General features: G+C 46.6%; 1 protein-coding gene across 6 annotated transcripts; it reads right to left on the bottom strand.

The window, feature by feature from the left end:
• Positions 1–68,871: 68,871 nt before the first annotated feature.
• Positions 68,872–433,160, bottom strand: FAM135B (family with sequence similarity 135 member B). Of its 6 annotated transcripts, XM_070075532.1 has the most exons (21): positions 357,897–358,382; positions 326,484–326,613; positions 303,204–303,299; positions 238,973–239,052; positions 194,492–194,631; positions 185,822–185,892; positions 180,709–180,882; positions 166,309–166,435; positions 125,312–125,465; positions 119,010–119,059; positions 106,433–106,588; positions 104,645–104,718; positions 95,329–95,483; positions 87,480–89,490; positions 85,289–85,455; positions 82,519–82,610; positions 80,763–80,860; positions 79,406–79,557; positions 76,160–76,270; positions 73,698–73,811; positions 68,872–69,294 (listed from the first exon to the last, which is right to left on the bottom strand). In XM_070075532.1, the coding sequence occupies exons 3-21, from the start codon at positions 303,278–303,280 to the stop codon at positions 69,089–69,091; spliced, it is 4,209 nt and encodes a 1,402-aa protein (XP_069931633.1). In that variant the 5' UTR covers positions 303,281–303,299; positions 326,484–326,613; positions 357,897–358,382; the 3' UTR covers positions 68,872–69,088. The 6 variants fall into 6 exon arrangements, with proteins under 6 accessions (XP_069931633.1, XP_069931634.1, XP_069931635.1 ...); XM_070075533.1 differs by lacking the exons at positions 326,484–326,613; positions 357,897–358,382 and adding an exon at positions 433,027–433,160; XM_070075534.1 differs by lacking the exons at positions 326,484–326,613; positions 357,897–358,382 and adding an exon at positions 432,617–432,817.
• Positions 433,161–523,712: the final 90,552 nt, after the last annotated feature.

Genomic DNA, 523,712 nt, shown 5'->3' on the forward strand with positions numbered 1-523,712 from the left:
CTATAACCCCGAGCCCATGCAAGCAGCACGTGCCCTGACTCACCTACCGGGCAGGTATCTAACAGTGAATTGGAGCTGACTTCCATACTCCATCCTATGGAAGCCGATAGTTAGTCTGAGTTCCTTGTCAGGATCCTATTGGTGTGGTCCAATGTAAAGCTTAGCCTGAAACTCCATCCAGGAACAGCAAGGTGAATGAGGGGTTGTGAGACAGGACCAGTCACATATCTACTACCCACTTGCACAACGTCATTGGGACTTCATGGGGATCTGGGACTGTACCCCGTCCATCATCTATGAGATGAGAATAAGAACTGGGAAGAGAGACAACTCAGCACTCCACTCCATGCTTCCCCTGCCTTGGTGTGATCTGGACCCAGAGGGAGCTGGCCACCTGCCCACTTTCAGCATCAGGGTGCTATGAATCAGCTTCTCTGTCCCTCACCCTGCAATTAGAAGGCCCAGTGGACATCTAAGCTTCCATTCTCACTAAGGGACAAGAGGAGTTGAAGTAGTGTGCAGAGGAAGGGGTGAGTGGAGGAGAGGGAGAAGCTGTTTCTGTCCCACCGACCTGATGCAAGCAGGAGTGAGTCAACACCCCACTTTTGCTAGGTCATGACAGTGGGTCCTGTTCAAAGAAAAGCCAAGACCAGTCAAGTTCAACAAAATGCACTCGAAAAAGGCAAAGGCTCTAGAACCAGTCATCATTCCAGACCAAAAATGATTCAGAACTACCCTCCACATGTGCAGCTTGCATTTATAGCCAGAGAAAAAGAAGTGACATAGAAGAACATTTGATGGGCTGCAGTCAGCATTTGCCTTATAGGGACATGGTGTGATGAGCTGGCAGCCTGTGATTGGCTGAAGCTCAACTGCTATGATTGGCTGAGACACTTCTGCTGGTTACAAGGGTATACTCTTAGCTTAGGTTGCCACTTGTTTACACAGAAGCTAGGTCAGGGTTCACTGTGGCAGAGACAGCTTTGGGCCAAACTACTCACGTACAGAGGGCAGTTTAAGGCAAGCTTCCTGCTGTTGAACGATTCCAATAAGAAATCTAGTCTAGCCCTCATGCTGCGCATCTCGAAGAATGCTTACTAAAAAAGGTTAAAGGAGATCTAGGGTGTCATGATATGGTATTGAAAACGTCAAGGATGCAATTTTGAAAGTCAGTTATACCAAGAATCAGGACAGTCACAATTTGAATGAGAAAAGATCACCAACAGAGGCAAACACTGAAAAGAATCTGAAGCTGAAATTATCTGACAAACATTTCCAAGCAGGTATCAGAAAAATGTTACAACATGCAATTACCAAAGCTCTTGAAGTAAACGAAAAACAGAAAATCTCAATAAAGATAGAGAATTTTTTAAAGATTTATTTATGTATTTGCAAGTCAGAGTTACATAGAGAAAAGGAGAAGCAGAGAGAGAGAGAGGTCTTCCATCCACTGGTTCACTCCCCAGATGGCTGCAACAGTCAGAGCTGAGTCAATCTGAAGCCAGAAGCCAGGAGCTTCTTCCAGTCTCCCACGTGCGTGCAGGGGCTCAGGGACCCGGGACATCTTCTACTGCCTTCCCTGGTCATATCAGAGAGCTGGATCGGAAGTGGAGCAACTGGGACTCTAACTGGCACCCACGTGGGATGCCAGCACTGTAGGCTGCAACTTTACCCACTACACTACAGTGCCAGCCCCAAGATACAGATGTTCTGTAAAAGAATAATAAAGAACTTAGAAGATGAAAAAATTCTTTTAAAAAAGGAATCTAAAAATTTGCTGAATGAGCTTAACAGTGGGGTAGAAATGACAAGAATGCAATCAGTGAACTTGAAACTAGATCAAGAGAATTTACACAATCTAAACTATAAGAAATAAACTGGAAAAATGACTGCACAGGCTCAGAGACTTATGGGACAGTCACAAAAAGGCTAACATTTGTATCATTGGAATATCATAAGAAGGAGAGATGGAAAGATTAGAAATTAAAAGATATAGGAACAAACAAAGGCTGCACACGTCCCAGATTTGGCAAGAGGTATAAATCTACAGACCCAGAAAGCTGGAAGAAACTTAACAGGATAAACAAAAAGAAACCCATGCAATGTACATCACAAAGAACTCATGAAAACAAAAGCAGAGTAAAGTTATCTTTAATTGCAGCCAGAGAGAAATGATGCACTACTTACTTATAAGGGAAAACAAATTCAAATGATGGAAGACTTCTTAGATGAAACCATGGGCCAGAAGGAAGTGGCACAGAATTTTCAAAGCACTAAAACAAAAGAACTGTCAACTGTGACCATTCAGGAATATAAAGAAAATAAGGCATGCAGATGAAAACAAACTGAGAGACTGATTTGCTTACAAACATGCAAGTAAAGAATGAAGGAATTTCTCTAAACACAAGCCAAAAATAAGAAAAAAACAAAGATTAGGACTTCAGAAAGGAGCAGATAGCAGGGTTTGTAAAAATGGCTGTAAATGCAATTGACCATCCTCTCCCCCTGAGTTTCATAAATCATATTTAATTGAAATAAATAATATTTAATTGAATTAAAAATTATAATAGCATGGATGTGGCTCTCAATTTATGTAGAGGAAGTGTTCACACAATTGTATTTTAAAAACTGAGGGGGGTTACAGAGTTGTAAATGAGATGTATGACATTCTGGCATAGTGGGTAAAGCTGCCAGCTGCAGGGTTGGCATCCCATGTTGGCACTGGTTCAAGTCCCTGTTGCCCCAAGCTCCCTGCGAATGCACCTGGGAAAGCAGTGGAAGATGGCCCTGGTCCTTGGCCCTCTGCACTCTAGACCCAGAAGAAGCTCCTAGCTCCTGGCTTCAGCCTTGTCCAGCCCGAGCCATTGAGGCCATCTGGGGAACGAACAAGCAGATGGAAGATCTATCTCCCTCTCTTTTGCTCTCTCTGTACTACTGCCTTTCAAATAAATAAAAAATAGATCTTTAAAAAAAGAGTTATAAATGAGAAAATTTTCTACATTCAAAGTGGTAAAATATCAACATATCTATCTGTAGACTGTGAGAAGTATATATATAGTGATAATTACAAAATCCACTAAGAAAACTGTGCAAAATGATAACCCAACAATACTGTAAGTAAATCAACACAAAATCCTAAAAAAGAGTGGTCCACACAAAGACAAAAAATGCAAAACAGAAAAGCAAGAAATAGAGACAACAAATCAAAACAAGTAACTGAATAATAAATCAATATATAATTACCTGAAATTGAACAGATCTAGTATGTTAATTAAGAGAGAAATATTTCAGAGTTAAATTAAAAAAAAAAAAAAGTGAACCAGAGACGAGGGAAAGCATTTAGCAGTTGATAACCTGTAAGCTGTCCTGAACTGGTGAAGTGGAGGCAGCAGGAGACCACTGGAGACAAAGGAGCCCAAACTGAAGGCAAAAGTCAGGGACCTTTAGGTGAGTCTACATATTCTGAATATTATTCTGAAGATGATACAAAGTAAGTTAAAAAATCTCTGTGTGTGTGTGTGTGTGTGTGTGTAAGAGAGAGATTTTATTATATTTATAATTTTAAGGTAACTAGCTGGAGGATATACTGGAGGGTGCAAGAATAAGAAAGATCAGCTAGCTCTTTTTCCCTGGCCTTTTTGCTAGGAAGGGGCTTGCTGTAGCCCCGTGCCTCCAGGGCGCATGGCCTTTGGGCCAGTGCTCCAGGCTTCCTGGCCCAGATGCTCATCCACATGGCTGGTTCCTGGTGCTTGGTGGATGATCGTAGACTTCCTTTGAATAAGTGCATCCCACTTATGAAGCCAAGCAGTTAACTACATAATCTAAGGGACCTCAATGGCTGATATCATCTTTTTTCAAAGTGTATATGCCTTACTTCCATCTCCCCAACACTACTTAGCTCTTTCTTTTTCAAAAGTGAAACTGTCTTTTGGGTCTCCCACTGTGTTGCCATTTCCTAGCTGAGGAGCAGATTTTGGGGAGCACTTCATAATTACTTGAGCAGTTCTGGGTCATTAGTTGGTTAACTCAGATTAATAGTGAAACAGGCGGGGCCGGGCTGTGGCTCAGCAGGTTAACGCCCTGGCCTGAAGCACCGGCATCCCATATGGGCACCGGTTCTAGTCCCAGCTGCTCCTCTTCCGATCCAGCTCTCTGCTGTGGCCTGGGAAAGCTGTGGAAGATGGCCCAAGTGCTTGGGCCCCTGCACCTGCGTGGGAGACCCAGAAGAAGCTCCTGGCTCCTGGCTTTGGATCGGCGCAGCTCGGGCCGCTGCAGCCATCTGGGGAGTGAACCATTGGATGGAAGACCTCTCTCTCTCTCTCTCTCTCTCTCTCTCTCTCTCTGCCTCTCCTCTCTCTTTGTAACTCTGATTTTTGAATAAATAAATAAATCTTTAAAAAAAAGAAAGATCAGCTAAGTACTATTGTTTTACTTCATTTAAAAAACTGTGAGGATGGGGCCTGTGCTCTTCCACAGAGTTTTGTCAAAGCCCTGGCCTGAGGCGCTGGCCTTCTACAGGGCTGCCGGTTCCAGTGTCTGATGCTCCAATTCTGATCCAGCTCCCTGCTGGTGTGCCTGAGAGAGTGGTGGAAGATGGTTCAGGTCTTTGGGCCCCTGCACCCATGTGGAAGACCCAGAAGAAGCTTCTGGCTCCTGACTTTGGATCAGCTCTGCTCTGGCCTTTGCACTCAGTTGGGGAGTGAGCCAGCAGACAGAGACCTCTCTCTCTCTCTCTCTCTCTCTCTCTCTCTGTCTCTCTCTCTCTCTCTCTCTTTCTCTAACTCTATCTATAACTCTCTTTCTGGTAAATAGAAAAAATCTTTTAAAAATATTATGAGGGGCCATGGTTGTGGCACAGCAAGTTAAGATGCCACTTACGACTCCAGTTCACCAGTTCAAGTCGCAGCTGGTCCACTTCCGACCCAGCTCTCTGCTAATGTGCATGGGAAGGCGGCAGAAAATGGCCCAAGTGCTTGAACCCCTGCCATCCATGCAGAAGACCCAGATAGAGTCCCCAGCTCCTGGCTTCAACCTGGTCCAGTTCCTGCCACTGCAGCCATTTGAGGAGTGAACCAGCAGATGGAAGATTCTCTCTCTCTCTCTCTTCTACCTTTCAAATAAATAAAATATTTTTGAAAGTGTGAAGCTCAGCCTAGGACGACAGGTAAGAGAACTTTTCAAGAGACATTCACCATGGACACTGGACAGAAACTTACACATGATTAAAGTGCTGTCCTGAGGCAAACATTATTGACTGACTCTCGAATCTGATCATTTTTAACCATGGACTTGTCTAACCTTAGTCTTCAGTCTTAGTTCTTTAATCCTACTCCATCTTTTCAATCATGAATGATGTCATCCGTCTATCTTCTTATATTTCATATTGACTGAGACCCTCTGTAATAATGTATATCAATGAGGGGAGAGAGAGGAGGAAAAAGGGTTGGAGTGTGGATGGGAAGGAGAGTAGAGTGGGAAGTATCACTATGTTCCTAAACCTACACATATGAAACACATGAAACTCGTATAACTTAAATAAAATTTAAAAAAATAAATAAAATCTTAGAATTCATTAGCAAAAAAAAATGTGCATCATGATCCACTGCAAAATGAATGAGTTTGCACACACATGTGCACACACAAACTTGACATAAAAATATAAGAAATAATATTTACCCTTCCTCTAGCATGGGCTCTGATGTTTTTAATTCTCATTTACTTAATTCCCTTAGATATTGGGGCATTTTTCCATTGCATTAAAAACAGTGTTTTCAAACCCACTGAATACATAATAAACATTGATGTCTTTATATTCATAATTTGCAAAACCCTGCTGAATAAAATGCCCATATGCTTTATGAACCTACAACACAAGGGTGAGAGATTGAAAACAACCTGACAAGTGTTTTCGTGCTACTCCACTCTAGCTTTCAGAATAAATTGCTTCAGCCCTTGAGAGTTTTGACATATTTATAAGATGGCAGGAGGAGAAGTGAATGTTACCAGCCTCTGTTGTATTCAGATATATTTTCCCCTTACTGATGACTTTTCACTAATTTTAACACGACGAACTCGGCCAGGAAAAGCATTGCGTAGTACTGATTCTGTGAGACTGCCTCCATGCATACACAAGGTCAATTGCTTTTCTTCTTGTTTTAAAAATGCAGCAGTGTCCAAAGACGTGTAATTATTAGTTCTCCATTCTGCGATGTATCTGCCAGCTTTTCTCAAAATGCATTTGGTGGAATACTCATTCCCCAATACACACCCACACATCATAAAAAATAAAGGTTTCATTGCTTCTCAGCCTTTGGCTAACATCAAGTGTAAAAAATAAAGGTTTTGATGTCAAAATGATTTGGGAAATTCTGATTTAAATAGGAGTAAAGCAGTTAGTTTTGCCACACCACTTCTTAGGGATTGAAATTAACTACATGTAAATTTATATGTATGACATTGTCTGTGAATTTTTCAATCTGTATTATCTTGATATACTATTGAATATTTAACAAACATCTAAAGTTTAACTGAACAAAATGTAACTTAAGATTCTGTTTCCTCTGATGCTTCTTCTCCTCCTCAATTTCTTCCTGTTGACATTTTAGAGAGCATAGTGCCCAATCTTTCTTAGATCCTGACCTTTCTCTTTCTGAGATATACACTCAAGCAATCATCAAGCCCTGCCACATCAGACATTCACACTGAATCTCCAGTTCCCACCTCCACATTGTACAGACGCTGCATGCATATTTACAACTTCTAAATAGGCCCCCTGCTCTGATTCTTGACCCAGCTTTCTGTGTTCTCCACGTGAGTCTCAAAACGAAGCTTTTAAAAATGTAGGCAAACCATGCTCTTTCTCCCTTGATCAGAATCTTCCATCAATCTGCATATCTGTACCAAGATTCAAGGACATCAAGGACCAGTATCTTATGGCCCTAATTACCTCTCCCACTCAACTTCTTATCACTTCTCTCCCAGCCCTTCCACCTTTCATTTCCCAAACACTCCTCAAGTATGTTCTTATCCCACGGATTTTGGTGTCTCTTTTATTCCCTATCTGTAATTCTATTTTCCTTGATGTCATAGTATTTCATTCCCTACATCATTCCAATATTTGCTCATACACCACCAACTTTCCTATACACTTTATGCCCAACAAAGTGCTGAAAAAACAAATGATGTAATATGCTCATTTAAATTTTTCAACACAGCATTTTCGAGAAATCTGTAATTTTTTACAAAAAATAAATTTTTTAAAGATTTTATTTATTTATTTGAGAAGTAGAGTTACAGAAAGAGACAGGGAGAAATGTCTTCTATCTGGTGGTTTACTCCCTAAATGGCCACAACAACCAGAGCTGAGCTGATCCAAAGCCAGGAGCCAGGAGCCACTTCCATTTCTGCCACGTGGGTATAGGGGCCCAAGCACATGGACCATAGTCCACTGCTTTCCCTGGACAAAAGCAGAGAGCTGGATCAGCTGGGACACAACCAACACCCATTGGGGATGCCAGTGCTTCAGGCAGAGGCTCAGCCTACTACATCACAGCGCTGGCCCCCAAAAAGTAAATTTTTAAAACAATTTTGTTTAAATATATATATATATATAAACATAAATATTTTTCACAGAGTTCTCTGCTACTACATCTTCTCCCACAAATTCTTCAGGCATTTACTTCAAATGAAAGTGCAAATGTTTTGAAAGGGAGCCAATTTATTACTTTATCTGCCATGACTATGAATCTCAATTTAGTTCTACTTACCCTCCTTTGTTTTACACCAAGTGTGCTAGGGTTACACCACCACCTAACTAACCACAGAATGTTATTAAGGGCAGTTTCAGTCAGCTGCATTCTGATTACTTTATTTGAGAACTTGATGAAAAGAAATCTGGAAGCAGGTTGTTGGATGTGTCTTTTTTCTTGGGAAATATTTAGACTAATCTTTCCATGAAGGAAAGAACCTGGAAACAAGTGCATGCTGATGGTTCTGTTCTGCCTCACATTATGGGAGTGACCAGGAAGCACTTCATGTTGTCAAGGTTGAGGAGCTGAGGGAGAGCAGAAGCCGGAGGAGAAGGGAGGGAAGGAGAGAAAACGGAGGAGATGCCACTCGCCTGTGGGACCCAGATTGCGTGCCCACCTCCTAGCTTGACTTGGCCCAGTCGGAGCCACTATAGGCACTGTGAGCAAGCGTATGGAGAAGTCTCTCTCTCTCTCTCTCTCTCTCTCTCTCTCTCTCCCTCTCTTTCTCCCTGTCTCTGCCTCTCAAATCAAGAAAAATTATTTTAAACTTTTAAAAAGATAAAAGGTGAGCTTATGTCAGTGCAAAATTTCTGATATCTGTAGATAAATAAATCCCAATAACATTATTCAGAGTTAAAGATGCCACAGTGTCCTTAATCCATTCAACCACTATTGGACACTTGTGTTGTTTCCATATCTTGGCTGTCATGAATGCTGCCATACTGAACATAGGAGTACAGCCATCTGTTGGGGATACTGTCTCATTTCCTTTGGTTACATGCCCAGGAGAGTGATTTATTGTCAGATCATTTGCTAGTCTCATTTTTAGAATTTTTTCTGAGATCTCCATAATGTTTTCCATAATGGTTGTACCAATTTACATTCCTCCAACTATGTACAAGAGTTCACTTTTGTTCACATTTTTACTAATACATGTTATTTTGAAAATTTTTTTGGTGATATTCATCTGAATAGATGTGGGGTGAAGTCTCAGGTATAGTGTGATAGTTACCAGGGATGAGTGGACAGAGGAAAAGAAGAGATGTTGGTCGAAAGGTACAAAGCTGCAGTTGTGTGTGATGCATAAGTCTACAGATTTATTGTACAGCATGATGGTTATAGTTAATAATGTGGGGTAATAGACTAGAGACTTACTAAGAGAGATGACTGGGAGCTCTACACACACACACACACACACACACTCATGGTAAGTATGTGAGCGGTTGCCTATGCTAATTAGCTTGCCTGTAGTAATCACTTCACTCTGTGCCTGTATATCAAAATATCAAATTATGCACCTTAAATACACCCAATTTTATTGTCAGTAAACAATTGTATATTTTACAAAAGTTTTAAAGAAGAAAGAAAAAAGGCAGGAGGTGAGAGGAAGAAGTAGAGTGGGGAAAAGCAGAAAGAAGAGGGTAAGAGAAGAAGGGAGGCAGAAGTTGGAACAGGGAGGAGTATTGAAAAAATGAGGAGGGTGATGGTGAAGGAAAAGTCCAAGTGAAGTAGGCAGACATACAAGCTACAATAGATTAAATGTGTGAACTGGAAGACCACGCCTTCGCCACGCCCCTGTGTGGCCTCCTTCCCCTACCTGGCCACACCTGGGTGCCCACCAGTCAATCAGGTTAACTAACCATGCCCCTTTGGAAGTGGGTTAGAAGCCAGGACACAGTGTGTGGCCCGGGCTGTTCTCTTCTTCCCTGGCCTCTTGCCAGGAGGGGGCTTGCTGTAGCCCTGTGCCTCCAGGATGTGTGGCCTTTGGGCCACGTGCTCCAGGCTTCCTGGCCTAGATGCTTATCCATGTGGCTGGTTCCTGGTGCTTGGTATGAACCCCTATTCACCTCTCTCTCTTAAATAAAGCTCTCACTCTCCTATGCATCTTTCTCACTAAATAAAAGCTTAAAATGTACCATGCTGCCTTGTTTATCTGTGCCAGTATTTAGAATTCTTCTCTAAATATTAGGCAAGAATCCTCTTGGGCTTATTAATTTTAGGGATTTAGTAATAAGCATATAGTGAACTCATAAGGCATCCCAAATTCTGGTAGCACATGTGGCACCCCAGATAGCACTTCTGGGGAACTTTAAGGGGCCACATTTTAGTGTAAATTTTAGGGGATCTTCTCCAATTACACAAGGAGATGAGAAAGGGAAACAGAAAGGAGTCAATTATACAGGACATGGATAGGAGAAGACAGAAGGTAGACAAATCTCTCCTCTCATCCTACAGGTCTCAGCTTCCTGCACACCCACCTATGGGAATAATAGATGAGCGATTCCAGGCAAGTGAGCAGGATATTAGTTATCCCCAGTTCATGGAGGAGAGAATTGGGCTCAGTGCCGTGTTGCTCACGTGCAGTCTCACAGCAGGATCAGGATTCACCGTCAGGTCTCCCTGGGCACCCAGCTCCTGCTTTCAGCCCCACTTCTTTTTTTTTTTTTTTTTTTTTTTTTTTTTGACAGGCAGAGTGGACAGTGAGAGAGAGAGACAGAGAGAAAGTCTTCCTTTGCCGTTGGTTCACCCTCCAATGGCCGCCGCGGCCGGCGCGCTGCAACCAGCGCACCACGCTGATCCGATGGCAGGAGCCAGGTACTTCTCCTGGTCTTCCATGGGGTGCAGGGCCCAAGCACTTGGGCCATCCTCCACTGCACTCCCTGGCCACAGCAGAGAGCTGGCCTGGAAGAGGGGCAACCGGGACAGAATCTGGCGCCCCGACCGGGACTAGAACCCAGTGTGCTGCCGCCGCAAGGCGGAGGATTAGCCTAGTGAGCCGCGGCACCGGCCACAGCCCCACTTTCTACACCAGCTTTCTAGCCAAGCCATTCACAATAAACATTCATCCAAATTTCTAGAAGCTGAATCTACTAAGTAATTAATGGGAAAAACAAACACAAGCTTTCAGTGTAGTACTAGAAAGCAGTCAATGCTGATACTGTAGAAGAGGAAGTCAACAAGTGCAGAACCACAGCGGGCAGCCTGCATAAAAGGAGGGAGGGTCTCACCCAAATAGCCAGGGGCTCCTGGCGACCTAGCAAGCAGATGGACTCATTCTGAACCCTTGTACTTTATGCAACCGATGCTAATACTTGTGATATTTTCACTCCAAATGAGGACAGTGTGTTGCATATTAAGTAGCCTCCCCATGTAGATGTTTAGAAAAAGCCATTTCTTAGGTACCAGCAGAGCTGACAATACTCCCCTTGGATGAGCTTGTGGCCATCCTCGGTCCTCACTGTAACGCTAGCCTTCTCTCACCAGCCTGCTTCCTTCTCGGGAGGCTTTGAAAATTCTGATGTGAATACTATAGGGGGCATTAGAAGATGGATTTACTGTGAGATAACAGGAGACTATGGACAATTATGTGAGAAACAAAAAGAGGACTTGGAGTTAAGTGCACCCGTCTAAGTCTTGTGCCTCCATTTAACATCTGGGCAGAACCAGAGATTTTCTTTGAGATATTTGCCTATGCAGTTTTATCATAGTAAAAATAACAATAATTTTCTTCTAGCCTGAGCCAAATGCCACTCTATTTTTCCTGTCCCCTTCTACTAATTATAAATAAGAGCCTTGGAAGTGCTAGGAGGAACACAAGTTGCAAGTAAAGGAGAATTATGAAAGCTAGTAACAGGTAGACACGCAAACTTGACACTCCAGTAATAGCTAATTCTTAAATACATAAATGTAATTAATAAAATTTTATCAAGACTGACAAAAATGAGAAGAGAAACAAATCATTAATACTAGTAATGAATCATGCTGTTTCACTTCAAAGACTCAGCCATTAAATCTGTAGTAAAGAACTACTACTGCAGTAGGCGGAACAGTGTCACCAAAACCTCTAATGTATTAAGTCCTAAATTCAGCTCTTGTGAATATGACCTTATATGAAAATATGATTTTGGTAGATGTAATCAAGTCATGACATCCAAGTGATATTACTCTGGGTTGGAGGTGGCCCTAAATGTTTAGTAAACAAAGGGGAAAGTCTTTAAAGAATATTACTTAGCTTGAAAAGTTCTCCCCTTAGGATTTTGATCATCTATTAGATAGAATAGCCTGTCTCAAATTCATATATATTTTATCAGAAAATTAAGATAGTGTCCCCTGCTATGGAAAAAATTAAAAGTAAGGAGCACGGATAGGCTAGCAGATCATCTGGTCAACCTTGTGCTCATGAGCTCCAGTGTGGAGGGACTGGTGATAGGAGACAATCTCTTGACCATATTTTCATGTGAACAGACTGATGCAACAGTGACACAGCCATCTTCCTGCTCAAACTCTTTCTCTCCAACAAGACTAGAAAAGCAGCAGTTTGGTGTCACCTACTCAACTGTGTCCCTTCTGTAAACCCATGTGTTCCCCTCTCTGGGGACCCTCTATTTGGAAACGCTGGTGTGTGAAGAGGCGGGCAGAAATGAAGTGCCTGGGCTGTGGGGGTAGAAAGTGATAAAAAAAAAAAGCCCCTTAGGTTACTGGTTTAGAACCATGTGCTGGCCGGCGCAGCCGCTCACTAGGTTAATCTTCCGCCTTGCGGCGCCGGCACACCGGGTTCTAGTCCCAGTCGGGGCTCTGGATTCTGTCCCGGTTGCCCCTCTTCCAGGCCAGCTCTCTGCTGTGGCCCGGGAGTGCAGTGGAGGATGGCCCAAGTGCTTGGGCCCTGCACCCCATGGGAGACCAGGAGAAGCACCTGGCTCCTGCCATCGGATCAGCGTGGTGCGCTGGCCGCAGCACACCAGCCGCGGCGGCCATTGGAGGGTGAACCAACGGCAAAGGAAGACCTCTCTCTCTGTCTCTCTGCCTCTCTGCCTCTCTCTCACTGTCCACTCTGCCTGTCAAAAAAAAAAAAAAAAAAAAAAGGAACCATGTGCTCCAAGTAGCTTATTACAAATATTCTAGTTCCTTGGGTTTGCTTCTTTGTCTTTCCTGTTTATCTCTCAATTCAATCTATGCCTGGAAGGGGCAGAGGGTACTATGAGTCACCCCCTCAAGCTGTGTCCCATGTGCTGAGATGACTGAGTAGTCATCCTGAGGGTGTCCATTTCTCTCCCAAATAGGAGTGGAGGCGATCAGTGGAGAATGGAGAGGTAATGCTGATGATCTGGTAGAGAAGCGGATGTCAAGAGTGGATTAGGAGAGTGCAGAAATCAGTTTACCAGGCCAGCAGGTCAGGGCTGTCTTGGATTGAGGGGCAGTTTGCAATCTGTCCTGACAACTTTTACCTACCAGTGGCTAAAACTCATGCGTGTGGCTCACCTGAGCTGATCAAAGGAAGAGTCTCTGCTGTTCCTTTAGATTCTTTTTCACTTAAGAAATTCTTATTTCCAATTCCCCAGGAACGTCCCTCTGTCTTCTGGAGAATAAGAAATATTGCATGGATGTTAGGAGTCCCCACCCTAAGACAATGGATTCATGCCAGCCTTCCCTCTTGCAGTCTCTACTCTGACATCAGCATGTCACCATTCCTCGTCACAGAGGCCCAATCCATGTCATAGACACTCCTGTGTTTAGAAAGTGTCCATGTTCTGGAGCTGTGGTACAGAGGATAAAGCCTCCACCTGTGACACTGGTATACCTTATGGGTGCTGGTTCAAGTCTTGGCTGCTCCACTTCCAATACAGTTTCCTGCTAATGGCCTGGGAAAAGCAGCAAAATATGTCTTGAGTGTTTGGGCCCCTGCCACCCACATGGGAGACCCAGAAGAAGCTCAAGATCCTGGCTTCAGCCCGGCCCATCCCAGCCATCTGCGGAGTGAACCAGTGGATGGAAGATTCTCTCTCTCCCTCTCTCTCTCTCCCTCCCTCCCTCAAACTTTCTCTGTGATTCTGACTTTCAAATAAATAAATAAATAAATCTTTTGGAAAAAAAAAAAGACAGTGTCCATGTAACTTCTCTCGTGGATGCTAACTCTGTCCACGAGTACCTGTAAATAAGCCTGTTCTCTTTCCCTTTTCCATATTGCTCTTACTATCCTTGCAGTCACTGAGAACGGAAAATATGCTTCCTACTTTAGAGGTTAGTTTTGGCCTATTCTCAAGAATTACATATGTGTGTATGTGTATATATATATACACATACACACACGATATATGTACACAAATATGATTGTGTGTGTGTGTGTGTGTGTGTAATACACATGTGCATAAACACAAATTCCCTGACTTAGGGTGCTGGGTTGGACTCATAATTTCTTAACTTCAAGATCATGCAAGAGTGTACCTTTACAGCCATTATGGTTCTCTCTTTCAGTACTGTATTCAATAAACTACTTGATATATTCAATATTTTGTCATAAACTAGGCTTTGTGTGAGATAATTTTGCCAATGGGCTAATGTTGCAAATATCCTGAATATATTTAATGTAGACCAAGCTAAACTAGATTTTCAATAGGTTAGTTGTATTAAATGCATTTTCTAGTTATGTATTTTTCATCCTAGGTCAAGAAATATAAGAGTCAGGGTAGGGGGGCAGTGCTGTGGCATAGTGGGTAAAACTACCGCCTTCAGTGCCGGCATCCCATATGGGCACTGGTTTGAGTCCCGGCTGCTCCACTTCCGATCCAGCTCTCTGCTAATGGCCTGTGAAAGCAGTAGAAGATGGCCCAAGTCCTTGGACCCCTGCACCTGCGTGGGAGACCTGGAAGAAGCTCCTGGCTCCTGGCTTTGGATCAGTACAGCTCCAGCCACTGTAGCCATTTGGGGAGTGAACTAGCATATGGAAGACCTCTCCCCCCCGCCCTTTGCCTCTCCTTCTCTCTCTGTGTAACTCTGACTTTCGAATAAATAGATAAATTTAAAAAAAAAAGAAATATAAGAATCTATTGTATACACCCAGGTACCATTTCTGTTTCCTAAGAAAAAGGAAATGTTGAAGAGAAGCATTTTGGAAAGTAGGAAGTGTGGGCTATTTCCCATCTGCCAGAAGGTAAACTCTACATTTCTAGATACCAAGGAGTTTGCAGAATGAGAAAAGAAGAAAGGTATCTGAAATGTGAAGTACACAGTTCCCCAGCCAAATTGAAGCATTCATATTGATGAGCCAGTAGGTCCAGCCCTGGTCACCAAGTACCACATATTCTGACCCTTTTATAATGAGATCATATTTATCACTTTGGAGAGTAACCTAAAGGGGCTTGTAATTAATTAAATTTATAGAGTCTAGCATGTAAGTGACATAACATTGATACTTAAACATCAGAATTGCTATTTTTACTATTTTAGCAATTATTTTACATAGTTTTCTGTTGTTTATTTGTTTTAATGCTGCTACGGGTGGATTTTAGAGAAGACAAAACCAGAGGTAATGTAGGAGTCAATTTCCCATCCTAAGAAGGAGAGAAGTCCAATGGTTGAAATCTAACTTGATTAGAAGACATTGGTGCTCAAATGCTGAAGCCAGTCCATGAGGCAAGAGTTGGATCAAGGGAAGGCAAAACTTGACAGTGGGGCAGAAGATATTAACAGGAAAGATGAGTGACCACAGGAGTCACAGTTCTAGACAGAGCTGTCATTAGAGTCAGGCATGGAGGTGAGAAGGAATACAGCACACTGCTGGCACATGGCCACATGGACACGGGGACAACATGCCAGTCTTGTCAGAGAGATCAAAGAACAGGGAAAGAGAAATGACATGTGCTGGCTGTCCACTGAGTTGCAGAAACTGTACATGGAGCTTTTCAATGGGCCCATGAAAACAATAGGGTTCAAGTATCATCATTCCTGGTTTTTTTTTTTTTAAATCAAAAGATCATGATTTAGAGAAAGTAAGTAAGTTGTTCCAGTTCACCGAGGTTACAAGCAGCAGAATTGGGATCCAAGCACATTGACACTTGGGTCCAAAACTCATTTATCATATCATTTCTATGTTTGCATCTGTCTCTTAGGTAGTCAGATCACAAATGCAAATTTTGCCAATTTAAAAATATTCTCAAGTTGAATTTTATATCAAAAAATGTTTGAGAACTGTCTTCTGGCATTTCTCCTTGCTCCACTTTTCCATATGGCTCCTAGGACATAGATCACAGATTATGACTGAACAGAGTCCAGCTGTAATCTGAATGAAAATGGCATCATTATGGATCAAATGCCATCATTAATTATTAATTAAATGGAATTATGAATTAAAATGACCCATATATATTGCATTATATCTATTAGAATATCTATCTGGAGTTTCAAATAACACACTCACTGCTGGAAGACAGCTCCGTCAACAGTGAGTGCTGTGTGTTTCTGTGTGCAGTAGAAATAGCTCACCTCATGGGGCACAGAGTCAGGAGCCTGGGCTGTGGAGACTTATCCAATAGCCCCTGGGCGGCGTTAGAGGGAGGACAGTCCTGGCGTGGGGCTGGGGCTGTGGTGATGCCAACACTGTCTCATGGATGAAGACACACACACATGTGCTCCTCTTGACCTAGCATGTCCACCAGCTCAAGGAAGACCTTCTCTTCCACAGATCGGCTGGAGCTTCACATCTTCCATGTTTTCTGCTCCTCCTAAAAATGCACCAAAGTACATGGTCCTTTAGGAATGTTTCTGTATTTGGGCACCAGCAACTGGGAATTCTGACAGCAAAAGGGAATCAACTTTACCGGATATTTGTCAAGCCCACTAATACAGATCTACATGAAACCTTTACCCACAAACTGACAGTTGCTACCGTATCGTCCATGTTAGGAAGACGCTGTTATTGTGTCTGCAAATAAGCACTCTGCAGGGAGGTGGCGCTGTCCAAAGCCACACAACCCTGGCAGGATAAACAAACCCCACAACTGAACTGCATTGTACTGACTCAAATCCCCCTCAACATGCACTCAAGATCAATAAGCATTTGTTGAGGCTGGCGTTGTGGCACAGTGGGTTAAGCCACTGCCTGCAATGCCAGCATCCCATATGAGCACTAGTTCATGTCCTGGTTGCTCCATTTCAGGTCCAGCTCCTTGACAATGCACCTGGAAAAGCAGCAGATGATAGTACAGGAACCTGGGTCACTGCCACCCTTGTGGGAGACCCAGGTGGAGTGAAGCTCCTGGCTTCTTCCTGGCCTACCCCCAGCCGTTGAGGCCACTTGGGGTTTGAACCATCAGATGCAAGGGCCCTTTCCCTCTGTAACTCTGCCTTCCAAATAAATAAAATAAATCTTTAAAATTAAACATTTGTGTTTTTTTTTTTTTCAGATCTTCTGGGCACTTCAGTCCTAGAAGTAAAAATGGCACACATTTGCTATGGAGTTTGATTGCTTTCCATGGACCAGACATTCTCCTAAATGCCTTGTGCACATGTTTTCATTCTGGCTTCATTATTGTAGCCATTTATTAATGGAGCAACCATGTAAAGTAGAATTTAAGCTCTTGGACAAACTAGCATCCAGAACTGGCTAAGGTTGAATTGGAATCTGTTTTTATCTAGTTTTAAAACCCACACTTTTTCACAAATGGGACATAAAAAGCTCCTGCCTAAAGAAGCTGGTCAGTGGGAGAGACAGTGAATTAAAAACATAGTTATAGAAAAATGTGCTGTGTGCCCCATCACCTTTCCATTACTACAACAAAATGCCAGAGACAGGCTACTTATTTTTTTTTTATTTTTTAATTTTTTTTGACAGGAAGAGTGGACAGTGAGAGAGAGAGAGACAGAGAGAAAGGTCTTCCTTTTGCCGTTGGTTCACCCTCCAATGGCTGCCACGGCCAGCGCACCGCGCTGATCCGATGGCAGGAGCCAGGTGCTTCTCCTGGTCTCCCATGGGGTGCAGGGCCCAAGCACTTGGGCCATCCTCCACTGCCTTCCCGGGCCACAGCAGAGAGCTGGCCTGGAAGAGGGGCAACCGGGACAGAATCCGGCGCCCGACCAGGACTAGAACCCGGTGTGCCGGCGCCGCAAGGCGGAGGATTAGCCTAGTGAGCCGCGGTGCCAGCCAAGGCTACTTTTTTTTTTTTTTAACTTTTTTTTTTTTTTTTGACAGGCAGAGTGGACAGTGAGAGAGAGAGACAGAGAGAGAAAGGTCTTCCTTTGCCGTTGGTTCACCCTCCAATGGCCGCCGCTGCAGCCGGCGCACCGCGCTGATCCGATGGCAGGAGCCAGGAGCCAGGTGCTTTTCCTGGTCTCCCATGGGGTGCAGGGCCCAAGCACCTGGGCCATCCTCCACTGCACTCCCTGGCCATAGCAGAGAGCTGGCCTGGAAGAGGGGCAACCGGGACAGAATCCAGCGCCCCGACCGGGACTAGAACCCGGTGTGCCGGCGCCGCAAGGTGGAGGATTAGCCTATTGAGCCATGGCGCTGGCTTAAGGCTACTTATTTTAAAAACTGAGGTGTAATGAGCTCACATTTTGGGAGGTGCAAGGTTGAAGACTGGGTGTCTCCAGAGGTTTGGCCTCTGGTCAGGACAGCAGGTGGTATCACATCATGGTGGGAGTGTGTGTAGGAGCAAGTGATGACATCTAGAGCCAGGAAGTAGAGAGAGTTGGATGGAGCTGAGCTTGCACTTTTTATTGAAATGCCTCAAGAACTACCTTTGTACCCTCTGAGGGCAACCAGTACAGGAACGTTTGGGGCACACTCACATTAAACCACAGCAGTTCTGCAGTGATGTGCAGTGTGCTTTGGTGGGACTCCCCATACCTGGGATGTTGATCTGCATATATTTTTAAAAACAGAACCCATAATCCAAGACCTGAATCCAGACACTTTTACTCCAAAGCTCATGAGTCATAAAGAAATGAGCCACGTGTTCTTTGTTCTGCAGATTCCCCTCGGAATACCCATCAATTTCCAACATGGCACTTGTTTTTCAAGGCTGTTCTATTTCTAAGACACTGGGCACAAGGGATTGCTAGTGACTTGGCTGCATATTCAGTAGGGAAGTGTCAGTCTGTGACCTGGAAACTGTGGTGTCTGACTATCGCACCCCACAGTTACATGGGGAGACTCCTGCCACCCACACGGCTCATAATTCCCCCTTTCCTCCCTTGTAAAGACAAAACAGGCGCTGTAATTCTTTGATTTAGTGAGCAATGGCAGAGCTTTCTTCCCACTTTCTTCTTGGCTTAATTTAAAACAGAAGCAGCTACATTTGCTTCTATAGACTAGCAGCAGTTCAACAATCTCTTGGAGGGAGGGTCATAGGAGCATAAAAAAGGCCTTACAAGGATTTAGGCACTTTATTCATACTCATTCCAATAAGAACAGTATGCTATGGCTTCACACACTCCAAGGGAGGGAAGGATTTCCACATTTGCAAAAGCGTAAGGTCAAAACATGGGAAGCAGTCCACAGAGCAGACTCTTAGAATGACTTTCACAGTAAATAACACTCTGACCTCAGAATCAACCCATAAGGCTTTCTGGTGGGGCTGAAACAAAAAAATATCCTACACAGAGGATCTCTCAGAGACCTCAGAGGAAAGAAAGGGTCATCAAAGAAGGAGACACTCTTCTCTGAAGGGAGGAGAGAAGATCCACTTTGCTTATGGCCGTGTCCAAATATTGACGGAGTCTATGGTCACAAAAGGCCCCTATAGCCCTGGCAGCCCATGACAAGAGCCTTGGATGATCACTGACGTCAAAAAAAAGGAGTGTTAATTGTTAAAGGAACAACAGTTCTACCCCTATTGAATTGTAATATGAGAATCTACTACACATTCTCTCCCCACACTATACTGTATACATTGTGTGTGGGCATGGGGGCAAATTGTTGAAGTCTATGATTAGCATAGAGTTGGCCCTCTGTATATAAAGTCATACTAAAAATGATCCATAATGAAGAATGAGATGGGAGAGGGAATGGGAGGTGGGATGGGAGTGGGGTGGGTATGGGGGAAAGAATCATTATATTCTTAAAGTTGTATCTATGTAAAAATATATTTATTAAATAAAATTAAAAATGAAAAAGAAATAAATATAGGATGCCCCCCCTTAAAAAAAAACATAAGGTCAAAGCCAAAGCAGTGATATTGATAATGTCAGTCTTCTCTAACTTAGAATATTGTGTTCTTGTTTGAGTCCATTTTTTCCCTTCTTAAGTATATATATATTGTGTAATACCTCAACCAGTGTTTATTTTTCAGAATAGAATCTCCCTGGTACTTAAATAGGACTTACTACAAAGCATGAAGCAGATACTTGAATTATTGCAAGAGCTGAAGATACAGAGCCTACCAACTGGGCTTCCAGGAATGAGTCCCTAACCTCACCCCAGAACCAGTTCATCAAGCATAACTGCCCCTCAACCACCAGGAGTCTTTAGAATCAGAGTATTGAGAACCAGGAATCTCTAGAACCAAAATGTTGACTGCCCATCAGGGGCCACCTGCAAGCACCAGTTTGTAAAGCACCATGATCAACATCAAGTAAATAATGCCCTCTGCTTTATCCCAGCTCCAAGTCCCAGTGAAGCTGAGTGCCCTCAATTACATCTAGAAACCTCTGAGCAAACTCAGCTGGGAGAAGCTGATCTATCTGAAACAAGAACATATCCAAGAAGAACCGAGTGCATACTGAAGATTCAAGCTGCAAGTATTTTCTATAAAGATCTTTTGCTTTTTCCTCAAAGAGCTCTCAAGTAAAAAAAAATTATTGAGAACACATTATTTACTTTTCCTTCTTTGTCCCCTTTGAAATTTTGTTATGCAATATTTAAAACATGTAATACATGCACATGTTTGGAAGTGTATAAGGTAAAAAGAATGAAGAAGGACAAATTTATACATCTACCGAAGGGCTGTTCGTGTTCCTGTTGGAGAGAGTCTCTGGCATTTTGTGCTGCCCATCCACACACCCCAGGTGTAGCAGTCACAGACACAGTGAGATATTAAAGACGTTCTACAAGAGAAAGTGTGGAGGATGCTCCTTTCTCTTCTCTCCCCATATGGATGGATGTGACTATTACATCCCTGACTCTTCCCAGATGCCTGCAGAGAAGGAAGGGGAAGCTGATGTGTTTGAAACAGATGTTCTCCAACATTCACTGCTCCCACATTGGGCTCAGCGGGCTCCAGCGTGGTCATTATGCATGGTTTTTAATTAGAGTTTGAAAGTACAAACTCTGAGAACTTCTCCTATATCTCACACAGTGGTTATTTTTTCTAGAAATGTGCCAGGAGGGTCTGGTGATTCAACCAGCTTTTTCCTGTGTGTAATGAGATGGTGCACTTCTCCCCCACATCATCATGTTCCTCCAGCCTGATGTGCAGAGCGACCTCACACAAAAGCTGGGGCTGTTCTGGCCCCTCCAAACCTCCTCATTCAGAGAGAACAAGAGAAATATGGGGTACTGAGGAGTGGAAGAAAAAGTAACTGTTCCAGGCATGATCTACAAAAGGTCACTACAAAAGGTCTGAGAGAATCCTGTACTTGGTATTGAAGCACCAGTTAACTAACAGATAGGAGGTTATTGAGAGAAAACCTGCTTGTGCATAGCTTGATTTCATCTCCTCCTCCTCCTTAGTGAAGAAATCTTTGTATCCCTTCCTCATGACTCCATGTGAAGGGTCTCATTGAGTATCCGTCCCTCACCCACTCCCCTCTCCTAGAAGTTGCGTGTGATGGGGACATGAGTGATAAATGCACTTCATCCACACTTCACAGTTTAAAAAAAGACTGTGCATGATGGTTAGGCAGGTTTTCAGGGTTCATTCAATGTACAACCGATTCTGAGTTTAGAGCAATGAAACTGTGTCAGGAAAACACGGTTGGTGTTACAAAAGTTTCTAGTGCATCCTGAGACCTGAGCTGGAAGGGCTGGGGTGCAGAACCAAGGTAATAGAACACAACAGTGTGCAAGGCTGGGGAAGGCTGAGAGAAGAAAGAAATGTGGACCCAATCAAGAGTCAGAGTACCACATACCGGACAGCCTCACATCCCGTCACCTGTCTTCTGACGCAGGCTGTGTCCCCAGGATGTCCATGTCCAAGGAGGAAGAAGAACCAGTTGCTGGTTCAGAACATGGACTTTCACACTGTGGGTGCTGATAGCTCACTGCACTTTTCTAAGCATCATCTTCTGCAGAAAGGATCAGAGCAGGCAGGCAGTACGCATGGACTCAGCACTGAGTAGGGCAAAGTCCTGCAGAGAGTGGAATCTTTTATGCTGCAAATAGAAAAGTTAGAAAGCAAGAAGAAGAGCCAGTTTGGTGTGACAAGAAAGAAAGCGTGTTGGCTCCTGTGACAGGAACGTGCTCGTGGTGAATATAGCAGACTGCATTTCAGGGAAAGGAATCAGTGCAGGAAAATTATTGCTTACAAACACTGATTTTTATTTGTCAAGTATTTTGACAAACACTCTACATTCATAATTGCATTCAATAGTCACAAAAGCCCTGAAACTAGAAATATCAGTATTTTAAAGATGAGGAAACTGGGGTAGACTGGCACTATGGCATAGTGGGCTGAGCCTCTGCCTGCCGTGCCAGCATCCCATATGTGTGCCAGTACACCACCCAGATGCTCCTGTTCCCATCCAGCTCTCTGCTATGGCCTGGAAAAGCAGTAAAAAATGGCCAGATTGCTTGGGTCACAGCACCCACATGGGGACCCAGAAGAAGCCCTTGGCTCATGGCTTCGGATCGGCGCAGTTCCGGCCGTTGTGGCAATTTGGAGAGGGGAAACCAGCTGATGGAAGACCTTTATCTCTGGATCTCCCTCTCTCTGTCTGTAATTCTACTTCTCAAATAAATAAATAAAATCTTAAGAAAAAAAAGATGAGGAAACTAGGGTTGAAAAGCACAATGGAATTTCTAGAAGCCTCAGAGTTCTAAATGGCAAAAGATAATTCAATATCCAGGTCTATGTACAGGCAACTTGTTCCTCCCTTCCTCAGGGCACTACGTGTTTGCTGCATGACCACACAATGTCTTTGAAATAGGCAATTAAAGATATAGAAAAATAAAAAAGCAAAACATGGAACTAAGAATCCAAACCAAATTGTGTTGTAAGCATTCCATCTTCTAATAGTCTTATTTACATTTTGAGATGGAAAAGAAATAAAACCAGATAGGAATAATATGGCTTTTTAAAAATTCAATTGTCAAGCTTTGAGCCTCTGATAAGCAATATTTTCAGTGTTTATTGAGAATTATGTTTTTCCATCTATTCAATCATTCATCACCTCAATGCTACAATACTTGATGGCCCCAAGCAGGATTTTTATCCTTGAATTTTATACTGCACTCAAAATTCAGGATTGCTTCTTATGTATCAAGACAATAGAGAGCATCTGAACAAAAGTGCTTTAGGAACCAAGAAATAAAATACATCTTTTTGAACTTTGAAACTCATTGTTCATCTCCTCTCACCCCAAACACACAAACAGAATTCTGGATACTTTTAATAAATAGAATTCTCAATTCTTTTGGAGAGCAATGATATTTGTCTTATGATTACCCCCATCCTGTTATGACATTCAACAAAACCAAATGGTCTTGTTGTACAAAACGTTAGCTTCCAATCTCTATGATTATGATTCCTGAATGTAACTGATACAATGAAATTATCTGTAGAAGCTCCTGGTACATGGAAATTGTTGGATAAATGTTAGGTTACTTCCTTTGGATTGACATCCATGTCAGCATGCAAGTTTCTCTTTTGGTGGAAAGTAACACCAAGTTTGGTCACACATCCACAGATGTGTATATTAATGCAGGATATTGCAGGCATTTATTGCTACACTATCATTCAACATCTCATTCTAACAAAATTATCACTGGTAGGAAGGCAGTGTAGGATTAAGATATAACTCCACACAAAATGGCAGAAGTTAAGAGGGGCCAAGATATGTCTCAAAAACAAATTTCTTTATTGGAATAGAAAGGTGTGGTGGATAGCGTCACTTGAAGCGCATTCCAGTGCTCGCCTGGTTTGCAATACCCAAACACATGAACTCATTGCATCAAAAAGATAGCTGTTCCACCATTTTTAGAGCACAACAGTTCATAATAGCCTAAATATGGAATCAACCAAGTTATCCATCATCAGATGAATGGATAAATAAAATGTGTGTGTGTGTGTGTGTGTGTGTGTGTGTGTGGAGAGAGAGAGAGAGAGAGAGAGAGAGAGAGAGAATAGAAATATATATATAAATATATACAATGGAATATCATTCAAGTATAAAAAATGAAATTCTATCATTTGCAGGAAATTGGTTAGAACTGGAGTACATCGTCTTGAGCGAATTAAGTCAGACACAGAAAGACAAATACCACAGGTTCTCCCTGGAAAACTCTTAAAGTGGGGGACAGCGCAGTGACCCAGGGTTTGGGTTGCTGCCTGTGATGCCAACATCCTGTATGGGCCATCTAGGAATCTGACCTTTGCCCCAGTCAGGAAACTGGTGAGTCTAGAAGTCTCACCTTGTCTTTGAGGTCCAGAATTGTGCTTTCTTGATCATTGTCCTTGTAGCAAGTGAAATGGAAGTCTTCATGGACTAACTCTCCAAGAGTCAACTCCAAATCATGCCTCTCACAGATGTTAGCGTCTCTGATTGATAGATTCTAAATCATCATCAGAACATAATTATTATAAAAATAATTGAAAATAATTGAAAATGAATCTTGATGTGAATGGAAGGGGACAGGTGGCAGGAGAGGGGAGGGTTACGGGTAGGAGGGAAGTTATGGGTGGGGGGGAAGCCATTGTAATCCATAAGCTGTATTTTGGAAATTTATATTCATTAAATAAAAGTTAAAAAAATAACCAAGTTACCCATACATTTGATCATGTAATAGTAAGTATTAAGTAGTAAGTATTTCTTTTCAACTTTATTCCATGCATGTAAATTTTTAAAAAGATATACTTATCTATTTGAGAGACAGATGTACAGACAGAGAAGAGGATAGACAGAGAGTGGGGTCTTCCATCTGTTAGTTCACTCCCCAAAGGGCCACAGTGCCGGGACCTGGGCCAGTCAGGAGCCAGGATCTTCTGGTTATCTACATGGGTGCAGGAGCCCAGGCACATGGGCCATCTTCTACTCTTTCCCAGGCATTAGCCGGGAACTGTATCAGAAGTTGAGCAGCCAGAACTCAAACCAGCTCCCATATTGGATGTTGGCACTGCAGACTCAAACTTCTATGCCACAATGCTGGCCCCTCAACCATGCATATAAGTTTGAATCAGTCTCTCCCTTGATAGACTTACTCAGGTATCCAACTATTGATTAACCCAGCATTGAACATAAAATCAAATCCAATTACTTAGAGTTTCCTTAAAGCACATTGGCATATTAAGCCTTTGGGTTTTGCAGATAATTTTCATCTTCTACAGAGGTTCTTTAAAGAAAAATGTCGGATAACATTATAATTTATCTTTTAGGATTCAACCCTAGAATCTTTCCTTATGAGCTTTGATTTTACCATATCCTCCAATAGAGCTATTCATTGCCCAGTTTGCCATAGTTCTACCTTGAACACATGCTTTCTTTGGTGTTATCATACTGCTTATTTCTCTTGATGGATGCACCTTATTAAACAATGAATACATTTATATTTATCATATTTTGAGTACTATATCAAGTGCCTATATAACTGAACCATGCCTATCTTCTATCTATACTACAGTAAGTTACAGCAAAAATCATGTCCCCATCAAGAACAAGTATAAAAAAATCATAACAATAATATATACTTTTGATGCTTTAGTGAGCTGCTAATAGCTAGGACTGGAAGGGCCAAATTTCTAAGAGAAAAATACGGAAGCTCACCGAGATGAGCCCAATATCCTCATGCTGTTTTTCTCTTGAGAAGTTTTCTGATTCTTATCTTCAGGCAGAAAACTAAGAAGCTAGGCAGAAGATGAACTGTGAAAGGCAAAGAGAATCCACTAGAATTTAGGTAATGTCACTGAGCTGGAGGGAAAATACCGAAGTTTGTAACTCCAAGATCAGATGCCTGCAGAGAAGAGGGGAAGCAAATCAACCCCCAAACCATTCACAGTTTTGTCTGGAAGCATTTGCCAAACAAATCATACAGCCTAAGAATCTGAGAAGCCCAGAACAAAGCAACTGAGAAGCAGAATAGAGTTTTTGTAAATGTCAGAATATTGAGAAAACAAAAAGTCATAACTGGAGACCCCAATAATAATAATAATAAGTAGGAACCCTAAGAGGCACCCCCAGTGTGAATTAGCATTTCTGACAGAATAAAATATAGGAGTGGTAAACAGAAGAGGGTCAAACCTTACAGAGCTACTAGGCAGTTTCAAACCAGCTCAGTCCCCAGGTGGCTTGGGGTGATATGATCCACTGCTGTACAGCAAAGGACAGGGAATATAATGCTTTCAAGAGAAATATACCAGTGTCCATAAAGGTAAGCAGACATTTCAGCCACACCCAAAAGAACCCATGCCAGAAACCAAAAGATGGCTTAGCTGCTGGGAATATCAATCATGGACTTAAAAATCAGTTGATTCGGGCCGGCGCCGTGGCTCACTAGGCTAATCCTCCGCCTAGCGGCGCCGGCACACCGGGTTCTAGTCCCGGTCGGGGCGCCGGATTCTGTCCCGGTTGTCCCTCTTCCAAGCCAGCCCTCTGCTGTGGCCAGGGAGTGCAGTGGAGGATGGCCCAGGTGCTTGGGCCCTGCACCCCATGGGAGACCAGGAAAAGCACCTGGCTCCTGGCTCCTGCCATCGGATCAGCGCGGTGCGCCGGCCGCAGCGCGCCAGCCGCGGCGGCCATTGGAGGGTGAACCAACGGCAAAGGAAGACCTTTCTCTCTGTCTCTCTCTCTCACTGTCCACTCTGCCTGTCCAAAATAAAAAAAAAAAATCAGTTGATTCATCTATCAATGAAAATAGATCACAAGATGGAAAATTCTTTAGAAACTCAGAATCTGTACAAAAAGAGTAAAATTGAAATCTTTAAAAAAATGTTTGCTTATTTTTCATCTACTTGAAAGTCAGAGAGAGAGATACTGGGAGAGAGAGAGAGAGAATCTTCTATCTGCTGGTTCACTCCCCAAATGCCCACAATAGCTGAGCCTAAGCCAGGTTGAAGCCAGGAGCCTAGAATTCCATCCGGATCTCCCATGTGTGTGTCAGGGAACAAAGCACTTGAGTCATCATTTGTTGCCACTCAGAGACGTTAGCAGGAATCTGGATTGGAAGCAGTGGTACAAGGACCTAAGCTGGCACTCTGATTAGAGTTATGGTAGTCCCAGGCAGTGGCTTAACTGACTGCATGACAACCCTCACTCCTCACATTGAAATCGTAAAAGAGAAAACCCCATAACCAAATGCATTGCTTCATTGATGAATCAAGCAACACATCAAATATGACCGTAAAGAAAGTCCATGAGCTGGAAGATGGTCAGAAGTATCTCAGTTAATGATGGAGAGCAAAAAGGATGAGAAAACACAGAAAAGAGAACAAGTGATGCATAAAACAGCATGAAATAAACACCCTGGAAGGGAAGAATGAAATGAAATAAGGCAGAAGCAATATTTGAAAGGATATGGGCCAAGTATTGTCCAAAATTAATAAATGATCCAGGTCAGAAATTGTGGAATTGCTGTGAGTCCCAAGACAAAGTTACCACACTCAGGGCCATCTTTGTCACACTGCTGGAAACGAGAATCACAGAAGTGAGCTTCTAAGCAGCTGCATTTAAAAAATAAATTAAAAACCGATCAAAATCCCTTAAATTATCTATAACAATGGTGATAAAGAACTTACCAACAAATTATTTAAACCAAATGGAAAGAGAACACACGTTAAAATACAAGAAGAAAAAATGCTATATCAGAAGAAAATATCATCGAGAAGATCAAATAAAGAAACTTCAAGGCAAATGAAAAACTGATTTAATACCCATAAAACATGTGCTAAATTATTTCCCAAAGTCATGCTTAATAAGAAGTAAAATGACCCAGAGAAAAACACAAAAATGCAGAAAAGAACAAAGAATAAGGAAAATGATTCAACGTTTGAATAAATATATAGACAATTAATGTTCAGAATAAATCTTTCAATTCAGAATTCTAAATCCCGTAAAAATTTCTTCAAAATGAAAGAAAAAATTGGGCAAATCAATTAAGTCTCAAAAGACATATAACTAGAAGATCTATGTTACTAGGAATCTTTCTTATTTTATAAAGTTACTCAAACAGAAGCATATGATGTAAGACTAAAATTGGAATTTATGGAAAGCAATTTAACAACTGCAAGAAGATAAATACGAATTTTTTCCTTTAAAACATTCAAAAAGATAATTTTGTAAAGCAAAAATAGTAGCAATCTACAGTGGCTTCAGAAATTTATGTAATATAAAGTACATTACCAAAATAGAACAAAATATGAGCTTGATTGAAATTATATTGTCAGAAGGCTATAAAATTTTTATATATATTTTATTTAAGTTATACAAGTTTCATGTGTTTCCTTCATACCATTACAGGAGTAGAATGGCACTTCCCTCCCCCACCCCTTCTCCTACCCATGCTCAAACCCTCCTCCCCCTTCACCTCATATTCCCACTCTCAATTTCCACAATGATTTTTTCTAGTACACTCAATGCTTGTGTAGTTAATGTTACCCTAAGTAAAAGAGTTCAACAAGGGCCGGCGCCGTGGCAGAGAAGGTTGATCCTCCACCTACGGTGCTGGCATTCCATGTGGGTGCCGGTTGTGATCCTGGCTGCTTCACTTCTGGTCCAGCTCTCCGCTGTGGCCTGGTAAGGCAGTAGAGGATGGCCCAGGTCCTTGGGCCCCTGCACCCACTTAGGAGACCTGGAGAGGGCTCCTGACTCCTGGCTTCATATCTGTGTAGCTCTGACCGTTGCAGCCATTGCAGGGGTGAACCAATGTAGGGAAGACCTTTCTCTGTCTCTCCCTCTCACTGTCTGTAACTCTCCCTCTCAATAAATAATTAAATAAAATCTTTAAAAAAAGAGTTCAACAAATAGTATGTAGAGAAAACAAAATGTTAACACTTTAAGGAAAGTGCTATATTATTATTTAAAGCTAGATTGTGATGAATTAATGATACATATTGAAAACTTAGGAAAACATTACAAAATTTTTAAATGCATATCCAAATGCCAAAAATAGAGGGAAAATAACATTGTAAGTATTTCAATCAATCCAAAAAATAACAAAAAAAGAGCAGATGATTTAAATAGAACGGATTTTGCATGCTTTCACCATAAAGAAATAGTAGATGTTTGAGGAGATAGATATACTGACTTGACATTATGCAGTATATACATGTATCAAAACACCACGTGGTAACCTAAAATGTATACAACTTTTATGTGTCAGTTAAAAACAAACAAATGAACAGAAAAGAAACAGGATGAAAACAAATAAGATGAGATATTTAAACTAAATTACATCAATAGTTACCTTAAATGAAATGATGTAAATACAACATTAACTAAAAGAAAAATAGCCGGCGCCACGGCTCACTAGGCTAATCCTCCGCCTTGCGGCGCCGGCACACCGGGTTCTAGTCCCAGTCGGGGCACCGGATTCTGTCTCAGTTGCCCCTCTTCCAGGCCAGCTCTCTGCTGTGGCCCGGGAAGGCAGTGGAGGATGGCCCAAGTGCTTGGGCCCTGCACCCCATGGGAGACCAGGATAAGCACCTGGTTCCTGCCATCGGATCAGCGCGGCCGTGGCGGCCATTGGAGGGTGAACCAACGGCCAAAAGGAAGACCTTTCTCTCTGTCTCTCTCTCTCACTGTCCACTCTGCCTGTCAAAAAAAAAAATAGCAAAAGTTTGGACATCACAAAAAAAGGCCAAACCATACACTGCCTCAAAACAAGAGCAAAAAACTTTGAGTATGAAAACATGCTGGTGGGCTTTTGGTATAGCAGTTAGGACACAGCTTGGGAAGCCCACATCCTGTATCAGAGTGCATGGGTTTGGGTTCTGGCTCTGCTCTTGATTCCAGCTTCCTGGTATTGCGCATCTTGCGATGCAATCAGTAATGGCTCAAGCACTTGTGTCCATAACACCCATGTGGGAGACTCAGAAGGCATTCTGGATCCTAGCTTCTGCCCTGCACATGGAGAGGGAAGGATCAGATGGAAGATCTCTGTCGATCTCTCTCTCTCTCTCTCTCTCTCTCTCTGTGTGTGTGTGTATGTGTGTGTGTTTCTATCTGCCTTTCAACTAAATAAAAATAAATAAAACTTAAAAATACAAAAGAAAGGAAGAAACAAAAAAGAAAGGGAGGGAATAGAGTAATTAATATTCCTAGAATTGTATCTATGAAATATATTGGATCTATCAAAAACTGTAAAATTAAAAATAAAAAATTCAAAAGTAGCACCCCCAAAATTGTTTGAAACCAATACCGTCAAATAAATACCTGATACTTTGAACATTAAAACATAAAAATAAAAGCAAAGAAGCATTGAAGAAGGTAGAGAAGGAGGAAGAAGAGGTAGTGGAGGATGGAGAATAATAAATCTATTGCAAATGAGTGACTTCTCCTTGCGTTTGAATGACAGTTCCACATTTCCAAAAGCTGTACAAACATTAGGATTCACAACATAATATACCAACAATTGTTTTGTTTTCTGTTAGTGTTAAGCTAGATCACTTTCATACTCTATTCGTCATGTGCATTGTTTCATTTTCCTCTATCCCGTTTTCTCTTTTTAATTCCCTTTTATTTGCCTATTTCTTACTGATTTCTAAGAGTTCATTTATGATTTACTATGTTAGCATTTTGTGAGGCATTGTGAGTTACCATGATCCTCACTCTCCCTATCCCCATACAGAGCTGTGCAGCAGTGAGCACACGGCACACCTGAGGACCAGGGTGCGGCAGTGTCAGTAGTGCACACGGCACACCTGAGCACCAGGGTGCGGCAGTGTAGGTAGTGCACACAGCACACCTGAGCACCAGGTGAAGCAGTGTGGTAGTGCACACAGCACACCTGAGGACCAGGGTGCAGCAGTGTTAGTAGTGCACACGGCACACCTGAGGACCAGGGTGCAGCAGTGTCAGTAGTGCACACGGCACACCTGAGCACCAGGTGAGGCAGTGTGGTAGTGCACACAGCACACCTGAGGACCAGGGTGCGGCAGTGTCAGTAGTGCACACGGCACACCTGAGCACCAGGTGAGGCAGTGTGGTAGTGCACACAGCACACCTGAGGACCAGGGTGAGGCAGTGTCAGTAGTGCACACGGCACACCTGAGGACCAGGGTGCGGCAGTGTCAGTAGTGCACATGGCACACCTGAGCACCAGGGTGTGGCAGTGTAGGTAGTGCACATGGCACACCTGAGCACCAGGGTGTGGCAGTGTAGGTAGTGCACACGGCACACCTGAGCACCAGGTGAGGCAGTGTGGTAGTGCACACAGCACACCTGAGGACCAGGGTGAGGCAGTGTCAGTAGTGCACACGGCACACCTGAGGACCAGGGTGAGGCAGTGTCAGTAGTGCACACGGCACACCTGAGGACCAGGGTGCGGCAGTGTCAGTAGTGCACACGGCACACCTGAGCACCAGGGTGCGGCAGTGTCAGTAGTGCACACGGCACACCTGAGCACCAGGGTGCAGCAGCGTGGGTAGTGCACACAGCACACCTGAGGACCAGGGTGCGGCAGTGTCATTCATGCACACAGCACACCTAAGGACCAGGGTGCACGCAGCATGGGTAGTGCACATGGCACACTTGAGGACCAGGGTGCGGCAGTGTTGGTAATGCACACGGCATACCCGAGAGCAAGGAATTTTCCCCAGGGTAGAACAGGGCACTGTAAAATGATATAGGGGTTATTTTCCAAATAGATGTGACAATAAATTTACATACATCCATTAACACAACTTCATAATACATGAAGCAAATAGCTCCAAAATAAGAAAAGCAGACAAATCCACAATATCAGTCTTCTCAATAAATAGAACAAAACAAAGAACCTAGAAATACAGAGAACTTAACAGCTTGTACTGTCTGAGATTCACAGAATATTCAGCAACAACAGAACTTCCCCTTTGCACTGGGATCATCCACCATATTCTGGGGTGAGGGTGGGGGAACAGGAGTACCTCAAAAAGTTCACAATTGAAAGACAAATTTTTTTGGAAATCCATGCATACAAATGGTCTTCCAAATTTGTATGAAAGTACATATTATGAAAAAAGTGCATTTCAAAGTATTTTGCAGTAAAATAAACTTAATTTTAATTCCTTTTTTGCATGAATTTTTTTAAGAACTCTGTATTCATTGGCAACAAGAACTAATAACAGATACTCTTCGAAAAAACCTTCAATATTTTTTCAATGGAACAATTCACTTATTCAACTCCAGGGATAAAACACAACTTGAAAAAGACAATTAGAAAATCTTTTAAATGGAAATTAAAAATTAAAATGTGACATAATAAAACATATGGGATGCAAAGTAAAGTGACTTTGAGAAATTTGTAGTAGTAAGGTTTATATAAGAAAGTGAGAGTTCTCAAGTCAGTTATCTTCCACATGAAAAATAAAGTGAAACAAAGCCAAGGAACAAAAATTAAAGAGGAGTAATAATAGTAAGATATCAATGAGACAAATACAATCAACAGGAGAAAAGCTGTTTCTTTGAGAAGATGGGTGAACAATGATGTTCTGAATATGAATTAAGGAGAGAACACACATTGCAATATCAGAAACTAAAGAGAAGACCTCTCTATGGACCTATCACATATGAATAGGTAATAAAAAACTTAATGAATGAAGCTGTACTTATACATTCATTAACTGGGGTGCAACAGACACATTCCTTAGAAGAAACAAACCACGGAATCTTAAGATGAAATAGACTATCCTGTATCTTTTCAAATAATTGAATTCACAGAGTAGACATTTGGCACAGTAGTTCAGGCATGCTTGGGATGCCTGCAGCCTGTATCAGACTGCTGGGTTCAAGCCTAGGTTCTACTTTCGACTCCAGCTTCCTCTTCCTATGCACTCTGGGTGGCAGCAAGTGATGGTACTTGGGTGCCTGCCTCCTGTACAGGAGACCTGGATGGCATTCCTGGCTCCAGCCTCAGTCCCAGGCCTTTATGGTCATTTGGGGACTGAACCAGTGGACAAAAGAAACCTCTCTCTCTCTCCTCTCTCTCTCTCTTTCTCTGAATAAATCTTTAAAAACACCTTCCTACAAACTGAATCACAATGAAATAGAATCTGCAAAATCATATATATTAAGCACTTAAAATATGCACATGGTAAACAAAGCTTCAACGACAGAAGCCTTGACCAATAAACTCTTCTAAGCATTTGGAAAAAAAAATACTAACACTAATGTCACGATTTCTTTTTTCTCCAGATAATGGGAAGTAGAATAAATCTCCAACTTGCTCAGTAAGATCAAGGTAAACATCGATATAGAAACATGAAAAGGGAGTAATAAGAATTAAAAATAGCTAACGAATTTCATGAACACCAATGCAAATGTCTTAAAAATATTAACCAAAATGGATATGTAATTAAATATAATAAAATGAGGACACAACGATTTTCAATAAAATTAGGATTATTTCAGAAATGTAAAATTAGCTCAGTAATTCCAAATGTATCCATGTTATTACAGTTTTAAAAGATTAAAGGACAGGCATTGTGTAACTATCACAGTTGATGGAGAAAAACTAATTATTTTAATAAATGCCAATATCACTTCACAATAAAAAAACAAAAACCTTTAATAAACAGAGAATAGAAATGAACTTTCTTAATAAATAATACCCACAAAATATCTGTTGCCAAGTGCAAAGAAACAATATTTAAAGAGCAGATATGAAGGGACTTCAAAAATTCATGAGAAATGTGTTATGAAAGCACAGTGCATGAGTTTCAAGATAGGTTTGCACCAAAATACACTTGCAAATGTTCTAATTAATTTATTGATTTGAGAGACAGGATGATAGAGAGACAGCATTCCCATCTGGCTGATACACCAAATGTCCGCAACAGTGGCCAGTGCTACGTCCAGGCCAAAAGAGAGCCAGAAACAACCCAGGCCTCCCACGTGGGTGAAGGATCCCAAGTACTTGAGCCACCCCTGTGGCCTCCCAGAGTCTGCAGTGGCCAAAAGAGGACTGGAGTCAGGAGCTGGAGCCTGGACTCACCCGGGAACTCCAGCATGGTGAGTAGGAGCCTCACTATTAGGTTAAAGACCTGCACCTGGCCGGCGCCGCAGCTCACTAGGCTAATACACCCCCTTGCGGCGCCAGCACACCGGGTTCAAGTCCCGGTCGGGGCACCGGATTCTGTCCCAGTTGCCCCTCTTCCAGGCCAGCTCTCTGCTGTGGCCCGGGAAGACAGTGGAGGATGGCCCAAGTGCTTGGGCCCTGCACCCCATGGGAGACCAGGAGAAGTACCTGGCTCCTGCCATCGGATCAGCATGGTGCACCAGCCGCGGCGGCCATTGTTGGGTGAACCAATGGCAAAGGAAGACCTTTCTCTCTGTCTCTCTCTCTCATTGTCCACTCTGCCTGTCAACAAAAAAAAAAAGAAGACCTGCACCCAAAACTGTACTTTAACTCCATTTTCACAAGATTTTTGAATTATCTTCATATATAGATTGAAAAGAATTATCTTCATATATAGATTGAAAGGTATGAGCTATATTGAATCTGTTAAAAATTAATAAAAAATATTTGAAATGATAGAAAAAGGTGTCATTATTTGTAGATGAGAGAATTGCAAAAGTAGAAAACACAATCAGTAGCCCTTTAGAATTAATAAAAGAAATAAATTTAGTACATTGGTGACTAATACATAAAAATCAATTCTATTTCTGTATTTCATTAAAATTACATCATTATACATTTTTAAATAGCATTATAATATCAAATATTTCTTAATAACTCTAATAATAAAGAAACACAGCATTTATAATCACAACACTACAAAACACAGGGGAGAATAAAATGAAGTGAATAAGAAGAATCACTACTACAAATAAGCCAATTTCACCTGAACTGAGCTGCAGAGTATGGTGATTCTATTCAAATTTCCAGCTTTATTTTACATAAATTGACAAGCTGATCTGAAAATGCATATGGAAATGCAAAGGAACAGTAAACACCATGTTGTACCTGCACAAGAACCACGTTGCAGACTTACAATCAGACAAAGCTGCAGTACGCATGACATTGTGTTATTAGGACGAATATAGATACAGAGCAGAATAGATTTCAGAACAAACGTACATGGTGTAAAAAATGATGGCACTACAGAACAGTTGGAAAAGGGTAGATTTCTTAATATATTACCCTCTCAGTGGATACCTGAATAGAAAAAAAACCATCCACTGGTTCACTCCCAAGTTCCCACAAATGCTTGAGTTGGGCCAGGCCAAAGCAAGGAACTGCAAACCCAATTTGCCTGTACCATGTGGGTGGCAGAAAACCCAAGCACTGGAGCCATCCCCTGCTGTCTCTGAGGATCTGCTTGAGCAAAGACCTGCAGAAAGGAGACGGGCAGATACGGAACCCAGGTACGCCTATAGGGGAGCAGGTGTGTTAATTGGCTTCTTAACGAGGGGACCAAACACCCACCTCAGCAGCACAGAATTTAAAATCAAAAGGACCAAACTTCGGATTTTTAATTTTTGCCTTCGTGGTTGTGGTAAATGTCAAGTCATTTAACATTCCCAAGCCTATATTGCATGTGCACATAGGTTTTCAAAGTAATATTCACACCATACAATTATTGCAAAGTCTAAATTAAGCAATACATTAAGGCGCATGGCATCTAAAAACAGTGGCTTACAATTAATACATCCTCAAATGTTAACTATAATTGTTACTGCATATTATATCAGCATCAAAATATATGCCATGCAGTTAGTAATTAATATCATTAGTCATTATTACACTAACATTGCTGACAAAACTAAGAAATCATTTTAACCCAAGGACTGGCACACACTGATCACCACCTAGAAAAGTGTATGGACAAATAATCAAGAGTAACACTCAAATTCTGAAGAAAATCTGCTCGGTCCTTGGTCCAGTACTTCATATTTGCTCCAAATTCCCTGGATTTCTCAAGTACCTGGAGACTGCAAAGAAAAAGTAAAGACAACTCCCCAAAAGTTATCCCTCAAGTGTGGGACCATGTTGATAATAACTAAGAATTGCAATTAGAGAAATTGCCCTGCAGCACCTCTGAGCCCCATCACTCTGGTTTCACAACAAGAACGTTGAGCCGTTTTCAATCTGTGCCTCATTAGAGAGTTAGAGCATGTGCATCCTGTGGAGGCACTTAGCAAATAAGCATCGCAGAGAGGAGTCCTCCCTTTCTCTCTCAACATTAGTGGAAAAAATTTTCCACTAAGTGTGTGTTCTGCAGATGCTGCGGGATACCAAAGAGTGCTCTGAGGCTCTGGGCAATCCGACAGAGGTCTCTTCCCAAATTTGTGTGTGAGGAGACACGGGGGAGTTTTGCTGTTATCACATCCTAGGTTATTCCACTCTTTTCAGGCCCTGGCATTCCTGTGACCTGGGCACTGAGAAGATCCAGGGCCTCGTGGGATCAGTCAATGCCATCCTTTTATTCCTGAGTAACATGAAGCCCTCCGCTGCCTACTTTGCCTTAATCTGTACGTGCCTCAGTTGACCTCTGTGGAAAATAGAAATCATTATGTGGCCAGCTGTGAGGACTGAATTAAATGCAGAACTGTTGACTCTGTGTTTCTCTCTTTACGATTGTACCTGAAAGATTTCTCAACCAAAGCATCACCCTGTCTAGCCATACCAGGCTCTCGGTCCTTCCCAGAATCCATACTCCAGAGCTTTGCTCAACAAGTGACCCCTCCCTTCCAGAAGTGCCCTTCTCTTCCAAATGTACTGTAAGAAGGAAACATGACTTTGTATGTCAAGTAAAGCATCTCTCTCCTCATTTGAGTTAGAATAAACCTCATCCAAGGCAGACATCTGGTATAGTAGTTAAGACCCCAATTGGGACACCCTCATCCCATACGGGAGTGCCTGCAATCAAGTACAAGTTGCACCCCAATTCTAACTTTCTGCTAATGTACACCCTAGGAGGCAGCAGGTGTTGGCTCAGGTAGTTGGGTCATTGCTACCCATGCAAGAGACCTGGGCTGAGTTTCTTGATCCCAGCTTTGGCTCCCAGCTCAGGGTCATTGTGGACATTTGGGGAGTGACCCAGCAGATAGGCGCTCCATCCCATCCCATCCCATCCCCACTACCTCTCTAAGTATTTAATTAAAAGTAATTAAATTACTTTAAAATTAATTAAATTTATTTAAATTTATTTAAAATTAATTAAATTTAAAATTAATTAAAATTGATTAAGTAATTAGTGAAAATTGCAATTAATAGATAAATTTAACAACAATGTAAGCAGAATTAAACTCATCTGAGCACTAGGGGTCTCATTCCCAGATGATTCCTCATTCCCCCTTGTTCCCACTCACCTGCACCTCCATGGGACTCCCGGTCACAACTGGAAACATTTTTGATTGTCACAACTGGGGAAAGTCATCTTGTGGCTGGAGACCAATGACACTGATAAACAACTTGCAATGCACAAGGCATCCCTCATAGCAAAGAATTCTTTAGGCCAAACTATCAGTAATGTTGAAATGGAAAAATCCTGCCCTAACCTGTCATCCGTGATATAACTAAACACCTCAATGGGCCCCCTCTCCCAGAGTGCCTATCCTGTGCACCTTTCTCATCCAGGATTAGTGAGTTCCTAGAGGAAGGAACGCAGCCTCTTTTCCTTTATCCACAGTGATGCCAACGCCAGGGCCTGTTAGAGTACTCGTTATAGAAGAGCTGCTCAAGACTGCTGCTTTAGGGGAATTGAATCCAGTTTGATTTGATATTTTCCAAGTGCCAGCTTCCTTCCCTTCTAGCAAGTCAGTTTTGGCATATAGATAGTTCTGGCTGTAGGAAGGGCACGATTAAATGCAAACTTGAGCCATGAATTCCTAGAAGGGGCATCTGGTCTTCTCCAGTGCTGCTCTGATAAACCCAGGGATGCTCTGGCAAAACCTTTCTACACTACCCACTAAATGTCCTATCTAAAAGTGTGGGTGGGGCTATGCAGGGTCAAGCTGTCGCTCCCCCTCTTCATGGAGGAATGACACTAAACCCTGCCTGGGCTTCATATCCGAGTCACGGCACCATTATGTCACTCCCCCTCTTCGTGGAGGAATGACACAGGACCCTGCGCTGTTCTTTCGTCTGCTCGGCCCTCCCCGGGTTTGCTGCTGGTTCTTCCCGGGTTGGCTACTGTCCCTTCCACCTCCGTGGAAGGGCGGTTCCCCCTGCCACATTCCCCACTTCCGCAGGGAAGCGGCACACCGCCGGCCGGCTCTCTCGGGGGCTGCACAGGTGTTCCCCTTAGATGTTCCTCTTAGATGTTCCTGGTACATGCCGTCTCTCTCCTCCTTTATAGTCCTCCTCTGCCAATCCCAACTCGGCTGCCCACACGCCGAGTACGCTGCTCTCCTCCAATCAGGAGCAAGTCCTACAGTTTATTGGCTGAACTGGAGGCAGCTGTGTAGAAGCTGTTTTCTTCTCTCCCAGCGCCATATTGTGGGAGAGCAGATGCATAGAATAAGTCCTAATTCCAGTAACAGTATAGTCCGAGTTGCTCCCCACAGATCCCCCTTTCTTTTTATTTTTTGGCGTTGATACGCGCCTGTCTTCGGTGTCCCGCGGCACACACTCTGCTCTACTTGCTAGAGTTGCCACAGGTTCTTACAAGTCCTATCAATCAGGCAAACCGAATCCGGGTCCTCTCTTCGCCATGTTGTGAGGAGGTTTTTAGGCGCTGATGCGTGCCTGTCTTCGGTGACCTGCGGCTCATACTCTGGTCGAGCCGCCTGCTGGTGCTTACCGCCTTACTAATCAGGCAGACCGAATCCAAGCCTTCTCATTGCGGTATTGTGGGGAGACTATTGATGTTAATAACGTGCCCGTCTTCGGTGACCTGCGGTGCATAAGCTGCTAGCCGCCCACAGGTGTTCATCGCCTCACTAATCAGGCAGACCGAATCCAAGCTCTCTCATTGCCATGTTGTGGGGTGACTTATTGGTGTTGATAACGTGCCTGTCTTCGGTGACCTGCGGTGCATACTCTGGTCGAGCCGCCTGCTGGTGCTTACCACCTTACTAATCAGGCAGACCGAATCCAAGCTCTCTCATTGCTGTGTTGTGGGGAGGCCTTATTGATGTTAATTCGTGCCTGTCTTCGGTGACCTGCGGCGCATAAGCTGCTAGCCGCCCGCAGGTGCTCACCGCCTTCCTAATCAGGCAGACCGAATCCAAGCCTTCTCATTGCAGTATTGTGGGGAGGCCTTTCTATTTCTCTATTTCTCTATCTCCGGGCATTCCTATTTCTCCCATTTTACTTCTGTCTGCCAGCATTCCTATTTCTCTCATTTTACTTCTAAACTTCTGTTTCTCTTATCCCTGTGGCTTCCCGGCGCCCGCCCCGAGGCTGCTTCTCGGCACCTCGCCCCGCGGCAGCTTCACGGCTCTGAGCCACTTCAGCCCGTGCCTCTCTCATCTGCGCGGCTCGGCTTCGCGCACACACTCCGCGGTCTCTCACTAGCCCAGCGTTCCCTATCTACTTGAGCCCTGCACGCTCTCTCTGCGCGCGGCAGCCTCCGCGAGTCACACAGCGTAGCTTACGTCTCCGCCACTAGCATTCAATCCAAGTTCCCTGGGCTAACCTGGCGAATTCAACCCAGCTCACGTCTCCGCCCCACGATTTGGCTTCCTGTCCTTTGCTCCCCGGGCTAATCAGACGGATCCCAACCGGGCTTACGTTTCCGCTTCTGGTTTTAACTTTTCGCCCCCTATTCCCAGGCTAACTTGAGAATCCCAAAGTGGCTTTCGTTTCCGCCTCGGCCTGCCCCCCGCGGCTTCAATTTCCCTAACATTTTTCTCTACCCGGTATATTTCCCCAAGCTTTCCTCCAACAATACTCCTCCCTCATTTCTCCTGGCCTCTCCCCACAGTCCGCATCCGAGTCTGTTTGTTCTAGCTTTCACTTTCGCTTTCGACCTTAGAGATTTCTCCCAGCTTCCCCCCGTAGTCCGTATCTGAGTCTATGCCTAGGCTTTCAATAGCTTCTTCCGGCACCTTTTTCGTCCGGCTTTTCCCTAGGCTGTTTGCTAGTCTCTCTCTCCGATATTTTCCCATTTCTTCCCATTTCTTCCCTCCTAGGTTTCCTATCTGTCCTAAGTTTCCTATCCGTCCTAGGTTTCCTATCCGAGTCATGGCACCATTATATCGCTCCCCCTCTTCATGGAGGAACGACACTAAACCCTGCCTGGGCTTCATATCCGAGTCACGGCACCATTATGTCGCTCCCCCTCTTCGTGGAGGAACGACACAGGACCCTGCGCTGTTCTTTCGTCTGCTCGGCCCTCCCCGGGTTTGCTGCTGGTTCTTCCCGGGTTGGCTACTGTCCCTTCCACCTCCGTGGAAGGGCGGTTCCCCCTGCCACATTCCCCACTTCCGCAGGGAAGCGGCACACCGCCGGCCGGCTCTCTCGGGGGCTGCACAGGTGTTCCCCTTAGATGTTCCTCTTAGATGTTCCTGGTACATGCCGTCTCTCTCCTCCTTTATAGTCCTCCTCTGCCAATCCCAACTCGGCTGCCCACACGCCGAGTACGCTGCTCTCCTCCAATCAGGAGCAAGTCCTACAGTTTATTGGCTGAACTGGAGGCAGCTGTGTAGAAGCTGTTTTCTTCTCTCCCAGCGCCATATTGTGGGAGAGCAGATGCATAGAATAAGTCCTAATTCCAGTAACAGTATAGTCCGAGTTGCTCCCCACACAAGCCTTCTTTATTCATACTGTTTCTTGCATCTCCCACATGGCTGGCAGAGCATAAGCACTTGAGCCATCACTGGCTACCTCCCGGGGTGCACTAGCAGGAAGCTTGATGGAAAGTGGAAAAGATGGCACTAGAACCAGTGCTCTGGTGGGCTGCTTATCCCTCTGTGCCAGGAAGCTAACTCCAAGTCCTGGTCTTGTATTCATTTGGTAATTTCGTATTTGTTCAGGCTTAATTATTCCAAATACTAGTCTAAGAACTGAGAACACAGTTCATAGCCAAAAGGTGTGGGAAAATAAAGAAACTGATCCAAGATGTATTTAGGAGTACATAACAGATTACTCTGTGGTGCAATGGATATGGAAGGTAACAGAAGGGGTTGTCAGAGGTGATCTGAGTCTCTCAGGTCTAGGAATTCATGGATGATGAAAACTTCTACTGAGACTTGTGAAGCTAAAGGAAGTAAACCAGAAGGAAGCAGGACCATGAAAATGTCTTAAGACAAGGTGTGATGAAGACACTTTGAATACCTCCAAAGTGTGACCCCAGAAGCGTGTAACTTTCTTTATGGACAGGAATTCTGAGCTGGAATTTGTTACTGGTGGTAGTGGAAAGCTGGGAGGATTTTCCCAACTGGATTCATCTGTGCAGCTTTTGAAGGATAAGAACACTATGCCAGCTCCCTGTGCAATGGTGTGTGGGGCCAGCAGACTGATGGGCATTCACAGAGAGAAAGAAAACATGTAAGCAACCAAACAAACCAGCCCGGGGAAGGAAGTCTCATCCATTGCTAATGACAGTGTTAAGGGAACTTGGAAACCATCAGGTAAATTTGCACCACTTACAGTTTTACCTGTTAGCTCTTTAGCTGTGATATTTGGCACTTTTGTGAAGACAAAGCCACAGTGATGAGTGACTACTGTAGCTTTTACAGCATGTTGAAAGGATATTGATGCAAGTCAGGCTCTGAACATCCCATGAAAGTGTCTGCAAAGTGTTTCTACTTTTCATTTTCCCTTTATTTTCTTCTTTACCCATGAAATTTCATCCACAAATCAGTAAGGAAAGATGATTGTTGACAGGCAACTCAGAACTTGCACCTTCCACCCTTACTTAGAGAATGTTGGTGTTGGCCAAGGCTCCCACATTCCCTGCCCCAGAAACCCTAAAATGTTAATGAATGCTGTTACTTCAGGGAGGAGGAAATATTGAGCCAAAAGATACCATCTACAGAAGCCTGGTATCTTTGCTGCAGGAAATGCGGCAGTAACTACATGAATGTAATCCTTTCTCAGAAGTATACATGGATGTTCTGTAATTGACTGTGTCACACTTATTTAGAAACAAATTCACTTATCTAGAAACAAATGATGCATGCATGGAGTGTTTTCATGTGCATAAACATATAGTCGTTCCATCGCTCATTAAAATCCCTCACTGATTCACTGTAAAGCAGTGGTTCTCTGTGGGAGTGGTTTTTGTTGAGATCTGGAGATAGTTCTGTTTATCCCTACTGGGAGAGAGGATGCTAGTGGCATCTGTGGGTAGAGGCAGCAATGGGGCTACACACACGGAAGAGCACACAAAACAGCTCCCGCAGTAAAGAATCATCCAGCCAGAGCTGTCCACACTGCTGAAGTTGAAAACCTGTGTTACACAGAATGGCGCCAAGCCACCAAAGCTGTCAGTCAAACCCTTCTGTGATCTGGCGCTTGATGTACGTGCTCCATTTCCTACTAGAGCTTCTTATGTGCTGTTCTTCAATCCATGTGATCTGTTCGTATTGTCTGAAATATTATCAGCATATAAATTCCATGAGGGCTGGGCATGTTCTTCTGTTTCATTCACTGACGTAATCCCAGGTGCTTGAAATAGTTGTGGAATGAATAAATGAGCATCAGCCGGCTTACCCAGACTGCCTCTTCTTCCTGGGTGGTGGTCGTCTCTCCTTGTTGATCTAACAAAATCCTGGTTGTCAGTCAACACTCCAGCACCAACTCATTGCGATATTTGTCTACATCCCAGACAGAGGCACACACCTCCTGTTATGCAATTTTTTTTATCCTTGATATCCCTCACTTTGTAACACTGAAATGTCATTTCTCTTCCCTTCTATGTGACTTTACACTTTTTCCAGCAGGGCTTGGGCTTTATTTATTTATTTTAAAAATGATTTGAGAGAGGGAGAGAGAGGGAGGTACCTCCAGTTTTCTGGCTCATTCCCTCAAACACCTGCAATGGCCATGACTGGGCCAGATTGAAACCAGGAGCCAATAGTACAACTCAGGTCTCCAGTATGGTTGGCAGGAACGCAGATAGTTGAGCCATCATCTGTTCCCTCCCAGGATTTCTATTAGCAGGAAGATGGAGATGGGACTGGAATCCAGGTACTCTAATGCGGAACTCAGGCATCTTAACAGCTGGGCTAAATACCTGACCCTAGCTTTATTCACTTTAGTATCTCCAGCCTCTTCTTCATCCCGCTGAAGAAGTTCTCAGTAAGGATAGGCTGAATGACCTGATTCAATTAATTTGGAGTGGAGAGGAGCCACATCTGAATTGCTTAACAGTTCTTGAAATTTTTAGTGTAAAATTGGGTTTGAGAATTACTTTACCTTGGACCTAGTTGCTGGATGAAGGAGGTCAGGAATAAACATATACAGATATTTACAGAGACCAAAAAAGTGCATTTTCCAAGAGTCCACCTGGGGATTCTTCTCTCCTGCAAGTGTGGGAAGCAGCTGGCTGAGCATCCTCTGCTGCAGGAATTAGTCCTGGGTTGTAACAACAGCTTGGTTCCTCAAGGGGTGTCATGGGATGTCAGCACCTCGGCCTCGTGGCCCCACCTTGGAATGAAAAGGAGGGAGTCTCTTGTGGAGCAAAGGAGCTGCCCCACAGGTATCAATACTTTATTGGTCTCCACACAAAGATGTAAATAATTGCTTAACAATATTTAACAGGGACAGGGGTGACTGATTTGGTATTAATGAAAAATGTGGGCACATACAATGTACTTAATGGGTTTGAATATTTTATTGCTGTGACAGCATTTTTAAGAAGAAAGATGAGGGGCTGGCGCTGTGGCATAGCGGGTAAAACTATCGCCTACAGGGCCAGCATCCCATATTGGCACTGGTTTGAGTCCCAGCTGCTCCAATTCTGATCCAGCTCTCTGCTATGGCCTGGGAAAGCAGTAGAAGAAGGCCCAAGTCCTTGGGCCCTTGAATCTACATGGGAGACCTGGAAGAAGCTCCTGGCTCATGCTTCGGATCAGCTCAGCTCCGGCTGTTGCAGCCATTTGGGGAGTGAACCAGCAGATGGAAGACCTCTTTTGTCTGCCTCTGCCTCTCTGTAACTCTGCCTTTCAAATAAGTAAACAAATCTTTAAAAAAAAAAAGAGAGAGAGAGAGAGAAAGAAAGAAAAGAAAAAGGAGGAGGAAGAGAAGACGATTGACTAGAGAACATGAGTTTTTTGTTTTGTTGTGTGCTTTTTATTTTTGGCTTCCAAGTTCTGCAAGCACAAGACCAAATTACATAACGCATTTTAATCTCCGGATGTTTAGAGCCAATTATGGACTACAGTTTACAGCCCAAATAGCCGCCCTGGCTCTGTTGGAGAACGCTTAAAGAAGAAATGCAAAAAGCAGTAGACTCTGCCCTCAAGTGGCGAAAACTCTAATTGCAGAGACTCACCTCAAATAAAAATTTCAGAGTTCAGCTCTGTTGAAGATCATTATGTACAATCTCATCTTGGTGCACCCAGGAGGCATTGTAGAGTATATCCGTTCTATGCTGTGCTTTTCTAAATGCTCCACATAGAGATGTACAAAATGGACAAGATCCTGGCTTTCATGAAATTTATATTTAGTTGCAAGAGAGGGACAGTATTTAAAAATTAAACACGAGGCTGTGTGTTGGGTGCAGGAGTTTAAATTGGTACTTGAGATGTCCACCTTCCCAGTCAGAGTGCCTGGTTTGGGTCCTAGTTACTCTGCGTCTGATCCAGCTTCTTACTAATGTGCATCCTGAGAGGCAACAGGTGATGTTTCAAGTATGTGAGTCTCTGTTACCGACATGCAAGACCTGGATGGAATTCTGGGCAGCTTCACCCAGTCCTGGCTGGTGAGCATTTGGAGGATGAAAAGTGCAAGCACTTGACAATGGAACTCTCTCTCTCTCTCTCCTTCCTCAAATTAAAATAAACAGTTAATTATCATGTTTTAAAATCACAGGCTCTATATGATTTTCAGTGCCAAGCAGAACATAAACACAGAGGGGCAGAGAATGACTGTGGGTGGGGCAGGGGCTTCTCTGAGCAAATGAGAGGCACGCAGGGTGTGATCACCGTGAGGAGCAGCCCTACCACAGCTCCTGTGTTGCAGACGGAGGTGCTGAGGTGTGAAAGGCTCAGGGGTGCTCCAGGCAGGTGACACATGGAGAAGAAGAGCAGGGAAGGGGCCGGAACCGGCCACAGCACGGCACAAGGGCGAGGCCACAGGCAACTCACAAAGGCAGGAACAGAAGTTCTATTCTGGCTAAAAGGTGAAGCCACTTGAAGATGTTCCAGAGGGGGTCACCTGAGGTGACACTGCTTTGGGGAACTGGGTCAATGAAGCTAGGCAAAGCAGGTGGAGGCCACCGTCAGGAGAGTCTTCGCTTTAATCCAAGCCAACACTAGCACAGACCCAGGAAAATGATGAGGTTCAAATGTGGGGTACATTTTGTTGACCAGAGGACAATGACAGAAAGTGAAGAATGGTGGCTAATACCTGGACTTTTGGCCCAAGTTTCCAAGTCTGTGACCTCTACTGGGATAATGCAGTCTGGAGTAGAAGCGATTGTGAGGAGGGAAGTATTAAAAATTGTGATTTAATATACAGATGAAGAAATTCTGGATAGAAGAACATAAAGAAAAAGCCAAATTAGCGTGGGTCAGGAATATGCTTTCTACTAATATTGTATTAGATTAATAAATATTTGCAGTTCAGTCAAACAGATGCTTCTTCAGGGACACCTCCTGGAAACCTCTCCCCAGGGTGCAGTAGCCAGCACCAGCCTCGTTCTCTAAGCAAGCCCCATCAGGCGAAGCTCCTGCCTCACTCAGTGGGAGATGGAGTCGGGATGCTCCCTCGTCTCTCCCCTTTGTAGCTCTCTCAGCTCAGTCTTTGCAAATGTGTGATTCAATTAGATGCAAGACCTCTCATGTCTTTTAAAATTCATTTTACGAAATGTGCTGCCAAGAACAGCAGAGCTCCTCATAGCTCCTCCAACTGCATGCAGAGCGAATCAGTAGCTCATAAAATCTAAATTAAGTGCATGTGTTAGAGTGAGGCTTTTAATTCCTTTCTTCTCAGTGTTTTTTTTCAGTGGTAACAAGGGAGATACTTATAAAATGTATGAAAGAGATAAATGAGAAGTTAACATTTGAATTTTCCAGATGTATACAGTTATTGTCCTAACAAATACTGTGCCTGATTTCTGTTGCTAAAACAAGATACCTGAAGGTGGTACTTTGTAAAGAAAAGGAGCCGTGTAGCTTGCTTCCATGTACCTCATCATGGTGGGTGACATCGTGGTGGGAGCACCCATGAAGGGAAGCCAAGGAGAGACTTGTGTTGTGGCATCTTTCTCTTTTTAAATATCCCTTTTGTGAAAAGTAACCACAGTGCCAGGTCCCACTCATTCCTCCCAAGGGCTGCCCCTTCAGTGGCCTGAATACTTCCCACTGGACCCCACCTCTTGAAGGTTCCATGCCACATTCCAACATGGCCACCTGCAGGCCCAACCCCCGTCCATGAACCTTGGAGACTCACTCAAACCACACTCAAACCTGAGCAGTTGTTTGAGCAAGCATCATCCCTCGTGGTCATGCCTATTGCTACAAGAAGTCAACATTTTCTATCTCACCAAGATGGCATTGTCACTGCTCAACCCAAACCCACATCCCTAATTCCAACCAAAAAAAAACAGTAATGATGAAACAGGAAGAGGTGTCAGATGGAACTAGAGATCTCACCTTGCCTTAAGCCTCTTTGAGTCTCACACCCACCCACTACCAACCATTTATCTGGGAACAAGAACTCTATTTTCCCACCATGTGAAGCATGTGTGAGTACCTGCAGAAAGCACCCATCCGTGGGGCACTGTAGAAAATCAGAGAAGGGAGGGAGCACTGCACCTCTCAATTCGGCCCTTCTCATTAGCTGTGTGACTTTGGGTAAATTCATTCTGTGAGAGGCAGACTCTCAATCTGTAAAATGGTGTTCAGAATCTAGTTCTTAGCCATTTCTCTGTGTGTGTGTGTGTGTGTGTGTGTGCAAATATTGAAACCTTTACTTAGTATAGAGTTGATCTTCTGTGTACAGAGTTAATTGAAAATGAATCTTAATGGTATATGAGACTGGGAAGGGGAGAGGATGGAGAAGAGGTGGGCATGTGGGTGGGAGGGTGGGTATGGTGGGAAGAATAACTATATCCCTAAACTTGTACTTAGGAAATTTGTATTCCTTAAAAAATAAATCAAAAATTTTTTTAAAAATGGTATTCAGAAGACTCCCTGCAATTCGTATCCTTGGCATTTGCAGCATCACACTGTCCCCACATCTGTGGGATTTAAACAGCTTTATTGAAATATAACTCACATATCACACAATCCTCCGCTTGAAATGATAAAGTCGATGTCTTTCATATATTCACTAGATGATGTCATCTTTTCCCCCTCTTAATTTTAAAAGCTTCCATCTCCCCAAAGGAAATCCTGTGCTCATTGGCTGTAAATCCTCATTGCCTCCTATTTCCCAGTCCTAAGTGAGCACTGATTTAATTTCACCATCGATTTTCCTATTTGGGGAATTCCATGGAACACCACACCATGCCGTCCTTGTGCCCGGCATCTTTCAGCAAGATGCATTCATGCCCCATCCATGTTGTATGTACATCTCTACCTTATTCTTTTTCAAGACCATAAAACAGTCCACTGAATGGATATAACACATTCTGTTAATCCACTCACTTTTGGTGGCCATTGTGTTGTCTCTACCTTTTGGCTCTTATTAGTAGTATTGCCATTTTTACTCATGAACAGGTTTTCGTGCTGACATATGCTTTTGTATGAGGGAGGGCTATGCCTAACGGCATAATTGTGGGTCAGATTGTAACTCCATGTTTAACTATTAGAGGAACTGCCAGTATGTTTTCTAAAGAGCCTGAACAACTTTGCCTTGCACCTCTCATTATAAATGTTCCAATTCCTCAGTTTCCTTGACAACACTTATTTTTTCATGTCTTTTTGGTTAACAGCATTCTAGGGGATATGAAATGGTTTGATTTTTTCTGTACATTTAATTATTCAACATTTTTGATGAACAGGCTACTATTGCATGTTATGGGGTACAGTGTGATACTACAAAGCATATCATGGCATAAATCTGCCATGCCAAGCAACAAGCTCTATCTTTTATTTGTATTTGGAGCCCTCAATCCTCTTTTCCCTTGTTTATAGAGTAGATAATGCATTCTTGTGAACTGTGGTCACCCACTGTGCTGTGAAACACTAGAGCTAGCTACTTCCATCTGGCTGTGCTGCTCATTACACAACCTGCCTTTGACTCCTTTTCTCACCTTTCCAAACCTCTCCTAATCATCATTATAAGTTCAAATCAGCTGTTTGTTTACACCCACATAAGAGGGAGAACATTTGGTATTTGTTTTTCTGTGTCTAATTTCACTTAAGATAATGATCTACAGTTCTATCCATGCAGCTACAAATGTCAGGATTTCATTCATTTTATGGCTAAAATTCCTTTGTGCATTTTTACCACATTTTTTTATTCATTCATCTGGTGAGATACCAATATTGATTCTGTATCTTGGCTATTGTGAATAGTACTGCAATGAACATGGGAGTGTAGATATCTCTTTCATTTGCTGATTTCATTTCCTTTGAATATATGTCATTTCCTTTGAAATTATATGTATGCATTCTGATACGTGTCCCTAATCTATGATTTGCAAAAGTTCTTCCTATTCTGCACATTGTCATTTCACTTTCTCAATGGTATCCTTTGAAGTACAAAGTATAAATTCTGGTGAAACCCAGTTTACATAGTTTTTCTTAGGGGACCACTTGTAGCACAGTGGGCTAAGCCACTACCTGTGACTCTGGCATCGGATATGAACGCTGCTTCGAGTCCCTGCTGTTCAGCTCCTGATCTAATTCCTTGCTAATGCACCTGGGGAAGCAATGAGAGATGGCCCAAGTGCTTGGGGCCCTGATATCTAAATAGGAGACCCAGATGAAGTTCCAGGCTCCTGGCTTTTGCCTGGCCAAGATCCTGCCATTGCTGCTGTCTGGGGGAGTGAACCAGAGAATAGAAGATTCTCTCTCTCTCTCTCTCTCTCTCTCTCTCTCTCTCTTATTCTTACTCTCACCCTTGCTCTCATTCTCACTCTCGCTTTCACTTTCATCCCTGTAACTCTGCCTTTCAAATAAAAAATACATTATATTTATACATATATAGCATTTTGTTGCTTGTGCCTTTTGCATTATCTATAAGAATTTTTGCCAAATCACAAATCACAAAGCTTTACTCTTAAAAGTAGAGTTTCTTCTAAGAATTTCAGTTCCATCTCTTACCTTTGCATCTGTATCAATTCTGAGTTGATTTTTGTGCAAGGTGTGTGGAAGCAGTCCTAGTTCATCCTGTTATGTGTTACTGTCTATTAAGCCCATACAGTTTTTTGAAAACATTATCCTATTGAATTGGTTTGGTGCCATCACTGAAAAGCAATTTTACATTGCACCTATCAATTATAAAAATGTGGGCTTATTTTTGGACTCTCAGTTTCATTCCACACTTCCACACACCCAGAGCCTCATGTCAGTTTCATTGGGTTGACTAATGCAGGTGTATAGTAAGGTTTGAACTTGGCATGCGTGAGGTCTTAGATTTAATTCTTTCTTCAGGGTGGTTTTGGCTGTTCTGTGTTTTAACAATGATTTGTTGAAATCTATAGGTCACTTTGAGCAGAGTAACATTGTGTAGTCTTACAACTCATGAACATGTGAGGACTGCTCATTTGTTTAAATCTGCTTTAATATGAATCAATAATGTTTTTTAATTGTCAATATATTTTCTTTTTCTCTCTGTTCATTGTATTCTATAATTGTTATCGATTTATCTGTAATTTTGATAACTTTTCTTCTGCCTTTTCAAATCTACTGTTGAGTGAACTTTTCAATTTTTTTATATTTTGAACTCCACAATTTTATTTGATTCTTTTTTCTAATGCATTCTTCTATTGATGTTATCTGTCTGGTAGGACTCCTCTAAGCGGAGTTTTTAAATGTAACAACCACTCTTTGCAGTGTTTGCCTGCTAAGGCACAAATAAGAGTCCCTTCAAAGCCCAGTTTCTATTATTTGCTTTTTGCTTTCCCTTCCTTTCTGCATGGTTCATGCATTCTTCTTTCTTTCTATGCCTCATAAATTTTTATTAAAAATTATGTTATAATATATGTAGCCATTCTGGGTGCTAATATTTTTTCCTAAGGTGATGGTGCTGGTTTGCTAGGTCATTTGTTTATTTGTTTAATGACTTCACTGAACGCATTCTTTAGCCTATTTCTCTTACAGTTTTCTGACGTCTCATATCTCAGCTCTGGTTTCTTCATCTTTTGACCTGGCTACCTCAGAGTCACCCTCATGATGGTCAATGTCACAAGACACTCAATGTCAAAGTTTGCACTTAACGCCCACCCAGTTAACTTTTACTATAAGTTAGTTAGCTTTTACTCATGACCACTGGATGTTAGTAAGCCAGTTAATTTTACCCTTTACCATTGGATGCTAGGTTAGCTAGTTAGTTTTACCATTTACCATTGGATGTTACCAGTTAGGCAGCTAGTTAGTTTTACCCTTTACCACTGGATGTTAGTTAACTACTTAGCTTCACTGTTTACCATTGGATATTAGCTAGTTAGGCCGTTGGTTTTACCCTTTACCACATGATGCTTTGTGACTTACATGCTGTTGTACATCACAGTTGAGGAAGTTTCTTGGGGTTCAGTCCACGTTTAGTCTGGAGATCATAATTGGAAGCCCCCTCTCTGATTCCTCCTGAGAGGCTGCAACCCTGGCATGTTCTTCCAGAATGTGGGGCCTCTCTGATATATGCCAAGCCCTTTTCCCAAGGCTCACCTCCCTGTCCTCTCTGTTGTAGAAGCTTGTTGTGTGCTCAGTCCTGCTCCAGTGTGGGCCCCACCAATGCAGATGGATCTGTGGGTGGCATGGGGCATTGTCCATGTCTGCCCACCCTCGGCTCAGGTTGCAGCTGAGCAGGGCAGCCAAGCACTCCCCCAAACATTCCCAGCCCAGAGCTGTGTCATTCCTGGAGGATTCTTGGCTGGCTCTTTCTCTGGTCTCTCTCTTACATTGCTGGCGGCTCTGCCATTTCTGTCATAGACCTGCCAGCCTCCTAATTGTTTGCCAAGATCTCCGCTGTTTTCAGCAACACCCTTAGATATGGAGTTCCCCACTGTGTTCCCTGTAAGGCCAGTCGGCCAGGGAGAGCCATGGAGTTCTCGTTCCTCGTGACCTCTACCTTTTCCCTAGGAAGAGCCCTTGCACCACTGACCAGAGAGGAGATAAGGGTTCCTTTCTCCAGAATGGTGCTCTTGCTGTCTGGGTGGGCTCTGACTGGGGAGGTGGGGAGGAGGTGATGTGAGTGGCATCCATCGTGTTCCATAACATCTGGGTATGGAAACTCCAACCATGAGTGAGCTGGGGTAGGGACGGTCAGGGTCCAGTGTTCCCAGGCCCCAGTGTCTGTGGTAGCCTGTCGCTCCCCCTCTTCATGGAAGAGCAACACAGGACCCTGCCTAGGCTTCATATCCGAGTCACGGCACCATTATGTCGCTCCCCCTCTTCGTGGAGGAACGACACAGGACCCTGCGCTGTTCTTTTGTCTGCTCGGCCCTTCCCAGGTTTGCTGCTGGTTCTTCCCGGGTTGGCTACCGTCCCTTCCACCTCCGTGGAAGGGCGGTTCCCCCTAGCCACTTTCTCCACTTCCGCGGGGGAGCGGCACACCGCCGGCCGGCTCTCTCGGGGGCTGCTCAGATGTTCCTCAGGTGTTCCTGGTGCATGTTGTCTCTCTCCTCCTTTATAGTCCTCTTCCACCAATCCCAACTCTGCTACCCACACGCCGAGTACGCTGCTCTCCTCCAATCAGGAGCAGGATCAGCTCCTGCAGGTTATCACTCAAGTTGGCGAGAGGCAGCTGCGTAGAAGTTGTTACTCCCTTCTCAGCGCCATATTGTGGGAGAGCAGATGCATAGAATAAGTCTTAATTCCAGTAACTTAGTCTAGTCCGAGTTGCTCTCCACAATTCCCCCTTTCTTTTTATTTTTGGCGTTGATACGCGCCTGTCTTCGGTGCCCCGCGGCACACACTCTGCTCTGCTTGCTAGAGTTGCCCACAGGTGCTTACAAGCCCTACCAATCAGGCAAACCGAGTCCGGGTCCTCTCTTCGCCATGTTGTGAGGAGGTTTTTAGGCGCTGATGCGTGCCTGTGTTTGGTGCCCTGCAGCGCATGCTCTGCTCTGCTAGAACTGCCTGCAGGTGCTTACAAGCCCTATCAGGCAAACCAAATCCAAGCCTTCTCATTGCCATCTTGTGGGGAGACTTATTGGTGTTGATAACGTGCCTGTCTTCGGTGACCTGCAGCTGCCCACAGGTGCTTATCGTCTTACTAATCAGGCAGACAGAATCCAAGCTCTCTCATTGCCGTGTTGTGGGGAGGCCTTATTTTTCTCTATTTCTCTACCTCCGGGCATTCCTATCTCTCCTATTTTACTTCTATCTGCCAGCATTCCTATTTCTCTCATTTTACTTCTAAACTTCTGTTTCTCTTATCCCCGCGGCTTCCCGGCGCACGCCCCAAGGCTGCTTCTCAGCGCTTCGCCCCGCGGCGGCTTCCCGGCTTCGAGCGCTCCGCGGTCTCCGCGCCCCTTCGCGCCCACACCACGGCCTTCGCGCTAGCCCCACTTTCCCTATCTGTTAGCGCCCCGTGCGCTCTCCCCACTTGTGCCCCGCATGCTCTCTCTGCGTGCAGCGGCTTCCGCGAATCACACAGCCTAGCTCACGTTTCCGCCTCTTGGTTTTCAGTCTAAGTTCCCCGGGCTAACCTGGCGAAATCCAACCAGCCTACATCTCCGCCTTTCGGTTTGGCTTCCCGTCTTTTGCTCCCTGGGCTAATCTGACGGATTCCAACCTAGCTTATGCGTCTCTGCCTCTGGTTTTAGATTTTCGCCTTTTGCTCCCCGGGCTGACTTGACGAATCCCAACATAGCTTTCGTCTCCGCCTCAGCCTGCCCCCGCAGCTTCATTTTCCCTAACATTTTTCTCTACCCGGTATGTTTCCTAACTTTTCTTCCAACAATATTCCCCTCTCATTTCTCCTGGCTTCTCCCCACAGTCCGTATCCGAGTCTAAGTTTCTTCTAGCTTTCACTTTCGCTTTTAATCTCCTAGCTTCCCCGCCATAGTCCGTATCCGAGTCTAAATTTCTTTTTGCTTTCACGTTCAATCCTAACTTCTTTCCCACAGTCCGTATCTGAGTCTATGTCTAGGCTTTCGATAGCTTCTTCCAGCACCTTTTCCATCCGGCTTTTCCCTAGGCTCTTTGCTAGTCTCTCTCTCTGGTATTTTCCCACTTCTTCCCGTTTCTTCCCGCTTCTTCTCTCCTAGGTTTCCTATCCGAGTCACGGCACCATTATGTCGCTCCCCCTCTTCATGGAGGAGCGACACAGGACCCTGCCTAGGCTTCATATCCGAGTCACGGCACCATTATGTCGCTCCCCCTCTTCGTGGAGGAACGACACAGGACCCTGCGCTGTTCTTTTGTCTGCTCGGCCCTTCCCGGGTTTGCTGCTGGTTCTTCCTGGGTTGGCTACCATCCCTTCCCGGGTTGGCTACCGTCCCTTCCACCTCCGTGGAAGGGCGGTTCCCCCTGCCACTTTCCCCACTTCCACGGGGGAGCGGCACACCGCCGGCCGGCTCTCTCGGGGGCTGCTCAGATGTTCCTCAGGTGTTCCTGGTGCATGGTGTCTCTCTCCTCCTTTATAGTCCTCTTCCACCAATCCCAACTCTGCTACCCACACACCGAGTACGCTGCTCTCCTCCAATCAGGAGCAGGATCAGCTCCTGCAGGTCATCACTCAAGTTGGTGAGAGGCAGCTGCGTAGAAGTTGTTACTCCCTTCTCAGCGCCATATTGTGGGAGAGCAGATGCATAGAATAAGTCTTAATTCCAGTAACAGTCTAGTCCGAGTTGCTCCCCACAGTAGCCCCTTCTATACCAAAAGTTGTGGCTAAAGGAGGAAAAAGAACCTTTCAGCTGTGCTAGCCTGGAACAGTCTCTGTGTAACTGGGCTGTGGGAGGTACAGGCAAGATAAAGCAAACAACCTGTCCCCCAGGATGAAGCTTCAGCCCCAGACAGGAAGCTGGGAGGAGAGGGAGGAGAGGGAGGAGAGGGACCCCTTACCCTGCTGAAGATGCCCAATACAGAGCTTCTGAAACAGGGAGCAGGGATGTGGACAAGGCACCGGCTTGTGGCTGGAAAGTCCTGGATTTCCACGGCTCCCCTTGGGACTTGGTGCATTTTCCTCAATGACTGCTTCCATTTTTATGTGCCTTCAGGACAGTTTTCAGAGCAGAGACTTCCCTTAGCTTCAGTAAGCCCAAGATGCCTTCCTCCTGACACCAGGATCCTGACCTCCAGTTTCTCGGAGCATTTACTTGAGAAAACATGTGATTGTGAGTTATTTCTTATACAAAGTCCTTTGCCAGTTTCACAACCCAACACTGTCACTGTCTTTCTAGGGCCTGGAATCATCCCTCGGCACTGCCATCACCAAGGAGGCAATGCCTCTGCCTCTCCTGCTCCCAGTCTCTACAGAAGGGAGGAGATCCCTGTGCTGGGCACATGAAAATGCTCCCTTGTCCTAATTTGAGCAGAGCTGATCAACAAACACAGATAACTCAAGATCTCCCTGTCACCCAGCCTTTTAAGACTGAGTTCTGGCTTCTGGCCTCTGTTGCAATAGCCTCGAATAAATGTCCCCTTACCTGCTTGATCTGGCACCACACTGTTGTCACTTGGCTTTCTTTCTAATTTTCATGATGTTGTTGTTGTGCAGGGGAGATTCCAACGAGCTTATTCCTCACCATCCCCGGGTCTCACTGTTGGGCCAGGGACTTCATGTGTGACTGAGGCAACCTCTCCAAACTCAGAGGTAATAGTAGATAGTGGATATGTGCTGGCCTCCAGAGATTCAATGATGAGCAAGAGAGACAGCTTGCAGCAGGGCAAGGCAGGTCAAGGTCTGGAGGAAATTTAGCTTTTGCCCTAAGAATAGTGGGATTCAGGAAAAGATTTTTTTTACCTAAGAGGTAATATATTGCATTTGTATCTTTAAAAGATACATCTATAAAATGCACTTTTTATAAATGCAAAGCTTGACTTTTTCCTTGGGTGTCCTGGGTCCAAGATCCATTTTCCATTACTCTGATCATCTCTTGATTATCATCCCCAACAAAAGAGAAAAAGAGGCCAGAGTCTCAGCTGTGTGAGGTGCAGTGAGGGTGACATGGGAAGCATGTGAAAAAGAAAACGTGTACAAAAGCCCCTTCCACATCATTTATTGGAAAATATATTATGAGAGGATTGAAGCTTATGTGAAGCCAAAAAGCAAACATTAATAGTCACCCTACAAGCCCAGGACTTAATGAGAAAGAATTCAACAACCAGTCTTGCATTGAAAGGGCAGACGGAGCCTTGATTAAAATATGAGATAAAGCCACCATGTTCTCCAGCCAGACGCAGCTTTTTGTTTGTTTGCTTTGGGTTTTGTTGTTGTTGTTGTTCTGCTTTTTAACAGACAGGATAGAGGAAAAGAGAATTGAGGCAAAGCTCTACAGAAAGGGGTGGGCATTTGATGTAGGGTGAAGACTGCTCAGGACACCTGCACCCCATACTGGAGTATCTGGGTTCAAGTCCCAACTCCACTCCTGACTACAGACTCTTGCTAACATACGTCCTGGGAGGCAGCAGTTGATGGCTCAGGTGGTTGGGTCCTGCCACACATGTGGAAGACACAACTTGAATTTTTAGCTCCTGGCTTCAACCTGGCCCAGGCCTGCCTCTTCTCTTCAGGGCATTTGGAGAGTGAACCAGCATATGGGCGATCTCTATATTTCTCTGTCTTCCTCTCAAATAAATTTATAAATAAAACTTTAAAAGAAAAAGCTGGCCGGTGCTATGGCTCACTAGGCTAATCCTCCGCCTAGCGGCGCCGGCACACCGGGTTCTAGTCCCGGTCGGGGCACCAGATTCTGTCCCAGTTGCCCCTCTTCCAGGCCAGCTCTCTGCTGTGGCCCGGGAGTGCAGTGGAGGATGGCCCAGGTTCTTGGGCCCTGCACCCGCATGGGAGACCAGGAGAAGCACCTGGCTCCTGGCATCGGATCAGCGCAGTGTGCCAGCTGCAGCCACAGCGGCCATTGGAGGGTGAACCAACAGTAAAGGAAGACCTTTCTCTCTTTCTCTCTCTCTCTCTCACTGTCCACTCTTCCTGTCAAAAAGAAAGGAAGGAAGGAAGGAAGGAAGGAAGGAAGGAAGGAAGGAAGGAAGGAAGGAAGGAAGGAAGGAAGGAAGGAAGAGCTTTGCATAAGTAACCCAAGCCTGGCCTAGGATGACCACACACTTGGAAGCCACCAGTGACCATCGGACACCTGTATCCAGGGATGCAGGTGGCAGGGGGCACAGTGCAAGCCTGGAGCTCAGATCTCCTGGCCTCTGCATGCCTGGCCTATATGTCCTGGAGCACAGGAGCCATTTCTGAGCCTCACATTGTTCACTGGTAAAATGACTGCTCTGAAGATTTTAAGAGGAATTCCCAACTCTGAAAGCACTGGCATCCCCGTGTGGTCAGGAAAGACGGATCTGGCAGAGGCTGGGGAGACCTTGGCCAGTTCTCTTTGTCTTCTGTGGGTGGGGAGCAGGTAACCTGCTTCAGGGCTTGGCTGTGTCTCTCCCCCACCCCCTGTGACAGAGGCAGTCAATGTCCTCTTTGCAACAAGTGAACTCATTAAATGCCAAGCAAATAAAGAGAAACAGCAAAATGTTCAATGGGGAAAGGCATCAGCGATACAGTGTTGTGTGTCTGTTTCTAGGAACAGAGGACTAAACCAAGACCCAATGTCTATGTTCCACTTTGATTTAGCAACAACCTCTTACCATGTGGTTGTCCAGCCATGTCTGAGCTGATGTGCTGGAAGGCAGTGGGCCAGCAGAGGCACACACCTGGCATCCCACCTGGAGTTTTTGATGTCCACCTGCCTTTGCCAGGTAAGACCCAGGTTTGCAGAGTTTAATCAGCTTTTCACTGTCATCAGGAGACTATGTGACATGCGAGGTGCTAGGCAGTTTTCAGTATATAAAGAAAACTGTTAGTATAATTAATATAGCCTATGAATACACAGACAAGAAAATATTAGACACTAGATCACAGTTGTTCTTGAAGTTACCAAGTGTCCTGGCTATCCGGCTGCTACAAGGAGTGGTACTGAGTCTGCCCATGTGTGGCTGTCAGCACTGACCCAGCAACTAAATAGCATATTTGCTATGCTTTTTAAAAGTTTGATTGCATGTGATGCATTTTTGTTGCACAAACATGTTCCTTATGGATCTGTTGTCCCCAGTCTCCACAGAACCCCCTGGTCCAGCTCAGAATATTACCTTGATGATGCTCTTCCGCTTCCCCTGCTGCAAACTCTCCCTCTTCCGAGGCACGAGGGTTGTGGGAGCCTCCTCAACCCCTCCGCCCGTTCCTGCACACCTGTGGTTTTGCACAGGCTATTTCCCCTGACTGCACAGCCTTCCCCCATGCTCTATCTGGAAGACTCCAGGCTTTTGTTCACAATCCAGCCAAACCATAGCCTCCTTACCCACACCCCACACATGTGGCCCTTGGAATCCTTGACTTTTTTGGTGCTTTGTATTCCTAGAGCATTTTGCACACCCTGCCTCCTTGCCTCACCTCTGCATTCAAGATTGTTCCTCTGCATGAATATTGAGAAAGTAAGAATGGAGCATTGATGTCGATAGACTTCTGCAAGAGTTGGGAATGTTAACAAGGCTTTACACATGGGAAGGTTTCTTGGCAGCTTGCACGGTAAGGGGACATGGTTCAAGGGAGTCTGGAGATTGTTCCCACTGGCTCCACAGTTTTCTTAGTCTGCATGTGAAGCCTCCAGGACCCCGGGGGAGGGACATGGTCAAGGGGTCATGGTGTACCTTTGTCTGGCAATGTCACATGGCATGAAGCTGCTACTCATCCTGCTTTGGTGGAGAAAGAACACCAGGAGGTGTTGATCTTGCTCAGTTGATCCATAGCTTAAATGAAGCACTGTTTTGTTTTGTATTTGATGGGGGACAATATTGAGGGCCTAAACTGAGAAACCTATGTGGATTTTTTTTTCCCTGCCTTTTTATTCTCTATCCCTGTTGATGTCCTGGAAGCAACAGCATCAGGCAGTCTTAGCACCCTGGTGGGGATCTCCTTGGGGACAGTTCAGCAGAGGCCCCAGAGGGAGGACTGACATCTGGCAAAGTGGGGGGGGGGCTGCATTTGGTTGCAGCCTGTGTGCATGGAGTCACTGCTACTGCTTTACAGATGAGGAGACTGGAGACTCGAAAGGTCAATTCAGCTTTTATTCTCATCTACAGATCCAAACAGCCCCCTCTTGAGAAGATGCCAGTCTGATGGGAACAAAGTCAAACTCAATAAAATAAGCAGGTGTCAGTAATATTCTTAGGACCAGCATGATCCAGACTGAGAGGGAGACAAAAACTGCTACACAGTGTGAACATACATCGGGCGACACACAGATCAGCTCTCCAAAAAGGAGTTCACTGGTGAATCGCAAGAGCGTACAATGTGGGCTTTGCATGCCCTGGAAGACTGGCACATCCAGGGGGCTCAGAGCAAGGAGAAGTCTTTAAGGGCAGGAAGGAGACGTTCGTGTGCCAGGGGTAGGGAGCCTTTGTGCTGCCAAGGGCCATCTGGGCCTTCATGATGTCATTCACGATGTACAAATTGTCAAGTTAAAAATCAGCCTGGATTTCCAGTCCTGCCTGCAGTTACCTTGGTGGGGCTGGACCAAATGGTTTCACAGTGGATCTGACATTTTCTACCCCGAAACTACTTGGAAATAAAGGCCATTGGTTATAAGGCTGTTAGCAGCGCCCACTCATTGATGGCATCGACTGGTGCTAACACTGTGTCTTCATAGACACGGTTTAACTGGAGATCTGGCTTTAGGGAGGCCTTCATGGCACTTCCTGTCACAGGTACAAGTACTCGGGTCCCCCCAGTCATGGCCTCCTGGCTCAATCTTTTCAGTTTGGTACTGAAAACCTTCACAAACAGATGGAAAAATGATTCCAACTCTGGGCAGCTGGGTGGACTTCCTGGAGGAAGAGGGAGTAATAAAACACCACCTTTCCTCACTTACGAAGCTGGTTACCATTGAGTAAGCTGCTCACCAGGACACCAGCTCCACTAGAGTGGGGATGTTTCTTCTTTGGGCAAAAGATGAGCTCAAGTGCTTTAAACAAAACGAGGAGCATACTAGGTTTTCAGTTAATATTTGCAACGTGAAAGAATGAGTGGCTCCTGCCATTCTCCTAAGGATTGCACCTTTGTCCCCATGGACAGCAACAGAGTGCCTCCCGAGTGCAACTGGAGAGCACCACCGAGCAGAGGGAGTCTGGGGAGCACCGTGGTTCAGAAGGGAGTCTGGGGAGCACCACCAAGCAGAGGGAGACTGGGGAGCACCACCATGCAGAGGTAGTCTGGGGAGCACTAATGTGCAGAGGGAGTGGGGATGCCCCTTTCTGAAAAATCAGCTTTCCAGCTGATAACTGAGTGATGGGCTGGAATCGGCAAAGGAAGCATCCTGTCCTTACATGGAATCCTATTCACTGCCACACCAGCTGGCACCCAGTAGACCACAGCCACAGTTTGCAGGTCAAATTCAACCAAGCTCATTCCTCACACTAATTCTAGCTAAAAATCCTAAAACGTCAGGTTCCTGCTGATGTTAACGTCAACTTCCTCACGCCCATGCTTCTGCTTGTTTCCAAAACCAGATTCCACATTCACATTTTCTTGCTCAGATTCCAAGCAGGAGTTCTGAGTCTCCAGGGTCCAGCAAGCACGCTGCCATTTTCCTGGCTTTGGGCGCCCTCTGCAGGTCCCTCGAATCCTGTCCCTGCCACCCGAGGGCCCTCGAGAGGCTTCTCCCCAGGGTCACCTGTGCGCTGCATGCTTCCTCTGGCTGGGGCACGTGGTTGACAAGAGACCCTGAGCTTCCCCTTGCCTGGACAGAACTAGTCACAGGTGCCTCAGGCAGGTGGCGCACTGGAGCAGGAAGAACGCAGGCTTAGGGCTTGGTTAGTCCTCGCTCTCTAGGTACTTGCTATTGACTCCGATATCTGGTCCTTCATTCATTTGCTCATCAGTCTTCACTAAGGGCCCACTGTGTGCCAGAACGCAGACGTGGGAAGAGGGCCAATGCCACTGACTTCATGAAGCTGGGATTCCACTGAGGAAGACAGCCCATCAACAAGATAAATCATGAGAACAGGTGATTCGATGGCTGAAAATGTAGAGGGGCTCAGCACCAGCAGGATGGGGGCTGTGGCGTTTCTGGGGCAGGTGTGGGGAGCAGTGAGTCTCTGTGTCAGCTGCCCAGAGAAAGCCTCACTGAGAGGCGAGTTTGGAACAAAGACTCCAAGAATCGGAAGAAGAGAGCTTTGCAGCTCCCAGGCAGGAGCAGTGGGAAGAGGAAGAGCCCCACAAAGGCCTTGGGGCAGTAGCATGCCCTTGTTATTACGAACCAGCAAAGAAGCCTGCATGTCCAGGCAGGTGAGAACAGAAAAGGAAGCAGTGGATGCGTGGGGAGAGCAGTAGATTTGGTGGGAGAATTTGCAAGGGCTTGGATGCAGCAGGTTCTTGTAGGTCATGCTCAGGGCAGAGGGAGAGCTTCAGAGGCCCATCTGAATCCCAGTGTGGATTCCATTTGCTGAACCACAGTCCCCTCAGCCCATGGGCATGGCTTCCAAGATTCAGCAAGTGTGAGGCCCACTGTCGGACCCTGCATGGGTGCCCCAGCGAATGCTCTTGTCCCAGTGCAACCGCATCTCACACACAGTGGGGCTCGAGGATCCCTGCCACAGAAGACCCAATGCAACTCGTGAAATTGGTTCAACCTGTTCTCCACACCGGCACTCCCGGGTGTCCATGGAGGCTGCCTGTCCCTCCTTGGAGTGCTGTCCGCAGACATCAGCCACCATCCCAGTAACTTCAGCTGCAGCATCATCAACATTCTAATGGCAAGTGCAGCCAGACCTGGAGGGGGAGACTGGAGGTAGAATGCTGGTGTCTCTTTGCATTGGAGGCAGAATCTTGCCCAAACACCTGAACTCCCTGTCATATCTGCACCTCTCGTGGTGCTAGATAAGGACCCAATAGGAGAATGGAAAAGAGCACCTTTGGTGATCCGGGCTCATGCTCCTAAAACTGCATGTTTGCATACAATGAGAGCTAGATTTAGGCTTTGCCAACAGTGACTGTCTTGGGAATAGGGGTTTAATTTTCAAGGCCACAAAATCTTAGTTTCTTTTCATCTCAATTGGGTAAAATAATATCTGCCTTCCCGATTTCACAGACAAGACTGCAATGAGGCACCTAAAATACCTTTAAACCATATGCTAGGAATGCATGTCTAATCTGCTAGTTTAAGCTGACGTCTTTCACTCTAACTTGCAGAACTCAGCTTGTTTGAGGACCCAGCACATCACTCAGGTACAGAACCCTGGGTGCCACACGGAAGACTCAGGATCATGATTTCTTGTGATCCCACTTGAGGGCAGCTGCAGATGCTGGGTTCCTGTTCGCCCACTCTGTAGCCACGGCTTCCTCTCACTGGGGTCCCCCTTGGTGTGGCTCAGCCATGAGCTAGGGCTGATGGTCCTTTCGCTCTTCCTGCTACACAGGCCTGGTGCTCCCTGCATTCTCCAGTTTAGATTCTAGAATCATACCTGATTATTTGCCAAATTTCTCCATCCCTGTTCTCTGCCTGCCTGCATGCCCACCGGTCTATCCTCAGTGTCATGGCATTTATAATAATTCGAGTGTCTTTTAAATGCCCATGTGTTAGAGGCTTGGTTCAATGCCAAGCAGACGTGCGGCTGGAGCTGCTGCAGATGGTGCCCCTCCCCTACCAGAGCAATGCCTAGTGGAACTGAAGAGATGCAGCTCCTGCCTGTGGGAACTAAAGCATGACCTGCAAATCTATAGGGGCAGGGCTGCCAAGGCTGTTGGGAGCCCAGCCCCTAACGCAGTTTGCCCAGCTAGGCAGACGTGGAGCTTTAGGACTTCTTGTTTTTCCAACTGGTTTTCAATCTTGTGTTGTTCTGATTAACCTTGTTTCCATGTCTCTTTCAGAAAGGAAACATGTATGTTTGACCTGTCGTGGAAGTACGCAACTTCTTTTGGGTTGTACAGGGATCACAGCTAAGGGAGTTTGCCCTAAGTCTCAGATGAGAGTTTGGGGTTTTGAGCAATGCTGGAACATATAAGACTTTGGGATTTAGGGGAATAGGATGAAAGTGTTTTTGCATTATGAGAGGCACATAAACCTTTGGTGGCCAGGGTTTGGGTAACACTTTGGGTGTGCCCAAAAGGCCCATGCATTACTGGCTTGGTCCCCAAAGACTTACGTTAGTAGTTCAGGGATTAGTGTTAATAGTTGATAGATTATGGGTAGAGACGTGATCTAGTTATGGCTTCTGGGAAGCAGACCTCATGGGACATCTGTCGGTCATTCGGGACTTGCCCTCAGAAGGTGGCTCCTGGGAGAGGGTTGGTGACATAGCAGAGCCTGCTTCCTCTCTACCCCGCCCCCTCTCTCTCCTTCCCAGCTCACCATGAGACCATCCCTGTGCCACCCTCCATCTTCGGGAGATCTCCAAACCAATGAGGCTGCCTGATGCTGGACTGGGGACCTCCAGATTGTAAGCTGAAATAAACCTTCATCCCTAAGTGCTTCTTTTCGGCCATGCAGTTAAAATAAAGAACCGGTCCCTGGTGTAAGTCTGGAAACTGCCTTTGGCTTAATTATCCAGCATTAGTCCAATAAGCTGTGGTCAGTGGTAGGAGTTGGGTCCAGTGATGCAGACACCACGTGGTGGGGACTTCAGAACTGCACGGGGCCCCCTTTTCCAGCCAGGGCTGTTGTCAAAGGCCGTGTGCACGGACTCTGGCAGTGGGTGTGGCATTCATCACAACGGCTTTTCAGTCGAGAAGGAAGCAATGGGTGGACACACACTTCTACTGTATGCCCCTTTGATCTTTTAGACACACTCAACACAACTGGAATCCGGAGCCCAGGGGGCATCCTGCCAGTGGGTGAGCAGCTAAGATCATGAAAACTGGATAACTGGCAAGCACAGAGCCCAGTGATGCAGACCAGGTTCCTCTTCTCACTGAATTCACTAATACTCCCCGTGTGCGGCTGGGACTTCTCCGCTGTTGCCAGTCATGTCAGGATTCCCAAAACCCTTGTTACAGTGTTTGTCCCATGAACAGAAGCCCCACTCCACGTGTCCTCCAACCAAATGTAGAAGCAACTCCTTAGGCCCTGACTGCATTAATAAAGAGTAGTTTCTATGCATTCCATATACAAAACGCCTGGAAGAAGAAAGTCAAAGGATGTTTTTTATTGTTGTTGTTAATATTTATACACATCACAATTTACACAAAATGCCAACCAAGAAGCAAATGTATAAAAATAGCAAAATTATATTGGCACTAATGACTTTTTATTACTATGTTAGGTGTTTTACAGACGCTTCTTGGCTAGGGTGTGCAGGGGATTGTAATTATTGTACACAGATAAGATCACCAGAGTAAATATGCATTAGGGTTCACAGTGGCATCAAGCTATACATTCAAGTTCTTTTTCTGAGAAAGGTGCCTATGATAAAAGACCCTGCCTCTCTTTGCCTTCTACAATCTAGGAGGTCTCATTTGAAAATAAAAATAAAATTACACACAACACATTAATAAATGCTAGGGGGCTGCCCTGTGTTATCAGTAAAAATAAGCACAGGCTGGTCTCCTTGGCCATGTCACCGTCCTGTGTATGGTTACTGCTGGCATGTGTCGTATTTATTTGGGTATCTGCTTTAGTAATTTGAGAAGATGTATACTGCCTAGCCCCAGAGCAGTCAGACTCTGCATTACAGACAGGCAATACGGCTGTCAGCAGGAGGTACAGCTGGAGCGACTGGGTAGTAACATGGACCACTTGTCTTCCTCTAAAAATTCCCTAGGATGGCATTGATGTGGAGACGGTAGCCCCACCAAAGCACTGAGATCCAGAATGGCATGGATGATGTTACTGGGCACCTCATCTGGATGACAGCCTGCTCCCAGACCAGGTGGGATGCCAACACCCCAATACCAGGGATGTGATTTCTTTCCCAAGGCACAGGGATGGTATTATTCTCAATGTCCCCCCGCTCCCTTGCCCTATTCATTCTCCCCTGGACTATTTATAGGGACATCCCCTCCCCCAACTAGATCATATTCCTGAAGGGTGGGGTCCCATGTGGTTAATTTCTGTAGCTCATTTCTTAGCCACAGTTACTATATATAACATTTCCTAGCATAGGGCCAAACAGAGACTCATTTTCATTTTTAATGAACACCGTTTAAAAAAGAAATGTATGAATTCAAGTATCAATTAAGGGAAAATTGTGGATGAACGTATCATCACACCCTTTCATACTAACATACACACAGAGAAAAGAGGATATGGGATCAAGTGAGGGGCCCTCTTTAAAAATAAAAATTATATGCATAACAGAGACATAGGTACATGTTATCAGGTCTATCTTGATTACTACTTAATTTCCTCTGGGCAACAAGAATGAAGCAAGCTGTTTTTGTCATAAGCAGTAAGGTTAGCCCTGGGCTACGATAGTTCAAGGTGTCTCTGTAGTTTGATGCACACAAAGGACTCTTAGTGACAGGTGTGGACGTCAAGCTTCTAAACTCATTCTCTGAGATGTAGTAGTGCTCCCTGCTGTGTGTCTAGTTGCAGCCTTTCTTCAGCTCTCAACAATGGCTTACAATATAACCTGAGCAGGAAAATAGTTTTATTACATAGGTCATCCAATCATGTACTGAATGGACCTGAAAATGTGCATTGTGTCAGCTCCTTGAGTCATAATAGAATGTTCTGGCTGCTGGCAACTTCAGGCAACGTACTCTCCCTCTGGCCTTTATGGCTTTGTCACTGTTAAACCTTTTAAAAATGTCTGAATTTATCACAAAGAAAATGCCCCCTTCAGCTACCCTTTTTGCTGTAAAATACAACTGAGATCCCCTATCCCATCCTGCAAGATTTCTGGATAGGTCAGGCACTGTTGGAGATCTCTGCTTTTCTTATCTAATTCATACCCACAATTACATTACAAGCAGGTGTCTCCAAACCTCTTTTACAGATGGGGAAACTGAGGCCTAGAGCTACAGTGGATCTTCCCACTACACGAGACTCCACACTGTTACGGTATCTCACCAAACTCCTCTCCTCTGGCAAACGCAGTGGGTTAGAGTAAACATGGGGCCGGCACCGAGGCTCACTAGGCTAATCCTCCGCCTTGCGGCGCCGGCACACCGGGTTCTAGTCCTGGTCGGGCGCCGGATTCTGTCCCGGTTGCCCCTCTTCCAGGCCAGCTCTCTGCTGTGGCCCGGGAGTACAGTGGAGGATGGCCCAAGTGCTTGGGCCCTGCACCCCATGGGAGACCAGGAGAAGCACCTGGCTCCTGCCATTGGATCAGCATGGTGCGCCTGCCGCAGTGCACCGGCCACAGTGCGCCAGCCGCGGTGGCCATTGAAGGGTGAACCAACGGCAAAGGAAGACCTTTCTCTCTGTCTCTCTCTCTCACTGTCCACTCTGCCTGTCAAAAAAAAAAAAAAAAAGAGAGAGAGTAAACATGGACCAGTGTCAAAGTTTCTGCCCTAGAACTACTGCAGATGACATGAGAATTCCAAGAACTGGCCCTCCTCACAGACGCCTACTGCACCCTCATTCTGTGCCAGGGCAGAGCACCAGGGCCACCAGCTGAATCAGACTTGGTTTCTGCCCTCAAGAAACTGATAACCATCACTGGGCTAATGATAAGGACACAGATAAAAAACACTGTGACAGGAGCAAGAAGGGCCAAACCCTCAGCACCAGGAGAAAGCCGAGCTCGACCCTGAGCTCAGACTGACCGGAAGCAGGAATCTTTAATGCAGACATCTTTTAGTGCAGACTCAACCCCCAGCGTAAAAGCAACTGATCTCTGGATGCAAATCTCACATGGCCGGTCATCCCATGGTGGGAGTAGCACAGAAGAACAGAAGCTGTGGCTGCAAGAGTATGGGCTGAGACAGCTATGAAAGGAAAAGTATTATATACGGTATAGGAAATGAGGCCCTGGCCTAGGAGGAGGAAAGAGAACAGTGAGACAGAGTGAGCAACATGGGTGGCCAGTCAGGAATGGCACAGTTCAGCCAAACACGCAGTCCATGTTACTGACAATGCATTCTAGCAAAACCACCTTTGTCACTAAATAACGTTTCCCTTGCGAGCTAACTGACTGGGTACACTGGGGTCACATGTAGGAATACCGCAGGATAGAAAGCTCTAGGTTGTCTTCCTGGCCTTTATGAACAACAAAGCCTGGACTTCCAGGAGCACCCTGCACCCACCCATGCCTCTGTCAGAGCCAACATCATCTCCCCTCAGGATAATAAGCCTGGGGCTTCCCAAGATCCTTTGGGCAGGAGCTGTGTGTTCCCTTAGTGATCCCACCTGGCACAGACTGAGGCTGGTCAGTAGTGGCCTGAGAGATGTAGAAACTACAAGTGGTTTTCTCACTCCCTATCTTCTTCCAGACCCCTGGCATCCATCTGCTTTCAACCTGCCGTGCAGGCATTCTACTCTGCCCTCAAGGTGATGTGAGATCCACAGATGCTTTTCTGGATTTCTCTGGCTTGTGAACAACATACTGTGATTCATCTCAACATCAGCAGTTTGAATTTCTAACTAGTTTGGGAGAAATGAACAAACAACGAAAACAAACAAACAAAAAAACCCTCAGGAAATTATGCTGAGAATGAAGACAAACTAGACCATAATCTTGGTGGGCATTTTGTTTATAATTTTTATAATCAAGAATAGAATGTCCCTGCTTTACATTATATATATATATATTAGATATTAGATATTTATACTTCAATAGAAAGAGACATAAAAACGCCTTTCAAATGAGGCATGACACACAACACTTGACACTCTTATTTACAATAGAGATGGGCTTTCTACACAGGTGTAATAGATGTGAGTATACAAAGACAGCAGAACACCCCTACGGAAAAGAGGTGCACCATGCAGCTGGACGTTTATTGCCATAGCTCTCGCGATGTCCAGACAGCATATCGGAGTTAAAAATGGCATCTGGTGATTGGGAAAGATGATCATCATCGGATCGAGCCTGGCCCCATAACTGCTGGCTACACAGTCTTTCAGGTGACCGGGGAATGGCAAACGTCGGTGATGGGAAGTGAAAACACAACGTGGAACACGCTCCTCAGAGAGGCCGGAAAGGAGAAGCTGCTACACACCTGCCGTCCTGCGTGGAGCACAGGCCCTGGGCTGCACGACTAGGAAGCAAATGCCGCCCCAGGCTACAGGGCCGTAGACTCTCAGCCTAGGAGTAGGCGAGTCTATGCCCACAACTGAGGCAGGAATTCAGGAAAAATGCCCTGTGGGAAAGTGCCCAGAGGACTTAGTGAACCCATGTGGGTTAAGACCCAGGCTGCAATGAGAACTCAGAGCAGACTCACAGAGAAACCCTAAACCCACAGGGGTGGAGTCTGCCTTTGCAACAATTGTACCCCAGCTCCACCCCAACTCTCCACACTTCGCCTTAAAGAAATCTGCAAGTCTAGTCCCTGCACAATCGCCCATCTGGACTTGCTTCCCACGGTCTGCATTTGTTGTTCAAAGCCACACTGCTAACACTCAAGGTTCTAAAATTCTCAGAGGGGCCCGGCCTCCAGGTGGCTTTTTTATCACAGCATGGAGGTGCTGAAACTCCCAGAGGCAGGCGCTTTCATCTCCAGCAGATGGCTCTCTCGTGTGTGTCAGCCCTACTTCCTGGGTCCTGCACTCCCGTACAACTAAATGACGCATCTGCCCGCCTTCAGTCCACAGTGCACTCAGTCTCCCCGACCACATTCAACATCCTGGTGGTCTTCAAAATTTCCCCTTCAGTCTCTTACCACATCGTGGCTCTCAAACCTGATCTTCCTTTTATCCCTGCTGTCTGTTGGTGTTTCCCAAAGGTGGCCTTTCCTAGCCCTTGATTTTCCTAAGGCAAGAAGACATCTCTATTGAAAGATAACCAGCACCCTTCTCAGAGCTCCCCTGAGGTTTGACTCCAGCAACTCCTCCAGTACGATGTCATTCGCCTCCCACGAGTGGAGAAGCAGCTGGCCGTGTGAATGGTTTTAATTTTTTGCAATTGCGTCGAATGCGAACAGCATTTCTTTGGAAGTAGATTAGCAGGAGCTTCACACACCTGTGCGTTAATCTCAGCGCCCCCTTCTGGCGGGGTTGGTCTCACTCATGTTTCCCTACTGCAGACAGAATCGAAGCAATCACAGACATATTTTATGGGCCAGGGCTATGCATAGAGAAAGTCTAGGGGTGCAGGTACAGCGATTTGTTCAGTAGGTTCCCGTGGTTATTTTTGTTTTCACACACGAGGGTTTACCGGAAGTATCACCTTCACCCCTCCTTACTTTAAGTCACATTTTATGAATAAAATTGGGATTTATAATGCATTCCTCTGTCCCTTGATTAGAAAACATGAAGAGCAAATGAGAGAATGGCCATCACATTTTGTTGACCCAGTGGCACATTAGAATCTCTTAGGGGTTCTATTTACACAAATATGTTCCACTTCTGCACAGAGGTTAACCTGAGTTCTGAAATGCTGTGTGCACTTACTTTAATCAAATGATAAAGCTATGAGCTAGTAACATACTGGACAAATCTAGTTAAATTGGAGAAATCCCTCCGTGAGCCAACAGTGGTTTAAAACAGGTGGACTCTCCCATCCCACCCACTGTGTTTCTCTATTTTCTCACGTTTCTAAAAAGCAACTCAAATGAGACTCCAGGTGGCTAGACAAATTCAAGCAAGGTTTGTTGTCTATTACATTATTTGTTCAGCTTTTGCAAATCTCCAGAACAAAAGCACCTCACATGTCCAGTTCCACCCCAGCCTCCACCCATCCGTTTGGAGCTCCACCCAGGAATGCAGAGTCCACAAAAGCAAGTCTCAGCTAAAGCTCTCAGTGGGTCTTACAGGTTTCTGGCGAGTTACCCAAGGCCTGCCCCAGCAAAGTCACTACTTGAAGTAGTTGAGTCCCGCCACCAGGAAGAACTTCTCCAGGAAGAGTTCAGAATCCAGCACAGCGATGTGAGCGGCTCGGCCGATCAGGGTGTTGGCAGTATTGGGCAGGGCGTGGAACACATTGTGTCTGATGAGAGTGCAGTCCTTGGCTTCCACCAGGGGGCCCAGAAGGTTGTTGATCATTTCTGCATAAACCGGCCCTGGAAGGAGGGAAGAAGGATGTGAAGCCAGGGCAGAAGTTGGCAGTGGAGCTTAGAAAACAACCCTAGATGTGTGTCAGGATGCTATTCCTGGGCACGCCTTCATAGACCAGTTCCCAGCCTCTTCTCAATGCTTGCAAAGACACATGAAATAAAACCTCAGTCCTTCTTGTCCAGTCCAATTATGACAGCCAGTGTCCAGAAGAGGAACTCCACACAGTGGCCTGTGAGCCTGCACCCCAGAACTAGGACAGAATTGGGGTGGGTATGGACCCACAGTGGGTGGCACCAGGGAGGGAGGGTCCCCAGAGACCTGTGTGCTGCTTCAGGAGGTATGTGGGGCTGAGACACAGCTCAGGAAAGAAGTGGAAGCAAACACCATCTGACGCCATGCATCGCGCAAGCCACAGGGCATGGCACCAGCTCCCCTGAGTCCAAGATCCAGGGAAAAGGTAGGGAACACATTTTCTGTGAGTGTAGTGGTTCATTTTTCTTTTATGAATGAAAGTCAGAATTTGCACAACTGTAACCCTGGGGCTTGGAGCTGTGTAGCGACGAGTACTTAAGCAACAGATAGATGTGCAGTACACGCCAGATGTGCAGTACACCCCTTAGATGTGGTTCCTCCTTTCCACAGAGCTGTTCACGATAACACCTGCACCAACAGAAAACCTTCTGGAATAGCTTGTGTTTGACTCCCTGTGGTGACGATAGCAGAACTAAGCCTCTGGGTGTTTACCCCAGTGCTCAGGTCTGTTTCATAAAGCCAGTTTGGCACCCTGGCCCATATGGTGAGATGGGCAGCACTTGTGCCGAGAGTGGAACGGGGCCCCAGCTCACTCCATCACTGCTCCCTGCCACACCAGCAAAGCCACACAGCCCCCTACTCCTCTAAGAACTCAGCAAGAGAAACCACTTGGAGCTTTGCTCTCCTAAGCTGGGAAGGGCAAACCGGCTGTCTGCAAAGCCAGGAGAATTCTTTTAGCCTTCTTCTCCCCTTCTGAGAGTCACGGCAGGAGCTCTGAGATGGAGAACCTCGAAATGTCAAATTGAAATCATTGGGAAGTTGGCTGTGAAAATCTGTCTTAGCCACGTCAATTTAACTGAACAGAAAATGGGGTGAAAATGAAGGGTGTGGTCCTTCCCAGGAGCTGTGAACGTTCTAGAACATTCTAGAACGGTGGTGGTAGACTGTGGCAAGATATGCTGAGAGGATGTCATGGTGCATAGAGTGTTCTTTTCAGAGGAAAAACAGAAATCAACCCAAATTCAGTATTAAAGGAATGGTTCGACGATTCTATGTCCCCTTAAAATCATAGATATGAACACCACATGGTTATAAGAATAATGCATGCAGGGCCGGCGCTGTGGCGTAGCAGGTAAAGCCCTGCCTGCAGTGCCAGCATCCCATATGGGCTGCTCCACTTCCAATCCAGCTCTCTGCTGTGGCCTGGGAAAGCAGTAGAAGATGGCCCAAGTCATTGGACCCTTGCACCCACGTGGAAGACCTGGAAGAAGCTCCTTTGCAGCCATCTAGGGAGTGAACCAGCAGATGAAAGACCTCTCCCCCCCCCACCCCTTCTCTCTCTGTGTAACTCTGACTTCCAACTAAATACTTGAAAAAAAACAAGAATGAATAATGCATGCACACATGAGTGTTGCTAACAAATGGAAGCAGAAGTATATGAAAGTTACACCAAAACCATAATTTGTTTAAGTGGTATATGCAATAAAAGTCAGAAGTCATTTATTAAAAAAAAAAGTCACTCACACTGCAGTGACTGCTCAGCCACATCACTGTCAGCAGAAGAGGCTGTGGATTCCTTAAGCCCCTGAGGCAATTCTCAGTGTTTTTCTAAAACACAGTCTACCCTTTGTGGGGAGCAGCCCGGACTGGACTGAGTTACTGGAATTAAGACTTATTCTATGCATCTGCTCTCCTGTGGGGAGCAACCCGGACTAGACTGAGTTACTGGAATTAAGACTTATTCTATGCATCTGCTCTCCCACAATATGGCGCTGGGAGAGAAGTAAACAGCTTCCGCACAGCTGCCTCCAGTTCAACCAATAAACTGTAGGACTTGCTCCTGATTGGAGAGCAGCGTACTCGGCGTGTGGGCAGCCGAGTTAGGATTGGCGGAGGAGGACTATAAAGGAGGAGAGAGACGGCATGCACCGGGAACATCTATGGGGAACATCTAGCTGAAGGAACACCTGTGCAGCCCCCGAGACGAGCCGGCCGGCGGTGTGCCGCTCCCCTGCGGAAGTGGGGAATGCGGCCAGGGGGAACTGCCCTTCCACGGAGGTGGAAGGGATAGTAGCCAACCCGGGAAGAACCAGCAGCAAACCCGGGGAGGGCCGAGCAGATGAAAGAACAGCGCAGGGTCCTGTGTCGTTCCTCCACGAAGACGGGGAGCGACAACCCTTAACCCTTACTACATTTTTTTCTCAAATAAAGCACTGTTTGCATCTTGATTCACTTTTGGGATAGGAGCCAATTATCTACACAACAAGGTCATGGATACAGTGGCAGGTGACCCAGGGAAAGAAGGGTCGGGGAGATATTCTGTTTCAGAATTTTTAAAACATAGAAACATTTTTCTTCAAGAAAAATAAAAAGCAGTTAAAACTATCACCAAAAAGATGAGCTCAGGACAAGAGATTGCTGTTTTTTTCCAGATGACTGACAGGATTAATAATCAATTTAAATCACAAATTAACATCCTTTGGAGAATAAAAAGGTTCATAAATTGCAAATTCTTGAACTCTTTCAAAATAGAGCAAAGAGCCATAAAAGGCCTCAATCTCATTAGCAATCACTTGGGCTACTGTTCACAACAAAGCCCTAGAAGCATAGCAGTGTGCCCATGAGGAGTTCTGGGTCACCCCGAGGGTGGAGTCGGGGTGGAGGGAGGGTCCCGGCCACCCGCTTAGCCTCAGTCTTTCCAGCTGTAAAATTGGAGTCACAACACCTACTTTGATGACAACAATTGGGAAATCACTGATTAAATTATGATGGATCCACTTACTTGATTATCGAAATGTGTTTGCGTTCATGTTTTATCACCATGGGCAAATGAATATGGCATTATGCTAAATCGAATCGTGATGCAAAATTCTAACATCTAACTTGACAACTAAATGCGAGGAGACTAGAAGAAAAATAGAGGGGTACGTAGTGGTAGAGATAGAATCGGATAGGAACATAATTCATTTTAATAAGTTAGACTCTTCCAAGTGTTCTAATTCAGGACTTTTCAGTCAGCAAAAGCATCATTTTTTAATATGCCACATGTTACTTTTCAGTGTACATAACAGGCACTGAAAAGCACAATGCTATTTTAGATATTAAAAGCATTTTTAGATTTATTTTTTCATCAAAATCTCTGTTGTAGTTGCTAGGTTCCAGTAGAAATTTTAAATGTATCCATTTATACATTACTAGCAAATCTTTGGATCTTTAGCAGATTACTTTTCAAACCCGTTAAAACACAGTGGAAATAACATTTATTTTTTATAAGATTGAAATGCCTAACCTAGAGACAGGAAGGCCAGCCCATCTACCTCTCCTTGTTACTTGAACAACTCCTATCCATTCTGTAAAACCCAACCCAGATGCCTTCTTCACTGGTCTTTGCCTGATCTGTGCCCTACCTCTGTGCTACCTCAACGCATACGCATTCACTCACCTGCAGAGTCACCCCATTGCATTCTCACTGCTGTTATTTTCTCACATACCAACTAGACACAGGCAGGCCTGGCTCCCTGAGTTCTCTACCAGTTCAATGGCTGGCACACACCTCAGCAGGAGGTGAACAAACATTCCACAGTGGGATACACACATGACTGCTTAACACACAAAAGAAACATCCAGTGCATGCACACCCGGTCATGCGTGCAACACACACACACACACACACACACCATAAAGTAGGCCTATCAGTTCAAGAACACACACAGCACCAGGATAACTGGTAGCTTTGGGATCTGCAAGGAGAGAAGGGCTATACTTCCAGGAATGGAGAGTCCCTGCCTGTACTTCCGGGGAAGAAAAGTCCTTGTCAAGGTCCCCACAGGTGCCTAAAGGTCAACCAATGAGGATCAGACCTGCCTCAATCTTTAATCCCCATGCCCTGAATCTATAAAAGGAGCCCTCCCCACCTCGGACACGCGACTTCACCGGCCCCTGCTCTTGTGACCGGTGAACCTGGCCCGGGAGCAGAATCCCAGTAAAAGCTTGTGAATTAATTGATTCACCTGCCTGGGAAGATTTGTTATGCGCCAGACACCTTCCCATAACCACTGCCCAGGCATCCCCGATAGGCATAGTCAAGTCAATTTCACATATTTACTTTTACTCTGCCAATCATAAAGTCTGTAAATAAGAATCAGATGCAGCTTACCTGTGTGTCTGTCTTTGAGAGCAGTTTTACACATTTCGATCCTGGCTGAGTGGAATGGCACATAGCGGTCTTGGGGAGACGCGACCAGCACGACGTTTTTAAAGTACTGCAGCCCTGGAACAGGAAGCCAGGTGCATCGTTTTTGTTTGCTTAGTTTTTGTTCTTTAACCCCAGCCATTTCAATTGAAACCCCTTTCAGTTTGCACAGACTTTCCAGCCTCGCCTCAGGAGGCAAACAGAGCACAGGGTGGCATCATTGCAAAGGAACCTGTGCTCTGAGGGTTAGCACTGCACACGCCAGACAGAGCTGCAGGTGCCCACAGCAGGCTGACAAGAGGGTTTTCTGCACTCTCTTTAGAGGGGAAATGATGACTTTGCTAAGGAGACACAAGCAAGCTACTCTGAACAGTGAGGAATCAACAGAGATGAAGCCTTCCCGAGCTAGCAATACCGAGGAGTCCCAAGGAAAGGGCATCTGCATATTCTCTTCCCCTCAGTCACAATGGATCCCAGAATTCCAGCCCCCATCAGGGCATCCCCTTTAGGAAAACAGCTTCAAGTTCACCTCCCCTCCTCCTGTCCTGCATCCCTGCAATCCGTGCATATGGGGTGGACCGACTTCATAGTGCATGTGCCTCTCGTCCTCAAGGCCAGCATGGAGCTCCAGGCACGGCAGTGCCCCCTCAGCTCCTGCCGCTGGTCTCTGCACTCTTCTCATCACCCTATGCTGCTGAGCTCTCAATGGTGTAACCCTCCACTGAAGTGGGTCCTCTTACCCAAGATCCTATGCTGGGCAGCCTGCATCCACTGCTGGCCAATACAAGGGTGGAGAGGGCAAGAGTGTAACAGCCAGCCTCTGGCGCTATTTAGGACAGCTCTGTGTGGCCACCTCAGCTCCTGAGCTCCCCCTGGGTGGGACACGAAGACCCTGATCTTGCTTCCCTCTCCCCACTGCAGGGCATAACTCTGAGAGTTCAACTTAACACACAAGGATACATAGTAGGTAAGGTTCTCCTGCAAGAGAGTTTATACATCAGCCTGTGGCTAAGCCAGATTTACATCAACTGATACACAAAGTATCAATAGAGTTGGTGCTTAGAGAGTCATGGAGGACTGTAGACAAGCAGCCAGGCCAGCTTGCTTGGCCACACTGTGCAAGCTCACCAGTGGGCTGCTCTACCCACCCACTGGACATGCGGACCTCTCAGCCATCATCATGTGCACTGCCGTCCTCTTCAGTCCTACCCATAACACGGGCAGGGTCTTCAATGCCCCTGCACACTCTCTCATTACAGCGAGTGGGTGGAGGTGTGATGAACAGTGATTCATGACAATGATTCACACCCCCCACACAGTGAGCATAAAAGGACAAGCTGGCATCAGTCCACTCTGTAGGTGAATCTGTACCTGGGGAAAGCTGAACCAGATCTGGGCTTACGTGATTACATGAAATGATTGGTAGGGGGGCAGGTGCTGTGGTCCCATTCCATTTCCAGTGCCTGGGATTGAATTTTTTTCTTTTTTGGAGGTTTATTTATTTATTTGAAAGGCAGAGTTACAGAGAGAGACAGAGAGACAGATGCAGAGAGATAGATCTTCCATCTGCTGGTTCACTCCCTAAATGGCTGCAATGGCTGGAGCTGGGTCAACCCAAAGCCAGGAGCCAGGATCTTCTTCCAGGTCTCCTACGTGAATTCAGGGGGCCAAGTACTTGAGCTGTCTTCCACTGCTTTCCCAGGCCACTAGCAGGGAGCTGGATCAGAATTGGAGAGCCAGATCTCAAACCAGTAACCATAAGGGATGCTGGCACCACAGGTGGCAGTTTTACCCATTAAGCCATAGCGCCGGCCCCATGGGATTGAATCTCACCTCCCTTCCAATCTAGCTTCCTGCTCATGTGCAATTTAAGAGAAAAACGTGATGTCTCAAGTACTTGGGTTCCTACCACCCATGTAAGAGACCTGGATGGAGTTTGTGGCTCCTAGCCTTGGCCTGGCCCAGCCCTGGCTCTTTCAGGCATTTGGGGAATGAATAAGCATATGGAAGCTCGCTCGCTCTCTCTCTCTCTCTCCCTCCCTCCCTCCCTCTCTCCTTCTCTCCCCCTCCCTCCCTCCCTCCCTTTCTCTCTTTCTCTTCTCTCTCACCATTCCTTTCAAATAAGCAAAATAACACTTGAAAAATAAAACATATTATTGAGGAGTAGAGCTGTAGCTTGTGTGTGTTGAGATGATCCCATGCATACCTTGGCCTGCATCTCCCACACACCCCGCAGGAGAAGGCCTGACAGAAGCTGAGTCCTTAGGTAGCAGTTGGCCTCCCGCTGCGTGGAAGAGACTTCACAGGCTGAACCTCCTGATCATACCCCTCTGTGAGTCCATCAAACTAGCATCAAAGCTAACGTGTGTCTCAGGGTCAGACCTCAACTCCAACTCGGGATCACAGCTGTCCCGGGAACTGCCCACCTGTTTTTTGGCTTAGTTGGTAGAGGAAACATTTGCGCAAGTCAGCATTATCCCTGAAGGTCAGCTGCAGAAGGGACCCAGATTTCTTCAATTTCTGCATGAGCCACAAGCCTAGAAAGGCAAAACAAAACAAAACACAAAGCAAAATCAAAAAGCAAAATGGAATTGGTAAACTGTGATCCTTAAGTTCAAAAACAAGGCAGTAGTAGACATGTTAGCAAATGCTTGAGTGATTAGTAATTACTCAATTAATAGTAATTAGAGGTAAATCTGCATTCTCATGTATAAAATCATCCATCCAATGATACAACCACAGGCGTCTGGAGTCACAGAACCACCTGCCCCTCTGATTCACTCCATCCCCTTCCCTCAGAGGGAGAAGTGCACAGACCCTGCCAGGACCCTGGAGAGCAGGGGAAGCCTCACATTCCAGGGCCCTCCCACCCAGCTTCTACACACACTGATGAGTGGATTATGTCACCGCAAACAAAGGCACTGGATGAAATCCAAGGACACGAACAAGAGACCTCATTTGCATGCAGTGCAGTGACTGATGGGTAAATGTGTATGTGTGCAGACAGGCAGGAGAGGCTATACACAATTACTCAAGATATGAGAGCCTGGAAGAACTACTGGTACTCGATCTTAACGTGTTTGGATGTTGCAAGAGCTCTTTATAATTGGGGGAGAAAATCTGATTGAACTCATTTATTTCTGCACAAAGATTTTGATTTGTGAGGAAAGCCAACGACAGAGGAAGGGATTTTTGTTTGTTGTGAAGCTGCCCAATACATCACGTTCAGAAGGAATGTCCTTGAAATAACTCAAAGCCACTGAACAAACCTGTCCCCACAGTGAAGAAACCATCTGTGTTCAGGGAAGCAGAGGGCAGGAGGAACTTATGGGACCCTAATGGCATACAACAGGTTTGGACAACTGGGCCAGCATTGTGGCATAGGGGCTAAAGCTACCACCTGTGCCATAGGCATCCCCTGTGCCATAGGAGGAGGGGGAGGGGGAGGGGGAGGGGGAGAGGGAGAGGGAGAGGGAGAGGGAGAGGGAGAGGGAGAGGGAGAGGGAGAGGGAGAGGGAGAGGGAGAGGGAGAGGGAGAGGGAGAGGGAGAGGGTTGCCAGTTCATGTCCCAGATGCTCCACTTCCAATCCAGCTTCCTGCTAATGCACCCGTGAAAAGCAGCAGAAGATGGTCCAAGTGTTTGGGCCCTGCCACCCATGTGGGAGACCTGGACCAAGCTCCTAGCTTCTGGCTTCGGCCTTGTCCAGTGCTGGCAGTTGCAGTCATGTGAGGAATGACTCAGCGGATGGAAGATTCCTGCCTCCCCTCCCCACTGCCCTTTAATTCTGTAATTCTGAATTCCAAATAAGTAAATAAATCTCTAAGAAATAGATTTGGACAATCAAGAACTACTAAGGCATTTGCTGGCAACAGGACTTAACTATTTGTTCTGACATGAGACCCCATGATCTGTTTGAGCTTCTGAAAACCAAGTCACATCACTTCCTCAGTTCAGGTCTCATGAGCGTCACCTGTGTGGCCCAGAGGGCACGTCCTTCACCACCTGGGTCTCGTGAGAGCTCTTCCTCACCTCCTGTGTCTCCAGGACAGGCTATGTGCTTCTGCCACTCAGAACTGTCCCAGTGTGCTGCAAACACCCTGAGTCTGTGTACCATTTATTCTGCACAGAAAACTTCTTCCAGACCACATGTGCCTTGCGTCTTTACCACCTGTGAGGGCCTCAGTGTCAGGGGCAAGCAAGCAGGAAAAATTCCCCTACCTCTGACCTTCCATTAATGTCAGTGAGCTTCCCTTTCCTTCTCCTGTTTAGTCTGTAATACTTCTGTGACACACACATGCACAAAGCCACTCACACATACATGAGTCATGTATGCCTCCTGCATCTGTTGGTGTGTTTCTGCAGATTTAGCTATTGTCTCTTAATATTATTTTTACCTAAAGATGTCTCTTTTTGGTAACAACAAACGTGTTTTGTTAAAAAAGCCTGGTTTTTCTCAATAAACTTTTAAAGGTTTTTAAATTGTTTCATATCTGGTCAAGTTGAGATTTTTAAGAACTTCATTTTTAGTTTGTAATAAAAGTTTACAACTTGATTTTTCAAAAAAGTCAACAAACTGCAAGTACCTGCTAAAAAAGGTCTTAAATAGTAAAAAAAAAAAAGTATTTGGAAAAAAACTGCATCTGTACTGAACATGCAGACCTTTTTCCTTGTCATAATTCCTTAAGTATATCAGCTATTTGCATGCATTTGCATTGCATTTGATAGTATAAGTGATCCAGAGACAATTTACAGAACACAGGAGGATTGTGAAGTTTTATGTGAGCCACTCCATCAAGGCACCCAAGCATCTGGGCATTCTGGAATCTGTCCGGAGTCCCAGAACTAACTTCTCATGGGTACTTAGAGACAACTGTGTACACACACGTGTTATATGCATGCCCATACACATATAAATACCCACAAATATCAGATTGGATATACACATAAACATACATGAACACAATAAGGAAACTAAGAAGCACCGAGATTAAATGTCTTGGCAAGAGTTGTCCCTAATTGTCTGGCTCAGGACTTAAAAACAGGCCTTAGTGTGCTGTACATTGAGATTTAATGCTACAACTAGTACTCAAACAGTATTTTTCACTTTATGTTTCTGTGTGGGAGCAAACTGTTGAAATCTTTACTTAATGTATGCTAAACTGATCTTCTGTATATAAAGAGAATCGAAAATGAATCTTGATGTGAATGGAAGGGGAGAGGGAGTGGGAAAGGGGAGGTTGCGGGTGGGAGGGAAGTCATGGGGGGGGAAGCCATTGTAATCCATAAGCTGTACTTTGTAAATTTATATTCATTAAATAGAAGTTAAAAAAAAAAAACAGGCCTGTCCTCTCATGGCAGATATGATCCATAGCCCATTTCTCTCTATGCCAACATCACACCTGTCAATCTTTCCAACCAGGACCCCAGGGACATCACCATTGTATATGCAGAAATTCGAAGGAGAAAAGATCTTAAGAAGAGTCTAGCCAGCCTTCACTGAGCTAGCAAGCAGAGGGGCCATATCCCTAAGCCAGGTCTCTTCCTACTGCCCCTCACTCTGACGAGCTCCAAAGCCCCAGGATCCCAACAACGTGAACTTCCGCAAGGTTTCCCGTTCCCAGTATCCTGCATTAGTCAATTTTGAGGACTGACAGGCTTGGGCGAGTCTCACCTGTGCTGACCAGGGCACTGTTGTTGTACAGGGTCCCCAGGTGAGGGCCAGACAGTGACAGGAACGTGTGCAGCTTGTTGAGGTAATACCGGAACCTGGGCCGAGTGAGGACGGAGCGGATGATGATGTTGCCAAGAGAATGGCCGATGAAGCTGCACAGACAGAAATCACACAAGTGCGGGTGAGCTCAGAGGCCGGCCACTGGACCAGTGCTTGCTGGAGGCACCCAGGTGTCAGCAGTCCTCCACACACACACACACACACACACACACACACACACTGGATTTAGGAGACCTGGCAGACAGAACTGGAGCCATTAATTCACCCTCCCAGGCATGAAAACTCTGACTGCATGAGGCCTGGGCCAGCATCTTTGGGAATGGCAGCATGTGGCCCAGTGTGGTCAGAGGACATGTGTGGGCATGCCGCCCAGGTATGTCTTGGTAGAGCAACACCTCTCCCCTGGCCTCCAGGTCTGCTCTCCGTCCACCTGCAGAAGACCAGAGGGCCCTTTGTGAAGGACTCATGTGAGCACTGAACACTCCTGACCACTCATTCATCGACTGTATTCAGCTACCTGCTCTCAGCTCACCCTGTTGGACTTGCCTGCCACAGCCACATGGCTACTCACAGATTCAGTGTGAGAGAGGGGTACCTCCTACCTCCTCTCACAGTAATTCATAAAGCCAGCAAGGACAGGACATGGACACTGCTGAGCTTGTGCCCTTTTATTTTTCCCCACCACTGCAGACACCAGGGTCCTCGCCTGGGAAACACAGAAGTGAAGGATGGTTCATCGCTGAAGCCTACAGGGGATAATGCACACTGAGGGATTAGCACAGGGCTACCCATTCGAATGCTCAACCAACACAAGCTATTTTCACCTCAGTTGTTTAAATACCGAGGCCTGGTTACTTGTTACAGTGTGCGGATAAAGTTAGCACTGACTGGAAACCCTCTCATGGGGAAAACAATTCATTAACTTTTTAATGCATCCTTTCAGTATTAGTCTCACTTAGCAGATGAGAAAATTGAGGTTTGGAGATTTGGAAAGTTTGCAAAAGGTGACACATCTGATACATGAGAGTTAGAATTCAAACGTGAATGCTAGAATCTAGGAATTTTTGTCTGAAGTTTAATATTCTTTCTACTAAGCAAAAACAAATGTGTATTCTCCCCCACATATACTATGAGCTATCTGAGTGTGTCAGCCAGCCCTGGTACCCACTGTTGCTCTGACTGAAATCCATTAAAAGTCACAAGTTAACTTATGCCAATGGTACAGAGACGGAAGGGCATCAGACCAAACCTGCATACAGCAAGCACTCAGAAGTGTCACCCTGTGATCTGCTTTTACCTGATCCTGGATATGGAGAGGTTGTACAACTGAATGTGTTGAATGATTTCATCCAGTAGCCGATCTGTCATGGTATCAAAATCTGCAAATGTGTCCATCTGAAAGACAGAGGGAAAGGGTGTGAGCTGGGTCATGGCCAAGGCCATCAGCTTGGGCAAGGATTCTAAAGGCACCCAGGCCTTAGGAAGGATACTCAAGGGACCCAAGAGAATAGGAAGAAGAGGAGAAATGTCACACAGGTCATCGACTCGTTGAAAGACAGGCATGGGGAACACGATTAGATGTGCTGGTATAACTTTAAGGAATCACTTTTGGAAACAAGGATGGGAGACATGGGGAAGAAATGCAAGGTCAAGGTCAGGATCCTCCACACTTTAAAAAAAGGCTCCACATAAACAGAGCTGACTTACAATGGGCTTCAACCAGGGCCCAGCCCTCGTCATTGTGGATAACTGGGGGTGAACCAGAGAATAATAATACTTGTTCCCTCTCAAATAAAAATAAAAATAGAATCGGCAAATGTCCGAGCAACATATTTGCAAAGTAAAGTACTGCAAATGTCCCTGTTTATGAGATTTATAACTTTCACTGAGTCATGACAAAGCACTGTGGGACACAGTCAGGGCCCAGAGGCCAGCCCCTCCAGCCAAGTGCAAAAACCTGGCTCTGTGGTTGCTGGGGGACCTGGGCATGGGGCTGCATGACAAGTGGCTGGAGGGGCACCCTCTGAAGGCTGACTTCCTAATCACTCTGCTAACAATACTCATCTTCCCTGAAAAGCAAACCTCACCGGCACACACTGCAAACACAAAGCCCTCAACTGACGACTGATCATTCAAGTCCTTGCTCCTTCCTCTGAGTTCCTGCCTCTCTTAGGACTGGATCATACCTGGCCACAACTGGAAGGTAGTGTACACACCATTAGCTTCCTCTGCAGGTCAATCAGACGAGGAACCCTGCCCATCTGCCAGGGTCTAAGAAGATCGTGGTATCAAAACGTGACATGTTGTGGAGATGACAGGAGGACTCAGGACACAGGCTCTGCTCAGAACCACCCTCTGTCCTCTTCCACGCATTACATCTCAGCACTGCATGTGCCTGGCCTTGAATACAGCAGGTGGCAATGGAACTGAGCACCAGGGGAATGGGGTGTTATCTTCCAGAATCTGCTGGTTCCCATCGCCAGGGGTCATTAACGACCATTTGGTTACAAGCAGTTCTATGCCTCCAGAAAGCACTTAGAGTTCACCCACTATCACGTTCCTCGGGGAGTAGGAATCAGCACTGTTCCACCCAGCCCCATCTGTTGACTGTGGGATTCTTTAAAGTTTCATCAACTCTGACTCATTAAAGCCTCAGACGCCGCCTACCTGGAAATGGTAAAGACTGCAGAGGTCACCTCGGAGCTCTGTTCAGCAGGCACAGCTCAGCTCCACTGGTTACACAGGTGCCAGCGGAAGCCTCGAGGCCCCCAGTGTGGATCCACAGAGCCCAAAATAACCAATGCCCTAAGCTGCCCCTACTCTGAGGTCCTGTGACATCCAAAGGCACCAATCAATGGACTCGTGTATTCTCCATCCCCGGCCCTTCCTCATCCTCCCAAAAGAAAACAGTAAGTCTTTTCTCTCCCAACTGTCAGGTGGCTGCCAGGTCCCCTCCAATCCCCGTGTGACCACAGATCCTCACAGTGCCAACAGCAGGCTCCCGTGAGACCCGCCCCTGCAGTTCTTGCTGTCTGAGGGTCTCGTGGTCCTACCTGATTCTTCTCAGACATTAGGAAGTCCAGCTTTCCTCCAGGGAGGCCCAGTTCGATGAACGTCTTTACCAGCCGGAGGTCTGCACTGTTCCCTGAAGGTGACAGAGAGCCGCCACCCAGCACCAGAGTTAATCACAGGAAAGCTGATGAAGCACGTGGGAATTTCTCCTCCTACTTCCCTCATTCCCAGTGTAGCTTCTGACTTTTGTTAAGCAGATAACAAAGTCAACTAATCAACTAAAGCGAACACCTGTTCCCTTGTCTCCTCCACACACACCCCCACCACACACACACACACACACACACACACACACACACACACATGCACGCACGGTCTGGCCCTTCCTAGGTGTTCTATTGCAAATACGGATTCCCTGATGTATTAACAAGTACCCTGGGGAGTCTGTTGGCAGGGACAGCTGGCAGCATCATCTCCCCTTCTTCCATAGCAAATTCTATTTGTCCAGGTTTTGCAAGTAGGGCCCCCTAATGTCTTCTGTGGCATAATGTAATTCCCAAAAGTCCCCTCTTAAATTCCTTGTTCAATACAAAGGCTATCTAGATATCTGGTGCTGCCATTTACAGAAAAAGAAGCAAGCCCCTGCAATGGGCCAATCATGGCATAGTTATTTAAAAAGAATAACATCCCCTGGGAACAGGAGTCAGAGACAGCAAGTTTCCTCAGTGCCCAACAAGGAGTACTGGGGCAGAGGACTAAAGAAGTCCACAGTACAAGACGTTTGCTAATAGTAGAGTCACCAAAAACACAGAGATTGCTTTCTTGAAGTAAAATTCATGTGGAAAAATGCACTTGTGATAATAGAGTGAGGTTTATATACAAGTGTTTTCCATGCAGGTCATAGGGTTTTAGATGCAGTGTTAATGAACTTAGGGCCTATTCCTCAAGTGCACTGCTACTGGGATGAAAGCTAGAAGCCATTAGTTTGGATATATGGGGTTGCCTACTTTACCATGAACATATCTTCCATGTGTTTCCATAGTTGCAAAGTAGTTTGTAAATCATAAGTGAAGATAAATGATATCATTTTATACCATTCTTAATGACACTACCTAGTGATTCTGAGCAGGGTGAAAGTGTGACATAGAATTCAGGGGAACTCTGGGTGTTTGGGAGGACCCCTAATATCTAAGGATGACTCCACAGGCCCAAGGTCACCACTGCCGGTGGCCCATCAGAACACATGCCCAGACCTGCATGGACATGGTCATAAGTGGTCATGTTCTTTTGGGAAATATGTGTATGGTAGGCTATGAAGTTAAATGCTATCCCTCCCTTCTGTTACTTCTGTTGATAAAATTATGCTCTCTGATCCCAATATTGTAGCCATTGTTTAAACTTGCCTAAGAACATTCCAGGGCCTGCACTGAAAACAAAAAGGCTTAAGTGTTTACACTTGTATTCATCATAAAGCATACAAGTAAGGAGTTAAATGGCCCCTATCCTCCAGCTACTGAGAGACAGAAAACTTTTCGCAACTTAAAACGTTCTCAGATCAAATGTCTTCATAGGCTGTTAAACTAAGAACATTAACAAGAAGATAATCTTGGGCTTTTTGTACAGCATAAAAAATTGTGTAAATATTCCTAACTGTGCTCTGTTGATGGAAACCGAATTTGATCTAGTAGGTCCTCTGAAATTGAGTTTACATATACAAGATACTTCTAGATATGCTTCAAAAACTTTGAGGTGGGCAACGTAATTAAATGATGTTTACTTGTTCCAGAACAATTTGGAAATCCATGCCTCATTTTCTTGTAATATGCATTTTCCTTGAACTTTTTCAATACCTCTCATATATAGGGATTTCAAACATCCTTTGTACAGAAGAAACTTATCCTTTAAATCCGTTTTCCAGGAACCTCCTAAGTCCCTTGTTTGCCTTGAGTTAGAAAAGAAACCTTCAAAAGGAACTTGCGGATGGCCGTGGCCAGGCGATACACTTGGCCATGGACAGCTCTGGTTGCTGACACAGTGAGTCCTGAGGAAGCTACTCATCTGTGTGCTTGTTCCCTCCTCCCACATGCAAGATGGAAAAAAATACAACACAGATTGACCAGATTTCCTGTTACAACCAAGAAATTGGGAGTCTTGCCCTGTGAACTAATATTCCCTAAGTGAGTGGTGCAGACTGGTCACCCAGGACATCGAGCTGGTAAATGTGAGAAAGCTATCTTTAGTTCCTGGAAACCTCAAAATTGAAATAGAGTCATGGTATACAAAAAGTGCCTGTGAGTGAAAAGTGAATAAAAATAGGCACAGAGTGGCCCCTAACCTGAACTCCTCAGAATGAATGTTTCTTCATTCGACTCCATTTCTTCTATTATTCATACTGTCCCACTCGTGAATTCCATTAACTCATGAATTTTACTTACTTGTGCGTTTCACTGACGTGTTCATTTCAATAATATATCACTTTTGCTCATTCATTTACTATATTCCTCTCTTATTTTGTGCCTCCATTCCATTAATTATTCTATTTCTTCATTAATTCCAATTATCCATGTATTTATTCCACTCATTCTTCCTCACTACCTTAATTCATTCATTTTGTATTTTGTTTACTCTTTGTGCCAGAGAGAAATTTTCTTGGGAGCACGGCCATGCAATGTCCCTAGATTCCCACAGAAATCGTCATCCCACTGTTACTAATTAAATATTTTGTTGAATGAATAACTGATTTAAATTAATTCCCACATTTTATAGGTTGTATACAGACAGACTTCTGAGAAGAAAAATGTTTGTACCCACCATCCAGGCCATGGACACAGACAACCAAGTGGATCCCATCTTCCAAATTTTCTTCCTCTTCCTCTGGTGGGAAATACGGTCTATCAGAAGCTAGTACTGATAAGTCACTGTACAGGAATTCTTCAATCTTCAGTTCTTTCTTAAACTTTTCTTTGGCCTGATAAAAACTGGAGAACATGCAAATTAATCACAAGCCAAGCTGTATATCACATGCAGGGTAGAAAGTGGGCTGGGTTAGTAGGTAAAACCGATGAGTATCCAAAAGCAAAGGGTCGGCTCAGTGGCAAATGCTCAATATGAGAGCTGGGTGAGATCCCAGACAGCTTTCTTCTGAGCAAGGACGCAGACAAGCACCCCAAGAAAACCAAAGAGTCTCTAGGTTTGGGTTCTGCGTATTTCCACATGGTGTCTGCACTGAACAGGAGACTGGGGGATAGAACATCTAAGATTCTACGTAGCTACAAGAATCCACACCACCCTTGAAAAGATCACCCCAGAAAGCTCCTTAACCTGACACCCAAGCCACCCATGGCTCGGCATCCACCTGCTCCTCCAGTGCCATCTCCTGCGATTTTCAGCCTCCAGAAGTGACACAATTTTTCTAATTCCTGGCTTGGAATGTTATGGCTTGGCTTGACTTCCATGCCTTGACACACGTGGGCTGTATGCCCGAGATGCTTTTCCACCTGGCTACAATGCCCTTGGCCTGATTATGGGTCAAGACAGTGGGTAAGGGCATGGACTCAGGCGTCAGATTTTGAGGGTCAGAATCCTGACTGTGAAATGGCTGTCTAGTAAAGGCTGGCTGTTCTTTACCTGAAACACCCAGGACCACTGACGTTTCAGATTTTGTATTTTGTTACATTTATGTGTGCATCATGACATACCGTGGTGATGAGAATCCCAGAGAAACCAAATTCCTTATCTCATATACTCCTTGTGCACATAGCCTGAAGGTGATCTTACTCAACATTTTTAATTTGAAGGAGATAAAGCTTCCGAGTAGATTTTGGGGCATCTGGGATTTTGGAGTTTCAGATTATGGATCTTCATCGTGTAGTATAAACTACTGTTCTCCTCCTCATCATCATCATAAATATCATCATCATCTTTTGTATTTCTCTCTCAATACAAATGCATCTTCTCTGAGAAGCTTCTTCTAGCTACCACCCTATTCACAGCCACTCTCCCAGCCAAACTAGGCAGGGCCTTGTCCTCCTGGCCCCATGGTGCCCACACAGTCACAGTTCTCAGCTACTTCTCTCATTTGCCTGTTTCCATGGTAGACTGTAAATACAATAAGTCAGGCCAACCCTGGCCAGGCACTGGACAGTGTTTACCAGGCACTGGAAAACAAATAAAAACTGATGACAAGTCCCTTCCTTCAGGTATTTAAAATTCTTCACAAAACAAAAGGTGCAATGTTGACCTGCCTGTGCAGTTTCTTTGGGGGGCATTAGTAATAGGTAATGCATCAGCACTTTTCAATGGGATTAACTTGATAAAACGATGTGTTATATATGTCATCACATATATTGTTTACAGGTAAGGGAGTAACACGAACACAAACCCAACACAAGGAGGAAGGGGTACATTACAAAAAGGGCCATAAGTTTCAGAACTCTTGAACTAAAAAGGAAGCTTAGAAAGCAAATCTGATGATAAAATCCTATTCCCCGGAGGTTTTTAAGAAACCTCTCAAAATGTGCAAAGACAGAGGCACTGTGACATTCAAGAGAGATATTTATAATAATATATATTGAATAAAATGTAAATCACCACCTGCAAATGACCTGGTTAATAAATCATGGTGCATCCACACAATATAATATTGTGTGAACATTAAAAGAATGATGCAAGGAATAGAGATAGAAAGATCAGTTATTACTTGGAAAAATTACAATCGTGTTTATACAGAATGACCTGCTTGTGCATAAAAGCTGCACATAGACACGGGTACACAAAGAACAAATAGAGAAGACGAGTCACAGTATAATACTTTGGAGGTCAGCTTACTGGTGAATTTCATTTCTTGATACTATTCAGCTTTTCTAATCGGCATGATATGAATACATTACTTTATTTAAATCAGAAAACAACAGACATCTCAATGTTGAAACAAGACTCATGAGAAATACGTGGCCCAGTCTAGAACACTGTGCTGAGATCCGCAAGCCATCAGCAAGCTTACCTAAACATCCTTTCACTGACTTCTTCCTCCAGCTTGCTGGAATGGGTAGAAACTACTCCAAAGGAACCCAAAGGTTGATGGGTGATGGGGAACGGAGTCTGTTTGGAAGAGAAACCAACCCTGGCAGGGGTCTCCTTGGGCACAGAGGAGAAAGGGAGACAGGTGGCAGTGCAAGACACAGACAGATTGACGACCTCCACAGCCTTCAGGCTCTCCAAGGTAAAGGACTCTGCATAGGCCAGCTGGGCTACGGAACTGCCCGCTTTTGGCTCTTGGCTTCTCAAAACCTGGGTGGGTACGGGGTGAGTCACAGTGGGGCACACAGTGCCTGCTTCACGTTCAGCCTCCAGGAAGGCAGTGGCTCCTCTCTTCACTGCTTTGTCATCAACCACGCAAGGTGAACTGCCGCACTCGCCTGCTGAATTCAGGTCGATGGCATCAGCAGCTGATAGACAGCTGAGTTCAGGCACCTTAGGGTGAGAGATGCCCCCAGCCTCTGAGATGCAGCTGTTGGAAAGAGTTCCTTTGCCCACAGTCAAGTCACTGGGCATGCCCTTTGGGGTTTCCATTAGTGTTTTATGGAAAGATCTGGTCCTAGAATTTTCAAGTGCTGTAATGCGTGGGATTTTTGAAGTAAAACCTTTGGTTTCAACACCCGCTGTGTTCTCAGTCCTGCCATCAAGATGACAATGTCCTTGAGGATCAAAATGACTCCCTTTTCCTTTGGGGATGTCCATGTAGCCAGGGCCCTGCTGGTTGTCAGTGTCTAAGATAATTTCCACAAGGGAACACTCTCCCCCAGAACCCTGGATTCTGGAGCCACCACAAGGTTGAGAGCCGTGTTCAAGGGACTCCTTGTTCTTACTGTGCATAGCCAAAGCTTCCGCAAAAGCCGCACCTTGCTGCTTGCTGTCTCCGTCTTCAGCAGTCTCTTCTGGGCTGCTGATCTGGGGTGCAGAGACAGACTTGGTTAACTTGGTGAGTGCCAACTCCCGCTCTTCCTCCTCAAAAGGCAAGGAGCTAATGGAGGTGAGAGAAGCCTGGATACCACTCGGCAAACTCGTATTGCTTTCTGTGTGCCCCCCCTCCAAGGAGTTCCGGTGGAGGGCGTGTCTTCGAACCAGCTGGTGCAAGACCTCCCGGTCACTGGGTGACTCCAGGGCCCTGCTTCGGGCCTCAGACCAGGCCACAGAGCTCGGCTCGCTCTCAATGCCTGAATCAGAAATGATGGACGAAGACCTCTTGATGACTCCAGACAGCACTGACAGGGCCTCCTGCTCTTCTGTGTGCGGGTCCTTTGAGGAAGACCTAACATCGAAGGGCTCCCTCAGTGCAGAGCCGAGGGACTCCCAGGGCTCCGAGGGGAGGAGTTTCAGACCAAGGAGCACCATCCTACCCTCCTGGTCTGCTCCCTTTCCAACACTCATTTCATGGAGAGTCACTTTGTCCGAAGAGATGGCATTCTGGTGACTTCCACTGGCTACTACTTTGCTTGGCACAGCTCTGTCTAATCTAATGTTGTCTCCAGCACTTTGATTCTCACACTCAGCACTAATGACCACTATGGGCTCAGCTCTGTGGGGGTTCTTATTGCTGGATTTCACGTCAATGTAGGTCAGTGCTGGGGCTTGTCCATCCTCTGGGCCTGAGCTCCTCCTGGGCGTATCCGCATCTGCCAGTGCATAGGCACAAACATCAGCCCTTTGCCCAGTCAAAAATTCATCTTCAGACACATTTGATTTGTTTTGGAATTCACCAATGGTCAGATACATCTGAGACTCACAGCACGTGTCCATTTTGTTTTGTGTGGTCACACTGTCTCCTGGCTCTGGACACCGAGTACCCTCTTCATTGGAGTTCATTTGGATTGGTTTCATGGTAGCCAGGACAAGGTCATCCCTAAAAGATGAGTTGCTATTTACAATACGGCTCTCTTCTTTCTCTTTTAGACTTGTTATTGCAGGACTAGTCACTGGAACATCAAAATTAGGATAGACACTCACATTAGGTCCTGCAATAAAGAGAAAGGAAATATTATAGGTTAGGTATCTATGCTCACAAGCTATCGAATGCCTTACTGCACAAGAAACAATTTAGCTGTCCCTGCGGAAGATCCTATGGATCCCTGGAAGTCCCCATGTGGTCCCCGGGGATATCTTTGCTATTCATGGGGATCCTGGCAAGTGTCTCAGGAAGAATCCCTAAATAGTTCATGCTAATGAGATGAGTTAGGACAGGACCTGGTGATGCCAGAAAGACCATGCATTTGACTAGAGGGTTAGAATACTGGGCCAAGAAATATTGGCCAGACCTCTAGGGGAGGAAAGGTGGCCCGGAGCCTCAGTTCAGTCATGTGGCCAGGGACCTAATCGACCAAGCCCACCCAGTGAAACCCCAACAAAAACTCCAGGTACTGGAGCTCGGGTGAGCTTCTCTGGTTGATGATGAAGCCTGATGTGCTAGAAGGGTGACAAGGCCCAAGCACATACAAGCTACACTCTGAGATCTCTCAGACATTAGCCTAATTCTTGTTAGCCGGTCCCCACATGTACTGTTTACAGGGGTGGGAACCTTTTAAACTGCCAAGGGCTCTTTGGATATTTATAACATAATTCATGAACTGAACAACATGATTAACCTAAAAAGTTTAGCCTGACATAGATCTGTTGCATTTCAAGCCTGCCCCACCTGTGGCTGCCTGGCAGGGCCACAGCAAATGATTCTGTGGCCTTCTAGGGCCCGTGGGCCAAACGTTCCCATCTCTGCAAAATGATCATAAGTGAAGTGCTCTCCTGAGCCCTGTAAGTCCTTCCAGCACAGCATTGAACCTGAGAAGCTTACGGGAACACAGACATCGTGGCCAGTTCATCACAAGCTCACGTGGGCAGGGAGCCCCAGAGCTTGTGTGTGGAACTGGAAATGAAGTCGACCTGATTAGTGACTGCACCTTTAAACCCTGAAGGTTGACCAAACTGAACAATTTACACCAGATTTGTATTGCACTAATGAAAACCCACCAAATCTTATCATTTTTGTTTACTTACTACCTATCAAAGGAGATTTGATAATCCCCACTTGTAATTATGAAAATGTCCATCTATTTCATGCACAGTATTTACAAGCAAAGAAAGTGGTCTAGGAGCCTGATTTTTCCATCCCAACGCTGCCTCTTACAAACTGTGAGACCTTGGACAACCACGAAACTTAAATGAGTTCTTTTCCTAACAGAGTTCACTTTCCCCGACTCTAGGATGGGCATATTCATGGCCTTACAGTCATAACTGCTGTCATGCCTGCTGTGTGCAGAAAAGCACTGCAAGTTGGAGCTGCATAACCAAGGTGATCACTCCCAGCAACACCCAGAGCACGAGGCCTACATGGTCTTCAGAGCCAAATGGCAGAGAGCCGAAGTGTGATCTTGACTTTGTTCTTTAGGATAAACACATTTGTTGATCACATCTCTCTCTCAATGCCAGGCCTCTTCCTCCCCTTCTCTATTCCCACCTTCTCTTCTCCTCTTCTTCCCCCCACCCTCCCCTAATAATTTATAGTTGGACAAAGTTAAATGCCTCCAATGTCAATTGTACAATAGCTCTGATGAGAACATCTTTGGTATGTTATTTAATTTTCATATATACCAAGAGAAAAAGAGGGCTAGGTTTTTATGTTCTTTAAAAGGTTTAAATGGAAGGCTGGCCCTGTGGCATAACAGGTCAAGCACTGCCTGTGACGCTGAAACCCACATGGGCCCCAGTTCAAGTCCTGGCTGCTCCAGGACTTCCAGCTCCCTGCTAATGTGCCTGGAAAAAGAAGGAGAAGATGGCCCAAGTCCTTGGACACCTGCACCCATGTGAGAGACCCAGAGGAAGCTCCTGGTTCCTGGCTTCGGATTGGCCAAGCTCCGGCTGTTGTAGCCATTTGGGGAGTGAACCAGGATATGGAAAATTCATTCATTCATTCTCTCTCTCTCTCTCTCTCTCCCTCCCTCCCTCCCCCCTCTCTTCTTCTCTCCCTCTCTCTCTGTATATATGTAACTCTGACCATCAAATAAATCTTTTTAAAAATTTTAAATCTTCCATATGGTTTTAATAGAAGCTAAATGAATACAACCACTGTTGAATATTATGAAGTCAATCATTGAGATTGTACTTCCAAGCCACATGGGACACTGAGACATTTTATTCCAATGTCTTTGCATGGAATTTATGGTTGGGCCAAGGAAAAAAATGGATCTCTTTAGCTGGGTACATTCTTAGCATGTTCTCAGAGGGGTATTACGTGAAAAATCCCCGTGCTAATCAGGGGTCAAGAAGACAAGTGGTGTCAGCTGGAACAGTGACTCAGTTTCTCTCTTCAAGGGATTTTCAAAATAAGGGAAACATACAGGTGGACATCTAGATCTCCTACCAAAGAATATGGGCTATGGCAAAAGCACACAGAATGCAAGAGGCTCACTGCTGCTTGGGGTCTGGTGGAGCATGGAGCTTTCTCAGGGCAGTGAAACTGCTCCGTGTGATTCTGTAACAGTGGATCCCCATGGCCATACATTTGTCTAAACCCAAAGAACATACAGCACCAAGAAAGAGCCCAACTAAAAGCGTGGACATATAGATACCCCTGTGATGGTACATGGTGGAATTGGAAGGCTCTGTGTGTAGGAGGCAGAGGGTGTCTGAAGCATTTCTGAACCTCCTCCTCATTCCTCCTCTGCTGGGAATCTAAAATTGGTCTTTAAAAAAGTCTTTTATAAAAAGAAAAAGAAAACAAACAAAGAATGTGGGCTGGAGAACTCCCTTAGAAAAGGAGAGGATGAGTCATACCAGGCATGGGACAAGCCATGGGGCAGAGGCCCAGAAATCTGGTCAGCCATCAGTTGGCCCCAGGCAGATGGAGCAAGGTGGACAGAGGAAGTGTTGCAGGCAACGGAGAGGGTGTGAGGTTAGCAAGGAAGAGGACCCACTCAGCCTGGAGGAATCTGCAGGCCATGGACAGATGAGAAGTCATATATTTATGTTACAGGTAACAGGCTGTAGATCCACGGAACAAACATAAAGACTTAATCCATTCATCATAGACAGGGAGTGTGGTGAGGAAGCAGGCTTGGCAAAAGAGCAAAAATCAGGTTTCACTCTTACAACTATGGAAAAACGAGAGTAGCAAAGGATCTCATTTAGAGAATGGACTAAGAGTCAGGTCTTAATGAACGGTGTACATTAGCACACACTCATCATCGCTTTGTGTCTGTCACTCTGCTAAGTGTGGAATGGTAAGTATCTGCCCCTATATTGGTCCCAGTAGCCCTACTGAGTTGGAATGTTGACTCCTTTTGCTCAGTGTCACACAGTTCCTAATTTCTGGGGAAACAACTCAAATCCAGAGAGTTCACCAAGCTCTGAAGGCTGTAGGTGAACCACTTGATCGCTGTGGGACGGGGCGTAGCAGGAGGTGGGAGGGGGCCACATAGATAATAAAGACAGAGTTTGCAGGGTTCATGGTGCACCATAGGTATTCAAACCATGGACCTTTAGCAAACAACAAAAGAACATTATCTTAAAACAGAAATGGAACTCTTTTATTTCCCAATTTTCCCTAAAGTAGAAGGATAGAAGATAAATCTCACAATCTCGTAGTAATACATAGACAGTAATGTCACCATGCTATTGAGAAAAGGGGAAACAGTTCTTTTTTGCTAATGTTTTTGATCTGGGATGAAGGACTCACCAAGTGCTTTGTGGAAGGACAAGGAGAAGAGCTCTAATTTTGAGAATGATGCAGAAGACTGTGTAAAAGCAGTCTGGCCATGGGAGTGGATCGGGTCTTAGGTCTGCGGCAAGACTGCCACGTCTCTGAGTGCCTGTCTGTGGCCTTCTATGAAGATGCAGTCCCAAACACTGGAGCCCCAGCTCCAAGCACACCACAGCAGCTGCAAGCTGGTCATGAAACACGATCGAAACAGCGATAAGGAGTAGCTTAGGGGAGCCTTCATGGTGGATGCTCCTAGAAGACCTCCCCACTCAAGTATCACTGCTGCTTCAGACTCGAGGGCAGAGGCTGGCGGGGGTTGGCAAGGTGCAGCAGGTTAAGCCGCTGCCTGCGACACTTGGCATCCACACTGGAGTGCTGACTTCACTTCTGATCTAGCTTCCTGTTTAACGTGCCTAGGAAGGCAACAGGTGTTTGCCTAAATACTTGTGTCCTTGTCACCCAGGTGGGAGACCCTCATGGAGTTCCAGGATCCTGGCTTCAGCCATGGGGAGTGACCTTCTCAGCAATTCTACCTTTCAATAAATAAATGTTTTTAGAAGAAAGACATGAGGGCATAGTCTTAAGAGACTGGGAAGAAAGGGGTAGGGAAGCCTTGGGGAGACTGATGCTGTAGAACAGAGTCTCAGAGATGAAGTGAAGTTGATTCTGAGAAAATAAAGGTACGTAGCATAACTGTGTATAACACATGAGGGAGGGGCTGAGACCTAAATTCACTACAATGTCTATTAGTAGGGAAAAAAGACTGGATGACAATATGCAACCAAACCTAATAATGAGAGCATCAGACATTCTGATGATGGGTGCTTAAACTTCTTTTCTAACCATTCAAATTTACTGTTAAATTAACTGTAAGGGGATGAGAACAAGTGCATATGCATCTGCATATGCTCACATACATGTGCATGCACTCTCATGCATATATACGCAAACACACACACACACACCCTGGATATTTTATGCTAGTTTTAACTAGCTGGGCTGGGGTCATTTCTGCACTGGTACACACAGTAGTTGTAATATACCATATTGACACTAGAGGGCAGGGTGCAGCTGGGAAACAATTTCCTGTGTTTGCAAAGTTGAGTTGTCCTTGGAACTCACCTGGATGTGTAAAAATCCTATAAGATTCAGGTTGCAGAAACCCCAAAATATAGTCCTTGGAGCTACCATCTAAGTATAATGGTTTTAAAACCTTCCCAAAGAGATGGCAAGGCTTTGCAAGCAGAGTGAGTTGACTCTGGGTGCTGGTTTTAGGTTGGATAAATCTTGGATGCCTTGTGCCTCTTTTTCTCTCTGTGAAAATGGAACTCATGAATTTTTTTCCAGGATTAAAGAGACAAAGCATCTTCCATACCCAATTTAAGGACTCACGTTCTCTGGTCCTTGGAGGAATCTGTTTGGATTGATGGGGATGGATTTGCATGGGCAAGGCTATGGGGCAGGACAGAGAGCACACACGTACTGCCTGCCAGGCTCTCTACAGGAGACATAGACGTCCATCAACAAACTCTGTAACATCAACCAAACAATTGTAACCTGGGGACACAGGCATGAACAGCACACACAAATGAGATCTTCTGTCCCTGAAAGGAGTCATCCCCCATTAACCCATGTATTTATGTAGCCCACACTCCTGAGGTCCCTTGCTTGGCTGGTGGCACAAAACAAGCCCTTCCAGGAATTGGAACCCAATGCCATAGAAACACATTTCTGTTTTAACTTCACACTTGGCACACGAAAGCATCTTCATCTGACTTGTATGACATTCTGGTGAGAGGGAGAGCATTGGTTCTTCCCATTTTGTAGGTGAGAACACTGAGGCTCTAGATGCAATTCCACCCCAGAGGAACTGGGAAGAGAGTCTTTACTGTAACTGCTCATCTGTAGGATCTATTTGTCAATTCCAGTGAAATAAAGTCATTTCAACCAGTTAGCTTACCCTTAGTTCTTGCTTCCACTGTAGGCACTAATAAACATCTGTCATTAGTTTAATCCCACTATTGTTGGGATGCACACAGGGCAACTTTCTAAAACCCACCAGAAAGCCTTGCTCTTCAGTCTTTCTAAAGTGAAAAAGGCAAACCTGTGGCAGGGCAGTCCACGTATCTGTCCTCAAAGATCACGGGCAGGGTGTTCCAGTCTCCATCGATGTCCAGGCACTCTGCAGGCAGCGGGGGCATGCTGGAGAGGTACTCAGAGTTTCGGACATCCAGGGACAGCTGGCTATGGGTCTGTATCCTGGGGAGCATACGGACACAGTGGGTGAGCATCTGTGGGAGACTTGAGTGTTTTAAAGCTGTGGCAGGGTTCCCCTAATCCCACAAGAGCACTCAGAAACCCCCAGTAGACCCTGCCTGTCCATCACCCTTCCCTTCTGTCCAGCAGCCTGCTCAGCTCCCATCCAAATTCTGCTTTGTTTTGGAACTGGTGATGGTGCCGAGGCTTGAGGACACCCATGGCAGCCTTTGGTGAAACCCAGTGCATGAACCACTTGCCATTTTAGGCAGTGTCGTCACTTCCATGCACATGTAATGCCAGCTGAGTTTATCAAGAGCTGGAAAAAACTTAAGTCAATATATCCTTTACTCTCCATTCTTTAACTTTGTATAACATATTGCAGCATATCCGAGGTAAAAACCACCTAAAACAGCTTTGTTACTGATTATTGTGTGGACACCACGTCTCTGGATTAGGATACAAATTCCCCTGGTTCCACAACCATACTGTCCTGCTGAGTAGGATTAAAAATAATTTTCTTTCCCCCTACTGAAACGTCCTTCTACCAATAGGAACGCCATCTGAGAGTCGGGCAAGTGCTCTTCCTCATTCAATGGCAGGGGTGGTGGAAAATACTTATCCCATTCTCCCCCAGTCCCTGCAAAAGGGAGAGAGCTCATCTTGCCCCACAACCCTTAACATTGTGTGGTTCTTCTGCATGCTGACTCCTAGGCTTCCCCAAGGGACGGGAGAGTCTCATGGGGCTGCAAGGTTTGGAGGAAGCATTAGGCAGGCACAGCTTGTTTCTGTCTGTCTATCCCACCGTCCCTCTAGCTTTGCAGCCCGACCTATGGGAAGCCTCCTGTCACTGCAGCAGGTGGAGTGTGTGTCCTGTAGGACAGCAACATGGACGTGGAACCTCGCACTGGCCCCCAGCGCTTCCCTCTTCAGCACTTGCAGCAACACAGAGGAGGAAGGTGAGTTTACCAATGAGTGCACTTCAAAAAGTTCATGGAAAAATGAGATTAGGAAAATGAGAATTTTCCATTAACCTGTTGAAGTATCCTCATACATAGTTACTTTAAGTTTGTATGTTTCATCAGCTTATACATCAAGATGGTTTATTAAACATTATCACATATGCATATCCACTTAGTGCACATATGAAGTATGTGCATTTTGTTGGTTTCTTATTTTTCAATTGCCTCTTAACACATACATACAAGTAAAGAGGACGGGACTTTTCTCTCTTCCTCAGATCCTGAGGTTTACTAAGACTTCATCACTCTTGGAATATTTAACTCCTTAAACATTATTCTCTGTATATCAGAGCACAATTTAGTTGCAGTCAATTGTGTTCCTGTTCTACCATCTGAATTCACACGTTCTGCTCCAGCTGTTAGTTTATTGACAAATAGGTCGACTGATCACCAATGCAGTTAGGAAGATGAGGACTAGCTGAGATGGAAACTTGATTCTAGGTATAAGGCTTACAGAATTACACACATACGTGTACACACACACAAAGAGATGGATCAAATAATGAGAATTTGGCAGAGTATGTGTTGGAGAGCTGGGTTTTTTCTAAAGTTATTGAGTAAATAACAGGGTGGGGGAGTTGAGTTCATGTGATGTTTTGCAGCATGATTTCCCACTGCAATGTAGATTCTTAAGAATAGGCGTTTTGTGACTATGGCCAAGTACCCTTACAATGCCTAGCATGTGTTGAGAAAACGGCTAAAGATTCTATGGGCCACAGAGGAATTGGTGTTGGACTCTGTCTGGTCACAGGGCTTTGAGGAGTCTGGCTCCAGGGAGAAATCCTGTGTGCAACTTTGAGGCCTGACCACAATGCACTACCAGGCCCTGCTAGGCGGGCCTTGTGGGGCAGCTGTCTAACCTTTCTCACACGTGGTGCACAGCAGGGCACAGCAGGTTTCTGGGCAGAGCTCCATCATGTCAGCAGACCTGGGCCCTTGTTACTGTCTTTATTTAGAGATCAAGTATGCTTTAAGGGGCTGGGTAGGGGTGCCATGTTGACGGGGTTGGGGAGGCTTGTAATGACTGATTTGGGGGTGTGGACTGAATTAGGGACACACGGATAGCTTGTAAAGCATTACCTACTGTCAATCAATGCATTAATTGTTCCTGCTGAAAGGAAAACCCCAATGTCCAGGCCTGTGATGAGAACGGCCAGGCTGCCCAGGTGAGGCTGTGAGGGTATTTACGGAGGAGCCACGTGAGCTGGGGAGCGATGGGGAGAATCTGTTGTCCTCAGCATGTGGGGTATCCCCAGTCAGCTTGGGGCCTGGGAGACACAGAGAGGTGGAAGGAGGGCACGTTCTTTTTCTGTTTTTAATTCTGGAGCCAGGATGCCTTTTGCTTGCTTGCCCTTGGATGTTAGCACTCCAGATTCTCCAACTTTTGGACCCTGGGACTCCTACCAGTGGTTCCCCAAGTCTCCTGGGCCTTTGGTTTCCACCTCAGCCTCCCTGCTCTTGACACCTGCAGACCTGGACAGAGCCATCCTACTGATTCACCAGTGCTCCAGCTTTCAAAAGGGATTTCACCCTGAGCCAGCTCCCCTGGAAAATCCCTTCTTTCCTCTAACTCTCTGTCTATATATCTATATATCAATCAGTCATCTATCATCTATCTCACCTTCCAACTTACCTAAAATCTGTTTATCTTCTATTTACCTATCATCTACTACCTATCTGTTCTCTCTCTCTCTCTCTCTTTCTCTTTCTCTGTCTCTTTCCCTATCCCTATCCCTATCCCTATCCCTATCCCTATCCCTATCCCTATCCCTATCCCTATCTCATTTTGTAAAGATCTTATTTATTTATTTAAGCAGTAGAGTTGCAGACAGAGGGAGAGACTGAGAGAAAAGTCTTCCATCTACTGGTTAACTCCCAAAATAGCTGCAACGGCAGTAGCTGGGCTGATCTGAAGCCAGGAGCCAGGAGCCAGGAGCCAGGAACTTCTTCAGGGTCTCCCATCCAGGTGCAGGGGCACAAGCACGTGGGCCATCTCCCCCTGCTTTCCCAGGCCATGGCAGAAACTTCCTTAGAAGAGGAGCAGCCAGGACACAAACAGGCACCCACATGGGATGCCAGTGCTGGAGGCAGAGGCTTAGCCTACTGCACCACAGCACCTGCCCCTTCTATCTCTATTTCTATCTCCTACAATTTCTGTTTCTCTGGGGAACCCTGATTGCAGCAGGGCCTTAGAAGTCATCAGGTGCTAACTGACTGAAGCAGGTCTTCCAGGCAGGGATAATGCTTCTCCCATGGAACAGGCGAAAATAAGGAAGCACCATAGCCGTTCCTGTCCCCAACCAAAGCCCTTCTGATGCCCCTTGCCTGGGTCTTTTTTTCTGCACCAGCTCTCATCTCTCACATAGGACATTATTACTGGTTTGCAGTTCTTATTGCTTAGGGCCCATCCTCCCCCAGGTGCTGTCTGCTCTGCTCACTGATGCATCCTCGGTGCCTTGAGCAATGCTTCCCATACAGTGAACAATCAAAAAAAATCGTGAAATGAACGACTTAGCATGGTGTATGCAAGAACACCGTGTTGCACATGCCCCCTGCTCCATGGGCGGCCCTGTGAGAGAGAGCGAGCGAGGAAGCAGCAGAGGGAGGCAGGGCTACAGCATGAAGGTCTTTAGCACCTTGCTGTGTGTGGACCCCTGTAGATGACAGCAAAGCAGTGCAGGCTGCTCAGCTGAGACGGCATGACCAAGTCTATGTTCCAAGTCCACACTTCTGTCTAAGGAAGGTGTCTGTGAGTGATTGTTTCCATGTATGATACATGCTTGGGGTATGGACACACGCATGTCTGTTTTCATAGGTGTAATATCTACTCATGTGTTTGTGCACATGTGTGTTTATGTGGGTAGTGTGGGCATGTTGTGTACATGACTGTGGCTGAATGTATGCCTGGTGACACACGAGTATGTAGGAGTGTGTTACTACATAAAGATATGTGTTTGTGCATGTGTTTGTGTGTTTTCTAGGGTTCTGTGAGGGAAGAAAGGGGCGTAGGGTGAAAGAAAACGAAGAGGCACCAACATTTGAACAAAGGTATCCATCTGAATTAAGGAAGCTTCGGGGACAATGTGGAGCAGTTGGAACCAAGTTCATTACCAGCGAAATGGAAATAAATCCTAATTTCTAAACTGATTCTCCAAGGCCCTCAGTGGTGCTCTGAGACTGAACCCCCACGTTCCCCTCACATCACTCTCTGGACTCATCAGCTTCTTCCATGATCTTTGACACAGTGCGATGGCTCCGTCTGGCCTCAGGCCTTTGCTCTGGTGGGTACGTCCACTGAAATGCATTTTCCTTCATGGCGTCTTCCTCCTCCAGATCTCAGTGTAGATGTCACATTCTTAGTAATGTTCTTCTTCAACACCCAGCCTTGGGGAGCTACTGGTCCCACTCACCCACAGAGGCTTTAGTTCTTTATCCCTACCTGAAATTTTGTTGTTTATTTAAAAATGTATTTGTCTTCCCTGTTCATTGAGGGCAGAGATACTGTCTACCTTTTTTTTTTTTTCAAAAAAATCACTCTATATAAGGTTCTTGGATTAGTGCCTAGAACTTAATGAGTGACTAGTAGTCACAGAGAGGGAGGGAATGAGGGAGGAAACAAGTAGAGTAAATAAATATGCTAGCAATTAACAGTAGCATCAACTGAATGAGAATATCTCACCTCTTATTATCAAAAGGATTCAAACAGGCATCTGAATTCTGCTTTTTCAAACTGTTACCTCCCACTCCCCTCCCTCCACACTCCCCACCCACCCTGCCCCTGACTGCAGAAGCCACCTCAGCACCAGGAGGCTCTCTGGGAGAGAATCCTACCCAGGTCAGCCTTGTGCACCTGTATCTGAGCGTGCACACTCCATGTGCAGCTTGTGCTCAGTGCACCGCCACTTCCTCAATCCAAGTGACACTCAGGGGAGCTGCGTGTGCATGCAAATCAGATTGCACAGCAGGCAAGGCGTTCACATGTTGGGTATTCCGATAGACATCTTCGGGTTTCAGTTGGGCCATTTTGAGTTGCGATCAGGAGAAGATGCACAGGGGGCCTGTTCATCACCTATGATGTCAATATCAGGCTTGCTGTGACTCAAGCAGTACACCAGACAACACAAGGGTACTCTACTTCAGAGGCTGGAAAGTCCACATTGGCTTTATTTCTTCTACTGCATTCTTTGGGGGGAAATAGCTCAATACTGTGCAGAGGAGCCACAGCAGGGAGGCTGGAAGTGTGGTCTCTGGACTCCAACAGATCTCTTGCACTGGCTTGCTTTGTGTTCTCAGAGAAGCTACCTAGCATCTCTGACACAAGGTTTCCCCAGGTTCTTCTCTAAGGTAGGGAGGATAACAGTACCTACCTCACAGGGTTAGTGTGAACTTTCAAAAGCAATGCACATAAAATACTTACAAAGTTCTTACCAGTGTAACAAACTGTGAGTCCCACAGGTTCAGCACCCAGAGTGCTCGGCCCCTCTGCACCTAGCATCTGACAGAATGAATGATGTGGACAAATCCACAGAGTACTGCACACAGCAAAAGACAAAATGATATCTCATGTGGAAATCAAGACTTCAAGATAGGACACCATACCATCAACAATTTCACTTTGATTCACCAACAAACTCACTGAACGCTTCCTTACTATCTGGAAAGCACCAGGTAGACACTGGCAAAACAGAGGACAATGTAACACAGCCTTGCTACAAGTTCAGTACTAAATCACTTTTGACACTTTGTAAAAACTACAACCCATGGCAAGGGATAACTTTCATTGCCATGGCAACCAAGTAACATCACACATTCCCAGAAACACACCTGAAATAAAAGTTGCAGCAAGCATGTCTTACTCTTACAGCCTATCCAACTTTGTCCTAAAAGGTGCTGTTCCAAACCCACTATGTTGAGTTCACATCCTACTAAATGTGGTGGCCCACTGTCAGTTTAGTTTGAGCTTGAACAAGATGAGTCTTGACAGAACAGCTTCATTTGTGACATTTTGCCTTTCCTCTTGTCCATCCTTAGTCCAGAGCACGATTCTGCTCCTATAGGAACAGGACAACCTCCCCAAGGCAGTAGCTCTCCCTCTCCTGGTCTGACCTCCCTGGGCACACACCCATCCTCACACAACTGTTGCTAGCAGTTGTCCTGTTCACTATCTCAATCCAATCCCTCTTCTTTCTACCTTTTCTCTATTATTCTTTCAGTCTGAAATAAAAATCCATCTTTTCTCCGTAGATCATATTCTTGATGAGCTACTTCAATGTTTAACTTTTCTTGGGTAGCATCCCTTCTATTCTAGTCTATACTTGATGCCCCAAGTTAATATCCACTATTCATTCAAAACTTAAAACATCCCCTAATCTCTAGCTACTCAAAAGTAACATGCAACCTACATTCATATTACAGCTCAAATGTCACTTCTCAGGGAGACCTCTTTGAGAACTTGATGAAATAGTACCTTCTGCCTCTCTCACACTGAAACATATTTCTCTATAACACTTATTACCAATTCATGTATCTTCTTTATTTGTTTATATGCCTTCCACCACTAAAATGGAAGCTCCATGAGATAGGAAATTTCTCATTTCATTCTCTGCTGAATATCTAGTGCTCAGTGGCACACAGTCAACATTAAGAGCTGTTTCCCGAGTAAAAGAATCTCCCTTCTAAGAATCTAGCTACGAAGGGTTCAGGAATTGACTTGATGTCAGGAGGGTAAGTTACAGGACGAAGATTTTAAACCATGTGTATGAGATCTGGAAGGCTGAAATCCACAATCATTCACTAATAAAACGTGGGTGGAGAGAACACATGAAGTGAAATTATCACAGAATGAAGTACAGGGTCTTTGCCTGGTCCATACCTACACACCAGGTCCATACCTGGTCCTTACCTGGTCCAGCCCTACACAGCTGGTCCCTACTGCCCCCTCTGGCCCCCCTGCCTTCCCCTTGACCTGTTTGCTCACTCCATTCCAGCCACACTTGCCTTCCTGTGCTCCCAGACTCACTGTGTTCTGGTATCACAGCCTGCACACCAGCTATTCCCTTACCTCCACAGCCTTCGCCCACGGCATGCTGTGGCTTGCTCTACCCCTGCCTTGGTCCAGAGGTCACATCCTCAGAAAGACTTTTTCACGTTAGCTACAACAGACCTTATCTCATCCCCAGATTCGTGTTGGAGCCAGTTCATTCTGGCACCCCAGCTCCACGTTCACCCATCAGTGACTTGAAACAGACCCCTGCGGGATCACTGACCCAGTGGAAGTAAGCAACACTACAAAACTGTTTTGACTTTTGCTTTCCTGAGAGCTGGGTTGTTAATCATTGATGAAGACACTGGCCATAATCCCTTTCTCAAAATCTTCTGTCCCTATGTACTGAGATGATGTTAATTCATGCCTTGCCTTTGAGTGGCCTATGAGGATGTTTTTTTTTTTTTCCCTTTGTTCCCTGCTATTGTCCCACTGCCAATGTATAGGAAGCACCTTACCCATCTAAGATGTTCTGAGCAGAGTCTGAGGCTTGAACTGTGCATTCCCTGTGTGTAGATATTCTCCTTTGAGTCTTACAATGATTATCTCTCCTACTCTCTGGCTAAGGAACTAAGGCTAGATAGATGGGATAACAGATGAAAATGATAATGGGAAAAAAACCAGCTTTCTCATGAACATTTAGGAATTAAATGGAGGAAGAGGATCTTATACCCAAGTTGTCTGAAGAGCTCTGTACAAGTGGTTGGGGTTCCAACAAAGCTTTTCACGGAGAGCCAGAGCCTTGTGTCCAGCATCTCCACTGTGCTATCCTTTCTTGAAGACATAGTCATGGCTTCCCCTGCTGTTACAATGACTCTGGAAGTAGATTCCCTGCGGTGGTCCTGATTTGCAATATTTTTCTCAGTGTCCTCAGAGTTCATTCGTATTTGTCACATCGTGATGTTAGCCTTAGAATGTACATTCAGCAAGTTCCTGCTGGAGACCAGAATGAATGGATGAGTAAGCGTGTGAGTGAGGGACTCTAGAGATTTCTGGACAAGACATTTCAACATGAAGATGTGTTTTCCTTGGTGTTCTCCTGGCTTTCAGTAACTAGGAGGCAAATGGTAAACGCCATTGTCATTTTTAAACAGAATGAAGTGGGAGGAGAAAATTAAGGTTATAAAGATGAGCATTAAAAGGTCTCCAGGTCTGTTTTTCGTAATGGATGAATCTCAAGTGTTTCTCCTGTCAGATTTCCATGGCTTCTCCAACATTATTCCATCCACCCACATTTCTGGTCTGAGGCAAACACACCATTCAGAAACAAAAACAGATCCTTGCCCATCCAGCTCCCTGCTATGGCCTGGGAAAGCAGTGGAAGATGGCACCTGCACTCACATGGGAGACCTAGAAGAAGCTCCAGGCTCCTGGTTTCAAACTGGCCCAGCTCCAGTTATGCCCATTTGGGGAGTGAACAAGAGGATGAAAGATTCTCTCTCTCTCTCTGAGTCTCTTTCTCTCTTTGCCTCTGTAACTCCATCTTTCAAATAAATAAATCCTTAAAAAAAAGAGAGAGATCCTAGGACTTGTGTAGCCAAGGCCAACACATGTTGGAGGGACATCTGTTCCTGCTTACCAGGTCATCTATGGGAGAAGATGACCTCATCTTCTGTCATCCCCCTGATTTTCTTGAGTATTTTTCAATTATTTTTTTCTGGAAGAAAATAAACTTAGAAATTCCTGGGTACTCTTAATTAGGTAGTTCAGGTTTAATTTTTATGCTAAATGCATTTTGTAGCTACTGCAGAGTCTCAAGTGAATTTTGTGGGTTTTTTTCTGACATAGCTTGTGGTCACACCACCTGCTTCTAATCTATTTTTCAGAGAGGACTCTGCACAAATGTCTTCGGGGACCTAGGGAGTCTTGAGTCTGTCTACGGAACCACAATGACACTCAACAAAAGAAAACTCTGGCTGTTGACTTTCTCTGCCACTTGCCAGCTCCCACCTCTGCAATTCACTGGATTTGTTTGTCTGTTTGCTTTGCCTGCAGGGGACACGCAGACTGAATATGCAGAAGTCTGAGCACAGAAGGTAAGCTGCTGTATTGGGTGACTACTTTCACAGGGTGACGCACACATGCACATTATTACTTACAGATTTTCCTGAAAGGTCAACACTGCGAGTTTTTGGTGCTCCATGTAAAAGAAGGCCTCAGAAAACCTTCGGACCTGGGGAATAAAAAAAAAAATACGTGAAATGTTTGTATGGGTTCTGCCTTCAGTTTCTAAAATCGAGGCTCCAGGAGGTAGGTGGTATGTGTTCATGGGAGAGAGGCTGTGCCCACTTGGAAGGAGCTAAAATGACAGTCTTTCTCCCCTACCAGAGCCTCCCTTTCCCATGCATGGCTCTTAGCCCAAACTTGTGGGTGTGATGTGGACAGATTAGGCTTCCTAAACTCATGCAGATGTTTTTACATAAAACCTCAAGGTTTAAGTTAATGGTTGATGTCAATGGTTGAATTAAGAGGACAGACTTGATCAGGGAGTTAGACCTGGTGGGAGGTCATTAGGTCACTAAATGGATGCCTTTAGAAGGTGTTATCCCCCATGGCATGCTTCTTGATGTTGCCCATGTGAGTGCTCCTCTGCCATCTTCCCACCTCACCAGGTGGCTAACACTAACCCTAACCCTAACCAAATCTTAACCCTAACCCTAACCCTAACCCTAACCCAAACCCTAATCCTAATCCTCTGCCATTTTCCCAGCTCACAAGGTAGCTAACACTAACCCTAACAAAAACCATAGCCCTAACCCTAACCCTAGCCCTAACCCTAACCCTAGCCCTAACCCTAACCCTAATCTTAACCCTAACCCTAACCCTAGCCCTAACCCCAACCCTAACCCTAACCCTAGCCCTAACCCTAACCCTAATCTTAACCCTAACCCTAACCCTAGCCCTAACCCTAACCCTAATCTTAACCCTAATCTTAACCCTAGCCCTAACCCTAACCCTAGCCCCAACCCAAAACCTAACCCTAACCCTAGCCCTAGCCCTAACCCGAACCCCAACCCGAACCCCAACCCTAACCCTAGCCCTAACCCTAATCTTAACCCTAACCCTAACCCTAACCCCAACCCCAATCCTAACCCTAACCCTAATCTTAACCCTAACCCTAGCCCTAACCCTAGCCCTAACCCTAACCCTATCCCTAGCCCTAACCCTAACCCTAGCCCTAGCCCTAACCCCAACCCTAACCCTAGCCCTAGCCCTAACCCCACCCTAACCCTAACCCTAGCCCTAGCCCTAACCCTAACCTTAACCCTAACCCTAACCCTAATCTTAACCCTAACCCTAACCCCAACCCCAATCCTAACCCTAACCCCAACCCCAATCCTAACCCTAACCCTAGCCCTAGCCCTAACCCTAACCCTAACCCTAATCTTAACCCCAACCCTAACCCTAACCCTAACCCTAACCCCAACCCCAAACCCAACCCTAGCCCTAACCCTAACCTTAACCCTAAACCAATGGAGTCACCTGCTCTTGGACTGTGAATCTCCTGAAAAGTCGTCTGAAATAAACCTTCTTCTTTCCTAAGTGCCCCTTTCGAGGTTTTAGTTAGAGGATGAAAGGCCCTGGTTTATGGACACAGTTTAATGGATGTTTATGAATACATTGGGCTGCTTTCAATTGTTTTTATATGTAAGTCTTATTTCTTCCACTAGAATTTAAGAGCTTTGCAAACAGGGACCATAAACAAATGCAGATAAAACGATTTCTAAAGCCAGCCATTTAAGTGTATTCCCTGAGCACATTGTGCATCTAATCTTCAGATACTTGGTTTTCGTACTTTATGAGATTGACTCATGATTAAATGAGGAGCTCTTCCTCAAGAGACTAAATGCTCACAATCACCGCATTTGTGCCGTCTGACAACTCACCCTCAAGGTATGGTGCTCCTGGGTGAGGTAAGTGGTCACTTGGGAGTGCAGAGTCACCGTGTCCAGGAACTGGGTCCACAGAGCCATCAGGTGGGAGGCAAGCCAGGCAAGGTCCTTGCTTATCTGCTCTGCTATCTTCTCCGGATTGTTCAGCATCTGAGAGGCAAGCAAGACCTCGTCAGGGCCTCCCACTCACGTGAGCTCCTGCAGTCTTCTTCCCCAAGTTCTCCCTGGCTTCTCTGCTCGCAGGGAATCTCTTCACTTCTCTATACATCTGTGGTGTTGTAGTGCAGCCTGCAGGCCCCCAGGGTCACGTTACCATACCACAGCTGATTCAGGAGTTAAAGCCACAATCACAGCAGTGAATGTTTTATGTAGGTAGCTCTTGTCTGCAAAATAACCTCTGAAGCCCGAGGTCTTACGGGCAAGATCACCCATTGTCTAGCACCAGCCTTTCTCTTCCTACACGGTTTCCCACTAGGAACATTTTACATAGGGTTCCACAAATGTCTTGCACATTTAGTGTTTTCTGGTTTACAGTGGCTACCCTTTTTCAACTCCTCCCTCCAATACCTCTAATCCCATCACCCACAAAATCCATCACCCACAAAACCCAATCAGCTCTACTCTCAATGCCAAGATCCAGTGATTATTCCTTCAAGGTATCTTCATTGTTGAGTCCAGCTAGGAACTAACCAACCATTCACACTGGACCAAAACTCTTCTAAGTACCACACATTCTCATTTAAGACTATAATGTATATCCCATTAAATTGTGAACTCTAAGCTTTCCAGTGAGTAGCTTACACTTATTACTATTTACTAGTAGGCAGGCAGAGTACTGGGCATCTTATATTTTCTCCCCATTTGCTCCCTACCCATACCCTGTAGTAAAGTTACTGTAACCATCCTTTTACAGAAAAACACAATGACACTGATGCAATAGGATTCTACTGAAGGATGGTATGACCACAAAGCTGCAATACCATCCACTGGCACACTGGTGTCCCCCAACATCTCGTGGGAGAAGACAAAGACTCTGTAACCCCACAGAGTCACTCTGGCTAGGAGATCATACAAGGAAGGTGTTCAGCAGAGGTCTGAACACGTCTGGTGACCCAACACCGTCTTCCTCCTACTGTCCACTTAAGAAGAATTCCGGGTCGCTGCAAATAAACACTCAAGAAACAAGACAAGTGCAGGTCTGGACCTTTTTGGCAGAAAACTGTTTAAAGAGAAACACGTTGTACCCATGCAGCATAGAATGAGGACAGTCGCCTTCTTGGGCAGAAACTTGAATTTTAGAGAGACGGAAAGAAAGGTCAGATCTCTGAGGAGAGGCTGGAGGCAGTCACCAAGGCTGGACCCTGATCTCCAGGCCCCATCGTCTACTCCACAAGCATTTAGTGAGTATTGTTCATTCCCCTGATACTTGTGTTTAGAATAAATGGGGGGTGGGGAGGGCAGTAAGAGGGAGAAAGGGAGGTGATTTGTCATAGTGGAATAAGTCGCCTGCCTAAAACACCGGCATCACATATGGGTACCAATTCAAGTCCTGGCTGCTCCACTTCTGATCCAGCTCCCTGCTAATGCATCTTGGAAAGCAGCAGAAGATGGCCCAAGGACTTGGACCCCTGTACCCACATGGGACACCTGGATGAAGCTCCTGGCTCCTGGCTTCAGCCTGGCCCTCTGAGGTCATTGCAGTCATTTGGGGAGTGAACCAGTAGATTGAAGATATTTTCTCTCTCTCTCTCTCTCTCTCTCTCTCTCTCTCTCTCTCTCTCTCTCTCTCTCTCTTCATCCCAGCTCTGTAACTCTGTTTTTAAAATAAATAAATAGGGACACAAGATGAATCAGAGAGGGTCTCTGTCTGCAGGAAGCCCCTTTTAGTGATGGAGATAGGACATGAGTTAGCAACTGCACACGGCACGGAGCTCTCCATCATGTGTGAGGGCCCAGGGCCCAGAGATGTGCCCATTTCAACCCCTATTTTTTTCCCTTCTGGCCTGTGCTTTGGTTTCCTCATCTGTAAAGTGAGTACACAAAGCATGTGAGTGCTAAGGGAGGTAAGAACCTACAGAAAAATAGTCTACGTCTACCTCCTAGATTCAAACACTGGCATTTTCTTTGACTGTTTTTTTTTTTTATTTGACAGGTAGAGCCATAGACAGTGAAAGAGATAAAGAGAAAGGTCTTCCTTCCGTTGGTTCACTCCCCAAATGGCCACTACGGCCGGCTCTCTGCCAATCTGAAGCCAGGAGCCAGGAGTTCCTTCCTGGTCTCCCATGCAGGTGCAGGGGTCCAAACACTTGGGCCATCCTCCACTGCCTTCCAGGACCACAGCAGAGAGCTGGACTGGAAGAGGAGCAACCAGGACTAGAACCCGGCACCCATATGGGATGCCGGTGCCACAGGCAGAGGATTAACCAAGTGAGCCACAGAGCCAGCTCCTTGACTGTTCTTAAACTGAAGGCCGGTGCTAGATGAAGGCAGATCAGGGGGAGTGAGGCATCTCAGAGTATAAAAAAGCGACATAAATGCTGAGGACTATTGCTTTATACTGAGTGACTGGCTCCAGACAGAGTCATCACTGAACTTTTTGGTCTCTGATGACACAGCCACAAAACTCCAAGATGAAAGACCTGTTGCTTCCTCTGATGAATGCATGACCTCCAGCCGGACACATGGGAGGTGGGAGTCCAACAGGGAGTGGATGCTCTTGGCTCAGTGCCATACACCATCATCAAGAGTGTTTAAGAGGCAGACAAGTAAGGGTTGGGTGGGAGAGCCAAGTGTCAGTTACTAGAAAACCTCCAAGTTGGAAAGGGGGGCTGTGGGTGGGGCTAGCTGCATCGCACATGGAGATTCTCCAACCAGCGTCCGCCACAAATGGAATCCAACTCCTGCACCAAAGCGTCTCCGTTTGCTCCGATGAAGATTCCCCACCTCAGCTCTGGCCTCTGGCTGCCTCCCTCTGTGGCCCAAGGTAACCCGCTGCTCGTCCTCCCGGCCCCCACCACTTGCTTACACTGATTTCCACACACCTGGCTACTTCCAGCCACCAGGCCCTTGGTTGGGCTTTGCCCTCTCCCTAGAATGCCTTCTTCACTACCTTCCAGTTTCCCTTCTCTCCTTGTCACCACTGTAGGCTTGTCTGTCCTCTGCAGGTAACCCTGTAGGAGCCAATCCCAGGCCTTGGTTCTGGAAGACGCTTCTGGAACTCCGCTGTGCTCCGAGTGTGACACTCCCCTCTCTCTGCATGGCCTGCTCTGACTGCTCTCATTGCAACCCAGCCACACACTGCAGAGCCACACTCTGCTCTCCTTTCTCCTGGGCCGCATTGGAGCTTTTGCTGCCTCAGCATCCCAGCACCAGCACAATGGCTGGCAGACAGGGGCCGTCCAGTAACTTGCTATGGAATAAATAAGGGCTCTGGCATCATGGGCAATGCTCCACACCTCAACAACTCAGACCATCAGCCCCAGCACTCCCCTCGGCTGCAGTGGCCCTGGCCAACACAGTGCGAATTCTGAGCTCAGCCACCAGAGCGCAGAAAGGAAAAAGGAAAAACTACTCCTTAAAGGTATCTTTGGGAAAAACAGTTTTTTTCTCCAGCTGATAATAGAACGGCTTCAGATGAGGGTAGAGAAGCTTCTAATTAAGCCACAAGAGGACGCTCCTGCTCTCACAGCTGCCACGGCCTGTGCAATGATGGATGGTGGGCGCGGAGGGGTCTCTGTGGCAGACCACGGGGAGGCCTTCTTGCAAATGATGAGGCTGTCTCAGCCCCAACCATGCTCTTTGCTATCAGCATCAAACCATCACTCTGTTCAGGGCCTGTTCTGTGTGAGGGGCTGTGCTGAGCTCTAGGAAGCTAAATATGAGCATAAACCATCCTGGAAGAGGCATGAGGCCCTGTGCTAGCTATGCATTACTATAACATGTTTGTCTACTGCTGTGAAAGAGACAGAGAATGAGAGCTGTAAGAGGTGCACAGAAGGCTGCCTGGAGAAGGTGACGCCTACCCTGCATCCTTCATTGCATCAGGCTTTAAGGGACAAGAAGCTGCCCACGTTCCCTGAACTGGCCATGCTCTCACACAGTGGTCCTCAGGACAGGGTGGCTGAAAGTCTACAGATGTTGGGGCCCACCTCAGAGCCTCTGAGGTTGCCACCCAGACACTGAAATTTTAAAAATGCTTCTCAAGTGACCCCGATGTACAGCCAAGGCTGCAAATCCCCGACTGATCACAACCCTGACCTCAGCGCATGTCCTCAACTGTGTCCAGAATCCCTCCCACTTACCACGTGTGCACACGTGGACACAAACACACATGCACACACACCCACGGCAGCGTCCACGCCTGTGTTGACCTCAGGTAATGTCAACCATCTAGGCGACTCTTCCTACACAAAAGGATTCAGAATACCCATGACAGCAAAGACGACTGAGAGTCACAAGGCCCTGAGGGCCAGAGACATTACAGAAAGTAATTACTTAATCCTTATGGCAGATCTTATCAGTAGGTACCATCATTATCACACTTTGTGGTGGAGGAGTAACCAAGGCTCTGGCAATGTCAGAAACATGCCGGAGATTGCACCCATAGGAGGTGATGGAGCCAATGTCTGGGCCTGGCAGTGGAACTCTGCTCAGTGGCCACGCCAGGCTGCCTCTCATCAGCCCGTTACCTCCAGGGTAGACCTTCATGGTGGCTCCCATCCTACGCATTACCAGGGTATGCACACGTGCCTGCTCAGCCCACTAACTGACGCACGAGGCTCTTCCCTTGGCAGTCTCTGCATGCTTACTGGATATCCCTGGAGGCTTCTGGCCTGGAATCCATTCACTACCCCCTTCATTTGCTTGTTTTTCCTTCCAGAAGCTCACAGGGCTGTTGCCACAGCCATGCACTACAGCTCTACTCAGAGGACCAAGGAGGATGTGGATGGCAGGAGATTTAAGGCATCTAGAGAGCCCTTCACCAATCGATGAAATTAAGGTTTTGATTTGAGTTCAGCTGGACAGTTACACTGGAGTACTATTCTCTATCTTGTGCTATTTGGAGACTCATTTGTCTATTTGATTCAGCAAATATTTGCCAAGCACCTAATATATTTTGGTAATAGCTGCAAATATAAATAGAACTCGGCTGCTTCCACGGAGGAGGTCATAGATTAGTGAAGGAGAGAAAAATGGCCCAAACCAGAGACTTCACCGAGCTACGGTGGGCACAGAGCCCTGCACCATGAGACCTGGAGTTATGGGAGCCCTCAGACCCCAGGACCCCACAGGGTGCCCTGAGAGTGACCATTAGGCTTGGGCCTCCTAGGCTGATGGCACTGCCTATGAGGATGAAACCCAGGGGAAGTGGGACAGTCCAGGAAGACAGAGTAGGAAGCAGAGCACAGAGCAGCACTGGGCTAAGTCCCAGCCTTGTTCCCGGGTGGAGGGGGGCAGAAACACAGGGTGTGCCACCTCAGCAACTGGCCAGAAGAGCAACACATCCCAGGACCTTGGTCTGCATCTCAATCAGGCCTTTGCCCTGTAGGAGCCAAACATCTACCAGGAGGCTTAAACAGGGCATTGAGAGCTGTGTTCGTGTGGGATTCTAGGCTCACTGCAAGCCTCTCTACGGGAAGCTGGGCAAAGCAAAAGGCAACGCCCACAAGGACCTTGCCACATGGGGGTCCTCAGAGCCTCAGAGGGGCCCCCCAGGAAACAGCACTCCTGTGGTGTGATCCCCCACATTCTAAGGGCAAGCTGGCTTTGCCCCTCAGGACAGAAGCTCCGGGGCACAGCAGGGAAGGGCCCTGCAGGCCAAGAGGTCCACACTGCAGCAGGGCAGCTCACCTGAGCAAAGGTAGTGTCAGGTCCTGCGCCCAGCCTCCCTGCTTGGCACAGTGAGGGTTCAGGGTTCGGGGAGGCGTGGCAGCAGCATAGTCACATGCCAGAGACTGGCAGGAAGTAGAGGACCTCCTGCCTCTCTCCAAACCAAGTAAATCAGAATCTGCATCTAACAGACCCCAGGCAATTCATGAGTACACTCAAGGTCAAAAGCCCCCAAACTGGTTTTCTGGCTGAGCTTTGTGCTAGCTCAAAACACTCCAAGCTCTGTGCTGCCCCCTAGGGTTAGTGCTGGAAAGTCTCAGTGCTGGGTGGGCTGGGCAGGGCAGGAAGCAGTAGCAGTGACCACAGTGGACAGCCACTCTCTGCAGCTCTGGCATCCCTGCAGGAAGCAGGCTGATGACACCTGCACCACAGCCAAATAAACCTGGTTCATGCTTCTAAAACGCCTACAACACACTTGTCATGGGATCAGCACAGCACAGATGCTCACTTCACTCAGCTGCCTTCTTTGGATGGAACAGGGGAGGGGACAGCTGTGGGAGCCCCTCCTGTTCTGTGCTTGTTGAATGAAAGATTAGCAACCCCACAGTGGGGCCTTGAGGCATGACTTAGCTTCCTAGAACCGGAGTGTCCTGAGCCCCTAACTCCAAAAGGACGCTCCAGGGCTTCTCAATGAAGCAGTGCACCGATTACCAGACCCTCTGGTAGGTGCACTGGCCCAAAAACAAATTCACAAAGCAGAACAGAAAGCCCAAACCTCTCCAAACCACAGTCAGCATCTGACCTTTGGTTCCCAAGGATGGAGCCTGTCTTCTGTTTGCTGCAAGGAGAGTGCAGCTCTGGGAAAGACTGAACTCCAAGGTGGGATCTGCCAGAAGTGCACAGGGAGGCAAGCAGAGTCTTTCGTGTAACAGAAAACCTGTGTTGTTGTGTTGAAAAGAAGAGGGCAGCGATTTCTGGCAGATCCTCAGCCTGTGTCCGAACCTGTGGGAGGTGCCAGGATTGCACAGCCCCTCCTCCTAATCCGGCTGAACAGCAGGAGTTCTGATCATCCATTCCCCTCACCTGTCCAGACTGGCTGCGGAGCAGCTGCAGCCACACTGGCCCCAAGCTGCTCACACCGTGCTTCGGTCAGGATAAGCCTGGGCTCTCTACAGCTGTTCTCTGCTTTGATGAGCTGTCCTCACTAGTGTCTGACACACTTCCACTCTGTGTCCTCACCTCCCCAGCAGGGTCAAGTTCACCCGGCCCTGCCTGCTAACCTCTCCCCTTGCCTTACACCGCCTGGGCCCAGTGCTGGCCATACTTCTAGTCTCTGTCTTATCCGGGACCACATCTGTCCCTCATAAGGCTACAAGCCATGCTAGGTCTCCTCCATCCTCGTAGTCCCCAGCAAATGGCTGGGGAGGCCAGCACACAGCAGATGCACAGTCCACGTTCACGCAAGTCCCCATGGAATCGACCTCTGCACTTTGTGCCTGAACCACTGCACTGATGCAGCGCTCAATGCTGTTTCCAGATTGTCTGCAGACACTGGAAACATTTCCCAATTGTCCTGGCAGCTGCCCTGGTCCAGGCCCAGGACTCATACACTGGCTGCAGTGGTGCTGGCCACCAGGTGGGGATGTTCCGCCTCTGAACCCTGCAAGCTCTGAGCTTGCTCTTCAGGGGTTTCAGAGGAGGGGACACTGCTTCTTCCACTTCAACCGCCAGGCCAGCCTGTTAGCAAACCTCAGACGAGGCTGATGCTCACCCCTTCACTCTTTCCACTCTTGTCACCCATCCAACTCCTGCCACAGCCAGCTAATTTGGTTGCTTTGTGCAAAATAAAGCCTGCAGCAACAGTGACTCAAAATCAAGGGGCAGCATCCGTGCAGCTTCGTGCACTGCCCCAGGGGAGGAAGGAAGCAGTTGCCTTTTTTATAGAATGTATTTGATAACTTCTTTGCTGCACTGTGTCTCTCACCTGAACCACTGCAGTGACCACTGTGCCCTAACCCATCTCTCAACCACTTCAGCGAGCAGATGTAATAAGACTGCAGTGAGCACAGGTGGCCTGGAGTTCAGGGCCCCTACGGCCACCCCTTTGTGAGTACCTGAGTGTAAGGAAGCCACACTCCTCTGTGCTCCCCTACTGTGCAATGAATGGAGGTCCATGAATACCTCCCGCCCTGTGCCCCAGGGCTGCTGTGAGGATGGTGCCCAGTGAATCACCTGCAGAGGGAGCAGGGCTCCATGGGGGACACTGCTGTCACCATGGCTGCAGCTGGGATCAACTATACCCCCCCGTCCTGCCTCAAAGCTCATTCCCTTCCCCTCTGTGATACTGTGATACATACACAGGTCTGTATATATGCATGCATGCATGCACAAGTGTTCACATGTACACTTAGGAGCTTCATAAAGTTCATGGAAAATCCATCTTTTCTCTTAATTCCATTGATCCCAGATATGCATGTGTGTGTGTGTGAAAGGGAGAGAGGATGTTCACGTTTGTGGTGTATATAAAATCTCCCTCATTACTGGCACAGAGCTTTTAAAACTCCCAGAATTCCCAGAATAATAGGATTTTCTTTTGTCATTTGTAATGTCTTTTCAACTCTACTTGAGTTTATGTCAATGAGGTGACACTGGGCTGGCCCCCCTGCATGAACCAGGTGGGTTACCAGAAAGACCAGTCTATGAATAGAAAGTGGGAATGGGAGATGGGCTGGGGCTGTCTGTCACGTGGCCATGATGTGTTCCATCACACCTAATGAAGTGGAACAGCAATAACCTTTTCAGCCAGGTTGGAGAGCTTTCTGGTTGGCAAATGTGGCATCCACCTGCCAGGTGGGTGGGTAAGAGGCACAGGGGGCCGGGCCAAACCTTGCCCTGTGTACCACTTCCCCTGATGTTCATCTGTCTTCTTCATAAATAAATCAGCCCTCGTAAGAACAGTGCTTCCTGAGTTCTAGGAGTCACTTGATCATATTACTGAGCTCACGGGATCACGGAAAGCTCCAACTGGTCAGGTGTGCAACAGATGCAAAACTTGAGATTGGCATCTCACGTGGGGGCAGCCTCGCGAGCTCTGAGGCTAACCCCAGCCAGTGTGAGGAGTGAACGGAATCAGATGCTGAGACGCCTGGCTTCCAGGTGTCAAAAGACTGACTATCGGCATGGGTGAACCCTCGTGCATCTGGTGTCCGAGTGTTCTCAGGGGAGGAAATAATCTCAGCGATTTTTTTCTCCACACAGCCCAAGAGAGCTGGTCACTCCCCTTCTCCATGGCTCCCTGTCCCCCTCTGCATAGCCTGGACTCCCTCCTGCTCATGCCACCCTTCCCTGGAGCCCACACAATGCTCCACACACACAGCCCCGCACCTGGGGCTCCCTTGTCTCCAGAATCCCTTGCACAAACGGGAGGCTCTGTTGCTCCCTCAAGGCTTGGCTCCAAAGAAGCTTTTCTTCTGGAGTCCACCTCCTGCCAGACAAAGCTGGCGACGTCTCTGCCTGGTGTCACACAAGGCAGCACAGTGTCAGCCTGCACGGCTGCACCCTCGCCAGCTCACGAAACAGGATGAGCAATGGCCGTGCAGCAGTAGCAGTGGTGCTGTGTACCAGGCTCTGTGCTACACTCTGTGTGCAGGTGACCTAATTCCATCCTCCCTGTAATTCCCTTCACACATGGGAAACCAGCCACTGAGAGGGGAAATGTCCCCCTACCCAAAGGCAGAGAGCCAATCAGCCGATCCCTGCAGTCCAGGCAGAAGTCGACTCTAACCACTACTCTCCATGCAATCCATGGCACAGGACAACACACACACACACACGCACACACAGCTCTGTGCAATCAATGAACAGACACATGGAGTCCAAGCTCATTGTGCAGAGGAGCCAGCAACCTCAGGGAGGGACACTGAGTGTTCCAGCGCCAAGTCACTTCCTTGTCTTCGTAATTCATTTGTTCATCCACTCCTTCCAGCATTTACTCAGAGCTAACCAGGTGCCAGGAGCCCTTCCAAGCAGTGGAGGTTCAAGAGTGAACCAAACACTTCCCTAGCCTTCTTGCTCCGGAAGCAAAGGGGTTGCCACTGACATGGCAGGAATGTTGGCTGAAATGAATCAGAACTCTATGGAGCAGTTCCCAGGGAAACAGCAATCCTTTGTGGCCATGAAGATTAAAGGGACATGGGCATGTGGCACAGTCCCTGGGCACACGTGGCAGCAGCATCTACTTTATGATGAAGGAGATGACTAGTCAGACCCAGGAAGATTGCACCAAATACAATGGTGAGCTTGTTTTGCGTGCTGCGCCCCGTGCCAGGCCCCATGCACATACTTCATAGCCTGCCGTCTCCAGTTCCACTTCCTGAGGTTGTGGCCTCATGCTGCGGAGCAGCCTATGAGTGGCCTAATCCTGTTCTGCCAGAGCTGTGACTCATCCTTGGTGAGCCCAGCCTGCCTTCTTCATCCACTGACCACAATCCAATCACTGGTTTTATAGAATGTTTCTATCAATTAAATGAGGCAATGCACACAGAACAGCATACAGGCAACTAGCAAGTGCACCATGCTCACTGGTTGAGAAAAAAGGAACACTGTTAACAACCAAGTTATTTTTACAGATAGGAACGTTAAGGTTCATAAAGGTTAAGCTTGTCTAGAGGCACACAGTAGGCATGGAATTCAAAGCTGGGTCTTTGTTGGCGGCAGTGTTGATTGTCTTTGCAACATGTCAGGATTCCCACCAGTCCCACTATCAAGCAGCAAACACGAGCAGGCCTCCCCACCCAATGGACTGTGGTGTGGGAGGAAACCCAGGCTGTGGACATGGAGCTCTGGAAGGCAGAGGTCTTGCTGGGTGTGAGTAGCCATTCTCCACTGGTGCCAGGTGACCATGACCAGGTGCACTGGCAACACAACCTCGGGGGTGCAGGCAGGTTAAAGGGGACGTGAGTGACAAGCATCCCAACAGCACGTGGCTGAGACTCTGCTGAGGAAGGAGGTGGTGCCAGCACTGCTGCTGAGACTGTCTGTGTTCTGGAAGCCTGAGCACGGTAGTGGGTTACCAACAAGCAGAACCACAGGCCACGCCTCCTCTGCCTCCTTGCGTCTCCCAACTGGCTCACAGGAAAGGGAGTAAGAGCATTGACAGATAGTTGCTAATCAGCTCTGCAGCTGGACTTGTGAGTTGCAAAGTTGACTTGGAGAGCTGTTCATGATTTTTCAAAGGCTAAAACTGAGTTTCTGATAATTCACAGACGCAAGCCATTTTCCCTTGGGATGCTGAGCTGCACCCCCACAGGCCCATGGCTCTGGCCAAGCTCTGGGGAGATGGGGCCTGAGACATCCTGGAGAAGGAGAGGCCAAATCCATAGAGCTTACTCCACGGGCTGAGCCATTCAAGACCTTTTTATGAGCCCCTCTGAACCCTGCACAGTAACACCAAAGAATCTGAGGCCCTAACGGCAGAGTTGGTTATCCATGGACAAGAGACTGAGAAGAATGATGCAGCACCAGGATATGAACCAGGCCTGCATGGCTGCAAAGTATCTGAGCCTTTCCCAAAACAGTGGAGAATAGCAATGGTCAGGAGCCTGGTGGCCGCCTGTCTGCTTAGCCATCCATCTGTCCAATGGCCTTGCTAGGTCAGGCCTGGAGAGCATCCAGGGGCTGGCATCAAGGTCCTTCCAGGCCCTACTGACCCATGCATGCTCTAGTGTTGCTCCCTCGCTGCCTGTCCATCCCTGCACTTAACCTGTGTGTGATATCCCCACCAGCAAGTCCTGCCCATTCTTCCAGACTTGTGGCAAATGGCTCAGCCCCACAGACCCGTCCCTAATGCCTGCTGTTCTGAGTGCCCAGCACCCCACGTCTCTGCATCCTGCTTTGTCACGGGGAACTGCTGTATCCAATGGGGCAGTTAGCTTTTCTAACTTGATAATGAAGTTGAAGGAGGGGTCCTCTACCCTGGCTGCAGGTAATACTGGTCTGGGAGCTCCAGATGAAAGCACCAGTCCCTGAGCTCCAACCCCAGATATTCTGGTCAGCCAGTGTGGGTGTCCAGGCCCCAGGCAAATGTGTCTAAGTCTCCAGGATAATTCCCTTGGGCAGTGAGGGCTGAGAAACACTGGTTTAAAAGGCAGAGGTGTCTGCTGGCTATGAGATTCTGAGTCCTGCTTCTATCATTGATTGGCTGTGTCACTGATCCCAAGACACCAGACTTCTTTCCAACCTCAGTTTGCCTCTTGATGTAAGGATGAGAGTGTGCACCCAGACTGTCCAACACAGTGGGATGTGCCAGGACTCCAGAGGATGTAGGTTTCAGCAGTATGCACTGGTCAAACATTTGAACCTATGAACCTATGATTGAATCTACCCTCCCTGCTACACCCGAGGCCACCTGGGCACAGGTGCAGGGTGCTGCCACCCACAGTGAGGAGCTCATAGTCAGTGGTTTATAAATGTTTCTTCAGTGCATGGATAATGGACAAATAAATAAAGGAAGTATATGTTCCAAGGTAACAGAAGTTTGATAATGCATTTAGGTTTTCAAACATACCCAGCAGAGAACAATGTACACTAATAGACACCTACTGAGATGTAACAACACTTCTTCAGTGTGAGATCTTGGGTGAGGTTCCAGTCTTGTCTTTTTACCCCTGATTTGTACGGCAGCAAGCAGTCTGCTTGGCATCACTACCACTATGCATTCAGAACTCGGCCCATGCTTTCTTACCTGCAGCTCTGAGCACAACTGGGAGAGTGTTTCTTCCACAGCAAGGGCCTCTAGGGAGAAATAAAACACAATACCATGCCAAATGAGTGCACAGTGAAATGAAGGAGTGGCTAATTAATAACACCTAGGTTTCAAGTTAGCATTAAAGTCACATGTCGCTCCTCCTCGGGCTCGCGGGAGAACGACACCGGACTGGACGCTGTTGTTTAAGCAAATGACTCTGCATTGTGCGCTCAAGCCCGCTCCTGTGCTAACTGCATTCTAACCGCATTCCACTTGGTGTGTGTCTGCATTCTTGTTATTCTTTCGGCACGTGGTATGAGGTGTCTGTGGCACCTCGCGGCGCATAAGCGATTCCCCCCCACCGCTCAGCTTCTATCTCGCCTTTATCGTCCTCTCCAACCAATCCGTGCTCTGCTGCCCGCGTGCTGAGCACGCCACTTTCTTCCAATCAGAGGTTGGGTCAGCTCCTGTAGCTCGTTAGTCAAATTGATGAAGCAGCCAAAGCCGCTGTATAGAACTTGTTTACTCCCTCTCAGCGCCATGTTGTGGGGGCCGGGCCCTGCTTCTCACAGTAACAGAGACAAATACATTTGCTGAGGACTCTCCTTATCTCTATTCTGACTGCCTAAAGGGACCATGCTTAGAGAATACATGTAATTTGAAGCCATACCTTGGGTACTAGATAAAGGCTAACACTGTCTCATGAATGCGTTTTTGAGAAACAGTAGATCCCTACATCAACCCTGCACTTTTTGTGCCCAAAGTGCGTCCATGTTTATTTGTGCTTTCATTGGTACACCCAGATATACACACACACAGATACACCCGGGCCACAGTTACAGGCTATGGATTTGTGTCTCCATCGTAGAGATGAAAACCAGAAACCCTGGGAAGTACAGTGGCAGGGCTGAGCCTCCTACAAGGTCCATTGATTCCAACACTAATGAACATCATAACTTTCCATGCCACCAACAGTGCAACCTGTGACTGCACTATCTTCACAGCAGGAACCAGTACCCTGTGATTTAATAGTCATCGTCCTGCCCACATTTAAACTTTCCCTAGTTCCGTGATGCTTAGGTTGGTTGACTGCACAAGGCTGTGGTATAAGGGTTTTTTTTTTTCTAGATTTATTTATTTATTTGAAAGTCAGTGTTACAGAAAGAGAGGGAGAGGCAGAGAGAGAGACACAGAGAGAGAGAGAGAGAGACAGAGCTCTTCCATCTACTGGTTCACTTCTCAGATAACTGTAAGAACCAGGGTTTAGTCAGGCTGACACCAAGAGCCAGGAGCCAGAAGCTGCATCTGGGTCTCCCACATGTCTGGCAGGGGCCCACACAGTTGGGTCATTTCCCATTGCTTTTCACAGGCCACTAGCAGGGAGTTGGACCAGAAGGAGAGCAGTTGGAACATGAACAGTCACCCATACAGGATGCCAGAATCACAGGCAGACGCTTCACCTGCTGAACCATAACACTGGCCCCTGTGGTAGGAGATTTAATGAGAGCATTGTTTTCCAAGTGCAGATGCGCAATCTTGTACACCATAGGGTCCTAGCTGATGACCTTATTAGCATGTACCTCCTCTCTGGACTGCTGACCTCAGGTACGGAAACCTCACGAGACCCAACAGACTTTTGTTATAGTCAGCGTGGCTGTGTCCTCAGCATCTAGTACAATGTCTGACTCCATAGTAAATGCTCAATAAAATATGATTCCAAAATATGATGAGTGAGTGAAAACAAATTAATTCAGTTCCTTTGGGTATTTTATATATGGAGAGAGAGAGAGAGAGAGAGAGAGATCCTAAACAACCTTCATTACACCTTGAGTAATTTAAAGGGGTTCTGATTAAGTGCCTGTCTTGGGGTTTTCTTCTCTTGGAAGCCACCCTCCATGCCACTCTGGCTGGAGGTCCTTGATTCTTTTTTTATTTTTTAAGATTTATTTTATTTATTTGAAAGAGTTACAGAAAGAGGTAGAGATAGAGAGAAAGGTCTTCCATCCGCTGGTTCACTCCCCAGATGGCCGGAGCTGCACTGATCCAAAGCCTGAAGCCAGGAGCTTCTTCAGGGTCTCCCACATGGGTGCAGGGGCCCAAGCACTTGGGCCATCTTCCACTGCTATCCCATGCAATAGCAGAGAGCTGGATTGGAAGAGGAGTAGCTGAGACTAGAACCGGTGCCCATATGGGATGCCAGCACTTCAGGCCAGGGCTTTAACCCGCTGCACTGCAGTGCCAGCCCCTGGAGGTCCTTGATTCTAATAAATACTTTTAAATCTCTTTGCTGTCCACTCGGAAATTCTTCTTCCATGTGAGACAAAGAACTGAGGTAACAATAATTTCTCTGCTGCCGCTTTCCCATAACATTTTTTGGTGCCATGACTTGGACTGCAACTCCAACGTGATGTGGATCCAACGTCATCATCCCGTCAGACTGGTGACAATTGCCCCCAATTTGCCGGAGGGTTTCTAGGCAAGAATCTAGGCCCAGTAATTTCAGATGCTATTGAATGCATATGAATTAATCCACATGATGACTTCTTAAGATACCTCCGGACCTGACTCCTCATCCTTGAGACTGGTTTGAGTGACAGCCTCTCTGTTAGACATGTCCAGTATTGGCTCTTGGTTTTACAGTATAAGGTTGTTGTCTCTTTGCAGGGTCTCCAGTTTTTCTCTACCCTGCCCCTCCGTGGGCTCCTACAGGAGCCTCCTTGTAGTCACTGCCCTATCACCTATCAGATTCTCCTTAGAAATCTGGATGTTTTTTCTTCTTAAAACCTAACAATAGTGAGCAATCTCCAGTGGGCTTCCTGTCCCTGGCGCATGGGTCCCTAGCCTACAGTAACCCTTGAGACCCATCTCACAGCTGCTAACCTTTTGTTTCAGAGGCAATCCCAAGTAGCTGATGCTGACTAGGCATCAGTGGCCTAAGGGATTTTTTCTTTGAGTAAAAGGAAAACTAGAATCTAAAATGACATCTTTGGTAAATAGCATTTGATATAAATGTAACTTTGGCCTTAATTCAGATAGAGGTATGATATAATGTCAGGATCTTCAGTCATCTAGGTGTAATCGCTAAATGTAAATCGGGTAAAGCAAATGAGATAAATGTGTTTAAATGTAAACTTTGGTTAACACCTTATATACTATGGAGAAACTATTTGATTTTGTTTAATAAGTATGTTTTCATAAACTGTATGAAAAATAGTTCAACACTGCTTTTAACTCAGACTGAAATTTGATGTGTTACCTTATTTTAAAAATGTTGTCTTAATTCAGAGATTTTTAACAGGTTATTTCAAAATGTAAATCAAGGAAATTGGCAGATGGAAAACATCACAAGTACAGAAAAAGTGTTCTTGGTAAGGAACGTTAAGAAGGAAAGAGGGTTTTTTTAAACAAAAACAAACAGTTTTTGTTTTTGTGGTTTTTTTTTTTTAATAAAGAATGGACATGGTTTGTAAGAATTACTTATCCTGATGGCTAGTTTACTCTAGACTGGAATGGAAATGATAGGATGTTTCAAGTAAGTTGAGGAAGGTGTGTGGAAGCGCAGAAGGTTATGAAAGAAATAAATTTTTGGATACAAAAGCTGTTAATCTATTTTTCTCTGACATCAAATTAGAATCTGATCTGTTAAAGCAATAAGGTTTTTGCAATTCGTATATGTTAGTAAATATTCTAAAATAATGTTAAAAATCAGTTTTAAAAAAAAAAAACTGTAGCATCTCCTTTTAATAGTTTTGTATAATTGGTGACTCTGTCCGTTTTCTAACTAGCTCCAGTAAGCTATTTTCTCTTCCCTAGTTCTGACTCTGTTAAAATTGTTGCAAGTTATGGGATAATTCCGTGTGCTGACTAATTTAAATTTTATTCACTTAATTCTTAGGATAACCAAAGACAGATCTTGAGTTCTGCTGAAGTTATCAGTTGTGTTCTCTTAATGTCTCTGTTAAATTCTAGTTGCTTAAAAACAAAACAGCTGAATCTTTTATGAAGAGCTATGGGTTGTTTAAATATGTGCTTATTTTAAAGCATTTGAGTAATCATTTTGTATCAATGACCAAATTTGGTCCATATTATGTCATTATGATAATGTAAAATGCTACTGATACAAATGTCAAACTCTAATGATCATGTGTTGTTATCAGACATGATGATTATCTTAATGAAAAAGGCCCAATGTTTGATAAAATCTTACGGGTGCTTTCAAAAATACTGTGTGGAATAGCGAGTACCTATTCTTGTTGGTTACTGAGTTTATAATTTTAAACATGGCTATTTACAGCCTTTGTCATCCACAGTTCTGTATTCTCCAAACCTTAAAAATCAGATTCACTGCTCATGAAGTTCAAACGTCGTTGGTTCTGTGTTTAAATGTGTCCTTTCAGATTCCAAAGGACCTGTTTTTCCCTGACCGCTATTGTGCTCAATGCTCTGGCACAGTTCTGCTAGCAGATAGAGGCAATAATGTTTTACAGGTTCCAACTTAGATGTGGTTAATTCAGATTACTAAGGGCAGAAGGAAATTCTAATTGGTTGATGGTAATAAAAAAGAACAGCTAAAGATTTTAGAAAACTGTTACTGAAGCTGCTCTTTTGCTCTATCTTGTATGTTAAGCTACACATGTGCACATATTGTATGTCTACATGAGAAAATTTAAGAGTTCTGTTTTCATTGGCTTATAGATAAAATATCATTCTTAAATTCAAACTGGCTGGAGGCCCTATATTCTAATAAATACTTTTAAATCTCCAAATAAAAAGTGCCTGTCTTTATTGCACTGCATGACTGGAGCCTTAAAAAGCTGCAGTGTTGCATGGCTGAAGGAGAGCTGAGGAGCAGAGGACGTGGTCGGGACTCCAGAGCTGCTGAGGGTGGCGGGGAAGATGGCTCCAGAGCTCAGTGCACCACTGCTAACACTGCCCTGCCTCCTTCACTACCCGCCAGCGAGTGTGTATGTGACCTCTGCGGGGACTCTGCTCTCAAAGACCCTAAGTCTAGTGGGGAGGTGAAACATGCAAATGCGTCATTATTATGTGATGTGTTCAGTGCAGGAATAGACACTGTACAGGGCCAGAGACATCAGCAAAACCTGAGTGTCCCAGCTGCTGAGATCTAGGGGTATAGGAAGGGAAGTCCAGGTACCCAGCAGGTGTCCAGTGTTGAAACAGGTGCTAAACTTGAAGACTAGGCTGAGAACCTGGCCTCTGTTGTTACAGGCAAAGGAGGTTCCTTAGTGGACTGAGAACCATAACATATCACCTGTTACAACACAAGAGTAATGTGGCAGAAAGATCCCAGTCCCAAGGGACAAGTGCAGGGTGCCTGAGCTCCCGTCTCAGCTCTGCAACACCTTGCTGTGTGCCCTGAGAATTCCTGTGACCTTTCTAAGCCCCACTTTGCTTTTCTGTGAGGATTTATTTATTTGAAAATCAGAGTTACAGAGATAGAGGGCAACACAGGAAGAGGAGAGAGAGAGAGAGAACTTCCCTCCACTGGTTCACTCTCCCAGATGGCCGCAACAGCCAGGGCTGAGCCAGGCTGAAGCCAGGAGCCAGAAGCTTCATGCTGGTCCCCCATGAAAGTGGTAGCAGCCCAAGCACTTGGGAAATCTGCTGCTGCTTTTCCCAGGCCATTAGGAAGGAGCTGGATCAGAAGTGGAGCAGCCAGGACTTGAACCTGTGGTAGCAGCTTTACCCACTATGCCACAGTGCCAAACCCCAAGCCTCACTTTCATCACTGTCAGTCAAGAGAGATTCAAGCCCAGTGGTCTCCCTGACATGTAATCTATGGAAAATCCATGTGCAATAATCAATCTGTCCCTGGACAACCAAACAGGAGAGATACTTAGAGGTTTCTTCACTCACTCAGAGTAAGCAAATCTATCTATCTATCTATCTATCTATCCATCTATCTATGCATCCATCTCTTTATTAGAGCATTTACAAGCCCTCTTACAAGTAACATTCCGTAATTACACCCCAATTAAGAAAAGTTTATAACAAAAGTGCTCACCCCTCCCAAGTGACTTAATATTTCGTGCCATGTGTTCCAGGTGTAAAATCCGTTCAGCAAATGCTTGATGAATAACTGCAGGATTGAACGACGTGCCTTGAGGCGCCCGTCTCTTCTGACTGCATCTGCACTTCCACAACTCTCTCCTGCTAGGGTGTCAGAGCACAGCAAACCCTGCCTGAACTCAGGGTTGTCACCGTGACACTCACAGAAGCAAGCCAGTCTTTCTGAAGCCAGAGTTCCCAGCAAGAATGACCCGTCCCCATGCCCTTACCCAGCTCCATGTGAGGCAGCTCTGGGATGTCCCTCATGATGGCCAGAAAGTAGAGGCGGAGTCCCCGGTAGGCGTGTAGGAGCAGGAGGCACAGGTCCCGGTGCCACTTGTGTGCATGCTGCATGCAGTTCTCGGAGGGCACGTAGAAGCTCCCCTGTGGGCGTGAGACAGAAAGCACAGCTGAGGAATACCGTGCCTGGCCCAGGCAGCACAGGGCTCCCAGCCTCTGCCGCCCGCCGGTGTCGGCATTCAGGGAAGCAGGCCCGATCTTTAGAAAACCGCAAGTAAAGATTCCAGGAGGAGACATCTGAGACTGAGCCTCCTCTTTATCCCTCCTCCATGTGGGAGAAACATCGATGTCACGCTTCCATCTTACCACGTTCAACTTAAAAAAACAAAAAGCAACACAAGTTACCTATCCCACCTTTCTGGGTGGCTTTTTTGTTTTATCATGAGCAAGCCAGACAGGATAAAGGACTGCAAATCAGGTCTTTTGATGGGTTTTATCCCCACCTTGTAACTGAAGGTCAATCTCCTTGTCAAGCTTTTTTTTTTTTCCCCAAAAATTGTGCTTAAAAACCCTACTATAGGCTGGCGCTGCAGCTCACTAGGTTACTCCTCTGCCTGTGGCGCTGGCACCCCAGGTTCTAGTCCCAGTTGGGGCACCGGTTCTGTCTCGGTTGCCCCTCTTCCGGTCCAGCTCTCTGCTGTGGCCGGGAGTGCAATGGAGGATGGCCCAAGTGCTTGGGCCCTGCACCTGCATGGGAGACCAGGAGGAAGCACCTGGCTCCTGGCTTTGGCTCGGTGTAGCACGCCAGCAATAGCAGCCATTGGGGGGGTGAACCAACAGAAGGAAGACCTTTCTCTCTGTCTCCCTCTCTCACTAACTCTGCCTGTCAAAAAAAAAAAAAAAAAACACTACTACTGGCTACTCTGGGGTTTTGCCTCCCTTGGAATCCCCCTCCATGCTGCTCTGGCTGGAGGTCTTTGACTCTAATAAATCTGGCTTTTAAATCTCAAAAAAAAAAAAAAAAACCACCCAGCAATAATGATAATAAACGACAATGAGGAGAATGAAGATGATGGTGGTGTTGACCTCCCAGGTTTGTGACAACTGAGAGGCCTCCCCCACCAGTCCAGGCTGCACAATAAGAGGAGGCCCTCAAGATGGACAGAGCTGGGTATCTTTTCATAAGGAGATAAGGACCCTAGAGAGGTCCTTGGAGCCTGCGATTGAGGGGTAGGCACTGCCGAAAAGAAGGAAATATGTCGTAAAATCAGAAGAAATCGTGAAGTTAAATCAAAGGCTCTGGATGTGAGCTTGCAGTGTGGGCGCATGCTGCACATTGCTTTGTCTGTAGATGGAAGTGCTTTGAACTGCTGGAATTACCAACTGATCCGGCCAACAAAGACTGGGCCTGGATGAAAAGGAAGGAACAGAAACTCCAGAGTTCCTTACTGAGTGGAGAAGGGCATCCTGGGACGAATTCCAGGAAGAATTTGCTCTGAGAGCAGGAGGATCCAGTGTGCTGGACGCCTCAGTGAAGTCAGGGCCTGCAGGTCCAGATGCTGCCCACACAGCCATGATGGGAGGAAGCAGTGGCCCTCATGCTCCCATGCTGCCTTGCCTGTCCTGCTGGAAGAACCCAGGCAAGGACTGTGATTTTGTGCATTGGTGGGTGTGCTGGAATCTGGGGCAGCCCCCTCCTCACTTCGTCTCCTTTCTCCTTGCTGCCATCTAAAAGGGTTGAATTCAGCCAGTGGAGACAGCAAAGGTCTGATGGTGGTCAACACCCATCTGAACTTCAGCTGTGCTCCCGATGGTGTGTGCACACAGGCAGTGATGGGAGTAACTACACCCAGTCTAATTCAAGGTGCCACACAGAAGGAAACCTGGATGGAAACCTGAGGTGTGCTGTCTCCCAGATCTGAGACTGTCTTAGGTTAATTCTCTAGGAAAGGGATTCTAAGGTTACTGGTGATGCTCTCAGGGGCAATAGCATGGGGTCTCAATGGGAGGCTTTGTCCATGCTGTAGGTGTGTAGGGCCTGCAGAGATGCCTGACCTCAGGGCAAGGGCCAGGTCTTGTACCCCTGCATTGCCCTTGGGTGAGAGGCGCTAGACTGGACAATATCCAGACCTGGATATGAGTTACTGTTGGCCCCCACCATCTCGGCAGTGTGAGGAAGGAGTGGATGGCACAAGGTGGGGTCTGAGCAGCATGCCTGAGGCCTCGGAGAGACCCTCTGCAGCAACATCCACTCCCGAGGCTCTCACCCTCGCCTGAAGCACAGAATGTCAGCTCCTTCTGATGTGGACGTAAGAAAGACATTCAGCCGTTTGGAGCCAGAAGACTTACCTGTTTCATAACCAGAAAACTCAGCCAACCAGAACTTCTGTATTTACCCAGCATTCAGCGTAATGTATCTATTCCAATTTCTTATATTTCCTGTTACAGTGAGGGCAAATTCAGAGAAGCCAATTCAGCTGTGCAATGGCGACAGAGCTTACGCACAGCAGGGTGCATGCCAGACGCCCCAGGTGCATGGAGAGAGAAGGGACCACTGCTGGTGAAGCATCTGGACGGTCCTACTACTCTTGACCTCACTCCATCTTCAGAAAGAGCCATAAAGGGCAGCTCCTCTAATGCCGCTTTTCAAAACAGCATATAAATGCAGTAAAAAGGAAAAATTCTCGATTATCACCAGAGGAAGTACAAATCACCCTATTCTCCAGAGTCCAATAATTTCTTGAAGAATTTTTAGTATATTTCCTTATGCATGTGTGTCTGTGTGTATGTGCACTTATCACATGTGTGTATGTCCTGAATTCACTGAGCATTTCTCTGTTCCTTATTCTTATCAGTCTATATGTCTTAGAGTTCTTTCAGATCTGACTAAACTCCCGTTCCATTCCACAGACCACAGAATGTGACTCAGAGAACTGAGTGACTTGTTCAGGGCCACTCTGCAAGCCAGCAGCAGAGATGGTTCCCACAATTCTGGCACGAAACCGAGGCAGCCCTCCTCTGCATTGCACACGTGCCCCTGAAATCCACGTCTGGCAGGCAACAGATGCTCGACAAAGGACCGCTTACTTTGGCAGAGGCATTAATTTAAGTCTTGCAGCGTCTCTATCAGCTGTGACTAAGCAGGAATGACTGCAGAAAGGGGCAACTAACAAAGGCATAAAATCCAGAAAGTACAAGGGCATGGTGGGTTCACTGCAAGCGGCCCCCAGAATCCTGTTTCCTGGTCCTGCTACCTGCTCCCAACTCCATTTCTTCTTCAGGAACTACTCAAGAAAGTAAGGAATCTATGATGTCAGTTATTTGTAAGACTCCCAACATCAAATGAAGTTTTCAGGAAAAATATAAAGGAAATTTTGCAGAATCTTCATAGGACTAATCCAATAAGATTATTGAGATAAGAAGACAAAACCCTAACACAAAGAGAAACCCTGAAAAATACACGCGTGGCTAGCGATTATTCTAAACAAAATGAACCAAGACACAGCCCCTCTTCTGCATACATTATTCAACAGAACACCTCTGAATGTGAGAAACTCCATGTCGCAGTGAGAAAGCCCACGCATCTCCACCAGAACTGATGGACGGAACTGAAGAGCCCACCACCATCTCCCCAGCACAGAGCAAGACACTTCCGCAGCCCTTTAATAATGAAACAGGAATCAAGTAGGGCAGGCAGACCACTAGGCTGTACCTGAACTTACATATGGAGGGCTCCAGGCCAGAGCCCAGCCCACAGCAGGTGCACAAAAAAAGACAGGTGTCTCTCAATTTCTGTGACTGGATTAAGTCCTGTGTAAGTGGGAAGATATTTGAATCATTGAAAGGGAGTGCACTACAGTGTCTGGAGCCTGGCTATAGAACAACTTGTCTTCATTTTGAGCTTGAAACTCAAGTCTGAGTTCTTGCTTTGTCATCTATTCCCAATGACATTTCAGACAGGCTCTTCCTCTCCTGCAAGCAGGTACAGCATCTATAAAGAAGGGATAGTCGTGATGGGCATCATAGGGTTGCTGTTATGGATTCAATGAGCTTGTGTGAAAGTCCCACAGTCCTAAAGTAGGGGGAGGTGAGGAGGCGTTGGGCCTTAAAGGCAGGCCTGTGTTCATCAAGTCTGTATCGTCACAGAGGTCACTCCGATGTGTTCACCTGTACTTCCATCCTCTTTGAACTCTGCTATGCCAGCTGTTTCAGGTCCAGAAACAGGTAACACACCACTTCCACCCTGAGGGTGTTCCAGGAGTGTTGGAGGGAGAGGCAGATAGGGAAATACCTGGTCTTACACTGACTTATACAAGGCTCAGGCATATGGGCAGTGCACCCTAAAAAGAACTTTTGCTTACTTAGGACACATTGATGGATGTCTATAGATTGTGAGACTGAAGAATTAATAGTGATCCACTTAGAACCCAAAAAATAAATTGTGATGTCGTTCAAGTCTGTCGGGAGCTCTGCAGTCAAATTAGCCTGCACACAGGCCGGCCTGCACTGACAGGGTACAGAGTTCCCTTCGTATAAGAAGCACCAGCTTCCCGACATGGAAAGGAGGGATAACAGCCAAGCAAAAGTGCTCAGGAGAATGCCTGGTGTCTACCAGCACTAAAGAACTTGCAGGTGCTAGTTAAGAAGTTTCACTTCTTCCTTCATTTATTACCCAACAGAGAATACAGAAATCAGACATAGCTAAGCTTATCGTCAACTCTTGCCTTTATATAAATGCCAGTCAAATCCACATCTCTAAGTATAAACCCTGCCTAGATCTATTTCCCAAACTTGTGGCTGGACATCCTGCCTCAAGTCACAAAGCGTTTTAACTGGAGCCTTGTACCATTCCCCTCCCTAGATCCTTCTCTTCTCTCTGGGCTCCATGAAGGGACCCAGCTTTGCCCAATGTCCAAGAAAGGAAGGGAGCTCTCCTGGCCTCCAAATCTCCTCAAGAATGAGTTTTAGCTTCTTAGGGTTGCAACCTCCACAATTCTCTTCTCTCTGCCCTACTTGGAGTCATCTACACTGCTTACTTGGATTATTAAAAACAGCCTTCTAACAAGTCTCCTTGTCTTTGCCCTGCCTTCCATCTGCGGTACCGCCTGTGCAGGTTGGTTTATATGGTCTACATCGCTACAAGGCATTTGCATCTTAAGCTCTGCCACCATTTCCAGATTCACCTGCTGCCTTCGCTTCCCTCTAAAGCCTTTGTTGAATTCTCCTCTTGAGCCCTGACCCCTCTCTACCTGAAATGACCTCTCCCAGCCTTTCTGAACTAACCTCTACCACCAGCAAGACTCAGGTCAAACGCCATCTCCTCCCTGAGCTTCTGCACCACTCCTCCTCTGTGACCTCTTGTAAACACATCATTAGACCAGGTATTTCCCTATCTGCCTCTCCCTCCAACACTCCTGGAACACCCTCAGGGTGGAAGTGGTGTGTTACCTGTTTCTGGACCTGAAACAGCTGGCATAGCAGAGTTCAAAGAGGATGGAAGTACAGGTGAACACATCGGAGTGACCTCTGCGACGATACAGACTTGAAGAACACAGGCCTGGCTTTAAGGCCCAACACCTCCTCACCTCCCCCTACTTTAGGACTGTGGGACTTTCACACAATTCGAGGATTTGGAGTAGGACATCCTATCACAATATTCATGTCATAGATATTTATGTTCTATGTAATTCTACTTGTTTATTCTTCAGAGGGAGCATTAATACAATCTGAGTTGTCCTTGGTATATGGTGACCATCTAAATCTTTCCAAAATCATCCAAACACACCCATAAAGGTTTGTTTATTTATTTATTTATTTGAAAGGCAGAGCAACATGGGGAGGGTGGATCTTCCACCAACTGGCTTACTCCCCAAATAGTCCTAATGGCTGCGCCTGGGTCAGGCTATAGCCAGGAGTCAGAAATTCCATTCTGGTTTTCCACATGGGTGGCAGAGCCCCAAGTACTTGGGACACCTCGTGCTGCTTTGCTAGGCAGATCAGCAGGGAGCGGGATAGAAAGCAGAGCAGCCAGGATTCGAACTGATGCTGTGATATGGACTACTGACAACACAAGAAGCAGCTTAACACACTGCACATGATGCTGGCCCTGGAATTATATATTTTGTCAAGCCATTTCAATGCTTTCTTGTGTATATTACAATGGTAGGAGAATGCATGCATGGAAGTGGTTTTTAATATTTTTGATGTTTATTTGAAAAAGAAATGTAAGCTATATCAGACCACAAGATCTAGAATGCTATTAATAGTAGCTACTGTTCACTGGGTGTACTGAGTGCCTGGTACTATTTTTAGTCTCGAGTGTCTCCTCTGGATGATGCAGTGAGTTTTATGTTATTAGTTCATTTTTTTTACCAATAAGAAAATCATAAACATCATCATAAACAGATTAATAAGCTGCAATCTTTTATTATCTGATCCTACTTAATGCCAGGCATTGTTTCAGCACTGAACACGTATTAGTCATTTAATTATCATGGCGACAGTGCCCTGATGAAATGAACCTGATTCAATTTGGAAAACTGAAGCTCAGAGCAGTAAATGATTTGCTTGCAGGCTGCATGGCAAACAAGTGGCAGATCAAGAATTCAAACACGAGCTGGTGCTGAAAGCCACACACTTTCAGCCTTTTTTTTGCTGCACTTCCTCCTGGAAATGATCCAGGCAGTTTAATCGTCAGCCTCTGTCCGCACATCCAGGAGTGGAGCAGTCCGGAGCCTCAGCAGTGGGTAAAGGGCGGGCGTGGATCAGTGTCCTTCAATCAGCGTTTTGAAAACTCATGGGGGTGTCATAGGACACAAGAACGGGAAGGGTGAGTGGGGTTCTCACTTCAACAGAGCTTTTCTGTTCACAGCAGTTTTATAAACTGGAGTCTGCCTAGGAATTTGTTTGAAAAAGAACTCCTTGGCTTAAAAAAATCATTTGAAAATCACTGGATTAAACCAATGCTCCTTGAGGGCCCAGCTATTCTACTGTGGTCCAGAGAAAGGTACAAATTGCATAGCTGGAAATAAGATCTCGATAATCCTCCCTGTGTTTGTTCTCATTTCTCATTCTTAACTACTGTATTCTTTCCTATGTGTTTATAAGCCTGCTTTCAATGGCAAATTTTAAGATGTTTTTGATGCAGTTTATTTCAAAACCACTGCCAGTGTTTTTTTTTTCTTTTATCTCACACTTTGTAGAGCAAAGCAATGGGGTTCCATAAAAAGTATTAGCAGACTTGGAATCAGAGGAGAAATCTGGGGTCAAGTTCAGGCTTGGTGACTCAGCTGGGAGAGGCACCTGGACAGGGCTTCAGAGCTCTCAGATGGCAAGAGGACAACTGGAGGGGAATGGACGTCCATGAAGCACAAAAAGCAGGCAAGTGGTCAGTCTTATCACACCTGTGATGGCCGTGGTTTCCATGTGGGTCCTCCCACTGACGGACTTCAGTGATGAGACTTTCTTCAGCCAAGTTGGCCAATCTTACATCACTAACAGACTCTGACCTATTCATAACTTTAAAAAAACAATGACTAGGGGCGGGTCTTTGGTCTAGTGGTGAAGATGCTGGCTAAGACACCTACATTCTGTATCATAATCCTTGTGTGCAATCCCTGGCTCCCACTCCTGCTTCCAGCTTCCTGTTATGCGGAGCCTGGGAGGCAGCAGGGGGTGGCTCAAGTAGCTGGGTTCTTGCCACGGATGGGAGTCCTGAATGGAGGGTCTGGCTCCTGGCTCAGGCCTGGCCCAATCCCAGCCATTGCAGGTATTTGGGGAGTGGACCAGCAGATGATAGATATCTCTCTGTCTCTCAAATAAATAAATTTCTAAAAATTAAAAGTAAAAACTCATTAGTACATAGATAGGGTTATACATTGACTATGAGTCATCCATAACCATCTTACAAGTTAATCCTCATGGTGCACTTTGCATAAATACATGAATTGTTGCTATTAATCTCTTTTACTTCAGAGAACTGTGTTTTCATGTTAGAAGACTTGTAATTGTGTTTCTTTATATCATTCAGCAAGTAAGTGGGTTCGTTCAATTCCATTCATCATCATGACCCTAACTGCTCTTGATTTTGTGGTTCCTGTCTGCCTGCACTGTGCTGAGTACTTGAGTTCCTCAAGTTAAATGTCCCCATCTAGAGGGGGATATCCTCAAGTCTGTGAAAACCAGGGGCATAGGCTCAGAATTGCAGGGCAGCAGCGTGTCATTCTAGAGCAATCTTAGGGTGCTGTGGCTGTGTTACGGGGCACCATCTCTTGTAAGCAGGCGTGTAGATAAGAAGGCTGCCTGATGCAGGTGAATCCTGAGGGGTCAGGTAGGTAAATAAACAGGGAAGTGCAGGAACCACGAAAGAGCAAAAGGAACATGCGCTGTGCTTCTAGGGTAAACGAACGCAGGAGAGGGAGGCAGGGGACACAGCCAGGCAGGTCACAAACCAGACTCCTCACCCACGGCATGAGCCTCCCCAGGAGAGGTGGCATGGGGCAGGTGGCCTATACCCAAGCGCTTCTCTGCCACTCTGGGTTCTCATTGATCATGGCTGCTGGTCACTGAAACCCTTAGGATAGCTGAACATGTGACACAAATTCACAAGCATGGAATGGGCCCAGGGAGGTGAAGTGAAGCCCCAGTCCCACAATTACGAAGAGACAAGTCCAAGTCCAGAATTCCCAAACAGCTCAGCCGGGCTCAAAAGCCAAGCTTTTCATCTCATATGGTTCTTTTTTTTTTTTTTTTTTTTGACAGGCAGAGTGGACAGTGAGAGAGAGAGACAGAGAGAAAGGTCTTCCTTTTGCCGTTGGTTCACCCTCCAATGGCCGCCGCGGCCAGCGCACCGCGCTGATCCGAAGCCAGGAGCCAGGTGCTTCTCCTGGTCTCCCATGGGGTGCAGGGCCCAAGCACTTGGGCCATCCTCCACTGCACTCCCGGGCCACAGCAGAGAGCTGGCCTGGAAGAGGGGCAACCGGGACAGAATCCAGCGCCCCGACCGGGACTAGAACCCGGTGTGCCGGCGCTGCAAGGTGGAGGATTAACCTAGTGAGCCGCGGCGCTGGCCCCTCATATGGTTCTTTTCTAAATTCTCCAGACACAAAATCCCTCAACCAAGGGCAAGGCAGTGAGAGCGGGGATAATGGAAACAGCAGGAGGAAGAGGAAAGGCCATCAGATAAACAGGATTATTTAGGCAGTGTGTGAGGGGTCAAGCAATTATCACTCCAATCCCCAAGAGGCCAATTTCAAGCTCAGAAACTCCAGCGTAACTGCAGAATAAGCTAGTGTTCAGTCCCAGTGATCACGGGATCTGTTTCTAGGCTGAAAGTTACAGAGGTTCACTGTGGTGTCTTAAAGACTCAGTATTGTACACTACCGTGTTTTTAATTATAACAAGTATTAAGCCATTCAACTGACATTGAGGTGGGCATAGAGTCAGCAGCTTTAATTATCCTCTAATTCTGAGTTCTGTGGTCTCTTGCGTGGATCTGGTCTTGGTCTCTACCCATGGTACTCTTGATGGGCTTTGCACATTTGGTTCATTCTGTAGGAAACCTGGAGAGAGGGCCACAGTAGACCAGCAGTGAACACATATCTAATGTTCTGACTCTAAACACAAACACCCACGTGGATCCTCATGCATTCCTTATTTGAGCACCCAGAGTTATATCCAGGTGTCGGGTGAGGGAGCAGGGGTGAGCTATCTCAGAATTAAACAATCAGTATGGGGTCTCAGGGCTGCTTGAATGAGGTGTATCTTATCCGAGAGCCCACATTCCTAGCCACCACCAGTGCCTGTCTCACTATAGCAGATGATTAGTGACAATGCAGACTCTGTGTTGACTCCCAGAGAAAACAAGCTAGCATGTTTGTAGACATGGGAAAACAGTTCATAGACTTTGTCATACTGTGGTGTTTAGTTCTATAGAAAACAGGCTCAAATAATTATAGCAAGTATGAGAACCAAAATTATATATGATTATTAGATTCATTTTATTGGTTCAGAGAGTAGTAGATTTCCCAGGATTATAATTCAAGATTTTCCTATAGAAACTGTTTAAATAGATCAAACATAATCTGAATAAATCTTAAGTAAAATTTGGATCATGTTGATAGTCATGCTGCTTTCATTTGCATAGAGTTTAAGATTCAGCTGTTAAACATACAACCATTGAAGCAATATAATTTATACTGCATTGCAACATCTCTTCATTGAAACTGAGCATTTGGCTACTTGTTAATAGTGGTCTGAATTCATCGAGTGCTTATTATTTACTACTAGTCTGTTGATTACAGTGGGCACCTTCTACAGGGCATATGGCCATGACTGTAAATACAGTTTATCTGAAATCATTTATTCCCCCACTACAAAATTGCAGTGATAGTAATAATAATAGCAATTGCCTATGAATAATGTGGTGCAGATCAATTAGGACAGATCATGTCAGCAAGGTGCTTGGAAAAAGTTTGGCAAAAGATGGGAATCCTACAATGGATAGGGATCTGCAGAGTGAGATGCAGAAGAAGAGCCTGCAATTCAGTTTGCAGGCGCAGAGACAGAGAAAGTAGAGACAGGCAGAGTTCTAAAGACTGGAGAAGAGACCATTCAGGGGACCCAGCTGTAGAGCGAGGCTGGCCAGTGACACTACACAAATGCTGAGCCTTCCCCTAAATGGAAGACATGAGGCAAGGAAGAGGAAGTGGGGCACCAGAGCCCCACACCCCTGCAGGCGTGCAAACACAGTTAGCCCTCTATTTTGATTTTCAGCATTGTAGACTGGATCCTCAGATGATATGCACAGGCCATCCGTCTAGACCTCAAATTATATGCAGAGGTCATTTTCACAACTGGACTGTGGAGACAGGAGATTTCTGAATCACGGTGAACCAAGTCATTACATCATCCCAGTATAGAAAATTCTTAATGCGTATTTGGAAATGCTGAACCTATTAAAACATTTATAGCTTTGGCACTTTAATTTTCTAGTGTTTTATTTCCATTTGTTCTTCATTAAAATCAATTCCCCAAACTGTGTGTAACATTCAGCAATTTTGTTAGCAGTTGGCAAATTGGATTCTTAATATTTAACCTAATTGAGAACATTACACAACTCAAACTGAACAAGCAATTTTGTTGTCAGATCATCATAAAACTGTAAACACCTTTCTGAGGAATGTCTTTATTTTTGTGGATTGGCTTGAAGAAGGTTCTGACTTAAGGAAAAAGTATTCTCTAATTCAGCCAGATATGCATGTTTCTTAAAAATTATGAGTTATCACTGTAATGTAAATCTAAAATGTTTTCTCAAAAAATAAAAAAAAAGAAGGAAGGAGGGAGGAGGGGAGGGAGAAAAGGACTATAATTAAGTTCTTAGACTTGTATCTATAAATCATATTGAACTGTTAAAAACTAATTAAAATTAAAGTAAAATGAAAAAAAATCACCCCCGAAATTACCAGTTTTTACATGTGATTTAAAAAAAAAAGCAAGACATTACATTGAGTGGCATGAGCACTCTCAGGGTCAACATTGATTCAAACACAGGCTTTGAAAATGATAATCTCTGAGGTCATAGACAAGAGACGTGCATTCTCAGAGCTCTGCTCCTCATGTGAAAACGTTGAATTTATGAGAGACAGCTACAGAATGAGACCCTACCCATTTTATACGACTCTTAGCAAGATTAAACTATTTAACAAATACAAGGCTTGCTATGATGTGGACCAGATGGTTGCTCTGTAAACAAGAGCCATGTGACTTAAATCATCATCTCATCATGATAATTATTATTTTTATTAACACATTATAGTGTTAATAGTGTGTGTCTTGGTTCCTCTCATAATTAGGTCACACTTAGGAGTGACAGGAGACAGGCAGATGGAGGAATGGAAGAGGATCCTGAGGCTCCTCGAGTTGTTTTCAATTTGATGTAATTTCTCTTTGTTTTTCTTGATGCCTTTGATGCCTTACGGCTTGGCTTTCTGATCTGAGAGAAACATCTTTTGGGGATAGGATTTCAGCTTGTTAAGGATCCAAAGAGTTGGGAGTCTATTTCCCTTGCCAATTGCTATCTGTGGACTTCAGAGAGAGGAGGGTGCAAGAGGTGAAAATAAACCAGCATGCACTGGATGACGAACTTGGAAACAGAGAGGAAGCAACCAGCCCCAGCAGGCTGGACCTATAGCACAGTGTCGGGCACACAGCAGAACCACAACCCTGGAGGACTGCAGTTGGAGGCCTGTTCTCAACCCGCCACTATGCAACTTTTTATGTGGGCTCTGCCTCGGCTTCTGGAGGCTGTCACAGAGGACTTCCCATCCCGGGACCACAGCCTGCTCCTCCTCTCTGCGGTTTCTTCTGAGACCATAGCTGACCCAAACCAGCCCAGTCTGTCTCTGAACCAGTGCCCCATCCCCACCTGACAGAAGCTGCAGCGCGTGCCTCACCTTACCAAATCCAATTCACAGGAGGACTCTTGGAACCCTCCCTCCCCGTTTAACAGAGAGCCTGGTAGATGAGCATTCAAAAGCTTTGATCAATACTTTTTCACCAGAGAGAGAGACATGTCTTTAAAGAATAGCCATATTGCAGAATTAAGTAGAATGTACACACAGCATGCTTGGTCTGGCCACGCGGGCATTTATTCAAGAATGACTTAGTGGGCATTGTTTCTGGGTGCGGCCCTGAGCCAAGTGCTGGGACGGAAGTTACAGAATCCTCGGTGTGTGATTTCTACATTCATGACTTCGGTAGCCCAGTGTGAGACAGCAGATGAAGGATTTCAGTACAGTTTGGGAAGTGCTATGATGAATTTATACAAGACTTAAGCCACAGTGCAAAGATGGACCTCTCTATCATTCTGAGGCCAGGCAAGAAAAATGTCATGTACAAAATGACTCTAATGTTTAGTAGAAATAGTTATAAAAAGGAGAAAAAAATTACAAGTATGTAAGTGGAGGTAAAGAAAAATCATATGCAAACATGGAAAATAAAATTGATATAATTCTAGGGGAAAGTGTCTAAGGGGACAAGGTTGAAGAGGGTTTAGACTTACATGCATAAGGCCTCTCTTGGTTGTCCTGACAGTCTAACAACCATCACCTCCAGCCTGGGGCAGAGGGAGGAGGATGCCATGCCCATAAGCCACTAGGGCATGATCTCAGGAAACAGGAGAGGGAAGCAGCAAGGCATAAAAACAAGGACACTCATGGCCAGGCTTCATGGTGCAGGAGGTTAAGCCTCAGCTTGGGATGCTTACATCTCACATCAAGGCACTGGTTCAAGTCTCAGCTCCTTCACTTACAATCTGGCTCCCTGCACAGTAGAAGATGGCCCAAGTATTTGGGTCCTTGCCACCAAGATGGGAGATGCAGATGGAATCTTTGGCTCTTCTTTCCTGCCTGGCCCAGCTTTGGCAACTGTGGGTATTTAAGGAGAGAACCAGCAGATGGAAGATCAATCTTTCCTTTTTATTATTTTTCCTTCTCTTTCTCTCTCTTTCTCTTTCTTTGTCTTTCTCTCCTTGTCACTATGTGTGCATGTATGTATGTCTCCCTTTCTGTCACTCAGTCTTTCAAATAAATAAATCTGAATCTTAAAATTATTATAAGTCTTTTTGTGTTTTTTTTTCATTTTTTATTTATAAGGGGGGCAAATTGCATGTATTTCATATATACAGATTTAGGAGTATGGTGTTACTTCCCACCCTCCGTCCTCCTTCCGTTCTGATTCTAAAACAAATATGCTGCAGTTGGTAGGGATCAATAACCAATGTGGGTGTGAGAAGGAAGATGGGGCTCAGAATGATTCTAAGGTTCCTCGTGACTCATTTCAACAAACAACATAGAGTAAGTTTTAGGTGCCAAGACAAGCCCATCTGAATAGATGTGATGGTTAAGATGAAATCTCTCACTGCCAGGCCTTAAATTCCAGTACCATTGGTCACAGTCTATCTTACCTTATGTCTCATTATTTATAAAATGAAGAAAATTCTAATAGCTTCCTTTATGGTGGTACTGAGAAGTAAATCAGGAAATGTGTATAGGCTTAATGCAAGAGTCAAAAACAGGAAGGACTCAATACAATATGTGAGTTAATATGAGCATTATTCATAAATTTAAAGCATAGAATCGTCTACGAAGGTAGGGAACCACACTCCTTCTATTTCCATGAGTTCACTGCCACGTTCCCTGGAGACAACGGTTAGGCAGCAAACAGAGCCCTAGAATTGAGGTTTAATATCACATCTGACTTTCACCAGATGGACAGTCCCAAGCAAGTCACTTCCAACTCTTTGGACTGCAGGCTCCCATTCTGTGAAATGGATCGCAGGGTTGCTGTTATGAATATTAAATGAAACAAGATTAGGAAAGTGCTCTGGGACCCAGGGAACACAGGAGACCCCAAATCATGCTGCCATTACTCGATGCATCCGGATGATCCTCATAAAGTGTGATGAAGGTACGTTGAGACGTCCGCATGCGCTCTTCAATGCCCCTACCTATTCCCCATGCGGGAGCAGCTCAGATTGTTCAAGATGCATGGACCGAAGGTCAGCTCGGCCCATGAGGACCCCTGCAGACATCCTGGTAGCCATGAATAATCACCCATTCCCTTGAAAGTGCTCTTGGGAAAGAAAGTGAGATGAGTGTGGAGTCTCTGCTACTCTGAGAAGGGAGCTGATGAGGGGGCAGATGGAATGGACAAAGAAAGTGAGGAGTGAGACTCGTCTCCAATACTAGAGACTAGGAAGACTGTAATAAAAGGGGATGGCACAGCCAGCACTCTCCTATGCCTGCAGATGGCCGCATCTGGAACAATCTGAAGATGCGGTTCCAAGAGGATGTCATGTCCACTCCAGGAAGAGGAGGTCTGGGGACAGTGAGCTGCTGCTTGTGAAATAAATTCTAAATGATTACAAGAAAAACTTCTAAGAAGTCACTACAACAAGATCTACCTTCTGGGACCTGGTGCTGTGGCGCAGCGGGTAAAGCTGCCGCCTGCAGTGCTGGCATCCCATATGGGTGCCAATTAGAGTCCCAGCTGCTCCACTTCTGATCCAGCTCTCTGCCATGGCCTGGGAAGGCAGTGGAAGATGGTCCAAGACCCATGTGGGAGACCCAGAAGAATCTCCTGGCTCTTGGCTTCGGATCAGCTCAGCTCTGGCTGTTGCAGCCATCTGGGGAATGAACCATCAGATGGAAGACGTCTCCCCCACCCCACGCCTTTCAAATATATAAATAAATCAATCTGGGGTCAGCACCGTGGCTCACTTGGTTAATCCTCTGCCTGCGGTGCTGGCATCCCTTATGGGTGCTGGGTTCTAGTCCCGGTTGCTCCTCTTCCAGTCCAGCTCTCTGCTGTGGCCCGGGAGGGCACTGGAGGATGGCCCAAGTGCTTGGGCCCCTGCACCCGCATGGGAGACCAGGAAGAAGCACCTGGCTCCTGGCTGCGGATGGGCATAGCGCTGGCTGTAGCGGCCATTTGGGGAGTGAACCAACAGAAGAAAGACCTTTCTCTCTGTCTCTCTCTCTCGTCTATAACTCTACCTGTCAAATAAAAATAAATAAATAAATATTTTTTTTAAAAAAAGACCTACCATCTGAGGGAGAGGTGGGTAAATAAAGGAGGACATATCTGATCAATTTGGGGATAAGAACTTTTCAGAATAAGTTTTAACAACAATTACACACACACAAAATATATTATAGCCCGTCCTTGGGTGGCTAAGATATGAATGAGGACTCACAGCTGGACCTTAGGCAAACACAGGACCTTAGGCAAACAACTCTTGTCTCAGTTTCCTGATGATAAGATAATGAGAGTAACCTCATCATTGTCAGGGTTGAAAGAGGAAACCCATGTCATTGTTGATCTTCATCCTCATCCTATCATCCCCATAAAGCTCCAGGCAAACAGGACCAACCCAGGTGAAGTATGGACATTACATAAATGGAAACTCAGAGGAAGAGTGTGCTCTGCGGCTGGAATCATCATGGTGAGCGCTGGACAGTCATCCCTAGACAACAAAGTGATCTGATTCAAAGAGTTTACAACATAAGGCTTGGGAGAACTGACGTGAAATTCCAATGCTGCTCTCTGTAAAGTGGGAAAAATAACTTGTGCCTCTAGGCTTCCCCCTGAGGTCACTCATTCGCTCTGTCACGGGTCCCTTTCTATGACAGTATTCCGTGCACTTTCTCCCATGTCTGAGGCACCGGGGATATGTCTGTGCTCAGGAAATACAAGACCTCTTTCTTCACAGAACTTGTGTAGTGATGGAGATAAAATAGGAAAAGAGAAGAAGTTGAATGTGACATAAAACAGCCACAGGGAAAAGAGAAGAAACTTGAGGGTTTCCTTTAGGCAGGCTTTTAAATTTAAGTAATTTCTATATATAAAAAACTACCTCTCTCTTCCAAACAGTGGAACTATTTACCCTGGCCCTCTTCTATTAAATATAACTAATAGACTTTAATAGATGAAAATTTAGTATTTTTAGAAACAGTGTTACTTAGATTACTTCCAAATTTGTGAGAAATTGGGCTTTGAGGAGAAATAAAATCTGAATACATATAAATGCAGTTGTTAACTTAAACTTAATTGTGCACATGAGTAAAAATAGCAATAATTCTACTTCTATTGCTTCCATTTGCACGCTACTAAAACTAACAGGAAAAGATAAACAGAGTAAGGAAAGCAGAAGACGAGAGCCTCAATGTATGCAATATTTACCATATCTCAGTCACTCTGGATACATTAACCATGAGGAAAATCCTAAGAAACCAGGAGATGGCAATATGTTCTGTTCACGAACACAAATTAACATAGGGCAACATACAAAACAGAGAGAAGACTTCAGAATTATACCTTGGCACTTCAAAAAGTTTATAATTTAACAGAGATTTTATTTTGCTGTAAAAATTTGAAATTCATAAATAGATTTTCACAATACACATTTTACATGAGCTTCTTGAAAACTCTTCATATATATAGATTTCAAAGATTTTCTGCATTGGGGTCGGTGCTGTGGCATAGTAGTTAAGCCTCCACCTGCAGTGCCAGCAACCTACATGGGTGCTGGTTTAGGGCTCAGCTGCTCCTTTTTCGATTCAGATCTCTGAATGGGCCTAGGAAAGCAGTAGAAGATGGCCCAAGCACTTGGGCCCCTGCACCCACATGGGAGACCTGAAAGAAGCTCCTGGCTCCTGGCTTCAGGTCGTCCCAGCTCTGGTTGTTGCAACCATTTGGGGAGCGAACCAGTGGATGGAAGATCTCTATCTCTCTCTTCCTCTCCCTCTAACTTTGTCTCTCAAATAAATAAATAAAATCTTTAAATATTTTTTCTGCATGAAAACAGATATAATTTAATTCCATTTTCTGTGAATATCTTGGGGAGGTGAATCTGTACTGAAATAGCTTCTATTAGAATAATGCACGGCCTCTCATATCTCTACCCTGGTCCCCTGAAGAATAAGCCTCATACGCAGAAATGTGCAGGGGATGTTAGAAAACTCAGAAGAGAACAGCTGTGCAAAAGCCCAACACCGCAGACAGCACACTCCACTTGTTCAGTAAGTGTCCTTTCTCCCTTCTTCTTCCTGGAAAATGGATTTCTTGCCTACTAAGGCGTGCCATTCAATTTATAGGCTGGGGACACTCTTCATTATCTGTTCTCTCCCAACACATACACAAACACATGTATAAGCATACACATGTACACACTTATATACACATATGCACACACATACACACATACACACATGCATAAACACACACAAACACATACACAAACACATAAACATGCATACACATAGGCACACCCATATACATATATACACATTATACATATACACACAAATAAGTACACACAATACATGCATGAACACATACACATGTATGTATACACACATGTATACACACAGATATATATATCCACCTGCACATAAACACACATATATATACGAACACATACACACATATAAATATATACATACAAACACATATATGCATACACATATACACACAAGTACACAAATGCATATTCACACATAGACATATACACACATGCACAAACGCATCCACACATATACACTTACATTTATATACACATACACATATATGCACATACACAAACATGAATAGTACAGATAGGCAACACAAGAAGCTGCTTACCTAGCACTGACAATTTCCCTTCAAGAAACTCTCTGCTTTTCAAATAAATAAATCTTTTCTAAAAGGAAAGTTAAATTGAAGTGGAGGGAAAATAAAAGCCTTTCTAAATTCCCAACAGCAAGTGTAAGTTGAACTAAGGCAAACACACTTCCAGGCGATGCCAGCTCCAAGTGCTTCCTTACCACACACCCCACATGCATCCTACTGAAGACTGCCACTGATGCTCACACTTGGTTTCCATGGGAACAGAGGCACTATCACACCACTGCTCCTAGATGGATCTTTTATTATTTCAATATTTGAGAAGTGATTTTTCAAGATGATAGAAACTATCAAATATATTCAATTATGCATAACACTGGAGATAGAAAGTGTGGGGTTTGGAACATTTCCTTGGCCCTGCTTCTATTACAGAGAGAAACAAGGAAGAGGATGGAGCAAACAGGCTGAAATTCAGGGTTAAGGATCACTATTTCCAGTTCTCCTGTAATTTGCAGAATTGTTATGTCTGGAACCTGCCCCTGGCCACTTCCATCACGGGGACATGACTTCCTGCTGCCAATCACTTTACAAAAATGCACTGGGTATGTATGCTAGTAATAGCAGTGGCCCTCAGCAATCCTACATTAAGGACCATAAAATCTGGCAAATTCTGGAGGTAGATATTAAGAAGCTCAGGGTAAGATAAAAGGAAAGGCCATGCAATTACCCAGTCAGTCAAGACGGAACCCAAGGCCATCCTCGCCTCACCCAGACCTGCCGATGTGTCCTCTTTGCCTCCCTCCTTTGCTGCCTGCTGTCATTTGCAGAGCCAGGTTCTCTCCTAGGTGACTGCAAGTTTTCCCCATTCTTGCCTCTGGGAGCTGACACTGGTGGACACAGAGACAGCTATAGACATGCAGTTCATAAAAACTACTCATGTAAAACAGCTTATATATATATATATATATATATGACATCAAGCTTATTGCTCTCTTGTGTGTTTTCACATATTAACTATTTATTTCTCATCTCCCAAACCTACAGATTGTTTGTATTAATATTATATCTATTTTACAAATGTCTAACTCAGGCACAGAAAGCATAAATGACTTACCTAAAATCAATCAATCTCTCTCTCTCTCTCTCTCTCTCCCTCACACACACACACACACACACACACACACACACACATTTATGCATAAAAACAGTTGAGAATAGAACATAAGTGGTCCAAATCCACAGTCCATGTGGACTTTGCAGGTAGTAAGGCAGGTATGGAATTTGCAATATACTTGGCTTGCCTGAAGGTGGCACTATTCTCTCAAGCAGGAGCCCTCTGGCACATGGCTGAATCACTCTTCTAGCCTACAATCTGGGGCAGACTTGCGGTTTCTTTCAGAGCCTTAGGTAAGTGCAATTCAAGTGCCACTCCAATCAGCAGGAGAAGTGCCACTCGCTCATCGGGGCACCCAGGACGTCCTGCTGTGCTCAGCAGAGTGGCTGAGCTGGGGTTAGAGGCTGGGCTGCTGCTAAGAGATCAGCTGGACCCTGGAGATGTCCGTGCCTCGGTTTCCTCATCCTCAAAGCGAGACAGTTAATAATCCGCCTCATTACTAGCGTCACGGTCATTAAATGGGAAAATAATTGTAAAGACTCAGAAGTGTCTACAGCACGCTGTAACTAGGTAGCAAGTGATGATGACACTGGAAACAGCTATTTTATCACCTGTATCCCACAAAGGACTTCCAAGAAAACTCATTTTCAAGCCCTCCGTTCAAATTGCCAGATCAGACTTCAGCTTGTCATTGACGAGGACACAGGAAACAGAACACCGATGCATGACTGCCTACGTGTAACTGTTCACACCTTCCGCTACACGGGGACTCGGGGGGCACTGGCTTCAGTCAACAAGAAGTAGTGGAGGCCAGGCTTACTCCCACGCTGAAAAAACTAAAATCCAGATAAAATACATGAAACAATAGCACAATAGCTTTCTTTCTTTTTCTTTTCTTTTTTCTTTTCTTTTTTCTTTTCTTTTTTCTTTTCTTTTTTCTTTTCTTTTTTCTTTTCTTTTCTTTTTTCTCTTTCTTTCTTTCTTTTTTTTTTTTTTTGACAGGCAGCAGAGTGGACAGTGAGAGAGAGAGACAGAGAGAAAGGTCTTCCTTTTCCATTGGTTCACCCTCCAAGGCCGCTGCGGCCAGCACACTGTGCTGATCCGAAGCCAGGAGCCAGGTGCTTCTCCTGGTCTCCCATGCGGGTGCAGGGCCCAAGGACTTGGGCCATCCTCCACTGCCTTCCCGGGGCCACAGCAGAGAGCTGGCCTGGAAGAGGGGCAACTGGGACAGAATCCGGTGCCCCGACCGGGACTAGAACCTGCTAGGTGCCGCTAGGCGGAGGATTAGTTTATTGAGCCGTGCCGCCGGCCACAATAGTTTTCTGATGCTGGATGTCAGCTTCCACAGAATAAAAACGAAGTGAGCCCACTACTGTTCTAATGCACTGGCCTGAAAGAGGAATACGGAGCTCAGACATCGTGATAGGAGAAGACACAGTACAGCCCAGATAGGCCGGGGGGCTGGAGTTCACGGGAACATCCCTGGAGAGGAGAACTGAAGAAATGATGCCTGGGGAACACATGCATCTGATCCCTGAATCACTCTCTGGCTCCCTATGTGAAGCTGCGACCTTGGCTCTCACCCGTGCTCCCACCATGATGTCATCCACCAAGAGGTCCTCCCCAGGGCCACGCCAGTGCCAGGCTGCGGCTTTGAATGCACAGAACCGGATTAAATCAACATTCAACACAGAGTTCTTCAAAACAAGTGAACACACTTTACTGTGAGAATTATTTAATCTCTACAGCCCCTCTCTCCAAAAAACTCCCCTGCTCCTCTGGCCTGCCCCTAAATACAGCCTCTGTCTTGTTCACTATAGTTTCACTGAAGGCTCCCCCAGCCCAGTGAATATGCTGGAGAAGCCAACCGTTATGGAATGTGTTAAAGGGAAAAGGAACAAGTACCACTCTTATTTTGCTGACCAAGGATACTGGGCGTCAACAAGTTCACTGGCAACATGCTCAAGGACAAAAGGTAGCAGCAGAGTTCAATTTAAATATGGATTTCTCTACTCTAAGTCGGGCATTCCTAAAAGCCAGAAAAAAAGAATTTTTTTTTTTAATTTTGTCAGGGTTTAGTGTTGTGGCACAAGTTAAACCTCCGCTTGCTATGCCAGCATCTCACATCAGGATGTCAGCTGAAGTTCTGGCTATTCTACTTCCAATCCAGCTCCCTGCTAATCATCATGGGAGGGCACAGATGATGGCCCAGGTACTTGGGTCCATGCCACCCACATGGGAGACCTGGATGGAGCTCCTGGTTCCTGGCTTGGTCTGGTGCAGCCTTGGCTGCTGCATGCTTTTGATGAGTAAACCAGATATGTTTCTGTCTCTCTCTCCCTCTCTTTCTCTCTACCCCTCTCAGTCTCTGCCACTCTGCCTTTCAAACAAATGAGTAAATATTTTTAAAAGATGAGATTCTTTTCAGCAGCTCATGGCACACCTCACTCCAGAGCAAGCTCTAGGACGAAGGGCCCTGTCTTCAGCAGTGAAGGTGTGCTCTTTTCCACACAGCCCCATTTTCTTTTTCTTTTTTTTTTTTTTTTTTGACAGGCAGAGTGGATAGTGAGAGAGAGAGACAGAGAGAAAGGTCTTCCTTTTGCCGTTGGTTCACCCTCCAATGGCCGCCATGGCTGGCGCGCTGCGGCTGGTGCACCGCGCTGATCCAAAGCCAGGAGCCAGGTGCTTCTCCTGGTCTCCCATGGGGTGCAAGGCCCAAGCACTTGGGCCATCCTCCACTGCACTCCCTGGCCACAGCAGAGAACTGGCCTGGAAGAGGGGCAACCGGGACAGAATCCGGCGCCCTGACCAGGACTAGAACCCCGTGTGCCGGTGCCGCTAGGCGGAGGATTAGCCTATTGAGCCGCGGCGCCGGCCACAGCCCCATTTTCTAAGACTAGACCACGGCAGATGCGAAACTCAACGACTTCACAGTGACCTTTGACCCTACTGTTGCTAAAGTCTCTGTTCAAATAGAGAAGCTCATCTGTGCCATAGCCAAGTCAGTTCTCTTCTTCCGGGATTTGTTCTAGAAAGAGGGAGAAAGACAGCTATTTGGCAGTGGGAGAGGAAATCAAATTCAGGGTGAATGAGAAAACAAGCATAGCCTAGGTAACTGACAGGGGCACCTTGGCATGGACACCCAAAGATGCACCCTGTTGGGAGCTGCTTGGACCCAGAATTCCTCAGCTCCTTCTCTAAAATAATGAGGATATTATTGCTCCCACTTCCGGTATCTAATGAGAAGGACACTTATTTTTTTTAAGTTTTATTGGGGTTTAATTTATATACAAAAACCACACTTTTAATTCATGATAGTGAGACGGAGTATATGCACGCTCTGAAACCATGACCCCAGTCAAAGCGAGAGTAACAGCCATCAGCTCCTAGAGCTTCCTTTTGCCTCTTTGTTGTGTTTTATTTTTGTTTATCTGTTTGCTATTGTGTGTGTGTGTGTGTGTGTGTGTGACTAGATACTTGACACAAGTTCAGAACTCCTGACAAATGCTTCAATGCATGGTGCAATGTTATTACCTACAGGTACTATGCTTTCAGATTTCTAAACCCTATGCATCTTGCATAACTGAAATTTTATACCCATTGAAAAAGAGTTCCCACTGCCAGATACCTCTGTTTTAAGTCCTTAATCTTGCGATCAACAACCCCTAACAGGATACTCAGACAGACACACATCATACGGGGACAGCACAGATGTTTTTGACCTCTGACCCTGTGTCCCGCACTTTATGTGAACATGATCTCAGAGAGGTTAACCAACAAGAACAAGGGCTAGATTGACAGACCCAACACTGGAACTAAAGTGTATCCAACTCCAACTTCCATGCCTTTTACATTCAGGAGCCCACAACTGGAGGTTTGCAGCAGAATCATTTGGAGATGGTTAAAAAGCACTGCTGTGGAAAACTTGCTCCAGAAAATCTCTGGAGGAAGGGCTCAGCTATGCATAATATTTTTTAAAAAGTCTCCCTGAGAGACCCTGACATGCACTCCTAGTCAGTACCTACTGCAATACCCAGAACTGCAGGGACAGCCCTGGGGAAGGGTGCTCCCTGCCTGGGGCTTGGGACCCAAGGTTCTTTGACGTTAATGAGCTCCTAAGAAGTGCAGATTTGTTGGACTTCTGATGAGGTCTATGTCCATGTTAAAGAACAGCCAAGAGCAGAGAGGCTGTGAAGCTTAACAGATGTGTATTGGCAGGGGTTAGACCTGCCTTTAGCAAGGTTGGCTGCACAGCTGAGCTGCGAAACAGACTCCTCTGGAGGTGTGTGGCAGCTTCCCCAGCTCATCCAGATTTCTCTCTCCCTTGTAATCTCAAGCGGTGCCATAAAGGCCAGTGTGAGACTCAGGAAAAGGCAGAGGGGGCAGAGGACAGTCAGCATGGCAGGTGCTGCCTGCCTGGCGGCGGAGGCTCCCAGCTTTGCTCTCCAGGTACCCAGAAGCAGCATCTGCTCCTGCTGGGTCGCTTACAGTCTCAGACTGAGGACCCCTGGGAAGTCAGGGTGCTGTTGCGGGGACTGCTTTATCCCCCCTGCAAGCATAATGGCCTTCGACCTATCTGACCACTCACACGCACGCCACACACGCAAGCATGGGCAACACTGTCACCAAAAAGCCATGTGATCACCTGCTGGGTGCTTTCATGATTAGGGGAAGGGATGTAGTGGTTCTCCCCACTGCACACACCTCCCTGCACTGCCCCTGCTGTGACCTCCTCTTTGATGCTCTCTGTATTGTCTCCAAGTGGGTCTGGACCTTCTATGATCTGGGCCATCTTCCACCAAACTCCACCAGACATTTTAAATCCCACAACCATACCACGGACTGCAAGCAGGTTTCATACATGAGACTTCCAACCTCTGACAAACATGTTCTTGTCATCTGGGGTGCCTTTCTCCAGTGACCCACAGGTACGGTCAGCTTACGTCATTGCCACAGTAACCAAGAGCCCCAAATGCTTGGTATGCAAGGCTAGGAAAGCTGAGATGTCACCACGGCAAAGGCCACTGTGGACTGGCAGCTTTCATGGGCAGTGTTGTCAAAAGTAGGGCCTCGGGGTCCTGGGCTCCTCCCGCCTTGTGATGTTGTCAGCTTTAATATGCACCCTCCCAAGCAAGCCTAGGAAGGGCTGGAAAGCCCTGGAGGGGACCATATAGTATGTTATATATTCCACTGACTGTAACCCAGACACGTAACCTCAAACTAAGGCAAAGAGGGCTTGGAAATGTCTCCAAGCATGCACGTCAGCTGAAATGGACGCAGCCAACCTCTGCCACCATCATCATTCTGATCACGCAGCACCCACTGCACTGTGGTCCCCACACCAACAGCACCCACCTGTGAGGACAACAACCCTAAGCTCATGCTGCCACTGCCTCCCCTTCAAACTACGGGAGTTTTGAGTGATGGGTGGTGGTGCTGCCATTTGATCTGGATGTGTGTCTTTCATATCCAACAGCCTCACACATTAAGATGTAAGTGAACGGCCCTGCACAACACCCAGTGGTAGAAAAGGAGAGGTTGACTTACAAAAACACTCCCACTGGGAATGGAGAGAAACGGGAGACAAACAGCAGCAGGCAGAGGTCTGCAGGGACTCTGACATCCCGCTGTGTAGACAAAGAGAAGGCTGTCTGCCTGCATTCTGGAAAAGGTGTCTGGGTTAGACACAAATTCTCTCACTGCTTGCAACGGCTTGGCCCATGCCCCTGGACTCAGGGGCACCATCTCAAAGCCTGTTCACCTCCATTATTGTTCTTATTCCTCTTGGGCTGTTTTCATGTGGGTTGTGGGGACAAGATCCCTTTGAGGAAAACACAAGGGCACTTTCAAAGGTCTGAGGAAATGGAATTAAAAGATAAGTCTACTTTGGTGAAAACGTTTTTGAAATGCATGCATTTACAATTTACACATTTCCCATGAACTTCTGAAAACCTCTTTCTGGAGCTCCGGAGGCCCAAGAGTTGACATCTTCCTGAAGAATCGAACCTTGTTGTAGTCCAAGGTGGTGCTTTCTTTGCAAATTTCATTATCTATGAAACTGAGTCAATTTATTTGTCTCTGACCTCTCCTATGCTTTAGTGAACACATCCAAAGTTCTTAAATCTGTTAAGTTTCTTTGCTTTTCTGCCTCCTGCTCTCTCCTATGTAAACTAAACACAGCTGAGCCGAAGCTTTCTGGATCAACAGATGGGAGGTTGTGGCATCAATCAACTTTTGTACCAAGTCACTGTCTCTTTATTCAACTGCAAAGTTTTCCTGGGCTCTGTCACTCAGTTATTGATTGTTGTTGTTGTTTGTCTATTTTTTTTTTAAGTAATCTTAATGCTTGTGTTCTAAACTAAATAGGTCGGGGCCAGTGCTGTAGCATAGCAGGTAAACCCGCCTCCTGCAGTGCCGGCATCCCATATCGAGACCCAGCTGCTCCACTTCTGATCCAGCTCTCTGCTATGGCCTGGGAAAGCAGTGGAAGATGGTCCAAGTCCTTGGGCCCCCGCATCTGCCTGGGAGACCTGGAAGAAGCTCCTGGCTCCTGGCTTTGGATGGGTGCAGCCCTGGCCTTTGCAGACAATTGGAAGTGAACCAGTGGATGGAAGACCTCTCTCTCTCTCTCTGCCTCTCCTTTGCTCTTTGTGTAACTCTGCTTTTCAAATAAATTATCTTTAAAAATTAAATAAATAGGTCTTTCCAAATCTGCCAGCCCCCAAATCTCTGTGCTACTCCCTCTTTCCTTTTCATGGCTGTTTCAAAGACAGGCAATCCTTCCCTGAGCTCACCTGTGTCTTAGAACGCCTCACTAAAAATGGCTATGGTAGCATATACACACTGCTAATGTTCTGTTTTCCAGCCTCTTCCCCTAAGCAGAAGTTTTCAACCACAGGCGAGTTTGCTCCCCAGAGGACATTTGTCAATGTCTAGAGGCATTTTCACTTGTCACAACTGAATAATCGGTGCTACTGGGTAGAGGCCAGGGATGGTGGGACCATCTTGCAATGCACAGGACAGCTCCCATGACAGAAGACCCTCCACCCAGTGTCAACAGTGCTGAGGTGGGAGCCAGCATTGTGGCATGGGGGCTAAGCCATTGCCTGCAGCTCTGGCATCTCATAATGGAATATGGGTTTCAGTTCTGGCTGTTTCACTTCCAATTCACCCTACTGTTAATGCACTAGGAAGGCAGAAGAAGATGGCCCAAGTACTTGGCCCCCTCCATCCATGTGGGAGACCAGGACTGAGAGTTCCAGGCTCCTGGCTGCAGCCTAGCCTGGCTCTGGCTCTTGTTGCCATTTGGGATGTGAACCAGAATACGGTAGATCCTTCTCTCTCTCTCTCTCTCTCTCTCTCTCTCTCTGGCACACAGAGAGGGACACAGGCATTCTGCCTTTCAAATAAATAAATAAATAAATCTAAAAATAATAGTGCAGCAGCCGAGAACCCTGGCCTGCAGCCATCGCTTAACAGACCTGTGTCTGCCTCTCAAGTTCTTGGAGGAAACGGTTTTACCAAATGCTCTGCCACTGCACACCAAAATTCTCATGTGTGTATCATCTGATAACAAATTCCCCATCACCAGATTCATGACTGAGAAAGTCAATGCAATGAATCTTAAAGATTTATTATAGCTAGCCCATCTGGAGATACAAATTCGCACTTTAATGAATATGAACTGTCATAACAAACAACGCCTAAGTTTCAGCTATTTAGATATTAAAATGATTTTGCTTTTTCTGTATTTGCAAAACCGACACAGTGGTGCAGTCTCCTACATGGTCTCTACCAAGCAGCATGTACAGGTCCAAGTTCTTTTGCCTTATGCTGCTGCCACCTTAAACATGTGGCTTCTGAGGCCACCATCCGAGGGGAGGCACGGCCCGAGGATCAAGCAGGACTGCAAGAGGGTTCTGTCACTTCTGCCCTCGTTTTATTGGCCAGACTTAGTCACATCACTCAACCCTAACTGCAAGCATGCCTGGGAGTAGTCCTCAGCTGTGCCGATGATGGAATAGAATGTGGGCCATCTCATCTGTCTCGTCCACACTCTTTTTTTTTTTTTAAGATTTATTTATTTATTTGAAAGAGTTACACAGAGAGAGAAGAGGCAGAGAGAGAGAGAGAGATCTTCCATCCACTGGTTCATTCCCAGTTGGCCGCAACAGGCGGAGCTGCACCAATCTGAAGCCAGGAGCCAGGAGCTTCCTCCGGGTCTCCCATGCAGGTGAAGGGGCCTAAGGACTTGGGCCATCTTCCACTGCTTTCCCAGGCCATAGCAGAGAGATGGACTGGAAGTGGAGCAGCCAGGTCTTGAACAGGTGCCCATATGGGAGGCTGGCACTTCAGGCCAGGACATTAACCCACTGCACCACAGCGTCAGCACCTCTTCCACACTCTTTCCACCCAGACCCCAAGGTTCTGAGTTCCTGGTTTGCCTGCCTGAAGGCAGTTTTCCTTGCTTCAAACACATAGCAAAGACACTAGGGGCTCAGTTCTAGAATCGCAAAATCCTAACTTCCATATCAGCATACCTTCCTTCCCCTGAGACTGTATTAAATAGAAGGAACCTTCTCCTTTGACATGGAGACACCCACTGGAGAGCACTACCATAGCTGGGAGGAAAGAAAGAACCAGACTTTGGGCAAAGTAGGATTAGACCTTTGCTAATCCTCAAGACCAGCTGAGAGGATTTGTCTCCATGTCCATTAATAGGGAAATGTTTCATGTTCATGCATAAATTCACAAAACACAGATCACATCATCACAGAGTCAGAACCAACTCCCACACTAACGGCCTTTTTTTACTCTAAGGACCCTCTTTCTCCCACTTGGTAATCAACATTTGCATTGGTGAATATATTAGGAAATCCCTCCCCAATTCCTTTCTGGCCCCTCGTGGATGTTCAGAACAGCTGGGTGCCCCACTCACGTTGCAGGTTGGAGCCACAGTAAACCCAATGTCAGTCTTAACTCACCCCAAACACCCTTATTCTGGGGGAAGAACCAGCGTGTTCTTAGGCAGCCTCTTTCCACCTTCCCCCACGCCTGCCTGTAGCAAGCAGTTGACTTTCCCTCTAAATAACAAATCACCGCACCAGAATGGTCGCACAGGAGATGCTACTCAGGGATCAACAAAGTCGTGTGGAGCTGTGGCTACTGGAGACTAGGCTGTAACTGCAACACCTGCCTTGGCTTTCAGAACCCACACTCCCTGCCAGGTGCCACGCTGGGTGCTTCAGATCCACATCAGGCCCGGCCAGCGCAGTCACCCCAGGAGGCAACCCTCATCCTTTTCCCCGGCAAAGAGTCTGCAGGGTCCTCTAGGAGGCAGCTCCTGCTCCCTAGAATGGCCTCAACTCACATCCCTCACCCCCTTGGTCACCAGGCTCAGCCCCACTGTCTGTAGCATCCTTCATCACATCACCTCTCGGCCATACTGCAAGGGTGTTTTAGCTTCACACATTCTTCCTCCTTCAGAACCACTGTGAACCATAGACTGCCTTTGTGCCAACCAGAAAGCAGTCCGCTTATGTGGATGGAGTGGAAATGGGTCCATCCTCTACCTGCAGAGCCAGTCTACTAATGCACAATTTGGTATGGAGATGATAGGCCAGGTTTCTGCCTCAACTCATCTGCCCAGCCTGGCATCTCTGTGTAGTGTACAACTTATACAACTGTACATGGCAGGCTCTCCCTGCTCCCTACTTCTCGTGGCTATATCTTACTCATCCACACAATTACAGTTTGTATTTCCCTTCCTCAAGGAAGCTCCCCAGGACCTCACAGACCAGATTGGATTCCTCATAAGAGCAGCTTTGTATTCATGACAACGATCCTAAATGAGAACATGTGTGCTTCTGTCTCCTCTCCTCCCCGACAACAGGACACTTGTGCCTTCTTGCTCCCAGCCAATTTCGCAGAGTAGAGACTGCGCGGCAGGTGAGGTGCTCCATCTAGGTCTGTGACACGAACAACACAGCAAATACAGACAAAGCAGTTATGCGTGGCTCCTCTTGGAAACATCACTGCCACCACTGTTTCCTGAGCTAGTGACAGGAGTGATTCCCCTAACGACGCTGGCTGGCTGGTTGTGTCAGATGACAGAGGACGAGGGCCAGATTGGCCTGAGAGGCCAACTCTCCCTCGTGCTCAGGCCATACACGAGGACTCCATTTCCTTCATCACCTGACTCCTCAGGGTAAAAGATCTCTAATCAGAGCCAACACAGATGCCTTGTTAATTGCAGAATAAGGGGAGTGGTAGGAGTGGACTTTGTGTTGTGACATCTACAGAATACAGTGTCAAAGGTAGGTACCTGGCAAAGACCTCTGGACACTGTCAGCTCACTCCTGGGGTCCCTGAGACTTTATCTGCTTAAGACTCTGGTGATTGGCCAAGGCTGTCAGCAGCTTGTTTGCTTCCTCAAGTAGATTAACCTTGGAAATGAGAGTAAACTGTCCTTGGATTTATTCAATTGTGAATATTGAGATGAATGACTATGCCCTCATGGGATGGTTTCAAGTAGAGCAAGGAGACTCATTGAACAATTACTACATTTAGGTGAGGATGCAGAAACATGTCCAAAGTGCAGACAACAAACATACAAAATAGTGGCTTTGGGAATCTGGGGTGATCAATAAGGGCTTCATGGAAAAGGTGATGACAAAATTGGGTTTTGAAAGATCGGAGTTTTCCAGATAGAAAGAACTGATGGGATAGGGCCAGAGGGAATAGTATACATCTTTTTTTCCAGCAAAATGGTCAACTTTGAAATATAAACACTGAATTAGGGTCAACCAAAAGGGATGGGTTCTGCTGCTCATGCTTCCGTGTGAATCAAGTCTGCCAATTCTTTCCTGTAGGAAGCTAGCCCACAGTCGACAGAACACCACCAGATCCTACTGCTGACAAAGTTCCCTGTCACAGCTCTGATGCGCAGTCATCTCTGCTTGGTTACTGATTTCTGTTTGGCTGGGGCTAGCATTCCACTCTCTTTGGACCACAGCAACCGACTGCAATCTTGACTCTGTGCACCCAGTTCAATTCACCGCCAATCAGTTCTCGTTGACCAGTCCTCTACTATCACATCCTTCCAATGCTCACCATTCTCCGCGGTTAAGCTGGTTTGCAGGGCCTCCAACGAACAGGCTACCGGTGGCCTTTCCAGCATCACATCTGTCCACACCTCGTTGGCATTCACCAATGCATTCTTTTCTCCCAGATCCTGCCACATCTCCAGCCCTCACTCCTACCGCTCCCCTTATTCTGCAATTAACAAGGCATCTGTGTTGGCTCTGCTTAGAGATCTTCTACCCTGAGGAGCATTCCTAACCACCCCCATGGCTGAGGGAACCAGCCCTCTTCTTCACTTCTCCAGCAGGCCATATGTAGACATGGGTCTCTGCAGAGTCATTTTCTGTCCAAGGCCCACAGTTCTCCTGCTAGGCTCTGCTGGCTTATTTAACCACAAGGACAATCAAACTAGGTGATCTGGGGGCCGGCACCATGGCACAGTAGATTAATCTTCCGCCTGCGGCGCTGGCATCCCATATGGGCACCGGTTCTAGTCTTGGTTGCTCATCTTCCAGTCCAGCTCTCTGCTGTGACCCGGGAGGGCAGTGGAGGATGGCCCAAGTGTTTGGGCCCCTGCACCCGCATGGGAGACCAGGAAGAAGCACCTGGCTCCTGGCTTTGGGTCGGCGCAGCTCCGGCCGTTGTGGCCATTAGTGGAGTGAACCAATGGAAGGAAGACCTTTCTCTCTGTCTCTCTCTCTCCCTCTCTCTCTCTCTCTCTCTGTAACTCTACCTGTCAAATAAATAAATAAAATCTCTGAAAAAGAACTAGGTGATCTGTAAAAATATATTCAATAAATGAATGAAGAAAAGCACCCAGCAAAGAGTATTTTCTCTAAAGAGGAGAATGGACCAAAAAACACTAGGCGGGTGGCCCCTATGTCGGCAGCCCCTACTCAGGCCTGGAAGATGGAAGACTTGAGATGTTACTAGTTTGCACAGGAGACCAGGATATAAACTCAGTCCTGTCCTCTTCTGCCACCAGCTGAATAATCTGCTTAAAATCCGTATCTCCGCTGAGCTGTCCTGACAACACCCAATATGGTCAAGCCCCCTTTTACATCTCCCAGCACTATAAATGACTATGAATGTGAATTGCTTTTTCAAGACCTCTTTTTGCTCTGGCTTCATTGCAAACTGCGTGAGAGGGCAGACAGAATTGTTGACCACTGTCTCACGGAGGACTTAACCATAACCACTGCCCATATGAATGCACCAGGAACACCTTAGACTGAGGCTCACGCACTGCTAAGAGGAGGAGAACACTAAGCTAACTCTGAAGAAGGCATCTACTGATGCCTGTGCTGCACGGCGTGTGGACCGAGACAGACACGACCCTCAGGCTTGCTAGGATGAAAAGACATGTGCGGGTGAGAAGTGCCCCCAGACTGACGGAGGGCAAGTGTTGGATGCAGTCATCGTTTCTATCCTAGCCCTGCCAGGGACAAGCTTTCTGCCACTGGAAAATCTGCTTAAGTTATTACAGCTTTCATTTCATCAACTATATAATGTGCAGACACTCAGGGATCAGCGAAGGCAAATATTACGAATATCCAGCAAGGAGCCCAGTGTGAAATGTGATCACTACTATGGGACCGGCATTGTGACGCAGAGGGTTAAGCTACCACTTACAAGGCTGGAATCCCATGTAAGTGCTGTGAATCCTGGCTGCTCCACTTCCAACCCAGTTCCCTGTTGGTGCATCTCGAGGTGGGGGTCGTCAGCAAAGAATAGTCCAAGTGTTTGGGCCTCTGCTACACATGTAGGAGACCTCAATGGAGTTCCAGGCTCCTGGCTTCTGCCTGGCCGAGCTCCAGCCATGGCAGCCACTTGGGGAATGAGCCAGCAGATGGAAGATTTCTTTCTCTCCCTCTCTGTAGTTCTGCCTTTCAAATAGATAAATAAATTTTTGGAAAAACAAAAAAGGAAAGAAAATTACTCACTACATTTGGCCAAAGCCCTTGTGTGGAAGGGTAGGGCATTTGTGGTGTCACCATGACTCCACTCCTGGGGAAGCAACAGGGGAGGAAGGAGGATGGGAACAAGGAGAGAGGGACTCTCAAAGGGGGAACATATATTACGCAGCCCAAGTCCCAAGCAAACTTTATGGAGTGAGATTTCATCCTCCCCTTGGGGAAAAGAAGAAACAGAGACTCAGAGTCTTGGAAGACCTTGTTCAAGCTCTCACAGTTAATCCATGAAAATACTCAACCTTACCTTTTGGCTTTCCCTCCTCCAAATCCCATCGTCTTGCTGGTATCCCTACTGCTGCCTTACTTTGTCTTCACTCAGTGTCTGACACCCCTGTGTCAAGGACACAGCAGGATGATGCTGAAAGTCTGGGAGGTGACATGACTGCCTCACTGTCACCAGGTGACATCTCCCATCCCTCCCAAAAACACTGGACAGGAGCCAGGCTTCCAGGGGAAGGCATGTGGAATCAAGGCAATTTTCAGAAATGAAAGGGGTGATACATAAACACGTAACACTGTGGACTTATTTTTACTGATTTATATTGCTCTTCTGGAAATGACCTGTGGAATTATGACAGATTCCTCTGCAGATGGAAGCAATGCACCATAGCACATCCTGTGCACCATTTAGCAAGAGCCATCTATTTTGCAGGATAATAGAAAATCAGATCATCATTGAAATGAGAAATTTTAAAACCATTTAATTTTAATGAGAGGAAATACAACAGTGCTTACAACCTTAATTCTTAAAATATATGTTATTAACAATAGGTTTTTAAACCATAAAACAGGTTTTTCTTTAAATAGCCATCATGTAATTTTCCCTGTTAATTCCTTCTTCTTTATTTGTTTTGCTAATAAGAAACCTTAATTTGAGATCTCCTTCTTAAAGGAGGCTAGGTGCGCGATGCGGTACTGGTCAGTATAAGCACAGTGTTGCGTAGCAGATGTCAGCAGAACCTACACATCTTATAAAACTTACAGTCAACGTACAGCGACTTCCAGCTTCCCCTTCACTCCAGCCCCGGAAATCACTGTTAGATTCTCATAAAAGTAAACTCTTTTAGCGTATGTCCCTCTCTGATGGCTTGGACAATTTAGTATAACCCTAAAATTGACATGAAAACACAGACAACCCCAAATAGTCCAAGCAATTCTGGGAAAGAATGATAAAGCTGGAGGCTTCATATAAACATCAGATATGTGCCTCTTAATATATCAATCTTGCCTCAATAAAGTGCTTTGACAAGTGACAGTAAGCCCAGAAATAAACCTCCTTACCATGTGGCCAGTTGATCGTTGACAAAGTGCAAAGAATGCACAGTGCTAAAAGGAGGGTCTTTTCCAGAAATGGTGTTAGGAAACTGGATGTTCATGCACTGGAGAGTGAGACTGATTCCTTATCCTATACCATGCACAAAAACCAACTCAGAATGGATGGAAGACTGAGACATTAGACCTGAAGCTATAAAATTCCTAGAGGGAACATAAGGGTAAAGCTACATGACATTAATCTTGGCAATGATTTCTTAAACACAACTCCAAATGCACAAGTAACAAGAGCACCCATCTTTGGGTTGGGCTACAGGAAACGAAAAACACCTGCACTGCAAAGGAAGCAAAGAGACGGAAATGGCAGCCTGTTGAGTGGGTGAGAAAATATTTGCAAACCAAATATCTAAAGGAAGGTTGCTACCCAAAACACTGAAGAAATTCCTACTACTCAAGAGCAAAATAAACAAGTAAATAACCCGCTTTACACTGGAATAGACATTTCTCCAAAGAAGACAGATAAATGGCTAACAGGTACAGAAAATGAGGCTCAGCATCACTAACTTCAGGGAAAGGCTTATCAGAACCACAACGGGACATCACCTCCCACCTGCTAGGAACGGCTATTAGTTTTAAAAAGCAGTAAGTGTTCATCAGGATGTGGAGTAATCAGAACTCTTGTACACTGTCAGTGGAAATGTTGCAACCACTATGGAAAGCAGTACAAGGTTCCTAAAAAGAAAAACTAAAATTAGGGAGCTGGCATTGTGGCACAGTGGATTAAGTTGCTGCCTGAGATGTCTGTAGCACCTATCAGAGCATCCATTGAAGTCCCAGTTGCTCCACTTCCAATCCAGCCCCCTGCTAACGCACGTAGGAAAGCAGCAGCAGATGACCCAACTACCAGGGCTCTACCACCCATGTGGGAGAACTGGATGGAGTTCCAGGCTCTGTCTTCCACCTGACCAACCTCCAGGTATAGCTGCCATTTGCAAGAGTGAGCCAAGTGAGCCAGTGGCTGGAAGATATGTCTGTCTGTTTCTCCCTCTCTCTGTCACTCTGCTTTTCAAATAAATATAATAAATCTTTAAAAGCAAACTAGAATTGCTATGTGATCCAATAATCCTTCTTTTGGATAAATGTACAAAATAACTGAAATCAGGATCTCACGTTCACTGCAGTATAATTCACAGTTGTCAAGATATGGAAACAATCTAAATGTTCATGCATGGAAAGAGGATGGAGGGATACACACATACACACACACACACACACACAAAGAGCGACAGCGAGAGCAAGCATTATGCAGCCTGAGAAATGAAGAAGATGCTGTCACATGTGACAACTTGGAGGAAAAAGGAGGACATTTTCCTGGTGACTTCTGATCTTTCTCTAAGTGGTTAACTTTAAAGCTTATTATTCACAAACGTCAGAGGGACTCTAGCACGCAGCTGCCTCAGGTGTGCACAAGTGTTTGCACAGCACACGCCACAGGCAGGCACCTTGCTGCTGCAATGAGTTTTAGCAAAACACGGAGCCAAACACAGGAGTGAACTCTGGGTGCTCATCTTCTTGCCTTGGGGAAGTCACGTGGGCTCTCCGCGCTCTGCTTTCTGCTGTCTGTGTTTAGGAGACAGTGACGACGATGAAGAATCACTTCCAGAGCTGAGTTGTGATTTTTGTGGGCCCCAGGCACTTTGTCCTTCATGGGCTCCTTCATCCACAAAATAAATATTTTCCATTTTATTTTTATAACAGCACTAGTATGAAGATAAATATTATAGAGACAGAAATACATTCTGATTTTAAAAGAACCTGAGACATTTCAGATGTCCCTAAAACTGCTGCAAATGCTAGGTGCTGTGCCTACTGCGTGCATCCACTGACCACTTGTGATGTGTTACAACTCTGGGCACTGAGGGCTTAGAAATTCAGGTTTTCCAAGGCTGGGGTTAAGGCTGCTGTTCCACTGCTGGGTCACTGACTCTTTGCACTGTGCCAGAGACACAGTTGCTGCTTGACCAGTATTTCATTAGTGAACAACCCAAGGGCGCTGTCTCTGCTTACAGTCCAGAGACTACATGTTTCACTGTAAAATTGCCGGGCTGTGTCCTACACATATATAGTTCTAGATCCTAATGGAAAGGGAAGGAGAATGCTTACAATGACAAACAAGGGCATTTTGAAGCAAAGATAAAATTCAAGGAACCTGGTAAGAAGGGAGCAAGGAGGTAAAGGAAGAGCCCACCTGGGAGAGGAGAAATCTCTTCCCACCCCCACCCTGCCTGTGAGATGCACACCTCTCTTCACTGGAGAAGGGGCTGTGGGGACACAAGGCTCATGGAGGGGGCTTAGAGCTGGGCACACTGTGTAGGTGCACAGTGGAAGAATTCTTCCCTTCTGCAATTCTCTGCGATCCAGCTAAGAGGAAAACGGCGTCAGAACGGCAACCTTGAGCAATCTCTCAATGACATGTGTTCTCTGTCCGAGAAGGCATCTTCCCAGGCAAGCACAGGACGCAGGACAGGGGTTTCCTCTGTGTCTGTGCTAGCAGAACACACTGCCCATAGCGGGGCAGGTGCCAGTGATCTCCATGGGGGAGCAAAGGAACACAGAGCCTCAAAGCGCTGGACGGGAAGAGATCTGCTAGGAAAGTCAAATGCCCACGTCTTCATCTGCAAGTGCTTTTCTTCTCATGCTTTCAGATGTTCTTGGATTCACAGCACCATTCATTCAACAAACACTTCTAGAGCAGACATTACATGCCAACTGTATGCAGTGAACACATCAGAAATGTGCTCTGCCCCAGCCATTCACATAAAAAATAACAGAAAATGCAATTAGAAGATGTTGATTTTGTTGTACAAAATAGGCATTGTTCATGAGCTTTCTGAAGTATTCTCGTGTTAAGTTGATTTCTGTACATATTAACTACGGAAATCCTCTCTGAAAGCTGTTATCCCATTTCCTAGTTGAGAAACTGAGTCTTCACAAGATGTCCAGGTTTTCCATTTTTTCTGGAGTCACACTGCATCTATCAACTCAGGTACTGAAAACCAGAAGTCTCCTCTCTACCACACCACAAAAGAGTGGCAGAAGGGACAATGTCCCTCTGTTTATGCACTGACCTGGTGGTTAATGATTGGGGGGAGGAAAGGCACAGCACTCTCTGGTTAAAACTCCAGCTTTAACTGGAGGGAAGGAGGGAAGGAGGGAGAGAAAAAAACAGAGAAGGGAGGCAGGGAGGCTGGACACAGATCCACATGCATTCCATTGGTTCCACTGCACTGCAGCAGCTGGACTATGCATGAAGCAAACGCCAAGTACTTCACTGGGAAGTGTCAGGCAATCACAAAGCAGCAGAGAAACGTCTCCAGACATCCAGAGGACGTCTCCAGGGGGGTCTTATCCAGCTCTCTTTCTACTCCTTGGAAAACTGAGACCCAGAGAGGGCACGTGGCTGGCTTGTGGGCATGTGACAGTCAGTCAGAGCCACATTCCCAAGTCTTCATTCAATGCCCCATCCACAGAACCGCACTGTGGCTGCAGGAGTGACATTCATTTTAATTATGTAATTATGTGGATAAATGAGAACGAAAACTAATAAGGGTTTTTCGGCATGTTTGTGTCAGGCTGTATGTGCAAGGCCCCTGTAAGCTCATGTCACTTAACCTTCTCCTGTGAGACAGGCATCGTTGTCCCCCTGGGCAGACAGGCCATGAGTCAGGGGATAAATCATTCCCCCAGTAAAAAGCTGCTGGTTTGAGATGGGGAAGGAACAGAAGGTCTCACTCTGCCGGCTCTCAGCCAGCAAGTATAGATGTCAGAGACGCCTCTGGAAAGAACAGGGGGCCAGGGCAGAGGGGCCTGTGCTAAGGAGAGAGGCACAGGGCAGCCCTGCCTACACCTCCCTGCTCTCTGTCAAGCTAACCAGCTCACTTCTCTCTGGAGCCCTTGTTTTGCAAATGTCTCTGCAAGGAAAGGCTTATTTTGAAGGGGACACCTGTTCTCTAATCCTTCCAGCGGACTCTGCAATCTGTGCGGATGCCCACGTTGTTTGCTAATGCACTGGGCTTCTCGGGGATTTGGAGGCACAGCTCCCAGGGGAGGAGGGAGAGTGGATTTTGTTCCTTGCTTGGCAGCTCTTGCCTGGTGGGAAGGCACAGGGTGGGCACACAGCCCTGCATCCGCATAACTGGATGAGACCCAAGTGGAAAATGCACAGGAAAAGAATCGAGTCCTGAAAATAACCCATTGAGCTAAGCTCCATGAGCAGGTTCAGTGCTAAGCATCCAGAAATAAGGCATTCTATCTGATTCTTGTAAAAGACAGGGATGTCTGCTCTGACACACATCCCCCAAAATAGCCAAGAAAAGAAATGAAAAAGAAAGCCATGATACTGTTTGGTTAGGTCTATTTCTGCAAAGTTTTACACATACTCCTGGAACCCTCTGCTAGAGAGATGGATGCTACCCCATTTCACAGCTGAGAAAACTGAGTTTCCACAAGAGTGAATAGGTATCCCCGAGCTGAGTTACAGGCATCTGTCACAGCAGGCACTGGAAAGCGGTCTCCTGTCTACTGCACTGCAAAGTCCCAGAGGCACAGGCGAGGCCGAGTCACGGCTGGATGTCACCTGTAGCAGAGACTGCCGGTTGAGATGACCCACCATGGCCTCCCACAAGGCCTAGGGTTTCTGAACAGAGTCCCAAGGCAGCCCAAACAGCACCAGCTCATCAATGTAGAGGCCCCTCACTCCACAGCTCATCCCAATCTGGATTCTATCTGCTGCCACATAGAACAATGGCTGGATGGGGCCGGCACTGTGGCACGGAGGGTTAATGCCCTGGCCTGGGGCGATGGCATCCCATATGGGTGCCGGTTCAAGACCTGGCTGCTCCACTTCCCATCCTGCACTCTGGTGGGAGACCCGGAGGAGGCTCCTGGCTCCTGGCTTCTGATCAGCGCAGCCAATTGGGGAGTAAACTGGCAGATGGAGGACCTCTCTCTCTCTCTCTCTCTCTCTCTCTCTCTCTCTGCCTCTCCTCTATCTGTGTAACTCTGACTTTCAAATAAATAAATAAATCTTAAAAAAAGAAGGCTGGCTTGTAGAGCTCTCTCATCTTGCAGGTCTCGAAAGGATTATGCTTCACACAAGCTTGCATTCGTCATTCATCCAACACATGTTTCTTGGGCACTGTTTTTGTGTGCCAGGTATGTGAGCCCTTGGGATGTGAGACAGAATGAGAATGTCTCCATTTGCAGCTGCTTACCCAGCTGAGGGGAGGGCAGAAGCATCGAGCATTTGGGAGAAAGCGTCTCCTAGAAAATCAGAGAATGTGTCCATGGCGGGGGTGTCATCTGAGCAGGTGCTGGGGGACACATGGAGAGCTGCCCGTGGGCACTCCTTGGGGTGCGGCTCTCATGAGGAGCACTTTGCTATGCTTCTGGGGCACCAGCAGAAGCCCTCAGCTCAGGGGATTATGCGATGAAAATGTCCTAAATTCATTTGTGGCCATTGGCATTCTCTAAGGTCTCCTGCCACAAACCCTGGAAAACAGTCAGAGTGAAGATGTTTAGGTAACAGGCTCGTGGGACCAGCACATGGTGGTGGAGAGGGTCGGGAGACACAGGACTGTGATGTGGCCACTCCCGCTGACCCCTGGGGATCTAAACATCGTGATGGTACTGCAGATTCAGCCTCAATTCTCCCAGAAGGTTAGGAATCATGGGACCCCCCTGGGGGCATACTACCATGCCTATTGCAAGATGAGAGGTCTGTTCTAGTCCTTGGAGATGGACAGGGGACAGGCAGCCCCAGCCATCTGTCCTTGCCCATTCCCATGACAGCCCTGACACCATTCATGCAATGAGGGGCTACAGACATGGGCATTCCACACCGGCAGGTTCACTGCTTTCTGCTCACTTTCTCCACTCATTCAGTTGCTATTCTGCCAGGTGCTAAGCACACCAGATTCTTAGAAGCTTAGTGACTGTTTATAGTCCTCCATCTGTAAGTCACTAGAAGCCACTCTCAAACTAGTCCTATTTGGCTTTAAACTTTGCTCCTTGGAGTGCAACCCTGACCTGGCTCCAGGTCCCCCATCCCTAGGGAGGCTCTTGGCGGCACTCTTCTTTGCTCCTCAGAACTATGAGGACATGTGACACAGCAGTTTGACCAGAGAGACACGACTCAGGCTGTCTTTGCAGGCAGAACTCCTGGATGGCTCTCGGAGCTGGGAAAGGTGATGTCATGGGAGACCAAGCTGAGCATACGACCTGATATTCTGGAAGTCTGGGAACAGGGCCTGGCTACACAGGACACTAGAGCTCCTCTTTCAGGGACTAGCAGAGCATGGATAGCCACAGCAATTCATGCCATGGGCTGAGAGAGTGGACTTGACTGAGCCATGGGCTACCCAGATGTTTGGTTAAACCATTGGCTATCTCTGATCTCAGATATCAGTTTCCTCCTGCCTTTGGACTTGAACTTGGATTGCACTCACAGCATCCACTCTCCTGGGTATCCAGCTGCTGATGGCAGTTATTAGGACCTCTCACCTTCCTTATGATTATGTAAGCCAAGTCCAGTTTTTTATGATAAATCTCTTCCTACACACACACACACACATACACACACACAAACACACAGGAGGGTGCTTCCAAAAGTTTCTGGGAAAATGGAATTAAAAGATGAGATTATTTTGGTGCAAAAAATGTTTAGTATTCATAAACAGTCATTTCACAAAACACATTTTCCAAGAACGTTTTGAAGTCCCTACAGATATATGTCTCTTCCTGGTCCCATCAGTCTGGTGAACACTGAATATGACAGATTGGTTATTTCTGAGCAGACCACTAATAAAAGAACCATGTAATGCATCGGGATAAATAAGGCAAGGGAAATCATACTGTATGTGGCCACAAAGTAACAGCAGATCTTTCTCAGGAAGACACAAGGGTAAGGGCAGGACACCCATGCTGGGTGAAGAAGTTCATACCCATTACAGCAATGGATGCACAGAACACTACATGAGGGCATTAATTGTTAGGGCCCCACTCTACTGATGGGAATACTGATGCTCACAAGTCAGGTTCAATGCCAACATCCCTCCATGTATGCAGAGTCCAGAGAAACCCCTCATTCCAGGGAGTCACAGCCTCCAAGGGGACCACAGACAACAGGCACCACGTGAAGACCATGATCCTTGTGTCTACCCCAGGCCTGGCATTGGGAATATGCCTGCTGCATGGTGCAGGGGTAAGGTAGGGACGGCTGGGTGGTAGGAGAAGGAACACACAGATCAGGAGTCTCTGCAGGGGAAGTTCCAGCAGCAGGGATCTCAGAGAGCAGCGCCCTGCCCAGCGCACGTGCACACGTTACCTCGGAGGAGGCCGGCTTGCAGTATCCAGCCCCGAACACCAGGTTTTCCAGAGAAATGATAGACGGCTCTGGTCCAGTGTCTGGTCCACCTTTGCCAAGCCAGGAGCCCCTTCCTGGGCGAGTAAAGCTAAAGGAAGAAAATAGGAGAGGAAGAAAAAGGATACAATGAGAGGAGTGGTGCCGGGAGCGCAGGACCCTTGAGGGGTGTCCCTGGGGAGCCACTGAGAAGGAATAGTTCACCCCATGGGGGAACTTTGGGAAGAAACTGGATGTTGTGATGACCATGGGGTGTATCTGGGGCATAGGTTGGGGAAATGGAGACACACAGTGCACAATGCCTGCAGTAAAATGCCAACAGCCTGTAGAGAGGTACTGAGGCAGAGTTCCAAGCTTCATCAACCACGGGGCAAGTGGAATGGGCTCCTGGCTGGGACATGGCCACGACCTTCTTGCTGCTGCTCATGGGGGTGCACCCTGGAGTGAGCTCCTTCACCCCCTCCCTGGGTCTATGTGTGTTCTCCTGTGGAAGAGCACAGAACACCATCTACCTCCACGTTTCATGTAAGAATCTAACCAAATGTCAAAGGCTGCCATGATCGATAAAGCACTCACCACTCCAGTGCTGCCTGGGAATACTACAACCTATTCAAGTTCAACAGACAAGTACACAGATCCTTTCCAGCTCTGTGATTCACCATAAAGGCCAACCAACAAGGTCAGGTGGCCACTGCAAACCTTAGAGCGAAGGGAATTAGCAGAGCTGTGGATTATTTACATTTATATTATTTCGATTTATGATCATCTACTCTACCTTTCATTTTTTGGTTTTCATCAACTGGCATATCAGGAAAGTCTACTTATACTTATTTTTCTTTACTCTCAGACCTTTTCCATTAACCATCCTCATGGATAATTTTTTTTAAGATTTATTCATTTATTTGGAGACAGAGGTCTTCCATCTGCTGGTTCATTCCCCAAATGGCCACAATGACCAAAGCTAGGCCAATCTGAAAACCAGGAGACAGGAGCTTCTTCTGGGTCTCCATGTGGGTGCATGGACCCAAGCGACTTGGAGCACCTTATCCTGCTTTTCCAGGTCACTAGCAAGGATCTGGATCAGAAGTGGAACAGCCAGGACTCAAACCGGCACCCATATTGGATGCGGGCACTGCAGGCAGCAGCTTTACCTATTATGCCAAAGCATTGGCCACAAGGCTAATTTTCTTCATCAGAATAGAAATACTACTTTATGGGCATGTTTTAAAGAGGGTCTTGACAATAAATAGCTTCCAGGTACCATAATTTGCTGTGGCTGCACAACAAAACACTGTGGAAAGTTTTAGACCCAAGAGACTCAAAACCCTGCTTAAAACATAGAGAAAGCTCACATTCTATGTTTTCCCAAAGTAATCTTTTATTTAATGAGTACAAATTTCATAAGTACAACTTCAAGAATATAGTGATTCTTCCCACTATAACCGCCTTCCCACACCCACTCCTACCCCACCTCCATCAGCCTCTCCTATTCCCAGTCCCATTCTCCACTAAGATTCATTTTCAATTAACTTTATACACAGTGAACCAGTTAAATACTAAGAAAAGATTTTAATAATTTGCACACATACACACAAAAACTGTTTGAGAAAAAGTTTACAATTAATTCTCATAATACAACTCATTGAGAACAGAGGTCCTGCATGGGAAGTAAGTACACAGTGACTCCTGTTGTTAATTAAACAATTAATACTCTTATGTATGATGTCAGTGATCACCTGAGGCTCTTGACATGAGCTGCCAAGGCTATGGAAGCCTTTTGAGTCCACAGTCTCTAACAGTATTTAGACAGGGCCATGAGCAAAGTGGAAGTTCTATCCTCCCTTCAGAGAAAAGTACATCCTTCTTTGATATACTTCTTTCCACTGGGTTCTCACTCACAGAGATCCTTCATGTAGGACACCTTTTTTGCTACAGTGCCTTGGATTTCCATTCCTTAAGAGCTCTCATGGGTTCTTCAGCCAGACCAGAATGCCTTAAGGGCTGATTCTGAGGTCAGAGTCCTATTTAGAGCAATTGTCATTCTATGAGTCTACTGTGTGGACTGCTTGCCATGTTGGAACATTCTCTCCTTTTTAATTCTATCTGTTATTATTAACAGACAGTTGATCTTATTTATATGACTCCTTTAACACTTGATCCTATCTATATGGTCACTTTAAAACTTAAGAGGGCATTTTTCCACCCAGCTTAATGGGATTTGGGATCCCATGGCATGTTTTTTAGAACTGTTTGCATAGAAGTAAGTCTGTAGGAATGTATGAAGAACTATACAGCAGGAGTTAAGTGTATGTGTGATCTCAGGTGTTAGGAAAAGAGTTGCAGATTGGTGCCTCCTCACACGGGACACCAAAATATTAGGAAAAGAGTCACGGATTAGAAGGAGGCAGTACACGAATTTACAGCCAGACCGAATTTATTCAGAGAAAATAAATCCGCAGAGGTGGGTGACCAACTGCCTGTGTGTACAAGATGGAGCATGTGGCAGAAGGCCCTTAACCCCAGGGACTGGGCCTTTTTAAGGAGGGCTAGGGCAGGGATGGGGGGTAGGGGGCAGCAGGGAGGGGAATTCCAGGAATTGGGGGGGGGGCTTGGGAACCTGGAAAATGATGCAGGGTGGGGCATGAAGGCAATAGGTTGTGAGACCCAATTAAGTTTCAACAGCAAGGAATACATTTCAAAGTTTATCTCCTTTGGGCAATGAGGGAGAATGGCTAAGGCTTGTGACCTTGTTCCATCAGTTACAAACTTCCTCCTCCCTGTCTTATTCCCACTCTTACTTTTTACTGAGATCTATTTTCAATTGACTTTATACAAATATGATTAACTCTAAGTAAAGAGTTCAACAAATAGTATTAAGAAGAAAAAAACACTGTTCCTCGACAGACAAGACAAGGGCTGTTCAAGTCATTGCTTTTCAAAGTGTCAATTTCACTTCTATGGATTTCCTTTTAGGTGCTCTATTAGTTCTCACAGATCAGGGAGAACATATGGTATTGGTGCCTTTGGGACTGGCACCATATTCATCCATTTCTTGCAAATAACTGGATTTCACTTTATTTTACCACCCTGTAGTATTCTGTAGAGTACATATCTCATAATTTCTTTATCCAGTCTTCAGTTGACAGGCATTTAGGTTGACTGCATATATTAGCTATTGTGAACTGAGCTGCAGTAAACAGGGAGTTGCAGATAACTCTTTTATTTGCTGATTTTATTTTCCTTTGGTTAATTCCGAGGAGTGGGATGGCTGGGTCATATGGTAGATATGTTAGGAAACTGGCGCAGTTGGCCACATGGCCCAGCTACCTGAGCCAGGCTCCACCCCCATCCTAATGGGATTGGCTGCTCCTGCTTCCCTGCCCGCCCTCAGGCAAAGTTTTAAAAGGGTCTGTTCCTAAACACGTGCTCTCTTGGCCCTTCTCTCCTGCTCTCTCTCTTGGCCCTTCTCTCCTGCTCTCTTTCGGTTCCTCTCTCTAGCCTCCTCCTCTGGTCTCTTGGCTCTTGGTTCCTCTCTCTTGGTCCTTCTGTCCTACTCTCTCTCGGTTCCTCTCTCTAGCCTCCTCCTCTGGTCTCTTGGCTCTGCTCTCCTCTCTCCTCTTCTCTGCTTTATCTTCTCTCCTTGCTAGCTCTTCTCCTCTCTGTCTCTTTCTCTTACAGTCTCCCTCCCTTTTTTTTTTTCCTTCACTGCCCCTTCACTCCGGTCTGTAGGTTGTTCCCCAATAAACCCTTTCCCTTACTCTGGTGTCCGGTGTGCTTTGCAACGGCTAACAAGATATATATTCAGATTTCTGAGGTATCTCCAAACTATCTTCCATAGTGGTCTTACCAGTTTACATTCCCACCAACAGTGGATAGGGTAACTTTTTCCCCACATCCTCGAAGGCATTTGTTGTGTGTTGATTTCTGTATGAAAGGCATTCTAACTGGGGTGAGGTGAAACTTCGTTGTGGTTTTGATTTACATTTTGATGGCTAAATACCCTGAACATTTTTACATATGTCTGTTGGCCATTTGGATGTCCTCTTTTGAAAAATATGTTTAAATCCTTTGCCCATTTCTTAACTGATTTATTTGTTTTGTTGATGTGGAGTTTCTTGATCTCTTTATATATTAATCATTTTATAAGTTGCATAGTTTGCAAATAATTTCTACCACTCTGGTGGTTCTCTCTTGACTTTCCTGAATGTTTCTTTTGCAGTACAGAAACTTCTCAATTTGAAGTAATCCCATTTGTTAATTTTGGCTTTGAATGTCTGTGCCACTTGGGTCTTTTAAAGAACTCTTTGCCTGTGACTATATCTTGCATGGTTTCCCCAATGTTCTCTAATAATTAGAAGGTGTAGGATCATAGATTTAGATCTTTATCCATGTTGAGTAGATTTTTGTATATGGTGTAAGGTAGGGGTCTTGCTTCATACTTCTGCATATGGAAATCCAGTTTTTCCAGCACCATTTGTTGAAGAGACTATCTTTGATCCAGAGATTGGTTTTAGCTCCTTGGTCAAATATAAGTTGGTTCTAGATGCTACGATTCATTTCAGGTATTTCTATTGTGTTCCATTGGTATATCCATCTGTTTTTGTACCAGTACCATGCTGATTTCATTATAACTGCCTTGTAGTATGTCTTTAAATCTGGTATTGTGATGCTTATAGCTTTGTTTTTGTTGTATAAGACTGCTTTAGATATTTGAGGTTTCCCGTGTTTCCATATGAATTTCAGCATCATTTTTTTCTATATCTGAGAAGAATGTCTTTGGTACTTTGATTGGTATTGCATTGAATTGTAAATTGCTTTCAGAAGAATGGACATTTTGATGATACTGATTCTTCAAATTCATGAACATGGACATTTTTATATTTTTTGTATATTCTTCTATTTCTTTGTCTTTTTTAAAAGATTTATTTATTTATTTGAAAGTCAGAGTTATACAGAGAGATAAGGAGAGGCAGAGAGAGAGAGGGAGAGAGGTCTTCCATCCACTGGTTCACTCCCCAAGTGGCCTCAATACCTGGAGTTGCGCCAATCTGAAGCTAGGAGCCAGAAAACTCCTCCAGGTCTCCTACATGGGTGCAGGGGCCCAAGGACTTGGGCCATCTTCTACTGCTTTCCCAGGCCTTAGCATAGAGCTGGATCAGAAATGGAGCAGCTGGGACTCAAACCTACGCCACTACGCCACAACGCCAGCCCCTTTATTACTTTCTTTAAAGTTTTGGTAATTCCCATCATAGAGATCTTTGACATCCTTGGATAAATTTATTCCAAGGCATTTGAATTTTTGTAGCTACTGTGAATGGGTTGATCTCAGAAGTTCTTTCTCAGCCATGGCATTGTACGTGCTTACAAAGGCTGCTGTCTTTTGGGTATTGACTTTATATCCTGCAATGTTACCAAACTCTTCCATGAGTTCCAATAGTCTCTTGGTGGAGTCTTTTGGTTTCCCTATATATAGAATCATGTCATCTGCCAATAGGAATAGTTTGACTTCCTCTTTCCCAATTTCAATCCCTTTGATTTCTTTTTCTTTCCTAATGGCTCTAGTTAAAACTTCCAGGACTATATTGAACAGCAATGGCAAGAGTGGGCATCCTTGTCTGGTTCCAGATCGCAGTGGGAATGCTTCCAACTTTTCCCCATTGAATCAACACTGGCTGTGGGTTTGTCATAAATTGCCTTGATTGTGTTGAGGAATGTTCCTTCTATAACCAATTTTCTTAGAGTTTTAATCATGAAAGGGTGTTGTATTTTATCAAATGCTTTCCCTGCATCTATTGAGATAATAATATGGTTTTTGTCCTTCAGTTTTTAAATTGATGTATTTCATTTATTTTCTGTCTGGTTGATCTGTCCATTGCTGAAAGTAGGGTATTGAAGTCCCCCATTAGTACTGTATTGGAGTCTATATCTCCCTTTAGATCCATTAACATTTCTTTTAGATAGCCAGGTGCCCTATAATTAGGTGCATATATAATAGTCATTTATTTCTGTTGATCTGATCCTTTAATCATCATATAGTGTCCTTCTTTGTCTCTGAATAGTTTTTGTGTTAAAGTCTATTTTGTCTGGTATTAGGATGGCTACACTAGCTATTTTTGGTTTCTGTTAGCATGGATGATCTTTCTACCTCCTTTCACTTTTAGTCTGCTTGCACCCTTATTGGTAAGATGTGTTTGTTGTAGGCAGCAAATAGATGGGTTTTCTTTTTTAATCTATTCAGCCAGTCTATGTCTTTTAATTAGAGAGTTGAAACCACTTATATTTAGGGTAACTATTGTTAAGTACTTACTTTGCCCTGCCATATTTTCGTTAATAATCCTAATTTTGTACTTTGGACTTCCTTTGTACTTTAACTGGGTCATCTTCCATTTCATCTTCTTTTGTAGTTTGTTCCTATTTCTGTATTTCTGTGTGTAGCACATCCTTGAGCATGTTTTGTAGGGCTGGGTGGATATTTAAAAATTCTTTCAATTTCTGTTTGTTGTGGAAGATCTTTATTTCTCTTTCATTCATAAATGAAATTTTTGCAGGGTACAGTATTCTGAGTAGACATTTTTTTCTCTTATGACTTGAAATATATTTTGCCATTCTCTCCTTGCCTGTAGGGTTTCTGATGAGATTCTGCAGTGAATATAATTGGGGTTCCTCTGAATGTAATTTGGTATTTCTCTCATACACATTTTAAGATCTTTTCTTTACATTTTACTGTGGAGAATTTTACTACAATGTGTCATGGTAAAGCTCTTTTCTGGTCATATCTATTGGGAGTTCTGTGTACTTCCTGTACTTGAATGTCTTTCTTTCTTTCTCCAGATTGGGCAAGTTCTCTGCTATTATTTCATTAAGAAGGCCTTCTAATCCTTTCTCTCTCTCTCCACACTTTCCAGAACTCCTAGGATCTGTATGTTGGGTCATTTGATATTATCTTGTAGATCTGCAACAGTGTTTTTTAGTTTTCTACTATCTTCTTCTTTCTTTTGGTCTCACTGTAATATTTTCAGAAATTTGTCTTTTAGTTCAGATATTCTTTCTTCTATTTCACCTATTCTGTTTTTAAGGCTTTCTGCTGCATTTTTTATTTGATCTATTGAATTCTTCATTTCTTTCTTATTGATTGATTGACAGGCAGAATTAGACAGAGAGAGAGAGAGACAGAGAGAGACAGAGAGAGAGAAAGGTCTTCCTTCTGTTGGTTCACCCCCAAATGGCTGCTACAGCCGGAGCTGTGCCAATCTGAAGCCAGGAGCCAGGTGCTTCCTCCTGGTCTCCCATGCGGGTGCAGGGGCCCAGTCACTTGGGCCATTCTCCACAGCAGAGAGCTGGACTGGAAGATGAGCAACTGGGACAGAATCCGGCACGCCAACCGGGACTAGAACCTGAGGTGCCGGCACCGCAGGTGGAGGATTAGCCTAGTGAGCCATGGCGCCAGCCTGAATCCTTCATTTCTAGTATTTCATTCTGACTTCTATTTAATATCTCAGTTTCTTGGGAGAACTTCTCATTTAGATCATGAATTTGCTTCTGATTGCTTCTACATAATCTGATGGTTAATTTTCTGAATTCAATTTCTGACATATCTTTGATCTCTTCATCTTCACCTTCTATTATTGAAGTGTTGTAGTGTTCCTTTGGGGGCTCATAGTGTCTTCCTTATCCCTATTTAGGGTATTTCCATTGTTTTTGGCATTTGTGGATTTTCTCTTTCTTTGTTTGCTTTTTTCTTTAATTTGTGTGTTTGCTATTTAGTGGGATGTGTATAATTTCAGTGAGTTTCAAGAGGTGCATGCTGGGTGTAGCCTGGGTGCTCTGTTCAGTATTTTAGGGTGGAGGGAGTATTCAATGCAAGGCCCCTGTGGGGCTTTGTAGTTTTCCTCTGTTTTTTTTTTTTTTCTACTTTTCTTTTTCTTCTTTTTTTTTTTTTTTTCTTTTTTTGGTTAGAGAAGGCTGTTCACTTCTGTTGGTGTGATCCGCCCTTTTCCTCACAGTTGAGGGATGCCCTAGTGTTAGTCTCTGGTGTGTTCAGGATTATATCACCCTGCTTAATGAACTGCACTTCTAATATGTGATGATTTTCTTATGGTGAGGTTTCCCTCTGTTATGAGTTGCCACGGGTGTGTGTATTGCAAGTGGAAGCACAGAGCCCCATTTACTGGAGCCTAGCTCACCTCTCAATGGTGGATGGAATGTGCTTGAGTTTTTGATATCCAGGACTTCTTGTTGGACAGCTTGTGTGGTGGGGAAGAAATTCTTCTGAAATGTTATGATTCTCGTTTCCGGGTGGGGGGTGTGGTGATGTGGCCCCTGCTATTGAAGGTTGTGTTCAGGAGAGTCAAAAGTGGCAGTTCCCTGCTTACATTCAAAAATATAAACAAACAAAATGGCTTCTCCCAGCTGGCTGCAGGTCTGGGTGAGGCAAGGAGGGGTGGGGGGTGGGCAGGGGCTGCCCAACCTTTCTATTCATTCCTCTATATCTTCTGTTTTTCCCTGTGTGGAACTTCAAAAGCAATTTACCAAGCTCTCCCTCCAGCTGCTCTTTGCAGCTCCATGGACCTGCGATTTCCCATCTCATCTGGTCTGCTGGGGGCTGGTGCTGACCTCCCTAGTCCAACCCTCTGCTGCTTCCCTTTCTTATTGCTCCTCTGGCATGGACCTGCCCAGTCTCTGTTGCTGTTGCTCTCCTGGTCTTCCTGTCACAAATTTCCCACAGCTCTATCTCCGAAGTGCATCTTCTCCCCTATTTAACTGTCTATTTTGCCCCGCGTGACTCAGATCATCTTGTCGCTATACCACCATCTTGGGACCCCCCCACTAACATTATATTTATGCTTAGTGCATTTATTCAAATATTTATTCGTTTCATGACATTGCCAGGTGGGTTTTAGGTGCTAGGCAGGTAAGAGGAGAAGGATGCAGCCCTCTCTCTAATTACATGCTGATCTAGAGAGGTGAGGCACTGTGAGTATCAACACCATCAACACTAGCTAATATCACATGACTCACCAGATGTCACTTATTTCAAGCTGATAATTTTTCATGGCCCACGAATGATGACTAACAAACCAATAGATGTAAAATGATGGAGCCAGGCCAGGGAGTAGAGAACAGCACTTTACTAAATAAATTTGGTGGAAAGGATACATAGTGAGAGATTGTTCCCTACTGTCCCGATAGTGCAAAGGCAGGCAACAAAACCAGTCTGACAGGTTCAAACCCCAGAAGCACAGCCTATGTCCTGCCTATAACCCCTTTGGCATGGGGGAAGCTTTTATCTTATTTACTTATTTTTATTTTAATTAATTAATTTTAGAAGTGAAGAGAGAGACAGAGTTGAGACAGAGAGAGACAGTTCCCTTCCACTGGTTCACTCCCCAGATGCAGAGGCATGGGCTGGGCTGGAACTGAAGCTGGGAGCCAAGACCTCAATCCAGGTTCCTCACATAGGTGGCAGGAACCCAATTACCTGAGCCACTGCCTCCCAGGATCTGCATTATCAGGAAACTGGAATCAGGAGCCAGAGCTGGGTATCGAACCCAGGTACTCCAATGTTGGACGTGGGCATATTAATGCAGTTAATCCAATGAGCTAAATGCCCAACACAGGAGGGGAGGGCAAGTTTACTGACTCTTCTGCATGTTTCTCCAAATGTCAGAAGTGTTAGCAAGATCATTGTAACTAGAGGATCATTGCAAGGATTCCTGAGATTGATGAAGGACAGCTTTATGTACACTTAGAAATGGTTATGACTCAATAATAACTGGCAACTACTGTTGGCAATTTCACAAACACAATGAAATATAATGTCATGATGATATTTATGTTGGGTCTTCAGTAAGTTCATGGGAAATGTGTATTAAAAAAACTAGATGTGGTTTGCAAATTTTTGGTCCCCAAATAAACATGTTTTAATTCCATTTTTCCACAAACTTTTTGAAGTCTCTTCATAAAACCCCACGGATACAGCAAAAAAAAATGTAATTATCTTGCTTTCTTGTGAGTTGACTTGAAGCGAGTCTACAATCTAGTGAGAAGATGGTGAGAAAGGGACATTCCAGGAAAAAAGTAGAATTTGTACAAGTGCGTAGATGCTGTTCATGGCACATTCAGAGGCCAGCCTGCAGGTGAGCAGCTGAAATACCTTGTCATTTACTTAAGTGTGGGCCTTGATTAGCTCCTCCAAAGGATGGGGAGTCCTCAGTGAAATCCAACTGTACTCATGTGAGGGTTAAAAGTGTGTTTCAGTGAAGATGAAGAGTCTTTTGAGGCTTAATTTTAATTTCACACCTGCTTCATAATGGTGGGACTTAATGGATGCTGGAAAAAAAAATACTGCTTTTCTGGAAAAATGAGTGCTCAGCCAGCTCTGGGACAAGTTTCTCCCACAACCTCCAAGGGTGCACCTTGTTCCCAGCTTCCGAGACCCTAGTCAGAAAGCCTCCAGCAGAATCCTGCAACACAGGACTGTTCTATTTTTACCCCTCCCTGCAGAAGTCCACCTGGTTCATCAGAGCCTTTGTGTTTTCCTTTAGCACAGTTACTGCACACAACCTGGACGTACACAGCTCTTTCAGGAGGCCCAACTTTCTGCTAAGACTTCCCAGATCCCCAAATCCTCATAAGAAGAGGATTTGCTGCTCCCGGCAGCAAAACGAGTGACACCTACACTCCACTGTCCTTCCAATGGTGTGGACACTTCTCTTCAGCCAGTCCTCCTGCTTCAGGTCCACCCACCCAGCAACTGCTGACAGGGTCTTTAAAAGCATGGCTCTTATTGCTTCTGAAACCCTCAATCCCTCCTTCCTGCATGATAAACAGATCTTCAATTCCTTTGTGTGCCATTAAGGAGTTTGAAAAACGGCTCTCATGTACCCTCCCAAATTCATTTTTCACTGTCTCTAATGTTATGGAGCAAAAGACCACTTCTGCTATAAAGCTGTCCCTTCAGTCCCTTAAACAGAACTACCTCTTCCCCACGCTACAGTGTTTGGATGAGGGCGTGGTATATGGCGGGTGCTAAATAAATATTAATCCTTACAATGCAGGGTCCAGGCTTTGGCATGCATGATCCCACTTAACCCTCCTAACAGCCTTCAGGTTGTTCTGAAACTGAAGCTCCAAAGCTCAAGCCAACAGAGTGAGCAACAGAATTCAGACCTATAAACCCCATGCCTGCAGCCCCTGCTCTACCCTGGACTCCCAGGACATTAGCTATTACTCCAAGCTGAGTTTGGTGCATGTATCTATTTCTGTAAGACTCTGAGCCTTGTAAGGGCCCAGGCCTAATCCATTCATCTCAGAGCTCCAGGTGTCACCTTTCCTGGAGAAGGGGCTCAAGCTTAATGAGAGCCACCTCAAACGAAACGCATTTCCACCATGTGACACTATGAACTCAACCTCCGTCGTATCTTACATACATGCGCATCACTTCCCATTCGCAAAGACTTCCAAGCACTCATTTATATGTTGGACATAGGTTTGGTGACGTTAGGTGATGTATACAAGCATCCACAGGAGACAGTGGTGAGGCCAGGCAATAAGATGGTTGTGACTTCCAGCCAACAAGGAACCACTCACCCTCAGCACCGCAGAACCACCCAAAGGAGCTCCGGACTGTCACTTTGCCTTCAGTAGAGACATCCTGCTAACCCCAGGACACAGACTCTGGTCACTAGCCTCCCCTGTGGACAGCAGACATACCATACCCTCACTTCTGCCCTGGGGCTGTTAGCTGGCCAGCCTCAGCGTGAAGCCTCAGCGTGAGCAGACACCAGGATACACACTTTGCAGGATGCAACCATCTGTAACTATTGGGGGGAAATGCCAAGGTCCTCGACACTTCACCCACTTACTGTGCTCACCCAAACCCTCTCCTGGAGCACAGCAGGCCCTCAACAAATGCCTCCGCAGTGGAAGCATGATGACAGGTCTCATAGCCTCCCAAATAGAAGTGTCTCCTTGATCTTCAGTGGCTGCTTCCCAGCAAGGAGCTCAATCAAGGTTTGGAGCAGTGAATGTCCAAGCTTCCCAGCAAAGCATTGTGTGCCAGGTCCCTCAGCCCTCAGCAAAAGGTCTGGGTGCAGACGCAGAGTGGCTCCCTGTACCCTTCACACCCTTGCCTCCTGCCATGTGCTCCAATGCTAATGGCCTGTAGGAGTCCCCTCCATCAAAACCCAGCACCGCCCAAGACCCACCCCTGTGCAATGCCACCTTTTCTCTCTTAGAAAACCTGTCCCCTTGTCCACTGCCCCCCCAACACTATTTATTTCTGGGTAGTTCTTTTCTGTTTCTGGATTGCATTCTAATTATTTGCAACATATCTGTCTTCTCTATCCATGGAGGTCAGTGTCTGAAACAGCCCCAGCACCAAGTGGACTGAGTGGAAGGCAGGCAATGGTCTTTGATTACAGCAGCTCCTGGCCAGACCACATAGCTCAGATTAGGGCCTCTCACTTCCTTCTCACTGGCCTAAGCAGTGAGTGGCACAATTAGTGAGGATTTGAGTCTCCCTGTGTGCATTTCAGATCTCAGCACTGAGTAGCCACACAGTAAAAGGAAAATGAGGAAGTCCCAAGCCTGAAATTCCATGTTGCAAGAATCTATCCCTAACACAGCAGGCTCATACTAGAATGGCAAAAGCCCTAAACAGCACTCTGGCCTCAGAATCAGCCCTTAAGGCATTTGGATCTGGCTAAAAAGCCCATGAGAGTTTTGTAGGCATTGAAAGCCAAGACATTGTGGCAAAAAAAAAAATGACCTAAATGAAAGATCTCTGTGAGTGAGATCCCAGCGGAAAGAATGGGCCATCAAAGAAGGCAGTACCTTTCTCTGAAGGGAGGAGAGAACTTCCACTTTGACTATGACCTTGTCTAAATAAGATCAGAGTTTGTGAACTCAAGAGGCTTCTATAGCCTTGGCAGCTCATGACAAGAGCCTCAGGTGATTACTGATGTCATAAAAAAGAGTGTCAATTGTTAAATCAATGAGAGTCACTGTGCACCTGCTCCCCATGTAGGACCTCTGCCCTTAATGTGAATTAATGAGAATGCCCTTTTGAGAATTAATGGTAAAACTAGTACTCAAACAGTACTTTATACTTTGTGTGTCTCTGTGGGTGTAGTCTGTTGAAATTTTTACTTAGTGTATACTAAGTTGATCTTCTGTATATAAAGATAATTGAAAATGAATCATGGTGAAGAATGGGATGTGAGAGGGAGTGGAGATGGGATGGTTGTGGGTGGGAGGGAGGTTATGGGGGGAAAAGCCACTATAATCCAAAAAGTTGTACTTTGGAAATTTATATTTATTAAATAAAAGTTGAAAAGAAAAAAAAATCTATCCCTAAACATCTCACTGTGGACAACTTTTTGCCCACTGCACATGTGACATCTTGACATGATCTGATGTACATATGGGGCCACACAAGGAACATGTATGAAGAAGGCTCAGCACAGCACACAGCACCAGCTGTTGTTAGCCCTGTCTGTCTTTCAATGTATGGAATTCATAACATCTCAGCGATGCATGGGGCCCTGGAGATGTTCTGGGACATTTCACGTGGGGCAGAGGCAAAAGACTATGGAGGCCGACCTTTGGACTTTGACCTGACAGCATCTTGGACACAACAGCAGTGTCCTCAACTGGGATCACTGAAACCCTCTGCAGGCAGGCACACCAGCACTCCTCCTTGAGAGACGAAGATTCTCGTGCTCAGGAACATTAGGGGACTTCTAAATCAGGGACAATTTGCCAAAAGTGAAGCCACACGTGCAATCGGAGCCCTCCCAGTATGAACCAGAGTTTGCAGGTGTTCAGCCACCAATGCCCCCCCCCTTTTTTTTTGACAGGCAGAGTTAGACAGTGAGAGAGAGAGAGAGAGACAGAGAGAAAGGTCTTCCTTTCGTTGGTTCACTCCCCAAATGGCCGCAACAGCTGCTGCGCTGATCTGAAGCCAGGAGCCAGGTGCTTCCTCCTGGTCTCCCATGCGGGTGCAGAGCCCAAGCACTTGGGCCATCCTCCACTGCATTCCCAGGCCACAGCAGAGAGCTGGACTGGAAGAGGAGCAACCGGGACAGAATCCAGCGCCCCAACTGGGACTAGAACCCGGTGTGCTGGCACCACAGGCGGAGGATTAGCCTAGTGAGCTGTGGCACCAGCCAACCAATGCCCTCTTGATTCCTGATGCCCTCCCCAGTCCTCCCGTTCCATTCCATGAGGTGCAGAGACTAAAGCTGCAGCCCCGGACAAGCTCTTCCAGCCTCTCCCTCACACCTGGGATGAGAGGCAGCCCCCACCTGTGTCAGAGATGGAAGGTCATCCCTCTCTCTGTCAGAGACGCTTCTAACTTCTTACCTGATCAGGGGCTGCTGCAGAGCCACCAGGGCAGCGTGGATGGTCACCGAGATCACCGACAGGTGGAAGTAGTCGAACATGACTGGGACCTGGTGGTGCAGGCCTCTCCGGGGGTGGAAGTGCAGGCCAAGTGTGCGGCTGCTGATCATCGGGGCCCCAGCCACGTCCCTCAGCCTGGAAGGCAAGTGGATGAGCTCATGTGAGTGACAGTCAGCTGTCCCTGCTGTCATCCAACAAGTGTGTATACTATAGCTTTTCCACAGGCAAGCACTAGGCATGCACTGTCCTACTTAATCCTGCAAACAGTCTGCCAGGTAGAAATCGTTTTGCCCATGATTGGCAGATAAAGGAACCAAGGCTCAGAGAGGGGGAGAACTCACTAGATGTCACACAGCTGTTAAGTGGCAGATCTGAGAGTCATGTACCCATGTCACAAACACCAAACTAACATGGCGGGGATGAGCCAGTTGCCTGGGCTCCTTCCAAGGCTCCTCTCAATACAGCAGCCCTCCTGGTCGTCTTTTCACCCATCTCTTTTTATTTCCTCCACAGGTGCCCAACACTGTACTTACAGTGATGCCCACCCTAGAAAGCCTTGTTTTCCACCAGAGCCCTACCTCCCACGGACAGGGACTGCAGCTAGCTAGCTCTTTCTATTCCCAACACCTAGCCTGGTATCTGGCATTCCACAGGAGGTGGTCAAATGTGCACACCTTAAAATGAGCCACTGACCACATGAGCAGCTCCAAAGTGCAGCTGTTCAGTCGTCTGTGGCCACTTTTCTCAATGATTCCCCAGCCCAGCGTCAGCACTCCTCAACGGTACCTGTCTGATCCTTAAAAGATAAAGCAGCTGGCGGCCCATGCGCAGCTCTGGTTATACAAATGGGATGACTCAGGGGAGCCCCAGCACTCATCTCAAGCTCTGAAAACCAATCACTCAGGCTCTGCAGGTTTGTCTGAACCAGAGCACGTGAAACCTGGCTAGAGCATCTTCCAAGGGTAGTTCAGAGAGGTGTTCCACCTGCCTGGACGGAGAGAGGAAGGTGAAGAGAGCAGCCTGCGAAGACCCAACTCGGTAGGTTCTGCTTCCTTGAAATTCTTGTTACCGGTGGGCAACTGAATGCCAAGTAAAGGAGTCAAAGAGGCTACTGGGGTCCAGCATGACTCCAACGCAGACTGCAGGCACCAGCCTCCTCTCCAACGGGAAGAAACCCTCCCCATTGATGGGCTGGGGGAGATGACTCTCCCCCATGACTCTGGAGAAGTTGTTAACACTTGCATGCATGTGAACCTCCGACAACAACTGTCTGAAGCCTCACTATGAATTCAGCATGGTGCTGCTCCTCTTAATCTGCATTTCCCAGTACTGTTCCGTTTATAGAAGTAGTAAAGGCAGCATGATTAATTAACCAGTTCAGAGTCCCAAGGCAAAACTGGACTGCAGACCAGCTTGTTCTGTTTCCAGGTGGTTCTGAGTTACTGCTCACAATCACCTGGCATCCAATCAGACACAAGCTCCTATCACCTGCAGAGATGCCCTTAGGGCTTGAACAATAACAGATTCAACACATTTCAGGGTAGCAAAGGTGTCTAACTGCTATCCAGAATTTAAGCCACACCAACAGGAGTAAAGACATAAGAAAGAGGGAGGTGATGGCTCTTTTCAGCTCTGAAATGGACAGAATCAACTCCTGGAGATAAAACTCAGTTCCTGGGGATGTGTCTCAATTTAGAAAAGACAGAGATAAGCTTGGTAGCATGAAGAGGAGAATGCCCAGGTTCTTATAAAGGAAATAAAACAAACAGAAAACAGAGACAAGGAGAGGGAGAGGGAGAGGGAGGAGAGGGAGAGAACACCCTGGGATTGAATCTGCAGATAAAGCCATCACATAAAGGACTTTCCTTATCGGAACTGTCACTCAGTCTGAGACTTTTCTGGGTGGCAGCAAAGCATACAATTGAGGTCAACTGAGGGAGTACACGAGGATGCATTGCTCCCCAAAGTAAAGAAGCATGTTCTGGTGGCTGGAGCTCTTCAGGAACAACCTGGGACATGATGATGAGAGTAGCTCCCTGTTCCCGTGCGAGCAGGCGCTCAGACGCCTTTACGGAGCACCTCGTTCCAAGGGGGGGCTGCCCAAGAGCAGGGCTGCTCAAGCCCAGTCACACTGACTGTGGGCACTGGAAGAGACATGGTCTGCTGGGAGCAAGGGCGTCCTGTGCACTGTAAGATGTTCACAGCCTGTCTGGATATCAGTAATGCTCCCCCCAAATACCTCTGGGCACCACCAAATGTCCTAAGTGCAGAGTCATTCACCTGCATTGAGAGCCACTGGAGGGAAGGCATTGCAAGAGTCTTCCACGCCTGATCCCTGCTGCCTGCCTCTCTGTGTTGTGCCCACCCTGGCCTGCATGGTGTTACACAAGCCCGCCAACTCAGTCTCGCTTCGGAGCATAATGTCTACCCCCAGGATTTGCGGCAGATGCCTTATCATCCTTAAACCTAATTTATGAAAATGAAAAAATATGACTTTTCCAATCTTCCCCAGCCTCTGGCTTCCTGTTCGTCTTAGCTAATCTTATACTTTATGAAACCACTATGCTCTGATTATTATTAAGTGCTTTGTATTACAGGGAGGAAGCAGCACATTAAAGCCTGGCCCCGCTTGCACCTAGAAAGCTGTAAAGAGGGAGAAGAGACTTGTGATGCAGGTCACGTGCTGGGCCTATTCCATTGTCTCTCACAGCGATTGTAACAGAGTTAACAGGTATGCATTCTGTATGGATGCCAGTTTTATAAATGAGGCTCTGAAGTGCAGAACAGGGCAGTGTCTTGATGGATATGTCAGAGTGGATGAGAACAGAGCCAGAGATGCTGAATCGCATGCACTTTGCCTGCACCCATCTCCTGTATAAAGGCTGTCCATTTACTACTCTTGCTGGAGAGAAGGTCTCATTTACTGCGTCACCTATGGCTTATCATTGAAGGCCTTTGGTGGGCTAGTTGGAGAATTACTTGTAGGCCAGGTTTGGAATCAACCACAGGGCTCTCTGGTCATCTAGAAAGGAACTATGGATGAAGATCTCTGAAGGCAGATGGACGGGAGATGGGGAGGGGAGGGTTACTGGGGGACTGAATGATAGAAATCCCAGACAGCTGCAGGGGACATCTGAGAGCATCGGAGTCAGGGATGTCACTGCTGAGTTCAGAGGCTAGGAGGAAGATCTGCCTCTTTCACAGCCTTGGAGTTCACTGTGGTACTACAACAAGTCCTGGGCATATTGCGAGAGAACAGGATTTCTCAAGCACCAAGGGGAAGCAGATATGCTGAGAGGAGCAGATGGGCTCAAAGACAAGGTGAGGAACCTGGGAGGCTGAGTCAGACACAGTGCCTGGACCTCACACAGGTCTGCCAGCCCAGGAGCTGGCAGAGTCAGCTTGGCATCCGCAGGTGTCCATTCCTAATACCAGACACAGGTGGGTCCCTGACACCTCTGAAGAAGCCCATCCTTGCTTCCAGTTCCCTCCGGTACAACTCCCCACATTATGAAAATTCCCATAACCAATAGACGGATTCAGGAACGGGGCAAAGAAGAACATCCCGCGAGGGATTTTGAACCATGATGGGATGGGAGGACCTGCTTCCCAGCATTAGCTCATCGGCCTCCTGGGCCCCTTCTCCAAAGGAAAGGAGCGAGTACTTGTTGAAGAGGCTGTCGAGACGAGACATGAGGACCACTTTAATTTGCAGAGTGGTCAGAGTGTGCTGAGAGACTGCTCACAGGACAGAAGGGAAAGGAGTTTTCTCTCCGGAAAACACAATTTACAAGGCAAATTTATCGTGGTGCAGAATGTTTTGAAATCCATGATTAGTTTTTTCCATAACGTTCATTTTCTATGATCTTTTTCAAGACCCCTTGTGGCAAACACAGGCCCACCTCACAAGGAACCAGTCAAATACAACTTGTTCCTGCCTCCATTGCTCCCTCCTCATAACCACAATGAGGACAAGGGTGGGGGCAGAAATATCAGGGCCCTCTACCACACACCATTTCAGAACTGGGGGTTTCCTACCCTGAGAAAGTTTGGATCTGGGAGCAGAGCAGTACAGGGAGACAATGGAAAAAAGTTAGAAACTGGATGAGAGTTTATAGGGTTTTGATATTATGCTCAACTGGGCTTCTTCATTCCTTAAGAAAAAGGAGATTCCTTTATTACCTGAAAGGCTGTAGGCAGTAGGATGAAGAGGACCACAGGGCAAACCCAAAGCAAGTTAGCATATGAAAGAAGAGAGCAACCTCCCGCGTATTTAATCAGCGGGCCTTGCATAAATGGACTTTCCATTTTCAGAGCTTCGAAAGAGAACGTCAGATATTTAGTACAAAGTGCAAAATTCTGGCAGAATCCTTTGATTCAAAAGAGGACCTTGAAGCTTGTAACCTCGAAGGGTCGCACATGCAAAACCCTCCACGAGTGCTGCATTGGAAATCTATGCCGGTGTCAGGCGGGAGGAAGCCAAGAACTCCGGAGTTTTCTAAGAATAATCGAGCTGTATTATAGTTGGAATGTGCCCATTGATGTTCCTGTATTAGAAACTTAATCCCCAAAGCAAGCGTTGACAGGTGGAGGTCATAGGTCGTGAGGGTTCTGCCTCCGTGAACAGATCTACGTTGTTATCTCAGAGTGGGGATTGTACAGAATGAGTCTGGCCCGTGCCCCCTATCCTTCTACTTTCCTGCATGAGGAAATGTGGCAAGACAGCCCTCGCCACATGTGCGCCCCTCAATCCAGGACTTCCCAGTCTGAGGACACAGCATGTAAGACATAAGTCCCTGCTACTTCTAAACTGCTCAGTCTTGGGCATTTCACTACAGCCACACCAAGGGACTCAGAAGCTACCTGACTAAAGCGCACACAATTGGGAAGGATCGCATCTACATTCTTATTGCATTTCCCTGCTCAGCTGTGACTACAGCAGGGCACTGTAGCTTACGGGGAACTGGATTCCTGAGAGGTGTTCTGAGGCCCTGGCCAGGAGGACGCCCCAGGAGTGGGAAGTGGGGGAGGGGACCTCCTGCTCCCACAGTCCAAGGGTTTCCATGACACTCACTGTTGCTCACTGTCTGTGAAGTGCAAGTCCACCTTGAGCTGGAAATCGACTTCACTCAGCGCATCCTCTACCTGCAAGAGAGATAAAACCCAAGGCATTTAATGAGTCAAATCTTGTCCAAATGAAATGTTTAGCTGGTCTATTTCACAAAGAAGAGAAACAGAATTTCACTACAAGAGTAATGCCTTTGGCACTTAGTCCTATCATTATGTTCAATTGTGAACAGAAATTGATCACCAGGACTAGTGAGATGGCATTGGTACATGCCACCTTGATGGGATTGAATTGGAATCCCCTGGTATGTTTCTAACTCTACTGTTTGAGGTAAGTCAGCTTTGTCTGCAAATACTAGCTGATAGAATAAAAAAGGGAGAGAACGATCCAACATGGGAAGTGAGATACACAGCAGACCCATAGAATGGCAGATGTCCTAAACAGCACTCTGGCCTCAGAATCAGCCCTTAAGGCATGCGGATCCAGCTGAAAAGCCCATGAGAGTATTTCAGGCATGGAAAGCCAAGACACTCTGGAGAAAAAAAAAAAAAAACCTAAATGAAAGATCTCTGCGAGTGAGATCCCAGTGGAAAGAACGGGTCATCAAAGAAGGAGGTACCTTTCTCTGAAGGGAGGAGAGAACTTCCACTTTGACCATGGCCTTGTCTAAATATGATCAGAGTCGGTGAACTCAGGGGGCTTCCATAGCCTTGGCAGCTCATGACAAGAGCCTAGGGTGATTACTGATGCCATAAACAAGGGTGTCAATTTGTTAAGTGAACAACAGGAGTCACTGTGCACTTACTCCTCATGTAGGATCTTTGTCCTTAGTGTGCTGTACATTGAGATTTAATGCTATAACTAGTACTCAAACAGTATTTTTCACTTCATGTTTCTGTGTGGGAGCAAACTGTTGAAATCTTTACTTAATGTATGCTAAACTGATCTTCTGTATATAAAGAGAATCGAAAATGAATCTTGATGTGAATGGAAGGGGAGAGGGAGTGGGAAAGGGGAGGGTTGCGGGTGGGAGGGACGTTATGGGGGGGAAGCCATTGTAATCCATAAGCTGTACTTTGGAAATTTATATTCATTAAATAAAAGTTAAAAAAAAACAGTAATGCCACTTATATTTAAGCAGAATTTCCTCGTGTGCTCCCTGGAACTCTGGAGGTACAGGTTATATCTGAGAACATGACATGGAAAACGGAAGGAAGGAATTTACAGAGCCAGTTTGGGAAGAGCGATTTTGCAGGAAATGTTTAAGCTTCCTTTTGGAGGGACTTTGAGGACTTCATTTCCTAAACAGATTAGATCTGGAGTCAAAGTTGGGGCAAGAACAAATTGTTCCAATGCCGTGGCAGAACCCTGCTCTGCTGGTGAAGGGTAGAGGCAGAGAGAGTTAACGCGGACCCTCAGGCAGGTGCACAAGATGGGGCAGACACTCAGGAAAGCCAAGAAATTCCCCCTGCAGGCTCAGGCCCCAGGCCAGCAGCCTTCAGTTGTGTCCTGAGATCCACTTATGCCTGAAGAACTGTTAGCATGCCATGTTCTATCTGCGGCTACGTTCAACCTCAGATCTAACAAAACCCCAAAACTCTGTTTCTCACATACACCTAAAGATGGTACCCCGGTTCTTCTTTTCCTCTATCACCCCAGTCTCCAGGGGGAGTGGCTTGCTAAATACCAGATTGCACCAGCACCTCCCACAGCTGGACCGTGCAGTATCAGTCCTGTAGCCTTGTGACAGGACTTGGCTGTGTGACAGGATCCCACTCCCAGGATGGACACAGACCTCCTCTTCCATCTCAGCATTTCACACTTCCTATTCCGATTGTTTGTTTATAACCTGGAAGCTCTGAGCTGAGTATTTTCTGTAGATGCATTTCGTCTAGTCCCTACAGGATCTTTAAAAATGCATTGAACAATAGCAACATTTAGAATTCAGGCAATTTCACATTTGTATTTCAGGTGTCCTGCTTCTGGGAAAATAAACCCTGGATCTAAGAATGCGGGGCTGGCAGCTGTCAGCTCTGTCTGGATAGGGCAATTATTCCTTCATGTACCAGGAGTTCACCACATTCACCAGCACTGCCCATCTGGCCTAGTGATACCCCTGCTCTTTTCTAGCCTGCTGTCCCCATAATCTGCGCATCCTTAAGGGAGAAACTGCTTTTCCTTCCTCTGCACAGATCCAGGAAGAGACTGACACCTGCTACGTGGCAAGAATCAATGCATCTCCGAGGAACAATCAAGCTCTTCCTCTGTCCCCATCTTTCCTGGTTTTTACTTCTCTGCAAGGATAAGCCACTCCTGCAGTGATGGAAATCTCGTCTACATAGGCTCCCTGGAAACATCTCTCTGGTTAGGCATAATTTAGGCAGAGACATATGGATGGAATTTATCTTTAGGTCCCTGGGGTTTAAAACTTGTTGTAAAAATGTGTTTAAAAGTTAACATTTGGCTGAGCCCACCTGCTATAAATAACTTCCTCTTCTAGCTTTGTTTTGCATAATCACAAACCTCACTTCATACACACAAGGAAAGCAATGCAGTCTCTTGCCTCCAGTTCCTGGGAAGTGAGACTGGCAAAGGAAGTCCTCCCAGGGAGCACAGAGTATCTGGGTAATGAGGATTCACCTGCAGCCCCAGCGTGCACTTGTTGCAGCTCCCTCGGAGCTGGGAGAGCAATCACTAGCCTGGATAAGGTGTGGCTAGATGGGGGCTGGCTGGGACTTCACCAGTGTCCGCATACATCTTCCTTACAGGAGACTCCTGAATGCAGGCACGGCCTTTTCGAACCATTTGTTCCATGGCTGGCTGCTGACCACACACATGCACACACAAGTACAGGTACACACTAAATGTACACACCCATGTGGCTTTCCCTTACCCTGCCTTACCATGCTACAACAGCCTCTCTGTTCAGGGGTCATTTTCCCACCAGCAGGAAGAGGTCTTGTAGAATGGCAGAAACAATAACACAAGCTACAATAATTGCGCAACAGTAACTATGGGACAAGAAACAAGCTAGCGCTGAACAAATACTATCTTATTTAATGCAGATAAAACCATGAAGTAAGAAATATCTCCCATTTTCGAAAGAGGAAACCAAGGCATGGTGTTGTCAAGTCCAAGCTCAGCTGGCCAGTGAGACTCATGCCCCAGATCCTGTCAAAGGCTCTGTCCCGAAGGCTCCACCTGCTACATCTTTAGGCCATATATGCATTCATTGGTTGGTTACAGCTCCACCCAGAATGCTGGCTCTCTCATGTTTTCCTCCTTCCTTTTGCTCACTCAGTCTCTACTGCAGACAGCTGGCTAAGAAGGCATCGTTTGGAGTCAGTGATCACGGGAACACATTCTGGTTCTACCACTGAGCATCTGTGTGGCCTTGGGCTAGCCAACCTCTCTATTGTTTTCTCATCTATAAAACTGGAGTGAAATAAGTAACTCACTCACGAAATTGCTATTGTGTGAACTAAATAAGAAAATACACACCAAGGGCTGATGATTCTCAACAAATTTGAGCTATTACTATTTAATATTATTGCTGTTATCTCCAATTGACTACTGCGTCTGACCACAGAGAAGACCAGGGATTCATCAGCTCTACCCGGGGTCCTGCACCCTGGTCACACACCCATGAATGCCAGCCCTACATCTCTCTCTTCCTGGCATAGTGACTTTGCAAAATACCTTCTCTAAATCTCTGTGTTCTTCCTGCAGAAAGGGAATCATAAAACATTCCCTAATGCCATTGCAGTGACTCAATGATGAATGACAAGGCACTCAGCGCAATGCCTGACACATGGCACACCATGCTATTAGTGTGAGGAACATTGCACATGTTGTGGTAACAGCCTGAATTCTACCAACTCCTTAACAAGAACCAGCTTCCCCAGTGACCCCTGGACTATCGACTGCATCTGCAAGCCTATTTCCTCTCCATATTTTAAATTTAGAGGAGCAGAGACAGAGCAGCCAGGACTCCAAACAAGGCCCTGAAGGATATAGGATGCTGGTATCACAGGCAGTGGTTTAGCCTGCTTTAGCACAACTCTGGCCTTCCTCCAAGCCTATTTCATGGCCAAATTTTAGAGTCAATGCCCTTAACTTTTCCCTCTGCACAGAGTCCTCCCTCTCCTATGCTTACCCTGCAGCCAGGTCTTCGGGCTGCCCCAGGACTCCTGCAGCATACACTTCCAGCCCCTGCTGGGCTCCCTGTTTCCCTATGTCCCCACTTCCCTATTGCTGCTAGGCTGGGCCCCTCTCCTGCATCCCAAAGGAGCTGCCTGCCTTGAGAACCCAGGAAACAAATGGCCTTTGTCAGGACCTCAAGGAACCCACGGTGCTCCTCACCCTTCCTCCCTGGCTTTGCCCAGCACCACTTGCTCTGCTGCTGGTGATGGTGCCTTCCTCCCCAGATCTGTCCTCTATTTTACTGCCTTCTCCCCAGTCCTTTCTATCCTCTCTTTGGTGCCTTCTGCGGAAAGTCAGCCCAGACCTTACCAAACTTCTGAATCTACTCACTCCCCTCCAAATGGAAAGCAACCCTATCCTTCAGTCATGAGGTCTGGGTGGACCCAAGAATCCTCATTTTGAACCAGTACTGCCAGGAGAGTATGACGGGAGGGCACTGAAGAATCTTGCTTTAGGAAATGCATATCCTGGTTAGGCCTATACAAGTGCAAACTTGCTCAGGAAGCCCTTTTGGATGGAACCCTCGCTTTGTCTGGTTCCAAGTGCAGACACCTGGAGGAGGGTAACCGTTCTCTTTGATGGCTGAATGTGTGGGCTGATATCAGCTGTGGCCCAGAGGCTGGCTGTGCACCTCGTCCAGCTGCAGCTGCTACCCCGTGCTTCCTTCTTTTTTTTTTTTTTTTTTTTTTTTTATTTTTGACAGGCAGAGTGGACAGTGAGAGAGAGAGACAGAGAGAGAAAGGTCTTCCTTTTGCCGTTGGTTCACCCTCCAATGGCCGCCGCTGCAGCCGGCGCACCGCGCTGATCCGATGGCAGGAGCCAGGATCCAGGTGCTTTTCCTGGTCTCCCATGGGGTGCAGGGCCCAAGCACCTGGGCCATCCTCCACTGCACTCCCTGGCCATAGCAGAGAGCTGGCCTGGAAGAGGGGCAACCGGGACAGAATCCGGCGCCCCAACCGGGACTAGAACCCGGTGTGCCGGCGCCGCAAGGTGGAGGATTAGCCTATTGAGCCACGGCGCCGGCCTCCGTGCTTCCTTCTGTCTGTGTCCTCTACTGTGGCTCATCCCATGGCTACTATTTTCCCCTTTTACTGTTCTGTATATTTTGTAAGACTTCCCAAATCATCTGTGGGATTATGCAGAGTACACAAATACCTTGTACTACCTCCAGGCGCACTCTGTGCACCTGTTATGAAAACATCCCAGCACGTGATTCGTTCTGAGCATGGTCCTCTTCCACTTGTCTGAGACCCCACGGCAGGGGCTCCACTCTCCTCTCTGAGTGCCCTACAGCAAGTGGAACAGTGTTCCTGGTGGGTGAGTGGCCATCCTGTCAATGTCACTCGCCCACAACAAAGTCTGTGTGCCTTTATGAACACACTGTCTGGCCTCCTGTGATCAGCAGTGTTTTTGTTGTCATAAGCAGATCAATATTCACTGGGAAAGACTTAAGTTATCCATTCCAAAATACAGTTTTTACAGGCATCTGATTATCTTTGAGATTTATTTTATTGATTTGAAAGCCAGAATGATAGAGAGAGAGGCTGAGACAGAGAAAGAGATCCTCCATCCACTTCTTCACGTTCCAAATGGTCACAATAGCCTGGGCTGGGCCAGGCTGCAGCCAGAGACCAGGAACTTGGAGCCATCTTATGGTGCTTTCTCAGGCACATTAGCAGGGAATTGGATCAGAAGCAGATCAGTGGGGATTCAACGTGGCGCTCCAAAATGGGATGCTGGTGTTGAACCCAATGCTCCACAATGCCAACGCTTGTTATCTTTAATTGTCACTGACTTGGCTACAATGACTAGCAGTGGCATTGTTTGCTGCTGTATGGATTGCCCCAATACAGGAACACATCACTCACTTATAGAAACAACCTGACTTATAGAAGAAAACAGTGTGCCCTGTGAAACAAACTCCTTGCTCAACCTAAAGTTTATTACAATTTCCCACGAGCTAAAGTTGAGTGTTGGGAAAGACTTTAAACTGTTAGAGGCAGGTGCAAGACCAGTTGGATACTAGCCAAGATACCTGAACTATGTGCTAACCCAGGCTCCAATCACAACTACTCTACCCAGGTCACTTGAGATCAACACTCCTAAGCCCATGAGGCAAGAATGCTGTTCCCTTACTGGACTTTGGACAAGTTGACCCTGAGTGTAACAGCCTTAACGGATTTCCTTTCCACTCAAGGCAATCCAAGGGTACCTTTTCCTAAACTAAGTCTATTGACTTAGGATCCCAGGAAGGAAATGGAGGGTATGCTCAAAATAAGGACTCAAGCACAGGTACATCAAAGGGATGATCAACAAAGCAAGACGTGAGGGTTCAGAGTCTTGAGTTTAATGAAGAGAGTACTTCCTTACCACCCTCGCCTGACAGTCTAGCAGAGGGAGTGGCTACCAGAATGGGAGACACAGTCACATGGAGTATTTTTCCTCACCAGAACTGAGACTGTTGGTAGATGGCGTGGCCAGCGGTGTGCTGCTACATGCCAACAACCAGTTCTCTGAAGCAAAAATAAAAGACTGCTTTGTGGTCTTACCAATGTCTGTGATGTAAGGTTTCCATCATGACTGATTTCAAGCTATCAATGTGAAGTCACTAAATATGGAGCCAGAAAGAGACTCCTAAGAGCACTCACTATCTGCTAATTTCCACTGCAGGTACTAGGGATGAAACACAGACAGGAGACTCCAATCCTGAGAAGCACGCACACTGGGAGGGAATGACAACATTCTAAAGTGAAAATTGTGCCACCCCAACTTTATGGCAAAAATCAGTGGCTTTCCATTATCCAAGAATCAGCTGTACCTTCCCATGCCCACAGTGTTCTGTGAACCTGGCCCAGTGCACCTCTCCAGTGTCACTCCTCACTTCACTGCCCTCACACACAGTGCAAGTCACCTTGGTCTCAATGCTGTTCCTCAGACACACTGACCTCATTCCCACCCAGGGGTTTTGCCTTTGCTGTATCATCATCCAAGGACACCAAGCCTGGACCTACCTCAGCATCAAGGTCTCAGCTCAAGGCTGGCTTCTCACGGAGGCCTGTCCAGCCTGCCACTTCTCCTCCAGGGAGGAATCTCCATCGTGTGTGAAGGTTGTGGGAAAGACTGCACTGAGCCCTTGACAATCTCATTACCTGAGTGTCTGTCTTGCAGCAACAGCAAGTCCCACAAATGGGTCTGTCCTGAAGTCTCTTTCCTTTGGGTATAGCTGTAGCTTTCCTATCAGGATTCGAATATGGATGCAAGCACCTGCTCTTACATCACATCACTCACAAGTATATCTCATAAACCAGTGAGCTGAGCATGCGGCAGTAAGAAGACTCAGTAATAGACTATATTTCTGTATATACAATTCACTTATTTGGTTACACTGGGATTTATCAATCTAACATGAAAATACAAGCTTCAAAACACCAGGATATTTTCTTGTTCATTATTTTACTTTCAGCACACCATAGGTCCTTAGTGGGAGTTCAATAAATCTTTGATGTTCAGACAAAATAATTTAATATAGAGTGAGAAAGAACACTTTACTTACTTTTGCCTACACAAGGGCACCTGGTCACTGCCTGGAACATAAAAGATGTGGAAAAAAGTTCAAGGGGAGAAAAGCAGATGCCCAATGGGTGTCATTATGCACATCTCATGGGGAATGTGCGTGTCGGACTTTAGCTGGGTTTTTCTGAAACAGGAGCATGGTTCAACATCATTCAAGGCATTCTAGAAGGAAATAGTCAGCTAGAACATGGCAACAGGACTTAAGGTGGGATGGGGGAGCACAACCAATGATTTGGACTTCCCACAGTCCTTTGGAATAAGTTGATTTAAAGAATGAGAAAATTTCAAGTTTCTAGCAAATTGAACGATGTCCCCAAGTTCTCTCAGCCTTTACTTATCCTGTGTCCCCTTCCCAGAATGCCCTTCCTCTGTCCTGTCTGATGGACTCAGAGCACGTGTATCTGAAAACTGACGCTTTGTGAGACCTCTGAAGAGCTCTGGGCTGGTGGTCCCCAGAGTTCTACACATAGCCAGTCAAGTACCAATCACCTATCAGGATGCCTGGTTACGCATCTGCTTTCTGGCTAAACTATCAACCTCTTTAGGGTGAAAGTCCTGCTTCGTTCTTCAGTTCTGTCCTTTATCCAAAGGCTCAACACAGCGTCCTGCAAAAAGTATTACTCAGTAAGCATCTACTGATAGGCTCACTGACACATGAGCAAATGGACAGCTGAAGAGTAAGACACAAAGGTAGTCAGTGGAGACTGCTAGCATTTCAAGCTGCATGGAACAAGCAAATACATGAACGAAAGAAGAAGCAAAAATATAAAAACACAAATAAGTGCATGAAAGTTCTGAAATCATGAATACTTACCTGACAAATTTCAGAGTAAATCTTCCCATTTACCAAGCAAGGGAAGGGAACGGCCACTTGTGGCTGGTGCTGGATGTGTGACTTACCCTTTCACCGTCTAAGAGAAGGTGAGCTCGGAAGATCATGGCATCATTTATGGGCACTTCTTCATTCCTGTACAAGATCTGAAAGACCCGGCTGTGCACCGTGTTCTCGTGGACACAGGCTGAATGCAGGCTGCTGCTCTCTGCACAACAAAAACAGACAGGAGCCGGTGAACTTCAGTACAGTCCTGCACCTGCAGCCCCATCCAGCCGTCTGCCGTGCTCAGAAAACTAATGACCCTAAACTGCATTACCATTTCCCAAGCCTAAAACCACAGATGAATGAGACCACATCATAGGAGGATTTCTGTTCATTGAGTCAGGCTGGACTCTCAGGAGAACCTTGTTTAGTCTCTTGCAAACTTTCTGATCTTGACGAGGTCATGTGTCAAGCTGTGGGCAGTGCTCCTTAGATGGAATCTGGAGACTGCTACACTCCTCACCGTCCCTCCTCCATGAACCCTTATGTAATCTCCCTCTTCTGGAAACAACGAGGAGAAGAGTTTACTACAGATGAAGTGACCAAGGCTCAGAAAAGAAGCAGATCTGGTATTTCCTTGCTGTGGACTGAATTAATTGTCTCCCCAAAAAGGAACATGCTAAAATCGAATCCCCTCTGTGATGGTGAATGGACATGAGGCCTTTGGAAGGAAACCAGGACAGGAGGGTGGATTCCTCATGAATGGGATTGGAGCCATTAACGAGAAAATGGGAAGCTAAGTAAAACCCTTCCTTAATTTTATTTATTTAATTATTTGCATACATTTCTTAAATACATTATGAACATAGTAATTCTTCCCACTGTATCTGCCCTCCTATTCTTCCCTCTCCTGTTCCCTGTCCTATTTTTCACTAAGATCTATTTTCATTTAATTTTATATACAGAGGATTAACTCTATTCTAGATAAAGAGTTCAATGCATTGTATGAGAAAGAAAAAGAAAAAGAAATAAAAAACAACAATTATAAAAAAAATTTTCCTCAACAGTCCAAAGGCTGTTCAAAGATATTGCATCTCAAAGGTGACTTTGTCTCTTCCCTTCCTTCCTCCCCCTTCTTTCCTTTTAGAAACTTAACTATCTTTAAAAAAGAACCCAAGAATGATACATCTTTTGGTAGCTCTTAGACATAATTATAACTTAAGAGACACAAAAATATCCTCCATTTAATACACTAAAAGTAAGTGACTCTTGAGAAGAAGTTTTACTATTAAGTCTCATGATATAACTCTATAAGGACGATGGTCCTGCATGGGAAGTTAGTGCAAAGTGACTCCTATTATTTACTTTTAAAAATTAACACCCTTATGTATGATGTCAGTGATCATCCAATGCTCTTGATATGAGCTGCCTAGGCTATGGAAGCTTTTTGGATCCACTAACTCAATAAGGCCAAAAAGCAAAGTAGAAGTTCTCTCCTTCCTTCAGAGGAAAGTACATCCTTCTTTGGTGGCCTCTTCTTTCTAGTGGGGTCTCACCCAAAGAGGTCCTTTATGTAGAAAATTTTTTGTCACAGTGTCTTGGCTTTCCATGCCTGAAATGCTCCCCTGGGTTTTTCAGCCAGACCAGAATGCCTTAAGGGCTGATTTTGAGGTCAGAATGCTACTTAAAGTGATTGCCATTCTATGAGTCTGCTGTATGGACTTCCTAGTAACCACAGGATCCTTCTTACTTGAAAAGTGGAGATAGCACATTGCTTCTGATCGGAAGAACACTGTCTTGAGTTTGAGCAAATTTGCATTCTTACTGTACTGCGCACCAAGTTTCCTAAGGAATTTGTGTAGTTTTGTATCCTAAGTAGACCATAATTCCTAAACACTGTGTTAAGGCAAACCTGTATGTCAAAAACAAACATCTATCCAATGAGCTGGAGAGACCTTTTGGCATCCATTGACCAAAGCTATCGTGAGAAGTAAGTGAATTCCTCAAGTCACTGAACTGCACAATTATGTATTTATGCATTCTCTAATGATACTAATAGTTACAGAAGGCAATGATAACTTATTCGTTTAAAGGGCCAATTGCATGACACATTATAGCTGTCAAAGGGCTCTTCAAATGTGTTACCTTCCTACATCCTCACAGCTAATTCCTAGGGAAAGTTTTACTACAGATTAAGTGACCAAGGCTCAGAAAAGAAGCAGATCTGGTATTTCCTTGCTGTGGACTGAATTAATTGTCTCCCCAAAAAGGAACATGCTAAAATCGAATCCCCTCTGTGATGGTGAATGGACATGAGGCCTTTGGAAGGAAACCAGGACAGGAGGGTGGATTCCTCATGAATGGGATTGGAGCCATTAAATAAGAGGACAGAGACTGAGCCCTTCACTCTTCATGCCCTGTGATGGTGCAGTGAGGAGTTGCCAGTCTCTAAACCCAGAGAAGGCTCTCACCAAGACCTGGTCCGAGCTGGAGTCTTGATCCCAAACTTCCAGACTCTTCTGCTGTCAATAAGCAGCCAGTGTATGGTATTTTGTTACAGCAAGTTGAACACAGGCATGGCCATATGACAAAGCACTGTGTGGATTCATCCTCATAGCTCCCTCTTTAATAACTGGCAAAGGGGAGTATCAGGTAGCCAAGGGTAGGTGCTCTATAAAGCACCACTGAAAGCATCAAATAGCAATTTATAAAGGAAGCCATGAAAATAACAAGAAAAATCAATCTAATCAGCAAAGAAAAAAATCTTTGAGTATCTTGTGCACCATCCCCAGATGGCTCCAGTAGTCCCCCCAAAACAAAGGATTACTGCCACCTCCCCAGGCATCATGAGTCTAAATCATCAGCTACCTCACAGCTTCAGAGTAGAGAGCCCAATGCATGTAAAATCCCAGATGGTTTCCAAGGTCACCAAGACATGCCTGCTCAGATTTAAACTTTTGCATGAAGGAAATAAAATCTCCGGCCTAATGCAGCCTGATTTAGACCTGTTGGATCCAAATTGATGTGTCCTTTAAATAGAAACTCCTGTGTACAGAGGACATTCTGTTTTATTTGCTAGTCTAGCCCTTTCTCCATCACTGTCAAGGCCCAGCTGATCTATAAGCCAGACTGACAACATGGCAGAGAATGGATGGGGCAAATTCTCTGAAGGTCAGAGAAGCACTGAACCATCAGCTACCAGGAGGGTCAGCAGCAAAACACTTCCATCACTCAACTTCGTGGGCAGCTGATGTCACCTTTTATGATGCCAGCTCTCTGTGGAAGACAGGTAAATCCACACTGACCTCGTGGGATGGTTATGGATAGAAAGAGAATAAAATAGGTCAAGATCCTAAGGCCAGGCACATCTCAAGCTACACATTATGCACAATATGTTGCCTTTTTAATGGTCTTTATTGAGAATGCTGGGGCCGGTGCTGTGGCGCAGCGGGTTAAAGCCTCGGCCTGAAGTGCCAGCATCCCATATGTGTGCCTGTTCTAGTCTCGGCTGCTCCTCTTCCAATCCAGCTCTCTGCAATGGCCTAGGAAAACAGCAGAAGATGGTCCAAGTCCTTGGGCTCCTGTACCCATATGGGAGACCTGGATGAAGCTCCTGGTTCCTGGATTCGGATCGGCACAGCTCTTGCCGTTGCAGCCATCTGGTGAGTGAACCAGTGGAAGGAAGACCTCTCTCTCCGTCTCTACCTCTCTCCGTAACTCTGTCTTCCAAATAAATAAAATAAATCTTTAAAAAAGAGAGAGAATGCTATGAATATTTTCTGTTAAATACATTTGCATTGGCCTCATTTTTATGGGAGATTCAACTCTGATTTTTTAGCAGAATGGCAAACCAGAACATGGCTCAAACGGTGGTTAATGAAGATCACAAACCCCACACGACCTATGAGGCTCATGATGAAACATTTCTCTGAGACTTCCTGTGCCATTTCCTCCTCACTACTAAATACAGCATAAAGCAGGTCCTTGTAACAAGGGAAACATTACCAATGGCGAGACTCTCCCTCTGCACCTGGGCAATCACTGGGATAGCACCTGCTCAGGATGCTTCCATTGGGGTTTTCCCAATGGAATGATCTTCCCATGTGGAAGGAAGTGTTTCTCCCCTCTCCTGGGCAAAGCACTCCCTGAAATTGGTAGTACTGGTTCTCCTGCTCATTTTACACAAGCTTCCTGGTCAGACAGGCAGGGTTCACAGCATGCGCACCACATCTTCCTCTCAGGAATCAGGCATTGGGCACCCAGAGTGGAGGAACGTACACACTCTCCATCCTGAAAGACCCAACCTGTTTCCTGACTAGGGGTAAAAGGCCCCCTCTCTCTGTAGGACAACTGTTCTTACTATTTGACAACCAGATCTCTACTCAAGCAGTCCAATGAGAAGTTGCAGACTAAAGTCTTCCCAAGTATCTGACCTGTTTTGTCTGTTTCTGATTTGGTACCATGCACAAGGACAGCTGGAACTTTAACAGGAAAAGCAAGATGGATGCAAAGAAAGTGGTGGGGGATGAAGGACGGAGAGAGAAAAGGGAGGGAGGAGCAGAACAAAAAACAGAACAGGGAAGGGAGAGGAAAAGAACCATTCAAATGGTGCTGCTGTACAGAGAATGGAAGTCAACAGCTTACTCTGGAATTCCAGGCCAGAGGGCACTAGTAAAAAGAGTCAGGGGTTCCTCCATTTCTCCTCTTTCCCCAAAAACGAGTGATCCTAATACCTGTCATATATATGTACCCCTAAACGTTTAAAACTCAAATGATGGCCTTCCCTCTGCTGAGAGCTCATGCCAGCCCCAGAGGGCTCTGAGCACGGATTACACAGTGTAGGTGCTGTTCATCACGCATGGACCCTGGGCCCCAGGGTCCAAGCCAGCAGTCCCCTTGTGGGCATTTATGTGAGGACGGAATCCCAGCCTCGTTCCAAGAGCGTGGCTGTGGCTGTCATGAATTGCCATTTTTTACAGAGTCAAAACTCCAGAAGCAACTCCTCCACCTCCCTGGGTCTGAGGCCCTCTGGGTGATGTCTGGACTGCTTGAGAAATAAAGTTCTGGACCTCACTACTGAATGTCTTCAAACCCAGAGCACACCCACCTGTATGAGTCCCCAACATGTTACAGCCAAGTGAAGTAGGAGAGCCCCAATAGGCTCCGAGCTTCTTGGCCTAAAAATCTTGGGCTTACTCTAGTTGAGAAGAAATCTCTTGTATATTCTAAGGAACATACAAGGTCTAGACTTATCCCCATCACATTTTACCTGTGTGGCCTGGGACAGACCATTAAATCTGAGCTCCAACGAGGCAAAAAAAATGTTCTGCCTAATTTCTATGACTTAGATGAAATGAGTTAAGAAGTATGTTTTTAACTGTAAAATTCTCAAAAGACAAACACATTTTCTTGTAAGAGCAAGATGATAATGATGATAATTTGGTTGCTATTTCTAGGAACAGGAAGGACAGAAAGTCACATAGAAACCAAATCTCACTTATTCCTTTTAAGGAACAGGCAGAAGAAAAAGCCACCCTGACAGAGACGAGGGCTCTTTTTCTGGGAGATGACCAGAATATTTCCTTCGGTCAGGTAAGTGTTGCTCACTGCCAGGGACAGTTAGCACTCACAGCCAGAGTGAAGAGAGATAGTACTGACCACCTGCCACTCTATACGGGTCCCTATTTTCTTGAGGCCCAGTCATGCAACAGCAAGTGGAATAACCCAGATAGGAAGTGGGGAACTGATATGAGAGAAGGTATGAGGCTCTTCGTGACTTTTTATGGGGTCTGCACATTCAGGAGACTGTAAGATGGGAACGGACTTTTCCCAGCCAAGAAGGTATTAAGAGGCTGTGTCAGCCGGCGCCACGGCTCACTAGGCTAATCCTCCGCCTGTGGCACTGGCACACTGGGTTCTAGTACTGGTCGGGGCACCGGATTCTGTCCCCGTTGCCTCTCTTCCAGTCCAGCTCTCTGCTGTGGCCAGGGAGTACAGTGGAGGATGGCCCAAGTGCTTGGGCCCTGCACCCCATGGGAGACCAGGAAAAGCACCTGGCGCCTGCCTTTGGATCAGCGTGGTGTGCCAGCTGCAGCACGCCAGCTGCAGCGGCCACTGGAGGGTGAACCAATGGTAAAGGAAGAACTTTCTCTCTGTTTCTCTCTCTCACTGTCCACTCTGCCTGTCCAAAAAAAAAAAAAAAAAAAAAAAAAAGAGGCTGTGTGAATCAGACAAGGATAGCCTGTTTCCATAAATAAATGTATCTTTATCCAAGAAAGAAGCAGCCTTCCAGAACAATGACTCTGGGTGTTCACAAATGCCCAAGGATTTCTGGGTAGAAGGTCGGTTTGGCTACGTTGTGAGGGAGAAAGTTTCGTGGGTCCATCTCACCTGAGTGGAAAGTGGGGCTTTGAAGAGCAGTGGTTGAGAATGTCAATGTTGCTCCTTAATCTGTTTTTTGCTGCTATAATGGAACATCACAGACTGGGTAATTCATAAGGAACAGAAATGTATTGGCTATAGTTTTGGGAGCTGAGAACTTCCATATTATCTATGCTGCATCATCCCATGGCAGAAGGCAGAAGGGCCAAGGGATGAAAGGGGGCTGACCGCATGTTTTCATAATGGCAGCAATCTTATCACGCCTTAAATGTCTGAAATCATGACGCTGGGACTATAGCAACTAAATTTCAACAGGAGCATTGGAAGGGGCAAAAATTCAATCACACAAAGACAAAAACTACATGTTCTCCCTTACATGTGGGAGCTAATTTAAGAAAAAAAAAAGGAAACAAACAAGAAAACCAAAGAAATGCTCATGTGTATCAAGTTTCACTGAAGTGTTTTTGGTCAAACTTTGCTTTAAGTCTTTGTCAAGAAAACTGATAGAAACTACATACTACTATGGTTTTCATGATTTTCTGACTATTTTAAAATTTATATGAGTGAAGCTGAACATCTTTCCGTTTGATTATTGTGTACAGCCCTTGCCTATTTACCTGTTGGACTACGGTTGTTTTAATTTTTGTTTGTTGAACACTTTACTTAGTAGAGCCAGTAAGCGTTTGACTGTAATGTAAATTTAAAATGCTATCTCAGAAATAATAAAGAAAATAGTAAGTTGGAAAAGTTGAAGAGTCATAACTGGTAGCTTAAGTTGGGGCTCCACCGTGGCCTGTGAAGAAGCACCTGGACATGCACGTTCAACACTGAAGCTTCAAGCCTACTCCAAGCTTTAAAGATCCACACTCAGCAGAGACCTGCATGCCAATGAGATGCCCGTCAGACCCACTTCTCTCCACACCTGGCATTTGGAGGCGGTGCCCATCTAATTGCATAAGCCTATGGTTTCTTGAACACCGGGAGGTGAGGGAAGCAGGTTCCCATTTCTTCTAACAAGGACCCAAATACACAAGCACATACTTGGAATGTCTGAGGAGATGTGATTCTGCTTCTCCCTTCAATATTTGAAGCACAACACATTGGTGACACAGCAATAAAGGGTTGTCACTTTTATTGCCATTTCAAAGAATATCAATTATTTTAACTCAAAGTGATCTCCTGCACATGCAGTATTGAATACTCTGCTTTAATGCACATGGATGCAAGCTTATGCTTACCCATAATAGTATATTAACATGTTTCTATGAATTTTACTATAAATTATACTCATTTATTAATTCATTAAATATTCATTTATCACACCAGCTGCTATGTCCCATGTCTTGGTCAAAGCACTAGGACTCATCAATGAACAATTTTAGGGCTCCTTGTGGGAGATATCTGTTTCACACTTCTGTCCATGGAATAAGAAGTAAGTAGTCCCATTTTTGTGCAACTTCAAAGACATCTCTTTATCTAAATGAAAGTTTCATCTATCTAGATTCATTGCAACATCTTATATGGGCCAATTTAAAATTTTAATGGAGATGATAAATCATATACAACAAATTGAGTTTAAGTACAGATGTTATTTAGCATGATTTGGATGTGCCGTCTTTTTGTAATATATTATAAACACAAAGTGATTTTATAGCTGGTCTGAGTTCCACACGATTTATTTTCCTATCTCATGGCTTGGGTATATGAGTTTTTATTTTACGCTTGATTTTAGAATGATGACTCCAAATCTTGTTTTATAATTCTTCCATTTCTAATTGTTTATTTAATCATTCATTATCTAACTAAACAACCACGCAGGCAATATGTTAGACATGATGCTCTCACAGTGAAGACACACAATGAGTAGAAATATTCTTCAATATTAGTATAGTATTTCCCAACTTTTTTCCTATGCTCACATCATTTTCATACTCCATCACTTCTATTTTATAAGAAAACAATTTTAGTCCTAGAATTTTGGGACAACAAGCTTTGTATATCATAGTCACTCAGATACACACTGAATCCACTGATTATTCAGGAATGGAGAGATGGAGGGAGTGGACTTGCAGAAGGCATCCAACAATAGCTGCAGTTAGATGGGGCTGGTACTCAAGGTTTCTGACTCCCAGCTCATGCTGCAAGACAACTCAAATCACAAAGCACGGTGTCCCTGGGGCCTGGCTGCAATGCACACCACAGAAGGAGGACAATTAAGCCACAGAGCTCAGTTAAAAAGCACCATTTAACCTGCTGAAAATGGTCAAGGGCTGTTTTTGCAATTTAGTAGCATTCTCCAATCAACACTGAGTGGGCTTAATTACTTAATGATAAGCCCAGTAAGTCCAGCACTTGACAACACTTTGTTAGTCAATGAGGTGTGCTACTCCATAGTCTCCAAGGAAAAGGCCGGCCTGTCACCTCTGGCATGCCCAACAGTTCACCAGCTGGGTTCCTTCAGGCTGGTCCTAACGGAGCAGTAGTCTCAGGTGTGCCAATTTGCATTTCAACAGCAGAGCAGAGTGCATGGCCTTGTACCTCATGATTTGATGAGGACAAGAAAGGGACGTAAGTTAAAATACGTGGATTTATTCTCACTCTGCCATTTACACACTGTGCATCTGTGAACAAAGAACTTAACACGTGTGAGCCTTGGTTTCCTCAACTCCTAACTGAGGATTGGAGGGTGTGGGGAGCAACTGAGACTAGACTAAGTTACTGGAATTAAGACTTATTCTATGCATCTGCTCTCCCACAATATGGCGCTGGGGAGGAGTAAACTTCTACGCAGCTGCCTCTCACCAATTTGACTGATAAACTGCAGGAGCTGATCCTGCTCCTGATTGGAGGAGAGCAGCGTGCTCGGCGTGTGCGTAGCAGAGTTGGGATTGGTGGAAGAGGACTATAAAGGAGGAGAGAGACAACATGCACCAGGAACACCTGAGGAACATCTGAGCAGCCCCCGAGAGAGCCGGCCGGCGGTGTGCCGCTTCTCCGCGGAAGTGGGGAAAGTGGCAGGGGGAGCCGCCCTTCCACGGAGGTGGAGGGGTCGGCAGCCAACCCGGGAAGGACCAGCAGCAAACCCGGGAAGGGCCAAGCAGACGAAAGAACAGCGCAGGGTCCAGTGTCGTTCCTCCACGAAGAGGGGGAGCGACAGGAGGGGACATTTGTTTTGGGTTTGTGGGGATCAAATGGTATGACCAATGAAATTCCCTGGGGTGAGGATGCACCGCACAACAGGTGCTCAGAGAAAATGACAGTGAGTGAACGGGCCACTGGATCCACAGCCCTGTATAGCTGACATGGCTATGAAGGCTATTAGAAACCGTCCACCGCAGGATTTTATAGCTGCTGGTAGAGCTCTCTGTGGAAGGGTGAGGGAAAGCAGAGCTTGCATTGCCCTTGCAAGCTGGGAAGAAAACAGGTTTGCTCCAGGGCAGGGGGTACTGCCTGGGATGCAGCATGGAGAATCTTCTTGCTTGTGTGTGGGGGGTGGGGGTGGGGGTTGACTCTGGACTTCCCCAGCCTCAATATTTCAAATGCAAATGAGCAAAAAAAGGATACCCTCTCAGTATAGCAGGTGAATCCTTCACACCCACCTTGCCTGCTCAGGGCTTCTCTCTCCTCTCCTGGGCACCTCACCATCACCACCACTCACACATCTCTGTGCTCTGGATTCCAGGTCTTGGTCTCAAATCCTTTCTCCTGTAAAAGCCATGTTCCCTCCCAAGAGGACCTAATCTATTTCCAAAGATCATGGGCTGAATGTGATTTGTTCCCCTGAACACACACATGAGCATAAATCCAAAAGCTGTAAGTTAATAGTATTAAGAAGGTGGAAAGTTGATCCAGCAACAGTGTTTGGGGAGGAGGGGAGCGGTTTGGAGTCAAAGACTTGGTTAGATTAGATCTTGAATCAGTGTGCACAAGAGAGATCTTCCATCCACTAGTTCATGCCCCAAATGTCATAATAGCCAGGGCTGGGCAAGGCTGAAACCAAGAGCTACCAATCCCATTTGGGTCTCCCATGTGAGTGGCAGGAGCCCAAGCACTTGGGCCATAATCTCCTACCTTCCCAGGCACATTAGCCAGGAAGCCAGGTCAGAAATGGAGCAGTGGGGATTCAAACTGGTGCTCCGATGTTGGATATCAGCATTGCAGGTGGCAGCTTACCTAGCTGCACCACAATGCCGGCCCCAATCCTGGTGTTTTTATAAGGAGTCGTGAGAGACCCACCATGGTGTGACACAGCCAAAGGGGCCCTCTCCAAAGCCTGTATCATGCTGTTTAGACTGTGAATCTCCAGAACCACAAGCCAGACTAAATCATTTGTCTTTATCAAGCAGCCTGCCTCAGCTATTTCATACTTATAATGAAAGCCAGATTAACGCCAAAGCTTTCTACACCACTTCGAGCTGAGAACTGTAGTCCTGTCTCTGTCCTGAGAGGCCTGCTCCTTTACCCACTTGGTGTTATTCCTGTGAAGTCAAAGAAGATCGCAAATCTGACAGACCCTAGGTAGAAGCTTCGAGTTTCCCAAATGCGTGTCTCCCTCGGTTTTACCTGGGGCAGTAATAAAATACCCTCTGGTCATCTTGGATCCCTCCCTGCCCTCTCCAATCATCAGCAAATCTCGTGATTTCACTCTCCAAGTGCGGTGCCTCTTTGATTTTCTGCCACACTGGACACCGAAAACCGTACTTCCTGCTTCTGCTCGCAGCCCCCATTAGTCTATCAATATTAAAAGATAAAGCAGAGGTCCCTTTGCCCCATTGCACTTAGGACAAAATCTAAGTTCTCCAGGGTTTCCCTGGTGCTGAGTGCAGAGGCTACAGTGACAGAGAGGAATCCGCCCAGAGCTGCCGCTTTGTGCAGCACCCAGGCCTGGCAAATGTTTACAGCATGCATGGCTGGCCAGCGCTCAAATGACTTCATCCCTGTGAGAATGTGTCAGTGGTGCTGAACGACATTTGTGGGATGCACTGAGTCACAGCTGAGCAGTGAGCCCACAGTGGCAGCCCCTGCTTCCTACCAAGTCCTCTCGATTACCTAGTGTCCACTCTGATCCCCGTTCCCTTGCAAACCTGGAGCACACACGTGGGGTTTTCTGAGAACAGAGTAACTGGCATGCTCACCCTGGAGCCTACTCTGTTAATAAGTCATCGGGAGGCTCAGCAAATGGAAGGCAAAGAGCCCTCTCTATGTGATCCAGGCTTTCCCAGGCCATCTGCCTCAGCTATATGCTTCCCAAGGAGAACTAGGTAGAGCACAGACTCAGCTAATCAAATATTTGTAAAGGCTGCAGTGTCCCCACCCAGTCATGGTCCTCAGGATGGTCCAAGGAGCACAGAGCTGTTCTCCAGCCTGCATGACCTTGGCCTTATTGGAGGCCACAGAATGCAAAGAGTAGCTCTGAGCTGTCACAGAAATATCAAGGACCTCCAGAGCCCCTTGGACAGGTGAGACCAGGTGGTCACTCTGTCTTTATCTCCCATAGAGACAGAGCATCCCTCTGGTACTGAACCAAACCTGACAGGTTCAGGAAGAGATCAGTAATCTCAGCCCCCGACTCTCTCCAAGGGCTGAACCCTCCCTTCCCCCAACCAAAGCCCCAAATGTGTTCAGGCAGCACATTCTCACCTGGCCTCTCTCCTCCTGGGTCTTACCATAAGTCTCTTGGCACCCCCAGTTCTATCCATCACAGCATGTGCCTGGGCATTAGGCAAGCACGTGTGGTCTAGAAAGGGGGCAGGATACTCAATACCGGGTGCTCAGACACCAGTCCATGAGAATGCATGCCACACAAGTGGGTTTAGCTGATACTGTGGCCTACATGCTTTGATGACAGATTGTAGGGAGGGGGAGGGGCCAGGGAGGGCCCAGTGTACCTGGCCGCTATGGCGGGGACAAGAGTACTTGGAACCTGTTATGACACCTGCTCATACCACATGCATTGGCCAAATGTTGTCTCTGATTAAAATGAACAAAACACCCCCACGCTGTGTGCAGGTCAGTCATTGAGGCCCATTCTGCCAGCTGTCTCGTCTTCACACTTCATGTGCTCAAATCTCTCCCTCTCCCTCTAAGCTCCCGAGCGCCCTGAGCTCCTGCCCCCAGGACACTAAAGGGCCCTGCAGTGACAAATCCCCCTCCCTTGATCAGCTCCTTTCCCCCGCGTGTACCTCTGTGCCAAATGCCCCACACACATGCGCACAAGCACACACACACACACACACACACACACAGGTCATTTGTGTGGGGCCTTGGGGATGACTCCAGTGCCCACTTTCCTATCCCCAACTCAAGCCTCTTCAATCTCTCAGGACCCTCAGACCCCTCCAGATAGCCTGCACTCCTTGAAATCCCAGCCGGGTGGGTGACCTGGCTCTGATGGGCTATCCTGACTCAGGCCTGGCCTCTGCTGAGCCATGTGAAAAACTTTCAATTCCATGGGGTGGGCACTGTGGCCCAGGATAAGCTGCCACTTGGGATGACCACAGCCCATAGCAGAGTGCCAGTTCAAGTCCTGGCTACTCGGCTTCTGATCCAGCTCCCCATAATGCACACTGGAAATAGGGGGTCTCCTATTTGGCTGAGGTTCTTGAGCCACCCCCACCCATGCAGGAGACCTGATGGAGCTCCAGGCTCCTGGCTTTGGCCTGGCCCAGTCATGGCTGTTGTAGACATTTGGATGGAAGATCTCTTTCTCTGTGTGTGTCTCCTTGTCTCCCTCTCTCTCTTTTGCTCCACCTTTCAAATAGATGAAAATAAATACTTTTAAAAAGATGTCAACTCCACATACAACAAATTCAGGGCAGCAGAGTCTGGCATGCATCCTGACTGCCTTCTACACCTACTACCTTGGCTCCAGCAGACGAGTGCACCAGTCCCAGGCTCAGCTGCAGTATGAGGAAATCACTCAAGACTGGCACCGGCGTTCAGGAAGAGAGCCTAGTGGGCCACATGCTGGCTCCAGCTCCCTCCCATCTTTCTGGCCCATTTCAAACACTCCCTCCAGCCGAGTGTGAATGTTCTCACCTCCAGGTCAGACAGCTCAGTACCTGTCAAAGCTGCTTGCCCTCCATCCAACACACACACCCCACACACATGCATCCCAGTCATCAAAACTATTAACTGAGACTCCCAGGGCTGGACAGCATCTGTTCAGACACACGTACTCCCCGGTCTTGAAGGAAGCTTTCCTCAAATAACTGCTATGATTTCCCCAGTCGTAGCATTTGTTGACTCTCCCTGTGAGCTCACAGAAACTGGACAGTGTGTGCTTGGTGAGTTACGCAGATACGGCAACCAGACCTGAGAAGCGTTTAAAAGATGCTTTAGGCCATGGGACATGGGACATGGGACATGGGACATGGTGGGGGACTGAGAGGCTCAGGTCAGCAGATTTTCTTCCTAACACAAGGATTTTTAAATCATGTTGCTTTTCACTAAAATGCAGCAGTAATCTCTAACACGGGGTCATCATGAGTCTCACATCAGACAATGAAAATGAATGTTTATGTTTCAAAACACATCAACAGGTTCACTCAGTGTTCTGATTCTGTTCTTCATTTGTGGGGGGAATGGAAAGGTGGGAATAGACTTAGTGACTTGTGCATGCCAAGTAGGAGCCTCTGCCTGATTAGATTTGGCCTTTTCTGGACAATTTTTAGAAGTCCGAGCACAGCACTTCCCCCAGGTGGGTGACCTGGAAATACTCTGTGATGTTCCATTATCTCTGATTCTTCCCACGAGCTTCCTTCTCCTCACCTACACAGACACAGCTTATTTCCCCTTCTCCAGAGGTTCTTCCCACCAACAACACAGGCAGGGCACCTGCTGTCCCCTGTGTCCCCACAGCAGTTGGCACCAGCTTCGCTGGAGCACCTGTCACAGCCATGAGAGTCCTGTGTGTCCTTCTGTAACTGGACCTGGGCTCCTGCGAGATGGGACATGGGCTGCTCCCAGTGTGTGCTTGGCTTCAAGTAAGGTGCTTGCCACAGGAGACAAACCATTAGTGCTTTGTTTGGTTTTAATGAACTGATAGCCTCTTTCTCACCTCAAAACCCTGCCTGTTTCCCACACTCCTCTCAACAGCCACCTCTTCTATGATGATTTTCCAAGGGAAGGAACCAAAGGCTCTGAAATCAGTTCTTTATGCAAGTTCAGGCTCTGCATGCACTTGCAAATCACTTATCCTCCCTGAATCTAACACTTTCCATGTATAATCTACAATACTCTCTTGTTGGGCATTGTTCCGAAGGTGAGAGAAGATCATGCATGCAACTATTACTGACACCTGTCTTCCCCACCTCCTTCACCTATATCCTGTTCTACACAGTCTGCCTTCTATCCTATGCCTCCAGAAGCATCTTGTCCCTACCCGCCAACACTCTTCTCTTCCTCCATGGTTCTGCAAACTCCTGCAGGCAGAAGCTGTACCCTAGGGCAGTACTCGGAATAGAATAGACTGTCAAAAAGAGCTGCCAGATGAGGGCTGGAGTGTTAGTCTGGGGCAAGCTAAGTATTCACTGGGGAAAGAAACTTTTTTTTTTTTTCATCTCTCAGCCAGTATCCTATATCTGAGAACTCATTCATCCAATATGGGGGCATGCAGTTCTAGAAAACCATTTCACAGACAGGGGCTGGAGGCTTGGAGAGATGGAGACTGCAGCCTGAGAGTCAGAATAGAATCACAAATCCACCCTCCAGGTCCAGGGCCCTCGGGCTGTCTCACAGTGCCAGGGATGCTCACCAGGGCACTAAAGGACTATGTCCAATGTGCTTTCAACCATTGTGCCTGAGCAAATTCTACAAAAACCACCTGAGTGTCCCCATGTCCCTGCCTGGGTATTTGCCAGAGCTTCCACAGTTGGCTCTAGGATCAGTCACTGCAGCTTTAGGTTCAATGATCGGATGGCCTGTTCTCTCAGGTCCATTTTTCTTCACACCGTCAACCTGACAAAGAGGTCACCATGATGCCTGCTGTTTGGGCACCATCTGCTAACCCATGTTGTTGAGGGCTGAGGGTTGGGGCAGCTCATCTCCTTGGTTAACCATTCTTTAACTTCTCCAGAAAAGGTGAGCCCAACTTCCTCCAAACTTGACACTTCTCACTGATGTTTCATGTTCTTAATATTCTCTCGGTAGGAATAAAATATCCACAGACGCCAAATCTCGCAGCCCCTTCTAGGGCCACAGCTGAGTAGCAACAGGTTACCTGAGGATCTGCCTATCAGCTTCAGTGTCCGTTCCTCGGCTTCAGCTTGAACAACTCCAAATCTGGTTTGCGTCCCCTTAGCAACACCAAAAATGCTAGAAAGGTGGTTTTTTCCCTGCTTGTTGCTAAATGTCCAGGGTAACTTTCACTACACATCATCCTTGATCCTCAGCCAAATTCCACCAAGTCCCATCTCATTGAAACAGCCACTTGCCTTGGCCACCTGAAGTCCATTCTCACTCAGTTTTCTCTGGATTCTGGTGGCTTTCTCTGCCTCCCTATGTACAGAGCCTCCTGCAATGAGCACACCTGCCCTCACCCCAGTCTCACTTCCTTTCTCCTCTACAGCAGTTGACTTTACTCCATAGCACACTTTCTCACTTAAGGCATATTGATTATCTGTCTTCTAAGTAGAATGTAAGCTTCATGAAAGGAGCAAATCTATGTGTTTCATGCATTCTCCAAGTCCTGCACACAACATGGCATCTAGCAATAGCCACTTCATGAAACTTATGTCCCCAGCCCAGACTTCTTATTTTACTGAGTTTCTGTGATTGAGCATATTGTGCAAAGCGGAGGTTGGAGTCACCTTGATACAACTTTTCCCTCATCTTCTGCTAGGTGCTCGCACTGCTCTCCATCTCGGTTACTGCCAGACCTGTCCACACTCCCCTGGCTCCTCACCCGAACTGCTCAGGGACCTCTGTTCTGCTCCACTGCCTCCCAGGTGGACTGAGTCTCTCTCCACAAGGTTGCCCAAGAAGAATCTTTCAAATATGCAAAACAGATCAGGCTGCTGCCAGCCCCAAATTCTTGAGTATCTTTCCATATTTCTAAGGTTAACGAGAAAAAAAAATGCCTTATATAACCTTCAAAACCAATTTGCCTCACCCCACTCCTCCATATTTGTGTCTCTCCGGACCACACTAGCCTGCCACCATCCGTGTCACTCTCACCCATGCTGTCCCCTCTGCCTAGGGTGCAGCTTCCTTTCCTGTCACTTCTCGGGAAGCTTCTCTACTCCCCCCAACATGGTCCAGCTCTAAGCCCTGTGACGTCATGTGATTGATTGCACGACAACAGCCTCCCACTTTAGATGAAGAGTCCTCTGTGGAAGCTCTGGCACTGGATAGCACATTGTCACTTAAGATCATTCTTGGATGGGGGATGTTAAAAATAAGCATCATTAGGTTTGAAAAAGAAGACAAAAGCATTAACCCATGGACCTTTGCATTTCTAAAAGCATTTTCTCCTGTTTGACCATCACAAAAAATCATGAAAGCATAGAGAAGTCAAGTTATTCCCTTATTGTAATGAAATGAGCCACCATCCTGCAGCAACAGTGCAGAAGCACCACCCCCTGGCTCTACTTGTCTTCATTTCTTGGAGATTTAGATTTCTCCTTTGAACAATGGAAATGGAGACTTTTCTCAGATTGTTACCAGGATATATAAAATAATGTCTAGGGGCCAGCGCTGTGGCGTAGTGAGTAAGCTGCTGCCTGCAATGCGGGCATCCCATGTGGGCGCCGGTTTGAGTCCCGGCTACTCCTCTTCTGATCCTCTTCCATAGCTCTCAGCTGTGGCCTGCAAAAGCAATAGAACATGGCCCAAGTCCTTGCATCCCTGCAGCCATGTAGGAGACCCAGAAGAAGCTCCCGGCTCCTGGCTCCTGGCTTTGGATTGGTGCAGCTCCAGCCAATGCGGCCATTTGGGGAGTGAACCAGTGGATGGAAGGACTCTCTTTCTCTCTTTCTGCCTCTCCTTCTCTCTCTGCGTAACTCTGCCTTTCAAATAAATAAATCTTTAAAAAAAATAATGTCAGGGGATTCCAATTCAATCCCATCAAGGTGGCATGTACCAATGCCATCTCACTAGTCCCAGTGATCAATTTCAGTTCACAATTGATCATAATGATAGGACTAAGAACCAAAGGGATCACATAAACAAGAATAATGTCCGCAAATACTAGCTGATAGAATAAAAAAGGGAGAGAACGATCCAACATGGGAAGTGAGATACACAGCAGACCCATAGAATGGCAGATGTCCTAAACAGCACTCTGGCCTCAGAATCAGCCCTTAAGGCATGCGAATCCGGCTGAAAAGCCCATGAGAGTATTTCAGGCATGGAAAGCCAAGACACTCTGGGGAAAAAAAAAAAAAAAAAAAAAAAACTAAATGAAAGATCTCCACGAGTGAGATCCCAGTGGAAAGAACGGGTAATCAAAGAAGGAGGTACCTTTCTCTGAAGGGAGGAGAGAACTTCCACTTTGACCATGGCCTTGTCTAAATATGATCAGAGTCGGTGAACTCAGGGGGCTTCCATAGCCTTGGCAGCTCATGACAAGAGCCTAGGGTGATTACTGATGCCATAAATAAGAGTGTCAATTTGTTAAGTGAACAACAGGAGTCACTGTGCACTTACTCCTCATGTAGGATCTTTGTCCTTAGTGTGCTGTACATTGAGATTTAATGCTATAACTAGTACTCAAACAGTATTTTTCACTTCATGTTTCTGTGTGGGAGCAAACTGTTGAAATCTTTACTTAATGTATGCTAAACTGATCTTCAGTATATAAAGAGAATCGAAAATGAATCTTGATGTGAATGGAAGGGGAGAGGGAGTGGGAAAGGGGAGGGTTGCGGGTGGGAGGGACGTTATGGGGGGGAAGCCATTGTAATCTATAAGCTGTACTTTGGAAATTTATATTCATTAAATAAAAGTTAAAAAAAAAAGGCTAACATATTAATTCCTGGAAAAAAAAGAAATAATGTCTACAAAATATCTAGTACAGAAACTGGTATTTTTGATTGTGTAGTCAATAGCAATTTGCTATTGCTGTTAGTACTCAACCAGAAAACACGGCTCAGCCACCGCACGCATTCCCGAAAGCTGAGGAAAAGCACATTTACTTCAGGGAAGGAAAACAAGTGCACCCATTTCTAACAGTCATGAATTTTATTGTGCCTTAAACTTTAATGATATCAGCCTGAAGTGCTCTAACCCAAAGCCATCAATGCTGGTGAGTGTGGGCTCAGATGATGCTGTCACACGGGAATTAGGGGAAGGAGACACAGTCTTTATCTGGTGCCGGCGCTGATGTAAGATTCTTGGCATCCCCGTGTCATCTGCTATCCACCTATCAATCCACTGACTCAGATCCAAAGTCCTGAGTGACCACGATGAATCAGGCATGTGAGTCAGAACCATGGACAGGACACTGCTGCCTTCCTCACCATTACACGAGAGAATAAACAACAAACAAGGCAAAACACTCAAGTAATCATTCAATTATGATGCTATAAATGTTACAAGAAAAAATGCAAAGAAATCGAGCACACTTAATTTGTGAATGGGGGAACATAGGAATGGAGGATGAAAACAGGCATTACTATGGTTTGTTCAAATGTAAGCTTGACAGAGGCCAGAAGAGATTCTGAAAACCAGCATGAGCGAACAAATTCAGAAGCAGAGTTCACCCAAGGAGTGGGTGGAAACTTTGGCTCTTGGGTCTGTTGGTCAGCTTAGGAGAATAACGTGGCATCTGATGGAAAGGGATCTGGGAGAGAAAATGCATCATACGGTCTGTAAAGAGCTGGTGCGTGCAGTTTCTGTCTACTCCCTCCAGTGAAGGAGGGAAAAGAGGTGTGACTGTCCTCAGCATGAGTGTGGAGGGACAGCGCTGAGGGCTTGCTGCACAGTGCCATGGTTTGGGGCTGGAGGACTGGTGCCTATTTCACGCTCTTTAGTGACTTACAGAAGTCCCAGGTGGAAAGGTGGAGGCTGATGCATTGGGCTAAGCATCATACGGTCAGAATTTGTTGAGGCAAAGGAAGTGCTGTTCACGGTCAGAGGTGAGAAACTAGGGAGTGGTTTGGCCAGGTGCCATTTTAAGTCCTGCCCAAGGAGGTCCTCTCCTGGACCGAGACTCCGCAGGGAAAGTCAGTGTGGATGACTTATGTCCAGTATGAGATGGGGACCCGAGCAGGCTGATTCAGCAGGGAGCTGCTGGGGGCCAGTCACAAGGGAATCCTGAGGGTTGTTAAGTGGCAGTACAGGACAGCCTCTCAAATCCACCATGACACTGGAGACAAGCAGTCTCTGCCAAGTCCTGACCCCACTGCTTTACCTCCCCAAACCTCAGTTTCTCCAGCTGTACAAGGGAATAATGTCAGTTACAGCATCGTGTTGTAGGGAAGAATATCTGTGTGAGCAGAAAAACACTATCTCAAATAAGGTAATCAGCAAAACTTTTGCTAGGTAAAACTGCAAACTCTGAAATGTCTGTATGACAAAGAAAATCACTTGAAGTTAAGAACAAAGTACAGACTAGATGCTGTCTACAGGAAATATCAAAGAATTGTTACCAAACTTGTGTTTGGCAGTAGGTAGGGAATAAGGTCACATAATTAAGAAGCAAATTATCCAAAAAGAAAGAATCTAAGGTTATAAATGTGGAGTACATAAATGGTTAGATAGTCAACAAGCACAGAAAAACATCATCAACCCCCTTAGCAATTAGGGAAATACCAATTAAAGCAAGGTACACTTCACCTTTCTAGATTGGGTTGGGGAAATAGATATTTTCATAAACTCCTGGCAGAAATTTAAATTGACACTTTAAAATAAGAGTTTAGCAGGTTTTTTTTTAAATTATATGTTCAGCCCTATGACTGCCTCAGCAATTTGGCTTCTTTTTTTAATTAATTTATTTTTACTTGAAAGTCAGAGTTACAAGAGAGAGAAGGACAGACAGAGAGAAAGAAGTCTTCCATCCGCTGGCTCACTCCCCAGTTGGCTGCAACGGCCAGAGCTGAGCTGGTCCGAAGCCAGGAGCCAGGAGTTTCTTCCAGGTCTCCCACGTGGGTGCAGGGGCCCAAGGACTTGGGGGCATCTTCTACTGCTTTCCCAGGCCATAGCATAGAGCTGGATAGGAAGTGGAGCAGCGGGGACTCGAACCGGCGCCCATATGGGATGCCAGCACTGCAAGTGGCAGCTTTACCCACTAGGCCACAGTGCCAGCCCCACAATTTGGCGTCCTGTTATCTTCCCTCCAGAAGCTCTTCACAGGTTCATGCAAGGAGGCAGGGGCCAAAAAATGTACCGAGTCATCACGATCTGTAAAAAGCCTCACAACAGGCGCAAGTCAGCTGCCTTTCCTGAACAGAGCTGATCTGGAGTGTCTTCTGACTTCCCACATAAACAATCCCACCCAAGGCCAATCTCAAGCTTCTAGGTGATGTCACTAAACAGGAAGAGCTGTCTGCAATCAGCCCTCGTGGACTGGCACAGCTGGCTGCAACACTCCACTGTCCTGAGTGGTGGATGAGGACAGATTTTGTTGAGACAAGAGAAACCAGAATCTACACATTACCTATTGATGGGTAGAGCATGAACAGAAGAGAAGAGAATCTACTCCAACAAGTTAGCAATGGCTTTTTAGGGGAGCGGATATGAGTGGTAGTCCAAGATATCCTTAGCCTTATCCATAATATTCTCATGGAGCATTTAGTCATAGGTAACTTAAGTAATACTATTAATGAAGTCATGAAATACTTGAAAGAACACAGCTGTGTTACTCATGTAGCGAAATTAATAAAAAAGCAAAATTGACAGAAAATTTGATCACTGGTTCCTTTATTCCTCTGCCTTCCATCATCAGCCCTCATGCAATGCTGAGGTTCTTTCAGGAAGCAAGTTATTACTGAGTGCTGACTGTGCTGACCGCTGCAAGGCAGATGGAGGTGAGGAGGACCAAGGTCAAGTGCCCCAACTGTTGCTGCAGAAAGCCCTGGTGAGCAATTTCCATTCTACAGAGGTACGAATCTAACCAGGAAGAGGGAAAGGAGGCCTGCACTAAGTGTGACACTGGGCCTCTGCAATGCTGTGGGCTATGTCCACCAGGGAGGGCTCCAGGGCCAGGAAAGCCCTTCTAAGTGAGTGAGACATCCTGAAGTATCTGGAGTCCAGGCAGGCAGGGGGAGCAGAGGGAACGAGGCATGCAGGTGGGAGGGAGGGGGTTTGTGAGGAAATGGATGAAGTCCAAGTCCACCGGGCTGGGCCTTGCCAAGGTGAGCTGATGCCCAAGAGGCAGGAGGGCCTGGACTGGGGAAGCCTCAGTGACCAGGTCCCCATTGATGATCAATGAATAAAGAAAGCAAGGAAATGCAATCTGTTTCCCCTAAGCAAGCATTTTTCTTTTAAGAAGCAAAAAGAGAAAAACAAAATCCCTCAAAAACAACCCACCAATCAGCAACATCTCCTAAGGACATTTTCCTATAATGAGTATCAAGGATATGTACCGTATGGAGCTTTGAAGAGATGTGTAGGATGTTGGCTGTCACACAGTAGGTCTGCGGTTAGCAGGGGGCTCCTGTTACAACGCTTGCCTATACAGACTGGTCCTCAATCCTGTCTGAAAACAACGCCATCACTGCCTTTGCTCATTTGGCTTCTCCACACCTTCCTGCCAGCTCTCTCGTGAACCACTGCCAGGGTGGTTTTTCCTGTGGACACTTAATGCTCATTTGCTTGGCTACACAACCATTTGCTCTGTGGAAGAAAACCTCTCTTTCTTTTTAATTTTTGAAAATACTATCAGCTCAGCCAAGAGCATTAGGGCTTTTTCGACTGTGCAACACACTCTGGGTATCAGTTCTCCAAAAAGGCAGACCCTTGCAGATAGGATGCAGAGGTGAGCAGCTGCCATGAAGTGCCCCCTGCCAGTTATCAGAGTCTATGAGTAGTGGACAATTCTAGTTTTCTGTCTTAACTTTTCTCCTTGTATCCATTGAATGCAGTATCTTCACTGACCAATGAATTGCCCATTCACTTGTTCCCACAGATAACCCTAAGCTATGCTCAGGTTTGCACACTAGCACTCCAATTCCATCTGCTCTGGCTAAAGCAGTTTCAGCCCTTGACCCTCCCCAGAATTGGCTCCAGCTCCATGGTGCCTTCCCAGGAGACCCTCATAGGGCAGGAGAATGACCTCATTTCTCACCCCTCTGGGCTGTGCATGTGCAGAGCCATTCAGCCCAACTCTGTTTTCTACGTACACTTGGTGCCTGTGCTTGTGTGTCATGTTTATCCCAGTTACAGCCCTTCTGGGAGGAGGAGCCCAGGGAACACCAGCACACCATGTCACCTCCCTTGTTCATGTCTATCTCAGTCTCTGGGGATTATCCAGACACCTTCTCTAAGTGCCAGAAAACGTCTTTTTCTCTTCATAGTGATCACAAAACAAAACAATGCACACTCGGTACACCCCGGGGTGTCAGAGTTGCCTGGGGCTTGACAGGTCATCATCAGCTGTAGCAATGAGAAAAATCTCACTCAGGAAGTGGGGCGGGGGGAACACCGTGCCAGGTCATTCGTGCAGCCTGAACACTGTGCAGGAAAATGGACAATGTTTAGAGTCTTGAGAGGAGGGTCTAACTGCTGTGCTGCCTCTCAGAGAGAGACCGCAGAAGACCACAGGAATCTTCACGTGGTCTATGTCATGAGGCATCTCGGAGCCTCTCCCATGAGCCCACCAGGGGACCTAGGGCTGCATGAGAGTTAGAATCCTCTTGCCTAGGGCAGGAACGAAGGTGCTTAGGAGTACACATGTGGTTTAAGGTAGCTTTTAGGGTGGAAACAACCAAGTGGTTCTGAACAGGGAGATACCTGACAGCCTGCAGGGTGGGCTGGGTTTACACCAGCGGAGACACAATCTCCCTTGAAACCCTAGTCCCTGAGAGCAGGGCCTCCCCAGAACAGGAACCCAGCAATCCCATCCGTCTCTAACTCCTGACTTTTTCTGTCCTTCAAAACTTGGTTATTGTCTGTGGACTTCAAAGGGAAAGGCCCCATGGAAGAAATTCAGATTTATTTTTGGAAACTCCAAGTTGTTTCTGCTATAAATTATTTCTGCTGATTTTTACTCTTGATGACTTATTCTCTGATTGTAGCAGTGTCTGGGCAGGAAAACAGAAACTGCTGTTTCAAGAACACAGGAACCCAGCACAGGGATCTTGCTGCAAAGTTATGAGGATGCTCGGGGAAAGCAGGAGGGAAAATGGCATATGGCTGGCGACATGAGGAGGAAGCTGGGATGCGCGTAAGAAGAGGATGGGGCTGACAGAGGCAGAGTGGCTTGTCTAAGATTCCGCAGTCTTTCTTCCTATGGAGCCCAAATCCAGGCAGAGGGACACCGTGTCTCTCCTGCCTGCACACATTTCTCACTGGGCTGGGATGCCTCTCAGCGTTGGGTGGCACACGTTCAGAGGCCTGCAAGTTGGGCTTTCTGCATCTCCAGACCCTAGTGTCTGCTCTCCCGATCTGCAAAATTCATCCAATATCATCTCTTTACTATTGGCAACGTCTTAAAAATGCCATATGCACAACCTCCTGACTGTGGTCTGAGTCTGAACAAACAACTTGACTGAGAACCGACTCATCATGGTGGCTAAAATTAGACTGGGGAAATGGCACATCTTGGTGGAAGACAGGGCCTCAAAAGGTCACGTATGTGCATCCTCATTTGACTAATGGAAGGCATTTCTAGAGCAAAAGACAAATAGGCCACAAGCATAAAATTTCTATCTCACGAATGTTTAAGGAAGAAGGAACTCTTCCATAAATATGGAGCATTCCAAACTCTTTTTATGAGGCCAGCATTACTCATACAGTGAAGCCAGATTAGAAAAGACAATTAAAGGCAAATGACCTTGATGAACATAGGTGCAAAAATGTCACATAAAACACTAGCAGACCTGGTTCAACAGCACATTAGAATGGCCATCACTATGACAGAGTAGGATTTATGTGAGACACGAGGATAATTCAAAGACACAAGTCTACAAATGTGAGGCACCACATGACGAGTGAAGGTCACAAACCATATGAGTATCTCAACAGACGCAGAAGATACACTTGGGAAAATTAAACATCCTTTCATGACAACAATGCTCAAAACACTAGGCGTGAAAGCAATTTTTCTCAATGTAATGATGGTCATGGATCGTAAAGTCCACAGCTAACATCACACTCCACAGTGAAAAGTCAAAAGCATTTCTTGGGGCCAGTGCTGTGGCGCAGTTGGCTAAGCCTCTGACTGCGGCGCCAGCATCCCATATGGGCAACGGTAAGAGCCCCAGATGCTCCACCTCCCATCCAGCTCTCTGCTATGACCTGGGAAAGCAGTAGAAGAAAGTCCTTGAGCCCCTGCACCCATGTGGGAGACCCATAAGAAGCTGCTGGCTCCTGGCTTTGGATCGACCCAGCTCCAGCCGTTGTGGCCATTTGGGGAATGAATCAGTAGATGGAAGACTTTCTCTCTGCCTCTGACTAAGCCTCTTTGTAACTCTGCCTTTCAAATAAATAAATAAATCTTAAAGAAAAGCATTTCTTCTGCGATCAGGCGTAAGTCAAAGATGGCCACTCTTGCCACTTCAGTTGACATAGAATGGAAGTCTAAGTCAGAACAACCAAGAAATAAGAGTCATCCAAATTGGAAAAAGGTAAAATTCATATTTGCAATTGACATGATCTCATAATATAGAAAACCCTAAAAATTCACTAATGATTCAGGATACAAAATCAATATACATAATCAATTGTGTTTTCTACGCACTAACAACAAATTATCTGAAAAAGAAATCAATAAAGCAACATCATTGACAGTAGCTACAAAATCAACAAAAATTTAAGCATATCTAACCAAGAAAGTAAAATATCTGTCTACTAAAAACTATAAGACATTGGTGACAGAAATTGAAAAAGACACAAAACATTGGAAAAACATCCTGTGTTCATGGATTAGAAGAATCAATACTGTTACAGTGTCCATACTACCCAAAGCTGTCTGTGGATTTAACGCACCCCTAAAAAAAATTCCAGTATCTTTTTTTCCATAGAAATAAAAAAATCTAAAATTTCATATAGAAACACAAAGGATCACAAACAACCAATGCACCTTTGAGTAAAAATGAAAAAAAAAAAATGGAAGTACCACACTCATACTACAAAGCTTTGGTAATCAAAATAGGATGGTTCTGTCATAAAAGGAGATATAGCACCCTTGGGACAGAATGCAGAGTTCAGAAATAAATACATGTATTTGATGTCAATTGATTTTTAACAGCAATGTCAAAAGTCCACAATAGGGAAAGGACTTGTTAAATAAATGGGGCTGGGAAAATGGGATTTTCACATACAGAAGAATGAAATTAAATGCTTACCTCGCAGTATGTTCAAAATCAACTCAAATGTTTAAAGATTTAAACATAATAACTGAACTGTAAAGTGTATTGAAGAAAACATTTGTAAAATTTCTATGACATTAGTCTGGGCAATGATACTTCTGGATATTATTCTAAAAGCACAATCAAAGCAAAAATAAACTAGTGAAACTACATCGAACTAAAAAGCTACCATAAAGAAAAAGAAAGAATCAAAAAAAAAAAGTGAAGAGACTACCAAGGAAATTGGAGAACATATTTGCAAACCATATTGCTAACAGGAGGTTAATATACAAAACATATAAGGTGCTCATAAACTAAACAGCAACAACCAAGGAAAAAAAAAGGCAAGTCAGTCAACTACCCAACTTTAAAATGGAAAAAAGATTTAAATGGACTTTTTTTTTCCAAACACACCATAAAAATGCTCCAGAGGTATAAGAAAAAGTCATCAACATCACTGTTTATCAAGGAAATGCAAATAAAACCCAATGAGATATCACCTCATACCTGTTAAAGTGGCTAGTACCAAAAAGTCAAACCGTAATTGTTGGTGAAGATGGGGGGGAAACACAGTTTTGATGGAGATCCAAATTGAAAATCATTAAGGAAAACATTATGGAAGTTCCTCAAAAAATTAAGTGACTATATGACCCAACAATCCCACTTCCGGGTATACATCCAAACTAAACAAAAATCACTATCTTGAAGAACTACTTGCAACTTCACGTTCCTGTGGCATGATTCACAGTAGCTAGAAACAGAGACAACCTAAGTTCCTGTACATGGATAAACAGGGATGAACAGACAATGTGGTATATATACAATGGAAGAATATTCAGCCATATAAAAGAAATAAATTATGCCATTTACAACAGCATGGATAACCTTGAAGACATCATGCTAAAAGAAATAAAGACAAATATGACATGATCTCACTTATTTACGGAATATGAAAAAGTAGAATTTATAGAAACACACATTGGTGGTTACCAGGGGTTGGGAGAAGGAAAATGTGGGAAAATGTTGGTCAAAGGGTAGAAACTTTCAGATATAAGATGGGTCATTTCTGGGGATCTAACATACAGCATGGTGAACATAGTAAACAATACAATATTTTATACTTTAAATTTGCCAAGAGAGTAAATTTTAAATATTTTCTCTCTCTCTCTCTCTCTCTCTCTCTCTCTCTCTCTCACACACACACACACACACACACACACAACTATGTGATATGTGAGGTGGTCAAAATGTCAACTAACTTCATGATGGCAGTCATTTCACCATGCATATAACAAATCATCATATGTAGACTTTAAATATTTACAACTTTATTTGTCAATTGTACCTCAATTAAACTAGGAAAAAAAAGTTGTCTGTTGCATCATTATTCCCAAGAAATGGTATTGAAATTTAATTATTTAACATAATGAGATTAGGTCCATAAAGCACAATATATGCATTAAGTGAAAGATTGCAGGGGATTCCAATTCAATCCCATCAAGGTGGCATGTGCCAATGCCATCTCACTATTCCAAGTGATCAATTTCAGTTCACAATTGATCATAATGAAAGGACTAAGAGTCAAAGGGAGCACATAAACAAGTCTAGTATCTGCTAACACCAACCGATAGAATAAATAAAGGGGAGAGTGATCCAACATGGGAAGCGAGATACTCAGCAGACTCATAGAATGGCGGATGTCCTAAATAGCACTCTGGCTTCAGAATCAGCCCTAAAGGCACTCGGATCTGGCTGAAAAGCCCATGAGAGTATTTCAGGCATGGAAAGCCAAGACACTCTGGCAAAAAGATCTCTGTGAGTGAGATCCCAGTGGAAAGAACAGGTCTTCAAAGAGGGAGGTGCCTTTCTCTGAAGGGAGGAGAGAACCTCCACTTTGACTATGACCGTGTCTAAACAAGATAAGAGTCGGAGAACTCAAGGGGCTTCCATAGCCTTGGAAACTCATAACTGGTGCATAGGGAGATTACTGATGCCATAAACAGGAGTGTCAATTTGTAAAGTCAACAACAGGAGTCACTGTGCACTTACTCCTCATGTAGGATCTCTGTCCTTAACGTGCTGTACACTGAGGCTTAATGCTATAACGAGTACTCAAACAGTATATTTCACTTTGTGTTTCTATGGGGGTGCAAACGATTGAAATCTTTACTTAATGTACACTAAACTGATCTTCTGTAAAAAAAAAAAAAAAAAAAAAAGAAATTATCAATTCCCAACTTGACTCTCACTGGGATTAAACTTGACAATAGGTCTGATCTGATTTCATCATCATTTAAAAAAAATCATCTATTATTTTTCACTTTATGTTTCTGTGTGGGAGCAAACTGTTGAAATACTTACTTAAGGTATACTAAGCTGATCTTCTGTATATTAAGATAATCGAAAATGAATCTTGATGTGAATGGAAGGGGAGAGGGAGTGGGAAAGGGGAGGGTTGTGGGTGGGAGGGACAGTATGGGGGGGGAAGCCATTGTAACACGAGTAGTACTTTGGAAATTTATATTCATTAAATAAAAGATAAAAAAAAAGAAAGATTGCGAGGTAATTGAAAAGGTTTAGCTCCTAGCATAATTAATAACATATTTACGGGGCCAGCGCTGTGATGCAAGGGGTTAATACCCTGCCCTGCAGTGTCAGCATCCCACATGGATGCTAGTTTGAGTCTCAGCTGCTCCACTTGCGATACAGCTGCCTGCTACTGTCCCTGGGAAAGCAGCAGAGGATGGTCCAAGTCCTTAGGCCCCTGCACCCATGCTGGAAACCTGGAGAAAGCTCCTGGCTCCTGGCTTCAGACTGGCTCAGCTGTGTCCATCTGGGGAGTGAACTGACGAATGAAAGACTTCTCTCTGTCTCTACCTCTCCCTGTAACTCATGTCTTTCAAATAAATAAAAAAAATCTTTTTTAAAAAAACATAATAAATAAAATTTAAATGAACTCAACTGCTGAATTATCCTAGTAATCTTATTGAAATGCCTTACCACTCCAAAGGCAAAGAAATAGAGGACCTTTCTCGTGAGGAAACAACAAAATATTGTGTAAGGTGAAAATGTCCCTGAGATTTCATCTTCTCGAGTTAGAGGCCAGCCTCCATTGACTGGTAACCTTAGTAAATTAATGCAGTGACTCTGGGTTTGTAAGGTTCCGCTTAATCTTTAAATCTCTGTTGGCCCTAAATCTCAGCTGCATTTCCCATTCAGTATGTCCCAGACATCCAGTGAGGCCGTCCCACGGTGCTGGGGGTCTGTGGGCTCCTTCAGACAGGTGGAATGTGCTTCACAAGCAAGCTGTCGGCTCTGGCTGGAAAGCTGTCTCCAGGCCAAGTGGCATCTCCCCCACTAACGGCTTCTTGTGCTGCATGTGTGACCGTGCAGCGTTAAATTACACCTCCAGGGTGGTTGCCATCTTTCACTCAGAGCTGGCAGAGGAAGAGGCTGGGTCTCTGGGGAGAGTCAAACTGGTTCCAGGAGATCCAGGCTATCTTGTGTGACCTTATGGCTTTAAATCTCATCTCCAGGGTGGCTGCACTCTTCCACCCAGAGCAAGTAGAGGAGGGGAGGCTGAGGCTCTAAGAGACAGACAGTGTCCAAGAGACCCTCACTATCTCCTTGGGCCCCAAGCCAATCAGCATACATATGTGAAACCCTCTGTCCAGTTGACACCACCAATAGGATGACCCAATGACCAGACAGTAATGCTTTACAAGCCCAGGACATTTCCCCAATGCCAGGGTCCTGCTTGGGCACTCCACCCGGTTTCCTCTAGGACCAGATGCTTTCTCTGTCGCTTGCCAATCAAATAAGTTTCTTTTATGTCTAATAGAAGTTTCTGCCTCTTTGCGAATTGTTTCATGGCTTTTTTTTTTTTTGACAGGAAGAGTGGACAGTGAGAGAGAGAGAGAGAGAGAGAGAGAAAGGTCTTCCTTTTTTCCGTTGGTTCACCCCTCAATGGTCGCTGCAGCTGGCATGCTGCAGCAGGCGCACCGTGCCGATCCGAAGCCAGGAGCCAGGTGCTTCTCTTGGTCTCTCATGCGGGTGCAGGGCCAAAGGACTTGGGCCATCCTCCCCTGCACTCCCGGGCCACAGCAGAGAGCTGAACAGGAAGAGGAGCGACTGGGACAGAATCCGGCGCCCTGACCAGGACTAGAACCCAGTGTGCTGGCGCCACAGGCAGAGCATTAGCCTATTGAGCCGCGGCGCCAGCCGGCTTTTTATTTCTATACTAAGCTGAGGAAAAGAACCCACAAGACTTGCTCTGACAACCGTCCTCCACTCTGTTGACATCCAGGCAACAACCTGAGTCTATTTCTTTGTTTTTAAATTGTATTTAAGGTATAACAAATGTCATGCATTTCATATATACAAATTTAGGAACACAGTGATTCTTCCCAAACTACCCAGAAATGAAGGTAGCACCATGGCAGTGCCTCACACACTCTTGACTCTCAAATCCCACCCTCACGGGTTCATTTCTTTGATTAGGAACCCCCGGCCCAGGTTCCCCAGAGCCCAAGAAGAGCTGGCACCCAACTCAGGCAAGACACCAGGGGACAGATTCTACCAGACGGATCCTGGGGAAGAAGCAGTCGGGCCAGTGGCCAAGAAGGGAAGTGGCTTTGATACCCACTCCCTTGGGCTACACATTTACACAGACACAAAGCCTCCTTACCTACAGAACCCGGGTGTTGTCCCGGAAGGGTGTCAGGCATGGGATAGTGGGTCACTTACTAAGACTCAAGAAGAGTAAACACATGATCCCCATCTTCACTGACCTTGAGTCTGATGGAGTCCAGGGAAGAATCATATTTCTACATAAATGCATGCACACGTAGAGCGGTGACTGTCAAAAAAAAGCACCTGCCCTCAGCCAGGCCAGGGGAGGTTTCCAGAGCAAGTGGCCTGTGGGCAGAGCTCTGAAGGAACAGGAGAGGTAAAAAGGCAGAGGAGAGGGAAGACAGAGGGGACACGGGCAAAGGTTCTGACTTCTTGGTGCCTGCACAGTGGCTAAGTGGTAAGCCAGGTGCTGCGATAATGCGTGGTCATAAGCAATAATGTTCAGCTGAAATATTATATAAGATTATAATTATATAAGATTATAATATTATATAAGATTAAAAAAAAAACCCACAACATTGTTCTTACCCAGAGGACAAAACACTGTGTCTAGTTGGGAGGTAGAACTGAGCTGGGGGATTTGCTAATCTGGTAAGAAGTGATCAAGGAGAAACAGAACCTAAGGCACATTGGCAGGTGCTAGAACAAGCAAAGGCAACTGCTTCCTGGGTGTACAGGCACGTGTCAGGGATAACTCGGAAAGTCTTATTTCAAAGACCTTGAAGACAAGTACTGCTAATGGGTGCCTCTACCCTGCATCAAAGGTCCTCTGTAACCTTTGGTGCTGGTGACTGACCCATTCTTGAAATTCCCCTGCCCTGTCTTTTTCTCTTAATTCTCATCCTTTCTCATCAGCTTCCTTTCATCTGCCCACCTGCAAACTTACGCTATCCTCTGTCCACCTCTGCCCACCTGCAAACTTATGCTATCCTCTGTCCACCTGTGGATGTGCCATGGCCTCCGAAGGCCCTGTCTGCCTTCTCATCAAAAGCCAGACTTCCCATGTGCAAACTTAGGCTCACCTCTGCCCTTTATTAACTCTGAGTGTTTGCGGGTAACTATATGGAAATCAGCCTCTACTCAGATCTCCCCAGGAATCAGTCCCTGCTCTAAGCCCTTCTTGCATGTTGTCTACTGAATTGTCTTTAGGCAACAGTGCTGCATGGCCCCCCATCTCAACCTCACATGGAAGTCTCAGCTATAAAACATAAAAGCATGATTTTACAAATACAATGCATTCTATATAGTTCAAATGTACAGTGTTTGCTAACGAAATCAATGAAGCTATTCTGATTTACACACACATTTAAAATCAGGAGCTACGGAGCCTGGGGCTGGTGTGGTGGTGGACCAATTTAACCCACCACCTGTGACACCAGCTTTCCATTCACAGTGCTTGGTCGAGCCTGGATGCTCCACTTCCCATCCAGTTCCCGGATACCGTGCTTGGGAAGGCAGCAGAAGATGGGCTACGTACTTGGGTCTCTGCCACTCACATGGGAGACCCAGATGAAGTTCCTGGTTACTGGCTTCAGCCTGGCCCATCCCCAGCTGTTGTGGCCATCTGTGGAGTAAACCAGAGGATGGAAGATTCTCTCTCTCTCTGTCTTTCCCTCTCTCTCTGTAACTCAACCTTTCAAATAAATAAATAAGTCTTTTTAAAGAAAAGAGTATAAATTCTAAGTACCAGTCTGGGTTCAAGTCTGGGCTCTACCTCCTGGAAATAGTGAGACTTTGGACACGCCCCTGGTGTCTCAGTTTCTACATATGAAAATGATAGCAAGCGTGTGCCTGACAGTCACGTTGAAGACTCAGGGAGCAAATGCAAGTCCCGCCACCATCGAAGCATTCAAATGTCAGCCCTTGTCCTCCTGGTCAGCATTGTCAACTCATTCTATTCCTTGGTCCCTTGGCTGCTTTTTTTTTTTTAAAATTTTTTTTATTTATTTGACAGAGTTAGACAGTAAGAGAGAGAGAGAGACAGAGAGAAAGGTCTTCCTTCCATTGGTTCACCCCACAAATGGCCGCTATGGCTGGAGCTGCACCGATCCGAAGCCAGGAGCCAGGTGCTTCTTCCTGGTCTCCCATACGGGTGCAGGGGCCCGAGCACTGCCCTTGGCTGCTTCTTACAGACTTTTCTTGATGTTCAGGTATCACTTGTGTATCACGATGAGAGGGCTTGGCAGACACACGTGTCTGATCACATGGCCCATAGCAGAAGGTGCTGCCTCCACGCCACCCACAAGGGAGGGGCCTGGCCACGTCGCAAATCCTCAGTAGAGCCGTCCAGCACAGCAAGTAGAGGTGGCCCAGATGATGGCAATACTTGGGTTTTGTGAGATTCCAGCACTAACTTGGAGCTCCTTGTGCTGCTTATTTGACTTTGCTATTCGTGAGGATGACTGAACATTTGTTAACTATCAACAGGGATCTTTGAAATAAAAATTGATTCCAAACTTCTTTTGTACTCAGTTTTATAGTTCTTGAGTAATGTCAAGGGAAATAGGTACGTAGGACTGGAGAGACAAATGAAAACCAAAGCCAAAAATATTTGGGAGAGGAAAATGGGAGGAATCACATATTCAGGACACAAAATACTTGCATACTTACAATGATTATTATAAATATTAAATATACCGTATCTGGGCCAGGCTGAAGCCAGGAGCCAGGAGCTCGGAGCTTCTTCTGGATCTTCCACATGGGTTTTGGAGCCCAAGCACATGGCCATCTTCTCCTGCTTTTCCCAAGCACATTAGCAGGGAGCTGGATCGGAAATGGAACGGCCAGAACTTGAACCAGCACCCATATGGGATGCTGGTTTCAGAGGTAGAGGTTTAACATGTTATGCCACAAGGCCAGCCCCAAGTTATGCTCTTAAATTAGGTCTTCAACACATAAATATTTATTTAAAATAATAGCATAGACTTTTTTCACTATAATTTTTTTAGGTTTAAAATATTTAAACAGTAAACCTGGGATGATCTTCCGGGGGTACACTGTGCCCTAGAAGCAAGTTCATGGAACACTGGGAATTCTGAAGGCCTAATTTTATTCCTCCTCCAGAGTCTCTGTGAATGTCTGGTGAGGGCTGGGGGCATGAAAAGAAGGCTGGTGAGGAGGCTGAGCCCAAGAAGAACATGAGCAGGACCCAGGTGAGTTCCAGTACCCAGGGGAAAGAAGCAAAAGACCCACAGAGGAAGGAGCAGGTGCCGTCAAAATGACCTAAAATTTGATACGATGTAGGACTGAGGGTAAGGGGTTCAGGACAGAGCTCAGGTCCTCTGGCAGGACCAGTTGAGGGGGCAGGACCATGAATCAACAAAGCTGGTCCATTCCCTCATCAACACTTGCTGTAGGTCCTGTCCCCAGCACCCCAAGCACATGAGGGAAAAAGATGACCCATCAGTCCCTGGAGCCAACCAGCTGGGCTTGAACCCTTCCCCATAGCTTAGTATCTGGGGACCTTCTGGACTTGAGCCCTGTCTCCAGGTATCTGGAGACCTTAAATGAGTCAATGAGCTGCCATACATCCCGATTCCTCTTCCATAAAAACATGACCTTTTTATATAAATTATCACTTGTGGGAGGTATGATGGCTTAAGTACATTCACACATTTGAAATATTAAAAATTGCTCTGGGCACACAAAAAATGGTAATGACTTGCTGAAAGTAGCATTAAATTCAAGAGAACATATGGACAATAAATAAGCAATTATATTATAAAATTAACTGAAGTGGTCTGAAAAATTAAACAGTAAGGAATGCATGACAGATAGATAAAGCAGAGAATTTTTAAAAAAATCTCAGCAAGAATGCATCTCTAACCAGAAGTTCAAGTCCTTGGCTGATCTGCTTCCAATCCAGCTTCCTGCTAATACACCTGGGAAAGCAGCAGAAGATGGCCCAAGCCCTTGGGTCCCTGCCACCCATGGATATCCAGGCTCCTAGCTTCAGCTTGGCCCAGCCCCAGCCATTGCAGCCATCTGGAGGAGTGAACCAGCAGATGGAAGACCTTTCTCTCTGTCTTTCCCTCTATGTCTGAAACTGCCTTTCAAATAAATAAAATGAAACATTTTAATAACAGAAAGAGTGCATCTCTGAGGAGGTAACATTTGGGAAAGAACTAAAGGAACTGAAGGAACAAACCAGAAAGGCTGGGAGAGAATCGCCAAGCTCCAGGCAGGGCTGAGGCTGAGTCCGAGGGGATCCCCTGGATCAGAGCTCTGAGTTGGGAATGAACGTGGCGAATTCAAGGAAGAAGAGTGCTGAGGAAGGAGGTGGAAGGCAAGTTTGAGGGGAAGTCAGAGATCGGGACTTGTCTTTCACATGAAGGTCCTGAGACGCGGGACTTTCTTCCTATAACTGCCAGTCACCGAGGACAGAAGACCAGCTCGTCCAGTGTCCATCACTACTACCAGCTGTGAGCTGCATGCAGACTTGCAAGGTCCTGGGAGAGCAGAGACGCAGCCCCGTGTGCTCTTCCTCTGCAGTGTTTGTCTACGCGTCATCTCTTGGCGCCTTCAGAGTGTGACTCAGGACGTCTGCAAGTCAGGATCACGGGCCAGCAGGATTCTGGGACCGTACTGGGAGAAACTCAGCTACAGGACGTGGACCCCACACACAGACCACCCTGACCCTGGACACTCCCCACACGCTTACAGCAAGCTCCACACATCTCACCTTCTCCTGAGGTTCCCAGAGAGCTTCTCACCAAAACAGAAAGACATTGCCTAGCCCTTTGGGGATATTTCAGGATTTTTCCCTAAATAATCAGTGGGTTTTTTTAATGACTACTGAGAAGTCAGAATGGCATATTTTCCTTTTGAGATGCTTTCTCCCAATACAATCTCACCTTAGAGGCTTGCTTCCTTTGATGTTAATTGCATGGAATTCAGCCTACATCTCCCTTTCATTCTTTGGCCCAAGCTCTGTCTCGATGTGGTCTTTCATTCACCAATTTAATAAACACACACACAGAAAATCGCCACCAGGCACCAGGCATCCCACTAGGAGCCCGGGCCCTGGAACCAGCCAGAGCTTTGGGGAGGGAACTTCAGCACCTACATCATGTAGAAGGTTAACACATTCACAAGTATCAAAAAAAAAAAAAAAAAAGCTTTTCATTTTCAAAAGACCAAATGACTGAATAAGCATACCATATCTCACACCAGTCTTCTAACTGCCCAGTGTCAGCCCCCACTGAGACCCTTGCTGGAAGCCTTGGTGGGGCTGGGTGGGGTTGGTTGGGGAGGGTTCCCTGCTGTGCACACTGGGGCTCAGAGAGCTCTGAAACCACAGCCCGGCACCAGGATGCCCTCCACAAACACTGAAGAAGCAAACTCCATCAGGACTAATATTTCAGTCCACAAAACTTCCTCCCTGTCTGCAGGCTCTGGCTTCTGGAATAGATTTGAGAAGAGCCAGCACTGGGGGCCGATGCTGTGGCATAGAGTTGAACCACCTCCTGCAGTGCCAGCATCCTACATGGGCACCTGTTCTAGTCCAGGCTACTCCACTTCCGATCCAGCTCGCTGTGGCCTAGGAAAGCAGTAGAAGATGGCTCAAGTCCTTGGGCCCCTGTGCCCACATGGGAGACCCGGGAGAAGCTCCTGACTCCTGGCTTCAGATAGGCCCAGCTCTGATCATTGCAGCCATTTGGGAAATGAACCAGTGGATGGAAGACTTTCTCTCTCTCTTCCTCTGCCTCTGCCTCTCTCTAACTCTACCTTCCAAATAAATAAATAAATCTTTAAGAAAAAAAAAAAGCCAGCATTGATTGAGGGCTCCTTATGTTCAGCTTCTTTCTACTTGTTTACACATATTCAGTTCTAATTCTCCAACTTCCTGTCAAAAAGTAGTGTTTTCATTCCCATTTACAGGAAAGGAAAATGCAGCCCAGGGAGGTGACCCAGGGCCAACAGGTGTCCAGGTGTCTGGTTCCTGCTGTGTGCTAGTCAGACTCCGAGGTCCCTACCATGCACACAGACACTCTGCAGCCTCTGCTCCATCTCTGGACTTACACTTCAGGGGCCCTTCATCTCTCTCTCTCTCTCTCTCTCTCTCTCTCATTCACCTAAACCTCACTGCACCAGGCACAAGCTCCCTCACATAGGTGCAGGTTGTTCATGCTGCCGCCTGTGCAAGGCAACAGGCAGTGATCCAGAGGGCCCCAGGAACTTCCTCAGTGGTAGACAAATGCCAGGCAAGAGGCAAACTCCACTCAAGTCTTGGAATCCTCACTTTCTGCACAAAGGGAGATTTGCCGGGATGACCTGGACCAGAAGTCAGGACACCTAGAAAGTCAGGTACACTTGCAAAGGACAGACTTGGGGAGAGAGCAGCTTTCCTAGGTGGTTCCCCTCCTCAACAGCCTCCCCACCACACCCCCACTCACATTTCCACTGTCACTCAACCTCTGTTCCACACCCCAGTCTCTGCAAGGGTCAGCAGGCCCTCAAGGGCAAGGTCAGCCATCGAGCTCTGTGTGTCAGCAGGGCTCACCCACAGCTGACTCTCAGTTGACATCAGATGTGGGGCAGAGTAAGCAATTCTTGCTGTGTGTGGCAGGTGGGTGTGCAAGGATGTGCTGTCCTGGTGTGTGTGTGAGTGCATAAGAATGCTTGCAGGTGTAGGCTCTCAGTGTAACAGGAAATCTATAAATACCCCCAGGCACTTCCTTAATCAATCCTCAGAATGGCTCTGTGGGATCTCTCTACTCATTATTATCCCAATTTACAGAGCACTGAAGCACCAAAGCTACTGTCCAGGACCACAGGAGCCCGGGTCTGTCCACCACCATACTCTTCATGGGGGCACTGCTTCTAGCAGTTTCTGGGTAGAGAGGATCAATGTGCAGGTAATCTATGGCTGTGCCCTCTGCCATGCCACATGCTGGGGCAGGGAGGCGACCAGGGTAAGGCAGGAGAGGAAGACAGCCTTGGAGGCACCTCAGAGGCCCCAAGAAGGGACCCTGGAGCAGGAATCACCTCCTGAGACAATGGCTTCCATGTCTCTGTACTAATAACTGGGGGTGAAAGTGGAGAGATCGGAATCAAACTCCCAGGGAAATAGCATCCTTGGACAAAGTCCTTCTTGCAACCTGGGAGTGGTCCCCCAAAGCAAAGCTTCAGGTTCAGCGAATGAGCCACACTAAAATGGGGCAGAAGCAGCAGGGAAATGCAGGAGGGGAGGGCTGGGGGTATGTGTGCCTGTACAGAGGTTATATGAAGGACGCTCGGATGAGGAATGACTGGTTCTGATGGGGCAGGAGATTGCTTTACACAGCCTGGTCTTGCAGACTGCACGCATTGTTCCCACCAGTCTATGGGACCAGAGATGAGGAAGGAAGGGCAGGCATTCGCCACGCCAGAACAGCAGGAGCAGGGGCAGACATCGAGGCGGCACAGGACACTACAGGACAGTGAAGGGATCTTCCAGAGGGAGAGCCTGGAGGTCAAGAAGTCTCCAGAGCAAAGGTTACAGTGACCAAAGGAGCCCGGTCCATGAACAGCGGCCAGAGAGGACGTGTGACCTGCTCAGGGAGCCACAACCGGGGCTTCGCTGCTTCTGAGACGACTGCTGGGACTTGCCTGATGCTGAGTCAGTGCCAGCACCTCTTCCAAGGGCTTTACTTGTGCAGGGAGTCATCCCTCAGCCCTGAGCCCTGAGGCTTCTCCACTGACCCCAGGCAGCCACTCAGCCTGGGAGCGGAATGCTATCCCTGCTTAGCATTCGTATTTGATATTTAGGTGCACTTAATGGACCCTGGAAAGAAATTAGATTGATTCATTTGAAGAAGAAATGTCTTTCCCCCGCCCCCTACATGGTGAAACTCTTAAATGCTTCCACTTAATGGAAATGGAAATCTCCTCTCAAAACATTACTAAAAGTAATCATGACAATTTTTATGCGTTTCCACAATTTGTGGTGCTGTCTGTTCTCCTGCCGATGCTGCCTGGCTAGTGCCTCATCTTAAGGAAACTGCAAGGGTCCCCTCCGAGTCTGCCTCTGCCTTAACTGATCAGCTCCATCGGGGGAAAGACGTTCTCTATCATGCCCAGGTAGGAAGAGACTGCAGAATGGATTAAAATGCACCAAGGTTCCATCGACGTAACACTATTCACAGATACGAACACATTGATTACTTTTAACCCTGAATTCAAGCAACAGAAAACACACCTGAGACCCAGCCTTTGAGGCAACCATGATCACTTTTAAAAATTTCTTACTCCAGTTCTCCTTCCCGGAAATCTTAACTCTCACATTTCAATTAATCATCATTCATCTCTGCATCTCCTAGAGTACTGTACTTTTTCTGACTTGTAGGCAGCATCCAAGATGAATGGATAATGTGGAACCAAGATAAATACTGATTTGGATCAAAATGCCATACCCTTGTGTTGTGACATAGCAAGTAAAGCCACCACCTGCAACACTGGCATCCTATATTGGCACTGGTTCATGTCCCAGCTGCTCCACTTCCAATCCAGCTCCCTGCTAATGCATCTGTGAAAAGCAGAAGACAATGGCCCAAATGTCTGGGCCCATTCTACCCACATGGGAGACCCAGAAGAAGGGCTGGCTTCAGCCTAGCCCAGTTCTGGCCATTGTTGCCATTTGGGAAGTGAACCAGTGGATGGAACATCTCTGTCTCCCCTTCTCTCTAACTCTTTCAAATAAACTTTAAAAATTAAAAAAAAAAAATGCCATACTTTTGACTGACAAGTATGTGTTCAGCATATATTTCAGAAATGAGATAGATTGTCTAAATCAACTATGCATACATATATATCTATTTTTGTGAAGACATTTCTATGTATAGGAAGACCATTTGGGATCAATGACACTACTGGACTTCAAGGAAATCAGTGAAAATGGAATTAAAAGAGTATTACGTTGCAAAAAAATTTTGAAATCCATGCAGTATCTTCATAAAGTTCATTTTCATAAACTTGTTTATATATGTGTGTGTGTACGTGATGATTACTACTTAGAACAGCAGTGGCATTTAAGTATTGGCACATAAAATGAAATTTCTGAGAGGCTCCATAACACTTAATTAAGGAAATACGTGGCCCCTGCATCTGTTCTGTTCCATCTCTGCTGCGTGACAGCTGGGGCCGACACACCCTGTCACTGGGCCTCGTGATAGCCACTGTCTGAAGGGAGTGCATAGCAGAGCTCTGACAAGAGTGCACCTGGATACAAGAGTCCTGGGAAAAGCCGCTCACTGTCTGCATCGCTCTTTTTTATATATGTATTTATTTATTTGAAAGGAAGACAGACAGAAAGGGAGAGACAGAGGAAGAAAGCTTCCATTGCTGGTTTACTGTCCAAATGGCCACAACAGCCAGGGCTGGGCCAGGCTGAACTCAGGAACCAGGAGCTTCTTCCAGGTCTCCCACATGGGTGCAGGGTCCCAAGCTCTTGGGCAATTTTTTGCTGCTTTCCAAGGCCATTAACAGGGAGCTGGATTAGAAGTGGAGCAGCTGGGACATAAATAGGTGCCCATATGGGATGCTGGCATCCAGGCAGCAGCTTTACCTGCTAAGACACAACACTGACCCCATCTGCATCAGTCTTTTTTTTTTTTTTTTTTTTTTTGACAGGCAGAGTGGACAGTGAGAGAGAGAGAGACAGAAAGTGAAAGGTCTTCCTTTGCCGTTGGTTCACCCTCCAATGGCCGCTGCTGCAGCCGGCGCACCGCGCTGATCCGATGGCAGGAGCCAGGAGCCAGGTGCTTTTCCTGGTCTCCCATGGGGTGCAGGGCCCAAGCACCTGGGCCATCCTCCACTGCACTCCCTGGCCATAGCAGAGAGCTGGCCTGGAAGAGGGGCAACCGGGACAGAATCCGGCGCCCCGACCGGGACTAGAACCCGGTGTGCCGGCGCCGCAAGGTGGAGGATTAGCCTATTGAGCCACGGCGCCGGCCTTGCATCAGTCTTTAAGCAGGACAATACACCCATCAGCACCTCTGCAGGCTACGGGCTCGGTCCTGCGACCTAGCTGAAGCAGCACACCCACATCCTCTCATCTCAACTTCAGGCTGAATCCAGCAACAACGTCCTGTCCACTCAGCTCCATTGGCCTGCAGAGTCCTTTTGTCTCTAAGACATCACATCATCCTGGTGTAACCTCTCTCCAGGTCACCACCGTCCAGGGGATGTCTCTTTGGGCTCCAGCTACCATCTTTCTCTACACCACGCACTGTGTGAGGGGCTTCACCAGCACACCCCATGTCCCCTAGGCAAAGGTGGATATTAGCCCCATTACAACAAAAGACGCCCAAGGTGCAGAGGCTGAAGGGCTTACTCTGTCACAGGCAGTGCTGGTGGACAAGTGGTAGGTCCTCTTCCCTGCAGGACCTGCCTCCCTAATAACCAAATTCCTCACGCTGTGATTGTCACTGATTCATCCCACAGTTAAAGGGGGACTGGAAGATGTCGCGGTGGCTTTTTTTCTTCTGTGTTTTGGAATAATCAATGGATGTCCTGGGCTCAGTGAGCCATTTGACAGCCATTGGTAATTTCCACTTTCCTACTCCAGTAAGGACAGAGACCTGTGGCCTTTGAGTCACACTGACCCCCTCCCAAGCTGAGCCAGCACCTCCTCAGTGTTTCACACCTACACAGAAGTGGCTCCCTGTGTCCTGCGTATCAGGGCTCATGAGTACATCTGACACTGTTAGAGCTGTCACCAATTCACAAGCCTGTCCTGTCCCTGGAGCGTGGATCTTTCCAGAATGTCTAAGGGCAGAACTGTTCCAAACCAGTGTGAGGCCAAAGCCTGCCCCAGTCTACTCAATGGAACGCACTCCTACAGCTAAGTCGGACCAGAACAAACCTGCAGTGTTCCAGAGAAATCGTTCCCAAAGCACTTTTTAAAGAAATGTTGCAAAAAAAAAAAAAAATCAGCACAATGGTATTGGCGTCATGCAAGGAGGGAATTATTATTGCATTTTATTCACGGGATCTAGTCACAAATATCCAGCTTGTAAAATAAGATAACAGGGAATCTATCTCAATGACCTATAAAACTGAAATATGTTTCCACATAATGTCACTATTAGAGAACTGAATATTTTAAAAGAAAGCAGAAACAGAATTCTGTTCCTTGAAACAACACCATGTGTTTGAACAGCGCTGAGTTGATGCCATCAAAGTGTTCCACTGCATCTGGCTGTGCCCTTGAGACAAAATCAGTGCCCCCAGGATGGCACAGGGCAGCCTGCACACGTGGCCTCAGCTGCGCTTCTCATGTCAGCCCCACCCTCACCGGCAGCGACATCAGATCCGGCACTGTCCCATAAACGCCCTTGCTCTACGCAGGTCCTGGTGACATGGCACACTGTTACCTCTGCCAGGATTGTTCTGCCCTACTGTTGCCTGTGGGACCAGATCTGCTTGTGCTCCGTGCCCTCGCTGGAGAGACCCTCTGCAGCGGAGCCCCCAGATTCTCGACCCACCTGATGTCATCAACACTCTGCCTCTGCAGTGCCCATCTGGCTCTCCTCTGTCTGCTGGAGAGGACTTCAAGCCCTGCCAGGGAGAAGGCAGCTTCTCGTGCCCAGACACGGGGCCCAGGACCAGCAGAGGACTGGGCACTGTTAAGTAGGCAACCACTCCCTGTGTTAACAGCAGCTGCTAACCTATCTGGCAGCTACCAGGAGCCTACTAGTAGTGTCAGGCAGCTTTCCAACCCTGCAAAAATCCATCTGATGCCTACCACAAACCTGGGAGGTGAGTGCCACCTACCATACCCATTTTATAGATGAGGAACCTGAAAAACGACTGGGGAAAAACACGTGTCTAAATTCAGGCAGCTTAGAAGTGATTGAAATAGGATTTAAACCTGGATCCCTGCAGCTTCTCTAAACAGAGAGCTTTTCTGTGTCCATTTGAGAGACAAGGAGAAGAAAACAGTCAAATAATGTGTCCCAATATGATCATTCAACTAAGGGATGCCAAAGACACAGTTAGATTCCGTTAGAGTCCTCCCAGCTCCGCCTTTTCAATGTATCATAATTGGCTGCCAAAATGTATTTTTTCCCTATGTTTTCCTTCAGAGATGCAGGGCTCAGACGTCTGAAAAGATGACTGCCAAAGCACTGCCCATCCCTGCACAGACAGTGCTACCTATGCAGGAGCAAGGTCTGTGTCTGCCTTGGACGCTGGGCTGGCCCCATCGCTTGCTTTGACCAGTGGAATCTGGGGTGGAGGGACCCTGTACCAGTACCTGTGCAACACTCAACTGGCCTGGAATCTTCCACACACTATTGGTGAACTGAAAGAAGTCGACCACCCAAGTGGTCAGCAGTTCAGCACTCCCTTACCTAGCCCAGCCAGCCCAACTGGGGGTCAGACACATGAGTGAGGCATCCTGGATGCCCTGCACACACACACACACACACTCTCTCTCTCTCTCTCTTTCTCTCTCTCTCTCTCTCTCAGCTGATCCCTCTGCTGAAAGCAGCACACACATGACCCTAGCCAAGGCCATGTAACTAGAAACACCAGAACAGACAAAACAATCATTGTTTTAAACTACTAAGCTTTGGAGTACTCCATAATACAGTAGGATCTAGCTGACAGTAATGCGGCTGAGAAATTCATCGTGTGGAAGAAATCACGGTGCCGTGCACCCTCACCCTGGCACAGTCCTGCACATGCTACTGGTCATGGGTCGGTATCCTCATTTCAGGTGAGAGAACAAAGCTGAAGGTGCTGATAACACACCAGGGGTCCCCTCACTAGTTCATCCCACAGTGTCAGCATCCAAACCCCGTACTCTCTGTGGATGCCATCAATCTTCTGCTGGAAGTTGGTGCAGGGGATAGGATGGGGTGGACAACACAGCATGGGAGACAAGGAGAGGAATGCAGGCCTCTCTAATCCCACTGAATGGACAAAGGACAGAGAGCAGTGGCAGCCACCTGTTCCCAGTCCCTGGTACTTGATTTCTTCCTAGGAAAGGGCATGGAGTGGGAGAAGGAGCTCCTTGGAAATATGGTGACTTGACCATTCCTTACACTGCTCTGCCCACAGTCAGGCTAGAAGCAGGTGGTTAGCAGTGTTTTTTCTCCTTAGTAGATCACAGTTTCTATTGGCCAATAGCTCAGAAACTATAGGTCTCGCCTGACAGCCATGCAGTTCACATTCCTGTTCCTCCGTGGTGGAGCTAAGTAGACCACTGCAACTGCACTGTGAACAGTGGGCACTCAACTGTATGTGACTTCATTCACCATAATATCACTGCTGCTTCCAAATTAATCTTACAAAATGTGGCTATGACCAGAACTCTTAGCTCTGCTGGATATGATGTCCATAATGTTTTTTGGCTAGACTTGCTTTTATAATTAAACAAATTTTCTACAGCTCTACTTTTTATTGCCTTCTTTTCTCTCCCCTACGCTAAGCCTTTCTCCTTACATAGCTCGTCTAATATAGCTCATCTATACAGATGTCTATAGACGTCTAGCTCGTCTACGTAGTTCTCTCAGATTCACTAAGGAGGCACTACTTATATTTCTACTTACTGATCTAATGCCTAACCAATTTCTTATGCAATATGTTCTGTATTTCTGACCCCACAATGTATTATAGAGTACTTGCTGGGATCACTCAGGTCCTGACTTAAAACTCCTGCTCCCTTGAGATTAGGAACTGGAATGTCCCTGGTAATCCTTCTCCCCAGGATGGCAGCATTGCTTTAGGACCCTCATTCTGGATGGGAAGTATTCACTGCTGCTTCCTGTGAAGCCACCTATATAGCCTTTAACAACAGCCATCTCCCTGCCCGCCTACTCGGTGGCATTTCTCACCATTTCCTCTCTGACTTGACTCTGCCCTACACAGCCAGTTTTTCCCCAGCTGTTCCTAGGAGAGCGTGTTTCCCTTTCACCAGATTCCCCTTCTAACAATACACAGGCATGGCCACTTGCAACAGCAGATTCCATTTCCAAGTACGTATCCAACTCTTGAAAATGATTTACTGCATGCCTGTGGGTGCTGTGCACGCTGCTGCACCCTTGCATGGGGTGATGGGGTGACGACTGAAGGTTTAGCTCTGGGGGGGCAAGCACCCCACAGCATCCTTCTGCTCACCTGTCTGCCCAACGATGGAGGCGCTCAGTCTGTGGGGGATCCTTGAGGATACCTTCAAGGTCACTCGGATCTGGTAATACCTAAGAAGAGAGCAGAGGACAGGCTGCTGAACATCGGCTCCTTGGTTATATATCTGCACTTAATCCTGAAAGACTCAGGGGACCATGGGAGTTTCTAGGCAGCATGCAACACCACGTGAACCAAAGAGATGTACATTTTGTCAGCAACAAGAACACTTACCCCACCTTCCTGAACCACTGGCTAAAGGGAACAGGCTTTCTTGTTGCAGCTTTGCCTGTGGCCGTTAGCATTTCTGGCTTACTGGTTTCCCCAGTATCAGCCTGGGACAGAGGCTAAAAGAAAATGTAGAGAGCTCACTGCTATGTGGTTTGCTGGGGTCTGAGGCCCTTAGCCTGCCTACTTTGTTCTCTATGGTTAAGGGTCTTCTTTTGTTTTGATTTATATATGCTGTCTGGGAGTTTTAATTGGAAGGGTACTCAAGGAAATGTTTACTGTTTTTATTTTTTACAGTTTTATTTAATTTTTTGAGAGATAGAAAAACATACAGAGAGACTGAGACAGATAGAGAAACCCATCCTATCTACTGTTTCACTCTCCAAATGCCTGCAACAACCTAGGCTGGGCTGAGGGTGAAACTAGGTGCCAAGAGTGCAATCCAGGATTCCCACATGGGTGGCAGGAACCCAAATGCATGAGTCAGCACTGCTGCTTCCCAGGACCTGTGTTAGCAGAAACCTGGAGTAAGGAACCAGAGCTGGTAATTGAACCTGGGCACCCAGGAGTAGAACCCAGATATCTTAACCACTAGGCAAACATGTGCTCCTGCTCTATTTTTATAGAACCCAAAGTCACAAGAGGCAATTTGCTGTGTTTATTCCACATTTTATAGATGCATAAACAAGTTCAGAGAAGCTACATGATGTATTCAAAGTCACACAGCTTGGAAATGAGGTCACCCAGGCTACAGCTATAAACCAGTGGTGGTGGATACACAGTCTTTGTTGTACACCTCCTCTGTTCATCACAACAGACACCACACTGCCAGCAGAAACAGTCTGCAAGTGAAGTCAAAGTGGTCCTGGGACAATAGCATGGCACTCCCCCAGCCATGAGGTCGCCGAGCCGTGGGAGACCAATGAGCTCACGGTCCACCCTATTGCACTTTGCATATTGACATTCCGCTTCCCAACAGACTTAAAAATCAATGGATGAGGAGAGCAGCGGTGACGCCACAAATGTCCCCAAGTGCTCACCAGCGAAAGGTTGCTGATTGCAAAGCTCAGAACTTCCACAGATGCTTCTATGCTTACAGCAAAAGTAGGGGACTTAAGAGAGATTACTGATAGCACGGGGATTTGGAATGATGGAATTTGCAAATGGAGTGATATGCTGAAGGTAAGGGAACAGAAGCACACTGGGGAACGTGTCTGGCAATGCCTCAACAAACACTGGGCAGCCATGTCTCTAAAGGAAGAGGTTATTTGTATGTGTTAAAACACAACAGAGACTCAGTTTGTAGGTCTATTCTCTACCATGTTTTAAACCATCTGTTTCTCTGTAACACAGACTTCCTGGACTACAGAGAAGCCAAATTCCTTAAAGCATCTCTCACATGATCCACCTGCGCTCTCTCTCTCTTCCCATCATCTTCAACATTGCTCAGTCTTGAATAACATCAAGTGAACTCCGTGCCTTGAGCTTCGCACTGTCCCTTCTCTCTCCAACTCTGCTGACAGAGCTATGAATAATGAGAGCCCCATCTACCCCAGTTTAAAAGGACACCACGTAGGGAGCCTGGGCTCCCACCCTCCACCCAGCATTAACAAGGGCATAAATATGCCCTATGACATTTGACCAAGGTGCTAACAGAAATTTGTTGTAGAAAGGATAGGCTGTTTTACAATAAATTCTCCTGAAGCAATTGGATAACCACAGACAAAACAGCAACAAATAAACAAGTGTCATGTTTAATCTCACACATACACAAAAACTACATCAAAATGGATCACTAACATAATGAAACTATAAAGCTATAAAACTTAAATGAAATACAAAATGTTACTGAACATATCCTAGATATAGAGCTACACAAATAATTCTTCTACTTGACACTGAAAGCATGATCCATAAAAGAAAAAAAAAGATCAATTTCACTAAAATTAAACACTGCTGTTCCATGAAAGAACAAAAGAATCCTGTTAAGAGGATTAAAATGAAAGCTACAGCATGGGAGAAAATATTTGCAAATTATACGCAACTGACCATCACTCTTTGTGTACTCTGTATTTGCGAATTTGCCTACTCATTAAAATGTGTTTATAATCCGAAATACAAGACACACAGTATGGGCATTCACAAACACAAGTACAGGGGCGCAAATGTGACCCACTTGATACCCAAATTCCCAATGGAAGTCGAACAAATCTGCAGTCTGGGTGTCACCTTATTCTTGTGCTCTTTGCTGGTGACTGTGCTATTTGAAATGACTGCTAAAGGCAGTGCTGAAGTAGCAATCCTATGTGCAGGAAGACCTGGGGGCGCCTTACAGGAAATAAATGTATTCAAGAAATTGCATTCAGGCATCGGGTAGGGTGCTGCTGACTGAGTCAACAATATATGAATATATTATGTAAAGGATCTTTAAAGAGAAACACATATAAACCAGGGCAAACACATGAAGAGACATCACCAAAGAGGACTCGCCAGGAGCAAATAAGCAAGAAAAGATGTTCAAATGCCCTCACCATCCAAAGCAATACAGAGGTTCAGCACAAGCCTTGCCAAAATTCTAGTGACGTTTTTCATAGAAATAGAGAAAATAAGACTGTGTGTGGAACCACAGAAGATCTGAAATAGCTAAAACTCTCCTGAGAAAGAAGAAAAAAGGTGCGGACATCAGATTTCCTGGTTTTAAATTGTATTAGAAAGCTATAGTAATCAAAACAGTATGATACTCAGCCGGCGCCGCGGCTCACTAGGCTAATCCTCTGCCTGCGGCGCCGGCACTCTGAGTTCTAGTCTCGGTCGGGGCGCTGGATTCTGTCCTGGTTGCTCCTCATCCAGGCCAGCTCTCTGCTGTGGCCAGGGAGTGCAGTGGAGGATGGCCCAAGTGCTTGGGCCCTGCACCCCATGGGAGACCAGGAGAAGCACCTGGCTCCTGCCTTCAGATCAGCGCGGTGCACCGGCCGCAGTGGCCATTGGGGGGTGAACCAACGGTAAAGGAAAACCTTTCTCTCTGTCTCTCTCTCTCACTGTCCACTCTGCCTGTCAAAAAAAAAAAAAGAAAAAAATAGTATGATACTGACATAGAAACATATTAATGGAACAGAGAGGAAAATTCAGGAATAAATCTAAGAAGATACAACCAACAAGTATTTCAAAGGGACACAAGAACATCCCATGGAGAAAGAAGAATATCTTCAAAATAGTGCTGGGAAAACTGGATATCTTGATGCAAAGGAATGAAGTTGGATACCTACTTTACATCACTTAGAAAAACTCACTCACTGGTCTAGCATTGTTGCTAGTAGTGATTAAGCCACTGCCTGTAGCACCAGCATCCCATAAGGGTGCCGGTTCAAGTCCTGGCTGCTCCAGTTCAGATACAGATCCCAGTAATGCACCTGGGAAATCAGTGGAGGATGGCCCAAGTGTTTGGGTCCCTGCATCCAGGTGGGAGACCCAGATGAAGCTCCTAGCTCCTGGCTTGTAGTTTCTTGTTCATTTGGGGCTTAACAGCAGAAGGAAGATCTCTCTCTCTCTCTCTCTCTCTCTCTCTCTCTCTTTCCCCCTGTGTGTGTGTGTATGTGTGTGTGTCTCCCTCTCTCTCTTTGTAACTATGCCTTTCAAATAAATAAAATGTTGAAACAAACTAACTCACAATGCTTTAAAGTCTTATATGTAAGATCTGAAAACATTAAAAGCTAGAAGAAAAAATAGGGGAAAGCTCTTTAAAACTGTTCTTTGCAATCACTAATTTTGACACCACCAAAATCATAGGCAACAAAAACAAAAATAAGCAACTTGGAGTGCATCCAACTAAGACACTTCTACCCAGCAAAGGAAACAATCAACAAAACGAAATGGCAACTACTTGGAAGAAGATGTGTGCAAGTCATATATCCAATAAGAGATTATCTAAAATAAAGAGCTCATACAAGTCCATAACAAATAATAACACAATTTTTTTAATGGTCAAGGGACCTGAGTAGAGAATCTTTCAAAGCAGACAAAGAAACGACAAAAAGATATGTGAAAAGCTGCTCAATGTCACTAGTTATTAGGGAAATGCAAATCAAAACTACAATGAGCTCTCAACTCATACCCATTAGGGAGATTATATATAGAAAAGACAAAAGATAACAATTGCTAGTGAAGATGTTGAGAAAAAAAGAACACTTGTATACTGTTGATGGGGATATAAACTACTACAACTGCAAAGGAAAACAGCATGAACAGTACTAAAATAAAAAATAGAACCCACGATCCCTCTACTTGCATAAACTGAAAGGAAATGAAGTCAGAACCTCATAGAGAAGTCAGGACTCCTGTGTTCCCTGTAGCATTATTCACAATAGCCAGGATATGAACCATCCTGGATACCCATGGATTGATGGATGGGATATTTATATATATATATATATTACATACATATAAATTTTATGTATAATATATAAAATATTCATTTCTTTTTAATTTTTTTTATTTTTGACAGGCAGAGTGGACAGTGAGAGAGAGAGAGAGAGACAGAGAGAAAGGTTTTCCTTTACCGTTGGTTCACCTTCCAATGGCCATGGCGGCCAGTGTGCTGCAGCCGGCACACCGCGCTGATCTGAAGCCAGGAGCCAGGTGCTTCTCCTGGTCTCCCATGTGGGTGCAGGGCCCAAGGACTTGGGCCATCCTCCACTGCACTCCCAGGCCACAGCAGAGAGCTGGACTGGAAGAGGAGCAACCAGGACTAGTATCCAGTGCCCCAAATGGGACTAGAACCCGGAGTGCCGGTGCTGCAGGCAGAGGATTAGCCTATTGAGCCACAGCGCCAGCCTTATTATTCATTTCTTAAAAAGGAGACATTGCTATTTGCAACGACATGTATGAGCCTGGAGGACATTATGCCAAGGGAATTATACCAGACATGCACACAAAAAGGATTACAATACCTTGCTTATATGTGGACCGTTTGGGTAGTGAATCAACGGATGGGAGATGCTATCTCTTCCTTCCTCTCTGTGTCTTTGTCTCTCTCTCTCTCTCTGACTCTCAAAGGAACAAATTCTTTTTAAAAACATTACCAAATCTCAGGTATTCTGTTATAGCAACAGAAAACAAAGACAACTGCCATCATGAAATCCCAATGGAGGCAAAAGCGAGAGTAACCTGAAGTGCCTGCATCTGAGAGAGGTCAACGTCTCGGAGCAGAAGGCACCTGCCCCGTCCCCAGTGGGTCTCCACTGTGCAGAAACACTGACTGTGTATTGCTGGATCTTTCCATTCTCTGAGAGAAGCTAGCAATTTGACTTTTTAAATAAAACATCTTTAAAATGCTAAGTACTGCTCCATAAATCAATGACAATAACAACAGCAGTAGCAAAAACAATTAGCATCAGTAACCGTGGCCAGGATACTAGTGATAAAGCTCTGTGTCAACAAGATGAAGCACATTTGCAGCTAAATCCCATGGGTCACTAATTGACAAACTCTTATTGATACAAATACCAGATGTTACTTTTTGCCTGTGCACCGCAGTCATTCCATCACCAAGCTCAACCACCAGTCGTCATAGTTCAACAGCTTCTTCCCTGAACTTAACACAGGTCAGTTATCACCAAGGTCTAGGCATTGCTTTCTTACAGTCTGTACTTGCAACTGTTACAGTAAGCTTGTTGGGCATCTCTGTGCCAGAACCTGTACTAGGAACTCCCACCTCCAGCCTCATCTGTAGTGTCAACTGAGAACGAAATTGAGCCACCAGAAAGATGGAACTCCAGCCCCAAAGCCAGAGAGCTGGCAGAGGGAGGTTGGAACGCCAACTCCGGAGACAGGAGTATGTTTTTCTCCTGCCATACCCCATAGGAGTCACGTTTTGTTGTACAGATTAGACCTCATTTTATTATTGATTCCAAAGAGCTCCCCGAATTTTTGTTCCCTAAAAGCACTTGATCCTCCTGAATCCTGCTTCAAAGAATCAGTGTTCATGTTGAACTTCAGATGCATTACAGGCACAATTTGACAGAAACATGCTTCATTTGGGTTGATCGACTTGGGCTATGCCCTGAATAAACAAAATGCTTAAACTACTTCAGTAATTCTCTTTCAAGTTTCCTTTGAAGTTTCTGCCAAGTCAGAAATCCATAAGCTACACATTAAAACACAACACGCATGGCATTGTTTGACACCTGAAGGCTATCTTCGATGCACCTACCTTGATTTCTATATTAAAGATGAGAAAATTAACATCTAGAGATAAAGGGTTTTGTCTGCGTTCACATACTCAGGAAGTGATGTAGGTAAATCTTCAAAAACACATTTGTTATTTCACATGCGGGAATCCTCTGACCATCTAAGAGCCTCTTTCTTCTAGCTGGCATCATTCAAAAAAGGTGGTGAAGGAGTGAGCTTTCAGCTAGTTTTTAGAGAATGAGTAAGTGGTAGGAGAAGATGCAAAAATGAGTTCCATTCAGAATGAACAAGAAGCTAAGAGCAGAAGGTGGAAACCTCAGACAACAGGCTGATATGTTTGAGCTGTCAAGATTTTCAAAGGGCTCCATCATTAAGACTCGCACTAAACAGGTCCTTTCCATAACACAGTAGGCATAACTACATCCCCTAAGACATCTATGCCCTCATCCCCAGTACATGTAAATATGTCACACAAATGTGAATCAAGTTGCAGATGGAACTAAGGCTGCTAACCAGCTAGTTGAAATTGCAGCATCAGCAGAAAAAGATGCAGCATTGACAGAGAATTACAGACCAATATCCCTGATGAACATAGATGCAAAAATCCTCAACAAAATTCTCGCCAATAGAATACAACAACACATCAGAAAGATCATCCACCCAGACCAAGTGGGATTTATCCCTGGTATGCAGGGATGGTTCAATGTGTGCAAAACAATCAATGTGATACACCACATTAACAGACTGCAGAAGAAAAACCATATGATTATCTCAATAGACGCCGAGAAAGCATTTGATAAAATACAACACCATTTCATGATGAAAGCTCTAAGCAAACTGGGTATGGAAGGAACATTCCTCAATACAATCAAAGCAATCTATGAAAAACCCACAGCCAGCATCCTATTGAATGGGGAAAAGCTGGAAGCATTTCCACTGAGATCTGGTACCAGACAGGGATGCCCACGCTGACCACTGCTATTTAACATAGTTCTGGAAGATTTAGCCAGAGCTATTAGGCAAGAAAAAGAAATTAAAGGGATACAAATTGGGAAGGAAGAACTCAAACTATCCCTCTTTGCAGATGACATGATTCTTTATTTAGGGGATCCAAAGAACTCTACTAAGAGACTATTGGAACTCATAAAAGACTTTGGCAAAGTAGCAGGGTATAAAATCAATGCACAAAAATCAATAGCCTTTGTATACACAGGCAATGCCATGGCTGAGGAAGAACTTCTAAGATCAATCCCATTCACAATAGCTACAAAAACAATCAAATACCTTGAAATAAACTTAACCAAGAATGTTAAGGATCTCTACAATGAAAATTACAAAACCTTAAAGAAAGAAATAGAAGAGGATACCAAGAAATGGAAAAATCTTCCATGCTCATGGATTGGAAGAATCAACATCATCAAAATGTCCATTCTCCCAAAAACAATTTATAGATTCAATGCAATACCAAGCAAAATACCAAAGAAATTCTTCTCAGATCTGGAAAAAATGATGCTGAAATTCATATGGATACACAGGAGACCTCAAATAGCTAAAGCAATCTTGTACAACAAAAACAAAGCCGGAGGCATCACAATACCAGATTTCAGGACATACTACAGGGCAGTTGTTATCAAAACAGCATGGTACTGGTACAGAAACAGATGGATAGACCAATGGAACAGAATTGAAACACCAGAAATCAATCCAAACATCTACAACCAACTCATATTTGATCAAGGATACAAAACCAATCCCTGGAGTAAGGACAATCTATTCAATAAATGGTGCTGGGAAAATTGAATTTCCACGTGCAGAATCATGAAGCAAGACCCCTACCTTTCACCTTACACAAAAATCCACTCAACATGGATTAAAGACTTAAATCTACAACCTGACACCATCAAATTATTAGAGAGCATTGGAAAAACCCTACAAGATATAGGTACCGGTAATGAATTCTTGGAAAATACCCCAGAAGCACAGGCAGTCAAAGCCAAAATTAACATTTGGGATTGCATCAAATTGAGAAGTTTCTATACTGCAAAAGAAACAGTCAGGAAAGTGAAGAGGCAACCAAAAGAATGGGAAAATATATATGCAAACTATGCAACTGATAAAGGGTTGATAACCAGAATCTACAAAGAGATCAAGAAACTCCACAACATCAAATCAAACAACCCACTTAAGAGATGGGCCAAGGACCTCAATAGACATTTTTCAAAAGAGGAAATCCAAATGGCCAACAGACACATGAAAAAATGTTAAAGATCACCAGCAATCAGGGAAATGCAAATCAAAACCACAATGAGCTTTCACCTCACCCCAGGTAGAATGGCTCACATTCAGAAATCTACCAACAATAGATGCTGGAGAGGATGCGAGGAAAAAGGGACACTAACCCACTGATGGTGGGAATGAAAACTGGTTAAGCCACTATGAAGTCAGTCTGGAGATTCCTCAGAAACCTGAAGATAACCCTACCATACAACCCAGCCATCCCACTCCTTGGGATGTACCCAAAGGAAATTAAATTGGCAAACAAAAAAGCTGTCTGCACATTAATGTTTATTGCAGCTCAATTCACAATAGCTAAGACCTGGAACCAACCCAAATGCCCACCAACAGTAGACTGGATAAAGAAATTATGGGACATGTACTCTATAGAATACTATACAGCAGTCAAAAACAACAAAACCCGGTCATTTGCAACAAGACGGAGGAATTTGGAAAACATCATGCTTAGTGAATTAAGCCAGTCCCAAAGGGACAAATATCATATGTTCTCCCTGATCAGTGAAACTAACTGAGCACCAAAGGGGAAACTTGTTCAAGTGAAATGGACACTATGAGAAACAGTGACTTGATCAGCTCTTGTCCTGACAGTTGATGTACAATGTAATACTTTATCCATTTTAGTATTTTTTTTGTTCTAGTACCATTGGTTGAACTCTGTAACTAACACACAATTATTCTTAGGTGTTTAAATTTTAACTGAAAAGTGATCCCTGTTAGGAATTTGGAAAACATTATGCTGAGTGAAATAAGCCAATCCCAAAGGGACAAATACCATATGTTCTCCCTGATAGGTGACAACTAACTGAGCACCAAAAAAGAAACCTGTTAAAGTGAAATGAACACTATGAGAAATGGTGACTTGATCAGCCCTTGCCCTGACTGTTGATGAATAACTTAATATGTTATCCCTCTTAGTATTTTTTTTTGTTTGTGCTACTTAATACTTTTGGTTGAATACTGTAATCAATACACAATTATTCTTAAGTGCTGAAATTTAACTGAAAAGTGATCACTGTTAAATATAAGAGTGGGAATAAGAGAGGGAAGAGATGTGCAATTCGGGATATGCTCAAGCTGACTTACCTCAAACGGTAGAGTTAGAAATATACCAGGGGATTCCAATTCAATCCCATCAAGGTGGCATGTACCAATGCCATCTCACTAGTCCCAGTGATCAATTTCTGTTCACAATTGATCATAATGATAGGACTAAGAACCAAAGGGATCACATAAACAAGAATAGTGTCTGCAAATACTAGCTGATAGAATAAAAAAGGGAGAGAATGATCCAACATGGGAAGTGAGATACACAGCAAACCCATAGAATGGCAGATGTCCTAAACAGCACTCTGGCCTCAGAATCAGCCCTTAAGGCATGCAGATCCGGCTGAAAAGCCCAGGAGAGTATTTCAGGCATGGAAAGCCAAGACACTCTGGGGGAAAAAAAAAAAAAAACCTAAATGAAAGATCTCTGCGAGTGAGATCCCAGTGGAAAGAACGGGTCATCAAAGAAGGAGGTACCTTTCTCTGAAGGGAGGAGAGAACTTCCACTTTGACCATGGCCTTGTCTAAATATGATCAGAGTCAGTGAACTCAGGGGGCTTCCATAGCCTTGGCAGCTCATGACAAGAGCCTAGGGTGATTACTGATGCCATAAACAAGGGTGTCAATTTGTTAAGTGAACAACAGGAGTCACTGTGCACTTACTCCTCATGTAGGATCTTTGTCCTTAGTGTGCTGTACATTGAGATTTAATGCTATAACTAGTACTCAAACAGTATTTTTCACTTTATGTTTCTGTGTGGGAGCAAACTGTTGAAATCTTTACTAAATGTATGCTAAACTGATCTTCTGTATATAAAGAGAATCGAAAATGAATATTGATGTGATTGGAACGGGAGAGGGAGTGGGAAACGGGAGGGTTGCGGGTGGGAGGGACATTATGGGGGGGAAGCCATTGTAATCCATAAGCTGCACTTTGGAAATTTATATTCATTAAATAAAAGTTAAAAATAAAAAAAAAATTTAAAAAAAAAAAAAAAAGAAATTGGAGCACCAGGATATACCCAAGGCAATCACAAGGGTCTCTGTATGGGAAACACGGAGACAAAAACAGAGAATCACAGAGTGATGCAGCATATGAAAACAGGAAGCTACTGCTAGCTTAAGGTCTGAAGGAGCCACCAGCCAAGGAATGCAGGCAGCCTGGAAAAACTGAAAAAGATACAGGAACCGACTCTACCGGAGAGCTCCCACAAAGACATGCAATTCCCCTGACATCCGGGTCTCAGTCCCCGGAGATACATTTCCATCTCTCATTCCCCAGAGTTCTGTGGTAAATTTGTTCTCTAAGACACTAAGGGTGTAGAAATCTGTCGCAGCAGGGACGGCGCCATGGCTCACTAGGCTAATCCTCTGCCTGCAGCGCCGGCACCCCAGGTTCTAGTCCTGGTTGGGGTGCCGGATTCTGTCCTGGTTGTTCCTCTTCCAGTCCAGCTCTCTGCTGTGGCCCGGGATGGCAGTGGAGGATGGCCCAGGTCCTGGGGCCCTGCACCCGCATGGGAGACCAAGAGCACCTGGCTCTTGGCTTCGGATCAGTGCAGCATGCTGGCCACAGTGGCCATTGGAGGGTGAACCAACGGCAAAGGAAGACCTCTCTCTCTGTCTCTCTCTCTCACTGTCTACTCTGCCTGTCAAAAAAAAAATCTGTTGCATCAGCAATAGTAAACTAATGCATGTATGCTTTCAAACACCCTCATGACAAAACTAACAGGAATGATTATTCCCATGTTAACCATATACAAACCATGACTCAGATCAGGTCACATATGAGAGCACTTCAAAAATTCCATAGAAAATGTGCATTTGAAAAAATGCATGAATATAAAAAATGGTTTGCTAGTTAGTGGGAATTTTAGGGATTAAAATGCAGGGAATTTTTATTTAAATTTGCATGTATTTTAGGGAAGACAAAGCAAGGATCTTTAAATGTCGTGAGCTTATCTCAGTTTCCCTATAACTGCTTAATCACCAAAAGCCCAGCCATCCATGGCTTAATTCACTGTTTCTCTCCCCTTGAGAAGTGCTACCTTTTGCTTCTTTTGCATTCTCGAGTTCTTTCAGCTGTACTAGAAAGAAAATGGTATCTAATAAACGTCTGTTTTCAGTTGATTTTAGAAATGCCCATTACCACCAGCTGTTGGAAAGGACAAATCTTGTCCTGTTCACCTCTGTATCTCCAGCACATGACAGCATTCAGCTAATGCCAGAAGAATGAACAGATGCTGGAAGTTATAGTAACTCTCCTCAATGTTATGGAGGCATAACATCCAGTCCCAATCTCTTCAACTCGGTGAGCGACTCAGGATGCAATATTTCGAAAATGAATAAAGCTAGAAGCAATAGTCTAGAATGGGAATAGATCTATGATATTTTGTCATAATCATTTTCATATCCTTGCCTCTGACCCAGGAACATCTGACATAACCTAAAATACAAATCAACATCGTGACAAGGTCAAAAGCAGATGCTCTCTAGTTGGAATTCCTAGGTTCCATACCAAACAGGTCAACTTCATCTGGCTGTGTTCCCTCTGCAACTCTCTTTCCTCACAGATGAGGGACCAGGCCTGGATTAGCCTTTTACAGAACTGCTGTGAGGCACTGATAGGACAGTGCATGGATGCACTCACCCTTCCTATTTCGTGAAAGGTGCAACGTTGTTACTATCACCTGAGATGTGTGAAACAGATGCCCTTCCTTACCCACAACCCGATCTATCCTCAAACCTCACAGCTGGGATGCAGCTGTGGCCAGGTGATGCTCTGGTGGGACAAGGCTCAAGGATGCCTTGGTAACCCAAGTTGGAAGATGCAGGAGAGATGCACTCTGCTATGGCGTGGTGGCTGGGGAGAAGTGAGAGCCTTCTGTGAGAATGCAGAACTCAGACTCTGCCTGTCTCTGGCTGTGTGCCCTGGAGGAAATCAGCTAATGTCCCTGTGCTCCATTTTCTCATATACAAACGGGGGCACTAAGAACAGAAATGTGCCTCACAGTGTTGTACGAAGATTAAATGATTTAAAATATGCAAAGCGCTTATCATATCTGGCAAACATGGAGAGTAAATGAGTGTTTTTATGACATAATAAAAAGGATGGAGATGCCTCCATGAAGGCACCATCAGCACCTGGCACTCCTCAACACACGGTGATGGAATTGCAGCCCCCACACACTTCTACCTGCTCATCCAGATGCTAAGGTCCCTTGTGAACAGGTGCAGTGTCTCTGTCATACCTCGGGGAATCCAAGAGAGCCAAGTACATGGTGAGTGTCAGCACAGGCTGCTAAAAAGCATGGGTGTGACTATCTCACAGCTGGGCCCAGTCTGCATGTGCCTAAGAGGGGAAAGAACTTCAGAATGAGACAGACATGGGCTCAAATTCCCAGGGACTTGCAACTGAGGGAGACTCATTGTCCTTATATCAAAGTAAACACTGACGAATGAGCATGCAGGCAAGCTTTACTTCTGAAGAGCAGAGATAAAACACTGCACTTAGCCAGCTCCCCAAAAAGCATGCTTACACCTGTACACATTTCCTCACTCAAGCCTCCACATAGCTTCTATGCCTCCACAGGACAACAGTGGAACTTACTTCTGGCCTTAAGTTAAGCTGCCTCTGGGTCGGGAGGAGATTCTGCTGTGCCACTGTTCCCCAAAAGGCTGACACACCAGAACACCTGACTTGGAAAAGATTCTCACAGGAGCTCTGACAAGGCTTTGCAAAGCACAGCTGGCTTTGCCCCACCAGTGGGACACCATGGGCAGAAGCAAGAACAAGGCAGCCCATGGCTTGCTTTTTTTTTTTTTTTTAAGAAAAAGAATATGTATGGCTCAAGATCTAATGATAGTCAGTTACAGGAAAACTATGGAAGAATTTATAAATAACTAGGATGGTGGAAGAATTTGGAATGACAAATATAAACTCATCTACTTAACTGTTGTCTGCTCACATCTCAGCTAACAAACTCTTAACATTGTCCCTACCAGTGCTTTCCCCAGCAGCAGACCTGGCACTGGCTGGAGTGTTATCATGTAGCTGGCCCCAACCCAACAGTGGGAGACAAATCGCTGCTTGATGAGTCTCTCTGTCCTAGCAAGCCGGCCTGGGAAGGCCCCCTGGTACGAGAAGCCTTGGTGTTCCAAAGAATCAGCATTATTACTACACAGTATGCATTCACAGACTGACTCATCTGTTCCAACATCCACCCACAACTGCAGGATTGTTGGGTTTTACTGACCTTGGTAGCAAATAATGAAATACTTTTTAAAAAGAAAGGCGACTTCAACATTGCAGCAGAATTATAAGGGTACTTTTATATGATCAACTTTTATATTAATTATGACAATTCACCCAGATTCCCCAGATGTTTAGTTCCATGATCCTGCTCATTCCTCCACCCGCCTCTTCTCATTGATCTGGAAGGTTCTGTGTGGCTCGTGTTGTGAACTGGCTGCTTAATATCCACAATCCAATCCCTCCTTAAAAGGCAACAGCAGGCCTTCTTGGGGAAAGAAAACACTTGTGGACTCCCTTGCAGCTAGGAGAGATTGAACGTTTCCCTCTTGGCTAATGGGGCAAGAACATGCCTTGTCATATCAACAAGCAGGAAAGCTCTGAAGGAAGAAACCCATTTCAAGACTCTTTGGCTCTCTGTCCCACTTTTGATGATGACGAGACCATAATAAAGTGCCCACCTGCCAGCCAGGAACGTGAGGGGCCTGTGTGAGGAACAGCAGGGCAGGAAGGGGGAAGTCAGGGCCCTTGTTGGCATGGCTGTCGTGCCCACCCTGGGTGTCTTAGGGGGTCTTGTGATATTTAAGCCAGGGTTAGTTGTGTATCTGATCATTTGAAGACAAATGTTCTCCCTCCTGATGAAATCTGACCTCAAGACCCTCTTGGCCACGTTTTTTAGGTGAAAACTTAGAAGAAGTAACACAGTCTGGATCTGCTCAACGCCTCTCATGTGGCCACAGGGAACTCAGCTTTTCCTCGCCTGAGAGCCATCACAGTCTAAGAATGCAGGTCTGACACTGCTGTAGAAAGGAAGCAGGTATTGTTGTGCCCCACAATTTACACTTACTTTAATGGAAGAGAAAGGTTCTCTTGGTGGGGCTGAACCTAACTCATTGGCCTTCTCCAACAGCATTTGGGGCGGAAGCTGGGGGGACAGCAAGTGCTTCCTGCTGAAGTCCCTGGGCGGTCATCAGCCAGCAGCCTTCAGAGAAGTCCTTAGAAAACGGCAGAGACTGTAGACCCCTGTGTCCCCACCGCCACTGCATCCTCTGCCACTATTTTGGTCCTTTGCCTCTGGCTCTGTGAAATACGCTTTGAATTGTACACTATCATGCCCATTTGTGGGTAAGAAAATGAGGTGTTCCAGAATCCTAAGATCACATGATTCCTAAATTAAGTATGAGCTCTCACTCCAACATGCAGCTTTACCTTCAGTTCCTTAAAGGAAAGACACAATTTCCAGTCATCAATTTCAGGGAGTCTTAAAAGTCTATTTTTTAGATATTCCATGCCAACAGAAATGAAAAAAAGAGCAGGTGTAGCCATCTTAATATCAGACAAAATAAACTTTAACACAAAAACTGTGAAAAGAGACAAAGAGGGGCACTATATAAAGATTAAGGGATCAATTCAACAGGGAGATATAACAATTATCAATGTATATGCACCTAATTACAGGGCACCGGTTTATTTAAGGGACTTAAAGGGAGACTTAGATTCTAATACAATTGTACTGGGGGACGTCAATACTCCACTGTCAGAAATAGACAGATCAACAGGACAGAAGATTAACAAGGAAACAGCAGATTTAAATGACACTATAGCCCCAATAGATCTAACAGATATCTACAGTACTTTCAACCCTACACTTAAAGAATTTACATTCTTCTCAGCAGTGCATGGAACCTTCTCTAGGATTGACCACATACTAGGCCATAAAGCAAGTCTCAGCAAATTCAAAAGAATTAGAATCATACTGTGGGGAGCAATCCGGACTAGACTAAGTTACTCGAATTAGGACTTATTCTATGCATCTGCTCTCCCACAATATGGCGCTGGGAGAGAAGTAAACAGCTTCCGCACAGCTGCCTCCAGTTCAACCAATTAACTGTAGGACTTGCTCCTGATTGGAGAGCAGCGTACTCAGCCGAGTTGGGATTGGCGGAGGAGGACTATAAAGGAGGAGAGAGACGGCATGCACCAGGAACATCTATGGGGAACATCTATCTGAAGGAACACCTGTGCAGCCCCCGAGAGAGCCGGCCGGCGGTGTGCCGCTCCCCTGCGGAAGTGGGGAATGTGGCCAGGGGGAACTGCCCTTCCACGGAGGTGGAAGGGATAGTAGCCAACCCGGGAAGAACCAGCAGCAAACCCGGGGAGGGCCGAGCAGACGAAAGAACAGCGCAGGGTCCTGTGTCGTTCCTCCATGAAGAGGGGGAGCGACATAATGGTGCCGTGACTCGGATAGGAAACCTAGCTCGGATAGGAAACCTAGGACGGATAGAAAACTTAGGAGGGAAGAAACGTGACTCGGATAGGAAACCTAGGACGGATAAAAAACTTAGGAGGGAAGAAACGGGAAGAACTGGGAAAATACCGGAGAGAGAGACTAGCAAACAGCCTAGGGAAAAGCCGGACGAAAAAGGAGCCGGAAGAAGCTATTGAAAGCCTAGGCATAGATTCGGATACGGACTACGGGGGGAAGCTGGGAGAAATCTCTAAGGTCGAAAGCGAAAGTGAAAGCTAGAACAAACAGACTCGGACGCGGACTGTGGGGAGAGGCCAGGAGAAATGAGGGAGGAATATCGTTGGAGGAAAGCTTGGGGAAACATACCGGGTAGAGAAAAATGTTAGGGAAATTGAAGCCGCGGGGGGCAGGCCAAGGCGGAAACGAAAGCCACTTTGGGATTCTCAAGTTAGCCCGGGAATAGGGGGCGAAAAGTTAAAACCAGAAGCTGAGACGTAAGCCAGATTGGGATCCGTCTGATTAGCCCGGGGAGCAAAGGACGGGAAGCCAGATCGTGGGGCGGAGACGTACGCTGGGTTGAATTCGCCAGGCTAGCCCGGGGAACTTAGATTGAATCCTAGTGGCGGAGACGCAAGCTACGCTGTGTTACTCGCGGAAGCCGCCGCGTGCAGAGAGAGCACGGGGCGTGAATAGATAGGGAACGCTGGCGTAGGCCGTGGTTCAGACGCGAAAGGGTTAAGCGTGGAGACCGCGGACCGCGCAAAGCCGGGAAGCCGCGCAGAGAGGCGCGCGGGCTGAAGCGGCGCAGAGCCGGGAACCCGCCGGCGGGGCGAGGTGCCGGAAAGCCGCAGGGATAAGAGAAACAGAAGTTTGGAAGTGAAGTAAAAGAGAAATGGGAATGCTGGAAGATAGAAGTGAAATGGGAGAGGTAGGAATGCCCGGAGATAGAGAAATAGAGAAAAATAAGGCCTCCCCTCAACATGCCAATTAGAAGGCTTGGATTCGGTCTGCCTGATTTAAGGCGGTAAGCGCCAGCAAAGCTCGACCAGAGTATGAGCTGCAGGTCACCGAAGATAGGCACGAACCAACACTAATAAGTCTCCCCCACAATACGGCAATGAGAAGGCTTGGATTCGGTTTGCCTGATAGGTTTTGTAAACACCTGCAGGCAGTTCTAGCAGAGTAGAGCATGCGCTGCAGGGCACCGAACACAGGCATGCATCAGCGCCTAAAAACCTCCTCACAATGGCGAAGAGAGGACCCGGATTCGGTTTTCCTGATTGATAGGACTTGTAAGAGCCTGTGGCAACTCTAGCAAGTAGAGCAGAGTGTGTTCCGCGGGACACCGAAGACAGGCGCGTATCAACGCTAAAAAATAAAAAGAAAGGGGGATCTGTGGGGAGCAATCCGGACTAGACTAAGTTACTCGAATTAGGACTTATTCTATGCATCTGCTCTCCCACAATATGGCGCTGGGAGAGAAGTAAACAGCTTCCGCACAGCTGCCTCCAGTTCAACCAATTAACTGTAGGACTTGCTCCTGATTGGAGAGCAGCGTACTCAGCCGAGTTGGGATTGGCGGAGGAGGACTATAAAGGAGGAGAGAGACGGCATGCACCAGGAACATCTATGGGGAACATCTATCTGAAGGAACACCTGTGCAGCCCCCGAGAGAGCCGGCCGGCGGTGTGCCGCTCCCCTGCGGAAGTGGGGAATGTGGCCAGGGGGAACTGCCCTTCCACGGAGGTGGAAGGGATAGTAGCCAACCCGGGAAGAACCAGCAGCAAACCCGGGGAGGGCCGAGCAGACGAAAGAACAGCGCAGGGTCCTGTGTCGTTCCTCCATGAAGAGGGGGAGCGACACATACCATGCAGCTTCTCAGACCACAGTGGAATGAAGTTGGAAATTAGCAACTCAGGAATCCCTAGAGCATATGCAAACACATGGAGACTGAACAACATGCTCCTGAATGAACAATGGGTCATAGAAGAAATCAAAAGAGAAATCAAAAACTTACTGGAAGTAAATGAGGATAACAGCACAACATATCAAAACTTATGAGATACAGCAAAAGCAGTGTTAACAGGAAAGTTTATAGCAATAGGAGCCTACATCAAGAAATTGGAAAGGCACCAAATAAATGAGCTTCCAATGCATCTCAAGGATCTAGAAAAACTGCAGCAAACCAAACCCAAAAATAGTAGGAGAATAAAAATAATTAAAATCAGAGAAGAAATTAACAGGATTGAATCAAAAAAAAATTACAAAAGATCAGCTAAACGAAGAGCTGTTTTTTTGAAAACATAAACAAAATTGACACAGCATTGGCCCAACTAACTAAAAAAAGAAGAGAAAAGACCCAAATCAATAAAATCAGAGATGAAAAAGGAAACGTAACAACAGACACCACAGAAATAAAAAGAATCATCAGAAATTACTGCAAGGACTTGTATGCCAGCAAACAGGGAAATCTATCAGAAATGGATAGATTCCTGGACACATGCAACCTACCTAAATTGAATCATGAAGACACAGAAAACCTAAACAGACCCATAACTGAGACAGAAATTGAAACAGTAATAAAGGCCCTCCCAACAAAGAAAAGCCCAGGACCGGATGGATTCACTGCTGAATTCTACCAGACATTTAAAGAAGAACTAACTCCAATTCTTCTCAAACTATTCAGAACAATCGAAAAAGAGGGAATCCTCCCAAATTTTTTATGAAGCCAGCATCACCTTAATTCCTAAGCCGGAAAAAGATGCAGCACTGAAAGAGAATTACAGACCAATATCCCTGATGAACATAGATGCAAAAATCCTCAATAAAATCTGACCAATAGAATGCAACAACACATCAGAAAGATCATCCACCCAGACCAAGTGGGATTTATCCCTGGTATGCAGGGATGGTTCAGTGTTCACAAATCAATCAATGTGATACACCACATTAACAAACTCCAGAAAAAAAAACAATATGATTATCTCAATAGATGCAGAGAAAGCATTCAATAAGATACAATACCCTTTCATGATGAAAACTCTAAGGAAACTGGATATAGAAGGAACATTCCTCAATACAAGCAAAGCAATTTATGAAAAACCCACGGCCAGCATCCTATTGAATGGGGAAAAGCTGGAAGCATTTCCACTGAGATCTGGTACCATACAGGGATGCCCACGCTCACCACTGCTATTCAATATAGTTCTCAAAGTCTTAGATCTATTAGACAAGAAAAAGAAATTAAAGGGATACAAATTGGGAATGAAGAAGTCAAACTATCCCTCTTTGCAGATGATATGATTCTTTATTTAGGGGATCCAAAGAACTCTACTAAGAGATTACTGGGACTCATAGAAGAGTTTGGCAAAGTAGCAAAAGGATATAAAATCAATGCACAAAAATCAATAGCCTTTGTATACACAGGCAATGCCATGGCTGAGGAAGAACTTCTAAGATCAATCAATTCACAATAGCTACAAAAACAATCAAATACCTTGAAATAAACTTAACCAAGGACGTTAAAGATCTCTACGATGAGAATTACAAAATCTTAAAGAAAGAAATAGAAGAGGATACCAAAAAATGGAAAAACCTTTCATGCTCATGGATTGGAGAATCAACATCATCAAAATGTCCATTCTCCCAAAAGCAATTTATAGATTCAATGCAATACCAAGCAAAATACCAAAGAAATTCTTCTCAGATCTGGAAAAAAATGATGCTGAAATTCCTATGGAGAAATAGGAGACCTCGAATAGCTAAAGCAATCTTGTACAGCAAAAACAAAGCTGGAGGCATCACAATACCAGATTTCAGGACATACTACAGGGAAGTTGTAATCAAAACAGCATGGTAATGGTACAGAAACAGATGGATAGACCAATGGAAGAGAATTGAAACACCACAAATCAATCCAAACATCTACAGCCAACTCATATTTGATCAAGCATCCAAAACCAATCCCTGGAGTAAGGACACTCTATTCAATAAATGGTGCTGGAAAAACTGGATTTCCACATGCAGAATCATGAAGCAAGACCCCTACCTTACACCTTACACAAAAATCCACTCAACATGGATTAAATATCTAAATCTATGACTCAACACCATCAAATTATTAGAGAACACTGGGGAAAACCTGCAAGATATAGTACCGGTAATGAATTCTTGGAAAATACCCCAGAAGCACAGGCAGTCAAAGCCAAAATTAACATTTGGGATTGCATCAAATTAAGAAGTTTCTGTACTGCAAAAGAAACAGTCAGGAAAGTGAAGAGGCAACCAACAGAATGGGAAAAAATATTTTCAAACCATGAAACACATAAAGGATTAATAACCAGAAACTACAAAGAGATCAAGAAACTCCACAACAACAAAAGAAACAACCCACTTAAGAGATGGGCCAAGGACCTCAATAGACATTTTTCAAAAGTGGAAATCCAAATGGCCAACAGACACATGAAAAAATCTTCAAGATCACTAGCCACCAGGGAAATGCAAATCAAAACCACAATGAGCCGGCGCCGCGGCTCACTAGGCTAATCCTCCGCCTAGCGGCGCCGGCACACCGGGTTCTAGTCCCGGTCGGGGCGCCGGATTCTGTCCCAGTTGCCCCTCTTCCAGGCCAGCCCTCTGCTGTGGCCAGGGAGTGCAGTGGAGGATGGCCCAGGTGCTTGGGCCCTGCACCCCATGGGAGACCAGGAAAAGCACCTGGCTCCTGGCTCCTGCCATCGGGTCAGCGCGGTGCGCCGGCCGCAGCGCGCCAGCCGCGGCGGCCATTGGAGGGTGAACCAACGGCAAAGGAAGACCTTTCTCTCTGTCTCTCTCTCTCACTGTCCACTCTGCCTGTCAAAAAAAAAAAAAAAAAAAAAAAAACCACAATGAGCTTTCACCTCACCCCAGTTAGAATGGCTCACATTCAGAAATTACCAACAATAGATGCTGGACAGGATGCGGGGGAAAAGGGACACTAACCCACTATTGGTGGGAATGCAAACTGGTCAAGCCACTATGGAAGTCAATCTGGAGATCCCTCAGAAACCTGAATATAACCCTACCATTCAACCCAGCCATCCCACTCCTTGGAATTTACCCAAAGGAAATGAAATTAGCAAACAAACAAGCTGTCTGCACATTAATGTTTATTGCAGCTCAGTTCACAATAGCTAAGACCTGGAACCAACCCAAATGCCCATCAACAGTAGACTGGATAAAGAAATTATGGGACATGTACTCTATAGAATACTATACAGCAGTAAAAAAAAAAAAAAAAAAAAAAAAAAAAAAAAAAAAAAACAATTAAATCCAGTCAGTTTCAACAAAATGGAGGACTCTGGAACACATCATGCTGAGTGAAATAAGCCAGTCCCAAAGGGACAAATATCATATGTTCTCCCTGATCAGTGACAACTAACCGAGCACCAAAAAGGAAATCTGTTGAAGTGAAAGGGACACTATGAAAAACAGTGACTTGATCAGCCCTTGTCCTGAATGTTGATGAACACCTTAGTACTTTATTCCTTTTAGTATTTTTTTTTCTACTTAATGCTATTGGTTGAACTCTGTAATTAACACACAATTATTCTTAGGTGTTTAAATTTAACTGAAAAGTGATCCCTGTTAAATATAAGTGTGGGGGCTGGCGCCGTGGCTCAACAGGCTAATCCTCCACTTTGCTGAGCCAGCACACCGGGTTCTAATCCTGGTCGGGGTGCCGGATTCTGTCCCGGTTGCCCCTCTTCCAGGCCAGCTCTCTGCAGTGGCCCAGGAGTGCAGTGGAGGATGGCCCAAGTGCTTGGGCCCTGCACCTCAAGGGAGACCAGGATAAGCACCTGGCTCCTGCCTTCGGATCAGCGCAGTGTGCCGGTCACGGCAGCCATTGGAGGGTGAACCAATGGTAAAAGGAAGACCTTTCTCCCTCTCTCTCTCTCTCTCTCTCTGTCCACTCTGCCTGTCAAAAATAAAAAAAAAATATATAAGTGTGGGAATAAGTGAGGGAGGAGATGTACAATTTGGGACAAGCTCAATCTGACTTGCCCCAAATGGTAAAATTAGAAACGTGCCAGGGGATTCCAATTCAATCCCATCAAGGTGGCATGTACCAATGTCATCTCACTAGTCAAAGTGATCAATTTCAGTTCACAATTGATCATACTGATAGGATTAAGAGTCAAAGGGAACACATAAACAAGACTAGTGTCTGCTAATACTAACTGATAGAATAAAAAAGGGAGAGAACGATCCAACATGGGAAGTGGGATACACAGCAGACTCATAGAATGGCAGATATCCTAAACAGCACTCTGGCCTCAGAATCAGCCATTAAGGCATTCGCATCTGGCTAAAGAGCCCATGAGAGAATTTTAGGTATGGAAAGAACAGGCCATCAAAGAAGGAGGTACCTTTCTCTGAAGGGAGGAGAGAACTTCCACTTTGACTATGACCTTGTCTAAATAAGATCAGAGTTGGCGAACTCAGGAGGCTTCTGTAACCTTGGCAACTCATGACAAGAGCCTAGGGAGATTACTGATGCCATAAACAAGAGTGTCATTTGTTAAGTCAACAACAGGAGTCACTGTGCATTTAGTCCTCATGTAGAATCTCTGTCCTTAATGTGTTGTCCAATGTGAGTTAATGCTATAACTAGTACTCAAACAGTATTTTACACTTTGTGTTTCTGTGTGTTTGCAAACAGTTGAAATATTTACTTAATATATACTAAATTGATCTTCTGTATATAAATAGAATTGAAAATGAATCTTGATGTGAATGGAATGGGAGAGGGAGCATGAGATGGGAGGGTTGTGGGTGGGAGGGAAGTTATGGGGGGAAAAGCCACTGTAATACAAAAGCTGTACTTTGCAAATTTATTAAGTAAAAGTTAAAAAAGTCTTTTTTAAAATTTCCTTCTTCTTGCAACAGAAAATGTCTAAGACCACCAATTAGTGATTTTTTGTGAATTCCCCAAACCATACATACCCACAATGGACGAAATAGTCAAAAGCACCACTCCTGGATGGGGAACCTTTTTGGCCAAGGGCCATTTGGATATTTATAATATCATCTGCAGGCCATACAAAGTTGTTAACTTAAAAATTAGCCTGCAATAGACTTTGACTTTCAAGTTGACTTTCAAGTCCTGTCTGGCGTTCCCATAGCAGGTCCAGACCAAATGATTTGGTGGAGGCATAGTCCACGGGCCATACATCCCCCAACCCTGCCACACTATGCCCCAGGCACTATGCTAAACCCATTCAAAGAACATTTCATCTAAGCTTCAAGGCACTCCTAGGTGGTGGAAGCGACTATAAAATTCATCTTTAAAATAAGATCAAGAAAGGGCAAACTAGTTTCCCACACTCATGCAACTTTTAAATAGCAGAATTGAGATCCAAACCAGTAAGTCTGGCATTTGGGTGAGTGCTCTTAAGCCTTATATACAACCAGCAGAATCCAAATTAAAAGTCCTTGTTTTAATTACCAGAATGCTGAAAAGAAAACTAGTTGGGACATGTGTCAAAGTGACACAGCTGGTTAGAAGAAAGCACAGGACTGAAACTCAGGTTTTCAGCTGTCTAGATGTTTCCCATAGCACAGGACTAATTAGAGTCTTTGACTTATTATGGAAAGAGCTTTCATTTTTCTCTAGGCATCCCCTTGGGTCTTTAATTCTCCTTCCTGTACTAGGATGATAACTGTATCTCACTCTCTCTTCCGAACCAGCTTCCTCCTTTGAGATTGATTGTTCATAGGCATAACTGTCCTCATATAAATAGTCCTTGCTTTTAAATTCCCTGGCAGAATCTGCTTCTGGTCACTATTAAGTCAAACAAGCTATAGTTGCCTCCTCCAATGAAACAGCTTTAAAAACTGGACCAATAGATGTAAGGCACAGAACACCAGGCAGAGCAGGCCTGCCATTCTGGAGAGAAGAACCCGTGGGGAGTATGGAAGTGGGGACAGGAGCAGGAATCATCAGGAAAAATCCAAGATCTCACTCAAGGCTAGGCAGAGTTTATATTCCCAGTAGAGTGGAAAGATCTCCTTATCCACATGAGGACATTTTAAAAAGTTTGTGGAAAAATAAAAAGTTTCCTTTGGTGAAAAAAATTAAAATCCATGCATAGTTTTTCCAAAGTACGTATTTTCCCAAACTTTCTGAAGTCCACTTCTGGATGGCTTTCAAAATATTTGCACCGAATTAAAGTTTCTTTTTTTAAATTTCATTTTTCATGACTTTTTGAAGCCCCATCGTAAGGCAGTGAATTTAGCGTTCACACAGTGATCACCCCAGGAGTGCGGCCAAGTCAGTTCTACATTAAAGGCTATTTGGAGTCATCCTAACAAAAATTTTTAAAAATGCCTCAAGGATCAAATTAATTCCAAATAAACTTCTTTGTACACTGGTAAAAAGCCCAGTATTACTTGGAATATTCTTTAAATGTAGCAAATAACATAAAATTCTTCAGACTAGTATTCAATTAAAATTCAGAGGACATGCAAAGGATCATGAAAATATGACTCCGAAATTAAACAAAATTAACAGAAGAAACAGAGAAAACTGATGTGGATGATAATATTAGCAGTCAAAAGCCTTAGGACAGCATTCCTAAGTCTATAGTCTATATTCCAAAAAAAAAAAAAAGATGACTTTAAACATTATAAGTACATAAATAAAAGATATTAAAAAGATACAAACTGAACTCCAGAGAAGGAAAACACAATAACTAAAATTTTAAAACAAACAACATAGCATAAGCAGCACATTAGACAGTGCAAAAATAATATTTTCACAAATATAGAAACAAAATCATTAAAGTAAAACACAGAGATGGCAGAAAAACTTCAAACAAATAAAATTATTGGGCTATGGGACAATGCTAAGTTCCCTAACCTAGGTATAACTGGAGCCCCAGGAACAATAGGAGTGAGTGAGAATAACAAAGATATTTGAATAAACAAGATTTTGTCCAAAAACTCGGGACAGATATTGCAAATTCAATGAAATTTGTAAACCCATAGCTTCAGGAAAGTCAACAAACCTAAAGCAGAATAAATATCAAACAGAAGACACAGCAAACTCAAACAGCCAAAAACCTGCAATGAGTAGAAACACACAAATAAAGACACCATGTAAAATCAAAAACCAAAAGCAGCTGGGAGCGAGGAGATATGTTAAATGTAGAAAAACTAAAATAAGGGTGACAGTAGACTTCTTACCAGAAACTATGATATACAGAAAACAATGGAGAGATCTCATACAGCACTGAAAATATTGGTGCTGGGGGCTGTTTACCAAGATTTCCAGATTCAACAAAAATATCTTTCAGAAAGGAAAGGCAAAACAGAAGCTCAGAGAACTCATTTCCAGCAGACCAGCTCTGCGAGAAATATTAAGGGAAGTTCTTCAGATACGAAAATGGTGCGGGAAGGAAACTGGCATCTGCACAAAGGGAAAAAAATAAATAAAAACAGCAGTGGTAGATGGCATTTCTAATTTTTAAAAATCTCCTATAAAATCATTGACAATTTCCATATAAAAATAATAATAATACATCATGGGGTTTATAGCAAAGGTAGGAGTACAATGTAGGACAATCATAGCACAAAGAAAGGAGGGTGAAAATGAAGGAATGTGCCCGGTTCCCAGTTTCTCACATTGTACGTGAAGTGGAATGACATCCTTAGATGCAGCGCAAGTGTGCATACTGCAAATCCTAGAACAGCCAGCAAAAACACACCCAAGCCAAATGAATAATATTAAGCCAAGAGTGAAGATGTAATAACTTAATAAAAATACTCCATTATTCAGAGAAGTCACCAAAAATGAGAAAAAAGTACAAGATGGTAAACCTAAACTCAATCACATTAATTGTAAATACTTCCACTAAAAGTCTGATAGTTTTAGATTGTATAAAAACTAAGACACAACTATATGCGATGGAAACCAAATCCACTCCAAATGCAAAGGCACCGATAAAAATAAAGCAATAGGGAGGACCAGCATTGTGGCACAGCTAGCTAAGCCACAGCTTGAGAGGTTGGCACCATAGATTTATCAGAGCACTAGACTGAGTCTCAGCTGCTCCAATTCCAATCCAGCACCCTGCTAATGTGTCTGGGAGGGCTGCAGAAGATGGCTCAAGTACTTGGGTCCCTGCCACACACATGGAAAACTAGGATAGAGTTCCTAGGTCCCGACATCATCCTAGCCCAGCCCCAGCAATTACAGACATTTAGGGAGTGAACCAGCAGATGGGAGATCTCTTTGTCTCTCCCTCTTCTTCTGTCGCTTTGTCTTTCAAATAAATAAAATGAATCTTTTAAATATTAAAACCATGAAACAATGGAAAACCCTCATGCATCCCCCGTGTCTCTCCGACAATGCATAAACTCAATTTAACATTCCAATCTTCTAACATGTTCTAAATCTAAGTGCAGAACCTCTCTCTCCTGGTCCCATCAGGATGAAATGCTATATCCAAACCAGAAATCTCCCTTGTTCCAGTTTTTCCATCTTTTACTCTCAAAGCTTTTTGCATTGTCTTACCCTTCTCCAGGCACCCCATTGGTTGCTGAATTTTTATTAATATTTTTATGGACCCTAAGTATGTGCTAGGTTTGATTCTCCATAAACTACATGTTTACAACTACTCTACTGAATTAAGTCTTATAATCAAATCATTTTACATGTTAGAAAATTGAGGAGCAAAATAGTTTGATAATTAACCAGGATAAGGAATAGTGAAGATTCAAACATAGACACAGTCTGACTTCAAAGTGTACATTTCCACTCTTTTTTAATTTTATTTCTTTTCATTTTTTTAATTATTTATTTACTTGAAAGAGTTACAGAGAGGCAGAGGCATGGGGTGGAGGGAGAGGAAAAGAGGGAGAGAAGAAAGAGAGGTTTCCCATCCCGTGGCTCACTCCCCAGATAGCCGCAACAGCCGGAGCTGGGCCAATCCAGAGCCAGGAGCCAGAAGCTTCTCCCAGGTTTCCCACGTGGTACAGGGGCCCAAGGACTTGGGCAACTTTCTGCTGCTTTCCCTGGCCATAACATAGAGCTGGATTGGAAGTATAGCAGCAGGGACTTGAACTGGTGCCCATATAGGATGCCAGAACTGAAGGCAGAGGCTTAACCTTCTATGCCACAGCGTCAGCCCCAGTAACTGCTTTTTAAGTGTCTCTTGCCTACTGTGCAGTGGTGGGCTGACTGTGTACAACCTCATATCCTTTGACTTCAAGTTGATTTCTTGAAATTGACCATGGAGGGAGAATTCACAGCAAGAAAACTGACAAGCGTGATGAATCTTTTCTTAGAAGCCAGTTTTCAAACATTCATCAGCATTTCACCACTTCCACCTCCTTCCTTTGCCACCACCACCCCATCATTTTTACCAAAGGGAACCTGAAACCCAAACAGAGAACAGAAATGGGCAATCTGGAATAATTCTAAGAAAATTACTTTTGGGTGGGTCCCAAACTGTTGAGCATTCAGGATAAACATGTTTCATTTCTCCGAGAAACCTCATTGGACAAAGCTGTGTGAATTAGGCCCCTGGACAAACGCTCCTGCAGGCTGGAGGGGACAATGATCTGCCTTTTGTGCACAGACTTGGAAGTCTGCCCGACACACCTGCAACGTCCCCCCCTCCCCCTGCTTCCTTTCCTCATTCTCATGAAAGGCAAACAAACACAGCAGCATAACAGCAACCATAATGCTTCTCCTGGCAACGTAAGATGATCTCAACTCTAGACATTCCAGTTTCATCATCTGCAAACAGGGATATCAGTTCCCTTCTGGAGCTGGTACAGAAATCAAAATCAATGCAGAGAGCAAAATGGCCTCAGTAAATGCTGGGTATCCTTATTGCCTTCTCATCCTTGCACATCAATCTCAATAAACAAACATCTGCATTCATCAAAGGAGGTCTCTTAAGGAACCCCAATCGGCAGCAGCTTCGCTGGAGTTACTCTACCTAAAAAGCAGGAGATGCCGACTGAACAGTGCTCCTTCCCTCTTCTCCCTCTGCTGTTGTCATTGGTCCTGGCGGGCAGACCTGTTGGTGCTGTCTCGTGAGTCAAGCCAGATGGAGGTTCTCATTTGCACGAATGGCCATGTGTCAATGTGGCTCTGAGAAAAGTTGCTGGTGCCAGGCTCTGTGTCACCCAGAAGAGTGTCGTTTGCAGGTGAAATCAAAGCGCCTTCAGTACAAGATGCCTGGCACATGGTGGACGCTCACCGGGCACCAGTTCTCTTCCCTGTGCTTGTGAGGCAGCGTCTGATTTTCCCCACATTTGTGTTGCTTGATTAAATGAGCTTGGGCAAAAGCAGGCCTTCAAGCGACTTGCACAGCTTGAAATGACATGGGTAATTTAAAACCTCAGACCAGAAAATCTGCCATGCAGTATCACACTGCGACAAGAGTCTCTGCAGACAAAGTCCTTCTAATTGGTGAGACCAGAACCTACAACCAGTTCCAAGCAGGAAGGGGGCAGCAGGCAGCTCTTTCATGCACAGGATCCAAGGCAGCAAACAGAAACACAGGCGGAACCCAAGTGCTCGCTTTCCCCTCAGGCAGACTGGGTTTCATTTTCTATTTTTTAAGATCTGTCAATCTGTCTGTCTATCTATCTATCTATCTATCTATCTATCTATCTATCTATCTATCTATTTGAAAGGCAGAGTTATCAGGGTGGGGGGAGACAGAGAGAGAGAGATATCTTCCATTTTCTGGTTCACTCCCCAGATGGCTGCACCATCCTAGAACTCCATCCAGTTCTCCAGCATGAGTGCAGGGGCCCAGGCACTTGGGCCATCTTCTGCTGCTTTCCCAGGAGCATTAGCAGGGAGCTGGATCAGAAGTGGAGCAGCCACGACTTGAACTTGTGCCTGTATGAGATGCCAATTTGTGCCAGAGCACCAGCCCGAGACTAGGTGTTTTTTTTAAAAGACTTATTTATTTATTTATTTACTTAATTACTTATCTATTTATTTGAAAGGCAGAGGTGTTACAGAGAGGCAGAGGCAGAGAGAGAGAGAGAGAGAAAGGTCTTCTAGCCATTGATTCACTCCCCAAATGGCTGCAATAGCTGGAGCTGAACCAGTCCAAAGCAAGGAGCCAGGAGCTTCTTCCAGTTTGCCCACATGGGTACGGGGCCCAAGGAGTTGGGCCATCTTCCACTGCTTTCCCAGGCCATAGAAGAGAGCAGCCAGGACTCAAACTGGTGCCCATATGGGATGCTGGAACTGCAGGCAGTGGTTTTACCCACTATGCTGCAGCTCTGGCCTCTAGACTAGGTTTTAATGCTGGGTTTGCCTGTTACTTAGGAATTGTGACCTTGAGCAATTTATTTGAGCTCTAAGAGTGTTGGTTTTTCCACCTTAAAAATCAGGTGCTGTGAGGAGACAATGAGAAAATACACCTAGCACAGTGTGTGGCCCTATTAAGCAGCCACTCCTCCTAGAACTCGAACAGTAATCACTATTGTCATCCTGGTGTGTTCCTATGTTGCTAAAGGGAGGTAGACACAGAGAGGGGAAAGATGTCCCCTCAAAGGTTTTCTTACTGGAACCCAGGACTGTGAATTTTGGCTCACCATGCAATCCATTACAATATATCTGTGTCTGATTTAACCCAAGGATATATCTTGATAGTAAGTGGAAAGAAAGGACCTGCTACAAGCAGCTGGCTGAGCTATTTTGTTGTTGCTTTCAGACACATCACATGTACCAGCAAGAACAACCATGTATCAGAAGTTACTCATTCTGGCAAGTCAGCCTTGTGTCAGGTGCAGTGACATGGATACATTCCACCTGGCTACCTTCATAAAAGATGGTGATTGCCTTGCAAATCTTCATACAGGAAACATGAAGTTCAAAATACATATACAGCTTATATGAGAGAAGACCTAGGGTACAGGCTCATGGCTATGAAACTCTAAAGATACCACTGGGGGTCAGCTCATAAAAAGCTGGCCACCAGCTCCAGTGTCACTGTGGGATCGTCAGGACTCAGCGGCAAGATGTGACAAAGTCCTAGCAGCTTTAGTCATGGAAAAACCATGGCAAGCTTTGTGGACACATCACGCCTCTTCCTGCTGCTCAGTTTCAGTCAGCTATAAATGGACCCCTTGCTGGAACAAGGCACCCAGACAATAGCTGTAGGCAGGGTTTAAAGATAAAACATTGCTTGCCCTCCAGAAGGGGGTGAAAGAGCCTCAGAGATAATGCTAAGAAGTCTCTCTGGGTCTCCCCGAGAGTCATAGAAAGGGCAAGCTTTGCCCAGCAGGAGGCAGTGTCTGGCACAAGGAAGATGTGGAGTTAAAGTCAAAAGTCCCTAAAAGGCAGTAGAGCAGATGGGAGATGTTTTACATTTCAGGAAATAAAGATTCAAGGCCAGTGAAGACAGCAGAGCGGCTGAAGCAAATGTGTTATCTTTGGTGTCACAAATTTTCCTAAGGGCCTTATTATAATGCTGGTCTCAAAGGCACAAAACTGGAACCGTGTTCAGAGCTTCTGCACTCCCCAGAGAACCACAGTGTTAGAACGCAGGCTTTCACCCAGAGATGGCTGAGAGCCTAGTACAGCGATGCTCTATGATTCAGTGTTTCGCATGCTGCACATGTGTGTGTGTGAGTTCTCCTGAGTTATCCGGGGCTTGGCCCATTTTACAAGGTGAATGAATGCTGATGAACTTTGTGTGCCAGGTGGGCTCAAGGGTGAAGAATGCTCTGTGGCGTAGTAGGCTGAACCTTGGGCCATGGCGCCAGCATCCCATATGGGCTCTGATTCATGTCCCAGCTGCTCCACTTCTGATTCAGTTCTCTGCTGTGGCCTGGGAAAGCAGTGGAAGATGGACCAAATGCTTGGGCACCTGCACCAGCGTGGAGACCCAGATAAAGCTCCTGGCTCCTGGCTTCAGATCGGCCCCACTCCAGGCATTGTGGCCATTTGGAGAGTGAACCAGCAGATGGAAGACTTTTCTCTGTCTCTGTCTGTCTGTCTGTCTCTCTCTCTGTAACTCTACCTCTCAAATAAAACAAATTTTAAAAATCTTATAAAAAAAGAATGGGTAGGGCTTGGCCAGGCTGGGAAGAGGAAAGGGAGGGTGAAGAGTTTGGGAAAATGCGGATGGGTATGTTCTAGAGAGCATTCTTTGTTACTACATAAACAAGTGGCCAGAGCCACCTCCAGCAGAGCATATACATGCAGTGGTTAAGGGCACCAACCATGGCATCTCACATGGCTTGGGGTGAGTCTCAGATTCATCCCCTCTCAACTGTGCAACCTTAGGAAAATTACTGAACCTCCCTGAGCTACCATTTGCTCTGTTGTAAAATGCAGAAAGGCAATTGGACCCAATTCATGGGGGTGAGGGTATCACACAACAAATTTAGCACGGCCCAGAGTAAGTCTCCAGTAACCACCAGCTGGATTAATGTTGCTATCACCATTATCACGAATAAAGGACGTCTTCACGGAAGAATTGTGCTGTTCTGGGGAGGAACGGCCTTCAGAGGCAAACCAGGGTTTGAATCCTGGCTCTGCCACCTGTCAGGTGAATGACGTCAGAGCATGCATAGCACCTCTCTGAGCCTGTTTCCTCATTTGTCAGGGGCGAGGAGGGAGAGTAATAACCAGCCATCTGGTAGAACTGCTGTAAGGAACAAACGTGATCATATATGATATGAAAGGTGTTTGCACACTGCACGTATTCAGAAAATATAAAATGTCCCCAGCTGCCTTTCACATGATGTCATCTTGCCACCTTCTACTCTCCGCACCCCACCCCACCCCCCAAAAAAAACCTCACAAGTAATCTAGTATGAGTCACAGTTCATGCATGGGCAACAATGGCAGGAATTAAGCCACTAAATCTGTGTAGATAAACAGCTAGAAAGAAGGTTAAGTAATATTGATGCCATAGACATGGCTGGCTGGATGGATGGATGGATGGGTGGGTGGGTGGGTGGGTGGATGGATGGATGGGTGGGTGGATGGGTGGATGTATGGGTGGGTGGGTGGATGGGTAGATGAAAGGATAGGTGGATGGATGGGTGGGTGGGTAGATGGATGGATGGATGGTTGGGTGGACAGGTAGACAGAGGTAGGTTGGAAGATAGGTGAGGAAGGAACGAACATAGTTGCCAACGGTTATCTCAGAGGAAGAATCCTTGACCAGTTTCCAGCTCCTTCCCACAGAAACTGTCACAACCTTGGTTCATTCGCCCTCTGGGTCCTTTATGTCCCTTAACTGCTTTTTGATAGGAAAACTGTCAGGTCCCTAAAGTCAGCTGAGCAATTTCAAGGGATTTCCTTGTTTGTGTCAACATTTCCATGGCCTCATCAGTCAAACCTGTATTTCTGCTAAGCTGTTCACACAGAACAAGAAAAAGCTCCCTCAGCCGAGTGATGGGCCCGATGACTACACTGGAAGAGGGTGAGTTGGCCGAAAGATCATCCTGGCCAGTGAGGAGCAGGGTGTGGCAAGATTCTGGGGTCTGACAGAGCTGGGGAAGCTGTAGTACTTGCCCCTCCAACCATACACACACACACAGCTTTGCTGCAGGATTGACTGCAGCAGTAGATGGAACAGCTCAGCACCATGCCGACAAAGCTACTGCTCACTGGTCACAGTTGTTAATATTAATACAATCATCACTATCATTCCTGAAAATCCCCCGGGCTCCGTGTCAGACCTGGGTCTGGAAGTTTAACAGACGGGGGCCACTATATAACTCCTGAGTGAACTAACAGAAGCAAGAAAGGGGAAAGCACTTCCCAAATGTTTAAGAGAAGAATGAAGGAATGTTTGTAAAATCTGGGTGGAACCGGACACAGGAGGGTGAGCCTTCGCCTGGGTGTGCCCCTCAGCTGGGCTCTGAGGTGGGCTTATTGTTACACAGCCTCTCTCTCTCTCTCTCCCCATCTGACGCGCACACACACACACACACACACACACGTGTGCCCCATCACTATAATGTCCAGGCATCTGCTCTTACTTTCACAGGTGAGTGCCAGCAGCTCATTTTCATTATCAGTTGCTGTAACCAGGAAGTCATCAGTTCAAAGTTCTGGATGCCAATTTCTGAATTTCTGTGGTTCTGGGCAGGGGTAGTCTGTGGCAGATAGACAGCCATCACTTCTTGCACTACCTTGTCTATGATTACGAGGGACGGCAAACACCAGGCGCTAGGGCAGCAGAATCTGAGAAAGTCTAGGCACCTCTGAACCTGTGGCAAGTGTCAGCCCACAGAGAGCTCTCGCCACAGGCTTACCTGGAGGCACTGCCCTTGACAAGTATACTCAGAACAATCACCAGTCTCCAAGCTCTGAGCCTCTGCCATGGGCCTCTGCTCAGTCCAGGGCGACACCTTATCACCAGACTCCAAGAACCACACCGAGCAAGGCCAGCCTCACCTTGTTAATGAAGGAAACAGGCTCAGCGAGGTCACTCGGCTCCCCAGGGCTGTGCTGCTGCCAATGGGCCCAGTGGAGCTGCTCTGTCCCTCCCCAGTGCCTGTGCTCACTGATGACCACCCCACCCCACTTCTTCTGGGCAGGATTTATATTCTGGAAGCCCCTCCGCTTCAGGCCATCGCCATGTCAGCCCCTCTCGTGTCATGCTGTGCATAGCAGGTGACAGGAAATGTTTTCTGACTTAGCAGAGTTCTCAAAACATGAAATGTTGAGTAATGAAAGAATTCAATCATAAACACACTGAAGAAGAACACACTTTGCATGCATTTTGTCCTCTGAGCATACAAGGTGCTAACACAGGATACGTAGAGAAGTTTTAACCAATTATGTGTAGATTGCCAATAGTTATGCAATGATACAAGTCTTCAGGAGATTAAAGGGTTCTTCTGTCTTCAGGGTGACAGAAAACATCTTAATTTCTTTTTAAAAGTCAGTCTGAGTGTAGGCACTATCCCAGAGAGAGGTTCAGAGAGGTTGACTGGCTTCTCCAAGGTCACACAGTAGAGAAGCTGTGGAGCTGGGCTTGGAAACCAAGGTTTGTGAGAGTCTTTGAGCCATGTAAGTCCTCATCACAGAACGATTACCCCCAGATGAGTACAGTACAGTCGGCCCTCTACAACCTCACACTGACGACAGGTGAGTGAGGCTCTGAATAGTCTTCCCTCCCCCCATCCCTGGGATGCCCTACGGTGCTTCTTGGGCTGCTTTGCTGTAGATTCCATATTTATAGTGGGGCAGTTGAAATCATGGTGCAAAGCTCTAACAGAATTTAGAAACAGATTCTGCGAGAACCTTGTGATGAATGTCAGCCTGGGCAGAGTCCCCTGATGCATTGTGAGAGGCCATTGCTCAGGAAAAGGAAAGCCCACATGATGAGGTCAAAACGTCCCAGGAACATACCACCATCAACTCCTGCTTGACCTTAGGCAAGTCAGTCGCTGTCTCCAGGCCTCTCTGAATGGATTTCCAAAAGGAGCAATTTGCCCTATGTACATTCTGCAACCCAGAACTCAAGTCCTTCCCCAAGCTCTCCAAAGATCCATTTGCAGGGCTCTGAATAAGTCTTCAATTTCCAAGTGAGCTTGCAAGCCATGGTTTGATGATTATTTGCAAGCAAAATGGAAGGGCAATGGTGCAACTATGAGGCTGTCCTTGGATTAGAGAAATTCTTTTTTTTTTTTAATTTATTTGACAGAGTTAGATAGTGAGGGAGAGAGACAGAGAGAAAGGTCTTCCTTCTGTTGGTTCACTCCCCAAATGGCCACTATGGTAGGAGCTACTCCAATCCGAAGCTAGGAGCCAGGAGCTTCTTCCTGGTCTCCCATGCAGGTACAGGGGCCCAAGCACTTGGGCCATCCTCCACTGCCCTCCCAGGCTACAGCAGAAAGCTGAACTGGAAGAGGAGCAGCCAGAACTAGAACCCGGTGCCTATATGGGATGCCAGCACCACAGGCAGAGGATTAACCGAATGAGCCACTGCCCAGCCCCTGATTAGAGAAATTCTTAACAGGAGCAATATCAAAACATGAGTTTGTACTTGGAATATCTTGCTCTGGGAGTAAGGCTTTGGACACCCCCTACCCTGGAGCCCAGATGATACTCATCTTTAGTCCAACAGTAGCCTCTTTGGTGTGCAAGGACAAGGGATGTGTGTGCTAGAGTTGGGTAGACCTCTGCTGCCCATGAACCAATTCTATGGTCCATGATTCCCTCTGCTTCCAGCATTAGAAAGACACTGCCACCCTCAGGAGCGAAGTGAGGGCTTTATCTCTGAGAGAAATCAGCATTTTTACATTTGCTGTAATGCTGAAATGATCTTGATGGATACAGCCACATCAGTGACATCATTCAGAACTCCTAGTCGCACCATTAAGTGTATGAAAACCAGTGCATGGAAGAAAACCTGAAAATCAAGGTGAAACAAGGTCAACCTGTTGACACAGTAGACCTGGCATTTGGATCCAGTTCAGACTGCAAAGAGCACGCTCTTCCTCTGTGGCACCCTGGCTGCCCAAGTTCAGGCCACCGCATGGACAATGAAAGCACTGACCATAGCAGAGGAGGGGACCCCGCTGAACACCAGCAAATGTGGTGCACAAGGTCTTCAAAAAGTTCATGGGAAATGCGTAGCATGAAAAAGCTCAGCATGGATTTCAAAACTTTCACTGTCAAAATGAATGTATATTTTAATTCCATTTACACTATCCTTTTAAGCTCCATGGTATTTGGGAGTAAGGAGGAGACAAGAGTGAGTAGGAAGCATGGAAAACCCAACAAGGATTCAGGAGCTTACCAGAGTCTTGACACGCCAGAGAAGAAAAGAGAAGCTTGACAAGCTGCCGGGCTGCCCCAACACCAAAGGACTGGCAATGCCTTCCAGACACCCGTGTGAGGTTTCTTCAAGAATATGAAGGAGTAGTGCTGGTACTGTGGCCCCATGAGCTAAGCTGCTACCTTCAGTGCCAGCATCACATACAGGAGCACTGGTTCAAGTCCCAGCTGCCCCATTTCCTATCCAGCCCCCTGCTAACGTGCCTAGGAAAGCAGCAGAAGACGGCCCAAGTGCTTGGATCCCTGCATCCATGTGGGAGATCTGGATGGAGTACATAGCTGCTGGCTTCAGCCTGGACCAGCCTCAACCTTTGTGGGTGAACCCTCAACATTTGGGGGTGAACCAGCAGATGAAAGATCTCTCTCTCTGTCTCTGTTTTCTTCTCTCTCTCCATCCTTCTCTCTCTCCCTTCCTGTCACTCTGCTTTTCAAATAAAAATAAATAAATCTTTTTTAAAAGGGAGATTTCAGAGGGAAATGACCTTGAATAAAACATGGTTGGGTGCTCTATGCCAAGTACATGCTGTCCAGGTGCAGCCCTGACCTCAGAATCCCCTTAAAATAATTGGAGGGAAAACAAAACAAAACAAAACAAAACAACAAAAAGCACCATTCAAATGTTATTGAGTCAGGGAAAATGTGGGCTCAGTGACTTATAAAGAGAAAAACAAAGTCCAGCCAGGGACTGCCCGGGCTGGCAAGGATTCACTTTAAAACCTATTCATGGACCAAAGGTAATCTGCACAGAACCCTCCCACACTTGTCCTGGGACAACCAAGCCTCGGACTCTGCTCTCCTTGGGACATCTACCGTATACCAGGCTCTGTCTCTGAGGAAGGTCCCCCTCCTCTCTCCAGACAGCCTCTGGATGACCTGCTTCTTACTTCTCATGTCCTCTCTGCTCCTCGGACTCTGCTCTCCTTGGGACATCTACCGTTTACCAGGCTCTGTCTCTGAGGAAGGTCCCCCTCCTCTCTCCAGACAGCCTCTGGATGACCTGCTTCTTACTCGGATGCCTGCTCTTCCACACTTCCACACCTGTGAAGGCTCACATCCTTCATAGGCTCCCTGACCTCCAAGGAAGCGATCCCTGGCCTCGGGCTCTGCAGGGCACCCTCTGTTGTCTAGGTGTGTGGGGCCCTCCACCTTTAGGTACTGGCAATGCCCCATCACCACTGTTCCCTCCCCAGACAGCCTTTACGCAGCTAGACGTGAACAAGAGTCAGACCATGCTTTGATATGTCCCGTTTCTGCCTCAAACCCTGCACACTTCCTAGCACCCAGTAACCCCTTAAGGCATGAATTAGAAAAGGATGAATCAGATATTAATTTAGCATCAATATCTGCTAACCAAAGATCATGACTCAGACCATGAACTCCTTGCTGGAAGAATTTGTGCCTTATTGATATCTGCAGATGATCTCAGAGTACTCATTCGGGGGACAAGTTGAATGACTCAGTCCTGAGTCTACTCTAGAAGCCAGAATCTGACCACTGACTTCTGGATTCCAACCTTCATCTCTCTCATGGACCTCTCCTAGCAGGGTGGGTCAAGAAGCACTTCTCTGACAGTACTTCTGCAGGTGCACAGCACTCAGGCCTACACTCATTGGCCTACAGCAAATGACTACAAATCTTCATGGAAAAAAATCTGTTCATTCAATTGCCATGACATTCAGCAGAAACTTTACTTTTAGTACAGTGAGGTAGATAATTAAGTCTCATCTGGGAAAAGGGACACCAGGAATCAACAGAATCAGGGGCCTCCTCAAAGCCCAGAGCTACTAGAGGGGGTTCAGGTGTGTCAGATTGTCCATTCGTTTAATTATGCATGTGCATATGCCCAAATATAGGCACAGGTACCACGACTGCTCACAAACATACTTCTGTGCCACCACAAATACCCACAAACACAGACACAATGCAAACAAGCATGCTTGTGTACAGCCACCAGTGCTTTTCAACACAGGTGCATACCCTGCCTGTTCACAAACACACATGTGTGCAACCACCAATGCCCATAAGCATGGGTGAATATGAACATGCATATATTCATTTGGTCATACGGTAGACACAGGGGATGCAAAACTTAACAAAGTGAAATCCATATGGTCATACACAGTAATAATTTCTTCATTAAATTCTAAATGCACTGATTCCTAAAATCAAGGCTCTTAAACTTAGAACTTGAAAGACTTGGATGAAGTTCACAGGGGCAATCCATGAGAGGACTGGAAAAGTAGAAGGTAGAGCCGCACCCAATGCAGGTTGCTGACAGCCAGAGCTGCCCAAAGACAGAACAGGTTCTTGTGAAGCCTGGAGTCTCCCGGCTCCAGAGACATGCAGGCATGGATTTGCTTGTTCTCTTCTCCAAGTTGTTCAGAACTCATTACAGCAGGCACGAGCAGCCACACAAGGAGCAGAGACACCCCTGAGCTCAACTTCTTATGTTCAGGCAGCAGCTCTACTTCTAGGCCACAGGTGGACCCATGCAGGGCCTCAAGATCCACAAGGCTCCAGAGCCAATTCTATCTCACCTCTGGCTTGTTTGCAGCCACAGAGGCTGAACTGAAGCTCCTGGAAGTAGCCCCACTTTGATGCAGCGTGGGTGGCAATGTGGGTGTGCTGGGGCCAATTTCTGCAAAGAAGCTAATCTGTCATAACTCCCAATTCCAGTAGCCAATGCCAAAGGTGACTCCCACCCAGCCCAGTCATCTTCTACCACCCAAGCAACCCACAGTGCTCAGTTCTTGCCCTTGACTGAGCCCCAACTAGTCTACCTCCCAGAGCCACATTGTGTCCCTTGGACTTTCATTTAATAAATGCCAAGCTCTGAGGCCGGCACCGTGGCTCACTAGGTTAATCCTCCGCCTGTAGTGCCAGCATCCCATATGAGCGCTGGGTTCTAGTCCCAGTTGCTCCTCTTCCAGTCCAGCTCTCTGCTGTGGCCTGGGAGTGCAGTGGAGGATGGCCCAGGTCCTTGGGCCCTGCACCTGCATGGGAGACCAGGAGAAGCACCTGGCTCCTGGCTTCAGATCAGTACAGCGCTGGCTGTAGCAGCCATTAGGGGAGTGAACCAAAGGTAGGAAGACCTTTCTCTCTGTCTCTCTCTCATTATCTATATCTCTACCTGTCAAATAAAAAAATTAATTAATACAAAAATTAAAAAAAAATAAACGCTAAGCTCTGCATATGCCCTGCCTAAAATGAAGTTCTGCTACCCTGGAGGACGCCGGATCTCTGAAGCCCCCTGCAGCAGGACTGTTTATTTCCTCCTCTCTGGAACACCACTTGATTCAGAAGACAACGTGGGAGCTTCCAGACTACTTATCTTGCCCTGTTGGCCAAGACCAATCCTTGAGGCTTTGCCATTTGGTCACCCACCCATTCTCTGTTACCTACTGGCTCCTCTATGTGAACTTGCAGCCCAGAATCACCACCACACACCTCTCCAGTTAGAGCTAGGGTTGGGGCCAAGGCCAGGGCTATGGCTAGGGCTACAGTGGGTTAGGGTTAAGGTTAAGGTTAGGGCTAGTATATCAGATCCTCAAAGATCCCTATATTCCTCATCTCTGTGTACTCCTTCTCCATTTATCTCCACAGATCTCTCTGTCAAAAGCTTGGCTTTTTAGTAACAGAGACTGATCAGCATCCAAAAATAATTCATTCTACAGAAATCATTATGGAACACCAAGTAGAGATTTAGGAGATGAAACCTTCAATCAGTGAGATTAAAAAATATGACTGAGAGCTTTAGCAGAACAGGAGAAATAAAGGGAAGAATTTCTGACCTCGAGGATAAGCCACTTCAAATAATCTAATCAGCCAAAAATAAAGAGAAGAGAATGAAGAAAGGCTACATGAAATATGGGATGCCATTTAAAGACCAAATATTTATATTATAGGAACTTCTGAAGACGATCAGAAGGAAAAAGGCATTGAGAACCTGCTAAATTAAAATAACAACTGAAACTTTCCCAGGTCTTAAAAGAGACATGGACATCCAAATATAAAAACTCAAAGAACACCAAGGAAAATTGATCAAAAAACATCATTCCCCAGGCATAAAGTAGTCAAACTGTCAAAGGTTAAGGAAGGACAAGAAGAAAATCCTAAAGACAGGAAGAGAAAAATGTCAAGCTACATATAACTGAAAACCAGTTAGACAAACAGTAGGCTTCTCAGAAGAAACCCTCTAGGCCAGAAAAGAGTAGAATTTTTTGTTCAAGTTCTTAAAAGAAAAATCTTCCAATCCAGAATATTATGTCCAGCAAATCTATTCTTTATTAGTGAAGGAGAAATAAGGTATTTTCCAGATATGCAAAAACTGAAGAGAATACAGCACCCCAGACCAGCCTTACAAGAAATTCTGAAGAGTCCTACAATAGAACAAATGACATCATCAAATTCACTAACAGACCAGGTATAATCAGTGTCCAATCAACCAAATTACAAGTGTTAGTTCTTTTCCATCAACACTAACATAGAGTGTAATCAGATTAAATTCCCCAGCCAGAAGACTCGGGTTGGCTGAATGAATATAAAACTAGGATCACACTATTAGCTGCCTACCAAACAAAGATATACACAGATTGAAGGTAAAGGCTGGAAAAAGATAGCCTAAGCACATGGAAACAAAACACACGCAGGAGTAATTATCCTGCTATCAGATAAAACAGACTTTAAATTAAAAACCATAAAAAGAGACAAATAATGACATTATATTTTAATAAAAGATTCAATTCAACAAGTTATAAGTATCATAAGCATATATGCAGCCATAACATGACTGCCCAGATATATACAGCAAATAGTATTACACCTAAAGAGAGACAGACTCCAATACAATAACAGTCTAGGACTTCAACATCCCACTCTCTTCAATGGCCAGGTCATCCAGACAGAAAGTCCAATATAGATACTTAGCAATTGAAACATACCATTGAGCAAATGGATCTAACAGATATCTACAGGATATTCCATCCAAAAAATTCTTCTCATCAGCAAATGGAGCATTTTATAAGATATACCATTTTTAAGCCAGAAATCAAGTTTCAGTAAATTTAAAAAGACTGAAATGATAGCAAGTATTTTCTCAGACCAAAAGGAATAAAACTGGAAATCAACAACGGAACACTCATAAATATGCGGAAATTAGACAACATGCTCCTTAATGTATCAATTGGTCATTGAAGAAATTGAAAATAAAGTCAAAAACTTCCTTGAAGTAAATGAAAATGGAAACACAAAATATCAAAATCTGTGGAGTTAAACAAGAACAGTATTAAAGGGAAGTTTATAGCATTAAGTGCTTACATTTTAAAAGAGAAATATCTCAAATAAAAGATCTAACGATGCATCTTAGAGACTTAGGAAACAAGAAAAAAAACAAACCCCAAATCAGCAGAAGGACAGAAATAATATGGATCAGAGCAGAAATAAATGAAATTGAAACTAACAAACAAATACAAAAACAACAAGACAAAAAGGTGGTTTTATGAGAAGGTAAACTTTTTAGACAGACTAACAAAAAAGAGAAAAAAATAAATAAAATTAGAGGCAAGAAAGGAGACATTACAACTGACATCACTGATATACAAAGGAACTACTATGAAAAAACCATATGCTAAGAAACTGGAAAACCGTAAGGAAATAGATAAATTCCTGGATACATATAACCTACCAAGGTTAAATCAAGATTATATACACAATCTAAACAGAGCTATTACAAGCAATGAGATTGAAGCAGTAATGAAAAGTCTTCCATCAAGGAAAAGTTCAGGACCTGATGGCTTTACTACTGCATGCTACAAAACATTTGAAGAGAAACTAATTCTAATACTTTTCAAACTATTCCAAAATATCTAACAGGATGAGATTCTGCCATTCTTTTTAATGAGGCAAACATCATTTTGATACCAAAACCAAAGACACAACATTAAAAGAAAACCATAGACCTAAATCCTTTAAAAAAAAAAAAGATTTATTTGAAATTCAGTTACACAGAGAGAGAAGGAGAGGCAGAGGGAGGTCTTCCATCTGCTGCACTTCCCAATTGGCCACAACAGCTGGAACAGCTCCGATCCGAAGCCAAGAACCAGGAGCCTCTTCCAGGTCTCCCACACGGGCGCAGGGCCCCAAGTACTTGGGGCATCTTCTACTGCTTTCCCAGGCCATAGCAGAGAGCTGGATTGGAAGTGGAGCAGGGGCCAGCGCTGTGGCACAGCGGGTAAAGCCACTGCCTACAGTGCCGACATACTGCCAGTTCGAGTCCCGGCTGCTCCACTGGGAAAGCAGTAGAAGATGACCCAAGTCCTTGTACATCTGTACTCACATGGGAGACCCAGAAGAAGCTCCTGGCTCCTGGCTTCAGATCGGCACAGCTCCGGCCATTGTGGCCATTTGGGGAGTGAACCAGCAGATGGAAGACCTCTCTCTCTCTGCCTCTCTTTCTCTGTGTGTGTGTAACTCTGAATTTCAAATAAATAAAAAAAAAAGTGGAGCAGTTGGGACTTGAACCGGTGTCCTTATGGGATGCCAACACTGCAGGTGGCAGCTTTACCCACTACGCCACAGTGCTGACCCCTAGACCTATATCCTTAATGAACATAAATACAAAGATTTCAGTAAAATACTAGCAAACTGAACCTAAAACTACATAAAAAAAAACATACATCATGATCAATTAAGTAGGATTATCTCCAAGACACAAGGTGGCTCAACATTCACAAATCAATCAGTGTCATAAATCACATTCATAGAATGAAGAATAAAAACCATATATTCATTTCAATAGACACAGAGAAAGTATTTGATAAGATTCAACGATCCCTCATGATAAAACCCTCCACAAATTAAATATAGAAGGAACATACCTTAAAATTATAAAGCCTACATATGACAAAACAACAGCAAATATCCTACTGAACACAAAAAAGCTGAAAGCATTTCCCCTCAGATCTGGAACAAGATAAGGATGTCCAGTTTCACCACTCTTATTCAGTATATTACTGATGGTTGCAGCAAGAGCAATTAGCAAGGAGAAATAAAAGGCATCAAAATTGGAAAAGACAAAGTCAAAATATCCATATTTGCAGATAGCACGATGTTGTACATGTAAAAAGCTGAACACCACCAAAAAAGCTGTTAGAACTGATAAACCAATTCAGTTAATTTGCAGGTTACAAAATAAATATACAAAAAAGTGGCCTTTTTTATGCTAATGATGAACTCACTGAAAGAGAAATCAAGAGAAAAATCCCATTCACAATATCACAAAAAAACAAACATTTAGCAATAAATTTAACCAAATAATTGAAAGATCTCTACAAAGAGAATTATAAAACACTAATGAAAGCAATCAGCAAGGACACACAAAAATATGGAAAGATATTCCTTGCCCATCAATTTGAAGAATCAATATCCTGAAAAAGGCTATACTTCCTAAAGCAGACTACAGATTCAATGCAATCTCTACCAATATACAAGTGACATGTTTACAGAATTAGGAAAAACAATCCTAAAATTCATATAGAGTCACAAAAAAATAGCCAAGGTGATCCTGAGCAAAAAAATAAATAAACAAACAAGATGGAAGTATCACAACACCTGACTTCAAAGCATATTAGAAAACTATAGTGATTAATACAGCACAGTTCTGACCTACACATAGATCCATAGAACAGAACAGACAGCTCAGAACTTAACCCATGTACATGCAGCCAACTGATAGTTGAGAAAAGTGTCCAGACCATACATTGGAGTAAGGATAATCTTTTCAACAAATTATGCTGGCAAAACTGAATTTATATATGTAGAAGAATGAAATTAGATTCGTATCTCTCACCATATACTAAAATCAACTCAAGATGGATCAAAGACCTAAATTTAAGACCTGAGACTATGAAGTTGCCTGAAGAAAATGTAGGGGAAACACTCCAAGACATTGGTACTATAGGGGATAACTTTTTGGACAAGACCCCCAAATCATAGGCAACAAAAGCAAAACTAAACACATGAGACTACTTCAAACTCAAAACTTCTGCACAGCAAAGGTAACAATCAGTAGAGTGAACAGACATCCAACAAAATGGGAAAAATATGTGTGAGATACCTATCCAACAAAGGATTAATATCCAGAATATATCAGGAACTTAAAAAACTCAACAAAAAAACAACCAGTCCACTTAAGAAATGACAACAGACAGTTCCCAAAAGAAGATATACAAATGGGCAATCAGTCTGTGTCTTTTAACTGGAGAGTTGAGGCCATTAACGTTCAATGTGACTATTGATAAGCAGTAACTTTGCCGTGCCATTTTCCCAAAGATATTTTCCAGTATATGCTTTGAGCTTCCTGTGATCTACTGGGAGGTTTTCTTCCTTTACCTTCTTTCATATTGATGGCTGTGGTGCAGAGAAAGGTGGGTTCGTTTGCTGCTTCTTGGAAAGTGCCAGGGAAGATGGTGAGACAGGCTGGATGGGGCTATCCTGTGAATGTGAGACAGAAGCACAGCACAAGGAACAGACAGCACTAAGAGTGAAGGAACAGTGTCAAGGGTGATTCGGAGGCTCGGTCCTGTGTGGGCGACTGCACGTTTCAATGGAGGCTGCCGACCAGGATGCAACGAAAGCCCCTTAGCAGAGCATCAAGGCCTCGCGCTATCGGCACTTTCATCTTCCCAGCAGCGACCGAGACCTCTTCTCATTTCCTGAAAGGAGCTGACCCTCGGGCCTCCTGCTTACTCCTCCTTCAGCTCCTTTGCAAAATTAACCTTCCAGTCTCTTCTTAAATGTCACTTCCTCAAAGAAGCCATTCCTGCACGCGAGTCCCTTGTCATACTCTCCATGACCACCTGCGCTCTGCATCATGGCACACATCTCAAACAGAATGACCCACTTAGAAAAGGGAGCCTGGGTTAAATGATTGTTCTTCCCCGGGACCAGTGCTCCCTGACAGCCGGGTTCACTCTATGTGGGTCTAAACCATGAAAGGGCATCCAGCACTCTCATCAATTAGCCAGTATACACTCAATAAATAATGTTTACTGTTGGGTAACTGGTATTTCAACCCAAACCACACATTTGTCCAACAAGCTCTGCACCAGTTCTGTGTGGCCAGCCTGGGAGACAGAGGGATTAATGGAATATGGCCTGTGAGATCACGGGGAGGTTAGATTAGCATAAGTGGAGGGACAAAGGCCATCAAGGAGGCCTCTAACCCCAAATAAGCCATCATAGTCTCCTGATACAGGTGACACAAGAGAAGGGATAAAAAGCAGGAGCAGGAGTTATCAGGGAGAACATTGAAGGAAGGTAGGGGTCTCCCAACAGTACCAGGAGCATGTGCAAGATTGGGGGTAATACAACATAGTCCTGCAAAATCCTTAATGGACAACATGGGTAGGAGGCTGGCTGTAAGTCAGCTACACACAGGAAACACTGAGTTTGACATTGGGTTAACCCCTAATGCAGTCAAGTGAATCCCTTTGGCACGGTAAGTGGAGACTCTAATATTATCTCAACCAGCTCTGTCTGGAGTCCCTCACAGCCCAAGGCACCAATTACCCAGGTACCGGATCTGGCATCCCTATTCAGGGATGGGACCCCAACCTGTGGACCTTAGCCTCTCTTGATCCTCCAAGGGCACGCTAGACTCTGCTTCAGAAGAGCTGCCCTGTCATCTGCATGACTCTGGCTTCTGTTCTCCCACCCCTAGACAGATGCACCTGTTCTCTGAGAGGCTTCGGTGAGCCTGCCAGGTACTGGAGCTCATCAGCACCCAACACCCATTACAATCACACTGCACAACAACACATGTATGCTTCTACCATGAGGCTTCAGCAGCTCAGGGCAAGGGTCTCCCGGTCATCAATTCTGCCTTTCTGGTATCTATCACTCTGACTGGCACGTAGGTATTGATTTCAGTTTGACGAGTAAATCAATGAGCCAAAGAAAGAATGAATAGAGTGGATGAAGGCAGGCCTGTGGTAGGATGACTTCTTGCCAAGAGGCCCTGGCTGCATCACTCAGGGAACAGGACGTTACAGAGCAGGGTCTCAGCAGCTTCGTGTCCAAACCCACTGAGATCATGGGGCTGGAAGCTTTGAGGGCAGTGGGGTATCTGGAGCACTTCAGACACAAACCAGTATCCCACAGCGTCCACCACCCACAAAAGCTCATGAGTGGCTCAGCCTCAAAGCGAGAGGACAAAAGATGGTAAAGCTGGTAGAAACACGAGATCCTTTGCCCCATCATCAGCACCTGTCACACTGAGGCTGGAAACCCTGCAGGGTGTCTCTGCAGCGGCCTCACACACAGCAGCCCTGGCTTAGAGGGGATAGCCCAAAGGAACAGAGCCCTGTTAGGAAAGAAACGACCTGCTAACCTTCAAGCTACAGCCCTCTTGAGAGCTCCCACGTTTTCCTGTTTGTTTGTCTCAAGTGATCTAAGCAGCAGTCGGCAGCCACTCACAGTCCACTCTGCTTACAAATGCAGGCCAATGCTCCTGCGCCTGTTGTGATGGTGGCTATTCCAGGAGACTTCAAGCGTGTGCAGTGATGTCCTTGTGTTTAGAGGTACAGCCTGAGAGGCTGCCCCAGCGAAATGTCAACAGGACCTGCTCCACTTTTTCTTCTTTCTCTGTAAGACTCAACCAGGAGAAAGGAGGACAGAGCTCTGAAAATAATGATGCTTGGCAACCTCTGCCCTAATCCTTCTCCACTCATTCCCGCAGCATCTTAACCCTGACTTCCTCGGGAGGACACTTGTGACGGCTCAGAAGCAGCCATGCTCCTCTGAACACAATTCCAGTGGATATCACTTGCTGACACTGAGCACTCAAAGCTGACTTTCCTTTCTTTCCCAGGGTCTCAGTTCTGGCATCCAGAGAAACCAAGAGCAAGTCTAACTGACTTCCTGGGAGACCCGCTGATGAACACAATCACTGCTTACGTAGTTCCGAGTCCTTTCTACTCCTCCAGGTAAGACCCAACTGGGGCTTGATTTTCCAGGCTCAGAGTGCACACCACCTGAGGCTGTGGCTTTGCAAGGGAAGTAGAAGGCCTCTGAGAAAGGGTGTGGATGTGGAAGTGGGACAGACTTGGACTGAAATCCTGCACCCTTAACAGAAGAGCCTGTATGGCTTCAAATGGTTACCCTGCTTCACTGCTTCACTCTTTGTGGAAGGCTGTTTGCTCAAGTGTAAAATGGAAAAGATAATGAAATGAATTGATGTCGATAATATGCCTCGCGTAATACCGAGGAAATAGCAGGATACAGCAGGGGATACTCACAGCCTAGTTCCCTTCCTTCTTCCCTTCCTATCCCTCCAACCCTACCTTGAACAACTAACATAGGGTTGGCTAAATTTTATATACATATTTTCATACTATTTTTGATATATGCATGTTAAAGATGAATGAACAAATACTAGGCAGATACATGGATGGAAAACCTCAATAGTGATATTCAGTGGCTCACAGATCCATCCCTCTGCAGGTTAAGATGAGCAAACCAGAGTCAAAAATGCAAAACAAGTAGAGGAATATGTAAGCTTTGCAATGAGCCAGATGCAGGGTCAGATCCTGGATTTACCACAAGCAAACAGTAGCACTCCCTCAGAGAACTGCAGAATAACCACAATGCTAACAATGACACATAACAGCCAAACAGCTAAAGTCTATCAAAACAGAACACACACACTCTGACACACATGCACACATGCCCAACACACTTAAATGTCTGGTTCACATGAAGCCACACAAGGCAGACGGCATCATCACCCGCTTCTCAGAAGCAGAGAGGTGGGTCAGAATGCATCTGGGCAAGTTACTTAGAGACTGTGGGGTCAGAACACGTGCTCAGGACTCTGACACCACAGCCAAATCCCAGTCACTGGGCAGACTTCCTTCAGGCGCCTATGTTCTCCTCTCAGAAGCTTCCTCACTGCCATGATTCCTCAAACATGCCAACTAGAGCATGCCACATCAAGTCCTTAATGTAAACTGCAGTCAACGCGTTGCCCATCCTTCCCCCAAGTCAGCGCCCATGCTCCCCTATTGCTGGAAATGAGGCTGCTGCACAGTGAATGCACAAAGCTGTCACCCTTCCAGCCTTCTAATCAAGCCCAGCAGAGCACAGCTTTGCAAACCAATCCTGTTGACGTCTGACAGGAAGCCAGCGGAAAACAGCTATTCTCCGGGAGATGGTCCTCGGAACAATGGCATCAGGAGTTGTTAGTGCATCTCCCACATGTGCACGCCTGCACAATTAGGTAGGGAACTCTGCTGCAGGGACAATCCCAAGAGAGGCAGCATTGGCAGGACTCACGCTCCGCTGAATACAATTTGGGCTATGTAGGTAGAGACAAAGGCCTTGATCAGGAATCAGGAGACCCAGGGGATCCTGCGATGACTTTTCCGCAACCCAGCTATCTGTCTACTGGAAGCAATGTCCCCTTTTATGGTGCCCACTTTCCAGGTCCATGCATTTAAGATGCTCAGTGGCTTGTTATATAAGCTTTTCACCAGAACTGCATGGTTTTATGCTTATACACTTGTCTTCCTCATAGCCTTCCAAACCCTGGGTGCCCACACCCCACTGTGTAGTGTCCCTACCTGGTCTTCACACTCACAGTCTTGAAATATAAGCTGCTTAACTCCTCAAGGCCATCACTCACTATGTGCCCTGTTCACACCATGGTCCCACAGAATGACGAACACATTGCAATTTCCCGCTCTTGGCGCTGAAAGACCTACATCCGAGGAACCCCCAAGAGCCCTGTGCAAATCCACGCAGCCACTACACAAAGCTTCTCTGACAGTCTACACACAGACCACCTTTTTCTTGCCTTTCATTCTATTCTCTATTGGAGAAACTATCTGTATGGCTTGAATGGTGACCTCCAAAAGAACTAAGTTAAAGTCCTAATACTCAGAATATGGCAAAAAGTCAAGCGTGGGGAATCTTTCTTCTGCCAAGGGCTATTTGAGTATTTATAACATCATTTGCAGGCCATACAAAATTATCAACTTAAAAAAATAGCTATAGGGGCCAGCGCCATGCCTCACTTGGTTAATCCCCCACCTGCAGTGCCAGCATCTCATATGGACACCAGGTTCTAGTCCTGGTTGCTCCTCTTCCAGGCCAGCTCTCTGCTGTGGCCCAGGAAGGCAGTGGAGGATGGCCCAAGTGCTTGGGCCCTGCACCCGCATGGGAGACCAGGAGGGAGCACCTGGCTCCTGGCTTCGGATCGGCGCAGCGCACCCTCCGTGGTGGCCATTTGGGGAGTGAACCATGGAGGGAAGACCTTTTTCTCTGTCTCTCTCTCTCTCTCACTGTCTAACTCTGATTGTCTAATAAAAAATAGCTATGGATTTGTTGAATTTCAAGTCCTACCTCTGGTTGCCTTGGTAGGGCCAGACCAAATGATTTTGTGAGTCTTATATGGTCTGAGGGTCACATATTCCCTATGCCTGGTATAGAAGTAAGGGTCATTACAGATTAGTCAAGTTTTTGTTTTGTGTTTTTGTTATTGTTGTTTAAGATTTATTTATTTGAAAGGTATAGTTACATAGAGAGGTGGAGAGAGGGAGAGGGAAACGGAGGGAGGTAGGGAGGTAGAAAGATGAAGAAGTAAAAGAGAGAGAGAGAGAGAGAGAGAGAGAGAGAATGAATCTTCCACATGCTGGTTCACTCTAAAAATGGCCACAATGGCTGGGGTTGGGGCTGGGGCTGGGGCTGGAACTGGGCTGGGCTGAAGCCAGGATCCTGGAACTCCATACAGGTCTCCCACATTGGTGGCAGGGATCCAAGCACTTGAGTCATCTTCTGCTGCTTTTCCAAGCATATTGGTAGTGAGCTGGATCAGAAGTGGAGCTACAGAACTTAAACTGGAGCCTATATAGGATGCCTATTTGCAGCTTAACCTGCTACAGCACAACACTGGCCCAGAAGCTTGTCAAGTTAAAATGAGACGAGTAGGGCAGGCACTAATCCCATTTGATGAAATGTGGACCCAGGAACAGCCCTGCACAGAGGGAAGATGCTGTGAAGAGACAGGGGAAATGCAATGGGAAGGTGAGGCAGAGATTGTAGAGACACACTTAAAGCAAAAAAAAAAAAAACAAAAAAACAAAAAAACAAAAAAAAAAAACAGTGGGTTAAGCCATTGCTTGCAACACAGGCATCCCAGTGAGTTCCAGCTATCCAACTTCCAATCCAGCTCCCTGCTAATGTACCTGGGAAAGCATCAGAAGGTGGCCCAAGTACTTTGGCCCCTGTCACCCATGTGGGAGATCCAGATATAGCTCCTTGCTCCTGGCTTCAGCCTGGGCCAGCCTTGGCTGTTGCAACCATTTGTGTAGTGAACCAGTGAATGGAGGATGGAGCTCTCTCTCCCGCCACCGCCCCCCTCCTGTACCCCTCACCATAACTCTCCCTTTCAAATAAATAAATCTTAAAAAAAGAAAGCCAAAGAAAACTCCATGGGGTAGGAGGCAGGCACGGAACAGTCTCCCTTGCAGCAGAAGGAACCAACCCTGCCAGCACCTTGATTTCAGACCTGTTGACACCAGAATTGTGAGACAACACAGCTACCACCTCTGGTTCTGGAACTCTGTGAGAGCAACCCTAGAAACCCAATACACTTACAACTCCTGCATGCTCATCAGACATTTCTGTTAACAAAGTACTCTTTCCTACTGATCTGGGCTGGAGCCCTGCACTCCCTGGTACCCACCACACAGGAGAAGGGACTATACAAAGGCAGAGCTGAGTACATAAACTGGGAAGTCAATAGCACATCAGTGGTGTTTAAACCCATGGAACTGGTGTGCCAGTCTTTGAGTACAAAGATGCTTTGTCCTTTGATTGGTTAAAAGCTAAGATACTGTCTGAGATTCATTTTAATAATAAGACTGTTTCTTTAAATATCAAGAAACATACATAGTCTAATGATTGACAGTTTCTCTGCTTGTATCCAGAAAGTACCAGTTGGTTGATGGACCCTGGGCTCCTCTAGGGAGCCAGATACCCATGTATCTTCCCTTTTCCCTCTCTCTCTCCCCTTCTGCTTCTAAACACTTGAGCCTACAGATTTATCTCAGGCCAGCGAGAGACAGGAAGAAATCCCATTTTGGCATTCTCGCCTAGGGCTAATCTTCATTGCTCAATCTGTTTTCTTCGATGCCTCATGCAAGGAGTGTTAGGAACATTTCCAGCTATAAATTAAGTATGTCACTTCCATTTCTTCCCTGTTTCTTATGGTTCTTATGGATCACTAAATCATGGGGAGACAGAAACCAGTAGTGGGACTTGAGCCTTCTACAAACTTAAACCAACTTCTCAGAAACTATGCATCAACAGGATTTAGAGTGCAATAAGACATCTCTTTGTCACACTGCTCAATAAATTTCTGACATCACCACCCAACTACATAAGCAACCTCATGCAATGAATATGAATTCAAATATGTAAGTGCCAGCTATTTCCAAGAAAGCACTGCCTACGACTACTACAGTCCACCCTCCACACTTTAGTTCTAACCCATATGAGATCACTTTAACCTCTACTAAAACATTCCATACTCATTTCTCCTGCACCACTGCTAGAAGAAAGAATCCAAGCTCCCTGCTACATTTTCCTCCTCCAGGAAGCCGTCCCTGAGCAGGCATCGAGGGTGAATGACTAAGCCCATACTTTGGCTCCCACCATACTGAAGTGCAACACTCGTTTACAGGGCAGCTCCTCCTGGCACATGGCAAGATTCTCCCCTGCAGGTCCAGTTCACATCCGTATTAGCATGTCAGGCTCTTGGGCTCCTTGTTCTCATCATACAGACAAACTGTTCTGGCAAAGGCCAGGCTTGATGCTCTGAGACCAGATGCAGGATTCTCTTGGTCCTCAAATACTCTGATCCCTCTGCAACAGCTGGCTCTGGGGATGCTCTTCCTGTGTGCCCACACCTCCAGGGTTCTATGACTTCTCTTCTGACCCTGCTTGCACCTCCCCAACAGGCCCTACTCAGCTCTCCTGAAAGTTTCCCCACCTTCAAAAGTACTTAATCTGAGAGTTTTCTCTTTGGAGTCTGGACTCCCAAACAAAATAAAAAGCAGCGTTGACAATACTCAAACTGGGTTTGGAAATGAACACGTATGAATTAAAGCCCTGACTTTACAGGGCAGCCAGGTGACCTTGGTCTTCAGAATACTCATCTATAAACTGAAAATAATAATACCTGGCCCACAGGGCTGTCAGAAGCATGAAATGAGTTCATACAGCAAAGGTCCCAGCACACTGGGTTCAAAGCCTCAGCTAGTGTTACAGTCACTCAGCAACCTCACCCAGGCTCAATTACGCCTGTCAGCTGCTGACTTCCAGCCCAGACACTGACCTGGCCTCTGGACCTCTGGACTCATCCCCTCTGCTTACTGCCTGGCCCTCCTCCCCTTCAACTTTACTGACAACTTCACATAAGGTCACAGCTACACAGCTGCAACTTTTCCCTTTCCTGCAACACAAGGCAAAAGCATCAGTTCTCACTCCATTGCCTCAACATTTCTCAACTCTTCTCGCTGAGCCATCCCCATCACTTTCATCATTTTCCCACCCAACTGTGCTCCTCTTAGTTTCCAAAGCATCATGTCTGTGAAGCCCATCATTAAGCAACTCCTTTACTTTCCTTGTTTCTTTTTTTTACAAGATGCAACCCCTAGATGTAGGACAAAGCACGTGTCCTTGACAATCTCCATGCAGCCTGCCTAGCCTACCCCCCACTCCATCCAAGACACAACTTCTATGCTGCACTCTCTCCTGAGCACCACAGCACTGCCCAGCAGCTGTCTCTGTCCTAGGATCTCTGGGCAGAGCAATGAGAAAGGTCCAGCCGTGAACTCAAGTTGCTCAAAATGTAGTGTGGGAAAGGGTTGTAAATCAAGAAAGTGACGTCAGAAACAGAAGCAAGGGACAGGCATTATGACACAGGAGGTTATGCTCCCAGTTGATTCATTCCTTTCTAGGCCTTGTGCATGCTCTTCCCAAAGGCTGCAATCCCCTTCCAGCCTCTATCTGCCTAGTCAGTTCCTGGTCCTCCTGGTAGCCCGTCCCAGTACCTCTTGGAAAAAGAATACCCCTGCTCTTAGCACTGTCGCTCCCCCTCTTCGCGGAGGAACGACACAGGACCCTGCGATGTTCTTTTGTCTGCTCGGCCCTTCCCGGGTTTGCTGTTGGTTCTTCCCGGGTTGGCTGCCATCCCTTCCACCTCCGTGGAAGGGCGGCTCCCCCTGCCACTTTCCCCACTTCCGCGGGGGAGTGGCACACCGCCGGCCGGCTCTCTCGAGGGCTGCTCAGATGTTATTCGGATGTTCCTCTTAGATGTTCCTGGTGCATGTTGTCTCTCTCCTCCTTTATAGTCCTCTTCCACCAATCCCAACTCTGCTACCCACGCCGAGTACGCTGCTCTCCTCCAATCAGGAGCAGGATCAGCTCCTGCAGGTCATCACTCAAGTTGGCGAGAGGCAGCTGCGTAGAAGCTGTTTCCTCCTCTCCCAGCGCCATATTGTGGGAGAGCAGATGCATAGAATAAGTCTTAATTCCAGTAACTTAGTCTAGTCCAAGTTGCTCCCCACATAGCACCTTGTCCATGCTTTCACTCCCTTTATTTTTTAGGATTTACTTATTTATCAGAGTTGGAGAATCTTGTTTCTGCCAAGGGTTATTCGGACATTTATAATATCATTCACATGCCATATGAAATTACCAACCTAAAAATTAGGCTTCTATAGGTTTATTGAATTTCAAGTCTACCTGTAGTTGCTGTAGCAGGACCAGACCAATTGCATGACCCTTACATTGTCTGCAGGATGGATGTTTCCTATGCCTGATTTATTGGAGAGGAGAGGAGAGGAGAGGAGAGGAGAGGAGAGGAGAGGAGAGGAGAGGAGAGGAGAGGAGAGGAGAGGTGAGGAGAGATCTCCCATTTGCTGGTTCATGACCCAAATGGCCACAACAGCCAGGTCTGGGCCATGCCAAAACCAGGAGTCAGGAGCTCCATCCTGTTTCTCCACGTGTATGGCAGCGACCAAGTAGTTGCCAGCCACATTAAGAGGAAGCTGGACCAGAAGCAGATCAGCTAGTACTTCAACTGGCACTCCAATATGGATGCCAGCACCCCAAGCTGCAGCTTAACCTCCTATGTCATAATGCCCTTCCCTTTCTTCTGTTTCTGACAATATGTTCATGACTTACATATCTTTCCTACACTATACTGTGAGCAACTTGAGTTCATGGCTGTGTCTGTCTCATTGTTCTGCCCAGAATTCCTAGGACACAGCCAGCAAAGAGAACAACAAAAGTGATTCCCTCTTCCCACTGACGCTGATGAGAATCAACATGGAGTCCCTGCGTTCTCCATGGACAAGCAGGCCCCTCCCTGAGGATTTGTAGAACTGAGTACAAAGCACCTGACTAATACAAACTCGGAGTGTGGACAAGTTGGCAGCCCCACACTGGTATAATCAATGGGACAGGCTACATCGTGGACCTCGGCCATCTTGGCTCGCAATGTCATCTTGGCTCTTCAGATGTCTGATTGACTAGGGGCTTCCCAAATATGACATCATTGACATCTGACAAAGATGATGCAAAATAAATGAGGAAAATGATATCAGAGATGCTTAGCAACTTGCCTAAGGCTACCCCACTAGTAAGAGAAAAAAATGGAGTTAGAGCCAAGATCTGCTTCTCTAAAACGACTATGCTTTCCTGCTGCACGACCTTCAAGGCCACATGCCCTTTCACTCTCCTGAGTGAGCACCCGTGAGCACCTTAACTAGAAAGCCACTCGGCGGCTCTGTGCTACGCCTTTGATTCCTATGGCAGGTGATGGGGCCCTGTGGGCCGCTCTGAGCTCACCAGAGGCGATCTCTGTCTCCACAAGGCAACAGTCACCCTCCAGGGAGGTCTTTTCTCCATTTACCCACCAAAGCATGTCCTCAGCCAGGGGTTAAGAGGATAAAAGGCTCAAAGCAGCAAGCTCACCAAGTCATAGATTAAAACATAGGTGAACTGAAAGTGGGACAGGGCAATCATTAATATGAATGTGGATTTACCAGAAAAATAATCCAGGATTTCCAACTACATCAGCACTTGTATAAGGGAAGTTTGTTCAATCTACATGGGTTTAATTATAAGAACGCTGTTTTATGGAGAGGGGAGCACATTTTTATTAAAATAATATTTATGAATGTCAAAGGAGAGTGTTAGGGAACACTGAGCCCATACTCTGTGCTATAGAGAACCTGACTTTGGCCAGCACCGTGCCTCACTAGGCTAATCCTCCGCCTGTGGCGCCGGCACAGCAGGTTCTAGTCCCAATCGGGGCGCCGGATTCTGTCCCGGTTGCCCCTCTTCCACTCCAGCTCTCTGCTGTGGCCCGGGAGGGCAGTGGAGGATGGCCCAAGTCCTTGGGCCCTGCACCCCATGGGAGACCAGGAGGGAGCACCTGGCTCCTGGCTTCAGATCAGCGCAGTGCCCCGGCCACAGTGGCCACTGGGGGGTGAACCAATGGAAAAGGAAGACCTTTCTCTCTGTCTCTCTCACTGTCCACTCTGCCTGTCAAAAAAAAAAAAAAAAAAAAAAAAAAAAAAAAAAAACCTGACTGCAAGTGGTAAACACCCTAAACCAAAGTGGCTTAAATGCACTAATGGGATCACATTGGTTTGCACAACTGGAAAGTCATGGGACCAGAATGCTGTCACTTGTGCAGCATGTCCAAGCCCTACCTCTGGTCAATTCTGCCTATGCAAATGCGTGGCTGGCAAAGCCCCGACAGTGCTCACCCCCCAGGCTCACCTCCGGCTCCACCACCCTGCTCATCACTCTGTCCTACACAATGAGCTCCCCCACATTCATGATCTCCACCCCCTTCCACATATGTGGGAAGGAATGGAAAGGAGCTCAACATGTGTAAGTAAAAGAAGGAAAAAAGAAAAAACAAAAGGATGATTTCTGGCAGAACCAGACAAATCAATCAATTGATCTCTGTGGTAAGCAACAATAATTGTATTTCTGAGTCTATTAAGGCACCTCAGGGCGAGTTAGCTAATTTCACAGGGGAGCTGGCTGTCACTGGGCATTAGGCAGAGATGGGAAGCATCGGGCAGAAACACAAGTTGGCATTTTTTGCAGGCATCGTGTGACCTATGACACGATTGTTCTCACTTCAGTAGAGAGAAGACAGGTGGGCTCATTCCAAGGGAATCGCCATCGTTGCATGAGCACGAGCATTTGAACTTCAGCCTCAGATTGGAGCAGGCCCTTTTTGGAAGACTAAGCCATGAACGGGGACAGAACTTTCCAGTGAACTCATCTAGAATTTCCGACCAGAACTCTTTAGCCGAGACAGTAGAAAGTAGTTGGAGGAAAGACAGGAGAGGAATCTGATCAGAGCTGCAAATGATGAAATACTTCAAGGAAAATCATTTGAGTTTAAAGTTCTGTCTGAATTAAGATTGAAAACCCAATTTGTATTCATTTTCTAGGATGTATGTCAGCTCCTTCTCAGATAACAATATTATAGATGACGCTGCATGCTCTCTTACTCAGATACAAGTTGGCTATGGATGCACTCATGATTCACAAAGGTGCACTAACAGGCTTTATAATTAATTGTTTATTTATAAAGCATGATCCTATGAGAAAATGCTGTGTATAAAATAAGAACTGTTTTCTTACCCTGAGAACAAACAGGAAACTAACACACAATATCTACAGCAGAGGGACGTGAAAAATGGGATGAGCCCTAACGGGGGAAGAACAGACAGGGTCTCATTTCCAAAGAAAACAAAGAAAGGCTGAAATTACTTGGCATGAGAAATGTTTTTAAGATTTAGTTTCATTTACCTGAAAGTCAGAGTTACAGAGTGAGAAAGTCAGAGAGACAGACAGAGATCTTCTATCTCCTGGTTCACTTCTCAAATAGCTGCAATGGCTGGGCCTGGGCCAGGCCCAAACCAGGAGCCTGGGACTCCATCCAGGTCTCCCATGCGGGAAGCAGGGGCCCAGGCACTTGGACTATCTTCTGCTGCTTTCCCATGATCATCAGCAAGGAGTGGGATCAAAACTGGAGCAGCTGGGACTCAGCTCAGCGCTCACATGAGGAGTCAGCAATGCAGGTGGCAGCTTAAGACTCCAGGCCACAACACCAGCCCCACAAAATCTTCACTTCATCGTAATCCAGCCATCTGCAACCTGGACTTACCTTAGAGCTTTAATAAGTGGTGACATCAAGGACCAAATGTGGGAATTTTTTGTCTAATGTATCTGCGGGGCAGAATTCAGTTCCCTGGGCAACTGCATTACACAACCAGGAATCAGATTGTCACAGCAGCTCTTTCAGCAGCCCTTCCTGTGCTTCTCAGCCAGGATCAAGTGGGAGAACATGTTAAACCCAGACTCCCTGACCCAGCACAAACACTGTCTCAGTAGGTCTGAGCCCAAGGTGGAACACGGGCCTCTAACAAGCCCTCAGGTGATGGTGTTGCTGGTCACCCATGGGACAAACTCTGAGGAGCACTGATTTCAATAGGACTTGAGGACTTGGGAATCCTCTCTCCATTAATATCATTCAGCAGAGATCCATACAGCCCCTCCACAACTGACATTTTGAAAGAAGAAAGAGTGAGATCGAGCCAAGCAAACATAAGCTGTGTTGGTCTCCTCCACGTGCCAGGCTCATGCGTTGCATGGCAATACTAAGTCTCATAGACGAGATTCTCACTCTCAGGAGCTTGCATTCACTGAAGAGAAGACAAAGCCACAAGCAACAATGCCAACATTCTTTCATTCTTTTAAGCAGTTCCTTATTCTGCAGTCTTTTTTTTTCTTTCTTTTATTTTTATTTTTATTATTTTTTTGACAGGCAGAGTGGACAGTGAGAGAGAGAGACAGAGAGAAAGGTCTTCCTTTTTCCTTTGGTTCACCCTCCAATGGCCGCCGCGGCTGGAGCGCTGCAGCCGGCGCACCGCGCTGATCCAAAGGCAGGAGCCAGGTGCTTCTCCTGGTCTCCCATGGGGTGCAGGGCCCAAGCACTTGGGCCATCCTCCACTGCACTCCCTGGCCACAGCAGAGAGCTGGCCTGGAAGAGGAGCAACTGGGACAGAATCCGGCACCCCGACCGGGACTAGAACCCGGTGTGCCGGTGCCGCAAGGCGGAAGATTAGCCTAGTGAGCCGCGGCGCCGGCCTCTTCCGCAGTCTAAGAAAGTATGTGGCAGTGGACAATAGTGTCTCCATAACCTCAAGTCTAACAAAACACTATGCACCCACCAGTAACATAAACAAACACAGAAATCATCATAGCCTCTAATCCCTCCCCTTCAGCTGTCAGTGGCTGTCTTTGGTCTCTCAGGTGGGCTCTGTTTCCTGATACCACCCCTAACTCACTCTGCCCCTGCTGTTTAGACCCTGTCCAGGTCTTCTGCACAGCTGACTCCCACCCATCCTAAGGTGACAGCTGTGTTGTGATTTTACTCCAGGATGCCCGCCCCGACTCTGCCGACAGACCGGATTCCCCTTTCTGAGTCTCTTGCTAGCAGCCCATGCCTGTCTCCGTGACTGAAAGCATCATGCATACACACATCATGGTCGTGTTTTGCGTTTCTGACTGCCTCTTTAGCTGGTAAACACCTTCAAGGCAGGGGCTCTATCTTTTCATCTCAGTGTCTCCAGAGCCCAATGCAATGTGTATGCTTACTATGGTCTACAGTAATGAATGTGTGAGTAGACAGCTCAGAGACAGGGATCCATAAAACATGAGCTGCATACAGCCGATGGAACTACTGACATGGTTTGGAGAGGAGGTTGCATTTCAATTAGAACTTGCATAGCATAGAATTTTGGAGGCTGATACCATGGGCATGAAGGCCAAGAATGGCCTGAACACAAACATTAAGATGAAGAAGTTTAAAACACACAGGTTTTGAGCATTAGGCTGAGGACTGAGAGCAAAAGGAACCTGGGAAGTATTTCATCAGGAAAATGAGGTGGTCACACCAACCCTTTTGGTTAACAGCGCCATGGGGAGTGTTAAGGACAGATTGGAGGTGACATTGTCCTAGTTGTGGTGACAAAGAGGATGGCAGCTACTAAATACAAGGAACCATACACACACTAAATAATGCCGTAATGCTTCAGGTCACCCCAATGTAGGCTTTGTTGTCACCATTTTACAGTCATACAATGCTGGCTTTTCCAAGTCCTCTGAGGTCCTGATGGGCTTCTCATTCAGGTCTGACCCTAAAGTTCAGGTCCTCAGAACTTCTGTGTCCCGGCCTTGTTGTCAGCATGTCTCACTGCTGAAGATAGAGGTGATGCCTCCTGATGCTAGTTGACTGGCTGGAGGAAATGCTTTCCCTTTGATAAGTTGCCTCAGCCAACACAGACTTTGGGTAAATGCAACTTGATTCTGTGCACACAGAAAGCATCACCCAAAGGCAATGTGCATTCTGGGAATATAAAAGACATCCACAGATACAAGCATGCTGAAAACAAGACATTCACTGGTCACGGCAAATTCTCAGGTAATATTCTGAGTCTTGTATCCATGTGTTTCCAACAAAGCATCTCACAAAACCTCAAAGGAACAATGAGCTGGGGCCCCAAGGTGGAGGGACAAAGGGCATTTCTCATCACCTGAGAACCCAGGTGGAATAGGGTGACTGCTGTCAGACACTGTCTGAGGAAGAGGACGCCTCCTCTCTTGCAATCGCTGACCCTAATTCTGGTGCTCCAGGGACCCTACAGAGAAGCACACGTTTGACATAAGCCTTGCAACCAAACAATGGCCCAGATTCCCCACACCCTACACTTCTTCTCTGTTCTAACATCAGGAGATCACTCTTTCTCCCTCACAAGCTACCCCAAGAGCCCCATATTGCTCCCAGGCTCTGATGGAAGACATCCTTCTCTGTGGAGCACTTGCTGGGTAAAGTAATTACATTTCACTCTCAGCATGTGTCCTGTGGGATTCAGAGCGGAAAAATCTTTAGCACTTGCGCATCAGGGGTCATGCTCTCAGCGACTCCCCCGGTGAATGCAGATGCAGAATCCTGGCTGGCATCATGCCCAGCCTGCCCACAGTTTCCAGAAGGCAGAATCCAGGGGGCTGGTGGATATCAACTTCAATGTCTTATTTCTCATCAGACATCGGAGACCTTAGAACTCGCTGCATTCCCCGGAGAGGTCTGATTCCTTACCCAAGCCTTGCTGAAGCCTGTCCACAGAAGTAGCTGCATGAAGTCCATTCTCGAGCACGTTCAATCACAAGACGAAATCCTCATCCACATCTGAAGCGTGTGCCTGAACGCGCACACTCCTCAAAACTAGCATGAACAGCTAGATGCTCAGACCAATGTGGTCTCTAACCGTTAATGATCTGTGAGCTTATCAGTACCGAAATTTTTAAACACGCAATTCTAATATATGTATATTTATTTATAACTATGTCCACGTATGATTCTATTATCATAGGATATGCATTTAAATATAGAAAAGGGTCATTTATAGGCTGGCACCACAGCTCTATAGGCTAATCCTCCACCTGCAGCACTGGCAGACCAGGTTCTAGTCCCAGTCGGGGTGCCGGATTCTGTCCCAGTTGCCCCTCTTCCTGTCCAGCTCTCTGCTGTGGCCAGGAAGTGCAGTGGAGGATGGCCCAAGTGCTTGGGCCCCTGCACCCGCATGGGAGACCAGGAGAAGCACCTGGCTCCTGGCTTTGGATCAGCACAGCATGCTGGCCGCAGCGGCCATTGGAGGGTGAACCAACGGAAAAGGAAGACCTTTCTCTCTGTCTCTCTCACTGTCCACTCTGTTTGTAAAAAAAAAAAAAGAAAGAAAGAAAAAGAAAAGGGTCTTTTATGCAAAAAGAATAATACACCAATCCATGTTTTAGAAATAAACATTTTATATATGAATGGAATGCATAGCCTTTTTGTTCTTACTATATATATATTATATATATGTTCTATATATATATATATAGTGTTTAGTCTACTTCAATATAAGACTGTATCACTGGGCATACCTAAATAAGATGCCTCGTAAAAACTCGCACCTAGAAAGAAGAGTGTCACAGGCTTTCAGAAAAGGTCATGCTATCCACACTTCACAGCTTCCTTGATAACTCCACATGGCTCTATTCATGTTCTGGATGTATCAATTTGAAATGTTTTGCTAATGATGATTTCATGCAAGACCCAGTCAACACCTCAAGGCCCAATATAGAGTTCAGATGATGCATGTTATGAATAATTCTGTTTAAAAATCTATACCTCAAATACTTTCCAAGTACATCCACATCTCTTGCCCTACTTATTGTTGGATCTGATCAGTGTGATGACCCTGTTCCTGGCATTTCTTAGAGTCCGCTCTTCTTCCATGATCAACATTGCCTTCAAGATTCCCTTAGGGCTCTGCAAGGGTTGTGTAGTTGAAACTAGAGACAACTTGTAAATGTGCACACCTGGCCAGTCGCAAACTGCAGTGTCTTGCAACACAAGGGTGACATCAGTCTGCTTATGCTGTGGGCATCTCCCCGTTCCTGAGAGCTCAGTTACTGAGTGGGACTCATGACTGTTCAGCACACAGACACGGCAAGGTTGTCAAGGTCAACCCTGATTCTAGTTACCAGTCATGTTTGAATTTGTTCTTTTTTGGCGTACTCAATTGTAAACTGAAGTTCCAATATTTTCTGTCCCACATCCTGCTGTCTATTTTGTACACAATGGGAAGAACACGGCCCATTTTGGAGACCAGATTTAAGTAACAGAAAATAATACAACATTTTGGGTAAGAAAGTTTTAGCCTCAGCACCCACACCCCACTTTGCAATGCTGTGGTCTGCTCTATTTCCTGGATCCCAAGTAACCAGGTAGTACTGCTTGCTTCTCAGATTGGTTATAAAAAGGGGATAACGAGCAGACCCCATATTATCAAAACTGCTTCCTTTTCTTGCAAGTGTGGAGCCTGAGGAGCAACAGAGAATGAATGCCATAGGCTCCCAGAAGCAGGAGCACAGCCTGGACTCAGGAATCCTGATGCCAAGTCCAGGGCTCTCTCATCACTATAGCAACCACTCCTGATCAAATGAGGACAGATGGACCAACAGCACTTGGGCTCCCAGAAGGTTGCACAGAGCTTCGCCTCATTAAAGCCCAGTCCCTGAATCCTGACCTATACACCTCAAGTGTCTTCTCCCTGGAACAGGGAGCTGGTCCCAGAATCACTTCCTATTCCTCTCACTGCCTGGCTCAGGTCACCTACCTGAACCACTCAGCCCACTGAATTGTACACTTATTTAAAATGGAGCACGTACAAGAGGCCCTGCAGCATTCATTTCAGAACTACCCTTTGGAAACTGGAGTCTAACCTTAGTGCTAAACCATAAAAATGGGTTTGGATTCTTCCTCTTCCATCAGAAGATGGATTCTGTTTCTATACCTTTCTTTGGCCAATGGACTGAATTTTTAAAAACCCCATGCAAGTTCCAAAGCTTCAGGAGGTAGACACCTAGCTGCCACGCATCAAGCCCAGGCTGACCTGCTGGAGGATAAAACTACAAGGAAGGAACCACGGCCTCCCCAGCCCAGGGCCCCAGAGCTCTGAGCAAGCACAGCTGAGATCAGCCACACCTGGCGCAACCACCAGCACCATCTAGCTGGGCCCATTCCGAATCGCATAACCTCAGAATCATGGGCGTTGCCGTTTTATGCCACTAAGTCTAAGGATAATTGGTTACACAGCAAAAGCAAACTACTAGATGCTTCTTGCTTTGGATACATATTTGCTCTGTTAACTTAGGCACATAACATATTCACGTGGAGAGAGCAACAGCAGCCACCAAGTACACGTATTTCTAGGCTGTGTTCAGATACTCTATGGAACCACTTCACACCTCTGTTACCTAAGAGTGACCCTCAGCAGAAAGTCTATCCTGAGAACTTACTGCAATCACACATACAAAATGACAAATTAAATGTACATCCTAGGAAAAGGGAGCAAATCTATTTTAACTGCACATTTGTTTCATTTATTTGACAGAGTTAGACAGTGAGAGAGAGAGAGACAGAGAGAAAGGTCTTCCTTCCGTTGGTTCACTCCCCAAATGGCTGCTACAGCCGGAGCTATGCCGATACAAAGCCAGGAGCCAGGTGCTTCCTCCTAGTCTCCCATGCGGGTGCAGGGTCCCAGGACCTGGGCCATCCTCCACTGCCCTCCCGGGAAACAGCAGAGAGCTGGACTGGGAGAGGAGCAACCGGGACGAGCACCTGGCGCCCACAAGGGATGCTGGTGCCGCAAGCAGAGGATTAACCAAGTGAGCCACGGCGCCAGCCCCTTAACTGCACACTTTAAGGGGCAACTTGTTTGTAAGACCAACAACCTCAGTATTTGACGGATGCAGGCACAAGCGTCACACATGCAGTGAGGGACAGATGGCCCAGCGAGTTCTGAGCACACAGACACCTTTGCATGAGAGCTGCATTTCCCACAAGTCCACTTTCATCTAGAATTGTGTGTAGCGAAAGAAGAGAAGAGGGAAGGCAACGCTAGCATCTTCTAGCCTCCGACAATGCAGTCCCTGTTCAGATGCACCCAATGTTTACACTTTCCAGGAAAAACAATGAAAATCCTTTCTTTATTAATCCCAAATTTCCTATAACCTGCACTTACCAATCTACCTGCTTCTGGGGAAGGGGGTTAGATAGATAGACAGATAGGACCAAAAAACTTGAACCAGCACCTGTCACCTGAGAGGGTGCGCATTTTCAAGAAGCTGGAAGCAGGAGCAGAATCAAAACTCAAACCTAAGCCTCTCACACATCTTAACCATTACGACAAATGTCCATCCCTACAAGTTGTATATGTATGCGTGCGTATCTATGCACATAGGAAGTTCAGAGTCAAGGTAAATTGAATTAAAGATGTTTTATTTTGTTGCCCAAAATTTTTAAGTCCCCCTTTTTCATAATATGCATTTTCCTTGAACCTTCTGAAGACCCCTTCTCTCTCCCTGTCTCTCTCGCTCTCGCTCTCTCTCTCTCTGCCACTCTGCCTCTCAAGTAAATAAATGTTAAAAATTAAAAATTGTGAAGCATACTCACCCTCTCTGAAAGAGATCCACATTATAAAATTTATGCAGCTCTACAGAAAACTCAACCGTTCCTTGTACTTCAGACATGATCCTTTTGGTTCATTACCTGGAAAACAAGAGAGAAGTTCACTGCTGGAGATGACAGTGTCAAAGTACTGAAAGCCTGGTTGCTATGACAGAAGCCACACAGTGCTCGAATGGACAAGAATGTGTGACCTAGGGGACCAGCAGGAGCACCGTGTGTCCACTGGGGGGCACCACTTGGGGTGCCTTCCATAGAAAGACACTGAGAGAGGAGGTCAATGGCGTGATGTCTTGCAGCTCACCCCTGGGATGGCTGGGACTCAGACCAGGAGTGCTCACTCCGAAGCTCCACTGCCCTCTCCTATCTGCCATAGGTGGAGGCAGCACCACTCTCCAGCTAGGAGCACATCTTAGCTGGCCAAGGGCACAAGAATCCTGCTTGTGATCTGAACCAGTCACTGAGCTCCTCTCATCCTCTGCGCCCTCATCCGTAACATGAGGACTGGTAACAGGCAGAAACGTGAAATCACATAGAGACCAGGTTTGAAGAAAGGGCAAACAACCTGTCCTCAGTGTCTACTATATTCCGGACATTACATAAAGTGTACTGTACGCACTGCCTAATTTTTCTCCAACGAGAATGCTGACATAAAGATTCTTGCCCCATTTTTAAGATAAGGAAAAAACAGAGAGGCTCTTTCCTGGAGCCACCTTCCCACTGTAGAACATTCTAGCGGGAAGTTCTCTGCTGAGTCTCCTCCCTTGCCCCAAGCCTCGGCTTACCACAATGTGTAATGGGCACAACCCAGCTAGCAGTAGGATTCCCAACAGGATGGGTGGTAAGGTCTCTCACAGTTGCTATGAACTCCTGGAGGGGAGGGAAGAGGTTGAGAGAAGAGGAGGAGGAGGAGGACAGTAAGGGAGCATTTGGGCTCTCCCGGCTGGCAGTAGTGACTGGCGCTGAGATCTCCTTTTAAAGCCACTCCTCTTTCTGCCTTCAGACCAGGGGCCAGGGTATTGCTATGGTTCAGGGCCCAACCTCACTGCAGGTAATGTGGACATGCTGGGCACGTGAGCACAACCAGGAATTAGCTAGCTCTTAATGCTACATCCCAACGCTGGCAAGGGCTCCTTCCGGGAAAACGTCTCAGAAGGCCACATTCCAAATTAAACTGCAGCAGATCCGAGGAACCAGCCCTCTATAAATACTGCAAGATGGAATTTCAGTCTGAGAAACCTGGGAAGGCTCACGCAGAGCACTGAAAACTCATGTCTCTAAAGGAGTGCTATCGAGGTGCACACAGGAACCAGGCGAGGCCAGAACCCACCAACCCCATTGCCTCACCACCCAACTCAGCCTCGGTCCTCAAAGAAACTGCAGAGGGCAGAGCCGTGACTCTTGCCCGTGGTGGCCATCTCAGTGATCCCTGGTCCCCATCTGGAGCTTGGATCCGAGGAAGGAGCCCCCATGGGAAGAGGGACACAGGGAAGCCAAGAACACAAACTCTACTGTCGCTGGCCCAGACGGGCCGAACCCTGCTCAAGGGAGTTCCATATATGATTTCACCAATCATCAAAAACCCTCAGAGGTAGGCAGGTGTGACCCCCATCCACATGGTGGGACATGGATGCCATTCACAGGAAGATTGCTGACAGAGAGGCCCAAAGAATTTTGTCTTCCAACACCAGCACTTACTGTCAGGATGACCAAGGCAGGTTTTTCCTGGGGAATTAATACTTCACGGAAAAACATGTTTGCTGCATGAAGAATATAATACAGAATACTGTTTTCTCCTTGGAAGATGCACCTTGGCATCCTGCTGTTCAGGACTAACAGGAACCGGTAACACACACAGCTTCTTGGTGGGAAGCTGCTTCTTCCTCTTCACTAGCATGTGATTCATTGTAACAGACCCCCGGTGATTCAGTGAGGAAGATGAGCTCACACAGAAAACATCAGATTGAAAGCTCCACGTTGTTTTGCTGGTAACTGTCCTTGATCCAATTTTTGTCCAGCAATCCAACAGTATTTGCCGTGCTCCCAGCCCTTTTCTGTGTTCCTCCCACCTAGGGACTGGAGAGAGGACACGTAGCAGGCTGGCTCTCAGGTGCAGTCCTCAGACCAGCAGTGTCGGCATCGCTCTGCCAGCAAAGCAAAACCTTGAGTCCCACTCCAGACTCTTAAACCAGGGAGTCCAGAGACAACAGTCAAGAATCTGTGTTTTCACAAATCCTCCATGGAGCTCTGACACAAATACTCAGTCAAGAATAAGTGGCTTAGGGGGCCAGCATTGTGGCGTAGCAGGTAAAACCACCACCTGCGACGCTGGTATCCCATATGGACTCTGGTTTGTGTCCCGGCTGCTCCATTTCCCATCCAGCTCCCTGCCAATGGCCTGGGAAAAGCAGCAGGAGGTGACTCAAGTGCTTGGGCTTCTGCCACTCACATGAGAGACCCAGATGAAGCTCCTGGATCCTGGCTCTGGACTGGCCCAGCACTGGTCACTGTGGCCATTTGGGGAGTGAGGCAGTGGATGGAAGATCTCTGTCCTTCTTTCTCTATAACTATGACATTCTAAATAAATAAATAAATCTTTTTAAAAAGGAATAACTGGCTTAAAGATTAGGATTTTGAAATTTGCCAGACCTGGGTTAGCTCGGTCCCTTTAAGCAGGGACTCATTGTTTAACATTTCTGTTCCTCGGTTTCCCCATGGCCACAGGGAGAATATTAAGAGCTCTGACCCCATCAGGTTGTCATCATAGCCAGTAGAGAAAGTGTGTGAAGTCTGACACATTGATTTATTAGAATGTACACATGACAGATACACACAACAGACACCTGATGCACACCAAACACACTGTGCCACACTCATACAGCCAACACTCACATGAACACAGACATGGATAACACAGATGCACCAACACATACAACATACACCATTCACACACACAAGATGACCATGACATGTACCCAACAGACACACCCAACATGCACATGTACAACACCCACAACCAACACACTGACCCACAATATACACACAGATGCCACAGGCACCCACATCCCACACATTCCACAGGCATCACACTAACACCCTACTCCAGCCAGCGCCAACCAGAGCTCTAGTGATGGCCATCACTCGTCTACACTCGCTGTGGAGTTGCTCTGTGCAAACATGCATTTCCTAAGGGCTGGGTGTCCAGGTGCTGCGCATATGGAGCTGAAGAACAGAACTCAGTCTTGAAAGGTCCCAACACTGAGAAATAGTGAACAATGGCGACTACAGTGAGAAGCTGAAGGCTCAGGGGAGGACAGTCTGGGTGCTCGGGTCCCACCCATGCCTTCCCCCTAAGGTGAGGAGGCCTCTGCCATGCCTCAGTCCAGGAATATCAGTGCAAATTCCTGTCCAGAGAGCATCCCTGTCCTCTGTTCCCAAAATGGGAAGTTCCTCCACCCCAAGAAACAGGGCCAGGAGGTGACCTCTTTCTTGCAATGGAGACACCTGGAGGGTCCCTAGGGCTGTAGAAGATTCTCTACATCTACCCACTCCGTTGCATGGGCCACACTTCAGTCCTCCCTCTCCCTCCTCTCAAAGATCACTAGTCGTCACTTCTCCCCCGGTTTAGTTCCTCTAGTCCAACCTCTTCTCTCCATCTCGAAAGCCACCCCTGTGGGAGCGTGGGTCCCCATCCTCTTACCTGGGTTACTCCCACTGCTCTGTGCTGGCCTCTGCACCTTCTGAGCAGCCTCCAGCCTTTTGCTACACTGGCCGCCCCAGGGCAGCAAGCAGTTCCTGCCTAAGGCTTCCTCGACCTCTTGAGTAGCTCCTCTTTGACCTCAAAAGAGTCAAGAGGCATTTTACACTCCGTGGAATTCTTAACTCCCAAGTCACAGTGCTTCACCCACCCCACGGTTGTACCCACGCTACAGTCGGCCTCCTCCAGGTGTCCAACACGGGATCTGTCCACCACTCATCTCAACAGGCACCAGGGAAAACACAGTGCATTAGGACTCCCTGCAGGCGACCGCGAAGCTCCAGTTGGCAACTGCGTATCAGCTCAGCATTAACAATTACTATTTCTCCTTTGGCCTCCAATGGAGTTGGCAGAGATTCAAAAGAGCCAAACAACAGGCCCCCTTCTTAGCTCCAGAGGTTCTGGGGTCCCTAGGAATCTGGGCTCCACATCAGTTGACCTTGAATAAATAATTTGTTTTCTTCATTACAATATGGCTAAAATGTTTAATTAGTCATTGACACTTTCTAACATGTTTTTACAGCATCCTTAGTTGCCTCTGTGGAAACCTGACAAAAATATTAAAACTATTTTGGGATGCCAGTGCTGAGGCACAGCAGATTAAGCAGCCGCCTGTGACGCTGGCATCCCATATGGGCACCATTTCGTGTCCCGGCTGCTCCACTTCTGATCCAGCTCCCTGCTAATGGCCTGGGAAAAGCAGCGGAAGACAGCCCAAGTGTTTGGGCCCCTGCCACCCATACAGGAGAACCAGATGAAGCTCCTGCCTCCCGGCTCAGCATTGGTCATTGTGGTCATCCGGAAAGTGAACCAGTAGATAGAAGATCTCTCTCTCTCTCTCTCGGTCTTTCCCTCTCTTTGTAACTATGACTTTCAATTAAATAAAATAATTTTTTAAAAAACTATTTTGGATGAGGTCAGCTTTGCAGTATAAATAAATAAATAAAGCTGACCTGTGAAGCCGGCATCCTGTTTGGGTGCCAGTTCATGTCCCAGCTGCTCCACTTCTGATCCAGCTCCCTGCTAATGGCCTAGGAAAAGCAGTGGAAGATGGCCCAAGTGTTTAGGCCCCTATCACCCACATGGGAGACCTGGAAGAAGCTCCTGGCTCCTGGTTGCAGCTTGGCCCAGCCCTAGCCATTCAAGCCATCTGGGAGGGGCAGGGGTGTGTGTGTGTTGAACCAGCAAATGGAAGAACTCTCTCCCTCTCTCCATGTAACTATGAATTTCAGAATAAATATATTTTTAGAACAGAACTATTTTAGAAAATACCATGATTCCAAGATCTCATTAGACATTGTGGGGAAAATCCTTTTGCAAACATATTTTCTCTTAAAATGTAATTTTTCTTTAAAACTTCAAGATTCAAAGTGTGTGATCTTTGAAAAATTAAAGAATAAAATGTGAGTTGACCTTAACATACATCAGCATACAGTTTATGAAAAGGGCACAGAACATCAAGGTGCTCTAAAGAGGGTAGATCACAGAATCAAAGCCTGTGGACAGGACGGTGGGGGCGGGGTGGGGGCTCGGGGAGAGGGCCCCCCACCTAAGGGGAGCACAGTGAGAACAGAAAGGGCATCCTCACTCGTCACCCAGCCTTTCACTGGAGCAGCACACTGGAACCCAGGACACCCCATCCGCGTGCTGCCTCCCGTGCTGTGTCAGGGAGAGGCGGCTGCAGTCGCTCTCATCCCTGCCCTCGGTACCACCCTTCCCGCAAACACGCCCCAGTTCTGCGGAGGGCAGGGATTCCAGTTTGCTGCCTGGTGGGTCGCCGCAGAGAGCTCTGCTCCGTGTTCCAGGCAAACTATGCCATTCGTAAAGAACACTAGAGCTTCTTCATCGAGGATAGCAGGTCCCCCAGGAGGAGGTCTTCCTCCCTGGCTAACCCAGGTCCCAATGATTCCCAACCCTGGGTGGATTTCAGTCATGTAACATTCTGAGCCTCAGTGTCCACATCCTCCCAGGACCACAGCTGAGGACCAACCCAAAGGGGTGCCCTTGCCAGCCATGGGCAGAGTGGGTGCACCTCGCCAGCCATGGGCAGAGTGGGTACACCTCACCAGCCATGGGCAGAGTGGGTGCACCTTGCTAGCCATGGGCAGAGTGGGTGCCCTTGCCAGCCATGGGCAGAGTGGGTGCACCTTGCCAGTCATGGGTGGAGTGGGTGTACCTCACCAGCCATGGGCAGAGCGGGTGCACCTCGCCGGCCATGGGCAGAGTGGGTGCACTTCACCAGCCATGGGCAGAGAAAGTGTACCTCACCAGCCATGGGCAAAGAAGGTGCACCTCACCAGCCATGGGCAGAGTGGGTACACCTCGCCAGCCATGGGCAGAGTGGGTGCACCTTGCCAGTCATGGGCGGAGTGGGTGCACCTTGCCGGCTATGGGCAGAGTGGGTGCACCTCGCCGGCCATGGGCAGAGTGGGTGCACTCCGCCGGCCATAGGCAGAGTGGGTGTACCTCACCAGCCATGGGCAGAGTGGGTGCACCTTGCCAGTCATGGGCGGAGTGGGTGCACCTCGCCGGCCATGGGCAGAGTGGGTGCACCTCGCCGGCCATGGGCAGAGTGGGTGCACCCCGCCGGCCATGGGCAGAGTGGGTGTACCTCACCAGCCATGGGCAGAGTGGGTGCACCTCGCCGGCCATGGGCAGAGAAGGTGCACCTTGCCAGCCATGGGCCGAGTGGGTGCACCTCACCAGCCATGGGCAGAGTGGGTGCACCTCGCCGGCCATGGGTGGAGTTGGGTGCACCTCACCAGCCATGGGCAGAGAGGGTGCACCTCGCCAGCCATGGGCAGAGTGGGTGTACCTCACCAGCCATGGGCCGAGTGGGTGTACCTCACCAGCCATGGGCAGAGAGGGTGCACCTCGCCGGCCATGGGCAGAGTGGATGTACCTCACCAGCCATGGGCAGAGAGGGTGCACCTCACCAGCCATGGGCAGAGTGGGTGCACCTTGCCGGTCATGGGCAGAGTGGGTGCACCTTGCCAGCCATGGGCAGAGTGGGTACACCTCGCCAGCCATGGGCAGCGTGGGTGTACTTTGCCAGCCATGGGTGGGGGGGTTTCATCTCATGAAAGGAGCTCCCATGTTCAGCCTGCTGGGATCAAACACCTAGGACTGTCGGAGAGCCAGGGACATGGGGCTGCTGAGCCAAAGTCCTTAGGCCATCAGACACACAGCCAGGGAAGAGCCCATGGGATCCGTTCCGTGACATCAGGATGCACAGGGTGGGTTACAACGCCTACAGGAGGTGACTGTGGGGCCTGGCCAACCCAGGTTGTTCAGAGGCCAACCCCTCGGGAGCTCTATGATCTCAGCAGAAGAACTTCATCTCCCCGTGACTCAGTTTCCCCAACTGAGATAGCATATAATGACAGCTTAGTAAGTGCAAACTGCTATGACAATCAGGTGAACCAGAAGACAATTTCATGGCGACGGCAAGAGATATGACGGCCCCTCCCCTGGATGAGTTACCTACACACAGACAGGCTGTGAGTTGCCCCAGGGCCTCCGGGAGGAGGACAAGGGAAGGCCAGGACTCACATCTCTGATGCTCACTCATCACAGCAAAGGCAGCGCCCAGTTTGCAGACCCCTGGGGTTCCAAAGCACTCTTTCCTCCAGTGTGGAAATCAAAATGAGCAGTGCATGTTTGCTCGTTTGTTCACGTGTCAAGACAGCACAAACAGGAGCACCCCCCACACAGCTTCCCGTGTTCCCAGGGCTGCTGTACCCCTCCTTGTCTCAGGTAGCATTTTAAAATGTAGGCACTTAGGACGGCGCAGCCTCATGAAGGAGAACTGAGTCATAAACTCAGGCAGAGGCCTTCAAGCACCAGCAGTAAGGAAGCTACGCAGAGAAAGTGCCAGCCAGTGCCAGCTTCCTTTGCAGCTCTTGGGCACAGGCCTCTCTGTGCCAGTGCCAATGCTGGGAACTCCAGTGCCACTTGCTGAGATGCCCAGCACCACGGTGGGCGGGTGGCAATTCATCTTCCCTCCCACCGGCAGAGACACATGCACAGAACAGGCACCTCAGTGCACAGTGCTTGTGCACATGCGAAAGCACAAAGCACCTTGGCGAGTTTGCCTCTTGGAGAGGCAGTGTGGAATCATGGACAGGGCGGCGCTTCAAGACTGTGTCCTGACCACTTTCCCAAGTCCCAGATTCCAGGTCTGTGGCCAGTAATGGTAACATCAACTCAACAGAGCTTTACTCTTTGGAAGACTGACACAAATGTCTGCACTTTGTTCTGCTCAATAAATAGGGAACGCTGGTGCTAGCACTGTGGTGTAGCGGGTAAAGCCACCACCTGAGGCGCCTGCATCCCATATGGACACCAGTTTGAGTCCTGGCTGCCCCACTTCCAACTTAGCTCCCTGCTAATGCACTTGAAAGAGCAGTGGAGGATGGCTCAAGTGCTTGGGTCCTTGCACCCACATGGAAGACCTAGAAGAAGCTCCTGGCTTCAGATCAGCCCAGCTCCAGCCACTGGGGTCATCTGAGGGAGTGAACCAGGGATGGAAGATTTCTCTCTATATCTGCTTCTGTCTGTCTGTCTCTCTCTGTAACGCTGCTTTTTAAATAAACAAATAAATCTTAAAAATAAATGAATAGCGAATGCAATGGTTTCAACGTGAGCCTTCTCCCAAACGCATACAGTACTTCAAATCTCAAAGTCGTACATTAACAATACCAAGAGGGTAAAAACCTGATGCAGTTATGTTGTTCAGGAGGTGGGCCTAGTGGGAGGTGCTTGGGTGAGAGGCCCGAGCCCTCAAAAGCTAGTTCTCCCCAGAGGGCTGGTTACCAAAGCCAAGATGGGCTCCGTCACTCTCTCTGCCTCCTGGCTTACCACAACCGCCCTCCCTGCACATTCCCCACTGCCCCCCAGCCTCACCAGGTGGCTGAACCCATGGGGTCCACCTTGAACTTGGACCTCCAAAACTATGAGCTAAAAAAACCCCTTTTCTCCTTGTAGTTGCCTTCTCACATACTCCGAGGTGTTCCATCATGGTAATGAAAAGCTGACTAACACAGTGGATGATGCTAACATTAGAATAATAATAATGATAATGTACATCTTATGCAATAAAACTTTTGCATAACAAAGATGAGCTTTAACACCCAAAGGAGACCTACCTGGAAGGTGAGGTGAGCCAGCAAGAGGGTGAGGGGGGCCCAGACCACTGCAGTGTGAAGATCCCAGGGCCCAGCACCTCATGCTTGGCAGAGGCACCCTGGGTGTCCAGCCACAGCCAAGGAGGCTGGGTTCAGATTAAGGCTCAGAAGCTGCATCACCCCTTCTACAGGAATGGAGCACAGGGAGGTGATAACAGCACCTCGCACACACATTAAGGCTGGGGAGGTTTGCCAGAAATAACTCAGCAGAGACATAATAGACGCACCGCCTTCCGAGGCACTGGTTCTCTGGCCCTGGAAGGGTGTGAGCAGATGTCAAGTCTGCCCCTGAAGCTAAAGAGGGGATTCCTGCTTTGGGCTGAAGCCTTGAGTAGACGTGCTCTCTGCTTCCTGACAGTCTTGAGAGTCTATGAATATCACACTATCTAATTTTAAGGTTCTGCATTCATTAATGGCTATAAATGTTTCAGGAGCATTCCCTCTGCGGAACGGCAGCTCACCCAATTTGAGTTGAATCACATGGAGACGTCAGTGGGCTTAACATCAGCAGTGTCTGCTTAACCCTTGAGCTCTCAGCACTGTACAAAAGCACTAATGCCTCATATGTCAAAGCGCAGGGACTCACGGACCCTATGCTCATTTTGTTCATCCCTCATCACACAGATTAAAACATGTGAGGCCCAGGCAGGCAGGAGACGGTATGCCCTCAGTCACAGGGCAAGTGCCTTGGGACCTTGTGCCACAAATTCTAGTCTAGTGATGCTTGCATTCCCAGTGGCCAAAGTTTTCACATCTTGATTTGATCTGATTATAAACCCCAACAGATCAACAAGATAAATAATGACATTCCCTAATACTATGGGGACATGAAAGGAAGTGGCCACAAACAAAGTGTCATCAAGATCCCAGAACTTTAGACCTTAAAAGGAACTCGGGAATCACACAGCACTGCCCCTCTTTGGAGCCTGGAAATACAGAACATTCTGGGTGGCTTTGGAAGTGTCACAAAGCCATCTGAGAGAAGAATCTCCACTGGACCACAGCTATCCGGTTACACTCTGTGTGACGTCACCCAAACAGACCCATCTCTGCAGCAGGTGCAGCCCGGCACCAGCCCAAGTGCACCTGGACCCTTGGCATGAAGCCAGGTGCTTCCAACCCTGGAGCCTGCCTTGTCTCACTGTGCTACCACCATCCTCAACAAAACCTCTCCAAATGCCCTCAGAAAAACACTCCACCTCCTCTGAACCTTCCTGGGCTTTGCTCCAACTGTTATCTGCACTGGTGTCAGTCCCAACTTTCACCTCTATTCCTGATGAGCCCCATTCTTTAATGCCCTATCCAGCAGTCCAGGGTGTCTTTGTTGAATGGCGATGTCCATTCAATGCAAGCTCCTTCCTCGCCATGTACAGGCCAAAATAATCTAGACCGTGTCATGCTACACCACGAGCTCCATTACTAAAAGAGACAGTTACCAGGTTTAGCAAGAAACCTGGTAGGGAACCGGTATGGAATAACAGATGACAAACAGGAGAAGGAACAAGAGACAAAATCAAGAGAATGAAAGGGTGAGCTGAGTGTTCATCCCTCAGTGTCCTTGGGCACCAGCACCAGCCACTGCTTAGGACTGCAGATGGAAATAATTTTACCCCTGTTAGTTGTAACTCAGTCCTGAGCTCCGTTCTTCCTGGGTGTGTGGAGCAAGGGGAAGGGAGATGCATAGCATCCTCCTTGTCTAAGGATGCCTCAGAGGGAGCCAGCATCCCAGCACTAGGGGAGGCAGTGGTCACTTCTGGAGGATTCTGTGTATCATTCCTAAGGCCACAACATAAACAGGGGAGGAGATGAATGCCAGACACAAGGACCCCACCTGCAAGGCAGGGCTGCACTCTGGCTACGGCTGCACTCTGTGCCCCGGCTACGGCAGGGCAAGGCCCGATTTTGTGAAGCGTCTGTCCATAGCTTCACCAGGGCAGATGACTCAGCCTGCATCACTGTGTCCCCATCCTGAGCACCCACAGGTCCACCAGTCTCCAGGCCCAACCACCTTCCAGCCAAAAAGTAAAGTGGGGGCAAGACACAGGGGGCCTGAATGACAATGTTCAACAAGGTCATTGCCATCTCTCGAGAGCCAGGAGAAATGGAGAATCAGGCTTCCCTGGGCCCTGCCTAACATCAAATGTAGGGCAGGGCTGCCCCACCTCCAAGGCCACGAGGACTCCCAGGGGTACAAACCTCACAGGGGCAGGACTCTTAAGTGTTTTTAAAAATATCTGACTGACACATAAAAATTGTACCTATTTATGATACTCTGATACATGCATGCCTTGTGTAACGTCTAAGCAGCATATAGTGTCTATCTCCTCCAGCATTTAACATTTCCTTATGTTGAGAATATTCCAAATCATTGCTTCTGGTTCTCCTTTCTTCAGAGAAATATATAAGTGCATCATCTCTAGTGTCCCTAGAACAGAACACCATGACTTCTTCTTCCTAACTGTAACTTAGCACCCATTAACCAGCCTGGCCTCCTTCCCACCCACTACCTTCCCCAGCCTCCAACCACCATCATTCTGCTCTCAACTTCTGTGAGGTCAGCTCTGCAGAGTCCATGCGTGTAGTGATACACATACTTGCCTTGCAGAGCTTAGCTTATTCCACTGAACATCATCTCTAGTTCCCTCCACATTGTTGCAAATAATAGTATTTCATCATTTTTATGGCTGAATAATATTCCATGGTGTGTATGTTACATTTTCATCACCCATGCATCAGTGGATGGACACCTGGGTTGCTTCCATTTGCTGGCTACTGTGACTGCTGCCATAAACACAGGAGTGCAGATGTCCCTCTAACAGACTGGTTTCCCGTCCCTTGGACATATGCCCAGCAATGGCATTGCAGGACCACCTGCTACTTCCACTTTTGTTTATTGAGAAACCTCCCTACTGGTTTCCACAAAGGCTGTACTAATTTTCATCCCCAAGAAGAGCATGCAAGGTTCCTTTTAGTTGAGATTTCAGTTCTCGGCTCACAGACTCACAAAGGGGCTTTGGAATTGAGTAATCCTAACTCTCTCTTATCACAGAAGGGAAACTGAGACCACAGGAGGTTATGGAGATGCCTTTTGGTACAGGAAAAGTCACAAAGTTTGGCACCAAACTGTCACAGCTACAAATTCTGTCCTTCATTGGTTTCTGATTTTATGCCAATGCCTCTAAATTTTCTCATCTGTGAACATGGGCCAATAATAACCCTGCATGCAGGATCATTGTGAGAAATCCAACAACTTCTATGTAATGCAGAGAGTATGATATCTGGGGCACGGAGAACACTCATAGTGATTGCTCTGTCATTAATATTCTATTTATGATAACAGTAGGCCCTCAATGAACAGCAATTTAGGAAAAACAATAACATTTCCACTCACTGTTAGAAACAGGATCGGTCCCACCTTAATTGGATGGAGCGGTTTCAATTTGGAAGTCCCCAACACCAACACACATGCAAGCATTATCTTGATAGAAAGGTATTATCCCAGGGTGATGGGATCCAAATGAGGAGAAGGAGGCAGAGGGTGTGGACCTGGGTGGCTGTTTCTTGGACACATCCACCAACCAAGGGACTAGAACATTAAGTTCCATTACTCTCATTGGCCAACATGGTCCAACATGACCCACTTCCACACTCTACCATGGATAATCCCTTTTCCTGAAGGCTAGGTCAAGTTCATCCTACACCCAAGCACTGAAATGCCTCCTCCTGCACAGCCCTCTATTTATCCAGATGTCACGAAGGCTGATGATCCTTCAGTTCCATTCCAAGTGAGCTCTTAGGTTCATTCCCAAGAGCTCTGAACCCCAAAGGAACCAGTATCTTGTTTCCTGGACTTTGAACTCAGAGCCCTTCAAGCCAGACATGCATTGGTCCCAGTGCCAAAACCAAGGCTTGCCACTCAAGTGCAAACTTAAGGCTAGTAGTTTCATACTGTTGGGCCTCAGTTCTCCCCATCTGCAAAAACACAGGTATCTAGCAGAGAACAGGTGCAGACTAAGGAGATGGAAATGGAGTCTGGCACATAGGAAGAAATTTTGTGAGCTGACACGCACATGGGTGGGTGGGATCCTGAGAATTCTGTTCATCTTTCTACTGTCCTAGTTATTTATATAAATATGAGGATGAGAGAATTACAGTGAAAACCAAAAGAAGGGAACTGAGGAAAAATGCTTGAAACCTCATGACGCTGGATACTTCAACATTTTGCTCATTAAAATCCTCAAAGCCCAACACAGGAGGTCATCAGAAGAATAACTGGGAGGTGGGCTGGGGTGGAGGATGCAGTTGACTGTGTTCAGGAAGGCAATCTCAGGGCCCATCTCTCTGCGTGACTCTTTTAGGAATTCTGATGTTTCATTCCTTAGAAGATAAGAGTTAAGTCTGTTGGCCCAGTTCTTCCCTCAGTAAAATATGCTCCATAATGGTGTGAACACTGCTCTAACCCGGCCGGGCCCTCACACCTGACAAGGGGCCTGTGGTCACCTTTCTTGCACTGGTGCCCCTCCTCCTCCTCTCCTGCCAGCCGCCAGAGATCTATCTCCTCTGTGAAGCTTCCCAGGCTCTGCAGCTCACTCTGTCCTCCCCTGTTTGTCACCGTTGATACCTGTGGTCTATTCATCCCATGTGTTCTCTCTACAGTCTGCACGAGGCACTCTATCAAGTTCTGGGGACACAGAAATGAGCCAAGAGCACATGTTCTAAGCCCTCCCAGAGCTCCCAGCACAACAGGAGCACAGACACCCCCCCACTTAGCACATGTAGACCTAGCCTGAAGTCTGAGTCTCACACTGGGAGGGCCTGCCCAAGGGGACTGTGCCTCCACTGACAGTGATCTGGCACCTAATACCTCCTCCTCCTCCTCTTCCACCTGGGAAGTTTGATTGCATAGAGGTGATACAGCCCCACGTTCATTTATTTGTTTATTGAGCCTACTATGCCTCAGGTTTCTGGAACAGTGCCTAGGGAAGTATGCACACAGGGGGAGCTACAATCACTCATCTCCAGGGGCTCAGAATTTCATGAGGAACCCAGACAGGCAAAGGCTCCACGGCAACAGGGTTGAGGCTGCAAAAGGAGCCAGGCCACCTGCCCCCAGGCATTGGTTTACCGCAAGTAGGGTGTGTGTGTGTGTGTGTGTGTGTGTGTGTGTGGTTGAGCCTGGGTGGGAAGGGAAAGATGGAGGCAGAGAGGGAACCACAGGGAAGACTTCAGGACAGACACCCTGCCATTCTGTCACCAGAGTCTTATTCAGAGACTAGCCATAGGTCGCCCTCCACCACTGCCACTCTCAGCTCCCAGCCTCAACAGTCCACTAGCTCCATGCTGCTTCTCCACTTCTCTCCCAGCTCCACCCTCCAGGGCCCCTTCTCCACACAGCAGTAGAGGGGCTGGGGGCTTCTCTAAGAGACAAGTCCAGCCTTGTTCCTCTCCAATGCCTCCCAGTGCCTTGAACATTAAGCCCAACTACTCACACTGGCCAACACAGTCCAACATGACCTGCCTCCTTGCTGTCCCATAGATAATCCCTTTCCCTTAAGATGTGCCCCCCCACACACACACAGCCTCCTTACTGTTCCGCAGACCCACCCAGCTCAGATGTGCCTGAGCCACTTTGGAAGACAGTTTTCTGGTTTCTGATACAACCAAGCGTCCTCTTACCATAAGAGCCAACAACAGCGTTCCTTGGTGGCTACCCCAAAGGAGCTGAAAATGTACATCTGCACAAAAACACTGCACACAGCAGTATTGACAGCAGCATATTCACAATCACCAAAATCGGGAGCAACCAATGTATCATCAGTCAGCAGGAGAATGCATAAACGAAAATACATCCAGACATTAGGAAACATGCGGGGCTAAAAACAAATGAGCTATTAGGAATCTTAAGTTCATTTTCCTATGTGAAATAAGCCAAACTGAAAAGGCTACACCCTCTGTGACTCTCTGTGGAATTCTGGAAATGAAATCCTATGAAGACAGTAACAAGATCAGTGGTTGCCAAGGGTTTGAGAGAAGGCAGTGATGAAGAGGCAGCACACAGAAGAGTTTGAGGGCAGAAAATGTACACTATAAGATACTAGCATCAGGGGGCCTGCACTGTGGCACAGGAGGTTAAGCAACCTGAGACACTGGCATCCCACATGCGTGCCCCTAGCCACTGCAGCTATTTGGGGAGTAAACCAGTGAATAGAAGATTTCTCTCTCTCTCTCTCTTTCTCTCTCTCTCTCTTCCTTTCTCTCTCTCTCTCTCTCTCTCTCTTCCTTTCTCTCTCTTTCTCTCTCTCTTCCTTTCTCTCTCTCTCTCTATGCATATATATGTGTATATGTATATATATATATTATATATATCTGCCTTTCAAATAAATAAATACATCTCACAAAAAAACTACAATCATGAGTATGTGCCGTGATGCATCTATCCAAACTCACAAACTCACAGAATAAATAGCACCAAGGTGAACCCTCACATAAACTATGAATTAGATTACTAGTTGTATGTCAATGTAGGACCAACCCCTGTGATAAATGGTGGGGATAATGATAATGGGGGAGGTTATGCATGTGTGAATTACATGCCCCTTCTATTCCTTGTGATGTAAATGTAAAACTGCCCCCAAACTTATTCTACACACACACACACACACGCACACACATGCACACTGACATATCACTATATATACACTAGATCAGCTACAATTTCAAGCAATGAAAATAACACCACTGGAATGGATGTAGAGAATTTGGGGCCCTCAATACATTGCTGATGTGGGCATAAAAGTAGGCAGTCAATTGGGAAAATAATTCCAAGTTTCTTCAATGAGTTAAACAAAGAATTACCATTAGAGCCAGCATTGCAATTCTGCGTGTACACCCAAGAGAAATGAAAACAGTTCTTCAAACAAATTTCACACATGCAGGTTTACAGCAGCAATATTTACAAAAGAAAAAATTAGAAATGAATTGCATGTGTATAAACAGATATAGGAGTAAAACAGCACTTGGAATATGTATGCAGTGGAATATTATTCAGCCATGAAAAGGACTGAAAGTCCCACACATGCTACACCTGGTGAACCTTGCAAATTATGTAAATGAAAAAAGTCAGTTGCAAAAGAACAAGCCTCATAGTAGTCTATTTTTTTAACTTTTATTTCATAAATATAATTTTCCAAAGTACAGCTTTTGGATTACAGTGGCTTTTTCCCTCCATAACCTTCCTCCCACCTGCAACCATCCCATCTTCCACTCCCTCTCCCATTCCATTCACATCAAGATTCATTTTCAATTATCTTTATATACAGAAGATCAATTTAGTATATATTAAGTAAAGATTTCAACAGTTTTCACCCACACAGGAACACAAAGTGTAAAGTACTCTTTGAATACTAGTTATACTGTTAATTCACACAGTACAACACATTAAGGACAGAGATCCTACATGGGGAGTAAGTGCACAGTGACTCCTGTTGTTGACTTAACAATTGACACTCTTGTTTATGGCGTCAATAATCACCCTAGGCTCTTGTCATGAGTTGCCAAGGCTACGGAAGCCTCTTGAGTTTGCCAACTCTGATCTTATTTAGACAAGGTCATAGTCAAAGTGGAAGCTCTCTCCTCCCTTCAGAGAAAGGTACCTCCTTCTTTGATGGCCCATTCTTTCCACTGGGATCTCACTCACAGAGATCTTTAATTTAGGTTTTTTTTTTTTTTTTTTTTTTTTTTTTTTTTTTTTTGCCAGAATGTCTTGGCTTTCCATGCTTAAAATACTCTCATGGGCTCTTCAGCAAGATCCAAATGCCTTAAGGGCTGATTCTGAGGCCAGAGTGCTGTTTAGGACATCTGCCATTCTATGAGTCTGCTGTGTATCCCACTTCCCATGTTGGATTGTTCTCTCCTTTTTAATTCTATCACTTAGTATTAGCAGACACTAGTCTTGTTTATGTGATCTCTTTGACTCTTAATGCCATCATTCTGATCAATTATGAACCAAAATTGATCACTTGGACTAGTGAGATGGCATTGGTACATGCCACCTTGATGGGATTGAATTGGAATCCCCTGGCATGTTTCTAACTCTACCGTTTGAGGCAAGCCTGATTGAGCATGTCCCAAATTGTACATCTCCTGCCTCTCTTATTCCCACTCTTACATTTAACAGAGATCACTTTTCAGTTAAATTTCAACACCTAAGAATAATTGTGTGTTAATTAAAGAGTTCAACCAATAGTATTAAGTAGAACAAAAAAAATACTAAAAGCGATAAAGTATTAAGCTGTTCCTTGACAGTCAGGACAAGGGCTCATCAAGTCATTGCTTCTCATAGTGTCCATTTCACTTCAACAGGTTTCCTTATTGGTGCTCAGTTAGTTGTCACTGATCAGGGAGAACGTATGATATTTGTCCCTTTGGGACTGGCTTAATTCACTCAGCATGATGTTTTCCAGATTCCTGCATTCTGTTGCAAATGACTGGATTTCATTTTTTTTACTGCTGTATAGTATTCTATAGTGTACATATCCCATAATTTCTTTATCCAGTCTACTACTGATGGGCATTTGGGTTGATTCCAGGTCTTAGCTATTGTGAATTGAGCTACAATAAACATTGAGGTGCAGACAGCTCTTTCATTTGCCAATTTAATTTCCTCAGAAACCTGAATATAACCCTACCATACAACCCAGCAATCCTACTCCTTGGAATTTACCCAAATTAGCCTATTCATAAGAAATATCTAGATCAGGGCTGGCACTGTGGCGTAGCCCTGGCCTGAAGCGCTGGCATCCCATATGGGTGCTGGTTCTAGTCCCAGCTGCTCCTCTTCCTATCCAGCTCTCTGCTATGGCCTGGGAAAGCAGTAGAAGACGGCCCAAGTGCTTGGGCCCCTGCACTCATGTGGGAAACCCAGAAGAAGCTCCTGGGTCCTGGCTTCAGATCGGCGCAACTCCTGCTGTTGCGGCCATCTGGGGAGTGAACCAGCGGATAGAAGACCTCTCTCTCTCTGTCTCTACCTCTCTCTGTAGCTTTGTCTTTCAAATAAAGTAAATCTTAAAAAAAAGAAATATCTAGATCAAGACAAATCCACTGAGACAGAAAACAAATTAGTGGTTGATAGGGGGCTGGGGGCTGGCTGTCCATGGATACGTGGGGTTTCCTTCAGAGGTGAGGAAAACGTTCTGACACTACACAGTGGAAATAACGCAGAAGTACATAAAGCTTCTACACTCCTGTATTTAAATAATGAAATCACGGATTTTGTGATACGTGCATTTCATCACCATCTCAACGACAGCAAAAGAAGAAAAAATAATCTAGCCCTTCTTCCATGTCCTGTAGAATGTTCCTTCCTGAACAGGTCCGCCACAAAGCCAAAGTTCCTAGCAAGCGGCTGCCAGGAGAAAGAGGCCCCACTTGATGTTCATGTTGCTCTTATCTCTGCATTTTTAGGTTCTTATTTACCGTCTCTTTAAGGCATGCATGTACTCAGTGGAATAAAGTTTGCTTATCTTGTTCACCATTTAGGATTGCCAGATTTAGCCAATAATAATATCACAAATAATGCAACAGTGAGGACATACTTGTACTAAAATTATTAAATATTTTTGTTTGCCTGAAATTCAAATTTAATTGAGCATCCTATATTTTATCAGGCAACCATATCACCATTGTATCCCAACAGCACAGAGTAGGTGCAGAAAAAATATTTATGTAAAAGTGAATAAATAAATGATTCCTAGTCCAATACTATTGTGATCACTAACAAGGAATTCAATTGTTCATTTTACACACACACACACACACACACACACTGATGCTATAATACTCTAGCATGAAAATAAAATAATAAATAATAAAAAGCAGAGGCAGGTGAGGAGGCAGTGAGATTTCCACGGGCTTTTTCCATTCTGTCTCCTCCTACAGTACACCACGGTAAGGTTACGAGCAGAGCTGAGGGCAGGAATTTGGTGCAGTGGTTAAGACATCACTTGGAACACCCACAAGGTATACTGGAGAGCCTGGGTTAGCTCCAGGCTCCCTTCTGATTCTGATTCCAGCTTCCTGCAAACCTGCACCCCAGGAGGCAGCAGCAGATGGCTCAAGCAGTTTGGGTCCCTGCCACCCACATGGGAGACCTGGATTGAGTTCCTGGTTCCTTGCGTGAGCCTGGCCTAGTCCTGGCCAATTCTGTCATGTAGGAAATGAAGCAGTGGATGCAGGATCTCTGTTGATCTGTCCATCTGTCTGTCTTTCTGCTTTTCCAATAAAATGAATTTTTTGCGAGGAAGCCTCCTCCCCCCAGCCCCATTCCCTCCCTGCAAGCATGCCCCACTCCTCTGCTCCCTGAGCTTATTGTTCGTGGTCTTGGGGCCACAGGAGCTGGTGAAGTGCAGGTGACGAGATTGCTTCCCGGCTTAGTCACTGCCACTGAGTGTCTTCCTGCCTGTGGATATCATCATGGCCATCTACAGGCCAAAACCCAGAGCTCTGAAGCCCACCAGGACTGGCCTCTCTTTCTGCTGACCCCCACAACCACGTGGCCTCAATCTCAGGTCCTCCACCCAGCATCAACTTCAACCTCCCTGCTGGCTTCACAGAGACCCTCTTGTTCCCAGAACCCTAGAGCTCGTCACAGCCATACCTCTGCAGCTCTGCACAGCCTGTGCCTTGGCTTCCACCTAGCCAATTCCTTGAATCCAATGACCTCCCATGCTAGAAGAATTCTCATGCCAGCTGCCCTTTGAAACCAAGCAGCCTGGCGGGCAGGCACAGGTCCCTGTGAAATCTCACCATCCTGCCTGTACTGCGGGGAAAGCATTAGCTAATATTCACCAAGCTTTCCCTCTATGTCAGGCCCCGCTCTGAAGGAACCATCAGCACCCCATTTCAAAGATGAGGCAGAGACAAGTTAAGCAGCATGGCTGTCACACAACAAAATCAGGAGTGAAGCTGGCCTGGAACCAAGGCGCTCTGGCCGCTGTGATCCCCAGCTCCGCATAACAAAGCCACCTGCCCCCAGGTAAGTACTGCCCAGGTGACTTAGAATCACACCCAGCACCTAGCTCAGGAGGAGGCAGCCCAGGGTAGGGAAGTCACCAGGACTTGATACTAACTCATTAATTGAATGGAATTGAATTATTCATGGAAAACACCTCACACATTGAATGTCACACATTTAAGTAAGGCTTGGATTTAACCATCTCATTTGAATAAACATTTGCCTTTCCCATCTTTGCAACTGCTTTTGGAAACTGCTATTGCCAACTTCTGGCCTCACGCTCAAATCTAGCTTCTGCTCCCGATTTGTGTTTTTCTCCAGGCCTGCTTTAGGGAACACCCCAAGCCAGAAGACTAAATTGCACTTTGCTACCTGTGAAGATATTAGCTAATTGGAGTAATTCACACTAAAGTGTGAATGAAAACCAGCAGTTGGAGAGGAGCAGGGAGGGAAATGCATCTTAAAGCAGGAGCTGAATAAATCTGTATTTGCTGCCCGCACCCAACACCTGCTGGAGTTTTCTGGAACTTGGGGTCACTGGAAACACTCCAAATGAGCTGTCCACCTCCCTCACCTTCCCACACCTTCTCCTCTAAGGCACAGAGCCCAGCTACTCAGTTGGGATTTTGCAGAAGCAAATTTTAAAACAGCAATGCTTTGGATTTAGACCTGGGCATGAACCCTCTCTACTTTCTAGTTTGCTGACCTTTGACAAGGAACTTGATGACTTCTGAGCTACTCAGTCCTCATCTGCAGAGGGGGTCAGGGGTGCAAGGTGGGATGAGCCCAGCAGAGTCCTGGTAGGGGACACCGTACTGCCCATTGGCTGCTCCTCCCCTGCCAGCCTTTCTGTCTCCCTCCCTTTCCCTCTCTCCAGCCAGGCAGAAGGAGCTGGAAATGCCAGCTAGACTGTTCTGAGAACATCCACCTCTGGAAGCATGTGTTGTGGGCCATAAATGGGGCCAGGTGCTCCCAGTGCACGGCAGTCTCACCCCCTGAAGCAGCCTGCAGGGGGGGCCGGGGGCAGAGGCAGAAGGGCACCTATCTCCTGAAACAACTATGCAGGTTTCAATACTCATTCTTAAGGATTGTGTAACTTCAGTGGACCCAGGCTGGAATCTTCCAAAATTTACTTTATAGTGCACACGGAGCATAGGCTTAGTGTTTCTCGCCGCCCCCACCCCTTGCATTATCTGTCAATCCACTGTGTTGTCTCTCTGTGCCACTCCCATGTTCTGATGCCCCGGGGAGCAGGGTAGTGCAAGCCACATCTAAGCATTCACATACTGCCTGCAGAAAGAATGGGTGGGTCAACAGATGGACGGTGTGACAGGAGAAAGAAAGTTCCAATCCAGGACTTAGCACACCCGTATCTGGGACCCATATGAGCAATCCAATGTAGACGAGCTTCTGGCTTTTAATTCAAAAAAGTGGGGAACTGGGCAGATCAAAGCCCAGCAGGTGTGGCTCATGAGTAAACAGAATATTCTGGGTCACACCATGTCGAAGGGGACACAGCCCTGAGCCCCAGGGACTGTCACCCTTTAGCAAAGTCAGAGCTGCCTGACATTTCTCTGAAAACAAGACAATAATCTCATTTGCCAGGGGACATCTCCTAATATCAAGGTTGGAAATGAATTTGGCAGCCCTCAGAAATCCCTGCAGACCAATCCTGTCTGTACGTCACACTGGCCCCCAGCTCATGGGCTACAGACTGGACACTCACGAGCCAGCATTTGCCCAAGTTTCCAGGCTCCAGGAATTAGGCTATTGGATTGACCACATCATCTCATTCAACCTCATTTAGTTTTAGGAGTAGGCACTATCACTGGCCCCATTTGAGAGATCAGGAGCTAGAGGCTCAGGGAGGAGGCAAGGCAGTAGCAGAAATCATAAAGTAAGAGTTGGAATAGAGGGCCGGCACCGTGGCTCACTAGGCTAATCCTCCGCCTTGCGGCACCGGCATACCAGGTTCTAGTCCCAGTCGGGGCACTGGATTCTGTCCCGGTTGCCCCTCTTCCAGACCAGCTCTCTGCTGTGGCCCAGGAGTGCAGTGGAGGATGGTGCAAGTGCTTGGGCGCTGCACCCTCATGGGAGACCAGGAGAAGCACCTGGCTCCTGCCATTGGATCAGCGCAGTGTGCCAGCCGCAGCGTGCCGGCCGCGGCGGCCATTGGAGGGTGAACCAACGGCAAAGGAAGACCTTTCTCTCTGTCTCTCTCTCTCTCACTGTCCACTCTGCCTGTCAAAAAAAAAAAAAAAAAAGAGTTGGGATGGGACTATGGCTCTGGAGACTGGTCTGACGCTTAATTCACAGCCAACGACACTGGTTCCTACGCTGCCTTCCCCTGTACAAATACGAAGAGATCTTCAGGTTCCAAAACTCATCATTCTGCCTGTGGTGTCTCACCTTGCATGGGGCAGGTGACCTCAGACAGCTTATCTCCATGCATGTCGAGCGCTCCCAAGCACCGCCCATGTTCTGACTCTTCTGCATGGGCTCTCACTCAACACCAGAAACCCCCGTAAGCATTCCTGTTCCTGTCACTGACGAGGACACAGGGTGAGACCCGTCTCGGTGTCCTAGAGCCCGCAGCTACCAACCATGGTAACAGCAGTGTTTGCAAGAGGCTGAACACTACACACAGGCAGGAAGCCAGGTGGACCAACGATGGCCCAAAACGTTCAGGAGGAAGAAGGAAGCAACTCACTTCCCGGATATGATTAGTCATTTGAGTCCCTCCTTTCGTCTTCACTTACCTTCAGTTTCCTGCCCTTCTCGACACTGTCCTTTTAAACCATCAACTGGTGTCAGTGTAGTAAGTTAATGCCCTTCCCTTGTTCTGTGCTGCCTGAGTCTGCAAGGGAAACATGGTCCAAATCCGTGCTATTTATCTGCTAAGACTACAGTTACATCAACTACATTTAAATGTCTCCACTTACACAATAAATGTGCCTGTGCAGCCCTCTCACTATCTCTGTGCTCCAGCCCCCTTCACGGATGTGGGCCTTCTGAAGGAGTTCCAGAAGAATCTCGAGCCCCAGAACAGAAGGGTCCTGGCTCAGAGATGGTCCCTGCTGGCTTAGGGAGAAGGTCTCCCCCTGTTTGCACTGCAGATGTTTTCTCTGAGCCAAGCAAAGAGCACTGGGGAAGCAAAAACACTCCAGGGCAGGGGGAAACCGAGGGTCAGACACACCAGGGTTGCACGTGCTCTCTGACCACCTGGCACGGCCTTGGCTATCACCTAAACTGTCCAGCTTCCACCCTGTTAGGTCACAATGCTTGGGTCTGGGCACTTATGGGATGTATCTGACCTTTCTCGGGCTCATGCAGGTCTCCTTGGGCACAGATCTCATTGATGCAGCAGATGTTTATCTGAGATGTGCCAAATAGCATCCTTGGCACTGGGCATTCAAGGGTGATGAAGGACTGTCAATCTCTGTGCTTTGGAGACAGAAAGAAGAAAAACCCTGGATTCCTAAAGACTTTGATTTCCTGCTGCTTAACAAAGACAAAACGTTAGACAGATTTTTCAGCTTTGTGCTCCCTTCATTTTCATTATCTACAAGATGAGAATAATACCTTCTTCATGTGTCTGTGATGGCTGAAATCACATCCAAAATCCCTAGCACAGTCCCTGTGTTCAAACACTGATGTAATTATTCAGCTGATATCCTGCAAAGGGGACTAAGGGCATTCAGGGTTGCAATCCTGACCACCAGGCTTTCCAGAAGTGAGTTTATGTCCTGCATGTTCCTGTTTATGGACCTCTGTTTATCCATCTGTGCCATGAAAAGACAGCTTGGCTTCCTGCAGACAGCATGGGCTTTGTTGTCAGACAGGGACCAGACAGTGAGCACTGCCCCTAACTGGCTCTGTGGCCTCAGGGAGAGAACCAGTGAGGCATCCTTTAACTGTTGTCTCTTCCACGGGCCATAAGCACATGGCACACGCTTGACCAGGCATCCACAGAGTGAAGCACAGTGGCTAGCATGAGGCAGACTCTATGAAAATGAAGAGTAAATACAAGGAGGCAAAAGAGGCACAGAGAAGACTGACAACCAGGCCTTAGCTTTGTTGGAAAGTCCTTATCAAGCAGTGGGATGTGTTCTTGGCTGTGCCCAGCTGCATCTGATCTGCCAAGTCCGATGAAGCAGGGATGATAGGTATGAAGATGGGACAGAGCACAGCAAGGCTGTGTGTCCTTTCTCCCCAGCATCCAACACAGCCACCCTACGCTGTTACTGCATACCCAGCAAGCACCATTCTACAGATGCATCCATATACGTAGTTACCACGTGCCACAATTCAAAGTGGGGAAATGGAGGCCCATGGAGCAAAGGAATCTAGTCAATCATAATCGAGTCAACAAAGTGGTGCAGAGGCGACAGGAACACAGCCTGTCCCTGTAACCTTCTCATCTGTCTACTTTCCCACATGGGGACAATACTCACCCAGAACTGCAGGACCCTGGTCTCCAGGGACCCCATTTGCTACAGCCAGAGAGCAGCCCACAGTTTGACCGATCAAGAGGACTGTCTGGTTACCGGCTCTACCTCCAGGCAACACCCGTGTGTGTTTCAAAGAACACCTGCCCCTACACCTGTAACCGTAGGATGGATGGAGCTCACTCAGTCATACAACGAGAGCACCCGAGGAAGCCAAGTGCAAATGTGTCAGACAGGTTTCCTTGACTCTGCCCAAGGACGCAGCTGGCACAAGCCCAAGCTGGGCATGTACTGCTTCAGGTTGTGGGGCCACTATCCACCTGGCCAGGCAGTCATGCCTGCCCCTGAGCTGACTGTGAACCGAATGGGGTACCCTGGCAGATTCAGGGTGCACAGTATCTGTGATCCTACACATGCCAGATTCTGGGATAGGTGACATTTTTCACAACACAACAGAGCCAGACAGGCAGGTGCAAAAGCACTCCACAGCGTAGACCTCCAGAGCCTCACGCTAAGTGAAAGAAGCAGATTTCAGACCCAAAGGTACGCATTGTGTGATTCAATCCTTATGAAATGTACAGAAAGGGAGCCCCATAAACACAATGGGTTTTTGGGTTTCTTGGGACTGTGGAGTGGGTGGAGTAGGGACTGACTACCTAACAGTATGAAGCAAAATCTCTACCCTATATCTTACACAAAAATCCACTCAAAATGGATTAAAGGCCTAAATCTATGACCCAATACCATCAAATTATGAGAACATTGGCACAGGCAAAGAGTTCTTGGAAAAGACCCCAGAGGCACAAGCAATCAAAGCCAAAATTAACAAATGAGATTACATCAAATTGAGAAGCTTCTGAAATGCAAAAGAAACACTCAGGAAAGTGAAGAGGCAAGGACAGAATGGGAGAATTTATTGAAAACTATACAACTGATAAAGGATTAATAATCAGAATACATAAAGAGGTCAAGAAACTCAACAACAAAACAAACAACCCAGTGAAGAAATGGGCGAAGGACTTCACAGACATTTTTCAAAAGAGGAAATCCAGATGGTAGATAGACACATGAAAAAAAGCTCAGGACCACTAGCCTTCAGGGAAATGACAATCTAAACCACAATGAGGTTTCACGTCACTATTCAGTTAGTATGGTTCTCATATAGAAATCAACAAACAAGAAATGCTGGTGAGGATGTGGGGGAAAGGTACCCTAATCCACTGGTGGTGGGAATGTAAACCGGTACAGCCACTGTGGAAGACAGTATGGAGACACCTCAGAAATCTGAATATAGTCCTACCACAGATCCAGCCATCCCACTCCTGGGAATTTACCCAAGGGAAATGAAATCAGCATATGAAAGACTTATCTGCACCCTCATGTTTATTGCAGCTCAGTTCACAATAGCTAAGACATGGAATCAACCCAAATGCCCATCAAGTGAAGACTGGATAAAGAAATTATGGGATGTGTACACCATGGAATACTACCCAGTGGTTAAAAAAAATGAAATCCAGTCATTTGCAAAAAAGTGGATGAATCTGGAAAACATCATACTTAGTGAAATAAGCCAGTCCCAAAAGGACAAATACCATATGTTCTCCTTGACCTGTGATACCCAAGAGAGCACCTAAAGGGCTATCTGTAGAAATGAAATTGACACTTTGAGAAGCAATGACTTGAACAGCCCTTGTCTTGACTGTCAAGGAACAGGGATTTTTTTTTCATACTATTTGTTGAACTCTTAACATAGAGTTAATCATTCGTGTATAAAGTTAATTGAAAATAGATCTTAGTAAAAAATAAGAGTGGGAATAAGAGGGAGAGAAGGAAGAGGGGTGAGAGTATGGTTGGGAGGGCAGGCACAGTGAGAAGAATCACCATGTTCCTCAAGTTGAAATTATGAAGTGCATGAAGTTTGTAACTGTGATGCTGTGTAGTTCTGCATACCTTCCTATGGACTTAAGAAAAAAAAAAAACACAGTACCAGTTTCCTTATGGAGTGATGAAAATGTCTGGTAATTAAGTAGAGAGGATGGTTGTACAACAGGTGCTAAATGTAAATAAACTGAACACAACAAAATGGCCGATTTTATGTTTTTTTTTTCTATTTTTATTTTTATTTTATTTATTTATTTTTTTTTTAAATTTTTTTTTAATCTTTTTTTTAACTTTTATTTAATGAATATACATTTCCAAAGTACGAATAATGGATTACTATGGCTTCCCCCCCATACCGTCCCTCCCACCCACAACCCTCCCCTTTCCCACTCCCTCTCCCCTTCCATTCACATCAAGATTCATTTTCGATTATCTTAATATACAGAAGATCAGCTTAGTATACATTAAGTAAGGATTTCAACAGTTTGCTCCCACACAGAAACATAAAGTGAAAAATAATAGATGATTTTTTTTTAATGATGATGAAATCAGATCAGACCTATTGTCATGTTTAATCCCAGTGAGAGTCAAGTTGGGAGTTGATAGTTGATAGTTTCTTTTCTTTTCTTTTCTTTTCTTTTTTTTTTTTTTTTTTTACAGAGGATCAGTTTAGTATGCATTAAGTAAAGATTTCAACAGTTTGCACCCCCATAGAAACACAAAGTGAAATATATTATTTGAGTACTCGTTATAGCATTAAATCTCAATGCACAGCACATTAAGGACAGAGATCCTACATGAGGAGTAAGTGCACAGTGACTCCTATTGTTGACTTTACCAATTGACACTCCTGTCTATGGCATCAGTAATCTCCCTATGCTCCAGTCATGAGTTTCCAAGGCTATGGAAGCCCTCTGAGTTCTCCGACTCTTATCTTGTTTAGACAAGGTCATAGTCAAAGTGGAGGTTCTCTCCTCCCTTCAGAGAAAGGTACCTCCTTCTTTGAAGACCTGTTCTTTCCACTGAGATCTCACTCACAGAGATCTTTTGCCAGAGTGTCTTGGCTTTCCATGCCTGAAATACTCTCATGGGCTTTTCAGCCAGATCTGAATGCCTTTAGGGCTGATTCTGAGGCCAGAGTGCTATTTAGGGCATCTGCCATTCTATGAGTCTGCTGAGTATCTCACTTCCCATGTTGGATCACTCTCCCCTTTATTTATTCTATCGGTTAGTGTTAGCAGGTACTAGACTTGCTTATGTGCTCCCTTTGACTCTTAGTCCTTTCATTATGATCAATTGTGAACTGAAATTGATCACTTGGACTAGTGAGATGGCATTGGTACATGCCACCTTGATGGGATTAAATTGGAGTCCCCTGGTATGTTTCTAACTCTACCATTTGGGGCAAGTCAGCTTGAGCATGTCCCAAATTATATATCTCTTCCCTCTCTTATTCCTACTCTTATGTTTAACAGGGATCACATTTCAGTTAAATTTCAACACTTAAGAATAACTGTGTATTAATTACAGAATTAAACCAGTCATATTAAGTAGAACAGACAAAAAAACTACTAAGAGGGATAATGTATTAAGTTGTTCATTAACAGTCAGGGCTATGCTGATCAAGTCACCGTTTCCCATAGTGTCCATTCCACTTCAACAGGTTTCCTTTTTGGTGTTCAGTCAGTTGTCACCGATCAGGGAGAACATATGGTATTTGTCCCTTTGGGACTGGCTTATTTCACTCAGCATGATGTGTTCCAGATTCCTCCATTTTGTTGCAAATGACTGGATTTCGTTGTTTCTTACTGCGGTATAGTATTCTAAAGAGTACATATCCCATAATTTCTTTATCCAGTCTACCGTTGATGGGCATTTAGGTTGGTTCCAGGTCTTAGCTATTGTGAATTGAGCTGCAATAAACATTAGGCTGCAGACCGCTTTTTTGTTTGCCAATTTAAATTCCTTTGGGTAAATTCCAAGGAGTGGGATGGCTGGGTCGAACGGTAGGGTTATCTTCAGGTTTCTGAGGAATCTCCAGACTGACTTCCATAGTGGCTTGACCAGTTTGCATTCCCACCAACAGTGGGTTAGTGTCCCTTTTTCCCCACATCCTCGCCAGCATCTGTTGTTGGTAGATTTCTGAATGTGAGCCATTCTAACCGGGGTGAGGTGGAACCTCATTGTGGTTTTGATTTGCATTTCTCTGATTGCTAATGACCTTGAACATTTTTTCATGTGCCTGTTGGCCATTTGGATTTCCTCTTTTGAAAAATGTCTATTGAGGTCCTTGGCCCATCTCTTAATTGGGTTGTTGGTTTTGTTTTTGTGGAGTTTCTTGATCTCTTTGTAGATTCTGGTTATTAACCCTTTATCTGTTGCATAGTTTGCAAATATTTTTTCCCATTCTGATGGTTGTCTCTTCACTCTCCTGACTGTTTCTTTTGCAGTACAGAAACTTCTCAATTTGATGCAATCCCAATAGTTAATTTTGGCTTTGACTGCCTGTGCCTCCCGGGTCTTTTCCAGAAACTCTTTGCCTGTGCCAATATCTTGAAGGGTTTCTCCAATGTTCTCTAATAACTTGATGGTGTCAGGTCGTAGATTTAGGTCTTTAATCCATGTTGAGTGGATTTTTGTGTAAGGTGTAAGGTAGGGGTCTTGCTTCATGATTCTGCACATGGAAATCCAATTTTCCCAGCACCATTTATTGAATAGACTGTCCTTGCTCAAGGAATTAGTTTTAGATCCTTGATCAAATATAAGTTGGCTGTAGATGTTTGGGTTGATTTCTGGTATTTCAATTCTGTTCCATTGGTCTATCCATCTGTTTCTGTACCAGTACCATGCTGTTTTGATTACAACTGCCCTGTAGTATGTCCTGAAATCTGGTATTGTGATTCCTCCGGCTTTGTTTTTGTTGTACAAGATTGCTTTAGCTATTCGAGGTCTCTTGTGCCTCCATATAAATTTCAGCACCAATTTTTCCAGATCTGAGAAGAAGGTCTTCGGTATCTTGATTGGTATTGCATTGAATCTATAAATTGCTTTTGGGAGAATGGACATTTTGATGATATTGATTCTTCCAATCCATGAGCATGGAAGATTTTTCCATTTCTTGGTATCCTCTTCTATTTCTTTCTTTAAGGTTTTGTAATTTTCATCGTAGAGATCTTTAACGTCCTTGGTTAAGTTTATTCCAAGGTATTTGATTGTTTTTGTAGCTATTGTGAATGGGATTGATCTTAGAAGTTCTTCCTCAGCCATGGCATTGTCTGTGTATACAAAGGCTGTTGATTTTTGTGCATTGATTTTATACCCTGCTACTTTGCCAAACTCTTCTATGAGTTCCAATAGTCTCTTAGTAGAGTTCTTTGGGTCCCCTAAATAAAGAATCATGTCATCTGCAAAGAGGGATAGTTGGAGTTCTTCCTTCCCAATTTGTATCCCTTTAATTTCTTTTTCTTGTCTAATAGCTCTGGCTAGAACCTCCAGAACTATATTGAATAGCAGTGGTGAGAGTGGACATCCCTGTCTGGTCCCAGATCTCAGTGGAAATGCTTCCAACTTTTCCCCATTCAATAGGATGTTGGCTGTGGGTTTTTCATAGATTGCTTTGATTGTATTGAGGAATGTTCCTTCCAAACCCAGTTTGCTTAGAGTTTTCATCATGAACGGGTGTTGTATTTTATCAAATGCTTTCTCGGCATCTATTGAGAGAATCATATGGTTTTTCTTCTGCAGTCTGTTAATGTGGTGTATCACATTGATTGTCTTGCGCACATTAAACCATCCCTGCATACCAGGGATAAATCCCACTTGGTCTGGGTGGATGATCTTTCTGATGTGTTGTTGCATTCTATTGGTCAGATTTTATTGAGGATTTTTGCATCTATGTTCATCAGGGATATTGGTCTGTAATTCTCTTTCAGTGCTGCATCTTTTCCCGGCTTAGGAATTAAGGTGATGCTGGCTTCATAGAAAGAATTTGGGAGGATTCCCTCTTCTTCAATTGTTCTGAATAGTTTGAGAAGAATTGGAGTTAGTTCTTCTTTAAATGTCTGGTAGAATTCAGCAGTGAATCCATCTGGTCCTGGGCTTTTCTTTGTTGGGAGGGCCTTTATTACTGTTTCAATTTCTGTCTCAGTTATGGGTCTGTTTAGGTTTTCGATGTCTTCCTGGTTCAATTTAGGTAGGTTGCATGTGTCCAGGAATCTATCCATTTCTGATAGGTTTCCCTGTTTGCTGGCATACAAGTCCTTGTAGTAATTTCTGATGATTCTTTTTATTTCTGTGGTGTCTGTTGTTACATTTCCTTTTTCATCTCTGATTTTATTGATTTGGGTCTTTTCTCTTCTTTTTTTAGTTAGTTGGGCCAATGGGGTGTCAATTTTGTTTATTTTTTCAAAAAACCAGCTCCTCGTTTGGCTGATTTTTTGTAATGTTTTTCTTGATTCAATCCTGTTGATTTCTTCTCTGATTTTAATTATTTCTCTTCTCCTACTAGATTTGGGTCTGGTTTGCTGTAGGTTTTCTAGATCCTTGAGGTGAATAGAAAGCTCATCTATTTGGTGCCTTTCCAATTTCTTGATGTAGGCACCTATTGATATAAACTTTCCTCTTAACACTGCTTTTGCTGCGTCCCATAAGTTTTGGTATATTGTGCTGTTATCCTCATTTACTTCCAGAAAGTTTTTGATTTCTCTTTTGATTTCTTCTATGACCCATTGTTCATTCAGGAGCATGTTGTTCAATCTCCATGTGTTTGCGTATGCTCTAGGGATTCCTGAGTTGCTAATTTCCAACTTCATTCCTTTATGGTCTGAGGAGCTGCATGGTATGATTCTAATTCTTTTGAATTTGCTGAGACTTGCTTTATGGCCTAGTATGTGGTCAATCCTAGAGAAGGTTCCATGTACTGCTGAGAAGAATGTATAATCTTTAGCTGTAGGATTGAAAGTTCTGTATATATCTGTTAGATCCATTTGGGCTATAGTGTCGTTTAAATCTACTGTATCCTTGTTGATCTTCTGTCCTATTGATCTGTCTATTTCTGAGAGTGGAGTATTGAAGTCCCCCAGTACTATTGTATTGGGGTCTAAGTCTCCCTTTAAGTCCGTTAACAAGTCTTTTAGATAAACCGGTGCCCTGTAGTTAGGTGCATATACATTGATAATTGTTATATCTTCCTGTTGAATTGATCCCTTAATCATTATGTAGTGTCCCTCTTTGTCTCTCTTAACGGTTTTTGTGGTAAAGTTTATGGTGTCTGATATTAAGATGGCTACGCCTGCTCTTTTTTCATTTCTGTTGGCATGGTATATCTTTTTCCAGCCTTTCACTTTCAGCCTGTATGGATCTTTGTTGGAAAGATGTGTTTCTTGTAAGCAGAAAATAGATGGGTTTTGTTTTTTAACCCAATCAGCCAAACGGTGTCTTTTAACTGGACAGTTCAGGCCATTCACGTTCAATGTGACTAATGATAAGTGGTAACTTTGCCCTGCCATTTGCCAAAGATAAGTTCTAATATATGCTTTGAATTCCCTGTGATCTTTTGCTGTGAGCTTTCCTTCCTTGGTTTCCTTCCTTTACCTTCTTTCATATTGATGACCGTGTTTCTTTGTTTCTGTGTGTAACACATCTTTAAGCATCTTTTGCAGGGCTGGACGAGTGGCAACAAATTCTTTCAATTTCTGTTTGTTATGAAAAGTCTTTATTTCACCTTCATTCACAAATGATAGCTTTGCAGGATATAATATTCTGGGCTGGCAGTTGTTCTCTCTTAGTACCTGGGCTATATCTCGCCATTCCCTCCTAGCTTGTAGAGTTTCTGATGAGAAGTCAGCTGTGAGTCTGATTGGAGATCCTCTGAGAGTAATCTGACGTTTCTCTCTTGCACATTTTAGGATCTTTTCTTTATGTTTCACTGTGGAGAGTTTAATTACAACGTGTCGTGGTGAGGGTCTCTTTTGGTCGTGTTTATTAGGGGTTCTGTGAGCTTCCTGTACTAGGATTTCTCTGTCCTTCTCCAAACCTGGGAAATTTTCTGCTAATATCTCACTAAAAAGGCCTTCTAATCCTTTCTCCCTCTCCATGCCTTCAGGAACTCCTAGAACCCGAATGTTGGGTTTTTTAATAGTATCCTGAAGATTCCCGACAATATGTTTTAGATTTCTAATTTCCTCGTCTTTTCTTTGGTCTGACTGTATCCTTTCCTGTTCTCTGTCTTCTAAGTCTGATATTCTCTCTTCTGCTTCTCCCATTCTGTTTGTAAGGCTCTCTATTGTGTTTTTCATTTGATCTATTGAATTCTTCACTTCAGTCACTATCCCAGTTTCCTGTTGTACTAGTTGTTTCGTTTCATTTTGATTCCTCCTTAATATTTCATTTTCACGAGAGAGATTTTCTATCTTGTCCATTAAGGATTTCTGTAGTTCAAGAATTTGTTTTTGAGAACTTCTTAATGTTCTTATCAATTTTTTGAGATCTGCTTCTTGCATTTCTTCTATGTCATCATCCTCATAATCTTGAATTGGGGTGTCTTTTTCATTTGAGGGCTTCATGGTGACTTCCTTGTTTTTATTACCTTGGTTTTTGCGTTTGTTATTTGTCATATTGGAGATATTTGGTTTCTTCACTGTGGTGCTTTTTCTTGTTATACTATGACTCTAGATTAAGTGGACTATCTGTTTTTGATGGAGCCTTAGGGCTTGAGATGGGTGTGGCCTGAGAGCTCTGTTTGGTGTGCCAAAGGTGACACTCCCAGGTTAGGCGTGGTAAACCTCTCTCTCTCTCTCTCTCTCTCTTTTTTTTGATTCAAAAGGGAAGTTATTCTGCACAGCTGAACGAAGTTGGAGGTAGTTAGCAGGCAAATGATATACCCACAGGAGCCAGAGATCAGAAGCTCTTTCCCAAGGACCATACAGGGAATCTGTTCGGCCCTTAGAGTGGGCTCAAATTCTCCTTCAGTCTCCCACTGGGTTGCCAAAGTTACGGAATTGTAGCGTCTCTGGAGAGTGCTCACGTGAATTCCGTGAGTTCTCTCCCCCACTGTCTCTTTTTTCACAGTCTCAGTTCAGTAGCACCATAAATTTACTAGGTCCTAATCTCCTGTTAATTCGCCCCACCCAGAGTCAGGTTTTACTGCTAGGCTCAGGGCCGGTGCAGACCTGAGGTCGCTCTGCTTATGACGTATGTCCAAGATGGCACCTGCTCTTTGTCTTGCTCGCCCTTGAGAGGTGAGCGGAGAGAGAGAAACCCGTGTCCGTACCAGTCACCTTTTTTTTTTTTCCCTCTCTCTCTCTTCCAGTTAGCTTGGTGAAGTCCCCGCCGCCCCGGGGGTCGTTCCCTCTAGTCTCCTCTCTCCGCTTGCCTGCCGGTGTCTCGGGTTATTGAGGTTCGGCTCACCTCGCGTTCCAGCGCTGGTGTGTTGAGTCTGCCGCTGGTGTCCCGAACTGTGGGCTCCCACGCTCTCCACGCAGGTCTGCTCCCCTTCCAACGCCGATGTGTGGACTCGGAGCCCTGGACGTCCCAAGTCTCCCCGCTGTTGCACTCCCCTTCGAGCACTTGCGCGCAGACCCTGCAGCTTGCGCAGCTCAGTCCCGCGGCTCGGCTTCCGCGGCTCAGTCCCGCGGCTCGGTCCTGCGGCTCGGCTTTCGCGCGCAGTGGGCGACCTTGTTCTCCCAGTAGGTCCTCCGATTCACGCCCACTGGATCCAGAAGAGTTTTGTCTGCAATATTTTCCTGGTTCTTTTTTCTGAGGCTACCGTAACTCCCCTTTTATTAAACTAAATTTTCCCGGACTATCGGTGCGCGCCCTCACTATTCCGCCATCTTGGCTCCGCCCCCTCCGATTTTATGTTATGTGCATTTCACCTCCAATACAAAGAATGCAATCTCCTACCACATACATGCTTGTGTTATGTTCTGCGTGTATCCCATAGCTCAGTAGAAATCATTAGACTGTTATTGATTCCCAAAAATATCAGCTACTACACTTTTGCCTCAGATCTCAGTGCAAGGCCCAGAGCCCCTCCCGGGTCCACTCTTTGCTCAGACTCTACAGAAGGACCCTCCTTCTCCCACAGAGAGGATCACAGAGGTCTGAAGGCAGGACCTTTGCCTATGGAGACCACACGTGAGTCGGATCTTTCAGCCTCAGAGAACCAGGCTCTGCCATCCCCTGCCTAGGGCAGCCCAGTGCGGCTGGAAGGGAGGATGGCCAGCACTCTGGGACAGCCTGGCCAGGCAGGGCAGCACCTCATTCTCCAAACACTGCTCCCATCCACACAGCTGAGGAAGCACAGGCCCAGGAAGAGGGGCTCAGCTTCCTGAAAACGCACACACACAAGGACAAATGGTGGCGGGTGGCCGGGAGCGGGGAGATGCCATATCCTTGCTCCTCTACTCAAGGACTGGGTGACTTCATATCTGTAAAACACAGACGCTGCTCCTGCTTCACTCTAGTCAAAGCCCAGCAGAGTCAGGGTCCCATGGCTCCCTTAATCCCAACCAAGAGGAGGCACTAGCCAGATTTTCAGGGATATAATAAGGGATCTGTAGCCAACAGGATGCTGCTGGAAATAGCAGGCCATCAATGGGTGATTTCACAGTAATTCTGCTCAATTTGCATGTCAAAACCTTATTACCTTCCTTCCCCACCCTGCAGGCAAATAACCTGCACGCAGGTAACCAGGCACATTTGCAGGCAGTGCAGGAAGAGGGAGCCATGGCTTTTAATAGAAATCAGCCATATTCAGAGACCCAGAGGGAGGGGTCCAGCTCACCAAACCACAGACCCTCCCCATGACATGGAGTGAGCTATACTTGGGGATGGTGTAGAAAGGGAGGGAGGTGGAGGTGTAGGGAGCAGACAATAATGAAGTTCATTTCCCCGAACTGAGATTCATTCATTCCTGAATGGTTTTGTCTATGATGAAAAGCTGTTTGAAGCAGTGATGCGGATGTCAGTGGTCACAGCAGAAGAGCAGGGTATTCATCTATATTAGTCTCCAACCCAACCCACCCCTGCTTCTGTTTCCCTAGCACAGGGTCTGGCACACCCCTCACAGGTCCAACACAAAGACTGACTAGGTAGTGAGTAGGCATCTTGTCACCAGGACTCAAATAGGCTTCCAAGTCTAGAAAACAGCTCATTCTACCTCAACATCTTTCCACACATATTAGCCCTAGTCTTCTTGTTATTAAAACAAGACAAATAATTTGTAAAAACCCTCTCTTTAGGGTTCCCACTGCACAGCATCACTTTAATTAATCCACACACCCTTATTCTCCCAGGATAGTCTAAGCCAACAAACATGCCACAACAGGTTATGAAATAGGGTCCCCATTCACTCTCAGAAGCGTCTGCAGGCAAATGACACTTTATAGGGTTATCCTACCCACAGCAACTCTGTTAGACACACCTTACTGCCAGCCAATCCCCTTTCACAAACAAGAAAATTAGGCTCCAAGAGATGATGTGGACTCAGAGGCAGAGTGGTACCCACACTGAATCCATGTAGAATGGTACTCTCAACTCTACCCAACTACTTCCTGCAAAACGAGGGTTTTCAGAAAGTGACCCTCAACCCCAGGGCAGAGGTGAGGGATCATTTAAGATTTGCTGAAGGAAGTCTCAGCACATTTAAAAAAATCAAAATCACACCATGCATCTTCTCTAATCACAATGGATTGAAGCTGGAAATCAACAACTCAAGAATCTCTAGAACATATGGAAACACATGGAGACTGAACAACATGCTCCTGAATGAACAGTGGGTCACAGAAGAAAACAAAAGAGAAAAAAAAATTCTGGAAACAAATGAAGAAGACAATGCAACATACCAAACTTATGGGATATAGCAAAAGCAATGTTAAGAGGATAGTTTATAGTAGTTGGTGCCTACATCAAGAAATTAGAAAATCACCAAATAAATGAGCTATCAATGCATCTCAAGAACCTAGAAAAACAACAAAACAAACCCAAATTAAATAGGAGAAAAGAAATAATTAAAATTAGAGAAGAAATGAATAAAATTGAAACAAAAATACTAAAGATCAGTGAAATGGAGAGCTTTTTTTTTGAAAAAATAAACAAAATTGACACACATTTGGCACAAATAACCAAAAAAAAAAAAAAAGACGAAGGCCCGAATAAATAAAATCAGAGATGAAAAAGGAAATGAAACAACAAACACCACAGAATTAGACGAATTATCAGAAATTACTACAAAGAGCTGTATGCCCACAAATAAGGAAATCTGAAAGAAATGGATAGATTCCTGGACACATACAATCTATAAAAATTGAGTATTGAAGACATAGAACACTTAAACAGACCAATAACCAAGGCAGAGATTAAATCAGTAACAAATCCCCTCCCAACAAAGAAAAGACCATATACCCCCAAACTCTTTCTATGTAGCCAGCATTACCTTACTTCCTAAACCAGGCAAAGAAGCAACAGAGTAAGAGAACTATAGACCAACTTCCCTGATGAACACAGATGTAAAAATCCTCAACTAAATACTAGCCAATCAAATCCAACAATACATCAGAAAGATCATGCACTCTGACCAAGTGGGATTTATCCCTAGTATGCAGGGATGGTTCAACATGTGCAAGTCAATCAATGTGATATATCACATCAACAAACTAAAGAATAAAAGCATATGGTTATCTCAACTGATATGGAGAAAGCATTTGATAAAATACAACATCCTTTCATGATGAAAATTTTAAGCAAATTGATTATACAAGGAACATTCCTCAACATCATCAAGATGATCTATGACAAACTACAGCTAACATCTTATTGAATGGAGTTACTTCCACTAAGATCTAGAACCAGACAGGGATGCCCTCTCTCACCACTGCTATTCTATATAGTCCTGGAAGTGTTAGCCAGAGCCATTAGGCAAGAAAAAGAAATCAAAGGGATACAGATTAGGAAGGAGGAAGTTAAAATATCCTTGCTTGTACATCATACGATTCTATATATAGTGGATCCAAAAGACTCCACTAATAGTCAATTAGAACTTATAAAATAATTTGGTAAAGTAGTAGGATATAAAATCAACACACAAAAAATCAATAGCCTTTGAATACTCAGACAATGCCAGAGCTGAGAAAGAACTTCTAAGATCAATCAAATTCACACACACAAAAAAATACCCTGGAATAAATTTAACCAAAGATGTGAAAGATTTCTATGATAACATTACAAAGTATTAAAGAAATAGAGTAAGACGCAAAAAAGTTAAAAAATCTTCCATGTTTATGGATTAGAAGAATCAATATCAACAAAATGTCCATACTACCAAAAGCAATCTACAAATTCAATGCAATCCCAATCAAAATACCAAAAATATTCTTTTCATACCTAGAAAAAATGATGCTAAAAAACAAAAACAAATCTGGAGGCATCACAATACCAGATTTCAAGACATACTACAGAGCAGTTATAATAAATCAGCCTGGTACTGGCACAAAAACAGACATGTAGACCAATGGATCAGAATAGAAACAATAGAAATTAATCTACACATCTACAACCAATTTATCTTTGACAAAGAAGCAAAAATCAATCCCTGGAGCAAATATAGTTTCTTCAACAAATGGGGCTAGGAAAACTGGATCTCAACATGCAGAAGTACGAAATAAGACCTCTGCCTTTCTTGAATGACCCAGTGTTCATTCAGGAGCATGTTGTTCAGTCTCCATGTGTTTGCATACTTTCTGGGGTTTCCTGAGTTGCTAATTTCCAGCTTCATCCCGCTGTGGTCTGAGAAGCTGCATGGTATGATTCTAATTCTTTTAAATTTGCTGAGACTTGCTTTATGGCCTAGTATGTGGTCAATCCTAGAGAAGGTTCCATGCGCTGCTGAGAAGAATGTGAAGTCTGTAGATGTAGGGTTGAAAGTTCTGTAGATATCTGTTAGATCCATTTGGGCAATAGTGTCAATTAAATCTGCTGTTTCCTTGTTGATCTTCTGTCCAGATGATCTGTCTATTTCTGAGAGTGGAGTATTGAAGTCCCCCAGTACTATTGTATTGGAATCTAAATCTCCCTTTAAGTCCCTTAACATATCTTTTAAATAGACCGGTGCCCTGTAATTAGGTGCATATACATTTATAATAGTTACATCTTCCTGTTGAATTGAACCCTTAATCATTATATAGTGTCCCTCTTTGTCTCTCTTAACAGTTTTTGTATTAAAGTTTATTTTGTCTGATATTAATATGGCTACACCTGCTTTTTTTTGGTTTCTGTTGGCATGGAATATCTTTTTCCAACCTTTCACTTTCAGTCTGCATGCCTCTTTGTTAGAGAGATGTGTTTCTTGTAGGCAACAAATAGTTGGGTTGTGTTCTGTGAGCCAGTCAGCTAAACGGTGTCTTTTAACTGAAGAATTCAGACCATTAATGTTCAATGTGACTATTGATACATAGTGACTTTGCCCTGCCGTTTTCCCGGAGATATTTTCTAGTATATGCTTTGAGCTTCCCATGCTCTTTTACTGGTAGGTGTTCTTCCTTTCCCTTCTTTCATATTGATGGCCGTGTTTCTGTGTTTCTGAGTGTAGCACATCTTTAAGTATCTTTTGCAGGGCCGGACGAGTGGCCACAAAGTCTTTCAATTTCTGTTTGCTATGAAAGGTCTTTATTTCACCTTCATTCACAAATGAGAGCTTGGCAGGATATAATATTCTGGGCTGGCAATTTTTCTCTCTTAGCACCTGTGCTATGTCTCGCCATTCCCTCCTAGCTTGTAGGGTTTCTGATGAGAAGTCAGCTGTGAGTCTGATTGGAGATCCTCTGAGAGTAATCTGACGTTTCTCTCTTGCACATTTTAGGATCTTTTCTTTATGTTTCACTGTGGTAAGTTTAATTACCACGTGTCGTGGTGAGGATCTCTTTTGGTCATGTTTATTGGGGGTTCTATGAGCTTCCTGTACTAGGATATCTCTGTCCTTCTCCAAACCTGGAAAGTTCTCTGCTAGTATCTCACTAAAAAGGCCTTCCAATCCTTTCTCTCTCTCCATGCCTTCAGGAACTCCTAGAACTCGAATGTTGGTTTTTTTAATAGTATCCTGTAGATTCCCAACAATATTTTTTAGGTTTCTAATTTCCTCTTCTTTTCTTTGGTTTGACTGTATGTTTTCCTGTGCTCTATCTTCTAAGTCTGATATTCTCTCTTCTGCTTCACCCATTCTGTTTTTAAGGCTTTCTAATGTGTTTGTCATTTGATCTATTGAGCTCTTCATTTCATTTTGATTTCTCTTCACTATAACACTTTCCTGTTCTACTAGTTTCTGAGTTTCATTTTGACTCTTCCTTAAAATTTCGTTTTCACGAGAGAGATTTTCAATCTACACCTTATACAAAAATCCACACCAAATAGATCAAAGACCTAAACCTATGACCCAATACCATCAAATTACGAGAGAACATTGTGGAAACCCTGCAAGACATTGGGATAGGCAAATTCTTCTTGGAAAAGACTCCAGAAACATAGGCAATCAAAGCCAAAATTGACAAATGGGATTACATCAAACTGAGAAGCTTCTGTACTGCAAAAGAAACACTCAGCAACGTGAAGAGGCAACCAACAGGAGAAAATATTTGCAAACTATGCAACTAATAAAGAATTAATTTCTAGAATCTATAAGAGCTCAAGAAATTCAACAGCAAAACAAAATCCAGTCAAGAAATGGGCAAAGGACCCGAACAGACATTTTTCAAGAGAGAAAATTCAGATAGCCAACAAACACATGAAAAAATGCTCAGGATCCCTAGCCATCAGGGAAATGCAAATCAAAACCACAATGAGGTTTCACCTCACCCTTAAGAATGGCTCAACAAACAACAAATTCTGGCGAGGATGTGGGGTAAAGGGTACCCTAATCCACTGGTGGGAGTGTGGAAGACAGTATGGAGCTATCTCAGAAAGCTGAAGGTAAACCTCCATAGGACCAAACATCCACTCCTGGGAATTTACCCAAACTAAAAAAATCAGTAAATGAAAGAGTGATCTGTGTGTGTATGTTCATTGCAGCTCAGTTTACAATAGCTAAAATATGGAATCAACCCAGATGTCCATCAACTGAAGAATGGATAAAGAAATTATGGTATATAGACACTATGGAATACAAAACAGGGGTAAAAAATGAAATATTGTCATTTGTAACAAAATGGATGCAACTGAAAACCATTACACTTAGTGAAACAAGCCAGTCCCAAAAGACAAATACCGTATGTTATTTCAGATCTGTGGTAACTAAGAGAGTACCTAAAAGGTAATCAACAGGAGTGAAAATGACATTTTATGATGCTATGATTTTAAACAGCCTTGTCTTGACTATTGAGGAACAATGCTTATTGTTTGTTTTTGCTTTCTTTAAAATTTTTCTTCACACTATTTGTTGATCCCTCTACTTAGTGTAGGGCTAATATTGTGGGTATAAAGTTAACTGAAAATAGATCTTTAGAAGAAATAGGAATGGGAATGGGAGAGAGAAGAGGAGGAAGGGTGGGAGTATGGGTGGGAGGGAGGAAGGGTGAGAATAATCACTATGTTCCTAAATTTGCATATATGAAATGCATAAAGTTTGTATTCCTTAAATAATTTTTTAATTTAAAACTATTCTGAAATAAAAAGTTACAAATATTAAAATGAATATAAAAAAAGGTTTGCTGAAGGAACAAAGGGGAACCCAGGCTGGTGGTGCCAGAATAACAGAGTAAAGCCCTTCCACATATCCTACAGCTGGGTGGTACAGGTTTCTGCACATGTTCCCTTGGGAAGAAAGCCTAACGTTGGAAAACACTGAGAAAAATGACTGCATTTCTGCATCACCAGCACCTAGAACAACATTGGGCACACAGGGTCTCAAGTTAGTCCTTACCAATGAGAGAACAAACAGCTGCCATTACCTAAAATCTCTCCAGGCTGATGGATCCTTGGAAATGATTGACATAGGCTTCCTGGTGAACAATTACACTCATATCAAAATTCACAACCAAAATATTCACGTCATATCCATCCAACCCCTGACTTCAGAGAACATAATATGGAAATACAAGAGAGTCGTCATGAAAGAAGGAAGCTATGAGCTTGCTTGGGCTTGAGCTAAAAGCATACTGTGGACAAGGTTATTAAGAGTAACCATGAATAAACACCATCATCCTTTGAAATTTCCTAGCAAACTATTTTTAAAACCTTTCCTTTAAAGTTAGCCTTTGATTAGCTAACACCCTCTGCTCCCCGCATGGTTGTGTGCACTCCTCAGAGCTTACCTGATGCATACACAACTCCTTATTCACTACATTTTATTTGTATCTATTCCCCAGAACCCAGGAGGAGTGTTTGGCTCTGTGCAAAAATTCAGTAAATAACAGCATGAACAGATGCTGGGGAGAGGAGTCCCCATACTGGATCTCCCTGGAACCTGAGCTTGGGGTGCACTGGCAGCATAGCGATGCTTGGCTGGATTCTGCTAGAGATCGAAGGAAACCTGGCCAAACTGGGACCAGATCTCCTTCTCAAACACCCCAGTTTCAGATGGTCCCCCAAAAGTTCATGTCAGAAACTTAATCCAAAAACACACGTGTTGATATGTGGAGGTGGAGCCCCTGGGGAGGTCATCAGGATTGGATTAGAGGCTGAGGGTAAGAGGCTTAGGATGGCTTTGGTGCCAGTGTAAGAAGAGAGGCTGGAGCTTGCAGCTTGCTCCGTCTTGCCCCCATGACAGCCTCCACCATATTAGGACCTGCAGGACGTCCCTCGCCAGCATGCTGCCTTGATGCTGGACTCCCTAGCCTTCAGTACTGTAAACCAAACACATTTCTAGTGTTTATGTTTTAGCCAGCCTGTAGTATTCTGCTACAGCAGATACTGAGACAGATGGGTGGGGACATGAGTGTCGGAGACCAGTAGATCTGAGCGAAGGATTCTGCCACTTACCAAGGTCTCGTCTAGGAAGGCACACTACTGAACACCTGTTCTTGAGTGGCAGGGCTGGGAGGCAGCACCCAGGATCAGACTTGGCACTGCACTTGAAGCCTGGTCTTTTTATGCCCAGTGTCTTCTCCAGTTTATCCCAGTCTCACCCTCCACCCACCACCACTGGAAGGGAGTAGGAGGAAGGAAAGAATGAGAGGAGGAAGATTGGGAGAGATGAGTCAAAGAAAAGTGGGTCACACTCCTACTCTCTGGCAGAATCCCAAGTGCAGAAGGAGGGCCTGATGCAAGCCGAGGAATCCCCTCCAGTCCTCAGCACAATGTTCCAAGATAGAGAACTCATTGCCTTCCGAAGCTGCCATGACTGCTTCTTCCCGGGCTAGCTATCCTCAGTCTACACTAACGGGAAACAATACATTCTCTTAATTTTAAACAAATCCAAGTCGCATTCCCTGTGCCTTGTACAAATGCCTGTATGCCCCCAAAAGAGGAAGAATGAGAAATATTGTCTTGAATGAGGGCTTTAGATACTGGCAGATTCCTGAAGTTTGGAGACATTGCAGAAGCTACACCATCAACCACTTCAAGATCTCTGATAAGACTGCCCGGGACAATGTATTTAAGGAGCAACTTGGAAATCCAACAACTTTACAAAATGGTTAGAGTTCAAAGGGAAATCTGGGCTCCTGCAGCTGACCATTTGTTTACAAAACTGTGAACTTAGGCAGATGTTTTATGTAAAATATTGGTTAGCTTTATAGAAAAAGAGGCTTCATGCTCAACCAGGTTCGGGACCCAGCAGGTTAACCGGAGGTCATGTGGGCCTCTGATAGGAAATCCTCTACTGCACTCCATGCAGATCCAGTACAGATCAGACCATCTCCCTGCCTTCCCTGACCATGCAAACCTATCCCTGTCCATGATCACCTGGGCTGATAATAGACCAGCTCTGAGGCCTTGAGCAACTCACAGAAATGCACTGAGCCTTGTTGCCTTGTCCGCAGCCCACAGCCCGCACCCTACAGCTGCAGACTCAGTGCAAACCAGGAGCAAGCACACAGGAGGCACATGGCACTCACGCTGCCTTTTTTCCTGAGTGACAGCAACAGGCTTGAAAGGAGCCCATCTGTTTACCAACCCAGGCTCTGAGCCAAATGCTGGTCCCAGGGATATTTTCACATCTATTTTCCTGGCCTTCAGCAAAAAGAATGAAAAGCAGCCTTTTAACCTCAGCTGACACAGCAGTGGGACCTGGGAAAGCAAAGGATGAGAGTCTGTTTTAGAAAATACAAAGATAATGATCCAATGCATTTCCTCTCTCAAAAGCCTGGTGATGAATATGACTAGTGGGCAAGAGATTCCTTTCCAGGGAAGACACTTGGTGCAAAGTCAGGATAGCAAACCCACCCCATGGTATCAGAGAACCACCTCAGAAATTTACATCATGCCTAGACCAGTGTACACAGCAGGACCCATGGTGACCCACTGCCCACCAAGTGCCTGGCCCGTGTGTGTATGTGTGTGTGTGTGTGAGAGAGAAAGAGAGAGAGAGAGAGACAGAGACAGAGAGACAGAGACAGTGAGAGAGAGAGAGAGACAGAGAAAGTTGGTGCAGAAGCTCTCCAGATTACAGCATTCTTGTCCAGAGAGAACAAGGACAAAGAGCAGCTGAGGGCCAACTCTCAGTTTCCTGGGGTCTTAGACACCTGCAGACTCAGAGGCACCTGGGCACTGCCTCCGGTCAGACATAAGCTTCCTTCCCACAAACCTAGAGGGTATTTCTGGTTTTGGACCAGGTCTAACATCAGGCACTTAACTGATCAGAGATTTCTCTCTGGTCCCGGAAAGGAAAATGCACATTCCAGAAAGAAACCAGGAAGAACGCATTTGTCCTAGATTCAGCTCTTGGCATTTGGGGCTCAGATATGACAAAAGAACTGACAGGGTCTAGTATTGTGGTATAGCACTTAAGCTGCTGCCTGTGATGCTGGCATCCCATATGGGCACCGGTTCAAATCCTGGCAGCTCCACTTCCAATCCAACTCCCAGATAATGGCCTGGGAAAGCATCAGAGGATGGCCCAAGGGCTTGAGCCCCTGTACCAACATGGGAGACCATGAAGAGGTTCCTGGCTCCTGGCTTCAGCCTGGCCCAATCCCAGCTGTTGCAGCCATCTGGGGAGTGAACCAGTGGATAGAAGACCTCTCTCTGACATTCTCTCTCTCTCTCTGTAACTCTGCCTTTCAAATAAATAAAAATAAATCTTTTCAAAAAAGAAAAAAAAAAAACAGCTTCTCTTTATCACTCCCACCTCAGCAGGAACCAACTCCGGGGCAGTTCCACCCTCACCCAGCACTGAGGAACTGAACATAAGGCACTCATGGGGCCAGAGCTGGTGCCCAGGGATTCCGCGACAGGAGACGGGTGCTCCTCAGTGAAGGTGAGACCAGGCACAGGGAGTGTGAGCCACTTGCCCAAGGTCAACAGAAGGAAAGATCAGGGCTGAAACTCGTCATTTTTGTCTGAACCAGAATTGCCATTCTCAGCCACCAAGACTGCAGAGTGCACGAGGTTAAACTGGGATCGGGGAAGAAATGAGTGCTGTGGACGGAATGCTTGTGTCCCTCCCCACCAAGTTCATCTGGTAAAGCCGCTGGCCCCGTGCAGTGTATGCAGCAGGAAGGCAGGGCCCTCGAGGACAGGAATTCTGCCCTTACAAGAAGAGGTATGATGGGCCCCATGCTGTGGCGTAGCGAGTAAGGCTGCCGCCTGCAGTGCCAGCATCCCATATGGGCACCGGTTCAAGTCCCACTGCTCCACTTCCAATCCAGCTCTCTTCTATGGCCTGGAAAAACAGCAGAAGATGGCCCAGGTCCTTGGGTCCCTGCACCTGCATGGGAGACCCAGAAGAAGCTTCTGGCTCCTGGCTTCGGGTCGGCACAGCTCTGGCCATTGCAGCCAATTGGGGAGTGAACCAGCGGATGGAAGACCTCTCTCTCTCTCTCTCTGCCTCTCCTTCTCTCTGTGTGTAACTCTGACTTTCATATAAATAAATAAATCTTTAAAAAAAGAAGAAGAAGAAGAGGAGGCATGAGAGAGACAAGCTCGGTCGCTTGGCCAGGTGAGGACGCAGCAAGAAGAGGGCTGTCTACACAGGGGAAACAGCCTGCACAGGACATCAAAGTTGCTAGTCCCTGGGTCCTGGATAGCCCTGTGTCCAGAACTATGAGAAATGACTGTTAGTGGTTTAAGCCACCCCACATATGACACTTGTTACAGCTGCCCAAACTAAGTTGAGAAACCATTTGTCCGACTCAATGCATGGTCTGACTTGATTCATTCAGTTCCTCCTCAAAATACAAGCCCCTCTATTCCTTTCCCCACTGGAGCTTTTCATGTGCAGACACACTCCTCCCACCTGCCACTCATGGCTACACTCAGCAGAACTCACTGTGCAGGCAGCCAGACCCACCCACCTTGGAGAGCCACCTGCAGATCCTAGGCCAAGTTTCCTGGGAGGGTGCCTTCAAGTGGTTCATCAGACTGCTGACTCAAGAACACAGATTTCCTAATTCGATAGTCTGCTCCAATGAAAGATAAAGTTCTCTGATACTGTTACACGGGGTTTATTTACTTCATTTGATCCTTATAACAATTCAGAAAATAAAAATATTTTAATTTTTTTGAAAATTCTAAGAGGCAGAGAAACAGAGACAGACAGACCTACAGAGAGCTCCCATCCATTGGTTCACTCCACAAATGTCTCTAAATGGCTGGGGCTGGACTGAGGCCCAGGAACTCAAGCCTAGGTCTGAATGGAAGGGACCTAACTCTTGAGCCATTACCTGCTGCCTCCCAGGGTCTACACTGGCCGGAAGCTGAAATCATGGAAGTGGAGTCAGGTATTAAACCCAAGTACTCTGATATGGAACACAGGCATCTAACTGCTAGGCCAAATGACCCTCCAGAAAACAAGAATATCTATTTTTGTCCTATGGATGAGAAAATTTAGCAAGAGAGAGTTGAGGGGGCTAGCGCCATGGCTCACTTGGTTAATCCTCTGCCTGCAGCGCCAGCATCCCATATGAGCACCGGGTTCTAGTCCCAGTTGCTCCTCTTCCAGTCCAGCTCTCTGCTGTGGCCCAGGAGGGCATTGGAGGATGGCCCAAGTGCTTGGGCCCCTGCACCCGCATAGGAGACTAGGAAGAGGCACCTGGCTCCTGGCTTCGGATCGGTGCAGTGCCGGCTGAAGCGGTCATTTGGGGAGTGAACCAACAGAAGGAAAACCTTTCTCTCTGTCTGTCTGTCTGTCTCTCTCTCTCTCTCTCTCTCACTGTCTATAACTCTACCTGTCAAATAAATAAAAGAGAGAGAGAGAGTTGAAGTGGCTTCCCTATGTGCCCTGCACTGTGGGCAGAATGACCCTGAAACCTTGGTTCCTTCATTACATTCTACATCAGAGGTGAGGAATTTTATTCTGCCAAGGGCCATTTGGACATTTATCACATCACTCACTGGCCACATGAAATTATCAACTTAGAAATTGGCCTGCTTTGGATTTCTTGATTTTTGAGTCCCTCCTGTAGTTGCCTGGGCCAGGCCAGATCAACCGATTTCACAGGGCTTCCATGGTCCACGGCTGCATGTTCCCCACCCCTGTTTTACACACTCCTGTGGATTTTTCTGTGTTCATCACACACACACACACACACACACACACACAAACACTCACAACCCTTGATATTCATCCAACATGTCATTCAGCAACATTTCCCAAGCTTTTGACTGATAGAGGACAGACGTTTTCAACTAAGGCGTGAGTTTGCTGGCTATGTCTGGAGACATTTTTGGCTTCACAGCTTGAGAGTGACACTGGTATTTAGTGGATAGAGGCTGGATATGTTACTAAACATCCTACCAGGCAAAGGACAGTTCCTCCCACAAGAGCCTCAAGGTTGAGAAACACAGGAAGCAGGATAACACAGGAAATCACAAGTAATCCTGCACTGTTCTGAGTGCTTTGCAAGTTTTCAACAAGTAAACAACATTCAACATAGCACTACGCGACTGGTAATACTGCTATTCCACTGAAGAGGAGGAAGCCAGCCTAATAATTGTTGTCCATTGCTTACAGTCATGGAACAAACCCCAGGCTCAGGGCCCATACTCTATCCTGCTGTGCAAACCTGTCCTTCACGATGAATAAGGCATTGTCAACATTTACACTGGCAATGGGAGTGAGAAGATACCACAGCACCACAGCTAGAGAACCAAGTACACTCGATGGCACAGACAGACCTAGAGAGAGCAAATACTCCTCCAAGTGGGGCTTAGACATTGTCAGGATGGGCTCCAGGAGGAGCAGGAGACAACAAGGCTCTGAGTTGATTTCCTCAGTGTCATAAGAGACTCACGTCCCTGGGACTTCTATGATTATGCAACACAATACGGTTTGTGTGGTAGGCTGGGCTGCTTCAAAGATGGACCCAATGACCCCAATTCCCAGTGGCTGTGCCCTTGTGTAATCCTCTCTCAAGATCACACGGATTCCACCTTCTGCCTTGCTAGCTGTCTTTCTTGCTCACTCTGATAAAAGCCAGTTGCTATGATCTGCTCTGCAGACAGAGCCGGGTGGACAAGGAGCTGAAGGGAGCTTCCAGCCAGCAGCCGGAGTGAACATCCAACGACCATTTGAAGGCACTGGAAGCAGACCCTCTCCTCAAGAGGACTGCACCTCCAGGTAACATCTTCATCGTGGACCCATGAGAGACTTGGGCTGCATCACTCCCACCCAGCTTCCTGAGCACAGGCTTTGTTGTTTTCTGCTGCTAACCTTGGGGGCCCTCTGTTACACAACAGAGGTGAGGACCACACTGCCTCTCTCAGCTGCTCCTCCTGCAGGACGTCAGATCCTCTTGGCCTCTCCTGGCTCTGATCCAAAGCATCTCTGAGGTGACCATTTCTGGCTAGGCTGCAGTCACCTTCACGTAGGTGGAGTCTGCTGCTACCTAACCGCCTGTGTCTCATAGCACTTCTTCCTTCCCATCCACCTTGCACCCATGCCTATCCATTTTGCAGGGAAGTCACTTGCTGCATAGCAAATCTTTGACCAAGGGCAACCAGGACAATGCATGAAGAATTTCCCCTTAGCTGTCACCTGGCACTGACATCCTGTGATGCATCTCGACCCACCTCTCAGGCGCTGCTCTACAGTGACTGGTAAAGACAGCCGCTGGGTGACGCCTGCAGTGGTGGTTCCTGTGCCTTGCTCCCCACTCCTCTCTCCTGCTCCCTGGCATCGACACCACCACCGCTTTCTCCCACCCCCTACAATACTGTGTGTACATCAGCCTTTGTCTTGAGTTCTGCATTCTGGAACATTGGGGCCAGAATGAATGATGCCTAACTCATGAGAGGTACTCAGTTAACAGGAACTACCATGCCCCCCTCTAAGGCTGGGCGGTCTCTAGAGTGTCCTGTTAGGTTTCCCTGTGCTCTTATTTTGCTCTTATACTGTCTCATCTTCACCACAGTAATTGTAAACTGGAAGACACAAAGCAGTTGCTCAATGAACAGGTTTTCATTTTAAAGATTTAGTTATTTGAAAGGCAGAGCTACCAAGAGAAATGGGAAAGAGAGATCGTCCATCCACTGGGTCGCTCCCCAGATAGCTACAATAACCAGAGCTGGGCCATGCTGAAGCCAGGAGCTACAACTAGGTCACCTGCACGTGTGGCAGGGTCTCAAATGCTTGGGCATCCTCCACTGCTTTTCCCAAGCCATTAGCAGGGAGCTGGATCAGAAGCGGAGCAGCCAGGACACAAACCAGCACCATATAGGATGCTGGTATCACAGGCTGAAGCGTTACCCCCTGTGCCACAACACCAGCCTCAAATAACAGGTTTTAAATCACACTGATAAAGTTGCCTTAGTTCTCTCTCTCTCTCTCTCTCTGTGACTGTAACTCCTCCCACCCTTCACGCCTTATTGATACTTTCAAGTTGGGAGGTCCTCTTTCTCTCCATCTGTTTTGCAATCCCAAGTATTTGCTCAATTGTTCTCTCTGCTTCCGTTAGCCTCCCACCTTCTGGCTAATTCTCATGTATTCTAATGACACACCATAAGGGTCATCCTGCCCAGTAGCTCAGAAAACTTTCCCTAAAGAACCCCTTTGGCCTAACTGTCCCTCTCTGAGATCTGGGAAGCACTTTTCAAGCATATGACTGCCTTAAATTATTCATTGTTCTTAAAAACACTGAACTCAGCTGGAACAGAACCCATAATGTATTCACCTTGCATGTTCAGTGCTTAATCAGTCTCCATTGAAGGAACAGGTGAGCCCAATAAGGCAAGAGGGAGGGCACAAACCCATACTCTCTTAAACACAAGGCTGGCAATTTCAACATACATCCACAAGCCACTTGTTTCCATGTGGAAGAGGACATCGGTGGAATAGAAAGAAAAGAAAAAAAAAAAGCATGCCTTTCAACACATTCCACAGTCAGCTCCCACTCTGGCTGCTAATGAGACAACAAGCAAAATACCTGGAGAGAAGGGAACAAGACTTTTTCCCTGCCCTTTTACCTTGGTTGGCCAAGTCCTCACCACCCAACACCATGGCTACAATGCTGACTTTATTTTCAAGAAACAGAACAAGAAGTTTCCAAAGTTCTATAACTAGAACTAGTTCTGTCACTTAGAAAGTTCTGGGTGCTGGCGTTGTGGTATGTTAAGATTCCACCTGTAGTTCCAGCATCCCATATGGGTGCCAGTTCATGTCCCAGCTGCTCCACTTCCAATCCAGCTTCCTGCTGATGACCTGGGAAAGCAGCAGAAGTTGGCCCAAATTCTTGGGCCCCTGCACACGCATTGGAGACCTGGAAGAAGCTCCTGGCTCCTGGTTTTGGATTAGCCCAGCTCCAGCCATTGCAGCCATCTGGGGAGTGAACCAGTTGATGGAAGACCTCTCTCTGTCTCTCCATCTCTCTCTCTATAACTCTACCTCCCAAATAAATAAATCTTTTAAAAAGAAAAAAAAGTTATATAACTTAGAAATGTCTGCAGATAAATGACTTCAAAAGACTTTATAATCCTATCCACTTAAACCCACCCCCCCCACACACAAACATACACATACACACACAGGCACACACGGTTACACACGCATACACACATGCACCCCAAATATGGGAAACTCTTTAGCACTCACCCAGTTCATTCATTTTCCAGCTAAGCAGTGAATTCAGAGAATCTCTGACTTTCCCAGGATAAGTGACTCATGCGACAAGTCCCCTGGCTCCTCCTCTATAAAGTCAAACCACAGTGAGCCTCCATGGCCTCACATGAATGACAGACAGTAGTGATGACTGCAAACATAAATAACAGGAATGGAGGAAAATGTTGAGATCAGAACAGTGTTGCTTCAGGTATGCCCTGCTGACCCTGTACTGGCTTTGGGACAAGGGGGCATCCTGCATCCAGCACACCTCTGGAGAGGTGGCACATTAGAGCTGTAGACATAAGAAGAGAAAAGTTGGTCCTTGATTTTCAGCTTCAAAGCAGACTTCTGAATTTTATGAGAAATATTGTAATTTAGTAGCAAAGAATTTGGAGTTTCAAAAATCAAGGATTTCAGGCATGAACGCTAGTTTAGTAAGTGATCAGTCCTCCCTGCCACCTCCCTTCCCAGAGACGAGATAAAGTTTGGCTGGACCAGGGCAATTTGAGAGAGAGTTAGCAAGAAAGTGAAGAAGGTCCCAGCACTGACCAGTGCCCTGATCAGAAGCTACGTAGCTTTCCCACCCTCAGACCTGGCAGGGCATCCCTGTTAGAAAAATCTCTGTTCAAACAGTATCAGTATCCTTATCCTTGGGAAGGGGACACACCAGGTCTGCTGAATGCCCCAAGCATCAGCTGGATTCCTATCAAATGACCTTAAAGGGCCGAGAGATCCAGAAGTAGAATCCCTTAGGTGAGAAGTTGATGACTGAGAATCCTACAAAGGATGCCTAGGAGGGCAAATGGTGATCAGGGCTAAATTAACCCACCGTCCCATACTGACCCCCTCTCCAATCATGTGGCTCTCTGTAAGGGCAAGAACTCTGCTTCAGCCCCACATAAAAATAAGTTCTGGATTTTGTGGTCACTCTGTGTGGCCTGGGGGTTAGAACAGGAATGAGGTTCATCTGAAGGAAAACAGCTACATCTGTGTAAATCAGAGTTGCTGGCTGTGTCACCTTGAGCAAAGGGTCTTGCATAGGATCTAGCCCAGAGCACATGCCCAGTAAGGAGCAGTTCCTTTTATAAGATGTTGAAGTGACCCTGACCTTCCCACAACTCGCAGCTCCCAGTTTAGCTATTGCTGGTGACAATGACAAAAGATTTAATCATAGAATCTTTGCCCAGGAGGGAACTTTCCAGGTCAGCTCTCTCAATTTAGAGTTTGGGAACTGAGACCCAGGAGGGGAGAGAGCACTCCAGACTCAGCGAGGTAGCCGCAGATAGGGCGGGAATCCAGCTCCTGTAAATTCATGCCATGTCTTCTATTTTCCAGGAAGGTTCCCAGGGAGCAAAGCTGAAGATGACCTTGCAAATCAGCCATGATTTAAGTTGTTGAAGACAAAGGGATAAGAGGCAGTTAATTAGTGTGAAGAGCTAATCAAGAGGCTATGGCCCCAAGGGGAATCCTATTACTCTGGATGTGCTGAGAATGAATGACAGTGACATAGTAACTTTACTTGCTCTAATTCCCCAGGTCCCCAAAGGCCCAACTCCTGAAATACGGCTTCATGTAGGGACTCCTTCATCAAGTATTTCCATTGGATTCCCGGTGTCTAGAAACTGAAGTACAACGGCTTTGGTAGAGCATTCAAGACCCTCTCCAATTTGGTCTCAATATACTTTCCTGGCCTCAACGTTCACCCTAACCTTCCAGGAAACCGCCTCTTCCTTCCCTTGGCACGATAATGTTTAACCTCCAACCTCTTCAACCTGAATCCCTAATTCTCTGTGCTTCCATCCTCTTGCATGCATCAGAATTTAACATATGGTGGGGACCGGCACTGTGGTGCAGTGGGGTAAAGCCCTGGCCTGAAGCGCCAGCATCCCATATGGGTGCCTGTTCTAGTCCCGGCTGCTCCTCTTCCTCTGCTGTGGCCTGGGATAGCAGTGGAAGATGGCCCAAGTCCTTCGGCCCTGCACCCACCTGGGAGAACCAGAAGTTCCTGGCTCCTGGCTTTGGATCGGCTGTTGCAGCCATCTGGGCAGTGAACCAGCAGACGGAAGACCTCTCTCTCTCTCTGTCTCTACCTCTGTGTGTGTGTAACTCTGTCTTTCAAATAAATAAAATAAATCTTTTAAAAAAATCATTCAACATATGGTAAGACACAGCGGAGATGGCACTTTTCCTTGATGGCCCAGGACAAAATAAATCCCTGTGCATCTACAGCACACAACTAAAGGAATAGTTTAGCAGAGCAAGAGAAAGGTTATATCACAGGAGTGTAAGCCACCTGCTAGTTATGCGATCCTGGACAAATGTCCTACCACTCGATGAACTTTCAGTTTCCAAGATGAGACCTTACTGTAGTCACCTCTAAGAACGAGTGACTTGTGGGGCCGGCGCTGTGGCGCAGCGGGTTAACACCCGGGCCTGAAGTGCTTGCATCCCATATGGGCGCCAGTTCGAGACCTGGCTGTTCCACTTCCCATCTAGCTCTCTGCTATGGTCTAGGAAAGCAGTAGAAGATGGCCCAAGTGCTTGGAACCCTGCACCCACGTGGGAGACCCAGAAGAAGCTCCTGGCTCCTGGCTTCGGATGGATGCAGCTCCAGCCATTGTGGCTAATTGGGGAGTGAACCATCGGATGGAAGATTCTCTCTCTCTCTCTCTCTCTCTCTCTCTCTCTCTCTGCCGCTCCTCTCTCTGTGTAACTCTTTCAAATAAATAAATAAATCTTTAAAAAAAAGAATGAGTAACTTGCATGATGCATAATACCTATAACACGTTTAGGACAACAACTGGCACTTGTTGTATTCTATCCACTCCAATACAGCTAGATTCTCATCTCATGTCATAATTTTAGCCCATTTCCCCCTTTTCTGTATTATGTAGCTTCCATAAGGATCATATATATGTATTATTCATTCACACATTCAGAAATCAGTTATTCAGCATCAAGGCACGGTAGACATTCTTTTAAGCACTGGAGATAATGAGCTGAACAAAAACCATGGCTCCCATTCTCAAAGATTGTACATTCTATTTGGAGAGCAAAATATGTAGATAGGTTTCTCTTCAATATCTTTTAAGACTTTAGCACCAGGCTCTTTACAAAATGAGTACTGACATTTTTAAAGTCTATCCTTAAGTATCTTCTCTGTCAGTATTAACCATCAGACTAAGCATTTCTGTGCATTATTTCAGTGAATATTTACAACTCCTCAGTGCTCTCCTTTATATTAGCAAATGAGAGCTCTGTTGGATTAACAGATTGTTCCAGGATCTATAGTTAGAAGGCATTCAAGCTTAGGAATGCCTAGTCCCAATTCCTTTCCTTTCCACTAGACTTAGGGTCTCTAATCAGAGGATATTTAGTCATTTTCTCAAGAGTATAAAGGATTAAATCATGTTAAAAACAGGTAGGAGAGCAATGGTTTGTTTTACTGATAAAGATGCTGGTTAGGATGCCCACATCCCACATCAGACCGCCTGGGCCTGACCTCTGGCTCCAGGTCCTGATCCCAGCTTCCTGCTAACACAGCTCCTGGGAAGCAGCAGTGACGTCTGAAATAGCTGGGTTGTGCTCACCAATGTGGGAGCCCGGACTGAGTTCTTGGCTCCCAGCTTCAGCCCAGCCCAGTCTCAGCCACTGCAGACACTTGTATATTGAACAAGTTGATAGGAGTTGCCTTTCCCTCTGTCTCTCTACCTCTTAAAATAATTCTAAAAAGTGGTATCCATGGGGAGGGCTTTCAGGATTCCATTTGGGGCTACAAACTGAGAGACCATGGCAGTTTTGAACCATACATAACATTGAATTTTATAAATATTATTTCTCAGGTGGTTTTTCAAAGCACACTCGCAACACATTGTGGTGTTCAATTAAGCATAACCCATTCCATTGTTTGGTCTCTCACTTCATTGGTCACGAGTACATCCCAAAGCCATTGCTGGGCCAAACATTAAGTCATCATTATCCTCTACTTAATTTCAAAATTATAGATGCCAAGTATCACTATTAATAATAGGAGTTGGCCTTGAGTGAGTTTCCAGCAACCGTCCCGAACATTTCACACACACAGACACACCTGATTTTACAATCACTTTGAGCTGGGTGAGATTACCCCTATGTTACAGTTGAAAAAGTCTTAGTACAGGACTAGTTCCCAAAGCACACGCTTTTTTAGGTATCACAGTTCAGACATAAACACTTACTTGGAAACAGCAAGTGCAGTCTGGTGAAAAGATAAATAGCATTGTGTGCAAGGCTCCTCACCATAAGATGTGGCTGTGGAGTCAATGGGGCAGAGCCTTCTCATACTCTGAAGGCCACTCAGGCCACTTCTAGGCCTCAGAGGCGCCCCCTACAGGGACGGTGTCAGAATGCCCATTGTTCAGAACGGCTGCACTCATTGGTTTACCTGCACATTCCATCTGGAAAGGTTCTGGCATAACGGAGAAGGAAGAGTGAACAAGCCTCACTCACACACTGCAGAGCAGACCTGACACAGCCCCAGCACAGGCAGGCTTGGCTTTCCATTCTGGCTTCAACTTGTTCTTAATGGGGCTTTGAGCTTTCTCTTCTGCGCTTCGGTGAACCTACTGGTTAGACACTATCCTAAGAGTGGGAAGCCACACAAAGGAATGAGGCTCCACTTATACCAACAAGTTCACAAGAACTGGAGAATATCAGCATAATATGCTAAAAGCACAGCAAGGAGGAAGCCTACACTTCAAATTATACATCAAGACACTTTATCAAAAGACCAATAATCAGGAAAAGATGCCCTACCTAATTTATAACTGGGTAAATGCAAATTATAATCACAAAATGATGCCACTCACACTAGCCAGAGTCGCTAAAATGAAGCAGAAAGACAATATCACAATCTGTGGATGCAAAATAACAAACTTTTGTATACTAATGAAGCAAATGAAAGCTGATACAACCACGTTGGAAAATTAGTGGTATCTACTAAAATTAAACATACAAATATTCAATTATTTTTTGTTAATACACCCAAAAGAAATATATATGTTTATACATTAAAATATATGTATAAAAATGTTATCAGGAGCTGGCACTGTGGCACAGCAGGTTAAAGACCCGGCTTGCAGCACAGCCATCCCATATGGGCATTGGTTTGAGACCTGGCTGCTCCATTTCCAATCTAGCTCCCTGCTAATGCACCTGGGAAAGCAACAAAGGATGGGCCAAGTCCTTGGGCCCTGCACCCACATGGGAGAGCTGGAAGAAACTGCCGGCTCCCAACTTCAAATCAGTGCAGCTCCAGCCATTGTGGCTATTTGGGGAGTGAACCAGCAGATGGAACACCTCTCTCTCTGTCTATCTCTACCTCTCTCTGTAACTCTGTCTTTCAAATAAATAAAATATTTTTTAAAATATTATAAATTGCAATATGCTGGTAATTGCACAAATCCCATTATAGTGGGTAAATGAATTGTGGTATATTTATATTTGGGAACACTGAAAGGCAAAGAAAATGAGATACTACTTCATATAGCAATATGCATGAATTGCATAATAAGGGAATGAATTGCATAAGTGTGAGGAAAAGAAGCCAGACACAAAAGAATACATACTGTCTGATGCCTTTTGCATAAATCTGCTCAACGTAAGCTAAAACTAACCCATGGTGGCACAAGTCCAGACAGTACCCAGCTTTGGAGGAGGGAAGAAGGACGGCAGGACTAGAAAGGGATTCTCTGGGGGGACTGGATATTCTGTTTCTTAATCAAGATTTATCAAGATTATAGAAGCATTTATGTATTTTACAATGTAGATGTATATTGCCATAGAAAATATCAAAAGTGTCTTCCAAGGCACAAATATTTTGAGAAATACCTTTTAACTTGATTTCTCCAAAATCCCTGTTTTATACAGAAACAAAACCTAGATTGCAAGGGTACAAGTTTAATTTCCTGAGCCTTGACATATGGATCATGAATTATGATTTATCTACCTTCACAAAGTAGATGTCAGAATCAAATTGGGAAACGTATTCTGTACCAACTTACCAGCACAATAAATGCTTGTGGTGAGGCAGTGAGGGACTGATAGAATGAGTGAGGCCTATCAAAGCCATTCCATAGTTTGGAAAACTATGCAAATATCTATTAAAATTAGATTAATATATTCCTATAACTATGCTAGCCTAATCTTACAATGCACCAAGTTGAAAAACATGCTATAACATTTCTTGACCAATTCCTGTATTTTGGTGTAGATCATCTTCCATTCTCCTGATGCACCCCTTTCATTCTCCCCATCACAACCACCCTAAGCAGTCCCTACACATCCTCTGTGTTTCCACTCCTGCTCTCAGCCCAGATAGTACCACCTGCTTGGACCCACCAGCCTGTCCAAATAGATACATCTTCTCAGAGCGCAAGCCACTTTCATCCTCCTCAAAGTCTTCTTGCTCCTTTTAATCCCCATGTTACTTTTTGTTACTTTTCCAACTATAATAACAGAACCACAACAACAGACTTTCATTTGTTGGATGCCAACACTAGTCAACCTTGGGGATAAATGCTTCACGTTAACTTGTATTCCACCGTGCCTGAAGCAATACTGATACACCATGGATTTTAATAGGAAAATTAATAGACAGATTAGCAACAACTGTAAAAATCAGGCAGTATCATCCCATTTTTAAAATAAGAAGACAAAGGCTCCATTTGACTAACCAGACACAATGAAGAAACAAATGTGTTGGGATTCAAAACCAGGGCTGACTGACCACAGTGCTGAATTTGTGTCCCAAACTTCCTTAGCTTGCCATTGGTCACTGCCACTAGGAACTTCTGCTGTGGTTGATCAGGCTTCAGTCTGATTCTGCCTGTAACAACAGTGTGACTTGTCCGTTCCTAGATGTGGGAGTAGATACAGAGTTCTAGTACTCTATTCCAGTACACAGGCCATCACGTCACATCTTGTATACCAGAGGAATCACTGAAGTGCAGCCACAGGTCTGCACACTATCATCTGTAGCTGCCCAAGGCCCTAACTGAGTTGTCTCATCTGAGCCTGAGAGGACAGAAAGTATTCTTGCCAATTAGTAGGTGTGTAAACTGTGGTTCAGAGGTCAAAAAGGTACTCACAGCTAACAGTGGCAGGAATTGGTCTTTAAGTCTGCTACTTCTTAATACTTTTTTTTTTTTTTAGCCAGGTTCATCTATCACAAAACCCACCTCCTTAAAAATCCAGATGTCCCTGTGTCTCAGTATGGACACCTGCTAATTTCCTTACAAAAGGTTAATGAGCTCACATTTTCCTTTTCAACTGCTGTTACTTTTAGACTTACTTTTGTTCATACTCTTTTGGACGCAGATTTCCAATTGTCCCTCACAACAGAATCCAAATACCTCACCCTCGGGGATGTCTCGCAGACCTGTGGTTCCTGTTGCATTCGGTAAACTGCTCCCAGCCCGCTGTGTAGGAGGCAGGGCCCAGGCCTTGCAGTTTCAATGGGAAAGAAAAAAAAAAAAAAAAAAACAAAAAAAAACACACTCGCTGTTCTTCCAGGGCTTACATTCAGCCAGGGGGTCTCATACACATGGTTTCCAAATGCAATTTTCCAACTGTGGTAAGTGACAGGAACAAAAAGTACCAAGAGCTTTGAAAGCCTGTACCAGGGCACTGGATCTGGCTTTGGAGGTCAGGGATGGCATCCTAGTCCTCAGGCGGAGCTAATTAACTGGCACAATCTGCACCCCTGTGTTATTCTGTAACTTAGTTTCTTGTACTCTACAAGTAACACAAGGACAGGATCACGTCTAACTCACACTGTGATCCCATGCACCAGAAAAGTTGCAGAACATGTTACAGGCGGTGAATAGACCCCTCTTGAATTGACTTCTATTACCATCTCCAGTGTTCCTTCTTTCCTATGTCTGCCACTGTTGACAGAGGGAACCATGGAAGGCGTCAGTGTGAATGCAAGCCCTGTGCGATGCATGATTTTAACTGCACTTGTTTGCACCGACAAGAACACAACAATTTGTTGGTGACAAAAGAAATGAGAAAGCTGCCTAACTCCAACTCCTTCTCTGAAATGCTAATTCACTCTCAAGTCTCTCTCCAGTTCCTTTATAGCAATGTTACAAGCTTGCAGTAGGCAGCTTTCTGTTAATGACTGTTTGCAAATCGAATTTGCTGATTGTGTTTTGTATTAGGCCTGGCTAAGAAACTGGTGTACAAGTTAGGCTGCAGAGGCAGAGACGCCACTGGCCATTTCAGATTGGAGATCAGAAAAGCTCCCTTGGCAGGGTCAAGATTTGCTCTTAGGAACCTTAAAAATTAGAGCTTGTTTGTTAGTTTTTAAGGCCCCTTTCAGAAATCTTACTTAATCACCACAATAGGCAGAGAAACTAACCAAGATGTAAGAAGATAAGTTACAGATCTTACAACAAGCCAGGCACGAGCTCTGTGGCCCCAGATGTCTGGGTTTTTTATGCAAGACTCCTACTACCCCCCAATTCCTTTAATAATGCATCAGAGGTATAAAATTCCAGCCAAAGTGACACTTTCTAGAAAAGAGCTCCATGGATTACAAATTTAGCAGAAAACTTTCACCCATCGTGGCATTCAATCCCTTTGCTGTCCTCCCAGCCCTCCTTTAGGCAGCCTCTCTGCCCTGAGCAGCCGCTCCTCCACTCTTTCAGAAGCACCTGCCCTTACTCCTGCTGTTTCCCACCGTAAACTACAGTGACCATTGCCTATCAACCACTTGCTGTGGGCCACACCCAGGAAGACCTGGACACAGCTTTCTTCCAAAGCTCTGGGGAGCACCTAGAGACATTTTATCCATGAATATCTGTCCATGCGTACCATCAGCCTGAAACTCAGTGGTCTGAACCAAGAACTATTTAGCTTGCTCCAAAATCTGTGAATCAGACATTTGAGCAGAACTCAGCCAGACGATTCCACATCCAGCCTGGGAGCTGCAGAGGGAATGTGCCTTCTTCAACACAGCCTCTCTCTCCAGCAAGGCAGTCAAGAGTTCAAGACGGCACTGGCCTCCCAGAGGGAACACCCACAATGTGAGGAAGGAGGCTGCAGCTCTCCCAAGGCCCAGCCTTGGAAGGTGAACTGCATCACTTCTGACACGCTCCATTTTTGAAGCCAGGTGGCAGAGCTGCTCAGATCTGAGGGGAAGGGGAAAAGATTTCACTTCATCCTGGGGGAATGATAAGGTCAACGTGCAAAAGTGCAGGTAGGACACGAGAGGCAGGATCACTCCGGACACCTTTGGAAATCTGCCACAATAGAATGGCTAGAGCCAGGTCCTTTGGAGTCAGACTGCTCAGCTCGGGCACCAGCTCTTTGTCCCTGGACAGGTGATGTTACCCGCCTGGACCTTGGATTCCTCATCTGTAAAACGAGGAAAACAGAAGCTGCCTCATAAGTTTTCTTAAGGGAGTAAATAATGCACAAAGGGAGCCAAACACCATGCTCTGCCAAGAGTGAGGCTTCTATTATTAAAGTGGCCGTGTAATTTATTATCCAAATTAGGACACATCTAAGAGTGAAAGGGGGAGGCAGATGCTTTGTGTAGTTTATGTAGGGAGCACCCAGGTACTTTAGGGTGTATATTCACTTCCAGCTGACATTATCACTAATCATTGTGCATGGGTAAAACTAAACTCAAGCTGAAAGGCAAACAGAGTGAGCAGCTTGCCTGAGTTCACTCACTCACACGCACACACTGAGGAGAGGCCTCTTCTGTCGGAGGCAGGAGGAAACACACCCCTGCCACCATGGGTCTGGCATACTAAGGACAGAAAGAAAAAGTTGCTCAGCAAGAAGTGATTCATTTAATCTAGGTCGGAAGAAAATGGATCTTGGTGATGAGAATCCATTAGTAGGCATGGTTTTGCCTGAAAGAAACAGATAACCCTGATTCAAATGGCCTAAACCAAGGTCCACAAACTGTGGTCTATTGGCCTGGCTTGGTACTTGTTTTTGTAAATAAAGTTTTATTGGAAAACAGCCACATCCATTTGTTTACACATTCCTTTTGGCTGCCTTCATGATAATATTTCAGCTGTCATACTTCTAATAGACCATCTGGCCTGCATAGCTTAAAATAGTTCCTACCTAGTGCTTTACAGGACAGATTTTCCCAACCATGGCTTAAACAAGAGAGAAACACCTTAGCCCCCATAACAGATGACTTAGCAGATGACATCACGCCACAGACCACTGTGGACTTCGAGCTAAGCTCTACAGAGAACTGGGTCCCTTCAGGTGAGAGATGGCCGCAGGTGTTCCAGACTCACATCGACACAAAGTCCACAAAGAATACTCTGCAGGGTGCCTCTCTTGGGAGGGAAAACAAATCCTTCTACTACTGACAATACCCTAATGTACTTCACTGGCCAGTACTGGGCACACGTCTTCCCCTAAACCAGCAATAGGGAAGGGAAAGACAACTGCACAATTGGCTAATGCCAGCTAGAATAATCCCTAGGTCCCAGGTAGGTTCTCTCTCCCCCAAATTGTGTTGGGGAAGGGTACACATTCACAAAATCAGGGCAAAAGAGAAGAAATCACTAGACACCAATAATATGAATATGACATGAAGAATGATTGTAGTTGGAACAAATGTGAAAGATTCCCTTAGAAATCGTGTCCGGAGGAGGAAGCTCACGGGATAATAGCCCAGGATGACAAGGAGTAGGCCCCAGCGAGATCTTGTGAAGCAGTTTTCCAGTGTGAAGGACTTTCTGGTAAGGAACAGAACTCATATTGAAATTCCCACAGAGGCCGGCGCCGAGGCTCACTAGGCTAATCTTCCACCTTGTAGCGCTGGCACACCGGGTTCTAGTCATGGTTGAGGCGCCGGACTCTGTCCTGGTTGCCCCTCTTCCAGGCCAGCTCTCTGCTGTGGCCAGGGAGTGCAGTGGAGGATGGCCCAAGTCCTTGGGCCCTGCACCCCATGGGAGACCAGGATAAGTACCTGGCTCCTGCCATCGGATCAGCGCGGTGTGCCGGCCACAGTGCGCCGGCCGTGGCAGCCATTGGAGGGCGAACCAACGGCAAAGGAAGACCTTTCTCTCTGTCTCTCTCTCTCACTGTCCACTCTGCCTGTCAAAAAATAAAAAAATAAAAATAAAAATAAAAAAAACAAATTCCCACAGAAATTCTCACCCTGCAGACCCAAAGACCACGGGGTCCCCACTGCTCCAAGCTGCCTGCTGCACTGCACTTGGTCCTTATCAACATTGCCAATATTATGACCTTCCTTGTAGTCTTGGAGCACATCCTTCCAACTAGAGGGGTCTCTCATTTACTTAACCCCCTTTCCCTGAGCTATCTTGGGATATACTGATGCGTGGGTCAGTTTTTCCCTCTCATCTCCTTTTAGGATATGAACGCCTCAAGGTCAACAACCACAAGTGATGCGGCCCCATATCAACCACGACACTAACATGGTGTCAGCACCTCAGCAGATGTCTACTGGAATAATATCAGTAGCATAAGTTCGTGGTTCTTCTTGCTTCCATTTGTTGGGTGGTGGTAGAACACCCAGAAAACCTTGGTGTCTTTGTGAGAGTCCAGGTGCCCAACCAAAAGGCACACAGGAAGGAATGACAGTGGAATAGTCTCTGTCCAAGAATCAGTCCTGGAAGGACTCAGATGGGTAAAGCACTAAAAGAAGTGAGACAGGAGGCAGGATAGGGGTCCACTGTACTCTGTAGATAGAAAGAGGTGGAGGGAGGCCGGCGCCGCAAGGCGGAGGATTAGCCTAGTGAGCCGCGGCGCCGGCACACCAGGTTCTAGTCATGGTTGGGACACCGGATTCTGTCCCGGTTGCCCCTCTTCCAGGCCAGCTCTCTGCTGTGGCCAGGGAGTGCAGTGGAGGATGGCCCAAGTCCTTGGGCCCTGCACCCCATGGGAGACCAGGAGAAGCACCTGGCTCCTGCCATCGGATCAGCGCAGTGCGCCGGCCGCAGCGCGCCAGCTGCGGCAGCCATTGGAGGGTGAACCAACGGCAAAGGAAGACCTTTCTCTCTGTCTCTCTTCTCTCTCACTGTCCACTCTGCCTGTCAAAAAAAAAAAAAAAAAAAAAAAAAAAAAAAAAAAGAGGTGGAGGGCACAGGTGGGGTGCCATCAGGGCCATGATAAAAACTAGGTCTGGTTCTGCCCAGTGATGAAGAGCCACTGAAAGGCAAACAAGATTTACTAATTATCTGCTTTATTTCATGAGCTGTGAATTTAATCTTCATGAAGACTATTAAACAGATACAATCTCTATTGCATACATGATGAAATTCATACTCAGCAAGGTCAAGTGGCTAAGGATCACACAGTAAAGGACAGATTCAGGATTCCACACAAATCTCCCGGATGCCCAAGAAAATGACTTTTCTAACCAGCGACACAGCTGACCTCTCAACACTGATTTAAAGCTTCCACCTTGGTAGGAAGAGAGAGAATGTGTTTGCTGGACAGGGAATGACATTAGAGGTTGGGCCACGGGTTAGAAGATGTTGTAACAGTCCAGAATAATTAGGATGAAGATTGGCTCTGAGCATGGTAACCAGAAATCAATCATATCAGCAAACCATGAGAGTGAAGCGATGGGAGGAGGCAGATGGTATAAATGCATCCTGGGAGACAGACCAGAGAACAACAATCCTTTCTGCTTAGGCCACTGTCACTAAATCAAGGCAGCATCCCAACTGCCTCTGGGATTCTTGTTCTAACTCTGGGCCCAGGTTCTAAGCTTAGACAGGCTTTAGTCACAAGGACAAAATATTATTAGTTTAGCTGTGTTTTAGCTCCAGCTTTTCTCTGAACCATGGATGCATGAATCATAATCACCACTCTTCATATTTTAGAAGCAGATGTATAATTTTTCTTACCCAAGAAAAAAATCAATTGCTGTCTAAATATGAATCTAATGCTGTTTCTGAGTCTTTCAACTTATTCAATTCTGAACATTCATTTTCTTTGAGAGAATAATCAAGAAACTGGAAAAGAAAATGTGACATATATTGAGTATTTGTTCTGCCTGACTCTGCTCCACACTTTTCAAAGTCAAGATAGGTAGAAGTGCTCCATTTTATTCATGCAGAACTTGAGGTTCATATAAGCATTGTACTGACCAGGGTCACACAGCTAGTAATTATACAGCAAAAGTAAGCAGCAAAAGCTGAAGTCCCAATTATGCATTAGACACAAAATCCAGCACAGCCAGTCGTCCTGTCACACTGCAACTGACTGCAGCCTCGGAAACAATACTGGACAAATGGCTCCATGTCACAATCCTCTTTAAAGATGGCATTTGGGGCTGGCATGGTGGTGTAGTGGGTAAAGCTGCTGCCTGTGATGCATTCCAAATGGGCACTGGTTCAAATCCCAGCTGCTCCACTTAAATCCAGCTTCTTGCTAATGGCTTGGGAAAAGCAGCAGAGGATAACCCAAGTGGTTGGGCCCCTGCAACCCAAGTGGAAAACCCAGATGAAACTCCTGGTTTCTGGCTTAGGCCTGGCCAAATCCTGGCCATTACAGCCATTGTGGATTGAGCTAGTGGATGTGAGATTCTCTCTCTCTCTCTTTCTATAATTCTGACTTTAAAATAACTAAATATATATTTTAAAAAGATGGCATTCAAAACTCTCCCAACATGGCTATGTTCTTTCATGTCTACCATAATCTTAGGATACTGCATTAACAGTTGGCAGCCAGTTATCTCTGAATCTGTTAACCTCATATGAAATAAGCACACCAAAAAAGCCTGGTTCCCAGAGTTGCTATGAAACACATAGTTGAAGCAAGTGGGGATTTATGTCATATTTGCATAACTACTGAACACGGACACGGTCAGACCGGACCCCTCTCAGCTCCAGGATGTGCCTTAAGCAGTCCCACCCATCTGTCATCAGGAGTGAGGTTCCTCTGGCACAATACCTGTATCACTTCAATGTGAAGCTTTCATTCTCCCAACGATGGCTGAAACAAGCACCAGGCTCCATGCTCTCACTGCTGTCTCCTAACCACATAGGAAAGCCTGGAGTGTCCTCCTTACTTTACTGATGCGGAAACCGACGCTCCGAAAGTTGCTGTGTCCACAGATATGCTGCTTGGTGAAGCGACTTCACAAATGTATTCAATGCAATAGTAACACTAATACCGGAGGGAAGGCCGTGGAAGCCATGAGGTTCTTGTCTTCATGCAAGAAAGAATTCAGGCGTGAAACAGAGAGCGGAGTGATAAGGCTTTATTGGGCACAGGGATCCGTCAGAACAGAGGGACAGAGAAAGAGCAACCAGTCGCTCCGACTGGGGGAGAGCGAGGTTACATGGTTGAGCACCTACTGTGGAAACTCCAGAAGCGCAGCATCTTGCACTTCAAAGTCCTGCCCAGACCCTACCCACCCAGAGGCCAGCAAATCTGGGGAGGAATTTGCTATTTTCCACCCAAAAATCCTTCCACCAGGACTCTCCATCCTTTGTCCTGGAGGAGAGGGGGAGGGGGGGTAAACAGACTCCCTTAAAAATCTAGGGAGTCCAAATAGACTGCACACCCAGCCCTTTGCCTCTCTGCTGAGCCACCTGCCTGGCCTGCCCAGGTGTGTTCTCTCCACTCAACCATGTAACTTCGCTCTCCCCAGTCCGAGTGACTGGGCACTCTCTCTCTATCCCTTCCATCCTGACGGATGCCCTGTCCCCAGTAAAGCCTTATTGTTATATATTTCTGTTAGCCGTCACAAAGCATACCGGAGTAAGGGAAAAGGTTTACAGGGGGAAACTCAGCAGACTGGAGGGGAGGGACGAAGGAGGACAAGAGAGAGAAAGGGAGTATAAGAGAGAGAGAGAGACAGATGAGAGGAGCTAGTGAGAAGAGAAGATAGAGCAGAGAGAAGAGTGACAAGAGGAGAGCAGAGAGCAGGAGAGGAGAGCCAAAAGAGAGGAGCCAAGAGAGCACGTGTTCAGGAACAGGCCCTTTTAAAACTTTGCCCGAGGGCAGGCAGGGAAGTGGGCATCCCATTAGGATGGGGGTGGAGTTTGACAACAGAGGTTGGGCCTTGCTCAAGGTACAGATTGCGCCATAGATAAGTGTTAGGAAACTGGTGCAGTCTTATCACTCCACTCTCTGTCTCACGCCTGAATTCTTCCTTGTGTGAAGACAAGAACCCCACTGCTTCTACGGCCTTCCCTCCAGTAACAGTAGCAGAAGGTCTCCCGTGGTCTCAGTCTGTCATGGTGCTGTTAAAGTGGGGAACTGAGATAACTTCAACCAGATGCAACATGACATACAGGGAACATATCACTGAATGTGTGTTTCACATGTGCTAACTAGGGTGGGCAAACACGGAAGCAAGGAATGTTCTTGGCGACACAATGTTAAGAGAATCTGGAACCATGAGAAGAAACAGTCATTAGGAGTAAGTTGGCAGGGTCAATGTACACGACTTAGTGAATAAGTCACATTTATATGACCACTTCTTTCATTCCTTTGGTAATATCCCTGCACATATACAGGATTTATGTTATCACTGATGACAGCACAATGTGAAGAAGTAGCTTACTCTGCAGGAATATTCACAGAAATGTACCCGTTCAGGTTGCACAGCAGGGATCAAAGTGCCCACGAGTTAGGCCAGGGAACACTGTACACGCAGCAGCAGCCTGGTCTGCGTTCCCCTAGGCCTGTGGAATCAAAGACTCTGAAGCCCGAGAGGGAATCTCAGCTTCACAAACCATTTCATGAACAAAATGGAAATGAGGACAGCAAAGGAACCCTAGAGAGCTAAGAACAAACACACGCACATCCAACACAAGCAGGGCTATGGTGGAAAGGGCACTCTTGTGTTTGGTCTGGGAAGATTGGAAAATCACACAACAGTCTCTACCGGAAACTTGGCAACCAGGTGTCTGGAACCTGGGACAGAACGTCCTCCACAGCAGGTCAGCGCAAGTGGGCTTTTTCAGACTGGCACAGCCATCACATCTGATGAGAACGTGATCTGTTGAACTGGGAGAAAGGCAGGAGCAGGTCTTGGAACTGAGCGAGAGCTAAGCAACCTCGAACAAATCCTTTCATCTCCCTGAGTCCTACTCCCTTGGACTGTACAGTGGATGTGGGAACCTGCTTCACAGGGCTGTCAAAGGGTAAAATGGATAAGGCATTTACTGCAGTGTCTGCCTACCTCACATCCTAGGAGAATGGACGCCCCCTTCCCTCTGCCCTGGACCCCGAGCACTGCAGATTACTATTGGTAAATGGACTGTCATGTATGAGGACTCTTAAGTCCAAATGCCCTGTCTTGCTTTGTAGGGACTCCCCAGCATTCTGACGGCCCCCACCACAAGTCAGCTGATGAGTGAGGAGTTATCTGTTCCCCACAGGAATACATTACATGCCTCAGGAGTTTCAACCATTAAAAAAGAATGAAATCTCACCATTTGCAGCAACATAGCAGACCTGGAGGACTTTACGTTAAGTGAAATAGGCCAGACCACCGAAAGACAAGTCCATCATTTCCTGACTCACACGAGGAAGCTAAAACAGTTGATTTTGTGGAAGTACAAAGTAGAAGAGAGGCCACTAGTGGCTGGGAAGAGAGTGGGGAGTGGGGGCTAGAGGACGAGTGAATGACAGGTACCAAAGTGAGGGTGACTCTAGTTTACTATATATTATATAATTTAGAGAGAACCCAAAGAGGAATTTTCCAACACAAAGAAACAATAAATCCTTAAGGAGATGGAAATGCTAATTTCCCTGATTTGGTTATAAAGTATTGAATGATCACTCTGTACCCCATAAATATGAACAAATATTACATGACAATTAAAAACATTTAAAAATCAATAAAATGTGGTCATTATGTTGGTATAGAAGAATACAGACAGAATAAACAAACCCAGATTGAAATCCCAGCTCTGCCACTCACTGACTGGGACAAGTCGTTTAAGGGCTTTGAACCTGCAGAGTAAAGATAAAGCCTCCTTTAGGGTTGCACACAGGGCAGATAAGACCCTCCTTTCAGAGGCATTGTGAGGAAACAATGCACCGCCAGGAACCAAGGGCCAGTGCAGAGACTGAGCAGAAGGAGCTCAAAGACTCAGTACCCACGAATCACTCAATGAGATCTAGCACTCTGAGCAGCCCGGGCATTTGGGAAGGGGGCTGGCCTGCCGACTCTGAATGCACCTGTTCCCAGACCACCTCTGGGTGACAGTCAAAGAAGTTATTTGTGCCTCAATTTGCTCACTTGTAAAAACATCAGAAAGTACAAAAACAGTCACCTTCTTTGTCTGGGAAACCTGCTCATTTTAATTAACCTAAAAGGTTTCTAGCAATTCATGTTTGTGAAGCACTTTGACATCCTAAGAATAAGAGGCAATTTAAATGCAAAGTTTTATTATAACACCTTTTTCGTGATTATTACTCAAGGGGCTCTCAAGCAAGGAGGAGCTCCTAGAACTGCCATTCAGAGAAAGGCGCCGTGGTACCCCTTGGGGCCCAGGCTCTCGTGAACTCCCCAAGAGCTCTGGAAACACTGATTCCACGGCAAAACAGTGGGAACAATCATCAAATAGAATAAAAGACACATAAAACGAAGCAGAATTTGAGGACCTCCAAATACCAGCTGGATGCTGATCCTCCCAGTCTACATGTCAAGCTCAAATTGCATGCCGAAGCACTGGCCTAAAAAAACCACAGCTGGGGAGTGGCCAAAGTGGGAAAGAGACGTTTCTGCAATGGGAGAAAAGAGATCTCTGCATGAACTCGGCTCAGTTCTGAATACAACAAGAGCAAGTAGAGACTGACAGCCAAAGAACAAGATGGCTACAAATGACCAAGAGGAAACACTGGAAATCAAGGAAACTCAGGCTAAACTTGTTAGGTAGGAAGATAGCAATTAGCCTGTCTGCGTGAAGGGGCCTGAGGAAAAGAAAGCACTTCCAGAAAGGGATATAACAGCTCTCCCATGCGGTGGGAGCAGCCAATATTTTACAGGGCAAAGTCCTGCCCATACCCCAGTAACTTTTTAGGTGGTCCCAGTCTTTCCCCCCAAGAAAAACAGCCGTTAAGAATCCTGTGGGAGAATCCTCTCTGCCCAGTGCCAAGCTGGCCATCTGGTCTGATAAGCTCAGATAATAAAAGCTGCAGAGGATTTCACCTTTGTCACATCCAGGAAACCCTTTGACTAGAGGTGTGGGGGAGGAGAAGCAACAGGAAGTGATGTAGGCAGGCAGATAGGACAAAACTGGTCAGGTGTGTGAGCTGGAGGACCTCACCTTCACCACACCCGCTGTGTGATCTCATGCCCCTATTTGACCCCACCTATATGCCCACCTGCCAATCAGGCTACATAACCACTCCCCCTTTGGGAGTAAATAAAAGGCCTAGAACACGGTGGGCCCTTCTTGCCCTTTTTTTGCGATTATGGATCTTGGTGCCCCTGTTGTCCCACACCTTTGGAGCACGTGTTTGGGCCGCCTCACTTTCTGCTGTCCCTTCTGCCGGATAAGCTGCTTGTAACTGCTCTTAACCAAACGCTTTCTGCACGTGGCTTTTGGCCTACTCTCAGCTCAATATGGATCCAGACTTCTTCTTCTCTCCTGGATAGAGCCCTCACTCTCCCATGCATTTCTCTCACTGAATAGAAGGCTTAATAACTTACCATGCCGTCTAGTCTATTTGAGCCAGTATTCAGAATTCTCTGAATTCAAGGCAAGAACTCACACAGCTTATTAATTTCAGAAATACTAATAAGCAAATCGTTTCAGAACTGCACCCCACTCCCTTATAACCCCAGTCGAAGTCAACCGGACTCTCAGTTCTTTGCGGAGATGCCTGCCTGGCCTGCCAGATGTATCCTCTTCAGTAAATTTTGCTACTCCGCTTACAGCAGCTTGTATAGATTGAACATTCTCTCAGATCCGCCTGGAGAGATGCACATCCACTCTGATGCTTGCACTGCCTCATTAAACCTCGTTACCTTGCTTCCCACTACATCTGAAATTCTCTTCCTACAGGAAGACAAGAACCTCAATTCCAGCCACCTCCACTTACAACTGACCTAACAGACTTGCTGGAGACAGAGCAGGATGATCAGTGATGGAGGGGGATGAGAAACCCACCAGATATTAAGGCATCAGATATTGAGGGTGGCAGCTGATTTAGCAGGGTCCTTTGCTAAAACTGGATTCACAAGGAACTGTATAGATGGGCCTTGGAGAAGGTTCAAGAATCTGAGGACAGTTTGGTCAAGCAAAGAAGGCTTGCCATCTCCAGACACACTCATGTTTCATAGTTCAAATTGACCAAAGTCAATTACCTCCCCACACTCCTACGATCTCTGCTGTCATCATCACCTTCACTGACCAGCCCCCCTCCTTCTTCCTGTGGAGGGAAATCTCCTACCCTTCCCTTTTTAACACTGCACCAACCTTGTGCCCATACCATCAGACCCCCCCTCTGGTTTCTATATTAAAAATAACACAAGCACTGGGGACTGACCACCAGGTTGCACACTAACATTGCTATTCACTGATCTTTCTGAGTTTCAGTCTCCTTATCTATACAAAGAGATACCAATCAATAGCTTATGAGATGTATACATGTATTTTCTTTGGCAGTTAAAGGCTCTTGGTTAATGAAAGCTATTAATATTCACATTCTTCACTATTACTGCCATAGTTAATTGGTAATTCTTATTAAGCCATGATGCCATAAAAAGTGTCCTTTTTCATGATCATATATCCCTGAGTCTGGACTGTTTCCCCCACAGGTGGTGACAGGATGATCCTTCCTAAGTGCTTCGTGGTCTTGGTCATCACAGAAAATAAACTTCTGATATGACCAAGAGAGGTCCCATAGGCTAACCTGCTCACAGGCAATATTTAGAAACATCAGACAATACCAAAAAATCAAGGCAGGGTGAGTACAAGCAGACAGGTCCTTAAGGAACACTGAGATTTGGAAAAGGGAAAAGGAATGTGTTAAGTTTCTGTTCACACAGAATTGTAGCATAGGGCATGGCACCACTTCTGTAGTAGAGCCAAAGGATGTGAGCAAGTTCAACCTCTTTACAGCAAGGGAGGAATCTAGAAAGGAAAGAACTAGAGAGGTGGGCCCCACATTCTGTATTGAAATTCTGCCCAATCCACTCATTGACCTTCAAATCATAAAGATGTGGGGCGGACTGCAAATAGCCGGACTGAGGATGAAAGAACTGGACTGAGATTTGAATTGCTGCCCAAAAGAGGGTTTGAAATTTGAGCTTAACTAAGTTAATTATGCACTACAACAAATAAGTCAACAAAAAGCAACAAAAACAACAACACTCATTGGAGGAATGTTACAGAATCTAGAGGATCCATGACTCAACATTCACAATATCCAATACACACCTAGAAGTTATGCAACATAAGAAATATGAAAATATGAAATATTCTTTAAAAATGCAACCAATAGAGACTGGTTCCAAACTATGCTCCATGACATATTGGAAAATAGGTTCATAATCAGTGAAAATTAGCTACAAATCTTGCACATCCCTTGGACTCAAAATGAGAAATAAGTGAAGAATCCTTTGAGACTGTAAAGTCTCAAAGAATCACATCAGTTTTGTAAAAGTTAAAGTTAGCCAGGGACAAACTATTTATATAGAACAATCACATCAACAGGTGAGAAGTGAAATGGACACTATGAGACACAGTGACTTGATCAGCTCTAGTCTTGACTGTTGATGTACAATTTAATACTTTATCCCTTTTAGTATTTTTCTTTTGATCTAGTTAATACTATTGGTTGAGCTCTATGGTTAACACACAATTATTCTTGAGTGTTTGGATTTAGCTGAAGAGCGATCCCTGTTGGACACAGAGTGGAAATAAGAGAGAGAGATGTACAATTTGGGACATGCTCAATTGGACTTGCCCCAAGTGGTGGAGTTAGAAATGTGCCAGGGGATTCCAATACAATCCCATCAAGGTTGCATGTACCAATGCCATCTCACTAGTCCAACTGATCAATTTCAGTTCACAATTGATCACACTGATAGGTCTAAGAGTCAAAGGGATAACACAAACAAGACTAGTGCCTGCTAATACTAACTGATAGAATAAAAAAGGGAGAGAATGATCCAACATGGGAAGCAGGATACAGCAGACTCATAGAATGCCAGATGTCTTAAATAGCACTCTGGCCTCAGAATCAGCCCTTAAGGCATGCACATCCGGCTGAAAAGCCCATGAGAGTATTTCAGGCATGGAAAGCCAAGACACTCTGGGGAAAAAAAAAAGCAACAAACCTAAATGAAAGATCTCTGCGAGTGAGATCCCAGTAGAAAGAACAGGGCCATCAAAGAAGGAGGTACCTTTCTCTGAAGGGAGGAGAGAACTTCCACTTTGACTATGACCTTGTCTGAATAAGATCGAAGTTGGTGAACTCAAAAGGCTTCCATAGCCTTGGCAACTCATGACTAGAGCCTAGGGAGATTACTGACACCATAAACAAGAGTGTCAAATTGTTAAGTCAACAACAGGAGTCACTGTGTACTTACTCCTCATGTGGGATCTCTGTCCTTAATGTGTTGTCCAATGTTAATTAATGGTATAACTAGTACTGAAATAGTATTTTACACTTTATGTTCTGTGTGGGTGCAAACTTTGAAATCTTTACTTAATAAATACTAAATCGATCTTAAAGATAATTGAAAATGAATCTTGATGTGAATGGAATGGGAGAGGGAGCGGGAGATGGGAGGGGTGCGAGTGGGAAGGAAGTTATGGGGGGGGAGCCATTGTAATCCATACACTGTACTTTGGAAATTTGTATTTACTAAATAAAAGTTAAAAAAATAAATAAAAAAGAACAATCACATGGAACCAAAAGACTAAAAACTTCATATAATCATTAACTAATATAATCATTGATTAATTCAACATATAATTATTGAACACATGCTGTGTTTCAGACATGGTACTAGGTGCCAAGAACACAGAATCAAGCCAAACAAGTTCTGGGCATTCTGTTCCACATTCTCCATGGATTATCATCGCTTTACATGAGATAATTAACTTACATCCATACTTGACAACTGAGGCTACTTCATCTGGATCTTTTCAAGCTTTCTTTCATGGTCCCTGACCTCATCTTCTCCCCTGAAACCCTCACTTATTGACCCAGGTGTCAAGAGGTTGCCTCTCCATGGAAAATCCATAGCTATCACCATAATTCTATCAATCATTTCCCAACAGACTGTGAGATGAGAACAGGAGCAGAGGCCAAACCATGCAGGACCCTGTGGATGACTGAAAAGGCTCTGCATAGCAATATGACTCACATGGGGGCACTGAAAGGATTTGGGCAGAGGCATCATATGACATCATTGGCACTTCAACTACTGTTTGGAGCAAAGATGGGCTTAAGGACATGGATCAGGTAAGATGATGGTAGCTTCTCCCAGGGTGGTGTTGCAGGAGGAAGTGAGAAGCAGTAAGACTATGGGGGCACTGTGAACTCCAGACCACTGAACTAGCTGTTGGTTTGGATGACAGAAAAGGAACAAAGATAACTCCAAAGTGTTTGGCCTAAGCAACTGTGACATTGAAGCTGTCATTCACTGGCATGCAAAGGAAGATGCAGTGAAACTGGGCAAGGAAGAGGTGTGGGGGAATCCAAGGTATGGTTTGGGATCTGTCAGGTGCAAATGTCAAGCAGGCAGCTGCCGGCACAGGTCTGGAGGTCAGGGTCCCAGCTGCAGAGAACCTGGGAGTTGGTCTGTAGAGAGAAGACATGTGGAGGCTTGATACTGCATGCGGTGGCCAAGAGAACAGGGTCAAGAAGATCAAAGGCTGGGCCTTGGGGTCGAGGATAGAAAGGGCCAAACGCATTTAGAGAAAAAGGTATAGCTCAGGGAGTATGGAACTCAAAAAAAAAAAAAAAAAAAGATTGAACTTTGCCAGGCTCATTATCCATGGTGCATGGTGCTGTGAGCTCTATGGGGGAGAGGTCAGAGGAGGAGAGAGGGATGGGAAGAGTCAGAAAGGTTACAGCAGCAGCAGCCAGCTAAGTGTCTGTCATTTTGTCATGGGGTGCCCAAGTGCCTGACATGCAGCATTGATGCTCTAAGAACCTGACTACCTTCATGACTACAGATGAGAAAGCTGAGGCTCAGGGACGTCAAGAAGCTTGCCAAAGGGCATCTGGTAGGGAGTGTTAGAGCACAGCCTCCCCTACAGCCCCAAAGCTCAGGTCCAAACCCACTCACTACCCTGTGCCTCCAGGAACGGACCCCAGGGTCAGTCCCTGTACATCACTGGAGCACCTGGTATACACCAGGTCCCATCTGGGCTAGGATCCAATGCAGAAAGGGACAAGGACTTTCACAAAAGAATGAGATCAATAATAAGCAGAACAACACACAAAGAAGCGAACATTTGTATGTGCATATGAGTATGTGAGTACATTATACGGCAATGTGCATATGCATACACAAGTTAGTACAATATATAGGAGAAAGGTAATCATTAGAAATTTACACTTTATCCTAGACACCTAGGAACCATCAAAGTAGCATTAGTTGCCCTAAACAATGGCCATCCTCACCTCATGCACAGTTGACATTGAACTATGGCTGCTCTTGACCCTGTGCTTACATCTTCCCACCCCAACAAAGACGCAATCTTTCCGAGTCTGAAGCTCACTGTTGCTTTTCCTTGAGCGCAGCTGGAATCTGGCACAGAGTGGCCCTGACAAATCATGGTGTGGTTGTTTAATAATGTGGCAGTGATGGAACCAGTCTTCCTGGGGGCTACATCCTCCTCCCTGAGCACTTCTGTCTTTCAGTGGGAGGATTTTTTGGCCCCATGAGTGTCACCAATGTGGGGAGCAACTCGGACTAGACTGTTACTGGAATTAAGACTTATTCTATGCATCTGCTCTCCCACAATATGGCGCTGGGAGAGGAGGAAACAGCTTCTACGCAGCTGCCTCTCGCCAACTTGAGTGATGATTTGCAGGAGCTGATCCTGCTCCTGATTGGAGGAGAGCTGCGTACTCGGCGTGTGGGTAGCAGAGTTGGGATTGGTGGAAGAGGACTATAAAGGAGGAGAGAGACAACATGCACCAGGAACATCTGAAGGAACACCTGTGCAGCCCCCGAGAGAGCCGGCCGGCGGTGTGCCGCTCCCCCGCAGAAGTGGGGAAAGTGGCAGGGGGAGCCGCCCTTCCACGGAGGTGGAAGGACGGTAGCCAACCCAGGAAGAACCAGCAGCAAACCCGGGGAGGGCCGAGCAGACCAAAGAACAGCACAGGGTCCTGTGTCGTTCCTCCACGAAGACGGGGAGCGACAACCAAGACCCTGTGATGGGCCTGGAGAGGTCCCTGTGTGAACAAAATAGCAGTGACAGACGTGACTTCCGTTCCATAACTGGTACCTGAAAAAGCAAGTGGGTCATGATGTGAGCTTGTCTCAGGACATCTCTCACCAAGCCATTAGCCTTTGGAAAACACAGATCTCAATTAACACTCACGGAAACTGGATTATCTCCTGCCCATTTGAAGGCCTTCATGTATCCACAGGGAACTGCATAAGGCAAAGTTTCCAGTGCGCGTATCCTTGAAAGTCTTTGTGGAGGCTCCAACAGCGATGATATTCTCTTAGGTAATTGTGGGGAGCAACTCGGACTATACTGTTACTGGAATTAAGACTTATTCTATGCATCTGCTCTCCCACAATATGGCGCTGGGAGAGAAGAAAACAGCTTCTACACAGCTGCCTCCAGTTCAGCCAATAAACTGTAGGACTTGCTCCTGATTGGAGGAGAGCAGCGTACTCGGCGTGTGGGTAGCAGAGTTGGGATTGGTGGAAGAGGACTATAAAGGAGGAGAGAGACGGCATGCACCAGGAACATCTAAGGGGAACATCTAAGGGGAACACCTGTGCAGCCCCCGAGAGAGCCGGCCGGCGGTGTGCCGCTCCCCTGCGGAAGTGGGGAATGTGGCAGGGGGAACTGCCCTTCCACGGAGGTGGAAGGGACAGTAGCCAACCCGGGAAGAACCAGCAGCAAACCCGGGGAGGGCCGAGCAGACGAAAGAACAGCGCAGGGTCCTGTGTCGTTCCTCCACGAAGAGGGGGAGCGACAGTAATGAAGCACCTTCACAGAAATGATCAATCAGCATTGCACAGTCGCCCTGCATGGTGGGTCGGAGGGGAACTGCAGCACCCAGAGGTGCTAATCACAGCCAGTACCACAGCACACAAGCCCAGCCCTGCCTGATCCCAAACCCCATGCCATTCCTAGACACCAGGTGATCTCCAGAGCCCTTGCTGGATCACAAGCACCAGTCTTCTCCTCAGTGTCCAGTGAAATGCAGCACACACTGCCCACAGAACAGGAGGGGCTGTGCCACCCGGGGAGAGGAGGCATGCGGGGCTCCCCTGGACTGCAGCCATCCAGGGGCCCTTACAGACTATGCATCGGATGCTGCTGATCCACATAGGTGTGGACTCTGCACTGGGGTCTGGGCTCTCATGGCATGTCAGACACTCTCCCAGGTGCTTCACATCTACTCGCTCAATCCCAACTCTTCTGCCAGATGCACACGCTTGTCCTCGTGGCACTGACAAGGAGCTGGTACCCAGTTTGACTGCCCAGCACCACAATATAAGGAACAAAGGCTGATCTGGGATTCGAGCCCAGTTCTTCCTGGCTCCTGTAGATGGAGAAGTGCTTCCTCTCACGCCAGGAGCTTCTCAAGTCATGAAGCAGACACCTGGAGCACACTGGTTCTTGGGACACTGACCTGGCATTGGCTGACGAATGCAAACGGGAGTCACAGGGAACTGGAGCAGGTGCAAGGATCACTAGGAAGACAGGACGTAAAACCAGCCTTGATCTTGAACTGTTAGGTTGCTCCCAACAAGCCTGCCAGGTTCTCACTGTTTTCTCCTGTGCCCACTCATCTCACTCAAGGCTTACAGCCCCAGGAGAAAGGCACCTTCCTGGCCATCTTTAGGTCACCAGGCCAACCTGGAAGACCAGGAAGTTGGTTTATCCAGGCAATCTTAAGCCAACACAGCACAAGGCATTGCCTGGGCCTACTTTCAACCAAGAATACAGCAAATTAATCCAGATGAAAATCCTGGTGCTATTGTGAGGGGAAGATTGTGACAGAGACCCCAGAGTATTTTCTGAAGAAAACCACACTCTCTGTTTTTTACACATGAACACACACAGTCCCCAAAAATGAAGCTGAAGCTTAAATGTCTATCATAATATGCAGGGAAGCACTGAGAAGGCACTGCACACATTACGTATCTTAAATCACCCTCACTTGGCCGGTGCCGCAGCTCACTAGGCTAATCCTGCGCCTGCGGCGCCGGCACACCGGGTTCTAGTCCTGGTCGGGGCGCCGGATTCTGTCCCGGTTGCCCCTCTTCCAGGCCAGCTCTCTGCTGTGGCCCGGGAGTGCAGTGGAGGATGGCCCAAGTGCTTGGGCCCTGCACCCACATGGGAGACCAGGAGAAGCACCTGGCTCCTGGTTTCAGGTCAGCGCGGTGCGCCAGCCACTGGAGGGTGAACCAACGGAAAAGGATGATCTTTCTCTCTCTCTCTCTCTCACTGTCCACTCTGCCTGTCAAAAATAAAATAAAATAATTTTAAAAAAATCACCCTCACTTGTTGCACTGCAGGAGAACACGTGTCTACTCCAGAGCCAGAATGGAGCTGAGGTCAGCCTCCGTCATGGACACCGTGTCCAGTGCTCTAGTGGACGTGGCCGAAAGTGGAGGTGCTCCCTGACAGAGACACAGCTGGAAAATGTCGTCACAGTGGCAAGCTCAGCTGACAGTTGTGCAAACCTCCAAGGCTGTGACATACTGTGATAGCTCGAAACTGCCTATGGGAAACAGCCAACTTCCACCCCTCTTCACCTGAGCTGGCTGTCCCTGCTGTGAGCCACCAATTTTTGGCAAAAGAGACACAGTGTGAGTTCCAGAGCCTTCTACTAGAACGTCCCGCCACAATGTAAGGAAATCCAGGCTGGAGTATGGAACACAGACCTTCAGGAAAGAGGAACAGTGAGGGATTGGCACTGTGGCACAGCAGGTTAATGCCCTGGCATGAAGCGCCAGCATCCCATATGGGTGCCGGTTCAATACTCAGCTGCTCCACTTCTGATCCAGCTCTCTGCTATGGCCTGGGAAAGCAGTAGAGGATGGCCCAAGTCCTTGGGCCTCTGCACCCACGTGGAAGACCCAGAAGAAGCTCCTGGCTCCTGGCTTCGGATTGGCACAGCTCCGGCACACACCAGGAGACACTATTTGCTTATTATTATTATCCATGAGATATTATATATCATTAAATATTATTATCCCTGACAGCAAGGATTGTTCTTCATTTTCCTGCCTTAAACAAAGGGGAGATGACAGAAGTTGGGGAAAGTATAAAGAGAATAAAAGGAGAATGCTGGTTGGGAAATTTCACACATCGACAGAGACCTACATGCACATATACACACAGAAATGGAGGTGTGGCTCTGGGTCAACCAGTTAAACATGTCACAGATTACAGTCTTTACACACCAGGCAACGAGCGTTAAGGATCATTGAGTTATCTCTCCCTCCCATTTCTCATATGAGGAAGTTGTGGTCTTCAAACACGATGTGACTTGTCCACTGTACATGCACGTAAGACTAGACTAGGGAGCATCTTCTGTTTAGGAATAATCTAATTTGGGACAAGCATCATGGCATAGCAGGTAAAGCTACAGTCTGAGGTGCCAGCATCCCAAACGGGCACTGGTTAGACAGCTACCTGCTCTACCTCTGATCCAGCTTCCTGCTAATGGACCTGGGAAAGCAGGAAGAGTTGACCCAAATGCTTGGGTACCTGCACCTGCATAGAAGACCCAGAAGAAGTTCCTGATTCCTGGCTTTGGACCAGCTCAGCTCCGGTCTTGGCAGCAATCTAGGGAGTGAACCAGCAGACGGAATATTTTCCTCTCTCTCCTTGTCTCTCTCTCTCTTTCTGTAACTCTGTTTTTCAAATAAATAAATCTTTAAAAATTTTAAAAATAACAAAGTTTTATTAAAAAAGAAATAATCAAATTCTATGTGAAAAAGAATATGGGAATTACAAGAAAGTTTCAATTGAACATGTCTTTGTAGGTACAATGTCTGCCTGTGTGTGCACAGTGTCTAATATTTCATTTGCTCAATGCCTATTTACTGAGACTTCTTACATTCCAGGCACATTCAAAGCTGTTTATTATCCTTTAAAAAAACTAAGTGACCAGGTATAGCCTGAAGCCCTTAAGTTCTACCTTTCACATCTGGAGTTGATATTTCTTTCCACTATATTATTGCAACCTGACCTCCACTACCAAACACAAAACAAAACAAATGAGAGAGAGTGAAAATAAAATAAAAAAAAAAAATTCTGGAGAGTGGCCAAGCCATTATGTCAGGCATTCCACAGAGGGCAGAATGTAAAAAGTGATAGATCTTCCATCACAAGTCTCCAAGGAATGAATTCCAAGCAAAGCTTATCATAGCCCAGAGCGGAGCGGTGCTCGGGAGTTCCTTCTCCCAGGAGCGTGAGCTGCTGTGCTGCAGCTGGAGCTATAATTGGATCAGACAAGAACAGCAATGGAGTCTGGGACATGGATCGATTTTAATGCAATGCCACGGACAAGTCAGGAGGGACTGCCTGTCAGGGAGAACGTGCCCGAGTCAGCTCATCCCTGTGTGTGAGGATGGTTTACCCTTAATCAAGTTAGTTGAGTACAGCCCCGCTGCAGCTTTGCCTGCTGACGTGTCAGGTCTCACCTGCGGGCTCGCACTACATGGACAGCAATGGTCTCGCAGGTCCAGGTCCAGGCAGAACTGTGGGCTTGTGGAGCTCACGACCTAGGCCAGGTGGTGAGAGCCTCTCTTCTCACCACATCTGGACAAAGTAGTTCTTGTCAACTTCCCGAAATAGAACAAGGAAGAAGGAACCAATGTTCCAGAAATAGTAACTAGACAGAAATTGAAATCTAGTCTATCCGATTCAAATATCCCACTTCTCTTTCTTCTGAGTCCAAAAATGGAAGCAGAAAAAAAAAATGAGCCCATTTCATTCAATTTAGTATTACATGAGATGCACTTATATATCTTGGTATTTTACTGCAAAGGACAAATCAGAAAATAAAAGGCGAACAATAAAAGCTATTACATGATGTTCCAAAGTCCTACATCAAACCTGAAGGTAGCACTCACACAAATAAAACTGCTCATCCATCATCCCAAGATGTCTTTATTTTTGAGAATGTCACTCATTTAATTAAGAGATTTGGCAAACATCTCCTAAATGTGCAGTGTGGTAGAAGGCACTGAAAATCTAACAGGTTCACACATGACACATAAACTCTCCTGCTGGGAAAGCAGACAATAAGAACAACAAAGAAATATGCTGGCCGGCACCGCGGCTCACTAGGCTAATCCTCCACCATGCGGTGCCGGCACACCGGGTTCTAGTCCCGAACAGGGCACCAGATTCTGTCCCGGGTGCCCCTCTTCCAGGCCAGCTCTCTGTTGTGGCCCGGGAGTACAGTGGAGGATGGCCCAAGTACTTGGGCTCTGCACCCCATGGGAGACCAGGAGAAGCACCTGGCTCCTGCCTTCGGATCAGCGCAGTGCGCCAGCCATGGTGGCCATTTAGGGAGTGAACCAACAGAAGGAAGACCTTTCTCTCTGTCTCTCTCTCTCTCTCTCACTGTCTAACTCTGCGTGTTAAAAAAAAAAAAAAAGTAGTAGGGGTGGGTGTCAGGATGGCTTCGGGAAGGCGTGAGTTCCTCTCTGAGTCAACCTGACTGGGTCTCCGGGTGCCCAGATATTTGCCTGAACACTGTTCTCAGTGTTGCTGTGGGCTGTTTTTGGATGAGGTCAGCACGTGGACTAGCTGAGTGCAGCAGACTGCCCACTGTAATGTGGCTGGGTCTCAACCGCTCGGTGAAGCCCTGAATAGAACAGAAAGACTGACTCTCCCCACAGTAAAGGAGAACGCCTCCTTTCTGACACCATGCAGCCAGGACACCTGTGATTCCACCCCTTGGTCTCAAGCTTATGCATCAGCTCTCCTGTGTCCCAGTCTGTCAAGCACAGATCTTGGGACTTGTCAGACTCTAATCACATAAGCCAACCCCTTATTTCATATGATAACATAATAAAATTAATTTACTATATTATGAAAGATAATTTCATAATCCCATGTGCCAATCCCTTATTTCATATAACATAATAAAATTAATTCACTATATTATGAAAGATAATTTCATGATTCCATGTGCCAACCCCTTATTTCATATGATAACATAATAAAATTGATTTACTATATTATGAAAGATAATTTCATGATCACATGAGCCAACCCCTTATTTCATATGATAACATAATAAAATTAATTTACTATATTATGAAAGATAACTTCATGATCACATGAGCCAATCCCTTATTTCTATTTCTCTGGAGAACCCTAGGTATTACAGAAAGGAACCAAGAACCAGAAAGTGCTTGGGAGAGAATTGCTGTCCACCTGGACGAATGAGTTAGACAGAGAGAGGACCAGTGTGGAGAAGGGAGGGGAGAGGGGGAGAGAGAGAGGAAACCAGGATGTTAAAGATGGTTCCCTATACTTTACGAGACAACCCCTCTCCACACACCCATCTTTGTAGGAAACTGATCTCCAAGGAATAGACACAGAGAGCATAAGGCAGAGTGGAAACCTGGGAAGTGTCAGAAGCCCATCATTCACGGCTAAGGCCACTAGTGGGTTTTTTTTTTTTTGTTTGTTTTTTTTTTTTTTTTTGACAGGCAGAGTGGACAGTGAGAGAGAGAGACAGAGAGAAAGGTCTTCCTTTGCCATTGGTTCACCCTCCAATGGCCGCCACGGCCGGCACACCGCACTGATCTGATGGCAAGAGCCAGGTGCTTCTCCTGGTCTCCCGTGGGGTGCAGGGCCCAAGCACTTGGGCCATCCTCCACTGCACTCCCGGGCCACAGCAGAGAGCTGGCCTGGAAGAGGGGCAACCGGGACAGAATCCGGCACCCTGAATGGGACTAAAACCTGGTGTGCCGGCACCGCAAGGTGGAGGATTAGCCTAGTGAGCCGTGGCGCCGGCCCACCACTATTAGGTTTTAAACCGTGCTGAGTACATAAGGCCATTTTTAGGTTTTAAACCATGCTGAGTACAATGGAAGCCAATATAATAATGGCAGACAGGGACCTATGCTATAGCGTAGCAGGTAATTTCGCTTCCTGCAGTGCCAGCATCCCATATGGGCACCAGTTCAAATCCCAGCTGCTCCACTTCCTATCCAGCTCTCTGCTATGGCCTGGGAGGGCAGTGGAAGATGGTCCAAGTCTTTGGGCCCCTGTACCGGCATGGGAGACCAGGAAGAACCTCCCAGCTTCTGGTTTCAGATTGGCACAGCTCCGGCTGTTGCAGCCAATTGGGGAGTGAACCAGCGGATGGAAGACCTCTCTCTCTCTCTCTCTCTGCCTCTCCTTCTCTGGGTAACTCTGACTTTCAAGTAAAATAAATAATCTTTTAAAAAAATAATGACATTGACCGGCACCGCGGCTCAGTAGGCTAATCCTCCGCCTGCGGCGCCGGCACTCTGGGTTCTTGTTCCGGTTGGGGTGCCGGTTCTGTCCCGGTTTCTCCTCTTCCAGTCCAGCTCTCTGCTGTGGCCCAGGAAAGCAGTGGAGGATGGCCCAACTCCTTGGGCCCTGCACCCATATGGAAGACCAGGAGGAAGCACCTGGCTCCTGGCTTCCGATCGCTGTCTCTCTCTCTCACTGTCTAACTCTGCTTGTCAAAAAAAAAAAAAAAAAAAAAAAAGACAGACATTTGCTGACCCATATGCTGGACCCTATGCTAATGATGAAGTAAGTACTATTATGGCCTCCGCTGCATAAATATTGAAGCTGAGGCTCATAAAGTTTAATTAACTGGACAAATACCACAAAACTAGTATTCTGAGTGCTTGGCTCCAACCCAGGCAGTCTGACTTCAGAAGCCCCTCTCTGTACCACCGCAGTCCACTACTCTATTAAAGGGGCTCACAGCAGCACGTGAACCTGGCTCATCCCATGGTGTGACCTTGATCATCGAGAATGCATGCCCCACGTGGTTCACTCATGTGCATGTTAAGCTGGTGCCAGCACTGGCAGGGGCCTTCATATCTCCCCACACACCTCCACAGGACTGCTTGAGTATCCTCACGGCATGGCATTGGGGTTTGCCCAGAGCTCAACATAGTGCAGATAATCATAGTATGGACTACATCGGGTGAAGTGCAAATTAAATTAGGCGATGCACACAAGTGAGGATCTTAGCTACACTCTTGCCAGTTTACACTCTCTTCACTTAGCTGAAGAAGAATCCAGTTTCCAGAGTGGGTACGTGACTTTACAAAAGCACAGCACATTGTCAAGCTATGGCTTAGCTGACTCCAGGACTGGGGCAGATTCTGAGTGAGCCCGGATAGGGAGCAGAAAAGCAACGGAAGGCAGGTGAAAAAGAAGGCAGTTGCACAAAAGCTCCATTTAGGAGAGGGAGGGGGAAGAAGGGTTAGAGTACAGGTGGGAGAGAGGGTAGGGTGGGAAGAAACACTATGTCCCTAAATTTGTATATATGAAATGCATGAAGTTTGGATACCTTACGCATGGATTTCAAAAAATGTTTGCAATAAAATAAACTTAGCTTTTAATTTCAGTTTTCCACAAACTTTTTGAAGTACTATCACATATCTCCAAATTATCACTTTAGAACTTTATGTAAACGAAAGATAAAATCTGAGATTTATTTGAAAAACAAGAAGGTGGGAGTGCAGGAGGGAGGGTAAGGTGGGAAGAATCACTGTGTTCCTAAATTTGTATATATGAAATGCATGAAGTTTGTATATCTTAAATAAAAGGTTTCTAAGTAAAAAAATCATATAGATTACATGATAATAATTGGCAATTAAAAGCAGACTTCCCAATACTCAATTGCAAAAAAAAAAAGAGAAAGAAATGGAAAACATTAACTTTGAAAGTATCTTTTCAACAAGCAGCATACATGTTTAAGTCAATGAGTTAAAACAAGGTTCTCTTCTAAGACCAACTTTCAAAGCCAAGAGATGGGCTCAGGTTCAAGTAAAGTGCATTATTAGAACACAGCCACAGTGGTCATTCACCCTCATCCAGAAAGTAGACACGTGACTGCCCAAGTGCTTCCGGGGGACAGCAGCTCTGGGGGGATTTCTGGTCTTCACGCTGCTGGCAGGGATTGTAAATCGGCAGTCAGTCCCAACTTCCAGAAGGCACCTTCCCAGAAGGCGTGTGGGAGTTTGGGTATCTGAGACACCTACTAAACAGGAAAACACTGAAGACAAATGTGAGAGTGTCTTGACATTACAGAGCAAAGAAGTGCAGAACCAGGACACTGGCCAAGGTCTGATTTTGAGCATAAAACTTAATTTAAAAAAAATGGGGTGTGTATGGAATTCTGTAGCATAGAATTAGTTTGAGTTCACCTGAGGAAGTCTCATTTTGATGTTATAGTGGCTCCACGGACAGCGGGCACCCCTACACTTACAGAAGGGGCAGGAACAACTAATTACTGTGCATCTACACCAGGTACTGTGCTACTTGTCCAACTATTGGCCCCAAAAGACTGTAGACTCCATGAGACCAAGAAATCCACTGTTTCTGATTTTTATTCATTAGTCCTGAATCCAGAGCTTAGAATGTAGCAGGCATTCAATAAATATACTGAGTACATTAATGGTATCGCTGAAATCCTAACAGATGAGTACTGAATTGTAAAAGAGAGAACCGAAGCTCAGATTCATTGAAAGATTTGTTGGAGTCATTCAGAGTATAAATGTGGGAACTGGAAGTCATTCTGTGACCTTCACAAAGAAGAAGTCCTTGGGGATCTATTTTAATGCAGAAAGAAAATAGCTTCAAACTCAACAAACATAGTGTTGTTGGTACACGGGTCCTTTCAAAGTGCTTTGGAGGTTAAATATGCCCTCAAGTAGTTACGTTGCTCTGCCTATTTGCTCAGCAAATTCTTAGTTACCAAAGGCAGGAATATTAACTGCAGGGCCGTCTCCATCTCTGCTTCATCATCACAGATCCCAAAGTCACTGAAATCCAGTTTCATATTCCATACATTTCAAGTACTTCGCCTGACAACATCTGTTAAGGTTCTGGACACTCTATAAAATGAAACATAATATAGTTTGAATGATAATAAATAACAATGATATCACAATAAACTGACAGCCTCTGTTCTGACAGCTTTACAGAGGCCACCTCATTTAATTCTTACCAACAAACCTGAGATACAGGTTTTATTATTACCATAATAATCCAAATTTTCCAGTTGAGATAAATGAGGAAAAGAGAAATATCTAAGTCTAATAGCCCAACTACTTCTAAATTCTGATTCTCTTTTCTCCCTGGCGTGATCTTCTTTGGTAATGACAGGGTAGATGTTGGGTAGATGGATGAATAGAGACGGATGAGTGAACGAATGAAGGGAAAAGAGACAGGAAGCCACGAAGGATTTGCCCCCTGTGTGTTGGCATATATGCCTTAATCCACAGCTTACAGTGCAGGTCGCTATAGTGGGAGCTGAATCACGCTGGGTTTGTTGGCAAGGGCAGGAAGGGTGGTCACATGAGCAGGTCCTGAAATCGGATGCATGCTTCCATATGCCAGCAACACACCCACAAGCCCTTGGCCACTACGTTTGACTCCTCCAAGCCCCGACTTCTATTTCTATAAGATTAGGGACCAAATGATCTACTTAGAAGAGTCTCTGAGGATTCCACACTACACTGGCGCACGGGAAGTGCTCATTTAATGTGTGTTCAAAGAATGAGTCAATGAGTCGGCCACACGTCACTGGCATCCCCCTCTTACAGGGACCTGCGTGAAAGCCAGGATTCAGTGCAAACTGTGCAAATCCACAGATTTATATTTTAAATCCACTCACATCACTGGACATGTAGCAGAAATATCCTTACTTCACTAACATTCAAGTCGTCCAAAGAACTAAGAGTTAATTGTGATCAGCAAAGCCAGGTAATCTTCCTAATCCTTAGTATCTTTTGAACTTCTGATTTGCAGTTTGTCCCAAACATGTGTTTTTCTAAAGAGCCTGAGGGGAGTGGGGTATGTTCACCAAGGGTCTACAAGGCTGGGACAGGGTGCTAGCATCCTCAGAGTTGGCTACTTCTACTTAATCTGAGCATCTCGCCCAGGAAGGAGGCTCCAAAGGGCCTTCCCTGTCCTCGAGGTCATGAGACAGCGAGGCCTGAGTATGTCCACCAAACTGGGTTCCCCGACAAGCCAGCTGTGGAGTGAGAGTCAAGGACTCACCATGATGCTCCACACTCATCAGGGCTCAGGCAGATGAAGAGGAGCCTGGGTGGCCCAGACGTGGACCACACCCCTTCCTTGACTCATAGCTGATGTCTCTCATCTCTGATGCAGAGAGATGAAGCAGATGAATGAAGAAGGTCCCAGAAAATCATCCTGGAAAGCTCTAGGGAGAATAAAACTGGGACAACCAAGAACACACAGAAGGGAACCAAAGAGAACCCAAAGAACATTTTAATTGCAGAATTAAAAGCACGAAATTATGAAAGGATAGTTCTAAAGTCCCTGGAAAGGAGAGGGTTTGCAACCAATTCTCTATTCCAGACCTGGGAGGTGCACGGGAGCCAGGGGGCTCCACATGGCAAGTGTGGGTGTGACGTATAGAGTTGGGGACAGGCTTAGAGATGTAAGGAGGGCCGAGGAGCCCCAGGCGTCTCCATGACTGAGCAAGTGTGAGGACCCCAGCAGAGAAGGTTGGAGCAGACAGGTGCGCTGAAATGGAGACCTGACACAGTGCCTTGAATGTGGATGCTAGATACCATCAGGGCCCAAGCTAAAATTAACTCACTGAAGAGGAGTGGTGCAGCTGGCCCCACAAGGTTCTAATCACCAGACTCACAAGTTCATCTGTATCTCCAACAGACAACATCTTGCTTTTTTCCCAAGCAGTTCGTCTTCTGGGAACCCCAGACTCTGAGCAAAAAGCACACCCACACGTAGACCCCAGACTGACTGGGGTCCACTTTGCCATCATCCAAATTCCCCAAAGGATGTGATCCTGCTGGCCAATCCCAGGAGGCTACAGGCACTGCAGACCAACAGGAACTTGGACATGAGCTAAACACGCACCTCTCAGCTCCAACTTCAATCTGTAAGACTTTCCACTCATAACCCCGAGGGAGCCTGGGAATTAAGTGATAGCGGCCCAGCTCCTTGTTCTGCACTTCGCCATAAACGCCTCATTTCTTCCAACAGCCTGATGTCAGTGACTGACTTCCTGCACGTCGGCAGAGTGGACCAAGTTTTAGGGGTTCTAGAGCAACTCCTCTAACCAGTTTTGGGGGTTGTTCTACCTCGACACCATGGAAGCCACCATGAGCCGCTACAAGATCTCCCAGTCACAGACTCTGGGCCAGAGTTTCCCAACTGCTCCAACATGGCCACAGATGGTGGCTACCCCTCAGAGGGTGAGCACTTCTCAAGGCTCAGCAAATCAACACGACACACTGCAGATGCGGCGGGCTGGCCAACTCCAGGTGGCCCTACTTACGCAGAGCCAGTGGCCCTCCATCAGTACTGAGAGCCACTGAAGGGTGTTTAAGCAGGGACTAAACATTAACATTTGCATCATCCATTTCATATATAAATTATTCTCCCTTGCAAGCACAGAGTAGCTCAACTCACTGTTTCCACACTAAACTGCAAACTCCGACCGTGTCCTCTGCTGTTCACTTGACGCCATGGCTGTTAGCACAATGACAGCCTGTCACACAGTAGGCACTCCACATTAACTGGATAAATAGATGACCAAATGTGCAACTGAATGAATGTGCTGATAGGAGTCTGAGTGGCAGGCCAGAGGATGGAGGTCGGAGACAGTCAGACTCTTGGGTGATGCAGAGGAGAGAATTGTGGTCTGAAATAAGACAGTCAAACTCACCCTGGAGAAAGAGACAGACTCCAGAAAAGACTCCCTGAACACTGGAGGTATGGCTGGCTGTTTGGCCAAAAGAGGGAGTGGATGTGTCCAGGGAAGTTCATGCTCCTGGCGCCAAAGCCACTACCAATCTGGCCCACTGCCTGTTGGTATAAATAAAGCTTTATTGGAACACAGTCCCAGGCATTATTTATACATTGTCTGTGGCTGCTTTCTCATTACAAGAGCAGAGCTGAGTAGCTATGACAGAGACCAGAAGGCCTGAAAACCTTAAAACACTTAGCATCTCTCCAGGGCCTGTCTTAAAAAAATGTTTGCTGACCAGCACCGCGGTTCACTTGGCTAATCCTCCGCCTGCGGCGCCAGCACCCCCGGTTCTAGTTCTGGTTGGGGTGCTGGGTTCTGTCCCGGTTGCTCCTCTTCCAGTCCAGCTCTCTGCTGTGGCCCAGAAAGGCAGTGGAGGATGGCCCAGGTGCTTGGGCCCTGCACCCACATGGGAGACCAGGAGAAGCACCTGGCTCCTGGCTTTGGATCGGCGCAGCATGCAGGCCGTAGCAGCCATATTGGGGGGTGAACCAATGGAAGGAAGACATTTCTCTCTCTCTCTCTCTCACTGTCTAACTCTGCCTGTCAAAAAAAAAAGGGGGGGTGGTTTGCTGATCCTAATTTAGGGGCTCATTTAATCTACTCTGCTGCTTCAGGAATGATACTGAGGTCAGAGGAAGGAGTAATTTCCAGGTAAGTGCTGATAAAAGGAAATACAGGGGTGGGAGTTGTGGTTCAGCATGGTAAGCCACTGCCTGCTACACTGGTTTCCCATATGAATGCGGGTTTGAGTTCTGGCTGCTCTGCTTCTGATCCAGCATCCTGCTAACGTGCCTGGGAAAGCAGCAGAAGATGGCCCAAGAGCTCGGGTCCCTGCCCCATGTGAGAGACCCAGATAAAGTCCCAGGCTCCTGAATTCAGCCTGGTCTTCCCCTGGCTATTGGAGCCACTCAGGGAGTGAAGCAGCAGGTAAAAGATCTCTCTCTGTCTCTCCTGCTCTGTAATTTTGCCTTTCAAATAAATAAATATAAAGAGAGCCGGCATTGTGGCTTAGTGGGTAAAGCTACTGCCTCCATTACTAGTATCCCATATGGGCATCCGGCCAATCCACTTCCAATCTAGCTCTCTGCTAATGGTCTGGGAAAGCAGCAGTAGATGGCGCAAGTGCTTGGGCCCCTGCCATCCGCATGAAAGACCTGGAAGAAGCTCTGGGCTCCTGGCTTTGGCCTGGCCCAGCCCCGGCCATTGTGGCCATCTGGGGAGTGAACCTGCAGATACAAGAGCTCGCTCTCTCTCTTTACCTCCCTCTCTCTGTAACTCTTTCAAATAAATAAATAAATCTTTCATTTTTTTTAAAGAAAAGGGAAAAGTGGGGTTGCAGGCTTCCAAAATCACTAGCAACACATACTGGCAGCCACACAGTGCACAGGTGTGACACATCCGATACAGAGAAATATTTCAAATGTAGCCTAGCCTCAGATTCTGAATCTGCAAGTGCCTACTGCACACTGCACCAGCGCCGAGTCAGCCTGGGGCCAGAGGAGCTGCAGATGTTGTGACGACAGTGCCTCTGGGATTCTGCAGGAAGGACAGCAGGGACCCGGCAGGCGGCGTGGCTGATGGAGCACCCGAGAAAGGACACTGAGGACCTCAGACCACTTTGCCCTTAGCATCGGCAGGCTCCTGAAGGGCCGGTGCCCAGGCACTGAGAGGAACAGCTGATATTGTTCCAGAAGTACTTGTCACAACTGCAAATGCTGTGGGGGGAGCAAGCCAGATAAATGAGCAGCGATGGCAGGGAGGGAGGCACAGGCAAGCACAGGGCGGCTGTAAATCTCTGAGACTGCAGGATATTGAAATCAGAGAACTGCAAAGCACTCTGACACACCCTCCGAGCCCTTGCTCCGTCTGCTGCCAGCAGGGCTGTCCTGGCCATCTTCAAAGCCTGATATCCGCTTCCTTAAGGACCAGGGCTAGCACACGACACAAATCTGTGTTGACATGGAACTCACACGGGGAGATATGATGAATGGTCAGTCCTGCTCCAACCCATCCTCTTCAAAGATACCACCACCCGGGATCTCAGCTCTTCACAAACCCTCACTCAACTAGGGATGGAGGCAGGGCCCACACTCCTGCAGAAGAGGCCTGGCATCCTACAGCCAAAGCTCAAGTACACAGACAGCTCAGGGTTCCCATCTTTTCCAAACCAGTACAAACAGAACTGGAGAGATGACAGCCAGGTTCCCTTTGCAAACCCCTGAATCACTTTAACATAGAGAACAGACACCGTAGCTGGGTCCAGACAGCCTGCATTTGAATCCTAGTGACCTGAGATGGTCACTTCACATTCCTTCTGCTGTGAAATGAATAAAGCAAGACAGCCTTCCTCCCGCATTTGTTATAAGGATTGAACTGATCTAATAACTGCAAAAACATACGGAATGGGGCTGAGCCCATAGGAGGCATCTTATAAGTATTACCTATTGTTTCTTTGCTCCACCTGCATTTTAAGCCTCACTTCTGAAGTATGCATTGCACTAAGTACTTCCATTCATCATCCACTCCTTTTCATTTATTTTCCCAGTCATTCCCACTCATTATCACATGTATTCCTATGAGGCAGAAGCACTGGCTAACATTTGCAGATGAGGAAAGTGAGGCACAGGTAAGAGACGTGATCTGTTTGCAGGTGCACAGCTGGTAAACAGTGGAGCCAGGAATGGAAGATTCCAGACTGTCTGACTTCAGGCAATACACTGACAGCTGAGGGTATCAGAGAAGAACCACATTTGAAGAACAGGAGTTGATCCCTTTCTGTAAGCCTGGGGGAAAAATGTCAGGTTCTGGTCACATTCAGGCTTATTAGATAAACAGCTGAAGCCACTGTTAGTCAGGTTTCCTGTTCCTTGTTGCTGACAGAATCCTGACTGACACTCCACGGCAGCTCAGATCTGCAGGGGTATTAAGTACTTCCCACGATCCAGACCGTGGGTCGGGGGCTGCGGACGTGTCCTGCGTCCCTGCGGAAACTACTCACTCTCGGTGATGTTAATTCTCTCTGGCAAAATGAAATCAGATGTCAGTTAGGTTCTATTGCAGTTCTGATATTTTTTGGCTTTTTGCAACAAGGAGATCCTGCAAAGGATTGGGGCAGCACTGAGACACGGTAAACACAGTGCACACAAGAAACCACCAGGAAAATCACAAGTGGCCTCGGAACTACCACGCATGTCCCCGGGTTTTCAAGCTCTTCTATTGTGTGCAAATATAATCTGAGCCAACGCCTTCTTTCTGCAGGGCTACCGTATTTAGGGCCCTTGCAACATTCCTCCCGTATCTCACTGAACCCTCACGAGAATGCGGTGAAACGAGTAGCAGGACTTTATTTAATGAAAGATAAATCCTAGATATCAGAAATCTAAGCAGGCCATGCCCTGTCCCCACCGCCACTACTGACCATGACTTCCTTGCCAACCCATGGCCATGCTGACACCGTCCCCTCATTCTTCTCCAACTCCGCAATGACGATCCCTGCATTACTGTCAGCCCACCAGGGTGGGGGCAGAGTTGCTAATAACCACCCACCTAGAGCTGTGTGGCTCATGCAGCTGTCATCCTTGCCAGAATGACACAGAGCCACTGAGGAGCTGTCTCAGCCCCTCTTGGAAGCCCAAGTCAGCTTTACAACCAGGTGAGTCAATGAGCCAAGGCTGGCTTGATAGACAATGATGAGAATCACCATCACCATAGTCAATACATCCAACCAAAACACTTGCAGAAACAAAGAGAAAAGGCATCTGTAAGACTTTGCTTTCATGTCCCCCGAGTCCTACCGTACAGTGCACCAAAGGCCATGTGGGGACAACCCATTTTGTGCTAGTGCTCTGTGCATTTCGTTTTGCTTTTGTAGCTTTGCAGAATGTGTTCCTGTTTGGTAGAGCAAGTCGCATCCAAGTCCTTTCAAGATGCAAAAGGGTGGGGATTAAGGCTCCAGTGTTTTGCCATAAACTAAGTCAGCTCCAAGGGAGGCAGTTTAACTGCTGAGCACATATTTATAGTGACAGGAGAGAACTCTAGAGCCATGAGTTTCTAACCCTCCCCCTGAGAGCCTGCAGGCCCTACAAGGCTGCCTGGGGGCAGAGGGGCATGCAGGCAGTGTGGAAGCCAGGACCCCTGAGCGAGCCTCTGGACCCCTGGCCCACGATTCAGTCAGTCCAAGCAGTTCTCCTGTCTGTTTTCTACACAGAGGTTTATCTGTTCAACTGCATTTGAAAAGCAGCAAGTTGATGGTTTTTCATGAGTAAAAAAGAGAAAATGCTAGGGATTTATCCATGTAGCCAGGGCCAGCATGAGATGGGAGTCGGGTGAAACAAGAGGAGGGGGCTGCAGGGCGCACCCAGAGGTGGGTGCTTCCCTGGGGTTTTTGAGCAATCGGCATCTACAGTTCGTTCTGTATTCTCACCCAAAAATTAACTCGTGCCAGGCCATTTGCACTGCATCTTTAAAATGACTGAGAGAGTCAGATATCATAAACGCTTTCCAAAAGAGCATCATAACTCCAGTGTTCCGCACTCCCAGTCCACAGGCCCCTCTCTGCTGAGCGATAAAGCGAAGACTGCAAAGATCGCAGCCCAAGAGGGAGTTCCTGCTGCTGGATTTCTGGGGGAGCATGTCGAGTGCTTACTGCACCAGGCAGGCTGGGGAAGAGCCAGAAAAGAGGGGGTGGGATAGGAGGGCCCGGATGGAATAACCGCGATTCAAGGCAGAACACACACGGTAAGGGCCGTGACAGGAGGGAAGGTGAGGCTGAAATCGGAATATGGCCCCTTTAAGTTCCCCCAAAAGGCCCACCCTAGGGTGCCATATGATATCAGACTATGGGGTGCCATACAATATCACTGTGCTTAATAAATTCCCAATATTAATACGCCTGTGTAGGTTCTTGCCTAATATTCAGAGAAGAATTCTGAATACCGGCACAAATGAACGAGGCAGCATGATACGTTTTAAGCTTTTATTCAGTGAAAGAAATGTATAAGAGAGTGAGGGCCCCATCTAAAAGAGAGAAATCTGGATTCACACCAAGTACCAGGAGCCAGCCACATGGAGGAGCATCTAGGCCAGGAAGCTTGGGGCGGTGGCCCAAAGGCCACGCGCCCTGGAGGTGCAGGGTCGCACGGGCTCACACTGACAAAAGGCCAGAAAATGGAAGGAAGAGAGAGAGCCCACTGTGTCCCAGGCTTTTTAATCCACTTCCAAAGGGGAGTGGTTAATAAACCTGATTGGCCAGTGGGTGCACAGGTGTGGCCAGGTAGGGGCATGAGGTCACACAGGGGCATGGTGAAGGCATGGTCTTTCAGCTCACAAACCTGATCAATTTTATTCTATAGGCCTGCCACAAGGTCAGCCAGGTAAACAGGGGAAATAACACTGAACCCAGAAATCCGAGGGGAGAGTGGGAGCTGATTCAAACAGGGGCAGGGGATGCAGGGCTTGGCAGCCTGGCAAGAGCCCACTTTACAGGCAGGCCCAAGGGGAAGCAGCGAAAGCCCAGATTCTCAGCTCCACCACCTCCTGGCCCCAGGGGCTGTGCCCAGGCTCCGCTGGGTGAAACGTCTTTCGGATGCCTTGAGGATACCATGGCATGGCTCACTCTGCACAATCCCAGGTGAACATCAGAGGTCCCACAAATACCAAGACTCTTTAACCAGATGGCAAGCCTGGAGCAGCATGAGGGGAAAGAGGAAGTAGCAGGTGTGGGCACCTGTTTCAGGCAGGGGGTTAGAATAGAGATGGAGCAGTAAGGGAACCAACCCTGACACCCTGACGCAGGGGAATGGAGGGAAACCTCAGCAGGAGACGTGAGACAATCCTGAGAAAGGCTGACACGAGAAGACTTCAAGATCGAAAAGAAAGGCTCACGGGGAGAGAACCTCTTTGAGGGGAAATAGTAGCTATTGTTATAACAGCCACCGGTTATAGGGCTTAAAAATAACAAGTACGTTGTACTTCCGAGTTGCATGATCTCCCTTAATCCACAAGACCACTGTAGGAGGTTAAGCACACACCGCCTATTTTACAAGACGAGGAGACGGAGGATCAGAGGGCTCAAGTATCTGTGTGCACTCATTCCTGCAGGAGCCATGCCATGGCTGCAAAACCACATAGGCTGCGCCGTGTAACCACGGCCATTAAGACCACAGTAAGGTGGACATCATCCTCAACTTGTAGAAGCTTGCAATCTAGCGTGGGGGACAGTGAGATGGCTGAGACCTCACACAGCACCCAGGCCAGGGTCTTCACACCCTCTGGAGAGACCTAGAATGGAAGGTACACAGCTTCTTGGTCTACACGTCCACTTCTCAGAGTCAGGATCAGACAATGACACCCCATCTTCAGACCCACAGACCTCTCCAGAGCCTCCCTCCAAAGGTGCAGTATGCCAAACAGGAAAACACCCTCCCCACAGCAGTGGGGGCTCAAGCTGCGTCTCTGCGTCCTCTGGCCTCGGGGATGGCCAGCAGAAGGCCCCTGTCTTCCCCCACCCCGGGAGTTAGCCATCAAGTTCCAGATGAGGTGGCCGAATAAGACAGGCGGGCAGGAAGAGAGGTTTGCTGAAGGCACAGTGAAATTCCGAGATGGAAAAAAACAGAATGGAAGGATTTCAGGACAATCTGCCATTGTCCCCACAGAGATCTTTGCGGCTGGACAGCAGTGGGCCCACTGCCCAGATATCAGAGCAGAGACACAAGTCGGAGCACAGGCCTCCAGGAAATGCATCCACTCACTCAGGAACGCTGCGTTCAGTGCCCAGGCTGCCCTGCTGCCCTGGCCGGGACCCACAGGCTGCAGTGAGCGCCACAGGCTCAGGCTCTTGCTATCCTTGGGCACTTGCAGTTTTTCGGGTGACACTCCTGCAGTCACAGAAGAACACATTCAGAACTGGGCCGGGGGGGACTATCGGCTGTACTCATTGTTTAAAGAATTATGGGGAAACAGCAACAAGCTAGAATCACAGACTTAAGGGCAATTATACAATAAGAAAATTAGAGGCTATGGTTGCAGGAGACAAACTGCCAAGGCAAAGCGGGAAGAGAAACCAGCCAAGCCAGGTCGATATCGGAACATAAATGAGGTGGCTGTGACACAGAGGGAGGGCAGGGAGCAGCAGTGAGGGAAGCTCCGTCTAAGTGGATACCAGTGCACCTGCGGCTTGCCCTCCACGAGCCTCTCCAGTGGGGGTTCAAGAACTGCCCACACTGCACCCGGTGCGTCACCTGGCTCTTTGAGACACAGCAGCCCATGCACTGCCTGGCTTCCTGTAAGTTCATGGTGGTCCCAATTCACAGATGAAGTTCCTGAGGCTTCAAGGTCAGCCACTTGTCCTAAGGTCACAGAGGCATTACCAGAGGAACTTCAGGGGATTGAACTCCAGACACTTTGTTCGTTTCCCTCTGTGGAGCCACCTCTCTAAAATCCAGCCGCAGGCTCCTGGGCCCCCGTTCTCACTATTAACAAATGCAGTCTCCTTTCTGGGCCTGCCCTGCTGCTTGTCCCTTGATCCTCGTGCCTGTTCCCAGTCCACACTTTGCTTAAGGCACCTGCATGCAGCAAGAGGGAGCTGTAGGAGCCCAGCTCTGCAGACAGCAAAAAGCCTCTGCTGTCCCTTGAGCCTGGCCTGGCACCCAGACTCCTGCTCAACGCTTCTGTTCACCAGGTCTCCCGCTTCTTCCTCTACATCCAGGTGTAAGCTCCCCCTGACTCCTTCAATCTCACCCTTGGCTTCAGCCTGGACAAGGTGTATTCTGCACTCTACCTGTGTGTACTCCACCTCTTGCCCAGAAGCAGAGAGCCCAGAGAGAGGCCTGGAATAGCAGGTACAATCCCTGTGAGCCAAGAAAAAGACACTGGTCCCTGCTCCTGACACCAGGGAAAAGTGAGCCTGGAGCTGCACTGTGACCCAGTTAGAGAGTGGGTCAGACTGTTGATCAGGAGTGAGAAGTAGGTCAGCATCGGGCTGAGAGCGAGGCAAACCCAGAGATGACACTGGATAAGGGCCCATGAGCAGACAAATGTGGGCACAAGGAGGGGCAACATGATCAGGCGGGCGGGAGGTCCAGAGTCTGAGTCAGACTCCCAGCATGGGGGAAGCCACCACACGGTGCACCTGCTGATGCTAGCAGGGAAGAGCTGGAGCCTGGCACCAAGAACTTGCCCCTCGTGGTTCCTCTAGCCATCCATGGCTCAACAACTGCACCGAGAAAACAGTAATGCTGTGTCGTAAGAGAAGTCAGGGCAATCAATGTATCTATGCCAATGCAAGGCAAGGGGCCATCAGGGGCTTTTTCATCTCTCAAGCTCATAGTGAAAGTTCTATTTAATCTGCTTGGTGTCTAGTTTAGGAGATGACAGAAAAGTTTTGCGTCAGTCTCTATCGTCAAAAGCTTTTCTTTCCTTAATAAGCACGGAGTGGCAAATTTATCTAAACCTTGCTTTGATGATTCAGGACCATCAGTGAAATGCCGACTATTAACACATAGAAATATGGATGAAGGAGGTGTGACAGAGTGGGAAGGAGGGAAGCAGTTCTCAGAACTAAACATGGTAAAAGCGCCTTCCTGGTAATTTTCCAATTATTAATATCCTCAAAAAGCAAATTCCAAATAAGACCTCAGTCACTAAAAGTTCTATGTAATCATAGTCTTCCCCAAATACTCATGAGAGGAGCCACGGTCGGGGCTATTAATGTGCAGAAGGAGTTGAAGAACACCTTGCATGAGCCCTGGCCCTAGTGGCTGCTCAGTCTAGCCGGTGTTCACCCCTGAAGCTGAGAAGCAGATACATAGTATGCCTGAGGCATTGCAGTTTGAATTTATTCAAGCCCGTATTCACCCCTGTCAAATACAGAAGCCACTCGGCTGGAGCAGGCGCTGTGGCATAGTGGGCTAAGCCTCTCCCTGCAGTGCCGGCATCCAATATGGGCACCAGTTCAAGTCCCAGCTGCTCCACTTCAGATCCAGCTCCCTGCTAATGTGCCTGGGAATGTAGTGGAGGATGGCCCAAGTCCATGGGAGTCTGCACCCAGGTGGGAGACCCAGAAGAAGCTCCTGGCTCCTGGCTTCGGCCTGGCCTAGCCACAGCCATTACAACCATTTGAGGAGTGAATCAGCAGATGAAAGATTTCTCTCTCTCTCTTTCTCTCTCTCTCTGCCTTTGCCTCTTTGTTCTCTGCCTTTCAAATAAGTAAATAAATCTTTTTTTAAAAAAAAGATATATAACATCAAAAGAAATCCATACACTTTGGATTCTGATGCAAAAAAAAAAATCTATAAACAACTCTCTTGAGATATTCAGCAAATGTGAGCATGAAGTATATAAAAGTACCTTGAAAATTATTCATGGGAAATGGAATTAAAACATAAATCTACTTTGGTGCAAAAACTTTTGGAAGCCATGTATTTGCATTGTACTTTGTGGGAATTTCTAATTTATTTTCAAATAATCTGGAAAACTATGTCTAAACCCACCATTGTATACGTTTACAGACGAAGCAAACATTACAAAATCCAGGTATAGGAACTGTATGTAGGCATTGTGTTTTCTTCAACTTTTCTGGATGCCTGAAAATATTTGCTCATAACAAATTTTTTGGTGGAGTAATACCCATAGGAATTTACAGCCTTTGATATACATCAAAACTCCAAGACAGTTTGCATTTGAAAGCCCCTTTTGCTGGTCTTACCTCGCAACCTCTGGCACTGTGTCAAGGAGAGCACACGAGCAGGACACCTTCATGTGCCCACTGACTCACCAGGCGTTAGACGAAAGAGAATCTTCACGCGTGAAAATTCCAACATAATCCTCCCAAACTGATCTGATGACCAGCCCACCTGACTAACTTGCATGAGTCCCCTCCTACTCTTCCTGTTTCTTTTGGATCAGGGTGTTGAAACTGGCATGCAGTGTTTGCAGTTGCCTCTGAAACACTAGGTACCCCCTTCCATAAAAGGTGTTCAAGTTCTTGGAATTAAGATACTCGTTGATGAATGCTTCAAAAGGGGCTGGCACGAGTAGACCCAGGAAGGGAAGACCGAGGTGGGTTTGTTTTTTGTTGTTGTTGTTTGTTTGTTTTGCAGTGTAACCAGGGAGGAGTCATTTCTCTGAACAGACCCAAGAGAAGGCCATGTGCATTTGTGCAAGATTTTAGGGACTAATGAAAAACACGTCAAGGAAACAGAAAGCACTAAGCCCACCCAAACCATTGAACAGTGGGCTTGTCCTGATACCAAAGGAGTTCTCCACAGAACTCCCAGCCCTGGGATGACAAGGATCAGAGAGTCCTTGAGCACTCACATGACTTCATATGTCTGAGGCAAGGGGGCACAGAGAAGCAAATGAGAGATCAGGATGAGCAGACACAGGGGTGATGTTGTGGCACAGTTGGTTAAGCCTCCGCTTGTGAGGCCAGTGTCCTGTATCAGAGCACTGGTTCAAGTCCCGCCTGCTTGCTTCAACTTCCTGATAATGGGCCTGGGATGGCAGTGGAGGGTGGCCCAAGTGCCTGGGCCCCTGCCACCCATGTGGGACACCAGGATGCAGCACCAGGCTCTGGCTCCTGACTTCCATCAGCCCAGATCTGGCTGTAGTCATTCGGGGAGTGAACCACAGGATGGAAGATCTTTCCCTATCTACACTGCCCTGCCTTTCAAAACAACAAACAAATCTAAAGAATGAGCAGATACAACGTCTCTGAATTGCTACCGAAGGATTCATATTACTTGGGGGAAGAAAGGTTTATATCTTGGCTCTTTAATGGGCTTGGTGACAGAACCCAGCACAGAGCTCCCAGTATATTCTGTACCGAGCAGGACTGCATAGGCAACATAATAAACACTGTAATGCACTAGCACAATGCCTGACATGCGTTCATTCCCAGTGAGTGAGTCAACACGCACCCTGTGAGGTCAGAATATTTGGGGCTACAACTACAGAGATTAGCAAAAGCAGACATATTCTCCTCTGTATGGAACATACCAGCTAAGAAGAAGAAACTAAATCACTTCAGAAATAAATGTAAGGGGCCGGCACTACGATGCAGCGGGTTAACGCCCTGGCCTGAGGCGCCAGCATCCCATAGGGGCGCCGGTTCCAGACCGGGCTGCTCCACTTCCTATCCAGCTCTCTGCTGTGGCCTGGGAAAGTAGTGGAAGATGGCTCAAGTCCTTGGGCCCCTGCACCTGCGTGGGAGACCCAGAAGAAGCTCCTGGCTCCTGGCTCTGGATAGGTGCAGCTCCGGCCGTTGTGGCCAATTCGGGAGTGAACCACCGGATGGAAGACCTCTCCTCTCTCACTTTCTGCCTCTCCTCTCTCTGTGTAACTCTGACTTTCAAATAAAAAAAATAAATCTTTTATAAAAAAAGAAATAAATGTAAGACTTGAGATAACCGCCAGGAAGGATTCAATATCTGAGCTAAGATAAGAAAAACAGAGCAGTAGTATTCTAACGTGGGCAAGAGGACACACAAAATTTTAGGGTAGTGCTTTCTAAACATTTCCAGATACAGACAACAGGCAGATAAGACACACACCTTATAAGCAGAATACAAATATCATATTATGTGGATATTTTATATTTGTCCACTTAATAATATCCCATGTCCCAAGATACTGAGTGGCAGGTGCTCACTGTGGACCTGGGGCAGTGAATGGCCCTCCTTCCAATAACCTGATTGACACTATTTTTATAATTGATTATGGAATGCTATTAGCTCAGCTTTGTTTCCTGTGATGTAACTGGAAAAGGATCCTACTTGTTTCCCTTTTGGAGAGTAATTAACAGTACTGTCTTCAATCCATGGGTTCCTTGCAGGGATCTTTTAAAGCCACTTATGCATTTCCTAGGGGCTGTTTAATTAAAACTAAGTACTATCATCTACGTAAGTAGGCCCTGCAAACAACACAGTGTCACAACAAACTCGATTCGACGGACATCGCTGCATCCTGCCCTGAGAGGAGGCCTCTTCCCACGGGACACTCGTCATACTGCATGTGCCCACCCAACAGACGCACAGGTGAGGCCCTCAATCATGCAGACCAGTAAAAGGCTGCATTTTGTACTTATTGTATCACTACAAAACCAACATAAATAAACGTTCTAGAGGCTGGCACTGTGGCATAGCGGGTAAAGCTGTCGCCTGCATTGCCAGCATCCCATGTGGGTGCTGGTTCGAGTCCTGGCTGTTCCACTTCCAATCCAGCTCTCTGCTATGGCCTGGGAAAGTTGTAGAAGACGGCCCAAATCCTTGGGCCTCTGCACCCAGGTGGGAGATCCGGAGGAAGCTCCTGGCTCCTGGCTTTGGATCGGTATAGCTCTGGCCATTGAAGCCATTTGGGGAGTGAAGCAGTGGATGGAAGACATCTCTCTCTCTCTCCCTCCCTCTCTCTCTCTCTCTCTCTCTGCTTCTACCTCTCTGTAACTCTGCCTTTTAAATAAATAAATAAATCTTTTTAAAAAATAAATAAACGTTCTAGCATTTTCTGAGTTCCGGTGAACTCTATTCAGCACCCACTGTAATGAGCACCTCCCAGTGCATAAACCACTGCTTCAAGAATCTTCAGTGCAGACGGGGAGGAAGCACACAGGGCTGAGAGGTGGACTGGCTGCCTCGCACAGGTAGCACTGAAGCTCCTGCTCCTGGCCTTCATGGAACTTCTGAGAGTTTGAGAGGTTCCTAGGGAAAGATGGGAGGCTTGGGACCCCACCTCCACTTTGAAAATATCAAATGTGCCACAGAACTGGGGCAGGGTGAGGCTGGCGTATGTGGGGATATCAGGCAGGAGACTGGCTGCAATGGAGCTGAGAGATGATGGTGCCTTCTCCATGGTCATGATCTGGAAGAAGACGAAGCGAGATGAGGAGAACCAAGGCTGGGCCGGTGACGGCATGAGGCTAGGGGTATAAATAAGAGGGAGGTGTTTGTTTCTGGATTAGGAAAGTGGACAAGGCATCATTGACTCCTCAGACAGGAACACCAAAGGACACATTATGGGATTTAGGGAGAAAATCGAGAGTAAGTGTGAGACTCGCTGGGTTTAGGCACTGTGGAATGCACTCCTGGAAAAGTCTAGCAGGTAGCAAGGATTGGAGACAGTGATCCAGCAAGCCTTCAGAGTCAGAAAGTGACAGGAAATAACTGACACCTGGAGCAGATAGAAACTCCCAGGATTCTGTATTCACCATAAAAACATCAAAGAGAGAAAATGTGGCATCTCAGGAGTAGGCAAAGGATCAGCAGTAGTATATACAAAAAAAAAAAAAAAAGAAAAAAAAAAAAGAAAAAAAAAAACCAGAATTCTTCTGTGACAGGTAGGGATAGATTGAGGAAACAATGAAGTCGGGGTAAAAAGAGTGAAGCGAAGCAGTTCATAAGAGGAAGTCACTGTCAACAGTCACTGTCAACGCGGTCACCCACGTGCTTTGTGAGTACCAGGAAAGTCGAATGCTTCCAGTGAACACAACAATGAGACTGCGCCTGTGGTGATTACACCAGGGCAGGTTCAGTGGGGAAGGGGTACAGAGTGGGGAATGAGGACGAGCTTCCACAGCCTGGTCAACAGTGGCTGTGAGGGACAAGAGCAGAAGCTGGACACTGTGTGTGCCAGGGACCTGAGGGTGGCCGTGTGCTCTCACTCATCACAGGTGAAGGAGCCCACAGACAGGGGCCAACTATTCTCAGGAAGAAGGAACAGCAGGGACAAGGACTTTGAAGATGGGAAAGGGGCTGGGGTCCTGAGCAGGAGGAGGCAGGGAAGTGCAGCAGGCAGACGCAGCCACTGCGAGCTGAGCACTGGGAGAATACGCAGGGTGAGCTCCCAGCGTGTGTGGGGTCCATCTTGTTCTCTAGGGCAGGATGTGAGGAAGGCTGGCAGGAAGCACACAACTCACCCCGTGTGCGAGCTGGAAGATGCTGAACTGGCTCAAATTCCAACAGGGAAAGGGAGGAGGAGCAGACTGGCAGGGAGGACTTGAAGGGTTCCCCTGGCAGTAAGAACCGAGCTTCGCTGTAGAGAGGATGGATTTCACCTGGCACCACTGCACAGGGCGGGTGCTGCTCCCGCCAGGAGCCCGGACGGCTTGAATGCAGCCAAGGGAAGTCGTGCACCCAGGATGCTCCAAGCCTGAGGACCTGGGTTTGTCTCTGCTGACTCGTCTGAGAATGCAGAGGTGCTGACCAGTGCCACGTGATGTCTTCCCTAACGACAGAGGATGCTTATCTCACCACAAGGGGAGCGCATTTTATCTAGAAGTCAGTGACTCTGTGACCCGGCATGTCAACACCAGGAATTCCAGCCAGAAGCAGAGCTAGCAATACAAATCACTACCTACTGGTAAAATAAGAATAAACTTAAGTGACTTAAAATCTTCTCAAGTTGAAACAGCTTCACCTTTTTTCCACATAAAATTGTGATTATGTGAACCTGCTTTGCTCTTGAACCCAAACTCAGATTTGGGTTCCTAATGACAGATAGCAGGGCCCAGTAGGAGAACCTAAAACTAAACATTAAGGATAAAAAGTGCTGGAGCTGGTGTTGTGGTGGAGCAGGTAAAGCCACAGCCTGCAATGATGGAATCACACATGGGCACCAGTTTGCGTCCTGGCTGCTCCACTTCCTATCCAGCTGCCTGCTAATGGCCTGTGGTAAGCAGGAAAGGTGGCTCAAGTATTTTGGCTCCTGACACCCATCAGGGAGACAGGGATGAAGTTCCTAGCTTCAGCCTGGCCCAGTGCCTGCTGTTGTGGTCACCTGAGGAGTGAACTAATGTGTGTGTGTCTGTCTGTCTGTCTCTTCCTCTCTGTGTAACTCTTTCAAAATAAGTAAATATTAAGAACAAAAAAAGCAAAAAAGTGCCACCCTGATGTCCCACTGACTCAATTTACAGTCATATCCTTGTTGCCACAGAATAATCCATGAAAAGTCTAAAATCTCTTCAGTTCATTCCCTTGCTTAAAAATCTTCCAAGAATCCAAGCCATCAACAGGCTATCCCTGGAATATCTCATACAACTCCGCTGGGAAAAGGGAAAATCCCTGGATTTGCAGAACCTCTTATCCTGCTCTTCCCCACACAGAAGAGTCTTCTAACATGGAAAAATACACCTGAGAGATCTAAACACTTACCAGCATCTCCTTTCTACCTTATAAAAGGTCGTCATTCTTAGGATGAGGACAATGCTCCAAGGGCAAAACCCATTGTTCCAACTGGATTCAGTCTAACAGCTTCCAAAGCAAAACGTTCCTAAAAACGTTCTGGGGTACTGACACTGATAGCAGGTGCTTGCTGCCAAAAAGAAAAATGCACTGGGAATCCATGATTGCACGACCTGGTGATCAGCGCAGAAAGACTAAGACACAATGACGAAAACAAATACGAACAAAGCTGCTCTGGACCCACTAGCAATCATGTATGGAACTATTTTTATGTACATGAGAGAGAGAGAACATTTCTATCCAATTGTAATTTCATTGTTTTAATTCAGTCCAAGCTTTATGAAAGTGTGTATAATCCTAACCACTAGACCACCAGGGAGTGTCAGAAAATGTGCATAAAACTATAAACAGAATGAGCTTTCTCAAGCACAAGCCATCTCTGGGGACCTGAGCATTTCAAAGGAACGCCTTGGGATAGATCTGTTATGCACACACTATGTAGAGATCAGCACTCCATGTTTTACTGGACTATATAAATGTGTCTCGGGCAAAACTTTAAATAGATTCTGTGATTCTATCTGAGGCTTGCCAAACCTTTGTAGAGAGTCAGCCGGTCAACAGAAAACAAACACAGCCCAGATCCTCCCTTGCAGGGCCAAGAGTCTAACTGTTCTGTGAATACATAGTCAACAGAGTTGCCTGGGCTATTTGTGGAGAATGGAGAATAGAATACGGCAGAAAGTAAGGATGTTGAGGGGCCAGCGCTGTGGTGCACTAGGTTAATCCTCTGCCTGCAGCGCCGGCATCCCATATGGGCACCAGTTCTAGTCCCGGTTGCTCCTCTTCCAATCCAGCTCTCTGCTGTGGCCTAAGAAAGCAGTAGAAGATGGCCCAAGTCCTTGGGCCCCTGCACCTGCATGGGAGACCAGGAAGAAGCACCTGGCCCCTGGCTTCGGATCAGCTCAGATCCAGCAGTTGCAGCCATTTGGGGAGTGAATCAACAGAAGGAAGACCTTTCTCTCTGTCTCTCTCTCACTGTCTGTAATTCTACCTGTCAAATAAATAAATAAAATCTTTAAAAAAAAAAAAAAAAGGATGTTGAAACCAAACAGACTCCAAAGAACATTCTAGTACTGTCATTCCTTAACTGGATGACCTTGGAAAAATTATCTACTTTCTTAGCCTGGGTTTCTCTCCTGCAAAATGCAAACATTCCCCATCTCACACAGTTGTAAGGGATACATGAGAAAAAAAGGCAAGAGGCCCAGGAACAGCTCCCTCTTTTACGCTGCATTTGTTCTGTGATTTCAGCTACACAAGCTGCAATCAGAGGGCGTGGGCACCACTTTAGCGTGAAGCATTGAGGGGGTTGGGGTCAGAGGTCATCTGTGTGACCTCCACTCCTCCAGATAGAATGCTCTTCTCAGACCCGGAGAGACACAGCTCACCTCCTAACTTTACTTTGGTCTTTACTCAGATATCCTCATTCTAGGGAGAGTGTGCCTGACCACTCCACCTACATCAGGAATTCTGAGCCCCCTTAATCCTGCTGAATTTTGCTGCACAATACAGACTTTGCATCATGCCTCTTTTAAAGTTCATGTATTGCATACACTCCCCACTAGATCTGAGGTTCTGCAGCAATGAAGATCGGGTCCAGTTTGCTCCTGTATTCCCAACATGTCAAACCATATACAACTCACAGTAAGTACTAGGAAGGAGTTGTCAATAATCATGAATCAAACAAATCAAATGCCACCAATCCTTAATGACTCAGTTCATTCTCAACCTCCTGTAAGGAACTTTTCTAGACCATTATGTGGCAAGATTCTTGGTGGCATTCACTTTGGGACAAGACCCGGTATCATTTTTTAAAAGATTTATTTATTTGAATGAGTTAGAGAGAGTAAGAGGCAGAGAGAAAGGTCTTCCATCTGTTGGTTCACTCCCCAAAAGGCCACAATGGCTAGAGCTGGGCTGATCCAAAGCCAGGAGCCAAGAGCTTCTTCCAGGTCTGCCACATAGGTGCAGGGGCTCAAAGATTGGGCCACCTTCTATTGCTTTTCTAGGCCATAGCAGAGAGCTGAATAGAAAGTGTAGCAGTCAGGACTCAAACCAGTGCCCGTGTGGGATGCCAGCACTGCAGGCAGGAGCTTTACCTGCTATGCCACAGCGCTGGACCCAAGACCTGGTGTCATTCTGGGCTGTAATCAAATTATGTGCCATTTACTCTTTCCATTTATAGGCAATCAGACATAACCAGATAATTCAATCCAGTGTTTCTTCCTCGAGACACCAAACTTTGGGCAGGACACTGCCGAGTTTTGTGGCTCTTCTTCCTGAGTCTACCCCTGTGCTGGCTTCTTTCCCGTGCACAAGTCTATCTCCTGCCCTCTTTTACCTTTCTGCAGGGAGAATCCAGCACTAAATGGGGAGTCACATCGACTCTCATGAATTCAGCTAAGATCGTCACATCAACGACATCTCTATTTCTGTCTCCACCTAAGCATCTCCCCAAATCCACAGATGCAGCAAGCAGCTCATAATGAGGCAGTTTATTGCAGCCCTAAGAGCTTCAGTTCTGCTCCCTTGCTTTCCTTGGTGTGCAAGCACTGTGACTATTCATCTTGTCATCCAAGGTAGGACCTCAGCATTCTACCTTAACACCCATGGCCCAGCCATCACCAAGATCTGTCAATCCTAAACCTATAACAGTTCCAATAATTTCCTAACTCAATTCTCCAGTTCAGGCCCTCACCAACCCTCACTTTTATTGGTTGAACTCTGTAATTAACACACAATTATTCTTAGTGTTTAAATTCAACTGAAAAGTGATCCCTGTTAAATATAAGAGTGGGAATAAGAGAGGCAGGAGATGTACAATTTGGGACATTCTCAATCAGACTTGCCCCAAGTGGTGGAGTTAGAAACATGCCAGGGGATTCCAATTCAATCCCATCAAGGTTGCATGTACCAATGCCATCTCACTAGTCCAAGTAATCAATTTCTGCTCACAATTGATCACACTGATAGGTCTAAGAGTCAAAGAGATCACATAAACAAGACTAGTGTCTGCTAACACTAACTGATATAATCAAAAAGGGAAACAACGATCCAACATGGGAAGCAGGATACACAGCAGACTCATAGAATGGCAGATGTCCTAAATAGCACTCTGGCCTCAGAATCATCCCTTAATGCATTCGGATCTGGCTGAAGAGCCCATGAGAGTATTTTAGGCATGGAAAGCCAAGACACCCTGGCAAAAAAAAAAAAAAAAAAACACTAAATGAAAGATCATCTCTGTGAGTCAAAGAATGGGCCATCAGAGAAGGAGGTACCTTTCAATGAAGGGAGGAGAGAACTTCCACTTTGGCTATGACCCTGTCTGAATAAGATCGAAGTCAGCAAACTCAAAAGGCTTCCATAGCCTTGGCAACTCATGACTAGAGCCTAGGGTGATTACTGACGCTATAAACAAGAGTGTCAAATTGTTAAGTCAACAACAGGAGTCACTGTGTACTTACTCCTTATGTAGGATCTCTGTCCTTAATGTGTTGTTCAATGTGAATTAATGCTATAACTAGTACTCAAACAGTACTTTACACTTTATGTTCTGTGTGGGTGCAAACTGATGAAATCTTTATACTAAATCAATCTTCTGTATATAAAGATAATTGAAAATGAATCTTGATGTGAATGGAATGAGAGAGGGAGTGGGAAATGGGAGGGTTGCAGGTGGGAGGGAAGTTATGGGGGGTGGGGAGCCATTGTAATCCATAAGCAGTACTTTGGAAATTTATATTTACTAAATAAAAGTTTAAAAAAAAGAAATTATAAATCATTAAATCATTTGACATGTGAAAAAAAAAAAGAAAACAAAACACTAACAACACAAGATGCTAGTGAGAATGTATAGCAGCAGGAAGTCTCGTTCATTGCTGTAGGAATGCAAAATGGAACAGCCACTCAAGAAGACACACATCTTTTTCACACAATCTACCAATCACACTCCTTGGCATAAACCCAAGGATATGATAATTATGTCCACAAAAAATTCTATACATGGAAGTTAATAGTAGCCTTATCAATAATTGCCAAAATTTGCAAAGAACCAAGAACCCTCCAATTGGTGGGTGGATACAACTTTGGAATATTCAGAAAAAGGAATATTACACCATGTGAAAAAGAAATTAGTTATCAACTCATAAAAAATACAGAGGAAACTTAGATGCTTACTGATAAGAAGCTAATCTGAGAAGGCTACATATTGCATAACTCTAATTACATGAAAATTAGGAAAAGGCAAAGCCATGGAAACAGTGCAAAGACCAGTGGGTGTCAGAGGCTGGGGGTGGCAGAGGCAAGAGATGAAGAAATGGAGTACCGAGAAATTTTAGGGCAGACAAACTATTGTGCAACATATTATAATGGCAGATATGTGCACCATAAACCTGGTAAAACCCTGGTAAACCAACAGCAAACCCTAATGGGAACCATAGATTTTGGGTGAAGATATGGCAACACAGGTTCCTTGACTGTAAAAACATGTAGCACTGTGATGTGGGATGTTGACAGTGAATTACAGTACACATGTGCATGTGTGGAGGCAAGGGATCTATGGGATATCTCTGTACCTTCTGCTCAACTTCGCTATGACCATACAAGGTCCTAAAAGAATGAAGTCTACTAAAAAACAAACAAACAACAAGGAAACCACAAAATAGCCTCCCATCTGGTCATGCGGAAGAATCCTGGTCCAGGGATGGCATTGTGGCAGAGCTGGTAAAGCTGCCTCCTGTGATGCCAGCATCCCATATGGGAGCCTGTTGGAATCCCAGCTGCTCCACTTCCAATACAGCTCCCTGATAACGTGCCTGGGAAAGCAACAGAAGATGTCCCAAGTGCTTGGGCCCCTGCCTCCATGTGGGAGACCCAGAAGAAGCTCTTGGCCCCTGGCTTTGGTCTGGCCTAGCCCTGGCTGTTGTAACCCTTTGGGGAGTGAACTAGCAGACGAAAGTTCTCTCTCTCTCTGTCTCTTCCTCCCTCTCTGTAACCTGCAAATAAATACATCTTAAAAAAAAGAAGAGGATAAAGAATCCTGGTCCTCTCTGATCAACCCACAGCAAACCCCACAAATGATCCCTACACAAAAACTCTAATCAGGGAATTCCACGGCAGTCAACCCTCCCAGCCATCTGGAATATGGACACCCTGTGGATGGCAGAGCAGAGTCCGCAAGCATGAATCTACAGAAGAAAGTCACACCCCAGCTAGGAAAAGTAAAAACCCAGGGAGGTGAGGCTCTCCACGACTCCTGAAAGCAGCGGCATGAGACAGGCCTACTGCTTTATGAGACAAATGGCACCCCGTGGTGATACGCACCACCATGAGTTTCTGCTGCTGCAGCTGATCCGTGTCTGCACTGATGCAGACCGACCCTACATAATTTCTTTGTTAACAAGATGAAATCTCAACCCACTGCTCCAAATCTCCCTTAGTCCTCAACTCTGCATACCTTCTCACTGCCACTCCTGCCATGCTCTCTGAGCCCCAGTCACTCTAATAAGTCCCCAAAAGACTCCTTTTGCCATAGGTCCTTGTTTTTTCACCATTTCTTCCTCTGCTTTGGAGTGCTTTTACCAAGCTTCAACTAGAAATGTCCAACTTGCCCATGGAGACTGGGCACACATCACCTCCTCCATCAGACCTTCCCTGACTGCACAGTCCTTACCTCCACTGGGCTTCCATAGAGCACCCCATGGCTGCTATTGCTACACCAATAATCCATCATCTTCAAGACCTGTTTCATCCTCTGCCTCTTCCTCCAAGACCTGACATTCCAAAGAGCAGTGATCTTGCGCTATCCTGCATTTAATATCATGTCTGAAGGTGCTTCTAAATCTACTAGCTCTACCTACCAAAGTTGTAGCCTTTGTCTTCTCTAAATCTTCAACTCTAAAATAGGGGTATCCTTGGGTCCACAAAATAAGCCAACTCCTGGGGTATTACACCACATAGGACAGGTGTCCCACATTCAGTTGAGTGTGGAAGATGACCTAAAATGCACACTAAGGAGGTATAACAAACCAGTTTTCTAAATACTTCTGCTAGCAAACGAGTAGATTTTTCACACCAAGCAACTTGGACACTCACTGCTTGACCAACTGGGATTAGCACAGACCCCCAGGTTAAGGGGTCAGTCTCAAGACCCCTTCTGGCTACCCTGTACTTCAGGTGGAAATCTCAAGTCTGTGTTTCTCACTGACCACATGTCAATCACAGGTTCTTACAACCTCTTCCTCGGGTTTACTATCTTGCTAGAACAGCTCATAAAACTCAGAAAAACATCCGCTTACATTTATTGGTTTATTATAAAAGACACAACTCAGTAACAACCAAAGGAAGAGGTGTATGGGGCAAGGAATGGAGGAGGGGTGGAGCCTCACTGTCCACCCCAGGCAGCCACCTCACAACACCGCCACACCTTCACTACCTGGAAGCTCCTGGAATCACATCCTGTTGGGTTTTGTTAGAGGCTTCATTACATGACCATAGTTGGTTAAATTGTTGGCAATAGATGGAGGATTCGATCTGCAGTTCCTGCCTGTTCCCCTGCCCTGGGATGGGGGTGGGAGTCTGACAGTTCCCACCTTCTAGTTACAAGGTGGGCTCCCTTGCTCCAGCCACACATCTCTAGAGGACGGCCGGGGCACCTCACTAATATCCACTCAGGTTGGTTGAAAGGGTCTTGCTATGAATAACAAAAGGTGCTCCTTCCACACTGACTGTCATCATTTAGGAATTTAGGAAATGATGGTGATGATGATGATGGTGGTGGTATCTCTGTATCTTCAGCACTGGACTTGGCCTATGTTGAGCCTTATAATATTTGGGGGATGAATAAATGAAATGAGAGTTAGATGTATTATTTTTTTAAGATTTTTTTTTTATTTCTTTATTTGAAAAGTAGAGTTACAGACAGTGAGAGGGACAGAAAGATGTTCTATCACTCCCCAAATGGCTGGAGCTGGGCCGATCAAAAGCCAGGAGGCAGGAGCTTCATCCAGGTCTCCCATGTAGGTGCAGGGGCCCAAGCACTTAGGCCATCTTCTACTGCTTTCCCAGGCCATAGCAGAGACCTGGGTCAGAAGATGAGCAGCCAGGACTAGAACAGGCACCCATAGGGGATGCCTGCACCGCAGGCAGAGGATTAACCTACTGTGTCACAGTGCCAGCCCCTAGATGTTGTACTCTTAGTTCTAAATTATAAAGCACTCAAGTAAAATACAAAATGAACAAAATCTAATGTGTCCCTGTATAACTAATTTCTCCATAAAACACCCCCTGAGGTTTATTCCGACATCCGCCATTCAGCAGGCTGTGTTTCTGAGCAGGGTGAGACCCTAGGGCAGTGGCTTTCTGGGGATTTCTTGGTGGGAGCAGACTGCGTCAGCAGGACTGGGCCAATGATAAACACAGCCAAACAATGGGACTGCCCCTTGGGGCTGGATATCTGTGAGCGTCTGGGAGTTTATTCCAGCTCCTCTGCACTTGACAGTTTAATCGCTTCATGTCAGTTCCACAGGGACTCCCCAGGACAGAGGACTGTGGAGAAGTGAGCAGCCAGTTACCAGCAGTGCTCAGCACTGGGGAGCCTGCCTGGGTGACCAGGCAACCTGTTCTGGTTGCTTAGGGGGAAGCTTGGAGCCCCAGTCATTCTGTCCCAAAAGGCTCTAAAACATCTATTCCTTGACATGTTGAGATTTATTCTTTCTATAGGCTCTTTCCAGTAGGTTGTACTATAAAATCCTAATTGTATGAGGTAGGCACTTGGCACAGCAGCTAAGTAGCCACTAGGGATGCCCACATCCCATATTGGAGGGAGTGGATTTGTGTCTCAGTCCCTCCATTTCTGATCCAGTTTCCTGTTACCACACTCCGTGGGAGGCAGCAGACACCAGATCAAGTACTTGGGTCCCTGCCACCCATGTGGGAGATCTGGATCGAGTTCCTGCTCCTGACATCAGCCTGATCCAGCCCCGGAGTTGCAGGAATTTAAGGAGTAAACTAGTGGACGGAAGATCTGTCTCTCTGCCTTTTCGAAGAAAGTTAAAATGTTGTTTTAAAAAAAAATTCTAAGTGTACCACTAAATTATATAAACATTTAGTTTGTACCTATGGTGTGAGAGGTTTTTGGAGAAAGAGACACTATGAAACAGACTTAGTCTTCAAGCTGACCGCGGTCAGATAGGAAATTTTTCTAAATGTAAACAAGAGGCAGGTGAGGAGGCATAGCAGGTAAAGCCAGTGTCTACAGAGCTGGCATCCCATGTAGGCGCTGGTTTGAGTCCCAGCTGCTCCACTTCTGATCCAGCTCTCTGCTGGGGCCTGGGAAAGCAGTAGAAGATGGCTCAAGTGCTTGGACCCCGGTACCCGCATGGGAGACCAGGAGGAAGCTCCAGCCTCCTGTCTTCTGATCAGCTCAGCTCCAGCCACTGCAGCCATTTGGGGAGTGAACCAGCAGGTGAAAGGTCTTTCTATCTCTGCCTCTTCCTCTCTGTAACTCTGCCTTTCAAATAAATAAATATTTTTTTAAATGTAAACAAATACCAAGATGCAAAGGGAGAGGGAAATGAAGTTTACATGAGTACGTGAGGATTAAGAAAAATCAAAGTGGTTCAGTGGAAAAAACACATTCCAAAGGAAAAGGAACCCCCTCATGGGAGCAAGCTCAGCACTGAGAGCCTGAGCCCTTCTCTGTTTCACAACTTGGCCTCACAGAAAGCTTTGGCATTGGAATCTGGGTTCTGAGACTGTTCTCTGCAGTGTCCCGCAAGGCCCTCAATGTCTCTGAGCTCCAGAGTCTGCATTTGTAAAAATGGACAAGGAGGTGTTTTTATCTCATAAAACTGTCACGCAGATCACATGCGAGAACCATGTGTGTTGAATGAATACCTGTTTAACTGCATTTTTTGCAGACAGAAAACAAAAACAAAGAAAGCATTGCTTGTTATTTCTGCTTTCCCTCTACTCTTTCCTGGAAAATCTGTGTTCCAGGAACCAGACACAGCATCGGCACCACATGGCCTGGCACTCAGCACATACTATACACTGAATTAAACTTCCTTTACTGACAGAATGTCTATTCTTTCTCAGGTCTTCTGCTCCATGTCAGCACTTTGCAAAGTCCACATGTGGAGTAGTTACAAACATATCATTTAAGGGTCCAGGCTGCCGATGGCCAAATGCTCTTCTTAGCCTCGTTTTTCAGATGAGGAAACACAATCAGAGAAGGTAAATATGTTTTCCCACTCAGAGCTAGTGGCTGTCAAAGTTGAAACCAGGACAGAATTTCTTGAACCCAAATGCATCGCTTGCTTGCTTTTGGTGAATTTGCACATCACTGCTGTTGAGGGCAGAGAGCAGGACGGAGCTTTCCCCAGCAGGGCAGACTGAGAGGAAGGAACCAATGGCTGCTCCCTTGGGTGGACCAGTGCTCAGACTGGGTGCATTTTCAAACGGTTTGGGGAGGCCAGCCCTTCAAGGCTTACTTCATGCAGCCCACCCAGGCTGAGTGACTTTAAGCCTAGCCAATCATTGCTCCTGCTCTCCTCCAAACTGAGCAACAGCCCATCTCCCCCAGGATTCCCGCCTTCCACTCTGCTGCTGCCCTGTCCCATCCAATCCAGCACTTCACCAATCATCTTCTCTTGGTTACTTCAGAGAACCCTCGGTAATGAACAGACTCCACCATGGGACTACACATCTGACCATGACAAGGCCAGGCCCACCTTTCGCAGGCAAGACTGGAACAGTGACATTGGTTGGGAGTACTAAGTAAGCAAGCCAAGGACCTGCCCTGGTGGGGCTCACCAACTGGAGAACTGGGTATGAAAGTGTTCGGTCCAGTGACGGACATCTCTATGGGCCACGTGACCCACACAAAGCGCTAAGAGGAACAGTCCACATCTCACGTGCTGTTTGCGCGGCAATGGACAGACATGAAGGAGACTTCCAGCCTGAAGAGAAGCAGGCAGGGTGAGCACCAGCGTCATTTCAGCGGAGTGGGCATGGACGTGGGCTATGGACAAGACATGGGTGCAGTGGCTCAACAAGGCACACAGAGTATTTACAAGGTGTGGAGAAGAATAGACATAGAAATAAAACAAATGCATGTTGATGTTCGTGATCAGAAAGGCCATCCGCAGCCTGCTCAGGGAATTGCTTCAATGCTAACAGCCCGAGATTGAGGGAAACACGGATCCTGGGGGCATGGCTTGTATATCCACAGAGGGTTCCACCACACGCCAAGCAGAGCCCTGCCCTTGGTTAAATGCCCTGCTGTCACCACCTTAGTATTAGTGGAAGGGGTTAACAAGGGGTTTCATTCTGCACTGGCCCTGTAAGCTTTGTAGCTGGTCCCAGCAGCTTACTCTTGACAGTGCTCTGTGCATACAGTATACGGGTAACGTATAAATGCATCTTAAGCATGAGCTCATTTAATCTTCAAAATACCCCCCATCAGGTAGGCATAGTGTTATTCCTATTATTTATGAAAGATTTTATGCTTAGGCAGGTTAATAAACTTGATCAAACATAGCTTCAGAGAGGATACCCTTATCTGTTTATACTGAGCATCTTGATTTCACATTTTCAACTTGTTTCTCTAAGATGTATTTTTACAAGAATCTGTTTTCACTCTCTCAGCATCCACACATCTCCCCACCCATGCATCTACCCATTCACCCATCCATCTACCCATCCACTCATCCCTGCCTCCTTCCTTCCTTCCATCCATATACTAATCCATCTTCTCAAGAAATCAAAGAGAATACATTTTCCTATAAAACCTGTGCTAAGATAGTGCCTAGTCCTAGGTGTTCTGTTGAATTTGGTTTAATGAGTGAATGACACTGTATTTCAGGCACTAAAAAGTTGAAAAAAAAAACCTCATTTCTAAGTAGGATACAAACACAGACTTAAATCATGTTTATGGTACATAAAACAATGTTTATAGAGTCTTAGTGTATGTAAGGAATAGTTCTAGGGGCCAGCGCTGTGGCACAGCAGGTTAACGCCCTGATCTGAAGCGCAGGCATCCCATATGGGCGCCGGTTCAAGACCCGGCTGCTTCACCTCCTGTCCAGCTCTCTGCTATAGCCCGGAAAAGCAGCAGAAAATGGCCCAAGTCCTTGGGCCCCTGCACCCACGTGGGAGACTGAAGAAGCTCCTGCTTCCTGGCTTTGCATCGGCACAGCTCCGGCCATTGCAGCCATCTGGGGAGTGAACCATCGGATGGAAGACCTCTCTCTCTCTCCCTCTCTCTCTCTCCCTCTCTCTCTCTCTGCCTCTCTTCTCTCTGTGTAACTCTGACTTTCAAATAATAGGAGATGCTACTTTTTAATTTTTTTTTAGAATTTTTAAACTTTTATTTAATAAATATAAATTTCCAAAGTACAGTTTATGGATTACAATGGCTTTTTCCCCCCATAACTTCCCTCCCACCTGTAACCCTCCCATCTCCCACTCCCTCTCCCATTCCATTCACATCAAGATTCATTTTCAATTATCTTTATATACAAAAGATCGATTTAGTATATATTAAGTAAAGATTTCATCAGTTTGCACCCACACAGAACATAAAGTGTAAAATACTGTTTCAGTACTAGTTATAGCATTCATTCACATTGGACAACACATTAAGGACAGAGATCCCACATGAGGAGTAAGTACACAGTGACTCCTGTTGTTGACTTAACAATTTGACACTCTTGTTTATGGTGTCAGTAATCTCCCTAGGCTCTAGTCATGAGTTGCCAAGGCTATGGAAGCCTTTTGAGTTCGCCGACTTCAATCTTATTCAGACAAGGTCATAGTCAAAGTGGAAGTTCTCTCCTCCCTTCAGAGAAAGGTACCTCCTTCTTTGATGACCCATTCTTTCCACTAGGATCTCACTCGCAGAGATCTTTCATTTAGGTGTTTTTTGTTTGTTTGTTTGTTTGTTTTTTGCCAGAGTGTCTTGGCTTTCCATGCCTAAAATACTCTCATGGGCTCTTCAGCCAGATCCGAGTGCCTTAAGGGCTGATTCTGAGGCCAGAGTGCTGTTTAGGACATCTGCCATTCTATGAGTCTGCTGAGTGTTCCACTTCCCATGTTGGATCGTTCTCTCCCTTTTTTATTCTATCAGTTAGTGTTAGCAGACACTAGTCTTGTTTGTGTGATCCCTCTGACTCTTAGACCTATCAGTGTGATCAATTGTGAACTGAAATTGATCAGTTGGACTAGTGAGATGGCATTGGTACATGCAATCTTGATGGGATTGTATTGGAATCCCCTGGCACATTTCTAACTCCACCACTTGGGGCAAGTCTGATTGAGCATGTCCCAAATTGTACATCTCCTGCCTCTCTTATTCCCACTCATATATTTAACAGGGATCACTTTTCAGTTGAATTTAAACACCTAAGAATAATTGTGTGTTAATTACAGAATTCAACCAATAGTATTAACTAGATTAAGAGAAAAATACTAAAAGGGATAAAGTATTAAAGGAGATTCTACTTTTTAAATCTCAATCTCATAAATGAAGATGTTAAATTGCAGAGATGGTGAACAATCAGTCCATGGACACACAGCTAACCAAGACAGGAGCTCAGCTTTGAATGAAAAATTACCGTGCACACAAGTGCCTCCCATGACCTGATGCTGTACTCCATGGTTAGCCAAGCCCAGCTAATGTGGGAACCAAAAGGAAGAGGAGGGATTCAATCACAGAGGGATGGGGGAAGGCTGTGCAGAGAGATGACAACTGAGATTGGTGTGAATCAATGAGAAGGTTGTGCAGGTGAAACACGGTGTGTGTGTGTGTGTGTGTGTGTGTGAGAGAGAGAGAGAGAGAGAGAGAGAGAGAGAATGGAGGAGACAATAAAACACTGTGCTAAAATTATGAAAGGACCCACCAGCTCTCCTCCCTCGGGGGACACGTTACCCTCTGTTCCCCTGGCAGACACAATAAGGACTCCAAGGACACCTGCAAAGGGAACTGAGCCTGATGCAGGCTCTTAACCCCTGCGGGGACTCCACACAGCCTCACATTACATTGCTCTGGTGTCAACCCGGCCTCTGGGTTGACTTTAAATGAGATGCATCTTAAAGTAGTTCATTGATTTTAAGTCTAGATGTAAACAATATATTGCATTAACATCCTAGGAGCTTTGACACATTCATAAATCACTGAATTTTGAACACATATATTCAGGGAGCCATTGAATTAAACCCCAAGAACAAATATAAAAGGGCAGATCTGCAGTCTCAGTAAATACATTTTCTTTCATATTGATTCAAGATAGTTGATAAAGTCTCAAAAAGATAAACACCTAAAACTTTGATTTTTTTTTTTACCTGTATAAGAAGGGAGAAAAAAGATTGCCCTGGATTTCTTTTCCTTTCAAATTCTGTTTAAACCTGCACAGGCGCCTAATCCCATCAAGTGTCTTTCCACGTAAACACACATACAGTCTCCCACGTGTGTTCTTGTCAAGAGATGTCAGCAGCAACCCTGACATTAGGAGTCATCAGATAAACCCTCCAGGTAAGGCAGGAGTCCATCACTTCCCCCGCATTCTCACTCGAGGAGTTCAAAGCCAAAGATCTGAGAAACTGGGGAGTTCTGAAGCTTTACTTGGTTGTGTTTTTTTCCCCTTTCTTTGCTTTCATAATCGATAGGGGAGTTTTTTTTAAAGATTTCTATATTTATTTATTTGAAAGGCAGAGTTATAGAGAGGCAGAGGCAGAAAGATAGATAGAGAGAGAGAGAGAGAGAGAGAGAGGTCTTCCAGCCACTGGTTCGCTCCCCAGATGGCTGCAACAGCCAGAGCTGCACGGATCCAAAGCCAGGGCCAGGAGCCTCCTCTGGGTCTCCCACGTGGGTGCAGGGGCCCAAGCACTTGGACCATCTTCTACTGCTTTCCCAGGACATAGCAGAGAGCTGGATCAGAAGTGGAACCGCTGGGACTCAAACCAGAGCCCATATGAGATGCCGGCACCATAGGCGGTGGCTCTACCCACTAGGCCACAGCACCGGCCCCGACAGGTGAATTTCAAATGCCCTCCACAAAGGACATCTACAGAATGGATAGAAAGAAGCAAGTCTTGGGATTAAACCAGTCTGGGGTCAGGTTCTGGCTCCAACTCTGGCAAGCTCAGTGACAGTGAGCAAATGGCTTGCCCTCTCTGTGCCTCCTCAGCTTTGGTGGGAACAAGAGCTCCTGTGTAAAGATGAACTGGAAGCCGCACCAGGGAAAGCACTTTCTAGAAGCACATCAATTCATAATTCAGTGCTAAATGTCGCTGAAAGATGACTGTACGCTCATACTTTGTCTCCAATATTCACACACTTTTAAAGGGGGGGAGGGGTGCAAGAGGGATCTCATTCTGTTATTCCGAAGCAATTATATTAACATTCATTTTATTCTCCCAAAAGGCCAACACAAGCTGGCATGCTAAAATACCAAGCTTGATGAATTCTACCTTGAGCACCGGATTCTAAGGATAATCTTATCTTTATACATTTCCTTTAAACAAACTAAAAAAAAAAAAAAAAGGCAATTTATTCCTCAGTACATTTTATACTGTTTTAAAATCAAGAAGGTTCGCAAAAGCCACTGCTTCAGTTGCCTTCTCTCCCCCTGCAGTAAAACCTTGGCTAGGATGATGTGTGCCCCAGAAATTAATTTTCAGATAACTTATACCAAAGTCTTTAAACACCACATACTTCTATACTTAATTTTAGCAATTTCTGGTGTAACTTATTTTAGAACTCCTGTCTTATTTCAGCAGGGTTTACAGACTGTAATTTAGTTTTGCTTTGGTGACTCACTGTCACAGTTCTGAACATAAGGTATTGCTTAGTGCTGCCACACGCAAATGACCTCAAAGACCCCAGAATGCCCAAACATTTCCAGGGTCCTTCAAGGAAGGCCCCAAGTTCTCCCTAAGAGTTTCCCATTACCTCATCTCATAAGACCTTCCATTGAACGAAGAGTTTCACTCGGTTTCCTTAGTTTTCATGAATGTCAATCCCGCCTTCCTCTTAGCTGATATGAAAGCACACAGAGAGGGCCGGCGCCGCGGCTCACTAGGCTAATCCTCCGCCTAGCGGCGCCGGCACACCGGGTTCTAGTCCCGGTCGGGGCGCCGGATTCTGTCCCGGTTGCCCCTCTTCCAGGCCAGCTCTCTGCTGTGGCCTGGGAGTGCAGTGGAGGATGGCCCAAGTGCTTGGGCCCTGCACCCCATGGGAGACCAGGAAAAGCACCTGGCTCCTGGCTCCTGCCATCGGATCAGCGCAGTGCGCGCTGGCCGCAGCGGCCATTGGAGGGTGAACCAACGGCAAAGGAAGACCTTTCTCTCTGTCTCTCTCTCTCACTGTCCACTCTGCCTGTCAAAAAATAAAATAAAATAAAAAAAGAAAGCACACAGAGCAGTCTCTACCCAGAACAAACACTGATTGGGCTCCTACTGCACCATGCATCACAATAGAAGTTATTGAATGTTTTTCCATGAAATTTTCATTAAGATTCTTCATTGCTTTCTATTATTAGTGTTTCAGGGAAAAAGAATCTAACAGTAGGGGCAGACATGTAGCCCAGCAGTTAAGACTCCAGTTAGGACCACATCAGAGTAACCGGGTTTCATTCCCAGCTCCAGCCTCTTTTGTTGTTGTTGTTGCTTGAGGATTTATTTATTGATGTGAAAGTCAGAGTCACAGACAGGAGATGCAGAGGCAGATAGAGAGAGAGAGAGAGAGAGAGAGAGAGAGAGAGGTCTTCCACCTGCTGGTACACTCCCCAAATGGCCACAACAGCCACCCACATGGGTGCATGGGCCCAAGCACTTGGGCCATCCTCTGCCGCCTTCCCAGGCACACAAGTAGGGAGCTGGATCAGAAGTGAAGCAGACAGGACTCAAACTGGCACCCATATGAGAGTGAATCAGTAGATGGGAGATCTCTCTCGCTCGCTCCCTCTCCCTCTCTCTCTTTATCTCCCCCGTGTGTATGTGTGCATGCCTCTAAAATTAAGTAACTACTTTTTAAGTTATATTCCTAAAATAAGAAACTAAGATTAGTACAGGTAAAGTTACATGATTGAAATCATTAAATCAGAGGGAGAAGCTAGATGAAAACTAGGTTTTGGCTGGTGCCGCAGCTCACTAGACTAATCCTCCACCTGCGGTGCCGGCACCCCAGGTTCTAGTCCCGGTTGGGGCACCGGATTCTTTCCCGGTTGCCCCTCTTCCAGTCCAGCTCTCTGCTGTGGCCCGGGAAGGCAGTGGAGGATGGCCCAAGTGCCTGGGCCCTGCACCCACATGGGAGACCAGGAAGAAGCACCTGGCTCCTGGCTTCAGATCAGTTCAGCTCCGGCCGTAGCGGCCATTTGGGGGATGAACCAATGGAAGGAAGACCTTTCTCTCTGTCTCTCTTTCTCACTGTCTAACTCTGCCTGTAAAAATAAAAACAACAACTAGGTTTTGAGGAAGAGGACTGCTGAAATTCCATGCCATGAGCCAACATGAGTTAAGGAGGGAGACAGAATTCACAGAAAGAGGACAGGTGGCTGGCCGCAAGCACCTGTGCCATCGAGGAACGGCAGTAAAGGAAAAGCTCAGCCAGCAGGTGAGGAGATGAGCTTCTGTTACACGGATCACTTGGATATACAACAGGTGCCCCACGTGAGCAAGTGTGTGAGTGGAATACAAGAAAAGCTGTCTGTGCAGAGAACTAACCAGGACAGTACAGAACCATCTCTCTACCTGGGGCAGAAGGGCACCCAAAGATATAGACTTGGATGGCAAAGAAAAACAAGCTCCAAACACCAAAGCCATCAATGAATGGACAGTCATACGTGAGCAGACAGCCAGTGCAACAGGTACCAGGGTAGCCAGCACCCCACTGCGACATACCCTGCCAATGGCAGGCGAGGAGAGATGAGTCTACGTTGGGAAGGGAGCTCACTGCAGGGCTCCCTGGGTTCCAACTACTGTGAAGTCGAAGGAGACTCTTGTAGTAGGTTTCTTTGCTGCTTTCCCTCAGAGCACAGCCATTCCAAGAGGATGCAAGGTGCCACTGATCAATATCATGAGCCCCAGAGCAGGAACTCTGGGAAACCAGCTTGTCTTAAAGGAAGACCTGGAAGGCTCTAACAGAACCATCAGGTAGAGTGCAACAGATGACACTGGCACCCCTCCCCACGTCCCTCACAGTAGCCTATGCTTTTCCTGTTCTGAGAATTGCCCCCAACGTACTAGAACTACTTTTTCTCAGAAATATTTCGGAGGAAATGCCCCCCGAGCCCTCGGTCCACAGCAATGGCCAAAACCTGAAACCTTGCCTCAAGGAGAGGCTATTGTGGGGCCGCACAGGTCCAAAGCATCCTGTTGCAATTGGGCTGAGACGGGCCCAGGTGGCACTAACATCTGTGCCCGGCTTCTTGCTTGCCTAATCCTACTCCCACCACTCCCTCCTTTCCAATGAGAGCACCCCTCAAGCAGCCTTTCACACAAGAGTCCTCATGTTAGGCTCTGTGTCTCAGGAGAATGAGCTTAAGACTGGGAATACACAGGACCAATCCACAGAGACCAAGTACCCACTGAGGGTTCCTTGGCTAAGAGACTTCAGAACCAGGGATGACCATCCAATGTGGTCATTCAGGACACTGCAGGGATGCAAGGATGCCGGTTTTAAAAACTGGAACAGTCCTAGGGAAAAATGGAACAAGTCTGCCATTCTGGTCAGAACTGGGATTCAAAGCAAAGCCTGCCTCACTCTGAACACTGTGCTCTTCCTTTCATTTTCACGATCCTGTCTCACCTGTCCCCAGAAGCCCTGCTAAGCTGGTTTTCACAGACAATGCACCGGCCACAAGGTGCCCATGCAGAGATGTTCACAGGCCCCGAGGCAGCATGGTCCCACTTCTGAAAAGGTCTTCACTGGAGGGCATGGGAGAATTCTAGAGGATCCATCAGTCTCCAATAGAGCCTCAATTTCTTTTCTTCCGCGAATAGTGGTCACAGATTTCAACAGCTATCTAAAGTGATCCCCGACATAATTAAGGTTATGAACAATTGTCCCAGAAATTACTGCTTCAATGCTAGATTAAGTAGAACAGTGGGATGCCCCACACTTACTGCTCTCAAGCAGAGCTCTTTACCAAGAAACTGCCCAACACCCACCCCTGCATTCACTGGAGAGCAGGAGGTGAAATCTGCCCACAGCTTTTCCCAGGCTACCCTCATCCCTGTCCTGGGGAAATTCTTCGGTTTAGACGGAAGCTTGGAAGACGTGCATTGGTGCTGGCTGGGGAGACAGGCAGGGCCAGCCATTCCAGAGGAAGAAGCAGCCGCAGAGCCCAGGCTGCAGGGCACGCTGAACTGCGAGTCCACCCCCTGACCAGGACCTCTAAGTGATGCTTAAACAGGGGCTGTGGTTATTGGTTTTTAATCTGGAAGTGTATTATTTCATTATTGAAGATGTCTAGTATTACTTGTTCTAATTGTTTTCTGATAGATATTTATTGCAAGCTCATGGAGTGGTGGCAACGGCTCAAACCCTCCAGAGCAGCTGTAAACATGGCAAAGGCCTGGCACGATGGAGCTTATCATCCTGCAGAGGAGAGTCAATAAAAAACAAGCCAGTATATCTGTAAGAATATTGCAGACAGTGATAGACTGATGAATGCCACAGGGGAAAAAATAAAGCAAGCTATGACTAGAGATTAGAGGAGCTATTTGACTAGGGTGGTCTGGTGAGACCTCCAAGAAGAATGGGATTGAATGAGGGTAGGAACACAGGAACACTGAGGGACGCTCTGACCCAGCTGGCAGTGCAGGCAGAGTGCAAAGTCCCCAAGGCAAGAGGAAGCTACGTAGCATCGTGTTTGGGTGTTTGGTTTTATTTTTGATGGGCAGTGGGAGAGACCTTGTGGCTATAGAAGAACACTTTTACTTCCTCATTCTACAAACTTCCACTGGGCTTCCCTGCCAGTGCTCACACCGGAACCTACGTACAATTCCCTCAGCCTGTATTTCAGCTAAGGACTCTTAGCTGGCGTTGACTGACATCTTTAATTGCCTAATTTGCACCTGGATAACCTCATAGACCTAGAACTCTGTTTATTCAAAACAGAACTCACCATTTCCCCCCTGAAGATCTTTTCGCTGTCCCCAGGCCAATGTAGATCCACCAGACCAAGTAAGAAAGCTACCAGTCATCCTTCACACCACTCCTGTCTCCAGCCATGTATGTTGAATCATCTAACACATCCCAAGAGGCTACTGACTTAATACCCCTCACGTTTGTTCTCCTGTCTCATTCCTATGGCCTTCACCTGGGTGAGGGCCATCTCTAGCTCCAGTACCCTAGATTGCAGGCAATAGCCTGCCACCAAGTCTCCATGGCTCCTGTGTCACTTCTTTCCAAAGTATTCTCTGTGCTGCAACCAGAACACAGACTTCCAAAATGCATATTTGTATCTATCAATTTCCACTGTAAGATATTCTCACCACTCCCATCAGCCTCCAGTTAAAGAACAGATGCCTTCATAAGGTGTCCAAAGCCCTGCACAGAGATGTCTACAGCCTCTCCTTACCTCTCCAGCCTGTCTACTTCCCACCATAGTTTCAAGACCTGTCTGTCTCCAGACACTCTGCCCAGTGTGCAGTGCTTGGCCTCAACTCCTGGTCTTCACGCTGGTTTTTCCTCTACTTGAAACACTTCCCCCAACTCCTTGTCCCTTTCTTATCTAACTCCTACTTGTCATCCACATGCCCTCTCAGATACCCTCTCCTCCAGGAAGCCATCTGCCCACACTCCCAGGAGGCATTCAGTATCTTTCTCTACTCTCGTGGCTCATCGCTCTCATGGCCTTTGCCATGAAGTCTTATAACTGCTTCTCTGTCTTCACCACAAGTTGTATACTTCTTGAGGATGTCAACATTATCTTCTTTATCTTGGGCTCCCCAAGCTTCCAGTACAGGCCGTGGGGTGCAATAAGCCCTAACGAAATGTGAGTTGACCAAGGGGACTCAGATTTGGAACCCCTACACTGCACAAGTAGGAAAATAACCCCAGAGAGGCTAAGTGCCTGCTTCAGAAACACAGCTGATTCAGATTAGCGGTAACCCTAGAACACCTGCCTTGGGATTTTGATCCAATTTACTTCTCAGACACCAGGGTTCTCGCAGAAAGCAAAACCCAGTTCTTAATCTCAAAAAATCAAACATGTACAGCCTAGCACTGACTCAAGATCCAGACATGAAAAGTTCAATGCCAAGAAACCAAGTCAAAGGCGTTTCACTGAGTGTGGGGAGGAAGAGAGAAAGGCCTGAGCTTCTGCAGAGCCCAGTCTTGAGATGAGCAGAGGGCACCGTGCAGACACCGCTGAGACAGATGGGTGGCAAGGGCCTTGTCTTTGTCACTCCACCCAGAGCTCACTTCCAGTGCAAAAAATGCCACACTACCAAAGGGAGAGGACCCGATACTACCTTGAGATAACATGTGCACAGCATTCACCCCACCATCACCCCTTCTCTGCCCACTCTGGGCAATGCCCACCCCTTCCCTTCTCTTCCCACCCAGGGCACAGAAGATTCCGGTGAGCTTAGAGCCCGAGGTCCCTTGAACATCGGTGGAAGTACAGCAAAACTAGAAACTAAACCCTCAAGAAGAAAGAAAAATCTTTCCTATATCACAAAGTCAAACAACAATAACAAAAGCTGTGCTATCAGTGGAAGCATTAGGCAAGCCATGAAAGACCGGGGTGAAAGAATATGTCTAAAGGGAAATAGAAAGTGAACATCAGAACCCAGCCAGCCCAGACTCCCCAGTGCCGCGCTCGGGACTCTTCCATTGTTTTCAGTGTCCCAAGAAAGAGCTCATCAAAGACTTGGTCTTTGCAGTCTGCCTATCCATCCCTGGAATATCGTTGGTATTTTGTCAATAGGCACTTGTTTTTTAATCCATTGTTTGGAACATATCTTTGTTTCTCTCCTAAGTCATCCCTACCACTCACTGCTGGGCCCAGAATCTGCACTTGACAGAGGCCAATCCTACATTCATTCATCCAACAAACAGGCATGAGCACCTATTACACAAGAGGTACTAGGTAACACCAGTGGGAGTGCAGCAGTGAGCTTCATAAAATAACATGCTGATAAGTGCTAGACAGAAAGACCCATCAAAGTGAGGGGAGGTAGCCAGCACCTGGGCTGCAGCCCCACGCGCACCCCTCAGACCCCACCCACTTTCGCGCAGACCACAGCTGTTGTTCTGCTGCTTCAGAACCGGCACCGACTAAAATGTATCCAATACAGCTGCTGGCTGTACCCCTGCAATGACCTCTGGTTCATTATAATCTCATTACAATGAAATTATCATGGCCAACACCCCTACTCCCATGATGCAACAGCTGTCAGGACACTCGCGGGATTTCCAAAACAGGGCAAGGAAACGGGCGTTACTCACGCCCTGCCCAAAACCCCACCCCTTTTGCATATTCAATAGGGCTCTCCCCAGACCAAATAAAAGGACAGCTCAAACCCTGCTAAGTGCAGCTGTTTCTCCTGAGCTTGCCTGTGACGCTTTGTCAGTGTGCCTTACGCGTTAAACAAGTCTTGCCTCTACTTGTTTTCTTTAAATCTCTTCCTTGAGTCCTTCTGGCCAGGGGTCGCCCCGCAACTTAAGAAGAGATCGTAGGTTTAGGGACAGGTGATGAAGAGTGACTAACGTTAACGCTCCAAGCAGGAATCAACCACGCAGCTATCTGAGAAAGGAGCCTTCCAGGATGGGAGGGAGGCCACACTGCTGAGAGGAGGGGGGCGGGGGAGGTGGGGTGAAGGGTCTCAAGGTGGGGGAGACCAGGTGGGGGTGGTGTTCGGGTCTGGGAAGGGGTGAAGGTCATGCAGGGCTTGCAGGCCCTGGAGAGGCTACATTCTACTCCAAGTGGAGAAGCCTTTGAAGTTCGCCCTCGCTTCAATTCCAGAGCTGTCTCTGGATGCCCCCTCTGGGGGCAGACAAGAGGCAGCGGTGTCAAATTAAACCTGAAGAGCTAGTCCTGGTGCAAGATGCAGGGGTTTGAGGGCACTTGAGAGCTTGAACTCCTGAGCACCCCCGCCCCGTGACCCCTCCTTCCCTCGAACTCCATCAGTGGCCCCAGCTCCCTGCAATACTGACCTCTCACTGCCTAAATCCAACACCTCTGAAACCTTCTAAGAGGCAGGCCTATCTTCTGCCTGACCCAGCTTCTCTAAGGCAGCTTTAACCTGTGGGTGGAGAGAATGTTCAGTCCAATTCCAGACTTTTCCACAGCTCTCCAGGACTCCCAATGTAGGGGAAGGGCCACTTGGACAGGCTCACCGAATGCTCAGTCATTGCCTCCACTCCGCTCCCAGGGGCAGTGGCTGACCTTTGCCTTCCACATCTCAGCCCTGCTCATTCCACTTCCTTTCTTAGGAATCCCTGTCTCCAGGTCTCAGGACGTCGCTCCCTCCCTGATTCACCTTCCCTGTAGTCTCCATTTGGAAATCCCGACTCCTGCTTGGACATCCCTCTGCAAAGCCATTCCCGAGAGCTCCTCCCAGAAAACATCAGAAGCCCCTATCTTGGCTCCCACAGACCCCTGTAATGCCTGGCTGGTGGCTGTCAGTCTCCGTGCCCTGTCCCCCAAATACATATGAATCTCCCGAAAGACAAGGACCTTACCTGTTTGTGACTCACAGGGTCTGGCATGTGTGCAACCCATGACAGGCCATCTATGCAAACTTCCTGAACCGGGACCATCAGTGCCACTAGCCCTGCACCAGAAGTGAAGGGCTACAAGGCCCTGGCTCACTGTGCCAATTGCCTTCGTGAGGGTAAAACCTGTCACCAGCAATAGCTCCTGAAATTGGTGTGCAGTCACCCAGAAATGACTCACGTTTGAGCTAAAGTGTTTGGCAGTGCTTGAGCACTCAGAGTCCGGGAAGCTCGCCGGGTATCGGTGACACCTGTGAATGTTCGCCGCAGAAAAGGCCAGGCTGCATAGGGCTAGCGTCTCACTCTGAATGAAGGCGACCTTTCGGGCTGAACTGGGACCATTTTGCCTGGGTCAGACAAGAACTGGGTTGGGACAAGGACATGGAGTGGGTGTTGACAACTGCCTAGGTCCTAGGATCATCTTGTGCACGGTCGCCATCAAAGCTAAGGAAAAACCAGAGAAGAGAACCTTGGTGATGAGGGTAGGGCTGTAGAGTCCACTGACCTGCAGAATTCTGAGCCAGCTGTGAGCCTTGATGGAAAGGGTGGACTGAGAGGCATGGACATAGCCTCGGTGATGAGAAGCAAAGATCAGTATATGTGAGGGTTGACCTAGGGCTAGGCAGGGCCACAAAAATCATGTAGTTCCTTTCAACATGAACAAACCAAGGTCCAGAAACGTGAGGAGGCCAGGTGCTGCACAGCCTATAAGCAGGCAGAGAAAGGCACCACGAGTCTCGGTACCTGCACCTAAATCTTTAGCTTAGTCTACTTGCCTGTGAAGCATCTAGCATGCCGGACAAAGTTCTCTTCATGGTGTGGGCTACTACCATCTTCCTGGTATCTCCATATTATCTCTCAAAGATGAGTAAAATGGAGGAAGCAAGTGCATTTGGGGCACTTAAACTCCACAGCCTTCTACTTCTGACACTTACGTCTACCACTCAAGTCAGGCATGCTGTCTTGAGTGCCACTCTTCTCTCTGTACATCACACAAGCCCATCCTGAAGGGCAGCTATCACCCTATGATGCAGACGGGACAAATGGCTAAGAGCAACGTGACTGATGAAGGTCAACACTAACAGGTGGGGGAGCCAGGATAGAAAGCCCACCATGTCTGACACTATGTCCTTTATGCAGGGTTTTGCTCACTTTCTAGAACAAAAATTTGCCTGGGTCAAGTAGTCCATGGACTGCTGCCACTGACTCCAAGCCCTTGGCATCCCTATGAGAAGGGTGCTGCCACTCGCACCTCACAAATGAGGAAACGGGCATGAGACCAGGCGCCCTCATTCCAGGTCCCCTGAGAACCTGGATTTAAATCTGGTTTCTGAAACAGATACGTCTTTTTCCTTACTGGAGCTGAACTAGCGTGAACAAACTGAAGGAAGAGGAGAAATATTTTAAATGGAAGATATTCCATCAGACATATTCAGCAAATGTTATATGAAGGCTACTCAACTAGATTATTCTAAAGCACATCCTTGAAGAAATCGGCATTTTAAGACAATGTGCTTCTGTTCCCTTCACACTGCTTCAGTGGGTTGACCCTAAACACTACACAACCATTGAGAAAAGCATCCTTCAGGCTCGCTAGCCATCCAGAGACGGGGGCAGGTGGCTGGGCAGCCCTTGGCACACTCCATCCTGCACAAGTGGTCACACTGCAGCAAGTCCCACTTGTTCCATGACCATTCACCATGGCAGTTGTTGAGCCAGGAGCTGGAGTCGCAAGCAAGAGCAGGGAGAGGCCCCCTATCTTCAGGAGGGGGTGATACAATCTAGAAGGGACAGGTACTGGTGCAGCAGTGACAACACAGCCTGCCACAAGAGAAACCTAACGCTCCATGGGAACACGCCACGGGACAGAGGGAAGGCTTCCTACGGGAAGCAGCATTTGAACTGGGTCACCGAAGGCAGAGGGGTGCCACGGTCGTTCCCGGCAGAGGTCAGCATGTGCAAGAGCAGACAACAACATTGAGAGAGTTCTGGCTCCTTCCAGAAGGAGGGTTCCCCCAGCAACGAAATCAAACTTGCAAGCATCCAGTCAATGTTGGCCAAACTGGGCAAACACCTGGGAAACGCCCAGCACTAGTGCGCAAAGTCAAATGAAAACACTGCCCAATCGTCCACTGTCCATGTATCCACCTCACCAACATGTCCTCAGTCCTCAAGGTGGACAAGTCTCCGTTTCCACTACAAAACGCGCAGTCCGGTCTGTGCTGGGCAGATCTCAATCCAGGGGAGCACTGCGTTTGACAGCAAAGCACTTGACCTTCAGCACTTGCAGGCAAGGAGGACCGCATGCAGCCTCCTCCCCTGACAAACCCTCTTTATATTACCCTGAGGACAACTGGGACCACTGTCTCAACCAGCAACTGAGTATTTCTGCTCCCTCTTAGCCGATGGCTGGGTAGTGCCTTGCTGATATAACAGACTTTAGGAAATGAACTCCTAGTTGCAGGAGACTTATCTCCCTCAATCGTAACTGATGTGAGGAAAGCTTGGTGAGCTGTGTAAGGCTGTAGGCATACCCATTCTACACACGAGAAGTAATTCAAGGTCAGAGCAAGTGTGAAACTTCTTCTGACTCCCCAATCCTGTCCTCTTTCCTCTACACCTTGCCATTTGCCTAGCCGATAATACCGTCCTCGCGAGGACTTGAGTCCCCAGATGAAATGCTGGCTAAATTGCATGCCCTGGGGTAACGTAACATCATAAATTAGAAGCCCAATTAAAGAACACAGCCTTTTAACTGGGACTCACCACTGTCTCCAGAGGCTCAGGATGTAAATGGAGAGTTCTTTCAAAGTCAATGGCTGCCCATCCTGGAAACTACCCAAAGACCTACTTACCCAAATGCAAGAACTCGCAGACCCAGATCACGCACCTACGTATTTCCCCGTTCTCCTATGGTCTTCTCTGGAGCCCTGCTCCCAGCTGAGCCGCGTTTGGAATCATGCCCACACCTCTAAGCCTCTCTCCAGCCCACAGATGTGGTTAACAACCCAGCACTCTGGAGAGACCAGGTGCCACTGGGCTCAACTGTAACCTGATGGACAGCAATGCCACCACCTCCCACTTTAGATGGAGACCCGAAGTGGGATTTCTCCAACATCTGCCAAGTGGGACAACCTGCCAAAGGGCAAAGGGTGTCGCTGTATCCCACATAGTCCCTGCTTTGCCGGCAATGGGGAGGGGGCATTGATTGCTGGCTTAACACTTCGTGTTCATTCCCATCCCTTCCCCAATCATCCACGATAAACTCAGGGAAACCCCTGCCTGCATGCGCAAATGGTAAGAGTTGCTGCTTGCTGCGTCTAAACCTCACCACCCCCCTCCACCCGCAGCGGCTGGATTTGAAGCCGGCCCTGCAGGTCAAGAGATGGTGCCCGTCTTTCTCTTGTCGCAGCTAAGTTGCAGGGGACTCCTCCAACCACGAGAAGCTAGGGGGTCTGGGTTTGTCTGGGTCCCAGGCAACTAACTGTTCCCCCGCCCCTTCACCCCTGCGTTGGCTTCTCCCCAGTCTGCCTGTGGCTCTCAGGACCTGACTTGGATCAGGATCCGGATGTGTGCCCTCAGCTTCCAGCTGGACTTTGGGTTCGTGAGGTGGTCCCCACAGAGTTTTCCCCACCTAAGACGCGCGGGTCCCTCTCGTGCTCTCTGGACCTGCCCAGAGACTAGAGGAATACACCATGTTTCGCGGTAGAATTCCTGCTCCGTGACGGAAAGCCACCCAACTAGCAATCACGCTTCCAGAAACGTCACTGCCTCGGGAGAGTTTCCTGGCCGCCGACCCCGGAGAGCTCTCCCCTACCTGTCTCCCACCGCAGCGCGCCCCTCTCGGCTCCTTGGCCACGCGCCTGGCTCCCTCTCTCCGCTGCCTTCTCCAGACGCCGAACCCGGCGGCGGCGGCGGCGGCGGTGGGCGGGCCGAGGAGTCGGCGGCACCTGCGAGCCGGGTCCCCGGTGCCCGTGGCGCGGCTGCCCGGAGGAGGAGCGAGAGGATGCTGCCCTCGCCGCCGCCGCTGCCACCGCGGTGCTGATGTGGTTGCTATGGTTATGGAACTCCGCAGCTGCCCCCTCTCGGCGCAACAGCTGCCCGCCGCGGCCTCCGGGCGCCCAGGGAACTCGCCGTCACCGCTGTCCAAGGCGGAAGGACCCAGGGCTGTGCCCGTGCCTTCTCCCCCACCCCCGCCCCAGCTCGCGTCTCACGGGCTCAGCTCACCTCAGCGCCCTTGCTCCAATCCTTCCCCCGCCGGGACACGGCCACCCCGCGCCGCGCAGCGCGCCCTCGCGGCCCGGAGAGCCCGCCCTGCCGCTCGCGCTGGCTCGGCTCCCGCCGCCTCTACGCACCGTGGAGAGGCTGCGCGCCTGGCGGGGAGGCGCCGCGCGCGCCCTCCCGCCGCTGCCGCGGGTCCGCGCGAGGAGCTCCCGGCCGGTCAGTCTGCCCCGCGGACAAATCCCGCCCACCCGGCCTGCGGAGGGCGCAAGTGCGGGTCCGAGGTGCGGCCCTGCCCTCCCCTTCGGCCGGGAGCATGCTCAGTCTCCACCCAACGTCGGGAGTGCGCTCCAGCGCTGGAGGACTGGGGTGAGGCGGACGGAGGGGGGCCTTTCCGGGTGCCCACCCGGGGAGGGGGTGCCCAGTTTGGAAGAAGAGCCCAGGGGCAAGAAGTAGATTCCTGAGAAAGGGTCACAGTGCCTGGCAATCTCTTACGGTAAGTCAGCCGATAACCAGTCACTGCTAGACCCCAGCCTAAAGCTAACATTAGGAGTCCAGGGATGTGAAAGACTGTCCGCGGGGAGGGGTGAGGAAGACGGAGGGTAAGCCAGGTGCCACTTACGAAGTCCTTCGCAGGGAACTCCCGCTCTCCATCCCCGTGTCAGGATGTCCTGGCTGGTCCATCACAGGTGACAAAACGGCCTTTGGTCAAGGGGACCCGGCAGCCCATTAGAACAGGCTCCACTGACTCGCCCAGTAAGAGAAAGGAGTTGTAACCCAAGCGGCTTGTGTGTGTGTGCGCGCAAGCACGCAAGGGGGCAGGTGGCTCAGGAAAACACCTGTAAGAAGGTACAAGAATCAAGCAGAGGGCTCAGGTAGGTGAAGGGTGGAAAGAACGCCCCTTCCAGAACCAGAGGGCCTGGCATGCAAAGTCCTGGAGGAGCAGGCCTGGCTCTCAGTCCACACGGCATCTTGGATAGCCGAACGGCAGGGCCAGGACAGGTGTGCACAGGGGGCAGCAGGTGAAAAGGACTTCGGGACCTGAGTGAAGCATTGGGTTGGCCCTGAGGACGGCAGGTGCGGCTGAAGGGACTTGAGAGGCTGGGTCTGACTGCTGGGCCCACCTCGTGGGAGTGTTAGGTGGACAAGTGGGGGGGTGTGGTGAGTAGGCTGCAGCCACAGGGGACAGGGTTGAAGGAGGCGCTGCTCTGTCTCTTGGCCTGTCATTGCAGCACCCAGCCGAGCATTGGCCACACATCCTCAGTAAAGGTTTGGCGAATGGCAAACAAATGAATAGTTATCTCTCCATAGAGAAAATGGTGCCTTTCTTTTTGTCCTGAAATTGTATCACATCTGTTTTGGCATTACATTTTTATGCAACCTTATTTTTGGAAGTTGGTGCAAACCTCCAACATTTTCCTCTGCATTTACAAGGCCCTAGCAATAGAGAGGTCAAGAACATAGAATTTTTTTCGGTACTGGGATGTATCTCAATTGTCTAGATAATAGCTGCATGACATCAAGTAAGAAAGCAAAGTGCACTGTAGTGTTTGAAATAAGGTAACTCATTTTAAAACAGCAGTGACTCAAGTGAACTGGTCGCTGCTGGCACAGGCATAGACACATAGCAGGAGGCTGTGGGAGGAGCCTGGAGAGCCACCTGTTGACAATGGGGATGACAGGAACTTGATGGACAGGACTGGGGAATGAGACTCGACGCATGCTGCTGTAAAACACTTAATGACACACTTGTATATACAAGGACACTTCAAAAAGTTAGTGGACAGCTGGAATAACAGGTGAGTTTATTTTGAAAACCATATTCTGTATCTTCAGGCTTTTTAGAGACCCTCTGTGTGCATGGCTTTCTATTTGTACCAAAATATATTAACTTCCTGATTTCATTTTTTACTAACATCTGTGTATAGCCTGTGACAAAGGTCTCAACCTTGATCAACTCCAAAGCAACAGGCAACCTGTTCCAATTGGTGTGTCCCAGGACCTGCTCCCCGCTCCCCTGTGCTGTGACTCCTCACTGTGAGGTCATCATCTTCAGACCCTGCCCATGCACTCGCCAGCGGTGACTCGTCGGACCTCCAGCTCTTATGCTCTCTGGCCCCAAGCAATACTCCTCTCCAAACTGATGAGACTTTAACAGCTGTAGGGGGGAGTAAGGTCTGTCGCTGCCCCAGCTGTGCCTGTGTGCAACAGACTGAAAAGCTGAACGAAGTAGCCCTCCCTGGCAACCACTCTACCAAGGAATGACTCGCTGCCCATCAAGGCTCAGGAGCCAGAAACCTAACACTATCTAGTCTTTCTCTTCTGTTCTCCTTCTCCCACGCATCTAATTAATACCACCTCTGTCAATCCTGCCATGTAAATGCCTCAAAGTTGCCTTTGACAGGGGCCCCAGAGGAGTTCTGTGTTCTTGATACTCAGAGGCTGTGAGTGATGACGCATCTAGAGAAATGGGTGTCGTCTTAGCTCTGTTCTGAAGTGGGCAGTTATGGCTCGGACAGGGGTACGATGGTTCTGGAACAAATGTGGAGCATGTTCCAGCCTGAGTTTTACAGAGAGGGGGCTTGTCCATTTGAAAAGGCTGAGCTCCAAGACTTATGTTCTGGGAGGTAAGGACGGTATGCCTCTGGCTGAGTTTAGTTGAGGGGGTGTGGATTGAGGCTGTCTTCACTCGTCGGAATATGGGGGCTTGAATCCCTTCGGGGTGAACAAAATCCCGCAGAGTGGCCAGCACTGCCTCGAGTGGAAGAGGATTTTTAGTGGTGACATCCTGTGGCAGCAAGTAGCAACTGTCACAAAACGCCCAGCGTCCCCTTGTCCCATCTGCACACAGCATGCAGGGTGGAAATTGGAATTGCTCCGTGGTCTTAAGCTGGTTTGGATGGACCTGGATCCTCAGGATGGGGAAGACGGCTCTTCCTCCAGATAGAGCTCAGCCTGGGTCAGCTTGCCCAGCTTGGGAATCTGGCTCTGAAGGTGCAAATTCACCTGCAAACAAGGATGTTGGCGTAAATGGATTAAAGCTCACATGGATTTAAACAAACTGAAACTGAACGGTGCCTCACCCCAGTAAGGGGTGTGTGTGCCTGTGAGTTGTGGTTGTTTTTGTTCAATGCTGGAATGGGTTGGAGAAAGAGGTCCAGGGGGCATTTTTATCCATTACACTCACACTCTATCCACTCCCTGAGCCACACCACTTTGCCTAAGATCTTGGCTGGATTTGCTTCAGAGGTGTTTCTTACCTGAAATTGACTTATTTCCCCCAACTCCAGTTTCCTTCCCATTAACCTATCTGCTGTGCACAGAGTATTGATCTTTCAAAACCACAACTTTGATCCCATACACTTGTCTTTGATCCGTCAGAAGTGACTCTGGACTCTAGGAACACACTCACGCCCTGGGCCTGGCATTCAGATACATCTAAAGATCTTATCCCTGCTCTGTCCAGCCCAGAAATCCCCAGGACACCTAGCACATCCGTGAGTGCACACTTGTCCCTCAAACCCTTGTCTTCACACTACCTCCTTCAAGCAGCCTTGTCCAGCACCTTGCACTGACCCCTCCCTGCGCTGAGCTGCCTCTAAGCCTCACACAGGTTCAGAGCTTTGTAATGTAACTATTTGCATAAAAATGCATTTCCCACACTAAGGTCTTTGAATTAACAACTTAAAAGGCCTGCAACATATCTTCCCTGCCTCCCACAATGCACAGTGCAGCATCTAGAACCTGTAGAAGACTTTCAATACATCTTTTCCAAACTTAAGTGCATCCTAGGTTTTCTCGATTTGGGGTTGACAAGCCAAATAAGTAAGTTTTTCTGTCTCTTATGACAGGTACTCAAATACAATTTTTAATTTAATAACATGGTGGATTGGCTCACAAAAGACTCAGCTTCTTGACATAGTGTGGGAGGGGCCTTAGGAGAAGTTTTGCTCAGTTTTGAAGTAGGCTGGAGCACTTCCTCAGTAGCTTTTTAGTCCAGAGGAATCATTTAGCACACACTCCCATCAACACCTTACTTGGGAATCCAGCAACAGTAACTGTAAACACCTACATGGTGCAGTGCCTTTTTTTTTTTTCTTTTTTTGAAGGCAGAGTTGCAGAGTTTGCATCTGCTGGCTCGCTCCCAAAGTGGCCCCACTGGCTGGGGCTAGGCCAGGCTGAAGCCAAGAACTCCATCTGGGCCACCCATGCAGGGCCCCAAGGACTTGAGTCATCTCAATGTGCCTGCTTTCCCAGGCACATTAGCTGGAAGCTGGACTGAAAGTGGAGTGCCAGGACATGAACTGGCACCCACATAGGGATGCAGGCATTGCAGGCGGTAGCCTGATTCCTGTGTCACAACACCAGCCCCACAGAGTTCTTCCTGGGCAGCAGCCACTGTTCCGTAGCTTATTCTATAGGGACTTATTTCTTTTTTTTTTTTTTTTTTTTTTTTTTTTTTTTTTTTTTTTTTGACAGGCAGAGTGGACAGTGAGAGAGACAGAGAGAGAAAGGTCTTCCTTTGCCGTTGGATCACCCTCCAATGGCCGCTGCTGCAGCCGGCGCACCGCGCTGATCCGATGGCAGGAGCCAGGATCCAGGTGCTTTTCCTGGTCTCCCATGGGGTGCAGGGCCCAAGCACCTGGGCCATCCTCCACTGCACTCCCTGGCCATAGCAGAGAGCTGGCCTGGAAGAGGGGCAACCGGGACAGAATCCGGCGCCCCAACCGGGACTAGAACCCGGTGTGCCGACGCTGCAAGGTGGAGGATTAGCCTATTGAGCCACGGCGCCGGCTCAATAGGGACTTATTTCATCTACGTTACCACCCCATGGGAAAACCAAGGCATAGCTGTAGAAGTCGACTAAACTCACAGCTAAAGGGAGCTAAGCCAGGGTTTGGATGCCAGGTCCTGTTCACCACCTCTGCATTCAACAAGCTTTCATCTTCTGTGTCCTAAACATAGGACACTAGGGTATTTTATGTTATCTAGTGTGGTGGTTCTCAGATTCTGGATTGAGCTTGGGGCCAGGTGATTCTTGGTCCTGAGGCATTGCCCTGTGTGGTACAGGAAGTGTCGCTGTGTTTCTGACACTTGTCTCCAAACTGGATGCCAGTAGCACTACTCCTTCCCCCCACCGCAGCCAGGCCAGTTGTGACAATCAGTTACTTCCACACCTTGACAATGTTCCTGGATGAGCGGGGAATCGACCCTCAGTTGAGAACCACCAATGATAAAGGTAAACTTAAGTTTTGTAGTAATAATGGGTGTAAATCCTACTTCAGTTAGCATTTATATTGTAATAGGCTGATACTTGTTAGGAATAATTACATCTTTTAAGACTGGGCTGTCAAGCTTTCCTGGCAAAGATGCTTTTTCTGTCCACCCTCTTTATTCACTTGTGTTATTCACACTCACCTTTAGTATTCATGTGTTTCACTGTCTCACAGGGTCCTCTTTCATGACCTTTATCCCATCCAAGATTAGTTTAAAATACCCATATAACCTTCACTGAAGCACTAACTGTACTCATTACACTGGAGGGAAGGCCCCACTGTCAACTTCTGCTTGGCATGTAGCCCCAAAGTTGTCCTGTGGGATGAGGCAAGGCAAGTGCCTACCAAAATGAACTGAGCTAGGTGGCCACTGCCAATCACTGTTAAAAAGGGAAGTGAATTAGCTTTGCTACTGTTTAAGACAAAGTTAGCTAGAAGTGGATACTTCAACATTCTGACTACACACTCAAAGCATGAATATCTCCTTCCCCTGCGACCTGGAGGTAGCTGTGTTCTTGTGGAATAGACATGAACATTAGAACCAGAGGGACCCAACCAACTTCAGGCATTTGACCTTGGACTACCTGTGACTTTGTGCACGATAGAATCTTCCTGAACATGAGTTCTCTCATCTGCACTTCAGGAGAATTATCTACATATGGAAATGACTAACCTTTTGAGTTCTAGATGTAGCAACTTTTTTTCTTTTGACATAGAGATGGAGAGAAAGGCCTTTCTTCCATTGGTTCATCCCCCAAATGGCTGCTACGGCCAAAGCTATGCCAATCCGAAGCCAGGAGCTGGGTGCTTCCTCCTGGTCTCCCATGCAGGTGCAGGGCCCAAGCACCTGCACCATCCTCCACTGCCTTCCCAGGCCACAGCAGAGAGCTGGACTGGAAGAAGAGCAGCCGGGACTAGGACCCAGCACCCATATGGGATGCTGGCGCCGCAGGCAGATGATTAACCAAGTGAGCCACGGCGCCGGCCAAGATGTAGCAACTCATTCTGCTGTGTGACTGCTTGTGTTACCCAGCCCTCCTGGTAGATAGGTGGGGATCCACAGTAAAGAGTCATCCCAGTGGTCAAGTGAGCACAAGTAATATGTCCTTTCCCAAATGAGGAAGTAATGGGCAGGAGCTACACACACACACACACACACACACACACCCCTCTGCAACTGAAAGAAAAAATAAACAAAAGGCAGCACACATCAAAATGGGGGTAGGTAAGACCCCTGAAGTTGCCTTTGAAGCACCTTTTATTGTATTTGAAAGTCAGTGGGGGGAGGGCTCAGAAATCTGCCTACTGGTTCAGTCCCCAAAACGCTCCCAACAGGCGGGGCTACACCCGACTGAAGCCAGGAGTTGAGAACTTAATGCAGGAGTCCTGTGTTGGTGGCAGGGACCTAAGTACTTTAAGGATCATCTGCCTTGCAGGGTATGCATTAGCAGGGAGCTGGAATTGAAAGCCGGGCCAGGCCTTGAACCCAAGGACTGATAGAAGATATGGGCATTCCAGGAGGTGGCTTAGCCAATGCACCTCAACTCCCACCCCTCATCTGAAGCTCCTAACAGCTTCTCTGACTGCATATTAGACTGTGATGGAGCTAGAAATTAACTCGTGTCCCTGAGATGTCAGAATTTACCTGTTCACACAACACTAGACCATTCTAAGCCGTGAAGAGCTGTAGACTTCCAAACCACTAGCTAATCACCTCAAAAACTATAGCATTTACATGATCACTCAGTGGGAGTTGCTGTAGTTAATCCAAAGTGGGGCATGGCTTCCTGATACAACTTCTGCAGGATAGAAAGCGACAACCGAGCACTGACCCCAAGCAGTCTGGGTCCAGGATGCTCGACTGAGAGCTGTCAATAAGAGCAATGCTTGGAGTCGCATACACAAGCTGTTTACAGAACTCCTGCAATGAGGTGCATTTCTCTACTGAAAAGCTTGACTGGCTACCAAGAAAAGTCGGTTGATAAATCAGTTTGAGAATGAGAAATGTCAAAAAATGGAAGTAATCTACTGAGTTGATACAGGATGTTAAAGTCCTTACTAAGTTGTGAAAGAATGATACGACTTTGCAAGTTTAAGGATATTACGTACACATAAAAATGCACTTGTATAACCCATAACTCATAGAATAAATGTTTTATACTTATATAAAATCCATTTGAAGTGGGTGGGTCACTACATTAAATGATTACTTGGGACAAATTCTTCATTTTGCAAAGAATGCAGACTTGGGAGGTGGCCAGGACAGTCTCACTTCTCTTGGTCGAAGTTTGGGGCTCCAATATCGTTCCTGTCTGCAGAAACTCCAGGCATGGTTCCAAGACATGCCCTTGGTGAGTTATAAAGAAATTATCTGAGTATGATGACTTCTTGCCCATTGTCTGAGACTCATTTTCTTTGTATAAGAGGCTATGAGCACCCTGCCCTTGCAGAATCGCCAGGGGGATTAAATGGCACCACAGGACATGGGCTGGTACCTAACAGGCTCCCAACATGTCTTGGCCTATTCCTTTCAGACTCCAACTGTCTGTGTTGATTCCTCGGCTTATAGTACCTTATAGGCCACCTGTAGAAGACCAGTGACCTCCTGAGGATGTAGAAAGAGCCCCCAGCCTTGCTTCTAGTGCTGAATACACTGGTAATGAGTCAATGATCTTGGTAGCATCACCAGGACCCTCAGTTTCCCTATCTCTGTAATAGGCAGGACCAACAAAAGCACCAAGGCCCCTCCCAACCTGACCTCTCTTATGCCATCGGACCTGCATTCCATTCCATCCATGCAAAAACTACAAGCTCAACACAAAATTGAGTGCAAATGTATAACTTTTACCTAGTACGATGCTTTCTTTCAAACACAACCCTATGTGTTTCCTGTTTAAGAGTTATTCAAACTATTTCATAATCTTAAAACATGTATATGTGTACATACATACATAGGAGTACTTCAAAAGTTTCATGAGGAAGTGAAAAGAACCCTTAGTGTAAAAGTTTTTTGAAATCCTTGGTTTTTCTCATGAGCATTTCAAAAACTTTAGGGTGTGTGTGATTTCAGTAAAAGGCATCAAATTAATACTGAGACCTGAATATTTTTTTCTCCATGTACTTTTGGGAACCAGTTGATCTGGAGAGCTGAAAAGTTGCTGCTGTTGCTATATAAAAAGCAGAACACGCCGGCGCCGCGGCTCACTAGGCTAATCCTCTGCCTAGCGGCGCCGGCACACCGGGTTCTAGTCCCGGTTGGGGCGCCGGATTCTGTCCCGGTTGCCCCTCTTCCAGGCCAGCTCTCTGCTGTGGCCAGGGAGTGCAGTGGAGGATGGCCCAGGTGCTTGGGCCCTGCACCCCATGGGAGACCAGGAGAAGCACCTGGCTCCTGGCTCCTGCCATCGGATCAGCGCGGTGCGCCGGCCATTGGAGGGTGAACCAACGGCAAAGGAAGACCTTTCTCTCTGTCTCTCTCTCTCTCACTGTCCACTCTGCCTGTCAAAAAAAAAAAAAAAAAGCAGAACACATTTTGAGACTTTACTATGTTAAATGAAGCTGTGGGTATGCACATGTGCACCTCCTGGTATTCTGGCTTTCCCTGTAGAACAGTCGCTGAGTTACGTGATACATGCATGTTCCAATTGGGTGGGTAGTCCCAGTGATTTTACAAATGATGCAATCACATTTGACATTTCCAGTAGGGTGCATGGGTTTCCATGCCTACGTCTGTAAGTCTACCACCTGTAAGGTCAGACTTAGGCCATTTCCCATTCATCAGATTGGAAAAATTTTTCACTCAGAAATGGGTTTTTATTTGCGTTTTTCTGATTACCCATGGCGTTCAGCTCTCCCTGCTTCCTGGCCACTCAAGTTTCTTCTTTGAAATGCTGTTGCTTTACTGATTCTTACCGGCTCTTTCCTCTCACAGCTCTGTAGGAGTTTCTTCATGTACTCAGTCTTTTAATGTGTTGAAATATCTTCTCACAACTTCTAACTCTGCTTTTCAAATAAGTCTTTATTCATTTGCTGTATCTGAAACCTGTTACAGTTCTGGAGTCTGGAACACTTGCTATCAAGGCATCAGCCGCGTCGAGGTCTGGTGAGGGCTCATTCTCTGCTTCAGATTAAGCCTCTGTATGGTGTCTCCATGTGAGTGGAAAGGGCACACTTGTTCCAGTGGGCCCCTCTCATGAATCGCTCACTTCTCAAAGTCCCCCCTTTGTACCACCACATTAGGAATTAGCTTTCAACATAAGAATTTTAGGGGAATAAAAATCTTCAGGCCATCCCAGCTGTATTCCTGTAATCTCTTACTAACCTAACAATTTGTCTATACACTAACCTGGCTTCTTTTGGACAAGCTTCTAATCTGTTGTGATTCTACGTATATTGTAAAAGTTATTGCCCTTTTATGGCATAGTCCCTGCTAAGCCCAGGGTGGAGGAAGTGGCCCTGAACAGTCTGACCCTTGTTTGAAGGCTTTGGAGCAACTCATGTGCGCCATTCTCTTGTTTTATCACTAAATACTATCGGCAAATGGAAACTTCCTATTTTTGTGTCACTTTTAAAGATAGTCATTAAAACAAATACTCTTTTCTGCATCTATTAAGATGAGGTTTTTTTCTCCCTCACCTCTATTAATAGAGTAGATTAAAATGTTTTCTATAAAGTCGACACAAATTTGCATTCCTGGAATAAACCCCAACTGGTTGCAATGCAACATCTTTTTGCAAACACTGTTCTATTCAGAGTGCCAGTATTCTCTAAGCTGTGTTTACCAGTGAGGTCTGAATGTGACTTTTGCTTACTCTGAACCTTGACTCTACAACCAAAGTTGACAACTACCCTCTCAGTGTAGCTTCCCCTCTTTAACTTTGGAATTTTTTATAACATTAGCTACTCAACTGTAAAATCACTTGAGGGGAGGAGTCTATTTGGAGTTTTAATTGATTCAGTTCCTAAATGGAAAAACAAAGTTCTAGAGATGGAAGAGGGATGTTTTGCAGGATCTAAACAACTTCAGTCTAAGTGGAGAGGAAAGGCCCATACAGGGTGGCAAGACTGCAGATGGTGGGCGAGGGAGGGCCCCTGGGAGGCAACAGGAGCTGAGCCCATGGCCTGGGGTTAGACTCGGTGGAGCCAGCTCTATACTGCAGAGACAGGATGGAAAGGAAGGGGGAAATAGGATATGTTCCAAGGTGATAGAAGGCTGGGGGCTTAAGGAATTCTTGCCTGTTGAGACTTTAGTCTGAGAAATAGAGGACTTCCCTACTTGGGAAGACCTAGAATTGGGTTTATGAAGAAGACAGGAAGTATTGATGTTAGAGACCAGGTGACCAGAGACAAGGGTTTGGCTGAGGTGGCAAGACAACGGCAGACAACTGGGCCATGGCTGAGGCTCCAGAGGGGCTATAGCCAGACTGGGGTGGAGAGAGCTCAAAGTTCTGTGAACTAAGGACAACGACTAGAGGTTGGCAGGAGAGATGGAAGAGGATTAGGGGACTGGGGCTGGAGGTGCCTGTGAAGCTAAGATAAAAAGGAAATATATAGAAGCCGGGGGCAGGGGGAGGTGTGGCATACTGGGCAAAGCCATTGCTTGGTTGCACACATCCCACATCACGGTACCTGTTCAAGCCCTGGCTACTCCACTTTGAACCAGCTTCCTGCACATGCGTCCTAGGCGCCAGCAAGTGTGATGGCTCAAGTGCTCAGGCCCCTGCCACCAACATGGGACACCGGGATTGAGTTCTGGGCTCCTGGCTTTAGCCTGGCAGGGTCCCCCTCTCTCTTTAAAAATAACTTAGTGTGGAGAGGGGATGATGTTGTGGTCAAAAAATGGATCTGAATTCACGTCTGTCAGGGTATTTCCAGCTTGGGTTGGGTTAAGGCTCAAGTTGATCCCTGATGACATCATAGGAAGAAAAGCAAAAGTGGCTTTGTGGCAAGCGAAGATGGAGCCAGGACCGTGTGGAACCAACCAAAGTGAGAATCATCATTCTTGCCTTTGCCATCTCTGCAGAGTGTTAAGGAATTTGCATACATTATGTAAGTTAATTCTCATAGCAGAAGATGAGGTGGGTCCTAGCCTTACCTCCGATCTGAAGAGGACATGGGATTGCGATTCCAAATTGCTCTGGTCCTAGCCCAGTAGCCCACTGCTAAGAGGCCAGGGAGGTGGGCGAGGCATTCCTGGGACCTTCAAATCTCCCAGAGGAAGAGTGGGACTCTGGGTAGAGTACTGAGCCAGAAAATGCAAGGAAGAGAACGGAGGGAAGATGTGGGGAGGAGAGAAGCTGCCACGGACTCCAAAAACCCTCTGCTGTAAAGATGGACAGGCACCTGGAGCTCCTGAGAGAATGGGAGTGTGGGGATCGGAGCTGCACCCCACTCCTGCAGCCTTCTCGGCTAAGCAGCTCCCACGGGGAGCTGGGCTTCAGTTAAGGTGTGGTCACTGTCCCGAGGAGCTCCCAATACATGTCCCATCTTCCAAACCCACTCGGGTCTCTGGCCACAAATCACACATGCTGAAATACCACATATTATGTACCACGGTGTGCAAGGCAAGCTGCCAGGGATCCTGGGTGGGAACACTCGCCTGAGGTGACCTTTGAACCCAACCCTGGTGAGATTCCAGATGGAGGAAGCTCGGTAGTCTGGGACAGTGTGGGTCTCCTGGCAGCAAAGAGTCCACAGGGGCTGGAGCACTGGGGGCATTTCTGGGCAGCTGTGGCCAGCAGGTTTGGAAATCAGTGTATGGCAAAGAACAATGCTAAAAGAGAACTAGGGTCATGTCAGACTGGGAAGAGTCAGGCCAGGATCGTGCATAAACAAGCTATGGAACCTGGGGGAGGCATTGGCTAGCTCTGCCCGCACGGCTCCACAGAGGAGGCGATGTTTGCACAGAACCTAAAAAGATGTTCGATGAGTGGGTGACTGCCAAGCAAATAAGAGGAGGTGAAGAAAACATTCTCGGTGGAGGATGGCGGAGCCCTCAAATGTGACTGGGAGGGAACCTTCTGGTTTCCAGGAAGCGTTAACTAAGGTGGAAAGCGGTGGCCACCTGGCTTGGCTCAGGGGTCCACCCAGCAACTTGGAGGATGCTCGTGCCTGTTTCCCTAGGGAACTAAAAAAGGAGCCTTCCCTGTGTGACATTGGATAGCCTCCCTGAATCCGAGGTCCAGGCCGTCTCATGGGCAAAAACTGAGAATCTTTGCCAATGGTTGTCCAGGTACCTTAGTGTGTGGATGTGTCACAAGGTGTTCTGCTGTATGTCTATGAAGGCAGCCTCATCTTGCATGTTTGTGCACATGGGATTTGACGCTCTCTTCCCAAAGGTAGCAGGGGCCCACTTGAGTCTTGCTGCCTTCTATAATCCATTTATTAGCAAGAAAGCGGAGTGCGACATCTCATGTTTAGGATCTTGTTTGATCTCTTTACATGTGACAAAACTTGAGTGTAGAGATCAAGCAGTCTGGCTAGGGACCAACATCCCTTGCAAATGCAGAGCTTGTGAACAATTTGCTGCATGCTTTGATATGCATGATCTGATTTTTTTGTTGTTCTCTGCCAGAAGGGATGACAAGACTTCCAGCCGATTTTGGCAAGAAGTGGTGCTCCTTGCTCCAAGCCATATAAGCAGTCAATGCTGGAGCTATCCTGTCTTTATTTCCACAAAGATCAAGACACAGGGCCACTCTGCAGGCAGGAATGTCGGGTTAAGCCTAGTGCATCTCCTCACTTTGGTTCAGGGTTGCTGGAGGATTTTAAAGACAGGTCTTCCATCCACTGGTTTGCTCCCCAAATGACAGGAATGGCCAGAGCTGCATTGATCCATAGCCAGGAGCTTCTTCCAGATCTCCCATGCAAGTGCAGGGGCCCGAGCACATGGGTCATCTTCTACTCTTTCCCAGGCCATAGCTGAGAACTGGATCCAAAGTGGAGCAGCCGGGACTCGAACCAGCACCCATGGTATACTGGCACTGCAGGTGGTGGCTTTACCTGCTATGCCATAGCACTGGCCCCTTGCTGGAGGATTTGGCTGAGTTCAGATGTCAGGGGTCCCTATGTCCTGAGCGCTTTGTCCTTGGGGCATGGTGGGGGACTACTAGAAGTTTCTGTGGAGATCTAGGCCCAGGGGTTGGAGGGGAGGAGAGTGAGGTAAGGGCCCTCACCCTAACACTGCCCTCCTCAGGCAGAGGACAGACCTCTGTGAACATGTCAGGCAGCAGCATTAGCCTGGTAGATTCAGTAGAGGAAGTGGTACTGTCAGCTACAAACCTTCAACCCAAACCTGATCTGTGAGGGTGGAGAGAAGGAAGGTGGGCATCCATTGACGCTTCCACAGTGCTTTCTTATTTATTTCTCTCAACTGGCCTCATCGTTCTCAACCTTGATAGACCAGCATGTGCCCCAGAGACTGGATTTGGAGCCTGGGTGCCCAGATACAAACCCTGGACCTGAGAGTTAAAAGCTGGTGAACTGGGACTAACACTTTCATATTTGGGGGGAGGGAAGAATGGTGAACATACAGAGCATAGAGGAATTTGGGGACAGTAAACATGCTGTATGATAGCATAGTAGCAAATACACATGCCTTCATACATCTGCCCAAACCCATAAAACGTACAACACCAGAGTGAACACTAATGCACACTATACTTTGAATGACACTGGCGTGTGCACATTAGCTTATCAGTTATAACAGACCTACTACTCTGATGTGGGATGTTGACAATGAAAGGTTACAGGGCAAGTGTGGGACATGCCGGTACCTTCCTCCCACTTTGGTGTGAATTTAAAATCTGGCTTAAGAGACCTAACTTATCTCTGGGCCCCAGTCATTCACTTACAAAATGGAAATCTAGTAAGGTCACACTGAACATTAAATAATTCAGTACACACAAAACATTGGAAAGAGTAGCTGTCACATAGCAAGCACTCAGTATGCATCTGCTGTGGTTTTCACTGACAGTATTAATGTTTACAGACTTGGCTTGTGGGGTGGCCTAGAACAAGCAGCTCAAAGGACACCTGGCCTTCTAGGTTCCTGAACTTGGGTTCATTCTCCTGCAAGAGAGGAGACCTCTAAGTTAATTCTGCATAAAGATGCACCCTCCCATTGCTTTGTCCACGCCTCTTCTCTGCACGGGGCTTGTAAAGATGCCTAGGTTCTGGGCCCTGCCTCTAAGTGGTTCCCAGAAACAAATGGGGAGTCAGGTTGGGATGAGGGCCCCCTGTAGGGCCTGAAGAGAAATGCAAGGAAGCAGCTTCAGAGCCCACCTGAGGCTGCACCTGGTCTCGGGACCACAAAAGTCTTTGCACGTAAACCCTGAGATCCGGGGTATGAAGTCAAGTGACACAAGGGTGGGAAAATGGAAGAGGCAGGGCTGGGCACACCCCAGCACTAGAATTGGAACTTCTACAGCGTGGAAGGTTAGGAACTTCTACAGCACTGACACCTTATGGGCACCTGTTCAAGTCCCAGCTGCTCCACTTCCAAACCCTCTACCTCCTAAGGCACCTGGCAAAGCAGCAGAAGATGACCCAAGTGCTTGGGCCCCTGCAGCCCCATGGGAGACTCGAATGAAGCTCCTGGCTTCAGCCTGGCCCGAACAGAGTTGTTGCAGCCCTTGGGGAGTAAACCAGTAGATGGAAGACCTCTCCTGCCTTTCAAATAAAAGAATAAATTCATATTAAATGGAACAGTATTGCAGGAAGGTACTGTCCACTTGACCCCACCCCGGGAAGACCCCAGCTGAGCCACTCGCTGACTGAACTCCTGCATAGCATCTTGTCTGTGCCTTCATCTCATAGTAAAATTCCTACTGTTGGGGTTACTGTGACAAACGCTCTTTACACGTAAGCATCCTATAACTGTTCATGATATTAATGGCTACTATCATTTAAGCAGGCATGAAAACAGCCCCAGGGAAGTCTGGAGAACTTCAGGTTCTCATGCTGAACCAGAAATGGCGATTCTATGTCCCTCACCCCCATTTTCCACCTGTGAGGATGAACTGGGGCGATGGTGTCAAGTACTGGATTCATGTGCTGGGGCTGCCTTGGCCAAATGCTGCAGACAGGGTAGCCTAAGCAGCACGGCTTGCTTTCTCAGTTGGAGGCCAGAAGAGGGAAATCAGCAGAGAATCTCCTCCAAGGCCACTCTCCCTTCGTTTTCCCTCTGTACTCACGTTTGTGGTTTGTGTCCATGTTCCCACAAGGTGGGAGATGTGCTGTGGGTTGAGCCACCACTTGGGCCTCCAACATGCATGCCTTGGATAGAGTCCTACCTGTGCTTCCGATCCAGGTTCCTGCTAATGCGCCTGGGAGGTAGCCAATGATGGCCCAAGTGCTTGGGCCCCTACCACCCACACAGAAGACCATGATGGAGTTCTAGCTCCTGGCTTTGGCCTGGCCCAACCCTGGCTGCTGCAGTCGTTTGGGGAGTGAGCCGGTTCTGTCCCGTTCTGTCACTCTGCATTTCAGATAGACAGAATCCTAACTGTAAGGACATCAGTTGTATTGGATTAGGGCCTGTCTTGGTCCAATTTTCACTGCTACACCAAATGCCATAGACCAAGTTATTTTTAACAGACTTGTAAAACCTGTACCTAACTGGGGGGTACCGTGTGATGTTTCAATTCAGGTGTATGTTGTTCAATGCCCAGTCGGAGATTAAGACTGAACGCCTCTAGGTCAGAATCCTGCCCAGGCAGAAGGATGCAACAGCGCTGCAGAACCTCAGGGAGCCGGCCCTTGCTGTCCCCACCACACCCGTGCCACGTGTTGGGACCGGGGTCTGGTGTGAAGAGCCCTTGTGCTGGGAAATGGGGTTCAGCCAGAAAGGGGGGCTGTGCTGTCTCCCCATCATGCAACACGGGTGTGGGGAACCTGGCTCTAAACCACTTGTAGACGACCTGCTTCTGGGTTGGGGTTTCAGAGATAGATTGCAGTGAGGGGTCTGCTCTTCTACTGAAAGTCAGCCCTCAACAGAAGGGTTTGTAAAAATGAGGAAAGAAATAGCAAAAACCAAAAAATGCTGGATCAGCATAAACACTTACAAAGAACAGGAGTTTCTCCCAGTTCTGGAGGCCGGGGAGGCCAAGATCAAGGTGCAGTGGGTTTGCTTTCTGGGGAGCGCTGCGCTCTCGGCTTCAGGATGCAACCCTGCTGCTGCCCCCTCACCCGGCAGAGGTGGAAAGGCAGAGGGGCCTCTGCTCCCCCCTCCCAGCCCTTTAATGAAGCACCAATCCATGCATGAGCAGAGCCCCCATGGGACTCAATCACACCCTCAAAGTCCCACCGCCTAGTACCACCACTGGGAGTACAATGTTTCAACATGAATTTTACAGGAGGCGCAAACAAGCAATGCAAAGAAGGTTCCCTCATGACCTCAGTCTTACTTAAGCACCTCTTCAAGACTCCTCTCCAAGCAGGCACATTCTGAGGGACTGGAGACGGAGGGCTTCGGTTTGTGGATTTGGGGTACATAAGTCAGCCCACAGAAGTGCTTGTCGCAGATACTACATGGAAAAGGAGCTCAGCAGTATTGTCACAACACGGTTGGATGTCCTTTTCTGGGTTCGATGGGATTCCCTTATGTGCATGCAGGTGCAGTGCCCATAGAGAAAGCCCGTCAAATTCAACCTGTGCTGGTGCCCCATGGAGAGCATCACAGGGTCCCGAGTACCTTTTATGCCCGCAGCCGCCTCCTGTGCAGTGAGAACCTTCTCACTGTGGCACTTTCTCTGCATAGTTGCTTAAAGCACCATAGTGTTTTTTCTTCTTCTTAATCTAGGAGTATTAGTTCTCCAGAGAAACCAGACAGATGGGTGGCATGAGAGGACATTTGTCAGGGGAGAGTGGCTAACAAGACTGGAGGTGGGAAGTCCCCCAAGGGCCACCTGCCAGAGGGAGAACCAGAGAAGGCAGTAGTGTGGCAGGTGCAACAGCCCAAGAACCTGGAACTGATGTCCAAGGGACAATGAAAGGTGGCCCAACTCCAAGGAGAGTGTGGGTTCCCCTTCCCCTGGATTTTGTCCCAACCAGCTGGGACAGTACCTGCCTACATTGCGTGAGGTGGGCCTTCTTTACTCGGTGTGGTGGTTCAAAGGCCAATCTCCTCCAGAAACTCCCACAGGTGCACCTAGAAATAATGCTTTGTCAACTGTTTTGATAGCAGCTGGATTGTATTAAGGGATACTCAGTCATCACACAAAGTATAATTGACATACAAGTACTTATACAAGTTTAATGTGTACATTCATGACTTTGGACACATACACATACCTGGGACATCCATGATACATAGCTACGAGAAAATCCTACCCCTGCATCCATCACCTCCAATTGTTTTGTTCTGTACTTTTGTGCCTTGTTTCTGTTTTTACTTGTAGGGACACTCAACATGAGTTCTGCCCTTTTTTTTCTTCTTTGTAAATGTTTATTTGAAACCCAGAGTTAGAAAGGAGGCACTTCCATCTACTGGTTCACTCGCCAAATGGTGGGAATGGCCAGGACTGGACCAGGCCAGAACCAGAAGCTTCTTCTGGGCCTCCCAACATGGCTCTTCCGTTCTCTTCTGCTTTCCCAGGCATGTTAGAAGGGAACTGGATCAGAAGTAGAGCAGCTGGGACACAAAGCAGTGCCCATAGTGGGTGATAGCACTGCAGGCCAAAGTTTAACCTGCTATGCTGCAATGTTGGCCTGGAGACCTATCTTACATCATGAAATAAACAATATCACAATGTCAACTGTAGACACCAAGCTGTAGAGCACAAAATTCTAGGACTTGGTCATCTTGCGTGAGAGAAGTCCTATGCTCATTCCCACAGCCCTGGCAAGTGCCCTTCCAACACTCTGCGTCTACGAGTTTGACTACTTTAAAGGCCTTTTATGAACTGGAGCTATGCCATATTTGCACTTCTGTGAGTGACTTATTTTACTTAGTATAATGGATTCTATGTTCATCAAAGTTATTGGAAAATTGGCTTGAGCCATGAGACTTCAGCCATACAGCAGTGTAAGGTTGACAGCCTTCCGGGTGGGTGTATGGGCTGCGGCCCACTATTTCCTGGTGTGGGGCTGTGCTCTGACCCATGGGAAGTACCAGAGTCTGCTGGCCAGAAACCTGAGAGTCCAAATTTAACTTTGACTTCATCTACTCCCCAACGTGTCCAAAGGACTGACACCTCCTTCCCAGGTGCCTTCCCTTGGGTTTGTATTTCACAATCCCTGCATGCATTTTACCCCTTCTGTTTGCCAGGATCTCTTGGTTACTCTTTACCCCAAGGCAACCATACTTCCTTTCTGTGGAGGGCTGTTCTTGTCCATAAGGCAAACGACAGAACATGCCTTCCTATTCAGCCTCAGGAAGGGACTGTGTATGAGCAGCCGGACTTCCTGTCCTGGGTGTGCTAGTGAACCAGAGCATGGCTGAATTTGGGGTCCGGGTGCCTCTCAACTCTGGCAGACTGTGATGCTGCAGCCCCCACTTGGCCGCCTTGGCGCTCATCACCGCAGAGCCAAAGCCTCTGAGGGCAGCTCATGGCTTTGCCACTGCGGGGACAAGAGATTGGGAACTGTGATGGAGAGGGATTGATGTGCGTCAACCTGAAGAATGCAGGAGGAAATGTCATGTCTATGCATCTGTTTATCCCCGCTGCAAACCCAGGTTGGAGGTTGCATTGTGGCCTCTGCACTCTGGGAGGCCCTGGGAGCACAACGGAGTCCCACGTCAAGGAGGGGGTACCAGCCGTGAAAGCACTGTTGTAGGAGTCCCACGTCAAGGAGGGGGTACCAGCCGTGAAAGCACTGTTGTAGCTCATGGGGATGGGCTCTGGGTCACAGGCATGCATGCTGCAGGGAAGCCCCCCAGACGGTAACTCGCTCAGCCCATCAGCCAGGGTCAGGATGGGCTCTGCAACCTTTCACTGTCCCTCCATACTTCATGGCTAGAAGAATCTTGAGTTACAGGAACGCACTGTCCACTGGGAATGGCATTATCAATGCTAACTTTTAAAAAGCTGACTGCTCTGGAACGTGATCGAGTTCAAGCGGGTTAGCACGAAGCCAAGGAAGCTGAACGTCTGACCAGGGTTTGTTCCTCTGCAATGCGATCTGCCCTCAGGTACAAAGGTCAGCTCACTGATGCTCCAAGCACCGACTTGTGACCCCGCCCTGCCTTTGCTTATGTAGCTCCCTACACCTCAGATGCCTTCCCCTGCACTGTTTGGGAAAACTGAGATCGCCCCACACCCCCTGTGCTGTGTAGACACAAAGTAGGCACCCTGAGCTTATGTCTCCTATGTGAATTGTTTAACCACGAGATAACTCGGAGAGAACTCATGAAACAACAGTCCTTGGTGCCTTCCCAGCTGCCACCCGGCTCTGAGAGCCCTGGTTTAGGCTGTCCTGTCGCTATTCTGCCTGCGGTTCCAGCGCAGACTGAAGCGCAAGTGTGGCAGGCAGCTTGCAGGTGACCCTCTCCTCACAATACAAGGAGGTCCCTCGCTGCATCCTTCCCAGCAACAAAACCCAGAGGGTGTGGTTTGAGGGTGGCACGAGAAAGCCAGGCGAGTGAATAAAAGACTCTAAGCTATGGGCAAACTGTTATTCTTGATGGAACATTTTTAAAGACACAAAGTGTCGCTCCCCCTCTTCGTGGAGGAACGACACAGGACCCTGCGCTGTTCTTTCGTCTGCTCGGCCCTCCCCGGGTTTGCTGCTGGTTCTTCCCGGGTTGGCTACTATCCCTTCCACCTCCGTGGAAGGGCAGTTCCCCCTGGCCGCATTCCCCACTTCCGCAGGGGAGCGGCACACCGCCGGCCGGCTCTCTCGGGGGCTGCACAGGTGTTCCCCTTAGATGTTCCCCATAGATGTTCCTGGTGAATGCCGTCTCTCTCCTCCTTTATAGTCCTCCTCCGCCAATCCTAACTCGGCTGCCCACACGCCGAGTACGCTGCTCTCCTCCAATCAGGAGCAAGTCCTACAGTTTATTAGTTGAACTGGAGGCAGCTGTGCGGAAGCTGTTTACTTCTCTCCCAGCGCCATATTGTGGGAGAGCAGATGCATAGAATAAGTCCTAATTCGAGTAACTCAGTCCAGTCCGGATTGCTCCCCACAGATCCCCCTTTCTTTTTATTTTTTAGCGTTGATACGCGCCTGTCTTCGGTGTCCCGCGGCACACACTCTGCTCTACTTGCTAGAGTTGCCACAGGCTCTTACAAGTCCTATCAGGCAAACCGAATCCGGGTCCTCTCTTCGCCATGTTGTGAGGAGGTTTTTAGGCGCTGATGCGTGCCTGTGTTCGGTGCCCTGCAGCGCATACTCTGCTCTGCTAGAACTGCCTGCAGGTGTTTACAAAACCTATCAGGCAAACCGAATCCAAGCCTTCTCATTGCCGTATTGTGGGGGAGACTTATTAGTGTTGGTTTGTGCCTATCTTCGGTGACCTGCAGCTCATACTCTGGTCGAGCTTTGCTGGCGCTTACCGCCTTAAATCAGGCAGACCGAATCCAAGCCTCCTAATTGTTGCATTGTGGGGAAGCTTTACTGATGTTAATTCGTGCCTGTCTTCGGTGACCTGCGGCTAGCCGCCCAGGTGCTCATCGCCTCACTAATCGGGCAGACCGAATCCAAGCCTTCTAATTGGCATGTTGAGGGGAGGCCTTATTTTTCTCTATTTCTCTATCTCCGGGCATTCCTACCTCTCCCATTTCACTTCTATCTTCCAGCATTCCCATTTCTCTTTTACTTCACTTCCAAACTTCTGTTTCTCTTATCCCCGCAGCTTCCCGGCACCTCGCCGCTTCAGCCCACGCGCCTCTCTCATCTGCGCAGCTTCCCGGCTTTGCGCGGCTCTGGCTTCGCGCGCTCCGCGGTCTCCACGCTTAACCCTTTCGCGTCTGAACCACGGCCTACGCCAGCGTTCCCTATCTATTCACGCCCCGTGCTCTCTCTGCACGCGGCGGCTTCCGCGAGTAACACAGCGTAGCTTGCGTCTCCGCCACTAGGATTCAATCTAAGTTCCCCGGGCTAGCCTGGCGAATTCAACCCAGCGTACGTCTCCGCCCCATGATTTGGCTTCCCGTCCTTTGCTCCCCGGGCTAATCAGACGGATCCCAATCTGGCTTACGTCTCAGCTTCTGGTTTCAACTTTTCGCCCCCTATTCCCGGGCTAACTTGAGAATCCCAAAGTGGCTTTCGTTTCCGCCTTGGCCTGCCCCCCGCGGCTTCAATTTCCCTAACATTTTTCTCTACCCGGTATGTTTCCCCAAGCTTTCCTCCAACGATATTCCTCCCTCATTTCTCCTGGCCTCTCCCCACAGTCCGCGTCCGAGTCTGTTTGTTCTAGCTTTCACTTTCGCTTTCGACCTTAGAGATTTCTCCCAGCTTCCCCCCGTAGTCCGTATCCGAGTCTATGCCTAGGCTTTCAATAGCTTCTTCCGGCACCTTTTTCGTCCGGCTTTTCCCTAGGCTGTTTGCTAGTCTCTCTCTCCGATATTTTCCCTAGTTCTTCCCGTTTCTTCCCTCCTAAGTTTGCTATCCGTCCTAGGTTTCCTATCCAAGCTAGGTTTCCTATCCGAGTCACGGCACCATTATGTCGCTCCCCCTCTTCGTGGAGGAACGACACTAAGCCCTGCCTAGGCTTCATATCCGAGTCACGGCACCATTATGTCGCTCCCCCTCTTCGTGGAGGAACGACACAGGACCCTGCACTGTTCTTTCGTCTGCTCGGCCCTCCCCGGGTTTGCTGCTGGTTCTTCCCGGGTTGGCTACTATCCCTTCCACCTCCGTGGAAGGGCAGTTCCCCCTGGCCGCATTCCCCACTTCCGCAGGGGAGCGGCACACCGCCGGCCGGCTCTCTCGGGGGCTGCACAGGTGTTCCCCTTAGATGTTCCCCATAGATGTTCCTGGTGCATGCCGTCTCTCTCCTCCTTTATAGTCCTCCTCCGCCAATCCTAACTCGGCTGCCCACACGCCGAGTACGCTGCTCTCCTCCAATCAGGAGCAAGTCCTACAGTTTATTAGTTGAACTGGAGGCAGCTGTGCGGAAGCTGTTTACTTCTCTCCCAGCGCCATATTGTGGGAGAGCAGATGCATAGAATAAGTCCTAATTCGAGTAACTCAGTCCAGTCCGGATTGCTCCCCACACAAAGTAGAAAAATCGGTTTCTATAATTTCATGGAGTAGCCCCACTTCTGAACAAAACTAATATCAAAAAATCACAAGTAGGCAAAACCAAGGTAGTCTCTGGGGATTGGGGTACTGGTGATGCGGACTCCCCACCATCTGTTTCTATTTTGTAAATATTTTCTAAGAAATCATTGTTCATGTAACTGAGCAAGAAGCATGGCTTTTTAAAATCACTTTGGTTTCAAATGACCCAGGCATTTTTAGGCCTAGGCTTCTGTTGTATTTCAGTAGCTATCTTTCTACTACTGTATCCCAGGGAAAACTCCGTGGGCCCCACCTCTTCTGCCTCTTGGGTCTAACTGAAGCCTGCAGATGCAGAGGTGCAGGGCTGGGACTGGGTGAACTCCACATCTGGCTGTGCTTTCCACAGGGCCCTGAGTGCACTGCACAAAGTGAGAACCGTGTTCTCGGGAGCAGAAGCCAAGAGCAGGCCAAGGGGTGGCAGGTGAGACCAAAGTCCAAGGTGGTTTCTGAGTCGGATCCAGAGCTGAGATTCAGGAACAATGGGTGTCCGTGGAAAGCTTGTGAGATGAGGGCCTTGGAAGTGGGGGCTGGTTGTCACGGTAAAGCCCTCAACCAGTTTCCGGCCTGAGTTTCCTGAGTCCTGGGCAAGTCTCACTCATGCAGGGGAGGGAAATGAAGGTCAGAGCCTGGGTGCCACGGCAGGGGGGCGGCCACTCCCCTGGACTCCAGAGCTGTTTCCTATTCTCAGCCACAGCCCGTGAGTGTGGCTGTATCCCCAGTTTTGCCAGGTCGGAGCCTGGGTGCCACGGCAGGGGGATGGTCACTCCCCAGGACTCCACGGGGCTGTTTCCTATTCTCAGCCCGTGTGAGTGAGGCTGTAAACCAGCTTTGCCTGCCTTGGAAGGCTCTGGTCAGCAACAAGAGGACTGGCAACAGGTGACCGCTGGGCTCTGCTCTCCCTATGCAGTGATCTGAGGTTTTCCTTATCCAAGCAGCTTTCATGCTAACCCACTTTATTCTGCAGAATCCCAAACCACCACCACCACCCTCCCCACCCCGCTCCCTTGACAAGAGTTTTCACATGAATGCATCTTTTTGGAAGCTCGGAATGCTCTAATTAAGACTTTGATGTCTAGGAGGAAATGCATGCTATCACAACTGATGTAAAAGTAATTTACTAACTTCCTACATAAAGGATCCTTTTCATTTAAATGGAGAAGAAATCTTAATAATGGATGATTGCTGTATGAATATGAAAACTATAGACTCACGGTATAATCAACCATTTAATTGACACATCATTACACCTCCCATGGAGTGTGTGTGAAATAATTTCAAACCATGTGACCGATCGTTCCAATGCTGCTTCTAGAAGACAAGAAATCTGCTGTTTGGCTGACGACGTATGGAAATACCCAGTTCAAAGCGTCCATTATTAAACAGCTGCTAAATGCAAGGAGGCATTGTTACGGCACTGCAATCCTCGGGGAGCAATTCTATCAAAACGAAGCTCACTGGACTCGTGCAGATTATTCTAAAATAATATAGATGAAAATGCACATGGGGTGGGGGGTGATTCTTTGTGGCACAGCTGCTGACACAGGCATCCCAAATCGGGTTACCAGTTCATATCCCAGATGCTCCTCTTCTATCAGCTTCCTGTTAATGCACCTAGGAAGGTAGCAGAATGGGGCCCAAGTGTATGGGCCCCCGACACCCACTTAAGGAGATGAAGTTCCTGGCTTCAGCCTGGCGCAATTCCAGCCACTGCAGCTATTTGGGGGAATGAAGCAGTGGATGGAAGTTATGTCAGTCTCTTGGATCTATTTTTTCTCTTCTTGGAACTGGGAGGAGGCTACACGCAGGGGTGTGGGATCTTGTAACAGTCCCGACTTCCCAGGGAGGGTTGGGCAATGGCCTTGGGCTCTCAGCATTCCTAAGGCATGAACCAGCTGATAGAAGATCTTTCATGTCTCTCCCTGCCATTCTGCCTTTCAAATATTTTTTTAATTTACGTGGGAAGCTTACAGAAATGAAGCAAAGAAATTAAAACACAAACACAGAAATGAGTTTTAAGGATCTGCCATGGACACAGTTAAAACTATATGCTTATTTCTCAGCACAATATTCCTTGATGGTATTGTTAGCTCCACTTTACACATGAGAAAATAAAGCCCCACCAAGGTAAGTTCACTGTCCCCAAGCGCAGGTTCTGTGGCATCAAGAAAATCTGACTCGAATGTCCGTTTCTTTGTGGCAGTTTGCCTCTCACGAGTTGCAGTGAGATGCTCAGTTTTCCAAATAGGATCAACCTTGGTGCTGGGGCACTGGGGCAGGTTGCACAGGGCATGGACCCCTCAGGATGGGGTGGGGTTTGGGCTGGGAGCAGGTGGAGATCGGGTGACTACGGGGCACAACAGCTGTACTGTCAGGAGGGCCGATGAGCACATCCATGCATACCTGCCTGAGGGGCAGAGCCTGTTGGAAGCCAGTGGTAGAGGGCCTTGGACAACCAGGGCCCTTGAGGTTTGTTTTGTTTGTGGTGTGTTGTTTTTTTTTTTTTTTTTTTTGACAGAGTTAGAGACAGAAAGCTCTTCCTTCCATTGGTTCACTCCCAAATGGCCGCTACAGCCAGTGCTCCGCGGCGATCTGAAGCCAGGAGCCAGGTGCTTCGTCCTGGTCTCCCATGCGGGTGCCATCCTCCACTGCCTTCTAGGGCCACAGCAGAGAGCTGGACTGGAAGAGGAGCAACCAGGACTAGAACTGGTGCCTATATGGGATGCCCTGGCGCCTCCATACTTGGGAGGAAGGCGCTCAGTGAGACGGGGAGGCAGGAAGCACTTAGCATCTGTCAATTCGGTCCATGAAGCAGCAGGTAGCCAAGAGGAGGGAAATATTGGGCCTAGTTGTAAAGTCATCATCTGGGACGCCCATATCCTGTATCAGAGTGCTTGGATTTGGGTCCTGGCTCCATTCTTGTTTCCATTTTCCTACTGATGCCCGCCCTGGAAGACAGCAGGGGATGGCTCAAGTACCCCGGTCCCTGCCACACATCAAACATAGATTGAACTCCTGCCTCCTGGCTTATGGCCAGGCCCATTGCTGGCTGTGAATAGCATTTGGGAAGTGAACCAGCAGATGGAGGACTTTTCTTTCCATCTCAATATCAAGTACAATTTACTTAATCCTTTCTTAAGCTAATTCATTTGTTTCTAAGTTTATCAGGGCCACACCCCAGGCAGCCACAAAGGGCAAGGTTTGAGTGAACTTGGAAGAATTTCTTGGCTCTGAAAGCCTGGCTGGGGGAGTTGAGGGGCACAGCAGTACAGGGTCTCTAAGGAAAGGAGCCCCACAGCCCAGCACTCACGGGGTAAGGTTGCCAACCATAGCAAACAAATAAGGACACCCAGTTCCACTTGAATTTCAGGTAAGTGGCGAGTCTTTCTCTTCAGTAAGTTCCTGGTGGTGCAAGGGAAATACTTATGCTGGAATTCAGGTTTAACTGGGAGTTCTGTGTGTTACCAACAACCTTATCCAGCAGAACACATAACTCTAAGTGGTCCCCGTCTATCCCCTGGCAGGGGAAGGAGACATGTGGCCCACAGGCCACTAAAAACAGCAGAGTCATGTAGTCTGGCTCTGCCAAGACAACCACAGGTGGGACTTGAAAGTCAACAAATCCATCAGTCTAATTTTTAAGCAGATAACTTGGTATGTTCCATGAATGATGTTATAACGGCCCTTGGCAGATAGGTTCCCCACCCCTACCATGGTGGGCCCTGAGCAGCCCTGGAAGTGCCACCTTCCCTTCTGTTGCCCGTGTTTTTGGATCTATGGTTTCTTGCACAGACCCAAAAACGGAGCACCTCTTGCCAGTTTGCACAACCAGTAAGGGAGGGCTTGGCCCAGCATGTGAGTGTCTGCCCGGGACCCGCGGGGGATCGCGAGGAGAGAGCAGGTGTGAACAGCAGGGTTCAGAAAATGGACACTAGCATGGGATCCCATGGGTTGTACTCGGAAGGGGCAGACAAGAAGCTGCTTAGGAAGTGAATTCCGTTTGCTGCTTGTCTTTCCTTCCTCCCATGCAGTTAATGTCTGTGGTCTTCCTAGGAGGTGCCAGACCTGGCAGTGTACACTTCCAGAGACGAGTGATGCACAGCCCTTGTGATGTGGCTTTGCCTCTTGGAAGCTATCTGATCTTTCATTGATCCTGTGAAGTGGGCATAATGGTGCATTCACACAAGGTTGTTCCAGAGGTTAATTGAGAGGAGGTATGCATTGATGCAAAATGACACTCCCAGAAGCTGCTCTTCTCTGGCCCTGAAGACGGGTGACCTCATAATCTCAAAGCAGCACGTGATAGGATCTTACAGGACCACAGAGGAAGGAGCAAGTCTTTGACAAGGGGCAGTTTAGCGGCAACTGGAAGCATTGAGGTGTGCTAGACATGGCCTTTAAAACGTAAATTGCGGCCTGCACTGTGGCATAGTGGGCTGAGCCTTCGCCTGCGGCACTGGTATCCCATGGAGTGCTGGTTCATGTCCCAGGTGCTCCTCTTCCGATCCCGCTCTCTGCTTCTGGCCTAGGAAAACAGCAGAGAATGGCCCAAGTGCTGGAGTCTCTGCATCTGCATGGGAGGCCGGGAGGAAGCTCCTGCCTCCTGGCTTCAGATCAACTTGGCATTGCATTGCGGCCATCTGGGGAGTGAACCAGTGGATGGTTCTCTCCTTCTGTCTGTAACTCTGCCTCTCAAATAAAAATTTAAACCATCAAAAAAGGCTTAATCCAAGTACCAATATTTTGGTGTACAGGTAAAGCCTGTTGTGGCATTCCAAATGGTAACTGGTTTGAGTCCTGGTTGCTCCAGTTCCTATCTACCTCCCTGTTAATGGCCTGGGAAAAGCAATGGAGGATGGCCCAGATTCTACCCATGTGAGAGACCTGTAGGAAGCTCTTGGCTCCTGGCGTTGGCCTGGCCTAGCCCCAGATGTTGCAGCCATCTGGGGAGTGAACCAGCAGATAGAAGATCTCTTTCCATTTCTGTAGCTCTGACTTTGACTTTAAGCACCTTGAATCTGCCTCATTTCCTTGCTAAGTGAAGCCACATCTCCTACCTTAATCCATCTGGCCTACCTGCTCTGTTCCTACAAGTGGAACATGAGTCACAACAGACCTGTGGTACAGTCAGCAAAGGTCCTTGCCCCTCTCTGGGGCCTAGAACCTCCAGGATCCCTCATGCATGTGAACCTTTGGGGTGTGCAGCTGACATCTGTAGAAAGTTGCACTTGAAAATGAAGAGCGCTCAGGGACATAGTTCAGATCCAAAGCTGGAAACATCCAAAGCCAGATCCATCTTTTGGACTTGCCCAATGACGGCTCCTTTTTGCTCACATCGCTTTGGCCTAAGGCTTTGTCACCAGTAATTAAAGAGCTCTCTTGCTGGAGCAGGTGGGTGGGGATGGGGTAGGGGTCATGCATTAATTTCTTGAAGATGCAGGATTGTTCGTTCTAGCTGATAAATGGTTTAGCGAATAGCAGTAACCAAGCCCTAAGAAAACTTAAGTGACCTTTCATCAAGGAGTTCTTCAGTGGCTACTGGGATCTGCATCTCCAATTTTTTTGAGGTATTTCTACTTGAGTTTGACTTTTTCTTAAGCACCTTCAGATATTAGACAATAAGACTGCAAATATTACTGTTATCTAAAATCGGATTCCACTAGTTACAAAGTTGTTGAAATACATGAAGTTCTAGATAGTGGGTGGCAAAGCCATAAGGAGATACCCTTATCCTAGACAAACATTCAGAGATCATATCATAGATGGCAATTCATCCAGCATACCTGTTTCTGTATTCCTAAAACATTTGAGTTAGCTCTGAGTTCTTAAAATTATGGAATACCTAAAGTTTTTGAAGCTCAATTTTCTTTTTCTGGGATTTTTAGAAATTGGTTTGTCAGGATGAAAAACACTCATAAGCAATCAGAAAAAAAATACCTTTTTAAGAGACTTCATAAGCTAATCTATTAATACCCGAGCTTCAACTTTAACCATAGATCAAGAGACACAAACACCTAAACTCAGATCTGGATACTAGAGAGCAGTTCTCCTTCCCACACTGAGTCCTAGTAGACAGATGCACAAACAACAACAAAGGCAGATTCTCTAATGTGCAACACCCGGTAGAAAATAGATCCCTATGTTGCATTAATCGACTCACAGGGACCACTAAGAGGTCAGACCACAACATCAACTTCCCAGTTATTGCTACCACCAATAAGAAGTAACTTCATAGCTGTCAGGGAACCAAAAACAATACACAAAACTAGAGGAAAACACAATGGAGGGCCAACAGAGCTTATTGCCATTTGGAATTAACTTCTGTGATCCTCTGTGTACCTGAGCTTAAGGTATAATTCTCTAGCAACAGGGTCTGCCTGGCCCTGTCAGGCAAGTTGTTAGGCATTCTAGTGGATGACTTCAAGACTGGGAAAGACTGCTTTAAAGATTTATTTATTTGAAAGAGCTGCAGAGAGAAACAGGTCTTCCGGGGCTGGCACCGTGGTGCATTAGGTTAATCCTCCGTCTGCGGCACCAGCATCCCATATGGGTACCCGTTCTAGTCCTGGTTCCTCCTCTTCCAGTCCAGCTCTCTGTTGTGGCCTGGGAAAGCAGTGGAAGATGGCCCAAGTCCTTGGGCCCCTGCACCTGCATGGGAGACTGGGAAGAAGCTCCTGGCTTTGGATCGGCGTAGCGCCAGCTGTTGCAGCCATTTGGGGAGTGAACCAACAGAAGAAAGACCTTTCTCTGTCTCTCTGCCTGTAACACTACCTGTCCAATAAATAATCTTTTTAAAAGTCTTCCGATGGTTCACTCCTCAGTTGGCCACAATGGCCGGAGCTGGGACGATCCAAAGCTGGGAGCCAGGAGCTTCCTCCAGGTCTTCCACGTGGGTACAGGGGCCCAAGGACTTGGGCCATCTTCTGCTTTAACAGGCCATAGCAGAGAGCTGGATTGGTAGTGGGGCAGCCGGGTCTAGAACTGGTGCCCATATGGGATGCTGGCACTGCAGGCCATGGCGTTAACCTGTGCCACAGTGCCAGCCCTGAAAAGACTACTTTAAAAAGGAAGAATTGTGACTCTCATAGAAATACAAGGATAAGGCTGGTGCCGCAGCTCACTAGGCTAATCCTCCGCCTCACGGCGCCGGCACACCGGGTTCTAGTCCTGGTCAGGGCGCCGGTTCTGTCCCGGTTGCCCCTCTTCCAGGCCAGCTCTCTGCTGTGGCCCGGGAGTGCAGTGGAGGATGGCCCAATGCTTGGGCCCTGCACCCCATGGGAGACCAGGATAAGCACCTGGCTCCTGCCATCGGATCAGCACGGTGCACCGGCCGCAATGCGCCGGCTGTGGCGGCCATTGGAGGGTGAACCAATGGCAAAGGAAGACCTTTCTCTCTGTCTCTCTCTCTCTCACTGTCCACTCTGCCTGTCAAAAAAAAAAAATACAAGGATAAAGTAAACATATTAAAGACTGTTCTTTAATAACGAGCAAACCAGCATAAGTTACTACTGGTTATACTTGTTTTGACACCAAGTCATACCCAGAAGATCAATTGAAGTAATGACTTACTAGTGATATGTGTGATAAGAGCAGATAAGTGAGAGTGACTTTATCCTTTCCAAGTAGTAACTTCACACATTTTTTGGGTGCAAATGATTCAAAAAGTAAAGTCAGTGTGAGGATATATGAATGGGAGAAGTGTAGCTGTGGAGTCGTGTGCACCTGTGCCACGGTGACAAACGAGATGGCACCTTGCTGTACCCACTCAGCCACCTCACACCGAGTCCCTAGTACACAACTTCATGACAGTTCAATGTTAAGGTGCTGCATTCCTTGAAGGCAGGTGCAATGTTGGAAAACTAACAACAACTATTCCTCTATAAGAGAAACATTTACCCTTGGCAGTTTCTTCAAAAGAATATTGCAGGTTAAAAAACAAGAATTGAAACAAGTAGCAAGCCCCTACTGAAATACATACATATGCTCACATGTGTGTATATGTAAATATACACTCACATTCAGAAACACACAAAGCAGGTGACATGCTATGCCAGTGAACAGGGGCAACATATTCAACAGCATTTGTTGCATGCTTACAGTGAGCAAGCTCTGTAGAAAGAAACGTGACCCTGGAATCGGCATGAGCTCCAGTCGGGCACATGTGGATGTGAACTCTGAGTGGACCATTGATGTGCTTTTCAGCTTGATGACCTGGGGCAAGTCTCTGCCTCTCCTACTCTCCATTTCCTCTGCTGTAAGTGGGGGCTTGGGGGGCTTGGAAACTTGTCTGCCTTCACGTTGGTCAAGGCGTATTCTTTACTGAACCCTGAGGACTGGAAAAATGGCAGGCAGGATGTGAAGAAAGAGGGACTGAGAACATGGAAAACACTACAGTCTTAGGGATGCTACATCCCTAGAGAACTGGGGGATCCAGGCTATCAAAGGACGAATGCCCGTGAAGCTGAAACTGACATGCGTGTAGACACCAGCACAGGTGTGTGGGATTGTGTGTCTGCTGAACGCTGTCAGTCTCAAGTCACTATGCTTGATTCTCCTACCAGCCTTGCCAAAGGGCACCAGGACATCCACTTGAGCAATATTAGTAACAGTAAACAAAAGTTGAGTGGATAAAACTACACTTTGTTATAACATTGTTATTGTGAGCAATGTTATATAAAATGACCTGGCTTACTTGCTATCGAATAGAAAAATAGAAACAAATGAGACATGCCATTCATTTAAACTTTTAAAACTCACCAACTGATACTAGATATGGCTTATAGCTAAATATAGATGTAATAAAAGTCTAAAAATATGCGTGGGAAGGAAATACACCAATTTCAAAACAGTGGTTGCATTTATGGAAGAAGATAAAGTGATGGTCGGAAGCTAACGCTTTAGCTAATTTGGCTATAATGACTATTGTAAAAATTGTAACTAAAACAAAAATATTCAGTTCTGTCGAAACTGAAGGGTAAGTGCCTCAGTCTGTCACATCTTATGTTAACTTTCATTTCCTAATACACATGTGTTCCAGTGAGGAGTATTTACCTATGAAAAGCTCAGGTGTTAAGTTGAATGTGCTAACTTCCACAATCTAGGGAGAAGGCTACTTGTTCACGTTGGTTCCTTTTGTTGGCAAAATGCTTCTAAAATTGTTTGATTACAAGGAATTTGGCCATGACTTCTAATATGCCCACCAAAAATTTCCATTTTCTACCCAGTGTCCAATTCTAAATCCTCAGCCACCTTTGCATTTATGGCAGGGACCCCACTTTCCAGAGGGCAACATGCAATCTTTGGCCTATTGCATATGCTGAGTGCTTACTGGATTAAAATGACATGAGCTTTTCTCACGGCTGCTCTGGGGACAGGTATCAAAGTGTGTATTGGCTGTGCCTCTGCCCCAGGTTCTCGCCAAGCTGTGGTCTCATCTGAGACTGGCCTGGAGAAGGACCCGTGTCCAAGCTCACATGGTCATTCACTGGAGATTGTTGGACTGTTTCTTCTTGCCCACTGGCTGAGGACTGCCCTCCACCCTTGTCATGTGACCTTTCCCTGGGCAACTTGCCACATGGCAATTTGGCCTCCCAAGTTGGCAAGGGAACAAGCCTTTCTCCTGCAAGATGAGAAGATAGTACAATCGTCTGCCGTGAGATCCTATACTTCCTCATCACTCACTGCATGCTTCTGGCTAAAGACAAGGCCTCATGCTCTCTGCTCTGTGACAACTGTCCCCCACACACCTCTGATCTTGCCATCTTCCTTTAGGCTTACCTTCCCTTGTATTACCTGACTTCTATAGCTTAGGCCTCTGGAGTACATCTTCTATTTGCATGTTGACTTCTGAGTTTTGGCTGTCTCTGGCCATGGACCACAACTCCTCCCTTGCGCACATGCAGGGAAACGTTCCCTCTCCCCGGGGAACCAACACCATCACCATTGTTGCTGCAGACACTGCTGCTGTAACTGCCGCCTGGCAGCCGCTGCTCCATCCCTCACTCTGCAGCAACGCTTTCCGGTGTATTTTATCCAAGCATGTCACATGCCCTCAGTTGAGATATTTAAAACCCATTTTAAAAATGAGGAGCTGGAGGTCTGGATCAATTCTTTCCCACAGCACATGGATAGACAAGGGAAGAGTACAGATTTTTGTTTTTAAGATCTACTTATTTGAAAGTCAGTTACACAGAAAGAGAAGAGGCAGAAAGAGGTCCCCATTTGGCTGCAATAACCAGAGCACGCTCATCTGGAGCCAGGAGCTTCTTCCAGGTCTCCCATGTGGGTGCAGAGGCCCAAGGACTTGGGCCATCTTCTGCTTTCCCAGGCCATAGCAAAAAGCTAGATCAGAAGTGGAGCAGCTGGGTCTCGAACCAGCGGCCCATATGGGATGCCAGTGCTTCAGGCTAGGGCGTTAAACCGCTGTGACACAGCACTGGCCCCTTAAGTTTAAGATTTACTTATTTATTTGAAAGAGTTACACAGAGAGGAGAAGCAGGGAGAGAGGTCTTCCATCTGATGGTTCATCCCCCAATTAGTTGTAATGGTTGGAGCTACGCCAATCCAAAGCTAGGAGCCAGGAGCTTCTTCCAGGTCTCCCACGCAGGTGCAGGGGCCCAGGGACTTGGGCCATCTTCTGTTTTCCCAGGCCACAGCAGAGAGCTGGATCAGAAGTGGAGCAGCCAGCTCTCACACCAGTGCCCATATGAAATACCGGCACTGCAGGCCAGGGTGTTAACCCGCCTGCGCCACGGCATCGGCCCCAAGAACACAGATTTGAATCTAAATTTCTTTCATTTTCCCACTGCACTCTACAGCCTTTCTAACTGTATTTACAGTGCTTCCAGCTGTTGACACAGCAACTTCTTGCCGCCTGTTAATTGCCAACACTGACAATCGTTCCTCTACTGTTTTTCACTTATAGGTGAAATCTCTGCTACCTCTGTTTCATCTCCTTTTTTATCTCCAAGTTTCCATTCCCAAAGTATGCAATAACATAACAGGGCTCGGGAGCAGTGTGGCATGACCCAAGCACTTGGGGAGTAGACTTGGTTTTGTCCCTGTCTTCAGGTACTCGCATGTCTGGTTGGATCCCACTGCATCTGTTGCATATTGCAGATATTGACTTGGCCTGAAAGGATTGTAAACCTACACTCCTCAGACAAGGAGCCTCTGCCTGGCCAGTCCACCACAGGTTCATGCTGTTAGGGAAAGTAGCAGTTGGAGAGTGGACCCGTACCTTCGGCAGACAAGCCTACTCCGGGGCTGTTGGTGTGTTCCAGGGGCAGACCCCTATCTAGACCATCTGGCTATCACAGCTTCCATAGCTTCTGCTTCCAATCACTGTTTCCCCAAAATTCCATGTGGCGGTGTCTCGGGTTTGGGGGGTGGTTCTAGCCTCAGCCACACATCCACTACAGACAGCCCTCGTATTAGTCAACCTTCACTGTGGAATAAAGCATTGCCGTGCTCAGAACTTAAAGCCACGAATCTCGGAAAGCTGGACCCAACTGAATGGTTGTGCCGGTGTTGGCTGGGGCTCCCTTACATAGCTGATCAGCTACAAAACTCTACCTGCAAGTTAGAATGTGAACTGAGGTTACAGGGGCATCAGCTGCGCCATTGTCTCAGAAAGCTATCCTGAGCTTGTTCCAGTGAAAGGATTCAAAAGCGATGAGAAAGCCAAACCCTGAACATGGAGGTGCTTTGCAGGTTCTCCTTGCTTTACATGTAATAGACTTGCTACCGTTCTTCTGTCCAAAGCAATGGAAGTGGTCAAGTTCAGACTCCATGCAGGGAAGCATTACTAAGTGGAAGGCTGACAGGGAGGTATGTACACAGAGAATGGTGTGAAATCTATCCCATTCCTCTTGCTGAGTCCTGGTCTCAAAACCAGGGAGCAAGCTGGTCTGTTTCATTCTTCAAGTTCACTTAAGGAGTCCCATGGCCCCTCCCTGACTCCCACTGATCAGCGACGCATTTACTTGGGCTGCCTCATTCACCTGGACACTAATTACCCTTCTTCCCTTGTGATCAGCCTTGCATATTCTTTCTCCTATAACAAAGGGCACTTCCTCCATTTGCATCTGTGACTAAAAGAGAACATCCAAGTGATTCTCCCAGAACAATGAAGATTTGATTCAAGGTTATTTTTCCTCTTGATTATTGTTGAGAAATGACTGTCTTGCTTGAAAAGCCAAATAACATTTCCTGCCATACTTACCATCCAGAGTAAATGCCAAAAGTCATCAAAGTAATGGTAGCAAAATTTTCTTTAAGATTTATTTTGAAAGAGTTGAGGAAACGGATCCTCCCTCCGCAGGTCGACTCCCCAGGAGGCCACAACCGCTAAAGCTGGACTAGGCCAAAGCTGGGAGCCAGGAGCTTCGTCTGGGTCTCTCAATGGGTGGCAGGGGCCCAAGGACTTGGGGCATCTTCTGTTTTTTCCAGGCCATTATAGAGCTGGATTGAAAGTGGAGTAGCCAGGACACAAACTGGCACCCATATGGAATGCCAGAGTCACAGGCAGTGCCTTTACCCACTACTCCATAATGCCAGCCTTAGCAAAAAATTTTAAAGAGGAATAATAACAACCAAATGCCTAGGAATGCACTGGCTTTTACCACTGGGAAGTCCCATAGCCAACAATGAAGCCTAGACGAAACTTAATACCGATTTGGTCCTGTTGGTCTCTGACCACTCTAATTGGACATTTTGCCTGTATATTGGGGCAAGTTATTCCCAGACAGCCCTGCTTTGAAGTAAACTGTCTCCACCAGCAACAAAACTGGTTAGTGTTCTACCATGCAATAAAACCATAACCTTTGGAGCTGGCCTTACTACTAGGCGGTAAGCATTTGCAACACTATTAGAGAAAGGTCAACACATCGAGAAATGTCACATGGAGTTCGATGCCTTAAATATCAAATTTAAAAATGAAGGTCAGGTAAATGCCCCCAGGTAATTAAATAATCCTTGAATGCACCTGTTAAACAATGCCCCTTTCTGGCACTGGGAGGATTTGCTGCACTCAATGTTTGTTATCCATTACATTACACTAGGTAAGTCGAAGCAAAACGAAAGGACAGGGGAAATCATGGAGAGAAATAAGGTTTTCATCACTGTTAGTGCCCCTTACTTCTAACTACCTTATTGTAGAATGTTTTCAAGCCATGTATGTAGGTTCATGTTAAGTGAGCCAATGGCAACCTGCATCTGTTAAGTAATTTATTGTAAGGCCAGTGAACTCGGTGTAAGTAGATGAATTATCACTAGTATGGACAGCAAGTATAACTTCTTCTCACATAGTTCAAGTAAAAATAATTACAACAAAAACAACAGTTTCTTCTAAACTTACAAAGTCTACAAATCACATGCTAGTAGGTCTAACGATAATTTTAAAACTGAATCTTGAAGGATCACAGAACAGTTCTGTTAGAAAATACAGAAATTAAACTTTAAGAGCTGGGCTGAAATTCTACAATGATGTCTTATCTTTCTAAACAAAGAATCATGGTTAAGTGGTTCTTATCTTTATCCTTTCAGATTGTTCTCCTGAACTTTCAATGAAAATTGTGGTTTCTGGGTCCAACTACAATGTTAAATGAGGCTCTCATAATGGTAACGGTGACTTGTGTATTTATAGCTGCATCTAGTAATTAAGGTCCATGTCAAACTTGGGTCTATAAAATTGGTAGGGGCTACGTTGGTGAGGGCCATTGGGTGGACAGATTCTTACACTGGAAAGGCCCCCTGTACTATCCTGCCAAGGCCACACCACTCCCTTGTATTGCCCTACTTCCTGCATTTATTCACTTCCTCATCCCACACAGGGATCTCCTGTTATGTCCTTGATACACACTTGCTTATTCAACTCGGTGTGGACACTGCCAAAATAGTAAAGCTGACTCAACTGAAGAATCAAGAAATAGGAAGGTAGATAGGGTAGAGAGGGGTGAGTGTTGGGGGGTGTAATATATATACGATAGCAATATTTCCTGTGCATGTGTATACACAGACTTATTGCATACAAAGTAAGCTTAAGTTAGAGACAAAACTAGTTAATGTGCTCCAGGTCAATAAAACTAAGTTTCATGTTTATCTTATGTACCACAAAGAAATCCTTTGTCTTCCTAATGGGCAAAAGCATACAAATTAACCTCATGTGTCTTCAGAGTCTGGGCCGTAATCAAGAGTGAGTAGTAAACGAAGGATTTTTTGCCCTAGATAATTAGATATTCCCTGGGTGCGCCTGTTGAGAAATGTTGCAACATCACATTGAGAGGACCTGATGATATTCATTGCTTATGATCGGAAAAATTTCTCAACATACTGCTGTATAGATGAGCCTGAATTGACAGAACTGTATTACATTAAGAGTTCTTTTGCAATCTATCCAGATGCTTGTACCTGCTAGTTTTAAAAATGCATTATTATGCTATTTGTTCCCTCGATTTTCTAAGGAAATACAAATGACTTTATGGTACATGGTTAAGCAACCCAAAGCCCTGCCATTATTTCTGATCAAGCTCATACTTTGTCCACTTACAAACAATGCTTTGCAATTAAGCTGCTTCACTCTGAATGGAAATCCAGGCAAGGGGATGGCTGGAACCGCACAATTTGCCAGCCCCTCTATTTCTGTGAATAATGACTGGCCCAATCCTTGCATGGTTGTTTGTCCAATTTCCTTTGAGAGCCACAGAAAGCCATGGCTATGTTTAAACACAATGAGTAAAGTGGAAAATTGACACAATTATCCAGAAAATGTGGGCTAAAAGGAAAACAATAATTGAGTGGGGAAATAACGCATGTTTCAGCAGACATTATGAGAATGGGTTATCCCTACCAAACTCATAATCTCTGAAATAAAACATTAGGAAGATCTCTATTGGGTGACATGAGGCTCATCTCAGTGTCTAATTGCCCATGGGTGCCAGGTCTTGCGCTGGCTGCTCCACTTCCGATACAGCTCCCTACTGATGGCCTGAGGAAAGTAGCAGAAGATGACTTGAGTGTTTGGATACCTATTCTCCATATGGGAGATCTGGATGAAGCTCCAGCTTTGGCCTGGCCCAGCAATAGACTTTCCTCTTTTTAAAAGAATTTATTTGAAATGCAGAGTTGGAAAGGTCTTCTATCCGCTGGTTCACTCCCGAGATGGCCACAATGGCCAGAGCTGTGCCAATCCGGAGCTAGGAGTTTCTTCCAGGTCTCCCATGTGAGTGCAAGGTGCCAAGAGCTTGTGCCATCTTCCACTGCTTTCCTAGGCCATAGCAGAGAGCCAGATCAGAAGTGGAGCAGCTGGGATTTGAACTGGCGCCCATATGAGATGCTGGCACTATAGGCAATGGTTTTACCTACTATGTTGCAGCACCAGCCCCGGCAATAGATTCTTGTGAAATCTTTGGTCACACTTTCTGTAGAGTAAAAGAAAGGATGATTTAAGTTGGACAGATATGGGCAGAATCCCAGCTCTACATGTTACTGTGATAGAAGAGCGTGCCTGGGACCTCTTGTGCCTTTTGTCCAAAAAGGAGACAATGACAACATTCTAGGTTATTGTGAAAACTTGAAATGGTTCATATTGTTCCATGAAGAAATACATTTAGAAGGATAGGTGTGGATGAGATAAGCGAATAGGGGTCTTCCAAGCAATCCCGCTACTTTAGGATCTGAGTGCTGGTTAAGAATGTAAAGCGTACACCCCATCCCAGACACTCAGACAATCCTGTTCTCCTGAGAAGCCTAGGATAGCAGGTTTTCAGTGTGTAGACGGTTTCATGGCGGAAACCCTGAGTGTCTGAATCTAAGCGACCTCTGATCTCAGCGCTGTAGGTAACTCGGAAAACTGACATTTCCAACAAGCTTGCTTCTCCCCCTTGCAGAACCGCTTCTGTGAATTAAATCTAAATTGGAAATGGAATACAAAAAACAGGCAAGTAGAGCCCTCTGGATTAGTAAAATGGTGGGAGACAGTTCCCTTTGGGGTACGTAATGTCCCCTCCAAAGATGCACAAGTAATACCCCCCAGCTTGAGTAAAAGGCCTTGCATCAGTTGTAACTAACTTAGTGAAGGGTCCTGATCGTGCGATTATCCTGAAGTGTCCAGGGACAGTATAATCACATGGGCCCTTAAACACAGAGGTAGGTCATCACTTCTCGGCCTTTGGGCTAAGATCAAGTAAGAGGGTGGTGAGTCGGTCAGAGCTGGGGCAGATACTTGGAGTGAAGCTAGAAGTCAGATTGAATGTGGCCATGGGCCATACACACACACAGCTACTGACCACCAGGAAAAGAAAGATTCTCCCCTAGGGCCTCCCACAGGATCAGAGCCCTTATAACACCTTTTTTTTTTTTTTTTTTTTTTGAACCTCTGACTTTCCAAACTATGAGAAACTTGTGTTAAGCCACTAAACTTATGGGTGTGTTACAGGAACAATAGGAAATTAATATATTCACACTCCTCTTACCACTGCTGAAAGCATTATGATGGGAGGGGGAGATGTTTTATTAGTTGGTACCAGGAAAAGGTCCCGTGGGCCCAGACATCTCAAACAGGGAGAGAACTGGATGGAGCCATGGTGAGGCATACCATCAGTGCTGGCATCCCAGCTTAGCTCAAGGTCTAGCTCAGACCCACCATCCCCAATAAGATATCAGCCCCAGTTGGTGTCAACAAGAGACCACCACCTCGGGGACACTGCGTGCAGCCACAGAGGCTGTGACATGGGCATCTCTGGGGGGCAACTCTTGTATGGCCTAAGATAAGGCAATGCAATCCAGAGTTGGGTAGCATTCAATCTCTATGAACTTGTGTGGAAACCTTGGCAATGATGTCAAACATGTGTTAGGCACCAGGGAAGCAAAGATAGGTAGCCAACACTTCCTTCCCCCAAAGAGCTTAAAATACTGGCTTTGTGCATCACATCTGCTAACTGTGGGGCTTCTGGACCCATGGAGCGATGTCCTACTTGTGTACTGAGGCCCAGTGTTGTCTTGAGGACATAGATGATTGTGTGTAAGGTCAATGCACTCTCTAAGGTCATGTAAACCTCAAGCTTTTTGAGCGGTGCCCGTGTGTGTGATGCTGCACTAAGTTTTTATTTAGCAGATACATTCTCTAAAATAGAAGCTGCTTTCCAGTTCACGTGTTCAGAGAAGACAACAAAAAGCACGTGAAGTCATTGGAGAATGCAAATGTGGGGAGACATTGGTCCCCTTTTTACTTTCAACAGTGCCAGGGCAAGACCCAGGCCTTCTTGCAAAATTGGTTAGCATCCTTAGTCCTCTAAAAGTAAGTCAGGAAGTATCTTGAAAACAAAGTTCCATGGCTGGTGTTATGGTGTAGCGCATAAAGCTACCACCTTCGACACTGGTATCCCACATGGGTGCCAGTTCTTGCCCTGGCGGCTCCACTTCCAATACAGCTCCCTACTGATGGCCTTGGAAAAGCAGCAGAAGATGACTCGAGTGTTTGGATATCTATCCTTCATATGGGAGATCTGGATGAAGCTCCAGCATTGGCCTGGCCCAGCCCTGGCCCAGCCCTGGCCATTGTAGCCATCTGGGGGCGTGACCCAGTGAACAGAAACTTTTTCTGCAACTCTGACTTTCAAATAAATCTTTAAAAACCTATTGTCCCCATGTGTCTATAATTGATAGCATAGCCAGAGTTTCCAGTTGGCTTCATGCTACTTTGCTTATAAACTTCTATGAGATCTGTTAGGGAGATCCCAGACGCAGGGCAATGACTCGATTCCCAGGTTCTCCTTGTCTAGTACCTAATGCTTCAGGCCTGCCTGGTACTCTGATATACTCAAGAGGAAGGAGGACTCTTGGAGCCATCAACCTCCCAACCTGTAAACTGGGGAGCTTATTCTGCAGCAGCATTCTGAAGACGGCCTGAGTAGCTGTGTCCTGGCTCTGACGGGTTGGAGAATAGGAACATAAAAAGAGGACCACAGGGACATGTGTTAAGGACCTTCTCTTGTTGGACACCGTGCTGAGTGTCACACGTGCTTGTACAAGACCTCCTTAGTTCCAGCAAACATGCAGCATAGATACACCCACTGAACAGAGGAGGAGACCAAGACACAGGAAACAACGACTTTGGCCAGGGCATTCAGACACTAATAGTAGAATCTTTATCTCTGACTGTAACAATTCCAATTCTTTCAGTCTTGAGTTACAAGAAGTGAATAGCAGATGACCTAAGAGATCCTCTTCTGTAAATGCATGCCCTCTCTTCATATGCCTGCACACACACACACACGCACACACACACACACACACCCTGGAAGTAGGAAAGGAAAGAGAAGGAAGGCAAACTGGAAGAAGGAGGAAAAATCTAAGTATTATACTTGGGAAGAATCTTAATCTTGTTGTCATCCTGTAAAGATTTGGCAGATTTTTTTTAAAAGATTTATTTTGAAAGTCAGAGTTACAGAGAGGGAGAGAGGTCTTCCATCTGCTGGCTCACTCCCCAGTTGGCTGCAAAGGCTGGAGTGCACCAGTCCAGAGCCAGGAGCTGTTCTGGATCTCTCGCGCAAGTGCAGGGGCCCAAGGACTTGGGCCATCTTCTGCTTTCCCAGGCCATAGCAGAGCTGGATTGGAAGTGGAGCTGCAGGACTCAAACCAGTGCCCATATGGGATGTTGGCACTGCAGGCAGCAGCTTTACCTACTATGCCACAGCGCTGGCCTCTTGGCAGATACTTAATGAGCATCTATTATACACCAGACCGTGCAAGCCAGATCCTACATGACCGGTATAGGCCATGGTACAGGATTTTGGAAGTTTCTTCCATAGTGTGATGGGAAGTATTTGAGACTTCAAGCAGTTGAGTTGAAACAATCTGATTTATTATAAAGATCAGATATTGGAATGAAGCCAAGCAGAATAAAGGGACTATCCATAAATGGTACAGGTCAGATGGCAAAGTGATTCCAAAATGAAAATAAATTGAAAGGAGAAAAGATGGTAGGTAGATGTCACATCTGAGTTGGGTATAGAAACGAGTCAGCTTGGACATTGACTGGTGTGCAGCTCCATGGGGGCACGTTTTCCACGTCTCATTTCTACCCACGTGTCCAATGCTTAAAGCCATACTTATGGTTCTGAAAGATACTTGTTCAGGAATGGAAGCAAGGAAGGATGCTGTAAAGCACTGAAAATGTGCAAAATGAATTACACCATGCTGTGTGCAGCAGGTTAAAGCCCCAGCCTGCAGCCCAGCATTCCATTTGGGCACTGGTTTGAGTCCCTGCTGCTCCACTTCCTCCAATCCAACTCCCTCCCACTGTGCCTGGAAAAGCAGCAGGAGATGGCCCAAGTCCTTGGGTCCCTGCCAACCCAGAAGAAGCTCCTGGCTTCAGATAGGCTCGGTTCCAGCTGTTTGGGGGAGTGAATCCGCAGATGGAAGACCTCTCTCTATCTCTCCACACCTCTCTGTAACTTTCAAATAAATCTTTTAAGAAAGCAACTGCAGAGCTCTCATGAGGCATAGGGTACTTGAAGGGCAGGGATGGATGTAACAGTTCTGAGTCTGAGATCTGAAGACTGAATTCTAGCATATGCCTGCTTTGTGCTTGGCTTCACCCCTGTCTTAGTTGGGATACCTTCCAGCTGTGAGTGAAGCGAACGTCATTGCTGTCTCTCAACTGCTCAGCCACAAGGGAACCATTGCAGGGCTTCTGGTACGGCTGTGATTCACGAAGACCCAGGATCCTCCCAGCTCACACTCCACCATCGCTGGGGTGTGGTGGTGTCTACATGGGGGCTTTGGGGTTCTAGGCAGCAGGATGGAGGAAGACAAGGCAACACTGCTCTGGAAGCTGCAGGAGCACTCAATCTCATTAGCAGGAGCATGATCCGGGTTTGTCAAAGCTTTATTACTGTGCAGCCACCCCCACCATGTGTGGAGGGTCTTTGGCTGCCTCAGCTGCAAAGACAGAGTTGGGCAGAGCCCTTTGTGGTCTAAGCCTCAACTGTGAACTGTGGGTCTTATGGAAGAAACGCCAGTTGGCATGCCCTAGTTAGTGTTATAGCAGCAATTGCCAAAGAGGGGGAAGTGCAGAGCCTACAATGGGGAGTGGTGGTTCCCGAGAAGCAGGACTGAGTTCACTGGGCAAAGGGGAAGTGGGTGGTCCTGGGATCCAAAGCCTGCAGCACAGGTCCCCTCCCTGGCAACAGATTCACTTGTGTGGGTGGGCCATCCCCTTTGTGATGTTCTTACTTCTGAGAAAGCATAGTTTTTTTAAAAAAAAACCTGTAAACCGAATTGCAGGTGTTATGTGAACTGAAAAAGTGCGAAGTTCTTAGTAGCAGGACGGGCACAGAGCATATAACCAATAGACGGACACCGTACCATTGCACAGAACAGGTCATTGACTGGTATTTTATTCTAGATTCTTGGACTGCATGTGTCAGGGTGGGCAGTCAGCCTTATGCTTTTGGTTTAAGAGAACAGCTCTGGCCAAAGTGTGTGTGTGAGAGAGAGAGAGGTGAACTATTCTATGGCAAGTGAAACAATTAACTGAATAATTATACTGAAAAGTACAGACTTAATTTGTGCTGAATCACTCAACATTAATAGCATTAGCCTCACGCCTTTGCTTAGCTGGTGTCCCATACATTAAGGGTAATCTTCTAAAAAGCTCTTTTTGGAAAGAGCTCTGTGAATGCTCAAAAGGAGTAGCAGGCTTAGTGCACGTGGGACTTCTCCTTATTCATTTCTATGGTTTATTGTTAAGGTACCGCTAACATCTTCAGTGTCTAGAAATTTCCAAGGGCTTTATCCAGAGCCATGGTGATGACACATGTCCAAGAGGAGGGATCATGGCGTATTGGGGTACAGCTGTGAATTCTTGACAAATGCAAGCAAGCACCTGAACATATAAGGCTGCCTTTCTATCCCCTCAGTGGAAAATCAACCAACGATTGAGATCACAGCAACAGGGTGGGACGTTTGGCTTAGGGGTTAGGTAGACCTACACCCACTAGCTGAATGCTTGGGGTACAGTCCTGGCTCTGCTCCCAATTCCAGCTTCCTGCTAACGGTACCCTGGGAGGCAGCAGTGATGGCTCAAGTACTTAGGTCCCTATCATCAGGTGGGAGACTTGGATTGAGTCCCAGCTATGGCAGGCATTTGGAGAGAGAATGAGCAGATGAGATCCCTTTCTCTCTGCCTTTCAAATAGATAGAATTTAATTACTAAACCAAACTCTGCAGTAATGAGAATCAGGAGAACAGTGGCTCTTAAAGTTGGGGTTAAATCTTGGGAAACTCGTGAGCAAAACCAATCTAATGCTGTCTTAGACCACTCAAAGAGATGTTAGCAGCGCCCTGCACCTTCTCGTGGTCAGGTGTGGTAGAGGCCACATGGAGTGAGGGGAATCCATGGAAACTCTGCAGCCAACAGGGTTGGACACCAATTCCCCATCTTCCACCTTAATGACCACATCACCCTGCATGAGTCTCTTGGCCTCCCCTAGACCTAATCCCCTGACCTGTAAGATGGGGACTGTCGTCCACATCCACTCGCAGGGCTGTTGAAAGGGAATAAGAGTGGAAGCAAGGAGCGAGCTCAGTAGTGTGGGAACTGGGAGCTGTGGGTCTGACGTCTGAACACCTGCTAAGTGGATCTCCTCATATCCGAGAGTTTGGAGGTTCCCGAAGGACCCCAGCCACACAGCCCTCAGACTGTGCATGGCTGGGATCCCAGTGGCACACACTTCATGGACTCAATCACTCCAGCTCCAGGCTGTGATCCCAGTGTTAATCAAGAGAACCCCTCAACAGTGAGGTCTCTGCAGGCAGGGACTCCGGTGATCCTCCTGGGGCCGCTCTACCCATGGGGGGCAGCTGCGCACCAACAGAGCCAGCAGGAGAGGCCAGGTCCATGGTGGCAGCTGACACTTCCCCAAGTCTTAGCCTGGAGTGTGTCACAGAATTCCCACAGCTCCTTGTGGGCTGAAGACTGGGGGAGGGGGAAATGCGTTGGTTATGTAGATATGAGTGAGGAAAGAAAGACTGGGGAAGAGGCATGGCAGGCGGAGGGAGAAATTACAGGCAGAATGGGGCTGGGTTCCAATCCTGGTGGTGCAATTTAATTAGCTTAGTGATTTGGCTCTGCCACTTAATGTCTGCAAGCACCAGTGTGTTCTATGCACCAAGATTGTTGGGAATCAAATCCCTTAAAACTGCTTTGGTAAGGCCTGGGTATGTGAAAGACTCAAAGTGGGGTAAACACTTATCTGGGCAGTTAAAACGCCACTGGGGACACCCACCAGCACCCATTATCTGAGTGTTTGGTTCCAGTCCCAGCTCCACTCCTGATTCCAACTTCTTGCCGGAGAGCTCCCTAGGAGATAGCTGGTGATGGCTCAAGCAGTTGGGTCCCAGCCACACGTGTGGGAGACCTGGATTTGAGGTCCTAGCTCCTGGCTTCAGCCTGAGCCAGGCACAGCTATTGAGGGCATGTGGGAGATGGGGTCTGTCACTCCCTCTCTCTGTCTTTCTGCTTTTCAGATAAACAAACTGAAAACTAGACTCAGAGGTAAGGTAATTACTGCAGTACTGAAAGAAAGCTAAACACATAGGATATTGTGACTCAAATAAGACAACATGTAGAACAGCTTTGTCCAATGACAGACAAATGCTAGTGATGAGGATTCTGAGTCAACAGCACGAAGTAACTATTTCCTTGGTAAAGGAGATACAGTCTTCAATGAGTCAGACCAAGAGCACCTGATTAGATGAGGATGGAGAACATGGCATCCATAATATGAAACATCCACTGATTTTAATGGGTTTATTTGTTCCATTCCAAAAGGAATGTATATTCATTGACAGGAATTTGAAAATTATATCAGAGGAGGAAGAGAATAAAATCACCAGCCAGGAGCATCCATTGTGAACACTGTAATGTTTTCCTTTACACTTTGGTTTTCCTCTTTGTAGACTTCAAGAAACTTTGTAGAATTTTAACTCCATGATGGTGTGATACATGAAACCGCATTCTGTATTTCACTTTTTATAAGATACACATTTTCCCCATCTTTGCTTAGGTTTGTGAACTTAACTGTTATTGCCTGCAAAATATCTCATTATGTATACATGCCTCTCTTTTATTTAATCATCATTAAACTGTTTCCACTTATTGCTCTTGGTAATGACAGTGAACATCCTCATGCAGTTTTTCTTTCAAAGTCTAAGCAGTCCCCTGCATTTACTCAGCATGTTATGCTTGGCAGCATGGGTCTGTTTTATTTTGTCATTTGAGAAACATTGACTATTACATTCCAGGCACTGCCCTGAGGACAGTGGGATGGGAGGAGGTGCCTGGTCTCTTGGATGGCAGTAGACTTGAGGGGCTGTGCTCAGCATCTCATCGGCCATGGCACTTGCCCAGTCCTGCAGGTGCCAGCTGAAATTTCCGTGGGAGATAGAGATGACATAACTTGGTGTGGCAGAATTGACACAGAAAACCCATTTCCCAGACAAGCATTCTTTGTTAGTCCATTTTCTGTTATAACGAGGTACCCGGGACCAGGTAGTCTACAAAGAATGAAAGTTTATTTGGCCCACATTTCAAGGGCAAGGTCCTGGCTTTGCTTGGCATCTGGTGAGGGCCTTTTGCTGTGTCATGACATGGCAGGAGGGTGAAAGCTTGCTAGCCCAAGTCTCTTCTCTTAGAAATTATCAATGGGGGCTTCACACCCATGACCCCTTCTAATCCTAACTTCTTCCCAAAGGCAACATCCCCAAATACTATCAACACATGGACTTGGAGATTACATTTTTAAACACAAACTTTTGCATGACAAGTAAGTTCGTTCCTACCCCTCCACTCTGAGCTATGCAAAGAACTGATGTCTAGCCCATCCCTGGAAAGCCCTTACAGCAGGGCCAGGAACATCCCACAGCTTCCCGTGTGTGTATGTGCCAATGCACTGCACTGGATCTGAGCTCCTTAAGGGCCAAGACTTCTTCGTATTACCTCTGTGTTTGCATTGCTCAGCTCCCAAGATGGCACTGAGCAGCGATTCCAAGTAAACTCAAGGACTCTCCTCTTCCCGGTGACCACCACAGTGGAGGTACCTCTGTTTGCCTCAAAGTCAGCAAACCACAGTTCCTAAGCTGAGCTGGGAGCACTCCATTGAGAATTTGCTGTCCGCTTAAGACAGTGCCCCAGGGAGTTGACGCTCAGCCCACTGAGAGCCCCAACAACCCTGGAGCTCTAACTCTGTCCTTGGTGGATCTGCAGAGGCAGTGAACACCCCAGGAGGTAAATGTCGGAGAAAACCCCAGAGAGATGCAGGCAGGAAGAGAGGTGTTTGAGAGCAGCGGGACGCTTTCCGTCTGGGCGTGAAATAGGGTTTTCTCTGTGGTTAATGAGAACAGCCTGTTTCCAATTTGATTAATGCCTTCCATTAGAGCTTTGGCACAGCCCAGCAGAGAGGCACGACTGGGGGCTTTGTTGTCATTTCTTAAAAGCCAGAAACTGCTTTGTCATTCAGGACTTTCCTTTGATGCTGCCCCAGAATTCTAGCGCAAGATTGATTGAGGCAGATCCGAGAAGGCCTCTCCCTCTTTGCCAGCGAGTTGGTCACCTTGGGCAGAATGTCTGTCTGCTCTGAGCTCCAGCTCGTTCCTCTGTGGAAAGAGGGTGGCAACACCTTTCCCAGCCTACTTCTCAGGTTCACCATGACATTTCGATTGTGAGATAGCGAACAGCAACAGTTGCTGCAGTTTATTAAGCTCTTGATACGCACCAAGGTACAAAGCATAGCTCCTGCAATCTCATTGTATCATTATAGCAATCCTGCATGATATGGCACGGAGAATCTCGGTCCTCCAAAGAGAGCCACACCCCAATCCTTGGGACTTTGCAATGCATTACACTCCATGGTGAAGGGGAATTAAAGTTGACCAAAACAGGGAAAATTCCTGCTAATGTGCACCGTGGAGGCAGAAGATGATGGCTGGGGTACTTGGGTCTCTGCTACCCATGTAGGAGACCTGATTAAAGTTCAGGCTCCCAACTCCAACCTGGTCCATCTTCAGCTCTTGAAAATACTTGGGAAGTGAACCAGCATATGGGAGATCTGTCGTCTCTCTGCCTTCCAAACAAAAAATCAAATTATTCAGATAGACCCAATGTTATCACAAGAGTTCAAAGTGCAAGAGAATTGGAGAAAGGGCTGTTACCATGGCAGCAAGGTCCAGGTGATGAGATATGAGGATCCTGTACATTGCTACTGGCTCTGAAGATGCTAGAAGAGACCAAGGGCCAAGGCGTGTGGGCAGCCCCTCAAGGATGGGCAAGCATTTTTTAAAGCAAGGAAACTGCATTTCCCAGAGCCTTCAGAACACTTAGCATGGACCCTCTCTGGCACCTTGATTTTATTTATTTTTTAGCTTAAGACCTGGACATGAATTTATAGAAATATAACAGATGTGTTTAAGCCTCTAAATGTAAGGTAATTTGTGTGACATTGATAGAAAATAACATTGTCATTTCTTTCTACTTAAAACAGTCGAGGAAATTGAATTGGGAAAACCTAAGTCTTATCTAAGTTTTTCTAGCTATAGCTAATACCTGTTTTTAAATTGGTCTTTGATTATTGACCACACATGTGTGCCTTGGGACTGGGCTAGGTCACATTTTGGGCAATTGCATATTTCTGTGCATAAGATGCATCTGCCTGGGCTGGCGCCGCAGCTCAATAGGCTAATCCTCTGCCTTGCGGCGCCAGCACACGGGGTTCTGTCACGGTTGCCCTTCTTCCAGGCCAGCTCTCTGCTGTGGCCAGGGAGTGCAGTGGAGGATGGCCCAAGTGCTTGGGTCCTGCACCCCATGGGAGACCAGGAGAAGCACCTGGCTCCAGCCATCGGATCAGTGCGGTGCGCCAGCCGCGGCGGCCATTGGAGGGTGAACCAACGGCTAAGGAAGACCTTTCTGTCTCTCTCTCTCTCACTGTCCACTCTGCCTGTCAAAAAAAAAAAAAAAGATGCAGGTGCCTAACGCTGAGGCCAATATCTCCTGAACATAACCTGTGCTTTGAAGCAGGCTTCTTTCCTCACATACAGTGGACAGGCTGGAACGGAATGTTGTACTACTATTCTATTGCCACAAACTTACAGGTGTAAAATAACACTTATTTCATGGCTCCACGGGTCAGGGGAATGGGCATAAACTGAGGGTCCCATCAGATTAAGGTCAGTACAGGGAGCTTCCTTCTGCTCCTGCAGGATCCACTTCTAAAATTCTTTAGGGTGTTGGAAAACTTCACTCCCTTGCAGGTTTAGAAGTCGCAGAAACTTCAAGGCTGGCAGGAAACATGTCTCTGATATCCTTGCAAAGGTTGACTCCATGAGATCATGTGCACCCAGGGCAATCTTCCTTTTGATTGGCTTAAGTAACTGTGGCTCTTCATTATGTCTGTGAAGCCCTTGTACCTTTGTCAAGTAGCATTAACAGTCACTTGCAAGCTAACTTGCAATGTTCACCAAACACTATTGGTTAGAATCAAGTTATAAGTCTCATTCACACTCAAGGCGTAGGGGCTACACAGGAAGGCTGTCTTAGAATTCTGCAAACCAAAAATGGAATTGGAAAGGTTGGGCTGGTTTTCCGATAGAGAGCAACCATAGAGACTACCTTATCCAAATGTTTCCTTTACAGATGAAGAAACTTGAATCCAGAGAGGTGGAAGGAACTTCCTATTCATTCCACATGCAGTTCCTAAGCCTCTTCCAGGCCCCAGCAATGAGCAGACGGTGACGAAATCAAACCTTAGTGGGTGGAGAAAGATAGTAACTAAATAAATAGGAGAGGTCCCTGTGTGTCTTTGGGCAGGAAAATGGTGGCAAGTCCTCCTAGCTGGAGGGATGGGTTGTTACATCACAGGAGAACCTCCAGCTGGCCTGGAGCCCTGGTGCTCTGGGAGCCTGGTCCAGCCCCCAGTGGTCATGTGGGTTCATATGGGACAAGAGTTGCCTGAGAGGTAGTCTAACCCAGAATCCAAGGAGGTAAGGGTGGGGTCACGCCTGGTGGCAAAGAAAAGGCTGTGGCAGGAAATTCTGAAACCTGGGGAAGAGGAGAGGGTGGGGAGCAATGGGGGGAAACTCCCCAGCGTGGGGAGGCAGCACCCAGGGCGTGGTTCGGGCAATGGTCCCCACCTCCCAGGAGGTTGAGTGGCCTCCTACTCCTGGCTCTGCTGTCTTGGCTGCCTGTGATTCTTAACTCTTGTGACAGCAATGTTCCTCATCACCCTCCCCTCCGCAGCTTTCTCCTCACTTTGTTCTCCATACCTGCTTTGCTACTTCAGTTTTCTCTCTTCAGACTTTATCAATTCTCTTGCTCTTTGATTTGCTCCTCTTATTCTCATCTCCCAGCTGAATAACTCTTGTCCTTGGGGCTTTCCCTTATGGTCCCTCCATGACCCTTCCTCTTCCATTTTGTCCTCTTTTCTCTCATCCTCCCTCCTCCCTATCATTCCTCCTTCCCTCTTTCCTGTTCCTTGTTAATTTCTTATCCACCCCCTCTGTCTCCCTCCCATTGGAAGTCTTTCCCCCTTTAGTGCCTTCCTCCTGGTGCAGTCCTGAATGAGCACTTTCCCTGAGATTCAGTTTTCTCTAGTGCATCATAAGTAAAGGTGATGATGTGTTAAATGCTTGCTCATGGAAGCCCTTCAGTCACAACGCTCTCCTCTCCTCTTCTCTCCCTTGGCTTTCCCAACAATATCTATTGCTCCCTCACTCTCCCATTCTCTACCCCTCTCTTCCTACTTCCCTTGAGCCTGACTGGAGAGAGAAGGCACTGGCATGACTTCTGGCTGAACACTTGCCTCCCTTCTGGGCTCCTGGTTCTTCCACATGAGCCTGGACCTGTGTGCAGGCTTCCTCTTCCACCATAGTGCCCTATTTCTCTTCCTCACAGCTATGACCATACATGACTGCCTGGAGATTTCCTCTGGGAACTTACCCCACTAGAATGTATGTTCCTTGGGGCAAATATTCCATCTGCTTTGTCCAACACTGTCTATAATGCAAATGATAGTATCTGCATGTAGTAGTGTTCCATGAGTCGTCACTTTTATTGAATGGATTGATGGATGGATGGGTCAATAAACGGATGCATGAATGATGCGTGGAGCGGTTTTGGATGCAACAAAACCATGTCAAAGTTATCAGAGCATCACATGAAGCAATAAACATTAAGGGAGTCCACAGATGCTATCCAGGCCGTACTTGTAATCCTGTTGGCTGCAGCTTCCTGTCCATGTGGGAATTTCTGCTACTAGAGTGAATTATAGACGGTAAATTGTTTCTGGAAGGCGACCAGCCTCTATTAAAATGATGCCTGAGGTGCCTATTCTGCAATTGTCTTACAAGAGGGTCTTTGGCTCCTCACTGTAGCAAAACATATGTGTATGAAGCCTTGGGTAGCTTAGGTGTACCAGGACAAATTTTAATAAGTCAAGTTTAGACAGATTCGTATCCCTTCCGAGAAACTGTGGTTCCTGGGCCAGATACAGCCCGGGGGGATGTTTATAGACCTGCCAACTTATTTCAGAACCAAATTAATCAGAGACATAACAGGGAGGGAGATATTTTTCATTCTGCAAGTTAATGAACAAATGGATTTCCTATTCATTATTCATTGACTTCTGAAGTTTAATGAATAGCTCAGGGACAATCACTAAATTTTGGTATTTATAGAAAATCAGCACCAGCCAGATTCAATATGCATCAAGTATTCAAGTATCAGTTTATTATATATAATGAACTTCACTTTTTACTTTAAGTATCTGATATTTATCAACTTTAAATTTTTAATGAGCAAAAGGCAAAGAATTCATCAAGAATGTGCCTGCTCTCCCATCTCCCTCGGTTTAATTCCTTTGTAAGAACCAAATGAAAACCCTCACAAGAACCTGTATTGTCCCTTATTCATGTCTGTTTTCCAAATTTTTTTGTTGCCAACAAAAGGACTCTTTCCCTTGACATCCATCTACTTTTTTTCATTAATTTCTTCTACTAGGAAATTAATGTTTTTCCTCCATTCTATCCAGAAAGAAAAGTATAGATCTTGTGTTTAATAGTCAGAAGAAAAGCTATTTCAAGAGTAGCACTTTGTGATAACTTAAATAGCAAAAGTATAAGAAAAGAACAAAGTTCTATTTTAAAAGTCCCAACTCATACCCTTAGTTAAGATATTCAAATAGGGTAAACTTGGATACTTTCCAAAGAAACATAAGACCCAATGGAACCTCTAACACCTCATTATAGGACTCATCAACCCCACCATCGTAAAGTTGCTGCTGGAGGCAGTTTTACTTTTTCCAGACAAAATTCCCTTCCTGCTGGGCAGCGATTCCCTTTAGCACCTATGTTGTTGTTGTTGTTTTACAGAGTGGACAGTGAGACAGAGAAAGGTCTTCCTTTTCCATTGGTTCACCACCCAGTGGCCGCTGTGGCCGCTGCAGGAGCCAGGTGCTTCTCCTGGTCTCCCATGGGGTGCAGGGCCCAAGCACTTGGGCCATCCTCTACTGCACTACCTGGCCACAGCAGAGAGCTGGCCTGGAAGAGGACCAACCGGGATAGAATCCAGCGCCCTGACCGGGACTAGAACCCCGTGTGCCGGCGCCGCAGGTGGAAGATTAGCCTAGTGAGCCATGGCGCTGGCTATGTTGGTTTCAATCATCTCTACCATGTCTGTCAGAGGGGACAGGAGACTGCCCTTGAGCTTCACCCTGTTGGTTTTTGCACTTTTATTCCAAATTGGATATGAGATTCCATGCCTCAGCCCTGCTGCTCACTCCCTGTATGGCCCAGTTGCTGCTTCACTGGTGGCCCTAGAAACACGATGAAGATAAGCCATGTGTTCTTTTCTCACCAGTTTCTTCCAGGCTTAGCCCTTGATCTTGAGAGCAAGAGCAGAGAGAAGGGAGCTCTGTGGGTGACTCTGGTGGTGAGGTTGTTGCTTAGAGGCTTGGACAAGGCCAGCCTTGGCTTCACCCTGCCCTCTGAGGGGCTTCCTCCCCACCAGGCCATGCCTTCTTGCTTGGCCTCCAGAGGTTGACTCCCTGGCCCCTGTGTTCTGGTGCTGCAAGCATCTCTCGACTTAGTGTGTAAACGTGTGTGTGCAGGGGTCCTTGGCCACCCTGAAGCCATAATCTCACACCATCAAGGGTTCACTCAGACTCTGCAGCCTGTGCACTAGCCAGCTCTCGGGAGCAGAAACACAACGAATGTGGTCTCTCCTCCTTTTTCTGCCTGAACTTGCTACCAGGCCAACCTCCCCAGAACTCTGTTGCCTGCTCCAAGATGACCTGCAGTAGTGGAAAACCCAGTGGGTGGGCTTTCCATGGGAGATGGCACAGTCTCCCCCATTACAGATCTCTCATGTGGGTCACTTTCATGTGTGGTTCTCAGGGGCCTGCCCTTCGGTTTGCATGTGGAGGAAGCTACTCTAGAGCATTTTTCCAGGTTTCCACCCATTCCGGTAGCCACCACCCCTGGCAATAACTCCCAGCTTGTACCTCCAAACAAAAGACATAGTGTAATTCTTACTCCCAAAGGAGGGCTGATCTTGCAACTAGAGTGAGGGGAAAATTGTTACTTCAGAAGCTAAACCACAAGAGATCCTGCATATTCCTCTCTACTCTTGATAATCTCCCCAGCACACAGTTTATACTTGCACTGCTAAGTGTCTAATTTTTAAAATCTGTCCTCTAAGATACATCTAAAATTTCTCAGAGGGGCCCTGCCTACTTCTTTCTCTGCTGAATAGTCCGTTCCTATTGTCTGGCCTTCAGTGGCATCTAGAATAGCTCTACCATGGGAAGGATGAGCTGCAGAGGAAGTCCTGGAGGGAAAATATGCAGACAATGTTTTGGAACTCAAATCTCAGCTATGATGCCTTATGATGCATTGAGAAATCTGATCCTCTCTTGTCATCACCGCCAACTTCTCCGCCCTAATTATTCAGTAAAATGGATTCTTCCTTTAAATTGTTTCAATGCTGGTATTCACATTTCCTGAGAGATGAAGGGGTTGGAGAGACTGCATCAATATGATGGCAAACCAACATTGAGTGCAAAGTTCCAGAGCCCGGGGTGCAATGTGGTTAGTGAGATCGGTGTTCTTCATATTCTCTTAAAACTGGGGGAGATTTTTTGGACTCCCATACGCTGTGGGATTTGAAATGCCAAGACAACTTCATGTTGATAGCTCATCTCTTACTAGAATAACAAATAATTCTTCTAGGACTTTCCTATACCATTTGTTTTCCACAATCTCCCCCATTCTTCCCATTGAGATTTCACACTCGCACACGTCTTCCCTTTCCTGCTCCTTGTCGGCTCCTTGCTCCATTCAATACCTGGCTTATATCAAGATGAATGAGACATGCCTCCCACCTTTGCGTTTATCTGACTCTTGGATCCCCATAGTCAAATTTCTCCTTGATGGAATTCTCCAAATGACGTGCACGTCCCAAGAGACAACATTGGGTCATAAGAACACCAGGGAACTAGAGGGCACAAATAGTGACCCCAACGCTGGCATTGGATGCATAATTGTACCCAGACAAGGTCTCCCCTCTCCGAGGCTCAGTGTGTGAGATGAGCAGGTACACTGGGAATACCCCCCTGCCTCAGCTCCATGGGATGCCTTAAATGAGGTACAGATTGGATGAAAGGAGTTTCTGCCGCTTTTCCACTTGATGTACTTGGTAATTCATCCCCCCAGGGCCATTCAGAGATCACCTTGGGGAACAATAGATAATCAATACATGAAAAGGCATGTGGCAGATGAAATAGATTAATTCAGAGGAAGATTTTTCTAGTCAATAGTGCACTCTCTGGAAGGATTTTGCTTCCCCTAATGGAAGGTAGGATGAAGAACAGTGATATCAGCATCAGGAACCACTTAACAACTCTTCTCCCTCAAGCAGGATAGAATATGGGACTTAGTGACTGGGTAGCATTTGTTGGGGGGGTATATAGACACTTCAGTGGTTGCCAGGCAGCCTGAAGACTTTGATCATCGCACCTTAATGCATCTATTTGCAGTCTTTTTCTTTCCACTCTGGCAGGGCTGGGGCTCTGGGCAACGATAGGGTGGTGTAATTAGCAATTATGAACCATGGACACTTGCAAAAGGTCAACAGTGAACAGACTTGTAAATCCTATTTGAAGATGCTGCCTTCATTAAACCAGAAAAAGCACCTGGACCACTATCTAATGCACCCATTCGATTTGAGAGTTGGCTAGTGTCACTCCCCGTCTTCGTGGAGGAACGACACAGGACCCTGCGCTGTTCTTTTGTCTGCTCGGCCCTCCCCGGGTTTGCTGCTGGTTCTTCCCGGGTTGGCTACTGTCCCTTCCACCTCCGTGGAAGGGCAGTTCCCCCTGGCCACATTCCCCACTTCCGCAGGGGAGCGGCACACCGCCGGCCGGCTTTCTCGGGGGCTGCACAGGTGTTCCTTCAGCTAGATGTTCCCCTTAGATGTTCCTGGTGCATGCCGTCTCTCTCCTCCTTTATAGTCCTCCTCTGCCAATCCCAACTCAGCTGCCCACACGCCGAGTACACTGCTCTCCAATCAGGAGCAAGTCCTGCTGTTTATTGGTTGAACTGGAGGCAGCTGGGTAGAAGCTGTTTTCTTCTCTCCCAGCGCCATATTGTGGGAGAGCAGATGCATAGAATAAGTCTTAATTCCAGTAACTCAGTCCAGTCTGGGGCTGCTCCCCACAGGCTAGCATCCATGGAGTTTGATGCTCCAGGCACGCAGCTGGACACATTAAATGGGGCTGTATCTACTTCATGGTCACGCAAACCATTGGAGCTAGACGAGTGACTCATTTACAGATGATGTCCCCAAGGCCACAGAAGAAATTGACTTGCCCAAGGGCAGAATTGGGGCTAGCAGCTACTGTGGCTGGTACCTTGTCCAGTGGTATACATTTTCCACATCTCTCTCTTCCTATTTTTAATAAAACTATGTCTAAGATACAACCCAATCAAAATGTCAGATCTTTAGTCTTAATAATTATAGTGTTTAATTTTTTGTGTTTATTTTATGTACAAGATACAGTGCTTGGTATTTTGCAGCATTTATTGTATTTGATCCTTGTCAAAACCATAGGAGGTAAAACTATAGTAACCTGTGTTGCAGCTGAAGAAATTGAGACTTAGAGAAATAAGCTGTCCAAGATCACGCAGCTCTAATATTTTAAGACTAAATCTGGCTGACTTCAGGTTCTCCTGGCTCAACCACTTTGCCATATGACACCCTTCATACTGCAGCTTGTACTCACAAGCCTAGTTCTCCTTTCTGAACCGGGTGAGTTGTGCTGCAGATTAAACAAGGGCAAAGATCCCTTAAACTCCTTCCTTCTCCCTGTCATTCATATTCCCTAAGCCCTGCTCCTATGACATACCCATGTCTGATTCCCTCCCTGTCATATTCCCCAAACCCTGCTCCCATGACACCCCATGTCTGATTCGCCATCAACGCCTGTCGGCTCTGCCATCACTGGAGTTTGTGGATGGGGTGCCCAACCCAGAACTCTCCATTTTTGTGTCAGATAATCCTACCCTTCTTGGTGACCCATAAGCTATAAATCTTCTGAGTGCATATTCACAAGTAAACTCTAGCTCTTTTTAAAGTCAAGTGCCATTTTTGTAGTATCATGTACTTCCTAACTATTTTTCATATAAAGGACAGTGCTACCAGTTTAAATCTATTTTTTAAATATCACTTGTGTTTTGAAGCAATTTCTCACGTTTTCCCATGTTTTTGCTCCATTATAGTGAATAGTGATTAAGAAACATTTGTATTACATTATAGCAGAACCAACTATACATATATGAACAAAGAACATTTCAAATCCTCTTTATAATGAGCTCACAGCTTTATGCATGATACAAACTATGGTCTCAGATCTGTAAAGTGGTGTTTAATTGTTTAACATTTTAGATTCAGGGATCTTGTATCATTCAATGATTGATCATAGAAGCAGGAAAACGATAACAGGGAGGAATCTGTAGTAGAATTAGCCCTTCTAACAGGACAAGGTGGCTGAAGCCCCCCAGGGCTGCTATTCCAGCCGCCGTTACTGTAGCTATTCAGCCCATGGCTGAGGCGAAAGTTAGACCAGAGAGAGGTCAGAACAAGGGCATACTCAATCCATGAGGACATTCCCTCCAGGTCCGGTGGTTCAATGATTGTCCACGGGGAGCTGCACATTGCCTAAGATTCAGAGAAACTTAAGGGGCTGACGTGGGAGCTGAGGGCATTGTGAACCTGGGTCTTGCCTCTGGAAGATTTTTGACAATGTTGGAAGCAGAGCCTGGTGTCCCACATCAACCTTCAGAGCTGTGGGTTCACCTCTTCCACGTCCCGTGGAGGTTTTCCCTTTCTGCCAGCCCCTGGTGAGAACAAGGCAGGGAGGAATTCTGAGAAATGTGGCTCTAGCTTGCTGAGTGGACACCATATCAGTGTCTGCATACCTAGGCGGGAGTGTGAGGAAACTCTGCCCCCTGCACTGGAAACCAGATCTACAGGCTTGCAGATGCTGGTCCAAGGAGTGTCCAAGGCTGAAAAGATTCAGGTTTCAGAAAATTAAAATTTGTCCCTAAACATCTCTTAGGCTATTGTAAATGGAATTGTTTTCCTGATTTCTCTCCTGGATGGTTTTTGTTAGTATACAGAAACACTACTGACTTAGGTATGCTGACTTTGCTTTAGTGTAAGTAGAAAGATATCCTGTGTTTATTGAGTTACTACTGTTAACATCTATACCAGCCAAAGTGATCTACACAGACACAATGTAATCCCTATCAAAATCCCAAAGAGGCTTTCATGAAAGTAGAAGAGAAACATGCTAAAATTCTATGGAACCACAAGCGACTCCAGACTGAGATCTTGAGCAAAAAGAAAGCTTCCTGATCTAGAAATCCACTACAAAGCTGTAATCAAAACAGCATGGTGCTGATGCAAAAAAAGATCCAGAACAATGGAACAGAGGCCAGAAATCCATGCTTTTATGACCAACTGATTTTTGACAATGTGCCAAGAACACACAGTAAGCCCCTTCAATAAATGGTACTGGGAAAACTTAACATCCACAAGCAAAAGAATAAAATCAGATCTTTATCTGACTCCACATACAAAATCGACTAAAAATGAGTTAGACTTCAACAAACTGACACTAGAAGAAAATGAGAAAAGCTTCTTGAAGATTTATTTGACAAAGTGACAGAAGGATGGGGAGAGACAGATCTTCTATCCACTGGTTCACTCCCCAAATGGCCATGTTGGTACCGGGCCAGACAGAAGCCAGGAGCAAGGAACTCTAAGGGTCTCCCATTGTGTGGCAGAGTCTCATGTCCTTAGGTCATCATCTGCCTCCCCAGGTGCATTTGCAGGGAGCTGGATTGTCAGCAGAAGAGCCAAGTCTCACTGGTGCTCTGATATGGGATGCCACACTGACCAGCTGTGCTACAACACCAGCCCCAAGCAAAGATGTTTTTGTTGTTGCGTTTGGGTTATTTTTTATATTACCCCAAAATTACAGGCAACAAATGAAAAGTTGACAAACGAGAACGCAGCAAATTAAAAAGTTGACGTGCAGCAAAGGAAACAACAGTGAAAAGACAGCCTACTAAATGGGACCATATTTCTTCTAGGAGTTAATACCCAAAAACATCAGAACTCATGTAATTTAATAACAAGAAAATAATCCAATTTAAAAATAGGCAACATAGCTGAATAAAGATTTCTCTAAAGACATACAGATAGCCAACTGTTATATTAAAAAATGTTCAACATTATCAATAATTAAGGAAATGCAAATTAAAACTATCATGATGTCATCTCATTCCTGGAAGGAGGGCTATTAAAAATAAGAGTATTAGGTGTCAGTGAGGAGACGGACAAGGAAATGCTGAGAGGGTTGGTGGGAATATGCATTATGTATGACCCTCATGGAAAACAATATGGAAGTTCTTCAAAAAGTTGCAAATACAATTACCATATGCAGCAATCCAACTTCTGGATCCAAAGGAATTTAAATCGGTATGTCAGAGATGTCTGTACTTTGTTCACAACAGCTGAGATGTGGAGTCAACCCACATGTCAATTGGTACATGAGTGGATAAAGTAAATGTGTCTACGTGCACCATGGAATACCATTCAGCCTTAGAGAAACTCTTGTCTACACAGCACAGATAAACATAAGTAAACTAAGCCTGGCATGGAAAGACAAACCCCATGCCATCTCGCTGACATGAAGAACATAAGCCTGTTGACTGCATAGAAGCAGAGTGGAATGGTGGCCACTAGGGGTGGTGACTCAAGTGGGGAGCGAGAGAACATGTGAATCGGGAAGATGTCTGTCAAAGGATACGAAACGCAGTTGGGCAGAATGAATGAGTTCAGGAGATCTGTTGTACAATGTGTAGTGACTGTAGTTAATGACCATGTATTGAATACCTGTGAATCGTCATATGTCAGTGAACTTAATCATTCAATGATGTATACACATGTCAAAACATCATGTTTCATACCATAACTATATACAGATTTCAACTGAAATTATTTAAAAAATAATAAAAACTAGTGCAGTAGTTCTCAGGTCTGAGCACTCTCACACCTTCTTGGGAAACATCTGATAACTTCCTCAAATCCTCAGACCCCAAAGAGAAAAGCTGTCTTCAAAGCTGAATGCAGTGACTTGGGCTCTGGTGTAAATGTCGACAAACACCAATGCAGTCTCAAAGCGATGGTGTTGTTCACTACAAGGAGGTTTCCAGGTGGGCCAGCACACGTTCATGTTATTCAGAATTACATTAGAAATTCAAACTTCAAACATCTTGCAGAGAATACAGGTAACCTATAATCTCGAGGAACTCCATGTGTAGTAACTAAAAATAGGCTTCAGAATCGGCTTACTTGGCATTCTGACTTTGGGCAAAGTACCTTAAATTGTCAGAGCCGAGACGCAGATTCATTCCGTTCTAACAGGCGTTTACAACCTACGAAGATGGTGAGCTTGAGATCCCCTGGTGGTTAGCATGATACTTAGAAAAAATCCAGCGCTCCACCCTGGTGCTTGGGACCCCTGCACCTGTCTCATTGTATTGAGATATCGTAAGGTACTTGCTGACATGTGAGACCCTGTCACTGCACCAGATGGGTGTTAGCTCTGTCCTCATTGTTATAATTGTGGTCATCTCTGCTTAACTAGATCCACTCACAGGAATATGCAGCACAGTTCAACTATGTAAAAGTGGCACACAAGATCCGAATTTGTACCTTGATACTTAGAATTGGTAGAACAAGGGGTGAGTATTTCCTGCAGCTGTTAAGATAGCCTCATCCCTGGCGAGTGCCTGGGTTCAAGTCTGACTCTGCTCCCGATCCAGCTTCCTGCTGTTCCACACTCTGCAGGTCAGTGGTTATGGCTCAGGTACTGAGATCCCTGCCACCTACAGGAGAGACCTGGGCTGTGTCCCCAGCTCTCAGCTTCAGGCCCAGCCCTGCCCAGCCCAGCCCTGGCCGTTGTGACATCTGGAGGAGTGAAGCAAAGGATGGAATGTCCCTGTCTTTAATACATAAAAATAAGTAAATCACATTTTAGAAACAATACAGAGCTGGTGTTCTGAGCAGAAGTTTTGGCATCAGCTCCAAGTTCTCACTCGGCAGGAAGCAGTTCCTGCCTCTACATCTGAAGAGACAACTTGGTACAACAGGGGCATGCTGGGGCGAGTGGGGGGACCCTGGTGCTATCCCCTGTTTTGGCTGGGCCTGTCCCCTCACCACTTTGCCTCATCTACATGAAAGATGGCAGAGGGGTTATTTATTATATTAAAATCCTAGATCAAAGCCTGCTACTCCTGGGAAATGTTCTGTTTGACCTATAGAATATTTTGATCAGAACTCATAAATACACATGAAATCCCTGATTCTTTAAAAGATGGTGGGCACGCTGGCATTTCCGTGTGCCACCCACCCCGCTGCTGGAAGACTGAGCTCCATGCTCCATCCTCGCCTCCTCCAGGGATCCCTGACCAGGGTGCTATCACTTGGTGCTCATTGTTGTCTTAGATGTAGAAAAGTTATTTGTATTATAAGAATTCTGATTCTCACCAAACCAAGAAAGCTACTGAACAATGTAACTCCAGGTCCTTGTACCTCCAGTTGTGTCAAGAAAAATGAGCTGGCACACGTTTCTTGGTGTAGCAGCGGCTGTTTCTGCATGTTGGTATGCAGAAGCATCGTGTGCCAAAAGTTGGAATGCAAGGTGTCCTGAACAAAATCATCAAGGTCAAGATTGCTAGGCCCTGTCTGCCTGCTCTTCTTTGCTAACAGAAATGCCCAAATTTTGGCTTGGGGCATGGAAAGCAGCTGAAGCTGCAGTAGAAGGGGTGGAAGCACCCTCAGGCTGCACTCAGGTGGCTGTGGGACCAATAGCCCTGGCTGGATCACACTGGACAACTATGTAAAAGGAACCAATAGATCCCTTATTAAGCCACTGGACTTGTCTTAATGGACAGTGTAAACTAAATGTAATGTACAATATCTGGAGTGGAAGTAGTATATTTGTCATTTATAGGTGAGTTGATTATACACCTGGCAATTCTAACAGGATTAGCAAAAACACAATAAAATATACATCAACTTTGAACTGAAATATTCAGGAATTGATTACCTTAAAAATACAAGGAAAAAATAATGAGAAGATGTAATGAATAAAAATCCTACCAACAGTGGCAGCAAAATAACCAAATGCATTGAAATCAATTTAACAAGAAATGAATAAAACTGTAAAACCTTCCAGAAGGGCAGAAGCACACATGTCCACAGAGCAAATCTGAGCATATTGAATTCCCAGATAGGAAAAAAATCACTTCATCGAACTCTCCCTTCAGTCACTTATACATCTAACGTGTTCTGATGAAAGCCGGCAACCTATTGTCTTCTCTGATGTAACTTACAGTGACCTCGAGCAGATCAATGGTCTGTATTGACAGCTAGAATGTGACATCTGGCAACGTTCCTCTGCACGCCTGCAGAATAAGAACCAGAGCTGGTACTGGCAGGAGACCAGGAGGAGTAGCGCAGCCCAAGCACTGGGCTGGGAAGGGAGGAACGAGGGAGGAACGGGGTGGGGGTGGGGGCAGAAAGGAGCAGAGGAGTGGTTGTGAGCCTCTGTGTACAATGTACTGTCAGGAAAACATTGTACATAGTGCACATTGTGATCTGTGATGTGAGCTTCATCATGCCTGTTTTCACAGGAAACAATGGAATATTGGAAGGCAGAGTGGATGGCTGGGTCACCCCTAGGAAGGGGAAAATCCATGAGCAGAAATGTACCTGTTGGCCGGCACCGTGGCTCAATAGGCAAATTCTCCGCCTGCGGCGCCGGCACACGGGGTTCTAGTCCCGGTCGGGGAGCCGGATTCTGTCCCAGTTGCTCCTCTTCCAGGCCAGCTCTCTGCTGTGGCCCAGAAGTGCAGTGGAGGATGGTCCAAGTGCTTGGGCCCTGCACCCGCATGGGAGACCAGGAGAAGCACCTGGCTCCTAGCTTCGGATCAACGTGGTGCGCCAGCCGCAGTGGCCATTGGAGGGTGAACCAACGATAAAGGAAGACCTCTCTCTCTCTCTCTCTCTCTCTCTCTCTCTCTCTCTCTCACTCTCACTCACTGTCTACTCTGCCTGTCAAAAAGAAATGCACCTGTCCTGTTAGCCCAGTGCTGTTGTCACTGGCACCTGCTGCCTCCACGGTGCTTAAACCCGAGAGGTCCGGAGGGGAGGATTTGGAAGGCTGTGAAGCCACAGGCTGGGGTGGGAAGGAGCAGTGTCTTCCAGCAAGATCACACATTTGTTACTTTGTGGGCTAGAGTCCTACCTCTGCAGCTGGTGGGAGCCAGGTCTGGGGCAAAACGGGGGAAACACCAGTGTCCACTCCCCTGGACACCAGTCCCATGGTGAGGGTCCAGAGGTAAAGGTGGGGACTTGGGAGGATGTAGGCTCCCAGGAAATAATGAGCCTTAGTCACCCAGTCTTGTCCTGTTAGTATCTGTCCCCTGCCCAGCTCTCAGCACTGCTGGCTCTGCTCTCCTGTAACTCCAAGGCCTCCTGAACACCCCACGTGTCCACTTGTCACCAAGGGCCACCTGCCCTCACGAAGGTCTTACCTTCCCTGTTGCCTGCTGCGCAGCCTCTTGATGTCTCTGATCCATTCTGAGGACGGCAGCGAGGGCAGCTTTGTGACAGGCATGGGGGCTCGCATGTGTTACCCTCTCGGCAGCATTAGAACCGAGCTGGAAACCCCTCCTTCACCTGCAGGCCCCGTGGGGCTGGCCTGGGCCTCCACTCCCACTCAGCCCCGGCCAGCTCCCCACCCTGTAAGTCCCTCCTGTGGAGTTCCTCCCCCAGAGGTGTGCTGTACTGTCCTCTCTGGCTGCCATGCCCCTCCTTCCCAGGACACCCGTCCCCTTGCCTGCTGCCTGTCATCACGCCCCTGGGTGCCCTTTGCCCTCGGGACCTAGTCACTGCCCCCGGCACGTGCTGCTTTAGGGCCTGGGGTCTGCACCTGGCACTGATGCAGGTGTCTGTGTGGGCCCTGGGTTCAGCCTCCTGCTATCCTACAACTGCCAAACAGGGATTGGCAACCCCAGCTCCTGGTGGCCGTGTGTCATTGTGGTTGTAACAAGGCCATGCGTCCCACAGGTCCCTCTGGGCCACGGCCCAGCAGCGTGAGGGGCAGGCCTTGTTCCTTGGTGGAGACCCGGGATTTCTCCCACGGCCCACGTGAGCTCCCCTCATGCCGGGGCCATCCAGGAAGCTTCTGCCCGGCCTCTCTTCCTTTCCTCCCTCTCCAGCTCCAACTTATGACTCAGTCTGCAGTGCCCCAGTCCCTCCTTGCTTTTTCTCATACACGTGTTTCCCCTACAAAATCCTCACACAGTCAGTCTCACGTTGGCATTTGCTCTTGGAGAGCCTGGACCAATGAGGCCCCTTTCCTGGTAATTCTCCTGTGTTGAATCCACAAGGCTCGGGAGCCAGCCCCTCCAGGACACCACTGGCCCCCAGACCTCACACAGCGTCTGACACCCACTGGTGCAGTAAGTTACGGCTGAGCAGGTGAGGCTCATCCTTCCACACGGGCTCTCCCTGCCCAGTGTCCTGGCCTCTCAGAGCTCCACTCATGCAGCCTGGCTCACTCACCCCGCTGGGAAACCCTCACCAACACTGCGACTTGGTTACTGGTTTTTCCTTCTGTGGTCCTATTCGATATTCTGTGTTCTTATACCACGGTGTTGGCCACTGTGTGGCAGCTGTCGAATCTCTAAATCCACCTTTGCCACCGATTCTGAGCTCCTTGAGTGACTGCATCCTTCCTCTCTGATTAGAGATTGGCGTGTTGATCCATGATAGATGGGCAGTGAATGTAGGGAGAGGGCAGGAAAGATGGGAGAAGAAAAGAAGAAAGAGTGGGACCAGAGAGTCAGCCTCTCCCACATTCCACCCCCTCATCTTTAAAGTGTTCTACCTATCCCAAGATACCTGGGGAATGTGTGAGACAGTGCACAACTCGCACATGGAAAACTTACTGTGTAAACGCAAGTGATTCTGGGGTCTGGGCCTTCAAGGGGAGGGGCATAGACCTGGAACACTTCATAGCCTGGAATCAAAGCCTCTGGACATCACGGGCTCCTCCACCGCCTTGGGAATCCAGGTGCTTCCTGCTCCTTCATGTCCCCACCAGGAAACCGTGATGCAGCCCAGTGCCACGGGACACCACATGCTACTTCCTGGGCAAATCGCAGGAGCTGCACAGATAAGAGGTCTTGCTCTTCCTGAAGCATGACGCTTGGGGTACTGCTTTGGACACAGAACTCGGCTCCTTTTGCAGCCTGGAGTCTGGTCTTGAGCCAGAAAGAGCAGCAGCAACTGCACAGGTGGACAAGGACGTGCACCCCAGCAGCCTGGGGAGGTGAGCTCAGTATCGATTGTGGGAGCAGAACTGTCTCTAAGGGTTTTTAGCTTTGAGAATCTTGAACAATCTTGACCTAAGATTTGTCAAGCTCTAGCTACGTATTTTTATGGGTGGGGGGAACTCTTGGAATTTCACACTCACTCGCTGCCCGCTGCTCCCTTCTGACAGCTCTCAGGACTTGGGTTGGAATTCAGGTTTGTTGTGCAGAGCCATGTGAGGCATTTCAGACGACGGTGTTCTCTAAGTGCAGGTGCATTTCCACAGTTTAGCCCCTGGCTGTAAGTTTTCATCTTGTCATCCTCGTCCTGGGATTGGAGGCCGAGGTTCGCACGGGCCATGTTCTCGCCGGCCTCTTCCATCTCGCCCCACCCTCACATACACACACACCCCTGGCTTGTGTATTTTCTCTCACCTGTTCACTTTTCATTCCTGATCGTTCTCCAAATGCTTCCTGCACCCAAGTGACCTGATTAGTCTTTCCTTGGTGCCACGACTGGATGGCACAGCTTTTCTCCTCTTTGGTATGTCCACATCACACTCATCGACTCATGGCTCCCCACTGAGGCTACACAAGTGAATAAAACAGACAAGGTTGCCCTCAGTCATTTGACACCATGGAGTCGGGGAAGGGAAATGTTGGGTTATTGGAAAATCACGGGTGTTTCAACTGTCAGAAAGGAGGCCATTGTCCATAATCGTTTCACCAGCGAAAAAGGTAGGTCATGCTGTGATAACACCACCATGTCCAACAACCAAGGCTGTCTTGGCCTAACACAACCAGATCACGGCTGTATCACCATGTAACACACTGAGTGTAGTAATTAATACAAATGTGCCATCCCACACGGAAGTCCAGGATGTGGACTCGGATTTGGAGAGCTGAGTGCAGGGGTTGGGTGAGGCTACAACCCTCATCCACAGGCTGAGCTAGGGAAAGATCTCTGTCTTGGACCCTCAGCTTCTTGGCAGGATGTCATGGGACTAAGGTCCCCATCTTGTCTGTGCTGGCCAGGACTACTCTAAGTTTAGGTGCTGGTCTCGGGTCCTTGCCACATGACCCTCTCCACACTCCCTCCCCTGCTTTCAGACCTTCTCTTCATCAGTAAGTGTCTGGTTCTTTCTATGGGCTCAGCTGATTAGATCAGGCCCACCCAGAGTAACCCCCCCCCCTTTTATCAGCTCAATCAGGGGCCTTAATCATATCTGGAAGTCAGACAATGTTTGTAAAGGGCTGGGAGCAGGTGTGTATACCTGGATGGCCCCAAGCTTCCTACCCCCTGAAGTGGGTAGAAGTTCCCTGCCACAGGATGTGGCCAGCTGGGTGTGGGCCAGTGAGGCTGCTCTGCAGGACGTGGTCAGCCAGGGGCCCAGGGCTGGACACGTTCTGCTTGCACATGCCCCTCCCTGTCAGCATGGGAGTAGAAAGTGCTCTGTGTGGCATCACGCCTGAAGTCAAGGCTCTGTTGCATGCACTGCCTTGGTTGCTGGTGAAACCAGGCAGGTCCGAATGACCTTGCCAAAAATTTCCTTCCAGACTTGCTCCCCTGGATTAAGTCCCCAAGGAGACTGGGCGTGGATCCTACTTATCCTCGAGCAGTGGGTTCTAGTTCTTGGCCAGGCTGCAGAATGACGGGCCACACCAGTCACTTCTGCCCTTGGGAGCTAGGAGCACCTCACTGCCCTGCCCTCTACAGCACCTGTAATGTCCCAGCATGGCACATGCTGTCCTTATGGCCTGGACCAGGGACAGATGTGACTGCTGAATTGTGTTGCCCTCACCTGCTCAGAGGGGCATGTTGTGCATAACCTTGGGATGGGGATCTCTTATCACCAAAGCAGTGAACAGGAGACAATTAAAATACCCTGAAAACTGGGGCCAGCACTGTGGCACAGCAGCTAAGCCATCACCTGCAGTGCAAGCATCCCATATGAGCACCAGTTCGAGCCCCTGCTGTCCTACTTCTGATCAAGCTTCCTGCTAATGTGCTTGGGAGGGCAGCCAAAGATGGCTCCAGTGCCTGGGTCCCTGCCACCCACATGGAAGACTGGGATGGAGTTCCAGGCTCCTGGCTTCAGCCTGGGCTAGTCCTGACTGTTGCAGACATTTGAGGGGATGAACAAGTAGATAGAAGATCTCTGTCTCTGTCTCCATCTCTATCACCTCCTGTCACTCTGCCTTCCAAATATTTAAAAACCCTTTAGGCTCTGAAAACTTGAGCCCAAGAATGCTGAGTTACTGTAGTTCACTTTCTTCTACCAGAGGAGTGGATGGCACTGGCTAACCTCCAGGAATTTGGGGATGAAGAATTCCTGTCTATTCCAGAGGAGGAGCTGGAGTCTTCAGTGACGGCACCTCTACCCACCACTGTGCTCACAAGGGAGACCGTGGAATGGGGCTGCTCCATGCCCCAGCTGTAGGAGTTGGGCAAGTTTATTACTTTGCCATTGCCTATCCTTTTACTTCAGTATAAAGGACACAATAATGGTAGATATAACTCGGAAGTCTGCCACGATGATGAAGTTAACCTGCTAATGGATTAGGTAGGGAACAGCTGAGTACAAGAGGGGACAAGAATGATGCTGAGGCTTTAGCCTAAGCAACTAGGAGAGAGTTATCTTTGGATGGTGTGTTGCAGAACTAAGTGTGCCACGTGTCGCTTTGACATCTTTGAGCAACACAGGACTCCAAAGGCTTAACTGCATCCCTTGCTGTTTCCAAAAAGGCAAGCCTCTCTCCCCCATCATCTGGGCCACCTGCACACAACCAGTCTTCAAACTACCAGGATGCACTGTCCTGCCCACCTGTGGAATTATTCAAAGAAACCGATTCTATTTTCCCACAAGAGCCAGGGGCACCATGCCTCTGTGCCCCTACAGAGCCAAATCTCATCTGCCACAGCCTCTGCTTGTTTCCTTTGTCCCCAAGGGCAACCCTGGTAGAGAACTGCTTGGCCAGCCATGCTCTCCTTCCCCAGGGTGTGAGTGCATGACACTAATAGCCTCACCATCTGGTATTAACAGACAGTTAGCTTTCCTCTTGGGACAGGGATACCTTCCTCACCAATGGGATTAAGGGGAGGTAGCAGGCACAGATGGGCAAAAATGTGTGAAAAGCACATCTATGCATGTTTGAATATTCGGGAGGAGATTAGAAGGCTGTTTCTAAACCTGTTAGATTTTTAGAGACCTCTTATCAGTAGATGTCCAAATGAAGATGGCAGGCAGTGAGACACAAAGTATATTAGGTTTAGGGAACTGGCCTTGGCTAAAAACCTGGATGTGGAAGCAACATGCCTCGGTGTTACAGAACATGAGCCAGGCGAAGTCATACAGGAAGAAGCTGTACAGATGAACACAAGGTCTAAGAACGGAGTCCCGAGTCCTGCCTGGTGGTTGCAGCTGAGGAATGTAAGAAGGGATGTAAGAAGGGACAGGACGGAGGGGAGAGACCAGAGAGCAACCAGCAGCATGAGAGGCAGGTGGAGGCCTAGAAGCCAGATGAAGGCAGACTTTAAGAAACTGGAAACTGTGAATCCTGTCAAATGGGACTGATTGTTTTTTTTTTTTTTTTCAAATAAAATGGGAATCAAGAAATCGCCACTGTAATAGCAAACCTTAGATAAAATGGGTGACTTTGCCAATAACTACTTAATGGACTGTAGCTGGAGGAAATAGGTTAGAGATTGGGATACAAGGGATAGAAGCAACTCTTTTGAGAAATTTACCACATAGAGGGGGCAAAGAAACTTAGAAGTAACTGGAGAAGGATGTGAGGTCAAGAGAGGTCGTAGTTTTCACCCACCTTGTGGCACAGTGGGTAAAACTGCCCCCTACCACAGAATCCCACATGGGTCCCAGTGCAAGTCCCAGATGCTCCACCCTTTAATGACCATCTGAGGAAGAACAGGGGAAGATGGCCCAAGTGTTTGGGTCCCTGCCACCCACGTGGGAGATCTGGATGAATCTCCTGGCTTTAGCCTGGCCCTGTGCTGGGCATGGCAGTCATCTGGGGAGTGAGCCAGCAGGTGGAAGATTCTCTCTCTCTCTCTGCTTTTCTCTCTCTGACTCTCAAATAAACCTAAAAAAAGAGGCCATAGTTTTCTTTTTTTATGGAAATAACTTGTCTGCATGTTGATGGGAGCTGAGAAAGAGGGGATAGTGCTGGCAGAAGGAAAAGTAGAATATATCATTTTGCAGTGGAAACAGAAAGAGAACTAGGGCATCAGTAGAAGGGTGGGCTGTGGATAGGAGCAAGGTCCATCCATCAGAGCTGCAGCAGAGGTGCAGAGATGATGAGTGCAGACAGAGGAAGACGGCAACGTGGGCGCTGACTGTGGAAGTTCTTGTCTCATCCCTTCAGGAAAGCAACCACCCGGGTCATGGGCTGAGAGTGAGGGTGAAGAGAAGGTGCCAGAGGGTTGTTGTGGGCAGAAGGGAAGCAGCAGCCATCTAGGAAAGTGAGTCAGCAATGAGACTGAGACAATGTGGTGGGTTTGCCAGGCAGCACGAAGAGCCCACTGCTGCCACCTCTTAGTGGTCGTTAATTTAAGGGGAAGATGACCAGGGGACACCTGCTTGAGATTTCTCTATCATGGGCAGCTGCTCTAGAGGAAGTGCAGAGAAGATGAGGGTTAGGCACAGTTGACATTTTCCCAGGGCCTTTTAGGCTGCAATCACAACAGGTCACACAGCAGAGGTCCATAAGGAGAGAGGTGCAGAGTCACTGGATCTTGGGACTTTGTGAACGGCATGATGGCTGGGTGGGGGGCAGTGGAGGAAGTAGGTTTGAACAAAGGGAATATGGGGCTAGAGAGTGGGATGCTTGGGGTGAGGCTGTGGAAAATGGGTGATACTTTCACAGTTAGGATCCAGAGTAAATCTCTCTGGAGTGATTGATGGAAGCAGGGAGGAGACCAAGACCACCAGAGAACAGGGCACTGGGAGCCCAGGGGCTGGGATGCTGGAAGGGTCCTCTATGAGGATGGTAAAAGCAGTAAGAAACACGACAGTGAGGGAACCAGGCAGGAAAAATCTTCAAAGAATGAAGATGGCTGCAGCCCAGAGACTGGAGGGAGGGAGGATCTACGACCAATGCTTCAAAGCCTATGGGGAGGGAATGACCATAACAAGAGGCAGCAATGTGGAGAGAGGGAGACACTGGAATCTCTGGTTAATGGTAGGAGAGTGGAAGAGAAAAGAGCTACCACCGAAAGGGACACAGAGTGGGTGGGTGAGTGTGAGAGGGTGTGGGTGTGGGTGTAGAAGAGAGAAGCGGGGCAGGAGGGCAGCTGCAGTTTCGTTCAGGACTGGACAGACTGAAGTCCCACCTGCAGCAGGTCTAAAAGCTTCTGGTGATTCCCAGATGCACCTGGATACCCCCAGTGTTGGAGCTTTCTACCTCACAACATCCTAATTTATTCTTCAGCTTCAGTTCCCACAAATCTATTGGTCCAAAAACATGCACTGTAACCTCGCCCTCAGGAATCATACACACCAAGACTGTGCATCTCTTCCTGTGACTGTCAGAGACCTGAAGCTCACTCTCCTGTCTCCTACCTCCTGTTCAGACAAAACAAGTCGTTTCCTACATCCATTGTTGACTGATTTGGGTTCTAGATCCTCTTCTCTGTCCTCTGATAACTCCCGGGGTACACACACTAGTGAAGTCCCTTTGAGGATCCAGTGACCAGAAATAACATCACTTCTAGGCTGAGTTTGATAATCCATACCACAGTGGGGATGAACACCTACCTACCTTATTCTGGATATTCTGCTCCTATTACTGATGCTTTCAATGAAGTAAAATTTTAAGATTCTTGTCAAGTCATTAAAACATACTACGAACATTTTATGTAACTTTTAGCTATTTAGAACAGGAATGTCCTGTGTGTAGGAAAACGCTAGATTCAAGTCTGTCGTTTGTACAGCGGGATCAGTTCCTTTGTATTCAAGCCAATGCTAGAGGGAACAAAGCTGTCTCTCCCACCTGTGTGGAAGTGTATGTGGGATATCACATACCTGCAGTATCACTAAGTTCAAACCATGACTCGGGAACACTGGCAAATTTACCCAGTGGAGGTGGAATCCAGTTAAGCCAGCAAGACCCACCAGATTCATAAAGAAGACCTGTCTTTAAGGTTTTGTTCTGCTGTTTAAAAGCTATGGCCCTTGAGCAAGTTCTTCAACCTCCTGGAACTTTCCATTTCTTTGTGATACTATTGAGGGTAGTTTGTTTTTTTTTTTAATGAAAGAAGTTCGGAGATGACTTGACCCAAAATAAGCTGTATGGCTTATTTCTAAAAAACACTTTAGAAAACTCAAGTGTTAATCTTCTAAAAAAGTGAACCAGTTTGGGGTATTTTCCAAACAATCGGAATTAATGTTCAAATGTTGGATGACAGGAGTTTTCTATGGGAGGTCCCTGGGGTACATGAAGGGGAACAGACATTCATCTACCAGAGCATCCAGCAAAGAAGGCAATCATCACCAACCTGCCCAGGTGTCGAGACAAAGGGCATCAACACAAGTTTCACACCGAGCTCCAAACAAGTCACAAAACTGGCCCGCGTTTCAAGCAACATTCCTGCAAAATTGAGCATCTCTGGTGTGCTGAGTTTTCCCTGGCTACATTTATGACAATAGTGAATGATTCTCCTAAGCCTTGTCCCCGAGACGCCAGTCTCTTTTATGATATGGGCTTAGCTGCCTTACTCTCTTGGGGGAGATTATTATGAGTTCAGGTGAGATATCAAATGTGGAAATCTTATGGATAAAAATGATTAGGTGGATGGGTCAATGGAAGATGGATGTCTTAGATGTGTGGACAGATCAGTGAAGGGTGGAGGCATGTGTCTGGAGTATCCCTATATCACCCCAACGCTAAATCTGACAAAAGTGATCCTTGAATCTTCAAAAAGAGTGTCAAAACAGTTCAGCTGTATGGGAATTTCTTCCAATCAGGTTGCTAGCACTCAACACACTTGAAACTGCTCGTCCTAGGCTATTCTCCATGGACTGTAAACCCCACCAAGGCAGGAACATCAATTTCCCACCTATCTTTGACTCTGCAACACCTAAGGCATCCTGCAGAATGGGAACTCGATCAACACTTGTTAGAGGAATCCCCACTTCAGCCTCTGTCACAGCTCCCATCCTTCCTGCTAACCCGGTGGTACAGTTGAACCCAGGGCTCTGACTCCACAGACTGGGAAATCTGTCAGCTGCTTTGTGGGGTCTTGGTGCCTCCTTTCGATCCTGCCTCCAATCCTAGTCCATATATATCCTGCTGCTGTTTCCAAAACATAGCTCTGGACGGCTATGGCAACCTAACCTTCCTCTACTATCTCCTCCTTTCCCACTCTGAGAGAATACCTCCTCCTCAGATGGATCAGGGACAAGTCCGGGTCCAGTTTCTCAGCAGGATCTATAAAAAGCCACTTAACCCCTTCATGCTCATGGTTGTGAAATATCACCTGGTCTTTACAACTGGGGCTGGTGTAGTGGATGGTTGCCTTTTTGAAGTGAACAGCATAGCTTATAATAAGCAATTGAGGGGAAAAAAGAAATACTAACCATGATTCATACCACAAATTGAAGGTAGGACAAGTAGTTCTTGAACATCTTGATTAGATTTTAATCTTGTTTTAGCAGCGGCAGCTCAAGTTAATGTTTGCTCAGTGCAATAACGTCATGTGGATTGACACGTAGGTAATTATGCTATTTATCTTCTTACAAAACCCTCTCAACTGGGGAACTGATTATTCGGTGCTTGAGAAGGCTGGGGACAAAAAGTCACGGAGAGAAGAGTGCGTGAAGTACTTGAATGGGTTGGTGTGAAGCCGGTGAGACTGGGTCTTCATGGGAACATGGCTGGTTCCCTGGCTTCTCACACCGCCGGCGTGCTTGCTCTCTGCCTCTCTGGCTCTGCTCCTGTGACTCTGGGGTAGCAATCTCTCACCTGGGCTCTTTCCCTCTCACAAGAGCCTCCCAATCGGCTTCTGCTTCCTTCCCTTCCATTCTAGCCTGCTAGTTTCTTTTAGAAGGACCTACTACCATGCTTTTAATATCTTTCCATCTCTACTATTTCCTTATTTTAAAAGCATGTCTTAATCTTCCTTTCATTTGATCATTAGTTTCCCTAACATACATCTAATAACCAAATTTCAGCACTTAATAATGTGGGGAGCAATCCGGACTGGACTAAGTTACTGGAATTAAGACTTATTCTATGCATCTGCTCCCCCACAATATGGCGCTGGGAGAGAAGAAAACAGCTTCTACACAGCTGCCTCCAGTTCAGCTAATAAACTGTAGGACTTGCTCCTGATTGGAGGAGAGCAGCGTACTCGGCGTGTGGGCAGCCGAGTTGGGATTGGCAGAGGAGGACTATAAAGGAGGAGAGAGACGGCATGCACCAGGAACATCTAAGGGGAATATCTATCTGAAGGAATACCTGTGCAGCCCCCGAGAAAGCCGGCCGGCGGTGTGCCGCTCCCCTGCGGAAGTGGGGAATGTGGCCAGGGGGAACTGCCCTTCCACGGAGGTGGAAGGGATAGTAGCCAACCCGGGAAGAACCAGCAGCAAACCCGGGGAGGGCCGAGCAGACGAAAGAACAGCGCAGGGTCCTGTGTCGTTCCTCCACGAAGAGGGGGAGCGACATAATGGTGCCGTGACTCGGATAGGAAACCTAGGACGGATAGCAAACTTAGGAGGGAAGAAACGGGAAGAACTGGGAAAATATCGGAGAGAGAGACTAGCAAACAGCCTAGGGAAAATATCGGAGAGAGAGACTAGCAAACAGCCTAGGGAAAAGCCGGACGAAAAAGGTGCCGGAAGGAGCTATTGAAAGCCTAGGCATAGACTCAGATACGGACTACGGGGGGAAGCTGGGAGAAATCTCTAAGGTCGAAAGCGAAAGTGAAAGCTAGAACAAACAGACTCGGATGCAGACTGTGGGGAGAGGCCAGGAGAAATGAGGGAGGAGTATTGTTGGAGGAAAGCTTGGGGAAACATACCGGGTAGAGAAAAATGTTAGGGAAATTGAAGCCGCGGGGGGCAGGCCGAGGCGGAAACGAAAGCCACTTTGGGATTCTCAAGTTAGCCCGGGAATAGGGGGCGAAAACTTGAAACCAGAAGCTGAAATGTAAGCCAGATTGGGATCCGTCTGATTAGCCCAGGGAGCAAAGGACGGGAAGCCAAACCGTGGGGTGGAGACGTATGCTGGGTTGAATTCGCCAGGCTAGCCTGGGGAACTTAGATTGAATGCTAATGGCGGAGACGTAAGCTACGCTGTGTGACTCGCGGAGGCTGCCGCGCGCAGACAGAGCGTGCGGGGCTCAAGTAGATAGGGAACACGGGGCTAGTGCGTAACCGCGGAGTGTGCGCGCAAAGCCGAGCCGCGCAGATGAGAGAGGCGCAGGCTGAAGCGGCTCAGAGCCAGCGAGGCGCCGAGAAGCAGCCTCGGGGCGGAGCCCGCCGGCGGGGTGAGGCGCCGGGAAGCCGCACGGAGCCGTGAAGCTGCCGGCAGGGTGAGGCGCGGGGAAGCCGCAGGGATAAGAGAAACAGAAGTTTAGAAGTAAAAGGAGAGAAATAGGAATGCTGGAAGATAGAAGTAAAATGGGAGAAATAGGAATGCCCGGAGATAGAGAAATAGAGAAATAGAAAGGCCTCCCTACAATACTGCAATGAGAAAGCTTGGATTCGGTCTGCCTGATTGAGGCGATGAGCACCTGCGGGCGGCTAGCAGCTTATGCGCCGCAGGTCACCGAAGACAGGCACGAATTAACATCAGTAAGGCCTCCCCACAATACAGCAATTAGAAGGCTTGGATTCGGTTTGCCTGATTGTTAGGGCTTGTAAGCCCCTGCAGGCAGAGCAGAGCATGCGCTGCAGGGCACCGAACACAGGCACGCATCAGCGCCTAAAAACCTCCTCACAACATGGCGAAGAGAGGACCCGGATTCGGTTTGCCTGATTGATAGGACTTGTAAGAACCTGTGGCAACTCTAGCAAGTAGAGCAGAGTGTGTGCCGCGGGACACCGAAGACAGGCGCGTATCAATGCCAAAAATAAAAAGAAAGGGGGATCTGTGGGGAGCAATCCGGACTGGACTAAGTTACTGGAATTAAGACTTATTCTATGCATCTGCTCCCCCACAATATGGCGCTGGGAGAGAAGAAAACAGCTTCTACACAGCTGCCTCCAGTTCAGCTAATAAACTGTAGGACTTGCTCCTGATTGGAGGAGAGCAGCGTACTCGGCGTGTGGGCACCCGAGTTGGGATTGGCAGAGGAGGACTATAAAGGAGGAGAGAGACGGCATGCACCAGGAACATCTAAGGGGAATATCTATCTGAAGGAACACCTGTGCAGCCCCCGAGAGAGCCGGCCGGCGGTGTGCCGCTCCCCTGCGGAAGTGGGGAATGTGGCCAGGGGGAACTGCCCTTCCACGGAGGTGGAAGGGATAGTAGCCAACCCGGGAAGAACCAGCAGCAAACCCGGGGAGGGCCGAGCAGACGAAAGAACAGCGCAGGGTCCTGTGTCGTTCCTCCACGAAGAGGGGGAGCGACAAATAAGAAACCAGTGAACACTTTTAATTATCCACAGAACAAAACCATAATGTCAGTCTCCTACTATGGTGTGGCTTCATCCTCCATGGATGTCCCAAATTCCCTTGTGCTTCCCACACAAGGGCACTGGAACTGTGCTCCAGCCTCCCTCTTTGCCCTTCCCCACTGAAGCGTGGTACTAGTGAGCAACAGAGACTGAAGATAGGAAGCCTCCTCATTCAGAGCAACATGGAGAAAGAGGCCACACCTTGGGGAAGACGCCAGGTTGGAAAAGTTGAAGAGGACGTGTGCTCCTAGATCCTACACTTAAGCATAAATGTATGTGTAATATTGTTCTCCATTTATGCATATTTGCATAGCTAGATGATTGAGATGGTTGGTTGATAGACCTACACGTGGCTCGATCCATCGACACATCTCTCAGCTCTTTCTGGAAACATCCCCTAAGGGGTTTCATGTATGAATGTGTCTATACCCTCATTTCTGAAGTGCACCTGAGTCGATTGGGTTTCACATCTGTCACTACTCAGACTGACCTTGTCGGCTCTATGACGCCCTCCATCTAGTTGAGGCCAATGACCTGTGCTAAGTCCTACCCTTACATTTGACCTTGCAGTGGCAGGTGACATAGATGATCCTTCACTCCTTTATGAAAGCTTCTATCCTCTGCTTGCTTGGCACCAGCTGAGCTGACCTGCCTGTCTTATCAGCTTTCGCTCAAGGATTTCTGGGGCTCCTCCTTCCCTAGGCTCTCCAGGAGCTCAGCTCTGTGTACCTAGGAGGGAGGAGAGATGAGGACTGTGTCATTGCCACAGAGGTAGATGGCATTTCTTAGTCACTGCAGCTGCTATAACAAACTTCCATAGGAGAGGTGACTGATAAACAACAGAAATGTTCCTGGCCGGCGCCACGGCTCACTAGGCTAATCCTCCACCTGCGGCACCAGCACACCGGGTTCTAGTCCCGGTCGGGGTGCCGGATTCTGTCCCGGTTGGTCCTCTTCCAGGCCAGCTCTCTGCTATGGCCCGGGAGTGCAGTGGAGGATGGCCCAAATCCCTGGGCCCTGCACCTGCATGGGAGACCAGGAGAAGCATCTGACTCCTGGCTTCGGATCAGCGTGATGTGCCGGCCATTGGAGGGTGAACCAACGGCAAAGGAAGACCTTTTGCCCTGTTTCTCTCTCTCTCACTGTCCACTCTGCCTGTCAAAAAGAAAAAAGAGAAGAAAAAAAAAGTTCCCCTACAGTTTTGAAGACTGGGATGGCCAGGAGCTGGCACGTTGGTGTCTGTGAGGGCCTTCTCTCCACGACCTCACCTGCTGGAGCAAGGAGAGACAGCTCTCTGAGGCCTGTCATGTGGGTACAAGCCCATTCACGATCTGATCACTTCCCAAAGTCATACCTTTGAGTACTGTCGCACTGGGCACTTGAATTTTATGGGGAACCTGAGATCCAGACCCTAGCACCATAAACATACTAAAATCTCTCAAATTTACATCTTTAGCTGAATCCTGACTGGGGACACCCACTTCCTGGGCCACGTTTGCATGGATTCTTCCTATGTCCCGAGTTTACCTTTCTCAACAGAGCTATTCCCATCCCCCGCCACAGCTTCCCGGAATCTCCCACGTTGCATGATTCTGTCTCCATCACTGGCCGAGGGCTTAGGCTGCAGTGTAGGAGCACTCCCCTCACCACCACGGCTGTGTCTGTCAACACTCGCCAGTGCCCCTCCCAGCCAGTCTGGAACGGCCACCTGCCCCTGCTCTCCTAGGAAAAGCCCTAAGCCCAAGCCTCCAGTCCTGCACTGGCCATGAAATTTCAGCATGGATTTTGGAGGAGACAAAGGCTTTCAAACCCTAACCAGGCTTAGCCATCTCCTGCCCCAACTCTCCTCTTCACTCGCAATGCCCACCCCAGAAGAAAACCTCTCCCCACACATGCAACATGCGGAGGCACTGTTCGGCCCAGAGAAGAGGAGGTACGCAGAGCCCCTCAAATACCGCAGGATCGAAGTAAAGAGAATCAATGCTGGGAAGACTGCCTGGTCAGGAGGAGCCAGCAGATGAGTGAAACTGGCCGCGCATGCGCAGCACAGCCCGGGGGGACCACGCTGGGCTCACTTTTCTCTCCCCATCTAGAACGTCAGATCCTTCAGAGCAAGATCAATGTTTGTGGTTCTCGTGGGCCTCCCTCAGTGCTAGACAGGGAAATGGGGCTTGCCAAGTAAGTGCTCAAGAACCCACGGAGGGGGAAAGAAAGGACTCCTTCCTGCACTTCTCCTTACTATGTAGCTCAAAAACTAGCCCACACCACTTGAAGGAGATGGCCCCTTCTCCTGGAGGGCTGTGCTGGTAATGGGACGTATTGGCAAGATGGCAGCCCCTTCCTCAAATGAGACAGACACTCTCTCTTGACTGGGTTATACCAGAAAGCTCTGGGCCTGCAGCCAGGATGCCTGGATTAAGTTCCCAGCACCTGCTGTGTCCTAGGTAAGTCATTTCACCCCATCAGTGTCACAATCTATAAAAAATGCATCATAAAATCCACCTCACAGCATGGCTAAAGGGATTTAATGACGTCACATTTGGGAAAGGCCCTTGTAGGGTGTTGAGCGTATCATAGGATTATCAGGAGTATAACTTCTGAACTGAGAGTCTGCAGCGGAGCCTTCACCTCTCGGGGTGAGCTTCTGGGGGCAGCTGGGGAGGGAGACCACTAGGGAGAGGATGCTGTTGCCACCATCCACAGGCAGGAAGTAAGCCGTTACCACCGGGCAGGGCCTGGAGTGGATGCGGGAGAACACAGTGATGGAGAATAACATCCTAATGCCCGAGACACTTGCACATTTTCAAGGGGACGTGCCCACGGGCTGCTCATTCCAGTGCAGACAAAGCTGGCTCATGGTGTGATGGGTAAGAGAACTGTCAGTGCCATCAACACACAGAATGCACCTATTGCCACTTTTCTAAAGCTTCCTAACCAAAGCCTCTACAAAACAGATGCTGGGCAGAGGGCAGCTGCACTCAAAGCCAGTCATTTTATGAGGGTAAGAAACTCTTACCTAACAGATTACCTTAGATATGAAATAAGCAGTGACGCTTCAGGCTAAAGCACATACTAGAATCCTGTATCATCTTGCAGTGAATGAGAGCCATGCAGCAGGCCAGGAGTGGGACTGCAGAGGAAGCCGAAGCCTCTCACAGGAAGCATTGCTTCTACCTGCTGAGCGAGTCCCTGCAGCCAAGGCCCAAGAACCCAGTGGCGGCAAAGCTGGGCCCGGAGACCACGGGAGTGGAAACGGGGCCGTGGAATGGAACGATCTGTGCTTTGCCACCTCCTCGCTTCAAGTGTCAGCACACCAGAAGGTCCAGGGGGTCCTGGGATGCCCCAGAGCTGGCATACAGACCCCTGGGATGCTCAGAGGCCCCCGAGTTGGCCAGGGACCACAGACTGGAGATCACGGAGGGTGGGCCTTGTGGGTTTCTCCAAGGAGTCAGTCTCTGCTGGTGGTCGATGTCCGGGTAGCCAGGTGGGAGCTCCCCACTGGGCATTTGAGAATACCCAGGAAGCCGGTTCTGCCTCTGGGGTCAGTCTCTGTTCCTGCAGAGCCTTTGGTTGAAGCAAGGTCCCCCCAGACTGGGACGGCAGGAGCTGCAGCTTCCTGACACTAGGACGTGTCTTCTTAGACAGCCCTCCCCTCCCTGGGCCTGGACTCCCTGCCAGCCATTAGGGGAAGTGACCACTCCTCAAATACTGCTCTAACTCCCCAGTCTTCCAGCACAAGGAAACTGCACGTTGCCTGGTGTCCTCTCAGGGACAGCCCTGGCCAGCGCAGCCCAGTGAACAGATTTGTTTTCTTGCCATAATAAACCGCCCCTGGCATTTGACCAGCCCACTCCAGCAGGGCAGGGACTAGGGGTGAGACAGCTGAGCCACTTGCCCCAGGGGGAGACTTAGAGGGTGTGCCACAAACCTGTCATCAAGATGAACAGTATTTTGTGCACTGTTTTCTAAAAATTCAGAATCGGTGCAAAAACCTCCACAGCCAGCAAAACATGAAACTCTCAATGAAGCCAGGACCCATATTTCTGATTTTTCTCTTTGCCGCAGGCACCAACAAGACTTGACCCAGCACATCTATTGATCCCATCTCGGAGGAAAAATCTGTCTGTCATCTCCCATTAACCTCACACAAAGCCTCAAGGTCCTGACCACCTGGTCTACTTCCCTGCAGAGGCCAAGTGACTTCCCCCGGAGGCAAATAAAGAACCAGAGGCTGGATCCACCTGACTGCCCCCTGCCCCCAACACAAGCTCCTTCCAAGGGAGGGGATTTACAGTTCACCAGAGAAATGGGTGGATGTATTTTTACTTGTAATCATTGTCATTTTAATATGTGATGGAAAATAAATTAGCATAGCAAACTGAGTCTATAGATAGTGTTACTTCTGAGAGAGTTGAGTATCATTGAGAGAAGAATGCCAAATGGAAAAAAAAAAATGGCCAATTTTTGGACCGGGCAGCCGTGTGGGGGATGTGGGGACACTTCTTGCCACTCGGCCTCAGGCAGAGCAAGTCCCCTCTCTGAACCTTCATTGTTCCAGCTACGAGGGAGCTTGGAGATTCTGACTTGGGCATTCATTTCTTTCCCCTCCTCTAAGTCCTCTCAGGAACCCACTTAAGGGTGGCAGCAAAGTGGCCCTGGTGCTGCCCAGGCTCTGGTCCTTCTGCTCCCCTGACCCGTTTCTCCGGCACTGGGGGCTCCTGCAGCTTTCCGTCTCCCAGGACACAACTGAGGAACCCAATCTCGGGAGGCTGGGCCACAGCCAGGCTCCACGTCCCCTCAGAGCTCGGCAGGGGCTGTGCCTCTGTCTGCCCCGTCCTGTGCCACGTCGCAGGCAGGTGTAACTCCCGAGTCATTCCAGCAGCATCTGCCTTGCACTGCACTCAGGAGCCCAGTGGAGGTGGGGACAGAAAGCGGGAGACCCTGCTTCACCCTGCCATTCACCTGCTGCTGGCCTTGGTCACCCTACCTCTGAGTGGTGTTTTTGTTTTTTTTTTGTTTTGTTTTGTTTTGTTTTGTTTTGTTTTTTTACACATACTTGCAGGGTAAAGTGTGATAATTTGGTGCTCACATACAATGTGTTGTGGAGTATTAAGCCTGTGATTACAAAGAAAGTTGAAAGTATGGGGGCCGGTGCCGTGGCACCATAGGTTAATCCTCTGCTGCGACACGGGCATCCCATATGGGTGCTGGTTCTAGTCCCGACTGCTCCCCTTCCAATCCAGCTCTCTGCTATGGCCTGGGACAGCAGTAGAAGATGACCCACGTGCTTTGGGCCCCTGCATCCATGTGGGAGACCCAGAAGAAGCTCCTGGCTTCGGATTGGTGCAGCTCCAGCCATTGTGGCCATTTGAGGAGTGAACCAATGGAAGGAAGACCTCTCTCTCTCCCTCTGTAACTCCACCTCTCAAAATCTTAAAGTATGTTAGCACAAAAATTAAAAAGGGAGAGAAGGAAGTTCTTAGCATTATATCTTTGAAATACACTAAACATATTCTCTGTATGTTAATATTTTTAAACTTTAAAAAGATAAAAGGGAATGAGCGTGGCCATCCCCTCCAGCATTGGCCATTCCCAAGTGTGGGAACCTGTGCCTCTTCCAATGGTTTCAGCGCTTCATCTCTCAAACGAAGGGGTCATCTGTGCATGCTTCCAACACTGGTCCCGAGGGCCACCTGAAATAATGGTTGCACAGTACCTAGGCCAACATGTGTTATTTAGAATGTGGCTTCTGTCAGTTCTGCCAACGCCCATCCACTCACTCCACTCCACCCCTACCCACCTCCAACCCACAAGACTCTTGGCTACCAGTCTGTGTTCTGTTGCTTCTCCTGTGTGTCTTGTTGATGGCTGCTGCCCTGTATCCTGTTCTCATCGACCTCCCAGGAATACAGCCCCACTCCTGAACCCCGAACCATGACTCCCACAAAGCAGGTGCAGTGCCTCTCACTTGATCCCATCCAGCGGTGCATCCTGAGCCCCGGCAGCTCCTGGAATGTTCTCTGCTTGAAGATGCTCCTAGCAAGGGCTTCTATCCGCCAGGACTGTGCTCACTTGTTGAGCCTCTCTTAAAATGCTGTCGTCATCGCTGTGCTGAGAGCTGTCCTCTTGTAGATTTACTCATTCATTCCCTCCGTGGACTCTCCATTCGGGTGTCTGAGTTCAGCTATGATGCCCTGCCTGGCCCCAGCATCCTCCTTCTGGTGGGATAACACTAGGTAGGCAGACAGGAGGTAACCTGTGTGTAGGGGTGAAAGGAGACCAAATAAAACACAGCACCTGTGGAAAGCGATGTAGCAGCCTGTACTTTTCACTACACAGTCCCGCCCGTCCCTCAGTCCCTTTGCACATGGTCCCACCCCTTCCCTGGAGAAAGCTCCCAAGGAGAATCCTCTCTGTCCTGGGCCAAGTGGGCTACCCAGCCTGATCACATAGGGCGGCAACCTTGGAGGAAGCTTACCTATTTCACATGCAGCATGAGCTTTATCCAGGAGAAGGCGGGGTGGGGGGTGGAAATAGAGGAAAGACCTGGACCCCATTCCCTTAGCAGCCCCAGTCTGGAGGCAAACTGGGCTCTCGGCTCTTTGCTGAGGCCCCCACCTGGCCTGTCAGGTGCATTCTCTCCTTTGTCATCTTGCTTGACGGAGTCAGAATGTCTCACAACTGAACATGGAAGAAACCCACATCCAGCCATCACTGCCAACAATACCACAGTTCCTCGTGGGTCATGGGATAGGCTCAGACCAGTGTGTGCTGATGCACCCCAGAGGGTCCAAATTTCTCCTGAATGACCCTCAAACCCCTTGCTGAGTGGGGCTCTGTCTGTTGACACCATCTGTGGGGTCCAAATTCTCCAGTTGTGCCCACACTAAGGAGATGGATACCCCTCCTGCTGCAGGCTTCCCACGTGCCTTGACTAATCTTACCCAGTTCCCATAAAAATCGAGATGCTCTTGTTCCCAAACAGCATGACTCTGCAACACAGGGTGCTGTCTCATAGACAGGAAATGCTGCATGTTTGGGGAATGAATAGAAATGCAAAGATCTCGGCACAGTTTCGCCTCCCAGCCCACATAGGTGGTGGGGTAGAAAGTGAGGCTGGCCATCGGAGAGTCTGTCTTCTCAGGGCTTTGCTGATGGCCATGTGGCTGGGGTACCATTTCTTCACCTTTGTAGTTGTGCTGTTCTTGCCTATGAAATGGGGGCCAGCGAGACTTGCCCCTACTGTGCTGAGATCAAGTGCATGGTGCCCCAGGTACACAGTGGGCTCAATGGCAGGTGACGTGACTTTAAAAAAAATTTAAAAGATTCATTTATTTGAAAGGTAGGAAAATGGAGTTGGTGGGGGGTGGGAATCTTCCATATGCTGGTTTCACTCCCCAAATAGCCACAACAGCCAGGGTTAGGCCAGGCCAAAGCTAGGAGCCAAGAACTCCATCCTGGTCTGTACATGGGTGGCAAGGACACAACAAGTATTTGGGTATCATCTGCTTCTTTCCCTCATTAGCAGGGAATTGGACCAAAAGCAGAGCAGGAGACTTGAGCCAGCACTCTGATATGGGATATGTGTCACACTTGCTGCACCACAATGCCAGCACCAGGTGCTCATTTTTGTCAGATCTCCTGTGATCTTAGACGTTTTTGCTTCCAGCACTCATCACAATGAATTCTAAGATCCTGTTTGCTGCAGGTCTATCTCCCTGTGTGTGGACCAGAAACACTATTTCGATGTTTGTGACATACCTGACTCCCTAGCCTGGGAGCCACAAGAAAATGCACCTGCAGCCTGCTCACCTGGGGACCCCCGCACCTGGTGCCATGGAACCTACATGGCTGTCCTTGGCCCTCTCGGACACTGGAGAGGGGGCTGGCTCTGAGTGTCAGGCAGCTCAGTAACTCCTCCCAGCTTCTCTATTCTTCCTGACTACAGGGAACATTCCAGAAGGGTACCTCACCAACCTCTCCATGGCAACAGCTCCTCATGTCCTACACAAACGATCGGGTTAATTACACAGTGAAAGGTCAAGTTGTCAGGGTGAGGCCTGCTTGTCAAGCGCACCTCTCAGAACAGGGCCTGTCACCCACATGTCTCTCCTCCCTTCTCGTATCTCGGGGTTATAGGAGGTGAAGGCAATGGAGCAGCCCTCCAGAGGGGCCCCTGTAGAAATGGGAATGTGGCCTGTGGATGAAGTCTCTTTATCTTATGCACCATTCCAGGGCTCGGGTGTCTCAATGATAGACACATCCTTAGTCCATGTTTTCTCTTCTCAAATGAACCTCCCAGCTGCTTCTCCAACTTCAGTAACCCACTGTCTACAAGCAGACATAGGACACTGCAAACCTTGGGCTTCACAAAACTCCTGAGTGGAAGCTGAAGGCAGATGCTCATGACTGGGAAGGAAAAGAGAAGGTGGAGAAACGATTTCTCTGAGAATTCATCTGCCCCACCTCCTAAAGGATGCACCAGAAACACCCCACCCCCACCTCCTGCACGACCCAACCAGCAGCAGCATCTGTGCTCCCAGGACCTTTGTGTTTGTAAGATGCACCTGTGGAGTCTGGTCTCTGCACACAGCCAGGAGGGTGGTGGCAAACAAAGTGGCCCAGCCCCCAGCTGCAGTGTGGGCTTGGCAGATGGGCGCATTCTCCAGGGAACTGGAGACCCGAGTTGGATGTGTGTGACTTTGGGCAACTTGACCCGGCTTCCCACTAACTGGCAGGGTAAAGAGCCAAGTGTAGCCCCTTGCAGGTGTGCTGGGAGGAACACACAACAAGGGACGATGCTCTGGGAAGCGTGTGAAACGGCCGTTGTTCACGAGGGCGAGCTTTTCTACTCGCATTAAGATGAAGAAACGAGGTGCTGGCATTGTGGCACTGTCCACTGCCTGGACGCCTACATCCTGTGTAGGCGCTGTTTCGAGTCCTGGCTGCTCCACTTCTGATCCAGCTCCCTTCAAATGTGCCTGGGAAAGCAGTGGAAGACGGCCCAGGTACTTGGAACCCTGCACCCACGTGGAAGACTTAGAGGAAGGCATTTGGGTAGTGAACCTGTGGATAGAAGATTCATTCTCTCTCTCTCTCTCCCTTTAACTCTGCCATTGAAATAAATAACACATAAATATTAAAAGAATCCAATTGTCGTTGAAGGCTGACAAGTATAAAAAATGGCTTGGCTTTCCCTATTTTTAGAAGATTTAACCCTCACACAAATCCTCTGCCCTGGATGTAGTTACAGCAGCCCCTCAACCACCCCAACCCCATCTGAGGGGGACATGGTCAAGGACTCCACAGCTTCCTGAAGCCATAGGTGCTAGCTAATCCTATGAATGCCATGTTTTCTCCTATTTTCTAGGTGAGGCACAGTAAAAGATGAACAGCAGGTGGTAACGGAACAGAACAACCGTGACAGTAGATTGCAATAAGCAGCTCTTCATTACATTCCTTATCTCTGGAAATTCCTATTGACTCTTCAGCCCACAGATTAGAAGGGAAGTGAAGCTGCCACTGCTGACTGTGGGGAGCAGCTCGGACTAGACTGTTACTGGAATTAAGACTTATTCTATGCATCTGCTCTCCCACAATATGGCGCTGGGAGAGAAGTAAACAGCTTCCGCACAGCTGCCTCCAGTTCAACCAATTAACTGTAGGACTTGCTCCTGATTGGAGGAGAGCAGCGTACTCGGCGTGTGGGCAGCCGAGTTGGGATTGGCGGAGGAGGACTATAAAGGAGGAGAGAGACGGCATGCACCAGGAACATCTATGGGGAACATCTAGCTGAAGGAACACCCGTGCAGCCCCCGAGAGAGCCGGCCGGCGGTGTGCCGCTCCCCTGCGGAAGTGGGGAATGCGGCCAGGGGGAACTGCCCTTCCACGGAGGTGGAAGGGATAGTAGCCAACCCGGGAAGAACCAGCAGCAAACCCGGGGAGGGCCGAGCAGACGAAAGAACAGCGCAGGGTCTTGTGTCGTTCCTCCACGAAGAGGGGGAGCGACATAATGGTGCCGTGACTCGGATAGGAAACTTAGGACGGATATGAAACTTAGGAGGGAAGAAACGGGAAGAAACGGGAAGAATTGGGAAAATATCGGAGAGAGAGACTAGCAAACAGCCTAGGGAAAATACCGGAGAGAGAGACTAGCAAACAGCCTAGGGAAAAGCCGGACGAAAAGGGAGCCGGAAGAAGCTGTTGAAAGCCTAGGCATAGACTCAGATACGGACTACGGGGGGAAGCTGGGAGAAATCTCTAAGGTCGAAAGCGAAAGTGAAAGCTAGAACAAACAGACTCGGACGCGGACTGTGGGGAGAGGCCAGGAGAAATGAGGGAGGAATATCGTTGGAGGAAAGCTTGGGGAAACATACCGGGTAGAGAAAAATGTTAGGGAAATTGAAGCCGCGGGGGGCAGGCCGAGGCGGAGACGAAAGCCACTTTGGGGTTCTCAAGTTAGCCCGGGAATAGGGGGCGAAAAGTTGAAACCAGAAGCTGAGACGTAAGCCAGATTGGGATCCGTCTGATTAGCCCGGGGAGCAAAGGACGGGAAGCCAAACCGTGGGGCGGAGACGTACGCTGGGTTGAATTCGCCAGGCTAGCCCGGGGAACTTGGATTGAATGCTAGTGGTGGAGACGCAAGCTACGCTGTGTTACTCACGGAAGCCGCCGCGTGCAGAGAGAGCACGGGGCGTGAATAGATAGGGAACGCTGGCGTAGGCCGTGGTTCAGACGCGAAAGGGTTAAGCGTGGAGACCGCGGAGCACGCGAAGCCGGGAAGCCGCGCAAAGCCGGGAAGCTGCGCACATGAGAGAGGCGCGCGGGCTGAAGCGGCGCAGAGCCGGGAACCCGCCGGCGGGGCGAGGTGCCGGGAAGCTGCGGGGATAAGAGAAACAGAAGTTTTAGAAGTAAAGTGAGAGAAATAGGAATGCTGGAAGATAGAAGTAAAATGGGAGAAATAGGAATGCCCGGAGATAGAGAAATAGAGAGAAATAAGGCCTCCCCTCAACATGCCAATTAGAAGGCTTGGATTCGGTCTGCCCGATTAGTGAGGCGATGAGTACCTGGGCGGCTAGCCGCAGGTCACCGAAGACAGGCACGAATTAACATCAGTAAAGCTTCCCCACAATGCAACAATTAGGAGGCTTGGATTCGGTCTGCCTGATTTAAGGCGGTAAGCGCCAGCAAAGCTCGACCAGAGTATGAGCTGCAGGTCACCGAAGATAGGCACGAACCAACACTAATAAGTCTCCCCCACAATAAGGCAATGAGAAGGCTTGGATTCGGTTTGCCTGATAGGTTTTGTAAACACCTGCAGGCAGTTCTAGCAGAGCAGAGTATGCGCTGCAGGGCACCGAACACAGGCACGCATCAGCGCCTAAAAACCTCCTCACAACATGGCGAAGAGAGGACCCGGATTCGGTTTTCCTGATGGATAGGACTTGTAAGAGCCTGTGGCAACTCTAGCAAGTAGAGCAGAGTGTGTGCTGCGGGACACCGAAGACAGGCGCGTATCAACGCCAAAAAAATAAAAAGAAAGGGGGATCTGTGGGGAGCAGCTCGGACTAGACTGTTACTGGAATTAAGACTTATTCTATGCATCTGCTCTCCCACAATATGGCGCTGGGAGAGAAGTAAACAGCTTCCGCACAGCTGCCTCCAGTTCAACCAATTAACTGTAGGACTTGCTCCTGATTGGAGGAGAGCAGCGTACTCGGCGTGTGGGCAGCCGAGTTGGGATTGGCGGAGGAGGACTATAAAGGAGGAGAGAGACGGCATGCACCAGGAACATCTAGGGGGAACATCTAGCTGAAGGAACACCCGTGCAGCCCCCGAGAGAGCCGGCCGGCGGTGTGCCGCTCCCCTGCGGAAGTGGGGAATGCGGCCAGGGGGAACTGCCCTTCCACGGAGGTGGAAGGGATAGTAGCCAACCCGGGAAGAACCAGCAGCAAACCCGGGGAGGGCCGAGCAGACGAAAGAACAGCGCAGGGTCTTGTGTCGTTCCTCCACGAAGAGGGGGAGCGACAGCTGACAAGCGGGGCCTGCTCTGAGTCCACCTGACTGCAGGAAGCAGAGGTCACTCAGTTGTCTCGCTGGTGTTTCCTGGTCCATACAGTCCATACAGGAGGGCCAAGGCAGCAAGTGGGGCTGCCCTGAAGCCAGCTCCGCTGGGTGGCCCATGAGAGACTGGAGGGAGGCTGCTGAGCTGCGGAAGAGGGTCATCAGCCTCCAGCCTGGCTGTTCTCCATCTGGGGAACTGCTTGAGCATCCTGCCTCCTAGAAGGCAGGGCTGCCAATCAAGGGGTCTCCTACCAGCCTCAATGAGAAACCACCTGTGCCCTGTGCAGAGGACAAGGTGATCCCTGAGCCAAGGCCAGTGTGCCCAGATTCTCCCCTCTTCCTCCTGGAAGAGTGAGAAGCCCACGGGGGTCCCAGGTAATCCCACAGCACACCCTGGGGTCTTGTCATTATCTCCTTCTCATGCATCTCCCCCGTGTTTCCTGAGCACTGACTGAGCTAGGCGCTGGCCCTTTCTTGGGGCCCAGAACCTTGTTCTTCCTGCCCCTACCCCAGGCTTTCCTGGAATGGAGTTTGCAGAGATGGATTCTCCAGTTGTAGCAGTTGGCAGGAAGCACACAGGGCGGGTTGGCTGGAAAACACGGGTATTGCGTGTTTGAGCCCAACTCTCTGGGCCGCTGTATGCATCATGCATCCCTTCCTAACACACGGCGGCGTCTGTCCAGTTCTCCCAACAAGGTCCTAAAATCTGTGCAGACATCAGAGTTTGGCTCAGTTCTCAATCTGTTAAAACTCGAGCCTGAGAGCTTGGTTAGGAGGTGTCTGGGCTCGAAGAGACAGTACAGAAGGCTGAAGGTAGGGTGGATGCATTTAAAATCTCCTGGGGGACCTTGAGAAACACCTTAGTACCATCCCTGGAGGGGCTGAGCCAGATCTACAGTGTCAAAAATAAAGCCTCCAGGGGACTCACTGAAGTGAGAGAAACACTTGGATGCAAATAATGGGACCCGTCATTTACCACATGGGATAAATCAATCTTTCTGAACCTCATTTTCCTTAACAAATCGGAATTTGGATTATACAGGGGTCTCCCATGGGTGGAAGTTATAAACTGACCCTTAAAAATGAATCTATCTACGTATGTCAATCCGTCAAACTGTACACTCTCAATGCGTGCAGCTCTTTTAGCATCTTACTCAGTTTTTTTTTTTTTTTTTTTTTTTGACAGAGTGGACAGAGACAGAGAGAAAGGTCTTCCTTTTGCCGTTGGTTCACCCTCTAATGGCCAGCGCACTGCGCTGATCCGATGGCAGGAGCCAGGTACTTCTCCTGGTCTCCCATGGGGTACAGAGCCCAAGTACTTGGGCCATCCTCCACTGCACTCCCGGGCCACAGCAGAGAGCTGGCCTGGAAGAGGGGCAACCAGGACAGAATCCGGCACCCCGACCAGGACTAGAACCAGTGTGCCGGCGCCGCAAGGCGGAGGATTAGCCTAGTGAGCTGTGGCGCCGGCCCATCTTACTCAGTTTTAAAGACAAATCTCGGGAACTGATCTGAGGTTTAAACTGAGCCAGATCTGTTTTCTTCACTTGACCAAGCAAGGTATTCACTCGTTGTTTCCCGTGGTGTGTGATATCTGAAACGCTGAAGACTTGCCAGACCTCATCCTTTAAAATGACCCATTTGGTCTGCGTTTCTGCCTAGCTATCCCTGTCTTGAGCCCTCATCCCACTGGACTGAGGTGGTAAGCACCTTGTTTTGCCAGGGTGTAATGAACTATCAGTCAAAATCCACAAATCATTCTTGAAACTCAACAGTAAAAAACCCAGATAACCCAGTTTTAAAAATGGGCAAAACATCTGGACACGTCATTAAAGAGAGAGAACATGGACAAGAAAACATGCTCGATATCACGAGTCATTAGGAAATTGTTAACTAAAGCAGTGCAGCACAGCTATGCGTTTCTATTACAAACGCCAAAACACCAAACGTGGGTGAGGGTGTGGAGCAACAGGAACTCTGATTGATGCTTATGGGGATGCACGATGGTTTAGCTATTCTGAAAGACAATTTGGCTGTCTCTTACAAAACTAAATATTCTCTTGTGTACCCCACAACTGTGTCCCTTTTATCTACCCAGTAGAACTGAAGTTATTTCCATAAAAAAAATACATGGATGTCCGCCTTACAGCGCCGGCACACCGGGTTCTAGTCCATTGGGGCGCTGGATTCTGTCCTGGTTGCCCCTCTCCCAGGCCAGCTCTCTGCTGTGGCCCAGGAGTGCAGTGGAGGGTGGCCCAAGTGCTTGGGCCCTGCACCCCATGGGAGACCAGGAGAAGCACCTGGCTCCTGGCTTCGGATCAGCGCGATACGCCGGCCATAGCGCGCCGGCCGCGGAGGCCATTGGAGGGTGAACCAACGGCAAAAAGGAAGACCTTTCTCTCTGTCTCTCTCACTGTCCACTCTGCCTGTCAAAAAAAATACATGGCTGTTTATAGCAACATTTATGTACAATTGCTACAACCTGGAAGCAATTGAGCTGTCCTTCAGTAGGTGAGAGAGTTAACTGTGGTACGTTAAGACCATAGCATGTTATAGGCACTAAAGATGGCCTATTAAGCCATGAAAAGTCATGTGGAGATCTTAAATGCACACTACTAAATGAACAAAAGCAAACTTAAAAGACTATATACTGTATGACATCTTGGGAAAAGTTGGAGTGATAAAAGGAGTGGTGGTGGTCTGAGGTTAGGAGAAACAGAGAGGCAGGGCACAGAGCAATTTTGGGCAGAGGAACTACTCTGTACAATAATGCAACGGTGGGATATGTCCCAGACACACAGAATGTAAACACCAAGAGTCAACTCTATGTATTGATGGTGGGGAACAGCATGTCAGTGTCGGCTCCTTGATTCTAACACTCTGCTTTAGTGTGGGGTGTTGACAGTGGGGAAGATCTCTACCTTCCTTAAAAAGAGTCTATTAAGTGCATACCACCTCAGACAGAATAGTCAATGCTAGGGGCATTGTGTGTGCTCAGGGTAAATATTTCATCACAAAACTCCTGCTTTGTATATGGGTACTTGTGGCCTGAGTCACAAACTAAGTCACTGGACTTGACTATTTCTGAGGTTTCAAAGGGTAATATAAAACACACACACACACGTGCCTTTAAGAACTGATCGAGATGGCAGAGCTTGAAGGAGGCTGTCCACTCTACAGCAATAGGTGTTGCCCCCCCACCTCCTCCACTGACCCCTGACATCACCCACCGGAGAGTTGGCACCAGCTGATTGAACAAGGGACAGGTCTCTGGTCCCAGTTTTAAATCATTGCACTTAACACGAGGGCTGAATTGTAGCAAAATACATCTCTGGGTGTTTGTACTGCTGGCTCCCCAATCAATCGGAGCCATCTAGTGTGGGGAGATAGAAAGGAGGAGGTTGCTAAGCACATGCTATGTTAGTCTGCAAGGGCCCGACTGGTCTGTTGGATGGACACATGGATGAATGGATAAAGCAAGGAAGAAATCAATCAGCCCATCA

This window comes from Oryctolagus cuniculus, chromosome 6, assembly GCF_964237555.1.
Source record: "Oryctolagus cuniculus chromosome 6, mOryCun1.1, whole genome shotgun sequence".
Classification (NCBI taxonomy): domain Eukaryota; kingdom Metazoa; phylum Chordata; class Mammalia; order Lagomorpha; family Leporidae; genus Oryctolagus; species Oryctolagus cuniculus.

Bases quoted from the DNA above. Each gene is read 5' to 3' on its own strand.
- FAM135B (XM_070075533.1), bottom strand. From the start codon at position 303,280: ATGTCTGAAGTACAAGGAACGGTTGAGTTTTCTGTAGAGCTGCATAAA. The intron at 180,883-185,821 runs GTGAGTGTCATG...CTTGCCTTCCAG, and splicing joins TTCACAGACAGTGAGCAACA to GCTGAGGGACGTGGCTGGGG. The intron at 166,436-180,708 runs GTAAGAAGTTAG...TTCTTCCTTTAG, and splicing joins CTGCAGCAGCCCCTGATCAG to CTTTACTCGCCCAGGAAGGG.